The sequence below is a fragment of the Patagioenas fasciata genome, chromosome 6 (genome assembly GCF_037038585.1).
Source record: "Patagioenas fasciata isolate bPatFas1 chromosome 6, bPatFas1.hap1, whole genome shotgun sequence".
Taxonomy (NCBI): domain Eukaryota; kingdom Metazoa; phylum Chordata; class Aves; order Columbiformes; family Columbidae; genus Patagioenas; species Patagioenas fasciata.
The window spans coordinates 23452129-23981281 of NC_092525.1; the positions used below are offsets into that span (position 1 = coordinate 23452129).

The following is a 529153-nucleotide window of genomic DNA, read 5'->3' on the forward strand; positions in this document are numbered from 1 at the left end:
GGACAAAATGTCCAACACTCTTCCCACTCCTAGTTTCAGATTTTCCCATCACCTCTGTGCTCTCTGCCCAGCAGCACAGGATTCCTCCAAGTGAGAGATCAGGAGCTTTTCATCTTGGACCAGTGCTCAGCCCATGCTGCCTGAATCTCTGAAAAGCACTGCCACTTTAATAAGCAGTGGTGACAACAGGAGTGTCCTTTCTGGAAGGTCCTTCTTTCCAATTTAGTGATATCAAGCAATTTCATTTCCCTATTGACCTCATGGATAATTGGGGGTTGAGGCTGGGGTTGCCACTTTCTCTGGCTTTCTCATGCTGCCTAGAGTTGGTTAGCTCAGATCTGTTGTTCAATGTGCAAAAAGTCACAATTGCTGAAGAAAGGTTTGTACCAAAACCTTCAGTAAACACTTGCAGGAGAGGGAAGGGTTGAGATACATCCATAGTCTGTCTTGTTCCCCTCACAACAGGGAATGTTTTGGTAGATAAAAGATGCATTGACTTGTTAGCAGTGAGCTGTCATTTTGAGGTTGTGCTACCTGAGCCCTGAAAAGCCACATGTTTCGTGCTCCCATGAGTAAGCTCTGTCCAAAGCACTAGTCCCTGGACTTCTAAGTACTGCGGATCACTTCTGTGAACAACCTGGTGCTTCCCTCAAAGGCAGTCACTGTGGGCAGTTTTCAGGAGGTGGGATCAGCCTCTCTAAGATAATTCTGCCTGTCACTTGTGCTACAGCCAAGTCACCTCTTGCTGCACTAGTTGCTGTCTCCTGGCAGTCTGCTTTTGTCCTCGTCTCCCCCTGCTAATGTATGCAACTGCAAATTCAGTCACATTCAAATCTTATATTAAAAAAAAAATTAACTGTTGTTCTGAAAAGCTTTTATTTCTTGGACTGTCTTGTCACACCAGAGACAAATCCTCCATGCACAAGGGCAAGATACAAAAGAAACTCAGTGAGAAGAATCTACTCGGGCATTTATACACTTTTTACATGTCTTTTACCCCAAATCACAGTCCCCTGTCTAAAAGCCATACATTCTTGGGATGTGTGTAGGAACATCCTGTGACTCCAAGGATGAGGCCTCTCTCATTCTGCATGCTTTAATTAAAGAATTTCAAAACTGCTTTACAAGTTAGCCTAGATAATTGCAAGGAGCAGGGGAGCTGTTCCCTCTTGCACTTTAGGACTGAGATCAGGCCCACTCACACCTCTAGGGATGAAGTTCAGAAAGCCACAGCAGTCCTGCAATTTCCTCTGGTTCAGGACTGATGAGCAATTTTTATTCAGAACTAATAATTGTTATGATGACTGGCCACTATAGTAGATTCTGAATAATGCTACTTGTCGGAACAGTCCAGATGAAGTATTTTGGCTGTCATATATGTGGAAATTGTTGCAGCTCTATGTTGCAGTTATTTTTGATACTGAGCCATTTTGGCAGTCCTAAACATGTTGTATTCTAAATATAAAACCAAACATATGGCAGTGGCTTTCTTATGATAAAGCTACAGGGGTGAGAACGTCTTAAGAGAGATGAATTAATTGCTTTGGATGAAATTGTCCATGGAACTGAGCCTTTTTCTAAGTCTCAAAAAGTTTTATTCATGTCGGCCTTCATGTTTGGCCAGCAAACAAACAGAAAACCAGTCTTTATTCCTTTCTGGCCTGCCTATCAAAAGCTATGCAAATATTTGAGAACTAGCTAGCCCCATCAGGTGTTGGGCTAGCATGTGTCATGCCTGTCTTAGAGATATGGCCTCCCATTTTGCATTTAACCAGTTTTCATCTCATAGCCCATTGTTAAAATAGTGAAGTGCAGTATTCTGGCACTTTTTTAGTCTTTTATATTCTGGTAAACTTTCTTTTAGTCATGTGCTTTTGATGTAGCTTCTTCTATGATATGTTAGTGGAAACAGATTTCTCTCACATTTTAATTAGGACACTGTGTATCAGCATATACTTGGAATATATGCTATCAGGAGGAGAATTCATTCTGTAATGAGCTCAGTGAGCCTCAGAATGCACCCTGGTGTAAGGAAAGACAGATGAGAAGTGGTAACATGCAAGAAGTATTAGGAGACCTCAGGTATTACTCTCCTTTATGGCTTTATGCTGTTTGATGCTTGGTTTGGACAAAGGGAATTACAGTACATGGGAGGGAAAAAAAAAAAATGGAAAATATCCAGATTGCATTTGTTTAGTAAAGCTCCAAAAGATGTGATCTCAGTGGGATGAGCTTTTTGTAAGTCTTCCAGCCTTTCCAAGTGCAGATTTTGAACGTTTATCATTCTTCCAAGAAAACAATTTAGCAGCTTAAAGACCAAAAGATAAAACGATAATTTGTTTGGAGATTAGGCAAATTTTGTCTGGAATTAAGACACTTCTATCAGAGAGCAGCTGATCATGGAGGCAAATTAGATAGGCTAATCTGACTTTTTTGTCTTTTTAAGACTTTAAATCAAAGTGTATCATATTCTAGAGGAAAAACTTTGATTAAACCATGAAACTAGAGCTTAAAGAAGGAATTAGCCAGCCTGTTGTTATATAATGTAAATTGAGATAATGTCTTTTGAGGTCTTCGAATGCAGCCTGATTGTAAATTAAAAAAAAAATTCTCATAAAGCACTTATGCAACCATATTTCTCAACCTTAATGGTTTGGTAGCATTATCTACAGTAATCTGTGAATTCCTGCTGACTGCCTGAACTGATTTATGGGTGACTTCCAAGATGAAGCCACAGAAAGCAGTGCACTCAGACATTGGCAGGCATCCTTCTGATTTAGCAGTGTTCAGGAGATAGGACAGTTGTAGTAATTTGAAGTCTAAGTGGGTTTTTCATGGATCACCTACTATGACATGTGGGTAGCCTGCCAAGCCAACATGGAGAGAGACATCTGGCGGGGGGTTGATCTGGCTGAGTGCTCTGTGTTTGCATTTCAGAATTCCCTGCCTTCGCCACAGTATTTGTTGCTCCTTGATTCAGCTCAGAGATTTCCCCAGCAATACTACTAGAAGTGGTGAAACATAAACAGAAGCAGTTATACAGTTTTCAGCAGTGGCCACAGCACTAGTCTTCAACAAGGCCATAGGAAAGAGATCATTTTAGCCTTATATATATTCTAGCATTCCATCAGATGCTTTTCTGTGTGGTCAGTTTTAATCTTGATCCTTCTCTAAGCTTATTGGCTTATTAGCTTCTTCTCGTGTCTAAACTGACCAGTCCTAACAAATTGAAACAGACAGAGTTAGAGATCTTCTCTATAGTGACCTCTCAACTAAACTGCCAACTTTTCAACTTGAGCCACCACCTCCTTTTATTTTCACATATTACTTTAACATCCCAGCCACATCATCCCTGCTTACACCTTGAACTAGTGGTTCTTTCAGTTTTAGCAGTCCCAAGTTTGATGCAGAATCTGGCACTGCCACCTACTAATGCAGATAGCAACAAATACATATTTTTAATCTGCCTGTTACCTGGACTCGTGTTAGCTGGGGTGATAGATGGGGGAGGAGAGGAAGGAAGTGGGTTGGGGGAGTGGAGGGGTGGGGAAAAATAAGTGAGGTAGTAATATTTGACCTTTGTCATGGTAATTTTCCTTTTAATTGAATAGTTCATTTACCGAACTTACTTTCTTCTTTGTGGCCGTGTAAAATCCCCGTTCTGTGCCCCAATGGTAACACTCACCCTTCAGCTGCATCTGTGATATCAAGAGGCACATATGCTGCTCCAGCTGTGGGGATTCTTCCCACTGCAATGTGAGATGCAGTGATTCAGCAGGGAAACCAGTGTAGCTACATCAACTCTGCAGTGTGACAAGTCTGGCAATGTAAAGAATACCTTGGTGTCAGCAGCCTTTTTGGAGAGCAGCATCACCTGGTAGTGTCACCAGTTTTTCAAAGTGATGGCATCAGGGAAATATTTTACTTTTTCTCCCTCCACATTTTGTTGTAGTGTAAGGAGGTGTAAGGCTCACCGTAACACACTCATTTATTTACAGGCATGCATGCTCATAAAACATGATGCACTGTATGTGGCAGCCTGCTGTACCTGGTCATTTAAACCCTGTCCTTTTCATTTAGATGCCATGTCTGGTGCCTGAGGAAAGTGCCTGTACCTCTTTGGAAACTGGGCTTTGCACCTTGTCAGGATCAAGTGATGTGTGTGGAGTGCAGGTATCCAGCACCAGGTGATGGGAACACTCCCATCTCTGATTTGCAGGGATTGGCATGGCCTGTGGGTTACAGCATATTATCAAGTCAAACCCACCAGCTGTGGATGTGGCCATGTGTGCTGCCTGCTGTTCTGACGATCTTAGGCTGCTGGGCTTAAAACAAATGAAACTGCATTTATTACTTGTTGCCCTGTAGTTTTGCTAATGTGTCTGGTCCAAGTAATTTTTTTTTCTTTCTTTCAGTTTCTAGGGTGCTAAAATCTGTTCATCCTACTGGATAGAGGTTTTGGGTTTTCTAATGTGGTTTTAGATTATTGGCTGGAAGGTGCAAAGGCAATGGAAAAGATTTTGGCAATTCTTTCCCTGTGAGAGCAGAAGAACTAGGTGAACAGACTGGTATGTGTATCCAAATATATGTGTCTCTGGACTGAATCAAGCACACGCTTCATCTACCCCAAGTTATGGTCTTCATCACTGACCACTACAAATTGCCTAACCTTAGGGAAACTGCTGAGTTCTGCATGGAGATTGTTTTTTGTTGTTCTCAACCTGAAGTTGACGTTTATCTTGCAGAAGGAGGATCTTAGATCTCTTGCAGAGTTTCAGTTTAAAATCCTTGATATAGCAGCCTTGATATAGATCCTCATTCTGCAATAAATCTTGCATCATTCCTTTCACTATGCCAAGACCTTGTCCTCTGTGATGCTGGTGGCGGTGTGTCTGCAGGGAACCCGGCAGCAGGTAGACAGGAGCTGTGGGACTTCAGCCTGCTTTGTAAATCTGTGTCTAAGTGCTGCTGTTTAGCTAGAAATCTTCTTGCTTTGCAGAGGACAATTTGTGCTTTTTTTAATAGGTGGTGCTCATACCTTACCTGAATTTCTTAGGCTGCACTTAATAAAGCAAAACTAGCCCTATAACAAGAGAACACAAAAACCCCACACACAAACAACTGAACAAAAAACCCAACCAAACAAAAAGCCCCAAACTGGAGTATTTAAAATAAATCAGCGGTCAACAGGAAGGACTCTGGGAAGTGCTGTGCTGCCTCACTGTTCCCTAATGAGGGCTTCCTTGAGCAGCTGCACAGTCTTTAAGTGATCTAGGTAGAAATAAATGAACTGAAAGCTGAGCTCAAGTTTCAAAAACACAGGGCTTTTTGTCCTTACTAGACATTCAAGCAGAAATGACAGCTTCATTCTGTGTAATCTTGATTTTTGTGAACAGGCTGACATGGGATGAAAGAGCTCCAGGAACTTGTAGAATCCAGCCCTGTGCTCAATTAACCACAGACATGCAGACCCTCACTGCCAGACAGATATCTTGATTGCCTGGATTTCCACTCACCTCTTTTTGTACAGCTCAAGACCCTTCTTCTCTGGCATCTCATGTCTGCTATTATCACTCACACCCATGCAAAATGGATTTTTTTCTGGGCCTTTTGGGATGCTCTTCAGGTTAGGTCCCTGTAATGGGGCCTGGGTCAGAATTACCTGTATGTTTGTTGGCAGCACTATTGTGTGATTTCTTTCCTGTAGTCTTCTCAGGGGTAGAAGTCTAAAACTTTTATCAGCCCACCTTGCGAGGCTCTTTTCAATTAGAATAACATTTTCAGGAGCACAGGAATTGCTCAGGAGTGCCATGAAGTCAGTACAGGTAAAGTCAGTACAGGCTGCCTTCTCTCTTTTAGCAACTGTGTTGGGAGCCTCACTTTCCACCCTGATCAGACAGAGGAAACAACTTTGGATCAGGGAGTTGTTTGACACCTGTAAGGCAGGCTGAGAAGGGCGGCCTGGGGAGTTGATATGTGAAAACGAGCATCTATAACGTTTTGTGTTTGTGAGGTAACCCTGTAACTAACATGCTCAACAACTTGCTGTGGACTTCCTACTGAAACAGCCTGTGCAAGCCTACACAGTCACAGGAACTTCCCTGGGACTTGCCATACATGTGCTGGTACAGTCCTGGCTTTGGTGGATGCCTGTCTCCAGGGTGCAATAAGAAACTTCCCCAGATCGCATTAATGATGCAGCAGCAGCTTTTAAGCAATTATCCTTCAAGCATCTAGAAGTGAGTAAGCAAACACCCAGAAAGAAAGTGATAGCTGCTCTGGTACTGACACTTGAGGACAACCTTCTGTTGACATTTTTGCAAAGCATGAATCAGGAAATTTGACCTTCTTCCCCTGCACACATTTCTCATAGTATATACTTCTGTGTGATCTTTACTTCCTGTGACCCAGATAAGACCATGGTACACCTAAATTTAGCATTCATTATGCTCTTCTTGCCAGCTGGACTTACTGTGAACTAGACTTCACTGACACAGATGCCATGCTATTTAGCAGTGTCCATTTGATGTAAAGTAGCTGGGGATCCAGCCTGTCACTCCCATGTATTTGAGTTGGCTTTGTGTAGAAATGTTACAGGTTACCCCTAATCTTGGTGTGTAACTTGGCGCATTCTAAACAAGGCCAGGCTTGCCTTGGAGGAATGTGGTGAGTGAAATAAGCACCAGAGTTGTAGGGAGTTTGCAAAGCAGACAGGTGACGAGGGAAAAGTGAGGCAGAGCCCACTAAATGCTGGGGATAGAGAGAGGCAGGAACAGATTATCTGGCATGTGATAGAAAAGAATTTTTTCATTTGCCTCCCTCCCCCCTCTTTTTTTTTCTTTTTTTTTGAGAGTGAAAAGATGGGGCAAGGAAGACACACCTCTGAGAGACAGGAGATTAGGGCATGGGGGCTGAGTTGGGCCTGAGAGGGGTCTATAGAGATAGATACGCCTGTTACTTGTGAGGGGTAACAAGGGAGCAGTAAGGAGGACAAACACTGATGCAGAGGGGAAAACACAGAGCCCGGTGCTGCTCTGAAAGCTGTTGCTTAAAACTGCTTTACTTCTTTTAGGCTGTATGTCTCACCTTATTAAGGGAGCTGCCCAATCTGTGCTGTTTAAATGTCAGAAATTGGCTACGGTTTGGAAAGAGAAGGAATGGGAAGGGGGATGGTAATGACTAGAAAGAAAACATAGCAGGAGAAAAGGCAGTTCAATTCCACTGCATTCTAGAAAGCCAGTTTGGTCTCTGAGTAGTGCCTTTCTGTGAGGTTCTCTGAAAGAGGTGTAACGGTTATTTCCTGGCTCTTCTGTGACGCAGGGGATGCTGAGCCATTCCTTTTCCTGCCATCAGGTTAGGAAATAGGGCAACTCCAGCCCCAGCATATTGAGGATGCTGCAGGTGTCTGTGATGTGCATGTGTCTAATCCATTAACTGTGGAAAGGGAAGAGCATGTTCCTAATTCCTTCCCACGTCACTGCACCAGCCTGATGTTCTGGTTACTGCCTCAATGCAGTCCTGCTGATGTTAGCAGGAGTTTTGTCATGTGTGGCAAATCTTCATTGAAGTATTTTCACTGCTAAGCAACAGACTTTCATTTCTTCTGTGCATTTTTATCCTGCAGACGGATGAAAATAATGTAGGGATTTTCTCTTCTTAATGCTGGTATCATTTCGTGGAATTAAAAATCAGATAGGATGAATCAATAGCAAATAGGAGGAGGAATTCCTGTGTGGGAAGTGTAAATACAGGGAACACTTGCTAAAATTCTCTGGTTGTGTTAAGCAGAGTACAAGACTAAGACATTATAATGATGACTTTTGAGCATATTCTTTATTGCATTGGGCCATAATGCACCGGTTCAGCAAAACACTTTTGTTTGTGCTTAACTGCAAATGTGCAAAAATTCCATTTCAATTTAGTGAGTGTTTAGGACTGTCCTACTCGTGGTTGGTTTTCCCTGGATCTAATCTTTATGCCAGTGATAGAGCAACGTCTTTTTACACGTCTGATAATGGGTGCCCAAGTGAGAACACTTGAAAGGGAGTTCATTTCCAAACAGTGCTGAGTGGTATACCTTTAGGAAATCAGCTTCACTGTGATGTCTCCAGCAGAGACAAGGAGAAAGTGAAATATTCAAATGCGCTAATGACTTTTGGAAATGTTGCTGACAATATTTGTAGTAGCCAAGGGTAGTTCCAAGGGAAATCCCAGAAAAATCGACATGCCCCTTCCAGAAGGATTGAGAGGCAGTGGTGTTTGCACTGTTAGATGGTTCATTTTGAAGGTGGATGTGTAACTGCTGCATCTTAAAGCTGCATGGACTGTTGGCTGGTGACATGTAATCCAAATTGGTACAAGCTGTTTTATAACAAATCCCTCCCTCCCCTAAATAACAACATTTATTTTTGTGACCTGCAGAGTGGTCATTGTTTTATTTCTGATGAATCTGACAGCTCTCACACAGCCACATGACTCCAAAGCAGAATATCATTATAGCTTCAGGTTTCAGGCAAGATTTCATGGTTACTGGCACTACTGAACTTTCCTGTTTGGGGTGTTCTTACTTTTGGAAGGTGGCTGGGAGAATGAGAGAGGATCTGCCTGTTGGGATGTGTTGCAGGAGCAGATAGGGATGCATCACTCTTCTTCTTTTCCTGTGTCAGGCGATAAATGGTTCATCTTCCTTCCTCTTCCTTGACAGTCATGGAATGCTTTGAGCAGGTTGCTTTAAGGGAGAGCCACACCTCTGCTAATGGGTTATTAATTGCATGCTCTCACAAGTGGTTAGTATGCTTTAGGTAAGGAAGTCCTCCCATCCTTGCCACAGCTCTTTCTCCTCATATGGATTCTCAGAAAGAAGAAGAAGAAAAGAAGAAAAAAAAACCCCTAACCTTGGAAACTCCTGTTACTGAACCTCTTTTCTCCCTCTCAGGACCTGTACCAGTTCTGCAAACTAATGAAACTATCCACCTGAGAGTTGCATATCCCTTAGTCAGACTGCAAGATCTCCTGAGGTTTGCAGAACTACTCCAAATGAGCAAATACTTATTTTTGAAACCAACTTCAAGACCATGAAAAAACCCTCCCTTTCTCCGTCAGACCTTTTACAGAAGATACACTTAATGGGGAGAGCAAAATAATATTCTCTTCACCTCCCTTATTCCTGCAGTTTCAGAGTTTACATGCCCTCGCTGAAACCTCACTTTTGCTTGACAAAAATTACTACTGTGTAGCAGTTCTCTGAGCAACATGCTTAGCTTGACTTCTGCTTTTTTACTCCCTGTTATTACATCCTCCTATTTATGCTGCTCCTTGCTTGGCCAGTGTATGTGTTTGCTGTCAGTTGCGTGGCAATATCTTTGGTTAAGTGCTGATATCTCTGCTTGCTGGTTTTGTGCTGATACCTTGCTGTGTCTGACCTGCTGCTATCTCTTCCTATCGATTGACATTGGTGACATGGAATAATTTGACAATCAGTGCCTTACTGCTGGTGGTAGCACTTCTTGTTGCTTCTGCCCTTTTGCTAAAAGGAAAGGTGAAAGAAATGCCCTCATCCATCACATTTCTCAGCTCTGGGAACAGAGGTCAGAGAGCTGGGGAGGGGATCCTTGCTTTGGAGTGGATTTTCAAGGGTGCCAACAGGAAAAGCAACAATAGGAGGCTGACTTGCAACTCATCAGGTTCTGAATGAAAGTGGGTTTATAACTACAATTTGCTGTTGCTTAACGTCATCCTTTCTGCCCAGCCATACAATGTGATTAAAATCCCAGGGAAGACAAGGGAATCTCCCTTTTAAAGCAGGCCTCTGTCTTATCAGTGCATTTTCACTATATGCTGTCCCGCTTCTGGACCAGGAACTTGAGGGGATTTCCAGTCCATTTGGTAGCTGCTCCTCCAGTCTTCCCTGCCCTCCCTTCAGATACAGCTTTCAGAGAGAGGACGATGTTTGCTTTTGTGTGTCTGCGTCTTACTGGTACTGGCCGTTCCCCACACACAATCTTCCCCATTGTGGTATTTATGCCCTGCCACATGTAGATATTACAGGGAGAAGCTAAGCAATAAAGGCAAGCTTGATGTGCAGTGGTGATCCCCAAACCAGTGAACACTAATATGTAAAGAATACAGCACCTTGCTCTGATAGGGTAGGCCAAGCCACTCTGCCAACACAGAGGAGTTACCCACTGTGGTATAGAAGAGTTTCAAAATGACTTAGAGCTGGGTGTTGGAGTCACAATGAAGTCTATGTTTTCTATTTTCTTCTAGTCCATCACTCATTTGGTTACATTCCCTGGATGTCTATGTTGTCCTAGGTCCCTTGGCACATGCTGCATTTGGGGAAGGGGGAAAAACAGCTGCTGCCATTGGGTCCAGAAGGGTTTTGGTGAATCCTTATGAGCACTTGGTGCTTTCTCTCCCATCCCTCTCCTGTGCAGACATGTTGGAGGGGGACAGTGGGCTTGGTGGGGTGGATGGGAGCTCACACAGGGTATCTGCTAAGTGAAGAACTGCTGGTAACACCTCCTCTCTTCAAATCAGTGCAGTAAATAGACTTAGTCTGGTTTATTTAGTAACTAAGTATGCATTTCAGTTGAGATGTGTTAACTGGATTGAATGCTTCTAGGTCATAATTTGAGACAAACAGCTATCACCTTGGCAAAGCAAAACTCTCTAATAAGAAATAACATGTCAGATCAGTCTGTCTTCATTGTTGGAGAAAGGATATTCTGAAACCTTTATCTTTCAAAGCATATTGTTCCCTTGTGGATCAGGCAACTGTTTCTGCAATTAAATTTTAAATGTATATGAGAGTAAAACCTGAAATATCTTAGTCCAAATTTTATTGTAAAATCACAAATGTCAGACAAAGCCGGAAGCAAAGTTAAACCTTCAGCTCTTCCTTCTTCATTGTCAGTGTAATTTTGAAGCTGGTAATAGAAGACTAAAGTCTGAGCTGAGGAAAAAGCGGAGGCTTTAGTTTGCACATCTTCTGTTATGCAAGTTTTTTCCCTTCGTAGAACTTCTGCATGCTACAGTACTGGAGAGCAGAAGCTACTCTTAAGAGCACAAGGTAGGCAGGGAAGTACTTGCAGAGACCTTATGGATCTCCTCTGGTGTCATTGAAAAACAGTTGTTTCACATGCATGGGAAAAATAAATGCTCAAATAAGAAAAGTCTGTTGACTTTGTAATATAACCCTGCGAAACTGGCAGTTTCTACAGCTGTAGACAGTAGCCTAAGGCAAAGCACCTTTGGATCTGAATGCCTGAATTGTCATGTGTAGTTTGGCCGTATCAGGTTTTGAATTATTTTGGAGGCTAGTTCTAGATTTCTCCCAAAAGGGCTCTCAATGTCATCAGGATCAAAGGAAACCACAACTTGAAAAGTAAACCTAACAATTTAAAAATACGTGTTCAACTGATACCACTTTGTGAATATTTGTTACTATGGTGGCATACGGAGGTGATAGAGCTGAAGCTCCAAAGACAAAAAATGAAAAATTGTCCAAGTCAGTGAGTTAAGCATTTTCTTTCTAAGATTAATGCTAAAAGTCCATGCCCCCCTACCATCTTCATGAGTAAGGAATTACTGGCACAACCTGCAGATATGTTTCTGGAAGTAGAAAAGAGAAAATTTTTATAAACTTGGAGGGAAAAAAAAGGCAAGCAGAAAGCCTTGAATTAGCCTGCAGAATACTGAATTCAACTGCAAGGTTCAGTCAGTATGAAACTAGTCTTTCTGTAGGTGCTTTCCTTCACTAGCTATTTTAGTTTAAGGTGAGAGCTTATATGTGCAAGCCCTTTAGCAGAATCGTATGTGCTAGTCCCAGGCTTTTGTAGAAAGGGAGGAATGCTGTTCAGGATGACATTACAGATCCACATCCTGCTTATGGGAAAGAGTTGTGGTGGGTCTTTATCTGTCTGGCCTAATGCTCTATAAACAAACCATGGGTAGGAGGCGGTCCTGCTCAGGAATCAAATTCTGTCAGAAAGCCTGTGAATCTGTGTGGTGTCTTGGCCAAAGCCTTCAGATCCTGTGGGGTGGAAATAATAAGCAGGGTCCAAACTGGGATCATCATCCAGGGGTGAAAGATCAGCAAATACTGCCCTGTTGGTGCTCTGGGCCGGGGAGAGAGGTTTCTTGGGGATGTCTGAAGGACCAGGGCACATGGGGCCCTGGTGGTCTGAGCTCACTTTGCTGTACAGGCAGATGGGACCAGAGTGGATGGTGTCACATTATTGTAGTCGTTATATTTAAATGTGAGGTCAGAGTTTAAATACAGCAACTAATGGCAGTAGGAACATTACTGGGCTGACTCATGTTGCCAAGAATATACTCTAATTTCTGCATGCATCCCTGCACAAGGGCAGAGGAACAGACGCTGCAATCTCGTGTTGTACCAGTGCAACCCAGTTTTAGACCCTGCACCTATTTCATCCCTTCTTTGTCTCTACCTCGGCTGGATGTGGTTTTGGTGGAATAAGGTTAATTGAATAATGTTGGACTGCAGAGGTTGCTGAAGGGATGTGAATGACCTGGTGTAGAGCATGTTTGACAGACTCTACTCCAAGGGCTCAAAGTCTCCATCTTCCTACCCTGAGGCCCTGCGACAAACTCGTATGTCACAGTGTGGTTGTGCCACAGGCCACAGGCACAGGGAATGGATATGAACACATTAGCATTTGCAAGGTGCAGCTGTGAGATGTGGCCATGAGAGCACAGTACAGCTTGTTTTGTACCATGTGTGAGAGCGCAGTGATTGAGCCTTTCTCCGTGGGGACAGGCAGCACTTTAGGGGAAGCTGTGTGTTGCATCTCTAAATCTGTGGCAAGAAAGAGTGCAAGGAGAGTTGTCTCTTGTTGTAGATAAAGCAAACAAGAATGTAAAGGGCAGTGAGTTATTAAAGCTTTTCTTATTTCAGTAAGGTGGAGAGACATGAGGGTCCTGACTACATTGAGTAATTAGTGCTGAAAATAACTAACTTTTTTGGAAAGAGACAGGCAATGATCCCTGCAAGGAGATGGTATGACTGGTGAAAACAAGGGCTGCAATTCTGTGGCAGCTCTAACAGCTTTGTCTGTGGCTCTAGGAAAGGCTAGGGGTGGGACTACTGAAGAGAGACAAGCTGGTTAATCTCTGGAGTCATTTGGCTAAAAGCACAGCTGGGGACTCTGAGAAGGTCACAGCAGTGAGGGCAATGGAGCTAATAACTGAGTTTCCTGGAGGACAAAACCATGGAAAATGCCTTGAGTGTGAGGTTTTCTTAATGAAAAGCCAGGTGTAATCTGAGCACATATCTTCCATGGACTAAAGAGGACCACCGTATTTCTCCATGTGTCTGGCCTTCACATCTGAGCATGAAGTAGGAGGAGTGAGTTGGATACAGCTGGAAAGTGTGTGAACCCCTGGGTATGTGCCTTCAGGGGTGGAGGGAAGTTGATTTGAGCATATGTCATGAATCTGGCCTGACAGACGGCATTTCTGGGCAGAAAAAAAGGTTGTATCCTTGGAAAAACAGTGCATAGTCACCCCAAAATTCAGCATTTTTGCCTTGAAAATTAAAGATGGGTAAGGTACATTTGGAAGTAGGAGGCTGATGTAATAACCATTGCACAATCAGTTCCTGTGCTGTAATTTCTCTATTCCTGTTTACAGCCTGTCTGTAATAAGTTTTTGCTGTTGAGACAATTATCTGGATTTCATTTTCTTTTGATAAGGAGCATTGTTTTCTCCTTCTTATAGACCTCCTGAAACCTAGCTGTCACGTAATTCCTCTAGTAAAGGAGATGCTGGGCACACATCTCCATCCTTAGATCAAGCCCTACCCTGCTGTGCTGCAAAAAGGGATAACACCATGAAGATCTTTAAGGTGCTGGACTGCCTAGTGCATGTGGCAGGAGAAGAGTGGGGCTTGTGGGTGTACTTGACTCTTTGGTACAGCATGATGGCATCTCTGTGGATGGGGAGCTGGGAAGACTTCTTGGCCTCTAGGGCTTCAGCTTTCACTGTTGCTGTGCGTTCAGCCCTGATACTGGCCAAGTGCGAGCATCATGTGTATGACAGGTTTTTGAATAATGCTAAGTTGTCTGCCAGTGATATTTACCCATCTTTTTTCAGTTTGCTTCCATTAAGTCTTTTTTCCCCAATGGACAGGTGGTGCCAGCTGACAGTGGATGTCCTCAGCAGGCTCCGGTGAATGGCAGTATTGGAAGGAACTGGCTGAAAAAGCCCAAGTGGAGTTATCTCTGGTGACACTGGCGTGGCTGTACTGGGAATGCAGCAGGTGGCCCCTCAGAGGCTGCAGCCTCAGCCAAGCCAGATGCAGGAACAGTTTAGCAGGTTGAAACTGCTATCTGATCCAGCAGCCCCTGAGGCTCAGAGATGTGCCATGAACCCCCCAAAACCTCCTCTGTACATTGGCTGCAGATGCGATTGGGGCTTTCCCACTAGAGGGCAGTTTTATCATGCCTGCATTTTCATAGGTTGCTAATTTCATTTAACAGAGTTCCTCTTTAAGACCAACAGAAATTCAGGTGAAAGCCATGCTCAGCATTTAATTATTTCATCAGCTACCAAGGGCCTATGTGAATGATAAAACCATTTATTTGGAAATTAACTACTCAACGTAAAGCAGGTACTGAGGAACGATATTTTGAATGCGTCATGTGTCTTTGGGAACAAGCACACCCCAGATGCGTCACAGTTGTGTGGAAATGAGCGAGTGTGACTGGCACACGTATTCTGCACTGAGAGCAGGCACACAACTTCTGGATGCTTCTGCTGGTAAAAGCAGAAAGATAGCAGGTTTGTATCATGGGAGTTTTTTAATGTATTCTGAAGCTTTACAAAGAAAACCCAAAGAATCCCCAAACACCCTAATTCTCAATGGAAAAGGCAAGGGCTCCTTACCAGGGCACTAACAGTCTTGGAGGTTTTGTTTCTGAGATGAACAGCGATATACTAATAAGCATTAATATTTCAGAAAGCTACGTGAGTAAGAACCATGATTTCAGGCTCACTTAATAATCTAGACATGAGATACAGCTTGGGGAGCTTTCTGCATTGTGAGGCATGGTTGTGTTGGGAATACCACACTCAGTTCTGCTGATGATACGTGAGAGGATGTGAGCTATTCATGCGCAACACGGAGAGAACATGCTCCTCAGTTTTTCTAGGTGCCTGGAAATATCCAGGGTTTTGCCTTCCTGAGATCTAAGCTAATGTTGGAAGAAATGAGAGACGGTGACCTTGCTGGGAAGCTTGGCCAGACAACATTTATTTCTTATTCTTTGTATAGTTATGCTTGCCTGGGCCATTTGTCCCTGAGCCAGGCACAATGTCTGGGAAGAGTGTCTGAAGTCATGCCTCATGTCTCCTTTTCCCTGGGTTTAAGAACCTCTAGGGCTTCTTCTCGGAAACCTTGCCAGGAAAGCTGAACTCTGATTTAGCCATTGTGATAGTGATTACTTTGTAAGTCTGTTCTGCCCTTTCCCTGGCCTTGTGGAAAGTGGGTTCCCCAGCAGACAAACTGAATATGGGCTACAGTCTCTTCAATGCCTGGTCTAGCTCCACTCCCTCACTCCTCATTTTGAGGAGACCATAGTAGGTCACAAATTCCTTTTCAGCCTTTGTGGAAGCTGTTTGCTTCTACCCTGAAGCCAATAGTGCTGGGTCATGGCACCAGGCTCATGCTCTAGAGGCAGGACTGCATAGCTAGGAGTGCTGTACTAAACAGGTGAAACAGAAATGCTTTTGTTTCCCTGATGGCTGCCTGGTGCATCAAACATAAAAAGCTACGCAAACTCAATTAGGGGATTCACGGCACACCTGAGAAGTTATGCTGGACAGTCTCTCCAGATGGATGCTCTTGCTAGACAGCCTGTAAGGCCATGTCATCTCTTATTTACCAGAATCTTGCTTGCTTGTATTGGGAACTCTGTGATGCTCCTTCCTCATGTTGCTTGCCAGAGTTTCTCTCTGCATGATTCATCCCTCCAAGACAGTATGAGCAAGTTTTCAGTTGTCTGCAGCAGAAGCACAATGGTTTCCTTGTGCAGGCTATGTGGGGCTTAACCCATGAAGTGCTGAGTGAAGCTCTTGTCCCCAAACTGTCTGACAAGGACAGACTCCACCTTCATCTATCGCTTCCTCAGTGCTGCCCCTTCCTACTGGTGTGGGTGCAATTCCTCCAGTAGTAAACTCTGGAAGTCATAGGAGAGGAGGGAAGAACAGGCTGGTGCTCCAGGCTCTCAGAGTGTGCCCAAGCCACATCCTTGATGGGTCTCCTTCCTCTGATCAAGGGACATGTCCAAAGAAGCTGTCTTTTCTTGTTCAGAAAGACCTCTGTCTCCATGAGGGAACATGGCTCTGTCTTCATCCTTTCCACCCTTGTGTGTTTGATCTTACATGGTCAATGAGGCTTCTGTGTTGGGCTTAGCACATTGTTTTGGATCTTGTGCTGCTTGTTTGTTTTTCTGATTGTCTTATTTTCTAAGTGTTTCCAGACAAACTGTAGGCTGGTTCCTGTTAGGTTGTCCGCCCTCTGTCCCACGTTCTCTCATCTGTCTTTCTCTTTTCTCAAGTTTCCCACAAGAAACTATATTGCTGTTAGGGTCTTTGTTCTTCTTTGCTCTCTTTGTCCAAGCCTCTGTCCACAGCTCTTTCCTTCTCTGAAGCAGTAAAGCTGCTCTAACCCAGGCCCGAGAGAAGTGTATTAGCAGCTCTTTGCTTTCTTCAACAATTAGGAATGAAGTCTGTGTTTTAAGTTTTCTATAGGGTGTGAATAGAAATGTATGGGCAAAATCATATTTAAATACCATTGTATGGAGTCCAAAGCAAAGGGATTTCCTTAAAGTATAATTTTTTTTTCTTTTTAGCAGTTCACTTGGAATTTTTTATTTTGTTTTAATGTCTGGTCTTCTAGTTTGTACTTGCTTCACCCTGTTTTCTAGAGTTTTGCTGTATCATTACAGCATCTCTGATTCTTGCAGCTGGGACTTAACAAATGTATTTATTTCAGACATAGTAAAATTTGTGATCAGCTCACTGGAGTTGGTAACACAGATTCTTACCTACCTGTTCAGCAAAAACACGTTAGAAGTAAACTTTACAGTCTTGTATCACTTCCTACCTCACTTAATGTAGTATTTTGTTCATGTTTTGCTGAAATTCCCTGCCTATCATCCCTAGAGGTCTTAGGTCATCCTCTCCTTAGCATTTCTGTTAACCGTGGCAGGTGCTGGCTGCTTAGGACCTTGTATTTTCTCCCTCTTCAGTTTTCTTCTCAAATGTTGCAGATGTTTAGATTATATTTTCTGGTTGCTCTGGTCAGCAGTGGTTTATAATGATGATGATTCTTGATGACTTACTTTCTGGGTCCTAACTCTATCTATTTCTGCTAACCACTAGTCTTAAAGACAGTGGTAGAAAACAGACTTCAGTTAATTCTGCTTGTCTGTAGAGCTTGTTGTGATATTGTCCATTTCTGCAATGGTCTGGTCAATTAAATCCAGCTCTTGCTACATGAAATTACTGCTGCTTATCTTGTCAGAGATAGAGGACAGCTAAAACCACATCACTTTGATTCTTTAGGGCTGCTACTGTGTGGTAATGATTTGAGATTATTTTCTTGGACAGAATAGTTTCTTTAGGAGTATTGTCAGTCTGTCCTGTGTATGGGTTACAGACTGTCCAAAATAGAGCTGGAGTCCAGCAGTCAGGCCAGCAATGGCAGAAGGATCCCTGTTGAGTTGTACAACCTGCTCTTCACCTGTATGGTCTTATTCCAGCCTTGTTCTTATTCCAACATTCAGAGTCTATTGCTAGTTGATGCTTTTCATTTTGTTTCCTCAGAACCTGAAACTATTGCACTATACTTAATCTCTACAGAGAACACAATAATATCTGTTCTTTTTGGGTGTGTTTTTTTTTTTTTTTTTTCTTTTTTAGCATATGAGTGGGCAGAGGCACAATGACTCATTCTGACTCAACTGAGGTTTTTCAGAAGGGGTAAGGCAGAATGAGGGTTGAAACCTGTTTCACCTTCTTATTGGTTTGTGTGGAAGTCAAAAAAAGACTGTATTGACATGTTTTGAGAACTCTCTGTGTGAAGCCCAGCATCCCAAAACATCGAGGATAGCCTCAAACTCCCTTCTCAGGCTGGCCTTGTTTCCTACCAGTCTGGTTTTCTGGAGCAAGTAGGTGCAGTGAGCCATGTCACCTTGTGCTCCTGTGGCAGGAGCAGGAGCTCCCTGTGGTAATTAGTGCAGCTGCAGGGTCTGTGAACTAGCTGGATAATTCTGTCTTTGGTTGGAAGTAGTTTTTGGGACATCAGAATGTATTTCATTTTTCTCTACTCCTCTTGTACCCTTGTTGGGTTGTTGTCCTTTCCAAGGTGATCTAGGACTTTGCCACCCGCTGCCTCCTGGTTCTGGGAGAGTGGCAGTGTTGGGAGGACACATCTTCTTTCGTCACAGCTTGTTAATTAGCTCCTGTGTTCAGCCTCATCTTGAACACCACCACCATGGAAAATGACATGGGTGGTATGGGGAAAGAGACTTTGTCTTCCAGTTTGCACAACAAGAAGTTCTGGGGATAGCCTGGAAGGTTTCAGTCACTGTGATTGTGGTTAATCTTCCTAATGACTGTAGGTACAGGATATCCTTTGATTCAACTGTTACCCATCACATCTGAAAGTTTTTAACTAGATGGAAATTATTTAATTCTTCTGACTCAAGGTTTTTTCTTTTGAAAGGAGACTATTTCCAGTGGTGTCACCACTCATCCGGAAGAAGTGAGGGACTAAGCAAAATAACTTACGACTAATATCACTTATTGGCTCTTCTCTTACCACACAGTCCTCTTATCTCTTGAGCACTGGGACTGAGGGGCCTTCTCCAGGCTTAGAACCAAGACCTTTGCCATTTCCCCAGGAGAGGGTGGATTGCCTGTGTCTGCTCCCCAGTGTGCCTGTCGCTTGCCAGCAAACCAAATCACGGGCACTTGTATCCTCCTGTTTCAGGTCTATGTTTGCAGCATCCTCATTTGCTTGAATGGGACAGTCTGGCAGGCCTGTTGGTTTTAACATTTGGTTTGACTGTAAATGCAGATATTGCTTTAGCCAATTGTCTGTCCTGAGATGGATAAGCCATGTTCTCAGCTTGCTCTAATTAGCATGGTTTGAATTCACAGTTGTAAGGTTAGAATCCCAACATCTGTAAACACGTAAAGTACCTCCACTGATTTTTCAGGCTCAGGCACATTTAGAGATCTGATCTTTGTCAGCAGGTGGTCTAGCTGCCAAGTTGTCACAGAGAAGATGGGCACCACTGCTGTTCCACTTTACCTTTAGTCTTAGATTATGCCTCTGTCCAGAGCAAACCCGCTGACAGGTGAGTGTTTGCTTCAAAGTCTCCATAATTTTTGTGAAGGAAGAAAATGAAAAGTATTGATAGTCTTTAACAATGTAGCCCAGCAGTCCTGTAGATTTTAGTCCAAATAAGGCTGCAAGGCTGTCCTAATTGGAAAAAGCTGCCTGAGATTTCTCAGAAGAGTTGCACAGTCAGGTGAATTGGCAGTGCAGAAAGTTTTGTCTGCTTCTGAGCCATCACAAGTAGCTACTCATAGGCACAGCACTACTGTCTAGACAGGAAAGCATTTCACTTTTTTCTGTAACCGGAATAAATACATCCCGGAAGTGCTTCTATTAAAAACCAAAATGACTTGATTGCCTTGAATTAGTAAATATGTTAACCCCAGGAGAGACTTCTTATTCTTTTCCCAAGAGACAGGTCAGAGAGGTTTAGGCGGGTTCAAAGAGGCCATGCGTTTCTTGTTTAGTGTCTGTCCATCGCAATGGCTTGCAAAATCACAGAATAAGCTGAGCAAAATTCTGAATTTCCAAATCAAGACAAAACTTGGAAATGTTATTGTAAGACTGAAACATGTCAGGAAAAAGTGTATTTTAAAACATTGATATATCTTTTACATTTTCCCGGGTCAAAATAGTTTGGTTTAAAAAACTGAGTTACAGATTTCCGTTTTTCCTACTAGTTCACTATTCAGTGCAATTTTTCCAAGAGTATATTAGCTCATGAGTCGTACCGCTTCTGACCATACTGCTGGCGTCTTAACCTTTGATACAGTCTGTCTTGGGGGCTGATCTCCCAGCTGAGTACTCTCTACTAATTTTGGCTCCTGCAGCATTATACAGGGCTTGGTTTAATCAGAAATTCATTTAACATTACAAAGACATACATTCCTCCAAAGAGCCTAGTAAGAGTAACTTTTTCCAGACTGCAAGGGAAGTGTAGCTCTGCATTATCTAATATTGCCTTGAAATGAAACAGCTGCATTATAGTTCAAGAAAGTGGAATATTCAGTTAGAAATTAGGGACCTGACCAAAACTTTGCTTCATAATTTTCTTCACAGAAAGTTAAAATTAAAAAAAACCAAACAATGGGGCGGGGGGGGGGGTGTGTGCAGGGAGGGAGTAGCATTTGATTGTTTGGTTTTGTGGAAACTTCAGTTCCTGTATGAAAATTACCTTGCCATTATGTCCTATCCAAACATAAACACAACAAGGAACACATACTTTCTCCTTTAAAGAAAGCAAAGCAAAACAAAGTAATTTTTTTAATTCTCAGTACTGCGCTAAACCACTGCAACTAATCCATCACCTCTGAACATCATCTGCGACTTGCCTGCTTTTCTGCATCTTTCTCTGTGCCTCTCATCGTAAGGGCTGAAGTCCAGACCCTGTTCAAGTCAATGCCAAAACTTACCCTGATTTCCTTTCACAAAGAGATTTCACCCATTCTCTGTTTTGGTAGTGGCCAGTACGATGAAATATATCTTAGCTGTCATAAAACCACTATGCAGGGCTTCTAAGTTCCGGTGTAACTCTAGTTTCAGTCCTCCTATGTTTCACTGGTTCTGAGACAGAAAGTCTAGATGCCTAGGGAGTCCTAAAAATAAATCTGAGACTTGTTTTCTATTTTATACTGTAAGTTCTGAATATTTGTATTGAAGCTGTGTTAAGGAACTGCATATCTCATGCCCTAGTAACAGAAAAGAATCTGTTGTGTTTTAGCTTTGCTGGTAGCTGTTATGGAGATTTGGCGTTTAAGAATTGGTGTGTGGTTATACCAATTTGATTTCAGGATTATCTGTGAAAGGGGAACTTCTGCTTTCCCTGCTTGTCTGTTTATCACCAGTGGGTGAATGTAATCAAATAAATTACTGTGGTGGGCAGAGTGAATTGGAAAAGGGGGGGAGACTGGCCCTGTTCTGCTGGGGCAACAAGAGGCAGCGTACACAAAATGAGCCATTTGAATTCTCCCCCTTCCCACTGCTCTTTACCGCCTGTCCTAAAGTCAGACAGATCTGCACTTGCATAAACAAAGCTTAACCTGCTCATAGACCTGGCAGTGGGAACTTGATACCCCCTATTATAAAGGGAAGACCTAGGTGAGATTTCTAGTATTTCACTCACGTGCTTTACACACCTACAGTTTTCTGGCATCTTCCTCCCACACGTAAGAAACTTCATTCTGTGGTTTGAGATTTTGTCCAAAACTCTGCAGCTGCAAAATGCAGTTTGCTTGTGCATCAGTAGCACAGCAGCCCCTGGGCTGCTGGAGTGAGGTGGTCCACCTTACTTTGAAGAATTTCTTCTGCCATTGAACAACTCATATTAATTCCTCTGTCTCCAAACCAGAAACATCTCCATGTTGTGAAGAGAACACAAATGACGAAGGCCTGTCAAATATTTTGGGCTCCTTAGATGTCAGGAGTAGCCAAGACACAAAGTCTTGCCTTCAGAGGCTCCCAGTGTGACTACTGAAATTGCGGTACCCTGAGGAACAACCCAGCCCCTGCAAAGTGGGCAGCAAGGCCTGAGTTGTTAGCCCAGCTTCTCAGTTGTTGAAGTTTCCCCCAAGTTTCTGTTGCTGTGCAGATATTTCCAGGCTGAACTGCTTGAGATGAAAAATATTTTGGCTTGATTCACAGAAAATTGGCTTTTTCGTGCTGTGTTCTCATGACTGTTCAGCTCCTGGTATCAACCTCTCTGCGAACAGCTGAGTTGGCACCACACACAATACAATGAGCTTCTCAAGAGCTCCTGCTGTATTTTTCTGTGGTCTCTTGTACTTACTCTTTCATCTCTCCTTGTTTTCTCTGTTTCAGACCTGCTGGCCTTTCTGAAATACAGCCTGCTGAACACTCGACAGTCCGTGCTCTCCTCCCAGGTAAGATACCAGATGGTGTTAACTCTCCAGTAGGAACAGAGAAAATTGTTGTTCAGGTATCAGCTCGATCTTTCAAAAAAATCTCAAAAGTGTTTTGTACTGAAAGTAGCTGTTTTCAGGAGAACAGGTTTGCATCTGTGTATGTACGAGAGACACCTCCCTTCTCTAGGAGGTAGATAGTTTTGCTTGCCATAATGGAGCCATAGGGAAGTGAAAATTCAAGCTGAGTGTAGTACTGTGCTTAATAGGGGAAAGGGCAAATGTATGTACCAAATCCAGAAAACCAGGAAAATGTACAACGTTGAGGAAGAGGGCTCTTCTGTAAGTGTCAAAGCCAATCCTACCTGGTCCCTGATTCTAGCCCTGAGAAGAGCTGATGGGGAATGCTTTCAGAAGACAGCAGCATATGCACTGTTTTACTTTCAGGAATCTCTGATTTACAGTGGTTGTGTCATGTTTATGGGCTTAATGTTTACAGATTTTGGAAGACTGCATTTTGTTGTCCAATGTTTTTTCAAATCTACTTGTATTTTTGGCCTTTGTAGTTTTCCATCGGAGCTTCCACAGTTGGTGTAGTAGTATGCAGTAGGGCAAAACATGTCTTTTTGTTTCTTATAAGTCTGCTGCCTGAAGATGTCATCGGTTCCCCCTAGATTTTGTGCAATGAGAAATAAATAATCTCTGGTTTTTTATCTTCTTTTCACTTACAGCTGTATGTCTGCCTACTGCCTGCTCCTCCTGTAGTAAAGCTTTCCAAAATGAAAAATCCTTCTTTACCTAATCTCAGCTTCTAAGCTTTTACTTTTTCACCTTGCCCCTCTCTTTGCCTTTCTAATTCTAGTGTACCTTCCCCTAATGCTCTGTCATATCTCATGAGTGCTGAGTTTGTGTCTTCAGTGTTCTGCACAAGAACACTGGGTTCTCCTTCCCAATTAATTTAATAACTATTAACATACGTGTATGTTGGCAGGTTTTCTTCCCAAGTTGTATTAGATAGCACTTACTGATTTTGAAATTAATTTGCTGGTTTTCTCTTGACTTACCCTGAACCACAAGAGCCCTCTGTGACTCTTCAGAGTCACCTTCAGATTTCACTATCGTGAATATTTGAGCAAACTTTATCATCTCACCCTTCACCCTGAATTTCATTTATCTATAATGCGAGAAGCACACATTTCACTTTTTGAAGCTAGAACAACAATATATCCTTAAACTATCTGAAAATGTGTGGGGAAACACAGACATTTTTAAACTTCAGCCACTGATGTTTTGGGGTTTTTTGACAGTGTCTTTTTGGAACTATCCACAATGGAATCTCAAACTAAGTTTCTGGTGTGGGTGAGCATATCTCGAGCATTCACAAACACATCAGCTTATTTGTCAGTTGTGAAGACTTTGAGAGTTTTTCTTATTTCTGAAACACACACAAATTCCCAGTGTTAGTAGGTGATTGGCAATTACTGTGCTCTTTCCTGGTCTTTCCTCTTTTACCGGGGAATGATGTGAAATGGGAATACCTCCTGTTTAAATGCTGTTTTCAGTTAGCTGTCAGTTTGCCAGACTCATTCACACTGGCTGCAACTGCTCAGTTCACCTCCTGTTTGGAGCTGCAGGCAGCATTCCTTGCTTATCCGATTGATCCCTCTGCAGCTCCTGTACTGATCAGGGTTTTCTGCCTGTCCCTGGAGTGCCCATTTGAATTTGACTGAGAAACCACATAGTTTACAGGAATGTACACTTTTGCAATTAAAGCAAAAATTCATCTGAAGCCAAACAAATTACGAGGATCTGTCTGTGTCTCCTCAGCAGAAACCCATTCCTGTTTGGCAGCCAAGTGCTGTGACCATGTCTGTGCCTTAAGTCAGTCCGTCTCCATCCATGTCTGGACTGTGGGTTTGCCGTGTAATTTCTCCTTTGCACCCAAACAGTATTACTGTTAACAGAACCAAGCAGCAAGGAGTTGCCTTGGACTCTGAATGCTGCTAGTTTCCAAGTTCAAAAAAAAACAAAAAAAAATCACGAAGAGGCAAGTAGGATAAAATGCACAGCAGAGGGGCAGCGTATTGATGTGGAAGAGCTGGTGTGTCTGTGGGCTTGGAAGGGGGAGCTGGTGTTGACAAATGAGGTTGTTTGGGAGCCATGGCTCAGGCTGTGGAGAGATGGGGGAGAGTTGGAGCTGGGCAGGAGCCAGGAGCAAGCTGACCGGGAGGTGCAGTGGTGAAGTGCTGTGCAGACTTTGGGATACGCAAGCAATGTAATGAGAGCATTGTCCAATATCTCTGTGACCTCTGTCTGCTTACGGCTGCCTCCCGAGCAGCTGTTTTATTTGAACTGTGGCAGTCCACCTACGTCAATTCAGGACCCAGAAACAGTTGCAGGAAGCATAATTTATTTCCTCCTAATGGCTCATTTTGGATATGTCAACAACACACTTCCTTTACATCTGCCTAATGTAGACCCTGAAGAGAGGAATGAGTCTGGATTTCCATGTTTGGTCTGTCTTTAACTTCAGATCAAAGAAATGTTTAATTTTAGGGTAAGAGCTTCTTTGCTACTAGTTTCATTCTAAGATCTGGAGCCTGAGCTATTACAGCTTATGTTATCACCAGAAGTAAAGACTGTGCCCTAGGAACTCAGCTTGACAACTTTTGTTTCTAAAGTGGAATAGGAACTTGCTTGTTCTTCCAGGGGGGTATTAAATATATGCTTTCATAGATCCGATTAACTGGGTCTATTCCACGTGAGAAGAGAAGGCTCAGTAGGGTCACAACAGTGTGCAAATAAGGACATGCAGGAAGGAAGATAAATTGGTCTCCAGATCCATGGTGGAGAGGGCAAAAAGTCATGAACTGTTGTAGTGGAGGATTATTCAAATTGGACCTAAGAGATATCTTTTAAAGAAAAGGATAGGGAGGCACTGTCATCAGTCATCCATGGCAGCTGCTGCATCTCCCCTGTCAGAGCTTTCCTGGACAAGTGCAGCAGGTGTTGGAGGTGAGTTAGGCACAGCGGTAGGGTCCAGGGCGCTTCCAGGTGAGCCCGTGGGAGAGCCAAGCTATTGAGACTGCTATGATCATATACAGGGCAGATGTTCTCAGTAACAAATATTGTTCATAAGAATGCAGCTGTAGTCTCATCCCTTTCACTCTGTCAAAGGTAGAGTGCTGTTCCTGCACTGATTTCACATCATGAGGAAGTTCTGAGTTGCTTGGCTTCTCTTATGCAAGAATTACTCCTTTGTCACAAACCCTGCTATATTCTTCATGTTCTTGTATTTAAGTGCATGCCTACGTGAAACAGCATGGTGTCATTTTCTTGCTATTTCAACTTTTCTTGCTATTTCAACTTTTCTTGCTATTTCAACTTTTCTTGCTATTTCAACTTTTCTTGCTATTTCAACTTTTCTTGCTATTTCATTAAAGAAAACAGACACTGTACCAACAGAATCCATCTCCTCCAATGCTGGGCTGAGTCAAGGCACTCATAGGCTGTACTTGTGTTGGACAATTTCCAAAGAAATCAAGCAGTGAAGTGGTGCAGGAGGCAGCAATAAAAGATCCTAGTGTGAATGTGAGAGTGTCAAAATAGCTAGTGTGACCTTTGGTAGTCTATCCTGTTTTTCTTGTCTTTTTGTATTGCGGTCAAATATTTCATCATGTGTAAAAAAACAAGAGTGTGGAAGGGAAAGAGGTAACGAAAATGTATTACACATGGGAAGTGGCACTGTGACAGTGCAAGCTAGCAGTGACCTGGAAGCAAGGTGTTCTGAGATACCAGAGATAGGTGTTTCGCCTCTTTTAAAAGAAAATAATCTATTTGCAGTACACATGAGACTGTGTGTGCTGCTGCTTGTGTATATAGGCTGCATGATGAAATGAGCGCAAAAGCCCCTGTGTGTGTGTGTGAGTTCAGAAGTCCTCAAGGGCTGTGACAGCAGTGCCAAAAGAGAAGTCTGAAAGGCAGAGGGAAAGGCTCACTGTCTTCTTTACATCTAATCGTTCACCATCTCCTGCAACCAAAGCTGCAACACAGACCACAAGTACATCATGAATTACCATGGCTTCTGAGCAGTCTTGAATGACTGGCTGTCAGTATTGCTCTTAACACTTACACCATGTAACAAATAATCTCAGACTTCTGCTCATCAAATGCTTAATGTTTCCATGTCATGAGTTGGGTAATGCTCCAGTTGTTAAACAAGGAATAAATTTGGAGGCTTGCCCATCACTGAGTTTATCTGATTGCAAACTGAGCTTGGTAACTGGTCTTTGAACAATTTATCACACATAACCACGATGCAGCCAATGCATCTCAACTTCAAGGATAAAGCACTTGGTAATTTTCAGGGTGTTAATAGTATAGGTGAAGGCTGTATTTGCCACACAATGATAAGGACTATAATCCTGAATGTGGATCCAGTTTTCCCAGGAGATCAGTGTTCAAATTCTGCTCTGGTGTTTTAAGCAAGATAGACCCTTGTCTGTGAATGGCATGTGGTTGAGATGTGCTTTGGAGCTCACAAACCTGATGTATAGACACAACCACTAAGATAGTGAAGCACTAAACTGTTTGGAAATACTTCTGAGGAAGGCCTGTTCTTTACAGACATATGGCCAAAGTGGTTCAGATATCAAAAGTATTAACAAACTCCCTACTAGCGTGCTCAGCTAAAGAAGCTAAGAGCGTGTGCCATTTTTTCTTGTTTTTATTTATAGAAGGCTTTTTATTATCCGTATAATGTACTGCTCTGCTCCTATCAAAGTGTCTTCTGACATCTGGGAAAAAAGAATTATTTTCTGGTTTCAAACTTGCTATCTGGCAATGAAATGAATGGGGGAGGTTTCCTGTCTCGGCGCTCTTGCTGGGTGCAATGCTTTCCAGACAGACAACTGAGCAGGACTTGAGAGGTCAGTACTGAGTGTCTGTGGGTGCTTAGGCATTTTTTGGCTTTTCAGTCTTCCTCCTCATAGATGACGAGCACAGAATGGGAAGAAGCTCTGCAGAATGAGAGAAGGCAGGAAGCTTTCAACACAGCCTTTTGACCTGGCTTCCCGTCTTTTGAACTGCCTCTTTGAGGGTTCCCAATCCCAAATGCTGTTTAGTAAAAGAGCAGGAGAGGGCCTTGAGTGGAGGAGTGTAGGTGCTGGAGAGGGAGGCTGTCCTGGAGGGACATTTATCCTGAAGGAACTATTGTCCAGATAGGACCAAGTCAGGCAGGATAAAAGGGATATTAATAATCTGGAGACATTCAAAACCCGCCTGGACACATTCCTGCGTAGCCTCATCTAGGTGTTCCTGCTCCAGCAGGGAAATTGGGCTGGATGATCTTCTGAGGTCCCTTCCGATCTCTAACATTCTGTGATTCTGCGGGGAGGACAGGGAATGGGTATGGCATAGAGCCCTCCCAGCACACTCCTGAGACCAAATGCACCACTCTCTCTCCACACCTGGCCCTTTACATGGGACTTCTGAGATCAAGGGCTCTGTGCTCGATTCTGCACTGTGTGATGGAGCACTTCCTTTTACTAGTTTTGTATATGCCATCTTTTTTTTTTTTTTTTTAATATATATATATCTCTCATTCTACTTGCAAGAGAGGATAACACAGATTCCCAGTCTGCTTTCTCTCATTATTGTTGTCTCTCTTGGCCACCTCTTTTCCTGTGTAAGCAGTCCCACTTTATTCAGACTCTAAGTCCTTCTATTAATTGGTTGTTCTGGTTACATTTTTTGATTTCTGTCTATTTTAACAACAATTCTGCTACTGACAGCATATTCATGTCTTTGATCTTTTTAATAACATTGCCACTTTCTAGTCAATAGTATGCAATTCATTATGGATCCTTCCTCCTGATTGTTTTTGGAGGGGGCTTGGGGATGGATGGTTTATAGCTGCAGGCAGATCTGAGCTCATTGGGAGATTAAGGCTGTTTGCCTTGTGCTCATTGCAGCAGTGTTCAGACGGGGAGAACCTCTGCCATAGGGAAGGACGCATGCGACTTGAGGCAAAGCAGTGGATTTCCCCACGTAGAGCACTGAAAGAAGAAGAGGCAGAGCTGTGCAGCACTGTAAGAATTGTTAAGTCAAGTGTTACTGTGGTAGGGATAAGCTACAGAGCACAAATCTAATTTCCAGCACTGGACAAGAACCCTTCGTTTTACTCAGTGTTATTGTATTTATTCAAAATGAGTTGCAACACATTCATGTTAAAATCAGCCATCCTCTTTCATATCCTGATGCCTACCCATGCTATTGTAAAGTACTTCTGCTGCCAACTTATCCTGCTTAAATTTCCTTCTGGTATCAGTTGTCTCTGTATCAAGGGGCACTCTGAAGCTTCTCATATTTGACACAGACATAGAAATTATCTGTTTCAGTTTCTCCGGTGCCAGTAACAATAATTACATAATAGGCCATCTTTGAGTTTCTACATACTTAGTGTCTCAGTTTCTATTTTCAATTTGTTTCTGGGTTTGATTTATCTCATAACTTTCTGCAGTGCCTGCAGAAAGGAGGGTGGCAAATAGGAAGTGTCTGTGCCGGAATCCATCAGTAAGCTTTAGTAAAGTTCTTGTATTGTTCTTTGCAGTTAAGACCAGTGTACCCTGGTCTTTGTCTCTGGCTTTCAGCATTGTATTTAAAAAATGGATCTGAATAAGTCTCGCAACTTTTAGTATAATCAGCTGTTTACTCCACAACAGCTTGAGTGGGGATTTTGAAACACTCTGTGTGACAAAATGTTGCCTGACCAGAGAGGTGGCTAGTTATGAAAAGCAGAGTCTTTTGGTATTAAAAGGCGTTGCTACAAACCCACACTTTATGCTTATACTAATTGGGTATTTGTTGAGTACGCAAGTCTTGGATGCAAAAGTACCAGATGGACCATTCTTCACCTTCTCTAACAATTTGTTCCAGGATTTAACAATTTACTCCAAAGTACATCAATGTCATTATTGCCACCAAAGGGCTCAGTAGTTGATAAGAAACTGATTGAAAATCATCCCAGTTCCATGCAGTGACCCCTTGACTAGGTCATGAAGAAAATAAGTCATCTCCAGAGGATTCTTTCTCTCACCCTAAACTATATGAATGGGTTTCAGAGATAAACACTTCTCTTTGCATACTTATCTCTCCCCGTTGTTTAGTGAGAACATAGCTGCTCAGTCTAACTGATCATCTATCATTTACCAAATGCTAGAGGAGACTAATCCTACCTTAAATGTTTTTGTGTTATTGCCTGTGAATCATGGAAATCATCACTTGAATACCATCCCCTTTCCCTTGTGAAGGTTGCTACTGACAGCCATGTATGAAGGTGGCATGTGGTTTAACACAATGATTTGCTGTTTTCTTTGGTGGAGCAAGTACCAGCAGCCTCGCTCCAGGATTGCTGCTGGAACCAGGTCACAGTACAGGTCTGAATTACAACAGATGGTCCTCTATTAAATAGCAGTCCTTAGAGAATAAATGTGTCCAATTGGCTTTTGTCTCGTGAGAGAAGTGATGGTAGAAAACTGTTGAAATCAGAGTGGAGATAGTTTTTGCTGTTGGTGGCAAAACTACATCAGAATACAAGTGGGTGGTTCATCCCATGTCTGTGCTTTTCCAGATGTCCACTTTCCAGTGCAGGCATTCCTATTCTTGATTGATAAGGAGGTCTGGCAGTGGGAAGTGGGAAACACTCTTCTGCTTTCTGCCACTTCTTCGTATTTGTGGCTTGACTGTTAAGCAGAGCCTGGCAGCAGCTCTGTACTGCCACATTTGGAGGACAGATCACACTCTCTGTGTACAATCCTGGGCAGAAACAAAGGGGAATGGGCGCAATGTCCCCAGGGATACCAGTCCTGCCCTAAGCTTGAAAACAGCCAAACATCTACTTGTACTGTCTAAACAGGATAGCTAAGGTTTGTCCTGGGGCTTTTGAGTTGCAAATACCAGGTATGGGAAATGAGGAGATGGGGCTGCTCTACCTAACCCTTCTTTCTGTCTGTCCATCTATCTCTGCTGGGCTCAAAAAGAGTCTGCTGCCAAAGACGGCTGGTGGTTAGCAGTCACACCATCTTGATTCAAATCCAGGGGTGAAGAGGATTGGTATTTAGAACTTCAGTCACAAAGACTGAGTCAAACTGATGGTGGCAAGCATCAGGAGTCTGATACCTGCCAAGATCATCTTACTACAGCCAGTAGAGTATTTATGTTCTACATTCCTAGTGCTTGGATGCTTTATTTCTTTTGTCTACCTTTAATTGGTTCAAAATTACTTCAAATCCTTAAATTGCTAAAGCTGAGGACAGCCATATTTAATCTCCCATCTGAGAAGCACACTCCTCCCGCCTCTGGGAGTGTAACTGTGTCTGGCATTGAGCGCTACAAAAGCAGATGGTGAGAGCTGTCACTCAGATGGATAGAAGGGAATCAGATGGTAGAAGAAGTTGTCTTAGTGTTTTCCCAGTCCTTTGCCAAGGGGTTTCCCTGGCGCGTTGTGAGAACATCAAGCCTTGGGCCGGTGATTGGTGATGTCATCTCGAATCACTTCTCTGGATGTGTTGGTTTGATTGAAATCAAGTCAATTTTCTTCATGCAGTTAGAATTTTTCTTTTTCATAGCTAGCACAGTCATTGTTTGGATTTAGTTTGAGAATAATAAGGTAGCACCTCAGTATAGAGTTGTTTTCTTCAAGTAATTTTCCGGTGGTTTTGAGTTGTAATGAAGAGAATGTAAGAACTTACAGATATCTTAGCTGTTGTCTGGGGGACAAAGATATTTCTGAGCTTTTTTTCTTCAGGTGCAGGGGAGCATAGATGGGGCAGACCTTGACTGACAGCCAGGCTAATCAATCAAAATGTTCCATACCATTAGCATGTCGCCCTTTGTATATAATGGGAGTTTTCTGGCTTTTTAGACCTGTTCAGGTTCTGCTCCATTCAGGAGTTGTGTTAGTTCAACCTTTGGCTGTTCTGCTGTATTGCAGTTGGCCTCTGGGCCTTTCTGCCCTTTTGGCTGTTTTGGTCACCTGCCGGGATTGGGTGTTTGGGACCAGAGTGCTCTCTTACTGGGATGTGCTGTTTGGTGCAGATATAGTCCATGAGGAATTGCATTGAGTATTTTATTGAGATTTATGTTTTATATATTATTAGTAGTGTATTAGTATTATTTTGTTAGTTTATTAAACTTCTTTTTATCTCAGTTCACTAGATTCCCTTTCAGTTCTCTCCCACAGCTATTGTGGTTTTGATTGCTATCTGGGGTTAAACCACGACACTAGGTAAACTTGCTGACTCAGTCTTCCTTTGTCCTGAGAGGTTTCTCAGACCTGAATAATAGCAGAAACCTGTAGTATTGGGTTGGTGCACAGAATTGCCAAGGAACAAGGGTCTTTTGCTCCCTCATCAATGCTGTGAGTGCAGCCTGGAGTGACAAAGCACATCTGTGCTGGCATTAGGGACGTCGCTTGCTAGAGAAGGACTCTCTGATTTCCACAGGGATATGGCTGTTTTTAGCTCCTCTGTGCTACCTGCATCCATGTGCTCAGATTTTCTTTCACCATCCTGGCTTGAATGGCAGCATTTATCTGTGGTTAGATCAGTGAATCTGGAGATGTCACAGTTGCTCTTTGAAAAGAGGGAGGCAGGAGTATGAGACTGAGTTGATGGTTTCCATAGGGCTTTGGAAAATGTTCTGTGGGGATCAGAAGGAATGGAAAGGAGGAGACAAGTGAAATGGCAAGCATGAATATCTGGAAGGGGGTAATAGAAGCCAGGCAAGTCGGGCAGCAGCTGTAGTCCAAGGAAGAGGTGCAATAAAAGTGATACACAATACAGCAGATGTGAAACTAGATCTGACCTGTTGGAGTCTGGTATACCCTGACACTCCAGTCATTCTTCTCTGAAAGCACTCCAGACTTCAGCTTAATTGCTGGGCCTCACTGTCTGACCAAGACTGAACAAAACAGGTATTATTAAGGAGAATTTTGCCAGTAGCATTCAAGCTACAGTGATGCCAGGATGTCCTGTGTGAGGTTGGGACCCTGTGTGAGATGCACTACAGGTGTGAAGTAAACTTAAATCCTGTACAGATCTGAGTCCTGATGGGTACACAACTAGCATAGACTAGGGGACTGTCAAATATGAGCAACAGCTATATGGACAGGCTGAGGTTGTCATCAGAGAAGACATATGTCCTTCCAAAGGGCTGTGGTGGACCACAGATCTGTTGTGAGGTGTGCAAAATCAGCAAGATTGATTGAAGGAAACAGGGCAGAGATCTTGCTCTTCATGCTGTGGAAAGATCTCAGGGCCTTGTGGTCTCTCTCTCTGACTTTCTTTGTGAAAGAGCTAACTTGGGAGGGGTAGTTCATGAAGTGTCCTTCATCAACCTACCTAATTCCCAAAGTCAGAATGAGAGAGTCTCAAAACTATTGGCTTCCTGCATTTTTTTCTCTCTGAAACTGCTGCCAAAGTTCTTCACTTTGTGTGGAAATAATTGGAATGCCATGGACATGACCTAGCTCTTCCCACCCAAGACTTTCCTTCCCAAAAAAGGGTTACTGTTTTTCACATTCCCTTTTTGCCTTAGCTTTCAAGACAGGAGTAAGCATCCTGGGTTTTCTTTCCCAGAACAGAGGTACTTCTAATGCTGTGCACATATGGTTTTCATGACCTCAAAACTGTGGGTGTGCAACGTTTTTGTACATTTCTAATACTCAAACTTTGGAGAGTCCCGTGAGCTATGAAAATATGACAGGATGTACTAGCAGACACGATCTGCATTGGACTGCTATTGAAGTGCTCGTTTCCCTCACCTCATTAAGGGTATTGCAATGGGCCCTGGACTGTGATGCCCACGGAGGGCTATGTGCAGGACTGCGTACATCACAGCCACACAGAGCCTGGGCTGATCAGCCTAAGATCTTTTATGCTCTCTGCTGAGATCTAGGATACAAGCGAAAAAAAAAAAAAAATGCAGTTAGCTTTCCAAATTTGTAGATAAAAAGTAGGTGCCAGGTACATTCTAACTTGTGGTGGCAGCATTGTGGCTGGAGGCTGATATAATGTGTTAAAGCATTAAAGACAAACAGCTGCTTTTGGCAAGGTGAAGAGTGGCTGTGTCACACAGCCTGTGCATGGGAGGTAGTTTTTTACATAGTACAGTCTAATTGTTCAGACATATATTGTTCAAACATAAATTGTTCACAGCAGGAGCCTGTGACAGACGTTTGGTGCTAGTGCTGTACCAACCTCAGCAATGTAAGGAGTGAAAAGTGTTTCATCAGTAGAAGTGACTGCTTTGTGGTTTATCATCACGCTTACTAAAAGTGCTAGAGCTGCAAAGTTATCTAGTTTCTTTGTTGTATTATATGCTTCCTTTAATCACTGATTTTAGAATAATTTTAGGGAGGAATCACAAATTCAAGAAAAACAGAAACACGAGAGTAAAGATGAGTCCTGATTTAAGAGAGAGATGAGATTCAGCAAGGAATCTATGCAGTCCTAACCCTAGACTATTTTTGCATCCTGATATGCCTCCGGACTGAAGAATGTGAACCTCATTGTTTCTGCTGAATGCACTGAGATACAAATCAGAGCTGCTTATTCACAACTGGTAACACTGTTGTTCACTTGTGAGAAAGAGCTGCTTGTCTTAGCGAGAGAGGTGGTTCATTGGAAATAGCCATGGGGAAGCTAATACTATTTTGGCCTAATGGTAACAAATTTAGTCTAACTTAGATCTACTGCTCATGCAAATTCTGGAAAGACTCTGGTTGCTGGCCATTACATATAGATGGCAGGTGGAGAGGAAAGCTCTGCTGCACATAGGAGTTATTGTCAGTACAAAAGATGGTTTGTTAGGATGGTGTGCAGAAACATCTGGCTAACCTTGAAACTGAAGTGATAGTATCTGACTGTGTAAAATGTGGCATAGGATTTCAACCAAAAACATGAAGCTTGATCTTCATTTCCATCAAGCAAGGGTAAATCTAGAAACTATGTGGAATGCAAAGATGGCATGAATATCTAATGAGCCATGTCCTGGAGCCCAGACATGGATAAAAAGTTGAAATGAAACATGGAAATAAAACAAGTAGTGGAGGGGGAAAAATCCAGCCTCAAACAGAAGGAAAGCATCTGTGGAGGAAGTGACACAATTGAAGGGAAGTCATACAGGTTGAGGTATGGCCCAAATACTGAATTAATTCCTTAACTCAGTTTTCAGTAAGGATGATATATGAGGTTAATGCTGGAATCTGTAGTAAAAATGCAAATGTGGTAAGGGAAATTCAGCATCTGGAGCGGAAGCAAAATTTAGGCTAATCACTATGAAAATACCATAGTCCCTGAGTAATCTTTTTCCTTGACTATTGAAAGAATTGGCACATGAGATTGAGGAGATTCTTAATTAATCTGTAAATTTGGGGACAAAGAAGTGGCAGAGGCGGTACCTACCTTCAAAAATGGGGAAAAAATAAAATAATTTTTTTAAAAACCCCAACACAAAACAACAACAATGAAAACCACCACCACCAAAAAACACCAAACAGAAATTTACGTGTTTCCTAACTTGCAGCTGAAAGTATCAAGTCTTAACATGCGACAGGAAGAATGGATGAGGGTGGGAAGGCAGTGGAAGGGGAAAAAGCTAAAATCTTCACCACCCCCCCTGCCACTCAGGGCAGTAATTTCAGAATTAATTTAAGATATTTGTTAAAAGATTGTTAAAAAGGGGAATACCATGGACATAATCAAGAATCAAGTATAACGCTGATCCATAACCCCATAAGGACCTTCTCTTTCCTGGTGGAAATCATAATTGAAAATAAAAGATAAAAGATAGACTGAGCTAAAGAGGTGCCAGGATTATTGAAACTAGGATGGACCCTATTTAATATATGCCTTGGTTATACAGATATTTGGCCATGAAGTTTGCAGATGACGCAGTTGGGATTAATATAATTACTGTAGAGAATTGTTTTTTCTCACAGGAAAATAACTAGATGGTGTTTTGAAGTGAAGATTGAAAGCAGTAGCATGAAGTGTGATGTTGTTTTTTAAGAGAAAAGTAGCAAGAACTTTTGCAATACCCTGGAAAGTTTTCCTGCAGTGAGGGTGGAGAAGGAGAGAGAAAGATGGATTGCCAATGTGACTCAGCTGCAAGAAAGCCTTTTAAGGCTGTGTGATGCATCAGACTTTAAATTCATAGCAGAGACAAAGAAGAATTAGTGTAATTGTTGAGGCTGTTTGCAAGACCTCATTTTAAATATTTGGTACAGTTTTGATCCCTGATATTTAAAATAGAATAAACTGAAGAAAAGCAAAAGGATTCCTAGGATGGCCCAGTCAGCCTTCAGAGATTCATCCCTATGGACAAGACGCTTTTTGCGTGACTTGTGGGCTTGCATCTACATGGAGAGGAGATGACCTGAGGGTAATCTTAGAATAAGAGGTGGAAATATTAATTGTACAAATCCTTGGATTACCAGTAGTCTTTGTCATGGTAAGAAAGGGATGGAGAGTATTTAACAGCTGTTAATCCTTGGTAATATTTAATATTCTGTTACTGCTCTGGGATCCTGCTTGTCATCTACTGGGGTCAGGGAGTTTTTGTTTTCTCCCTGCTGCTAGCTGAATTCTACATCTGGGCTTTTTGCCTGTCTGTAAGTATCAGATACAGGTGACAACTGGAGTCAAGAGACTGTGTGAAGTGTGCTGGCTCTTTTGCTGGTATCCGATGCTCTGCTGTCCAGTGGTCTTGCCTCACTCATACACTTCTAGCTTAGCAGATAGCCATATTTCAGAAGAAAAAGGAATTTTTTTTCTCTGAGACTAGCAGTGACTGCAATGTGAATGTCTGCAGTGACCGCAGTGACTGCCTTCTTCCAGCCACCAACAGAGAGTTCCACCTGATAAATTTCCTTCTACTGCTGAGCAAATAGGAAACATTTTCTTTTGTTTCTAAACATCTCTTAGGTGGTGACTTACAACAAACTTGAGTAACACGAAGTAGAAGGCCCCTCTTTCAGCTAATAGTGGAAGTGACTGCTGTTTCTTGGAAACTCTTCATCTGGAAATGGTGAAAAAGGAGGACTGTTAAAGGTGTAATGCAACTGCATAGGAGAAGCACATTCAGCTCATGGCTTCATCAGGTGCAGTCTTTCCATTTGAAAGATTCTTTATTTTCCCTTTCTTACTACCTGTTTCCTGAGAAAGAGCATGAGAAACAATGCTGAAATGTACTGTGCATTCCTACTTTGTTATTGTTTTATGAATCCTTGTGAAAATGACTTGTTTTACATGTTTTTGTTTTGTTTTGTTTTTTAATTATCCTCTGAGGAATTTTGTCACTATCCTGGAGATTTTTAGTTTGTACTTAGAGTGTTTGCCCAAATGCAGCAACTTGCTTAACTCATTGAATACAGACTGAAGGGAAAACCAGTGTTTCAAGAAGGCGTCCTCAGCCTCATTTATTTAAGCAGATGATTAAGAGTAGTATCGAATTATTTTGCATATGTATGAAGTTTATTTCTATATGCCTTTCTATGACTCATGGCCTTATTGCAGTATGTGAAATAGTTGGCACAGATTAAATATCATAACAAATTGCGCAGGGCTATTGTGCAACAGTGCAGAGAGGCATGAACAGACACAGAAAATTCCAACTCTTCTCTAGGCTTCTATTGAGATGTTGCTAGAAGTTTTACATGTATAATTCTTCATTGTCTCATCCCTGTTGGATGTGACCTTTCCATACTCTGAAGTATAAGAGAAGTCTCTCATAGATACAGAAAGGAAAACATTACATCATTCAGATGAGGAAAAATATTGCTGTTCCTAATAAGGATTTGTGCGTATTTTGCTGACACTGGTTGATTAACCTTGGCTGTCTGCTGGGTGCTCGCCCTGCCCTGCTCTCTGTCCCCCTCCCCAGCACAACAAGGGGAGAAAATGAGATGAAAGAGATTGTGGGTCCAGATAAGGACAGGGAGATCACTCACCGGTTATTGTCACACACAAAATGGACTTGACCTGGGAAAGATTAATTTGATTTATTGCCAGTTAATAACCAAGTAGTATAGTGAGATATAACAACAAAATATTAAAAACCTGCCTCCTGCTCTCCTTTTTCTCAGGCTCAACTTGACTCATGACTCTTCTATGTCCTCCCCAAAAAGGGGAATGGTGGTTGTGGTCAGTTCACAACACTTTGTCTGCCATTTCTTCCTCCTGATGCTGTTCTTCTTCTCCAGCATGGGCTGCAGTGCTTCTTGAACTTCTCCAACGTGGGGCCTTCCCATGGGCTGCAGCTCTTCAAGAACTGCTCCAGCATGGGTCCTTTTTACAGGGTGTAGTCCTTCAGGAACAGACTGCTCCAGCATGGGAGCAGGACACAGTTCCTGCCAGAAAACCTGTTCCTTTGTGGGCTCTTCTCCACGGGATGCAGGTTGTGCCACAACCCTGCTCTAACATGGGCTCTCCATGGGCTGCAGCTTCCTTCAGGGAACGTCCACCTGCTTTGGCGTGTTGTCCTCCATGGGCTGCAGGTTGACAACCTGCTTCACTATGGGCTTCACTGTGGGCTGCAGGGGAATCTCTCCTCCAGCACCTAGAGTACCTCCTCCCCTCTTTATCCACTCACCTTGGTGTCTTCAGGGCTCTTTCTCTACCATTTTTCTCTCTCACACAGCTGCTGCATAGCATTTTTTACTCTTTCTTAAATATATTATCACAGAGACACCACCAGCATCACCGATGGGCTCAGCTTTGGCCAGTGGGGAGTCTGTATTGGAGCTGGCTGGAGCTGGCTCTGTCCAGCAGCTCCTCTTCTCACAGAAATCACCCCTGAAGCGCACCTGCTACCATGAGGGACCCTGTAAGGCCTGCCTTAGTGCCTCCACCAAGATGATGTTAAGTTTAGGCTCACTTAAGCAATGAAGAAGTCCAAATGTGGGCTGCTTTGTTACAGCTTTGAACCACACAAGTGTTTCTGGGATCTTTGTGAATAATATGCTGCAGCTGGAAGATTACTAACCACTCCAAAACATGTGCACTTTTTAAACCCTTTAAACCTGGCATACTAATGAGCTAAGTACCCTTAGGAAGGTCTTACAAAGCCTGTCACAACTGCCTAAGCTTTCCTTTTTCTAATGGGGGAAAAAAGTCTCTTCCGCATTCCCACCCTGAGTATATGCCCAAGTCTGCTACCTGTTCTTTCCTACAAGCTATCCCTGCTGCTCTCTGTCCCTGCATCTACTCGTCCCATCTAAGGGTACCCTGGATCACATGCAGAAATGCTTACTGGTTTCTGTTCCAGCATCAGATGGTACCAATGAGCAAAGCAAGCTGGAAACCTGAGAGGACTCCAGCAATAGGCAGGTGTGAGAGAGCTTGAAGAAGGTATGATGACAATGAAAGAGAAATGAGTCTGGTTCCCAAACACATCACCTTTGCTGGCTAGGTCACTGAGGGCATGCCTGTGTGAGTCTCTTCCAACCTAAATGATTCTGTGACTGTATGAGTGTCACATATTTGGTCTGTGCAGGTCTCCAGCTGACCAACACACTTGACTCTGCCTTGCAAAGAAGGCCAAGGATGGTGCTGGGCTGGAATTGGGGCAGAAATACAAATGTCTGCAACCAGGTGTAGGGACACAACTGGCATATCCTTCAGCAACCTGCAACAGCAGGGAAGGACATTTCCCTATGTTCACCTGAAAGCTTTCTAACTGAAGCAGGTGTGTCAGCCTACATAAGTTATCACAGCTCTGCTGAGACTGTTGGGTAAGGACGTGGTCCTACATGTTAAAAATACTGGGGTTTTTTTAAATCTAAATCTTCTGTCTTGAAGAGAGTTGTGTTGCCAGCTAGAAAAGAGGATTTTTCACACCATCTAGCTGATGTTCCCTAGTCAAGTATTCTCTATCTATGGCCAGCAGTACTGGGAAGAAAGCTCTGAGCCACACACAGGACACACACAATAAACTTCTGCTGGGGTAAGTTTCTTGCTGATTCAGAAACCACCTCTTGGCCTGTGGGAATCTCAGTGGCAGGGATGGATAAAACCATTATTGTTTCATCAGGATCTGCCACATCTCCTTGCAGTACCTTTACTACTAGCCAAAATGAAAATTTAGGATAATTGCCACTATTTCAAATACCCCCTGCCTATAATTAATTAAAATCTTATCAGACTGCATTTAAACTTTAAAATTGGTGATTTGTATTTGGTGGATTTGAGCAATAAAAGGCAAGGTGGAACGGTGAATTTGTTCATGTCTGCTTGATGTTGTTTCAGAGCCACCAGCCTTTTTGAATTAAAACCAAACCAAATAGTCTGAAAAGGCTTAAAAGTACAATGTGTTTTTCAACAAGCTTCAGTTTTGTTCATTTTTTTAAAATTTCGTGCCGCCTTTGTGCTGTCCTGCAATCATAGTCATTACATTGCAGGGTGTGAAGTATTTGAGACATTTTTATGCTGAGTAAACCTAAGACCTGAGTTCTACACATAGAAAGCTTTCAATGTTTGAAGTGCAGTAAGTTTTTCTGTTTCAGTCCTGTTTGTATGTCTCACCATCACTTGGTAAGTTGTTTTGATGCTATTATCTATTTTTGTCATAGACTTTCGTAAGCCAAGTTTTGGTGGTCACTGATTCTCATGTGCAGTTTCAGAGAAGCCGTATGATAGTGAAACGAGGAACATAATGAATCTGATTTCAACAAGATCTGAAAGGGGATCCACACAGGATATCTTGCTGAAGTAGCTTATTTTTCTGTGTGCTCTAAGCAGTAAATCTCTTCTCAGAACAAGAACTTGGATATAAATGAAACATAGTCAACTGGAAGGATACCTGTGCTAACTTTCATGCAAATGGTGGGCTGCGAGCAAAAAACCTCCAACTGGAGTGACTCTTCCTGGCTTGCACACCCTTTGCACTCTGGATGAGAACCTGGAGGGATCAAAAATCTGGTCCCTGTTTTCATTGGCAGTCATGCTCCAAAAGTTATCCCTTTTGGGGCTGCTGTGTTGTGTCTGAGTAGTACATCCACGCTTGGTTGTTTCCAGTTGCTGTTGTCTTTGTTTATTGAGGAAAACGAACACAAAACCTTTAAACTAACTTGTTCTAGTGTAAAGAATTATCAGTGGATTTATTTTTTTTAAGCTTCTTCATCTGTGGCTACATTCTTTGAGATAATCCCTGTAGGGCTGGTACAGGGAAGAAGGGTAGGGAAATTTAGACATCTAGCAGAGTAAATGGTTTGAGGAGGAAGGATTCTGCTTGACCAGGGAGTGTGGGGGTATTTTTGGACTAGAGAGAACCTATGTCAAAAGGTCAAGCTCTATTTAAACTAAAATTGTAACAGGCAGCTGCCATTTCAAATCCGGAAAGGTGTCATCAGTGAGGCTTTCAAACCAAAGAGCAGGGAAAAATTCTCAGGGAGCAAAGCACACAAGTTTCAAGATGCGGCAGCCACTACTGATGAAGCCATGGAAGGTCTGTGTCCATGAGGGAAAGGTGGAGGATGACAACAGACAAAAAGGAAAAGAAAAACAGGCAGAACCAACCAAATTCTGTTTAAATGAGGTGCCAAAAAGAAAATCAAAACAGTGGTCCAACCATTTTGAGGGTAGCTGTGGGGTCATACTATGCATATCAGATACTTGACAGACAAAAGATAGTGGTATTTCTGTTAACACTCTGACAAAAAGTAGAGAGGAGAGACAGAGAGAGATCTGCTGAGGAAGAAGTGAGGTAGATATATGTATATTATATAATAAAGAATATGTATTTCATATTTCTTTAAAATACATATAGAAGTCAATTTAGAGTCAAACCAGGTGAATGAGCTAGCAATTTCAGCAGTACCACAGGATCCCATGAATTAAAATTTTAGTTTCAGATAGGAAAAGTCTAGGATCTGTGTCAATAAGTGCCCACCAGGATAACCGTATATCCCAAGGGAGGTCATAGAGGCTGCAAGGGCAGGAAATGCAGCACTAATGGGAGACTTCCACATCCTCTGCCTTTTTCCCACACCCACAAATTGCGCAAGTGTCATATCAAGACATGATGTATACGTAAGAAATTTTTAAATGCAATTAGTGGTGGCTTCCTGGAAGAGCTAGCAAGAAAGCCTGCAAGAGGCAGTGGAGTCTCTTGCTTTCTCCCTGTGTATCAGACATGGTCCCCAAAGGTGTAATTGCTCTGTACCAGAGACTGCATTGCACTCTTGGTATCCCTGCAGGAGCAACCAAAGATGAAAGAAAAAACCTGCCAGGTTAACAAATGCAGTCAGCTTCAAAAAGGGAAACTATATAAGAATGAGGAAGCTTGTTGGGAAAACACTGATAAAAGATGCAGTAAGAGAGTTAGCCTTGCTAGGAAGAATGGGTTTATGCCCCATATTGGAGAGTTTGTGCCAGCATATATCACCCATCCACAGCTAAGGAAGAGATGAAGGAAACTCAACAGCCAGGCAAAGGGTGGTGTTAGCAGCCACATGGCGTTCTTTAAAAACCTCGGTCAAGTGAAGAAAATTGACAGGTTCTTGGACTCTCATAGGTTATTTGTACAATGCAAGGCTGGTCAAAAAAGTCTGTGGAACAATCATGTCCTTTTATAAGTACTGCTAGAGCCTGCTGGGTGGGTAGGGGCTGCTGAGTATGAAGCTTAAGTAGCTGCTGTTGGTCACTGGTGGCTACATGGAGCTTTTCTCTTCCCCGATACCAATCTGTGAGTCAGAAAAACACATAGCAAAACCATTTTGTAACCTTAGGCAAATCATTTTATGCCCTGCTGGGCCTCCCTTGCTTCCTATAAAATTGGGATAACAGCTTTCTCTTAAAAGTCCTCCACTGGTTACGTGGGACTGCAATACTCCAGCAGCCGTGCTTGCGTGATGCACTGTATAGGCAGGACTGGTTACTTGTGTGGTTAACTCGCTGCCCGGACCTCCACGCCATGACCTGCTTGCCAAGAGAGCAATGCTGAATGAGGAACCTCTGAGAGGCAATGTCTAAACGTGATATTGAGGGCTTGTAGGTCTGTTTTTTTGAGTATCCTATTTTTCTGAATATCTGAGATACTTTGAACTTGATTTCTCAGGGATTGCGATCACAGACACTCACCTGATGGTGGGAGATGAGCTCTTCTGAAAACTGAAGAGAAGCCAGGGCAGGGGTAGGTCTGTTTGGTGTGGTATTAGGTTGTAGGTCTGGCGAGGGGTGGCGGGGAATTTAAGCATTTTGACTTAAAATCTAGTCTAATCTTAGGTGCCTGAATATCAGGAGTTGAGCATAAGGTAGACTCTAAAGACTGGGTCTTTACTTTGCGCATTAGTTAGCATGTTGTATTTAGAGCTAAACAGAAAGCACAAATATGGTTGTTTTAGAAAGAGACCTCCTTAAACACAGCTAATAGTGCAGACCTGCAAACACTTCAAACCCAATAGCTGGAAACACTGGACAGTATGTGGGGCTGCACAGGAACAGGGGTGCTGGTGAAGCAGCGTTCATTAGCAGTTCATGGCAGATAACAGATGTGTGGTCAAAGATAAATATGCATAGAGATAAATTCTTGGACGTGGTAATTAAATTGTAACCTTTCCATTTCCTCTGGAAAAGAAAAAATCCTTCCTGCTCAGTACGGGAGAGAAATCTGAGTCTTGATTCTTCTTTTGTTTATAGATGCTGAGTAAGCAGGTCTTTGTGCACAAGGATCTTTGTAAAATATGCAAAATTAATACTAGCTATACTTCAAGAGAACTGAAAACTAAGATTAGTAGTGGCCACTGTACATACATCAAAAAAGCAGAAATCTGTTAAATACCTCAGATTGCACCTGTGTTATTAAAGTACTGTAAAGATTGACCGGTCAAGCATTCATGAAGCAGGAAATGCAACCTTGGAGCTGCCTCTGCAGCTTTGGCTTGGTTCCTTGTGTAGAGGAATCAGGGCAAGCTTTTATTCACTGATCGCATTCTTGCTCCATGTTTGCATTCTTCAGGAGAAGGATGATGATCTTCTTTCATATTTTTTGTGACCTTTTCATCTAACCTGCAGCTATGGATCCTTGTAGCTCTAAAAATCAGAGTCAAATATCTCAAGTCAGAGAATGAGGAACGGACAATTAGCAACCACTTTTAAAAGGTTTGTGTTTTGTTTTTTGCTTAATGTCACACAGTTATGCTGTTGGCAGAAGGAGGAACGAAAGTAAAACAATCAAATCATCCTGAAATCATCTATCTGTGAGACTACTGTCTGTCACCTTGCCGTCCTCTGTTCTGTGTCCCATGTATGTCCCAACTTCTGTAGCAAATACAGCAGAGCTTAGACTAAATTTTTCATTCTTACTGGATCAGATCCATGCCTAATGGATGTATTTGCTGTGCAGAAAATGACACCTGGTGCTGTGAGACTGTGTCGTGACATATCTTGGTACACACACACAAATAACTAGAATTACAATTAGCATTTGCAAAGTGGTTTACATTCTACTGTTTCCTAAACTTTGAATACTTGAGGCTGATGACATGAGAATACTGTCTTTTCGAATGTTTTCTTTGTGCCCCTCTTAATGGTGAAGGAAGACTGGCAAAACAGGATTCAGGTCCTGAAGCATTAATTAAACAGACGTAAGGTGTCAAAATCCCAAAGTGGCCACCTCACACTCTCTTTGTGCAGTCTTCTGCAGCACAGGAAGGGAGAGTCTGCCTGAGTGAGTCTCCAAACTGGAGATGCCCAAAGTTTTGCCTGGGTTTGTGCCCTGGGTGGCTCAGTCTGGGCAGCACTTAGCATAACACTGCACTGCTCCCTGGCAGTCCCGGGGCAGAGCAGCACCTGCCTTCTGGCCGCTAGTTTCTCCAGTGGGATTGATCCAGTAAATATTTTCAGGATCTTAATAGAAGAAAATTTTGGCCAAGTGAAGAGACAGCAGCTAACTCTGTTTGTGGTAACACCCAGCAGTGGCCTCCTTTTCCTACCACCTACACTCTGAAAAGGGCATGCAGTCACCATCATGACCCATGGCAAAGGGTGAATAGGAAAGCTCCAAGAAGGTAAATTCAGTGCCTTTTCCTCATCTGTGGGTGCTTTTGTTGCCAATGCACAACAGCCACAGGCATTCAGAAGAAATGACTGTTTGTTTTAAATTATTTTCCTAAGAAAAAGTATGAGGTAGGCTTAAGAATCCCCTGTCTGTGTGCTTTGCTCATATAGTTCAGTCAAGTGGAAACAGACTTAGATATATATTTAAGTAGGAGTAGAAACTGGGAAACTCTTGACTTCTTATTCCAAACATGCAGCCACAACAGACTGTGCACAAAGGGAGAAGAAAAGGAGACCCAAGCAGTGCTCTGGAGGGATAAGTCATCTGAACATCTTTATCACAAGCGATCTAGGTCTTCTCAAAGCAGCTTGAAATTCCCATTCTGCCAGTTTTGAGTGCCACAGTGGGTGGCAGGAAAGTCATGCTCTGTAGAAGATGTGGCGTTTGTTGCGTAGTATTATACAAAGAGATGTATTGCCAGGCCAGATGCAGGGTACTGCAGAGATCACAGCTTCTATGTATTCGTGGCTACACCTAGAAATTGGATGTCCACATTTTTTGCATGTCCCCATTTTTTTCCTCTGTCTCCAAACAAGCAAGATAGATAATCGTGTTATCCAGATCTTTTCAGGGAATGTGGACAGATGGTAAAAAGCCATCATCGTATTGTTGAAGTCCTGGTTCAAGAATCAAGACAGAGGTACTGTCATCCCAGATCTGTCCCAGGCTCACTTGACTTCATGCTAATGACTTAACCGCTTTACACTTTGTTCCCCTCCAAGCTGGAATGTGAATTCCCCATTTCTGTACTTAGAGCAGTTCAGCCAGCAAAGTAATTTGGGGCAGGAAAGTAGACAAGTGAGCAGGGAGACCTAACCAAGTGAGACTTCAGCTGCCTGCTTACCAAACAGGCAGAGCTGAGATGAAGTATGCTGGTTAATTCTAGTAGTGGAATAGTCATTTTCTGAGCAGTCTTTGAAGAAATGTCTCCTGAGTCTCAGTTCTGTTCTTATGTTAATAGCATTTGTCCAAGTTCATCAGGGTAAAGCCAGGACAGCCCTGTTGTCTTGTGTTTTGGGATGCAGGCAGGGCTGCAGGACTCCAACAGGACTCCAAGAAATAACACCAAAGTAATCTGAACTATGTTTTTGTTTGTTAAATAGATCAACAAAGAAATGCAATAATTATTTAATAGTAAACAATTAGTCAAGCCTTTCTCCTTAGAGGCCTTCTTAAATCTGTGCTCATATTGAAGTTATCCGAATCAACCGTCAACACAAAGTTAAGGGCAGAGTGGTGTCCTCAGCCCCCACATATGAAAAGGCCAGATGAGTAAGCAGGAAATGTGGCTGTATTGGATTGATATCCTCAGTCTCCTCCATTTATGGAAGAGATTACTGTAAACAGTTAAACTCTTTATATGGATTTCCTCAACATATAATATTAGTATAATATATACCTAAGCATGTGTTTTCAAAGCCAAGGCTGTTGTGCAGCCATCTGAATTTCAGCATATAAACAAAAGATATTTAAAAACATACATATAAGCATGCTGACAGTCAAGAAAGTATTTCCCTATATTTTTTCATCAACAGTGAAAGCAAGTTGTTTCACTTATGCTGATAAGTGATTTTATAAGCCAGCCTATACTGTATTGATATATGTGTTCTGATTCCTTGATGTTCTCCCTTTACAGCCCAGCTGTGTGTCAAGGTTGAGGTCTGTACCTGGCTAGCTCCAGCCAGGCAGGGTTTGGATGTCCTCCCTATGGCTAGAGCCTGAAAGTCTTGAAAGCCTGTGGCACCTGGGGTAGCTTTTTCATGTCCATAATAAAAAAAAATCCATAGTGATTTGGATCAAGTTGTGCTGTAGGTATGCGCCCTAGGATGGTCTTCTTTCAGTGCTTTGTCAAAATGGTTTTGTTGTCTCCGTTGATCTTATGCAGATATTGACCCATCTTGGAGGTAGAGGCCACATCCAAGAGAGGAGATGAGCAAAACTGAGTTTCTTTTGAGGCTCATCTGGTGGCTTGTATGTTTGTTATCTGATGTAGCAGATTCATCTGAGCACATTCTTTGTGGAACATCATGAATGAGGGATGACAATCAATGCAAGGTTTCTTATCCATGAACACTGGTCGGGTCTTCCAGAGAGGATGCAAGCCTTTTTACTGTGGTCTCCTGACTACCTGCTACAACTGTCAGGCAATATTGCAGAATCCCATCTATCCCATCTCATACATACCATCCTGAGGACCATCAGGTGGGAGAGAAACAAGATCTGTTCTTTATCTAGTTAGTGGTAGCAAAAGCTCAGCAAGAGTGGTTTCAATTCTTTGCCCCAGTCTCATTCCTGACTTGGATTCTTGTCTAGACAATTACGTGCAGTGAGAGGGAAGTGAAGGTGACTGCAAGATGGCTTCTCTGGATCTGCCTCTGGTATGTTCATCAGTAAACTGAAAAGTTCTTCCAGTGGCTCTGGGACAAAGGGGGATGATAGCACAGAGAAGCTTTGTGGCATGAGATTGAGTGATCGTTAAGGTAGATAGGACACATTTATGTATGAATACAAAGGGGGTGTAAGTATGGGATAATATAATCATGAGCAGCAGGGCTGAAGCAGAGTGACTGCAGGTCGTTTGAAGTCTTCCCAACACACATGGGTGTAGACTTGCTGTATGTAACAGAGATGTCTAGGGCTCCCCCTTCCCCCCGTTTCCTATGGGAAGGTATATTGGGGACTCTTGATGCTGGAGAGAAATTTTGCCTTTAAAATTTACAATGAAACTTCAGTTTAAAGTTTACAATGAACCTGAGAGTCATCAAAAGCCAGTGGTATTAATTATCTTGGCTCTGAGCTGCCATTTCAGGGATCAGCTTTAGATCTAGAGCTTGAAACCTTTTTCCCAGTGCTCAGCTCCAGCTGTACGGTTGTGATTCATTTGAAGGAATCTGAGACAAATGCCAGTTGTGAAATAAAAGCCAAGACCTTCTCTGTAAGTTCATGGGCTGCTAAGACAAGCATAAAAATGCCCAGAATTGGAACTTGCTGTTGTATTCCTCCCTACTATGTCATGCAACACTTCTTCCATGCATCTCAAAAGTTTGTATAGGTTTTCCTAAGTTAAATCTCATGATGTGGTCAAGAGCATGCAGCACTTTGTAAACTGCGGTTTGTCGACAATGCCATAATGGTTTCCATACAACTTGGATTGTTAGTATTTTTTTTAATATGGTTTATTTGATCTTCCACTATTGCTAGTCTCAGATATTAAAAATTTTGACTCAAATATTGTGAAGCCAGCTATAAAACATGAACATTAAATGAAGCAAAATGCTCAGTTTCCATTGATACCTTTGGTTTCTTTCTATTTTATTTTTTTTTTCCACTTTTCCTCCAAACTCTTTAACTGAAGCCTGCATTTCTAGTATCTGGTGCTGTGGGAAAGCCACTGGCAAGGCTCCTGTTGAAAGTTTTGTGGCACTGTTTGAGGAGAGGTGGCAGTGAGCTGTCAGCCTTGCAAGAGAGTTAAGATGAGGGAAGGAAAGGAGAACTGGGAGCAGTACTGGGAGCCTTGTACACAGAGGAGAGGGAGGGCAGCAACCAGCCAGACCTTACTTCAGGTTGGAAATGTTTGCAGAACTTGAGATGACCTGAAAAATTCCAGTAAGAAAGATGAGTGCCAGGGAACTTACAAGGGTGGAGCTGGAGGAAGGTATTCCCTGTGATCACAAGAAGTGAGTTTGGGACTGCAGGATGAAACAGCGCCCAGCTCTCACCTCTAAGCCATCCCATAACAAAATACTTTGTGATTTTTATACGAGGAGTGAGTCATGCTCCTGTGACTTCCCTTCAGTGGCTCTTCTGTGAATTGTTTACTTTGGAGAGACAAAGATGTTTGCTTCCAAATCATTCCTACTTCTTCAGAGGTTCGCCGGGTGGGTGGGCAGGGTCCTGGCCCGTATCAGCAAATGTCCTCTGCAGCAGCACCGCCATGCTGTGAGGCAGTTTCTCCAACACCACTCTGAGCCCTTGTGCTGTTTGCCAAAAGGTCCAAAGGAAAGCATGGTTTTTGTGTTTTGTGTAAAGCCTATGCTAGCAGCACCCAGCGACTGCTCTGCAGGCACTGGGAGCTGATGTGCTGCAGGGTCTTTCTGTGCAGGGCTGATGTGAAATCAGAATTTATTTTTCACATATTAATATTGTATTAAAAAATAAATAAAATGCTGTTGTGTTCTTCCATCTCAGATGAGATGAAAGGTGAGATTTGCCCAGTTTACGCTGGGAGGGCCATTCAATACAAAATCCTGTTTCTGAAGACCTGAAGCAGAAATGGGTTTCTGCTTCCCAGCTTGCCAAAGTCCAGTGATCCATGGCACAAGCAGGTGTCCAGCAAGGCCAGAGGAAGCAGTGGGTGAGTGCTGTGCTGGCCAGCCTGCTAACACCACTGTACTCTGCACCACAATCACATTTCTAGCATTTGGAAGCTCTTTTTTAATTTTTTTTTCCCACCTCTTCTGAGATACTGTAAATGTATTACATTGTTTTCTCCAAAAGAGGAAAAAAGAAGTTGATAATTTAATCCAGATATGACATTTTCTGGTTTATTTCCTGAGTGCTTTTACCACTGCTTTTACTGTTCATGGTGAGGATGTTTAGTTAAGACCTTCCCCTGAGTCCCATGATCAAGTCCCATCTCCGCTTGTCTCTATTTCTGATGACCCTAATGAAATCATATCTTCTTGCAGTGGCTTTCTTCCCTATCTCTAACGTGCCGGTAATACTTTCTTCCCCTCTAAAATGTATTTTGCTTATTAGGCTAAAATCCAGGGCGATGTGGGATGTCTTGTGCTTATATGGAAGTGAAGTGCCCAGCGCAGCCGACCCCTGAAATTAGGAGGTGCCAGAGCATACAGAAACCTGGATGTGGTTGGAGGCTGATTCCTCCCAAAGTATCCACTAGTGCCACCTCACACACTGGGGCTTGCAAGGTTAAGAGGCTGGACATGATGCAAACCCTTCCCTAACCTGGGAGAAGAAAGCAGGAAAGCAGAGTGCTGCACCTCACTCAGCCAGTTACCAAAAGTCTGGTGCCTAAGGCCTTTTGGGCTGCACCGTTAAATCTCCACCCAGCTGAGAAACTAGAGGGGTAACACTACCATAAGACCCTGTCTCACTAAGAGGATTTATGGGAAACATAACTGTAAAAGCAGCTGTCACTCTGTAGGCATATCTCCTGGTTCTCTCAGTGGACTGTTTTCAGCAGTTTCCACTTGCCATGCACTCATCTTTAGAACTGAATTTCCCAGCTCAGGATTTTTGTGCCAGACAAAATTTTTTCCCTGGAAAATTTCCATTGGTACAGCTCATTCTTGCCCACGAAGCAGAGGCTGAATTTTCCCAAGGAAAGGCTTTTTAAAGCACCATGCTTAGGTAGCCGTCTTCCCACCAGGATCCAAGCCAGCTTGCTTAGCTCCAGCATTCTAAGCTGCATGACCTCATTGGACTGATTTGCAGAAGTCTTGGGCACTGGAAGTTACAACCAAAATTAATGACAGTTCTGCTTGTACAATAGAAGCTACTCTGAAAAATCAGGTCTTTAGGTAGTTTGCTTCAAGCAAGCCAAATTAAAGGTTGTTATTTACTCATTTACCTTTCCATCATGGTGGGGCTCCCTGCTTGTGAAGAGGACAGCATCATCCACTCATTTCACCAATCAGAAAGTTTAGCTTGTTTTCAACACACACACATATTTACCATGCAATGAGTATTTCATCTTCAGAACAGGGTTTTGCATGGCAAAAACAGAGACAGAAAAGCTCTTAATGTACAGTACATTTATTAATCAGCATGAGCAGTGAGTGTGTGGCAGCTGTGCTGGGGCAGGTTTCCAGGCACTACTATGGCATGTTGTATCATTCACCTCAGAGAGCTGATGACGGCTCTGGACATAGGAACTTCTCAACACATTGGCAGCTTAGGCAGAAACCACCGTGTCTTTGGGCAGGTCAAAACTGGAGCTGCTTTGCCCCAGGGTCTTCTGGCTACTCCATTGACTGGCCAGGCTCAGTAGTGACTTCCAGAGCAGCCTGAGAAGCCTCTGTAATGCTGTTGATTCTAAACAATGTGCATGTGTTCCTACTTAGAGAAAAAGCCGCACTGGTTGTGATGTGCTTTGGGGCACTTTTTACCTGAAAGTTTGAATTAAATTATCAAATCATGCTAGAACAAAAGATATGCAACTTCTACTGACTGTGGAGAGTGTAGTGTACAAGGTGTGGTGTGATGGGTGGCTTCTGGCTGTTTGTTGAACAGAAAAGCTGCTGAATTTATTGTGGTTTTGTGGTGATTTGTATTCAAGTAATTATTTTTATTCTTGTAGGACCAAATTTTGGCTAATTTCTGAAGACACTGAACTCTGCACTTCAAAGGCTGTTTGTGTCTCTGATCCCAGAGGGCTGTGCAAGTGTACTAAGCTTCTGGGAAGGCAGAAACTCCCTGAGTTCCGTAAAACAAAACCAAAAAAAAAAAAAAAAAAAAAAAAAAAAAAAAATCGTATTTTTCCTGGTTGAAGGCACATGACTAGCTATTTATACAGTCAATCTCATGATGCATTCATTCTCCTTTAAATCATACTTCCCATAGATTAGAAAACACATCTCATTAGAAGACATCATGCCACAGAGAAATGTACTACTTTTTCATAACCTCATGTCTCAGTGAAAACACTGACCAGAGATAATTTCAAACTGTAAAAAAAAAAAAAAAAAAAAAGTTTTTTTTAATGTAAATTACTTTTTGACACTGCATTGATTTAATAATTCTACATAACAATTTTCAGAGTGGCGGAATTTCCAACCTGAGGCATTTGGAGAACCTTGTCTTTTAGGTCTGCTATGCATTCCCAGATGCCAGGGGCAAGGCAAGGAAACGCATTTGAATATTCAAGGAATCTGAACAGTTTGGTCAGTGACAGATTGGGGTGGAATTTCTGGAGTGCTCTTATTATTTCTTGACATTCATGATGCTGGCCTCATTTAATGTGAGTACTGTTGTGTTAGGAGCTTTATAGGCATGTTGTGGGCAAAGCTGGATACAGAGAAACAGGTTTTCCTATTTGCTGCTGAAGTGCAGGGCGGGGATGGGAGGGCCAATGCTCACATAAGCCATGGCAAGTACTGTTGTGACCATCCATTATCTCTGCTTTGAGTGACATTCTGGTGGGTATGTTGAAAACGTCCCATGGAGCAAGGACATCTCCAGGCAGCTTCACTGCAGTGGCATTTCTGCATCTGTCTTCACTTTCATCCCTGCTTTAGGTGCCTGGGTCTTGGAGCCAGATCTTCAGGCCAGGATGTTGCAGGGTCTGGGGTTTTGCTGCCCTGATATGTAGAACAAGGAGTCCTTCATCCCCAGTGGACCCTTTGGGGCTTGGTTTGTGTCTCAGAAAGTAATTGGGGAGGGTGGCAGTGTGTGTGTCTTGACATAACAGCTCCTGCCAAATGCTGAAGCATTATCATAGAATCATTTTAGTTGGAAGAGACCCTCGAGTACAGCCATTAACCCAACACTGGCACTAAACCATGTACCTAAGAACCTCATTTACGTGTCTTTTGAACACCTTCAGGACCTGTCGCTTTGCCTGCCTGCATCAAGGCTCAATGCGCTTTGGCATGTGGGTTGCCTTGGGTGCAGACATCCCCCTTCTCTCCATGCCTGTGGGGCTGGGCCACATGCAGCTCCCCTGAGTGCTGGAAAGAGGGTTGAGTTTAGCACCACCCCAGGACTGTGCAGCTCAAACCAATCTTACTCCATGCTGATGCTGCGAACCTCTTGAAGCAGAAGAGGCAGTTTAGTGAAAGCAGATGAAGGGTAGAGAAATGTGTCAGTCAGTTATCTTCTCAATCCGTACTGAAGAAGTGAGATACACTTGTGGTTTGTAAGATTGTTTTTATTTTAAACTAAGGGAAATTAACAAAGCAAAGTAAGAGCAGGAGTAGTATTTTAATTGGTAACAGCTTGTATGAAACCAAACACAAGACTGTAGACATCTCTGCAAAAAGTCTTGGTTCTTCAGAGTTACAATACATAGAATATAAAATTATTAGAGGAAGTAGCACCCCTAACTGCCCCAGCACACCCCAAATCACTATTTCCAACCAACTTCTCAGTTGCTTTACTTTCCCATGAAAATCCATCCACAAGGCTGTGACATGCCCTGAGGAACAGTCAAGGAGTTTTCACCTGTGAAGGTCTGGGTGGAAGGAAAGCAAAGCACAGGGCCCCTGAGAGAGCCTGCTCAGGCAAGGGAGATGAACCACGCCATGGGGCAGTTGAGCTGTCATGCAGCCACAGCAGCCTGCTTTTCCAAGAGCACTTGGTTGAGGTCTTGAGACCTTCCTGTGACCCGCAGGTGATTTGATGCTCATGCCAGGAAGCAGAGCAGATAGCCAAGGCCTCGAAGTGAGCAGTGTCTCGGTACCTGCTGGTTCCCCAAGCAGGTGACGGGTCTCCTGCTCCCCTGCTAGCTCATGTTTCCCTCCTCCCTGCTGCTGTACTGGCACGACTCCTGCTTTGTGCTGGATACCGATGCGCTGACTGCAGCACAGGGGAGGTGGTAGGGAAGGATACTCAGCCCTTCCCCAGTTCACGTTAGGACTTTGTCTGCCCTGCCCTGTTTGCAACACCCGCTACACAGCATAGCAAAAATTGCTGGGAATGGTGCTCCAACCCTCCATCCTCTGCTCTCCATTCCATGCTCACCCTCCTTGTATGCATCTTTCTATTCTTATCTATTCCTCTTTCCATCTCTTCTCTGCAGTCTCTACTTATATACAGCAACTTTAATTGTGTTTCTGTGCTACTCAGCCAACAGTGATATAAACTTTATGGCAGGTAGATGCAAAGGAGCTGCACTGTGGTGTGCGTGTCTGGACCAGGGAGGGAGCTAACATGAATTCACAGAGGTGTCACACTGCTTGTGCTTGACTGGAAAAGTCCTTGTGCCCTGAACTGCCCGTGAAGATAGAGCTTCACCAGGGAAGTGGTGTTTCCCTTGCTAGTGGCAAGGCTGTGGATGGGACTGAGAAGCTTTCCTTCTGTCACAGACTGTTTCTGAACTATTTCATTCTTCTCCTCTAGACATGTCACTGCACAGGCAAGTTTTGCTGGAAGGATATAGAATACTTTAGCTTTACATAGCACCATTTGTTAGAAGGGTCCCAAGGTACTGATGTGTACTCAGCTCTGAAATGCAGCCCTCTGCTGAGCAGAGCTCCTCCCCAGCTCAGAACAGACTGAATATAGTGACTTGTTTTTCCAGGATCTCAGAGTCAACCCCGTAATGCATCAAGAACTTTTCCTCCCAGAGGCATCTTTCTCTCGTACTTCGTGACAAGCAGGTGCCATCCGTTATTACCAAAATTTGCTGTTCGCTTTGTCTTACACCTTACTGCGTCACTGCAGGATACCAGCCTACTATGGCACGTACTCCAGCAAGCTGAATTTCATACAACAAGAAATTGCAGACTCTTCATCCATGACCTAAGGTTTCCTGGAGGGAATAAGGGAGGAGCCGACTCAGAGAAGAATCCTGCTATAATTTATACAGGCCCCAATAAGTCTCATTCCCTGTCCGAATACCATCAAGACACTCAGAATTTCCCTGACAGTACAGCTTATCTCCCTTTTGCAGGAAAAAGGGTCTCCCAAAATTTATTGTTCTGCTTCCATCTCCCTCCTGTGGTCCTGCAATCTTGTTGAGGATGTTGTGTGGCTCTTTGCACAGCTCTACGGTAAAACGCTGTTTCATAACATCCACGCGGTTGACCTGAGCGTAGATGAAATAGTTGCCGCTCTGCTCAATTATGAGGTACTGGTCACGGTCCTGCTGTACAAATCCATCACAGTGCTCTAAGCTCCATTCCCAGCTCATGACACCCATGGAATTTGCTGTAGGGGACTTTTTTACTGAGGAAAACACAGACAAAATGGGTATGGTGAGTAATTATGTTTAAGGACAACTTTGTTCTGTACATTAGCATGTTTTGTTACTGTTGCCTGTTGATACATCTTACTGCCCTCTCACTTCCTGACTTTTTAATTATTATTATTGTGGCTATTACTATTGATGTTTTTGAGTTTACTGACTCCTCAGAAGTGCTAGGAAGGGGTCTCAATCTGCCAGGAGGGGCCGTGAAGGATGCCCAGGGCCATGGGTGTTTTGGAGGGGCTCCCCACCAGGACAGGTTAGCTGCAGAAAACAACCAGAAGACAGGGAACCTTCAAGGCTAAGGGTTGGGTTTGAGCTCATCTCTAATTAGAAAAAATTAATGGGCAAAACTTCAGCCAGATCTGAGGATGATGGGGGTGGTTACAGTAGTCCTCTGCTCACTGGCTGCTGTGGATGTAGTCCTTCACAAGAGCTGAGCCTGCAGGATCTTCCCAGATTTGCCCCTCTCTCTGTGCTGGAAAAACATATGCTGTCAGCATTAAAGCTAACGAAGGATGGTATCTGTGTCATACCCCTTGCTGCGCACAGATAAACTGGGTAAGAAGACAGCACAGCAATGTCAGACTGTGCCTGCCATGAGGGCATGTGTGTCTGCGGTACGTAATGCGGTGAGGTCTTGATGCAGAATGGATCAAATGCCATGTAACAGGGGCACTCAGCTCAGGCCACAGAGTTGGTTGGAACCTTCAGCCGCTATGTCTGCCTGGGGGCTCCTGGCTGGTTAGGGTCTTGTCCAGTCAACAGTCATTAGCTCAAGTTTTATGCATCAGTTTAATTAAATATCTCTGAGTGTAAGAGCTGGTATAGGGGGCATTACTGTTGGACTGTCCTATGTTGAGGTTAGGGAACTGATGGCTAACACTTGGCAGCAATAAATCTGACGCTTGCGATGCTGATTTTACTGGCCGTTTTCAGAGAGCTGCATGTGGCTGATTCTGGCAGAGAGAGACGGTTGCTGGCTGACAGCACTGGGTGCAGGGCTGGGGAGATCTGTTTGTCATGGCCACAGTGTCCTACGGGCTCTGCATTTCTGTGGTCAGAACTTACACCTGTCCTTGGGGCAGCTGTAAATAGGAATGAGGGCTATGAAACAGTCATCTTTGTCACAGCACAAGTCTGACAGAACCAGAAAGTGGGTCTAGAATCTCCATACTTACAATATCCATGTGCCCAGCACAGCCCTGGTGCCTGTGGAAAGAAGCAGGACTTGGTTAGTGTTTTTTGCTATCAGTGAACTCAACAGAGAAGCATTGTCATTACAAGAACACAAAAGCATTTTCCCAGGAAGGGAAATAACCTTTTTTATCCATAATTGCAAACAGACACATTTAATCCTGGATTTAGCTCCTGTGGACTGTCACATGTGATGATTTTGTGGGCGAGGACTTGATTTAAAACCAGTGCATACACATGGGGAGCTGCACAGTGTTGTGCTAATTCGCCCTCATTAAAATTGTGAACTTTTCCCTCTGTGCATCATAGTTTGAACTCATTTCACACTGAATCAGTGTGTGGCAGAGGTGTGTAGCATCTGTGCACCACAATGCTGGCACATGATGCTTTTCTGTGATGCTCTATGCTCTGTGCTCTGAAAGCAGCCAAGGCAGCTGGCAGTGGCTACCTCTTATTCAGAGTCACTCTTGGGGTTTGTAGCTCCTGTGCAAGGAGGAGGAAGGAAACACGGAGGGCTGAAGGGATGCCCTCAAGGTCACACCTGATAAACAGAACGGGGAGGACAGTTTCTGACTTTAAAGCCTACTCCTCTTTAGCCACTACACTGTACTTAGCTTGGGGTGGCTGGTGTGGTGATTTCTGATCCAGCAGTCAGAGCAGCTTTCCAGTGTCCTTCCAGACAGAGGAAGGAAGCAGCTCCGTGGGTGCTCAGGTGGTGAACTGTCAGTGGGAAGAGATTTCAGTCTGTTCCTGTGACTCATGCTCGGTGTTTGCTTATGGAAGTCATGCTCTTCCTACACAGCTATGTTCTCCTTCTGGCCAGAGCCCGTAAAAAGCAGACTTGAGATTAACTTGCAGACACAGGGACTCTTGCATTTTAATGGTTGCAAGCTCTGAGATGCTGAAAATTGCCATTGAAGTTCAACCTCATCTGTTACTTAGGAAGTTGCTGTCCTGAGTGCTGGGGAGGTTCTCAGCTCCCTTGCAGGGAAACACTTTTGTTACCCAGTCCCGTTTTCTTCAATTGATAGGACTCAACAGGACTAAAGGCAGATCTGTCACATACTAAAACTTTCTGCAATGTGGAAAAAAAAAATAAAAAGAGGGCAAGGAATGGAGTATGTGTGAAATGCTGTCTGTATCTGTGTGCTTGTTGCTCTCAGAGGGATGCAGCTGCTCCCAAATAGATGAGAAAGGCTGTGAAAGCAGAGCTAAACATACCAAAGCAATTTATTTTTTTTTTCCTATTATGTGCTAAATGGATAGTGCTGTAAGGTGCAGAACAGGCTCCTCTCTTGGGGGAATTCAGCAGTTTTCATACCTAAAAAAAAATCAGTGCATTGTAGGATCAGTTCTCAGAGGCGTTCTTGGTACCATTATGCCACAAGAAGGTGGCAGACCATGAAAAAAAGCCATCCTGCCTCTTAAGATACGGGGACTTTTTCCTTGTCCTCTTTCCCCCCAGAACAAAACTGGAGGGAGCTACATCATAGCAGGATATGTAAACCAGTGCCCCAAACTGCCACTTGGATCCTCCAGGAGACTGATTCACAGTTTGGAGACTAGAGAGTGACAACTGAATTTTCAAGAAATGAGTCACCTGACTGACCCCTGTATTTCTGTTCATTACTGTACATATAGATACAAACAGAAAAAGCCCATTGAAACCAGCTACTGAAACACAGAAGACAACTTGACTCAGTAACTGCTGTTTGGGCTAGATTGTATTGTATTAGCACCTGGTAAAATCAAGAGTGAAAAGGCTTCATGCCTGGTGAAATACCAGGACTCCTCAGCCTCTCCTGTCCTTACAGAGCATCATCAGTTGATGTTACATAAGGACAGCATACATCATTGGTGTAGGAAAGGAAACAAGATAAATAAAAACTGGGTTTTTTTAATTATTTTTTTCTAAATCTTATGGAAATTAAAGCAAAATACTGCAAACATTTACCCAAGGAACTGATGGAAATGTTACCAGTTGAAATCCTGGAAAGTAAAAGTGTTAGCTGTCTCCAAAAGAGAAAGAATGACTAGGTTGCAGTCAGTTGATAGCATCAACACAGCAGTGTTAATCATCAGGAGTAATATGTGTATTGTTAGGAATTTTGCTTTGTTCTTACCTGCTTATGATGGAGTAAACAGAAGACTAGAGAAACCAGAGCTGGAATCACAATCAAAACAAACATTGAAATACAAAAAGCCAGTTGACAACATGGGAATTTCTTTTTCTGTGAAATATTTCCATCCTTCATCAAGTCTGGTGCTTCCATGATGCTTGTCCTTGAGAAAGCTAGAGGTGAGGATGCAAGCAGGACCACGGCTGAGAAAGGCACTGTCAGAGTTCCCAAGGTCCTTATTGCCACAGCAGAGCATGGACACGACTTTATGCTGGAGGTTTCCCCATGCTAATAAAGCCAAGAGGAGGAGCCACCGTTGTGTTTCACCACTAGCCCAGGCTAAGAGGCAATGCGTTAGCACTTCCTCATGAAACCGAGGCAGAGAACTTTCATTTGGCTCCTGGCCCAGAGTGACCAAAATGAAACTGTGGCAACAGGCTGCTAGGGCTCCGAAAAGCACCTTGGACTTTTCACGCAAGGAGACAAGTTTAGAAACTCTCCAGCAAACACCAAGTGCAGGGATAAGGTGTCAAGCACAGGAATCTTCCCATGGCTGCGTGCGATCTGTTTGTCTCCAGAGGTACCAGTGATTTTTATGGCTGAGGAGTTGGCAGCAGATTAAATCTGTTTCTCCTTTTGATAGCACAGATCTGAGCACTGATGCTGGCATAGCATTCTTGCAGTTCCCCGAGGTCATGATTCACGCAATAAAAGTGAAACTACACACAACTTAAAAATATGTCCGCAAGCGATCCCTGCTGTGGAGCCACTAGCGTAGCCTTATCAGCAAATGGAAACAGTTGCATCAACCACCAGCCTGTCTTCCACACTGATGTCATTTGAGGAGGAGAAGGGAGAGTAAGAAAATAGTTGGAATTTTGTATATGGCTTTCAGTTTGCAGTTTGAAATGAGCTGTTTGCTTTTCAAAGACTTCCTAAGATAATTTTTTTTTTATTTTGCCCTTTTGATTTTTTTTTTCTTACCTCCTTTTGAATTCATTATTGTAGGAACAAAATTGTGAGTTAGAAGTTGTGCGTGGGGGGCAAAGAAAAATAAAAATCAGAAAGGCATGAGAAGTAAAAAACAAAGGAAAGCCAAAAAAACACCTGAAAGAAATATAAGTTTAACTTTCAAACTTTGAAGTAGTTTCTATTTTGAAATTCTGCACATTGTTTTGAGTTTTCTTTCAATATGAAAAGGTGTTCTTCATTGGTGTTTATTTAAAAAAGAAATTCTGACACACAAAGATACCACATAGAGATCTCTGCCAACTCTACTGCACTCCCTTGCTGGGGATAGAGTGCATGGCAAATGTCCTTTATAAACTTTAGTCTCGCTTCCGCTCTTTCTTCTCCTCTTCTGAACCTGTGGGAGAAGCCTCAACTCTTCCAGCTGCACAAAACCAAAGTTTAATCTCCGTGTCTTGCAGAGCAGTGGAATGGAAACAGACATTTGGAAGGGGGCACAAGAACAAAACTAAAAAACCTGAACTGTTGTGTTAATATTCCACTTCATCTTTCACATTCTCACTTAGTGCCAGAGCAGGTCCTCAGCACACATTTAATTCAGGGTGGGACAGAGGGGAAACCTGCATGTGTTGCCCTCGGCAGGGTTCAAGGCAAGCTGTGGGAAAGAAAAGCATCAGACAGCCTCAGTGTGACTTTCCTGTGTCCTCCACCAGCCCGTATGGCTTTTCTACCTGCCTTGCTAGTGACTCCACATGACTAATGTCAAGGAAACAGGGTATTATCCGTAAACTTTTCCCTAAAAAACAAAAACAACAAACAAACAAACAAAAGGCAATTAATGAGACTTGGCCTGTGTGGGAGACCTATTAACCTCTATGATGTTCACCTTGCTCTGCACCCTGCCTTTGACTGACACCAGAGAAGAGACAAGGGTGGTCCCTGCACCAGCCCCTTTCCTTTCTCCCTGAAATAATTGGTTTATTAAAGCTGTGTGTGCAAGAGCCTTTGATGATCCAGTTGTTTCTCTGAGCTGGACCAAACCCTGCAATCAGTCACCCTGAAATGTAGCAATGCCCAAGACAAATACAAACCCTCAGCTGCAAACAGGGATTGTTCACGATCAGAGAGCCTGCTTCTCCCCATGCACTGCACAAGCTGGTTTAGAAGCCCTGTTTTGACCTCAAACCAGCATTGGCCTGTGGCTCTGATCCTACAGCCTCAAACACTAAGCTTGCCGCTGTTAAGCTTCTGGCTTCAACCGCAAAAAAAACCTAAACAATCTTCATTTTACAGCATGCAAATGAGACTTCCTGTGACATCCCATGTACTGCGGAGACAGCAAAAGGTCTAAAAAAAAAAAAAAAAAAACACAAGAAGAAAAGATCTACCAACAGCAATTTCAGCAACTTTTTTTTTTTTTTTTTTTTTAACCTGCAAAAGAACCCTTTTTTATTTTTATTTTCTTTTCTTTGTTCGAACAAAAAATTATGATTGCTACCACAAATAGAGCTCAGGAGCAGAAAGCATCAGTCCCAGTACCCAAAATTTGCCAGTTTCTTAGAGTGAATATAGGGTTAAAATAGGAAGAATCATACAGGGGAGGAGTTGTACAGGATCAATAAGGGGCTGGGGTTGAATTCTTCCAGATTTTGAACAGGCATTTATTTCACTTGGTGGAGTCTAGCTAGTATTGTATTTATTTTATATTAATTGTATCATATTATGTTAAACACGAGCCCTGTGCAGGGCTGGAGGAGCCCTGGCAGGAGCCAGTAAAAGTACTGTTTAAATTAAGGCTTTCTTTTTATTTGCAAGAAGATTTATGGCTGCATCTCAACTGTATTTCCCTTCCAGATCCCAGCAGTTTCTATTAGGATGGTGTTTAAGCATGTTATGTCCAGTTAAAAAATCAAACTCAGACTAAGCCCACCAGACCAGAGGATGCGATTGCTGCCACATTTGGCCTAATCTTCTGCATTTCTTGGTACTACTCAAAAGCAGCCTCAGATCCCAGAATATGATTTTGCAATTAATCTGTTTATTGGCAGGGTGACCACCATATGCTGGTGTTGTCCTTCCTTTCCTTTCTCTCCTAATAGCCTGTTAGAAAGGGATGGAAACAAATCCAGCCTAGAAGCAGCCGTGCTTCATACAAAGGAGCACGATTATGATCCTTGCCTGCCTTTTCTCCCTTGCTTCCCTTCCCTGGTTTCTTTAAAAGACAAGTGTTAGACAGACTTCCTGCTAGCAGTGTCCCAGCTTGAAATACACAAAGTTTATCTTTAGCCTTTGAATTTCCATTCTGTTGGACTGCATGGGTGCAGGCATTTGACTGTTGGCCAATCTAAAAATACGAAATCTCTGTTGAGATTATTAAAGCAGAATGGGAAATTCATGTATTCAACTTCAACACGGTCCTAACCTCATTTCCTCTGACTGAGGCTGGCCTGGGGTACTTGAGGTAATTTCATGGCTCATGCACAGATTGGGACTCGCAGACTTACCACCCACGTATTCAGGTGGGAGTTTTCTGTTTGCCTGCTTGACTCTCTGTGACAATGTTCAATAACGTGTTTGTCCCAGCCCCCCTCACTCAGACACCCCACAGTTCTTCACAGCCTGTCCTTGGGGAGCTGCTTCTCAAACCCTCAGCCGTCACAGAATCCTGTGTGATTTCATCATCGAATATTAGCACCACCCAGTATAACCATGAAGTTTGCTTTAACCCTGAGGTTTTTAAGTCATAACCAGCTTGTTTTCACTGACAACAAAAGTTGCCCCATCTTTACTTTGTGGCTCAGCCTTTCTTTATGTGTGTTTGTGGGAAAACTGACATGTTTTCAGCAGCCACAGCTTTCCAGGGATATGAGAGGCTTAAGAAGCACAGAAAAGCCCTAGTGGAGTTTCAACCCCGGTCTGCAAGAGTAGAGATAAAGAAATACTGATTCATTTGAGAGATCCTGAATTTCAGTTCTATCTGTTGCATGAAGTGTGCAGGCATTACTGCTGTCCTTGTTTCCCTCAAGCTAATTGTTTCGGGGAGGGCAACAAAATCAGTGGGCAAAGCTGGAAAAATTGGCTGTCATCAGGAAAATGAACCATGGCAAGATGCCTTGCCAAGGCAGCCCATGGGCACCAGTCAGTCCCACATTTCAGGCCTGCAGGCTCTGGGGTGGGCACAGAGCTGGGACCACAGCCATGTGTGTCCCAGCAGGAATCCTGGCATGAGGTGTGACGGAAGCGATGGGTCCGCGCTGGCACCCTGTCCTGGCAGCTGGCACAGGCAGCTGCAGTGCAGCTCCCCCTGGAGCGGCTGAAACGCCTGTGTGGCTCTGTGTGTGTTGTCTTCTGGTCCTGGCAAAAATACTCTCTCTGCCAAAAGTACTCGGCTAAAATGTGGGCAAGCTGCAGTGAAATCTCTAATGTGAAACAGCTGCTGTGAATGCCTAAGGCCTCTCTCTGAATCAGGTTTCATTTGCTTTAAGGCTTAAATATTGCTAGAAGCGTGTGTTTCCGTGCTCAACAGTGAAAATATCTTGCTTTGATTAGGCTGTGCTGTGCGTGCACACCAGGATCCATGGAGGAGGACTTTTCCAAGGTGCAGTTCTTTACCTGCATACCACAGACAAATTCTCAGCCTAGCAAACTCTCCATCCTAAAATACTCCTTGTGGTCTCCCTGGGGTGCAGCCCCCTCCCAGGTGTTTGGGAGATTCTTCTGATTTTGCTTTACACTTGTCAGAGAAGCAGCAGAGATTGGCGGCGGGGCTGAGCCCTGCAAGAAGGGCCACGATGCCCATGTGGAGCCGCTGCCCACAGCGCAGGGGGAGATTCCTCCAGCGCCTTGGGGGAGCCCAGGCACAGGAGCTGGAGAGATGCCTGAGGGCTACAGGCTGTGCCAAATTTGTCACATTCCTACCTCTGATTTTCCCTCTGCAAAGCACTCTCAGTGTTACTGTGTCTTGTGCGTTGTCTGCCTTCAGTTGCTATCCACAGTATTTCATTTGGCCTTTGGCTGCCGGGTGGGTGAGCAGTGTGATCTGAATAGCGACTAATTTCAGGGGTGGGTTAAGCATAATGTATGGGACCTTTGATGGAAAGTTTTACTCTGTGTAGGTGATCAGAGCCTGCAGCCTAAAGCCAGCAGCTCTTGGAAGAAGGAGGAGAACTGGCAGTGTGCTCTTGGCTGAGGAGAGAGGAAGGATTGGGAAGGGTGGGAAGAGCAGCTAAGCCCAATTCCCACCTGACACCCACAGTAGACTCTCATAACTCTATAGGACCTACTGGTGTGGATGGATGATTTGTGTGTGAAATATTCTATTGCACAACACTTTTCTGGGTTTGATTTTTTCCAAAATTCCTTATTCCTGTTCAAAGCTTTCTACCTGAGACCAAAGAGCATTTCTTTCTGATGCATGGTATCAGCACTGTTCCTGCATCTTCCCACAGAGGTATGTTCAGGGCTGGAGGCCGCTTCCCATCAGCAGCAGGGCTGGCTCAGGGTTTTGTCTGCTTCCAGGCCACACTGACCTCATCTCCTTGCTGAGGTGTGAGAATGGCTAAGGCAGAGCCTAGCTGTTGGTTCAGGTTGTGTGTTGACTACCAGATGGCAAAGTCATCCTGTGTTTGTAATAAGCTCTTCAGAACGCAAGGCGACAGTGGTGTGTGCTGCCTTTTTGCATCCAGCAAAGTGTCTCCCTGCTGCAACATGAGCTAGGTGGGCATGGCATGCCCTGCCTGGCCTGCCTTCTGCCTACTGGCAGCTGAATATACCACAAAATTTGCAAGGCACAGCACACGCACATGGTGGAAAAGGGAGAGGGGAGAATATTATGCTGGCCTTTGACAAACTGCATTTATTTGTAACTGGGAACAAGCTGCTGCAGGTCTCCCAGTTTCACAAAGCTTACCTATCCTCTGTGTTTTCTCTCTCTGTATTATTCCTTTTTACTGGTACCAGTTATGAGTGTCAGGCAGGCAGCCCACAAAACACGGCCACACTTCTGAGCTCACCCATCTGCTCCTGCACTCGCTGTCTCCTTCACTTTCCATCTCTGCACTGTCATCTCAGAGTTAATGTTCACTTCCTCTTGGTCTCCGTTAACCTGCAGCCATATGGGATGGCGTCATATGTAAACACCACAGGTGACGTGTCCTTTACCCTCCTCTTCCCTTCTTTAAGCCAACTTGCCTCTGCTTTCCCTCCCAAATGTTCTTCCATTTTGTATTTTCCATTTGTGAGTATTTTAGCTTCATAAAAGACAGATCTGCCACTTGTGCTCCACAGAAGGTAATCACTCTCCTCTTGTGCCACTGACAGAGCTACCACAATGAACTTGTTTGAGGTGTAGGTTGTTCCATACCATGGTGTTTCCCTGCAGAGATTTCACCAGGCGGTGGGAAATTCCGTGTTCTCTATTACATGTGCAGGCAGACCAGAGTGACAGCTCCTGTGAACCCAGCATTTGCTGGTTGTCAGCACTTGTGCTAGTGCGCTGAGGTTCTCTCTGACACACACCAACATTTTGCTTCTTTAGGGGCTGTTTGTACTCAGTTCCTCCTGCTTCTCCCAAACCATTACACAGCATACGTTTTCTTGAGTCACACACTTACTTTGGGCAGTGTGTCCAGGCTGCTGTGATTACTCTTCTAGGTAGAAGTGAGCTTGCAATAAAACCAAGAAGAAAGGCTTGCTTCAGTAATTTGTTCCGGAGAAGCAGCAGGGGTGCAGGCTCCACCTCCTCCATGCTGCTGTGAGCTTTATTCCTCAAAATAGCAGGAGTATGCAGGGTCCCTGCATTACTGTGGTGTCACCCAAAGCAAACTGAGAGAACAGCAGCCGTCCATCTCCTCTGGGATACCAGATTGTGACCACTAATGTGATGACTAGTGGGAAGACTAGGTCTGTCCCCCCGGGTCACCCCTCTCAGAGCCACTTGGCCAGGGTCTCTGCAGAATCATCTCCATTCATTGCTGAGACTCCTCCACGACCACAGACATGAGGGTTTCTTTTTCATCCCTGCTAAAGCTAAAAGAGAGAGATGCTTGAGAGGATCCTGTCTCGTCTCACCAGCTTCCCTCCAGGCTTAAACCAATCAAGTGCTCCAGCAGGTTTCTGGATTTCCTACTTGCTCCTTCAGTTTGCTCCTCTCACAGCACTAAATACTGGAAACTGACTCTCTTCTTAGACAGAGAAGAGGTTTCCAGAAGTGCTACTCAGGATCCTTGCAGATGCTAGGTGCTAGCTGAGGTGAGGTGTTAAACATGCTTGCTGGTCCTGAGCTGAAAAGCAGCAAGCTTTGCTTGGCTGCTCTGGAGCGGAAATATTTCAGGAATGAGTCAGCATTTTAGAACCTGGCGGTTTCACCAGAATTTATTCAAGAAAATTTTTCAAAACGTTCTGGATTCCTGTGGTGTCATGTGAATTACTCCAGAGTCACACTGTACACAGGTACACAGTAAGATTTCTGTGCATGAGGCTTCTTGGGCTTCCTTGTATGGTTTCTGGCTGCTCTGTGCATGGTTTTGAATAGTGCAGTTAAGAGTTAGTGATTGACAACTTGGAAACTTATCTGAAAATTAGACTTGCTTCTGATATCCTTGAAAAATCTAAAGAAGTAAAATCAGAGCAATCTGAGGAACGCGAGACAATCTTGGCTATAGTGTCTTCTCCAGAATTGGTTTTTTCCCTGAGTTTAGAACAACATTTTTCCTGTTGCGTGATGAAATTACGTGTTGTGTCTTGTGACAGACTGGATACGCTTCAGTTGTGATGCTTTTACGAGCAGGCTCTAATCTGTAAAGCCTTTCTCCAGAGCAACACTGCTCGGCTGTCATCTTTCTTCCCCTGCCAGCCTTTCCTGCTTGGCTTCAGGCTGAGCACAGCAGCGACAACAGCTGTGCAGGGGCCAAAATGGGAGCTTTTGAAGGGACTTGGCCATAGATCCAAATACAAGAGGGCTTAGGTGGGTCTGTGCTAGGCTGAGACAATGAAATCATGCTAGCTTTCCCTGGGAGCTGTCTCCTTCCCCCAATACTTATTTTGCCCTCAGCAGCCGTTGGCAAGAGGGATGTGCTAACTTGGAGCTGGAGAGTGTCTTCAAATATCCCCTAACAGCAAGGTGAAATATGTGTTTGAGGAAGAGGAGGAGCCTGTAACTCTGACCAGTTTCAATTCAGTAGGAAGAATGAAAAGCAATTGCCTTGTTTTATGCCCCCTGTGTTCCAGTTCTTTACTGTGAAGATGTGAGAATTTGATGGAGGAGTTATATTTAGCCACTTTATTTTCCTTGTTCTCTAATCAACTCTCCTCTTTCAAAGGTAATGTCTGTAAAAACTAACTGTTAACATAGACAATTTCCAAGTCATCAGAAACCATAACAGGAAGAAATCTCAGCAAAGGAAGCAGCACAAAGGCAGTGGCAGCACCATGTGGTTTGGATACTACTATATTGTGACAATGCTTGAGTGTCTTCATCAGACTAAATGAGAAAGAGTAAAACACAGAGAAACCATAGAGCAATATTAATTATCTTTGTGTTCTCAGTGTGTGCCAGTGGTTAGAGATGAGGGTTGCTTTTTGGGCTGGGGATGCAGGTCCAAGCTTGGGATGTTGCTCATAGGGAGACCTGCTCCAGGCCCTTGGAAGTGCTTGCTCAGAGCTGAGAGTGTCAGGTCCATCTAAGCTGTCAGTGCTTTTTGAGGAGCACTGCAGGGATAACATTTTGAGTCTTGTGTTGTAAATGCTACTTTTTGAAGGGACTGAGTGTCTCTATCACAGAGCCCGCTCATTGTCCTTGCCCAAGTCCTGCATTCAAGTCAAACCACAAGCAGGGACTTCAAACAGGGAGATACTTGCGTGTCTGAAACCATGTAGTAAAATGGTGATTTGTCTAGTCCAGAAGCCCTTCCTGATTCCTCAGTCATTGTCATTTGGGTTGGAAAAGGCAGTGCAACCTTACTCTGTTCTGCTTCCTCTTGCTGCGGAAGCTGAGGAACTATAGCGTGACAATGAGAGCTTCAGCAGAAACAGTGTGAATAGGACAGGGTGAAAAAGTTCTAATTACAGTACAAGGTCTTCTAAAGAGGCCAAATAGAGAAGTGGTTGGTCTTGTGTTTGCACTGTCCTCACTCAGTACCAGTGATCTTGGTTTAGTTAGAAAATCACAGTGGTTCTGCACTGGCCTTGCGAAATCTGTCTGACTCAATTCTTTTGCAGACAGACGGGTGAGTTAGTTTTCAAAGTTTCAGTAAAGCTGCCCCAGTAAGCTGGTGATTGTTCTGCCCTTCAACTGTAAGCTTCACATGCCCCAGGGAGATGCTCTGCCCCCTCATCTAAGGATAGGGACAGACTTTTTAGTACAGACTGTAGTGATAGAACGAGTGATAACAGTTTCAAGCTAAAAGAGAGGAGATTGAGACTAGATATAAGGAATGTTTTTTTTTTTTACAATGAGGGTGGTGAGACACTGGCCCGAGTTGCCCAGGGAGGTGGTAGATGCCCTGTCCCTGGAAACATACAAGGCCAGGCTTGAAAGGGCTCTGAGCAACCTGATCTAAGTGAAGATGTCCCTGCTCATGGCAGGGGGCTGGGCTAGGTGGCCTTTAAAGGTCCCTTCCAACCATAAACCATTCTATGATATCAGCTTGGCCCATATTCGTTACTGGAGCTGTGGGGATTTCTGTCAGCAGAGTGGTCAGGTTATTGGTTTAGATGGAGTTACTTCAGTTAGACTTGTCCCATCTTTTTTTCTTCTTTTCTTTTTCCTTCCCTTCCTTTTATTTTTCCATTCTTTCTTTTCCTTTTCTTTTTCTTTTCCCCCTTTTCCTTTTCTTCTTTCACATGCTCTCTGTGTAACAGCAGAACTTGGCTCATAACCGCACGATCCAGAGGTTCCTGTCCCTTCTAGCAGTGTGGGGGGTTGTGTAGAGAAGGATGGGATTTGGTTTCCGTGTGACATCACCAAGCCCTTGGGCATACTGTGGAGTGTGGGGGGTAGTCCCTGGGCACACCGGTGTACACAGAGCATGTTGTAGCAAGGAGCCAAGCAACAGGAGTGGAGGAAAAAGAGCAGTTGTTGTCTCATTCAGCAATTTCACTTTCTTTCCGATTTGCTTTAAAAAAGTGGTGTTTGTTTACTCATCTGGCAGAAATCCCAGTTCATTGATGTGAAAGAAGAAATCCTCCTGAAAGCTGTGAAACATTGGTGCGGTTCTTCCCCCATCCAGGGCTGGGAGGCTTGCATCACCCGCCCCCGGACACTGAAATTCTTCTTCTTCTCGTCCTTCAGAAAGACTTACAAATCAGCATCTCGTGTTGTGTCAGCATCTGGCAGCTTGCCTCTCTCTACTTCTGCCCTCACTGGTAAAATGAAACTGGCTGTGCTGTTGCATGTCACCCAGCTTGGAGCCATGTGTTTGCTCCTTCTGGGCCAGCCTGCCAAGACATTGATCTCTGAAAACTTTGGTAGTGCTGTGCTGTTAGCTCAGCAAGGGCAGCATGCTACACAGTCGTGAGAGGCGGCTCCTGCCTTCCCCAGCACTCCCCACCGTGCAGAACCATCTGCAGGGTAAAGCCCCCTGGTCCCTGTACTGCCCATGCCTGCCCTCATCTCTCCCTGCTCCCCACGGCCTTGCTCAAAGGTGACTGTGCTAATTGTATTCTCACAGCCTTGTGCACATATGGTTTTTAAAGTTCCTTCCTCCCGACTTCCTTTGCATTGCATCATCAAGCAATGATTTTATTTCCTCAGTGCAGTTGAAGGATCACCACCTTACCAGCAAAGTCAGCATTAGGAAATGATGGAGTTAGGGCCCTGCCTTGCACAACTCCCTGCCCTTGATCACATGCACTTTGCAAGAGGGGATTTCTTCCTCTGACAGGAGCGGCTCTGCTGACCTATTTTTTGAAGTATTTCCCTTTTCATTCAACCTTGTGTAACAGTGTACAAGCTGAGTGGGCTCAGAGGCCCATCCAGAGTGGTATTCTGCCTTACATGTTGGGACCATGATGTATTCTGTTTCTTTGTGTTCAGTAGTTTGTGCAGCATTTCTCTTGTGTGAATCTGCTGCTTTCTGAACCTCTCCAACCTTTTAGCTTCCTCTCATGGCAATGACTTCCATAGCTTATTCACCTATTGTGTGGAAAAAAAAAAAAAAACACACAAAAAACCCCCCAAAACACTAGAAATCCTTGTTTTCCATTTAAACCTGCTATCTGTCCATTTAATGAGATGCTCATCTGTACCTAAACTTGCTTTGTAAAGAGCAGCAAGCTTGGCTCCCAGCTCACCCTACAGATGCTTGTGGCTCTGAGGGTCCATGCCAGGCCCTGCAGCTGCAGGGCTCTCTTTGATCTTCCCAGAATGGTGCAACTCATGGTGTTCCTTTTCTCCTCTGACCACCCATGATCCCAGGATGGAGGCAGGGCTGTGGTGGAGAAAAATCTTTGGAGAAAGGAGTTACCAAACCCCTATGCCACTTCTGAGGATATCCCAGTGCTGGGTGTTTTCTGGAGTTTGTAGCATTGCGCCACTTAGAAAAGCAAAAACATCTCCTGTGCAGTGTGTCGTGAGCAAGCCAAATTGTAAATGCCTGCTGCAACAGCAGCCACACTGTGCTGTTGCCCACGCATCCACAAACACGCTCCAAGAGGACCGCAGGCTTGAGTGGGCGCCCATCCCTGGACCTGCCTCTGCTTCCTGGGGACAGGATGCACAGGCGCGTGGTTCATGTCTGAGACACCGTGACCTGCCCCTGGCTGGCTTGATTGATGGGCTGGGACCAGCAGCAGCCTCTCCTGCTGGCAGGTGTTCCTACTTGGCAGTTTGCAAACCCACTGTGCTGTTAGAAACCCCATGGCTCTGTGTCAAAAGCTCCTCTGCAGGAGTTTCCTTCTCATGTTTATTTAGCAGATGATTTCTGAGCTATGTTCAGAGGAAGGTGAGGAGGGTGGAAATGCCATGAGGAAAAGCAGGCTGGGGATCCCTGTTGTGCACCCAAGACAGCCCCTTCTCCTTTCATGCTAGGCTTGCTGAGAGGCTGGGGCAAGCACTGGTTGGTTCTGCCATCCAACACCCTGCAGCCTCCCCACTGAGCTGGGTTGCTGCCCACCACCTCCACTCGTTTGCTTTTTGCCTTCCCAGACCTGAGCTTCTGGTACAGCTCTCTCCAGCAAGGTTTAGGAGAACATGGGTCATCCTCAACCCAGACCAGAAGCAAGGAAAAAATCCAGCCGTCCAACTCCTTCATGCATTATCACAGTGAAGCTTGCCAGGTTTGTGCTTCCCAATGGCTGGGACGTATCCTGTCCAGATCTTGTAGCTTGTTTGAAATAGTAGTGGAAGGTTCCCTGGAACTGTGTGAATGTCTGGTTTAATAATTCACAGAAAATTTGTAAAGGTCAAGAAGGAGAAACATCTTCCCCTACTCCTCCTTGCAGACAAAAAGATCAGAGGTTCAGTCATTCCCATATGAAATGTTTTGTTTTGCTCTTACAATATTTATTTGTTTGGCTTTGAAACAACCTCTGTTAGTTTTGAAATTAAGCCTTATTTTGACATGAACTATGGAAACATTTAATCTTGAAAGGCATTAATAGAAAGTTACTGCCTGTGGGAATGCGCCTGCTCTAATTTGAATCCAAATTATGCTAACACGATTCAGTCCAACCTCTCAACTAATTTTATTGAATTACTGAATTGCATTTGGAGGAGAGATGTTGATCATTTTGGCAGAAATTTAAGGTATTTTCACCCAAATCAAGTATGTTTTCTCAGATTAAAAACAGTCATGAACCTTTTCCAAAAATCTAACGCATAAGTGGACCTTTCAAAGGTGTGATGGTTGAGAGACTGTGTCAAGAGCTGCCACTCATCTCTTTCCACTTTCCCAGTCCCAGGCTCTTCTCTTCATCACCTCCTCCATTGCCTCTCTGGATCTGTTGCTGTATTCACCCTTATTGTCCCAGCTCAGTGTGGCAGGACTCCAGCAGGGATTTAAACATTTGAATTGCATGTTGCCCAGGTGTCCTGAAAGCTGCTGTGAAGGACTCTGCCATCTGAAACCCGGCATTTTGGGGTGTTGGCGTTGCTGAGCTCTAGCCTGGGTGGGTGGGCCGTAGCAGTAATAGCTTTCTCCTGAAGTTTGCCCCCAGGAAAGGCACAGGTACTTTCCTGCAGGTTTTTATTTGACAGGTTTTAGCTTGCCATGTTTTACTGGTGGGAGAGAAGGGTATAGAAATTATGTGTTGTGTCAAATAGATCAGTCAAACTTTTAAGTTAACCACTCTTTTTCCCAGTGACAGCACTCACAGCAGCCCACACTTGGCTTCTGCATGCCCTTGCCATGACACAGGCATGAGGGAGTTCATTTCAGTAAATAGCTGGGAAAACAAGGCAATTCCCCCAAGCACAGCAACACCAGGGAATACAGACAGCAACTGAAGTGCAGCTTACTTGGTATTTCACATCCCACTGGTGGGTGCTTAAAGTTGAAAGTGAAAGCTAACCCTCCGTATCTACTTACCTGCCTTCTCTATTTACTTTCAGAACTGAAAACCTGATTAAGACTCAGCCAGAAAAAAAAATAAGCCTTCATTCAGTTTTGTAGCCATAGTGAGGTTTTCTGCCCAGCCCAGAAACTGATGATCTGGCATTACCAGTTGGCACCTGTTGCATCCCTGTTTAAATATTAGCCACCTCCTCCCACCAATCTCCCCTGGCAAAAGGACAGAAACTTATTTTCCTGCTCCTCTTGTTTAAGGGAGATGTCATTTATGAGCTTGCAGAAGTGGGCAGGTTGCTGACAGATCCCAGCTGCCCACTCAACACCTGGCATGATGATCTCAATGTGGCTCAGTGCTCTTCCGAGGTGAGGGCAAGGAGTGGAGGAGCGGGCAGGGAAGGTGCAGCTGGAAAGGGGGAATATTTCTGTTTGCAAATGTTCTGACTTCAGGGCACCCCAGGAAAATGATGTGAAAAAGGTCTTGTCATGACAAGGCAGCCTGGCAGGGCTGCAACATCCCCACTTGTTCCTGCTGTGATGCAATCCCTTGGAATCCCCCACCTCTGCATTAAAGTAGGGCTTATTTTTCTTACAAAGATCCAGATGTTTCCCCCATGCATATGAGCTCCCACTCACCATGTTTCCACCACCTGCCAGCACATCAGGCAATATCCAGTCCTTAGAAATGCAGGAACATGTCATGCATCTTTTCCCCCCATCACTGCCCAAGCTCATTGGGATGTATTGTAGTTAGGAGCCTCTCTATTCAGCCAAAAGCTCCCTGGATAGTTAATTTTCTCATCCTGACATGACTCAGTGTGGCTGTTCTCAGAAAATGCCTGTTTCTTCTCACCCTTTTCAAGTTCTGTGGCAATGCAGATGTAGGCAGGAAACCACCTAAACCTCCATCCCTGAAGATGCTTGAAAAATCAGGCAAAGACCAGAATTCAGCTAGTGATGTGGGCCTGCATCCTTTATGAATTTTGCTTTAGGTTCTTTTTTGCACAAGCACCAAAACCAGGTCCAGGAACAGAGACCAGAACTCCAGTCCTAACCTCTCCTTGGCTTAGGGCTACAATGGCAGACCAGGTAGCAAAAGGAAGGCTTCAGCAGGGCTTTGCCTGCAGTATCCTATGTCCTGCTGGTTGGAGATGACTGGCCTCCCAAATCAGTAGGACCCTCTCCAGCCTCCTGGAGGAGGAGGTGTGGGAGCAAGGCAGCCTGGATTGCCCTCTGGAGGGCTCTGTGGGCACCTACCTCTCACAGGGCGGGGAGCAAGGTTGCCCTCTTGGGGCCAGGGGCCTGGTGTTTGGGGCAGGGAGTGCCCAAGGTGGGCATGGAGAAGAGCCTGGGCCCCATGGTCACCAGCTGTGCTGGGAGAACCCAAGTTAGGGAGAAGTCCAACACATCATGCCATGCTGTGTGGTTACATTAACAACATATGACTGATTGCTTGGCAGAGGCGTATCCCATTTTGCGTACATAGCAAAGCAGTGAGTTGTGTAGGAAGTCACTTTGTCGGGCAGAATCATGCTTTGTGGGGACATCTGTGCTCAGTGGGAGGGGACGTTTCCAGCTGAGGCCATGTGAGGACTGGCAGGGATGAAACAAAAAGCTGTCTCAAAACACGGCAAGTGCCCCATGGACCACCATGGCTCTCCCAACGTGATGCTCAGGAGCACTAGTGCTAACAGGGCCTTTTAAAGCTCTACATACCGGTCTCAAGCACTGCTCTGTCGTTAGCAGATTAATCAGCACTAGAGAACTGACTCCAGCCAAGGGCATTTATGAAGTGGCCGTGGTTGCACTGGCTGCTGTCTGAGCTATACGGTTCATGGGTAGCTGCCTTAACCGCCTGTCCAAGAGTGACTTCAGCACATTGGCTTTTTGTGCTACCTCTTGTTGCATTCATCAGCTGGCTGGCTGCAAGCAGAGCAGAAGCAAGTGAAACTCTCCATCATTTGAACGGTGTCAGAGCGTTTCCTGCAACCCCCAAGTGGCCAGTCTGGCATTTCAAGCTGTGGAAAACCACCGTGGCAATTCAAGTCCATTTCAAACAAAACTGGGAGACTTGGCCCGAGGTTCATTTTCCCACCACATTCCTGAATTCATATGCCTTGCTATTTGCTGGAGTTAGTATTACAGGTGTTGTGAGGAACAGATGATATACCTTGGTATATCTATGTGGATGCTTGAGGATGAAGCAGGGTGTGCAAGTATTGCAAACCAAACTTAGAAATAGCTAAGCTGAGGTGGATGATCTTAACTACTGGAAGTGGTCAAATATGCATGACACAATACCTGTAACCGCAGTCCCTGCTTTATCAGTCTTAATTAGTTGTTGCAATTTCCTGGGTTTGGAGAAAATGCAAGTGTGAAAGTATTGCAAGAATTATACTGAATGTATGTGCATTTGAAGTATTTTAACATACTCATGCTGTTGATAAACACGGTCAGGAGGAGGAGAAAAACAAAGTTTCAGAACCCCGAAGTCTGACTCACTGTGCTCTGTCTGGGACAGAGGGTACAAAACAGCATAAAAAAGAAATCCATGTTGCTCTCACAGGCCATTGCAGCATCCAGATAGCCCTGGTCTCTCGAGGAGAGAGCTGGTGTAGGCAAAGCCACTCATTCAGAGCTGCACAACAGAATTATAAAGCCAGAAAGTGTTTCCCTCAGGTGACATTATAGAATGTTTTTAGGCCCAAGGAAAAGGTACACAAGAAGTGAGATTTCTGATATGCATCACTGCTGAGCAAAGCACATTAAGCCATGTGCTTGTGCACATCAACAGATTCTTTTCTACGTATCTTTCATTACTTAAGAGAGAACTGTGTTCTTATGACTATCTGACTTATGACTTTATCCTTTGACTAATCTAACTTGGCTTTTAATCCAAATAATTATTATTTTAAACTGTGATTTTACAGCTTCTGGGTATGATGTGTAGTAATTTGTAACACAGCCACTCCTGGAGCTGTGTAAATTAGCACTTGGCCTTAGGATGCTGATGAGTCAAGGTACGCTCCTGGTCTGCAGGACCCTGAGCACTGATGGGATGTCCACCCCCCAAGCCTTCCAGGGCAGAGCCCCTCAGGTTATAGCTGCAAACAGCTGTGCTGCCTTCTGTTGCTGTACATGTGCTTTGCCTACCTCTGCACCCGAGCTGTTTTTTGGTGATTTTGTCTATCTCTGCTCTTCTGATCAGTTGTGTTTACAATATGAAGCACGGCCGACGTTAATTATGCAGAAGTTGTTTCCACTAAGCTCAGGTTTTAGTTACTGATTCAGTCTCCTCTCTGGTTCTGACACAGCTTTCTTTATGCACCAGTGTTTCACTGATCTGAAATCTCAGACTACTTACGGTGTGCTTCTCAAGACCAGTGACTCTGGCGTTCAGCTCAGACCATCCCCTCCTGCAGCACAGTCTTTGCTGATGGCCACAACTTGTCTGATCCAAACTGCCCGCAGATACCTGGAAAAGTCTGAAGGGTCACTGGAGAGTTCTCTCTCTCCACCTGCTATTGCTTTTCTTTCTATTATACTCACAAACCCAGGCAAGAGGCATGGATGTATGTGACTGTACCCAGAACAGCAAGGAGGAGAGTCGGGGCTGCTTTTTGGTATGGGGCAGCTGAGGTCTCTGGCTGCATCTGTGACAGCTTCTAGAAAGGACACTTCTTATTAAAAAAATCAAACGTAACTCAAGGTGTACCTGGGAGATGACTCAAGTTATTGCAGCCAACTGGGATTCAGTGAAATTTTTCTCATGCAAGTTGAAGCAAATATTTTCCTGTAAAAGGTGGATCTTGCTGGAGACAATGTATAATCTAGTCTGGAGGCTTTTCAGAGATAGTCAGCAGCCACCAGAATTAGTCCTTCACACAGTTAAGAGTGGAACATATGAAATATTAAAGAAGTTTCTTGTTGACAGGTGTGTTAATGTACTTTGGGTCTTAGGGAAAGTGATGAAGGGAGAAGCAGATCAACCAGTTTCAAAATGCTGACATAACCTCCAGAAAAGCCTGAAATAAAATCTGATCTGTTCGTCCCCACTGAATGTGTGCATCCTGCTAACTTTGTGTGCTGGTAAGAGTAAGCCAAATAAGCAGACATTAGCAGTAATCAAAACCTTTAATTAACAAAACAAGACAAAGGAAAGTGAGTCCTTTAAACTCCATGAGATAACACCAGTGATATCTTGTCTCAGGGATCTACTTGGTGATGAAATTGTAAGAATGCTTTATACTTTATGAACGAGATCCTATGCTGAGATAAATGTTTGTTTATCCCCAGAAGTGTTTCAATAGCAATTTTTTCTTTATAAAAAGAAACAAAACAGGTCACTGGATTGCCCTGTAAATAGGTGTGAATTTTGCCTTAAAGCAAACGATGAAAGCAATTATTAAGAAAGTTGTATTTGTGCCCACATCAAGTTTTGTCTTGCCCCAAACCTTGTCCTGTTGTCAGCAAACCGCAGAGGCTGGAGAAAGTGCAAAACCAGGAACAGGAGCGTGTTTGTGCCTGTGAGCAGCTCCAGCTTGTAATCCCCTTGGGACAACCTTGCCTCATTAAGAGGCAAGCAATGTTACAGAGGGTTGGTGCTAGCTGTCATATTTAAAAGGTAATTGTGCAAGGCTTTGCATCAAGAGGAGGAAGCAAGTGTTTGAGTAGGCAGTGATTGTATTTAGGTGTTTGCAGAGGTCCAGTTCACAGAGCGTGGGCACCCAGAAGAAACACTCCTTTAGTCCTGTCTTCTGTCTGTCCTACCCCATGGTCCCAAAGTCCTAAGCACAATCCACAGACTTGCTACTACCATCACATCTCTTCTGAGCTCTCCTTCCCAGTGCTTCCCTGGGCTTTCTGCCGAGTGTCCTTCCCCCGCATTCAGCTCCCCTGGCAAGGGTCAGTCCGTCCCACTGCCCCCTTCTGCCTTGGCCTCTGGGTTTTCTCATTCTCCGGCTCCAGGTTCCCGGTGCGGTGAGCACAGTGAGCCCTGCCAGCACAGCACGTGCTGTGCCTCCAAGCTATGTTTTGCCCCAGAATGCTGAGCAGCTGCCAGCAAGTGAGCTCACTGCTTGGCACCTTAAAGAGGAGACATGCCTTCAGCCCCTGCTCTGCTTGCCCAGGTTGCTACCCTTTACAGCCTTCCTCATCAGCTTAGAGAACCAAGCAAATAAGCCCTCTCAGGTCCTCCCTGCCCTTAGGGCATACAAAGCTGCAAATGATAAATCTTTCTGCAGCTTTCTTGCAACTGTCCCTTTCTGGCCTGGTACCAACTCCCCTTTTCCCAGTCCTCAGTAAGTGTTACTCAATTTGCTTTATTTGGTGGACTACCACGCGGCTGGCAGCAAGCATCCCTGGGGCTGGTCCAGATCCCTTGGAAAACAGTAACCAACAGTAACCAACCTGCTCACAGAACAGCTCTGCTGGCTGAAGTCAGGGGTGTTGCTGAGAAAAGTCTAAGTCAGCAAACCTTCCCAAGCAGTTGCTGCAGGACACTGATTTCATATCGCACTTTCCCAATTTGATGCTTAAATATGGAAACCAAATTTCTGCGCTTTCTGCTGTCTGAGCTGAACAGTGCTAGCCTTATAGCAGTGGGATCGATTGGACTTTGCCATGCACATCCTGGTTTTCTTGTGTTCTCTCACTGGTGAAGCAGACAGGCAATAGCTGTGACTCATGTCAGCTGATAAAATATAAGTGGTGTCTAAAAACCGCAGTCCTATTACCCACTATTACTGCTAACCATTTGTGGGAGAAAAGGGGATGACTTTTGAGGGAATGTGGAGTGTAGATTAAATGCTTCCCAACATTTGTTCTTGTACCAGTGTAAAGGGAAGGAGCCCCCATCCCACTCTGCTCAGCACTGCCTTTGGTAGTTTTTTCTCAGCTGGAGCACAAGGGCCCCACAGCTCTGATGGGTGCTGTGAGGCCAGCTCCTTCCCCAGGGGTGACTGTGACTCTTACATTACATTTGTCACCCTGTCCCTTGCTTTACATGAGCGGGGAGGTAAGAAAGAGGAGAGAAAAGGGAAGGAAAACATGGTGGCCACCTCTGCAGTTCATGTAGAAGCATTTGTTAAACCCAAGACACAGCAGTGGCGGAGATCACTTTAGAACTGTGGAGGAATCGGTAACCCTCGGTTGATGACTGTATTCTGAGAAATGGATCTCACGGAAAGCCCTGTGAGGGGCAGACCACGAGGTCCTGTTTCAGTGGTGGTAAGCACGGGAAGGGGAACACGCTGTCTCTCCAGAGTTAGGAATCCCGAACTCCAGAAACTGCCTAGTTCAGCCTTGCACTTCAACACCTCCAGCTGCTATGAGCTTCAAGGGGTGACCAAAAACCTCGGTGCACTGACCTGGCTGAACAGAGTGGTGAGATGTGATTTCAGCACCTCCTACAAGGCCTTAACAACCCCAATAACAAAAAATAATGTTTCTCATATCAAAGAGAATTTTAATGTTGTGGAGAACGGGGTTGCCAGATACAAACAGAAACTGATCGTATAGAAGCTTATTGGTGAGGATAGTCAGTCCCTCAAGCAATTAATCTCAGGAATTTAATTGTTTCAACCTTTATTTCAAGACAGTGTGTGTACATGTACATATGTAGGTCAGTCTAGTTCATCCCAAAACGGCAGAGGAATCAGTGTGTGAAACAAGAGGAAAGAGTGCACCCTTCTGAGGTACAAATCCATTTGTGTTTAGGCTTAATCTTTTTTGCTGTCCACACCACTGCCACAGCCTGCCCTGTCTCTGTTAGCCCATGATGGGAAGCACAAGCCCTGGATATCCTTGGGGAGAGTGGAAACTGAAACAAAGCTGTAGGGGAAAAAAAAATAAGTGTGAAAATTTCATATACTTTTCGTACCAGTGGAAATGTCTGCTCAAACACAGGGAATGTATAATTCACCAGCTCCTCCCCTCCCAAGGGACACTGCAAGCCCACAGGTTACGAAGGAAAGTTCTATTAGCTTTTAGGAAGGGAAACACATTCTTACTTCAGCTGGGAAGCGTGACAATTCCCAGCTTGGGGTCAGAGGGCAGCTGCCTTTGGTCTTGGTGACAGGCAGAGCAGCCAGAGGTAAGAGCTAAAAATGTCCCTTGCAGCTGAGGAGGAGCATCCTGCAAGCCAGTCCTGAGATGAGAAAAAAACCTTTTCTTGGCACTGTATGAATAACCGCTTCAGCCACAGAGGTTTCCCTGGGGCTGTGGCCTGGAAGATTTCCTTAGCTGCATTTAGGAGTGCTCAGCCAGGAGTGGGTCAGCTGGGGAGCTGAGGCAGGTGGCAGCACAGTAGTTCCTGTGTAGCAGGAACGCTCCAGGGCGTTGGGAGCATCCACAAAGAGGAGCTCAGTGCTGACAACCCGAAGTCTGAACCCTCCCAGTGTTTCTAAGAAATCTGAAGTAACATTCTTATGCCTCTAGTATAAATATATAAATACTTTAAAAAAAAAAAAAAAATCACGACTTTGGAGTGTACAGCCAGCAGTGAGATGTTGGTATGTTGCTGGAGTTCACTGCAGCCAGGTAGTCACTTGCCCTTGAAATCTGCCCGACTTCAATCAAACATAGAATAGTCTCTGGTGTGCTCAGATCACATGCTGGCTGCAGCACGGGCAGGGCAGGACTTGTCCTCAGTAGCCACAAGCTGTAAGGAGAAGAGGGATGTGCAGCCAAGGATTGCTGGAGCAGTCTGTGTCTGACTGCAGCAGGAGCCAGGTGGGGTGTGCTTGGGTGCAGAGGGTGCATACCTGTGTGACAAGGTCTACTTGGGAATGGGTCATGGGAACCATCTAAATCCTCCCAGAGGAAAGCATATGCAGACCTGCAGGTATCACCTGGTCCATTAGGGAGAACCCACCAAATCCAGAGTCTTCATGTTTTTCCAAATTTTAATGCGCCTGGATCATTTTTGGGTCAAGCCAGTTTGTGTGTATATGCTTGAAGGGGAGATTGTCCTGCAACCTAACTCTAAGAGCTGGTGTCAAGATGTAAACATCCCACCAGGTATTCACTCAGCTCAGGAGTCTTCTGCAGACAGCTGGAATAAGCCAGTGGGCCTTTGCTCTTAAAAGCTTCTCCTAAAAAGCTCACAGTCGCTGCAGGGCTGGACTTTCTGCCATCCAGTGCAGTCCTATTAGCTCACTTCAAAATACCAGCTTCCTTTTGTGGCCTTTACCTCTCAGAGGGCATTTATAAGGATCACTGCAAAGGAAGTCCCTTGCCACCTCTTCCATGTCTCCTGCCTTGCTAGGCAAAGGGCTGTTGAGTGGATCGCTTGTCCTTTTCTAAATGGCTTCCAGGCACTTGAGGTATCTTCCTGATTTACCAGACTTTTATTTTAGCAAATATACAGCATATTTGTACTATATAAAGATACTGCCAAGTAAAAAGAGAAACCCAGGATTTCTCTGAATATTAGCTAAGCTTAGATGATGTTCTTTGGCTTTTATTTATGTTCTCCCCAAGGGCTCCACGCATCCATTTTTTCCAGTGTTAGAAAGATCCATCCTAGGTAGCAAAACAGCTGCACAGAGCTTCAAAGAGCTGAACATGACACGCACGATATAAAGCCTGTTTGTCCTGTGACTCATCTGCGTTCCAGCAGAGGCTTTCCCCAGCCCGGAGGAGGGAGGCTGGAGCAGTCTGCCTGTACAAGTGCAGCCTGTGAGAACAAGCCTCCCACAGGCAAACGGATGGGCAGGAAAGGCTGTACTTTACATCTTACATTTCTTACGTCATCTTCTACAGCGGGCAAGTGAAGGGACCTACTAACACAAGGCTGAACGACAAATTCTCAATGGTGGTGTTGGAGCTGGTGCATAGGGTGATGTTGTCTTGAATAAACAAGTAGAGCACTGTGGTGAGATGTACTGCAGTGCCGCTGTCCTGGACAGCGGGCTCCCAGAGAGCCTTGCTGGTCTTCTTGTCTGTCTTCCACAATGTCAGCTTCAGTGAGTCCTTCTTATCCACGTCAGAAAAATGGATTTTGCCCTTCAAGGACAGTAGGTAGAGGCCATCACAGGGGATCACAATAGAACCATTTCTGATCTGAATAGAGCCTACTTCAGCAGTGAGATTCACAGCTACTCCTTTGATGCTTCCACCTAGAATGGAAGAAAGCAAAGATGATTCCATGATGACAAATGTCTTAATGGAATTAGTTGTTTTATATGGACTGACGTTAGGAAAGGTGGAAAAATATAGGAAAGGAAGAGAGTGAACTAGCGAATAGGGCGGATTTGAACTAGAATGCCATCTACTCTAGACAGGTATAATCTACACTGGAAATTTCCAGGTTTCTGTTTCCGAGCAAGCTGTGCCTTTTGGACTAAACTCCAGTTTATATGAACTATTGCTTCAAGCTTCTACTTACGTGCTACTTATTTACCATATGTATGTCTTATTTAAAGTATAGACATGTAAGTAAATCATCCCTGTGAATTTAGGAAGTACAGGTTCCTAAAAAGAACAGAAAATAAAGACAGTAAATAGGAAGAGAAAAAAGTGATCAAAGCTGGAAGGAGGAGAAAAAGTGCTTTTTCTGGAGATGCTGGTAGCCTAAATCCTTGCCTTTGGATTTGGGGTCTTTTTTTTACAGAAGACAGGCATACAGGATAGAAGAGCAGTGTAGAGACAGAAACGGAAGAAACACATGAATACGGAGCAGTCAGAAGAAATTAAACCACAACTCAGCATGAAAGGTTCTGTCTTGGAACAAGCAGTAACAGTTCCTACAGCTATGCTGGAAATATTTCCCTGCTTATTCTCCTGGGATTTGGGCACACCAGCTGAAAACCCCTGGGATATCACCAGAAGATCTCCTGGCAGACAACACAGCCCCTCTGGGCTGAGGCCAAATTTCTCAAGCTTTTTCTCTAGAAACATGAGCTTCTATTAGGTTAAACTCCTTGCTGCCTGACAATACTAACTGCAAGTAAAACTGTCAACAGTATTTTTGTAATATTTAAAAAATCTTAGTATTTGCTTCTAACGTTGAGGTATGGCATCTGACAAAACACGCAATGAAGTCGGCAGGCAGAGCACTGCTATTTCTGCTGCCTTGTGTATGCTTGCTCGCTCTTCCTCAGGAAATCATTTACATTTTTCATAGATCAGGAAATCATTGACTTGTTTCAGAAATACCCCAAGAGCATGCTCTGTGTACTCAGTAGACTCCCGAAAATACTTTGTCCTTCTTTTGCAGAGTGAAAGCTTGTTTGAGTAGCTAGGTAAGAACTGCAGAAATCCACTCAGATTTTTTGATTCTTCTGCTCCGGGAAAGCCCTTTTTGTTTGGTTTTGCACCTTGCAGCAGTGGGGCAGATTTGGCCCCTCTCCCCCCAGACAGCTCTCCCGGCACCGTTCTCCCCCAGCAGAAATAGGCATTGCAGTGATGGGAAGCACTTAACACAGACTCCGGCATTTTAGGAGCCCCCGACTGCCACGGCGGTCCCCGGGGACCGCGGGTCGCTGCGGGGCAAAGCCGGGAGACCCCGGGGGTACCGGTGCCCCAGGAACGGCCGCGGGAACCGCTGTGGGGGGCCGGGAGCCGTTCCGTAAGTGGGGCAGCGCTGCGGAGAAGCCGGGAGCACCGCCGGCTGCCGACGGAAGGCGGCGGGGCAGCGCGCCAGGGGTACCGGCGCCGGCCGAGGGACCGGGGGTTGCGCTGCAGGGCCCCGGGAGCCCTCCCGTGGTGGCCCCCCAGCCCCAACGCCCACCCACCTGTGTATCGGATGTGAGTCCACGGGCTTTTGTCGCTCTGAAAAAAAAAAAACAAAACAAAACAAAACAACAAAACCAACAAGAGAAATCCTCGTTACCGCACCTTGCGGGCCCCTCGAAGCTGTCGCTTTCATTTCGCCACCGGGAGGGGTCTGCGCCTCCGAAAGCGCGGCGGGCAGCCTCAGCTCGCACGGTGGTCAGCTGGCCAGCTCTTTACTTGTTTTTATATCGTTATTATCATTATTATACAATACGATTTTAGAGCAGTTCCTAGCCAGTCTGATTTTCAGCCTGGTGCAGAGCCCTCCAGAGCGCAACAAGTAGTGTTGGTCCTGTTTAGAAAAACATCTCAGTGAACGTAATCGAGTCAGAGCAAGCAATAAGGAAGAACCTCGGGTTCAAAGCCTGTTCTGTGCAATCCCCTCGACTCTGACTTAAAGCCGGGGATGTCTCTTTGCAGAGCTGGGACCCAGCCGTGCCCCTGCTGTCTCACCCCCTCCCACAAGCACTGAGAGGTGGGTCTGGTTTTACGGTTTTCTGCACTTTGAGTCAGGCCGTTACTGGATGAGTGTCTCTCAGTGGGTTCCTTAGAATTGCATTAAGATAAGGGTAAAATGAATTTGCATTTTATGAGTAGAACAGAAAAAAAGTGAATGCAAATATAGAAGTGTGTATCTTACTGATCAGATATGTGAAACACCAAGCTTCTGTATTAGATTTTTAAATCTGAACTTTGCATCTCAAACCCATCTCTCATCTTAACCACAGGAGGCCCAAATCTGCAGTGTCTTCACAACCACAAGTCTTCAGTATTTTACCCGATTAAAGAGTGAAAGGTTAGCCCCGCTGGTCTGTGTTCTCTTTACCTGTGCCATGGCTTTCCTAAGGGAGAAGGTAGTCTGGTGAGATGCATGTTGGGCTGACTTTCATGTATTTGGCCTCACATGTTACAGGAGCAGGGCAGCCCCTTCCTTCTGAGCACAGGGAAAGTGTTGGAACAGGGTAGAGAGTGAGCACAGACATGCAAATCTGCAGGTTCAGTGCTGTGCCCTGGTAAAGACAAGCGGCGGGGAAGGAGTTTGGAGCTAGGCTGCCCTGTGCAGTCTGTGCTGGAGCATGAGGTGGGTGCTGGTCATGGGAAAGGTCTGCTCTGGCACCCTCTAGTGCTGCCACAGCTGATGCTCTGCTGCTTGCTCCACTGGCAGCGCTGGATCTGACTACCAAATTCAAGCTTGTATTGCACGCTGGCTCTGGTGGAGCTCTCTCTGCTGACATTACTGATCCTACCCATTGCCTCAGAAGCTGGAGTCTTACACTTACTCTTTTCTTAGGCACCTAAGTGCTCAAGCATTTCACTCTTTGGCTCAGACAGCTGGGATTTCCAGGTAGTTTCCCAACAAGACCATAGCTAAGCACAGGACTGCTAAGCTTCTGAGGTCAAACAACATCCACTGCAATCTGTCTGATCCGGCCACTGCTGGACAGGGTGTACTAAACACAGGCTGAGTGACAAACTTGTAGTAATTGTAAGAATATGAGCCCTGTTTCCATGAAAGTACATGTTTTACGTATCTCTGCCAGTTATTGTGTGATCTCAGAGCACTTTGCAATTACCCACTGGTAAATTCTGCTGAGGATAGAACATACTGTAGGACTGGAAGGGCATTTGGGAGCTAGTAACAAAGTCACCCCTCTTTCTCTGTTCTGCCTTCTCACAAGGGTGCCAGAAGGGCTGAGGGTGGAGAGGTGCTCCTTACTGACTGCATTAGATTTCCCTGTATCATTTACACACATTTCCACATCATTCTTGCCTGTTCTGAATGCCCGAACATGAGGCTTCCTCCTGTCCGGGACATTGTGTCTACAGCTGTGACATGCGGCAGAAGTTTCAGGAATAGGTTTGTAGTGCACAAAGTGCAAATCTCAGGGGACTGTAGCACTTTGTGCTGATTGAGAGGACCATTGTGATCATGTGCATGACTCCCCGTGTCACACAGATTGCAGACAACTGTGCACTGGAAGTGGGTTTTACCTTCTCCACCCCAGGAGATATTAGGATTATGGCCATGTCTTCCTTATCTACATTAAATCTCTGCATGGTTACTCCTCCTGCACTTTATCCTCCCCAATTCAGGCAAAATCATCCTGCAACAGATCATTAGAAGCCTTTGAATTCCCAACAGCTGCTCCAGGTTTTTACCTCCCATGTGTTTGCCATCAGGGTGGTTTCACACCCTGATCAGGCATTTGAGTGGCCTATCCAGGGCCAGATCACAGAATCACAGAATGTTAGGGATTGGAAGGGACCTCGAAAGATCATCCAGTCCAATCCCCCTGCCGGAGCAGGAACACCTAGATGAGGTTACACAGGAATGTGTCCAGGTGGGTTTGAATGTCTCCAGAGAAGGGGACTCTACAACCTCCCTGGGCAGCCTGTTCCAGTGCTCTGTCACCCTCACTGAGAAGAAGTTTATTCTCAGATTTAAGTGGAACCTCTTGTGTTCCAGTTTGAACCCATTACCCCTTGTCCTATCATTGGTTGTCACCGAGAAGAGCCTGGCTCCATCCTTGTGACACTCACCATTCATATATTTGTAAACATTAATAAGGTCAGTTTCCTCTTCTCCAAACTAAAGAGCCCCAGCTCCCTCAGCCTTTCCTCATAAGGGAGATGCTCCACTCCCTTAATCATCTTTATTGCCCTGTGCTGGACTCTCTCCAGCAGTTCCCTGTCCTTCTGGAACTGAGGGGCCCAGAACTGGACACAATATTCCAGATGTGGTCTCACCAGGGCAGAGTAGAGGGGGAGGAGAACCTCTCTAGACCTACTGACCGCCCCCCTTCTAACACACCCCAGATCCCAGCTGCTGTGGCAGGAGGAGACAATTCCAGCAGAAATGGGGACACACAAGTCTTGCAGATGTGAAAACAGGCTATCACTACTTCTTTCTTTTTTTTTTTTTTTCCCCAACTGTTGCTCAGCTGGAAATCACAACTGAGGCTTGTTCTTCAGGCAGCACCACGACGGGACCCAGGTCACTGTCCTGTTTTGTTAAGAACGATCTGGACTGCAGACTTTCCTGAGTATGTGCCATGTTATTTGTGCTGTTCTTTCACAGAACAGTACAGGGTCGGGTTGTTTGGTTTGGTTTGGTTTGGTTTTTTTTAGGAGCTGTCAGGTCTATGGAACATAATCAAATATGGTCTTGCTATTAAAGTTAGTGTGGTGCTCTCCAGCCCTGGGGAGCAGAAGGAGACTTCCCAAGATCAGGGACATCCTCTTTGTTGCTCCCACGGACCAGTACTCCCAGCCTGCCGTTCCAATGCTGCTGACTTCCACGAAGTCCATCTCCCTAAATTGTCCCAAAAGTCAGATGGGTAACACTGCCTCTTCTGCAAACATTTATTGGCCACTTCATGGCTATCCTACTGAGCTTTGTAATTCTGGTGTGATTAAATCCCCCTGTGTACTGCCTGTGAGATCGCTCCTGCACACCATAATGCCGTCAAAACAGGACATCATAGTTATCTGCTTAAAATAATAGAAACCGGCTCTGAGCCTGCAGTTAGCAAGTGTTCAAAACTGAAAAGGTCCTCTGGTGACTCCCAGGGCCTGGACTTTTCCTCTGCTGCATTCGCTGTTTCTCGATCACCCTGTTTCTGTTGTTTGTGTTGAGGAAGGGAAACTCCAGGCATGTACTGTGTCCCCTCCTCAGCAGCTGCTCTCTTGGGTTTGCAAGGCTCACAGGCAAATCCTCTGGAGGAGGAGGATTTGAATTAACATATTTACAGAAGAGAGAGATACTGAGGGATGAGGAGTCACAACCAGAGTGTGACCCAGGCGAGGTTTCTGCATCTCGAGCAGTGCGATAGCTTGCCCTTCTCCATTGGCTTCCAGTGCAACTTCTCTCTCCCAAAGCAGTGAAAGGAGAAGAGCACTGAACTGAATGAAAAGTGTTATCTTTCAACATGTTTCGGGATCATCATTCTGCAGTTTAATAAGCACTGTGAGACTGAAGTCAGTGAAACTTCTGCAGAGCATGAGGGTTTTCATTGAACAGCAGAGAACCCAGAGCAGAAGGCCATCCCTCCCTTGCATGGTTACATGCCTGGCTTGCTTCTCTAACAAGTCTAAGTGGGTTGAAAGAATGAACTCTCTGCTAAGATGAAGCACAACAAGCTCTAAAGTGGTGGATAGTCCTGGAGAAGATGTGGGAGGAGAAGCAGCTGGTGCATAAGTGGCACAGTGAAAAGTTGTTGGCAGTCCACCAGCCTGCCAATATGTGAAATGTAAAAAATAGAATGATAATCATTAAGGAAAAGGATTAAAAACTTGTGGTTTGAATAGGGATAAGCCTAAATGCTTTTTACTTTTCTAAAAAAAAAAAAAAAAAAAGCCCATACAAAACTTTACAGACCAGCAAGCAATGGGTTGAACATGGGCTCTTACCTTTGAGGGTTGCAGATAATCTATACCAAGGTAAATCAAGCAGGCAAGCAGTAATATCCACTGAGCAGTCGCGGACACAAGGTGTAACGTGTTCCTAGCCTGTCCTTTTTGCCAGCTCTTCCACTCATCCTCTGCAGGTTCACTTTTGCAATCCATCTGGTCTTCATTTCTGGGCTCTACGTCTGGTTGTCCTTCCATCTCAGCCAAGCTGCCAGCAGCTGCTGGGGACAGGGCCAGGAGCACAGCAGGAGCCTGGAGGAGCAGGGGACAGATGAGCTCCTGTCCAAAGAGCAGAGGTGAAGAAAGTATCTTCAGGAGGCTGCTTTATGCACACAGAGAAGCAGGCGGGGGAACTTCTTTGTGACTAATCTGAATTTCCCCTTCCTTCCTTCCTTTCTTTCTTTTTTTTTTTTTTTTCCTTTTTGTGTGTGTGAATGTGGGGGCTGATTTATTGCATCCCAGTTCAGTTTTGAGTAAGGGCCTTTGAAAGTATATGTGTTTATGTCTTTCATACCTTCAGCTGTGGATATCTTGATATGTGACGTTTCCAACAATAGCTAAGAGTTGGGTGGACAGTGCTTGTCTTCACTCCGTCTTTTGTCAGTAAAAGTTCTCATCTTTTTGTTCAGCCTCTTGTTGGGGGGTTTACTGGGTTTACAGGGCTGGCTCCCTCCCTTGTTAGCAGCATACAATGCTCCTGAAATCTCTTTTCTGTAAAGAAGCAATTAGGAAGGGATGTGGGACAGGTGAACGGCAAAAAGAACTGGAGGGAAACTACGCACTTACCATTTCTCTTTGTCTTCTGGCTTTAAAGCCATGGGATGCTGCATGAAGGCTAGGAGGGAGAAGATGGAGAACTGCTCAGGGAACATCCCTTTTTGCACCCACTGAAACCTGCAGTCCAGGGAATGCATTTGGAGGAGCATCCCTGGCCACCCAGGCTTCCCTCTTGAAAGAGGACTGCCTGTCCCTTGAGACACCAGCACATCCCCTTCACTTGGTCTCCTTGTGACATTTGCTCGTGACATACAAAGCTGCTAAATGTCACTTGTCTGCAGCAGGGACCATCTCCTGTGCTTATTTTGGGTGACAGGCTTTGTATTGTTTTGAGGGGCAGTCCAGCGCTGCTCTTTCTGCTGCTCTTTTAGCCAGAAGTTTTTTCTGTTGTAAATCAGCATGTCATGACTGAAGTTAGGTGCTGCCTCCTCCCAGTGAGGATGAAATCCATTGGGAGAGTTATTGTCTGTCTTTCAGGGATGAGTTGTCAGAAAGTTTCCCTTCTCCAAAATGTGCTCTCTCAACCTGTCACGACAAACACGTATTCTGCAAGAGTAATGTTCTTTCATGTGTTTTTCCATCAATGCAAGGATATTTCCTATAAACATAAACCAAACAAAGGGGGCAGTATGGCAGCTGGATAAGCAGCCTGCTGTGAGGACACCCCACCCTCACTACCCTCATTCTTGAAAAATAACCTTGAGTTGCTGGTAGCTGGTGGATTGAATCAGGAATACACTCTAGTGTTTATTTCAAGAGCAAACCAAAAGTAATGGAAACCTACTGAAGAAAGTTCAGCTTTCACATTTCCCATTCACTCTTGAGTACATGGAAATTCTTGTTCTGCTTTTGCTGGTTGCCACTCACTGGTGTCTCCTGGAGCCCCCAGCTGAGCACCAGCCCAATAAGAGGTCCCGGGAACAACCCCATAATCCTCTGTCCTTGTCCAGAAATGTGACAGGACCTGCAACAAGGAGAGTTTGTGCTGCCTCTGAGGGGTTCCCTCTGATTTAGAGCATGAGTTTGGAGGCAGGACTTTGACACCTGGCAGTCACACTGCCCCTGAGAGCCTGGGTGGCCCTGCACCAAGCTCAGCATCAGCTGTGACCAGCCTCGGGCTTGTCCAAACCTTGCAGAGTAGCAAAGTGATACCTTGGGGTGCTGCGGTGGCCTGATGAGTGTGGGGGCATGTGGAGAAGGAGATTGGTTCTGTGGATCTTCAATGTCCTGCCACGTCTAGGTGTTTGCGTAACAGGTCCCCAGAAAAACATTCACCCTACTTGTGGCCCTGGTGTCCATCCATAAGGGGTTTGGTGGCAGGGGTGAGCCCAGAGACACTCTGGAGATGAAGAAATCTCAAAGGTGGCTTCAGAGCAGCTTTCTGGTGGGGAACTAATCCAGCTGTGCGTTCTTCCCCCATGGGTGGGGGGGTCTCGCCTCCTGCAGTGCCAACAGATAGCAGTTGTGGCTGGGAAGCTGGGACCCAGCTGTCCCGAATCAGCAGAAAAGGCAGAACAGGCTCAGGGACGGCTGTGTGATGCCTAAGCAAGTGCCTCTTCATGCCCAGAGGTTCTTGCTATGGGGATGTCTCGGCAGTGTGTCCCCAGACCCCCATAGCCTGCAGCCCCCATGGCTGGAGCTGCAGCTGAAGCAGGCGGGCACGGAGCAGGGCTGTGGGGCCAGGGCTGCCCCATACCTGCCTTCCTACCTGCAGCAAGAGCCGGCAGTCAGTGTCTGCAGAGGCAGCCAGCTACAGGTCTTGCACAGCCTACCAGCAAACTTGTCAGGGTGTTGGTGGGGAATCACAGAATAAGAGAATGCAATCGTCATGCCACAGCTGCTTTCCTGGAAGAGCAGGCATTGCTGTGTCTCAGAGCAGCTCCATTGAGCACAAGCAGCCTGGGCTGTTATGCCCTTGGTGCTCCCTTCCTGCTCTCTCCAGGAAAGGAAACCTGGTTTTGCTGTTTGCTGTTTAGTTTCTACAAAAATGGCAGGATGCTGAGCTAAAATGTTCCAAACTCATGTGATCCTGTAAGTCTCACATTTTGAGGATGTGCCTTTGAACCAGACATGAGCTCTCACCCATCTCCCTCCAGACTCTGGATCTTGCACTGGTTTTGTTTCTAAAACTCTAAAAAAAAAATGTGGGTGGAAGTTGTTCATATGTATTTCTGAAATTGCCTCGTCATTTCTGTACACCCCCAGTGCAAGTGTCGCTCAGCCTGGGTTAACAATACCGGTAGCACTGAAGATCGAAAGCTACATTTCAAGTAATGTATCTGGCATTGTGTCCGAAACAGGAAAGAGGACAGCTCATTCAGAGGCATCATAACACCTATGCACAGACTGTCTTTCGCAGTTTTAATTGCCTTCAGCTCGTCCTCCTGCCCTGCATACGAAAACCCAAGTGCATGCATGCTGCCCAGCAGAAGCAGAGCTGTTTGAGTGATTATTGATGGTTTGTTGTCAAAATGCACAGATAAACCTTGTCCTCTTGGGACCTGCCCTTGTGCAATGTGATCTTCACCTTGGGGATCCTCTGGCAAGCCAAGCAGGAATGTGGACACACTCACGGGTCTGATCTGGCCTCTCAGTTCTTCCCTGTAGTATTTTCCTGTAATTTAAAAGTTTGGCTTCCATTTGGAATAAATTACTAAGAGAGCAGTGCTGTTGCTCTCATTGTTTCAGTCAAGTAATACATGGTTATTTAGTTTCCACCAAGGTTGTCTTTGCCTTGAGAATAACAGGTCGCATGGTTTGGTTTAGTAAAACAATGAGAACTAGCAAAGGAAGCCTCACAGTTATGTAAGAGGGAGGAAAAAGCAAAGTGTTACAAAGGCAAGATTTTAATCCATGTCCTGCTGGTCAGCATATGCCTCAGCTATTGCCATTTAATGTTTCTGTCCACTTCAGAAATAAAATATTATTAAACCAGAATTATTTTTCAAAATCAAGGAATTCTGTCTAACAAGTGTGTGGACTTGTCCTTCAGTGTCTCAGAACCACATGATCTCTCTCTCACTCTTGATTTTACTTCCATGTGGTTTTTTTTCCTACTCTTTGGCTCATGTGTGTGTCAAGAATTTCTGCCAGCAGAGGCACTGAGCCAGTAGGAAGGAGTTTATGTTAGGCTACTTCTGGCAGCGTAAAACAGAGAAGGAAATTGTGAATACACTGTGAGATGACAAATAAAAATATTGACATTTATGTGGAGCCAGGATTTTGTGGGGAGATCCCAAAAGAGGATCATCAGCACTGGGGTAATCCCTCTGTACCTCATCCCAAAGTACTGTGCAGGGATTTTTCTGAGCTAGATGCAGCAGCTGGTAGTTCCTCACTGCTGTATGCAGAGTCCTTTTCCCTGGCTGTCACAGTCCTTGGGTCAAGAGAAGGCTTTTTTCCAAGAGGACTCAATGCTAAGCTCCAGCTGCGCTGGGCACAGCGAAGCCAGGTGGGATTGGACCTGCCCCTCTGACAGTGCTGGTGGCTTTTCTTGGTTCTTACGGGCTGCAGTGTGCCCAGCGCCCCAGGACAGGACACGTGGCATCTGTAAGCGTGCACATGACCAGGGAAGGGCAGTACATTAATGGCAGTTTTTATCAGCAGCATTGTGGTGTTCAGCACAGCCCCGGTGGGCAGCCGGGCAGACCTCCCAGCAAGCCCAAGTCAGACTTCCCTCAGCTGGCAGCCATCACATTTCACACCAGAGCTGTTAGGTTTCCAAATGTCAGCTGCAGCCCCCTTTTTGACGTGATGGGAGATCTTCCGTTGCTGGCAGTGATCTTTGCCCTGAGCGTTATCTTTTTCCAGTGAGCCCCTGTGGACTGTGCATTTTGTTCCTCAGAGTGGCCGTCATTAACCACAGTATCAGCTGAGTGGGCAGGGGTTAAGTGTTCGCTGTGGCAGTTTTAAAAGGTCAAGGTGAACTTATTCATATCAATCTCCCTTCCTTCTCCTCAGTAGCTGCTTCAGTCAGAAATCCCACCATACCCTACTACCGTAACATATCAGGAGACAAAAATCAAATGCATCTTTTGCCATTCTTCTGGTAAACAACAATCTAAGGAAAAAATGAAATAATTATACAGTGACATTCAGAAATGCTGATGGTCTCACAGACCCCCTCATCTCAGCCAGCATCATTCCTGCAATGTTAGAAACCCCTAGGAGGGAACATGAAGCTGGCGATACTCCTCACACAGCTCTGCTCTGGGTTAAGTGGTTTCTCTTGCCTATCTGTCACTGTCATCATCAACCCGTCTGCTTCCCCTCATCACCCCCATGGGAGCTTTTTTGGCCAGCAAAAATGCTCCCAAAGTCATCCCTCCTGAAAATAGGGGTTTATTGCACCTCCTGCTTATTTCTGCAGGTCTCTAACCTGTTCACTTATTTTAAACATGATGATAGGAATTGTGAGCAGGTTTTGGGGCAAGATTTGCAGGTACAACCTCTTATTAGCATTATTATAGCAGCTCCCTTAAACAGCTAGAGTGAAGCATGAGCAGATGGGTGGTGGGCAAGCAGAGACTACAGTAAGGAGAGGAAGGATTAAGAGCTGGTGACTTTTCCAGGAAAGAGGCTGGAGATTGCAACATCTCTGTCTGCAAATCCCAGCCTCTACCATGTGTCCCTCTATCTTGGGGCAACTTGTGCGTTTTAAACAGTGGTGATGGCCTTACATTTACTTAAAACTGTTGTATTAAGGAGATGGAGAAGGATTAGACATCATTCCTGACCCACCCAAACCCAGTGAGAAAGACTTGCATGCAGTACCATTTCCTACTTGATGGGTCACTTCATCCCTTTGCAGGTGTTTTATTGGGATGAGAGGCTCATTCTTTTCTAATGAGGATGCTTGCAATACCACTTTACCATCAGCTTCATCAGCAAAGATTTACCCATTAGTTATGGAACTCCAGAGACTGAATCAAGATCTGGTGTCAACACAAATACATTGACCAGCATGATGCTTTAGAGCACCTCATGGACAATATGAACCCTTCCCCTTTCTTGTTTTCACATTTTTAACAGCTGTCAGGTTAAACTTCTGGCTAAATTGTTTCCTTCACTAAACACTTCTTAAAGCTAAACTAAACACTTCTTAAAGAGCTCTTTAACTTTCCATTCACAGTCATTTCGTTGTTTTTTCCACCTGGTCAGTGTTGCTCATAATTTCTCCTAATTTATATTAGCCCCTTTTGAAACATCTAGTAGCTGTATTACTGGTTAGAGCTGCCCTCTGTTTGCACATAACTGACTGTAAACAGACTGTGGTCACTACTCCTTAAGCCCTGACCACTTCAGCAATCAAATCATCTTTACTCACTGTAAAAAGCACCCAATACAGCACTTGCATCCAGCTTAGCCATTTCTATATTAGGAAATGTCCATCTGAACCCTTTGGAAACTCTCCTGATGCTCACCCTGGTCACCCACAAGTCCCAACAGAGATTTTCCCCCCCAGCATCACTGTTTCCTTCTCCAGACCCCACAGCAGGGAGCTTGCTGGGACCTGATACCAGTCTCTGCTTTGGGAGCAGATTCTTTCTGTCTGCCACGTTAGTTTTCCCTTTTTATTCTTTATTCCTTTCATTTCCAAAGAATTAATTGTCTAGATGCAGCTTGAATGGATGACTGAAAAGGTCTTACTACAACAAGGTTTCCATAGGTTTAAACTTTTACTTTTGGGTGAGATGATAAAAGGTCCATATCGCCAAAAAACAAGTCGTCCTTGGCCCCTTCTCCCAGGGTGCCTCCAGCTTTCAGGCTCATCTAATGCTGATAGCACCATCCTCACAGCATAAGCCAATAACACAGCAGGGCAGGAAATATTTCCCAGCTGCTGTATTACAATTCTCCTACAACTATAAAACAAGGAGCCAGTCTCCATTTCCCCTGGGCTGCGTACCGTAGCAGACAGGAGGCTACGTGTGCTTGCAGGAGCCACCCATGGGTGCTGTGGATGGCAGCACCCGCAGCCATCGCGTGGCTGGGTATTTCGGTACGTGTGGGGGCTCTACAGATGAGTGCCTCCAGCTGCTCCACAGCCCCAGTTCAGGGGGCTGCCAGGCAGTATCGGGAGCCCCAGATGACTAACCCTGGCTGGAGGTTCTCTCTATATTACACAGCAGCACTCATGCTCCTGCGGGCTTGAAAGCAGGGAAACAGCATGAAGGCTGTGGGCACAGGCAGAGTCCCCAGGGGCACTGGCTCCCTGCCCTTCCCACGCAGCAGCCGTCCTGCTGCCAGCCCCAAGGGACACTGGCACACGTGCAAGGGATGCAGCAGGACAAAACCCAGGTGGGGAGAGCAGTCTGCCCCTCACCACCAATACTTGCAAGTGACCTGTGTTTGTTTTCTTCTTCACCTGCCACTTTCACTAGTCCGCAAGTGAAATACAAGCACCCTGCCTGATCTTACCCACAAAGACATGAACACGGCTGGGCTTTAGGGGCATGTTTGGGGCTCCTTTGCCTGCAGCCAGCACCCCCAACTCCCCAGCCATGCTGGAGGGGGCTTGAAAGGGGACACTTGTCTGCAGGCAGGTGTGGGTTCATAGCAGTGTCCTGCTGAGGTTGGTTTGTGTCAGGGTTTGCCACATTGGGCAGCCTGATAGAGGTGAAGCTGCTGCAGCCCTGATTCCCTGGTTCCAGCCAGCAACAAGGCTAAGTGTACATGCACACAGTAAACATATACATACACACAGAGTGTGCATATATATATATAAAGACAGAGTTAGATATGCAGATCAGCACAGGTAAAAAATGCAGAGTTGTCACACAAACAGCACCAGTGGGCTCATCCTGCTCCCCTCTCTGACTTATCATGATGAAAACCCATTAGCAGACAATATATACATACATACATACACACAATACAGATTCCTCCAGCTGCTGGTTTTAGACACACGGTCTCCCCAATTTATCCTCATGACTCCTGAGCCTTTTATCTGACTTTCCAGCTGGCCTGGCTTTCTGTTTGCTAGTGATCACACACGCTGCTGTACCCACCTACACCCCAGTCTCTCCGGCTGCTGAGCCCCACAGTGCCCCTCTGTCACCAGCACTCCAGCCTCCATCCACGCCCCTGCCCAGCAAGCAGAGACCCTCACCAGGAAAACAGCTAAAGGGGGTTCAATAAGCAGACAGGATATGCTGCAGCGATCAGGCACAGAGCACAGCCAGACACAAATGCAAGCATTCCCTTTTGTCCCCTTTTCCCCTTTATTTTCCCACACTGGTTCCTCCGCAAACTGCCTTGATCCCTCCCTTTCCCCCATTTGCTCCTTCCCTGAGACATCCCACAGAAAGTCCTGTGCGGTCTCAGAAGGCTCATACCAGCATCCCATAATGAGCCCCATGCACCTTTGGGCAATCAACTTCTTTGCTGGGCAGACAGGTAGAGTTTCCCAGTTTCTCACCAAAGCACATGCAGTAACCCAGGGGCTGTATGACCACCTGCTCCCCAGCAGTGTCCTCTCTCCCTGCCAGCGCCCCAGAGCTCACATTTAAAGAGATATTTGGAATATTTATTGCTTTTAATTTTCTTTCAGATAGCTACAACCCTCTGGACAGGCTCCCCTGCTGACATTAACAGCTGTTAAATATTTTCACTGCAAGACTACAAAACCAGTAAGTTATAACTCAGGGATTTGGTGACATCTTTTTCTTGTTAAATCATCTCTTCCTCATCTAGTGTTTAGGGACTCTTTGCTAGAACATTAAAGGACTGATTTTTTTTTTCTGTTGCATCTTCAGTACAGATGCAACAGGTAACTTGAATCTGAGCAAGAAGGAAAGTTTATTCCTCTGAGATTGCTTTTCATAGAATCATAGAATGTCCTGAGCTGGAAGGGACCCACAAGGATCATTCAGTCCAACTCCTGTCCCTGCACAGGACAACCCCACAGTCCACACCATGTGTCTGACGGTGTTATCCAGTCTCTTCTTGAACACTGTCAGGCTTGGGGCCGTGACACCTCCCTGGGGAGCCTGTTCCAGTGCTCCAGCACCCTCTGGGGGAAGAACTTTCTCCTGATGTCTGACCTAAACCTCTCCTGGCACACCCTCCTGCCTTTCCCTGCCAACACGTTCAACTCCCTGCAAGGGCCCAGATTACCTTGTTTTTTACTATGCTGCTTCTCCTTTCACAGTGTCTGCCCTGGCCAGGGAGGGAGCTGCGCTGGTTGGATCCACCAGCTCTAGTGGAAGCTCATGGCGGTGCCAGGGCACAGCTGCTGGGGGTCACCTGAGTCCCATCCATGGCACCAGGAGAGGTGAAGCAAAGCCTGGCTGCCCCAGCTCTACTTTGGGCAAACCCCCCAGACAGGAGGAGCCCCAGCACCAGCCCTGCTCCTTTTATAGCTGGAGAGGCCTCAGCTGTCCCAGGGATGCTCTCCTGATGATTAACGAGCTGAACCTGCTCCAGCCTCTGCAGGTAGAGCTCTTCATGCTCTTTCATATTCCATGACATGCTCTCCCATGTGGGGAGTTGTTTTTTTCCGTCTTTTTGATCTCTTTCCTTACAAAAAAGGTTTGTACACACAAGCCTTAAAAAAAAAAAAAAGAAACAAAGATCTGCCTTTCTGCTCCAATTCTGAGCAACCTTTAGTACAAAGAAGAATAAATCTCTATTTTTATTTTTTTTTTCTTCCCAGGAAAGGCTTTCTGTGTCCCCACCCTCCTCGGAATGCAGAGCGCCACAGCTGGTGGTAGCGCGGTAGCACTGCCGGTTTGGCAGCTGCAGGAGGAAGGTCAGATTCATGACCTGTCCCCACAGGGCTCCCTGGGACTGCCCGGGATGGGTCCCATGGAGGGGCAACGATCAGATAAGACACGCTAAGGAATGGTGGATGTATTGCCTTTGAAACTTGAGCAAGAAAAGCACTTGCAAGCGATGAACATGTCTGAACATGCTTAGCGTGTCTGAATGGGCGTTTAGCACCCAGCCAGGTCCCCACAGGGGCTTACCCCGAGCCCAGCTGCTTTCCCCACTACCCAACTTGTGCCTTCAGCTTGTGCTGTCTCTCCCATGCGGTGGCTGGGAGCAAGCCACCAGCTCACTCTTGCTAGAGGAAGAGTAATCAGCTTTTCCCTTTGGATGGCAGTATCAGGAAGTGGGCCAGGCTGGCATGGCATGGGTGTGAGGACCAGCCCTTTCCACCAGCCCTGCCTTGGGGTGCTCGCCTCTTGCCCCTGGTCCCCTTGCCTGCATGGGGCAGGGAATGACCCTCGGGAGAAGCACCTTTTTCTCCCCAGGGCAGCGTCAGTACCAACCACAGCTCAGGATGTCTCTCGCTCAACATCTCCCCATGACTCAACTAGGTCAACTGAAGGCAGGCAGCAAGCGAGCAAGGAGGCAGTCGTGGTGCAAGTGGGGGTTTCTCTTAATGCCACAGACTTTCATCAAGTTGGGACATTTTCCAGCCCTGATTTGAAGATGGAAGCTATGGGAAATCTGTCCAAACTTTGGTCTGTTCTTGCACATAACCTTGGCAGCTCCTTGTGGGCACCAAAACCTGTGTGAGCCCCAATGGGAGTGAACTTTGCCAGGCTGCAGCAGAGGGGAGGAGTGGGCCGCTGCCTGCAGACTGCTCTGATGGTGGAGCACAGAGGTGCCCGTAAGACAGGGGTGTCAAACCCATTTTCACTGGGAGCCACATCAGCCTCGTGGTTGCCTTCAAAGGGCTGAATGTAATTTTAGGACTGTATAAATGTAACTCCTGTAAGGGATCCTGCTGTGAGGTACCGTCAGATCTCAAATGGTGTGTGCAGTGCATTGCCAGGTTTCATATCCGCTTTCCCATCTTTCAGGCAAAGTTTTCCACAGTCATTTTTCTACATTGTCTGCTAATTTCTCTGTGATTGTGCTATTCCTGGCAGGCTTAGCACTATAATTCTGCTAATGGATAAATAATATTTGCAGTTACGAGTCATCAGTTGCACCATTACCATCTGCAAAATCAGTGTAGATCTGGGTAGAGATGCTGGTTACTACTGGAAAATAAAGCCCCTGTGTCTTTATGTGGCACCCACACTTGTCTCAAGGTTGTCACGCTCTAGCCCTGCCTGGTGGGCCCCCTCCCCTGTGGTGACACTGGAGTGAAGAGAACACTTTTTAAAGGCACTGTCCCCATGGCACTTAATCAGGAGCATGTTTATGAACACCATCACACAGTGTTAGGCCACATGGCCCAGCTGGCGCCTTTTGATACACTTTGCTTTCCAGCACTTGTTTGATATGGGTTTGTTGCAGTTTAACTGCAAAGAAATCAGCATTTTTGCTGGAAAAAGTCTTATGGTATTTGGTGGTTGAACAAAAAAAAAAAAAAAAAAAAAAAAAAGAAAAAAAATTCCCAGAGAAGTTCAGCTGATAACGTGGTGGAGTCATCTGCATAGTGCTGGCATCAGGCGCAGTCATGTCTCTCCACCCAGCGATATCATCAATACTGCTATGACTTGTGCAGAATATAGGATGGAAAAACCGAAAGTGCTCAAGTCAGCTGGAAATTTTCAGGTGGATCGTGTGTCTGCGGTCAGCACCTCTGCCTCCTGGGAACCCACCAACACCTCCAACCACGCGATGATCCTGTCCAAGGGTCACACTTGGGTGCAAAAACTCCCCTGGCAGCCAGGGAGAGCCCCAGCCTCAGCATGGTGAGCCCCGGAATGAGAGAGTGGAGGTGGAGGGGCTGCTCCAGCTTCCAAAATGGAGACAGCTGGTTTGCCTTCAGCAGCATGTCCTGCTGAAACGGGGGCCAGGGGTTGTGGGGCTGCCCAAGAGGCAGATGCAGGGCAGGAGCATTGGCAATCTTCAGCCAACTCCAGCAGCTAAATGAACACTCCTGTGCAGAGCTCCCCATACCTTCTTGCTGAAATTAGTGACTTAGACACATAGTGGGAGCCTAGGCCTGGTGTCCCAAGCCCGGGACAGAGTTGCTCCCTCGAGGCAAACATCCTAGAAATAGTGGGTGCTGGCTGTTCCCTGCTGTCTTGGCACGGGATCCCTCAAGTTGAGCAAGCCAGCTCACTTATAGCAGGTATCTGCAGTGAGAAATTATTTAAGCCCCTAAGAGAGGAGCTTTTCACCAGTCTTTGGTGTTTATGAACACCATCACACAGTGTTAGGCCACATGGCCCAGCTGGCGCCAACTCCAAGGGAAATGCGTTTGCATTTCTTAGCTTTCCTTTTTCTGTAACATTAATTCCTTCGAGTTATGGATCTGAAGTTTCTCTGACACTCACATTGTCATTTACAGTGTGCAAGCTGTCCAAGAGAGGATAAACCACAGAACATAAGCACGTGGAGAGGCAGCAGTGGAACAGCAACTGCTCTGTCACACATCTGTCTGGCAAGGACTGCTACGGATGATACTCAGGTCAGTGAAGGCGGTCCGAGTGCAACCTGGGGTAAACACCCCTTCCCACACATGCCCTGGGTTGCTGGAAGCAGCATCATGTTCCCGTATCAGCAGTGACTATTTGCACATGGTAGAAAGTCCTAACAGCAGCAAGGGACTTAGGACTGTGCACCACTGTTGTGCCAAAATTGTGTCATCAGGCTTTTATGTGGGTTCCTTTTCCTAGTTGACAAGATTCTCCTCACTATAATGTACATTTTATCTTTGGAGCTGTCTATGGGAATCAAGAAAATGATCCATCAAAAGCCTTTATATGTTTGGGTTTTAATAAATAAATAAATAATAATTTGCAACGACATCAGCGTTGGTGCATAGCATGTGGCTCAGGGCAGGCAGTGGTGTCAGGCTGCCAAATGAGGACATGGGCTAGAGCTGTTCCCTCCATCATCCCCTCTCCTCAGCAGTGCACTGCTCGGAGCTCTGCCAGACTAGGGCTCCAGCTGGCTGCAGGGTGCTCAGAGCAGCTTTCAGCTACCCATAGCATCCCCTTTTCAGCCCATTTTGCTCCGGGCAACCCCGCCATCACTTCCAGCTCTCCACCCGCACATAGATGCAGCGAGGTCCGGAGCACTTAACCTTGCATTCCAGAGATAGCCTGTGAGAGTAGGCCAGGAGGAATCCCCACATTATCTCTCTGGTATTTGTGTCATGGCTTCACCAGGCTTTGGAGGAGCATTTCCCACCACATGTGGCTGCCAGGGGCTGCACAGGCAGAGGGGCAGCTGTGGCCTCAGCTGGGCTGGCTGAGGGCTGCAGTGATAGATCTCCTCAGCTCCGCGGTTCTCTGACTCACTGAGATGAGTCTGAACCGAAGCACTCACAAAAACACTACAGGAAGAAGCATGCGAAGATCGACATCTCGTTTACCCAGACACCACTGAGTTTTTGGTTTTTTTTTTCACAGACATAATTCACTGGGTCTGGCACGCAACAAGGGGAAAAGCAGCATCCTTATGCTGTGTGAGACCCCAGACCCCCTCCCCAGGCGAGCTCTTAGTTGGGGGCTGACGGGGACCAGCATATGCTAAGGACACGCATCAGCTTTCGTACTTGAAGAGTGATGGGCTTCTGCCTTGTGATCCCAGGAAAGAATTAGACTTTAGATTATGTGCTTTAAATAGAAAACTCATTTCTGAAGTAAGCAGAAAACCACAGATAAGGATGGCCCAAAGATGTGGCTAAACTGCCGAGGAATTCCCCTGCTGGAGCGAGCCCTGGCAGCAGCTCCTGCCCTCCCCGGTCTCCCCACTTGTCCTCAACTGGCCCCAGGCAGCCGCCACAGATTAGCCAAGGTGCCAGGGGGTTTCTGAGAGACCCAAAGCAGTGCATGGAGACACAGAGCCTCCCATAGAAGTGTATCACAGGCTGATGCCACTCTTGGCCCATGGCCCCATGGCCATTTGTTTGCACAGAGTAAGCAATGGGACCCACAATGTCCACCTGGCAAGCCCTGTGCAATGGAGAAGGGACAGTGGCCCTGGCTCCCAGCTGTATGCTGGCATCCCTGGGGGCTGGGAGGAGATGTAATGTGGTCTCAGCATCCAGATGGCTGCTCCTTTGCAGTCATGCTCAGCCTGTACAGCCCAGTATTTCCTCAGCTGTTAAGTGAAGGTGACAGGGTGGCAGCTGCATGGAACTCCCTCCCTCTCCCGTTGCAGGCAGCCATGGTTTGTACTTGGCTTGAGCTGGGCTCCCTGCAGCTTCCCTAGCACCCACAGCTCTGGCAACACACCCACTCCAGAGGGACAAGCTGCGCCCCATCTCCCAGCTGGGCAGTGCAACAAGATGGGCTTTTGGAACCGCTCCCCAGCCTGGCAGCTCCCCGAGAGCCCCCCGAGATGCATGGAGACTGGTCGCAGCCTTTTCCTGCATGGCTGCCAGCAGGTGCAGTTCTTCCTGCTCAACCAGCCCCTCTGTTGTAACACTACATTTCTCCAGACTTTAAACAAGCCAAGGAGCAGCATGCTCCTGCCTCACTGTAGCAGGCAGCATCATTACCCTAGCCCGAGGGAGCAGCTGTGCCTCAGGCATGCCCCAGATGTCTCCATGATCTGCTCTTTAAAAGTAAATCCTTAATGCTTCTCTTCCTCCCCGGTTATGGTTCGAAAAGCATCTACAGCTCCTCTTGCCTGTGACGCCAACAGGAAACACGGACTCGGGGCCAGGGTTGCGCCCCAGGGCTTAAGGCGTGCAGCCACAGAGGCACATGGTGTCCTCACTGCCCAGCCGTGGGGCAAGCCTGGCACCATGGCACTGACACTGGCCCGGCAGAGAGGGGAGAATGAGACTGAGGACACATTTCTGCAGGAATTGAAAATTTTGTTCTAACAAAAACCTGTGATGGTCAGGGTCATCCCTGCTTCAGCTCAGCCTCTGGTTGGGGTCTACTTTTTTCCCTGTGGATGCCATTTTCAGAAAACATGAATGAATAAACCATCAAAAGCCCAGAAAGCAGAAGCCATGATTAATGGTCTTTGGGCTTCCTCCAAGTTTAAAACCAGAGCAATAAACAATTACAGCAACAGCAAGCAAGCAGTAGCTGCTCCTCCATCACCTGGACACTCTATTATTTGAGCAGTCAGGCCCATGCTTTTATTTTTTCTATATTCCTGTTTAGTAGTAGCAATAGTCATTAAGTGCCCTGGCGAGCAGAAGTATTAGGAGCACAGTGTGCCCTTCTTGCAATGCCAGCAAAGATGCCCATGGTAGCTGCGCTCTGCCTGCTCCTCTCCTGTTCCCCAGTGATGCTTCAGGACTGTGGAGGACACGCTTCCATGGTGCTGGCTCCACGCCTAGCCCAACACCCCCCTGACCGAGAGTGAGGACAGAGCTCTGGGGCAGATTACGAGCACCTCTGTGCTCACCCAAGAAGCTTCAGAAAAGGGAACCATCAGCTTATTCCCACAGCATATGCAGAAGCACAGCTGCGGTTAAGCACCAGCTCTGAGGTATTGCTCATTTGCATCATGCACTTACCTCAGCTGCTTTGATGTCACACGTGAAGTTGTGGTGCCTAAAGCTCCTGTTTACCCCAGGAGGACAGGTAAGACCATGCTACTCTCAAGTGAACACAACCACCACCATCCAGGCAGTCTGGTTGTCTGCAGGCTCGTCCCTACTCCCTTTTTGTCCCCACCGTGGCCAGCTGAGTCAGCCACAGTGTAGTACCTGGGGGACCCAGCGCCACTCACCCATCACTGCCAGTGAGGGCTTGGGGGGGACCATGCCATGAGCCAGAAGGGTGCTTACACCTATTTAAGCACTGGAGAGGCTGTCCCTTCCTCAGCTCACACCTCCATGTCATTTCATTTAATGGTATCATCAGGTTTTGTTTTGGTTTGCTTTTTTTTCCCCTCCAACTGTGTGTGTCCTGAAGACTCAAATAATGCAAATCACTTCTATCACTGTCCAAGTGGGGCAAGGAGAGGTGGAGCTCACAAAACCACACATCCCTCTTGCACTAGCCAGCAGATCCTGCACCTGCTGCATGAGGCTGGCTGAGGGATCTCTGAAAAAATACCTAAATCAAGTCCTTTCACTGGGCAGCTCCAGGAAAAGGCAGAAGAGCTACCTGCTCCAGGGAAAGCTAAGGAGTCCAGCCCAGACATTTCACAGGACAAGAGCAATTCATACAGATGAAGCTCCAAAAGATAAGAAAGGAGAAACCCTGCTGACATCCCTGCAGCACTGACCCTCTGGCACAAGCCACTGGTAAAACAGCAGGGCTGCACCTCCACCAAGCACCCCAGGAGGTGGGAGCAAAGCTGAGGGACAGCCATGCTCCTCTGTTCCTCCTTTTCCTATGTTAAGGAGCACAGTACAGAGTAGGTGAGGACAGAGGGGAAGCTGGTGGATAAGAATTATTCTGAAGCCATTTATTATGGAGTTATTAGTTAATTCTGTTGTGGAGATAAAAGCCAGACTTGACAACTTGGAACAATCTTCTGGTGAGTATTTTGGGGCAGAGGCAAAAAATAAAGCAGGCAGAGCTGCCTTATGATTTCTTTCTGGTGGGAAAACAACATTTTAGTGAGAAATGAAAGTTTCAGTGGAAAAACGTCTGAAATCTTTGCTTTTCCCTAGAGCAACACACAGTATCCGCTACCATCAGCATTTCACATAGTCTAATAACAAAATATTAATATCTGAAAAATCAAGCCTACAGTTCACAGAAAGGCTTTGTGCCAACCTCCCACAGTACACAGACAAGCAGTTGCTGGCAGCTCTGCCAAACCCCATCTGGAGCATCTGCTTCTGCAATACAAATAAAACCACTGAGCAGTGTCTGCACAGCTGCAGTCCAGCCGCCGCTGAAAGGGAAAGACCTAACAGAGGCTTCCCTGTAATTACTTGTGGCCAGATCACCTCTTGGGATGTGAGCGAGAGTGGCCAGCTGTGCATGTGGAGGGAGGAATAAGGACAGAAAAGAGGAAAGAGCCTTTGCCCACATGCATCACTGCCCAGACTCAGCAGCACTGCCTCTGTACATTGAAACAAAGTCTAAAAACCTTAGAAGAGGTTAACGAGTTTCTGGGCTGCTCCATGGCAAGACCAGAGCCCTTCCTGTGAGACGGAAGCGACGCCAGCTCCTCTTCTGTCCTCTTATCAAAGTGGCATTTCAGAAGTGGCTGTCATTGCACAGAAGCAGATATCTGATTGTGGGAGCTTTTAAATTTAAAAAAGACTTAACAAAACCCACTGATGGGAAACTGATTTCAGAAATTCAAATGGAAACAATAGTTTTTTAATGATGACCAACACAGCCCCAGCGAGGCAGTTGCTCTGCTGATGCTTGCCATCTTTCCAAAGGAGCTCCTTTCAGAGACAATTCCCCTGAGGCTGACCCAGGCACCAGAAGCAGGTAGGGCAGCGCAGGTTGCTCAGCACCCTCTCAGCTGGCCATCCAGCCCTGCTCCTGGACACAGCGTCCCAGCAGCTGCCCCCGCAGGGCAAGGGGAAGGACTGGGTGGGGGGAAAACCTCTGCTTGCAGGCTGAGGATAGTCCGCAATCATTAAATGCCCATCTGCCAGATGTTATATCCAGAGACACACTCATTTCCTGGCAAGAAATAAAACAAAAATGCTGCAAAAAACTTCACTTGGATGCACTTCTTGGTGAAAAAATTATTCTTACACAAGTTTTTCTGCCCAGTTATAACTCTGTTCTGCCTCCACCTTTCGTGATCTAGAAACAAGAAACATTAATCACCTAATCAAGACCTTGGACCATAATCAAATTCAGGGCTGGAGGCAAATTACAGCAGCAGCTCATTGGTGGCCAGCAGCCTGTGCTTGACCCAGAAGAAATCTGCACCACGTTCCTGTCACTGCTGCACAACCCCACCTGCAGCTGTGGCTGCGTTGGGGACGCCCAGGACACTTAACAGGACTCTTTGGAAGACACAAAGCCCTGGAGGCAGCTGAAGTGCCCTAGTCTTGGCATGAAGCTAAGGTCTGTGTATACCTGAGGAAGGCAGATGCCCTGGCTTTGTACACTTCATTGACTCTGAGTGCTGCTGTGGAAACAAGCCCAGGGGGTGTCAAGCCCCCAGTGGTCCCTTCAGACTGTGGTATCTGGAGCACAGGAGATGTGCTTGCCCTTATGTTTGCAAACACTGACCTCAGGGACACCAAGGGTGCACTTCCCTGACACCATGCAGCTCCCGAGCCTGCACCAGGTGACACAAAAGGTTTTTTTCCTGCAGTAACTTTGATGAGGCTGGTGAGTTTGGTTTCTTTCCAGAAAGGCAAAATAAAGCAGCAGAAGGAAGTTAATAAAGTGCATCAAAATCAATGAAAGGTAATACTGCCCTGCTTTGATACAGATCACAAGCTTTGCATCAGAAGATAAAAAGTAATGGTAACCCCAGTAAAGAAATGCCTGAAAAGAATCTCATTCTGCTAACTGACTTGAAACTTAGAGCTACGAATCCAGTTTGTTTTGTTGTATTGCTTTGCCTCTCTTACTTAAACCATGAAACTTCCAAGAGGTGCTGTTCTATTTTGTAATTTCAGGATGTTATAACATTAGGCTTTACTTGACGAATTGCTCTTCACAGTGGGATTTCTGCTTTATGCAGGTTTGTAGACCTTTAATGAAGCAGCAGAATTTGAGAAGAATGGGATGTTTGGAGATGCAGATCAATGTCTTTGTGATTACAGACTCCCTGTACTGCTGCACAGATGTGTGCAGTATGTTTTCCTCAAATAGGGTGAGACTAGCTGACCTTTAAAGGTTCATTCCAACCCCAACTATTCTATTCTATGAATTCTCTTCTCCTGCCAACCAAGACCACACCAGTGAAGAAGGGCACCACCACAAGCAAACCTTTTGGCTCTGAGAAATTATTTCCCTCTAGGAACCTGCTGAAGTTTTGCTGCTGAAGCTCCTCTAGCAGCAGGAGCTGTGTCTGTCACTGGGAGGGGAGCTTGCTGGTGTTGTGCTGCTGCTACAGCACCGCTTCAAACCTTCTGCACGTCACTTCAGGCCAGCAAGACACATCCACTGTGACCTGCAAGTGCCTGACAGGGAACAGCCCCCCCACTCCCCTCTGCAGCTGCCTTCTCAGAACCAGGGAGGCAGCCCCTCTTCTGTGGAGAATTTCTTCTTTCATGATACCAGACTGGGGAGCAAGAGGTCACGGGCCTCCTCCCACCTGCGGAGCACAAAAGGAGGTCTCCTTTCTTAGCATTGTTTTCACTTGGCTGGACAGCAGAGCATTTCTGCAACCCCAGGTTGGGGTTCTTGGTCATTCATAGTTAAGGACACAAACACAGCGTGAATGGTTTCTTCTTATATGCAAGCAGTTGCATTTCCTCATTTTCCTCTCTTTGCCAGAGGTTTCCTAGTGGTCAAGTAGGAGAAAGATAGTAAAGTCACTAGTCTAAATTTTTCTGTTGATAAACAATCTGCATTTGCACTGCTGCCACAGTTTCTGGCCCTCAGATGAGTCACTCTTTGCATCAATCCCCATCCCAACTTTCTACTAAGAAGGAAAAAACTGGGGCAACAACCAAAATATTTCACCTTGGCTGCAGGAGAGAGTGGGAAGGCTGGGAGTGGATGTATGAGCTAAAAGAAAGGCAAGTGACAGCAAGTGCTGTGCTCCAGGATTCTGCTGTGAACCAGCAACAGGAAACATCTTTCCTGGTCAACAGACTTCAGAGCAACTTTTAGCACATTGCTCAGTTCCTACTGGACTAAGAACACATAGTGCACTTCCTACTATCAGGGATGACAGACATCTCATTCCTTCCCTTCTCTCTATACGATACTCTGGGGTGAATATGACAAGACTTCCAAGGTCTAGGCTGCAGCAAGAGGCACAGGACTGTAGAAAAAAACAGTCTTAGTGGTGAAGACACAGCACAACAAGTTGCCCAAGATAACTCTGAAAGCTTCCATTTGTAAGTTTTTCAGCTCACATCTGTCAGGAACAGTTTTGGTCAAGCTCAGCTTGCCATAGATCTGGCAGGGTCTTGGTGGATTTTGAAGCAGACGATGGACCCTTCCAAACTAATTTCAGTGCTACTTTTAGCTGCTGCTTTGAAATTCAGCAATCTCATTCATTTTAGATGGCCAATGACTGTACTGAAGACAGATGTATGCCATGTCACAGTGAAAGCCACCAGCCTAACAGGAGTACATATCAGCACCATCACTGCACTCAGAGTGATTCAGAGTCCAGCTGGCTGCTAGTTCCTAGTGCTACTTAGTGCTACTGGCACCAACACAGGAGCCAATACTGGGGCTTCTTATGCTTTAACATCTTGCTGCTGACCTGGACGACAGGATAGAGCATATGGGCAGCATGTCCACAGATTATGCCAAATTAGAAGGAGGGATTAATGCACTGAAGGGCAAAGCTGCTATTCAGAGGGACCCGGACGGGTTGGAAAAATACGCTGAGATGAACCACAAGGTGTTCAGTGGCAAAAGCACAGCCTGGCCACTGGGAAGGAGTAAAGTCCTGCAGCAGAACCCTGAGATAGCCGGGTTTGTTCAGCTTGGAGAGAAGGCAAAAGGAAGATCTTGCTGTTACCTGCTGCTCTCTGATGGGGAGCCACATAGACACACACAGGAAAAGCAGAAAGGCACAGGTACGCAAGAAAATCTGATAAGATGCAAGTAAAACCTTCACTATCAGCATGGTCACATGCTGAAACAGGAAATGCCAGCACTTCGCTGGTCCCATCTCTGAAGGTGGACAACCTGCTCCAACTTTGAACATAGCCCTTCTTTCAGGAGGGACAGACAAGCAGCCTCCAGATACCCCTTCAGCCAAATTACTCCGAGGTCCATGAAGCACCACTTCTCACAAGACCTCACGCTTTGTGGTAAAGCACATTGAGAACACATCCCTTTCAGTTTTCCGATCTGTGAAACATCGCTGACGGGATTTCCTTATTCAAGCCTTCGTTGTCTAGCAGATGTCCTGAATAACCCACTTTTTAAACTGTGGAATAGATGACTCAGCTCTTCAGAACATGAGGCTTTGTCTGCAGAGCCTCCCCCCAGCACATGCAAATAGAGGAGAGTGGAATTTCTTGTGCCAGACTTTGTATTTTGTTTCAGAACTCACTTGTGATGCTGTTGGAGGCTGCGTGCTTTCTTCAGATCCGAAATCATCAGTGCTGCCCCAGAGTTTCTAGCAAACAAACGTAATGTTTTCATTTTACACCAGAAACATAACAATTATCTGGGAAATCCCCCTCCCACACACCAGAGACCGTACCTTGGGTGACTTGGTGATCTCACCACATTCAGTTACTCAGGTTCAATGTTGCCTTTAAAACCTGCCATGTAAAAGCCACCAATGTCAACTTTTAAGCTAAGGCTCCTCTGAACAGCTATGTCTGCTTAAATACAGAAAAAATGGCAGTTGAGGGTAACGGACCAAAAGAAATCCTCCATCTCCTCTCTCACTCCCCTCTAAACCACACACTATCACACCTCAACAGAGATGACCCACCAGGAACACACCTGCTTGCATCCTGCCAGGTGCTGCTGTAGTTCACGGCTGTTGCCTTTCCCAGATTCTTCATAATTCTAAAATACTCTTCTCAGGATGAGAGCTGCTGGTTCCTGCATGGGCACTGCCTCTGGCTGTGCCTAACCCCGTAGCACATCCCGCAGGGGGACGCAGGGAAGCCAGGAATACAGAGGCAGCTCTACAGCCCCTTGCTACAACTCTGGCCCAACATGAACAGTCATGGGGGTCAGGAAAAGCAGCTATAAAAAAAAATAACTGGGAGGAAACATCTGGGACCTGCACCTTGGGGGTGCACAAGGAAAGGGGAAAGACAGTTCTCCTATCCAAATACTTTCCAAACAGGGGAAGACTAGAAAGGAGGCAAACCATGAGCTTTCCCTTCCACATTCCCCTTGAGGAAGCCGTTTCATTTCCGCTGTCTGGAGGCACAATAAGCCAAGTCACCCTTCAGCAGTACCTCCAGAGGTGTGGTTAAAACCAGGCAATATAGTAATTAAGATATTTTAATAGAATTTGCATGTTATAATAAGCCTCTTCGCATCAACATCTGAGGAGCACACAGCTGACTCAGGAAGAAAGCAGAATACCTGAATCACAGCAGGTGGAATTTCCCCTTTTACACAGTGATCTGTACCACTCAGGGAGAGGTGGGGCTGCGTATTTTTATGATAAAATAACACGAGATATCTTGTTCGTGCTGCAAATCCAAGGAGTCTGCAGCACTAAGACAGTGAATTGGTATTCAGGAGCTGTTGTCCCACCTCAGGGACAATCAAGCTGCCCAGTGGGATGGCTAAATCATCAACTGTACTGACAGGCACAGAGGTGACCTCTTGTTGTAGGTCCAACATCTCCTTGAACATCTGATCATAAATACTACAAGACAGGTGAGTCAAGGACTAGGCTGATAGGAAAATGTTACTCACAACCCTGATTTTATTGCATACTTTGGTAATTGGTGAGAGATTCCTATGACAGTGCACACCACGTTTTGTGATGCAAAACAGTTCAGAAGACAGGCTAAAAATGACCTTTCCCTTTTGTGCCATATTTTCCTCACCCTTTCTAATCAGAAGTTCCCCTTGTAGAAGAGGAACATTGCCAGCTTAGAGAATTGCTCATCTTCACAAAAGCCCTCCCTGTTTCCAGTTAAATAAATGGAAAAAGATCCCCCCAACTGCAAAAGCTGGACAAGGCCCTGGAGACAGCTTAGAAGGGGAAACTACCTGAGATGGGAGGGCAAGGAGGCAGATTCCCCATGCTCACAAAACACAAATACACCTTATTTAAAACCAAATCTTTCCAGCCTCACATTTATTTTTCCTAAAAAACAGTCTTTGCAAACAAATGTCATGTTTCTCCTTTCCAATTCAGTGGGATTGCTGCACGCACTCCATGGCACATGGCTCTGGGGAAGCAGAGAAAGCGTACCACAACTCAGTCATGTTTCCATAGGAAAAGTTGACTCACAAGTTGCATTGTCTTTGAAATGCTGACACAGGTTTGTAAGAAGTATCCGAATGTCAAGTCCAAGGAGCAGCACCACGGCCACCTAAGGCCTGGCATGGCTGCCCAGCTCTAGTAGAGCAGAAGCCCCTCCTTTGCTGCCAGGCGCTGGCGATGGATTTGATCCTGCTGCAGCTCCTCGTGGTTTGGGTGCCAGAGTTTCATGACAATTCTCTCAATGTTTAGAGCGTAGACAGTATGCGCAGGAATAACTTCTTTGTGCACCTGGAGATACATGTTAGAAAACCAGTTTCATGCTTTTATGCGCATTTCTCCATATGACCTATGGAAGAACCTCCCTTTGCTACATGATGAGCAGAGTGCCAGCCCTGCTGAGTAGGGACGCAGGCTGTCGCACACAAGCAGAAATGCAGCCTGCGGAACTGCCATGCTGCCAGCACAGACCTGTTATGGTGTTTTCTAAGGGAGTGGCACCGTAAGGAAATCATCAATTTGCTCTTTCATCAACGAACAACAATTTCTCATTAAAAAAAACCTTAGAAACAACAATTCCATCCGATTAAATGCAAGAAAATGCTTGATTACAGCTCTTAAAATGAGTGGTTTGCCTCCACAGCCTTGAGACCAAATCCCAAGGCCTGTTCACAACAGCAGAGATTGAGGGGAAACTTCTCACAGATGATTTTAGACATTCAAAGTAGTCTGAATGTCCCCAGAGCTGCCCAAGAGGGAGGGAACCACAGGCATATTCCTCCAGACTACCACAGACATCTCCCCAGGGCTGGGGCCAACCCACCGTAGCAGCCTCCATGCCAGGACCAAGTATTCCTCTAAGTACCCAGGTGGAACATTAGAGTAAGAAGAGATATGCCAGGCAAGTCATTTTGCTTCATCTCTGTCAAAATCTCAGTCTAGCTCAATTCTGATACTATCACTGCAGTCTTGCTACAGAGGAAGTGTTCCCCCTTCTTACGTAGCTGTAAGAAGAGACGGGGATTTTGTCATTAACTCTCTAACCAAGGGGAGCAAAACACATATTTAACTAGGAGCTGACTGTATGTTAACCATTACCTAATAGTGGGAACAAGTCAAAACCAAAGAATGCCAAATTTGAGAGGGAAAGATTGCAGGAGGAGAAATCAAATCCCCCTCCATGCATGCAAACTAAATCCGAGACTGGCAGCTGGTACCCATGGGAGCACTGCCTGTGACACGTCGGCATAACAGCTTACCTGTAACGCCTCAAAAAGGTCGTACATGTTCACTGGCGGGAGGGACGCTGGTAAGGTGTCCCCAGAGCATGCCAGGAGCAGAGCTGCCTGCTGCTCAGCGTCATCGGGTGGGGGCTGGGGAGCGAGGCTCTGACCCGCAGAAGGCGTCGCACAGGTCGGAGGGCTGCAGGCAGAGCAGGCAGCAAAATCGTCCCATCAAGAAAACACCACCAGCTTTGGGAGTCACTCAGCAGGGGCTTGGCCCCAGGGTTTGCTTTTCTGTATCAGTTTTCTTAACCTTTATGTACATAAAATTATTTCAGTTGTAACTAAAATATCTTTAAAATTCCACTAATAAAAATAGTGCAAAGTGACCCTCAGCACATTTCAAACCTGCTGAACTGATCTGAATTGGGCAACTTTTGTTATTTACAGCAAATATTCTCTACCCAGCATAAATATTAAGGTACCCACAACATTAAATTGAAAGGCATTGGCCAGAAGGCAGAGCTGTTTGGAATTGATTGCATTTGTATTGCTATAATCAACTCTTAAACACCCACAACCTCCTCTCAGCTGCTAGAGGCTGCCACAGACATACACGAGTGCTAGACACATAGCACAAGCTGGTTTGACATTCAGACTTTGGAAAACAAAGCGACCTTGAAGCTCTGCTAACTGGAAAGGCATGCCAAGGAGCCATAAATGCATCTGGTTGCAGGAAATGACAGGGTGGCAGCGTCTTGCATGTCCTCAGCGACATTCCACTCCTATGGCACAACAGTGGTGCCCCCACAAGGGCAGAGCTCTGCCGCCCAGAGGCAGCTTCCCCAAGAGCAACAGAATTGCCATGTCACTCACTACAGCTTTCAAAAAGCAATAATTACTATAGATATTCCGAGGGCCAGGGGTCACCTTCATAAATCGATGGACAAGCACAGGGCAAAGAAGAAAGACCTGACACTGTCCTAAACTCCACTGCTGAAAACCCCCACATTCTCCCTTCCTGGTTAGCCACACAGGTCTCTGTACCGGTAATTTCTTAGTGTGTGAAAGCTAAACATTATTATTAACAGATTCTACTACCTAAAAAGATAAATTGAACCATGGAGTAAGTTTGGGACCAGCAAACTGCATTTGAAATTGGCAACATGCTGAGAGCTCCTTACCACTCAATTAAATTGTTGTAAGCAACAACGCTGTTCTTCAGATACGGCTGAGGGTTAATGTTGCTGCCGAAGGCGTACTTGAAATGGCCATCTCTCAGACGATAGGCTTTCCGCCGGGATATCACAGATGTCAGAATATCTTTAAGATGGTTCTGTGATGAAAAACAATCTTATTAGACAAGCTGATTTATTCACCCTACCAAGCCACAGCTATGAGAAGTGCCTCACCAACTGGCCACACAGAAGTAGTACTGCCATGACCACAAGGACCTAAGGACACAAGGGAACCAAGATCTGGACAAGTCGCTGTATATTTTCAATATCTGATACAATTGGATAAAAAGAACATGGCACTGTGCAAGCACTACGTGCGTTAGCCCCTGAACTGTACTTTAATAATATGCGATGTGCTGCTTCAAATGTCAAAGAGGTTTCTTAAACAGTAGGAAACTCCCAACCCTCAATCTCTCTGATAAAAAGATATTTCACAATTGGCACTACATGATAAACTTGTACTGAAATACTGGCCCTAAAACTACAGTGAAAAATCACTCGATCTTTTTCAGATCCGTTCAGTTGCCTGGAAAGTGCTGGAGAAGCAACTGTCTGAAAAAAACAAGCAGACAACTGCTTAATTTGGCCTCGCTCCCAAATGGGGAACTCAGGTTGGCCTCCTGACTCCAGGAATCCATCCACAAATCAACACTCCAAGCAACAGCTGTATCATTCCTGGGATACGTCAGGTAACGCACCACTGATGGCCAAAACCAGTGACAGCAGGAACTTCACCTGAAGGTATCACCTGATTCTGTCACTTCCATGCCAGATACTTGCACCTATAATAATTATTTTTTAATAGAACTGTTTAAACTGGAGCTCCCATTCTATGCCTGCTTTTAAGTGACAGCAACAGCATTTTCCAAAAGAAGCTACTTAAGCATGCCTAGAGTTCTTCATATACAAGTACCTCAAAATTAACACTTGCAGGTAGAAATCCTAGACTTTACATCACACACACAGAGCCTTTTGCTGGTGGCACAATGGGAAAACCACTGCTGCCCTCAAAATTAACACTTGCAGGTAGAAATCCTAGACTTTACATCACACACACAGAGCCTTTTGCTGGTGGCACAATGGGAAAACCACTGCTGCCCAGCCCAATCTCACCTCCACAGCATAAACAACTGCGGTCACTGCCTCCTCTGTCACGTTGTCCAGTCCGTGCTCATAGGCGGTTACGATCATCCTTCCTTCTAACTGGCCCCGTGTGGGAAGCATCATGGTATGAGAACACAGCTTCAAGTCATCATCCTCCTGGGGATCCTTTGCTACAAACTGCTGGGCTCCAGAGAGAGGATTTTGAGGCTGGAACCGGTGCTGTTGTGAACACAACGTTAGAGCGTAAGAGGATAAATACTCAGTCAGACCCTTTGGTTCATCTAGCCAAACATCCCTTCTCCAATCTGAAAGCAAAAAGCTATAAAAATGTTATCACAGTAGGACAAGCAGAGCGATATTCCTCCCCAGGATACTCTCCCAATCCCCAGCCTGAGCTTGTGTTGGTGTCCTGTTATTAAACAGCCCATGAACTTGCCCAGCAGCATCCAGACCACGTGAACTTTGGGTATGCACAACATCCTGCAGCAAGAAATTCTAGAGTGTCACAACAAACCACATAAAGTCACTTCTTCTGGTCTGCTCTGTACTTCCCACCTGCTGGATTAATTTAACTCTCCTGTAAGTCTCAAACATGACCATTGTCCCTTTTATCCCTGTTCATACTACCCAGACCAATTATGATTTTATATTTTCTCATTTCTTATACAGAAATGTTTTACTCACCGTATAGTTTCCACCAAGATTAAAACCCATGATCCTAAGCTTATGTGATTCTTACTTTAAAGCTTTAAACACAACAACTTAGCCAAATTCCAGTTCTGAATTTCATACTCTAGTCCTGCCATGCACTTTGAATACTCTAAGCAGAGCTGTGTTACTCAGGACTCACTGATTCTGAGATGGATTATGGCTATTTTTCAGAACCAACTTGGTTATTTTAGGGAAAAAAAAAAAAAAAAGTCAAAACAAAACATCACAGAAACTTCATACCAGAAGGTGGCAACCCCCATTTCCCTGGCCACATGTATTCAGCACAACTCCCTTGATCTGCTCCTGTCTCAAGCTCTAAGTGCTTGTGGTGGCTCCCGGGAAGTCTCGGTCTCCAGGTAAAGGAATGGGGGGAAAGCAGATGGGAATGATTGATCCTCTGGCCCAGACGTGTTTGGCCCAGCCCCAGCCCACAAAAGAACAACCTGGCCCTGGCTCATCAAATGCTCCCACAACTCCTGTCCCTCAGCTCTCCAAGCCACAAATCTGGTGGCTCTAGAATGAAGCTTGCCACCAGGCTCTATAGGGCATCAAGACAAACACATACCTCACATATAAACAATTAATATACAGCCAAGTAGATTTCTCACATCTTGGTTTCAGGAGAGGAAGGGGAGGGTGCTTTATTCAAAGGACAGTGTGGCATTTAACTCAGAGTGAAAAACCAATCCACCCACTAGTGATGTGAAAGCAGGTTTCCCTCCCGGTAATTCTGAAGATTTACGCTTTCATTACAGGAAAGCTACACGCCTGTATGCCTGGAAAAAAAAAAGACCTTCAAAATGTAAGTAACTCTTAAGAGGAATGTGGTTTGGGAGAGCAAAAGCCAACTGGAATGAGCCTGTAGTCATTCACAGCTGTTATTCTGACCAGAAAGGGAAACATCAGGAAATATCAAGGCACTTCAAGTTCACACTACTCCGGAATTCCACGAGTAATGGACAAGCCCATTAACCATAACATACACTTCATACGGTACTTAATACCAAACAATTCAGGAACACAGGTGAAAACACACACTAGAAATGTGGTGTAACGTAAGGGTATCGAAGGAAACCAAATTCCAAGACTTCCAGTACATCATGACTTGCTTCTCCAGCTCTCCTCCACTTGCTACTGAAATGTTACTCTGCTTCACACATGAGCAGGGATGCTTAACAAAAACAAAGAGAGGACTGTTAGGGACCAGACTGCCTTAGCTTACCAAATTATCAGGTATACTGCTCTTGTAGAACTTGCTTATATAGAATTTGCTTAGCGTAAGTAAGTTTTCTCAGCACAACATCTGCAAGCTGTAAACCCTTGAGCTTCTCGCTTTGTTAAGTAAAAAAGGGAAGTTGCATCCTTGGAGGTAAGTAAAGGAACAGAACGGTGTCTAACAGAAGAATGTTTTGGCTATTACCAAATAACTTATTTCCTCCAGCTGCAGGTACAAAATAGCAACTGAAGGTCAGAACTTAAATCAACAGCCCACCTGACAAAAATGAAGAACCGAGGGACTCCAGACTCTAATTTTGTAATTGCCCTGGAGAGGCACATGGGTTGAGGCCTTGCATTGGGGGGGGCTATAATTGTCCAAAGTTTTTCTACTGAGGGTCCCTCTTCAGGAGGCACCCAGCTTGAGCTGCTCTATATGCTGTACCTTGCAAATAAAATACTTTAGAAGAATTTCTGGAATCTATGCCTGAGTCCCTGAGGAAACCAAGAGAAAATAAGCTTCCTTAACATACGGTATGGTTTTAAAATAAAAAAAACAGACTGCCATCAGAATTCAGGTTGCAGCTGTGAACAGTGCAAAATATTTCAGCAGCTCCTAAACACAAGCCTTCAGCTGGACTCACATCCCTTTGAAACACTAGTCACTGGAGCACAAACACATTACGATCCTCAGAAGTGTGGTATGCTCTTGGGCTGAGCCGAGCCATCTTCTCACAGTGTCAGAGAGGTGGGTTTCACACCCCACCTTTATCATCTATCCCCAGCCACACGGCTGCTCCTTCTCCCTTTGCGCTGGCTTTGGCCCTTATCCAGCCTCACGGAATGCTGATCCAGCTGAATAAATGAACAAGAAAAACTCAGGGTTTGGAGTCTTGTTTTGCTTGATTAGTTGTCTGCCTTGTCAGAGAACTGAGCCAGATCATGATGTGCTCAGACACCTGATACATCTGGCTTAGTAAGAGACAAACACTGTCCCTTTCAACAACAAACTAGTACTTCAGTTTGAACCATCTTATCACCCCCCACCATGGAAGACAGTGTCCCATCTGATCCTCTTTCACACCAGTCCCCCTGCCACCAGTCTGGCAGCAGAGACAACCGTAGGACAGCCATGAGACAGTACCAGGTAACTGCATAGAGCATTCGCTGCAAAATTAACCAGATCTTGTGCTGTTCTCAGCCATATACCTGTTCTGAAACAACTCTCTCAAAACATTCCACCCAAGGAACATCTTGCTTCTAGCACTTTGGATTGTAGAGCTCCACAGAGTGGATCATACAATCACAGAATTCTGCCTGACTGCTCACACAAACAGTAAATTGCTTTTGCTTCAAGAATAAAGCAAATGTGTGAACAAGATATAACTGAGAATGTGAAAGGTGAATGAGACTACGAAAAGCCCGTCAGAGCATTATTATAGAATCATAGGATGTCCTGAGGTAGAAGGGACCCACAAGGATCAGAGTCCAATTCCTTATATAACTCCATCATATATGTATGTAGCTGCACACCCTTTTTCCAGCCCATAATTACAGGGGATGTCTTCTCCCAAGGATAAAGCAGGATGTCAACTACTCCAATAACAGAAATATTATTTGAAAAGACATCCTTCTTTTCTGAGCAGAGACATTCCGTCTGGGTTGCATACTCATTTCAAAACACACACTGACACCCGTCACTAACCTTCTGTCCGGAAGCTGTGCCCCATCATTATTAGATGTAGCTCTCAACTCATCTCATGCATTTCAAGAGATTAATACCATTTTTCACATTACAAACCTTACAAACAAAAGCCAAGTGAAATAATTAATAACTTGGTCCCCAAACAAAAGCTCCATTCCCAAATATGTTTGAACAAGCCATCACACCCATTTTGCACTAAATCTTAGACACAGACTATCAAGAAAGGCTGGAAATTACTCATCAAGCTTACAGAGATTAGTCCTAGAAAACTTCAAAGACACTGCAATATTGCAGTCCCCAAAGAGTTAAAGTTAGGTCTTGCTGATTCCTGGAATATAAGCTTTTACAATTCTGAATTTCAGTGTTCTTCCACGGATTCTGTGGCATCTAACAAGGCCAGGTCACACTGCAGCACTTCCTCCCCAGAGGCCTCCATGAAAAAGGCAGCAGCTATTATTAGGTTGGTGCAAAAGGAATTGTGGGTTTGGACTATGAATTTTACATCACTATAACTAGGCTCAAAAACATCTTTTTAAATCAAAATAGGAACCATTACAATCAACACATTTTTGCCAATGAGAAATAAGTTTGTTTATTCCTGTAGCATAAAAATCTGTGCTTTGGGACTCAATGAACTCTTGCAAAGCATTTTCCTGCATCCTGATGGTTGTGGAAGTGCTTTCCCTGCAAAAAGCTGTTGAGATGCTTGACGAAGCAGAACTCAGTTAGAGAGACGTCAGGTGAATGTGGTGGATGAGGCAAAACTTCATAGCCCAATTCGTTCCACTTTTGAAGCGTTAGTTGTGCAACACATGGTCAGACATTGTTGTGGAGAAGAATTGGGCCCTTTCTGCTGACTGATGCCGGCTGCAGGTGCTGCAGTTTTTGGTGCATCTCACCGATTTGCTGAGCATCCTTCTCAGCTGTAACAGTTTCTTTGGGATTCAGAAAGCTGGAGTGGGTCAGACCGGCAGCAGACCACCAAACAGTGACCATGACTTTTTTTTTGGTGCAAGCTTGGCTTTGGGAAGTGCTTTGGAGGTTCTTCTCGGTCCAGTCACTGGTTGTCGTATAAAATCCACTTTTCGTCGTACATCACAATCCAATCAAGAAATGGTTTTTGTTGCATAGAATAAGATTACACTTCAAAACTATGATTTTTCTTTATTTTCAGTCAGCTCATGAGGCACCCACTTCTTGAGCTTTTTCACTGTTCCCATTTGCTTCAAATGCCAAATGACCATAGAACGGCAGACGTCAGGTTCTTTGGTGACTTCTCATGTAGTTGTGAGAGGATCAGCTTCAATGATTGCTCTCCACTGGTTACTGTCACCTTCCAATAGCCGGCTGCTAAACTCCTCATCTTCAAGGCTCTTGTCTCCTTTGCAAAACTTCTTGAACCGCTGCACTGTAGGTTTGGTAGCAGCTCCTGGGCCAAATGTGTTGTTGATGTTGTGAGTTGTCTCTGCTGCTTTACAACCTGTTTTGAACTCTAATAAGACAATTGCTCAAATTTCCTTCTAGTTAACAGAATTTCCATAGTCTAAAATAAACAGCAAGTAATAAGTCATTAGCCAAAAAAACAAAGCAAGAAAAGCACAGTAAAATTATGTATAACGTAACCACATTTAAGAATGTATTTCAGTATCAGATGACAAATTTCAACAATGCAACGACCACAATTCCTTTTGCACCAACCTAATACTAACCTCTAGCTCCTGCCCCAATCCAGAATTCAAAACAAATATGACATATGTCATTGCATGTGTTGGACTTCCATCATCCCTGGTAGTAACAAAACCCACGTGCTGTGCAGAGCTCTTTCACCCCCATGCAGAGATGTCAGACAGCCATGACCATTTAACTGCGGACACTTACATCAAACTTTTGTCGAACTGAAGAAATCTTTTTCTTTCCTTTGGGTTTTCCAGGTTTAGTTGCAGAGCCACCTGGCCATGGCAGAGACCCAGCACCTTCTACAAATTAAAAAGAAAAAAACCACACTTGATAAGTGTTGCTTTTTTAGGGCCAGGATGAGACCGTCCACACAGGAAAACCCTTACCTTTGGCCCCCAGTTAAGCCTTACCCCAAAACCAAAAGCCGTGGCCCAAGGGAGAATGCTTTTGGCAGCCCTTCCCTACCTTTGTCAGCCCAACTCACCCACAACCACTAGAAATTTCTGTCTGCACACCACACAAATCCCATGGTGGAAGACGAGAGGTGAGCACAGCCCCCAGTGAAAGCCAGAAGGAAGGAACAAGCTCTTTGCTGCATCAGGAACAGGACAAGTGCTTGCCCAGAGGAAAATTCTCCTGGATCAGGTCAGATGCTAACCACCAGGATCAAGCAGCCTGACTCATGACAGCTGCCTTTACAGCTCCCCATCAGTTTAACCAAGCTTTGTATCAGACCCTTGTTAAACATAACAACTGATTCTTCGTGTTACATTGAGGGGAGAGGAAGGAAGAACTGCAAAGGCTCCTGACACCAGGAGCAGGACAACACCAACATAAGCAGTGAGCTTGTGATTGACCAGACCAGAAAAAATAATTACTGTGTAGTACCAATAAATAAATATGTTTGGCCACATTGCCTTGAGGAAGCTGCTCAGAAGTCTCCTGTGTGCCGTTTGACAGCTACACTTATCAGGCCAAACCCCACCCTGACAATCCCACAGCTCCGGGCAAGGACAGATTTCCTGCTGATGGGTTTACAGGGTCTGTGCACAATTCCCTCACTGGGGCTTAAGAACACGTCGTCGCACTGTATGCACAGGCGCTTGCTGACAGTGCACAATAAGCCCAAGCTCAAGGCTGGACAGCCCTCTTGTGGGTACAGAGGCAGCCTCCACTTTGTGTCACCGGTATCCTCATCCCTTGGTGCTGCACAGCCACTGAGCACCCGTTTTCCTTCAGAGTAGAGCGTGCCTGTGCTAGGTCCCTGCCACCCCTGGGGAGCTGGGACAACTCTGCTCTGAGGACATTCCAGTCACCTCCAAGGTGCTTGCCAGCCACATAGCGATGTCTCAGACACTCCCTGGCCACACCTGAGCCAGCATTTGCCATTTCCTCCAGTCATATACAAGACAAGAGGTGACAGCCGCCATTCCACAGCTCACCATCCACCACGTACTGACAACCAACTGGTTCAGGTTCTCCCCTGTTACTGCAGCCTGCCATGGCTCAACACCAGCTGCACAGCAGCCCACATGCTTACCTCGGGCTCTGCAACTGTGTTTAATTTGCTGTAACTGGGAATTCATAAACGCAGTTATACTATAGCCCTATTTGTAAGGAATGAGGCTGGTTCCAAGTCCTTGGCTATGTGGAGCTCCCCACACCTGTGGCTGGAGCACAAGTACAGCATCCTCTGCCATGAAAAACTAACAAACAAACACAAACACCACACACACCAAATAAACCAACACATTTCTAAAACATGACTTTAGGGATCGGGCTAAACCAGAGGACCCATGTGAAGTTTTTGAATGGTCAGCTTCTAAGAAGGGGTTAGAAAAAGAACCCACAACAACTTACACAGAGAGATGGTGTATTCTCCCTGTAAAAAAGTTTACTAGAAAGTTTAGCTACATCCTAATGGTGGGGTGAAAAGCACCGTGGACAGTTGTCTCAAGGACCACTCTTGCCCTTCAAAGTCTCAAGACTTACATGTTAAGATCTATCAAAATAACACTACTTCTCTCACAAGATGTTTTGCTCTTTACAGATGAGTCCTTTTTTCCTCCTCTTCTGCTCCACAGTGGGTCAGACCTCTTCTAGGAAGGGGGGGATTAGGGGTGTTAAGGGCAGACGCAGAAACTACCTGGCCCATTTTAAAGCTTCCAATAAAAGCACCTCTCTCTAGCTCATAATGTCACCCTATCCCAGGCCCTTCCTCCTTGTCACAAATCTCATATGGCTCCTTCACAGCCTCACTTACAAAAGTACCCTCAGGTGACCAAGTGACCAGGAGGCAGAGAGAGAGAACGTGTAACAGATGGAGATGAAAAAAGCAAACACTATCCTTTATCTGACAATGTATTACAGATGAATAGGTTACAGCAGAGTATGAATTTTAAAAATGCCTTGTTTTAAAAAAAAATAACACAGTAACTTTTAAACTAAACGGCAACTAATTTTTTAGGCTTTGACAGTAGACCATGAAAGATGCAACTTAATTCAATCTCAGCCTGCTCATTTAACAGAAACTTACCCAGACTTCGCCTTGAACATGGCCAAGGTGAGATACTATCTCCCATTCCCCATTTGAATGCGCCCAGAACAGAATTTTTTTGGCTCCTTTTCCAGATTTTCATATTACCAAGCCTGACCTGCACTAGATGAAGAAAGCAAAACTTCTCTCTAGTATTCTAAGAAAACCAGTACTTGCCTTCCTGGCCACAAATAATGAGGCTGGGTTGGCTTGGGCATAGCACTTCAGAGATATTAACAATTTTTATTTAATCTCGCTAGCAAGAAAATTAGATGTTAACAAGACAGCAATAGCTGCTGATACGCCTTCAGAGATGAGCAACAGGTAAGAATGTGTTTCTAAGGGGACACCAGACAGTGCATGTCAGGTTTTCCTGATGTGCCGCCCCAGCACCACACAGCAGGAAAGGACAAAGATAAAGTCACATCAGAAAAAAACAGCCAGGCTTAGAAAACATGCATTTTTCCCACCCTTTTTTATTTGATCTTCAGCATTTTCTTATCTTCTTTAGTCAAATACATTGTGATGATCCTCCTCTGTCAACAACTTGCACTCCTGGTTTTTTTTCCCCCCTCCCAGCTCTCAGGAGAGAAGTGCAACAACAGGAGCAACCTGAGCCCATCTCACAGTCAGCAGCCCTTCAAGCAAAGCCCTTGGGCAACCCTGAGATAATAAAATTCTCCTGCTATCCCAGAAAGAGTTTGGATTTGCTGAACTATGTCTTAGTTGGCTCTAGACTACCAGTAAATAAATTAAATCCTTATATCACTAACTCAAGTGCTTGCAATTGCCTCAGCTTTATTGGTAGTGTTTAGCTAAGGAGGGAGGTAACAGTTCAAATGAACTATGTATTAACCCAAGAAACCTCATTAGCCTGATTGCTTGCAATCCTCCAACAAACAAGATAAGCTCAGTGAGCAAGTCCATGCAAGGTTAAGAAAGGCTTTAAACTGAAGTTCCTCTTGATGGAATTTTTTGGGGGAAGAAACACCCCAGACATAAAAATTTGGAAAAGCACTTCTGAAATATTAATAAAAAGAGAATACCAAAAGAAAAAGTTTTCTTGTAACAGGAAGTGTGCCACACCACCCAGGCAGGTATAGCCAACCTAAAATCACTATTAAAGCGCTCACAGCTTCTCAGCTGCGTGCCACTAGAGTATTTATGGGTGCTTTCACAGATACATCTACCAGCAGGAACATCACCCATTGTTAAAAAGGGCAGAGAAGTCAGATTTAGGATTACTGAGGATCCTGCTGTGCCCTCAGCAGGAATAAAAGCAAGTGGTCATTCATCACATCAGAATAGGTATGAACCTTCCTCCCTCTCCACAGGTCCTAAATATCCCATCCCACACAAGCTGTTGAACTGGGTTTGAAGTTTGTGTGACCAACAGCCTAAGCAGACGGGAGGTGGAACAGAAAGTCTTCTCAAAAAAGGTAATAGGTTTGTTTGCAAGGTTCAACATGTCTTACAATCACTCCTTAAAAATATCTTCCCCAAGGTTTCCTATTCCAAATTCCATGACGCCAAGTACACTTGTAACACTGACTGCACCATTTCTATAAAACACAAACTGGCATTTTGAAGGTGGTTCTGCCTTGCCTGGCTCACATAACAGTGGAAAGTACACACCTCAATTATCCTTGCAATGGCGTGCCAAGTACATCAAGCACACTTCCTTAAAATTACTTGTTTCCACGAATCATGAAGTAAACACCTTCTACCCAAAAGACAGTAGTGGAGACAAAAGCCTGTCTGCTTTTCATTCTTACATGGGGAGGGGGGAGGTAAAAAAAAAGAAGGAAGACAACAAAAAGGTAGCAGGTATCAGACTGGCATCTAGAGGGAGTATTCCACTGGTACTGCACTTCCCTGGGTTTGCACACAGACACACAGCAGACTCACAAGTACCAGTCAGCAGCCCATAAAGACGTGTCTCAGTACAGATTAGCTCCAAAATTCTCAGGAGACCCTGTACTGATCCGAGGAGAGCAAAACAGAAACTCTAGAAGGGAGTAGCGGTACATGCTGTTAACCGCAGAGAGCTAAACTTTATCTTTCAGAACACATGCATAAGCAAACTGTTATTTTTTTCAAGCTGGCTTACGCACCTCTGTGGCCACAGCCAACAAGAGCCTGCCTGAAAGCACTGGGGTGACCAGCTGGCACCGTGTTACATGCCATCACCCATCTGCTGAAACACTACAAAGAAGGGTTCTTCAGGAGCTCTTAAAGAGAGTTCAACAGGACAAGAGGAAAAGTCTTTAAGGACTTGAAATTAAAAAGGTCAGGTAGGAAACAAGCAGCATCTGGAAGATAACTGTGGAGCACCACACTGCTCTGTGCTGGGGCTTGTACTTTTAACATACTCCTGGAAAAAACGGGTACTGGAGAGCTGGCAGAGTTTGCCAGGAAAGATGAAGCCTGACTAGAGGGCTGCAGAAAAGCTGCACAAAACTAAGTGACCAGATAAACAGACAAATAAACTCAAGAGAGTTAAGCACAGTGTGGTGCATACAGGAATAAACGACCTCAAAATTAGTCACACGGCAACAGGCTCTAACCCAACCGCTGCCACTCAGAAACAAGACTACAACCTCTGCTTCATCCCTGACATCAGCCCAGTGCCCAGATCAGAGAACATAGGCACTCTCTCCCTCCCCTTCCTAATTTACACTCAGCTACTTCAAGTAATACTCACAAGGGAATTGCTGCTCTTGTGCTTTTTATTTATAGTCCAGCTGTAAGTACTCCAAGTCAAATGCAAAAAAGCAGCAAGATTTAGACAAGTCTGCTGAATTACATGAGCACAGACCACTAAAGAGGACAAGTCTGGGACTCAAAAGGTGTTTGGAAAGTTCAAGAGCCAACAAAGCAAGTTTGCAGATGGTGGAGGTTAGTAGCTAATTAGCACAGCTGGTATAGCTAACGACCAGCCACTACACAAAAAGCTGTGGGCAATCCATAAATTTTGCATTTTTTTTCCTTCCTCCAGCTACATCAGGTATTCTCTCAACACAAAAAACCTGATCTCTCATGTCTCAGCCCATCAGAGCTATAATAATTTTCCCTCCCTTACTACACAGCAGTTTCATATCTTGAACTGCAGTTCAATTGTCTTGCCTATTAGACCTCTGGATTCAGAGTTATTTTCAGGACCAAACAAAACATATCTTGCAAACCTGACTGCAGCCACTCTAGATGCTTACAAAGTTAAAATGTTAACTATCTGCAGAAGGGTGGGTTAATTGGCCATAGCTGAATCACGAGTCACCCCAAGCATTCAAAGTAAGCATTTTTTTATCAGACACATACTCAATCAGTCAGGAAAATCCAGCTCCCCAAAATTATATCCCCGGCAAAGAAAAACAAAAAGCATTACCAAGTTCGTAAGAGAGGAAGCGTAAGCAAAGCAGATCAAAGCAGTATTTCCCTTTACATTTCTGCTCACAGCACATATCCAATCCAGAAATCAAACCCGCTTATCAAGCACAGCAATTCAGCCTCAGCCTCTAATAAAGCACACGCAGCTTATTCATAGAAGCATCTCTGCTGAAATCAGCTGGATTGCTGCTTTCCTACCATTTTGCCTGAGTAGCACAAAGGACACAAATATTAAAGCTCAGAAAACTGGATTGTTTTGTACTAAACCCAAAGATACACACAGCAAGCTTTGCTACCCAATTGCTTTTAATGAAGCTTCTCGGCACTCACCTGGTGCAGAAACCAAGATCTGGCATCGGGTCAGAATAGCCAGGAGAAAATCATTGTGCGAGTGGACTGCGTAAAAAAAAAGCAGTTCATTACCAACATGCCAGTGCCCAGGGGCACCCCCCAAAGCAATCGTTGAAGTAGCTCACTACACCCTTCCACAGCTGTGTTTTCCCTGCATGCTTGGCTACACATGCACAACTTTCCATTTAAATTTTTTTTTTGAGAGTTTTCTTCTACTGAGCCCAGAACCTGTCACTACCATCCTAACAAAAAAGATACAACACATGGCACAGAAGTAGGCTGGGTCATCCTCAGTGGGCTACACACACAAATCATACAGCACACAGCGTGAAGCATCTGGTGTATTCAGGTAGCAAGGGGATCAGCTGTCCCTCCTGCTACACAGCCCTTTAGCAGTGGGGGACTTCTGGCTGTGCTAGAAAAGAACAGTAAGAACCAGCCTCAGGAAGGTGAATTTAAGTCAAACCACTTCTAGAAAAAATGCAGCTGCCTTACAGAAGGGTTACTGAAAGAGAGTAACTACACATTAGAAAGAGCAAAGATAAACCTCATGAGCAGAGTCAGAGGGGTGGAGGATCCTCTTTGCCCTTCAAACCCAAGCACTGACAAACTCACCACAGGGATCACAAGGAAGCTCACCCTTCAGCTCTCTGATCTGCCACCCAAAAACGCCCAGAGGGGGATTTGCCTGCTGCAAAATCACCTCGGTGAATTCAGGGGTTTCCCACCTCCAATTCAGCCACTACATCAGTTCAGTCCCAAACAAAGGGAGAGCACAGTACATAAGGGACTGGGTCTCTATGGTGATGTAACAAAGTGTTTTTTGGTTGTGGGACAACTTATTTTACGGGGTTTTTTTAACCCATATTTACACAAGACCAAATTGCCTTTAAGTGCTGGGGCCAAAAAGGTATTTTCCCCTGCAAGCCAAGGCACATCCCACCTTTATAACTCCATTGCTATCGGAGCCCTGGCCGTTCTTATTTCCCTCACAGCAACTTCCCTGTTCACGAAGCAACGCAGCAGAAGGAGCTCACGCCGGCCTGGCAGGAGCAACGCAGCATTAGAGACGGCAAGAAAACAAACACAACGTGGCTTTTTTACCATTGTCTTGCGTGAGGAGCCTACGTGCCTCCAGGTCAAACTCCTCCTTACTGATCTTTTGCTTGAACCAGAGCTTCAGGTTGGCCCAGTACCTAGGGGAGAGCGGGCAAGGTGCAGACACCACTCGAAACGCGTTGTTCGTCACCCCCCACAAAGGGGCCCGGGGCCAGGCCAGCGCCGCGGCTTCTACACAGACACGGTACAAACGGGCGGCCCTGTGTAGGCCGCGGGAAGGCGAGCAGGCCCCGTAGCATCCAGGCCCACAGACCCCCGCGGCCTCGCCCCACCGCCACACTCACTGCTTCACGTTCTCGCCCAGCGCCTCGCTCAGGCTCTTCTTGGCCGCCTCCAGCTCGCTCACGTACGTCGCCATCACCGGAGAGCGGGGCCGCGGCAGGACCGCCCCCCTCCCTCTCTCTCCCTCTTCCCCGCGCCGCAAAGCGTCGCTAAGCGCGACAGCGGCCGTAAAGGGAGGCGGCGACCGCCCGTCACGTGTCCGCCCGGGTGGCCCGGTCGCCCCGGTGTCCCCGCGCAGGCGCAGAGGCGGCGCCAGCAGCGAGCGCAGCGGAGACGGAGTTCCAGCCATGCCGGGCCTGCTGCTGGGCGACGAGGCGCCCAACTTCGAGGCGGAGACCACGCAGGGCCGCATCCGCTTCCACGACTTCCTGGGAGACTCGTGAGCACCGGGAGGGGGCGGGGGGGAGCGGGACCGGAGACAGCTCCGCACGCCTGGATGGTCACCGGCCCCTCCACGGTGCCGGGGGATCGGGGCAGCGGGTGGCCCTACGAGGGTAGGGTCGCCCACCGGGCAGCCTTGCGGGGCACAGTCCCCGGTTGTCCCCCTCGCCGGCGGGCCGAGCCGCGGTTTCCCGGGGAGCGATGCGCAGCCTGACCCGCGGAGCGGGCAGAGCCGCCGGTCCCGTCCTTCCCCCGTCCGGGCTGCACAGGGGAGAAGAGCCGCTCCCAAAACGGCAGAGCGCGGGAAGGGCAAAGCCGGGCTTGGCTGAGCCGCGCTTAACCCAGGCCAGTGCCGGAGAACAGCTCGTCTGTCACGTACGTGCTGTGTGAGCCCGGGCGTGCGGAGCCGTGTAACGGAGCCGCGGCTAAGGGCTCCGGTCCCGTGTGTGCCCCGGCGGGGGAAGCGGGGGCTCCTCGAGCCCCGTCCCCGCTCAGCCCGGTGCCCGGTGTCCGGCGGCGGCACCATCTGCCGGGATGTGCTGCCGGCTTGAACCAGCGTTTGACTCTGCTTCTTGTGAGATCGGGCAGACGGGGTCAGAGGAACCCTCCTAGCGGGAATATGAGCTGCAGGACTTCTTAAAACTGCCTGTTTCAGCCTGATCACCCCCATGGCAGCTTTGCTTTTCCATTTTACTTGCTGCCTTTTTATTCCAGTAGCAGCATGCATATGGTATAAAGGCACTTGTAGCACCAGCAGCCAGGTGGCTGCCCTGTCACATCACGGCGAGCTGTGGCAATCACGGGGCTTGGGCAGAGCAGCCTCGCTTGATCCCTCCAGCTCCATTCCCAAATCTTTCAGGCAGGACTTTGCCTGGCTGCTGTGTCCTGCAGCTGTATTCACTGGGGGCCAGGGGAAGAGCGATGCAATAAGCCCTGTGAGCACTGAGCTGGAAAATGATGCGACGAGCCCCTGGCAGGGAATTTTAAGTGCTTTCTCTGTGCACCCCTTGCCTTAGCTGTATAGTGGGGTGACTTGTGCTTTCCTGCTCAAAAGACTGCAGGATCCACGGATAGGAAACAGTGGGCAAAAGTGAGGTGGCAGTACTCATGTAACTGTAGCCATAACATGATGTTAATTTCTGGCCTCCCTCTTTAGTTGATTAATTCTTATTTTTGTCATGAAGTATGTTCAGCAGCTTACAGCAGCAGTTGGTTTAAGGTTTGCTCCTATACCATTCTTCTAAGGAGCATGATAGACGTGGGTGTTTCTCCTCACGGTGATCAATGAGGCATGCAGGATGGTGAATAGCCTCGTAAATCAGTAACGATCTCTGCAGTAACTTGGCCAGCAGGTCAGCATCTACGTGCCCTCACACACATGGTCTCTGGGATACAGAGTGTACACGTGGCTTCCCCAGACTTCCTCACATGGTGTCCAGCTCCACATCAGGAAGGGTGGGCTATGCCGGCGTTCCCTGGGGATCCTGGAGGGGAAGCAAAGCATGGGGAGGTTCTCAGAGCATGATGAACAGGGCTTGTCTCCTGAAGGTTTCTAGCAATGAGGAAGAAAGAGTTCCCGGGACAGGATTTCCATTTGGCAGAGAGATGAGCTGTTCCCACGCTAGTCTCTGTGCAGTGCTATCCATACAGCTTTTAATCCATGGTACAAACTGGAACAGTGTCTGGCCCTAACACCATCTCCTGCTCTCATCTCTCAGATGGGGCATCCTCTTCTCTCACCCGAGGGACTTCACGCCTGTCTGCACCACTGAGCTTGGCCGGGCAGCGAAGCTGGCGCCCGAGTTCAGCAAGCGCAATGTGAAGATGATCGCCCTTTCCATTGACAGCGTCCAAGACCACCTCGCCTGGAGCAAGGTATGGGGCATGGGGGGTGCAAGGGGAGCTTGAGCTGCTGCCGGGCTCTGGAAGCCAGAGGAAAAGTCCAGACAGGACAGAGCACAGGCTTGGAACTACGTATCTGCTGAGGGTAATGTCGCAAGACACATGGATCTCTAAGTGTGTAGGACAGGAGGTGCTAAAATGCAGAGCAGGGACAGGAACGTCTGCTCCAGCTTCAAGAAACACTTCAGAAAGTCCAGGGTGCTCTATGCACTGACGCTTTGAAACAAGGAAAACAGTATTACTGCTCTCCCACCAATATCTGAAAGGTAAAATGTATGTGAAAGTGGTGCCAAAGCTCAGAGGAAGGCAGTCTGTCCACAGACACTCAGAAAGTTCTGTAATAAAACAGGAAAATAAAATAAATAAAACATTCAAAGAAATAATAAAAAGAAATAAATAAAATAAAACAGGGAGGGAGGCATCAGAAGTTAACAGCTTGGCTTCAAAGGGTGCAATTCATGCCCAGGCAGGGAAAAGAAACCAGAGAACAAACAGGGGCATGTTAAACATAAAACCACAAATAGGAGCATGTTAATTATAAAACCATCATGAGGGAGTATTAAAAAAAAAGGAATGAAATAGCTTGCTGAAGGAACATCAAAGGAACTAATGAAAACTCCAAATGCAGCCTCAGCAATGGTTTGCTGCCAGGGAGTGTGACTGCAGGGCTCACTGCGGGTAGGGGTGTAAGACAAGCGTTTCAGACGGTTAAGGCCAGAATGTAGAAATCCCTGAATGAATTAGCTACCTCTTTCTTTGGTCTTAAAATTGGGAATGTCTCACACATTTTCCAGGGGTGATGCGTTGAATAAGAGGTAGTAAAGGTGAGAAATTTCCACATACAAATATTGTTGCATGTCTTTAGAAATTACCTAATTGCCTTATTTCTTAAATTTACCTTCATACCTGAGTGGTGCATGTCCAGTGTCCCACCAAGCCTGGAAAAAACAGTGTACAAGTCCCACACCAGTTAATGAGGTTTCTGCACTGGTCAAACTGGCTGAAACCACCAGCCAAATTAGCAGAAAACATCCCATTAAATGTACTGGAAAGTTTGGGTTTTGCTTTTGTAAGGGATTCTCATCTCCTGGTTGGCTAAAGCACTTTGTAGAACTATGGGGTGTTGCTGGCTTTTAATTTCCAAGAGGCTTTTCCAAGACATCAGCTTTGTGCAGGGCAGGATCTTCTGCAGGGAGAAAGGAGGAAGCAATAGGTTGTGTCAAGGGAGGGAAGCGCTGAGCTCCCTTGAGGTTCTTGCAGGGATGCATGGAGTGCAGCGTACTCAGGTGATCTGGAAAAGAGATGAGCAATGAGCTGACTCTGCTGATCTGGGAAATTATTTAGCACAGCCTCTGGTAAAACCAGGGGAAGTTGCAGAACATCCTTATGATGCTGACTGAGGAGCATGTTTGGAAAACCTTCCAGAACAAGCTTGGAGAAAGGCAGAGAGCAGTGGTCCAAGCTGCAATGAGCTCTCTGTCAGGTTGGGAGAGGCCTCAGAGACAGTGGTGTGGAAATGTCAGCTCAGCATCTGTCAAAAAGAAAACTGTAAAAGTCTTCCAGGCCAAAAGATCCTCTTAGTGAGGACAAATCTATAGCAGACTGGAGTCTTCTATGCAGCCTGTGTTTGAGATAGCCCATCTTGCAGACTACAAGGGAACAAGACAAGGTGCAGAGGGGGAACAAACTGCCTGCAGATCTAGGCAGGTTTGCTTCAGTGCAAAACCAACTGAGGTTCTTTAGCCTGGAAACAGGAGGATGTGTCAGGCTGCAACACCATGAGCAGTGCGGTGATCATGGAGGAGCAATGAACGCAGTGCGTGTACATCATAGAAGGTGTAAGAGAGGACAGGGATGTGACTTCTCTGATCTCAAACATTGCCCATACAGTATCCTTTTCCTTTGTCCTTGACAAAGCAGAGAACTTCAGAGAGCCAAAGAGCTGAACTAAGAAGGCAGGTGCTAAGGTCTGCTGGAAGTCTGAGACCAGGGGCAGTGCCCCAAAGGTTCTCCTGCCCAGCCATATGGAAAAAGAGCTTAACATAGCCACCAAGCCTTGGCAGACACTGTCTGTCTCTGGACAAAAGCTGTCTGCATTAAATGCTAGATTGGGATCTAGAAACTGCAATTTCCTTCACTAAATATTAACTTGGAGAAAAGTCCTAGGAGTAAGCAAAACTTTGGGCAGGCAGACCTGTCTGTGCAACATTCCTTTACATACCTGTACTTTCTCTTTGGATGAAGCTCCTGGCAGTAGTGAGGATGAAGTTGGTTTTTATCTGGAGCACAGCCTGGGCAGGAGGAATGGCTGAAATCCTGCATGAAGCAACAAAGAAATATCTATTCACTCCACTGCCAAACTTCTGTGGGCAGATGTGGCCTGGAAAGGTGGGACCAGAGTGTAGCGAATAATTCTCATGTCACTTCGCTCAGCTCTGCTTTCCCAGCGAAAGATATCACTGCTGTTCTGAGCTGTCCCCAGCCAAGACCCAGAGGCTTGCTCCAGGACTCAGGACAAGCCTGTCCACAGACCCTCAGAAAGTTCTGTGGATTGATCCCCCTCTCCTGCCTCCCCAGGCTGCGCTCTGCCTCTCCAAGGGCTGGCAAAATGCATGAGCTTCAAAAGCAGGGTTGACTGGCATGTGCTGTATGTGGCTGAGGAGGTTTCAGTGCTCTCTCTGGCCGTGGATGTTTTGCCCTGGTGAGTGGGGGCGTGAATAAATCACTCCAGTGATGTCTGGTTTCAGCTTAGACTGTGGAGAGAAACATAGTTCATAGGGAAGTGAGTGAGTCTTAGGTATCTTATTGCAAAGTACGGCAGGGTTTGTGAGGCTGTTTTGTACAAAGATCCCCGGGTCATTAAATTACATGCATTTTGGAATGAGTTACAGTCTGTAGGATTCAGATATTGCTTCTCAGAAGCTCTTTTCATCCTCCAGCCCCGACTCTGCAGAAAGCGGGGGGTGTGTCACTGTGTGACCTTCATCCACAGCCTCCTGTGACTCTGTGGGGCATTCAGAGGCATTTTGCCTTGGCCAGCCTCTCTGGCTCTGCTTTCCTTCCCTATTCTGCTTTGACAAGGCAGGAGAACAGAACAGATTCCCTCCTTCCAAGACAGTCCTAACCACAACCAGCTGAGATAAACAGCCCTTTTTGCAGGGCAGTGCTGACTCAGGAAGCCCTGAGTAGAAGGCAAGAAAAGAGAAAAGCTGGAAAGGAAACATCTTGCCACATGCTCATCACTTGACCTGCTTGAAGCATCCTGAGCACCCAGGGTAGGGTGACAATGCCTTATGTCACCACCATCAGCCTAGGAGGGCTGAGGAGTGGTGCAGGACCTGCCCACTCTGAGCATCAGTGGGCAGTGCTGAGGGGCAGCATTTCCAGCCCTTCCCTCTGAGCAGGACACAGCCTGTTCCCTGTGTTCAAAGCCTGGGAAAGGGGAAGAGACTTTTACATTCAATTATCACCTCAGCTGATAACACACCACAGTGTTGTGTGGGAGGCTTGCATCAGCACTGGAGTCAGTTTTGTCCCCTTGTAGCATAAAGAGGGTGGAAGGAACAGGCAGCTTTGTTCTGGGGCAGAAACCTTGGATTAAACTTGCTTTAAAGCTGGCAGCTGCTCTGTTTGTGCCACCTTGAGCAGGTTCCTCCCAGCCCTGCCGTGGCTCAGCATCACCCACCTGGGTGGTATCACAAACCACAAGGATAGCCTGAATGCCCTGGCCAAGTCCAGACCAGATTCAGAGACTCTCAAAATACATTTTCCCTGTGAGGCAGGTCAAGTTTGGACTAGCACAGGAAGCAGCATCATAAACCATGGTCACAAGGGAGAGCCTGCACAGCTGGGGAAGAGGATGGTTTTCTGTCCCAGCTGTGGTTCAGAAAGGAGCATGTGGTGTCCCAGCACCTGAATTTAGACTTTCACACTGTTTTCAAAAGCCTTTAGTTAAGTAATTTAGGAGTGACTTGCTCAGGTTGGAGGAGGAACACCTCTGTTCTCAGGGAAAGGTGAGTAAATCTCCCTGTGTCATCAGCCCAGGCAGGACCTCCCTCTTTCTCCATACCCACCACCTGGGTAAAGCAGCTGGTCCATGGGCAGTTCCAGAGGTGAGCAACAGAGTGTGAGCATAGACAGCCTAACCACTCACTTCTGAGAACAAGGCAGAGCCTGGCCTGGCACACAGGTTTCTGGTTTGTCACCTGGTTTCTGGAAGCAGAGAAACTTCATGGAAGGCCATGAGCCCCTGGCTTTGCTGTCCCAGCCTGACACCTTGGGGCCCAGCAAGTCACAAGCTCCTGCAGAGCAGCTGCTAAACATGTTTCTGCATGGCCTCACTGCAGGAGTTTGCTCCACACATGTAAACCCTGTGTGGAGGTCTCCTGGGGTGGTACCCACAACAGGGGGCCTGAGCATGCCTATGGTTTTGTCTCTGCAGGACATCAACGCATACAACGGAGAACAACCCACGCAGGAACTGCCCTTCCCCATCATTGCTGATGCCAACCGGGAGCTCGCTGTCAAGCTGGGCATGCTGGACCCAGATGAGCAGGACAAGGACGGGATACCCCTGACGGCTCGTGTGGTGAGTACCTGGCCCTGGAGCACCCCTGCACAGGGGACTTCTCAGCAGTAGGTATCACCTGCTCTCCTGTGCTATGTCTGTGGGGTTGGGGTTGAAGATGGAGACAGCTTACCTGGATAGATCTGACCATCTTCAGGAGCTGGGTTGACTTCCTTGGGCTAGATCCATGGGTTGTGCTGCAGGAAGAGGCTGTCAGCGCTGGCCTGCTGGCGTAGCTCCATCTTGCTTTTTCCACTAACTCATGCTGGTTGTACCTGTCCTAAAAAAAGTGCTTGAGCCACTGGACTTTCCCTCTCCCCTCCTGTGCTTGCAGTAGAAGGGCTCAGGTCAAGGGGAAGGAACATTTCAAGTGGCAAAACAAGCTATCATTAGAAACAGGAGCTCCCAGAGGAAATACCATTTTACCTGTGCCTTCTTGTTGCTCTCAGAGATTCCCACCATGGCATCTCTTGTGTCCCAACACCTGCAGCCAAGGAGGCCACCTCCCAGGAGAGGGAGGAGCAGCAGGGGTGAGCAGGTTGACAAACATCTTCTGCCCAGCCCTGACCCTGTCTCCTTGTGCTCAGGTGTTCATTTTTGGCCCGGATAAGAAGCTGAAACTCTCCATCCTGTACCCAGCCACCACTGGGAGAAACTTTGATGAGATCCTGAGAGTGGTAGACTCCCTGCAGCTGACAGCATACAAGAAGGTCGCTACCCCTGTGGACTGGAAGGTGAGGAGAGGAGCAAATCTCACAGCCAGGCACTGAAAACATGCATTAAAACATCAACCAGCCTCCCTTGGAGGGGGACCCACAGGGTGGGGAAGGGTGCTGAGTTCCTGAGGTCTGAGTTAGATCCCAGCCCAGGCCCCATGGCTCTTGCAGTCTGGAGTCAGCCATAGGAACCTCCCTCCCCTCCCCTTGGCCCCTGGCGCCAGCAGCTGCTGGGCTTGGCCCTGCTGGCTATGAGTACTTGAGCTCTGGGCCAAGGCAGGTCCTGCCCTTGTTGTCTGTTAAGGAAGGGCATTACCAGGTGTCAGCGAGCCAAACCCCACTCAAAGCCAGCAAAGCAGAAAGTATGGGGCACCCCTCCCAGGGATGGCTCGCTGCTCCACTGCCTTTGGGCCAGAAGGGCCAGTATGGGCACAGCCCAGCTTTGCCCAGCACACACACAGCCAAGCCCTGCCTTCGTGGAAAACCACTAGCTGAAGTTGCTTAGTTGTGGCCATCCCTGTTCAGTAGCATTATTAAAATCTCCCCAGAACTCTCTCCATCACTCACACTTCCTGTCATAGCTCCTGCTCTGTCTTAACTGCCAGTTCTAGGCAGAGCTGCAGGGTACCTGCCTGGAGTACTGGGGCCAAGTGGTGACAGGGAGGGAGTGTCACGTGCCAGCCAGGACGTGCCATCTGCATCCAAGCCTGCCAACTCCTCTGCTGTTCTCATGGTTCCCATTTTCTCCCCAGCCTGGTGACAGTGTCATGGTCGTGCCCACCTTACCTGACGAGGAAGCCAAGAAGCTCTTTCCCAAAGGAGTCTTCATGAAGGACCTCCCGTCAGGCAAGAAGTACCTGCGTTACACCCCGCAGCCAGAGTGAGCCTGCCCTGCCAAGCTGTGGGTCGTTCGGCATCAGCAGCCTTTCCCCGTGCCCAGCTCCTGCCTCTGACACTGTGTGATCAGCAGCCTCATACTGTTACACACACTGATAGTGCATTGCAATACTAAACCAGTCCTCCCCCCATCACCCTCGTCCCCTGAAAACTAAAACCCGGGCTGTTTTCTTGCCTTCAATCAGCCCCACAAAGAAGAGGTTAGCAGAGCAGTGGGAGCTCCGGGCCTCGAGCTGTGGAGATTGTCTTGTTCGGTACTGGCCGAGCTCTTCCCATAGGCATGTTGAGAAGCATGGTATCAGCAGCCAGGCCCCGAGAGGTGTCCTGCTGGGCTCACATGCCTCCCGTCAGGGAGTTCTGGGGGTTCCACACTGCTGTGTGCCTGTCAGAGCAGCCGTCACTAACGCATTAACACCTTTGTCTGGTCCCATGCGTAGGGGAGGAACTGCAGAGCCCGATGTCTCACTTCTTACTGCTTTCTCATCTCTTGCTGGAAGTTGTTTTCAGGTTTTATGGATGAGGGAATAGAGCAAATAAACTGATCTTCACTACAACCTGCAGTAGCCCTTGTCTGCCTTTGCTGGCATCCTCAGCATGATTTACTTTGCTCCCTCGGCCGTGCCGCTGGGACGTGTGCCCATGCTCATGGGTGGGTGCCAGTGGCACACACTGCCCTTGGTTTTGCTCTGTAAATAAGGCACTTTGGAAGTGCAGGTTGTCTTGGGGGACGTTGTTTCAGACAAGGCAGCAGGGCCCAGGGCAGCTGTGCTGCTCCTGCTTTGTGGCAGAGCCTCAGTGGGAGGAAGGAGGGGATGTCAGCTCAGGGAACACACCGTTAGCCGTGGGGAGGGGGGTCTGCAGGAGCAGGCACGATCCAAACCATGCAAACTCTTCCCTGCTCTCCCACAGCCATACCTCAGGTATCTGTCCCGAGATGAGCGGTTTTAATATAATGCTAAGAAAGAAACCTGCTCACCAAACAGCTCAGAGGCTGTCTGCCAGTATCTCTCAGTGCCCAGCACAATCAGCAACACACAAAATGAGCAGCTGTAAAAGAAATTGGCTGCCTCAGGGCACAAATGTCCCCCACAGCAAGCAGGATCTAGAAGGGCTGATGCTCACAGTAAGCTGGATGCAATGAGCAGCCTGCAGGGCCTGATCCTGGGGCAGCACCTGTCTGTCAGTCCTTGGACAATGTCCCAAGCCGCTGGCTGCTCCCAGTGCCCATTGCTGTCCTCCTTCACCAGCCAGGCCACCTCACTGCGCACATCCTTCCCCAAACACGGCTGCATTTCAGAGAGCTCCTTCTTTCATTACCAAGAAAAAAGAAGTTTATATTAATATTTACTTGCCTCCAGGAACTATACAGTGAATATTGGTATTGTTTCCCCATGTGACTTTTAAATGAACCTTTGTTATGAAATTCTGCGTTATTCCCATGTCTTATTTTTGACTATAAGAAAAACCCTGGTCTCTGGCTTGACTTCTGTTCCCTGTCTTTCACTCTGGAAGAAGTGGGGAAGTGGGAGGGGAGTCTGCAATTTCAAAGGGTCAACATCCCTTTTCTGTGTAGTTTCTTCAGCCTTATCAAGCTTGGCAGCTCCCCTAGTTCCCCACAGCTGGGCTGCATGAGCTCCTGGTTTTCTCTCCGTTCCCTCAGCACACAGCCCTTGCCTTGATCTGGTTTCCCAAGAGAAAAAGGACCATCTGCGCCCCCTGACAGAGCTTTCCAACCAACTGCCCAATTTTCTGGAAGCCTGAGGACAGACCCCTGTGGTCAGCTTTGTGCAAACAGGCTGCTCGGAGCAGCCCCAGGGACGGGGCACTGCGGGGCGAGCACAACCTCGCCGGGACACCGGAGAACCCACCTGCAAGTCAGGACAAAGGGGAAACGAGTCCTGTCACCAGACCTAGGGGCTTAAAGGCAGCTGCTGGTCCCACCGCCGAGCCAAGGCAGGGGCTGACGGCCAAGAGCCCACAAATTCCTGCTTCCCTGCACCATCGCAGCCCTGGAGATGCAAGCCAGCCAGACAGAAGGACTCAACCAAACACAGAGTTTTGTTCCAGTACAGCTCGAGTGGTTTTCTTTTAATCCCAGAGAAGTGAAAAGCAACATTTTGTTCAAGTTGGTAATAACATCCAGAGACAGAAGTCCAAGCCCCCCTACTCAGTAAAGTCATTTTGTGTTTAAGGCACTCTGCAAAACCAGCTTTCCTCTTCCCCTCCTTCTGATTTTCCCCACGCGGCAGCAGAATACCTGGTTTGGTCTTTTCTCCGTAGCAATACCCACATGTCCTGGCTCTTCTCACCATCCCTGGGAATTGGCAACAGCAAATCCAGCAGGAGCCGAATGGAGAAACGCCAGGAGGACAGGTCAATAAATACAGATGGGCACGGGAGGGGGCACAGAGGCTTTGAGCTTCTGCAGGAAGGGGATGGGCACGGGGTGTCCTCCCCCCAGGCACCAACATGATTCCCCTCCTTTCTCCCTCCTCGGCTCCAAAAGGGGACAGGAGCACAGGTACCACAAGGATCCCTCCCCAGTGATGCTCCCAAACACACAGCAGCACCCCGAAACGCAAGGGACTGGGCAGGGGGGACCCAGCTGCCCCTGCCATGCAGCAGAAATGACCCCCTGACTTCCAGCCATCAATAAATACCAATAAATAACTTAAATAAACCTTAAATAAATAAATAATAAATAAATAAGTGACCCAAGGACGGAGGGGAAGGGGCACCCGCGGCTCAGGGCACTGGGCAAGTGCATTGGTGGACATTTCGGTGACCTGCCCCTCCTTGAGACAACGGAGTGCTGGTACAAAAGGGGGGCATGGGAAAGGGCTCCCCCTCGGGGTACACATCAGCAGAGCTGCAGGCCTGAGCTGAACCTGGACTCACAGGTGGGAGCTCTCACCCACCGCCTCCCTCCTCTCCAGCATCACAAGCCCTGCACCCGGTTCCACCATGCAGCATTACCGAGCTCAGGGAGACACTTGCCCAGCACCTCCATCCGAGCGTGACCACGCACCTTTTGCAAATATGCAAAACGCCTGCAAAGTTTTGCAAACATTGTTTGCAGGTTGTTTTTTTTTTTTGCAAACAATTTTTACAAACTTTTTTTTTTTTCTTTTAAATGAGGAAATGCCCACAAACACAAGCCATGCATCAAACCGAGTTAAGTGCATCAAATCCAGCTGTTGGAGAGGAGCAGGCACAAGCCTGGAGAGGTGAACCCAGGCATGGCCCCGGGGCTCAGGCAGCGCCTGCTCGCAGGCTAGGGCAGCCCTGGAGCACAGGCACACGGCTACGGACCAGCACCCAGCCTGACACCAGTACCAGGCAGCACCAAGCACCTCCCTGGGGACATCACAGACACATGTGGCCAGAAACGGCGGCTACTGCTGTCTCAGTGTCACAGGAGACGATGTGTCGAGGATTCAGCTGGCCAGCATATCCCAAAAAATGGCAACAAATTCAACAGCATCCCCACACCAGCATCCCCGCTCTCCCGGCCGGGGCCGCAGCAGCTCCCCAGGCTGTACAGCCAGCATGCAGCCCCTGAGCACAGCCCCGGCCCTTCCCTCGGGTTTTGGGGAGCTGGCCAAGCAGCCTCTCTGGGTGCAGCATCCCCTCCCAGCCAGCAGCCCATCCTGGGGCTACCTGTTTGTTGGGAACCCTTTCCTCTGGTTCTTTATCTCTGATGCTGCCAGAGACATTTCTGTCCCACTGGGTCAAAAGTATATACCTGCCTTATTTCAAACCAAAATGTACTTACAACTCCGCCCCTAAACGTCAAGCAAAATTGTATTTAAAGTTTCTAACCCCTCGCCACACACACTTTTTGAGAAACAAAACAACAGTGACAGCAAAAGCTGTCATCTATCCCATACCAGGACAAAACAACAGACAGAATCTCACAAAAGTGGGACATCTTCCCATGCCAGGAAGCTCCCAGTAGAAGTTTCCCTCCAGAAAACACAGCAAAACAAAGCTCAGAGCCCCTTCTCCCTCCAAACCTTTCCCATCACAAGGCTGTAGCCCCCAGTGAAACCCAGATGTAGGCACCAAAAGCAGCAAGTTCCCAGCCTGCTGCAAGGCCAAGCAGGACTACTGGCCCTGGCACAGGAAAGTGTGCATCGAGGCGTCAAAATGCAACACTCCCAGGGGAAAAATTAAATAAAGAATCAAATCAGCAGCAAACACGACTGTGAATAATAAGTAGCATGGGAATTTCACAGGGATTTTTGGTTTAAGATGCCTGGGGAGCCCCTTCACCAGCAGGGACTTGGGTGCACATCCCCACCCTGGAAAAGCACATGCTGGGGCTGAAGCTTTGCAGGAGCTCGGTGGTGCTGAGAAGCGATGCCACAGGGATGTGCCCGCACACCGGGGGGAGCAAAGCAGCTCCAGGCTGGGCGCCCCAACTGCAAACACCACAGTAAAGGCTTTGCATGGAAGTGCCGAACACAGCGACCCTCCACAGGCTCTCCTGGCAACTGGACAGGAGGCGGGACCCTCCAAGAGGGAATCACCCGCATCACCAGGGCAGCACAAACCTCCCAGGGCGCAAAGGCAGGGGTGCGAGCTGGAGGAGGCACGGAGCTTGTGCTGGAATGGTCCATGGGGAGGAGAAAGCAGCAAAAGCTGTAACCACCTGCGGCACCCAGGGCATCAGCAGCGCAGCCACGGCTTTTGCCTCTGCTGCCTCCCGAGGGCAACATGTTGGGAATTGCAGGTAGCAGCCCGCAGCACTGCCCTGCAGACCAGATGATGCCAGTGACCCAGGCAGCAAGGGGTGAGGAGAAAGGCAAATAAAACCCCTTGTTATCCCCCAAGAACCAACAGCAGCAGGAGGCAGGCGCAGGCAGCACATTTGCCTCCTCCTTCCAGGCAAACCCAGGTCTGCCCTGGGCAGCCTCTGCCACATCCCTGCCTGTGCCCCATGGTGAGGAGCCCCCATCCCTGCAGAGCCTGGGGAGTTATCATAAGGTGTGTTGTCCCCTCCACCAGCCTCCCTGCCAGCAGCCACCCTGCTCCATGGGCGGCTGACGAGGAAGAGGGTCTGAGCCAGTATTTGCATGGAAACTGAGCAAGCACCCAGCTTCTTGCAAGGGACTTGGGTCTGCAGTGGCAGCATGCAAGTCCCAGGGTACCTCCAAGCCAGTTTGGGTACCCCATGGTCAGCGAGCACCCGCTCACCCTGGGCTTGGGTGAATGGGCTCCTGATTCAGCTGAAAATCATTTCGCTTTCGTAAGAGTAGGACCAGCGGGATCTGGGGGGGGAAGGTTGAGGAACTGCAAAATTTAGTGCACCTTAAAACCAAAGGACACCTAACCTGCCCTTAGATCTCACTCCAAGACGGAAAAGAGCTACAGCATCTCCTACACTCACAACTACTCCAAACACACCCAGACGCATGCAAAACATCGCGCATCCCCTCGGCTGCAGATAAACCCTTCCTGGGCAGCAATAACAGCTCGTGCTGGGCTCTGGATCAGTGCCCTGGCACCACCAGCCCCTGCTCCACTCCCGAGCCCTCCCGCCCAGCCCCAGCAAGCAGGGCGAGGGGTCAGTTATCAATCTGAAATGCATAGGTATAGACACCGCAGGGACACCCGTGCCCCAGCGGGAAGGTTCACCACAGGAACCCCTTGCGTCTGGCAGGCACGGTCTCTGCGTCTGCCTCCAGCAGGGTGGAAAGCAGCATTTGCCACAGGCACAGGTTGATCATTCTCATCATGCTCCTTGCATCGCCCTGCAATGAAAGATGAGTCATGTAGCTCAGACAGCCTCTTTGCCAGCTGCAGGCTCCTAGAAGTACTCGATTCTGCTTCCTGGGAAATCCTCCAGCTCAGTGATCCCTCTTCTGCGTCGGCCAGGCTCTCTTCCTGACTGAGGAGCCACGTTTCCAAGCACAGCTACGAAGGCAGGAGAACCCACGAGGTCTGCTTTGGCTCAGAAACCCCCTTGACGTGCAGCAGGCTGGCAGCACCCAGCTCCTCATGTGCGCACACCGGCGCTGCTCTACTTGGGAGGTATGACGACTATCGGCTGGCCTCGCTTGGGTCTCCACATGAGGACTTGGGCATCGTTGGCGTTGGGTTTCACTAGTGCGTTGGGTGGGATGGGCTCCATCCTGCTGAGGATCCGAGGCTGCTCCTGCTGAGTCCTTCCCACCAGTCGTGCCCGCTGCCCCAGCAGCTGCATGGGATCAACCTCAATGTCCACTCGCATCCTCCACTTTATAGTCTGCAAGATGATCTTTTCCTTGGTGGTGGTGTTCATGGCCACCAACCACGTAGTAAAGCTCTGGTCCCTTTTAATCCTGGTCAGCAGCGGCACGTTACTGTTGCTCACAGGGACTGCCCATGTCACGCTGGGGTAGAAATTGTCATTCATGCTCACTGAGAACCTGGAGATTTTGTTAGTAGGCCCAACCAGGGTCACAGTTTCTGTGGTGTTTCCATACCAGGGGTAGCTCACACCATCCGAATCACTAATGGCTTTTACTCTTCCTTCTCGCAGGTCGGGCAGCTCCCAGCTTGACCTAGTGAATGGGAAGAGAGAGGCCAGGTTAGCAGGGAAATGGCAGTGACAGCACCCAGCAAGGGACGGGTGGGCAAGCAGCACAGGGACCCTCTCCCTGCCTGCAGCAAGTTCTTGAGGACCTCCTTCGAGAACAAATTCAGATTCGGTTCCTTCACCGCATCCCTCACAGGCAGCTGAAGCCTTTGCTCTGCCAACACAACACTATTTTAATTAACCTGCAATCAAACCAACTGGGCCAAAACTCATTGCTGAGCCTCTAGGGTCACCCTCTCCTGAAACAGCTCCTGTGCCAGAGAACAGCCTTCCCCATCCGTCAGCTGCAGCACTGCGCTCACGGCACTGGCCAAGCCTGTCACAGACCCCTCGTGTGATAATAGTCCGTGATTTTTATGCTTCTAAATACAGACGCCTGCGCAGAGGCACGTACAATAATTAATACCACAATTATGCCTGCCGCTGCTGCGATGAAATCCCTGCAATATGGCTGGGGGGTTGAAATTCCAGCCCAAATCTTGGCTGCCAACCACGTTAGCAACACCGCACAGCTACGGCAGGGGAGACAATCGCCACGTGGCAATTACGAGCCGGGAGCTTCGGCGAAACCTCCCACCGAGCCCAAGCTCTGGCTTCAAAAGCATCTGGGCTCTGGAGCAGCCCGCGAGTGCCAGAGAACACGCAGCTGCCACCCCCCCAAACAAGTGACAATCTCTGCTTGCTGCAACATCCCCAAGCGTTCCAGTGCCACGTGCAAACCGATCTGCCATGACACAAGGACACAGGCAGGTGGCAAGAGGATCCGGTGCTTCACTGGCGACCCCAGGCACTAGCAGCGGGAGCCCCCTGGTGAGCTAAAGAACCCCTTCCAAATGACAGAATATACAGTGACAGAGCCAACAGCTTTGCCCCTCAGCGTTCCCCCGAGTCACCCACACACTCGGCCTTGGGAAAAGTAACTTTTCAGCAGCCATTTCTGCTGAGTGCTGCAAAGCATCCCTCCTTCAACCCCGAGCCAAGGGGGCAAATCCCCTTGCACTGCCCGCGCTAGCAGCCCAGCCCCAGCAGAAACGCTGCTTGAGGCGGGGCGGCAGCTGGAGAGCCCTTGGGGCCACCCGGCTGAGACAGCACGAGCAGAGCGCAGGGTCTGAAAGGGACAGGGACGGTGCCGCGGGTGCAGGTGACGCGTGGGGGCGCAGCACCCGGTGCCGGGGGTGCAGCACGAAGTGCCATGAGGTGCAGACACAGGGTAGGGGTGCAGCATGAGATGCCGGAGGTGCAGCGCCCGGGAGCACCGAGCCGGGCAGGTGCCCGCAGGGGGTGTCGGGGTGCTCATGCCGTACCCAGCCCGGTGCCCCCGCTCCCGCCCCGGTGCCGTGTCCCGTCCCCCCACCCCGGTGCCGGTGCTCACACGCCGAGGTCGCTGTAGGTGTTGTAGAACTCCATGTGGTTGCAGGCCTGGATCCAGCCCACCACCCAGGTGTGCCGCCGGGCGATGGGCGGCATGAGGACGCGGGCCGAGGCGCGGAAGTACGGGGTGCGGTACCGCAGCACCACCGGCGAGCTCTCCTCGATGGCAGTGGCCGCCGGCTCGATGGTGGCCGACACGTCCGACACCACGATCTGCTCCCGGCGCACCCGCGCCTTGCAGGCCACGCTCTGCAGGCACCCCATCGCCGCCGCCGAGCCGCCGTCACCCGCCGCCGCCGCGCCGCGGGGCCGGGGGGGCGACCCGTCCCCCCGCCGCCCGCCCGCCGCGCATCGCCGCCCGCGCACCGGCGCCCGCACCGGCGCCGGCAGGGCGAAGGCGCCGCCGCCGCCGCCACCGCCCCTCTTGAGGCCCTCGCCGGCTGCCGTACGCCGGCCGGGGCGGGCAAGCGCGCGAGGGAAGGCGGGGCTCGCCCGCAGGTCCCCGCCCCGGGGCCAGGCGTGGAGGAAGGGTGGGGGGAACCTCCCCTCCGCCAGGGGGCGCCGCAGCCTCGCCCCGGGGCGTCCCGGCTCCATGGCAACCGGGCGCGGCACGGCGCGTGGCGGAAGAGGAAGCGGGGCCGCGCCGGGACCGCCTGGTACCAGGGTAGCGAGGGCGCCGAACACCCAGGGGTGCCCTTGGGGTTGTCCCGGGAGCACAGCGGGACGGGGAAGTGGGCTCCGGCGGTGCGGTAGCGCCAGGTAGGGTGCGGGGCGGCGGGGGGAGAAGCAAGCCCGGGCCGGGGGGACATGCGTGCTCCGGGGCGGCTTGCCCGGGTCCCGGTGCCAGAACAGGGCTGGCAGCCGGTGACCGACCCTCACCTCTCCCAGGCCACCCCGTCCCGCCATGCCGAGCCCCCGGAGCAGCCGCGAGCGACGCGCCGGCAGCAGCGGCCGCCTGGAGTTCCTGTCCCTGGTGAGCCAGCGCGGCCCCGGCGTCCCGGACAGCCCGGCCCGCCGCAAGGAGTCCGGTAGCTCGGCAACAGCCCCGCTGCCCGAGGAGGACTGCATGAAGCTGAACCCCTCTTTCCTGGGCATCGCCCTCAGCTCCCTGCTCGCCATCGACCTCTGGGCCTCCAAGCGCCTGGGCGTCTGTGCCGGAGAGGGCTCGGCCTGGGGCAGCGCACGGCCCCTCATGAAGGTCATCGAGGTTTCAGGGCACGGCATCCCCTGGCTGCTCGGCACCTTCTATGGGCTCTGCCAGAGCGACAGCTCGGCAACCAGGGAGGTGCTGCTCAACCTGCTCTTCGGTGAGGCTGGGAGCTCAGCAAAGGGCTCTGCAGACAGAGCCGAGGGGGGAGGATGGGACCTGAAGGTTGGGGCAGGGCTGAGTAAACCTCCTACAGCCCCGAGGGAGCCGGCTGATTTTGAGTAACTGGTACAGGCCCTTCTGGTGTGCCTAGTACCAGAGGGAGTAACCCTGCAGCGGGAGGGCCTGGCGGTGTGGGTATGGCTCATCTGTCACAGCTCCCACCACACACTGTGAAACTGCTGACAGCCTAGTTCTTACTCCTTTATTAAGTTGCACATAATTGGTATCTCGCACTTATTTGAACTGAAATTTGGCTGGTGGGAAACCTGTGGTTTTGTGCATCTTTTTTTAATCTAACAACACATGGTTAAATTACGATCTCACAGCAGATCTGTGGGAAGAGACCTGGAGGCCTCCAACATAACCTCTGATCTGAGATCTGTCTCAGCACCACAGTCTTGTGCAACCCTCAACACTCTGAGTCAGAATCACCCCCCTCTCTGGGCCTCTGTCCCAGGATTGCAGCACCCATGTGGGGAAGGAGTATTCCCTGACATCCAGGGTGAATCTCCCAACCACATGTAAAAAGAGAAAAAGCAATTGAACTAGGGATACATGTGGACAAAAAAAAAATATTTGTTCATAAATGATTAACCAAAGTGAATGAACTGAAGTGACTGAAAGATTTGGTGTCCGTAAACAAGACTTAGCACATGCAGAAGTCAGTGTCTCACAAGATTTCCTTGGAAGAAGCAGCCCCAGCTGCAAGCACTACACTAGCCAAACTAAGGGGGATGGAGAAAGCAGCCTCTGTCCTACATGAGAAGCTGCCCTTGCCAAATACTGGCTGGACACTTCTCACAGGCACTCCTCCTCTACTACTGCAACAGCCTTTAGCTCTCTGTCGGCAAGCCACCATTATTTAAATCGTCCTTTATTCAGCCCTTGAAAAGCAAAGCGTGGTTAACTTTCTGGCATTAATTCCCCCCAGCAGCAGGAAGAAGCCAGAGTACAGGAGCCCTGGCAGCACCACAAGCTCAGGGTCCCTCACCCTGAGCCATGGCCGAGTGGTTGAAGTGGGTTGATCATTCACCAGGGTCAGTTTGACTCCCAGCCATGAGGGTAGGCAAAGCAACACCAAGTCAGCACAGGCTGTCAGGGGTTGTGAGGAGCATTAACCCCTCTATTAACTTCAGATTAAGGGTCAAAGTGAGCCCCAAGCCATAGTGAGATCAGATTTTACACAGAAAAAAACAACCTTGGGTGTGAGCTGGGCCAAGTCCTGTTGCTGGCTGCAGCAGGCAGTGTGTGTGATGCTGCACAAGGGCTGCATGCAGCAGGAGTGGAGATTGAAGATGTGCTTGTGCCACAGAAGGCCACACACTGGATGAATGCCGTGCTCTCCCTACCTGGGCACTGTAGCCATGAGAAATCATGCCTTTTCTTAGCAGCTTTTGGTAGCCAAGTACTTTTATCTTAGCTAATGGCTCTGCTTTGATTCTTGCCTTGTTTTCCATGGAGAGGGAAAACAAATTAAAAAAACAAACCACTTTGCTCACTCACTGTTACTGTCTTGTAGCGCTGCTGCTGGATCTCGTGCTGGTGGCAGTGGTGAAAGGGCTCGTCAAGCGGCGGCGGCCCACCCACAACAAGATGGACATGTTTGTCACCATCTCAGTGGACAAGTACTCCTTTCCGTCAGGCCACGCCACCAGAGCCGCCCTAGTCTGCCGCTTCGTTCTGCACCACCTGGTGCTCGCCGTCCCGCTGCGGGTCCTCGTGGTGCTTTGGGCGCTCATTGTCGGCGTCTCAAGGGTGATGCTGGGCAGGCACAACGTGACGGATGTGCTCTTTGGTTTGCTGCTGGGCTATGCACTGTACAGCGTGGTGGAATACTGCTGGCTGTCCCCGCTCAGTGCGCCTGCCCTCTTTGCGCTCTGGAGCCATTGATGGCGGGGTTCTTCCTGAAGGATGGGAAGCGTGCACAAGGAGGGGATACTGGGACTCAAACTTGCATCCTAGACCCGATCTATCCAGCCAAGACTTCAACACTGACGATGCTGCAGGCTCCTGGGCCCACACTTAAGACATTTGGTGCTGTCTTGTCCTCCCAATGCTTTGACTGTTGTCCCATGAAAAAACAGTCCCTGCAGAGCCCGGGGAGGGCTCAGCACATTAATCCAGCAGCTCACTGCTGATACTGTGAATCGGCACACCTTTGCATTAGCCCATGATGTATGTGGTAGCTGTGGCTTTGCAGAGATTAGTCTATGATTGCCTGTGTGTCTGTAATGTTGTAAATACACTGATCATGTTGCTGTTGTGAGCATGCCCCACACAGCCTGCTCCATAATATCTGCCTGGAGGGGACTCACTGGCATCTGTCCTCAGGTTTTTAAAGGGCTCTGTGTTCTGAAGCAACATATCTCTTCCCTATTGCCCTTGATTTAAGCACTGCGCTGAGGCCAGATGTCAAGCAACAAGGACATGAGCATCTGGCTCCTGGTGCCATGGGGAAAGGATGGCGCAATGGAGGGTTTAGACTATTCATGGCATCTCCAAGAGAGTGGGTGGCTGGGGGAGCAGTTCCCAGCAGAAGCCTGCTCCTGAATCCCTGGTGTAGAGACTCACAGCTCCTTGTCCCCCTCCACAGGATTTTCAGTCTCCCAGGAGCACAGTGTGCTCACAGCAATTCCTGTTTGTCAGCACATCACCAATGCTGTCGAGAGCATACTGAGGAGCAGGCTCCTTCCCTATGGCCCTGGCTGGCCATACACCCCACCCAGGAGCTGAGCCTTACCTGCACTGCCTCCAGAAAGAAGCCCTGGCTCTGCCAACCAACACCATGGCTTCCTGTGCTCTGAACAGGCTGGCTCCCCTACCCTGGCACTGTTGGTCTTGGCAGCCTACTTATTTCCGAGAAGACTGCTTGTCCTTGGCACAGGAGAGGAACGTAATGGGATGGGGCTGAGAGATTGAGCCAGAAAAGGCACAGAATCCACATCAGGGGCACTTTTTAAGCTCTAGGCTGAGCTTAAGAAGTGCTCCCAGCATGTGGGTGGGGGTGATTGGGTGCAGGTGAGGCCATTAAGGTCTATTGGTGCACTCAGTGGAAAGCTCAGATTAAATTATATTAAAATCAGGCAGTGTTTTAAGTGTGCTATTCCTCTGGGTGAGGTGTGCAGGAGCAGCCTTGAGCACTGCTGGTGCAAGCACCCGTCTCAGTCTGTCACCCACCTTCAGTTACACAGGAGCTGAAATGAAAACACTTGACATGACAAGATTCCCCAGAGCTGCGCCCTGACCCACCGGCACAGTGAAGCTGTGGGTTTACACTCCAGTGACCAGAATTAAGTCCCCTGGGTTGCACTGCATGCCTGGCAGCTGGCTGGGCCTGTCTGGCTGCCCCTGCCAGCCCCCCTGCCCTGAGGCAGAGCTGAGCTCTGTGCTGTCTGTGGGATTAGGGACAGGCAGCACACTCCCCTGGGGTCAGGCTTTGGGGTGACCAGGGCTTGCTGTGCAGTGCCAAAACATATTAGCTCTACTTTTTCCCAAACATGGGGTGCTTTTTGTCCAAACAGTTCTTACAGACGTTGGGGTCTTTGTCTCCAGGCCACGGAGGAGTATGGCAGCAACTTGCTGCATTGGTGGCTTGCTCTCGTATGTGTGTGCCAAAAATTGCTCCCGCTTCTCTTGCAGGACCCTCCATGAGCAAGATCTTTGGTCTCATCTTGTACTTGTCACTGCTCCTTCAAGCACAGATGCCAGCCTGCTGATAGGAAGGAGGAGATGGCTGCTTTCTGCTCGGCCTGTCCTATGGCACCTCTGGCTGCTGCAAAAGCCCAGAGCAGATGTATCTGTGCTCACTGCCCACTGTGCTGTCTGTTCTGGTTGATCGCTGGCCTCAGAGGACTGTGGCTTTCCACAGATATTAACAAGCTGGCATAGACCAAAATGCCATGGTTTGACCCTGACGCAATCCCCCATCCCCTGTGCCTGATGGCACGGTTTAGCAGAGCCATGAGCCCAAGCACAGTTGGAGCAAAGTCCAGGGCTGTGCAGCTTCTTGTAGCTGCCAAGGGAGAAGGGCAAATTAGAAGGCAACCTGCACAGAGGTTTCACAGCACAGAGGTGGGGCTGAGGGCTGGGAGAAGTCCCATGTATCTGTCACCCTTGGGCAGTCCCTGCAGAGCTTACAAAAGAGTCAGAAGCCAGCTAAGAGCAGAGCAGGGAAGGCAGTGCTGCCAGTGCTGCCTCGTCGCTGTCCCTGTGCTGATCCTCCTGTCCGGTAAGAGATGCTTTTGATGCTTTTTGACAGACAGGCATGGAGTCTGGGTTGGCAGCTTGGGGCTTCTGCCCTGAGCAGAGATGAGCCCTTGCCAACAGTGAGGGATAGAAAGAGCTTTATTACAATTACTGCAAACGTACTATCAGTTTTAGAAGGTTAAAACCATTTTGGCTGCAAAACTTGGCCATGCTGGCAGCCAGCAGTGTGCTACCAAGCCACCCTGTCTGTGCCTCCTGCTGCTGAGGAGAGCCTTTTCCGAACCAGTCCCACAGCCCAGCACCAGCAACATACCAGCAACACAGTGCTCCTGGCCCTGGGGTCCCACAAGCAAGCCGTAGCTATGGGGACACTGTGCTGACATGCCCAGCCCAGGGGCACGGGGACATGGGTGAAGCCACCGGAGCAGTCGGTGCCACATGTGCCCTCAAGTATAAGAATGAACAGGGTTGGGCTGATCCTGATAATCCCAGCGATAAAAGTTCAGGGCAGTGTCTGTGTACCCAACATGCATGCCACAGAGACCAGCTGCATGTCTGCCTTTCCTGCAACCCTGTGTCCCCACACAGGGGTTCCAGCTGAGGTGCCTGGGATGGCTCCTTAAGCTGTCCCAGGCTGTGGCAAGAGCTGGCCAGGAGCCAGCAGCGCCGGCTTCCTTTCTCCAGCCCTGGGGGAGGAGTGATGGGGTGGGAGGCCCTGCTCACGGCCGCCATACGCCCTAAAGCCAGGCCACCATCTGCGTCACAGATCAGGGCAACCCGGAAGAGACCCTACCCACTGCTGGCCACGGCTACAGGTCAGTGAGGGCTCCCCGCAGGCTGCCAGCATGCCGCAGACACCGGGGCGGTACGACAGACACCTCACTGGTGAAGGGAGAGGGCAAAGCGCAGGTGGAGGGGCTGTCACTCACCCGGGAGGGAGCCATCAGTCCCCAGGGCAGGGCACAGCACCCTGGCACACCTCCATTGCTGGCATTTGGTGTGGGATGGGAGATTTCAAGGCTCCTGGCACTCAGTAGCGTTTCTCCCTGAGACAACGCTGCGGTGGTGCAAAACCCCAGCACAAGTCTGCTGGGGTAAGAAAACCAGTTGCTTTGCAGCCCCAAACTTTTCGGGGGGTGTCTCTCAGCTTTGGGGCCTCTTTGGTGCACAGGGCCAAAATTTTGCTTACTGCCCCCCTCAGCCCCACTCTCTGACGCTGTCGCCAGGCAGAGACGCAGCAGTGGAGGGCACCATGGCGAAGAGGGTGGCCATCATCGGAGCAGGCAGCAGCGGGCTGTGCGCCATCAAAGCCTGCCTGCAAGAGGGGCTGGAGCCTGTCTGCTTTGAGAGGACCGGGGACATTGGAGGGCTCTGGAGGTTTGAGGTAATCCCTGCAAGCCACACGTCCTGCCGGGGACCGTGGCAGCCGGGGATCAGTGTGGGTGGCCAGCAGGGTGGCACACAACTGGCCATGGCAGGGTCCTGGGCTGGGGGGGCGCTGAGGGCTGGGGCTCCACACAAAGAGCTGCCACAGCAGCATCAGCCATCCCTCCACATGGCTGACCCTGTGCCAGCGCTGAGCCGTGCCCCGCTCCCGCAGGAGCACTCCGAGGAGGGCCGTGCCAGCATCTACCGCTCCGTCATCATCAACACCTCCAAGGAGATGATGTGCTTCAGCGACTTCCCCATCCCCGAGGACTTCCCCAACTACATGCACAACTCCAAGATCATGGAGTATTTCCGCATGTACGCCCAGCACTTCCACCTGCTCCGCCACATCCGCTTCAGGGTGAGTGATGGGGGAACTGGGGAGCGGTGGGGCTGAGGGGCACAGGGTACCTGACGCCTGCTGTCCCCGTGCCCAGACCAGCGTGTGCCGCGTTTCCAAATGCCCCGACTTTGCCACCACGGGCCAGTGGGAGGTGGTGACAGAGAGCGAGGGGAAGCAGGAGGCGGCCGTCTTCGATGCCGTGCTGGTGTGCACCGGGCACCACTGCGAGGCACATCTCCCGCTGAGCTCCTTCCCAGGTACAGCCCCACACCCCTGTGCAAGGAGAGACCCCAGAAAGCTCAGCCATGGGAACCCTGTTCTCCCTAATTCTCTTTCTCCTGGCATCAGTGTTTCCCTGCTTTGCTTTGACTTTGTGAGCACTTCCAAGCTCCCCAGGAGGGGGCTGGCAGGGTCAAAGAGGGTCCCCACTTCAATTTTTGTGGCAGTGACCCTCCAGCCTGGCACCAGGAAGCCAAGCATCCCTCCGCCCCACCCACAGGCATCAAGACGTTCAAGGGCCGTTACCTCCACAGCAGGGACTACAAAGACGCCCAAGATTTTACAGACAAGAGGGTCGTTGTGATTGGGATCGGGAATTCAGGCTCAGACCTGGCTGTGGAGATCAGCCAAACAGCCAAGCAGGTGAGCAGCAGGGGCAGAATGCCGGTGGGAAAGTCAGCCCACCGTGCACACTACTGGCTCCACCAGGACACCAGGACCAAGGCAGTGGCATGGCCACCACTCTGTCCTGGCACTTGCTGCATTTGACAGTGCCTGCACCCATGAAGGGGAGCAATCCCAGGGTGAGGACATTTCCCCCCTGGGCAGCCCTCCAGGACCATCACCACCTTCAGGAGGTGACGCTTCCCTCCCTGCTCAGGTCTTCCTTAGCACCCGCCGCGGCGCATGGATCTTCAACCGTGTTGGAGATCGGGGCTACCCCATGGACATCATCTTCCTCACCCGACTCAATATGGTTCTGAAGCAGCTGCTGGGCCTGTCCGTGGCAAGCAAGTTTGCAGAGAATCAGCTGAATGCAAGATTCGACCACTCACACTATGGCGTGAAGCCAAAACACAGGTGCCAGCAAAAGCTCCCCCTGCTCAGGAGGGACCCCCTTGTTCCACCCGTGTCCAGCCCTGCTCAACCACTTCCACGCTCCCTGTGCCTCAGCCCCAGCCCTGGAAACCCAGTTAATAGCTGTGGTGTGCCAAGGCAATGCTCGAGGGAGCCACCACTGCCCCTTCTAGGGACTCTTGGTGGCACCAGCACAGTAGCAGCTGCTGAGCATCCCTGGGGAGTCAGCCACACTGGTGATGAGCATCCTTGGGGCTGAGGATCCCTGGGGATGAGCATCCTTGGAACAGGAAGCAGTGGCCAGAGCAGGATGTATAGCAGAGACGCCCCACCCCAGCACCCTGATGGCTCCTTCTGCCTTCCAGGATCTTTGAGCAGCACCCGACTGTCAACGATGACCTGCCAAACCGCATCATTTCGGGCAGGGTGCTGGTGAAGCCAAACATTCAAGAGTTCACAGAGACGTCTGCCATCTTTGAGGATGGCACCAAGGAAGACATTGACACTGTGGTCTTTGCCACAGGATACAGCTTCTCCTTCCCCTTCCTGGAGGGCTGTGTGAAGGTGGTGGAGAACCAGATCCCCCTCTACAAATTCATGTTCCCTCCTGACTTGGAGAAGCCGACATTGGCTTTCATCGGCTTCATCCAGCCCCTGGGTGCCATCATGCCCATCTCCGAGCTCCAGTGTCGCTGGGCCACCCGTGTCTTCAAGGGTAAGCAAGGCAAACCTCCCCCTGTGGCTGCAGCATGAGCCTGCACCCCTGGAGCCAGGGCAGATGCTGCCCAGGTGTGTTTGGGAGGGAGCAGCCAGCTGTGCCATCCTGGTTGCAGGCGATGGCATGACCAGTTTGCAGCCATTGTGGTGAGCTGGGCTTTTGCCTGAGCAGTGCAGGGACACTCATACCCTGAGCCTCATGGGCTCTTCTGTCCCATCCTGAGGAGCCTGGACATGCTTCAGGTGCCCCGTTGCCCATCATAGCAGTGCTGGCAGGGGCACAGCACCCAGGCAACAGTAGCACTGTAATGTTGCCAGCGGGGTGCAGCACCCCCACACTGTGTCTCGTCCTACGTAGGGCTGAACACGCTGCCCCCACGGCAGGACATGGAGGCTGACATCAGACAGAAGAGGGACGCAATGGCAAAGCAGTAAGACTCACCTCGGGAACAGGGAAGGGGCTGGTTTGGACATAGCTGTTTGTGGGCACCTGTCCTGTCCTGTGGCTGTGTCCTGGCACATTTGGTCATGCCCACAGACAGCAGGGATGTGCCTGACTGCACCGCTCCCACCCCACTGTCGTTACCCGTGGCGGTCCATCCTGGACTGCCTTGCTACTGCGTGGGGCATCTGCTGGTTCTGCTTCCAGTACCAACCTGCCCTCCCTGCCCGCAGGTACGTGAGGAGCCAGCGGCACACCATCCAGGTGGATTACATCCCCTACATGGATGAGCTCGCCTGTCAGGTGGGCGTCAAGCCCAACCTGCTCGCCCTCTTCCTCACCGACCCCAAGCTGGCGCTGGAGGTGGCCTTTGGGCCCTGCACACCGTACCAGTACCGCCTGCGGGGCCCAGGCCGGTGGGCTGGTGCCAGGGAGGCCATCCTCACCCAGCACCAGCGCATTATCAAACCCCTGCAGACACGGCACGTGGAGGAGCAAGCATCATCCCCAGCTGTGCCCATCATCTTCAAGCTGGTCGGGGCCGTGGCCATCCTTGCCATCATTTTTGCTTACCTGTAGGTGCCCTACAAGTGTAGGAAGGGAGGCTTTATGATGTGCTGGGGGAGCTGACTGGCCACCTATTGCCCCGCAACAGCCTGTGCACCCCAGCACTGGCAGGAACCCTCCTCCTGCCTGGCACAGCCCTGCCACAGCCACACCACAAGCTCAGGGTGTGCAGAGCCTCCTTGGCTGCCAAAATAATGCCCCAGCGCCCACTCTGCACCTCCTGCACAGGGAGCTGCCACCAGGGATGGACAAGAAAACCTGCTCTTGCACAGGGTAAAACCCAGTCCCTTTCAACCCAGCGGGGACGCACCAGGTTTCCTGTCACCTGTAACCCAGATGAGCCACCGCTGGCTACACTCACACCAGAGCTAAGTAGCAGAGGCACAGCAGACAAGCTAACTGGATAAAAGTGTGTTAAACGGAGCCAGGTGTGTGTCTGGTTACTGAACCAAGCCCGTCTCACTGTGTGCTGGGGGAATGCGCATGGGTTTGAGGCCAGGGTCGTGCCAGCGGCACAGCTCCAGCTCCGCAGCAGCATGGGCTGCATGCAGACCTGCATGCACAGACATGCACACACATACAGGTAGCCACAGCAAAACAGCCTTGCCCAGGTGCTCACAGGAGCACAGCCCAGTCCCACCTTATGCAGCCCCTCCAGAGGATGGCTGATGGGGATTGAGGACCCAGAGTGGTGACAAGGGATCTTGGCCACCACATGCTGGTGCTGGCACAGCTGCTGGCCACCAATGCCTCAAGGGTCCCCATAGTTTTGCTTCCCATGCCACAACCTCCCAAAATCAGGAGTGTGGCCACATCTCAGCCCCCGTGCCCAAGAACCTAAAGAGCCCCTTGGGGAGGGCAGGCGCAGGCAGGAGGCGTGGCACAGCAGCAAGGGGAACCTGTATATCATGGCTGGAAGAAACAATCTTGTGACAGCCCAGCTGACGTCAGTCGCCCACAGGAAGCACAAGGACAGCCATCCCTGACTGAGCAGCACCACACGTCCCCTGGGTGTGACCCACCAGGCTCTGCACCCCCCCGAGGGTGTGTTACCCCTGGCCAAAGCTTCCCCAGCATCCCTGCCACCACCCCTCCACGGGACATGGCTGCCCTGAGAGTAGCCATCATCGGGGCTGGTGCCTCTGGCCTCTGTGCCCTGAAAAGCTGCCTGGATGAGGGGCTGGTACCCACCTGCTTCGAGAGGAGTGGGGACATCGGGGGGCTCTGGCGCTTTGAGGTAAGACCCGTGCTGTGCCAGCCTGCCTCGCGACAGCAGCACGGATGGTTCTGGGATGGGTCGTTAGCAGCTAATGAAGCACCGCTCCCTTGTTTTGCATGCCTGTGCAGGTAGGTTTCCAAGGAAAACCAGAGGAAAGAAAAACAGCTGCAGCAGCTGGAGGTCTCCATGGTTCCAGGTGGTGCTCTGGCCACATAGGACCCATCTCTTTCCCACCAGCAGCAGAAAGGACCCTCCCCAAGGACTTGCACCCCCAGCTCAGCCTGCCCCTTCCCATCCTTCATCCATCCCTTCCCTGCTGCTTTGATCCTGGTCCCCTCTAGCCCTTTCCTACCCATCCCAGTCCTGTCTGACCCTGATGGCTGTCCTGGTCCCCATCCTGACCAGCCCTTTTCTGGAAGTCATGGTTGCTCCTCTCTCTGCTTCTGTGCTGCTTGCCCACACAGAGGCACCCAGCGCTGCCTTGGCTTTCCCTGCCTCGAGGCAAGTCCTGGCATTTGCTTCTGCCCCCACCTAACGAAGCTGCTGACTTTTCCTCCCAGGGAACCACTGACAAGAAGACAAGCATTCCCACCATGCCCTGATACGCAGGTGGGAGAGCCCAAGGGGACACACAATGCACCTTGCCAGCGTGGGGTTTGGGGTGGCTCGGTTACAGTTCACTGGTTCTGCCCACGTGGGTCAGAATTGGGGTTGGTGGAGCAGAACCAAGGCAGCAGCGCCCAGCTGCCACAGCAGAGACCCAGTGAGCAGGAGCGGTCACTCAGCTGGAAGTGCCCGAGCTGGTTCAGCAGCCAGCGAGACCTGACGAGGCAACCAGGGCAATGGCATCACAGACAGCTTTGGGAACGCACTGCCTCAGCAGGGCCAGGGAGCATGGAAACTGAGGCACAAGACCCCCACTGTCACCACAGGCAGGGCAAGGCACCAGGCAGGGCAGGCAGCCCTGGGGTCCCTGTGCCAGCGCTGAGCCGTGCCCCGCTCCCGCAGGAGCACTCCGAGGAGGGCCGTGCCAGCATCTACCGCTCCGTCATCATCAACACCTCCAAGGAGATGATGTGCTTCAGCGACTTCCCCATCCCCGAGGACTTCCCCAACTACATGCACAACTCCAAGATCATGGAGTATTTCCGCATGTACGCCCAGCACTTCCACCTGCTCCGCCACATCCGCTTCAGGGTGAGTGATGGGGGAACTGGGGAGCGGTGGGGCTGAGGGGCACAGGGTACCTGACGCCTGCTGTCCCCGTGCCCAGACCAGCGTGTGCCGCGTTTCCAAATGCCCCGACTTTGCCACCACGGGCCAGTGGGAGGTGGTGACAGAGAGCGAGGGGAAGCAGGAGGCGGCCGTCTTCGATGCCGTGCTGGTGTGCACCGGGCACCACTGCGAGGCACATCTCCCGCTGAGCTCCTTCCCAGGTACAGCGCCACAGGCCACTCACCTGCTGCCTTGGTCCTTTGGGATCACCCTCCTCTCCAGCTTAGCCCCTATCCACTCCAGCTACTGTCAAAAATGCCTCCACAGGTTAATGCACCAGGTGAGACTGCATGTGCATGCTGCTATCCCACCCATCTTGGTGGTCCGTCCATGGTGGCTTTTATCCTGCCGTCAGTTCTTGACCAAAGTGCCCTGCTGGCATGTGCCAGTGCTGTCAGCTCACCTCTCCCTCCAAAAACATGCCAGCAGGATGCTCAGGGCCACACTGAGCATCTCCCAGGCTGGAGATTTCACCACCTCTCCATGCACCATCCCAGGGCTGCATCGCTCCCACTGGTCACATTGTTCCAAGCCTGTTCCCAAAACACACAACTGGTCAAACCAGGGGGACAGTCATCCCCTGTCCCACATCCCTGCCTGGTATGGCTTCCCTCTCTCTTCCAGGGCTGGAAAAGTTTGAGGGCTGGTACCTGCACAGCCGAGACTACAAGAGCCCGCAGTCCTTTTCGGGAAAGCGGGTGGTTGTGGTCGGTGCCGGGAACTCAGGCGTTGACATCGCAGTGGAGCTGAGCCACACAGCAGAGCAGGTGCGCTGGGAGAGCCCCCGTGGCTCGGGGGATTATTATTCAGACCCCAGAGGGCACCAGGCAACTCCCTGCCATCCCACAGGCTACCCTCCCTCCAGCAGCACCCAGCGCCAAGCACCCCATCCCCTCTCGATGGGGGTGGTTGTTGAAGTCCCAGCAGACGTGCCTGCATCCCTCTCCAAGGAGCATGGCAGGGGCCCAGCCTGGTCCAAAGGATGCTACCACACCACCACCCCCCATCTCCTTCCTCCCAGGTCTTCCTCAGCACCAAGCGCGGGACCTGGGTGCTGCACCGGCTGGCAGATGGTGGGTACCCCTTTGACTTCTCCTACATCAGGCGCTCCATACAGCTCCTCCGCAGCCTGGTGCCTCACAACGTCAGCAACTTTTTCCTGGAGAGGAAGCTCAACACCCGCTTCGACCATGCACTCTATGGCCTCCAGCCCCGGCACCGGTGAGTGTCCCAGCAGCACCCCGGGAACCTGCCCCAGTGCCTGGGCCCCACACAACATCTGTCTGTGCCTTCCAGGATCTTTGAGCAGCACCTGACTGTCAACGATGACCTGCCAAACCGCATCATTTCGGGCAGGGTGCTGGTGAAGCCAAACATTCAAGAGTTCACAGAGACGTCTGCCATCTTTGAGGATGGCACCAAGGAAGACATCGACACTGTGGTCTTTGCCACAGGATACAGCTTCTCCTTCCCCTTCCTGGAGGGCTGTGTGAAGGTGGTGGAGAACCAGATCCCCCTCTACAAATTCATGTTCCCTCCTGACTTGGAGAAGCCGACATTGGCTTTCATCGGCTTCATCCAGCCCCTGGGTGCCATCATGCCCATCTCCGAGCTCCAGTGTCGCTGGGCCACCCGTGTCTTCAAGGGTAAGCAAGGCAAACCTCCCCCTGTGGCTGCAGCATGAGCCTGCACCCCTGGAGCCAGGGCAGATGCTGCCCAGGTGTGTTTGGGAGGGAGCAGCCAGCTGTGCCATCCTGGTTGCAGGCGATGGCATGACCAGTTTGCAGCCATTGTGGTGAGCTGGGCTTTTGCCTGAGCAGTGCAGGGACACTCATACCCTGAGCCTCATGGGCTCTTCTGTCCCATCCTGAGGAGCCTGGACATGCTTCAGGTGCCCCGTTGCCCATCATAGCAGTGCTGGCAGGGGCACAGCACCCAGGCAACAGTAGCACTGTAATGTTGCCAGCGGGGTGCAGCACCCCCACACTGTGTCTCGTCCTACGTAGGGCTGAACACGCTGCCCCCACGGCAGGACATGGAGGCTGACATCAGACAGAAGAGGGACGCAATGGCAAAGCAGTAAGACTCACCTCGGGAACAGGGAAGGGGCTGGTTTGGACATAGCTGTTTGTGGGCACCTGTCCTGTCCTGTGGCTGTGTCCTGGCACATTTGGTCATGCCCACAGACAGCAGGGATGTGCCTGACTGCACCGCTCCCACCCCACTGTCGTTACCCGTGGCGGTCCATCCTGGACTGCCTTGCTACTGCGTGGGGCATCTGCTGGTTCTGCTTCCAGTACCAACCTGCCCTCCCTGCCCGCAGGTACGTGAGGAGCCAGCGGCACACCATCCAGGTGGATTACATCCCCTACATGGATGAGCTCGCCTGTCAGGTGGGCGTCAAGCCCAACCTGCTCGCCCTCTTCCTCACCGACCCCAAGCTGGCGCTGGAGGTGGCCTTTGGGCCCTGCACACCGTACCAGTACCGCCTGCGGGGCCCAGGCCGGTGGGCTGGTGCCAGGGAGGCCATCCTCACCCAGCACCAGCGCATTATCAAACCCCTGCAGACACGGCACGTGGAGGAGCAAGCATCATCCCCAGCTGTGCCCATCATCTTCAAGCTGGTCGGGGCCGTGGCCATCCTTGCCATCATTTTTGCTTACCTGTAGGTGCCCTACAAGTGTAGGAAGGGAGGCTTTATGATGTGCTGGGGGAGCTGACTGGCCACCTATTGCCCCGCAACAGCCTGTGCACCCCAGCACTGGCAGGAACCCTCCTCCTGCCTGGCACAGCCCTGCCACAGCCACACCACAAGCTCAGGGTGTGCAGAGCCTCCTTGGCTGCCAAAATAATGCCCCAGCGCCCACTCTGCACCTCCTGCACAGGGAGCTGCCACCAGGGATGGACAAGAAAACCTGCTCTTGCACAGGGTAAAACCCAGTCCCTTTCAACCCAGCGGGGACGCACCAGGTTTCCTGTCACCTGTAACCCAGATGAGCCACCGCTGGCTACACTCACACCAGAGCTAAGTAGCAGAGGCACAGCAGACAAGCTAACTGGATAAAAGTGTGTTAAACGGAGCCAGGTGTGTGTCTGGTTACTGAACCAAGCCCGTCTCACTGTGTGCTGGGGGAATGCGCATGGGTTTGAGGCCAGGGTCGTGCCAGCGGCACAGCTCCAGCTCCGCAGCAGCATGGGCTGCATGCAGACCTGCATGCACAGACATGCACACACATACAGGTAGCCACAGCAAAACAGCCTTGCCCAGGTGCTCACAGGAGCACAGCCCAGTCCCACCTTATGCAGCCCCTCCAGAGGATGGCTGATGGGGATTGAGGACCCAGAGTGGTGACAAGGGATCTTGGCCACCACATGCTGGTGCTGGCACAGCTGCTGGCCACCAATGCCTCAAGGGTCCCCATAGTTTTGCTTCCCATGCCACAACCTCCCAAAATCAGGAGTGTGGCCACATCTCAGCCCCCGTGCCCAAGAACCTAAAGAGCCCCTTGGGGAGGGCAGGCGCAGGCAGGAGGCGTGGCACAGCAGCAAGGGGAACCTGTATATCATGGCTGGAAGAAACAATCTTGTGACAGCCCAGCTGACGTCAGTCGCCCACAGGAAGCACAAGGACAGCCATCCCTGACTGAGCAGCACCACACGTCCCCTGGGTGTGACCCACCAGGCTCTGCACCCCCCCGAGGGTGTGTTACCCCTGGCCAAAGCTTCCCCAGCATCCCTGCCACCACCCCTCCACGGGACATGGCTGCCCTGAGAGTAGCCATCATCGGGGCTGGTGCCTCTGGCCTCTGTGCCCTGAAAAGCTGCCTGGATGAGGGGCTGGTACCCACCTGCTTCGAGAGGAGTGGGGACATCGGGGGGCTCTGGCGCTTTGAGGTAAGACCCGTGCTGTGCCAGCCTGCCTCGCGACAGCAGCACGGATGGTTCTGGGATGGGTCGTTAGCAGCTAATGAAGCACCGCTCCCTTGTTTTGCATGCCTGTGCAGGTAGGTTTCCAAGGAAAACCAGAGGAAAGAAAAACAGCTGCAGCAGCTGGAGGTCTCCATGGTTCCAGGTGGTGCTCTGGCCACATAGGACCCATCTCTTTCCCACCAGCAGCAGAAAGGACCCTCCCCAAGGACTTGCACCCCCAGCTCAGCCTGCCCCTTCCCATCCTTCATCCATCCCTTCCCTGCTGCTTTGATCCTGGTCCCCTCTAGCCCTTTCCTACCCATCCCAGTCCTGTCTGACCCTGATGGCTGTCCTGGTCCCCATCCTGACCAGCCCTTTTCTGGAAGTCATGGTTGCTCCTCTCTCTGCTTCTGTGCTGCTTGCCCACACAGAGGCACCCAGCGCTGCCTTGGCTTTCCCTGCCTCGAGGCAAGTCCTGGCATTTGCTTCTGCCCCCACCTAACGAAGCTGCTGACTTTTCCTCCCGGGGAACCACTGACAAGAAGACAAGCATTCCCACCATGCCCTGATACGCAGGTGGGAGAGCCCAAGGGGACACACAATGCACCTTGCCAGCGTGGGGTTTGGGGTGGCTCGGTTACAGTTCACTGGTTCTGCCCACGTGGGTCAGAATTGGGGTTGGTGGAGCAGAACCAAGGCAGCAGCGCCCAGCTGCCACAGCAGAGACCCAGTGAGCAGGAGCGGTCACTCAGCTGGAAGTGCCCGAGCTGGTTCAGCAGCCAGCGAGACCTGACGAGGCAACCAGGGCAATGGCATCACAGACAGCTTTGGGAACGCACTGCCTCAGCAGGGCCAGGGAGCATGGAAACTGAGGCACAAGACCCCCACTGTCACCACAGGCAGGGCAAGGCACCAGGCAGGGCAGGCAGCCCTGGGGTCCCTGTGCCAGCGCTGAGCCGTGCCCCGCTCCCGCAGGAGCACTCCGAGGAGGGCCGTGCCAGCATCTACCGCTCCGTCATCATCAACACCTCCAAGGAGATGATGTGCTTCAGCGACTTCCCCATCCCCGAGGACTTCCCCAACTACATGCACAACTCCAAGATCATGGAGTATTTCCGCATGTACGCCCAGCACTTCCACCTGCTCCGCCACATCCGCTTCAGGGTGAGTGATGGGGGAACTGGGGAGCGGTGGGGCTGAGGGGCACAGGGTACCTGACGCCTGCTGTCCCCGTGCCCAGACCAGCGTGTGCCGCGTTTCCAAATGCCCCGACTTTGCCACCACGGGCCAGTGGGAGGTGGTGACAGAGAGCGAGGGGAAGCAGGAGGCGGCCGTCTTCGATGCCGTGCTGGTGTGCACCGGGCACCACTGCGAGGCACATCTCCCGCTGAGCTCCTTCCCAGGTACAGCGCCACAGGCCACTCACCTGCTGCCTTGGTCCTTTGGGATTACCCTCCTCTCCAGCTTAGCCCCTATCCACTCCAGCTACTGTCAAAAATGCCTCCACAGGTTAATGCACCAGGTGAGACTGCATGTGCATGCTGCTATCCCACCCATCTTGGTGGTCCGTCCATGGTGGCTTTTACCCTGCCGTCAGTTCTTGACCAAAGTGCCCTGCTGGCATGTGGCAGTGCTGTCAGCTCACCTCTCCCTCCAAAAACATGCCAGCAGGATGCTCAGGGCCACACTGAGCATCTCCCAGGCTGGAGATTTCACCACCTCTCCATGCACCATCCCAGGGCTACATCACTCCCACTGGTCACATTGTTCCAAGCCTGTTCCCAAAACACACAACTGGTCAAACCAGGGGGACAGTCATCCCCTGTCCCACATCCCTGCCCGGTATGGCTTCCCTCTCTCTTCCAGGGCTGGAAAAGTTTGAGGGCTGGTACCTGCACAGCCGAGACTACAAGAGCCCGCAGTCCTTTTCGGGAAAGCGGGTGGTTGTGGTCGGTGCCGGGAACTCAGGCGTTGACATCGCAGTGGAGCTGAGCCACACAGCAGAGCAGGTGCGCTGGGAGAGCCCCCGTGGCTCGGGGGATTATTATTCAGACCCCAGAGGGCACCAGGCAACTCCCTGCCATCCCACAGGCTACCCTCCCTCCAGCAGCACCCAGCGCCAAGCACCCCATCCCCTCTCGATGGGGGTGGTTGTTGAAGTCCCAGCAGCCGTGCCTACATCCCTGTCCAAGGAGCATGGCAGGGGCCCAGCCTGGTCCAAAGGATGCTACCACACCACCACCCCCCATCTCCTTCCTCCCAGGTCTTCCTCAGCACCAAGCGCGGGACCTGGGTGCTGCACCGGCTGGCAGATGGTGGGTACCCCTTTGACTTCTCCTACATCAGGCGCTCCATACAGCTCCTCCGCAGCCTGGTGCCTCACAACGTCAGCAACTTTTTCCTGGAGAGGAAGCTCAACACCCGCTTCGACCATGCACTCTATGGCCTCCAGCCCCGGCACCGGTGAGTGTCCCAGCAGCACCCCGGGAACCTGCCCCAGTGCCTGGGCCCCACACAACATCTGTCTGTGCCTTCCAGGATCTTTGAGCAGCACCCGACTGTCAACGATGACCTGCCAAACCGCATCATTTCGGGCAGGGTGCTGGTGAAGCCAAACATTCAAGAGTTCACAGAGACGTCTGCCATCTTTGAGGATGGCACCAAGGAAGACATCGACACTGTGGTCTTTGCCACAGGATACAGCTTCTCCTTCCCCTTCCTGGAGGGCTGTGTGAAGGTGGTGGAGAACCAGATCCCCCTCTACAAATTCATGTTCCCTCCTGACTTGGAGAAGCCGACATTGGCTTTCATCGGCTTCATCCAGCCCCTGGGTGCCATCATGCCCATCTCCGAGCTCCAGTGTCGCTGGGCCACCCGTGTCTTCAAAGGTAAGTGAGGCAGGGTGTGGAAATGCAGGGTGGCCAGGCTTCCTTGGCTACAGCAAGGCTGACTTGTTCAGCTGGCTGCAGCCCCTCGCACAGCAGTCCTTCTACTTACTTTTGCTGTCCTTTTGCTTAGTCATAGGGACAAAACCCAGAGCTCCATTTTGCAATGAGTCTCATGCTTATCTGCTCTTGGGGAGGCCACTAACAGGTCCTGTTGCCTGCAACCCACCTTCTCCCTCTCCTGACATTACTTTCTTTGCCTGTGACTCCTGCTTTGCTCTTGCCATGATGGCGCATCCCTGAAGATGCAAAGGCTTTTGTGTGCGAGCAGAAGGTAGGTTGGGCCACAGAGCCAGCCACAGCATGGCAGGAGCACAGCCCTCCCTCCATCCACAGCCTCCTCCTCCCCAGGGCTGCAGCACCTGCCGCCACCTGCCGACATGCTGGCTGATGTCACACAAACCAGGGAGAAAATGGCCAAGCGGTAAGGACCCCATGTGCATCGCCGCTGCCACCGTTCCCCCTGTATTCGTGTGCCAAGCTCCCTGCCCTCCCTGCCCGCAGGTACGTGAGGAGCCAGCGGCACACCATCCAGGTGGATTACATCCCCTACATGGATGAGCTCGCCTGTCAGGTGGGTGTCAAGCCCAACCTGCTCGCCCTCTTCCTCACCGACCCCAAGCTGGCGCTGGAGGTGGCCTTCGGGCCCTGCACACCGTACCAGTACCGCCTGCAGGGCCCAGGCCGGTGGGCCGGTGCCAGGGAGGCCATCCTCACCCAGCACCAGCGCATTATCAAACCACTGCAACCCAGAGCCGGGGGCCACCCTGCCCGCTCCGGCACCATGCCACACATCTTCAAGGTCATCTTCAGTGTGGGTTTGATTGTGGCCACGCTTGTCTATGTCTCACTCTCTCCTTAGCCTAAAATGAAAGAGACAGCAGGTCCTCCTGGCAATCGTCTTCCTTTCCTTTGGGCTCGGGTGTTTCTGTCATCTCTTGCTAGGTCTGCCGCCACATCAGGAAGCACAGAGAGTCGGTTTCTTGAAGACACAGCTTATTATAGAATCATAGAATGGTTTAGGTTGGAAGCTCATCTAGTCCAACTCCTGCCATGAGCAGGGACATCTCCACCCAGATCAGGCTGCTCAGAGCCTGATCCAGCCTGGCCTGGGATGTCTCCAGGGATGGGGCATCCACCACCAACCTGGGCAACCTGGGCCCGGGTCTCACCACCCTCAGTGCAACAAATGCCAGCCAGTCTGGCCTGTCTCAACTTCCTGCGGTGCTGGGAACACACCAGGTCTTGTAAGGGGCTGCTCCGAGGACAGGGAATCCCTCCCCTTCCCTAAACCCCGGCCCAGCAACTCCACAAGCTCTACCCATGGGCTAGGTGGTGGGGAAACCAGGAACCGGCCCGGCCAGGGCACCTGGGGAAGGGAACAATAACGTTTGTCCCCGTGCACGGGGAGCAGGGAACCCACTGCATGGGCTGTTTTAGTTTCTGGTGTCCCTCCCGGGGCGTCTGACCTGCCAGCCACTAGCAGCGCTCTGGCCACTTACAACCCACGGCTTACCCAATACCACCCCACAGCCATCCTGCCCAGCCCCGCAGCTACCCCCGAGCCCCAGCCCTGCCCTTAACCGACATGGCCGTCCGCCCGCCGGCTGCGGCGCGGCTGAAGCCAACGCGGCGCCCAGCCGCCACGTCCGCGCGCCAGGCCGACTACCCTTCACAACAATGGGCGAAGCTTCCCTTAAAAAACATGGCGGCTGGCCGGCAGCGAGGAAGCGGGGCTGCGGGGGGCGCGGCCATAGAGCGGCGGGCGGGGGCGGGCCAGAGCGCCCCGCAGAGGCTGGCGGTGGCGGCGGGGGGGTGTCGCCATTTTGGACGGAGGCGGAGAGCGGGGAGGCGGCGGCGGCCAGGTGGGGCGGCGGTCGGGGCCGGGGGTGACAGCGGCGTGTCATGGCTGGCCGGGCCGCGGGCGGGTTGGGGGGCTGGCAGCTGACCGGGCGCTGCCGCGGGAGACGGTGCGTGAGGCTTGGCTGTGCGTCCCCGCGGGTGACGCCGTCCCCACGGGTGACACTGCGGTGGCTGGCGGGGGCCCGGACGCCGCATTTGTGGTTGACCCCAGCAGCCGGCTCAGAGTCCCGCTGGAGGGCCCTGCCCCTTCCCGCTTCTCCTCGGGGCCATGGCAGACGCCGCTTCGCCGTGTCCCGGCCGGGGAGCGGGTGGCTGTGTGTGCTGTGACAGCCCCGCCACTGCCACCGCTGTGCACAGCCCTTGTCCCAGTCCATGGAAGGGCGGGTTTCCTCTCCCTGCTCATCCCCTTAACCTTACACAACCCCGAGGGAGGTGGGGGAGCGCAGTCGGCTCAGGGTGCCCCGGGTGACACTGGTACCGGGAGGTGTCAGCTGAGCAGAGACCCCATCTCTCCAAAATAAACCCTCTCAGGCTGGGTTTCTCGGGACGGGTCACTGGTGGAGCGGGAGAGGCATTTCTGGGGGAACTGGTGAATTTCATTTTCAGAAGCGAAGTGGGGAGATGGTTGAAAACTGAAACTGAAGGGACCTCGTGATGGCTCCAGCAGGGACCCCCTGACCAGGGACTGCAGCGGGAGCACTGAGATGCTGCAGGTTTTGCTCAGGCTTTGGCATGGGCAGCTATTCCATCAGCACCTGGGATGTCTTGTGTCATGCCATCAGAGCATGCTGTGCTACAAGGGCTGACTGTAAGGGACAGCAAGAGGGACCGAATTCCCTTTAGAGAGGTGAAAGAGAAGGTTTCATATCTGTTAACACCTACACCTGTCTCACAGGTCTGCCTTGGTACAAGAGGACGTTCAGCCTTCCCTGCCTTCTTCCCCGTAGATGAGAAGTAAGGGAGCCTTAGTGGAGATACTGGGGAAGAAGCTCCTCAGCAGCAGGTCTAGTGGCACAGGGGCAGGTTTTGCCAGGAGCTGGCTGAGTCTCCTCCAGGGCAGAGGGGGAAGATATCAGAGAAAGCAGCATGCTCATCTGACCTGGGTCTGCAGGTGCGCTTGATCCTCACTGAGAGGGGGTGGAGGTACGGCTTACCTGCCCACTTGGGCTTTTAGCCCTCAGGATTTAAGAAATACTTTTGTAATTGCTCTGTAATTTTCTAAAGTCTGGCTTTGGCTGGCACCCTTGCCCTGCCCCCTTCGTGTAACTTGATCTTCTAAACAAATAAATGTCCAAATGTCACAACTAAGTGCATGAAACAAGGCTGGCTGCCCTCTTGACTTTCCCTGCAGAGCCCATGATCAGCACAGTAAGCTGAAAGCTGCAAAATAAGCCCAGGAGGGGGGCAAGAATCCTGTATCCATCTCAGCTGCTGGAAACTGGGTAAAGCCTGAAGAGTCCTGTGTAGCTTGCAGTGGCTTTGTTGTTTGTCCCAAAAGGTGTGTAGTTCTTAATGGCTTGGCATTGTATGGCCAAATCTTCTGCTTTGCCTTGTCTGAGCTGGGTGAGATGGGGGATGAGGGCCCATCTCCAGCTGCAGAGCGACACTGAGGCGGCTGGGGTTGCCCTTCCCTCCCCCTGTGTCTCCAAAGGGCCAGACAGGCACCGGAGCGCTCGGTGTGGCCACAAGCCTACCTCCTCGCTGCACTGTGCTGACACAGTGGCTTGCCTTTTGAATGCTGAGTGAATGCCGCCGAAAACTGAGCCTTTTGCAGACGCTGTGGCATTAGCCCTACACCTTGGCCAAACTCCAGCTTGGGCGATTCCACTCAGGCACTTTAAATGCTCCCTGTCGCCTTTGCGGGGTGTGAGGCTCCGATCTTCTGCCAGTGAGATCTTGGAGATTTGTTGGGAGCTGCTAAACAGCTGCTGCTTTCACTCCCCGGCTGTTTCCTTGCTGGTTGTAGGGGATTTGTCTGTGGAGCCTGACTGTTGGACTGTGAAACAGGCTCTGTTAACACCAAGCAACTGATTTGCCAGCAGAGGTTGGCTTTATTTTTACCTTCACCCCCTTTACTGCACTGGCTGCTGGGGGCTTGCGTGGGACGTAGCATAACTGGTATCAGTTTTGTAACAATTACCAGCTTAACTGGAGCCGCGGTTCATAAGGATGTGGCTATAATTAGGTCAAGCTGTCTTGTTTGTTAAATTCCCCTTCAGCTCCCAAACTTGGCAGTGGGGTTGAACTTTGGGCCTTTTTTAGGATTGCTGTCAGTCTCCTGTGGCAAAGAACACTGGGAAACAGTGCCTTTGCTCCTCTCCTCACTGCCAGAACCCACAGGCATGGCCACACTGCCATCCTCTTTCTCTCGCAGGGTCTGCTGAGCTGTCATGGGGAACACCACCAGCGAGCGAGTGTCTGGGGAGCGCCATGGCTCCAAATCCCACCGTGCAGATGGCTCCGGTGCTGCTCACCCTGCCAAGGAGCACCCGCACAAGATCATGGTGGGCAGCACCGATGACCCCAGTGTTTTCAGCTCCCATGACTCCAAGGTAGGGGCGGGCTGCTGCCTTCTCTGTCCTGCCCTGGGGGGCTGTGGCTGAGGCTTCAGCTCACCGGCTGCATGGGGCTGTGGTCCCAGCGTGTGAGGGATCTGGGCAGAGCTGGGAGGCTGAAGAAGCTCACAATGCCCTCATCTGGATTGTGCAGGTGGGCTGGTAGAGGCCAGAAGGAAATAAATGTGGTTGTGGTTGTTTCTGTATCTCAGTCAGGCTCTGGTTTCCTTTGCTCAGATTCCTGGGGACAAGGAGTTTGTGTCATGGCAGCCAGATCTGGAGGAGTCGAAACCGTCCCAACAGGCTCGTCCCACTGTCATCCGCTGGGCTGATGGAGGCAAAGAGGTCTTCATCTCCGGATCTTTCAACAACTGGAGCACCAAGATTCCACTCATCAAGAGGTAGCCAGTCCCTCAGGTCACTCTGTGTTCTCCACTCCATCGCAGGGAGTGTTTTCTGTCTCCTTTCTGGTTGTTGTTCCCGTTGCTTACATGGCTTTCCTCAGTTCACCCAAGCCAGAGGGTCTAAGCACAAACATGGAGTCAGCTTCTTGCCTGGGTGGTGCTGCATGGTGGTGGGAAGTTGTGAAATGGAGGGACAGGACAGGATGGGTCGCTTTGCTTGCCCAGGTGGATGTCACACGGCACCTAGTCCTGGCAGCAGAGCACTGCCCAGATATGTGGCTGTCCCCTGCAGGCTGTCAGCTCTTCTCTTGGCTGTGGTCTCACCCCATGCCTAGTTGTTTTGTTGCCAGCAGGGGCTGTTTATTTGTCCCTCAAATGTCTCCCTGCCCTAATGATGTTCTCACTGTTCTGCAATACATCTGTGATTTCCATGAAAACGTTAAGTAGGACTCTGGGCATAATCCCAGCAAATCATCTGGAATGGGTTTATCTCAATTACAAGCTTAACAGAGCTGCTACCTTTGCTGCCCCCGACCTGCAGTACCAGAGCAGGGTTAGATGTGTTGCCCATGCCTCCTCTCCAGCATGTTTTGCACAGGATGTCTGCCACACTGTTTTTCCATGGACAGCAGGGCAGGCCTGTGAGCTGGGCTGCCTCCTGCGCTCCTTGCAGCCTCACTCTCAGGGGTCTGAGCCACGCTTGCCCTCTGAGCGCTGGCGCCTGTTGTATCTGTCCCTCAGATCACTGAGGATGAGCGAGCCTAACCCTGCATGAAGGTGTTAGGATAAAGGCAGTGCATGAAAAAAACGCTGTTTTCTTGGACCTCGTGGGAAAGCAACATCCAGAGCATCAACAGGGTGATGCTTTTGCACATCTGTTCTCTCTGCACAGCCACAACGATTTTGTTGCTATCCTGGACCTCCCAGAAGGAGAGCACCAGTACAAATTTTTTGTGGATGGCCAGTGGGTTCATGACCCGTCTGAGGTAATGCTCAAAGCTTTATCCGTGCAGATCTTGTCTTCAGGGGACTAGACATGATATGACTGCAGCAGAGGGGGAGCAGGAGGAGCAGAGGGTATCTACCAAAATGAAAGAGGCACCTCCATCCTATGTGTCCTTTTGAAGGCTTGTTCCTCTGGGCTTAGAGATGCTGTCTGGGGGAGTGTCAGGAAGGTACTGATGGGCAGGGAAACACCAGGAGGCCTTTGAGCTCCATTCAGAATTGGCTACCTGGGAAGATGAGCCTTGGAGTCAGAACTCACTTGCAGGTTCTCCTCCAAACTGAATCACATGGTAGCAGCAGGGGAAGGAGAGGACACTTACCCATCTTACCCATTGGCATGTAGCAGGATGGAGGATGAATATAGGAGGTGATATAGGAGCCTGGGAGTAAAGGGAAATCCCCCCAGGGTAAACAGCAGAGATCTGCAAGCACAGAGCAGAGCTAGACACTTGGCCACCTGTTCTCTGAGCACAGCAAAGTCATTTTGGGCTGGGAGGATCTAAGAAGCATCGTGTGTGCTGTAATTGGAGATGAACATAGAAAGACCCTTACCTCATTTCTCTCCAGCCTGTGGTCACCAGCCAGATGGGGACGATTAATAACCTGATTCACGTCAAGAAGTCTGACTTTGAGGTGTTTGATGCTTTGAAGGTGGATTCCTTGGAGAGCTCAGAAACCTCAGGTCGGGGTGAGTTTTTGTGGCATTACAGCTTTGCATGTGCTATTTTCCACCTCCTCTCCTCTGAGACTTGCTGCTTTGGGGATGAGCAGACCCCCTGAGCAAAGGTGTGGGCCTGCACCCAGGAAGAGTTTGGCAGTGTGTCCTCAGCAGTCCACAGCTGAGGCTTTGTCTCCATAGAGGGGCTGTGCTGGTGTAACTTGTTCTGTGCTGGCACCGTCCCAGCGCAGGGTCAGTGCCTGTGTGTGGCTGAGGCAGCCATTTCAGACTGCTAAACAGCAGGAACATCACCCCTTTCTGTCTGCTCAACTGTGAGCAAGTCATCTGATCTGGGGTACAAGCTAAGGCAAGAGCAGGACCTGGGTTATTTTCAGCAGCGACTCTTCGTTTTCATGCCAAGGTAATTTGTACTGGTGCTAGCGTATCAGAAACCTCCCTCTCTGCTTGTGTTACAGCAGCAGGTTAGGTTACCAAGCAGACACCAGCAGCACTGGCTTGGTGTGTAATGCTGGCAGGTAGCTCAGTCGTTTTTCAGTCCAGGGTGCTCCGAGCACAGCCTGGTGTAAATCCCGTCTCAGATACAGCCTCAGCTCCATGTCCTCACCCAGCTTGGGCAGGAGATACTTCACTGGAAGGAAGCCAGCAAGCAGCAGGAGCTCCAGTGAGGTGGAGCCCTTCCAGGTGCTGGCTGTTCCAAAGCAGTCAGGTCAGATGTGTTTGGGAGGTTCAGCTTCCAGGGGCCAGAAGCTCCTGTGATCCTTCATGTGGGCTGAGCAGCTGCTCGATCTGGACTTCCTATCTACCCTTCCTGGGACCTCCTGGTCAGGCAGTTCTGCAGCACCACGAGCATGCAGGTGTGCTGCTTGCTGTGCCCCTGCTGCAAAGGGCACAGCTCTGGGGCAAGCCAGCTGCTTGCTACAAGGGAGAGTGACCCAGCTGTGCTGAGAACTGCACGCAGGGGTCTTGGGGTGGATCCTACAGGGTTTTGTGTTGTGTCAGTGCATGTACCAGCTCGCAGTCCTGCTTGGAAGTGCCCAGGGCTCACCTGGCTGCTGCTTCTGCCATGAAAAGTCTGAGCTGTTGCTACAGGATACATGGCCATGGCTCATACAAGATGTTTGTGCCTGTAAGAACCTTCTGTGTCCTTCTCAGTGTCTTAGGACCTACTCTTTGCTCACCAGTCTTGCTTTAGCCATGTAATGTCTTTTCCTGTCTCTTTTCTTCAGACTTATCAAGTTCACCACCTGGTCCTTATGGCCAAGAGATGTATGTATATCGGCCCGAGGAGCGCTTCAAATCCCCGCCCATCCTCCCCCCTCACCTCCTCCAGGTCATCCTCAACAAGGACACAAACATCTCGGTGGGTACCAGCACACTGCCTGCATGTGAAGAGCCACATTGGGGTTGGAAGGGAAGTCCTGTATGCTGGGAGCCTGGTCTCCCCTTCACATTTCCTGGGAAGAACATCACTTTTCCCCATAACCATGCTGGTTTGGCTCCTTGCTCTGTTCCTGTTCAGAACAGCCAGAGGCACCAGCAGCTCAGATTGCCTGAGGTGGTAGCTCCCTGTGATGGCTGGGGCTGGGAGGTCAGGGCTGTGCTGTTCCCCTGTGACACTCCTCTTCTCCTAGTGTGACCCAGCACTGCTGCCCGAACCCAACCACGTCATGCTCAATCACCTCTATGCGCTCTCCATCAAGGTAAGGGCAGGTCCCTGAGGCTGCTTGGGGAGGGAAGGGGCTACTGTGGCTCCCAGGAGCCTGCAGCACCTGTAGGGAGCAGAACCTGGACAGTGTGGGGTGGAGACAGTGGTACAGGGACAGGATGACCCACACAAGGACAGCTTGGCTGCCTGGTGAAGTGTGGCACATGCAGGGATGTGGGTTGAGGGCTCCTTGCAGCTCCCCGTTCCCTGTAGCTGCCTCCCCACAGTGTGGTGGAGCTGGGCAGCCCTGGGCTCCCCAGTTGCACACCGGCCCCTTCCCTTGCTCTGCCCTGGCTCCCTGTCATGGGTGTTGGATGTGTCTCGCTGGCTGTGAGGCTCAGGACAGTGGAGGGGAAGGCTGAGGCTGCTCCCTGAGCCCACCAAGCCCTCTTCCCAATGGGTGCCTTGGGGTTGCTGCTCTCCCGCCCACTGACGCTGCGCCTCTCGCAGGATGGCGTCATGGTGCTCAGTGCTACACACCGCTACAAGAAGAAGTACGTCACCACGCTGCTGTACAAGCCCATCTGAGCCGGGGCCTCACCCGCCCCCCCACGCAGGACACGAAACGCCGCTTTGTCTGCACACATTGGGCCACGGGACTGTGGGACAACTGGCCGCTGGCTCCAGCCTCCAACCTGGCAGGGACACAGGCCCCAGCAATGAGCCTAGGGCCACTGGGGCCTGTGACACTGTCCCATCCTACTGGTGTGGCTTGATTTAACCTTTGGTTTCCACCAACCTACAGCTCCCCTTGGCTTCTGCGAGTCTCTGGGGCCACTTTGCTGCTCACCAGAATGGCCTTCACCAGAACAGGGCTTCACCCTGCTTGTCTTCTCCAGCCTGCAAGGTCCCCAAGGTGGTCTTGCCCCTGCGCCCAGCCCAGGAACGTGTCCTACCTGCTGAAGGTTGCTGTGCTGTCCTGGTGATGAGCCTCCAAAGCCACCCCAGCCTCTGCCCCAAGTCCTGAGTGTGGGGCTATCCCCATCCTGTGCTCCCCAGCTTTGAGGAAGGCTCTGGCTGCAGCCCCAGCCCTCTGCCAGGTTCAGCATCGAGCCAGCAGGAGAGCTGGTACAGCCAGACACAGCTGCACTTACCTGCCACCGGGACAGCACCATCAAGGACTGAACTGAGTGCTTCTGCAGGGCAGCGCTGACTTTGTCACAGCCAGAGGGACACCTGTGCACACCCCTGCTCTAGGGGGCCTGGGGAGAGCAGAGCAGGGCAGGTATCCCAGGACCCCGGCTCCACTGCCTGCTGCCGGAGCAGCACCCCGCCACAGATTTTTCTCTATTTATTACAGTATTTATTGTTCCTGGTGCTGCTGGCCTAGTGTTGGTGGGGGGCTCCAGAGCAGTGAGGGGAGGGAGGGAGGGAGGGAGGGAAGGCAGCACCTGGTGGGGCACAGAGCTGCCCTTGGGGTGCTGAGGTGGGGCTCAGGGCCACTCCCATGGGACCAGCTGGTGTCTGTGGCACCCTGTGCTGGAGGTGGCTTGGGGACAGGGGATGCATGGCTGCAGAGACAGGTGTGCCAGAAACACCACAATCCAAAGGAAATGTTTATTGGGAACTCTCCAGCCACTGAGCAGAACATGGCATTTCTTACATCTTCTTCCCATGCTGGGGCCCTGACATGCCCAAGGAGCCCCTGAAACGCAGCTCCAATATCTCTATATACATATACATACATCTGCAAGCAGGGACAGGTATACAGCAGGGTTACAAGCAGAACCAAGTCCTGGGGCAAGAGGTGCTCAGTGCAGAGGGCAGAAGCGGGGCAAGCACTGAAACATGGGCCAAGCAAAGGCAGGTGAAGGCATACAAACACCACATGAGCCCAGACCCGCTCACTGGGCAGCACTGGGCACTCCAGACCACTGCCCACCCCAGCCCTTAGTGGTAGCAGGGACAGGCTCCACTCCAACCCTCCGGAATGGCACGGCTCGGCAGCCAGTGGCTGTTCTGCTGCAGGGGGCATCGCTCCCTGCCATGCCTGGGGCTCACACGACAGGCAGAGCCTGCTGCACCTTCACCTGGTGAGAGAGCACACATGGCAGTGATGGGGAGCTGCACCAGGGGCTGCTGTGTCCCAGGGACACAGACTGGGGACAGCCAAGGAAAATGGGTCCTTGTGTGTGTCTCCCTGCCACACTGCACCCAGCTAGCACTTAGGCACCCCCCGTCAGCCACCACTCTGCCATCTGTGCCTATTCCCAGGGTGCCAGGGCTCACCAGGGCAGGGGCACTCACCCCATCCTGCCCTGGATGCCAGGGCAAACTCACCTCCAGGTTTGTCCTGGCCTTGCGTAGCACATTGTGGGTCCTGGTCACTGCAAGGGAGAGAGAGAGAGATGGGGGTTGGTGAGGTCCCTGCGCTATGGGGCCACCCCAGGCACATGGGGACCAGGCCAGCTTGGCTGTGCCACCCTGCAGCAGGATTATGCCACCCAGGTCACGTACGCTGGCTCACAATGAACTGCTCCATGCTGTCCTTCAGCTGGGCTGTGCTGCGCAGCTGCTCGGCCATGCTCTGCAGAGCATCTTCCCTCTCGGAGAGCTGGGCCCGCAGTGCCACAATCTCACCCTGTAGCACCTGCTCCTGGGACAGGACTGGCATGATAAGTGGCAAGCGAGCATCCAGCCCCACCAGCACTCAGCCCGGTGCTTACCTTGCCCTGGTGCTGTGCAGGGCTGCCGGGCAGAGTGGTGCGCCAGAACGCAGCAAGGAGGGACGCACACTGCTCCAGGACGCGGTGCAGGGTGTTGGCGCTGCCCCAGAGGTGCCCTGCGCCTGTGCACCCCAGTGCCTGCGGGAGAGGGGTGCGGGAGCAGGTGCTGCTGGGGCACCCATGTCCCACTGCAGCCAGGGACCCACCGTGCCCAGTTCAACACAGCAGGGCAGTGCCAGCAACAGCCCTGGGGGTGGGCACTCCCTGCCACGTACCAGCCCTAAAAGGCTCGAGGCTGATGCTGGGCTCAGGAGCCCCTTTGTGCAGGGTCCACAGAGCAGCATCCATCCCCCAGCCGCCATCAGCCCTATCCTGCCCACGCATTACCTCCTTTGCCGGGAGCGGGCAGAGCGCCGGGCGCGTCAGACACATCAGCTCACGGGCCAGCACCTTTCCCTCCAGAACATGCTGCTCCAGGGCCCGGTAGGTGTCCAGGCGGCTGATAACGTGAGTCCCTGTCGGTCCCTCGCTCTTCCTCACCGGTGAGTCTACCCCATGAGGCTCTGTAGGACAAGTAGTGCTGGGTGAGGACCACTGTCTGCTCCCCATGCAACCCCTCCCTGTCTCATTGCAGGGGCTTGGCTCTGCCTTGGGCTCTCCATCCCTGCCCAGCAAAGGTGGTGCCATGAGCCTGTCAGAACTCAGCAGTCGTGAGGCACGTGTGAGGTCAGGCTCTGGTACCCACCATCCATCCGCTGAGCCTCTGATGTGTCAGAGGGCAGTGGGGAGAAGCGGGGAGCTGCCGAGCTCGTGCCAACATCCCGCACCGGAGGAGATGGGAAGCAGCCTGGAACAAGAAGTGTCTAAGCCCCTGGGAATGGCCATGGTTCCATGCCTGGCACAGCTCAGGGGCCTTCCCTCCCTGCTGACTGCCTGCAGGGCCACCACATCCCTCCTGCTGCCACAACAGGGAGAGGTGTTTGGGATCCCAGGGGTTGCAAAGGGGCCAGGCACCATTGGACTGGGAGCTGGGCAGAAGAGCTGGAGTTGGTGGCAGGTCCTGTACCTGCACGGGTCTCAGCAGAGGGACCAGGGAGGCTCTCATAGACATGCAGCTCTGCACGCAGGGTCTGCAGGAGCACGTGATGCTCCTCACTCTGCTGCTGCAGGAGTGTCACCGTGTGCTGCAGCCTGCAGTGGAATGAAACATGAGTCTGGGGCCAGCTGTGCCACCCAGCCCTGTGAGCTCCAAGCCTTACCTGTTGTTGTCCTCCTGCAGAGAGTGCCGCTCGTCCCGGAGCTGCCGGACGGTCTTTTGGCACTCAGCAACCTCCTCCGCCAGCCTCTGCTGCTCCCCACACCTCTGACCCAGTTCTGCTTCAGCCTCCCGCACCCGAGAGCAGGCAGCCAGCAGTGCCTCCTGCACCCGCGCCAGCTCTGGGGACGGAGAGCATGGAGGTGTCACCACCAGTGCCCTCTGGGACTCAGAGCTGGGACACTGGTGGCCTGGCCCTACCTTGGGAGAGGTGGTCTCGCTGGAGCCGCAGGGTCTGGTTCTCCTCGCGCAGAGCCTGGTTGTCCCTGCTCAGCTGCAGCCCTGGCTCCAGCCCCTGGGTGTAGATGTCACTTGGCAATCCTGCAGAGGGGGGACTGGTGCTGAATCTCTCTCCCAACACCCCATCGTACATGGGGTGAGTGTCCTCTCCGTGCAATGGGGAGTGCAAAGCCTGGGCCCCCCCAAGCCCTGCCCAGCAGCCCATGTGCAATGCCGTACCGCTGGCCTTGCCAGTAGAGGCCAGGCGGCGTTCGAGCTGCTCCCGAAGCCGGTCGTTGGTGCAGATGGACTCCTCGAGCCGCTGGCGCAGGCTGCGGATCTCCACCAAGTGCTCTTCCAGCAGTTCTGCCCCTGCCGCACCCAGGGAAATGGGGACATGTCAGCTCTGCCACCTGCCTTGTACCATCCCTGCCATTCTGCCCCATACTAGAGCCATGACTCACAGCCGAGGCTCCTCCCTGTTCTCCCACACCCAGCCAAGATGCCCCTATGCTCTGCGGCATAGACCTTACCTGTTAGTTTTTGGCTAGAGGGGTACCCCGATGGCAGGGCCCCATAAAGCAGCTGGCCAGGAGGGGGTACATCCCAGAGGCTGGGGGTCTCAGTAGCCCCAGGAGGCCCAGCCAAGCTCTGCAGCACACCATGACAGCAGAGTGATGCTGGCGCTTTGCTGCCCTCTCCAAAGGGACCCAGTGGAGCTGTGGGCTTTGCTGGAGCTGCAGGCAGTGTCATATCTGCACACACAGGGCAAAGCAGCGAGGAGGAGGGCAATAAGCAAGAATGAAGAATAAGGGTAACACACCCCCGCCATGTGCTTTTAGCCCTCTTCTCCCTCTGTTCAACAGTGCAGCCCAACATCCTCCCAAGGCAGTCCCATATCACTGACCTCCTGCCCCAGTCAAACCCATTCCCCTGAAGCGCAGAGGCTCTTGCAGGGCTTGCTGATTACATGACATGAGTTGGAGGATCTCAGCTCCACTCCTACACAACAACTAACCAAACCAGCCCTAGGACTTGCAAGTGCCCACACCAAGGGCTAGCGCTACCTCAGGCTGTGTTCATCCCACCTGCCAGGTCCTCTCTACATAAGAGCCACATGTTCTCATTGTCCCTCAGCCAGAGTGACAGGACCAAACCTCAAAGCAGTGGCCCTGGGGAGCAGGAGAAGGGGCAGGGCAGGACAAGCAGGTCAGAGAGTGCAGGATATCATGAGACATAACACACAAAGCATGCAGGACCAAGCCCATGCAACGCTCACTTTCTCCCAGCTGCCTCCGGAGCACCTGCAGCTCCTGCTGCGCCTCGGCCAGGGAGCAGAGCGGGGTCCCACAGCAGCCTAGAAGTGGGGCGTTGGCGGGAGGGGGTGGCCCGGCAGGCAGGAAGGGGCTGAGCCCAGGGGCCAGTGCAGGCGGGGTAGCACTAATGGGTTTGGACAAGGAATCAAATTGAAGGCCTAAAGACAGGAGAGAGATAGAGAGAGATGTTAGCATGGCTCTGGCTCAGCCTGGCGGGAACCCCTCCTCTCCAGGGGCCCTGGCACACCCCAAGAAGCTGGGTCATTGTGTCCAGAGGTGCTGCAGGCTGGGTTGTCCCAGCTTTGCAAGGCTGTGGCACCACAGCAGAGCTCCCTGAGATGCTGCCCTGCAGCCCCAGGTGCTGTGTGTTCACCCACCCAGGCTGGCGTTGGGGCACAGTGCTCCGATAGGCACTTACTGCTGCAGGGACCCACACGCTACAGAAGGGGCTGCACGTTCCCAGCCCACGGTTGTGACTCCCAGGCATGCAGCGGTACCTGCGAGTCGGGCGGGCTCCTGGTGGCACTGGCTGCACTCGCTGGCCGTGTCCCCATCAGAGCAGGGCTCCAGCCCCTCGGACACAAAGGAAGTGCTGGTGGCAGAGTGGGACAACTCAGAAGGTGAGCGGCTGCTGCCTGGGGACTCGCAGCGCTCCTGCAGCTTCGCCTCCAGACTTTTGATCACTTTCTCCTTCTCCTGGAGCTCCCGGCTGAGTCTGTGGAGATGGCCCATCACAGGAGCCGGCAGGACAGAGTGACCCCCATCCCACAGCCCTTCCCTGCTGTGCCGTGCATGTTCTGGCATGACACCCCACATGCTGCATCCCACTCATGCTGTAAGGCTGCCTGCACCCTCACCCTAAAAGCAGTGATAGCTCCCAGGGTGCCCATGAAGAGTAGGTCCCACAAGCCCTCCCTGGAACAGGTACCTCAGTGCCAGAAGTTCATGGCTGGTTTTATCCTCCTGATCTTGTCGATCTCCTGAAAAACCAAGCCAGAGAAGAACCAGTCAGTGTCTCCATGCCCCAAGCTCCCCATTCCCAGGGAGAGCTGTGGCAGGAGACCCCGGTTTGGAGTAGGGAGCCCACATAGCATAAAGTGTCCAAATAGCCCCAGCCTTTCACGGCACCCATCAAAGTATCCCCTCCCAGCCTGCTATGCCCCACAATGCCCAGCCCCAGTGCTCCTCAAAGGTACTTACTAGTGCCCAGCTTGTCACTGAGCCTCTCAGCCAGCTGCCTGCCCTGGGCCAGCTGCTCCCGAAAGCCCTGACCCAAGTAGTAGTCGATGTCAGTGCCGCGGAGAAGCTCCTCAAAGGACCGCAGGGCATCGCGCAGATGCTGGGCCAGGCTGCGGCTCACCCCACGGCCCTCCCGCAGTGTCTGCCGCAGGTGTGACAGCTCCCGAGCCTGCGCTTGGATCAGCGAGTCGTACTTCCTAAAAGGGGGATTAGTGAGTGGGGAGTCAACAGGGCCGCCAGACCCCCGCTAGAGAGCATGGCAGGGATGGGGTACCATGGGGAATCTGTCTTCTATGCAAATGGTCCAGGAACCTAGGTGCAGGTAAAGCATTCAAATGGAAGCCACCACCTTAGGCAACCCCTGGAGATTCCCCCATAGCCTCCCATCTGGCCCTGATCTCCACAGTCATACCCTGGCCAGGTAGCAGATTGCAGGTCCTTGGGCAAAACCCCTCTGGGCTTGGTTGTGGGCAGCTGTGCCTCGAGGAGAGCAACGCGGCGCACTAGGTGCTGCAGGTCGTGGTGTGCCCGCAGGGCAGGTGGGCAGAGGGTGCTGTGACCATCCGACTGCCAGCCCTCGTCCTCATCAGTGAGGCTGTAAGCTGGGGACAACAGGGCTGTGGGACCTGGCACGGACCGCTCAGCACCTGAGGTGTAGCCACTGGTGACGGAGACAGAGCGGGCACGGCGCTGCAGGCTCTGGATCACCTTGTTGGCATTGAGCAGCTGCACCTTCAGGTCCTGGATGTGCTGGTGTAGGACCCCTACATCTGCCAAGGCCATGGCTTTCCGAGGAGCCTTGCCTACCCCGAGCATTCCTGGCTGGCACGGGGACACCAGCTCCTCACCCAGACTGGGCTCACTGAATACATCTGGCTCCTCACACTCTGCAGAGGAAACAGGGCACAGTGTCACTTCTCCATGCTGAGTGGGCAAGGCACAGGGTCCCCTGAAGCCCCAGCTCTCCTTACCGGGGCTGGTGGTCTCGTCCCGGTCAGCCTCTGTCTCACTTCGCCCACATGTCTCATAGCCCAGGTCCTGGAAGTCCACCTGCACTTGCTTGCTGAGCTGCTGAGCATGGGGTTCACCTGCCGGACAGCCCTGTCAGCCCAGGGTCCCCCTCCAAGCAGGATTCTCCCCCACTACCCCACATACAGTACTGTGCACAGGGCATGCCAGGCTCAGAACATCGCTCCCCCCATCCCACTGGGGGTTTTAACTCACGGAGCAGAACATGGTACTTCTCCAGCTGCTCAGCTTGTGCCCGCACTGTAGCCTCCGAGGCGGCAAGTTTGTCCTGCAGCTCCTGGCACTGCCTTTGGCCCTGTGCCACCTGAGAACGCAGCTCTGTGCCCAGCCCCGGCCAGCCCCTGCCAGGGACCGTGTCCTCCGCCTGCCAGAAGGGACACAGGCTGTGGGCTCCCTGCCTCCACACCCATCCCACTCCCCTGTGCCCAGAGCACTTACATGGCTCCCATCCTCTCCAGCCAGGGCTCCAGGGCAGGGTCTCTTGGGCACATCATCTTGGGATTGCACCTCCAGTGCTGGGCGTTTGGTGGGCACAGCTCCCCTCTCTGTTGAGATCCCCTGGCCATCCCCACTGCCACTAGCCAGGTGGTCCCCAAGGCTGCTATGGCTCTTTCGTTGCAGCCTGCGGTGCTCAGGAACTGGGGAGCTGCCCAGCCCAGCCTCCTCCTGCTCCCCACTCTCCAGCAGCGATGTAGCTTCACCCATCCGCTCCTTGAGCTCCGCATTCTCCAGGCACAGGCTCAGCATCACCTTTCTGGGGGCACAAGGCACTGTGATGGGCAGGCAATGGCCGGGATGAGGAGTAACCCCTTAAGCCACTGCTGCCTGCCAGCATCAGTGTCCCAGGACAGGACTCTTGCCTGATGTGGGAGACAGAGGAGAACCCAGCTTCCTCCAGCTGCGCCTTCAGCTCCCGCAGGTCCTCTTCTGCCCGCAGCTGCCGCTCTAGCACAGAGGGTGCCATGCTACCCATGGGGTCCCTTTCAGTGCTTCCAGCTTCCTTAGAGACCCACTGGCTTCTCTAGAGGGACAAAGGCAGAGGATGATGGGGACGTTTCCAAAGGCTGGGCAGAGGCACAGTGCCCAACTCCACCACCCTTGTTCCCAGTGCCATGCTGTCCCGACTCACGTGGCAGGTCGCTGCATTGTGGGCTGTCTCCTCAGTGCTGCCAGTGAAGATAGTGCTGGCATCATCAGCATTTGTCCCCGTGGCCTGACCTAGGGGACAGCATAGCACAATGAAGAGCTCAGAGCAGCGGCAATGGTAGCACTACCTCTGTTTTCTCTTCCCAGGAGATGCTTGCTCTTGCCTCTGCCTGAGGTGGGGGTAGTCCCAGCAGGAATGAGGTCTCCCTGCTGTCCCTGTGCCCTGACACCCTCTCCGTGTGCTGAAGCACCCTGTGCTGGTCCTGCATCAAGGGAGGGAACAGTCCCAGCTGCCCACAGCCCCAGGGATGACACCCCAGCAATGGCACCCACATCTTGTGCAGGGAGCCTCACTGGCACTGCCTTACCTGGCAGAGGTGCACCCCAAATGATGGGCTGCCCAGACAGGGGCAGCTCAGGGAGGACACCAACAGCCACCCTGCCCACGCCACCCAAACCCTGCTTCCATGCATGGCACTGGGCTCTTCGCAAGCACCACACTGGCCTTGTTGAGCTGCAGCAGAGCTGAGGGACGCTTGTGTCCCCTACCACAGTACATGGGGCCTAGGGCCCACCCTGCCCCACAGATCTGACCTGGGGATGTGCTTTTCTACTTGCACACAGCTCTGCTCCTGCCCCTTGGTGCAAAGTGTGGGTCAAGGGCTTGCACTCCTTGTCTGAGCAGCCTCCCTCCTACCCAGCTGCAGGGCCCTGCCGGCCCTGATAGGCTCAGTCTGCCTGTGCTGGGATATGGGTGTACCCTCAACCTCCCTTCTCCCCAGGGCGAGAGGAGCTCAGACATGGCCCAAGACCAGCCCCTGGGGCTGTGCAGGGCCAGGTTTGGCAGCTGCCTGTGTACCACAGGAGATGCAGCTGCTTTTCATGTGGCAAAACCCAGCACCCAAGAGCTCCCAAGCAAGGCTGAACACAGAGCGGGGAAATGCAGAGAAATCCTGGCAGGGGAAGAGAGGCCAAACATTGCTGGTGAAGGAGAAACCAGCAGCGAAGCATACAGCTCCTGGGAGGGAGACTGGAGGGACCAGCCAGGAGCACACCTCACAGCAGGGCACGTGGTTACACAGCACACTGTACACATGGAGGGTGGCACACTCAGAAGATCCACTTGTGACAAGCAACAGCCAGGAGATTGCAAAAATCAGTAACACGTCACTGCCAAGCCTGGGCAGCCATCGTCCTGTGTGGTGGGGCCTGTTCACCAAAGCCGCTGTATCTCAGGGAGCAAGGACAGGCGTCACAAAGAAGTGCTGTTCTGGGACCAAAATGCTTAAAGACAGTTGGAAGTGGCAACAGCACCCCCAGGAAGAAGCAGCTCCCATAGGTGGCATTCAGCATAGCCAAAGCACAGCCCCATGAGACCCCAGGGACACAACCTCCCAGGTGACAAATGACCTAGGGCTACAGCTCAGTGCCTGCACAGCCCCAAAGGGTGAGGGGATGCAGGCCCTCGGTACGGGTTTTGCTGAGGCCTCTCAAGCTGGGTCACTGTGGCTGAAACAGCAGGGCAAGGTGACTCCCAGCCAGCACAGCTGCTCTGGGGACATGGGAGAACCACCGTGTGTGCCAGCACCCCACTTCTCACCATCACACACAGCTCCACACAGGTCCCAGTGCAGAAAAAGGGAGCACAAATCTCAAAGTAAAAACAACACACAGGGAAGAAGAGGAAGCTGGTGCTGAGGGAGTGCAGAAGAGTGCACTTCATCAAGTGCTTGAACCCTCCATCGCAGCAGGACAATACCAGGGTGCAAATTCAAAGGGACAGTGGCTTGCTCAGCTCTCTGTTACCAGCAAAGGAGACAGGGGTTGCAACCCCAGCATTATTTTTCACAGACTCTTCTGTCTTTCACACCTAGCCTGAAGTCAAAGAGAATTAGTTGCATGGCTTGAAAATTGCATGTGGCCTCCAGGCGCAGGACACCTGGGTGAACTGGCTGCGCTGGAAGTCTTCACACTGCTGGGAAGAAGGGAAGGGAAGCAAAGTCTCCAGAGAAATTAAGAGAGGAAGGAGAGACATCCACAGAGAGCTATGAGATAGCACAAAGCATGGCACAGTTTGAAAGAGGGTGCTCTGAGGTATGGGATGCTCAGGCCAGTCCTCCTGCACGGCAGAGGAGCACACAGCTCAGAGTATCAGGGATGAAAGGAGACCCTAAAGAACAGAGCAGAGAGGCTGGACCACCTCAGCCTCCAATAACATTCCCCTCTGGGACACTTCACAGAAGTGATGTGAGCAGGGCCAGGGACAGATCTGCAGCAAAACACACACACCAGAAGAGATGGGAGCTGCTGGAGCACCAGTCAAGACTTCCTTCATGCCACAACAATGAGCCCGTGCTGGGTACTGGGCTCTGTAGTACCTGACGGATGAGGGAGCTAGCTGGGCATCAGAGCCAGGATGGAGGAGGGAAGGTAGAAAGATAAGGACAGGGATACAAAGGCTCCTACACAGTGAGAGGCAGAAGGAGAAAGAAAAGATGGTGCTACACAGAAAAGTGAAAAGAAAGGAATGAGATTAAACACAAGAAAGGAAAAGTTAGCTGAGTACCAGAGCTGCTCAGCAGTCACCAGCTGGGTCCCTTCAGGCCACATGAGAACTGCAGAACTCACCATGCAGCTCAATGCGGACTCCAAGGAGCAGCGCTGACCTGCTGCGTGCGAAGCGATAGCTGTGTTGCCTCTGTCCCTGCCTGAGGCAGGGAAGAGAAGACCTCAGCATGGCTGCAAGGCATGGGATAGCTGGTGCCATATGAAGCAGTCACAAGATATGCACCAGAGTAGTCGCAGGTCCAGGTGGCGCAGCCCATGGAGACGGATGGAGCTCTTCTGCTCCACCTGCTCCTAGTTCAGCTTCCCAGCAAGCAGAATAATATTTGCTCCTTCCACCTTAGGAAGTGATCAGGTATGAGACAGCTGATCCATACCCTGCTGCACATGGGAAGCACTGGTCATCAGAAAGCTGTTGCTATTGTTTTTCAGCACTCATGTCAGCCCCAACACTCCCCAAGGAGGTGAAAGATGCCCTAGAAAAGGTATGCAGTGGGGGCAAGTGAAACTGTCCCCAGAGCAGAAATAGGGCACAGGGACACATGGAGCCTGTAAGCGAGATGTGCACATACAAGGGAGCAGATCCCGACCCTGGGAGCAGGAACAGATCTCAGTCACTCCACATTATCTGTCAAAAAAGAGGAGGAAGCTCTCCCTTGAAGGCAATCACAAGCCAGGCTGAGATAACTTAAAATTAGGAAGGAAAAAAAAAAAAGTCAGTAAAAATCATCAGTACTGGAGTAGGATTTTTTTAAGTTCTACACTCTGATTTGTGTAAGAGTCCCAGGTAAGTGCCACCAGGTCTTGCAGCCCTTCTGAAGTTCTCTGGCTCTGGAACCCACTTTTCCATACACCCCTTCTCCTTTTGGGCCAGCCACCATCAACCCAAAAGGGGGATGCCACTGGGTAAGAAAAACGGTAAGGGAATGCAAAAACTCACACTCATGCACTTGGGAGATGATGAAGAACATTTGGCGTTTCCTTCAGAGAAAGGGAATCTTTATTTGGCCCATGGGGATGGGAGAAGGGAGATGGAGGGAAATCAACTAAAATGGAATGATTTGAATGTGCAAATACATCAGCGGCCACCAGGGTGGGTCAGACAGGAACATAACACAAAAGACACAGGTGGATTGCACTGGTCACCGTTTCTGAAGCAGCACAAAAAGAAAACAAACAGTTCTACTGTACCATTACCAAGTACCAAAGCAACTTTCCCAGAGTCAGTGAGACAGGTGCGCTCAGTTAGTGAACCGTTTCCGTGTCACGCAGGCGAGCACCAGTGCTCAGAAGGCATGCTGGGGTAGGACTCTCACACTCTCCTGTTCCCCACCTCCTATGGTGCCCTGAGTCTCCAGCCTGCTCAAACGCTCCAAGCTTCTTCCAAGAGCTTCTTCCAGCTGTCCCCGGAGCTCCTGGACCCCTTCCAGCTCCACCTGCAGAGTGTGGTCTCTCACAGCGCTAAGCAGATGTGCCACACAAGAGGGAAAAGGGTTAGACAGGCTGTAGCAAGCACACACTAATTGGCTCCTCCATCTAGGACTGCCAATTTACTCCAGGGACACACTCCCTGCATGTTCCCCAGGCAGCTCAGCCACCTCCTGCCTCACCTCTAAAGCTCCCCAAGCGCACAGCCACCCCCAAAAAAGGCTCCAGCCCATGGTAAGGGACTCCTAGTCACAGCTGTTCTTCAGCACTTACCCAGGCACTCCACTTATGTGTTCTCTTGCTATCAGGTAGCTCAAATATCCCAGAGGCTGCAGCCCCATTAAGGGCAGGGGATTAGTGCAAAGGACAAAGAACGTAGGCCACTCTGCGCTGCTGCGGGACAACTGTCTGGATAAGCACCTAGATTGATCTTTATCAACCCAACTGTGAGTTTGACAGCAGCCTCTGAAAGGTGGCCGAGTGTGGGTGGGAAACTGAGCCAGGAAGGGATAACCCAGGAAACAGAGATGGCAACCCCAGTGACCAAACAAGAGGTGGCAACACGGGGAGTTCACATAGCATTTACAACTGGCCACTACAGCCTCTTCAAGGGAAGAAGGCAGCCTAAAACCTGGACTCCCAAAGCCACATTTTTGTCTGATTCTTTGCCTAGACTCCCTGTTTCCCATTGAGGAGTCTCAGACTTGCAGAACAATCAGTGCTTCAGGGACTGATCCACCAGACCAACCATGCTTGCCCCAGCAGCAGAGCAGGGCAGCATGGAGGCAAGGCAGTGTCGCTTACCTGTCTGGGTGCGTGTGAAACTTTACTAGGCTGCCATAGAGCTGCCTCTCTGCCTGGAGAGCCTCATTTAACCGATTCCTTTCAGCCACCAGCCCTTCCAGCATCAGTAACAACTGGTTGGAGAGAAAAGACAAGATGCAACACTTAGACAGAAATCAAAGGAGGCATGTGGCTGCCCCAGAGAAACAGGGGCTTCCTCTTTCTTTCTTGTGTCCAAGTGATCAAGTTGATCAGCATCACTCCTGGACTCCCAAAAAGACTCTGTCCTTGAGACAAGTGCAAAAGGGAACCAATCCTCTCTTCTGTGTTCCCCCTATCACATGCAGCCAGATTCCAAGAAGAAGCACATCTCAGCACACCCAAAGGCCAAAATCAAAGCCTCATAACCAAACACCAGTGGAAATATAAACACATCCAAGCTTGCCCCACACAGCACACTACCTGCTGCCTTCTGTTTCCAGTAGCCTCTTGTCCTCGTGACTCTGCTATGGCCACTTTCTCCCGAAGCATCAGCACTTCTTGTGTCAGCCTTTCCACGGCTGGAATTTCTTCAGGATCCACCAGCTGCATCTGCAGATCCTGAAAACCAAGAGCAGGAAGGTTCAGTAACAAGGACAGCTGGACCTTTGTAATCCTCTTTGGAATGCAACTGCCAAAAGTTTCCAGAGTTTGGAAAGACCCAAGTCTCCTAAGAAATGCCAAAGCACCCAGAGTGTATTAAGCACAGACAACAGCCTGGGTGTGAGACCTTCTGGCCAAAGTTACACAGAGGGCTGCAGGCAAATCAGCAGCAATATCAGCCACATCACTCTGAGAATGTGGGGAAAGAAGAGACTTCTCTGCTGCCTTCCCAGGTGGAACTGACCCAACAGAGGGCATTATCTCACCTTGATGAGGTCCTCTTTGATCTGGATGGTCCTAGTCAAGGACTCAATATCTGAGGCCTGCACCTGCAGCTCTTCCTCCTGTGTGGCCATGACAGACTGGAGAGCAGTGAGCTCCCTCTAGGGAGGGAACAGAAGTTCATGAAAGATTTCAGAAAGCCAAAACCCCACTGCAAGCTGCTGCTTCATTTCTCTCACTGGAGGTACTGTCACAATAAGGGGGTCCAAAACCTCCAGTGAGGGGCAGCCAATGGTCTCCTGTAAGCAAGGGAGATTGGCACAGGCTTACCCTGCTTTCCCTTTCCTTCTTTGCCATGAGTTCCAGCTCCTCTTTGGCATTAACAAGATCCTTCTCCAGTTCTGCTGCTGACATTGTAACTGCAAAGACAGCTTGGTTATTGCAGGGTTACAATGCGTCAGCTTTGACCCCAGGATAAGACAGAATCCCTCTTCACCAAGCTAGGTCCACGATGCTTGTGCTGCTCTCCATCACGCTGCCTCTTAGTAAACAGTCTTGTTCCCTGTTTAATCCTTGAACAGCAGGCCAAAGCAACTGCAAAACCCCAGGCCTGCTGTCCCACCCCAGCAAAGTTCAGGTGTGCTGGCCCCAAGGCAAAACCCAAACCAGATGCACTTGTCTCAACCATAAAGTCAAAACCCCTGCACTGGACAGCATGAGTTCTTCAGTGGAAGCACCTCACCTCAAAGACGACACCAGCCTTCCTCTTTCCCACACTCCCATCCCTGAACCACCATGCAAACAGGAGGCACAGCTTTATTTCAAAATACTCGCTCTTGCTCAAAGCTCTTTACCATCTCATAGTTCCATGTAACCATGTTTCTTCCACAGCAAAGAGCCCTGGTCATGTTTGGGGACATGAAAGAAGCTGTCACCACACTCACCTCCCTCTGTCCTGCAGCTGCTGTCCCCCTGGGAGGGTCCAGCAATGGCTGTAGCTCCACAATCCCTCTGCAGTATTTCCTGAAAACACAAAAGCCTCCAATTTGGCACCTTTATGGGGAACGTAGCTCTCATAGCTTCCCCAGAGTTCAAGGATTGCAGCAAAGCTGCTGGATGCTTTGTTGATGTCTCTGAAATGTGAGAAATCAATGAAGGGGATCTAGCTGGGCAGTGGGGACAAGTGAATGGCACCCAACCTAGAAACTCTATGTGTGGGCAACAGGGCTCTGGCCTTGTTTAATTTGGCACTAGGAGATTGCTGGCAGTGAGTTTCTTCATAATAAGGATTAAGCAGGTTTCACTTAACTGCAGCAAACCCAGCTTTCAACCGAGATTCTACTATGACCTACATCTTCACTAAAAGATGTAGCTCAGAGGGACAGTGTGGGAAGGAAAACACAGAACTTGTACCATATACATGTCTCTGTAAGTCTCTAGAGTTCACTATGATCCTGTGAATAGAAACAAGCAACTTGTTTACAGCTGCTTAAAAGCATTCAACATGTCAGCTCACCAACAAACCACCAACAGCTGCTCAAGTAGGAGCACAGCATATGTGGCCTTGGAGTTGTGTTCAGCCTCAAAGGGGTTTTTAGCAAAGCTGCTTTAAAAATATCAACTCCAATTGTGGAAGAGACAGCAAACAGCCAGCAGGCTCTGCCAAGCATTAGTGGGACCTAAAATTAGCCCCTCTTGTCCCTTCTAGAATGTGACAATGTCAGGGAGAGGATTACAATACAGCAAGGCAGCCCAGACCAAGGAAGGACTGGGTCAATGCTGGGAGGTCAGAGGGTGGATTTCTTTCATACTCTCATGTGCCCTAAAGGACTCAAATACTGCCTGATCAAAATGAAACAAGACACTGAGTGACAAAAGCTGGTGGAATCAAGATCAGAACATCCAGGCAGCATTTCTGCTCCTCAATTTCTTCTCTTCCACCTATAGAAGTCTCTTCCCTAATCCCACTTTCATTTCTATCATTCTCTGTGATGCTCCCCTCTCTCCCATTTCCTCCTGTCACCATCAGTTCTCTCTGGAGCCCCAAGGCCACAGGCAGAGAAACACAGTGCATGATTCTTACTTGTATGGGCTGTTTGTCTTGCTTTAAGAGCCTGGCACCAGCTGACTGGGTTCCAACAGGTTCCTTTCCCAACACATGCTGGCGCATGAGTTGTAATTCGCAGCTCCTTTCAGCCAGAGCGTGTGACATCTTCTCAGCAGCTGCCTGATTGAGTAGAAAAAATAAGGAACATCGGGGCTGTGATCTGTGGTAGGATCCCTGTCCCTCACCTTCCTTAGAGACTAAAGGAAACCACATCAGTATTTATCTGACACTCAAGACTGGAAATTATCTGCAAATGAGCCTGGGAGCTACTGCTCCTGGCCACTCACAGAGAGCTCCCAGAGAGCTGCAGCAAGGCTCAGCCTCTGCCTACAGAGGAAGAAGCTCTGTAGCTTCTCATATGCCAATCAGGAAGGGAGAAGAGCAGATGACAAAGAGGAGACAGTGCTTGGCCTTTTAGTTCCCTTTCTATGAAAGGCAACTCAATGCAAAGTATCTTGGGTAACACTGAACTGCATCCAGTGTGCAAGAGTGGGAACTGTGGCTCTTTATATGGCATTTACATGCCCAGAACCATGCACTAGTTTGACTAACATGTAAGTCAAGAGGCAACAGGCAGAGCTTCCACGGGTTCCTGCATTAGACAAGAATCAGCTCAGAGTCTCCCTTTTTGGTCTGGTAACACTTACATGAAGCAGCAACTGTCCCATGGCCCCTCTGCTGCCCCAAGCCCAGGCACTCAAATATCTAGGAAGATCTGCAGCTCCTTTCACATCACATACACAAACCCTGCCCAGATCACTTAACGGCAGATACCTGACACTTGAACACTACTATAAGGGCTGCTTATTCATAACTGCTCCCATGTGATGGGCCAGGACCAACCTAGGACAAGTTTCTATTTGCTTAACACAAGGCAGAGCCACCCACTCTGGCCTCCCCACTGTGGCACTGTACACAACTCACTCGGCAACGCTGTTCCTTCGTGCTCATGGCCTGCAGCAGCTCCCGGATTTCAGCATCATGCTCCATGGTCTGACTGTTCCTGTCGCTGAGGAGATCCTGCAGCATCTTCTCCTTGTGCTGGAGACGCAAGCACAGCTCCTCAGCTACTTCGCTCTGCCCTGGGCCCAGCTTGCACAGCAGGGTTGCTGTAAGCTCCTGAAGAAGGCGAAGGAAGGGAGAGATGGAGAGACATTGCTACCATCAAATTGCAAGCTGCTCAAGGACAAAGAGCTCTTCAGCCTGGGTGTAGCCAAGAGAATGGTGTCCCAGCAAACACAAGCATTTATAGGTATCGAAAGCTGCCAGCTCCCAAAGCACTGGACACAGGTTCAAGTGCCCTCCTCAGAGACAGGGAGCCAGCAGGCTCTGGTTCGGGACCACCCTCTCTGCAGACAAACCAGCTGAAGGCTCAGGAAGCCAAGCTAATGCCTTACCTCCACCTCCTTGTTCCTGTCATGCAGGCAGGTCTGCAGCTGCTGGATGATCCCCTCCTGCTCCTTCTGCCTGCTACAGGATTTGGCCTCCATCTCCTCCTTGAGCCAGTGGAGGTTTTGGCAGGTTGCCGAGACCTGCTCTAGTTCCAGGGTTTTGGCTTTCAAGAGGCTCTCCAGGCTCTGGGGACCACAAGAGAAGCAGCTCAACCAAGGACAAAAGTTTTATCCCGACTTAAGCAAAACTCGAAACACCAGTCCCTCCTGATAGCCGGGTCACATAGATTCACCCCATCCTCTCCAGACACCAAACTCACCTCTACACCCAGCCTAGAAACTCAAGTGACCCAGGAACCTGCTCCTCACACAGGGCCAGAGGAAGGCCAGCACCCTGCAGCTGCTCTGTCCAGCAACAACCAGAGCATTCACAGGGAGGTTTGTCTAGCACCACACCACAGCCAGGCTGGACTACGCATGCCCAGGTAACAAGCACTCACATGAATGGTGGCCTCGTTGCTGGACAGGACATTGCGCAGTCTCTCCAGGTCACTTCCATGCTCTCTCAATGAGAGATGGAGCTGTTGCAGCTCTTGTTCCTTCTTCTCCAGGGCACAAAACTTCTCATCCACTGCTCGCTAGGGTTACAGAGGGTGATCGCTCAGAATGGGGTAGTAGGGCTCTGCAGCCCACTACTCGCTGTGTGGGGCACCTGAGCTCTCCTTTTCAGAGGACTCCTCTGGAGAACTGAGCCACGAAGAGCATGTACGAGACACGGTCACTCCCAGGGCCACACTGCTGATTGTAGCCCAAAGGCCAAGCCGCAGGGAAAACTGAGACATCACTAACAGACTGTGCTCGCTCACCTCCAGAGCAGCATCCCTGTCGCTGATACGCTGCTGCAGTTTCTCCAACATGGCACTGATGGCTGCAGGGCTCTTGTCCAAGCTTTGCTGGCATTGCAGAAGCTCCCTCGATTCCTAGAGGTAACACACACATGCCCCTAGTACAACTGTTAGCCCAGAAACCCCCCTAGAAAGAGCCCAGGAGAGTGAGGGCTAACTACCTCCACCCTACACTTGCTCTTACCCCTGTATTAAAGGGTGATAGAGTCCCAGCACCTGAGGCTGGTTGAGCAGCACCATTGCTGAGGGCTGAGGTACTTTTTGAGTATTCTGAGGTATTCTTTCTCATCTTGGGAGCCCAGAAGCATCTCTTCCCTTCTTTGAAGGGCAAGCATGAATTCTACAGACTGACTTTTGCAACACCAGACACCAAAGGAGGAACAGTGGTCCTGGCTAGTTATGCTCACTTGAATCTTTCTGCATCTCACCTGCAGAAGCTGTTCCTTGCGAGCCAGATTCTGACTCAAATGCTGAACTCTCTGCTCCTGGGCCTGCAGCTCCCGGCATTTCTCCCACTCCGCAGCCTGGAGCTGCTGAGCCTTGTCCTGCAGCTCTGCCTGCAGCTGCTGTACCACAGCACGCAGCTCCTGTGAGGGAAAAAGCACATACGTTGGCAGTCAGTCCTCAACAGACCTGTAAACAGCACACCAACCTGAAGAAGCCAAGAGCAACAAGGGCTGTGGGAACAGCCGAAAATGCTCTGCAATACTACAGTTTTCGCATCTCAAAACACACTTCCACAGTGATGAAGTTTGAATTTATTTCATTTCCCAGGGCATCCATCCCTCTAAAGCCCTTGCTCTGGCCACAGGTAGAGCTTTACAGTCAATTACAGTCAACCTGTGCAGCAGTGGGCATTAACTTAGTAACTTCACAAAAAGAGACGGGACATTTGCACCAGCCAAAAACATACAAATGACAATATACCCACTGTCAAGTGTCTTTGCTGATTCTAAATCCTCAGATAAGAAGCTAAGGAGGCTGTAGAATTCTCCCTGCAACATGTGTTAGCCAAGTGTGCCCAGATTGATGCAGGCAGAAACGATGAAAGAGAGCAGAGTACTGACTACATTGATCATGCAAACCCAGAGACTTCCAGGCTAAGTGTTTGTCATACCTGGTTGTGTTTCCAGGTTGCCTCTTTCTGCTGCTCTTCCTCACGCACCATGGTCTCTAAGAGCTGGGTTGTTCTCCTGGCTTCAGCCAGCTGATGCTCTTTCTGGCGCTGAGCCCTTTTCAGCTTCCGCACCTCCAGTTTGGTGCAGAAAAGTGCATTCTGAAGATCCAGCAGTGACATTTGCTGCTCCTGGGATGGGAGTGGGCTCTCTGACATCTAACAAGAGTGAGAAGCAGAGAAATTCAAAGATTCATGTCATGAGAGGGATCTAAAAATCAGGATCCCTGCAAAATGAAACCCAATGTATTTGAGGCTTTCCAGGGACATACCTGCAGCTGTCCCAGGTGGCTCCTGTGTAACATGTCCTGCAGCTTGGCAATCGTCTCATTCTGCCCTTCGATGATATGGTACAGCTCTTCTGTCTACAAGTCAAAGGACACCAAGCCCAGTCACTGGCAAACCAAGCACAAACCCATCCATCCCAAGCCTCCAGCCTGGATTATGACACGTTAGCATCACACGAAAGAGCTTCACAATAAATAATTTAATAAGATGCAGGATGGCTAGCAATGGCTAAAGCATTCCTTTACATGCTTTCTTCAGCCACCACCTACAGGGCTAGCACACTTTCCTCTTTTGGTGAACACTACTCTGTCCACCCAAAACTATTACCTTACTCTCTTTGCTCTTCAGGGCTTCATTCAGACTCTGAATTGAAAGATCTTGCCTCTGCAATTTTTCTTGACCAGATTTTAATTCAAAATTCAATTCATTCAGCTTTTCCTGTAACAACTGAAGACAGAAATATGTTGGTTTTTTAATCCTGCCTAATGCTTTATATAAACACCCTTAGGATTCCTTCCACTCCTTATTCAAGTCAATACAGCCCAGGTGTTCACCACATGAAGACAAACGTGCCTCCCTCTAGAGTCTGTAAATGCTGTTTGAGCTGGGTGGAGACTGTGAGTAAACATAAAACCTTCAGTCCCGTCACAGGACTGTTTCAGTGCTGCTGGTCTCTCCAGTGCAGCCCCCATATGCAGGGCAGAGGTTCCAGACTCTGATTCACATATCATATGCCTCCCACACACTCCAGGAGAGCCTTGCTCAGACTGCCCAGCAGCCTTCCCAGTTTCTATCACTTGTTTCTGTTCCCTTAAGAGGAAAGGGACTGCTTCAGCCCAAAAACCTACCAAGAGATCGGAAAAAAAGAAATCAACATGGAGAAGCTTCACATTCTACAAACTGTCCCCTTTGCTTCTGAGGTCCTCCAGAGCACTGCAGTTCCAGTCCCTTCTCTCACTGTCTCCTTTGACCACCCAGACACTCTCACAGCAACCGCCAGTCTGGGTAATTCTACGTTTGATCAGATTAGTGGCTTATTTGGCCTCAAGTTCTGGCTACACCACAAGAGTCTACCTAATACCAGCATGTCAACAGCACAGCTGCAAAGCAAAGGGTTTACAACCTGAGGAATTTTTGCCCGAGACTTTTTTTGCCCTTAAGAGGACTGTTTAAACGCTTCCAGCTGCATTTACTGGGCCTTGGGCCTTTTTATTTCCCTGTCAAACTTTGTGGCCCAGGCAGCTACAACAGCTTACAGCTGTCCCCAGATTTAAATAAAGATGCCATCCCAATGTTTTTTCCTATTTAAACCCCTTGTTTTCCCAGTGGGTATAATCTACCTTAGAGTTCAAGACCATAACTAAGAACATCATGTGTTAAATTTGATCTGCTTCAAGACAACTCAGCTGCATGTTTCTTTCCTATGAAAGCCTTTAAATCAAACTGAAAACAGGACCCCTCTTCGCTGATCTCCCTTACTGCTCGTAAAAAAGAAGGCAGCTGTCTCAAAAGGCAGGTACTCTTCTCTCCTGCACCAGGTTCAGCCATGCAAATCCAAAAGACAACAGCCCTGAGAATCATGTCAGCTACACACCCTTGCTGGAACAGAGGTGCAGACACCTGCCTCTGGCAAGGCTTGGAGGCATCCTCTGATTCTAACTCCATCAGACTTGCTAGGCACTGAATTTGTTGTTCATGAAGAAATACCTTGTTGTCAGCTTCAAATTGCTGGATTTTGCCCTGCAGCTCTGCAGTACACAGATCAGACATGTGCTCCCCTGCTGCAGGGCCACCTGGAGCTGGTTGCTGATGTTCATCCTGCAAATTCTGAAAAGGAAAAAAAAAAAAAAAAGGACATAAATGGCTCAAGTCTTGCACTGGCTTTTTCTATTCAGCTGTCCAGCATGGGCTTAAACGTGCCCCACTAAGCTTCTCTGTCTTAATCAAGCCCACAACCTTCAACCCTTCCCACCAGCTACCCCCCTGCCATGACCTAGCAGTCACCCCCCACTCTGAACCCCTCCACTTGTGATTCCCTGGGCTTTCCTTCACAGCTCCCACACACTCCAGTGCCCACACCGTGTGTGATTCCCTGCAGCTCCTCCACAAGCCGTAGCAAATTCAGTGCCGCAGCTGAGATTTTTTTTTTTTTAATGACACATACCCATTTATTGAGGATGCAACCAGCCTACTTTCTGACATGTTGCCTGCCAGACCTTGCTGGCTGAGCACACACTAATCCCTTGTCATCCCTTCTTGCTCTTGTGCTATCTCCTGCCTAGCGAGTTAACTCCTGAGAGCACCATTCAAATCACCCACCCACCCCAGCCCTCACAGGACTCATTATTCCTGAACATCATCAGCGATACGAGATCGATTGTACCAATGTCTGCCTTCAGTGAGAGCCCTAGCAAGTGCAGGGCAGAGGCTGCGAGAACATCCCAGAGCTTATCAGAGCATGCACAGGGCACCAGCTCCAAGCAGGACCATGCACAGAGAACAACAGCCGACTCTGATTAGCCCTGTCAGACCAAATCCTCACCCTCAGCAGCCACAAAAATGCTGTTTCTGAGAAAGACACACAGGGGAGTTCCCCCAGGCCTCTTGCATATAGAAGCTTCCCTTTAGCCTGATGTTTTGTTAGGATTTTATTGAAAAATTAAACAGTCACAGCAAGTAATTCCAAATTTGCCCAGCCAGAAGGCTTTGTATCAGAGAGGGAGAGCTGCTGGAATATGTCACACAGCAGCTATTTTGAAATAAGGCTAGTGAAAAGAAAATAGAGAGAGGGGAAAAAAAAAAAAACAACACACCTTTCCTCACAATTTGCACATTCTACAGAAAAATAAGCAGAAAGTCTGCTAAAAGCAGAGAGGCGAAAAGGCAGAGCCAGCTCCAGAGTCCAAAGTCCCCAAGCCCAGGCTGCCTCCCTCGTGCTTCATCGCAGCCATGTCAGGAGCACAGCTCCCTGGCAGTTTCTACTACATCAGCATTCTGCCGACAACCATTCCTTGGTGCAGCCCCAGCAATGTCAGCACACACTAACCTAGACAGAACACTTCTTTAAAAAAAAAATAATAAAAATCACAGCATTATCTAAGCACGCCAAGCTTGCATCTGCCCATAACAGGGGCGTAAAAGACCGAATGCCAGTCGGGCAGCACTTCTCTTGCCGCCAGCGTGGCACCGCAGGTAGCTGCAGGTTTGACAAAGGCTGGGTTTGGTGGCACTTTCCTGGGGCTGCGGTGATGAAGGGGAAGAATAGCTGGTTCAGAAGAACACCCAAGAAGACAGCGCCTACAAGGCCACATGCCCTGACAGCAGATCTCTCGGTCATCGTAGCTTACAGCAGTAAATTTAAAGGACTGCAGTTTTCCAAAAGCAATCAGGGAACTGTGATCCTATATATCACTTTTATTCTACCAGTAAGGCGTTCATGCATGCGAATCTGCAGACAGCAGTACCTCACTTTTAGAAAGAGTGTTGCTCATACAAAGAGACAATTTATACAATAATCATTTAGTTTACCACCTGCACCCAGCTACTCATTTTTGCTGTTAAAGCCACCCAAAGGATTAAACGCTTTCCCCCTTCTGCCAGACCCTGCACCAGAGACCACAAGTGCTGCTGCCACAGCCAAGAAACAGGCAGAAAAAAAAATCCTGCAGGATGAATTTCTGGCAGGGACAGTCAGATGGCAGAGGCGGAGGATGGAGAAACTCCTCTAAAGCAGCTCCAAGAGGAGGATGGCAACATGTGACACAAAGCCAAACCGTAAACGTGCCACGTTGATTGTGCCACATTCTGTTAAGAGAAAGCCTATTTTTAGGTTGTAAATAGATCCCTAGCAGTGAGAATTAGTAGCAAGCAACACAGACTACAGGAGCAGCAACGCCCTGCTTCACATCTCCAGTTGCTGGCTGCCAGTGCAAAGCCTTTGTGTGCCAGATAAAAATCATTTTTTTCCACAGCCCTACCTAGCATCAGCTCCTGAGCAGGCTTTTAGGGGTAAAACACACAGCTTCGGGAAACACCCAAGCAGATGGACAGTAAGCAGAGTTGGCTAAATGGGAAGGGCGATTTGGCACTGTCATAGTCGCTATAGGAATAAATAAGCATTTTTCTAATCTCCTGGGCTACCGAGAGCATTAGACAGCACTGAGGCTGTTAATGGGAATGCAATTAGGCTGACATGGATATTGCTGAATTGAAGCTGACTGAAGCCATCTATTCATCAAGGAAAGCAGTAAAGGAGTTACAAGTTCAGCTTTTTGACTGCATACTAACGAAGAATTCATTAAAGCCAGCAAAACAGAGGCAACTGGGAGGTACCCAAGGACTACCATTGAGGTAGAGAGCAGCATCACACAGTCCCGTGAAAGCAGGAGCTTCCATGGCCTCTCAGCAACACCTGCCATTAATTGATGAATCTTTTCAAAGGATCAGAAAATAAACCAATTATCTAGAATACCAACCCCAAAGTCACCCTCTGGCACAAATCCACCTGCAAGGAAAACACCTTTTCTTCAGGGCACATACCACAGATCCCTGGGTAGATCTGCAGGTTGAGCAGGTTGGAGGCCTGATCTGCAGAAGCCAGGTGTCCCAATTACCCAGGCACAAAGAAAACACATTTACTGGAAAACCCATGCCCAGAAGCTTAAAAACATTCCCTTTGGTTGTGAGTAAAAGTCACACTGACTTGTAAAAGATAAAGCTGAAGTGACAGTGGTGTTTTCTCAGCAGAAAAATGACAAAGCATGCGAAGAGCTTACACCCATCTCGCAGACTGCACTGATGGGCAGAGCTGCGGGAGGGGCGTGAGGTTAATTTCCCAGAACACAAGGAGGAAACAGATGACAGAATGACAGAGGTAGCACACCTAAAAAGGATCGAGCTGCCTATTCTTAGCCCCGGGTTCAGCGACACGTGGCTATCTGTATTATCTCAGCAGAGAAGAATCCCTAGTGTGCCCAGCGTCAGGCTGCTGGGATGCTGCTCAATCGAACAGCAGCACAATGACCTCTACCTGTACCCGCAGCGGCATATAATCCTCACAGAGGTCATCCCACAGCTCCTGCAGTTCAGAAATCTCCAAGGAAAGACCCAGAGGAGCTCTGGAAAAGGATTTTCTGTCTGCATTCAGGAAGGCAGAGCCAGCACACGCTATGCCAGCAGAAGTGCTGCCATCTGCCAAGTCATGGCCAAGCTTGGGAGGGGGCAGGCTGGACTTCACCAGAACGGGTAGCTTGCTGCCACGGGGGCTCTGGAGGGGCTTGTAGTCCAGAGCCTTGATCAAGCTGAGGGCCAGCTCCAGCCTGTTCCCACTCAGCGAGGAGTTGGGGGTCATGTGGTCATCTGAGAAATCATCAAATTTTCCATTCCCTTTCACCCCCTTATCTGCATCTTCATCCTTCTGCTGTGAAGAGCTCGCCTCCACGGTCGTGTCCAGGGACTCAACGGAAGAGGCTGGCGTGCCTTCCTCCATGCTCTCCCCATCCACAGGCCCTCTGGCGCTGGCAGACTCCACCACGTCGCACACAGATGACTCCTCGTTGCCCATGCTGGCCGACCACCGGCTGGACAGCCCGCAGGAGATGCTTCTGGCCACCTTTCGCGGAACTTTGCAAATTGCTTCGTAGTCGGCATCGGCCACCCGCAGCGCGGCACAGCCCCGGCAGCGCCGCGGACGGTTACTTGCTCCCTCTGAAGTGTGGCAGCTGTGCAGCTCCAAGCCGTGCTCGTCTTGGTCCATCCAGTATTCATATCCAGAATAAGCAAAGTCCTCCTGAAGGAGGGCAGCGTACCGTACGTCGGGCAGGTTAGAAAGGTCCACAGCCCCATCCCCAGCACTGTCATGCACGCCAGAGTCTTCATTGTTCCTGCGGTACATGCTTGCGATGCAGAACTTGAGGCGGTCTTTCTCCAGCAGCAATTTCTGCAGGCGCTCGATGGAGAGGGCTTCGATGCGTGCGATGACAGTGTCGAACCTGTAGATGCGGTCCAGCATGAAGGCACACTTGCTGCACACGAACTCGGACCTGCCGTCCCGGCACAGCTCCCTGCCCAGGACGTGGGAGAGCAGCACCTGGAGGTTCAGTTTGGCCGCCGTGTGGAAGATCCATCGCCGCTGGTTGCCACACAGCTCCCGGGCACAGATCCGGCACGTCTCCTTCATCCTCCCACCCAGAGCCCAAACCTGCTGCTGGGGGCCCCTGAGACCTTTCTGAGGCCTCCGCCGGTCCCTCAGCACATCTGGGGCACGGCTCCCTCCGGCCCGGTGCCCACCGGCATTCCTCACCCCAACAATCTGCTCCTTTTAGGAGGGTGACACGCTGGGATTCCCGGTGCTACGGGAACATTCCACCCTACGGCATCTCCTTCACAGCCACGCCAGGGCTGCCCCCCTCTCTCTCCTCACGGCTGCCCCCACCTCCCCGAGGCTGCCCCGTCTCTCCTCACTGTTCCCCTCACCCGGGGCTGCCCCTAAGCCCGGGCCGCCCCTACCCCTGCGTCTCCCCCCGCCGAGGATGCTCCTGCCACGGCGGCGCCCGGCGTCTGGCTCGGATTTCAAGATGGCGGAGGACACCGATCCCACGCGTGCGCGGCGGCCGCCTCGCCTGCCGGGATTTGTAGTCGTCACGCCCGGAAGCCGCGCATGCGCACTGGCCGCCCTGCCCGCCCCGCGCACACGCGGGGCTGGCGCAGAGCAGAGGCAGCGACAGGAGAGCTGACAGCAACAGTTCAGCGCCAGTGCCGTGGGCTCAGCCCTGATCCCAGTGCCCCCCAGTAGTGCCCATCTGCAGTGCCGGTGTTTAGCCCAATGCCAGGTCCCAGTCCCAACGCCAGCACCTGCAGGCAGTGCTGAAGGGACATGTCCCCGCAGCACAAGGCCACCAGCAGCCACACACCCGTAGCTGCACGGTGCCCTGTGTCACCCAGTGGGCACATCCTGCATTCCTCCCCCCACACCGATGGTCCATGGCTGCTGGGGACAGTGCTGTGCCACCCAGAGGTAGCACAGCCAGTGCCATGTGGCTGCCAGGAACATGATGCTCTGATCCCTTGCAGCCCCCAAATCTCACCTGGCACTGCGCCGGGCTGCCAGTGGTATTTTAAGGCCTGGGATTTAAATGGCAGACGGGCGCAGACAGCACTGATAGCCACAGAACGACTGCACAGGCTGGTGGCCTCTCCCCAGATACAGCACACCCGGACTTCGTGCCCCCTTGGCCCCCCCAGCATGGCAGCACAGCTGTGCAAACATTTGACGCTGCTGGGCTGGATGTGGCAGAGTCTTGGCCACAGCCCCAGAAGGGAACAGGGGTGACAACTGCCAGCCGAGCCCTGGGGAGGTACAGTGTGCTCCTCCCTGGGGTGCTGGGCTGGTGTCCCCCCACGCTTGCCCACTCACCTGCCCCTCCACAGCTGGGCGCTCCTCCAGGCGCTGCTGTAGGTCATGCTTCTCGGCTGACAGCAACTCCACAAGCTGGTTGCTGGTGGCCAACTCGTGGGTCAGCTCTTTAATCCTGAGAGGGAGGGAAGAGCAGGGGATGCTCAGGCACTGGGATGGCACCAGAATAGCACTGGGGCCAGCTAGTGGGTGCGATCTCTGGGCCAAATCAGAGCAGCCTCAGGACTGTTCCTCCCTTCCAACAGCCCTGCTCTCTCCCCTTGTGATGACCCCCCCAACCCGCCAGATGCCCACAGCCCCCTGGCCCCGCATAGCACCATCTACTTGGTAGTCCCAAAGGACCAGCACTAGGCACAGGCTGGCAGCATGGAGGGGATGGCACCCACCTCTGGGCCATAGCACTGCAGTTGTCATTGCTCCTGTCCTCCTCCTTCATCCTTGCAGCTTCCTTCAGCTTCCCTGTCAGCTCCTGGCACCGCTCTGCCTCGGTTCTGGCCAGCGCTGTGGCCTGTTCGGCCTCGCTCCGTGCCAGCCTGGCCTCCTGCATGGCAGTGGGGTGAGCTCCCAGGCATAAGCCCCTGGATCCCCCTGGCCCCCACTGCTCCCGGGCTCACCTCCTGCAGGAGCTGGATCTTGTTCTCCAGGAGTTCATAGACGTGCTCTGACTCCCGCTGCCGCTCCTCATACTGCTGGCGGAGTGCTGCCTGGCTGCGGGTCGTCTGGTTCTCCACAGCCACCCTGCCAGGCACAGCACAGCACGGCATGGTACAGCACAGTGTGGCACAGCATGGTATGGCATGGCATCTCACATGACATGGCATGGCACTGCACCATACGGCACAACTATGGCATGGCACATGACATGACAAAGCACGGCATGACACGGCGTAGCACAGCATGGCATGGCTTGGCAGGGTGTAGTGTGGCAATGCATGGCAGAGCATGGCCTCCTTTTGCAAAAGCCCCCACCCCAAACCAGCTGGGTTGGGTAAGCCATGCCCCCCTGGATGCCCCCAGCCCAGATCCCCCATTCTGTGGGTACTGCTTCTACAGGACCCCCAGGCTGGGTATGCTGTCACCTCCCAGCACTGCTGCCCTGAGGACACAACTCCGCTGGCAGCACCAGGTCACGCTCAGGCTCTGAACCACCAATGTAGTCTGTCATGTTCCCGAAAGCAAGGGCTCCCCAACCACCACGCCCCTGGCCTCTTGTCCTGCAGTGCCCACTGAGGGACACCTGTGCCATGAGCACAGCACTACCCTCCCCCCACAAAACAGGTGCTGCTCTTTACTTTTGGCTGTAAGAGGAGCCCCCCAGGTGCACAGCCCCGTTGCAAACCCCTCCGCTGCCTCCTGCAGGCAGGGTGCAGGCAGACACCCTCCGTCACCCATGCCCACACCAGCAAAGCAGACAGTGTGTGGGTGTCATGTCTGCCCCAGGGTTCGGGGTTCGGCTGATCCCACTCACCATGTGTTGTCCAGGGCTTGTTGCTTCTCCTGCAGCTCCCGCTTCAGGCTCTCCACCTCCACCTTCAGCTCAATGTTCTGTGGGGTGGGAGGCAGGTGGATAGGACACCCCCATGCTTTCATGAACTCCCCCCAGCATTGCTGCCCATGGGAATGCATCAGAGGCGTCGTGGGGGTCCACAACCCCACAATATGGCTTTGAGTGCTCCTGGCACCGAGTGGCACAGGCGGTATTTTAGCCTGCTGGTGCTAGGACAGGGTGTACCCGCTCCATCTGTCTGCACCCAGACTGGCTCTGACACTCATCCTGGCCACCCCACTGGGCTGGGAACGCCATCGCCGATTCACTTCCCACTCCAGTCAAAGGCAGCAAGAGGCAAACTCCTGGATAGCGGCTCCCCAGCCCCAGTGCCATGCCCAGTGTGCTCTGCAGCATCCCCACCAGCTGCACTCTGCCAGTCCCATCTCCAACTGGCAAAGAGGGGGCACTGAGAAGGAAACCCCCATCAGGCACCCATCCCCTGCAGGCGCTCACCCGCCGGTAGACATCATCCCGACTGCCCTCGCCCTTCTGCTGGACGCGCTCCTCCAGAAAGTAGATGCGCAGCTTGAGGCTGAAATTCTCCTTCTTGAGGTCGTTGAGGTGCTGGGAGAGCGTGCGGTACCCGTTAGCCATGGTTGGTGCTCCATGGAGGGGTCATCCCGGCACCCCTCACATGGCGCCGCCGGGGACGCGGCACAGGGTCCCTGCCTGCTCGTAGCTCTCGCCTCCAGCCCCGCTGCGGCCTCGTTCCTTTTTTTTTTTCCCCAGCTCTCGGAGCTATTTGAGGAACAGCCAGAGCAGGGACGGCAGGGACAGGCGGGTGGTGAAACCTGAGCCGCGGCAGCCCCCGCGTGCCTCAGCCAGGAGGGTGGCGAGGGGGAGCGCGGTGGCGAGGGGGAGCGCAGTGCCGGGGAGGCCGAGCCCCCTCTCCCCGTCCCACCCCCACCTGCCCTGTGTCCCCCGCCTGCCCTCCACACCCCACTCCAGCACGTATCCTGGAGGCACCCAGCGCTGCTGGAGGGGTCCTGGGGGTTCTTAGCACCCCACAGTCTCACCTGCTCAAAGTCACGCAGAGTCTGTGTCTGGGCAAGAGGACCCATCTCCAGGTCCCGGAGGAGACACGTCTGCACCAAGGGGTCCTGCTCCGGACCAGGCTGGGGCTGAGCACCTGGGGGGCCATGGGTCCCCCCCGGCTCAGCCAGCATGGTGTCCTCGTCACCCTCACCCCACGGCTCATCTTGGGAAGCTGGGAGGGAGCAAGGGTGAGCAGCAGTCAGACGAGCAAAGTGGCTGCTCTGCACACCATCTGCCTCAGAGATGTCACACAGGGATGCCTGGGGGTCCATCGAGCCCCTGGCCATCCCCTGGGGCAATGCACTGTGCCAGAGTGCTGAGCACCACTGCATCACCCTCTGCAGACATGGAACTGGGGTGTGCAGGGTACAGGGCCTCTCAGGGTGTCTTACCCTCCATGCAGCTGGCTCTGGGGAGCACGGCTGGCAAGTCACTGCTGCAGGGGTCCCTGCAGAGAGAAGCACATGCCTGTGTCATGCATGGTTATCAGGGGGCCAGCTCTCAGGGCCCCCCACGCACCCATGTACCAGAGGGGCCAGGGAGGGCAATGGAGGATTTTACCAAAGCCTCTGCACCGCGGCTGCAGGGGGGTCACAAGTAGCTGGCACTACACTAAAGGGAAGTGGCGAAGTGAGCTCCCAATATCAAATGGTCACACAAAATCCTGCCTGGAGTCCAGGGCACACTCCAGACAAGGAAAACCCCTGTGAAACTGTGGGGGTGCATGGAGGGGTGGGTGCACCTTGTCCATGCACGCACAGGGGCACACAGCTCTCCATGCACACGTGGGGGTGCACGTGTGTGTTCCCGCAGCCAGGAGGCATCTGCTTAAGTGCAAAGACAGGAGGCCCTGGGGGCCATGCAGATGGCGGTTCCCCCTTAGGAGCACTTTAGCCCCATTAGCAGTGCTGGCAGGGCCACCTGAGTCCCCAGAGCAGCCCCCCACAGCCCCAGGGAGGGGGTCTGGGTGCTGGCAGTGAGCAGGGGCTGCCTAAGGCAGGGTTGGCCCCAGCTGCTCTTCGAGAGGCCCCGTGCCTCCCTGCTATCACAGCTCACCAGCTTCCCACCACAGCTGCAATCAGTTTTATTTTCAGCAGAGAAGTGTGAGTCATTTCATTATTTAAAAGAGGAAAAAACACAACCCACAAATAAATTTTAAAGAAATTAAAACACAACAATCACCCCCCCATCCCTACATCACAGCATTTTGGTGGGGTTCCACAAGCAGGGCAATGGGCACACACCTGCAGTGCCATGATGGGCACAGTGCCCTGCCCACATGCATGATGCTGAGCCCCAGTGGCTGTGCAGGGCCAGCTGGTCCCTGCAGCTCAGGCCATGGTGGGGCCCTGGGCCTGGGCACACCACACTGGCACCTCACAGGCAAGGGACAGAGCACTGCCAGCCTGGGAGGGAGCAGGTGGACGCAGCTACAGGGTGTCACAGCCCCTGCGCCAGCAACCTGCCAAAAGGGGAAACTGAGGTGTGCTGGCTTCAAACACACCAGCATTGGCCCAGCATGGCCCTGTGCCTGGCATCATAACCAGTGTGATAACCAGAGGCACAGTGCCCAGGAGCACAGTACACGGAGGCACAGCATCCAGAGGTGCAGTACCCAGGGACATGACATCCACAGAAGCACAACACCCAAAAGTACAATAACCAAAGGCACGACACCCAATGAGACGCAATACCCAGAGGTGCAATATGCAAAGAGGCATGATCTCTGGAGGCACAACGCTCAGGAGGCACAGCGCCCAGGAAGCACAGTACCTAGAGGTCCAATATCCAGAGGAAAAACATCCAAGGAGACAATACGCAGATTCAAGATGCACAAGGATGCACAATACTCAAGGAATCACAGTACCCAGAGGCACAATATTCCAAAGCACAATATCCCAGGATGCAAAATACTCAGAGAAGCACAATAGCCGGTGACATGACATCTAAGGAGGCATGACACCCAGATGCATAAAACCTGGAGACACAGTACCCAAGGAGGCACGACAACCAAATGCCTGATACCCAAGAAGATGCGATACCCGGAGGCACAATACCCATGAAGACATGATGTGACACTCAGGCACACAACACTTGAGGGGGTGCAATATGGAAAAAGGCACAACACCCAAGGAGATGCAACTCCTGGAGGAGGGATAACCAGACAGGAGGGTGACCAACCTGTGCAGCTCCAGTGCCATGAGTGCTCCTCAGGGCCACCTCGAGGCAGAGCCAGCCCAGCGCCGTGGCTGGCCATGGGCTCTGGGGTGATAAAGCAGAGCACCCACTTTCCTGCAGCCCAGCTGCCTGGCCAGCACCCCCGCTGCTTGGCCAGCACCCCCCAACACCAGGACTGGGAGCCCTCTGCTGAGCTATGGGGACACTGGGCTGGCAGGAGCCCCAGGCTCTGCCACAGCCATGACCAGCTGGGGCTGGACGGGGGCTCCCCCTTCTTCCCCATCCATGTGCTCAACACTGGGAAGTTGTTTGCTGCGAAGGGGAGGCCATCACGGTGCTGCAGGAGGACAAGAGCCCTTTCATGCTGGCTGTACCACCCCACTGCATAAAGCAGAGCCTTCAGCACAGTGCAGAACTGGAGGGGGAATATAGCCCCAGGGCCCCTCAGCCACCAGGCAGCACTTCCCACCCCATGTGCCTTTGAGCCCTGGCGCAAGAGGTGCCACATGGCCCTGACTCAGAGCACCCACTGACTCACAGCATCTCCACAGCATTACACCAGGGCCACCACGGATGCTTGCTGGCACTGGCACTTTGGGTGCTGCCAGGGCAATGAGAGAGCACAGGGGTGGCTGCTACAACCACGGCACATGGGCTGCATGAGGGTGATCACTGACCCACAGGAGAGCATCCTCAAACCGCCTGGCACCACTCAGCGCACCAAGCTGACAACTCACCTCCTCCTGCTGCTGGATCACCTCCCAAATGGACAGAGGGACATACAGAGGGATGGATGGCAGCCCCCAGCCCTGTGCCACTCACAGCCAGCCCACAGCCACTCTGGGTGATAGCGACTGTCTCTGGGCTGGCAGAAGGGCCATGGCAGAGGCCGGGCAAGGCCAGGGCGAGCACAGCAGCTCAGGCCTGGGATGCCGAGTGTAGCACAACCTGGCTCCCCACTGACTCATCGGCACAAATGTTTCAGCAGGGGATGAGTGCCACCACGAGGGAGGTGGAGTGGGGGTCAGCCGGCAATGACTGTGGTGGCCACCTGTGTGCCTGGGTGTGTACACGGCACACGGCATGGCCACCCACCAACCACCCACAAACACAGCACAGCAACAAGGTCTCCATTGAGTGCAGCTGGACGGGGGGAGCTGGGGGCCAGCATTAACCACACTCCCGGCAAAAGACAGCTCCCGACGCTGCACTGCAGTCGTGGCAGCCGGCACAGCTCCCAGGACAAATGGTTTGGCCAGTGGCTCAGGCTGGAACTGAGGATGGGCAAAACCAGAGGAAGAGCAGGGAGGATGAATACAGGGCTGGGGAGATGAAGTGAGCCAAGCTCCCCGTGCTGGCACCCCAAACCACAGCCCTTCCCCCAGAGGCAACCTTGGCCCAGCACCTCCCAGCAAACCCCACATGTCAGGAGCCACAAGCAGACCCCAGTGCTGGTGCTTGTGCCAGCCCAGCCCCGCAGAACCCTACACCCCCTACCACTTCGCTTGGCACAGCAGATGCTGCCCTGGCACTCCCGAGTCCTCACGGCATAGGGCAGCAAACACCTACGCTGGACAAGGGGCCCCCGTTCCCTTCCCACACACCGGCAGCTCCCCCAAACCCCTTCCCTGGATCCTGGGCTTGCTCCATGCAGGGCCCAGTGAGCCACAGCCTGGAAGCGGGGTGTCTCACAACCCCGCTGGCAGCACCAGCCCGAGGCAGGGGACACCCACGGCCCAAGGGGGATGGGGTTTGGGACAGGCACTGTCCGGCCCCACGTAGCCCCCAGAGAGCACATCCGCATCCCGGCCGCATCCCAGCCACACCGATGCCGGTTCGTACCCGGGCCTCGAACTGCTGCGGCATCACCAGAGCCCAGCGTGGGCACCCGCAGCCCCCACGCGTGCCCGGGGCACACGGACATCCCAACCCGCGTCACCCACGGACACACGCACCCGCGGGACACACGCACGCACGGACACGCTCCTCACCTCCGCCGCGGGGCTCGCATCCTGCCCCGCCGGACACCGCCGCACCGCGCCGGGCAGCACCGCGCCGGGCAGCACCGCGTCGGGCAACGGCGGCACCAGGCGGCACCGGGCCGGGCACCGGCGGGTCTCCGCAGGCGCTGCCGGGCCGCCCCAGCGTGCGCCGGGGAGGCGGCTCTGCGGCACCGGCCGGCTCCGCCCGCCGCTGCATCGCCACCTCCTCCTCCTCCTCCTTCTCCTCCTCCCTGTCTCCACCCCCTATCCGTCCCTGCCGCACTCCATCCTTCCACCCTTCCTCCCTCTGACCCTGCATTCTTCCTTCTCCGTTCCTTCCCTTCATCCTCTTTTCTATGCCTCCCTCTACCCCCTCTCGCTCCCTCTCTTCATACCCCTCTCCATCTCCTCAGCACCCCCACCTAGCAGACAGTCTGGCCCGGCTGACACAGTCATCCCCTGCTCAAACCTTCCATTCCTGCCAGCCCATCTGAGCTGAGCCCAAATTCTTCCCCACTCTTCAGTCTTCCAGAAACAAGCCCTGGTTTCTCTCTGAGTCCTTCACCCACTTTCGCAGTCACCCCAAAAGGCCCCAAATTAGCACCCCCAACGATCCATCCTGACACCTCAGTTATCCCCAGTTCTCCTTGTTGTCCCCTACCACTCTAGTCTTCCTTGGAAGCTTCCAGCCCAACTGGACATGCCCAATCTTCCTTGTCAGCCCCATGATCACCCGAGTACCCATCCAGCCACACAACACCCTCACTTTTTCTCTAATCTCCATGATTTCGAGTCCTCCACTGGGACACCACCATCACTCTCAGTACTCCTTGACCTCACTATCATCCCAGCTCTCTTTGAACACCCACCATCCCAATCTAACACCCCCAATCTCCCACACTCTTGCTTCTCCTTTGCCAGTCCCCATCCCAACCCAAATAACTCCAGTCCCCTTTGACCCCCCTCATTCCTTTCCTTGTTTGATACCCCAGTCCCAGTACTGTACCTGCCATCCCCTCAAGTCGCATCCCCTCTGCAGGGACCCTTCTCATCGCTCCTGCATTGCCTGGACCCACTTTCCTCCATCTTGCACCCACAGCCCCTAGCCGTCTGTCCCCTGAGGCTCCCCTGACCTGCTATCAAGCAGAGCCCATCCAGGATCCTGGTGCTAAAGGAGTCAGCAGGGGGATGCTATGTCCCCATAACCCCCAGAGTCCATCCTGGTGGTTCATTGACCACCACAGCCCATCTCCCCTGAGCACCCATCCCACTGGCCCTGCCTACCATCTTTGGGGTCCCTAGCAGCCTGAGGAACCCTTCCTTGGGACACAGGCAGCAACCAGATGCAAGTCTCTCCAGCTGGCTCCCTTGGAGGGACAGGAGTTGGGGGACATGCCTGCTGGCACCACCACCCCACCAGCACCTGCCATGTCCCAGCAGGCCCTCAGCAAGAGCTGTGGCCATGTGGAGTGCCATGAGGCTGTGCCTCTGGTGCCTGTCCCCAGGAGAGGGCACCAGTCGGCCAGGAAATGCCAGCAAATACCATGCTATGACAGTGGTGGCTTGGCCACGCCTCCACTCAACGCAGGCCACAGGTGTGGGAGAGGGACCACAGAGACTCACGGAGGCATTGGGAAAACCCAGATGGTGATGGTATGGGGAGCAGAGCACCAAGATGCCCAGTGCCTTGAGCAAGGTCTTAATTGTTAACTGAAGCCAGAGCTGGTGACGGGGCTATGCCAAGGGCCTGTGGGGGTGTGGGGCCATGTCCCAGTCATGGTACATTCCACAGTGTGGGTGTCCCCAGCCTACACCATGTGTGAGGCTTTGGAGAGGGAACCCTGTCCTGGTCCTCAGGTCACACAGCCCCACCGAGGGGCCATTTCAGGACCCTGCTGCAGACTTCACCAGCCACTGCCCTTGACCGCATCTCTTGCCCTGTGTCGGCTGCCCTGGACTTTCCCCACTCTGGCGTCACGGTTGTTCCCTGGCTGTGGCTGCAGTGTACGTAGCACAGGGGTACAGGTAGTATCAGGACATACATAGCATTGGGGTGTATGCAGTGCAGGGTGTATGTAACTGTGGGCTCTCTCATCTCAGCAGTGCTGGTCTGTCACTTGAGCTCTGCTGGGTTTAACAGCCTCTGGAGACACCCCAGGTCTCACACAGGACAGTTTGGTCCAGCCCGGCTCCTTGGGGCACACAGAGCCTGAGGAAGAGCTCAGTCCCATAAGGACCTGGTTTGCTAGTGCCATGTCCCTGCTGGACACCCAAAGTGCATGGAAACTGGTGGGCAAGAAAGGACCAGATCCTGGCTCACTCCCAGGCAGGACCTGGGATCTGTCTGGTCCAGCTGTTTTGTGAGGTTTTGTCCCCATGAGCAAGGGAACATCCCCCATCCCTCATGCCAGGCTGTGTCCAGCCCCATTAGGTCCCCACACCATCCCCTCCCAAGGGCCAGCACTCTCCCTCACGAGGTCATTGAACACAGCCACGTGGCTCTTGTCCCACAGAGGGTGTTTGCTGGGCAGCTCCCGTGCACCCCATGTCATTGGGAGCTGATGGCCAGGGCTGGCTCTCTGTTCCCAGCCCCTCATCAGGGGCATTGCTCAACAGCCGGTGTGATGCCGGAGGTGGGCAGGAGGCACGGCATGGCCTTGCCTCTGGCCTGTGGGGCCTGGGGAGCCCCCATTCCTAGGTGAGCTTGGGGGTTGTGGCCAGGCTGGAGTGCCGGGCTTCCCTCCTCACTCGCAGCACCCCCAGCTTTGTGGGGAGCCATCTGCACCACCACGGCTACCAGCACCATTCCCCCTCTGCCTCGCAGTGCTGTGATATGCGGGGCAGGGAAACTGAGGCACGGCCACGGTGTGCGCGGGGTGGGGACACGCCTCCCCCCGCTCTCCCAGGCTTCGTGGCTCTCCGGCTCGGGGGCAGCGGGGTTCTGCTGGAGCATCCCCTTACTCTGGGGGCTGCAGAGGGGGCCGGCACAGCCCCGGCCCCACTCCCCTCCTCCTTCTTCCTCCCTCCGGGGGCGGGGGGGGACCCAGGCGGGCTGGGGCGGGGAGGGAAAGGAGGTGGGATTATGGAGACAGGACCCAATGAGCCCGAAAAACGTGCCCCGGTCGCTGCCCTTTTAGTGCGGCTGGAAGGCGGCAGCAGCCTCCCGGGGGCGTGCGGAGAGAGCCAGTATCCCGTCCCGTCCGGTCCCGTCCCGTCCCCCGCCATGGCGCTGGGGAAGCTGCAGAAGGTGCTGATCAGCGACAGCCTGGACCCCTGCTGCAGGGAGATCCTGCAGGCCGGCGGCCTCCGGGTGCTGGAGAAGCCCGGCCTGAGCAAGGAGGAGCTGCTGCGGGAAATCCGGGTGAGCCCACGGGTGGATGGGTGGGTGCGAGGGTGGGCGCAACCGGGGGCCAGCTGTCCCGGGTGGTAGAGGACCCCCCTCGGGCAACGGCACCGGTCCCCGCCCCTCGTCTGATGCAAGAGCCTGGCCGGTTCACACGGCAGATGCCAGCCCCCAGCAGCGGCTGTCCTCATCCCGCCAACCCCCAGGACCATCCCGGGCCGCCAGCCTGACACTCGGCCCTGGTCCCGGTCACACTCACCGTGTCTGACCCCCTCCAGGACTGCGATGGGCTCATTGTCCGCTCGGCCACCAAAGTCACGGCCGATGTGCTGGAGGCGGCGGAGAGGCTGCAGGTGGTGGGCAGAGCAGGCACCGGTGTGGACAACGTTGACGTGGACGCGGCCACCAGGAAGGGTGTCCTGGTCATGAAGTAAGAGCAGGAGCATGGGGCCATCCCTGTGCTCCTGGGCAGATAGGGGAAGCTTCTGCAAGGTGCCCTGCCCACCCACAGCACCCCTGGGCACCACCCTGGGGGTCTCCATCCTCATGAGGTGCAGACCCCCATCAGCCTGGGGGTGACACATCAATGACACCACTCTCCATCTTCAGCACACCCACTGGGAACAGCCTCAGTGCCGCCGAGCTCACCTGCGGGATGATTCTGTGCTTAGCCAGGTGAGCATGGAGCATGACAGGGTGACAGACGTGCACCCTGCAGCCCCCTGCTCCTTGCTGACCGCAGCCTCCCCTTTCAGGCAGATCCCGCAGGCAGCTGCGTCCATGAAGGAGGGCAAGTGGGACCGTAAGAAGGTAGGAGGTGGGCACAGCACCCTGGGCAGGACAGGGCAATGGGTGCCCATGCAGGGTGCACTTACTCACTCTCTACTTTGCACTCTAGTACATGGGCATGGAGCTGAATGGGAAGACACTGGGTGTGCTGGGGCTGGGGCGCATCGGCAGGGAGGTGGCCACCCGCATGCAGGCTTTTGGCATGAAGGTAAGGAGCTAGGGCAGGGAGGAGTGATGGGGAACATGGACCGCCCTGGCCTTGCTGCGAGCACCATACCAGGCTGCAGGAGTGAGCACCCACTCTTCCTCAGACCATAGGATACGACCCCATCATCAGCCCCGAAGCCTCAGCCGCCTTCGGCGTGGAGCAACTGCCACTGGAGCAGATCTGGCCCCGCTGTGACTTCATCACAGTGCACACACCGCTGCTGCCCTCCACCACGGGTAGGGGACAGGCATCAGCACAGGGGAGTTTTGGGGGAGCTGAGAGAGCTCCCCCCATGCTCACAGCACTTTGTCCCTCTGCAGGGCTCCTGAATGACAGCACCTTTGCCAAGTGCCGTCGCGGTGTGCAGGTGGTGAACTGTGCCCGCGGCGGCATTGTGGATGAGGGTGCACTGCTGCGGGCACTGCGGTCAGGACAGTGCGGTGGGGCTGCCCTTGATGTCTTCACCCAGGTGAGCGGGGCCGTAGGGACCTCCTGAGCTTGGCTTTGGCTCGGCATCACCTTAACTCTGTCCATGGCGGTACAGGGCAGCCTGGCAAACCCCACAGAGCTGGGCAAAGCCTTCCCCAGCACCCCTACTTGCAAGGCAAAAGGGTGTAAATGCCCCCCTGGGTTCTGACGTGGGTGTTGGGGACTGATATCAGAAAGGGACTGTGTTGGCAGGAGCCCCCGAAGGACCGTGACCTGGTGAACCACCCCAACGTCATCTGCTGCCCACACCTGGGAGCCAGCACACATGAGGCACAGAGCCGCTGTGGCAAGGAAATCGCCACGCAGATCGTGGACATGGCCACGGGGAAGGGGCTGGCTGGCATAGTGAGTCCCCTCACGGGGTATCTGACCTCTGTGCCTCAATTTCCCCATCTGTAAACCACTGTATGGGCTTGCTGGCAGGATCCCATTGCTCACCTCGCTCTTCCTCACAGGTCAATGGGCAGGCACTCAGCAAGGCTTTCGTGCCCCAGACCAAGCCCTGGATTGCCCTGGCCAGAGCCCTGGGCACTGTGCTGTGCACAGTGGGCAAGGAAGTGCAGGGCAGTGTGCAGGTCTGCACTCTAGGTGAGCCGGGCAGGCTGCACCCTGTGTTTGGGTGCAGGTACCCTAATGGGTGGGCAGCACAGCAGGGTATGCATGGACAAACTGAGCTGGACGGATGGAATGGAAGGGTGACCAGTGAAGGGAGGGGTGGGAGGGCGGGGATTTGGGGGTGTGAATGGGTGGATGGATGGGTGCACGAATGGGAGTAGGGATGGATGGGTGGAAGGACCAGCCCCAGGCTGGCTACTCCAGCATGGGGTTGACCTCTCTGCTGCTGGCCCATCCACCCCCCTGACTCCTCCCTGCCCCCCAGGGACACCCCTGCGGGAGTCTGGGAGCTACCTGACACCCGCAGTGGCTGCCGGCATGCTGGCTGGAGAGTCACAGAAGGAGGTGACCCTGGTGAATGCCCTGCTGCTGGCCCAGGAGGCTGGGCTAAAGGTACGTGGATACCCAGGGCTCCACACAACAGCCTGGCACACCTGGGGTTGCCTTGTGGGACTGCTAATGCACCTCTCGTGCTAGATGGCCCCTGAGGACATCACTTCCCTGCTCTCTGCCACGTGCAGGACCTGGGTGTTGAACAGCCACATCTCTCCGACAGGTCACGACTACCCACAGTGATGTGGACCCCAAGCCCGATAGCACTGCTGGCTTGCTGCAGGTGTCCCTGCAGGGCACCCCACACCAGGCAACAGGGACTGTGCAGGGCAGCACCCCAGTGCTGCAGGAGCTCAGTGGGGCCACCTTCAAGCAGCCAGCCCCGTTGTGTGGCCCTGTCCTCATCTACAGAGCTAACACCTCTGAGCCCAGCGTGCTGCCCGTGCTTACCGGTGAGTTCCCTGCATCACCCCTGAGCAGTGGGGACAGTCAGTGGGGATCCCACATCTGCCCTGGAGCTGAGCCCAAGCTGCAGCAGAGAGGGGGCAGGTGTTGCAGGGAGAGACAGGGATGAGGGGCTTGAGGAATTGGAGCAAAGGACTTAGAGTGGGGGAAAGAAACGTCATTGTGGACCTTTTGAGTGGCGTTGGGATGGGCAGAGCCCTGCTACCTGCTGGGTGCCAGGGCAGTGGGGCACCCCCCAACCCCTCTCCTCCTCTCCAGGACTGCTGAGGAAGATGGGGATCCAGCTCCAGTCCTACCACAGCTCTGGCATGGTGGCAGGGGAGCAGTGGAACATCGTGGGGCTCTCGGCCCCCCTGCCTGACATTGGTGGGCTGAAGCCACACATCACGGAGGTCTTCCAGCTCTACCTGTAGCCCCCGACCACTGACAAGGACTCTCCCCACAGCCACAGCACCTAGACCATCCCAATGGTGGGAGTATCACACCTGGCCACCCCCAGGCCCTCACACTGGGCTTGAGGTGGCCTTGTGCTCAATAAAGGGTCTAGGAAGAGAGAGTGTGTGATGCCTTTTCTGTGCAGTCTCTTGTCGCTGACCCCAAAGCTCCTACAGGCTCTGCCCCTCCTGCCGCCCCTGCCCCCTCCCCTTGGCCCCACTGCTGTTTGTTCAAGGGTACAAAGGTCTCCACAGCTGCTGTGGCCCTGCCGAGATCCCATCCAGCCACTGTTCTGTGCCAGGGCATGGCCCAGAGGGCAGGCAGTACTCCAAGGTGGGCTGTGCCCTCCCGTGAGCCCCCGTGTTACCTGCCCCCTCCTCCCCCACTGGGTTTTCCCACGGGAATGTTTCAACTTGCTGGCACCACGGAGAAAATGGCATCTTACCACCCCCAAACTGGAGCTGGAGGAGCTGGGGTTTACTTGGCTCTCCCAAAATGTTGGGATACATTCCAGCCCTGGGAAAATGTGGGGTACTCAGGCATGCATCCAATGGGGCAGGTGGCTGTGTCAGGTGCCCATGGCATAAATGCTGTAAGGGATCGTGATCCAGCCCCACAGTGTCCCAGAGAAGGGCCACGAGGTGAAAGAGGATCACTGGCGACCAGGAGCCAGAGCTGGGCTGCTGCACCTCTCATCCGAGTGTTTATTCCCCTGTGCTGCCTGGGTGTTTGCAGAAAATGCCATCATCTCCACCAACTCCAGGGCCCCAAGGTGCTGCCAGCTGCTCCCCAGCCATCCCAGGTTTCCTGCGGAGGCCAGTCCTGGATTTCTGGGTGAGCACAGTTGCTGGTGGGGAGGAGGGCATCCCCCTCTCTAGGGCTCACTGCTCTGGTTCCCCCTAGATGGGCTTCCTGGCGTATTCCCGGCGGTACTTGTCATCCACCCGTGTCAGGTACCAGGTGCCAGGGAAGAGATCCTCTGGGGAGCCCTGGGGAGCGTGGTTGGCTGTGGGGAAAGGGTGGTGATGCTCAGGGGGGCCGTGGGGAGTCAGTAGGGGGAATGTCACATCTCCTCAACCCCACTCACGCAAATGATGTGTCTCCTCTCTCTGCTTCATGATCTCAGCAAACTCCTGTGGGGCGACACGCTTGCGAGCATCCAGGCGAGCTGGCAGGTCAGCCAGGCTGGAGACCAGCTTGTCCAGGGGTGAGTCTGGTGACGGGGACCCCTGGGTGAGATGTCAGCCCCATGGCAGCCCCACGTCACCCTCCCCTCCCAGCCTCGCTGTCCCATGGGGCTCACCTGGGGATGCATCCTGCGAGACACGGAGGGAGAACATGCTGGCGGCCAGCCCAGAGCCATAGGAGAAGGCACCGATCCGGGATCCAGCCAGATCCCGCACTGAGCACCTGTTGTGAGTGGTTAGAGGGGTTAGAGGGGATTGAGGGGGGGATGTGGGGCTGTGCAGGCAGCATAGGGGGCTGCCTCCTGCCCTCTTCACAGGCAGGGGTTTCCTGGGATTTGGGGCCAGATGAAACAGCAACTCGTGGCCCCAGAGCGAGGGGATGTCAACAGTGGGGACTCAGGGCTGGGGAGCATCAGTGCTGCCCAAGGAGGGGCAGTGGGATGAGGCTTTTTTTGCCCCCCCCCACGCCTGGCTGTTCCCATGGCTCCTTTGCCACTGCCAGTGGCAGGGGATAGCCATTCTCCTGGGCATGACAAGGGGATTTTCATCCTCCCAGTGCTGACGGAAGGGCTTTATGTGCTGGCCTAGCTCCAGAGAACTGGGATGAAAAGGCTGGCTGGGAGACAGCGCAGGGTGGGATGTGAACATGCCAGGGGTTACATGCAGTGAAAACATCAGGTCTCTGCTGTAGTGGAGGAGGTTGAGCGCTGGTGCCTGTTCCCCAAGCAAGCCAGGCCAGGGACTGCCCGCCCCACAACAACACCCCTGCCCTGATCCCGAGCCAGCTTCTGGGGGCACTCACTGTGCCAGGAGGGAGGCCAGGCAGCCATACATGGATGGCGTATACATGTTGCCATTGCGGGAGGAGAGGAGCAGAGAGGGCTTGGTCTTCTGGTTGAAGATCTCCTGGCTGGCCGCCTGGAATGCCTTCTCCACCTCCTTGCTGGTGTAGGTGTCCTCCAGCTTCACGTCACTGCCCAGAGAGAGGATGGCTTGAACCCTGCACAGGCATGTCCCCAGCTAGGCTGGGGGACAGGGCACACAGCACAGGGACCCACCGGAAGTTCTGCAGTCCCTTGTAGAGGCCAGCAGCTGTGTCGGGGTTGGGAGCAGCCAAGAAGTCATTCAGCAGCAACCGCCCCACTGACTTCTGCACGAGTTTGCAGAAGGGCGTGTGGAAGATGATGAACTTGAAGTCTTCAAGGGTGAAGGGCCGCTTGGTGCCAGCTGGAAGGCAAGACAGGGGCTGTCAGCACCCGACAGCATGGTGTGGGCACCCTGGGGGTGCCACTACTTACCCTGCTGCCACTGGCTCTCTGCTTTCCGGCGGTACACGGCATAGCAGCGGTCCAGCGCCCGCAGGTAGCACTGGATGGAGAGCTGCCCGTCCACCACCGGATACTCGGAGGCCAGGTCCGGCTTGTAGAAGTCGTAGGCATGCTCCATGTGGGTTCCCCGCAGGCCTGGGGACACAGGGGACAGCCAGCTGTTGGAGAGCACCAGGAGTTCCCAGTAGAATGGTGAGCACCCATGGGTGTTGCCTGACATGCCAGCCCCAGATCCACCAGCTTCTCTGGGTCACTCTGAGATGTCCACAGAGACATGACCAGCCAGCACCCTAGGGTACCCAGCACCGGGCAGCCACCAGGGCTGGCAGAGCCAGTGCTGCCAGAGCTGAGCAGCTCCATCTGGGGCTTGGACATGGACATACAGCTCCCAGGGATAGCATCCATCAGCTCGCCACCCCCAGGGTCTCGCGGCACCAACCTCTCTCCAGCACCAGCGGGGCGTTGGGTCCCACCAGCATGGCAACGGCACCGGCACCCCCCGTGGGCCGCGCATTCCCCGTAGCGTAGACAGCAATATCCCCACACACCACCACAGCATAGCGACCTGGGGGAGGACAGGGGGGCCAATGGGTCCATCAGTGAGTGGGAACCTCCATCCTGCAACCTTCGCACATCCCCATCTCCACGCTGCTGGGTGTGACAGCAGAGGCACGTGAGAAATGGGGGTGATGGAGAGCCTGGAGGAGCAACATCTCCCTTTGAGTCTTGCCAGAGCATCTTTGTGTTTCAGGTTACCTTCTTCCTCCTTCCTCTATCCCACAGAAACCACCTCATGTCCGGCCCTCCCATCCCCATGGCACAGTCCCTGCCTGCACCCACCGTCCCAGGCACTGGACTCCACCCAGGAGGCCGCATTGAAGAGTGAGGCCGTGCCCCCATAACAGGCGTTGGTGGTGTCAATGCCCTCCACATCAGTGTTGCCCGAGTCATGGAAGAGCTGCATGAGGACAGTCTTGACGGCCTTGGACTTGTCGATGACTGTCTCAGTGCCCACCTCCAGGCGGCCGATGGAGTTCCAGGAGAGGCGCCGGCGCTCCACCAGCCGCTGGACCACGGTCAGGCAGAGGGAGTTGATGTCCTCATGGGCAGCACAGAAGCCCATCTGCTGCTGGCCCAAGCCCCGCGTGTACTTGCCCGCCTCCACACCGTCATATTGCTCCAGCTCTTCCTGTTCCACATACTGGGCAGGGAAGTACACCTCCAGTGCCAAGATGCCCACTTCCTTGGGCCAGGTGGCCATCCTAGCGGTGCTGGAGAAGCTGTGGGGCAGGGGGAGAGGCGATAGTCCTGCAGCGACCCCAAGACTTTGGGACAGGTGGTGGTCCTAGGGAGATGCCACCAGCAAGCACCCCCAGGCCGTGAGCATCTCAAATCCCTGCTGGTTCCCTGGGGCAAGGAAGGAGAGCATCCCCTTCCCCAGCAAGGTTTAAGAACACTGCCAGCTCCCTGACCACCCCTCCCAGTTATGCCTCCACCCCACCCAATCCGCATGGGTGCTCACCATGCCCTCTGCGTGTCCATGGGGTGCTGGGCCCCCTGTGGTGCCCGCTCTGGCCCTGATGGTGCCCACCTCACCCCCCAGCAGCGCGCAGCACGGCCGAACAAGCGCAGCATCTTTGCCCCGTCCACTGCACGCATGGAGCGGATGGACGGTGGGACAGACAGACAGATGGGCTTCACTTGGTGCTTTTATAAACTGTGCAGGCAGCACGGCACAGCCCTTATCAGCATGTCGGACCCCAGCGCTCAAAGGTCACCAAGCGCCAGCCAACACGACAGTGACATCAGAGCAAGCGCTGGCTTTGGAGGGGGTGACTTGCAAGATGTCTCTGCCTTGTACCCCAAAGCCTGAGGACACAGCCAGAGTTGAGCAGCAGGATGGGGTCTCCCACAGCCCTGGCTCCCTGTGCTGTGGGGAAGTGGCAGCTCCAGTGCTCGTGGCTGGCCAGCGTGGCTGCGGTCACCACAAGGTGCTGTGTGGCCTCCCTGATTGCTCCTGTAGTCCCGGGGAGGGAGCAGAGGGCGGCTGGGATTTGGTACTGGCACCATCTGTGCCACACAGGATGCCATCACTTGTATTACATTCTGCAGCTTCAGCTGGGGGGAAAACCCCTGAGCTGGGTGGGGGCAGAGCCATCCTCAAAACAGCAGAGCAAACAGCCACGTGATGCCTGTGGCAACACTGCGGTGACACAAGAAGGGACCTTTGGTCCCAGTGCTGCTTTCAACATGACCATGGGGCAGCATCACAGCCCCTGGACTCCTGGGGAGCCATTTGCACCTGGGGGGGCACCCATGCCTACACCTGCACACCCGTGACAGCTCCCATCCCATCTCCATCTGTGCCCCAGCTCTCCTCCCTGCCTGTACCCTGGGGTTACTCCTGTCCCCACCACCTGTACACCAGGGACATCCCATCCACACAGGTGGACTGTACCAGGACTTTGCACCAGCACAAAACTCACACAGCACTGGCATGCTTCATTTTTTATAGATGTATTTTTACAAGCTGGGGAGAGAGGAGTAGAAGTGCCAAGGAAGGAGCATCGCCTGCGTGGGGTCCTCCCTGAAATCCCCCACTGACCCATGCTCAGGCTGAGGGAGTGAACTTGCAGATGTAGTGATGCTGGTGGGTGCAGTTGGCACTGGACCATAGGATGAAGCCTGTTGCAGAGACAGGCTCGGAGTCAGCGGGTGCCACAGCGAGAACAGAGGCACCAGCTCTGCCTGCCTCAGCTCCCCATGGGGGACCAGCCCCAGAGGAGCAGGAGGAAGAGGAGGAAGAGGAGTGGGGAGGATGTCAGACCAGGTGCTGGAGGCAGACGCATGATCTGGGGACTCACCACTGCTGTGTGTCAGCATCCCGCAGTTTCCCTCTTGGGCACCATTCCTGGCCAGCCCACTGGTGGCACTGTACTCGTCACCACTCACCCACTGCCAGGACTGGCTCTGTACAGGAAGAGGGGAGTCAGACCCATTTCCCCACTGCCACCTGGCCCCCTGCCACCCCGTGTTCTCACCTCCTGGCTGTAGTGGAGGCCGAGCCAGACAGAATGGCCGCGTTGGTAGTAGGAGATGACTTTCTGCAGGGTGGCTGCCTCCCAGGGCCCCTCCACCCAGAACAGGTGGGCACCAGCATGGCTAGCCTGGCACTGCCTCTGCAGAGAAAGCCCACAGTGCCAGGGCACCCCTGAGAGATGGGGGGTCCCCAGCCACGTGCGTACCCTAGCAGGCTTACCTCAGCCTCATCCCAGCTCTGAGGCTGACGGAAGTACCTGAAACAGCTGAGCCTGAGGTAGGACCAGCCCTTGGGGCAGTAGCCTATGGACCTGGCACCTGGAGAGGAACAGATGGGGGAAGGGATGAGGCAACAGCCAGGGGAAGGGATGGGGGCAGCCAGCATCACCGTCTGGGGAGGAGCATGGTTCCCTCCCAGCCCCACTGGGGCAGCAGTTGCCCCCTGGGTTGTAGCACTCACCGGTCGTCTGCAGGAGCCCCACACAGCCCAGTAGCAGGAGAGCAAGTCTGGCTGCTGCCACCATCCTCCTCGCTCCTGGATGTGTCTCCTGCAAGGGCCTGGGGGGTCACACTGGGTCTCCTGGGGACAGGGGATGCTGCCTGCACCTGGAGGGCACAAACCCATTCTGCTATGGACCGAATCCAGCCATTTTCAGCCAACTGGAGCAGATAGCAGCCCCAGGGTCCATGCCTCCCTCTCCCTACCCTGGCACAGACCACCACCCCATGCCCTCAGCACATCCCCAGGCACAGCTCAGGGTCCCCAGCCCACACTGGGGTGTCCCAGCCCCATCAGCACCAGCCTGGCCCAGCCAAGCAGCTCTGTGGGGACACGGGGAGAGAGCTGTCATGGGCATGAATGGGTGTCCCCCACCCTGCCTTGGCATTGGGCAGTAGCAGCAATGGCACAGGCAGAGCCGGGTCCCATGAGGCTGCAGGAACAATGTGCACAGCATCATTTTCGCCCTCCAAACTCATAGCCCAGCCAGACCCAGGCCAGGGAGGTGAATCAGCCACATCAGCACAGTTCCCCTTTATCTGGGCTAATCCCCGGGCACCAGGGCTGATTTGTAAATTCAGCTCATCTTCCCCTCAAAGAAGCGACGACAAAAGTCATCATGGGGCTGCAAATTGTATTGTTGCAGCCTGCCCCATCCAGCAAGGGATTCAGTTTGCCCACAAACCACCTCAGAGCAAACTGAGGCCTCAGCTGCCCAGTGAAGGTCCCCCCCCTCCTCACCTGCTGTCCGGAGATGGGGAGGAATAACGGCTTCTGCTGAATCCCCGTGAGAGGAGCTGCCCTTTATAGCTCAGTGCTCTCCAGCATAAGTGTTTGCCCAGCTCAGGTGCTTCCCATTATAAAAATTTTACTGATTATTCCCTCCATTCCCCCCCTGCTTTGCTGGCAAGCCGCCCAGATCTCCAATCTGTTTGCGTTCAGTATTTTTCACAAAAACACAGGAAGAACCTCTCCTACTTGGTCAATAAACCCCTTGCAATTAGTGTTATTACTAATGTAAGCACAGGGAGAACCTTATGGTAGAGAGCAGCCTGGCACCAGGCATGGGTTCCTGCTGGCCCAGCCCCAACTGGCCTTTGGGGGGCTGGTAGGGATGAGCCCTGGAGAAAGTGCCAGGCTGAGGGTATTACCCATGTCCCTGGCCAAAGGATGGCATCCAGAGAGGCCCCACACCCTGCCTGGCTGTGCGTCACCCACACACCGCCCTTGTTTGAACTGCCGGGGACATTTGTTAGCAGGATGCAGGACACGGGGATGTGAGAACAGCCTGTGGCTGGGGCTGCCATCAGATAACGGTACAGGTGGTCCGTTCCCATGCCTGGTGGTGACGCAGGGCTGTGTCAGACAATGTCTCTCCAGGAGGAACGGGCAGGCCCTGCAGCAGCAACACCCCACCGCCCCTGCCCCATGTGGGGTATTCCCTCCCTGTCCCCAGGGAGGCTGTTGCTAGCGTGAAGCCACAGGGGGGGCTGCCCCGGCCCCAACGGCCTGAGCCCTTTGGCATGGTTGGATACAACCATCCCTGGCACAGTCCTTGCTCTTCACCCTGGGGTGTCCTCTGGACACTGGTGGAATGTAGCTGAATGTCATCTACTTCACTGCTGCAACCACATTGCCCCAGAACATCGCTTTGAAATCTTGTCCCACTGCCTATCCCAGAGCCTCCTGCAAAGCTGCCAGCTCCTGCCCAGCACCCTGCTGCTGCCAGCTATGGCCAGTGCCCGGCTCTTCTCCCCCAGACTTCTCGAATACCTGTGGAGGAGGCAGGAGCTACCCATGGAGGATCCAGCCCCAGAGCTGAACCCTTCTTCCCCCAACATGGAGGACTTGTAGCTGGCCAAAGCTGTTCCTCCTGGACATCAGGCTCAAGCCGTGTCCTCCAGAGATCTCCCACAGCTTCTTCATGGCAGCATTTACCCAAACACACAGGCAGCAAGCACTGCTGCACCCACAGGGAGCAGCTCAATAGCAGCATGCAGAGGCAGGTCTGGCCTTTGCCCCAGGGAGGGAGGATGATCAGATCTGCCTTCCTCACCTACACAGCCAAGATATAGCTGCTCCTGCACCCCAAGACTTCTCAAGGCTCAGCCAGCTTGCCAGGCACTCAACAGGATCAAAGGGGTAAATCCTCCTTGTGCCCAAAGACAGCTGCTGCCTGCTATCAGTTCTCAAAGAAATAACCTTACAGAGATCAACCACTGACTATTGGGGGAAACTCCTGAAACACAGCAACCCCCAAACCAGACGACAGGATTCTACCCTTGCTTTATGAAAAACCATTAAAACATTCCCCAAAGGAGCCTGAGGTTACTCCTACCTGCCTGGCTGGTTCAATTTGGCTTATCTAGATGCAACACAAGTTTTCACAAGCCCCTCATCAATCCCAGCTCAGGGAAGGAGTAGATGCAGTTTCAAGTCTCAGCCTGAGCACCAGCAAACTCGACACTGCTGTGCCAGAGACACAGCAGAGCGCGCTGAACTTTGGCACAGATGTGCAACCTGAGGGAGAACATAGATGAAAGCTTCCCTGCAGTTTGTGCTTGCCAAGCCAGCTCTACTAGAAGATAAAAGAGCTGTGCTCTTTGAATATTAAACTCTTAAAATGACCCCAGCAGCTTTATCCCTGCAAAGAGTTGTAATTCAGCTACTGACTCCATCCAAGTCCACAGTGAGAGCTGGAAACCGGCTGGGTGAGCGCTGGCAGAGCCCAAGGCTTTGGTGGCACCGCCCTGCTCAAAATACAGGAGCACAGCCATTTATTCTCTAAGTGTTCTCAAGTGTTCTCTAAGTGTTCAAGGCAAACTTTACAAGTCTGAAAACACAGCACAGAGGACCCATGATTCCCTGTTCTAGAGGCTGAAGAATCACACACCTTCATGCATCAGCTGCCTGTCAAGCCAAAGCCAGGGGTAGCTTCAGTGCCAGGGATGAGGGTCCTCCCAGCTGCAGGAACAGGAGCAGTCCAGGAAGGCAAGTGGGACCTGAAATGGTGAGCAAAACCACCTCCCCATGAACCACTGCCTGACCCATGCTTGCTCATGACCTTTCTAAAAGCCACCAGAAAGCCCTGACTCCAGAGTCCCAGGCAAGCGAGAGCTCTTATTCAAAGCATCTCAAGAAGGCTCCACCCCAGTCCCTCCCAGTATACCTGGCTGCTGGTTACTGCCCTCCTTCTCAGCTCACCAAGAGACGCAGAAAACTCCTGCTACACCCAAGCGAGGCTGCTGCCAGCTCCCAGGCACAGCTCCCTCGCATGGAGCTAAGTGGTGGGGTTCCTGTGCTGCTGAGCCCTGGCAAAGAGCACCCTTGATCCCCAAAAGCTCCCTCCTGATCCAGACTGCAGAGGCACCAACAAGCCCTTTCCAGGGCTCTGAACAGCTATTTAACAGCAGTGATCTGCTTGTAATCTTGTCCTTACACTCCAGTGGTTACGCTGCAGTAGCCAGGAAGGCAAGAGAAAACAACAGCATGCAGACATGGGGCACATACTCTTTATTCTGGGGATAAAAATTGCTTATACATTTTGCAGAAACTATTTTCATAAAAGACTTTTATAAAAAATGTAAAAATAAGCAAATATTTTCCATTAATAATATAGGAAAATGCTGCTGTGTGAATGGTTACTCTACAACTTATGAGATAAAATACCACCTTAAGGAGATATTATCTTTACAAGTAGTTAAAAAAAAAAAAAAAAGGCAGAGGGCCATCGTATTAACATGCCAGGCCAAAACTGGCTTCATTCCACAGAAAGCACTCATCTTGTAAAAGGTAGCCACATATATAAAAAGGCACTTCGTTATTTAGGGCTAACAGGGAAAAGCCCTTTGTTTCTTTAGCATTGATGTGTAGCAACACTTCATTATTTGCAGTGAAATTTGTACCTGGACAGACCTCCAGGAGCTTGTGGGCCCTGGCCTGGAGATCTGAGTCAGTTGCAGCAAAACTTCACAGGACACGCTGCGGCGAGCGTGCCAGGGAACGCTGCATGCATCCTAAAAAGCAGTTAATTTCAGAATTAAAAACTTCAGCCCAAAACAATGGCCCTGGGAACCAGCTCGTCCTGAGGCCCTGCCTTCATGTACCATTGAGTTAAATCAAAAGAAAAAGCTTTTTACTCTTGATTAGAATAGAAAGAAACATCAGAGAAAATACTGTACATGGTAGGATGCTGAGTGGCCGCTGCTCAGAGGGGAGCAGCCTCCTCTGTCCTTTGGCGGCAGTCGACAGCCCCGATGTCTTTGGAACGTGTATCTGCAGGGTTCCCCTGAAGAGGTAGGAGCAAACCATCCCTAGAAATGTTCACTTCGGCTGCTGACTGGCTCAGAGCCCTTCAGGGAAGCGTTACTCTCGCAGACAAAGCAGGAAGAATGGCTGCTTGTTCAAGGTCTGTGACAGCTGGCTTCCATAACCCCCAAAATATCAGGGGAGCTGCAGTACAAATGGCATTATCATCCCACAGGGCGTGTGGGGCACCTCGGCTGAGAAACCTCAATACAGGCTGGAGCTGGGAGCGAAGGACATCCCCAGAAGTGTTAACCAAACTGCATTAGGCAACAGTTTCTGAGCTATTTGGTCTGCTGCTTAAGTCCAGCTCCTGGCTTCAGGCACGCTGCTGCTGGAAGCCTGCTGAGGAGTCAGTGCTGCAGACAGGGAGAGGAAGCCGAGGCAGCCCTGTCCAGGGTTGGAGTGAAAGGGCCACTTTCAAAGGGTTGGACGTCATTCCTGACGCAGGAGGACACACACTGCAAACACGTAATGACACCCTCAACACTTGATAATACCATAAAGAGGCAGCATATGGTACCTGGAAGACGGGAGACACAGCCACCCTTGGATGGAAGGGAGGGGAGTACTGTGCAAGAATGCTGGGAGCTTGTGTTATTAATACCAAGTTTTGAAACTCGTGCTCATCCCAAGAATTTCCCAAAAGGCCTGTGGCAGCTGCAGGACATCTTTTCTGGCATGGGAACCCGTGAAGGCCGTCACAGACACATGGCCGGATGGGGGCACGGGGAGGGTAGTGTGTCAAAATAGTCAGGTGTATCTTGGGGAAGACATACAACACAGGAGAGCCGTGCCTACAGGCCACCACAGGGCAAAGACCAGGTCAGACCAGCGTTTTTAGTAAGAAAACAAACAAATAAACAAAAAGAGTATATGTATATATAACCTCGTAATACCTGGGGGGCAGGCAGTGAGAACTCTAAGGGGTGTTAGTGGGTCTGTACAAGACAAAAGCTCGTGAAGAGGAAAGGGTGAAGCTGTGTGACAGAAGGTGTCACTTGACCTGCAGGTGTTTTGGGAACTCCAGCTCAGTTGCTGAGCAAGAGCAGCCATGGGAAGGAGGGGTCCAGGAACATGGGTGCAGCTCTGAGCTGTGTGAAGACAAGGCAACTTGAACTCAAGGAGAACTAGTAGAAGGTGCTTCAGAGATAGGTTATGTGGGTAACAAAAGAAATAACAAAATAAGGATACAAAGCTGGTTTTGGCTAAACTTCTGGAGAAACGACCATGAGATGCACTAAGCTGAAGAGCTGTCTCCCCAAAGACATGGTGGAATATATTTAAAAGCAGACTGGAGAATCCAGTGCAGAGAGCAATCACACCAAGGTGCATGGGAGTTGGTTAGAAGTGACCCAGCTTCTCCATCACCAGCTTCTACAGTTCTCTGTTTAGCATAAAAGCATACAAGCCTACAGCGACCACAGTCCCTCCAAGGAAAGAACAGCCTGGGCTCGAGACTCTTGGATACTAAAATGGTTCTTCATTTCCATCCTGGAAGACCTTCATGAGTTCTGGAGTCCACTTTAATCTGGCTTCATTTTGGCCAGCCTTCAGGCGTACACCTGCATGTTGTTGCGCTGTTGCTCTGTCATGTGAGCAGCTGCCGGCCCACGCTGGTTGTTACCAGGACTGGTTGCCACATCAGACCAGTCAGAGGCAGAGTGTGGGGAAGAGCTTGACCACTGGTCTGGAGATTCAGGTGACGGTGTCAGGTACGGGTGCTCCCCTTGTAAGTGCCGGTTGTGGCTAGGAGTCCGTTCTGTGGCTGAGGAGTAGCAGCTGTGCTGTGACGGAGGCGTGGGGTACTTGCCCATCGAGCTCTGGAACTGGTGGTAGGCTGGGAGGACCGTCTGAGCCACCTGCCCATCCTGCTGAGGGATGGCAGCCATGGAGAAGGAGGCACTGGGCAGCTGAGCTAAATCTGGGATCTGGTACATGGAGCCAAGAGGAGCAGCCATGTTCTGAGCACAGTTGGACTGGGCCTGCTGCGGCAGTGCTGGCTGGTTTATGCCACCCTTGGGAACCAGCTGGAAAGTCATGATGGGGGGCAGAGACTCCCTCGACACCCCCATATGCTTCGTATCTGCTTGAACCAAACCACTCTGCTGTGAAACGCTGGGGTGAGAATGCATCACCTGCGGCACCATTCCAAACATCTCATACTGGGAGTCGTTCACCTCCATACGGTTCATCCACTCGGTGGAGACGTTGGCTTGCCGGAGCCTGCTGAGCCCGCTGTTCGGAGGGGTGGTTCTATGCTGGGAAAGCAGCTGGCTGACGGACGGGAGCACGGTGCTGGATCCACGTCCTAAGGGCTGCATCTCGTGGAGGTTGGAGAAGGACATAGTGTGTGCAGCCTGCACTGATGGAGCCGTGAGCAGCGAGCTGGGCGACGAGTGCAACACCCCCGGCGATGGCATCACAGGAGACGACGTTGGTTCAGATGCAAAAGCATGGGGTGATTCTAGGGAATCAACTGGTGACAGGGTCACTGAGCTCTCTGAAAACTGCCCTTTGCTCTCACTGAGGGACTTCTTTCTTCTCCTCTTCGCATCTTTGGTGAGGTTTGTGGGCATGATGCCTTTGGCATTCGGTTTTCGTGACTTCTTGCTTAACGAAGCATGCTTCAGATTGAGGAAGGACCTATTTGGGCCACAGATGACTGGGGAGAGGGCAGAGTTCAGCATGGCGCCGGGGTGCCCGGCGGGGCTGTGCGCCACATTGTACTCGTTGAGAAGCTGCACTATGTCGTGGTGCATGCGGTCCTGGGCCACATCTCGGGGCAAGCGGTCCATGTGGTCCGTGATGTCTCGATTGGCAAAATGGTCCAGCAAGATTTTTGCTGCTTCGAAACTGCCTTCCCGAGCAGCAAGGAAGAGCGGTGTCTCCTCCTGAAAACACAGAGAAGAGGTATTTTAACGACTTTACTTACAGCTAATGCTCCCTTAATGGTGCGGCAACAACTGGAAACATCATCTAATGCAGTGACACCTTAATTGCCTCCCAGAACAACCCACCTGGGGAGATGCTCATTGAAAAAGACAGATTACAGGAGATGATTTCATGCATGGCAGTGGAGCACACAGGCTAAACCGTGTGCACCAAGAAGCGCACAGTTCTGCCATGGGTCCGTGGAAGAACTGTGAAAACACCTGGTGCCTTTCTCCCATTGTTCCCTCTCAGGGAAAGGTACAAAGGACTAGAGCAGCCTAGTGAAGAACTGCAGCAGTTGGTAGCTCTAAAATCCACTGAACAACACCTAATAGTCAAAAAAACCCCCACAAACCCTAAGCAGGTGAAAGAAATCAAAGACCAAGCCACAGCAAAAACTAACAGTGAAGCTACAGGAGGTCTGCACACCACAGATTGTTTCTCAAACAGACCAGCTTCTATCCCATAGACACCCTGCACTGAGATCCATGGAAAGGTGACAGGATGTGACTACTGATGTGCCACCACATCTGGCTCCCTGCTAACCAGAATCCAGCTGCTTGACACTGGCAGCACTTCGCCCTGGTGCTCTCACACAGAACTGACTGCATATTGCAGGGCAGCATTGATGCTCAGGACCTGGCCACACATGGAAGAGATCTGCTCTCCACATCACAAATCCTACAGGACATCCAGCACTAAAAGACATCCAGCACTTGGGGAGAATTCCAGTCACAGTCTGGGTTTAGAAGACCTGCACTGAGCACCCAGTTTAGAAAATCTGAACTTAGCCCAGCTCCAACAGCAGAAAGATCCCTTGTGTTAGGAAGCACAGCCATACTGACCACACCCAAACTGTACCTTGTTATCCTGCATGTCTCTGTTGGCTCCATTTTTCAGCAGCACTAGTGTTGCTTCCACATTGTTGACAGCTGCAGCCCAGTGAAGAGCAGATTTACCTGCAGGGAAACCCCAAAACTTCAGTAACAAACTGAGGAGTTATTTTCTAAAGCACCAAGACGGACAGAGTACACTGAGGGAAGAAAGCAACTGAAGTGCAGCTCACAGCACATGAACATGTCTGAAAGTCACATTTACACTTCAGAAATCACCACACTGTGACATACCCCTATGTTACCAGGCTGCAATGGGACTTATTACACTTGCTGTGGGATTTTTAAAACTATATATATTTTTTTTTTTAAACTATCCACAGAGTCATGTCTGCAGTCCAGAAAATCCCAGTATATCCAACCCCATATTTCTTTTGCTTCTCTTCCAGGACGGTCTAACCAAGCCACTGTGCAGCAGCCTGCAGTCTACTACTGCTGGGAGAGCTTCGGCAGGATAGCCCAGGGTCTGATTTAGCCACAAAATTTATGAGCAGCCCACACTCCAGGACAGCAGAAGCCCAACCCTTTTTGCTTGCACCATGGCAAATCTTTGTCCAGCCCAGTACGTTGTGTTCACATTACCGTGGTCATCTACGGCATTCACATCTGCTTGGCAATTAATTAGCTCGGCCACCATGCCTTCCACAGCCAGTCGTGCAGCCAGAATTAATGGGGTTGTTCCATCGTTCATCCGAGCATCCAAGTCTGTCACTCTGTTACGGATCAGGATCTGGACAAGAGGGGAAGACAGGTTTTTGCTATGGAGCAAAGCTGAGCATTTAGCAGAAACTCAAGAGAAACTTTGTAATGAAAAAGCAGCCTGAGCACTGAAATGCAAAGACCCAGATAACAGGTGACAGAGGCAAACGGACCGAATGCATGCTGAGTTCTTCACACAATGAATACCTGAGGAAACTGGATGTAAAATACAGTTTCACCTGGTCATCACACTGTGGAAAGCATGAGAGCAGGGCTGTGAGTGAACAGAGTGCAGCTTGGACGGGATCATTCAATTATAGAGCAGAACTGCTCTAAAAGGGGTTTTTCAGTTGCTGTACCTGGAAGACACCCTGGGCATCAGCAGCTACAGCTGCATGGAGGGGAGTCCGTCCCATGTTGTCCCGTGCATTAGCATCCGCACCAGCATCCAGCAAACGTTTCGCAGCATCTGCTCTTGAATAACGGGCTGCTAAATGCAGTGCCATCTCCCCGGTACGGTCTGTTTGGGCCTGCAGGTTGGCACCCTGGTAGATCAAATCTGTTATTATATTTGCTGAGGAGTCTTCTGCATCCTCATCATCCTCGCTGATATCGGAGCTGCCCACACGCAGAGATGCCAACATAAGCGGAGTACATCCATCTGCAACAGAAGAGATGTTATCATAGCAACCTGATGGTGACGGCAAAGGAAAGGAAACCCTCACACAATCCTCTCCCCTTGAGCACCCACAGCCAGAGACAACCCCTCCAGTCACTAACTCAAACATCATATCTTACCGTGAAGTCCAGAGTTAGCAAGTTGTTTCCTTCCCAAGCAGAACTTTAATACTTTCTGCAACCTCAACAGAACTTAAGTACTCCTCAAATAAATAAGATCATTCTAAAACAAAAAACACTTGCCGCTAAAGTGGAAAACTCCCCCAAAATGCAAAGGCTAGCTAAGCTCCTAGAGAGAAGCAAGAGCTATAAAAACCAAAGGCTTTAGGTCGCTAAGTATTACTATTCACATGGATGTTCTAATCGTATACCTGGAGAAAACAAACAATTGACAGAGAAAAATTACCAGACAAATAAGACAGTGATTACTGGTGGCATTTCTCAGACAGTAACCTGAAGAGAAATGCAGACAAAAGGCTTCGTATCTACTACAAAAAGTAAAGGACCGTGAAGTTGTGACGGTCAAGCACCCGAAGATGAAAACTGCCCCAGGATGAACGCCTGAGCAAACCTCATATTGCTTTTAGTAACAAGCACAACCAGAGGTCTGAGCAGAGTGATCAAGCACACACTGTACTTTCACAGAAGGACACCACGCAGGAAGGGAACACAGAACAGGATCTGACCCAGTATTACTCACTGGTGTACCAGTAGCACCCTCCCCACACACAATGCTCTGCTCCCCATGCACCATCGCAGCACCAACTGCCCACAGCTACACATTCCAGGAAGTCTCCCCACAGTCTGAGTGCTTTGGAAGACAATGGGCTCATGTCTCTCCACAAGTCTCCAGTGATGGGACACCCACAAAGGCTAAATGGAGGCTAGGATCATTCATCCAACTGGGATCCTTCCACTGACACTGGAAGTAAAAAGGCTTCTCCAGGCCTCTAAGCTAACTTGGATCCCTTGGAAGAGCCTCCCTCTCTCTCTGCTGATCAGAGACGGTGGTCCAGGTAGACTAGTTCATCCTGATTTCTCACCCTTGCTAATGAAATATCTGCCTATTTTCAGCAATGTATCAACAGCCTAGTGCTTCAGTCTCAGCACACTCTGAACTACACAGTACATTCAATTACCTACACCCAAAGACTCCAACAGCAGACATTAATGCTTGCTTACTGATTTTACTGCTTTACCCCCACACACTGTAGGCACCTGGAAAGCAAGAGGGACTGAGAACGCAGCAGGAGTGAAAGACTCTGTGCTAAGTGCTGGACTGGAGCCCTAAAAAGGTGAATACAAATTCTGCTTCTCAGGCACGACTCACTAGCTGGAACACAAGACAAATCTTTCAGCAACCGTTTGATTTATTCTGCAGACAAGCAGGGGAACTTCCTGGACCTTGCAGACAGCAGCTTCCCTGGAGAAGGCTCCGGGGAGACCTTATTGCGGCTTTTCAGTACTTAGAAGTGGACTATAAGAGAGATGGGGACAGATTTTTTAGCAGGGCCTGCTGTGATAGGACAAGGGGTGATGTTTTTAAGCTAAAGGAGGGGAGATTTAGGCTAGACATGAGGAAGAAATTTTTCACACTGAGGGTGGTGGAACACTGGCCCAGGTTGCCCAGAGAGGTGGTGGATGCCCCATCCCTGGAGACATCCCAGGCCAGGTTGGACAGGGCTCTGAGCAACCTGAGCTGGGTGAAGATGTCCCTGCTCATGGCAGAGGTTGGACTGGATGAGCTTTGAAGGTCCCTTTCAACTCAAACTGTTCTATGATTCACTGTCTGCACAACTCTGAAGCTACAGTGCTCTATCTGCACTGAATGAAGTGTGCAAGCCTGCAGAGGGCAATAGAGCAGAATTACGATTCTGAGCAGATAAACAAGGTGACAATCTCCTACTGAAAGCAATATACAGGGTTTTAACCCCCTGTTCCCATTCCCCAACTTCTGATCACCAGGCTTTCCTGACTCTAATTTAGAGCAGCCCCAAAACTTTCTAGAAATCACTCATGCTAGGGCAGGGCCAGGTGCAGAGCAGGCGCAGCGATGGCGGCTGCGGCTCCAGGCCAGCAGCAGCAGCAGCAGCAGCGTGCCCACCCCTCCTAGTGGCTCACAACCGCAGGACATGCAGCCTTTCACCAAGCTGCTTTCTCAGGATTTGTTGGACGGTGGCTAGCTGTTGATGTATGGTTCAGTTCCAAGATCCAGTCCTGTCTATAGACCCTCTTGCCTGTTCATCCAAGGCTATGCCTCCCTTTTGTGCTTCTCCCTCCCACTGCTGGCTCTGCTTCCCTGTCCCAAATGAATGCTTCTCAGTATTCAAGTCAGGCTGTGGTCTCCTCCGTACTGCCCCAACACAAAGAGCAGAGAGACAGAGCACAGAAAGGAGCTTTCCTTTCCTCCAGCACCAGAACCCTGGGGAAAGGTCTTCCTTGCTCAGTCACTGTAGTCCTGGATCGATCACACCCAGCTGCTCTACAGGGTCACAGCAACAGTATACATTAAAGCCCTGGAAAAATTAGCTGCTACCCTCCCAAAAAGTCTCTCAGGTACATGCAGCTCTTTTCAGAGCTTTGGAAGTTGGCCACACAGTGGTAGTTTTATGAGGCTAGCAAAGAGCACATCCAGCTAGATGGTCACAATTAAGTGCTTGATGGACTACTACAGAAAAAGCCGTGGACACAATGTCTTTTTGCCTCCTTCCAGCTTGTTCTCTGAAATAGTTGGAAAGGAACCCAAAAGGATCCAGCTGGAGGCAGACACACAGCATGGAAAATTCCAGTCTGAACCACCGAAGTTTGAGTAACTGAAAAAGGGGCATATAATAGGGACAGTTAATCAGTTTTAATTATAGGTGGTGTTACCAGTTATGCCTATAACTGCATTACCCTGGTTACACACTCACTATAACTCCAGTGAAAATAATGTCCTCACCACTCTGGGGGACACAGAGAAAGAACAGCATGGGGAGACAAAGGTGACAGCGGAATTTTCAAAAAACTCTTCTGCTTGCTGCCTTTCAAGAAGACAGACCCTGAGTAGATGTAAAACTTGGAGCAAGATGGTAAAGGCAGAAGTTCAACAGATAGGTACAACTGAAAGACTCTAACACAGCGACAATATACTGAAAGCTGGGAGGTAGAGAACCCACCAGCAAACTCTGTAGGTGATATTTCTGCAGGAGACTGGACCTCTTGGATCCCCCTAAACTTGAGAGACTGCAGAGGGTGCTGGATGAAGAGAAGGAACAACCTGTGGTGTGCCGAGGCGTTTCGACTTGCATCTCCTCTCTCCAGAAAAGTTCTCTACTGTTCTACCTGCCACCTGGACCTTTGGCCAGGATTTAACTCAGCTTCAGATGGCTCCAGCCCAAACACCCTTTGTAATTAGGGGCAGCGAAGCATTACTGGAGCATGAGCCATCTACTCTTCAGGAGACTTCTGCTGGAGACAGGAGATGAACTGCCTCTCAGAAGTGCCTGTTTCTTCTCCCTGCCTGCATAGGGCAGACAAATAGCTACATCACCTGTGAGGAATCCTTACCAACGCATTACTCCAACACTTCTCAGACTTTGTAAACTATTTCTCCCCTTGACAGTAACTCAGCTGCTTGCTTCTGATGCCAGAGAGGGGGATATAGCTTATACCAGCTTGCCGCAAGCTTCACAGTCACATCTGAACAGCGGGAAAGCAACCTACAGGTCACAATTATTCCATTGCTATTGTTGGACAAAGCTTTGAGTGAACGTGAAAATAAGCAGTCCGAAGTCTTAAGAATGTTACAGCCTGCACTTGGAAAGCTTTTACCCTGCCACACAACTAGAAGCTTCAATAGGGGAAATAAAGAAAAGCTTAAATTTGGCAGACACTGATGGTTTATGTTCTCACACTCATTACACAGAAATCCCTCCTTCCCTGTGCTTTGCATTTAGGAGAGCTAACGGGTCAATGAGCAGAAAAGACAATAGAAAGGAACTGAGAGAATGGGTCCAGTCATCATTAAATTGCATGGAAATATTCCCACAAAAGCCAATAAAAAGCAATGACAGCAATATCATCAGAATCACTCTCTGCATATGAACAAGAGCCTAGCTTGCAGCTCTTCTGACAAGGATGAAGTTCTTGGCCAATTCTCTCCTCTCTGAAGGCAGGAATCAGTTATTACCAGATGACCTACCCAGTCCCTTCCCAGGTTACACAGTCTTAGTTCTACACTTATAAAATGCAGCAGAGCATTCTTACTGCATCCAGTCATTTGAGACTGAAAAAGAACAAGGCTGCATGTATGTTAAAGAAGTCTCCTTCCAAGTTCACAGTTGTGTTATGAATTCAGTAAGTTGATCACTGTAAGCTGATATAAATCAGTTTATTAAAAAAAAAACTTTAAACAAGCTTGCTGCATTGCACATCTGTTCCAGAACAGATGTCTCACACATTGCTAACGAGGGTGGACTGTCTGCCAGAAGTCATCTTATTCAGGAAAAGGCCACCCTTGCTTCCACCCCAGATAACAGACACCTTGAGTGTAAACCCTGCTAAGCTGGTCCTTAGCAAAGTCTGGTATAAATCTCTGCAGTGGTCTGGCTGGAGGAGCTGGAGGTTATTTCCAGAACAACTATGCATTCCAAATTTCTGCCATAATGGCATTCTGACAATATCTTTTAGGCACGCATTGTTATAAAGGAGATCCTATAGCCGTAGCTCCTACAGGTGCTTGCTAAATGAACTCTTTTTTTCTCCTGGTTACATGATATTCCATGTGTTACAGACCATAATCCAATCTCTCCAGCTTTCTTTCCTGGAGTACACGTGAGCTTACCTCTAGTACTATAAAAATGCTGCTGGTGTTCCTGTATACTCCACATGAATTTTTAACTTTAGCAGTCCCTGCCATTGCAGATGTTGGTGGCTGGATCGCAGAAGACAAGGACACGCTGAGTACTGACCTGGCCCTCTGACATTGACATCCAGAACATCCACTTCTTGATCTGCTTGAGGTGGTGTAAGGGCTAGTGACGTGCTCCCACAGACATCTGCTGCCTCTAAGTGTTGCTGTGTCCACTGGCGCTGGTCAATCTGCTCATCGCCTTCTGGGAGCAAGGCTTGGTCCTCAGCCTGAGCACAGGAAAGAAGCAGTTGCTTCAAAATGCTCATCAAGCAGCCAAAGACACTGAAATTTCTTGGGGTTTTCTTAGTTTTGTTGAGTTTATTCACTTCTGTGTTTTGCTGGTTTGTGTTCTGAGCTAATGATGGTCTCCATTTACCTCTGCTTGACATTCTCAGCTTTCACACTCCCACCATATTTTCAGGCCTGAACTGCAAGACATCACACCACTGTTAACCTCTTCCCTTTCAGGTGGCAGGGCCTGAGCAGTGAGAGAACACTGGAACAGAAGTTACCTGGTTTCTCTACTGGCTCATGGTGGCAGTGTTAGCCTGAGGATTTGCTCCTCAGGTATCCTTAGTTACATTTTACAAATCCCTAAGCAAACGGAGGTTTTGAGCAAGGGGCATTACTCTGGAAGTTAATGCAGCTGTTTTCCTCACTAGCAATTTCAGGTGATAGTCAAGTCTTGGAGCTCCTTACCTTTGCTCTCTTTGGTTGAGGTCCACCATCACCTGCCCAGTGTTCAGTTGGTCCAGAATCTGCCAGGTTACCTTCTGGTATCTGGACTGACAGATTTCTAACAAACAAGGAGAACAAGTCACTTTGCAGGTTGACCAGGTGCTACTGCTGCTACTTACACTAGCCTGCAGAGATCAAGGATGGGATGCCTGCATGTTTGGCAGCTTGCAAATGTAGAGACCAAGAAATTAGAAATCTCAGGCCCCAACAGTGGCATTAAATGCATTTACAACTGTAAACTTGATTAATTCAGTGGAAAGCAAAAAGTGCATAAATGGGACTCTTCTTTTGAAACTTTCCGTTATTTCTGAGTCATGTCTTTAACGCATTGAGCTAGATGTATAACAAGCTTCTTGTCACCTATTAACATAAAAATGTCTCATCTATTCCAGGAGGAAATTATGCAAACAGTACTCAACAACTAAACTTAACAGAGTGTCAGAAAACCAAATATGACCAGGAGATCAGATTATCTACTAGCATTTTATCAATTGCAGTTAATTGAAGTTCTTCTGTCCAAAACAGATGTATTAAAATTTAGAGAAATAGCCTAAGAAGTTCTATCTTAAAAGCCAGCTTTCTCTATGGAGTTAAGTGCCTTTGATGAAAGATTTATACACCATGTTTTTAAAATCCTCTAGCACACTAATAAAAACACCGTCAGTGGCCTAAATGCAAACTTACTTGAGTCCAACAGCATCTTCGCCAACTGGCTCTCTGCGCTTATGATTACTAGGATCCCTGCGCAGAATAAAGCCCTCTGGGAGCCACAGCGAACCATGTTTGCGCTTACGCTTTGCCATCATCACACCCAAGAGAAGGATTAAGAGGATGATCAAAGCTGCCACAGCAAGTAGGTAAAGTAACTGGGTCTTTGGTGGTAACAAGGGTTCACCTAAAAAATTCCAGTTAAAATACAGTGAGATTAGCAAAGTGGAGATGATGATCTTCCATCTACATACTTTATTTTTGCACTCAAGAGTCTTTCCCACAGTGAGTGCATTGTCTCTACACCGGGATGCGTTTAGAGCAAAGGTTTGAGGAAGTTTAGGCTCTGCTGCAACTGTTGTAAGAATACATTCCGTCTTTCTGGCTTCTCTTGATCTTGTTTCTCAAAATATTTTTTTAGAGCATATGACTGCTGAACAAGATCTTGCTCTTTCCTCAAGAGTCCTGCTGGCTGAAGACAGCCACCCTGAATCAGTGCAGAGAGAATGGATCTACATAATTATATGAGCACGATCCAACTAGGAATAGTGATATCACCCATCTAGTATAAGATTGCAGCCAAGCCTCAGTTTGAGGGACGGGAAGTAGAATTCAAAGGGATTACGTATTGCCAGAGGAGAAAACACCTGGCAGAGTAAGGAATACCCCCACGCTTTCTCTCTAATGTCACCTTTATAATTGAATTCATAGCTTAGAGACCAAGAATGGTTTTTAGTGCAGACAAGATCACTGCAGTGTGTGGCACACTGCTGGAGCACATAACAGATCACTGTCTCTGTGCGTATTATAACATCTAGGTTCCAAACTTCAACGCCCTGCCTTACTAACCAGATGTCTCCTCAGAACAGAATAAGCATGTTGCACTTACATACTTCCAGAACTGAGGATGTACAAGCTAGCTCTCAGAAACTACACTGAACTGTGAGACATGTTCAGATGATTATCGATAATCTGAGCACAAATTTTGCAATGCCAAAGTTTGATTACTGCCTTCCTTCACAAGCAGTTTTCCCTCTGCAATTACTTACTTTGGACAGACACGAATGGATAGGGCAACATGCCCTTGATGGCCTGAGCAGCTAAGAGAGCCGCAGCAGCTTCTGTGTTCTGAAAGCATTGCTCCAAATCCTCTGCACACTGACGGTTGTCAATCTCCAGGAACACCCTGGTGCTGCAGAGACACAGTAAGAAGGCACAGAATTCAGTGACAGAAACTTTTGCCAAAGCACTAGGTGAAGTTGCAGCCTTTTAAGTGAATCTTGCCACCCCAGCACTGAATTCGGCCATTGCAATAGCTCTACATTTCCCCATAAAAAAACAGACTACAGCTCTAGAAGGTCCAGAATGCCCCAGACACCTACAAGCAAGAGCTACCAGGATAACAAGGCCAGAGGAACACGAAGGCATCCACTTACCCAATGACCTCTTGCCCTAGTTCTCTGTGCTTGCGAATGACCACAAGCGATCGACGACTCCGTGCTGCCGATCTCTCCCCATAGTACGGGAACACCATGGGGTTTCCTTGAGAGTCCAGCTTGATTCTTAGATTGGTGTGCAGGATGGTTCCCAAAGTGCGCAAGAAGCTGCGAACATCCTCCAGCAGCTCTTCGGGGGGCATCAAGACCACAATGATTAGGGTCCCTTCTGCCAACTTCTCAGCTTTGTCACCTGCACAGTCCAGACCGTCCCAGCCACACTCCTCACTGTTACAGCCCTGGTCACAGCGGCCATCTGCATAGTGATCTGCACAATACTTGTCATACCTAGAACAGCATAAAGGGGTTATAGGTAGGATATAGGACATACACATTCTGTACAATACAACTGCAGTCCAGGGGCCAAGTCCTTGCAGTCTTCATAATTATTTGAAATAAAATTACACTCATATTCAGGATATGAGGAGAAGAAATGCAAGTCTAGGATAAGCTTGCAATCTGGTAGAGTGAAAGCAGGAAGCACAGAACACCCTGAGACACACAGCTCAATTCTGGTACCAGCAGAAGAGAATTGCTCATTCTGTTAACTAAGATAAAGCTATAACACCCCCTGCCTCAGCAAGGGAAAATCACCACAGCAAACCTGTTGCATTTATCATGAATAACTGAAGAGAAAGAAGTGCCATGACAACCTAGAAAACACATTCAGAGGTAGCAAATACAGCTGGGATAAAAACAGAGGTATTGCTGATATGGAGTAAAATTCACGATAGGAGGCGGTACTGTTAAAACCCAGTACAAGGCAAAACGTCTCCTATTTATATTTCCACAGAAAGCAGGGCACATCCAAACACATTACCACTTTACCACTGCTCGGGCTATCAACTTAGCTCATAGCATACACATTCCAGAACTTCTCAACAACAGACAAAAAGTGCACCAAGTAGCAGAAACTCCTCAATGCCAAACTTTCAGCATGAGCAAGGACCAGCAACAGAAACAACAGAAGAGATGGGAGTAGCGGGCACGAAGCATACCAGCTACTGAAAGTGCTAGCAGGAGATATTAGAGACACAGAGAAACTGTTCTTCAGGGTCGAGCCTTACTTGCACGTTTTGCTGTTTTGCTGACATTCAAAGTTGTCAAACAGGCACTCCGGGGTGTTGCAGAACTCATCACACTGTCCATTGAAAAGCATCCAGCAGCGCAATGAAGAGGAGCAGTTGGCCCAAGGATCTTCTCCTGTCAGGGAGCAGTCGCCTCCATCCCACTGGCAGGCGTGGGTGTTACAGTCTTCATCGCAATGGTGATCTCTTGCTCTTTCTGCACAATGGGAATCCAAACATCCTCGGGGCTCTGGGCTGAACGTTATGGGCTGTTCACACTGGCTGCCCTGGGTGTGAGCAGGGCACTGGCAGTAATAGTAAGGAGGCTGAGGATGAGGGTGGCAGCTTCCACCGTTCTGGCAAGGGCCACTGGCACAACCCAGGTTTGTCTGGCACTCCTCTCCCCCAGACTGTTTGGGGCAATAGCACCGTGGACCAGAAGATGTCTGGATGCACTTCTCCCCCTTCTTGCATTTCACTTGTCCACAAGTACTGTGGCTGCTAAACTCACATTTTGCTCCAGAGTAACCCTACAGGGGAAAAAAAAAAAAAAAAAAAAAGGCAAAACAACCAGGCTCACAAACTTATTCTTCAATGTTCTGAGGGTTGGAAGCAAGGTGTCACATGCAAACTGTTTCTCCCCTCTCTAGCCTCATTGCAGGAGACATGATTTTTCTGGAACTAGAAACTTACAAGGTTCTATTAAATTTTGAAATGAAATTAGAGCCACGAACAAGGGGAATCCTGCAGTAAGCACAGGGAACACATGACAGCAAAAAACTGTTGAAATGTAATGCTAGGTTTAAGACAGAAAAGCCAGTTATCCTGCCTCAAGAGCAGAACTGTTTGGGGTAACAATAGGCAGTATCACTCTCTGAGGGCACCTGGAAGCCCTGGGTTTCCCAGCTGAGTAGACAAACTAAAGGACATGAGCAAAGAGTGTCCAAGGACACAACTTTACAAGTAGTACAGAAAAGATAACCTTCGCCTACAGTGGAGCAGTGAAACTAATGAGACTGCACCAGAGAACTCTAGAGCTGAGGCAGGCAGTTCAGGTTGAGCGTATGGTGCTTACCGGAGGACACTGGCAGATGAACCCGTCCGGCATATTGCTGGCAACAGCACAGGTACCTCCGTTCTGACAAGGCTTCCGGGGACACACGTCTATTACACTCTCACAGTGACGACCTGAGATGTAGACACACGGGGAGAAGAGAGCAGAAAATGTGAATGTGTGTGTGCACATCAAAAAGCCAATGCTCCAATGAACAGCCAACCAGCCAAACAGTCCAGCAAGCCTGTCCCCTCAGCAGAGGCAGGGCACACCTCTCCAGATCATGCATGCTCTCTAAGTAGCTGCCTAAGGAGCTGTAGAGGAAGGCAAAGCCCTAGAAGCCACAGAGGGTATTTTGAGAGAGTCCACTTTGTCTGCTTCCTCAAGAATATGTGCAACCCAGCATGAAGACAGAATTTGCCTGTCACCCCCCGCAAGTCATCCAGGCACAGAGGCTGAAGGTGCTACGCCACATTGATTTCTGGGTTCCTAAGACTTCTTTACTTTTTGGGAGATGGTCAATAAGTCCAAAGGCAAATCACACACTGACCATGAACGAAAAACCCTCAGGACTCGATGCAACACGAGTGAACAGGATAAGCAAGTGGACTGATCAGCTAGACAGCGAGGTCCTACTGCACTGAGTGGCACTTGCAACAGCTCCCAGAGTCCAACTCTGACATCAGACTTTAAAAAGATGAGGATGACCTAAGCATCACTCTGACCCCTTAGGAAACATGAATAGAAGTCTCCACATATTTGCAGCCAAGACTGAGTGCTCGCAGACGGGGCAGGATGGCTCATGGAGTTCTGGCACCCTCTCAGTCACAAACCACAGCAAAGCCACCCTGTCCCCTCCCAGGCAGAAGCATCAATGTGGAACGCAGAGAAGACAAACAGTTAGAGGAAGAAGCATGCTCCACCTCTGTGCCTAACATTTCTAGACAGATTTCATGTCTGGGACACAGCAGCAATCCCTGCTCCTCTGAGGGTGCAGCAGGTCTGCACTCCCCACACCGCAAGTTCCACCAATCCCTCCATGAGAGCCAAAAGCAACATGAGATGTAATTCATTAAAACAAGCTCAGCAGACGGGCTTAAATATAAACTGATGATCTGCATCAGTGTCTCAGTAGCTAGCCCAGCTCTTCCTCTCTCATATGTCACCCTTTTAGGAACTTACTTCGTCAGTCTAGGTAATGTATTCAAGAACTGTTACGTGAATACTGAAGATATATGTCTGTGATTTCTTTGCATCTGACAATCATAAACTCAGTGGAAAAATCACAGCATCTTTCAGTCTTAAGGAAAAAAAAAAGGCAAAAACTATGGGTAAAGCATGCAGAGAATGTCACTGGTAAGCAAGGAAAGCGAAAGGTTTTAACAGTGGAAAACTGAATACATAAGAAGTTAAACTGACACTGAAACTGTAAAGCTGAAAGTTAAGACACATCTGGAGACTATTAGCTGAAACTTAGGCCCCGTGGGAGGCAGAAAGCAGAATAGCAGCAATACTAACAAAGGAGAGATCTAGAGAGAGTGAGACATAAGTTTGCAGTGTGAAATTCTTGCAAAGTTGTGATTCAAAGTTGGACTGTGGAAGGATCACATCACTAAGATAGGAATGTGTAGACTGTCTATGCATACAGTATTCCATTCTGACCACATCACCAATGTAAGGAAGAATGGGAGTGAGGAGTAGAAAAAGACACTGATTTATAGAGAAAATTAATATGCTGCTTTGCAAAAGGAAAAGCCATGGGGAGACTGACATGTGAACGGTTACACTTCCAATATTAGAAATGTGAGATCATGAAGGACAGAAAAGTATCACAGAAAAAATAAACCTGGCAACCGAGTGCCTAGAAGATTCCTTTGAGACAGCCCTAGAAGCCAAATTTCTCAGAAGGTTTAAAAGAAAGATTGGTCTAAAAAACTGAGACATGGTGTAGGGAAACAATCAGATATTGGGAAGTGACTAGACAGCATTACTGCCAGAAAGGACCATTTTTCAAGATCCTACTCTGAAACTGGAAGCATGTTTACAACTACTCACCAGTAAAAGCACTACGACAGATGCATGTATAATCATTTATCAGCTGAACACAGTCCAGACTTCCACGAGGGTTACAAGGATTAGAGAGGCATTCATTGATATCTCCCTCGCATCGCTCGCCTGCAAAGCCTGGCAGACAAAGGCAGCTGTAGCCTCCAATCTGGTCGATGCACTGTCCCCCGTTAAAGCAGCGGGGTACTCCTGACTCTGACACACAGTCATCGACGTTCTCCTCACAGAAACGGCCTGTCAAGACAGCAAAAAGCAACCGTTTGAGGATATAGTGTCATGGCCTCATTTCCTACACTGCCCATCAAGTTTTAAGACCAGGCCCCACACAGTCCCAGATGTAAACAGGTAAAGGTCCCAGTTTAATGCAATCCACACCCTGCGCAGCCAGCCAGCCTCAGATCAGACCTCGGGAGCATGTGGTTTAGACCCAGCCTGTTCTCAATGGTAAGTCAGACTGGTATTTAGCAGCTTTCATGCTTGACTTAATTTAAGGGTGTAATTAAAAACAGAAAACCAAAACTGAACCGAAGAAGATGCACTCAATTTAGCCCTGCGACTGAACATCGCCAGAGAGCCATGCGCTGCCCCTGAAAGGCTCTGAGCTTCCCACCATTCATTTAACTTGGCAAAGAGCATCTGTGGCGACATCGTAAAAACATGCAACAACAAACCAACAGGAAAGCAGCTGTGATAAAACCCAGATTCCTGGCCAGCATGCCATTCCTGCAGATAGACTTCTGGGGACCTACACTAAACTCCTAACACTGGTTCAGGATGGCAGTTTCTCCCATCTCTTTGCAGGGTTCCCTTTCGAGAGATGATAAGTATATAAATATTTTTAAATTCCTTTCATTTTAAAAAAAGTTGTCTAAGCCAAAAATTAATTCATCTCAACAAATAAAGACTGAAGAATTACAAGCAATATATTCAGAACCTCTCAAAGGAGGATGGGTGCTTTAGCTCAACACAGAAATTCTGGCAATGCTGAAATTGGCACATAAATACATATTTTGACATATAGACATAAGAAGCAACTTTTTTTTTTTTTTAAATCGGAGGACCAAATTAAGAACAATACATGAAGAATTGCTAACACAATGATTTACAAACACTAATCCAGACTAGGGACATGTGCTGACAGCCACACTGAAGTGAATGAACTGGTAATATGTACATGCAGGAGTAAATATTTTATAATTTTACTTAAATTTACTTTATCAACCAAGAATTCAGTTCTGTCTGACACACATCTGGAGATTTTGCCTACATTGAGATGACACGCTTCAGAAAGAAAGTTCAGAGGAATATAAAACCTTTAACTGAATGGAGAAATAAACTTAATAAAAAACATCAAATGAAAAAGCATTCCCTGATGGGTTAAAATGTGCAATCCTGAATATTTTCAAAAGTAGAAGTCAGGGACCTCAGGTCAGATATAACAGGGAAATGGAAGGTTGGGTTTCAAGAAACATGACATTAGACAGGCTGTGGAATCACATTTACTGAAAACCACCATTATGTAACTGTAGACTTTTGGGGTTTTTTTTAAACGTATTTAATAAAAGAGCTCAAATTTGCTGAAATAGTTTAAGCTAGCCTAGAGGCACTGAACTTCTTTTCCACAAAAGATTCCAGGATAGAGGACAAAGCAAGTAAACAAGTAAAGGACACTGGAATTTATGAAAGAACTATGCAAGTTTTCTGTGTATTTCATAGCATCTTCACCAAAAAGAAACCTTGGATTTACTATAAGAAAACCGATACAGTTGGGAAAGACCTTAATGGTAATCTAGTCCATCTCCATTCCCAAAGATGGATCATACATTCCCAGATGACACTGTCTTGACCTATTCCTTTAAAAGAAAAGAAACAAAAAAAGCAGTATTTATTTTTAAAGAGAAAATATGTATCTCCAGGGATTCACTGCACTTTGGGAACATTCTTGAAAGAAAATAATGCATTCCCTTTAGACTCTGCGTCATGAAACCAGCAGTACGAAGGAAAATTCACTCTTGTAACATTAACTTAATTGCTGAGCTTCATACCCCGAGTTCCTGGTGGACAGGAGCACTTGAAATGATTGACGAGGTCTATGCATGTTCCTCCATTCTGGCAGGGCTGGAACTGGCATTCGTCCACTTCATATTCGCAGTTGACACCCTGGTATCCAGGTACACACTGCCAGTATAAAAATAAGTGTGAATAATCTTCTTCTAACAGATACATTGGTAGACATCTGAGGAAGGCTAACCCAGATAAAACAAACCCTCGAAGGGACAGCTTGTGACTGCCTTTGTAGCCACACAACCTCAAGTGATTTCAATGGCTGCTCAACCAGTCAGCTTAAGCCCACAACTTGAGCGTGTGACTACTTAACAGCACACTGCGCGTTTGAATTTGAGTGACTTTATCCCTGCAAAATACAGCCATCTGATCATGACATCCTTTAGCACTGACACCAGCTTCGTAGTTTTGACTTAAGGTTTATGTAAAACTCATCCTCTCCTGGGCATGAGCTTCCAAGGTGTTATACCATTCTGAAAAGCTCAGAAAGGATGATATGCCATTACCTCATGGTTTGCACTGCTCTCTGCATCAGCCGTAGCAAACAGAGAGCAGTGGAAGGTATTTCCAACTCTAAGAAGCAATGGATATTTTGCCCATCCAACAGGCAGAATACAACATTCCTCTAATGTATTCTACATATACTTTAATAAAAACCACACCTCGAGCAAAAAAAAAAATCTTTCAAGATAAGAACTCTGTCTCCAAAGAGGCAGGGAATTCAAATGCCCATCAACCACACCTCCTTACGATCACACTTTAATTCAGTTTTAAAAAGCCCCTCAGGAGCCCTGCTTCTGTCACAGCTAAATCAAAAATCCCTCCCAAGTGCAGGTTGCTTTTATCCCCTTCTTTGAAGCCACTGTACCACATGCACATGTTTTTGATTTATTCCGATTCCTTTGCACTACAATGTTCTAAGCATTTAGACCTCTTTCTACTCAACCATGCGTGTTACCTCGCACTGGTATCCACCCAGGTGGTCCCGGCAGGTCGCACCGTTCTGGCAGGGGCTGGAGTCACATTCATCCAGCTGCACCTCGCAGTAACTGCCCGTGTAGCCCACCTGGCACTGGCAGTGGTGTGTCTTCCCAACGTTGAAGCAACGACCAGAGTGCTGGCACAACTGGTCCACCGAGACTCCTAAAACAGAGTTAAATAAAGTAAGCAAACACGTAAAATGTACTTGCCGCCAGTGTCAGTAGCTCAGCCAGGAACGAGTACGGCTAGACCCAACGAATTGAAAAGTTGAAACTCCAAAATTGAAGAGTTAGTCTTTAAATTACAGTGGATCAGAAACAAAACTGGCTTCCAAATAAAGTCACTGCTCCATCCCTTTTGGATCACCAGCATCAACACTGGCACAACATATTTGTATTGCTCTATTATTTTACCCCCGGCTGGTGAATACACATCTGAAGTACAGCTGTCATGGTAGAAAGGTTCAATGTTTGCACCTAGCATGTCTCCCAAAGTATGGGAGCTTGACAGGCTTCTCCTTTGATGCTCAATCTGCATGTTCGGATTTCCTGGACTGAAAATGGCATGACACTGCCCATCAGCCTGAGCTACAAGCCATCTTCCAGGAAGAAATACATCTAAAAGATTTGCATTTTGAGTGTATATCATTTGAAGCAGGAAATTACTACTTTGAGGGGCCATGGTATTACCTATATAGCTAAAGAGCACACTATTCTCTGTGAGAAGACTTACAAAGATCATGAATTACAAAATGTCTTTCTTGTACAAGGACAACATGTCTTAAACCTGGCCTGCCTGGGATTTAGCAAAAAGGCATAAATCGCTGAAGTATTTTTCAAAAAGGTAGTCCTTGAAAAACAGTATTACTGAAACTCTGAGACTTCAGAAAATATTTAATTCTTGTTTCTAATATTTTTATGGTAGAAGCTAGCTTCTTAGGTCAAGGAGAATCAAGAAAGCCTTGTCTCCCAAATACAACCTTGCAGAGAGTTTTTTAGCTTAGAAGTAATCATGACTGACCACTTAGAGATGAAGTTCTCTGGGATCTTCAATGCATGCTGCATTCACAGGTGTATTGGGAAAGGAGGTGCAAACAAATGATGCACAGGAAAATGTTTTCAGCTAAATCACAGAGGATGCTTATTTACCCCTTTGTGAAGCTGCCACTTGACATGAGACATTGGGCACATCGCAGTAAGCACCAGTCCAGCCAGGGGGACAGACACATCGAGTCTGGGCTCCAGTCTGGACACACGTGCCTTTATTCTTACAGGGAGACTTGCTGCACAGATCCATAAGTGCCTGGAGAGAGAAAACAAAAAAAAAAAAAAAACAAAACAAAACTAAACCCACAACGTAATATATGGTGAGCACAGCAGGAAACACTACTCAGAGCGCAAGTTCAAGAAGCAAAGAAAGGAAGCTCTGCAAAACTGGTTCCATGTGGTGCTAGAAAGAAAGGGACAGCACTTCCCAAGTCTAAGCCACTTGCTTCTCTAACAGTCTCGAGCTCATATGCCCAGAAAAGTGCAAACATACAGAGAAATAAACCCCCAATGGCAGCATCGTTTCAAGAGTAAGCTGATCCTGACACCTTACTATGCAGAGGGATCTTTGTCTGGCTGGGTTTGAGAAAATCCAGTTTTATCTCAGACTAGGTTTCTAGTTCCACATAAAAAGGCTTCCAGCTATCAACAGTAACATGTGCCCTTTTTCAAAACCCACCTTCTCTTCACAACTTTTTGAGGATGACAGATGTGTTCTGTATTTTGATTTTTGCTTTTTGTCATCAGCTCACCATACCTGCTTTTGGCCCCACTTGCTCTAGTGTGGTCTCTCTGAGTTTTCCTGTCTCCCAAGATTCAACTGAAACCCCACAATTCTTCTGTGAACTGAAGATGGGCCAAAGTATGCTGCTTTTCTTGATTCATTATATAAACAGTTTCCAAACAAAGAGACTAAAATGCAGTAAATCATCATATGAAAGTGGAGTGAGGACTCAAAATAACTCTGACCTAATAAACCAGCCACTAACCATCATTTCCTTTTTGAGCACTTAATCTTCAAAGTAATACAGCTATTTGATTGATTTCAAGCTGACTTGAGGGAAGGATGAGGTTTTAAAAGCAAGTAGTACTGAATTTTGTCTGTAAAATGCAATTTCAATTCCGGAAAGTTCTGCTTTTCAGATGCAAACTGTCTCCTCACAAAGATTAAAGCAGAAAAATACGTGCTTTCACAGTCAACCAAAAAGAAACTTGGAATTAAGTTTTATCACATGTAGTTGAGCGGGAAGAAGAAAAACATCAAGCCTCTTGGTTCTGTATTTGTAACGAGTAGCCGTTTTACATGCAAATTCTATAACTTATGAATCATTGTCTGATTTTGTGCTGCTTATTTAGCGTTGCTAATTAGGTCAAGCCAGTTTACCACTAAGACAAGAACTACAGTGTAGCTGTAATCTATAATCTCTCCAATACAGCTTTGAGTAATACTTATAAACTTAGAATTTTCCGATTCCTTGTATAAAATGAGTAACACATTATCATCAGCTTTCTCCGAACATAAAGCAGACTTTCTGAGCATCCACAACATTCACTCTGGGGACAGGGACATTAATCTTTTTCTCAAGTAAAAACAAAGCAAACCTAACAGAGGAGGAACTACTGAACTTCACAGTACTTTATGATCACACTCAATGCTAATCCTCCCAATGAGGTTTAAGTGGTGTGCCCAGAATGCATAATTAGGGTAGCAGAGGGGTTGTTTTTTTATATCACTTCATTACTTTGCATTCACTTCCTCCATTAGCAATACCTAGAAGCAGACCTGACAATTTATTGTCTAGCAACAAACTTCTGGAAAAGCACCTCCCCCACTGCCACAAAAATGCTGCTGCTAACAGCCGCTGCTTTACAAAGACACATTGGCACAAAAGACAGTTGCAAAATTCTTACAAAATTTTAGTGCTGTCCAGTAGGTTAAGAAATTCACAGATTATTTTTTTTTAATGGCAGCACTCAGACTGCTTATAGAAGAAGCCAATATAGTGTTCACTATTCCAAACCTAGAAATAGTCTCAAATCTATTTTGCTGTTTTAGTAAGTACAAAAAGAAAAATCTTTTATTGGAAAAGTTAAATCAACATTCTGTTCCCACTGTGATATGCCAAGTTTAAAGCTTTTAGCAGGTACTAGTCAGACATTTATAGCACGGGTTTGAAGCTCCTGTGCTCAACTGTGAAAAACTGTAAACTGCCTGGACTTAAGTTCAGTAAGGCCGGGGCTTTTTTGTGAGATTGTGAACTGAACAATCACATCAGTTACTGCCTCAAAACATTTTCTGGCCTCTTACAGAAAAAAATAAATCTACAATCAACCTGGAATAACTGCACCTCCCTGTTAGAAAAACCAACCAACCAACAAAATCCAAAATGTTAAATCAAGGTCCTGCTAATCAGACTGATATTCTGCTTTTTCTTTTGTGTTTGTTTAGCATTTTTTTAAACACAGTACTCTGCCTTCAACCAGGACAATTTAATGCTTCGAATGAAATGCAGCCATTTTCAAAGCTAACAGCTGTTTTTCATTTTAGAAGAAAACTGATCTAGAAAGTTCTGATGACACCTGTCCTCATAAATAACCAGGCATTTTTCTCCTCTTTGCAAACTGACAGTTCTGATTTCCAGAGTTTTGAACAGGGGCACCTGCTCTGTTAGACAGAGGCGCTGGACTTGTTTTTCCCAGGATGAAGGGGCCAAGCACCTCTTACCAGAACTGAAGGAACAAGAGCTCTGCCACATCTGGTACCTCACGTTTAACCCCATTGCTTCTGCTGTTGGAAAGTTCAAACAACAGGGCAAGAGAACGTCACCCACCTGACAGTTCTTCCCAGTATAACCCAAAGGACATAGACATCGGTATGTGCCCAGGCTGTCCACGCAAGAGCCTTTGTTCAAGCACGGGTGGGAATCGCACTCATTAATTTCCGTGAGGCAGAAGGGTCCCGTAAAGCCCAGTGGACACTGGCAGGTGAAGGAATTGATCCCGTCCACACAAGTGCCTCCATTGAAACAGGAGCTGCGAGAGGGAGAACAATCGTGAGCTGAGGCAAAATGCAATTAGCTCCCAGTCAAAACAGCACGTAAACATTACTGAAATGAGGGAAAACCAGATTACAGGATCTTCTGACCACTGGTGAGTTCCTGCTAAAGAAGTATAAATCAGATAACAGCTATTCCAGGGGACTCCAGCTCACTGTCTTTTACCTTGGCAGACAAAGAAAGTAAAGCAGGGTTTCAATGAGTCATTAGTGATGGAGGTAACTTATTTAATGAAATCTCAGCTTCAACGTGACCACAAACAGCACTGTTCCAGGTAGGCATGTGTCTTTCTCAAGCAGATAAATTTTAAACAAATTTTATTACAAATTACAATTGTACTACAAATTATGAGAAACAAAACAATTTGCCTTTTTATTTAAAGCTTCAAAGGAGTCACAGGCATGTTTTCTCAAGGAAAAAGTTTGTATAACATGCAAAACATAAGCATGTTCTTCATTGAAATTATGTGAAAGTATTGGTATTGCTAAATTCCTTCCTCCTCTTCTCATGAGAACCGTAAGTCCTTGATTTGTAAGACTAGTCATACATGTCCTGGCAGAAATCAGATCAAAGGAGCTATCCCCCGCCCCCCAGCCTTCTGATCACAAGAAATTCTGCCAGATTAGGTGTCCCATGGACAATCGACTGGGAAAGTCAGGAGAAGTAATGCCTCATGCCAAGTTGACTCCTTTATCCTGCTAAAGGAAGGTCTGCTCCTCTGAAAATAGCCCTAGATCAGACTCAAGATAATCAGTTTGATAAAGCACACAAACCAAATTCATGCCTGTTATCTGTTTTGTGCCCTGTCAAAGGGAACTTCCATGGGAGAAGCCACTGACTCATCTCCCCGAACCTCCAGTGCAAGTTTCAAGTATCTAAAAATTCTGACTGTGATTATGGTAGAGATGTCAACATAAACCTATTTATCAGAAACGTTCCTTTGCCTTGTGGGCTGAATTCTGATTCACAGGGAGCAGAAACTGCTGTTTACATTCAAGGCAAAAGAAGGAAGAGGAGACAGTGGAACTGTCAATCACCGGGCACATTTCACTGAAATCAGGCACCCATCTCCAAAAGAAGATGCCACTCTCTCATAGGCGGCTTCTCACACAAGACAAGGAAGAATTATTTGAACCAAATTCAAATTAGCCAACCACCACAGCACTCTTAAGTACAGCTCAGTAAATTTTGGTTGAGAGGTGTGACTGGTTTAGCTTGGCAGAGCGTTGAAAATTGCTACCTCCTTCATTCATACTTGCAAGACTGGTTTCTGTCCTGACCGATAAGGAAAACAAAACCAGGATGAACCTCAAGGAAGAACCAGGCCATTCTGCTTAAACACCCAACCTACTTCACTTGATTAAACAACTGTTGTGCAAATTTAACACACCCTCATCAGCAACAAAATCCTGTTCTTAGGCAAAAGATGTTAAAATACTTCCTCCCCAACAAATGCAATTTCATAAAATATCTTTCTGTGCAGAAAATCATAGAATAATTTCAGTTTGAAACGCAAAATACTACCAAGAGCTTTACCTTTAGCCACCTTTGTTTCTTGTGACTAGACTGGAACATACAGCTTAAATTTAATTTTTTTTTTTAACCATTGCAGGCCTTATTAGAAATTGCTTCCATTTGAGAATTTGAGGTTACTTACATCAGTTCTAATTAAGCTTAAAATAAATATGCAGGCAGATGATGGATACACAGGGTTAACTCTCGAAGAGCTTCTAAAGCTACCAAGTGAACCAATTATACAAGAACCAGCTTTTGTGCATTTTAAATCTGTTCTACACCTCCCCCTTAGAAAGACCTCAGGTTTTATATCAGCACTGCTAAATTCCAACCAATCTGTGAGCATTAAAAAGATCTCTGCTGATTAAACCTTTCCAGTACAGAATCTGTGGATTTAGTGCTCCTCCTGGTTGTTTCTTCGTATTATTTGTAGTCCATAACTCAACTTAGGGTTAATTGAATTTTCCTGCCTTTTTGAGAGTTGCATTGCTTCCATTTTGGCAGCTTTTGTGTTTCTCAACGCAGTAAATGTTCACAACCAGTTACTTCCCCTCCTTATATGATAATGGTCTTATAAAAATATAAATAATTTATGTTTTAACAAGCATCTGTTTCTGCCTTAACAGTTGTTAAACACTCTCATATTCCTCCTGTAATGGAACTAAGCTTCTAACTAGAAGGCCAGCTTTGACAGGCAATTGCCTTTCAGCTGGTACCCTGCACAGGGCACGCAGTTTTTCCACGCATGAATCACAAGCATGTCTCAGTGATAACCGGCAGATAACTGGCAGGAAAACAGATCCTCATTGTTACAAACTGCTTCTGTGTAGGACCGGCTTCAAGCCGTGAGCACCCATTGTGTGGCTTGTTGGGGCAGCAGTGAAGTTCTCACCTCTCAGTGCATTCATCGATGTTGTTCTCGCAGTTGGTTCCCTCAAAGCCAGGCTGGCACTTGCAGGTGTAGCTGTTGACATAGTGGGTGCAAGTGCCCCCATTCCTGCACGGGTCACTCAGACACTCGTTGGTATCTGTTTGACATTTATCTCCATGAAATCCAGGTAGGCAGATGCATGAGAAGGAGTTTATCCCGTCCACACATGAAGCTCCGTTTTGGCAGGGGTCTAAGACAGACACATTACAGTAAGCATTAAAATGAGAAGTAGTCAAAGGCCAGGCCTAGAGTAATAGTTTTGGGGAAAAAAAAGTATCATGCAGCCCAGTGTGCCAGACTACCGACAAATTTTTCTGAGCCACTTAATGGAATATAGATGCAAAGCATTATCAATAATAAATTCACAAGAAGATGCAGATCAAGACCAAGCTTCAGGGCCTAGAGGTTCCTCTGCTGGGATTTGTTCAGCCAAAACCAATAAAAGCAGGCCCAAAGTCTCTTGGTTTAAAATTCAAACTCTGCTTTTTAAATAAACGCCTACTGAGAAAGACAATAGAAGCAGCACAGCAACCGTTTCTTCTTCCTTATCAAGCCTGGTTCATACGAGAACTCAGACCATTCTTTCTTTTCCCAAACACTCCTCAACACACAAAAGAACTTGTGTGCTTCATTTTAAGCATGAAAGTAGTCTAGTCAAATCACATACGTATGTGTAAATTAGTATGCATATATATACACATATGAGCACTTATGAGTTAATAAGCACTTAGCATTTTTCCCCAGTATCAAAGGCTGACCGGTGAAAGGCTGGCAGAAAAGCTCACAGATTCATAGACAAACTTGGCTTTGTCTCACCTCTGTGTTTCTCGACTGTTTGGTTTTTGATCTTTTTTTTTTTTAATCCCTACCATGATCTTGCTACTTGGGTATCACCATTTTTTGGTCTGAGCCACCCTACTACTGTATTCCCTCTACTTTCACAAGCACCAATCTGCCTGACAGAGCTCTGCCTTTCAGTCTTTTCCTCCTGCTTTGCTCCTTCCACTTTTGGATTTAACACACACATTCCTCTGTCAGACCCTGCCTCTAAAGCCAGTTTCCCTTTCTACTCTGCATCCCTTAGGGCAAGTGCCAATGTATATGAAGGCAGGGAGGGAAACTCGGAGCGGGGAGGAAAAGGGGAAACGGGAAGAAGGATGAAAAAAAAAGGTTATGGAGCAAGGATTTTTGATCTATGACAATCTTTAAACACTACTAAAATACAAATTTTAAAATGTAAATAGATTCCATAAAAAATCTGCAGTTCAGTATAGGTACAAGATAATTCTGTTGACTGGTGAACTAAGAAAACAGATGTGAAAGGTAATTAAAGCTCATTTATCGACTGAAAAATATGCTCACATGATAAAAAATTGTGTTATAAGAGACACACCTGCATCCATTTAAAGGTCATCTGACTACCGCAGAGAAAAAGCACATTCAAAGTGAGAGCCCTGGCAGCTATAAAATGTTGCGTCTGTGGCAGCCAGCCATTTATGATCGAAGCCAAAACCTGTGCATTAATTTTATGTGCCGCACATTTACTGACAGAAGAAGAAGACTCGAGTATCAACTTTTCAATAAGTTCTTGTCTTTGGAGGGTTTGTTTGCTTCATAGATTAAAGACATTTGGCTCAAGCCATGGAAGGTTTTTGTTATGCTAAATGAAATCAGCTGTAGCAGTAATTTCAAATTCTTCTTCAACCTCACGGGTGTGCTGCCTAGCAGACAACACAAGATGCATCCCACAGCTCTCAGAATGCTTAGGAACAGAGATCTCCCAGCTGTTCAAGAGATGAACACTTTAAAAATATTTTTCTCTTCAGATACCCACAAAAACTAATAGGACAGGCAATAATTTTGTTGGCTTCAGCAAGCAAAGCTCTGGGTCAATGCACCAACGTGACAGTTTTCATACGGTACCTGTTTGCCCAGAGAGAGGCAATGGAAAGCTCAGGCTGAGCAGATGCCCTACAAGTTTTTTCAGCAGTACTGCTCTGGGGTCTCCCACGGTAACTTTTGCTAACAGACTTGTTTGGATCCTTCTCTATAGCAGTCACAAATCAAATTTTTTTCCAATGCAAAACAAGTCTTTAAATTAATACCTGAAGTCTTTAAGGCTTTGGTTTGTTTTTAGGCTATTCTAATAAAAAAATAGAGGTTTGGCTTGTTGTAGTGGGTTTTGTTTGCTTTCAAAGAGATAGAATTTAAAAAAAAATGACATCATTGTGAACTCCTCCAAGGTTTGATACAGCACTTTTCAAGTAGTAATAGGTAAATTTTAAAATACATGACAATTCTCAGGAGATTTTATCAGAGGATGACACAAAATATCACCAGCAAGAAAAGTAAGTTACTTTGTACTTGGTTTCCCTTATAAACAGTAGTGTCAAAGGCATGAAATTAACATTTGTTTTCTGGTAATTTAAGCAATTTCAGTACTCAGCAGTGCACAGGCTATCCTCCTGCAACTGATACCTATTCTGGAAGAGAGAGCCTCCTGTTGCTTAACTTGCTTTCAAATACAGATTAACTGGAACAGCAACAGGACCCTCTCCTTCCAGAACACTAACGTCAGACAGAGACGTTTCAGGAACCCCAGATTCCTATCACACCTCAGTCAAGCTTAATGTTGAAATACAGGTAAGCCCTGCAGCGTCACTTTAACTTGGTGTATTAAAATTTCAGGCAAATACAGTTCTTAATTTAACAGTGCTCTCTATTAAAGTGTGGACACACTATGGACCTTTTCAAGTAAGAATCTGGGAACGACTCATGCTATCAGTTCGAACACTGTGGTCCACCTTTAACTGCTGAATGAGATTGACTTTGACTGCCTGGAACATGCGAGTCTTACAACGCTGAGGTTTGTTTTTTTTTTTTTTTTGGTAAGATATTATAAAATAATTTTTGGTATCTGTTAAACAGCAGTCATCGGTAGCAGAGCAAAATATTTCTAGGAAAAACTGGAAAACACAGAACAATCTGCTGATACTCACTTGAAAGGCAGTCATCGATGTTACTGTCACAGTCTCCTCCAGTGAAGCCTGGCCGACACTCACACAGGTAACTGCCTTGAATATTATGGCACAGGGCGTGATTTTTGCAGGGTTTTGAGAGACATTCATCAATATCCACAGTACATCTCTCCCCTGAAACATGGAGAGTCCAGAAGTAAGACCCCTCATAAGGCAATGGTCACAAGGCTTCATGCCAACACTACTCAACGCTAAATCACAGTACGTTCCCTATCCACCTTACCTTCCCAGCCAGGGGCACACTGGCATGTGTAGCCTTCAGAGTCAGGAGATTCTTGGCAAATTCCTGAGTTCTCACAAGGATCAGGTGAACAAGGAGCAACCACTATCTGGCAGTTCACACCTGGAGAGTAGAAAGGGGAAAAAAACCAGGACAGTACGCCGCTAAGAGCTTGGTGCTTCTTGGAAGAACAAATAAAGAGACTGTAACTTGCATGATTATCCTACACAGCAGGGGACAGCATTTCCATATTTGAAAAATCTCAGTAGCAGGAAAAGGAGATCAGAGCACTCGTCCATGGGCTCAGTGGGTACAAGCAGACAGCAGACACGGTAATCCTGAGTTTAACATGCCTTCAATTCCCAGTGCATTTATATATCTCAGTCTAACTTTCTTACAAAGAAAATTAAGCTGAGCTGCCACCAGGACATTTCTTAATGAGTCCAAACAAGGCTTAGGTATGGTCTTACTAAGTATTCTGCTACTGTATCATGTCCACATGAAATGACTCTAATCTCACTTCATCACCTCTCTTGATTCCTATTTCCATGAAGTTTAATGAAAAGATTAAAATGGCAATAAGGGTGCGATAAAGAGGAAAGGAAAAAGAGAAGAAAAACTTCTCTCTGAATTTTCACCTTTGAATCCTTTCCTACAGGTACATCTATATCCATTCAACAGATCCTCACAAGTTCCTCCGTTCTGGCATGGGTTTGATTTACATTCATTCTCTTCTGTGGAACAGTAATCTCCTACCCAGCCTGCATCGCAGACACACTTGTACCTTTAAAAGCAAAAACAGCAGTAAGTTTAGAGCACTCTGCAATAACTCCTCTACCAATTTCTCCTGCAGATTAGTTGCGGAGAGAAAACCAGAATCTATTTACAACAGATTGCTTACCCCAGCTATATAGTTTTGAAATTACTGAAAATAAACCCTCCTTTAAAATCACACTTCCCTCCATTACACTTTTCACAAAGTGCTCAGTCAACCAGCAATATGTTTCTGCTTTGATAAGAACATTTCAACAGATTTAAACAAAGACAGAAAAAAAAAAAAGATTAAAAAACAGTGGAGGGGAACAATAGGTTCCAAAGACAACGAGACTGATTTAATACAAAGTAGTGGTTACAAATGAAAACAGCTGGCTGGGAGCAGGAGCAATCTTCTCCATCATGTTTCAAAATGTGAAGCAGAGCAGCACTCCACCCCGGTGACGTAGAACCTAGGGCTGGGTGAATCACCCTGGACTCAGGCCACACAACACACACTGACCTCCTTCCCTACCATGCAAACAAGACTGATTTTATCTGGCACTGACTGTAAGGTGCACATGGGCATAAATACGAATGCAGGTGACAGATGATAGACAAGATGAACCAAAACATTTGTTTCCCAAGCTTACATGAAGGCTGAATTAGCAGTAAAGTCCGCCTTCCTGCCAGCTCCAGGAAAATGCTGAATCCTGCCCCAGAGCTGCCCGCAGCAGTAAATCACTTCCTTGCCCAAGTGCTGACAACCCTTTTCAGGACACGGCACACATCTGGAGGCACTGCTGTTCCACGTACAGTTGGGAAGCTTCACAAACACAAGCCCTACCTTCCCAAACCTGCTGACTCCACGGGCCCCACGCTCCCAGACTTACCACTACCAAACAGAGGTCTGATTCAGGGCTCCTGTAATTGGCGTTTGCCCTTCCTGGATGGGATGATTCAGAAGCAACTGCTGCCACCAAAAGAACCAGAAAGAGCTTTCCTTTTTTCTCTCAGGCATGCAACAATGCGGCCAAAGCTGACAAAAATCTATCTCTGAGTGTCAAAACTTGCCTGTTCCTTAATATGGAGTATTTGGGTAGTAAGAACAGCACTAGCCAATAGAGACAGTCTCCATGCTCAACGTTTGAGAGTCTGAGGGAATAAACAGCTGCTGTTCCCCAAAGATTAACTTGGAACAATTTCTTTATTTTAATTGTATTCTCTCAATTCATTTGAATTGCCAAATGCTCCCTTTTCATGTTGACGATCCACTCTGTGCTACAGGCCCATGCAAAGACAGCAAAGAATACAATGCAGGATGGAAAAACCTATGTTGAAACTGCACAGACTGCAGCTGGTGACTAAAGGTTTACACCTTACTGTGATTAGGTCATGGCAGTAAATAAGTCTGGATCCTAATCTGAGAAATTGGAGAAAAATCAGAAACCTCAGGTCAAGATGAAATTTTGGGTAAAGCCAAAAAAAAGGGTATAGAAGACAGCAGGTAAGTTTACTGTGACAATAAGTACTTACCCACTAGCAATATGTGTGCAGTTGCCATGCACGCAGGGATTACTAAGACAGCCGTCTGCCTGCGACTGACAGCGAGGATGATGGTAACCTTCAGGACACACACACCGAAAGCTGTTGACTTCATTTATACATGTCCCACCATTATGACAGGGGTTGGATGTGCATTCATCAATGTCCACATTGCAACGTGGGCCTAGAAAAAAAACAAAACCAAACACCCACACAATGTACTATGTAGTATTTCTTATAAGAACATTTGCTTTGCATGTCTGCAAGAACATACATTGAGCCACAACTCAGCAAAGCCAATTCAGTGTCAGGCTCTTGCATGCCTCCATGCTTTAACTGAAGTCAAGAGAAGCATTTTTGAAAGATGCAGCACTTTCTGTGCCTGAAAAACAGCACTTCCACTCAACAAGTATTTACAAACCAGTCAACAATCTCAACAGAATTCCATTAAAAATCACTGGTTAATATTCATTAGAAAGGCAAAAACCAAAATCACTCAACTGTATCATGCTTGGAACAAACCTCTTGAGCTCCACTTGTCATAGCCCTGATCTTCTGCTTTGAAAGTACCTACCCTTTGAACAACCAATAGTGCCATACTGTCTGCAGTAAATACAGTTCTTGTGGTTTATTGCGCAAAAGGGACTCTAAAAACACCGTTTCCTGTTTTGCCTGCCTCTGATTACGACTGCAAGATCGCTGAAGTAGTGACCATAAGATCTTGTGAGGCTGGAAAGCTAAACAAAGTGAACGTTGCAGTAAGTTGAAAGTATTTTTAACATAAGGAAAGGACAGAGTAATGAGACTCCATGCAAGCAAGCTCTTTAAATACTGGAATACAACAATTCATTGTATTACTGAATTATTTTAACAGCGTAACAGTAAGAAGTCCAGTAGGATAACAAATACAGTGTGCCAGCAACAAAGAATACTGAAAGGCAAGAGTGATCAGGATCGTGCCTCTTCTTCTTCTGGGGGCTAAAGGGTGCCCCCACACCAGATCCAAAGGAAGGAAGTAGCATCAGAAGTTTAGAAAGATGCCAAGAAAAAAACCACAAGACACATGAAGCCTCTAAGTGCTATTTCTAATGCATTTCAGATCAATTCTAATTAGAATCATTCAGTAATAAACAGTAACAAACGTGATGAGAAAACTGTTATAAACAGTACCAACTGCCTTATGACAAGTATTTTATGAGCACATTACCCTACATGGCTCAAAACATATGAAGTCTATTATAATCAGTGTTGAGATGTGCTTTAGTCATCAGAAATTGTCCTGATGTGGACCTACAGTTCTAAGCATGGATCCAAAAGTGCCCAAAAGCTGCTTTTTTCAGCTCTACTTTAACTGTATTTGACAAGTCAGATCACACTATGACACAGATGTTATTTGGTTGGAGGATTGAGGGTAGAGAGCAGCTCATTAGAACACCGAGTTAATGCTTTGCTTTCACAGACAGAGAAATACTGCTCATGGTCAAAGCCCAAGGTACTGCCTAATCAAATAACTCTCTATATTGTCCACAATATCTCTGTCCCTGGAAAAAGCTGTAAATAATAAACCGAAGTCACATGGGTTTATTTGTTATAAACCCAAGACCCATGAACTGGACATAATTACCTAACAAGAACAGCATTTCACAGCACAGATTAAGCCATTTTTCTGCTTGGTAGAACTTGTTGTAATGTAAGACACTGAGATTCAAAGATTAGAAGGATTTACTGAGATACTAACTGAATCCCTTGCAGTCAGTATGCAAAGAACAGCCTCCTTAGCTGGCCGGATAACTATCTTCAAAACAACTCAAAGCTATTGGGTAGCTGACTTTACCTGTAAATCCAGGTTTGCAAGCACAATTGTAGCGATTAATGCCATCAATACAGTCCCCGTGAATGCATGGGTTACTTGCACAGTCATCAAAATTGTTTTCACAGTTCACTCCTGCAAAAATAAAGTTAAAAGAATAATGGGGGCAAATCTCACAAAGAAGATGACAAAACTATTTCCCAGTAATAGCCAAATCAAGAATCCCACCTGCTTTGAAGTTACAAGTACACTGATGCAACTTAAACGGGTGATGATGCAGAAGCACTGCAACACCAAGAAATGCCACCTGAATCACTGGATTCTGACTAAATATGACTCCGAACTTGTACTAAATGTTTAAACAAAAGAATAAACAATTTTGAATACCATGTCTTGTTTTTTTTAATCTCCTGCATACTTGAATTTTGGGCATAAAGAGGAAGTAAATTCTTCCAAGGCCAGTTACAGCACCAGCAGGGGTTCGGCAATCCACACAAACACAGGAAAATTCAGCAAGGAAAAGCTTATCTCTGTATGCAAATGTAGGACACACGAGAAACATTAAAATGCTTGTATTCTGTTAGAGTCCAATCCTTCTGCTTGTGCTGCACATACCTGAAGTGCCCAGCAAGCAGTTGCACTGGTAGCCGTTCACCAAATCGATGCAGCGTCCCTGATGGAGGCAAGGATTGCTGTGGCATTCGTCTATCTGCTCACTGCATATGGCACCCATGTAGCCAGGATTGCATATACACGTGTACGAATCGATTCCATCTTGACATTCCCCATGGTGGCAAGGATCAGGATCACAGTTGTTGATATTCTCCTCACACAGGAGGCCAGTAAAACCTACAGGAAAATGATGAACAAAAGTAATTAAGACGTTAACTGGTACAATGCTGCAGTGACTATAATGCAAACACAGAAAGAATCATGTTAAGAATCAGCAAAGTGGCAGACAGCACAAAGAATAACTGGGCATCTCAACTGCTGCCGATTTTCCAGCCCTGGAAAACAAGACTCTTCCACTGCTCACAGTGTTACAGAACAATATCTTGCATGGAGGATCCTGGCATTGGAAGCAGGTACCTTCAGTTTATTCCGAACAGTAGCAATGAGAGGAAACACGTAAATCTCTGTGAGAAATATTTACTCCAATCAGTATAAACTATCTGAAGGCACTCTCCTGTCATTACTTCCTCTACACAATACTGGGGGGGTTGACTTTTTTAGTATGAGAAATTACTGCAAAGATGCTGCAGGAACCTTCCCAAGGGAACTTCCTTGGTTCACATCAAAGCTTCTGCAGCTCTGCTTATTAAAAAGTCTCTTGCCCCTCTCATTGGGAAACTGTTCAGTAACTCCAAGCAAGCACCAACTGCATATTTATGAAAGACTGCATGCAATCTCTTTAGTTAGGAGCAATGAAACAAGCAGCAATTTGGCCTGTTTCATTCTGCTTCAGCTGGGAAACATCCTGCGCAACAGAGAAGGACAGAATCTACTCACCAAAATGGCTAAAACAACAGTTCAGGAAGCTAAGAGTGGCAAACAATTCCCTCAAGAGCCCTGTTTTGTGTGATGGAGCAGAGCTATATGGAACAGGGACAATTTTAAATAAATGGTTTTCAGAGATGACGTTTTGGAGCAACAGCTCACGCTGCCTTCCAGCAGCTGGAGATTAGGAAGGTAGAACTTCAAATTTCAAACACCATCGGGAGACTGACACAAACCAAGCTGCAGGGAATTTCAACAGCTGAAGAGTGATTCTCACCTGAGTATTATAAGTAGATAACAGGCTCCCCATTTTTCATACAGGTTTGTGGTTATTTCTCTGGTCAAACATACCAGGTGACGGCTAACATTTCCAAGTTCTGCGAACGTATGCATGGATGAATGGGTGTGGAAGGAGGTGGGGAGGGGGAAGGGAAGCCAGTTAGAAAGATGGATATAAAAAGATGTTAGGAGAGGAAGAGAAACCGATAAGAGGACGAACAGTGGTAAAAATGAAAAAAAAAAAGGATAAGGGCAAAGAAAGGAGGAAAGGCCTAAGACAACTCAAGAAAAGAAAAGCCATGATCTACCACTGGGAAGGAGAAGTGGAATAATGCCAGAAGGGAAAGAAAAGACAAAAAGCAAGCAGTAAATAGAGCTATCTGTACAGCACTTGGCCAAACATTTTGCAGTTTTCACTCACTTTGGCAGCTGGCGATTACCATTCAGGGAACACATATCACTCATAACACAAGATTAATAGAGCAAGAACATACTCAAACATTATTTTCCAGTAACTGACCTGCCCCAATGATGAATTCCACATTTCAGTCTTACAGAAGGCTGTCAATATTAAATATAATACTTAGCATACATTAGTTAAAAAATCATTACCCCGTCTCTTATTGTAGCTCAACTGAACCACTTCAAGATCAGATATATTTTTTGATCTCTTAAGTGAACATACCTTACTGAGATATGATTTCCATCTTTGCAGACAAGAGTTAGAGTAGAAAAGAAACACTTGAATATAGAACATAATCCCTCAGACAGGACAGAAAAAAAGCCCTTCTCCCATTTTCAGGCAAAGTACTAACCAAAGATTTTACTAAGAGCTGCTGCTTCAGTAACACACATTTGGTTGCTTTCAGCCTTCTCCTTGAAAACGGTCTATACATCATGTTCCTTCATAGAAGCAGTAGTCTTTTCGCATCTGGGGAACCTGGGATTTCTGTACTGAGCTGGTTCCAACAGTTTAGTGCCCAAATTCAGAACATGCTTTTCATGCTGCAGGTCTCCATGTTGTCTTCCGCTACATGATTCAAAACCCTCCCAGACCTGATAAGCGCTGCACTCTCAGTGAATAAAAGCAATCAGACCACACACCAGCTTCAGAAAGACCTAAGAGAGTTTCAGGCACACTCTGGGGAAGAGGGAGAGAGTGTGTGTGAAAAGGCTGGGGAGAAATTTTTAAGCTAATCTCTGTTATATTCTGTACGGTGCATAATAAATTAGTTAAGTTGAATCTACCTTAACAATTTGATTATTGGAATGATTCAAAATGAGAACAATTGCACACAAGTCTAGCCAACCTAACAGCACATTTCTGGGACAAAGGCAGCTCCAGGAATTGTTCAGCCTCTTCCCCAATGGAAGAGCTAAAGCAAATGTATTCCATGTTTGGTCAGTTTGAACCTGCATCACAAGCAATACATCAGGCACCATTAACTGAAAGCAACCAAAAGTCATTCCTTACTGAGAATTAGAGTGGGAACTGCCTATACCCTCTTATTTGACCAGATGTAAAAATTAAGATAAAATATATCTACATCACTCCTAGAGGGCTGAAGATAAGAAAATCCTATAATTAAACCTGAGAGTTATGAATGTGTAATTAACCAAGCAGTAAAGGAATTCAGTGCATTCAAAAAAACCACCTCAGTTTCATCCACAGCTCTGTCAAAACTCCTGTATGACACCTGACAAACTTGAACTACGTTCTGGCAGGCAGATAGCGTGTGGTACTTATTCCAGTGCACACAACTTTTACTGCATTTCAGTCTTCCACTTTTGACATAATATAGCCCGACGCAACAGAAATCAGAATACATAGTAGAACCGCTCTATCCATTTCTTATTCTTCAACTGTATACTATATAATCTGACTTGGAAGAAAGCAAGCTAAGTTACAGATAAAAGGCCTCACACTGCTGTTTTTCCACTCATGGATTCCATAGTCGATACAGAAGAAGTTGTCACCGTCTGGGAAGCAAGAGATGGGGCTGACAGGGGAGGCCAGAACTCCCATCAGCTGTGAACTTGCTGTCCCAAGCAAAAGGCTATCTCTGCACTTAAATGCTATTCTCTGCTGCAAAGGAGTAGACAAAGCTTTGCAACAAACAAGCAGTATTTCAGAAAGAGAAAGAATGTTGGCACATCTTTGATCACCCCTTTATGTATTTAGGTTACATGTGATGTCCAGCCCTGGGGGCTCTGAACACGAGACTAACCTGTGGCGCACTGGCACTCGTAGCCATTGGGATGATCGATACATTTCGCTCCATTGAGACACGGTGTGCTGGAGCAGTCATCTATATCAATCTGACACACAGCACCACTGAATCCTGAAAGGCAGACACAACGTGAAAATCCAGAAGTAATTCTGAAGCAGCTGCACTGTCAGGAATTAGTTATTAGCAAATCCTTAAAAACACCCAAATATAAGCTCAGTAAATCTAAAGTCAATTTCATCACTAAGCGCACACAAACATGCCACACCCTTAGTGGAATGGCTCCTCATCCAAACCACCAGCCAGAGCAGAGTTTCTATCTTCCAGGTCAAAGGAGCCTCAGCTGGAAAACTGAGATGGCCAAGTCCAACAAAATGAAGCAGACGGAGCACATGTGGTGTCCGCCACTGGACAGTATGCCTGCATATAAAACTGACAGGCCACCAATAAAAACTATCAAGTAACCACAATAAGTAACTTCAAATGAAACAATAATGTGTACATCACTAGAGCCTTCAGACTAGAATGACTACAGCACTGTGGAATGTGGTACAATACAGCACTGTAGCTTTCGATACACTCCTTGCAATAGTTAAACTCTCAGCGGGTTATGTCAGATGATGCAGATCCTTAGGCACTTCAAGAGAAAAGTAAAAAAACTCCAGGAATGCTTCTCGGAGGAAGGAACCAGAAGAGGAGCCAGAACATCATTAGTCAATAAGAAGGGATGCAGAGCAAGCTTTTGTCAAGTATATTCTCAGCTCAAAACTTCTCGTCCACCATCAGGAAAACAATTGATGTTTACCCTATAGCTGACACTGACCTCTCAGCCCAGCATTTGTCCTTCTTTTCTAAAGTGGGGACCCAATCCACCTTGCCCCTCATGCAAGTAACAAACTATACTGGTGCAAAAATAGCTTCTGCCTAAAAACCTCAGAAAAAGACAAAAAGCATGCAGAAGGTCCATTTAAAAAATGTATTTAGAATTACTTGTTGATATCTCACTATGATATTCACAATAACAGTAGTTCTTGATGTCAATTATCCTTTAAGGGGAGATACCCAACTGTATGTTTCTCAACATTTACCAAGCTATAGACACAATATTATTGCAAATAATACATGTCTATTCTTATTACCAGTGATTGCAACTCACTCATTCAAACAGATGCTGCATTAAGACAACAAAAATTCCCAAGAAACACACCTCTTGCAATCTCTCACTGGTTATCCATGCAGTTCTTGGTAAGGTCAATCAGGAAAAGCTTCCAGAAATAAGTACTTACCAGGAGGACAGACACAGAGGAAGCGGTTGACTTTATCAAGACACTCTCCATTGTTCACACAGGGATTACTTAGACACTCATCAATATCTTCTTCACAGTGAACACCTTTAAAACCTATTAACAAAAAAGAGGTGACTAAAGGCCCTAGAAAGTGTCATTGAAAGTCTAACTGCCTCTTATACTAGTGCTGAAAGCCTAACTTTGGTTTCATTGCAAGTTTGCAGTTTGGACAGAACCTACAAGGTAAGAATATACACCAGAGGTTATAAAGGGATGCGGGAGGTGTATCTTTCACAGTTGCTTAACATGATCACTTGATCAGCAGTAACAGAAAAAGTTGTTGCTGAATTCACATTACATTTTAACACTTGGGAAGATACCAATATATTTGGGTATGCACCAATATAAGGTAAAAGGTAAAGAAACAAACAGCAGATAATTTTAGCTCAAGGCTTTTTAGCCACTGACAGAGTAAAAGAAAAACATTAAGAAGGGTGAAATATTTGGGACTGAAGTTCCAGCTTTCAAAACAGATAGATATCAATGAAAACTCATTCTAGTTGTCATGGTATCAGCTGATCACCTGCAGGGGTCACAATTCTTTCATTATACCTTGTAAGACCGCACAACTGGCACCTTACACTCTTTTACCGCTTTCTATCAGAAAGCAAAATAGCAGACTACATAGGTCATTGGTATGCTGGACATGTGAATTTTACAAGCATGATTTCAATCAAGTAACTTTTTTTTTTACAGTTATTTCCTCAGGCCAATGGGAGCTTGCATCACTTGGGGTATTTAAGCAGAGAAAAAAAACCAAACCCACACACTACTATCCAGAATCATCATATAACTATCTCAAAACACAGTCACTCTTTAAAAAAAAATATATGTAAAAAAGTTTGCACCTGCTTTGCTTTCACAAACGTAAGTTTCTGCACATACACTTTACCAGGTATAGTAACAAATATGTTCACGTGTACTCCAACTCAGTATGTGAACTTCCTTTGCTGATGTAGAGATTGGTTTTGCTCTCAGTCCTCTAATTGCTTTCTCCCTCCCCCACACAAGCACCAAGCCCTCCTGGCTGGTACAGCCACTGCAAGCTCTCTCTCACTATTTCATTTAGCCTCACCCTGTACAATTTTGTGTTCCACCCCAGCAGAGCTGGCAACCCTCCCTGGGCTCTGAATTCTTGCTCTTCTGGAAACCCTGCCTTTGTCAGAAACTCCCCTCACCTGGCATACAGAGACACGTGAATCCTCCAATCTTATCCAGGCAGGTGGCATCGTTTTGGCACGGATTGGAATGGCACTCATTGATATCCATTTCACAGCGAGGTCCTGTGTAGCCCTTCAAGCACTCACAGTGGAAAGAGCCTTCTGTGTTTACACATTTCCCAGCATGTTCACACGGATTGCTGTTTGCTGCAAGAAAAATAAATACATGTGTGTGTCAAAACCTCTCCTCGGAGCAGGAAAGCCACAGAATTCTTTATTAGTCATGGTCTTTTCCAGTGGTTATGCCTTTCTGGCAAGTAATACCGGGGAAAGACTGTTCATCCTCCTGGGGAAAGGCTACCGTGATTGAAGACAACATGTGGCAGTTAGTTGCCTGCCAGAGGCAAAAAGAAAGATTGCTGTAACTAACAATGGACCAAAGGAGCAACTCTGGTCCCTATTACTAATAACAGTTCTTAAGAGGAGAGTATCCAATAGCAGGAATTAGAGACTTAACAATGCTTTCAAGGTCTTTTCTCTAGATTATCTTTTACATCTACTTCACCCTTGAGGCTGACAAGGTGCCATCACAGGCACAAAACAACCAAACTAGTCCTTCAAGTGTTTTCAGAAAGGAACGGCACTCTTGTTCAAGACAGACTGAGGAATTAAATTAAGAAAAGTGATTCTTTTCAATACTTCTATGAGTGTTGGTTAGGTATCACCTTCACACATCATACTCCAGAAATAAGAACTAGCACTCACAATACTATAACCAAGTTGATGAGAGTCCAGCTAATCCTTAAAACAACACAACAGCATGACATCAGAGAACTACAGCTTTAAAGGCCCACATGATCACCCATCTCAGAACATACTCAAAAGATCCAGCTGTATTCTGGTTGTCAAACAGCCCTGAAATATTGCTACCAAGGCAGGAGCTGCAGCAGTTCCCACACAAACTGCAATAGCTTTGTTGCACATGTAGTTCTACCCATCAGCTTAACTACTGAATCTGTTTGTGTGAACTCCTTGCACAATGCTAAAAAAGTCCTCTTGCACAATGGGGAATGGTTCAGCATCTTACTGCTTTTCATAATGCAGAGGCTAACAGTTCAAAGGTGGGCAGCTATTCTGACTCAGCACTTTGCCTTGAGTCACACACAAGATTTAAAAGTCATCTAAAGACGGTGAAATGGAAGGGACAGAGCAAGAAAGGAGTCAAACTTCTGTTGAGAAACTATAACAAAATGTGTATTCTTGCCCCTCTGTTAGTTTATAAAGCAATTAACCTATCTCCCTGTTTACATACTTGTAAACATCAAATAGAAACTCACCCATTGCGCATTCATCCACATCCTCAGTGCAGTCTGCTCCCTTATGGCCTTGAGGACAGGTACAGATATAGTGCCCATTCACAGGGTTGGTATCACACAGAGCACCTTTCTGGCATGGATTGCTAACACAGGCATCATCCAAGTGGCACAGAAGACCTAGAGAAGCATCCGAGAGTTTATTCAAAAGAATGAGATATAGCAGTCAGACTGTATGTTACACAATCACATATTTTTTCTTGATATTTCAACCAGAGACTCCCACAGCCAGAAGCCTGAGCAACAGACTCCTACCTATAGACTACCACAGAAGTTTCAACACACACTTATAAAATATTGCATCTAAATAGAGATCTTGTGACTTCAGAGGTGTCTCAAAAACTTCTGGAGCAGTACAACAGCTCACCATTACCAAAATCTCCTCCTTGGAGATGTTAACTGACTCTTCTTTCTAAGCAGCATGATGATTTTTCTGACAGCTGAAAACACATGAAGCTCACTTTCTTAGTTCAGATATGCTAATCACTTGTATTTCAGGTGTCACTTCAGAGACCTTCATGTTTTTACCAATCTACAACAGCAAATTTTCCACTATACATCCACTATAGTGGGGCATCTTCACTCACCAAAAAAAAAAAAAAAGAAAAGAAAAAAGAAAATCTAAGTTTACCTTGTAGGTTTTTAAGTACAATTATCCTAAGCGGCACAGAGTAAGTCACTCTCATGCACAACTTCTCAGGCAAATACAGATCCCGCTAAGTGCTAGAAAAACATCTGCTTTCCTTGTAATCTAAACTGTAATAAGTTCGTCTTCCAGCCTTCTATGAATGTTGCTTTATCCCAGGCTACAGAGGTTTAAAAGGTATTTGCTTGTGGACAACACATTTCCTTTTGTTCTATCCGTTTTGGTCACAACGTGTAAAATAAACACCACTTCAAGTAAATGCATAAACTTTGGGAAGCATCTTCTATTAAGTGCTGGACCTATGCAAGTTTTCTGCCCTTACCCGCCTTCCCTTCTGGACAAATGCATGAAAAAGAAGCCACTCGATCAATGCAAGTAGATCCATTAGCACAGGAGGCAGTGAAGCAATCGTCAATGTTCTTGCTGCAGTCGTCCCCGCTCCAACCATTGACACAGACACAGGCGTAGCCTCCGTTGTGGTTGGTGCAGGTACCTCCATTCTGACAAGCGTTGGGCTGGAGCTGACATTCATCAACATCTTCAGTGCAAAACTGGCCTGATACACAGAAAAGAACAAGTTTAATAAAAGTTCAGACACAAGAAGATTCTTGCATAGACAACATAACCAAGGGAAATGCTGTAGTCCAACTTGATTGCCACTTATTTTTAAAACGTTCAAGCCTGAGAACTTGCAACACCACCATTGTCAAATTAGGCAAAAGACAGCTAGTGTCCACATGAGACCCCAGGTACGAGCTGAACTGCAGATAACTTTGGACAGGTATGGTGTGAGAGCCAGCAGGCAGCCTGTGATGTATGAAGATACACCTGCAAGGATGTGGGAAGCAGCAAGAGTGAGGGGACTAAGAGAAAAGATGGTCTCACGGGAAAATCTCAGTCAAAGCAGTGTCAAAATGTCACCAGTAATGCAAGTCTTGTCAGTAGAGCTTAATTCTTTCCTATTCAGCTATTCACTGAATATTGCTCCATGAGGAAGAATTGAATTCTTAAGACTCTCTTCTACCTAAAATACTAATTTTCCTACCCCCAGATATTTCCACAGACAATCACAAATAGTGGTTTTTTTGACTGTTAGCTTTTTTAGAGACAAACCAAATACCCATTAGAGGATTTAATGACTGGAGATAATTGGAGAAAGAAGTGTAAACTCTTTCAGGGAGTTTTAAGGAAAAGGACTACCGGACCACTAGGTATGAAATCAGTTTCAGGGGATGTTGAATTTCACAGTCACCTATATAGGAAGCACTGCAATTCACATTTACTAAAATATTTATTTACCCAAATCCATCTTGTTTTGACATCAAGATCTGTAGAACCTACCACTTGCATCAATATTTTGTTTCAATGCTTATTCATCTTCCTCACTAAAGTTGTATGGTTTACTTTTAAACTGAAACTGTTTAGCTTAAATTTCAAGTCATTCATTCCTATTTTGAGTTTCTTGAGCAGATAAAACCAAATGGTGAAGCACCAGCTAGTTTCTTCCAGGCTTGCATATACCCACGTATGGTACACACGTGCAGTCATGGAGTACTGTCAGAAAGAAGATTGTGGGCTGTGGCCAAACTATTTATCCTTTTTCTGTTATATTAAGGACTCTCTAGCACCAAAAGTTATTTGTTTTTTGTTTTTCCTAACTTCTTTATAACTTGTTTTCATCACCTTTCCTAAAACGTTGATATGATGCATGCAGCTCTGAAAGACTGGCCTTCATCAGAGATTAAGATTAGATTTTGTTTGATTCGAGCTTTCTTCCCCTCCCACTTCAGCTCACACCATCACCCCCCTCACTGGTTTGCAGCAGCTTTCCATCATTTGGGTTAAGACCCAAGTAACTGCGTTGCTGTTAATACTACTAAGATCTTCTCATTTGTCATCTCCAGCATCAGCCTCACACATTTGCCTGGAATCCTCCCCATATTCCAAGTATAGGAAATTCAAGAGCAGGCCATGGATCTTCCCTGCCAGTCTGTCTGGGCTTTAGTTTATTTGGGTTTGCCAATTTAAGAATATTTATTAGATGATGTTTAATGGTCACATAGTTTATTAATGGCCTAGCAATCACGATGCAAGTGCACACATACCTTCTTCAAAATATTTATTGTTCACAAGAAATTAAAAATGTTCAGTCTACTGAACACTACTACTGTTCCCATCTACTATATCCAAACCACAACTCCTTTTGTTTTCAAAGTATTTAAATAAAACCTAGCCCTCGGTCCTGAGAGCTCTGGATTTTTTCCCTTTAGTGGCAAATAAATGAAGTTATTAAAAACAAGTCACACAACTGACTTTGTTCTGTGCATGTGTTCCTTCTTCCAGCAGGACTACTTCAAAACAAGGATTTTATCACTTGAAAAAACATAATAAAAGTTTAACAATAATAGTAATAATAATAGAGTTTTCAGACTTAATCCTCATTTCCCAGTTTACTTGGTAAAACAGTTGGGGGAAAATCTAACACTTCATATTGTTATCTGCAAAACATAGTGCTCTACATTATGAAAAAACAAACCCATGCATTTGTCATAATAGAAGTCGTTTGTTCATTAGCTTTCGATATTAGCTTATCAGTAACCAAACTGAAAAGAGCCAGTTATCTCAGATTGGTTCCTAGCAGTCACACTAATCCAGCAACTCAACACAGACTTCCTTTAAACAAAACAAAACAAAAAAAACCACACAAACAAAAAAAAAAAAATTCAAGGCTTTATTTGCTTATTATAAAAGTGATTTTCCTCCTTTTCTTGGAGGAGGCCCAACTCAGATCAAAGAACGTCCTCGCTGACAAACACTCATCCGTGGCGTAGTCATGCTGCAGAACTGTTCCTGCGGCATTTACATCCTCTCGTCAGCTCCAGCCACTTTACACTCGGTATCACTAAAGCCTGAGCAGTTTTCAGCACTGAAGTTGCTGCAAGGCTGCACAGTATTACACCTCTCTCCAAATCACCTTCCTTGTGACTGGCTGAATAGAACTCCTCAATTGTAACATTTGTGGGGTTTTTTTGGTGGATGGTGGGGAATGTCTGGTTTGTTTTTTTTTTTTTGTAGCAAAGATGGGCAAACTACTCCCTCACATAAAGTCTCTGGATTTGTTTTTAACTTCCCATTTCAAGTGTCACTAATAATATCAACACTTTAGGATTTTTTTTTCCCAATATTTATTTTTCCTAGCACCTATTCTCCACTTCTAGAAAAGACAGCACCCAGTGGCATCACTGATGTGCTTGCAATAACCCTGGCTCCTGGGCTACTCCATATTTGTGCAGCTCTGAACTAGAACAGACTTCTAAAAAGTATATCAATGTCTCCACAAAAGGAGAAGAGGGCAGAGATTAAACTTCCTCAAGCAGTTCAACTATATTTCAAGAACATAGCACATTTAAGCTCCTTAAATTTAATTTTCACTTAGCTTTTCAGATTTCTAATGCTCTTTTTGCAGCTACGAGACCAGCCATATATGTGTTTACCAGAAATAAAACACATCTCCATCTTAATGCAGTTTTTTTAAAAAAAACCCAGGAAATTCAACTCAATATGAGGGCTGTAAATAAGCAATTAACTACTGTATTTTGCTACTTAATGGAAAAAACAACACCACCACAACAAAAAAATCACCGCCAACTTATTCTTCATTGAAAAAATTGAAACCCAGACTCAACTTCTGGGCAGAAATATGACTCCAAAGCAACATAAGGTAAGCAGAGCATATCAATCTAACTACATTGAAATATTTCGGAGCTATGTTTTAAAATACTACAAATCCCAGATTGAAGTCCAAGGCGCTTGCATTTCTTAACTGGAGCTGGTGAATTGGCAAGAATGCAAGGCAATTTCTAGGTCACTGAAAATGCTTGAGCCCTTATTGCTGAAGTGAGGCTTGAGTGGCTTAGAAATGCATTCTGTAGCCTGAAGTCTTCAAACAAGAGAAATAAAAGTTTTCTAGGCGGAGTTTTGACTTTTTTTAGATACCTTATGGTTGCTTATATATGGGGGTTTTGAATCTTTAGGTGTTAACAACATGGGATTAATGGTCAATATTCTAATTCTTCAATGCACATTTATGGTTTGGGTTGTTTTTCTTGTTTGTTTTGTTTCTTGTAACTGTTGTTTGTTTGGTGTTTACTTTGGTTGGTTCCCTCCCCCCTCCCAGAAACCAGCACACACATTTGTAAATGTCTTTCAGTATTGCCCTCCCTCAAATCAGCATCATCACTTAATTCTTGGTGGGACTGCAAGGTAGCCACCACTTCTCATTCTCCCCAAAACGGTTGCTATCCCCTCAGTAGAGACTTCAACTCCTCATGCAAGTGAGAGAAAAAGATGAATATTTTTGGCAGGTGCTGCAAAGAAAAGATTTGATGCTTCCATTGTTAACGACCCAGAGGTCTTCAATGTATTGTCTGTCCTGGGAGCTTTCTGAACAACCTTTTCATGGCAGAGACAGAACTCTCAGTATCAGACATAAAACTTCTCAATGAATATTCTGCACAAGACTTCTCTCTGCCAGGTTAGTTAGGTAGATTTAAATCAAATGAAACAAACATCTCTGAAACAGTTTACTTATGAGATACTGCTTTGGCTTCATTATAACTCAACCAAGCACATTTTTTGTAGCCATGTACTTGGCAAGCCTGTTTTCTGCCTTGTTAAGAGTTTTAGGAAGAATCAAGTCATTCACAGAACTGAAATTCAACTTCCAAGAGCAAACTCCGTTATTAATTGCACGGTTTAATACACATCTTCATAACCTAGTGCTTCTGAATCCCACCAGCACTTCAGCTAAATGCTAATTCGTTTAGCTGGAAGTTTCTGTAGGTATTTATTTTCTCCTGCTCTTGCTAGTTTCAATGACATTTCTGAAAGGAAACATAGTAAATACGGGGTGAACTAGTGAAGGTCAGAACAAATACGCTAACTGCACAATATTTCAATGGAAATGTAGAAAGCTACATATAAAAGACAACAAGAAAAGAAACACAAATTACTCCAAGCAGCTAATAAAAGCCTAACCTGACCTTGATATTTACAGAGCCTGGGAAATCAAGCAAAATGCCAACTCAGGTTCTAAGTGACCTTGTACAGAGTAAACAGCCAGACCACGTGGTAGTTCAAAATTGAAAACTAGAAGTAGAGAAAGGGAACAGCCTTTAACTTTTAGAGCTTTTTGCCCACTATGAAACTAGAGTTACTTCCTGCATATTTCCCCTCAGAAATGTCATTTGGAGTAAGACAGACATGTTTGCTGCTTTGATTGCTCCCACATTCAGACCAGTAGGAACTGGACAGGAACTGGCAGCTTCTCTTTAGGCAGACACAGGAATTGTACCAGATTTCACTGATGAGAAACAGCCATCTCCTTTTCTTAAAGCTCTTTATGTTAAAAAGAAAGAATAAAGTCTGATTCACAAAGGTAAGGCAGATTGCACTCATTTTACATGCTCTCCTATGCTGAAAGAGCAGAGCATTAGCTTGAGCAAATAAGAAACCAAGACTCTCACCCTGGGAAGCAGCAACAGATGCCTCTAAAAGCTGATCCTACCAAACCACGCAGGCTTTGCATAAATCCCAGCTCCAAGACAGGAAGCTGCACCGATCCTACAGCTGAAGGCAGGACCTTCAGTCAGTTCAATCAGAGGTCTCAGCTTTGGCAGAGACACTTTTCCACAAAGGAGAAAGTTTTCTTGGCCTCTGAACAGCTCTCCAGCAGGAAAGTCTGCTGATGCACAGCTGGAGCACCAGAGGCCAAAGCTCCGGAGAGAAGATCTCACAAGCAGTTTAAGCACTAAAAACATTTGGTAGGACAAAGGATGGAAATACCTTCCTGTATGTCAAAAACAAACCACAACAAAAACACCACCACCCAAATAAACCCCAGTTCCTTGAACACTGAGCTGGGAGGAGACAGAAATGTTCATTTCTCTCAAAATCTCAACTACCCCAGCACTGTACTCAGACTGAACTGGAAATCAGAATATCTTAAAAGTTTAATAATACTGGGAGGGAAAGAATCCAGTGAGAACCACAAACTGGTCCTCAAGATCCTGAGAGGCTGACTAGAAGAGGAGCATCAGATTTCAAGTCATCATCCCAGTGCCTCACCAGAAGTTTGTCACTTATCTCAGACCAGCACTCTAGCACACAGGGAAGAGCTTGCTAGGTCTCTTGAAAGGGCTATCTGGGAAGCTATAAAGCTGACCTAGACAGAAACTCTGAAAGAGTAATTTAATTCACAAAATATTTCAAAGATTACTGTACGTTTTTTGAATATGATCAGTGCAGCTCAGGAAAGCATGGCTCATTAGAACTGTTTACATTTCTTCTCCAAGTTTCAAAGGACTACTAAGTGAGAAGGTGAACAGCGTCTTATCAAGACTCAAGAACGGGCCAAGAGATAAGAAACAGTATTTGTATAAATGACTAAATCTAATCGTGGCAGGCGGTTAGCAGTGCCACACTACAAGGGACCATGCGGTTCCTTCCCCTCTCCAACCACACATGTGCACTTTCAGCTGCTGGCTGGCAAGGCACATCTGGCTGGGGAAGGACATTTCTCCGGCCAGTTCTTTCTTCTCACACAAGGCAAATGTCTGCATTGACCGTGTAATCCAAAGCACGTTGGGCAGTCAAGTCAAAGCTCAGTTTCCTCAACTCGCTGCATCAGTCTCCCTCAGCAAATGGAAAACGAAAAATTGCGTGAAACCGTCAGGCCTTCTAGTAAAATGATGTCTATGAAAAATACTGTAGCTGCATGTTGTTGAACTGTATATTTGTAAAAACATTCAATTAATCTTTAACACCCAGAATTATCCATACTCCTTGAAAATAATGAGTTAAAATTAACAAATATATACAGGCATTGGAGCATTTAACTAATGGTCTGGAAGACAACTAACAGTAAGCAGTGATATCTTCAGCAAAATAATATTTATATTAGCCAAGAGGAAGTCACGGAATTTCAGACAGATTCAACCACACAAGTTTGCTGGGCAGTGCAAGAGCAGACAAGGCTTGATGCACAGACGCCAAGTAAAATACAAAGGCAAACAGACTTGTTACAGAAGATTTCAGTTAGGCACTATTTGAGAAAATATTTCAGCTTCCCTGGAAGAGTTCAGTGACGTCTTTGGCTCAATCACAGCTTTAATCAACAAAATAAACATCAATGACAAGACATTTGACTATAAGGAAGAATAACTAATGCAACCAGTTGTTGTGTAATAGCAGTGGCACAGCCTCAGCCTGGAATACAATTTGCAGCACGGAAGCCGCCACCTCTGAATAAAGACACTGAAAGAGGGGTAGAGTTGAGAGTTCGACAGACCACGGAGAAAATTTTGTAAGAGACTTACAAAACAACTGTTACCCACAATGGGAGAAAGACAGATGATAAAAATAATATAATACGACAGTTATTGCAGTGAAGATACAGCACATGGCAAAGAAATTATTTGATCATTTATATAATTTGCTCTACCTACGCAAGATCTCAAAGCAAAGAACTGTGAACCTCTCTGAACAAGGTGACACCTTTACAGAGACAAGAACATCCAAAGCAACAAATGGGTGGTAATACTGAAAAGTACTTCCAGTGTGATGTCCAGATGACATCTAAATTCCAGACCCTCTGATGAAGCCACCTCGACAGCTCCCTGTGGGCAACATGATCAACGCAACTGCTGCCTTCAGCCCCACACAGGAATCCGAAGGACTACACTGCTCACATCCACAAAACCCACCCCCCGTCACACGCGTGTTTAGTAAAGGTTCTCTCTGATTAAGTAATATGGCAGTTTCCCCTGAAAAAAAAAAAAACCACCAAATATTTTTCCCCTGTAGGAATTTTCAGAAGTAGGGAGAGGCATCACAACCTTCAAAAAAAGTGCTCCTTCCCTGGGATCTCACAGCATCTTTCTCCCATTTAAAATACAGAACTACAGAGCAGCAAAGCAGTAGCAGCCATTCCCAAACCTCAGGTGTTGGGGTTTTGGTTTTGGTTTTAATATAGCTACTGTATCTCGGGCAATGTCAAATGCTATTAAAGATATCACAAAATTTAAGAGCTTAATATAGAATTTGAACAACTGAAGATGAATCTACAATTGTAGCGAGTAAACATCTATGCTTATTTGAGTCTAATATGGTAGAGAAAAAGAGTTTAATTTCATAACCTCACTGGAAAGCATGTAGTAGAACTAATGGGCTTGTAGAAGGGATTTTACAACCCACAAATACAAAACTCTGGGCTTTAAGAGACTTATGCACACCCTGATCCATTAAATACTGCCCTAAATCACTCCCCACAGACTACTGGGTAGAGAGGGCAGTCCTGACAGGGCTCTTCAGAGCAGCAATACAAAAGAACAGAACAAAATTAATTAAAAATTACCAGTGATGCACTAATGACAGACTGGTTTAATATAGCAGTGGCAGGTGAAATGACTGAGGACAGCAGCAGCACAGAGAAGTACCCAAAAAGAAATACACATCACCAAGCTACTCTCCATTTTGCCTCTCTCTTTACCTCCTCTGGGAAATTCAGTGAATCAGGGAAATACCTAACAAGTGAAAGTATCTACAATGAAAAAAATGTAACAGTTTGAGCCAAACATTACAATAAAAGCTTTGTATACTCCAGCTATCTCAGCAAGTCATCTGCAGTAATTATCCAAAGACAAATCACCTCATTCTAAGCACAAAGCAAGAGACAGAAACTTCCAGAAACAAGTCAGCTGCAGATAAAACTGCTACCTGTTAGCCTGGTCTCACAGCTCATATCCACCAACCCATCCTCACCAGAAGGTCTGGCTTTATTTTATTTTTACTGCCAAACACAGGCAAGAGGTACTGAAAACTTAAGGTCCATAAGGGATTATGTGGCATATTTGATTGCAAAGAGTATTTCTGGCCTGCAAAGTCAGCAAAGGTGCAAGGAAAGACAGCTGTGCTGTCATTCTGCTATCGGTTCAGCTCTGCTATTAACACCTTGGGTGTTTTATCACAGCTACCACCTAAGCAAGGTTTGCTTTTGGAAATGGAAAGAACCATGAAACAAATGGGAGGCTGTGGTAGGTGTTCCAGAATCCATACTGGATAAGGTACTAATGGTGTAACTTTTAATGCCTCCGAAATCAATCTGCTCTGCACAACACTGGAATCAAGCACCGCAAGCGAAGCAAACAACATCCAGGACAAAGTTTATGTCCAATGCTTCAAATCATTTGTACACTCCAACTGGGAGCTGCCAGCTCCGGAGGCTGCCACATGCTCCCTGCTCCCTTTGTATCTGCCAGTTCAAACATGAAGGAAGAAAAAGACTCATAATCCCTCTTGGCCTCTTTCAGAGAGCTGTCTCTTGGAGATACTACTGTAGTGACGGCTAATCACCAGTCAGCCTGCCAAGTTCGGTGTAGACGGATCTCAGCCAGTACCAAAGACACTACTAATGCTTTTTAATAACATTTGGAAAGGCACCAGAAAGTCTGCCATTGCTGGGAGAGATGCCGGCACTTCTGGCAGGAGTCTGACACAGCCTGCCTGTGTTCACACAAAGGTGAGGAATTGCTGTTTGCACGTTCTGGTTGGAAGGTGCATGCACAATCGGAAAAGAATGCAACCCTGACAGTGCTCTTTGGCAGGTAAATAATCAGTACACCACAGAAAGTAGCAAGGATGTATATTCCACCATTTACGAGACTGGCACATTCAAGATTTATGAGCCATCACAGAATAGATTGGGTTGGAATCTAGTATCAGAATTAGTTCTTCCACATTGCAAGACCTCTACGTATTCCAGCAAAGCAATATCTTCTGACCGTTAAGTTAAAAGAACTTGTTACTGCATACGTCGTGATAGAGAAGTCGAGGAAAACCGTACTTGGCAAAAAAAAAGTTTTAAAAACCAAAATACCAGAGCATACGGTCTTACACAAAAATGTTAAACATTAGCCTTTTGATGTTTATCCTCCCTTCTCAGCAAAGTCACATCTGCCCAGAGTTTAAGGCTGGGATTCTCAAAGAAAAGAAAAGTAGGGAGCAAATATTACTCTAATTAAATAGGAATCAAACCCTTAATGCCCCATCTTTGAAAACTCCTGTGTAAAGCTCTGCAGAAAAAGTAACCCTTGTGCTAGTGTTTAAGAGCATATGACCAAGCTAACAGCTATTTTAATTAAAAAGCACAGCCCTGCTGCCTGAAGAGCTTTTCTGCTCAAGACAAACATTTGCTTCTTAAGCTAGTTCCAAATGCTGGAGTTATTTGGTAGAGTCAGCTGTTAGGACACTGTGCTTCCCTTGAGACAAAAGTCTCCTAGATTTTAAAATATACAGTTCACTGGAGCCCCCTTTTCAGGGGGAAACAAAGCCTAAATAAATACAACTGCCATGGGAGTCTCAGCTTCCCAGCCACAGGGGTAGACGTAATGAAAGGAGGCAAGCAGGCCAAGCCTGCAACTGAAACACTATAGTATAGGTCTTCCAAAACCCACTTCAGCATGGACATAGTGTCCCCCGCAAAAGACCCAGAAACTCATCCCCAACTCCTGATGCAGCAGTTCAGTAGCAAACTATGCAAGGGTCTTAGGATGCATATCTTAATCTCTGCCACACACCATTCCCAAAAGGTGATCTGGATCAAATACAGACTCATTATGATCCTCTGAAATACTGCAAACTTTCCACAGCAGAGTAGGAGTCCTTCTCAGCCAAGAAAAACAAAAGCATTTACAGCATTTCATACTGTTAATCACTTTAGTACCCAAATTCTCGAGTCATCTTTTTTGACACAAACTGCATAGGTTAGATCAACAAAGTAAATGGGTGCATTTTAAACAAAGCCTTGGTTCTTTATATAAATTGTAGTCTGGAACGACTGATAAGGTTTTACATTCTCAGCTCATTTCACCAGGTCCTGTGGAAGGACACTCTAACCTTTCACACCAGTTTACAGCCATGGATGCCATCAGTGCCTCTGCATCCACTTACCCATGAGACTGCCCTGGGAATTTTAATTCCTGATCCCAGACAAGGAAAAAAACACAAAAAGCAAGCAGCTGGACAAGATTTTTTCCTGGATTAGTGAGTTAAAGTGGCACAATCCAACAAACACCAGAGCGAGCTCAGGGAAGGGTGTCTGGGAGAGAAGGCAAAGACACCTCCTCCTCTGACTGCACTGAGCCCATCAGGCTGGTTTAACTGCTGCAGAACAGTAGCATAAAGCAGATTCTTCACATGGCACAGAGAGTCAGGATTTTTGGCTAATTTTGACTGAAAACACACTTGAAACACACCAAATTCTCTGGGCTGTCATGCACAGAGGATTAGAATTCAGTCTCTCACAAAAGCTTGCTGATCTATTTCCAAGAAAAAAAGTGAGCTTCATCACATATCTGCAACAGGGTGCCTTGAAAGGACTCAAACAAACACTGGTTCTGACAAAGGATTTAGCCTGGGACAACAAAGTCATCCTTACACAGACAACCAACCAGTTAACATTCAGCAACAGGAAAGATCTTGGGCAGTTTCACCAACACACATCCAAGAGTGTCTTGCCAGTTACAAATTTACGAGGTTGACAATCACTATAACCATATGAAATATGAGAACTCTGAAGGTGACAAAAACATTGGTGACAGCAGGAATTTCTCATCATTGTCTCTGAAAGGCAAGATTTTATCTTTCCAGAAAAAAAAAAAAAAACAACACACAAAAAAACACCACACCAAAATGAGAAAGAGAAGGCACATACTTCAACAGAAAAGGAGCAGTGAGCTCTGTTTGAGGAGTAGGAAATGAAGACTGAAAGCAAACAGTTTCTCAAAAGCCAGATTCCAGCAACAAGCAGAAAAAAAAAAAAAATGCATAGTTATGTAGTCCAGGCTACCACCTGTTAGGGAATTACAAGAGGCAGATGGTTACCAAAAGGAATTAGGACAGATTGTCTTTCAGTAAAGAATGCTTCAATATTACTTTACACAAAACTATTCTTCCTTGGGTGCAGTATAGCTTCTTGATTTTTCTAGAAAGGAATGGGACTGGTTTCTCTATGCCAGGAAGCACAAACATATTAACAAACATGCTAGACAGAGACTAAAACTGCAGATAGACCAATTTTAACTGCTCCAAGATCGCTTCACAAATAAGTATGAGCAAGAAGAGACTGCAGAAGAACAGTTATGAAGACAGCACATCTACACTGTTAAAGTACTTTTGTAAAATTCAACATTCCTTCACTTTCAACTAATGTTTACTCAAATGTGCATGTTTGGGTCTTTTTTTTTTTTTAATTTGAACACAATGTCCTCTAACCTCAAGGTCTCACTGGAAGCTTTTGATTTCCTGAAGTGTTTACTCTCACAGTTCCTCACTGCTGGCTATAAGCACTTATCAGGACAGATTCTGCAAGAGTTGTTTGCTCAGCTCTCCCCTTTTCACTTACCTTAGAGATGATTTACAATGTTATAAACCTTGTTTATGTAAAGGATGGACCTGTACTTATACAACATTTCCTTATTGCTGAGTAACTCATTTTTTATTGTAGTTTACTTCTGTCAGCATCAGCTACAGTTTAATCTTGGGGAAAAAAAAAAAAGTCGCATCTCCAAACTATTCTAGCAGTCATCCATCCATCTTCCCTATTTCGTGCCCTGCTTCAGTGTTACCCTTCACATCTCCAAGCTGCACATGTACTGGTATCTTGTACCCTTCTGGTCTCTAACTGAACATGCAGAAAAGGGACTGAAGTCCCTTCAGAGAAACAAGTTTTTCAGAAAACACAACTGACATGAGGGTGCAGGGTCACTGCCGGGCTGAGCTGCAGGACCACATTAGAACAAGAAGCATCTGGGTGACTTGCAAGACAGTTTGTCAAACATCTGGCAGTATGAATGTGCATAGATACTTCTGAAGTTACTAGTGTTTTAGTTTCAATCGCAAAACTGCCCCGGTTCATTTTAAACAAGATAGTTCAGTTCCCCAAAGGCTCTATTGTTCATTGTTTGAGCAGCCAAGCTACTGTTTCCTAAATGGTGAGACCAGTTTTAGTTCCAAACTGGCCTGATTCTTGAAGTCTAGAAAGTCAATGGCCTTGAGAATCCACCATCTAAACCCACTGCTGTACTGATAACCTTAACTTCACCATAAACAAAGAAAATTCTCAGAAATCACACTCCATTAAATTGCTCTAGAAAGCCATGGGAACATGACGTTTGGGGAGTTCCTCTCTCTCTTTCCAGGGTTTCACCAAAGAAAGATGACTCAAGACTAGGCCACAACATGGGTCTAATGACTTTTCCTAATGCCAGTCAGAACCCATGAGAGGTTCAGAGAGGGAACCAGCACCACTACATTGCAAAGAACTTCAGCAGTTAATCACAGAGACAATCTACCACAAAACCAAAAGAGAATCACAGCCTATTGCCACTCAGGTCTCTTCCAGGAGAGCTGCAGAAGTCATCCCTAATGACAGCAGCCAGCCACCCAAATCCTGTAAACCAAGGTAAATTTATCATGCCTCTACAAAGCAAAACAATCCCTTGTATTTTATATACTCACACTGTACACACTCGTGATCCATCATATCCTTTATTTTCCTTCAGGAGTAAGCCTGAGATTAATTTACTACTGACAGATTCTAGAAGCCATAAAAAGGTTTATAATTTCTGTTGTGTGGAACAAGATTTTAGGGGTCAGTGAAGGGTTGTTGGCTCCACACCCAAGCTGTCTTAATGTTTTCCTTTCCAGGTTTCACTTTCTGTGGGCTTTACAGACACACAGAGAGGAGTATAAAAGAAAGTGCACTTGCTTATTAAGGGGGGGAACTCATTTTCTCCTATTTACACCAAGTTTCAAAGAGCTACGCAAGCAGTGGTGCATTTCACTCTTATGTGGTTTTAACCTTATTTAAGAATATATAATTTTTTTAAAGTTAATGACGGTTCTTAACTGGCAGCCTCCTTTGCAGTTAATGACAATGGGTGTATAACGAGAATGATGTTCTCCGAAGAAAAAAAAAGCTAGAACAACATGAAACCTCTGGTCTCTAGTAGTCAAATTCCTCACAGTAAATTTGTCTGAACTACCAATCACTACAGATGTTCTGGCTTCAAATACAATATTTTCTAGATACAGAAGAAAAAGGGGCTAAGGGTTCTTCAGAAGCTGAGAAGCAAGTTCAAGCCTAGTTCCAAAACAAGTACCCCAGTTTACTTTATGAAAGCAAAAATGCAAAACTGAGTCCACACCTGAGTCTTCCTGCTTTAGTGCTGATTTTCTCACCTATGATTTTGAAAGAAGGGCAAAACTAAATTCATATGAAAAAGTGTGCCAGCTAAGAATGACTTGTGTGACTCAAAAAAAACAACCCCAAACCCAGAGGTTATTTGTTTATTTTTGAGATATGGAGATATTTTGTGACTAAAAATGACACTGAATTTCCTGTAAGCTGCCTCCTTACATCATGCGTAACACTTTCTTGAAATTCACACTTTTTTCCCCCTACAGACTCTGAGTAAAGCAGACTCATTTATGAAGCAAAAGTAGCTTTGCTAGTCAGAGAACTCAAGATAAAAATCAGTCATAGCAGGAAAATAATAGTAGCAAAACATAAGCTTCCCATACCTATACTGCTTTTCTCTTCCCTCCCTTTCTTGCACCTATGTCTTCTTTCAGATTTGCCCTGTTTTTCAGTAGTGTTACTGTTATCTACACGGGGATCATTATTCCAGGTTAAAAGTACTCCCAAGATGTATCAGCAAAGCGCTGCTAATGCACACACCTGTAATAGCAAAGCCACGCTTTGTACTTCTGTAAAAACACGTATCCTCTTACAAAGTAATCCACGCAAACAGAAGCACAGCTCAGTCAGTCACACTGCACTGCAGCTCAAGAATCTCGGTACCCATCTGCGAAACCCGTGTGCACCTAAGTCTGTAATACTGCCTGGTGCAATGGGAAATCACCCTCCATTGTGGTGGCTTTGATTAAATCAGTTTTCTTTCAAGGGCTCTACTGACATCTGCCCCCCAGACTGCAGAACAAGTCACAGATGTGAGTGGCATTCAGTTGTATGCAACTCCAGTTGTACTTTGGGTGAAGGCCAGAAGTCCTACATTTCATTCCCATAAAGTGTGCGCAGCCCACACAAGAATGTTTTGCATAGTACGTACCTGTCCATTGTGGTGGGCAACGGCAATTGTACGTATTCACACCATCCACGCAGATGCCGCCATTCTGGCAGTTGTGATTTGGGCAGTCATCAACGTTGTGTCCACAGACTGTTCCCTCAAAACCTGCACAAAGCAGAAACACAAGAGACTCAAATGGGCTTCCAGCCTCTTTTCAAGATAATTCAACCTTCATTCAGCTTCCCCGCTTCCTTGCTTCTCAAAGAATTGCCCTGTCAACATAATCCTGATGAACCTCAATGTAGCACACCAACCAGAGACTTCATTGAATGCCTCTGCTGATAGCAAGCAGGTCAGATTACAGAGTTAGAAAACTACTACTGCAGGTTGATGGTCAAATACGTCATCACCACCTAAAATACAAGGGTATTTCTTCTTTAAGTGACTAATGAACACTGCCATTGAAGGCAAACAAAGTGAAGACCAAGAGATCCAGTTTACTACGAGGTAAACTCCACACTGCCCATCAAGCAGCAGTCAGACCACCACCCAGGACAAGCTTTTCCCATGGCAAAAAAGTGCCTTCATGAATCCCTCAGCATAGTTCATATGCCTTGGCCATGTCAAAGAAAGATCCTCCGTGCTTTAAAAATGAGCTTCCAAATTCTCGATTTGGCGCTCTTCAGTGTTAGACAAGTCATTCAACAAAGTAGCCACCACCCAAGTGATGCTTATACACTAAGCCCCGGTTGAAAAGCAGAAGAAACCAGATACCCTTCCTCGGTGAAAATCAAGGCTCAAATGAACATCGCCACACTGGCAAAATATCCTTGGTAGATTTTCCTCTCCTTCCAAATAAGGAGAAGTGAAGACATTAGGGAAGGGAGCCATCAATAATCCATCTTCCCCTTGATTTCCCCTGCTGATTTACTTCATGCTTCATTAAATAAACCTGGCATTTCTGCTGGATGAGAGAGCTATTTATCAAAGCACAAGTGGATGCATGCTAATGTGGACAAAGTAAATGATTCCAGAACACACGCATTAATTTAAAACACCAGCTCTGCCTCTTCACTGCTTTGGAATGCAATATTAACAGTCCTCTCATCCAAAATTAAGCTTTAACCCCTCTACTTTTGATGCCCTGTTCCAGACACTGCCATAACATCTGTGTCAAGTCACACAGACTCTCTAAGCAACATCTGGTCCAATGCAGATCATGCTGTGTGGCAGATGAGACTGAGACTGTAAAGCTCTGAAGCAGCTTCTCCAGATTACCACCATTCTCAAGAGCCCCAAGATGACTCATATGCATTCCCACCTCTTGAACTTCTCCAATACTACAGGTTAGAGTCAGAAGTGAAGAGGAATGCTGTTGCCAAGCTCTATATCAAGTGCATTAGCATCCAACATCAAGAACAGACTCAACATAAAAAAAACACACCTACCTGCAGTACTACTATTACCCTTTCCCTTCAAAGCCCATCCACCTTCACCCACGACCTTTCAAATTTTGTGGCAGTAGTGAAGGTGAAAAAGAAGAGGAAAGACACCATGGTGAGTCTAAATCCTAATAATCATAGTAATGCCTTCCTGGCAAAAGGTGCTGTGGAAGAGCTACCAAGGAATACAATTAGTATCAGATCACTATAATTAAATCTGTATAAAGCTCCCACGCATGATCAAAGGCTCAGCTGTATAACACAGAGCTGTCCTATCCGCTTGCTCTTCAGCTTGAGGAGAATCATCCCACTGACCACAGATTGCCCTTAGGCCAGCAACGTGATCAGCATCGAAATGCACCCAGAAACACAAACGCAAAAGGTTTATGTTCCTGTCCTTTCAGCTTGGACAATGTGAAGACCTATCCTGCTTTCTAGTAAACAAATTCCTGACGGTAGTCATGTTTAAAATTAACTCACTGTACTGGACAAAAATTTAAAGTGGCTCAATGGTTCTGAGTAACAATAAAGCATGGAAGTCACTCCAATACCAAACCATTGTCACCAAATCATTGTACATTTTCACATTTTAATCAGTTATACTGCAATCTACAAGCTGGTCCTCAAGCATCTCATGCAAATGCAGAAAACCATTAATCCCACACTAAAAGCTGAATGGTATCACTAGTGTCAGTAGAACAGAAACAAAAAATAGCTTCCAAAAAGAAGTAGTAAAAGGTTCAAGAGAAATGAAACACAGCCAAGTGTGCTCAGTCTAAAGGCATCTCCAAGGGAAAGAAAAATCAGGAAGAGCTGAAATGGTGAAGATGACACTACTTTGAGGGAACAGCTGAAATAAAAACACAAGTTTCCTTTTCAGTAACTTCCCAACTCCCAAATTCCATTTAAATTTGTCTTACTCTGAAGAACAACTCTGGCATAGTTTCAGAACATCTAAAAGCTGTAAAGGCATGATTTTTGTGTCCTCTTCAAGTCAAACTCACAGCACAATATAGTGATCTGCTTAATTTGTAAGTAAAACTGCTCTAGTAAAGTTTAGCTTTCGTTTGTAAAACCAGTCCTTTAGAATCATGGTTGTTTGGGCCAATACAACTATATTTGAACATAACAAGCATGAAGTTGCTCCACAACACTAGTCTATCTTAAACTGGGTCCCAGGATCTGATTTTGCAGTTACATAACACAAATATTTTCCCAAAAGCCAAACAGTTCACTGTTTTGATGTATTTGGACACCTGACACTGCTTCCTGTTCCCCCCTGTTCTAGGACTCACATGTTGTCCTTTGCTTTCTTCCCTCCAAGAGAACAGTTTGCAATACATATCCTGACTTTTGCTCCGTTATCTCCAAGCACAGCAAACTACGGAATGAGAACCTCAAGGGGAAAAGTGTTCCCATTGCTAACAGCATGTTGTTCCTCCTCCAGTACACAGAGGGATACAAGTATTAATAGATAACTTTACGCTTATGTCATCTGAAATCTCCAGCCTCTTCCTGAGTGCTATATCCAATTCTCTCCAAATCTTAACTCTTAGAATCATAGAATACCATGAGTTGGAAGGGACCCACACGGACCATCGAGTCCAGTTCCTGTCCCTGCATATGACAGCCCCACAGTTCACACCATGTGTCTCAGGATGTTGTCTGGTCTCTTCTTGAACAGTGTCAGGCTTAGGGCTGTGACACCTCCCTGGGGAGCCTGTTCCAGTGCTCCAGCACCCTCTGGGTGAAGAACCTTTTACGAATGTCCGACCTAAACCTCCCCTTCCTACCCTTAGCTCAACCTATAAACAACACCTCAGATTTTCTGGAGGACCAATTATTTAAGGAGGCAGGAAATTACACATGAAAATGGCAAGCTGTTGCCAGATTCAGAGCCTAATGACAAGAAATGACAGATCCTGAAACAGAGTGCTAAAACTGACCTGCATCATTTTAACACAGAAGTTTCTGCATACCAGGTGCCCAACAGCAGTTCCTGCATGCAACCCCAGCAATTCAGCTTCTTGAGACAGACGCAGATACACGTGAGGTGGGCTACTCCCTGTAAGGCAGACAGCTCGGTCGGAGCAGAGGCACACACGCCGTACGGTAACGCAAGACCACTGCTGGGCAGAACCTCCCGCCCCACATGAACCAGTTCATCTCTGCACCCCAGTGAGCGGGGTCTGCCCACCACAGGAAGCTCAGGATGTCCCCTGGACCCCATTGGGGATGCTTACGGTGCAGGGCAGTGCAACGCGACGTCCGAACTGACGCGAGGTGACTTCCCCTTCCCAGGAAGTGTTCCAGCTCCAGCCTGACAGATCGCTTCCTGAACAAGCCCTCAGAATTCCCTGGGGTCCTTATCTTAGTTAATGGGTAATTATTTTGATGGATAACAATGAATAATCACTTTCCCAGCTAAGAACTTCCTCTATTGACTTGTTTAACATTCCATTAAAGGCTAGTTGCCAAATGAACTCCTCTTTTGTCAAATATTTATAACTACGAGCTCATTCTTATATTTAAAGGAGTTCCTAATGCTTCAGGTTAAGTCTCTTGCACAGAGGTATTTCCTTTATACTACAACTACCTGTTATGATTGACCTAACATGTTCACTTGTCTACAATCTTTTTATCTAAATCAAAGCCTAGAGGAAAAATGATTATGCTAGATGGACAGAAAATAAGTTACCTTTTATACAGATGTAAGTGAAGAGTTATATATACTGTCAGTATGACATGTGCCATCAAATGCTGATCTCTTCTAACAGACGACTTCATGAACTACCTAATGCAAGATTTGTTTGTGTAAAGCCACAAGTGAAATGGGAACTTGGGAATTTAAAATAGCAGCTTGACTACACTGTGGATAAACAGTACTCACACTGCTGGAGAAAAAGCTGCTGTGACGTTTAACTCCCAGGCTGCAAGACTTTTTCCATGTTTTCAAGCTCTCATTCTCATGTATCTATATTTACACAAAATGAATTTCACTCAAAAGCAAAGCAAAAAACATCTACAGGAAACAAGAACTTATTTTGGGGCCAGTCCAGGAGTAACCTAATTATGTTTAAATTGCTGCTTGGGCATAATCAGTTTCTTCAAAGCAGTTTCTCAGGTCACAAGATGCAAAATCACACCAAAACCCATTGCAGCCATTCAAGATGTAACTGCCTCCTGCCTCTATGAACCTAACACGGAGCTCTAGTAACATCTTAAGGCCATCCAAAAGGGCCAGAGTAATTCCATTTATAGTCACATATCAGCAGCATTGCTCCAGTTCAGAGCAAGAGTCTAAAGAGGAATTTCTAGCCCATACCCTTGGCTCTCTCTTCCAGACGAGTTGGTCTTGTTCACATCTTCCCTGGACGTATCAGACCATTCCTCTCTGACCTTTCCAGACAGAACCTGTTCTAACACTTAAGAAATTTCAAGCTACATGCTTGACTGTAAAGAAGAAGAAACGGCTGGGTGCCTTGCCTTTAGCAAAGAGCTGAATGTAAGCATTTTGGTCTCCAACCTTTTTTTCTGCTTTTCAAATGACTAGTTTTAAAAATGAAGCTACCAAAACAACATGGCCAACTTAAATAAATACAGGAAATACAGAAGTTAAGGTTCTCAAAGCTGCATTAACTCACTCCCACTATACACATTGTGTAACAAGTCCAAAAAAGCAGCTAATAATCCAAAACGTGTGTGAGTACTGTGGGTGTGTAACTGTCACTATAGTAATCTCATTTTCATTTCCTGACCGTAGTTTAGCCAGCCCACATGCTCGTCTAAGGGAAAACATACTCCTACCCAGTCTCGTGCCGCTGTAAGAGAATCACGAAAGCAAACTGTCTTATCAGCTTTATAGAATCAAGTCCTTCAAACTTCCTCTCCTCTTCCCCCCACCACATTGCGTCTGCACGAGATGTTAAGCTCCCCGAACTGGCTAAACAGATCTGACATCAGGAAAATTCCGAATTTCTGATCAAGCCTGTTAATCGAGACACTTAGTTTACAATTTAACTTAAAAAACATGCAAAGCAGAGAAGCAATAAATTCCCTCAGAGCAACTGTTAGTCAAGTTACAGTATTTTCAAAGACCCTGTATGTTCAGGCACTGTTTCTTCAGGCATAGTTAGAAATGGTTGCTTTCACACAAAAATAAAGATGATACATCCTTCTATTTTAAGATCAACTTTCCTAAATTCCTCAAAGTCACATGCTTGCTCAGACAGCCCAGAAAGTTATGGTGCAGGCACTAGCTAAGGTTGGCAACGTACATTTAAGATCATTTGAGCCAACAGTGCAAGACAAAGGTCTCCAAAAAGAGTATTTTTCAGAAGTTCTAAATGCTCTTTCTGCACGTACCTGTAACTCCAGATGATCCTCATGAGAATGCAGTCACTGTACATTAATCCTAAACAGTATATGGCAGCTACATCTTTCACGTAAATAACAGAGAAATGCTTAAGGGAAGAGAGTTTAATTTTCTAGATTACCACACACCAAGTGTTCATGTGCCAAACTGCAATACACTGAAGTAGGAAGTCTAGTCAAAAGCATTTCCAAACAATTGCTTTCCCATGGATTGAATTACTCAGTAAAAAAATATCAGCCTAAAACAAAAAAAACCCATCCAATATGCAAAGACAACTAGTATTACCCTGTGGTCACTCTGACAACTGGATGGGGAAGAGAGGGCAGGATGAGACCACCAGGGCCCCAACCAGGTGCCACATGATCATTCGGTAGAGACAGATGCCTTGGTGATTGAAGCCCTGCTTGAAACACAAAGCCAATACAGCTCATGGTCCTGAGTAAGCACATTGCCCTGCTGTGGACAAACTCAGGGCAGCCAACAGCATCAGAAAACAAGCACGCATTATTTATCTGGAGGTATTACAGGACAAAAAGGGTGTGGTGAGTTGGAAATGGTATCTTGTAAGATTTGGAAGAACTGGATGAAAAAAAGGAAGGGAGCAGAACCTAAGATGCTTTAGGAGTAAAGACTGAGAAGGAGAAAGACACATGTTCATCTTTATTCACGCACTGAAGTTAACTGTGGCCTTTACTGACTCAAAACTATGTATTTGTAGAGGTTTCTATTATTGGAATTTCACATTTCAAATGGGCATTAGGAGATACCACACTAATCTCCTTGAATCTGCCTCATAATTCTTACCTGTTTGATTCTCTGCTTCTGACTTCTTTCTTCCAAAGAAATCTGCCATTTCTAGCCTTCCTCTTTCTCCCCTTCTGTATTACAAAATCCTGACACTTGGAAATTAACATTCTAGCAGAGCTTTCTGCCTTGCTGAGATTTCTCCCTTCAACTTTAGATTACATTACTATCACACAAACTCCAAGAGCAGCTTTCAGAAGCACACAGACAGAAATGCAGTGACAAGGCTACAAAACCAAGCAATTAGAAGAAGCGCCATTTACCTGGCAGACAGTTGCACTCAAAGGTGAAGTCACTTGTTTGATGACAAGTTCCTCCGTTCATACAGGGCGATGGGGAGCACGGTACATACACGCTCTCACAGCGATGCCCCGTATAGTCTGGCTTGCACTGGCATCGGTACGAGCCGGGCAAATTGACACAGGTTCCACCATGTTGGCAAAGGCCTGGTGTGGCACATTCATTCACGTCTATCTCACACTTCTGGCCAGTGTAGCCAGACAGACAGATGCAGGAGAACTTGTTTCCAGATACAGTGCATGTGCTTCCATTGGCACAAGGTTGAGATGTACAGGCATCAATCCACTGGCACTCCTTTCCTGTAGGATTTAAGACAGAGCACTCTGTTAATAAAAAGTCATTTCTATGGAAAAGAGTACTTCCTCCATGTCACTTTAAAAGGAGGTGCATTTTACAGTATTATATTTTAAACAAAAATCAATTTGTGGTTACAGTGTGAAGTAATTTTATTTACAGAGTAGCAACAAGATATAGAATGTTGTTACTTATAAAAATAACCCTTGACTTGAAACCATACTACACACTGACAGTCACTCTTCTTCTACATCCCCTCCAAGAATGAAAGGAGTGATTTTCCATGCTTCCCCTCAGGCACTCAGTTATAGTTTTCCCATAGAAAGATTGTGCTGGCCAAATTTACTTCAAATTTCTAGAAGGTAAGACTCTGAATTCGAAGCGTAACAGCCATTCCAGAGCAGCTTCTCTACTTGGTTTTCCCATGTGGACAACCCCACAAGATCCAAATGTCTTTCTGCTTACGTGTAAAGGGTAGGGAGTCCGATTCCCTACCCTCCTTTGCTTTTTTTGGTCATGAAGTCACTTAGACTTCTTCTCACTTCCTGTGCCGGAGCTAGTAAATTTGAAAGCGCATTACAGCTGCCCCAAAACATTCCAGGATGAAGTAATTCACAAAGGATACAGTCTGGAGGTACCAAAGTAGAACCCCACCTGTGTAACCCGGAGGACAGACACACTCATACGTCTCCTGGCTGTGGGGATGACAAGTTCCTCCGTTCAGGCAGGGCTGGGACACGTAGCAGCGGTGCGACTCCGAGTATTGACAATCCTCTCCCGTGAACCCCGGGGCACATTTGCAGGTGGCCTTTCCTATCAGAGACGTAGTTTCACAAGTTCCCCCGTTCTTACAGGTATTGCTCTCGCAGGGGTTTCTGTACTGACAGTAGTCTCCGAGAAAGCCTTCTCGACACCTGCAACAGAGAAGAAATTACTTGCGGCACATTCACCTGAAGCCTTGCTGCCCTGGGAAGACGCCAGGAATTAAGTCCCATGACCACCAAAAGTCTCGGAAATTGCCAGGATTAATGGTAACACTAACAGACCGCAACGCTAACGTCATAGATGTAAAAGGGCTTCTTCTGGGACTGTCCCAAATGAGACCACGGGAAAGTTCAGTTCAAATTGTGACATTTCTCATTACTAAATAAATAAATAAATAGTGCATACAATCAGAGTTACAGCAAATGCAGGCACTTATTCCTGCACTTCACTTCAAAACTTCAGTAAAGTCTGAATGTAAAAGAACTTCAGAGTAAAAATTGATTCCTTGCACCAAATCCTATCCTAATAAGCACAGTATTTCAGAAGAAAATCAAGTAGTTGCAGTAATAGGCATTAACACTGGGTATCACCCATCTTCCAAAATATTTATAAACCTCGTACAAACGCTGCGTTCGATGCCCTGAAGATCTGTAGCAGATCTTTCTCCACACCGCTCCCGTGAGACAGGAATATACTGTTATCCTCATGTCGATAAGTGCCTCTGGGACCGCGACCGGCTGAAGTCTGCACTCAGCTGGCAAGGCAAGCGCTGGAGCCGGGTCTCCCACGCCCTGGCTAGTGCGCTAACGACAAGGTCACAGTGCCTCTGTCTCCCACAGAAAAGCGAGTACACACACACTATCTACAGCTAGGGTAATATTTTATACAAAGGTCTGTGATCACAGAATAATTGCAGTTATTTCTCTCTAACCCAAACTTATGTCAATATAGTCCGACTAAACTTGTCAGCTGTAATCCATCTTTTAGCTGGCCTTTGTACTACAAATTTTCTATTTAACTTCCAGTGATACAAGGCAAGCAAGCTTGCAAACCCCACCTTTTTGTCACGCACAGCTCCATTTGCTTCTTTTGGGTAACAGAAAGCTACTTTTATCCAGCCATATACCCTTGTAACACCTAACATACAGAACAGGGCTGTCCACTTGCAGCTTTTTTCCTACAATGCACAGCTGCATGCTTTAACTGGTAAACAGCCCAAGACACACACAGCCTGAGAACACACGTATTTCACTGCAGAAAATTCAGAAGTGAATATTAGATACAGTTTGTTCCAGAGTAGGGTAAGTGCAATTATTCAATCCATGAGTTACAGCCAAAGGGAAGAGATTTCAGCTGCAAGAAATATATTTTTGTCTGAGGGATAACTAGAGACTTTGTGTAACAGTAAAGAAACTGCCTTTTCCTTATGCACTTAAAAGTGTATGGTGGATTGAAGAGAATTAAAAAAAAATGTAAACCAAAAAACCAACAAAACCCCCAGCCACACACAGACCACCCCTAGCGGACAGACCTCAAAATTCAGTTCAAAATCCAAGTCATGAAGTTCTGTTTTCAACAGAATACAAAAGGGATCTGCCTTTGTTCCTATGTTATTCAACACTTGTATCAATGGGAAAACATTAATGCTGGTCCAACATGTAGATAAGAGAAGAAAAGTTCTCTATACAGAGCAGTAACACGAGCTCCTTAACAAGGCAGTCAGCACACAAAGTGCAGTTCAGTACTGCAAAGTCATCCAGCATCTTTCCCAAGCCAGAAGACTGATCTGGGAAAGACAAACTTGCTCTGGGGGTTCCCAACAGTCAGATGAACGTGAATTCCCAGCCTGACAGTTTGGCCAGGAATACTTCAGATGTACAAACAGAAAATATCAAGTAATAGCAAATGTGATTATGCCACGTGTGATACTTGCATGGCACAATGCTTACATCGGCTCTGGTGTCTGCTCTTTTAGAAGGAAGAGCTGGGATTAATTAAAAGAAGCCAGTGGTAATGACTGATCAAAAATTCTTGACACAATGAAAAGCTCAGGGGGCTCAGTCTGTTTATCAAAGGGAAAAGGGAAGGAGATGAAATCTCCAAGTACCCACAAAGAAACTCAGATTTAACAATAATTCCCTATCCAGAAGGTACAGGGATAACAGAACTGAGTAGTTGAAAGTTCAAGCTAGATAAATTCAAATTAGGAAAAGGGCAGTATCTTTATCTTCAAACACAGACTGACACACAGTCTCTCAGCAGCAGAAAGAAACAACTGGAACAACGCATTTAAGGTTGCAGTGGAATTTCTCCATCATTCATGCTTGTTTAAAAGAACACCAGAACTGGCTGTTTCAGAAAGAGTACGCACGCTAGTTCAAACACAGCTATTCTGAGAGGTTATTATGCAAGTTACGCAAGGGGTCATTACTAGATGACCACAACTGTTTTTTCTCATGTTAAAATTTATTAACTAGCTTTAGACATATGTCTAAAGCAGGGAAGTCACATAATAGATGCGCATAATCATAATTTACCATTCCCCACACCCAAATTAGGCTCATTTCACCATACCTTAATACTTTCAACTTCATACCCAAGAACAGACATGAAAGAAGAGTTTTTGCAGGGCAAGGCAGGATTAATAAAGTCGCAGAAAGCAAACTCTGGGACAATAGCATGTGCAGAATATCCCCTGCTTCTTGTACCATCCTCAGGACAACAGCTGAAGGCTCCTGGTCAGCATGAGCTGCTGCCACATCACACAAGGGGCAACCTTCAGGTTTGCTGGGCCTGAACCACAGTAGCTCTATGGGCTTCCTTTAATATCCCAAATCCTTCCTCGATACACGCTGGAAATCGGTCCAAACGCCAGTGAGCTACAGCAGGGCTTTGTAGGAGTTGGATCACATAGAAATCTGGCACCCAGCGAGGCTGATTGTGCCAGCAGCTGGAGGACGGCTCGACTCCCACGGCATTCAAGCCTGCACACGATGCCCTGGCGAGCTCTGAGCAGAGACCATCTGGGTAACTACAGTTAAATCATGTTTCTGGACACCTATGTGCAGCTGATAAATGCGTAAAGTCAAATTGAACTTCAGTCCCAGAAGGCTTACAAGATTTCGTTATAGGGATTTCTTCTGGTTTCACCACTGCCAGCAATTTGGGGTTTGGCTGCTCAGCCATCTTCAGCATCAGCAGACACCAAGCTCCTCAGACTAACAGCAGCAGGCACAGGTCATGCACTTGTTGTCCACTTTATGATTAAAGAGCAACAAAACGAACCACAGCTTCACAAAACCCCACCTAGGCATCTCATCATGTAAACAAGAGGCCCTCCAACACCACCCACCAGTCCAACAAACAGAAAATAAACCAAAACTAAAACATAATTCCTAAAGTGTTTTTTTTCATTGAAAGGTTGTAAAACGAACTAGAAAGCCCAAAGGAACACCTCATGTTTTGTCCACAAGCAAATAAAACACCAAAATAACACCTTCTCTCCCACCTCCCCAACACTGTTGTTCCCAGGTAGCAGGGAACTGATTAAGAATATTGCTGGTATGATTTAAAAGGAAAGCTGAGACCTGTGCTCTAAGATGACACTCACAACCATCACCCACAAACAGCCTAGCATTTTGTACACAAATGTTCTGGTACAAAGTTGAAGAGCACTCCAAGACCAGGCTTGTTCCAGTATCTTCTGAGGCTAATCAGAAAAACATGGGGGAACACTCCAGCAGGGAACAGCAAAAGCTCTTTTAACTTCAGCTCTTCATATTTGGAAGGACAAAGCCTTACAGAACATGCCAGAGGGAACGTGCCTGCCTGTGGAAAGTCAGTAGGTCAGGTATACATGGCCCTTGTACCCACCATTTTGTCCTCCTGGAGAAGCGCTTGGTCACATAGTTATGCAAGTTTCCCCTCCAGCAACTCAGTGCAACTGTTTTTTTGCATGTTAAAGAACAAAAAACCTACAGTCCAGATTTTCAGCCAAGTCTCCTGTCATCAACATTTCTAGGCACGAATACTGATAATTTAGTTCTAAGCATTGGTGTAGACAAAACAGCAAATATTTGCCCCTGATTCACGTTGGGCACCACATCATTCGTCTAAAAATAGAGGCAAACACTGAAAAAGCAGGGTCTGAGTCCAGACTTCTTTAAAGGATATGATTATCCTCAACAGCAACTCCAGCTTCCCACCACCCCTGCCCTGCTCTCATCCCAACCTAGTCTTTCAAGTTCTCTTCGGAAGAACAACAAAAAAAAGCCACTTTCTACAGAGCAGCTTAAAATGGTAGCAGCTTGTGTTAGCTCCAAATGACATGCTCAGAACAGGAAACCAAATCTTTCCCAAATAAAAGCCACTGTTTCTCCTCAGTTTTCCATCGAATTCTCAGCAACAGAAAGATGAAGTTTGTTCTGGCACTTTCTGGAAGCACATGAGGTCGCTTAACGTACTTCAACAGGAATTTAATCTTTTATGAACAAATTTCACATACAACTTAATTCAAATCATGATTTCTGAAAGCTAGAGGGTTTGAAATGGGAAAATGTCCTGTGGGCTGCATCAGCTATGCAGCTGCTTCTAATTAAAGCTTCTCCTTTACTCTCTCTGGGCTACTTTCCAGCACAAATACTTTAGTCAGAGCTCAGCCCATTTTTTTTTTTCTGCTGCTTTTCAGCTCCAGCCTGCATTTGCCTCAGCTCAGGCTCTCATGGAGCTAAACAAGGGACGTAAAAACAAAATGAAGGTGTTTATCCAAATCTGAAGTATTCATAACTCCACAGAGCTGCACTCCTCCAACAACCTAATGCTACAAACTGAAAAGCAGAAGACTCACAAAAGCTGCATTTTTGGCTCTTCTGCCACAACACTACATTGAAGTTACCTCCCAATACTCTTGCTTTCAAAAGACTTTCGGAAAATATGTCTGGCACATTGGAAAAACCTCCTCATCTGCCATACTATATTTGCTCAGGCACATTCATAGGTCAGTCTCTTCAAATGCACCTTATAGACTGTTTTAACCAGTCTTCCAGATGTTTGATTTTCATGGGAGTTTCCTATTCAGGCCCAGTGATATCATCTGGAGATGCACAGAAGGAAGCAGATGGTTTTAATTTTAAGCACACAGGGAAGAATTTCCTCGTAGTCTCGCTTCTCCCCCTCTCAACCCAACACTCCCTTTGCTTCCATTGGAAGATGCTTCCACAGAGTGGGGGGTGAAGGAAAAAAAACACGCAGTCCAATGACTAACGTGAGAAGGGTCTTGGCTACTTTGCTACAGATTTTAACCAGACTTGCCTCTGGCTCCCGAGTTCTGACTCCCACACCTACACCTCCTCTCAGGAGGGAGAACAGGATTCTCTGGTTAGCTTTAGAAACGCCCCTTCCCATGTCTCAAGGCTCCCATTTATGCGTCATACTTTGAATGCAAACTATGGGATGGGACAGCCTCTCTGCTCGGCATTTAAAGCAGTACACAACTCTTGCTTCTAGCCTACAGAGTACTACTCTGCTCTACACCAAGGAGTAACAGCAACCAAAGTCTGAATGGGCAAGGTTTAGTTCAGCATTTTCTGACCATCGCAGCTCTGAACAGCTTTTGGTCTGCATAGGTAAACTACAACAGAAAAATCTGCTTGAGTGACTCAAATCACTACTTCGTTCCCAGCCTGAGGCTAAAAGTCCATGTACTGTCCCCTTTTTCCTCTGCCCTGGTCTCAAGGGTCTTCTTCAACTTCTGAAAGAAGACAGAAGGAAACGGGAAAGGGCAGCCCATTCTCAGAAAGGGACAACTTTTCAACTTTTGCATTTAGCCTTTTCTGGAAAACTCTCCGACCTCATCCTGCTACCAGGTCTCCTATGGGTATTCCCCATTCACTGGTCTAGGGGTGATTAGTCTCTCGAGACAGATCCTGAGAAGATATCTGCTTCAGTCTTGAGAGCAGTTCTGCAGTCTAAGACCTTGCCTTCAACCCCAGAAATCCTCTTAAGTCAGAGTTAAAATTCATTTATGAAGATCCAGCTGGAAAGAAAGGTAGGTCAAAAACCTGGCAAGGGGGCTGGAGTCGCTGAGGGTTAGAACTGGAGTAGAACCCCTTTACTGCCTGGCTGTTGGCACTTTGAGTTCAGCATGCTTTAAGGTCCTCATATTGCCACCCTACAAATAAGTAGTAAAAACTGTATCATGCAATGTAAAAGTGTGCACAAACTTCTGCACACAGTGAGAATAATGCCACTTACTGAAGAGGCACAGAAGCACACAAAGCTGCACAGATCCTGAGAGCTGTGGGCATGAGAGGATGTGCTGAAGGAGACTCCTTTAGGAATTGGCCAGCTTCAGCAGCCTCCATGGATGTGACTGCATTTTTTTTATCATCAGGACCCGACAAAAAACACTAGAGTTAAAGCAGTACTTTGGTTCATACAGCAGTACCAATTTCCCTTCTAGGCATGCAACGTACAACAGCCCTAAGATCAAAAAAATCCAATCTCAAAACCTACAAAGCACAAGAAGCAGCAAAGCCCTTTCTCTTCCCAAAACCTTGGAGCATCTCTACCCCAAACTCCCTTCTGCTTCTCTCCCTGGCACAGCCTTGCTCCTGCTCCCCATCACTGGAGCACAGGGGAGGGCAGCTGGGAGAGGCCACGCTGCCAAACACGGGGAACCCAGTTAAGACACTCTCGGCTTCAGGGCGCTGCCCCACTCCAAGCACAGCAGGACTGCCCAGTCCTGCATCCACCTGCAGCAGAGCAGGCTCTCACGCTCAGAAAACACCGGGCAGCACTGCCAAAAAAATCTCTGCTCTGCTTGTCCTTGGAACCACTCCCTGTACGCACACCTTCCCAGCCTGCCTGCAGCTGCAGAAATAGTGCTGGTTGGCAGTAATACCCCTTACACTCTTCCTACTACTACTTTCTCAGTCATTTAGCAGCAGGGACATGAGAAAGGGTTTTCCTGTGATGATCACAATTAGCATTAAGCAACAAGCAACTGTAATCCTGCTTCTCAGCTGGATATGAGGGTATGCAAGAGGGCTCCTTCATGCTCAACACCTCAATGTACAAAAGACTGCCTAGATAGGGGAGAATCAGGCTAGAAATTAGGAAAAAGTGTTTTGGTTGTGGTTTGTTGTGGTGGTTTCAGGTATTTTTGGGGGTGTGTTTTTGGTTGGTTGGTTGTTTCTTGATTTTATTTTTTTACAATGAGGGTGGTGAAACACTGGCACAGGTTGCCCAGAGAGGTGGCAGATACCCCACCCCTGGGAATAGAGCCCTGTCCAGCCCAGCCTTCAATGAGCAACCTGACCTAGTTGACCATGACCCTGCTCATTGCAGGAGACTGGACTAGATACCTTTAAAAGGTCCTTCTAACTCAAACTATTCTATGATTCTATGCTTTGGGGGGAAGCCAGGGGAAACCCACAATAACAAAAAACCATCCCACCGTAGTGCAACACAAAGCCAATGCCAAACTGAAAGTGCCTTTTGTTAAAGTGGGACCCAGCAAGCTTGGAATGATAGTTCCTTTCATATTGGTACTGCAGATATGCCCATATTCCTTGCACCAAGGTCTGCATCCTCACCGTGCCTGTCACTGAAAGGGTGTAGAAAGATGTTCCAAACAAAAATTCTGAGCTTAGAAGATGCAAACACTGGAATGTGTAATTTTCTAAATATAAAATCAAGGTCAAAGGGCGCCAGTAATTCTGTCAAACAGTGCCACAGAATTACAGCCATGGGCCAGCAGCATCACCAGGGGAAGGGAGCTACTCAGAGGGTACTCGCAAGACCAGTCTGATAAAGATCCAACTCCCATTTCCTTACAAGGGTCACAATGGCTGTTCCCATAACAGAAGCCAGATGCACCAGAATAAAGGCTTCTTAGCAGAAAACTAGCTTTCTGTTTTAATAGAGTAGACACTACAAGATTTTCTGACAAAGAAAGCTGTTTCAGCACTAAGTTGTCACTTGTTGCTTTGCCAAATAACTAAACTAGATGTTTTGCTTATCGGTGCTCACATAATCATATGTGATGAATCAGACATGAGTTATCTCTGATGCAGGTTCTCCCTCAGCTGTTTGCTTGTTTCTTACAAACAAGAAGATTAACTAGATGGACTGACCACACACTAGAACACACAGCTTGGCCAAGAAGAGGTACAGAAAGAGGAAGAGAGCCTGTTATAAAAGCTTATTGCTCAGCAGAGGAAGTACTGCAGAAAACTTGAAAAAAGTGGAAGGGGTGGAGATTAAGCTAATCAGTGAGTGATCCTGCAGAGCCAGATGTCAAGCCACTTATTTCAGGAAAAAGTTCTGTTTTCTGAACAAAACATTTCTACTCTTAAAGCCATCAAAAATTCAGAAAGTCATTTAGGTTACTACACCAGACAGAAAGTTCCCCTATTGAGAGTTCCTCATAGTTCAGGAAAGAAAAAAAAGAGTTAACACCAAAACAGGATGCTAAGAATCAGCCTGCTAAAGGTAAAGTCTCCACAACTGAGTTTGGGGGTTTCTGCTATTTCTTCCTTCCTTTCTGAAATAAAGAGTTCTTGAGCCAGAACTAGAAAACAGACACATACTAATAACTGTTTACAGGCCTCTAGTAGCTTTTCCAGTTACTCTGGCACCTGCAAAGAGACTGAGCTGTTGCTTGAAGGATGGGCTGGCTTAAAACCTGCAAGAAGAATTTGCACAAAAAGGCAGGCAGCAGCATTAGAATTATAAATAACTCTGTGCACTAAAAAAAAAAAAAAAAAAATATAACAGTGGTCAAAGCTGCCACTGTGATAAGGTAAATGAGTTAAGATCTGGACTGCACTACAAATACTGAACGGAAGTTAATCAGATTAACCTTTTTTTAGTCTAAGACACAGTTAAGAGGAACATGCAAGTTAGAGAAAACGTCCTTAGGAAGGTAAAAGCAGCACCAACATCAATACCAGTCTTGTTTATTACCTTCACCATGACCCACACAGTTTGACTCCAGACTGACATTCTTAAGCACGTGTCAGGAAAGACCTACTAATGTCACACAATTTCTTGTTTCAGTCTTAAATGCAGGTGAAAAAGCAGGAAAAGTTCCAAATTCCTTCTCAGAACGGCAGCTCGTTTCTGTTGACAGCAATATAAAGCCACGGAAAGGAAAAGACTAGGAAGAGGAAGCAGTAATAGCTAAAAATTTGGGAAAAAAAATAACAGGGAATAACAGGTTACATATTTGCCTTTCTATGACCTTTCTGCACATCAGGTATTGATTTGAAACTGAGAAGAACCCCAATTTAGTTTATTATTTCCCCTTCATGTGCCACAGGTGCAATTTAAGTACATCGAGTTTTATGTACCACATTAATAGAAAGAACTAAAGGTTGTGGCTAGGGAAGACGGATGTGTAGAAAGGGTGAAGAGCAGAGCTGTGTGTTAGACAAGCTAAATCAATGAGACAAATTTCACTAATGTTTAAAGAATGTTGGCATTAAGAAGGATTTAGCATACTAGAAAATGGCACAGCTTGCACTGATGAATTAAACATGGTTTAGAAAATAAGCTATTTACTGCAGACATAGTAAAATAACCCTGTCAAACAAGGAAGATTTATCTTCTGGAAAAATATCACTACATTAAAAAAGAATTCTAAATACTGCAGTTTGAAAGATGAACTGCATTTAAATCGATGTGATATCATTCTCCAGACACCACACACTCCACCAAAGCTCCTGCTGATCAGCTTTCCCTGCAGTAGCAAAGTGGAGGCACCATTGAAGATGGGTGTCAACATTTACCAAAATCAATTACACAATAAAGACAAGTGTGGGTGTTTGTTTGGGGTTTATTTGTTAGTTCATTTTTGCAACTCCCACATATCACTTGTTCTGCAGCCCATAGAAGGAAACTGGCACACTTCAGAGTGCAGAGTAATTCTGAAAAACCTCAAAAATAATCAAATTGGGGCTGAAGCTCCATAAAGTAAAGTAAGCTATAAGATGGAGAGCAAGTTCCAACTTTACTTGTGGGTCTGGAAACAACGTACACAGTTCAACATTAGGATTGCTTTGGCCTCTCTTCCTAACCTCATGCAAATAAATCAAACTGACACGATCTGAACCCAAAAATCTGAGCAAAAAAATCCAGATTTCTTAAAATACAAAAAGTTAGCACATAAGAACTAAGGCATTATCAAGAAACACCAACTGTGCTAAAACCGTTATGCTGAATGCACACAATAAGAAAATCTTAATTCACATTTCCTTCCTGGCTAAGACCCTGAATGAAAGAAGACCAGTAATTAAATTGATTAGAATCTAAACCCACTTACTTGCAGTATCCTGTGCCATTTTGATACGGAATGCACTTTCCCTCATTAACACACGGCTTGGAATCATCCATACACTGCAAAGCTGAAAGGAAAAAACACAGTCAAATCAGCAGCCATACATGTCAAGTCAAAGCTTCATTAGCATATTTTGGGGAATGAAAATAAAATCTTTGAAAATTTTATATGACTGGAACAAAAACAAAGACACTATCACATAGTTCAAGTTCATCTCTGGCAGCATCAAAAGAGTCAGACTGAAAAAAGAGTCAAATACAGATTTTTTTCATCAGGCAACTAAATGTTTCCAGAATTTCTTTTAGGTGGATTTTCAAAGCAAAGCATGCAGTAATTTCAGCAAGCTACAAAGATATTCATGTCAGCACTTGTGTATTTTGAGTTAAGTGTCACCAATTACTGCTTTCTGATCAAAATTCTGGACTGAAATCCTCTGAAATAAGAGACAACTGCTCCCAAGCCTTCTTTTGCATTATTTTGTCTCAGATTCTTTCCTTCTTTTCTCCTGTCTCTAGGATCACTTGGCACTGAAATAGGGGCACCTGTCCCTGCCAAGCTCACCTGCTGCCCATTTCAAGCAATCCGGAATTTGCTGCAACATCATTAGTATTGTGGCACTCTGATTTCAGTCACGATTGCATTTGGGAGCAAGTGAGAACACCAGAGACCTTAAAGACTTTCAGCAAAGACTTCAGTATTTCTAAGGAGGAGATACTTGACATTTTCCATATTACATTTTTAAAAAAAGGCAGTAGGTATGATACAGTTCAGGGTGGGACAATTTTTATCCAAGTCTACTGAAAGCTCTAGTGAGGCCTGTTCTGCTGACAGCAACACACCAGCTCCAGCCCTGGCAAGTGCTCATCTCTTCCCAGGGACCTGAAGCCACATGTCATGGCTATTTCTGAAGTGACCAGAAGGGCAAGAACTATGGAAACCCTGCAGAACCAGATGGCACTCTAGAACCACAAAAACTGAGCCAGCCCACCTAGAGCGCAGCCAGTCATTTGATTAACACCAAATCAGCGGATGAAGCTCTTGGATCCAGAAGAACTCATCCTAAGCTTGCCCATGTACCGAGAAGTCACAAGCTCTTCCCAGCCTCCAGTTCTGTCTCTTGGCCGCCAAACACACACAGTTTGGTCCCTTTACATACCCTATTTCAACAACCTCACTGCGTTTGGGAAGGCACTTAACCACTCTTAGCTGAGGCACCTGGTGGCATCAATAACATCCAACAACCTGAACTGCCTGCTTGTGTACCGGATGCTGTAGGGCAGGTTGCCTTCTTTTTTTTCTTTAAGGATGGTTTTCCTTTCCTCAACAGATGACAAATTTTCAATACAAATTCAGCAAGGGAAAACTGGTCCAAACCACTACCAAAGTCTGTATGTTGGTGACTAAGGCACGGGGCTCAGAAACAGTTAATGTATCAGTGCCACTAAGCAACCCCTGTAACCAGCCCAAATTCAGTCCAGCAATTAAGATGACTTGGAACAGACTCCAGTTACTGCTATCCAGGGCTTCAAGTGTTATTTCTCAATAACCCTGGAGCACGTAGACGGGTCACATGCACTATGAGGTACGACAGGGGCATTTCACACTTGCAATCCTTATAGAGAATACAGTTAAATTAAACCCAGTTGCCCAGGAAAATTATCAGTATCTCCCAAAGTATGAGTATGCTGTTTCTGTTAACTTTATTTCTGAAAAAGGGGCACTTGGATGTCGCTGCTTGTGCAGAGCTCTCAGGAAACAAAATTCCACTCTGAGCCCCTTTCAGATAACCCCTGAGGTCAGGGTTACTAAGCGACAGAAATATTAACACGGATTTCGCATGGCATTCCCCCCCACAGCGGCCAAAACCACTTACACTGATTTGCACCTGTCCGACAATTTTTATCCCATTTAACGGCAATGTCCACAAGGTTTCAGCTCCAAACTTCATCTGCTTCTGTCTAACACCACCGCAGCTTGTTTTCATGGCAAAGATTAGCCCCAGTTAGCATAGTTCAGTTACGCTGTGCTCAAGAGAAACTGCAAAAGGACCTGTTGTTCTTCAGACTCCTCTCACCACCCCTACTACTCCAGGGAAATGGAGGGAGGTTGAAATGAGCCTCACCACATTTCAGAAAGCCAGGAGGGGAAGCAGACTCGGTATTCTCATCTCACTACCTTGAGTTTTCATTCTTTTCACACCAATCAAGCCAGTGAAGCAAATACTCAGCGGATTACTTCTTTTGTGCACATGCTTTCAAACGCAATTTTGTAATCTCTTCGAGTACTCCAGTCCCCAGTGAGAACAGAGCAGCCAGTTGATTTTGTAACCCGCATTAGTAAAAGCTTAACCAGCACTTGGCCAAAACCACCTCCCGGCACCTCTGCACAGAGGGGAACCAGAGGGTGACGGCTTTTGGGGTCACAGCAAGGATCCGAATCAGTGACTCCCATTTAGCTTGCTAGGCCAAATGCAGACACAGCAGAGCAGCTTTAGCAAAGTAATGATTAATTTTCTGCCGGTTTTCGACAAATTATTTCTGCCTTGAGCTGCTGTTTAGCAGGTCATTAAACTACCACTTGGCCTTAGAATTCTTTAACAGAGACACATAGTGAATGGGGAAACACAGGCAGCTAAATATGTATTTTGTATATAGTAAGCTTGAAGTAGAAAAAGCTAAGAAAATAAAAGCAAAATGACTCTGGTACTTTTTCAGCTTAAGACTAAAATAGGCTGATATAAATACATTTAAATGCAACTAAAGCTGAAGTAAATGCAAATGTAAACCATATTCTATATCAAAATGAGTAAAAAGTAACACAACCACTTCTCTTTAAAAAGAAATCACAAGGGAAATTGAAGACTACAGTTCTCACAGTAAAATTAGCATTTCTGTGCACAAAGCACTGTCTTCCTGTATTTCACGATATCTTTCACAATTTCACAATGCATGCAAAACCCAAGGTATTTCACCATGACTTACTTCAAAAGCTACTTTCCTGCTCCTCTACCGTGCTGTGCTCAAGAGTTAACAGTACCAGAAACTTCACCCTCTGCCTCAGCCAGCAGAACAAGTACATTTTGCTACATCCATCAGGTTAACTGGAAATACTTTGTTGTGTACAGCGTGAGAGAAGACAGCCTTGTCTTGAAAAAGATAAAGCCACTTTTCTAGAAGCCAGATGTAGATAGCACCAGCATGCTGTCAAGGCTTTGAGTCTAACAGGCTGCTTTCGACAGCTTTCTTCCATGCTTAACAGCAGTGCTGAATTTATTTGTTGGTTTTCTAGACTTGCTCTAGCTTGCCAAAACCCACCAGGCTATCAGAAGCTGGGTTAGCCCAGACCAAGCAGCGATGCTTCGAGTCCCTGCGCTCCCGTGCAGTGCAGGATTCGCCCCGGTGCATCCGCACGTCTCAGTGGGGAAATCCCATGGCTCTTTCACGTATTGAACAGCCTCATGATCTTTAATCGGTCCTTTTGGGCATATTGTAGGAGTATTTGGAAGACACCCTACGATTATCAAAAGACTGGTTTCTTGTGAAGTGGGCAGGATGCCACTTTGGGAAAGAAGTGCTCAATTCCTAGCATGCACTGTAGCCAAGTTTGAAAGACTTCTCAGGCAAAAGCTTTAAGTGCACCTGAGATGGACGTTATTAGCCATGCTGTCCAGCCTGGAGTACATACAAACCCTTGCACATATCTGCATTTAGACAAATTCTAACCTGACATTTTAACTAGCCTACCAGGACTATTTTCCAAGGCCAGAGGGGAAAAAACAGGTAGCCAATGCCGCAAAATGAGCAGAAGCAGAAAGTGTCACTCGCAGAAACACTGTAGGAAGTGCTGTGATTCTCAACATCTGAATCCACCAAAGCTCACACTTAACTGAGTACAATTTCACCCAAGTTTCATTGTTTAGGCTAAAGAGACATTTAAAGCAAGTCTAGGAGGAAAAAAAAAAAAATTGTGTTTCTGCCTCCTTGATCTTTAGGATGCCAAGATGATTTGGTTTCTATACTTTATGTATCCACTATAAATTCAGATACTTTCCAAGCTAGAAAACTAAAAGAAATAGTGAAGGATTAAGATCAGAAGTTGTGTCAGAGTTCAGCTTTTAGGAGCAAAGGCTGTTATAGGGAACAGTACCATAACCAGAGAATATCAGAAAGGGCTTTGTTGTAAATACTAAAAGGAAAGCAAAGCAAATAAACTCCTCAGCTACAAGCTGAGAAAAAGTCAAGCAGAAATAAAAATGCAAACTACCAAAAGGTATTTTGTGAGGAAGAGATGCTATAAAGCTGGTTTTCTGTAGCTCTGTTGTTGATTATCCTGCATCTGAGAAGGTGAAGGCTCTGACCACAGGTTTTACTTTAAATAAGTGGAGAGAACGCGGCTGGGCTGGTGATACAGCTTTCTCCTTGGGAGGATGCCACCCCAGTCTCTCTCCTCTTTCTGTCCATAAAACACCCAGAGACAACCAAACTTTGGAGGAAAAACACAAAGCAGTGATAACTAACTACACTGTTCACGGACCTCAACAGGTCACAATTACAGTGATATTAGGTACCAAGGAAGAACCAACTAGTAAATAAGTGAAAATATGAAAATAACTGGTTTTTTTTTTTTCTTCTCAAGAACAGACCACTCCACAGCAGCCATATCGAGGGAAGAGAGAAAAATCTTATAAAATGTTAGCATTTTGGGGATTTAAACAAGCAGAACAGTTTGCACATCACAGACAGAAGGTGGTAGTTAAGGACAAATCTTGTCTGTAAAGCACAGAAGTTGCCAGTAAAAATGCCTTAATCAGATTAAGAGATCTCCATCCAGTGTTCTTATGCACAAAACACTGAAATCACTTGGATAACGCAAGACTCATCAACTGAGAAGCTGAGCAAAGCTCAGAGGAGCGTAAAGGCACACAGCCAGCGTCTGGTACCTTCTGGGAGAGAAAGCCCCAATATCTAAACTGGATTTCGCCTCTAGATTCTCCAGACTTCGTGAGAAAAGTATATAAAGAATTGCAAAACAAACAAACAAATTAAGTGGATTTTAGAAGAACAAGTCAGTAAGAAGAAATTTTGCTCTAGAAGTTCATCGGGATTTTTTTGAACTCAAGAGGGCAAACAGCAAATCTGACTGCTTCAAGTTCTCAGACACACAGAACATCTCTCCTCCAAACATCCAGGAACCGGCAAAACCAGAGCTGGGAACCATTGTGCAAATTCACAGATAGAGCTGAAGCTTTTCTGTTCTCAGGGTCTCAGGCCTAAGAACCTGCAGATGCAGCTACAGTCCATGTGACACTGTTCCTGGTGAAGAACTACAAGTTATAATACATACTGAATTCAGGATGAACTTGTAATTCAGTTTGAAAGTCTGTCAGTCACCATATTTTCCATTTCCCTGCACAGCTCCTGTTCCCTGCCTTCCCTTATTTTCAGTTTTCCGAACAAAGCCAAAATGCCTAAAAATCCAGAACAGCAACACAAAGCATTGTTTAAAAAAAAGGAAACAAAAAGAAAAGTTTTCAACAAAAAAAAATGTCGAGAAGGCAATTAAAGAGCTGAGGAGGTATTGGTGTTTCCATGGCAATCTGGCAGCCGGGAGCCATGCTCGCCTCTCCTCCAGAGTCTTCCGTCATTCTCCAACACTAAATCTTTATCATTTTGAACCTTAAGCGTTTTTTGCCTGTGCAGAAACACTACCCTGATGCTTGCGTGGTGCAGCACTTCCACAGCTGTCCAGAGCGACATCGGAAAAACGAGATGGAGACTCACTGCATGGAGCAAACAGCAGATACACGTATCATTTTGAGATACAAAGCTCTTTTTTCATCCTCATAGCAGTCTAAAAAAAGGACATGTGCCCTAGGAACAGACTATTTTCTAAACAGAGCGATTATTTTTGCCCCTCTCAGATGACTGTGTTTATGATGATATAAGCACTGTTTCTTCTAGATGGGCACTAACAGCCCTTATGTTGGCATGATGATTTCAGGGTGAATTTATAGAAACAGAGACTATAATTACAAAAGGACATTTGAACACAGATGCTTTGGGAAGTTCTTTTTCCCCCCAACACGGATGACATTTCCCAAAGATGTCCCAAAGGAGAGTTAATAATCACTGTATCATTCCTTGGCTTTGCGTTCATTAGCCAAAAGTATGAACTTCAGGTGTAACAAAGTTTCATTTAAGTTACAAATTGTACCTGTTTGGCTTTGCTGTTCAGCAGGTGGAGGTGTTTAAAAGGCACTTAGACAAGGTTCTTGGTGACACGGTTTAGTGTTAGAGTTAGGTTATTATTTGACTCGATGATCCTGAGGGTCTCTTCCAACCAAAATGGTTTTGTGATTCTAGGATTTCCCACCTGCCCCTTGTCCTGAGTCCCAACCCCTCGTCCCTTCTCACAACACAGACACCGGCTTCGGAAATGGGAGAAGCTGACCAGGACCAGAGCACACTGAGGACAAATATCAACTTATTGCAACAGCAGCAAGACACCTAGAATAAGGGAGGAGAGAGGGAGGTAGCTGTGGCCGCTGCCAAACAAAAAAAAAAAAAAAAAAGCAACCCACCCATTTTAGGAGATTCAAATACCAAATGCCGCCAGAGTCGCGAGCCCTCTTTTCCCAGGGATTCCAGTCCTGAGAACGTCAGCGAGAGGATCTTCACGTATTTCTAATCTGACTAAGTCATGCCCTGAAGGAGGTGATGTGAGTTAGCCAGATTCTCATCACACTCCCTTTTGAAAGTGTAAATCAGCATCTTTGATAAGAACAAATTTGATAGACAGTAACACCTTTAAAAGATCAAGTAAAACTTTGTCTTCTGTAAGCAAATCTGTACCAAGGAGACCAGTGCACCACTGGCATTACCTAAAGTCCTCAAAAGTTTCACTGGTTCAAGACTAAAGATCCCAAACTGCAATCCACACATCTAAACGCTACCTCCGCACTGCTCTAGATTAAAATGTATCACATTTGGAAATACGGGCTGATACTCAACAGCAACCTGGTGAAACCGTGCTTAGCAAAGCCGGAGTGTTAACAATGACAGAGGGTAATTAGGATGGGCTTCATTAGTGAGGATTCCTGTTTTTGCCCGATGAGAAGAGGAGCGAATCGTTCACAGCAATTCTCAGGGCAGTCTCCTCCCCAAAGCGCAGGTGTTGCTGCCCCACCCCAGCTTACTGCAGCTTCCACTGCAGCCTTTTGCAAAACTAAAAAATGGCTCGACTGGAAAAGCAAGTTGCTCTAATACACCGTTGGGCTTGCATGATGGGGCAGAGCCGAATAGTCCAAACCATAGTGCTTAGTGCATCCAGGAGCCTCCTATTTATTGACCAAGAGGGCTGACATCAGATACCTGCCCTCTCTTGCACAACAGCATCAAGACAGATGAATATGCACCTGAAAATACCCTTTTGGTGACTTCATCTTTCCCTTTCCCATTAATTCAAGCCACAGCACCCACTCCCGAGAACCAGATGCAGGTCAATATCTCCTGAACAACAGGAATAATTTTCAGCCTAGATTTGGCACCTCTGAGAACCAGCCTTTCTTTAGCACTGGGAAGAGATCTCACCCACAGCGTCAAACGCCTCTGTGGCGTGGGAGGACCTCGGCCAGCCTGCTAGGTATCCATAGCCAGGCAAGTGACAACCAGTGACACCACAGGTACTTCTCTCAGGTCCTGTTGGAGAAGGAACTGGTAGGGCCAGCAATGAGCTGATAAGCTCCTGGTACAAAGGCACAGTTTAATTAGGCGGACATCACATTTAATCTTTGCAAAAACTGTATTTTGCCGTCTTACAGGACTGTGTAAGCCATTTCCAGAAATAACAGTCCTGAATTTATAAGAAACCTACCCTTGAAAGACCCTTTATCTTTCCAGCCCCTTTTGGGCAAAACTGGCCAAAACACAGTCGGGAAATAGTCTTTTTTATTATACACTCCAATTGTCTTCTTGTGACATATTAGTAGAACTAAGCAAGTTGAGTTTCAAAGATGGTTACTGGAGAAAAACAAATTAAAAAAACCCAAACAAACAAAAATCTCAACATTTCTCCCAGGAAACAAATAAGGTCAATTTCAAAGTCAGAACAGATTGATTAACCTGTATCCAAGACAGCAGTAATGGTCAAAACTGCGCAGACACCAGCTTCCACTCCTAATAAACTAAGGCAGTCTATTCCCTAACATATACCAAAGAACAAAATCACTGAAATTATCAGCAGCTCACTTGGTCACGCACTAAACAATTTCCACTACCACCTTCTGCCATTGCCGTGCTCTTCAGAAGTCACCTGAAGAGCAACCCGACCTCTCGGGAGAAAAAAAATGAAGAAAGAACAAGAAGTCACACAAGTAATCAATGACTACTGGTCCTTGATAGCTTTAACGTGCTACAGGGCTGCACGGGCTTTACTCCAGGAGCAGGGCTGCTGCTGGGAAAGGCATGAAATCCATCAGAACCCAACAGTTAAGGCCATGGACCACATTCTCCAGAGCAGCTGTAAAACATATTGCAAATGCCAACATGCAAGAGTGACGAAAACCAGCAGTTTCCTCAGATGTGCACACATGGCTTCATGACGCCTGAACTGATTAACAATTGAAGGAGGAGGATACGCAGAAATTCTTTCTGTGTGTGTAGATATGTCCTCAACAAAGAGGCTATAACGAACACGATGCATAGGTATTTCAAGCAACAGAAAGCGGCAAACCACTTTCCCCCCACATTTTGAAATTAATTTAAAAACAAACAAACAAAACCCTCAAGCACTCAAGCTATTTTTGCAATAGCACATATATCACCGCAGCAAAAGACGACTTCCATTTAAGCTTTCCGTGAGCTTAAACCCCCGGGGAAAGGCAACCCTCCCGCTGCGCCCCGCGGGACCCGCAGCCCCGCCGCTCCCCCCGTGTCCCCTTCCCCGGCCGGTCCGACGGAGGAGGGTGACGCCGGCCCAAGGTTCGATTCTCCCCCGCGACGCCGCGCCAGGGGCGGCTCCGCGCAGCCCCTCAGCCTCCCGGCGAGAAGGCGCCCGCGCACCCCCACAGCCCCTCGCCGCCCCCGGTCACTCACCGGCCGCAGGCTCGGCGCGGCTGAGCACGGCCAGCACCAGGCCGAGGAGGGCGGCGAGCGCTGGCCCCGCTCCACGGGCCATGGCCACGGCCGCTCCCGCCGCCACTGGCACGGCGCGACCAGACGCGGAGGAATCTGCTCCACCGCCGATGGCGCCTACGGCCGCCCCGCGCGGAGGGACACGCTGAGACGCGCCGCCCCCGCTTCCTCCGCCACGCCGCCCGCCACGCCCCGCCCTGCGCCCACCGACCGCCGCCAGGGGGCGCCCGCCCGGGGACCGCGACGGGGCGGGCTGGGGCTGGGGCTGGGGCTGGGGCTGGGGTGGGGTCGGGAGGGTCCGTGGGGATGGCGGGGATGTGGCGGGGATGCGGCGGCGTGGGGCTGACAGCGGGGACAGGCCAGGACAGGGGACTGCCCGGGCTGGGGAACAGAGCAGTGGGGATTGGGGGAGCAGGACAGTGAGGGTCAGAGACAGATGGCCCCCAGGATGGAGGGCACGGGCAGCAGCACACGGTCGTCATGTCCCCGTGCAGTGGTGGCAGCGGTGGCAGCTGCCCACGGCGGAGGACAACGGGGTACTCGGTCTGGCCGAGGCACTGCCCTGCTCTTTGCTCAGGCGCAGGGTGCAGGCAGCTGCCGGGCAGGGATGATGGAGCCTTGCCCAAGGGCAGGCACCAACAGCAGGGGAAACCCAAAACCAGCATTGGCCACTGGAGGTTCACCGCAGTGGGAAGGGGAGCATCCCCAGCAGGTGCATGAGCTCAGCACTCCACCGCTCAGCCCTATGGCTCGGCCCCACGGCTGCTCATGCTGCAAAAGCCCAGGAGGAAACTCGGGTTCCCATGGATGAGGTCTTGGGAGGGCAGCAGCTGAATTCAACCTCAAGGTCCCTCCCGGCCCTCAGCCAACATTTCAAGTGTTAAAAATCCTTCTGCCATGGCTCCAGCTCCCCGCAGACTGAGAGCCCTTTGTGCACAGTGCTGACACGGCAGCCTGGCCCGTGAAGGCGGGATTGTGCTGGGTTTGGGGGAGAGAGCAGGGGCAATGAATAAACCTCACTGTTTTCCCCCTGTAATTCCCCAGATCCTGGAGTTCCTCCCAAGCATGGAGCTGAATGGTCAGTGCCCCAACACCGCTATAATTTTTCCAGGTATGCCAGTGCAGCCTGGGTGACAAATCCCTCACCAGCCCGCACAGCTGCCAGGGTTTCCCATGGCCACTCCCACCCAGTTTCCCACCCAGAGGTGACCAGCAGCCAGTGCTGGAGCTGGCAGACTCTGGCAAGGTTTCCCATAGTTTCCAGATACTTTATTCCATGCCTTGGCCCGCTTTGCCTATGGAGCATCTCACCCAGGTGCGGGAGCTGAGCCACAGCCCCCCGGCGTGGTGAGGGGAGCAGGGTGGTGGGCAGGGTGGCAAACAGGGTGCTGGGCAAGGTGCTGGGCAGGGTGCTGGTGCCTGGCAGAGGGCTGGACATGCTCCAGCACTGGAAGCGATGCCAGCTGAGGGATTAGGAGAGCTGAACAGACTCCATATCCACAGCATCCCTTGTTAAATGGCCCTGGCAATTAGGGAAATCCTGGTGCTTTGGCTGACAAAGGCAGGGAGATCAAGCTCTCTCTGCAGCTTCATGTTAGGAGTCCCACTCCACAGAGATTTTGGTTGCCTGCTCCACAGAACACTCATTTTGATCCCAGCATGTGCAGACTGCTCTCCATCTCCAGGGTTCTACAACTTTCCTGCCCCTTTGCTTCAAAACCAGCCTCATGAGCCGTCACCGCCGGTGTCGGGCTGTAGGTCCCCCCATTCAGCAGGGACCCACTGGGTGCTGCCAAGCGGCTGATCTCCACAGACGGCGTGGCTGGCTGCAGGAGGGGGTGAAGGTGTCCTGCCCCCTGTGGCACTCGCTCTGCTCAGGGGGGACACCCCCGGGGATGGCACCTCCCCGTGTCCCAGGTGGCTCCTCCCTCTACAGTTGGGGGCTCTGACAGGCAGAGGTGCCCGGGGGGGGTTGCTGTGCCCTGCCCAGCTCTCCCCGCAGAGGGAAACTTGGATTTAAACAGTCTGAGGTGCTTTTTGGGTGTTTGTACACACTCAGTGAGCAGTGTGGTGCTTCTCCTCTGTCCCTTGTCCTGGAGGAACTGCCAGTTTCACCAGTTTTGCATTGTTTTTTTTCCAGAATAAATTGTGTTTTCTTGCAGTCACCTTTCAGTGACATTGCTGGCTGTTCAGGCATTCAAACTTCAGCTCCGCCCACACCCTAATGCCTGCCTTACATCTCTGCATTTTACACACTCAAATGTTGCCTCATTTTTACCTGCTCTGGTCTGGGGGTCCTTCTGACATGCTTGAGTCATAGATGCCAGCTTTCTCTTTTGCGAACAGGAGAGCTGGAACCCCATTAAAATGGAAGCTGAGGGTATTTCATAGTTACAACATGTCAGTGGCTAAAAGGTTTGAGAAAAACAGAGAGGCTTGAAACAATATCATCTGCGCTAGCAGCCTTATGCTTGCGTGGAAAATGGCTTTTCCTGTGGCTCATCTGCTAACTCTTAACATTCACATGACTTGGTTTTCACTGTGATTACCTTACCTGCCAGCTAGTCTCGTCTTAAAAAGAAACAGAGAAGTGCAAAGGCATTCCTGCGTCAGGCCCCGCAGGAATGTGCCGGGTGCCCTGAGCTGCCTCTGCTCCCCGGCTTAATCGCCTGGGGAATTTGGACCCTCTGCCCTCTCTGCTGCTGCCCTTGCTCTCAGCAGCCCCTGGAGAATTCCTGTTGCGGATGGAGCCACACAGCTTTTACTCAAGTTGGTCTGATGCATGGTGTGGCCATGAAGCTCCCAAAATGCTCCTGGCTCTGGGGACATGATGGAGTGAGGACTCACCGATTTGTGTCACCCTCCAGGTAGTAGCTGGTGCTGTAATGATGGTGGTGGAGCACCCAGCGCCTTACATCAGCGCGGGTGGCCCCTTCCCACAGAGACCCCAGTGTGAGACAACACACACAAGCAAAAGGCGATAGGACAGGAATGCAGCGAGTGCTCATCAATTGGCCCAGCCCCTGTGGCACCACGCAGTGACCCCCTCCCCTCGGCTGGCACAGCAGTGCCATTCGGATCTGTCCTTTGACTGCCTTTTTTTGACTGTCTCTACCCAGGGCTGGCTGTACAGATGGGAGCCTGCAGCTCTTTCCCCCTCAGTCAGCAGCCACTGGGCAGCTAAAGCGGTGATTTGCAGCAGGCAAACACCCTGCTCTGCTCCTCTCCCAGTGCACGCACGGTCCATCCAAACCACCCCTCCAAGCACCTCTTGCTGTGTGCTGGCCATGGCACCCATTGCCTGTGGTTCCCATGGCAGGTAGGAGCAAAAAAATCAGAACAGAGGCTTCATCCTACTCTTGGGGGACCCAGACACAGCCCCAGTCCCCAGCTGTGCTGCTACATCCTTCCCTGCTCCAGACACAGCTGGCTCCATGTCCACACCGAGCTGGAGACCACTCGAGCCCCTTCTCTCCTCGTTGGTCCCCTCATCTCCCTGTGCAGATGCTGAGGACAAGATGCCATCATAGCTGCCACAGGCTGATGACCATGAATGGGGGACACGCAGCTCCAGGCAAGGTCCCAAGGAGCCACACACACCCCAGGCTGTGTGAGCTCCAGCACTGCAGGGACCCATGCAGGTCCCCACGCAGGTCCTGGTGCAGAGGAGCTGGGGTCACCATGACTCCAGCAAGCACATTTAGTTCTGCTTCTCTATGCAAATCCCATGTCTGTTGCCATTTTGGGGGGCACTGGTGGTGGCACTTTCCGCTCCGGGTGCTGTGTCACAACGCAGCTGGGGAGTCCCATTTCCAGAGAGTGCGGGCGGCATGCCAGGAGACCAGAACGTGCCGGGGCAGCTGGGGGCACCTGGGGAGCACCCACAGGGCCAGGGTGCTACTGGTGGGAGGCTGGCGGGAGGAAAATTTTTAAAAGGCAATGACAGAGGAAACAGGTTTGTCTTCTCTCTGCAGAGTGCTGGGGCTCAGTCACAGGGTTTTTTCTGAGCCATGATTCAAAATCACTCTGGGCCCTCCCTACAGCCCTCAGCCCGGAGAAGGCCCTGTGGCAAGGGTCTGGCAGCCCTGCTGGGGTGTGCACAGGGAGTGGGGGCTCTCCAACTTCTGTTTTACCCCCTCCAGTGGGTTTGTGAGCTCAGTTTGTGACTGCAGCCAGCCAGGAGCAGCCATGTGGGGTGCTGTGGGGCTCAGTGCTGCAGGCACAGCCCCCAGCAAAGCCTGGGGTACCCCTGCAACCACAGGGGACCCAAACAGTGCCCAAGCCAGGGAGAAGGGAACAGGCTGGTGGGGAGTTGGCACAGCTGTCCCAGAGGAAGCAGAGCTGGGGACATGCCTGGGCAGCTGGGTGTGCGGGAAGCATGGGCAGAGCATCCACAGAGGGGAGGTTGTTCCCCACCTCTCCCACTGCTGGCTGTGGGGGCTCGAGAACAGCTGGACCCCCAGGAACCCCCAGAGGGCTCAGGTCTGGGTGATGAATGGAGAGAGGAGGCTGCCAGGGGCCAGGCAGATGCCTCACATCCTGCCCTGGGGCTTGATGAGTTCTTGGGGCTGGGGACCAGCCCAACTCTGTCACCCAGACGGAGGTGATGGGATGATTCAAGGGTGCACTGGGATGGCCTGCAGTGCTGACTCAGGCCTGTGCAAGAAGGCTGTCCCTGCCACCTGAAAAGCCTTCATATTTGGACAGCAGAAAATCGACATCCTCCTTCCCAAAAGGTCACCTTGGCAGCGATGCAGCAGAGCAAATCACAAGAGGGGGGTAGTGACCTTCTGAGCCCCCTAGCCTGGCTCTGCGGGGCATCCTTCCCTGGCCCCAGTGGGATGGAGAGCCCCCCAGAGAGACAGAGCTGCCATGGCCCCACAGCAGCCCCCAAGGGGAGGAGGACAAGAGTGCTTGGAGGCTGAACCCCGAGGCCTGCCACCCTGGCCATTGCTGCCCAGGCAGTCATCTGGCATCAGGTTCCTCTGGCAGATGCTTGCCCTGCTACAGGGATGCTGGCATGGCCCTCTGCACCACTGTGATGTTCACTCATGGCAAAACAGCTGCTAGAAACCACCCAGGGTCAAACTTTCCCAGGGTCCCAGAGAAAAATATGCTGAAAGTGTTTTTTTCTCAAAATCTGCCCAAAAGAGAGCTTTGTGAGTCAGAGGAGCTAGTTCAAAGCAAGGGAAGCAGCTGGTGTCCAAGTAAACATAGAAACCAAAACCCTGTGGTGCCAGAGCAGCTGCTCCCCAGAGCAGTGACAGTACAGAGCATTGCCATGTCCCCTGCCAGGTGGGACTGGGTTTATTTTTGACACCCTGGCCAGAGTACCTTGCCAGCCTTCGCTGTCCTGCCCTCCTCCTCCCCACAGTGCTGTGCCCCACCCATGGCAGGTTTGGCAGCGTCCAGGAACCAGCTCTGCCTGTCTGCTCTCACTGCTTCGCTTTTCCAATGTTCAGGCAAAATGAACATGATCCAGCGCTGGCATGCCTGGCAGTGTAAGCCACCCAGCACAGCCCTGTGATGGCGAGTGGACACAGCCATGCATGGTCCCTCCAGCAGTCACCATCCCCAACAGCACCCCACGGACACAGGGACACCCAGGGGTGCCCAGACCTGAGCTGAGGAGTTGCAGCAGCAAGTGCAGCCACCGCTGATGCCTTTTCTGAAAGATCATGCTTGCAATGAGGATTGTCATGTTGGTGCTCACACAATGAGCAAGGCAGCTCCCATCCCCTTTTCCTTTGCATCCTGTTGCTCTCTGCCTGTATCCCAAACCAAGGGTTTCCCAGCAGCAGTGGAGTTCTGTGAGGTCAAGGAGAGCCTGGCTCTGTCCCTCATGCCCTCCAGGACAGGGAGCTCAGGTGCTGCAGAGGTGCCAGGAACCAGGCACAGGAACCAGGGGGATGCTTGGTGGGGGAATCCAGCTGGGAGAGGCTGCTCCTGAACCTCTGGGGGCAGAGAAGCAGCTCAGGAATCAGAGGATAGTTAGGGCTGGAAGGGACCTCTGGAGACCATCTAGTCCAGTCCACCTGCTAAGCAGGTTCACCTATAACAGAATGCACAGGATCACATCCAAGCACATTTTCAATGTCTCCAGAGAAGGAGACTTCACAACCTCTCTGGGCAGCTTGTTCCAGTGCTCTGCCACCCTCAAAGTAAAGTTTTTCCTCATTCAAATGGAACTTCCTCTGCTTCAGTCTGTGCCTGTTGCCTCTCATCCTGTCGTTGGGCACTGCTGAGAAGAATTTGGTCCCATCCTCTTGGGAACAAAAAAGGGATGGGTGTTGGGTAGGAAATAACTGCTGGGAAGTGTCACTATCCTGCTTAGTGGCAGCACTGCAGCTGCATGACGGGATGAGGTAGGTGGGACAGCCTTGCGTGGCATGATCTGGGAGCCTTTCCACACAGATCCCTGGGTTCACGGGGACACAGCCCAGGCACAGCGAGGCTGCAGGTCTTTGGGGAGGCCAGAGCAGTGCAACGAGGTGGGGGTGCCCTCAGGAGGAGCCCCATTTGCCTCTCCAGCAGCAGGCACAGCTCTGTGTCGTGCATCAGCTCCAGGCAGGCACTGCCATCTGCAGGCAGCGGCTGCAGGCCCAGCTCTGGGCCTCTGCCAGCACCCGTTGTGCAGCACTGTGATCCACAACTGAGCAGCGACCACACACCATGTCACTCACACACCGGGGGCTGCACCTACTGCCCCACACCATGGCAGAGAGCCACGTCCCTGAGCCCACAGGAGCCTTGGGCAAGCTGCTGGTTAACACACAAAGAAACCAGCTACGGCCTCTCCTCTCTTCTCTGAGCAGTGGGACGCAACCTCATGTTCAGCTGCTTTGGGGGGGGTGCTGATAACCCCCAGCCTACACCCCCTTTGCACAGAGCATCAGCAGCACCCCTGCCCTGTGCAAGGGATGAAAAGGGGCTCACTATTTTTAACACATCCAGAGAGATGCTCATGAAGTGCTCCCTGGAGCCTCATGCTGGCCTGCAGGAGTGCTCCTTACCCGCCTCTTTAGGCAAGCGGCTTTCACAGCTCCGTGTTCTGTTAATGCTCACATACACCACGGGGGACACACATCTCACACCCAGTTTATTCTGCTTCATGTGCCCCACATGAACAGCATCACCACAAAACTGTCCCTATAAAAATCTGCCCAGGTGGCTCTGTCCATGCTGAAGGGAGGCCTGCCCACATCCAGCCAGCAGACACACGCCAGCAGGGAAGGAGACCCCTGCTATAACTCTGCCAGAAAATGGCCAAGATAATGTTTTTCAACTCGTTCTGCCTCCAGAAAGGAGCCCTTATCCCAGGTGGCTTCAGCTATGGGGCCTTTACCCTTTTGCGTTCCTGGAAGGAAAGCAAGCATCCTCCGCCATCACAGAAACAAGACAAAAAACTCTACACTGAAGAGATTTTTCAGAAGCGTTTATTTCACTGCTTATGCTGGGGCTGCAGGAGGCAACTGCTCACTGAGCCGCACTTCACTGCAGAAATGACACTCCCCTCAGTCACAACAATCCACGTATGGTCGGTGTCTGCTCCCTTTTCAGCGCCTACATCACACAGACCTATATCACCGGGACATTCATCTGGTAGGGACACCACTTTAAAGGATTAAAAATAATTATAATAACAAAGCAATCTACAAAATAACACTTGGAGGCATCATGCAGAAACAGACAATTTTAGATGATGTGGCAGATCAGATTTACTACGTTTGTTGGTGGACCAGTGCGAATCGCTTCCCTGCCAGTCCAACGCAGTATGGAGCTGGAGAGCGTTCCCGGCAGGACAACAGCTCCTCGTTCCCTACCCAGTAGTAGGAAACACTTCCAGGTCACAGTTTATACTTCCAGAACTGCACAAGATTATTTGCTTGTAAAAGGTGCTGGAGAGTCCTGAAACTTCCTTCTTTGACACTGCCTGCTTCCTCCCGAGTGGCAGACACTTGAGTGCAGAAGAGTGCCTGAGCTGTGGGGTTTCTTTTTTCTCTTTTTTTAAATAAAAACAAAAGCTGACTGGTAATATGTTATCCTTAGCACAGGTGGACCAAAAAAAAAAATTAAAAATAAAACCATCACATTACACTGGAAATATGAAGATTGGCCCATGAGAAATAAGAAGCTGTATACTATTCCCCCATAGTGAGTTTTTCTTCACCTACAGTTTCAACTTCCCAAGTGAGGTAGGGAGAGGGTGACCACGGGAAAAAAAGGTGGTGTTTCCAAAGGATTTCACCGTTGTAAAGTTATCCTTTTGAATCCTTCATGTAAAGTGTTTTTTAAGGAAACACTGCCTTTTCTTCACAACAACATTCAGAGTTTTGGTATTTTTGGTTGTTCTCCGTGAGGGAAAGAGGGAGAAAGAAAACAAGCCTCCCAGAGATAAAATGCTGGCAGTTTTGGTACTTTTGGAAGGAAAGCATAGTTACAAAAAGGAAGGAAATAATGTAGCGAATCTGCAGATAGAAGGGAAAAATAGAGAGTGCTGACACAGTTTGCACTGTGCCCACTCCCACAGCACTTGAATTACACATCTTCTTCACATGGAAACATACTGTCATACACAACTGTCAGGAAAGTGGACACTTAGAAACCTGTAGTTTAATTTTGTAGGAATCAGTAACACAGAAGCCTTTCATTACCCCTCCTAGTATTAGACAGAATGTATTTTAAGGCATAATTTAACAACCATTTCTTCCTAAAGCAATTGAAAGTGTAATGAGCCAAGATGTCAGACACAGAAAACTCAACAATAGCTATTCTGACAGAGGTGAAAGCTATTATATGTATAGTGCAGTATCTGCCTTCAAACAGGGGTGTCTTGTCTTAAAAAAAAAAAAAAAAAAACCAAACAAAAAAAACCCCAGAAAAGTAACTGCAGACCCACATTCTAAAAAAGCAAATGTTGCCAAGACAAGGAATGTTCATTAGAGTCCAGTTCCCACTAGAGCTACTCAACAGGAGGACATACAACGTGATTACGCTAAACCGCCCTGATTGACTGTTCCAGAGTGTGCCCCGGGAGGGGGGCAGAACCGTGGGAGGCCAAACTGTGCAGTTCCCTAGTGCAAACTGCCTCAGAGGAAAAGCCTGTAGTCAACAAGCCTTTACACCTATTGTTAGGCTTCACTGAGAGGTGTAGTAGTCAGGTGCCACCTAACAATTTCAGGACACTCCTGTGAAAGTAATGGTCCTGTGTGGATTCTAATGCACATCCCCCGTGAACAGTGTCCTGCACACATACACCTGCCAGGCTACCGGCTTTCCCTCTTGCACGATGGCAGCTGGCTCACAGCCACCAGAATCTCACGTAGACGATCAACATGATAAAAAACACAGCTACGGCTGCAAGTTTGGCGTAAGTAGAGCGCATGTTCAGGTATTTTGCATCCTGACGGTATTTCTTGGACAAACTGGACAAGTTGTTGGCCTTGGAATCAAGAGCTGTTAAAGGCAAAGGGGAGAGAAGTTAATCAAGGTTAACCCAGCCAGACGTTCTCCAAATGTTACATTAACTGTGCAAGTCTTTCCGGAGCAGCTGGAAGCACAGCAGTTTCACACGGCAGTACGCCCTGTGCCTTTCTGCAGTGCCCTAGTGCTTGTCTTGCTGGGGTGAGAGCTGCCCAAGCTGACGAGATGCTGGTCTCGCCTAAAAGCACCACTACCTGCCAGGTGCTTCAGGAGGCAACTGATCCAACTGAAACACCAACCACGTCCATTGTTTTTCTCAGGAGGCTCAGGGATTCACAAGCCTTTCCCTCCGGTGTGCTCTACCCACCCAACTGATGGAGAGGACAAGGAACCATATGCCAAATATCAGCCGTTCCCTGTACCTGAAAGCGCTTCTCCTCGCTGTAAGACTTCCTCAATGTTGGCCACCATAATCCTCTGCACATCTTGTAGCTCTGTGTTGATGGAGCCCAGGTTCCTCCTCGCCCGGCTATCAATGTAGAGCTTCTTGGTTTTCTGGATGTAGGTATCTGGAACAAGAGGGGGCAATCAGAGGGAACCTCACCTCACACAGAGCAGCCAGGCTGACAAAGGAGTGGGAGCACTGCTGAGACAGCCAGCAGGCTGCACATAAATATTCACTGGAGCGAGGCCAAGAGAAATATGAAGGAAGCAGGAAATACGAATCGAAGGACATTTACCATTTCCTTACCACTTCTCTTGTTCTATTCTCCTGCTCAAAACACCCATTTCTCTAGTGCCAAAAAGAGGCTGAACTGTCAACTCCATAAGCAAAGCTAGAGAGGATCCTGTGGTTGCTGCTCCCTCCCCAGCAAGATGTTTCCTAACTAGGCACAAGGAGAAAGATCTCACCAAATTCAATGAAGGAATAGGGCCTGGAGACTGTTGGCACCTTCTTGCCATGCTGCTCATCAAACTCTGAATGTAAGTCTTCCAGATATGCAAAGGCCAGTTTCTTGGGGAATGTAGCTTCACAGAGGACCAGATAACACACTCCTTTCTCAATGATGTAGCTAGAAGAACAGCAGACAGAGCATTGATTAATCAATTTTGCACCCATCTTATCACACATCACCCTACATACCTTTATTCCTAGGAGGCAATGAGAACTGGGTACAGGGAATTCCAGTCTGCCATGTCTGGCTGAGGTACAAACCTTTCTACAAAGTAATGGCTTAGTTTTCTTTACCCAAAATAAATGTTCTTGTAGCCTCGGACCCTATACCTGTGCCAACAGCCCTAAACTTTGATTTAACTGGAACAAAGGTTGGCCTGTGAATATCATTAGTTTAACAAAACACCAGTAACAAAAGAGTTGTAATTTTGGAATTTGCCATGGGTAAGTATGATTGCACTACCAGCTCTTCGGCTGCCATGTCAGGAGTTCCAAAACGTATGTTGAAACAGGAGACGCTCTTGCTTTGTGATGCTGTTTGGTTTGTTCTGCAGCTGAAGGTGCAGAGAGGTCCCTGTTCTCCCCCTCCCACCACCCCATCCCCATTGCATCTAATTTATGTTTCCTCACAGAGGCTTAGCGCTGACCTTGTTTCAGTGTGAGCTCCAGTGCCCCTTTCAGCACTGAGAACAGGGGCCTTTCATTATAACTCAGTTTAAAAGCCTATTGAAATAAGGAATAAGACAGAACCAATCTTGAGCTTATTTAGGCTTCACTTCAATTGCCTCCTGCTGCACTTTCCAAACTACATTTTCCTCCTCATTTGGCCAATAGGAAAACAAAGGCAACAATATATCCACCAAAACCAAGGGAGTGGAGACGGTAGATAGTCCTGCATACATTTTTGAATGTTTATCTATATTTTTCAGGGTGGAATTTGAATGCTGCTTTCATGTTGCTTTCCTTTGACATTCTGCATAATGCCATTATGTAGCAGTCTAGTTAGCATAAAGATTAACAGTGCATTAAAGAATTGACCCAGTCTCAAGGGCACTGTAATTAAATAGGTAGCTTAAAATTTGCTTAATAGCCACATGAGGCTTACAAAATTACTTTCCCTTCACACTGTTTTTCCAGATATCTCAACAGGTCTAAGCCATTTGAATTAACCAGCCTCAACTTATTTTCTGGGCTCTGGAGTATCCATCTCTCCTGCCTCTACATGGCCTGCATGCAAATCCCACCAGCCTTCAAATAACAACTGATCCACCCCAACCAGAAGCAAGAAACTCCAGTTACTATAATCCATTCCATGAGTGGATCCCCAGAAGCTCATGCTGTTATTCTTTTGTACGTCCCTCAGCTTGGACTGCACTAGTGTGTAAGATTAATCCTACAGCAATAAATCACGCCTCTGTTCTTCCCTTACTCTTGGAGACCTGCTGACAACTTGGAGCTTCTACAAATCATCACCCATAGCTTGATTTAGCCACTGCCATGATCAGCAATATTTGAAAAAGTCTTTTGAAATAAGTAAAACTCATGTCAGACAGGAATTCTGGCAGTATTCCCCGAGAGCCAGAGCAGCGCACTCAAGATGAGAGCAGCCCAAGGAACATCCCCATCAGTACAGCTCTGTCGTCTTGGGCCAGCTGGTCCTGCTTGGAGCTCTCCAGCTGTATTTCCCACCTGCTTTTCTCCTGATGTGACATTAGACATGTTGGATTTAAAGCTGATCTGTCAGCACCAATGAGAGCAAGCACAACTCATTCTGTCCCAGATAGAGATGATTTTGTCAACCTCAGTTCAACAGCAGCACAGAGTTCCTGCACAGTGGGGCTTCTCAGTTTTACACTCCACACTGACTGCTTGGCAGCACACGAGGGGCAGACCAGACATTGCCATTTGTCACTGCTAACTTCTGCACTCCAGATTTCCACGCACTGAGTGTAGCCAGCAGGTTTCTTATAATTATCTTGCATAATTTTGAGAGAGCAGAGCTTTATCCTATTAACAGTGGCAAAGGTCAAAGGTTGTTTTCAACATGACAGGTAACAGCCAATTCAGCCATTCACCAGCCAAAGGTCAGCCACTCACTGTGAGCAATGCAGGCTCCATCAGTGCTTCTGTACCTGCACAGCCACGTGCACTGAGTGCTGCCACTGAAAGGGTGACACAACTTTAAGTTTAAACATCACATTTGACAGAAATCACTTCAGCAGTTGCAGTTTAAGCTTCACACTTCAGCAAGACTAGACTCATCTCTGAACTGATCAAGCTAAAAGCATTCAACACCACTCAGCAAGTTCAGCAATATCCTTAGCCATGCTTGTAACTCTCACACCACAAAACGCTCCGTCCTGGTTTGTGCTGCCCCTCAGCAGTCAGAGCTCTGATGTGGCAGAAAAAACAGATGTGCTGCATTAACAAACAGCACGGCCATCAGTCAGCATTATTTTAGACTAAATCTCAAACTCTCCCATTGCCTCCTCTTCCTGTACTGTTATCACAGTACTTTTCTAATCTGAAAGCGTTCTTTTTATATAGGTCCTGCCTTCATGTCCCACCTTAAAAGAGGCAGAGGTAGCACTTGAGTGCTGTGCAGGAGCAGCTGTCAATTCCTGTGGAACTTGTCTAGGGACTAACTCAACACAGAAGGAGAAACACTCCTTCCCCCGGCTATCTGTCCATCAGGTAACCTGCCTGTTTCTCCAAGACAGCTGTCAAAACATGAGCCTACCCAAGTCCTCCCACCTTGTCAGAACCAGTGACATTACAGCCACCATTAAGAGGCTTCAATCTCCTGGGCCCTGTAAGTGGCACAACTGCCCCAGACATTGCTGTGCTTGTGCTGTGAAAGCAACACAAGCAGGGATTTACAAGGATCTACACAGACTCTAACCCAAGGCTTCACTGCCAGTACCGTTACCCCACTGTAGTGCTACACAAACCTTTAAAAGCAGAGATTTAAAATTCTATAAAGTTTTAACTTCCAGAAAGATAATGATGCAGAGCACCACTTTGCAGTTAACCCTAGCACCAACACCCAAACAGGAGATAGCGATGGCCAGACTACTTTAATCAGAGCCATCCTCTGACCGCTATATATCCCTATCAAAAGCAAACAGAAGCCAAGAGGGGGAAAAAAAAAAAAAAAGATTAAAACAACTCGTCACTGTTATGATACATAAGCCAACCACAAGAAAAGTTGCCCTCAAAACATCATGGCTTTTGCCAAAGACAGCCCTTCCAAAAAAACCCTGTTCATGTCTTTGCTTTTCACTGAATCTCTGGAAAAGGACTGGGCAGGAGAGTTGCTAAAGGGCTCTTGTTTTAGAAGGAGAGACCTCAAGCAATCCTTGCCCTGCATCCAAGGCCATCTCCGACTCACACAGCCAGAAACCCACGCCCGGTCACCAGTGCTGGGGAATCAGAAGGGACCCCACTGCTGGCAGTGCAGCACTAGGGCCAAGCCTGTGAAAACTTGGCACATCCCTGGCAAAACTGCACAACTCTGCCTTGGTGATCTCGCATGGAAGCTGATCTCAGAAACCTCTAACACAGTTATTTCTGCCAATAGCAAAATCCTGACTCTTGGCAAGATCTTAGGCTTGATTAAATTCTCAGGCATTACTCTGCTAGGAAATCACATGTCATGTAAAGAAGCATTTCCTTTTCTCAAACATAAGCTTACGCTCCTACCTTTCACTGACTGTCAGTTCTTCCTCCCTTGACTTGCCTTTCCAGTTCCCTTACTATTGGTTAGGGAGTTAGGGTGTCTGACCTGCACCCTCTGTGAGTTTTCATTATTTTATGTTCAAGTTCCTTTGTTAATGTGCTACTGGAAAAAACTAAAAGTGCTTTTAAGTTGAGAGTTTCCAAATAGTTTAGGAAGCGAGTTAAACACATATTTGGCAACAATAAGACTGAATCTACAAGATGAGAGAAAGCAGTTTGTCAGGTACTGAGGAAATAATAAAATAAAAAGAAAATGAGAGATGTTCCATGTGCTTATAATACACAAAGCTAGTGCACGAAAAAGTACATGCTCACGGAACACAGAGAGAGAAAAATCTTGTGCCAGACGAGCTCAGTGGTACTGCCAGAATGTTTTTACTAAGCACATCTCTTTTTAAAAAACACAAAACTCAGGAAGCACTAACGGTATCTTAGAGGGTGCAAACTAACGGGAAAACCTTACAGGGAAAAGAACCTACACTGTCTTCAGCAAAATCAGAACTATGAACCTCGCTGGAAAAGAAGTGTCAGGCACCAGTGCCAAGAAGTAACAACGCACACGCTCTTCCCTTCAAGCAGCTGTTACACGTCTGCAGCAGGGCTGACAGATGAATAACTCACCCTCTCTCAGGCAGTCCAGTTTCTAACTAACCCTCACCCCAACCCAAAAGCACCTTCGCTTATTTCCACAGCCCGTTCCCGCATCACCCCTCCAGATACTCACTGGAAAGCCATGGCTCCTGCCTCCAGCGTACACCTGGTGGGGGACTGCTCGTTCAGCTTGCGGAACAGCTGCTTTGCTTGGCTCTGGTACTGCTGCAGATCGCGGCCTGACTGAGAAGGGAGAACAGGCTATTGGGCGAGGCTGCTGCCAGAGAAACACCCCTTGCGGTCAGGTAGGGGGGCTCGGGGTGGGGGCGGGCAGGCAGGGGGGTTCCGGGGAGGCCGGGGCTCAGGTCGAGGAGGAGTTGCACAGAGGCGTCTCCACACCCGCCACCACCGGGCGGGCAAAGCTTGAGTAGGAGCCGCCTGACCTATGAGGAGGGAGTTTGTGTGGAGAGAGTTTGTGAGGAAGGGGTGTGAGGGTCCGGCTGGGCCGCCCCCCACGGACACACTGGGCCGGGCCCCCCCCCGCCTGCGCGCCCCCCGAGCGCGCGCGGCCCCACCTGCTCGTCCTCCTGCATGGAGGCGGCGAGCGGCAGCCCGTCCGCCACACGGGCGATCATGGTGAGCAGCACCATCTCCGCGCTCCACTGCGGCCCGTCAGCCGCCTGGCCCCGTCAGCCGCCCGCCCCTGCCACGGAGCTGGCCGGAAGCTGCCACCGGAACATCCGGCCCAACAGCCTCCAGCAGTACGGGCGCTTCCGGCCGCGAGGCAATAAACCGCCCGGGCGGCAACACGACCCATCACTGAGGGGCCGGAGCGGCGGGGAAGGAGCAGCAGAAACAGGCGCGGCTGCGTCCCCTTCCTGGCCACGCCCCCTCAACATGACCACACCCCTCGACATAACCACGCCCCCCGCACTGTAGCACCGCCCACAATAAAACCGCACCCCTCAAACTTTAGCCCCTCCCAATCCCCTGGCCCCGCCCCGCCGCGCCCCCCCTGCCCCCCCCCCCCGCCACACGTGATCCCCCCCTGCCGGGGCGGGGCGGCGGTGCAGGCGGCGGCGACCCGGTGGGCGCGCGCCAGGCCGGCAGCTATGGCGGCGGCGGCGGAGCGGAGCCGCCTGAGCTTCCCGGGCGGTGCCGGGGCCCTTGGGCGCCCCGTGCCCATGAACCTCTTCGCGACCTGGGAGATCGACGGTTCCAGCCCGAGCTGCGTGCCCAGGTAACGGCGGGTGGCCCCGTCCCCTCCAGCGGGAGCAGCCCCCCGGGGCCTGGCGATTGGGCTCGGGTCCCCGCGGGTCCCAGGGTTGGGAGGCCTGACCCCGGCTGCCAAGTCCCAGGGGCTGCTTCTTCACCCCACTTTCCCCTTAGCTTTGTGGTCCTTCCTTCAATTTTAGGGTCCCTTTCCCCCATTTTGGGGTGTCCCTCCATCATTCTTCCCGCAGTGATGGGCAGGGCTCCCAGTACCCTGCAGAGGGTGTTGGGCTGGATGGGGGGTGCAAGGACCGTGCGAAGGCGCCCTCCAACCCTAAAAACGGAGTGTGTGCTTCCCTCTGCACCAAGTCTTTGAGGGGGTTACCCTGTGCCCCCCAAAAGCTTGGCATGGGGTCTGTGTTGGTGTCAGGATTTGGGGTGTCCTGCTTCTTCTTACAGCGGGTTGCGCTCCCCGTTCCCCACTATCTCGTGCGGGGTGTCCTGCTGGCGGGGCTTTGCCCGCTAAATGCCCCACATCGCTTGCTTGGGGTGGGCGTCAGTTTCTCCTGGTCAGTTTCTCTCTATTCACCCGCTCTCAGTCCCAAACCTTTCCCGGCCACTGGTGTGTGCACATAAACACACAGTAGCATCCCTGCCTCTGCTTCTTTTAGCCTGCATTGGAGGGATCCTTTTTTGTTCTTATAAAATGTGTGCTTTTCAAGTTTGGCTTTAACAGAACACCTTTGATGATTTAAAAACATTCAAGATGAATCTTTGACGAGATCCTCTTTCTCTTTTTATTTTTTTAATGAGGACACAGCAAGGGAGTAAAAAGGGAACAGAGTCATCGGCCTGACCTCGCAGGAATGTACAGCTTTGCAAGCTTTACAAACCCCCCAAATCCCTCTGTCTTCTGCATCATCCAGATAGCAGGTTGGACTCGATGGGTATGCCCTTGTCTTGCAAGGCTAGCAGCTTGTTCATGGGGGTAGTAACTATCTTAGCTTAAACATTACCCACAGTCAAAGTGCTCTAACATGGTGGGCCAGAAGATAGCATGGGGTAGACAAAAACCCAGGTCCTGAAGTTGCAGATGATCTTGGTTTATTACAGCTTATCTCTGCTGGCAGCACCTTGCAGTGTCTGCTGGGCAGCAGCTTTCTCCACTTGTATCTTGTTTAGCCTTTCTTCTCTGCAGCGAGAGGCCTTGGAAGGGGAATAGCACCCAGGGGAATGTGCCCCTCTTCAAGAAGTTCCTTTGCTACAGAAGGAGCTGGGAGGAGCTGGAGGAGCAGTTGGTGCACTTTTGATTTTTGTGTTGGATTCCAGTGCTGTTTGCATTGACCCTGGAGGCCCTCTTGTAATGCTGTTTTGAAAACTGTTCTCTCCATTGCACCCTTGACTACAGGAAGGCAGTTGGATTTCCATTTCATTCAACCTCATAACAGTGTCTGTTAAATGAAAAAACAAATGTCTGTCGCTGTCAAGGACTTTTAGTTCTGCATTATCATTTATGCTGATACTTGCAGATCTGAAAACAACCTCACAACATAGCTGCTTGTTTGCAAATCTGTAGATGACCAGAAAATGTAGTGCAAGGACACTGGCCCTGCCTTGATGTGATAGTGTGGCAATGCATCTGCACAAGACTTGACATTTAGGGTGGGTCCTGGGTGCTTTAACTGTGTTGGGCAGCAGATTGCAGGCAGCTGGTCCAGGTGCGTGGTGGAATCTGGGTGATGCAAAGGGCCTGTGGGTATCTGGGCAGGTGGGGCCAAGCTGGGGCTTGGGGGAGAAATTTCGGAGTCAAGCTGTGAAGCATGGGCTGGTGGAAGTGCTCAGATTGTGTGTCCTGAGGCAGCCATGAGAGGACTGGGGAAACTGGGACCCTCTATAGGAACACAGGTTTTGCGTGAGGGAGTTTGTGGGTAGCAGTGGGTCCCTCTGGTTTCAGCACTGTTGTTGCCATCACCTTTGTTTGCTGTTCCTGGGTGCCCTTTTCTTCTCAAGCCCGAGGGGGTATGCGGACATCCAGCTGCTGCACCTGCTGCCCAGGTCTTTCTGCGGCCCCACGTGGGTGGGCAGGCGTGCAGGAGCTGCGTATGGGCTGCAATGTGTGGCAGGTCTGCGGTTGTAGCTGTGGGTGCCAAAGTGTGATTTGCTAATCAGAAGCGAGTCGAGCAGCCGCGGTGGCAGCTGCTGCAGCACTTTTGGTGTGATGGTGAGGTGTGTGCTGCGCTGCCGGCGCTGGGCACGCGGGGAATTCTGGAGCAGCAGCTGGGCTGCAGAGCCTGGACACTCGATTCTGCTGTTTCTAATCATTTTACATCGTGTCTTGTGATGCTACAGCGGGTCCATGCTTTGCATTTCATTACAGGCTTTGCAGCAAACCTCTATCAGAGAAGGCTTTGAAAGGTTTGAAAACCTTTAAGTTCTACTATTGCCTCTGTATTTTGGGTTTATACTATAATGATTTTTCTTGTGGTGCAACAGTATCTAAGACACTTTGTTTTAAAGCAAGAGAGCCTGGAATGAAAACTGTTCTGTAGGGGAAACAATACTTAAAATGAGATTGTTGTTTGAGAAGACATCTGTGGGGACATGAAAGGAGGATGTGGAGGAGAGTGGGCCTTGGTGTGTGGTCAGGCACTGTGGAATTGGGGATGTGGTGTGTGCTTCCCAGATGGTGTCTGAGAGCTGGGCCCTGGGACTAAATGCTGCTCTTCAACAACCTCTTCTTTGGCAGGTGATTTACTGAAACACCATTCAACTTTGGGGGGGTGTTAGTAAAATCTGGAAGGCTGCCTTAGTGTGTCCATGGAGGTCCCTTGTGTGAAAAGGCTGTCTCAAAATGTAAGGAAGAATAATAGTGAAGAGTCATAGTGTTGTTTTGCATTTGTGTGGCTTGAGTGAAACACAAGGGTAGGTGAAATTTTGCACTTGTGGTCATATCTCCTTCTCTTCTGCCATTCAAAGAAATTATTTTCTTCTTTCTTCAGCACATGCAGCTCCTGGGGGTTTCGACCTATCGTAGTGCTTCTGAAATGCAAGTACTTTCTTTTAGTCATCCCAGAAAAGTGACTCAAACTGTTTCACTATCTGGGTGTAACTGCTACATACCAGAAGGGAGATATGCCTACCTTTTTCTGCTGTTTCTTTCTTACGTTCATTGAAATATTTTCCTTTGTGGGAGGTTAAATTATGTAAAGTTCTACCTACCATCTGTAAAAACTGAGAGTAGTCTTCTTGCCACTTGACTGTGATAGAGTCAAAACTTTTCCCCCTGTTTCTTTGCACTGAAAACTAAGAATTACTTGGGGAAGGTTGGGTTTTGTTCTTTTTTTTTCTTTCCAATCTTTTGATGAAGCTGTGGGTGTGAATGGCAGGATGCAATGCCATCCTGTCCTGAAGAAGCCCCATGGGGAGGCTGTCTCGAGGAAGAGTGGTCCTGGGGGGAAGGCTTTGCTGGAAGAGGGTGTGCTGGAACACGAGAAGGTGATGGTGGTGCTGTTCAGAATGGGTTTTGTTTTAGGCTGCTGCCTTAATTGTCACATACTTGAAAATGTTTTGAACTGTGGAGTGTATTGAGACCAAACTGAACATGAAGCAGATGTGACCTGGTGTCCCTTGGAGACACAAAGAAAGCTGTGGAGCAGACCTGAGAAAAGATGGTGCTGCAGATCTAAAGCTGCCTTAGCATTTCACATGACAGCTTGCCTCTGTAGCTTGGCTGCTGGCTGAGGAAACATGAAGGGAATCCACGCACATGCCCTGGACTGGAACAGGAGGTTGCCGATGCAGGGATGTTACTGCTTAGCGAGCTGTGGGATGCTCTCACAGCACATGGACTTTCACACCAGCCCTGGTGCGGACATCCCCAGGGGCAATGGAAACTGATTGGGGTGAGGCTGTGGATTCACAGCAGCTGAGTGGATCCTAACATGCTCATGCTCCAGGCAACCTGCTCCTCTCCCTGTGCCAGCTCCCAGCTTCTGATCTTTCTCTGTTGGTTTTCTGTAGGTTAATGAGTTGCAGTGGTTTGCAAAGGGGTCTGTGAGCATGTGAAGATGACAGCATGGATATGTGACCGTGAGGGACGCAATGAGGACTGCTGAGGCATGGAGCCACTCCAGCAAGCTGCATGTTTGCATCCCTGCATAGTGTTAACTCCACTCAGAAAGGAGGGGAGAGGCTTTCCCTCTTGATACGACAATGTGTCCCCACACTGGGAATGGGAGCTCCACTTGCCTAGTGAAGGTGTGCTCTGACCTGGCTTGAACAATGGCAACTACGTGCTGTATTGGCAGAGAAAGGTGGACAGCTTGCTAGAGTAATGATTATGATCAGGTGATCCTACATAAATAAAAATGCTGATTAATTCAGGTAGGGAGAAATGTTAAGTTAAATGTGTTTTAACCTCATGACCTGTTGGTATGCTAGTGTTTAGGAGAGAACTCTTGTTAGTTCAGATAACTGCTGGCACATGCGTTGGGAGCTGATGGTAGATTTTTGGTACACTTGGAACTAGGAAAATGTCTAATTACTCAGATGACTAGGTATGCTTCAGAAGTGCTTATTTGGAGGCTTTGTTTTGACTTTGTTTGAATAGCACAGAATGCCTAACATTTTACCACTGAAGGAAACTGAACACAAATGAGAGCACAGGATAGGCTTTAAAAAAAATGGCCAAAGCAATGTTGAATATTTGAGATGCATGAGGAAAAGCATCCACAGCTGAGTAATGGAGAAGAAATGCTTGGGCTGAAGTGCACTGGGCAGAACCAACCCCTTTATTCTTAGAGCCAGGAGATCTGATTTCTCCTCCTGAATCTTCATGGAAGATAACAAGACCAAAATAACATTACTTGGTGATCCCTTAGTGCTTCCATTGTAAATCCTATCACAGCAGTTACCAGGTTTGTCACTGTGTATGACACTACTGAATGTAATTTGGACTCTTGTGTTCAGTGGAAGAAAAATTCTGTCCAGACGCTGAGTGGTTTGTTGAAGTCAAACTTCCAGTTAAACTTATTTTTAGTCATCTCTGCTGATATCAGGTGAAGCTTGTGCATGTTGAGAACAGTTCTGAAAAAGTCTTAAAATCTCAAGGCTGCTAGAAAAAGGTCTCTGGATGGGGCTGTGCGTGGTTTTTGTCTTGATGCCTTGCACATACCCAGTGTGGAAGGGTACTGGGAGTGGAAGGAAAGGACTGCTCTTTCAAAGGGCATCTTTTCTTCCCTTCCACCAAGGGGAGGTGCTCCAGGGATCTTCTCCATGTGTTTCCCAGCAGGTCTGGCCCCTGCTCCTGCAGCCCTGTGTGGCAGGAGGTGATCCTGCAGCTGCTTCTCCAGGAAATAAAAGCTCTGTCGAGTGTTGATACTCCCACTTTTCATCAGCTCTGAGCCTGCAGATGATTTCTGTGGTGAGCTTGTGGGTGTATCAAATTAGCTATGAAATGATTTGCATAATAGATTAATCAACCAGCAACAAAACATCCCTCTTTTCTGCCAAGAAAAGAAAAACAACTACTCAGCTGTTACAAGAGGCCATTATGTTCCTTGCAACCCTTAATCTTTCTTTTTCCAGGAGCACTTCGTGTTTTGGGCTCATGCAGGAAGCTGGCCTGCTCACCACCTTGATTTGCGTCACATCTTGGCAGCTTCTTTTAATTCTTTGGGCCAAATTTTGCCACCATTATGGTGACCTTCTAGGGAGGGTATTTCCTATGGAATTGGTGGCCAGCTGCCAAACAAATCTGTATTGCCAGGTCCTCCATTAGCCTTCTGTTTTCCGTTCACTTACTAAAGAGGGTGAAATTCCTCTGGGCCCCTTGTGCTCCTTCAGAAATATCCCATTTCTTGGGAAATTGGGGACTGGGGGGCCTCAGCATGAAACTGTGGGTGGGCAGGAACTGGTCACTGTATTTTGTTTTTCCCGTGTTTCTATGTCTCTGTGAGCTGGCAATACAAATTTCTTAAGCTATGTGGTCCTCCCGTGGCTCCAGACGTGACATCTGTGTGTCCTTTCTTGGTCAAGAATGCCACCCCTCAAAAAGAGAGTTTTAGTCCGAATGGATCCTAATGTGCAGATGATAAGAGGCTTAACCACCTAATTGAATGTGATAGTGTGAAGCTTCTCTCATGATGAGGTTTAATTGGATTATAGTACTGTACAGTGTTGTAGAGGCTTGCAGGGCATGCAGCCAGCTTCACAAGGAGAGAGTGGATCCTTGTTAATCGCTCATTTGTTTAAAACAATTAATTGCCTGGAGAGCTCTGATGGGCATGGAGCAGGCAGCAGCCCTGGAGAAGGGCTTCCTCAAAAACTGCACAGGTGGACCCTCTCCGTGTGTCGGTGCAACTGCAGTAGAGGGTCTGCAGATCTGCCTGGTGAGCCCAAGTCTGGGGAAAGGAGGAGGAGACATGCTCCCTATGTTTGGAAAAGTAGATTTGTGGGCTCTCTTGTGCTGGTGCCTGGAAGCGGTTTCCTCCTCTAGAACCACTTCAGCCTTTCCTGCAGCACTTTGCATGACCATGTCACTTGTCACAAGCTGTGCCTCACTTCTGAGGTGGCCTTGCTTGTTCCTTCTCATCCAGCAGCTGTGAGTCTGCAAGGCAGTCTGGCTTCAAGTGCAGTTTCTTGCAGGGCAATAACTGGTTTTGTTCAGGAGCTCAAATGCTGATGTTGAACCTCCCCAGCTACAGTGGGAAAGCAATCTAATTTTGAAGGATGCAGCAAAAATAAAAATAGGAGCAGCATGTGTGGTGTAAAGTTTGCTTGGTGGAGGCTCTTGTGCATGTAAACTGGAGCTGGGGTCTGCAGGGCAGGATGTGCGCTGCTGCGTGCCTGGCTCAGGGTGCCACACGGTGTTTGCTGCACCTTTGCAGCACCTGTGTTTTGGGTGCAGATCCTGGAGGCTGTGTGCTTCGTGGCAATCCCTGCCTGAAATGCAGGGTGGCTGCTCTTGGGAGTTTTTGCATTGAAAGTAAGAGTGTTTGGTTTACAGATTATTTCAAAAGAGTTTGAAATCTTCATGGTTGCTCAGATCTTATTTCAGAAGAGTTGTCAAGGAAAATAGGATTTGTTCTCCTGTAAGCAGGCAGACTAGCATAAAATATCAACTTTGATGTTGTGTGCATTGTGCTCCCCATCCATAGCTTCTGTGCTGGTTTGGAGAGTTAACTATTTGTCTTGTGGATGTTTGAAGGTGCTGGGAAATGTCCCCGAGGATAGCATGCGCCATTTGGGCTGGGAACAGCACTGGGACACTGGGAGGTTTCGATCAACTCACCCCGTTTCCTGCAGCAGTTGGTCCAAGCTGTATTAAAGTGAAATAAAGAAATGTAATCGCTTTGCTTTTGCTAGGAAATAGTAGTTTAGCCACCTTTTCCCTTGTGCTCCAAGATGTGTGGGATTTCTGCCCCCTGCAGCTCTATTTTGGTCTAAAAGCAAAACAACTCTCCTCTACTGGCCCTTCATCTTTTTGGGCAGTCTTGTGCTCTGGAGCTTGTAAGAAGTAAGTGGAAGGGAGTAGGGAAGACAGAACACGATTGTTTGAACAAAACCTGCACAAGCTTACAGGTTGTCTTGGGCCTTGGGGAAGTGGTTTATTTTGTTCTAAAAAGAAACAAACAAGCAAAACCCCCTGGTGATCCAGTATGTGTTGCCAGGGCTGGGGAGAGATGGAGGTTTGAAGGTGTGAGGCTGTAAAGACTGATCAAGTGTGTGCCTGTGTGCAAGGTGAAGGGAAACATGATTTTACCACTCAGCAAAGTACTTTATTTTGCTGTTAAAAATCTTCTGAAGAAAGACACTGTCTCCTTCCATCAGATCCCTTTGATCTGTTAAGCTTGACTGTTCAAAAATCCTTCCCTACTCTTTATTTTTCTACAAAGCCAGTGCAGTGTGAGGGCTTGGAAATACTCCTTGCTGCTGGTAAGTAAATGTCATGTGCAGGAAAGAAATTTCTAAAGGAATCTTCACCTCTGCAGTGAAACACATGAAGGGCTACAAATGGAGACATGGGAAGACCATGGAGCTCATAATGTAGTTCTGGCCTGTGTTTCAAGTTTCTAGTGAAGGGCTCTCATTAATGGCCAAAATGAGCTGTAGTGTGCACATACACTTCTCTGGTATGTGTTTCCCAACAGGCACTAGGCCAGATCTAGATATAGAACAGAGAATAAACCCCATCAAGAGATTCTTAGGAAGCCTTATCTATATATAGTCTATATAAGTCTGTATCCCCTTTCTGCTGAGAGGACAATCTCTGCCTGGGGACCGTGGTTAATGCAGATACACCCCAGAACCAGCCAAAGGCTCACAAGTATCACATCACCGCATCCATTGTGAGCGATCCCTGATGTATCCTGGCTCCCACTGCAGCACGGTGTGGTGGGGAGATCTCTGCTGAGGGCCCCAGCTGCACCGTGCTGTGTCTCTGCTGCTGTGACAAGCTGGCGACACCCTCCTGTGCCCAGCGAGGCTCATCCTCTGCAGGAGCACACAGCAGCTGCCAGCTGGAGGGACCAGCTGCTGAGGCTCGGCACGTCCTTCACGTGGAGCTGATGCTGCCTGCGCCTTTGGAGCACGTTGGTGTGTTGGGCGCTCTCATTAAAGCAGTGAGATCACAGCTTTGGAGTGACTTGTCATGAAACAGCTCTTGTAGGGCCTTTATGCCAGTGACATTCCCTTTCTGGTTGCCTGCCAGGGTGTACCATGAGAGGGACCTGCACGGAACTGCTCCTTCTCCTGGAATGACAAATAATTTGCAGCACTCAGCCCACCTGCTTCATCCTAATGCAGCTAAAAATGCAGCAGGTGGCTTAGATCAGAAGCAGGAACACATAGTGAAGTGGACAAGGCTGCCTTTTCACGCAGCAGTGTGGTCTTCTATTAATTTGTGTGGGGGTGCAGTTTCACAATTAGGATGTTTGAGGCTGTTCCCGGCCAGCCTGCCTCTTCATGTAGTACAGAACTTCTTCCAGATGGTGCGCCACTGGGTTCCATAGCTGGCCTGGCAGCTGCTGAGGGCCAGCAGTGGAGGAGCACAGCCTTCTTTCTACTGCAGAGAGTTTGCTGCCCACCTGGCATTTTGCAGTGCATCCTGAAGCTGAAGTAGTGAGGGTCTGGAGAGCTTTGTACCACCTTGAAGTGTTGATCTGTGAATATCTCGTGAGGTTATATTGGACCTGCTTGGAGATATGGCTGCTCTTTGGATGCATTTGGCTCTCAAATTGTGGATTTAGATCTTTCTTTTAAAAAGAACAGTCGTGTTTTCTACACTGAAGAGTCTGATTCCTTTCTCATGTCTTTTAAGGTCTGTCAGTGTAATTCTTAACCCTGTTCAGGCTGGAAGCTTGACAAGACATGCTCTGCCTTTCATAAGCCCATGAAAGTCATGGGGCCATTGGAGGACATCTCCTCACACACATTTTTACAAATATAGCAGGATCGTTTGAGGTCGGTCCGTCTTGAGTTTCTTCAGGGAGAGCACACTTCAGCTGGAGGCTGTGCCCGAGCTAGATCTGACTGCCTCTGGAGGGGCTGTTCTGAAAATGAGTGTCTGTAATGTGCGGTCTAATCTCAAGACAATCCTGCAAACTTTCCAGCTCATCAGATATGCCTGCAGAATATTTATTTCATCTTGTCGCTTGTGTCCTGATTTCACAGCTGCCTAAACTGTGTGAACTTGGTGGTTTGTAATGGGGACAGGGGCATCACCATTCTCACCAGAGCAATTGTAATACTCATTTCTCAACTGTGGGGAGCCGGCATTGGGGTCCCAACCTTTTTGCCATTCCATCTGTGCAGTGAGTAGCTGTGGGGGTACGACACCAAGCATTTACCAGTCCTTTGCCTGTTACCACAAAGCGCTAATAGCTCTCTCGCAGAAGAGCCCTTTCTCAGAGACTTGTGGAGCTGTGCGTGCTGCCCTGACACTCTGCAGGTGATGTTGTAGTGAGTTTTGACCAGCTCCTCAGAGCTTATGTGTCTGGTGGCTCTCTGTGACCTGCCTGCTTGGGCTGCAGCTTGCCAGCACCTCCTGCCTTGTGCAAGTGTAAGTGTTTGAGAGTTCACACGGTAAAGAGGAGCAGGGCAGGATTTGGGGGGGTAGAGGTGGGTTGTGTTTCAGTTGGATCCGTTCTCTGCTCTGCTGTGTGATGGTCCGAATGGCTACGCAGGCAGAGCGTGGGGGATGAGGACAGAGCAGGTAACCTGTTTAATCTGGTGCTGCTGCTGGAAGGTCAGCAAGTGGAAGCAACAAGTGTTTCTGCATTGCTCCCACTGTATGTACCACATTTCTAATTTAGCAGAGCTTCTCTTTAGGCTGGGGAAATGACTTCTAAGAACTGTGGGAGGAGAATTCCAGCCTCTTATTTAGCAGCTTGTGTTTTAGAAACCCTGGGTGGTCCAAAGCCTTGTGTGTGTTCTCCAGCTCAGGGCTTCTGCTGTCAGAGCTACCGAGTGGGTCGAGGGGAAGGGATGGTTGGGGTGGTCTTTCCTTCTTTGGGGCTCCACAAGGAGATCTCTGGTGGGAAGAAAGTTTTGGGAGCTGGGCTCTTTGCGAGCAGATTGTCAGACAGGCACTAACTTCAATAATTGACAGTGTAACCAGAGCTGCTGGAGATTGTTGGGGATGTAACCGAATCTTTCACACCGATTCTTATGCAAATTCAAACATGTGCTCCCGGTTTCTAATGGGACACCTACAAATACAATTGGCTCCATTCAGAACTTGGTATCCGTGCTCTGGTTCTTTGATTGCTAAATGGCTTTATAGTAAGAGTGTGACTTGCAGAGCTACATCTGTGAGTTTCACAGTGCTGTTCTGACCTGTACACATGAAGTTTCCCTGTAGATCTTGCATAAGTGCCTTGTGGAGGTTCTGGCACACGGTTTGGTGCTGAAACTGTCCACTGCTGTACTGATCCGGTTCAGTAGCAAAACGAGCTAGGATGTTTCAGTGCTGTTTTCTTTGCTGATGTGCTGGGGCTCATGGAAGGTAAATTAAATGACCTAGAGTTCTGCAGAAAATAGTTTTGTGTATTTAGCACTGAGTGCAAATAATCTTAAGTAAATCTGTGACTGTGGGTTGATGAACACATTTGCTAAGTATTATTTAGGGCTGCTGGGGGTAAGATTTGTGTCTGCAACCTTCTGGCATAGCTTCAAAATTAGACTTGTTTTTTTCATAAATGTGCCATGTGGTAATGGATTAGTTGGTCAAAACCATGTGGGCTTAATTTCTTTAAAATATAAACAACCTAAAATGTTTATGTACAAAATATCTAGCCAGTGACTGTAAGCATTTCCATGTTTCTACAAGAGATGAAGCTAATTCATATGGCTTAACTTGTGTCTCATCTGGAAATAGTTAAATCAGTGTTTTCATCTGCGTGACCTCTGGGGGTGGGAAGAAATTATGAAAATAAGAAAATGTGGCTGAAAAAGACCTTCCTAGGTCATCTTCTAGCCCATGTGAAGGCTGGAGCAGCTCCACTGAACAACACTGACAGCTGCTTGGGAGAGTGATTGTTCCCTCTCTGACACAGCCCATGTTACTGGGTATGTTTTGTAGGGGTTTTTAAACAGTTGATTGTAGTTGACTGAGGAGTTGCCTATCCCATATGCAATCCTTCCTCAGTGTATAAATTTCTATTCAGACTAAATAAACTAGATACAGCAGGAAGAGCTTCTTCCTTAAAAGAAAGCTGTTGATAGAGCATAACTTACTATAAATCTCCAGGACTTCTAATGCTGCTCTCCTTCCAGCCAGCTGCCGATTTACAGTTTGCAGGGGCTGCTCTGAGTTTCTTGGGGCTGTCCTGCAGTCTTCCTCTGTGGACAGGCAGTTTTCAGTGTCAAAAGGTTCATTCCAAAATGTCCCCTTCCATGAAAATATACCTGCATGCTCTCTAATGGGTAGAAAGATGATATGCTGCTTTCCTGATCAAGTTGCACCCACTGCCTTAAAATGAAGGATTTGCAAGGAAAGCTGAGAACTGCAGGAACTGGATCATATATATTTCATGTTGCTAGTGGCTTGCTAGGGGCTGAACTCCCTTTTATTTGCTCTTCTACCTATTCCCTATGCTGCACCTGAGAGCATGCCAGAATTTAAGGTGCTCCAATTTCTCCTTCAGGCTGGCGGGATCTGTATCTTCTTTCTGCCACGATTCAGCTTTGTTTTGCTTCATAGAGTTGAAGACCATTAGTGCAGGCTTTGTCCTTGCTTCACAAATAGACTCTGAGTGTCTCCAGGTACTTGGATAAGCTTTGCCTTCTCATGCTCAGTCCCAGAGAGGATCTGAGGCAGCTGCTTGCAGATACCAAAGCAGATCAGAGGATTTTTTCCTCCTAACATGTATCATTCAGCAACTCAAGTGTGAAGCTGCTCACTGAGACAAAACTCTGGTGATTCTTTACCCTTGGCCCATGGGGATGTGCTTGAGGATCAGAAGCCTGGCCAGTGCTTAGTTCAACCCAGTGGGTAGAGTTTTTTCTAGGGAGAAGGGATTTCAGAGGTGGATTTTTCTCAGTTCAGCCTTTGGTCAGCATGCTCCTGTTTTTCTGATGCTTAAATGGCATGTCCTGCTGGGTGTCCTTAAAAAAAAAAAAGTTTAAGGTTTTGCTGTTCATACAATTGTTCCCTTTTCCAGGATCATGACCTAAAGGTACCCACAGCCTGGCAGTGCTGAGCGGCTCGGTCTGTTCCTGCTGCAGCTGCGCTCAGCCCAGTTTCCCAGTGCTGGTCCCTTGCCATGCAGAGTGCTCAGCTCCTCTCAATGTCCTGCGCAGATGCTGACAGGGCCGTGTTTTGAAGAGGCATCTGCCTTGTCTGCGTTCGGATGCATGTTTGCTGTGCAACATTGCTCTTCTTCAGGTCCAAGTAGACGGGTTCCTGGTGTTTCCACCTTTGTACAATGCTGGAATTCAAGAGGATATCTGGATTAAAACCAACAAACTGTGGCAGCCAGGTGCTTGAGAACAGGCTCTGGTCCACAGCTGGGTTGTGAGTAGGTTTAGCCTGACCTTTCTGCTTAGCACTGACTGGCAGAACGCTGGATGCTGGGCATGTGTTTGTGTCAGACTGCTACCACTGGCAGCTCTCAGTTCAGGACAACTGTAAGATGCTTTCACTCTGCTTTGCTTCCACTAGGTTGTTGTATTTCTCTCTGGTGGTGGTGAGATTTGCTGATGGTTCATATTTTAGCTGGGAAAAATGCCCCTTGTTGGGATTCTGGTATGTCAGTATTCAATCAAAAATGTTGAGTGGGCTGGGAATAGCTTCCAGCAAAGTTGTATCAGTTTCTTGGAGCTCTTTTGTTTGGTAGGAATTCCTTTCTTTTCTCTCCCCCTTCTCATCCCCCTGACAACCCACCTCTTTTCTACAAGGACATACTGAGGTGTAATTCACAATCGTGCCACTGAAGTGAAATATGCACAGCTGCAAATGCATTTTTAAATGATACTTCATTGTTAAGGCATCTCTCGGAACAGGTTTGCAGTTCTAGTAGCCAAGTGATCAGAATGTGGTAACAAAGAGGATTTGGTTGAAAACACTTGAACTCTCATTTCTGTCAAGCTCTGAGAATGTTTTGACCACTTGCTGCTTTTATGTGCAGATAGAGAGTGTCTGGAGCCTGGTAGATCCATGGCAGGGGAATGTGTTAGATGTGTCCCTGAGAAAAGGGTACATAGTTGAGTTTTCTTTTGCTCTCCTTGCATTGTATTGCAGAAGTCATATGACAGCTGGTATACAATAAAGGACACATTAGACAAAAGTTCTTTTGATGTTCAAAGCATCAGGAATATCGAGTCTTGCATGCTGCAGCTCTCTTCTACATGGAGAAATTTTGCAACTCTTTCCCTTTTGGATCCATCAGGCTTGATTCTTTTGTGATGTTGTGCTTTTTGTGGTGCACAACAAAGCCCAGCAGCTGGAAGCTGCAGACATTCCATGTTCTGTCACAGTCACAGTGGCCCAGGGCTGCCTGGGTTTGGTGTGAGGCTGACTGAATCACAGCCATACCAAGAGACAACATCTCTTCATAGGTAAGTTGAAATACATTTATTGACATCCCGGGCGTTACAGAAGGCTTGTACTGGTTTAAAGGCAAAATTTGGTGTAGCTTAGCATGAACCATTCTCTGATCTCTGGAAATTTAACAGTTCATCTTGTCTCCCACAGTTTCTGTCTCTTGAACAGGGAATTCAGGCTTTTTCTCTAGCTTTTGTCTGTCTTCTGCCAGCAGACTGCTGCTCCTCCTGCTGACAGTCTCCTGGGTTATCTTGGTTCCAAAATTATCACCAGATTTTCCAAGCTATTGCATGATTAACTTTGGGCTTTTCTCCTGTGCGTGAATTCACGCTCTCCAGCAGCCCTCCAAGAAGACCCGCTCCGAGCCTGTGTTTGAAATGGTAACTGCAAGCAGAGGACCCTGCTGAGCATCACTCGTGGGGGCCCATCTGTCTCTGCAGCGTTCTTGCTGATTCAGGCATGAAAACGGAGAAATGACTTAGTAATTTGGAATTATATGAACATTTACATGTGGTCAGAATTCTCATATACTTAACATACAAAAGTCTTGTAGTGCAGCAGTTGTAGCATGTGCTTTCCTTGGCTCCTCTGTTTCCTCAGCAGTTTTTGAGGTGCTTGCTGTGAGCTGATGAGCTGACCTTTGCTTCACAGGGGTGGAAATGAAGGCTCAAAATAAACAACTGGGGAGTAGTGGCAAATCTTCGCTGGGTCTCTGGAGAGCTCACGCTCACCAGAATCGTGGAAGCCCCCAAAATGCTTTTCTTGTTCTCTGTCTCTGTAGGGAAATACAATTTCTTCAGAGAGGTGGGTTTGACTGCCTTGGTGCTGGATATCATGCCAAACCATGGCTTGGGAGACTTCTTGCAAATCGCATGCAAAATCTTAAAATGGGAGGCATGCTTCTACCGTTTGTAAGATGTGAAAAGGTAGGGATGGCCCCTCTCATCATGGCTTCAGTGTAAGTACCCAGGCTGCGAAGGAAGAGAGCACGAGGGATGGTGGATTTGTATTGCCCTATAACAGATGGGCACAGAGAAGCAGGTTTAGTGTTTTATGGGTACCCCAACAGAGAATTTCTTGTATCATCCTTTAAAAATCTCAGCTTAGTTTGCCAGATGTGGAACATTTAACCTAGGTGTAGAGTTGGTTCTCCATGAGTGATCCCATGGTGTGGTCCTGTTCACAAATGGAGTAATGCTGTTTGAATGCTGGACAGGCTCCTCGGTGATCCTTTCCAGCAGTGAACCTTAACACCCTGCATCCAGCCTCCACTTGTTCATGCCTCATTTACCTCTATCTGCATTTTCTGTAGAGCATCTGCAGTTTATCTTGATAAATCTGGGTTGAGTGGGAACTTGTAGACCTGATGAAAGGTTGTGGGTACTGAATGAGTTATGATTGTTATCAATTACTTACTGTTTTATTGCTTTTATTAAGCATTAAAAATCTTACGGGGGTCTGGAACAAGTTCTGAGTAGTGGAGACCAGCATCTCAGAGCACCTTGTGTCTATAACAGCTTACCCTTTGCTTGTTGACCCAGGTCACTCTTATATTTTAGTAAATATTCTCAACAAATTGAACTAACAAGTTCAGATTTGCTTTGCTGCTCTCTTATTGCTTTCAGGACTGAAATATCACCAGCAATGATGCTGAAGAAATGCATTATTTAAATAATATTCAATCTCTGCTTGCCAACTTAAGACAGCTGCTGAAGAGGTCTAGGATATTAGGCAAATGCAAGTGTTTCTCTGGAGTAAATCCCTGTGTTCTGCCTGCCACTGCAAGTGTTTGGCACTGGTGATTCTTCTGAACTCCTTTAGTAAGAATTTTAGTTCCTTTTTTCCCTGATAAATGTGATGCAAGCTTTCAGAAGAGGGTAAGCGAAGTCTGAGTTGCCAGGTTTTCTCCCTTTTCCATGAGAAGTACAGTGAAATCTCAGTCACAAGGGGTTTTTTACAGAAAAGAAAACAAATAGAAAACCTTGCAATGAGTAATTTCCAAACAAGTGCTTTCTTCTTCAGCAGCAGCTCTTTAAAGTAGAGCACACAGAGTATATTTAGATGTGGAAGGAAAGATTGCGGTGGGGAAAGACATTTTTTGAGTGGTGTTGAGAGACATTTTGAGATCACTTGGAGACTAGGAGTTTTTGCTAGAGGAAACTGCCCTCGTTGGGAGGGGATCAGAAGCCCTGAAAACCTGAGCTGTTTGCAATGCCCCTGCAAAGCCTGGAAATGCATGTCCTCCCTCCTGGCTGTCTCCCAGGCCGTAGTTTTGCTTCAGCTGGTCTTGTTCTTCCATAAACCTAGGTAATATGGCTAACGATTTGGTTTTTACAGCCTCACCAGATCCCTTAGTTCTACTCTTTGGTGATTTCCTTCCTTCTGAATGCTCCAGCAGACGCTGTGCAAATGATCAGGCACTGCCCAGAATATTTGATGGAAGAAATGCAAAGGATAGGTGCTGGAGCCCAATGCAACTTCAACCAAGGGCACCAAGAGACATTTCTGTCCTTGCAAGGAGTGCTGAAAGCTTTTGCATTTTCAGACCTTTTTTGACCACTGTTCATATTGCAAAACTGCTCTGTTTGCCCCTACCTTTCTGGGGAGACAAATTTGCAAGGGATAGTACATTTCAGCTGCTTTACCCTTGATGTTTTGTTGCAGCTTGAGGGATGTTAACCAGCGTTTCCAATGTATTTAATGCTGAATAGTGTTCTCCAGCTTTAGTGGCAGGATCCAGAGTTCTTTGTGAATTATATTTAGCGCTGATGGAGGCTGCATTGTCAGCTGTGTATTGTTGCCTGGTTAAAAATGGCACCATTCAAATCTAAACAAAATGCTGCTGGGAAAGAATAATCTTCCTTTTGTAAATATTTTAATGTGTTTGACTTGGAAACATCTTTTGAGCTGTGGCCAGGGGGCAAATCAGCGTTGCAGCCCCCTGTTCAAAGCACCGGTGTGCAGATGTGCTGGTGCTGTGGGGCTCAGAGGGGTTCGGTGCTTGTGTGCCCCAGTGCTGCCAAAGCAAACATCTGAGGTGCTGCCGGTGTGAGGTGGGATGTTTGGTATGGCTGCACAAACTCCTGTTTGTGGAGCTGATGATTCTCCCAACCTTCCCTCCAACCTACTGTTGAAGACATTGAGTTTGGAGCTACAGCTTTCCCGTTGTGGCTCCTTCCCCGTAGTTCAGGTTGCTAGTGCTGTATTTTTAGGAGCTCTGCATGCTGGAAGAAATTGTACTTTGGGGTGCTAAATGGTTCTCCTGTGTTTGAGGCATTAAGAGAATCATGCAAAAAAAAAAAATGTTTCTAATTCAGGTAATGAATTCTGATATTTCTTTGGCCATCACCCTATTCATCTTTGGAGTCAGGGAAGGAAGGAGCTGGGATTTAACATGGGGTAAGTAAAGGAAGAGCGTAGATTATTGGCTCTGCGAGGTATTGGGGTGTCTGGCTGCTCATGCTGAACTGGAAGAAGGCTGGATTGGCCAGCTTCAACAGACTTGCTGCAACAAGAACAGTATTGGGATCTGTGAAGTGTTTTTCTAGTCTGAAAGCAAGCCTGTCAGTGAGATGCTTTGCATATTTGATTGCTGTGCTGGCTGATACCAAACGTACCATCCAAGTTCACAAATGTTTTTCACTGCTGCCTGCTCTGCCTCTACCCTTATAGGACATTTTGAGTTCTCAGTAAAAAAGCAAACAGCCATTTGGGCTCTAAATTATACCTACGGTGTTCTCCCATCTTGTTTGTTTCAGGCCATGTTGCAAACTTTGCAAACAGAACCATGTTCATCTGACACTTGATGCAACTGGTTTGGATCAAGGTTACAGAATCGGCACTCTGTTTGGAATGGGTCACCTACCCTGGCTTTGCTGCTTTGGGTCCAGATGGGTCAGCAATGGAAAAGCAAGCTTATAAAATAAATTTTAAAAACCCATCCCCCAAACCAAAACTGTTTTAAAAAAACCAAAACAAACCTCCTACAACAGTTTTCATAAAGTCTATTTATTCAGAGTGGTGTCAGGTGGTTATCTTTCAGCGAAGCACCAAGTCTTAAGAATTACATGCCATCGGGATCTTGGCTTTGACTGGGAGTGCTATGTGTCCAACTGTTGCTCATGAACGGGGCAGCATTTGGGGATGGCTGAGTGAAAAGTAATTTGATGTGCCTCATGGTGTGAGCCTGTCTGGTCTCAGGAGTGACAGGCTGTCCAGCTCGCCTCTGCATCAGAAGGTGTCGTGGGAGCTGTTCATAGTGGAGAGAAATAAGGTAGGGAGACAGCAAATTGTTCATGCCCTGAGAGCAAGCTTGGATTTGGGTACAGCAAGAAGCCATCTGTTTTTCCTTGCTTGCTTTCATAGCTGGAGGCTTCCTAGACCTGATTTCTCATGATGAAGAAATCACAGTGGTGGGTAACTCAAACAGAACTGAGCTCTTCATTACAGTCTCTTCTGACATGGGCCTAAAGTCAAGGTATATTTTTTTTCCTCTTGATGGGGGGCCTTTAATGGCTGATATACAGACAAAGGGAGAAGATCAAGTTGATATTTCAGGCTGAGTTGTGGCCCCTGGTGATTTGCAGGCCTTAGGGACTGTGTGTGCTGTGGCTGGCATGGCATCAAGCACTCGCTGTGGGAACGAAAAGCAGAATAGCACCCAGGTTTTTGAAAGCAGTCGAGTGCAAGAGTGCTTGGACACCTGCGCTTTTTTACTATCAGAAAGAAAACCCTGAATACTGAAACAGCCTGGCTGGCTGGTACAGGACCTTCCTCTGAATCTGCCCTGCTCAGATGTGTGCCAGCTCCTCGCTACCGACTGCATACGGGCTTGAGAAGGGGCAGGGGAGCTACTGGGGAAGGGGCTGTTTGGAGAACTGGTTCTTGCCACAGGAGCAAAGGAGGATTTGCCCTCAGGCTGCTCTGGAGGGGAGTGAGGAGGAACAGGCGGGCTGTTGGGGAAGCGGGTCTCATTTTTTGCATGGTTGTGGGGAACTGTGACGTGTCAAGTGGCTGTGGAGACGTTGCAGCTCCCAAGCCGATGCAGCCTGTAACACTGGTGCCTGTAGCAGAGCTAGGTGCTGTGGCTGTGTGTGATGGAAGGCTGGGTGCTGGCTTTGTTCCTGCAGCCGGCTGCAGCAGTCAGCCTGGCAGGGGGATGCTGGTACAAATGACGGTGAAGACCTCCAGCTCCCTCATCCCCCTCCCTGGCATGTGCTACTTCACTAAATTAATTACTACTAAATTAATACAACAAATGTCAGATGTGTTTGTGTCATCTGTAATATAGAAAATGTAATCCTGATGGTCAGTCCATTGCCTTAACCATGAATCACCTTTTCGTTATTTTCTGACTTTAGTCTTTAAGGCTAATAAAACATATTCCCATTGCCTCAAAACTTTAAAAACATTGGTTAGACCTAATTCACAAGGGTCATTTGCTTTTTCATTGATGCTCACTGGTGTTAGGACACTGTGCGGTCCTGGCATTCTGGATGCTGGGTTTGAAAGAGACAAGCCAGTAGAGGTGTATTTAACTGGACTTGTGCTGCCCCTGCTTGGCTCTTCCGGCAGCACGGTGTGAACACATAGCTCAGTTTATCTAACTCCTTCGCACTCCATTGCCTGCCTAAGAAACAAACCTAATTTCTGCTCTGTGTTTTTTCCCTCTAAGTCTGTCTGTAATGGGCTTTGAAACCATCAAAATGAAGAGTGAGAAGCCAAATGCATAGCAGTGTTGCAAGAACTGAGATTTCAACTGAGATCAACAGATGTGTAGAGAGCTGCTTCTGCTCTCGCCGAAATGACATCTTGGAGAGAAACCTGCTGTTTCTGGGTAGCGCAGTTCAGACCATGTACCTGGAGTCGAGCAGCTGGTGACAGACAGGCTGATTTCCTGCGGTGTGACCTGGAATACACCAGGTCTTGGCCAGGTATCCAGAACATGATGTGACACAACTGCCAGCTTGCACAAGAAGCTCTGCTTGGCTACCTGAAGAGTATGTGGAGCTGTGGAGATTTAGCTTTAACCCTGTGGGTTTCACTAGCATTGCTGTGTCTCAGTAGTGCACTTTTCTTTCCAGACTACTGAGGCACTAAGAAATGAGAAGTGTCAATGGAATATGTAAACTCTGTTTTGTGAGCCAGAGCTGTTTGGCTTGCAGGGATCCTGATCCCTTTCTGTCTTGGATGAGTCCTGTAGAGCCAACCAGCAGTGTCTTGTCCCACTGAAGGAGGGCATCTCTCAGCATTTTCCAGCTGATATGTTGGACTGGAGTATCTAAACTCAGATGTGCTTTAATCCTTGGGTCATAATGATCTTGTGCTGCTCCTCAAATAACGAATCTGCCCAAGCAGAATTCTAGGATCTTTTAAAAATTATGCGAGTCTGCAAAATTCAGACATCTCTCACCCCTTTTGCATGCGTAGTTTGGAGCAGGTGTATTTGTAATATATTTTAAGTGAGCAGACCAGTATTTCAACTGTAAGAGGATAGTGCCTGGCTGTGCATGTGTGTCCTTGTGAGGTCCTAGGTAAAGCCTGTTGCATAAAATAAGCTGCCATCCTCTTACCTGTGTGAACAGGACCTGCTTGCTACAGCATCTTTGGATCTTAGCCTCTAGAATCTTAACAGCTTAATTTCTCTGTATTAATGCTGGGAAGAGAATTTCAAGATCCTTGAGAACAAGAACAATGAAAATACTTTATCTGCAATTGTTTCCTGGCTTCTTAAAGCTTACTTGAATGGATCTGTAGCCAGAACAGCTGGCTGAAGGTTGCTTTTAAGCTTGGTGGTGTGAATAAAGGAGAAGCCAGCAGAGGCCAATACAGCACTATTATGTTTCTTTTCAAGTTACTCAGGTTATGTTTTTGGCATAGACAGAAATTGGGATGCTTGACCTCTGCCGCCTCATTTAATTTCTTTTTGCCTTGGAGTTTACCTGAGAATGGGACTGAGAACACATAATTTTGATGGAACTAGCTCATAAGCTTTGGAAAGTGAAGAAGCACTCATCCTGTGGCTTCCACCACCGCTGCCCTTGCCCGGAGGCCCATGTATTGTCCTTTTCTCCCTGGGCATGTGCAAAGCAGGTGTAAGGACCTGCTTGTGCAGTTGGCTGGTTGTGCGCTGCGTGCATTCATGCCTTACTCCAGCAGCTGTCTCTGAAACGCTGTGCAGGGCTCCTGGCTCCGGTCGCTCCTGCACAGCTGTCCCTCTAGTTATGTGCAAAACCGCTCTGGTTGTCTGGGCAAGCATGGGTGTAGGCGGGTGTCTCCCTCCACTTCTCCTTCAAGTGGCTCGCAGTTTATTTTGGGACTGACTTGGGTGTAAAGCGTCAGCTCGGAGCAAAAACACTTGAGGTTGAAAGCATCGGGGTAGGAGGCTGCTTGCTGTCCTGAAACACCAAAATAACTTGGGGGAGGTGAAACTATCCAGTGACCAAATGGAAACCAATTCCTTCATTATGGCCATTGGCCGATTGAGATTTACAATCTCCAAGGAGAGCTCTCCCAACATGAAACGTTTTCTCTAGGAACATCTTCACAGGTTTTAACCTGGACAAGGGGTATCTGTGTAGCAAGCTAGAGTCTTCCTGCCCCAGCTCCTGTCTTTCACTCAAAGTCCCCTATAGCTGTGGATGCATCTGTTATTATTCTTGACTTCTATGGGGCTTAATTAAAATACAGGTCTTTAATTTTTAATTTTTCCTTCCTGTTGATTCGACCGTCTCTGTGTGAGCGAGGCCTCAGTGCAATTACTGTGCTCCCTGTGGAGAAACAGACATTTAATTCAGTGAGGCAGGCTCTTTCTTTGAGGGGGTTTATTTTGCTGATCTTCCTACTCAGAGGGTTGCAAAAGCAAAACATCTAGTGAGTAAAGAATGTGACACTCTATTTGATTGTTCTGGGCATGCTTGCTGAATCTTGCTTTACCAAGATGTTATGTTCTTTGCAGATAGCTGCCTCTCTGAGCACAGAGCTCATGATGAAGTTATTCAGCACAACTTGCACTAGCAGGGCGAGTCAAAACCATTGGGTCAGGTCCAGGTTTCCTCTTTAAAACTGTGTTCTTGCAGCAGCGACATAAAAAGATGAAGAGTTGTTTCCTTGTGGAACGCATTAAGCTGTCTCATGATTTAACCTGAGAATGGGGTCAGGCAAGTACCTCGTGCCTCCTCGTCATGGGGGGATGTTTGTGACCGGAGGGGACACAGCTCCTCAACAGGCACTGCCCACTGCTGTGCAGGACCCAGCCAGGCTCCTAGCAGGGAGATCCACTGTGAACCTTCAAAAAAGGGTGGAAATCTTGCCTCTCAGATTTCCGTTGTCCTTGTTTAACACTGTTTCAGCTTAGTGCTTGTGCTAACTTAACTTCCCATGTGCAACCATAGGCACTGCTGAAACAAACTTGTAAAGAAAGGGTTTATCTGCACCTCTTGTATTGCAGTCCCAAGCTTTTTATAAACCACTCAAAATACTTCAGACTTGGTTCCAGACTTGAGGCTTCCTCAGTTCACCTTGTATGTGTGTGCTAGGTTATTTTCCCTGTGTTCTCAGAGACTGTGTATGTACATATTAGAAACTTCCAAATGTTGTACTGCTCTTTTTCAGATCTTTCCAGATCCACCTGTGTCTGTCCTGTTTTTCTTACCAATGTTTAATCTTCACAAGCTCATTGATAGAAATGTTTTGTGAGACCAGTCCCCTTCCTGATCCCTGAGACTTGACAGAGTACAGCAAAATGTTGCCAGAAGATAAGTGCATGGAAGGAGGTGCCACCGTTATCAGAGGCAGTTATGGCAGAAAAATCCTTGCGGTACCTGCGGCTGTGAGCGGTTCAGGGTCCTTGTGCTGGTGGCAGAGGTGAGACGGTGGCTCTGGATGCAGTGACACACTTGGAATATGCCTTTTCATGATTATTTAAGTAAGGTATGGCCTCTTTCTGCCACATATTCTGAAGTTAGCTTTGATTTGTAAGCTGCAAACTTAGGCTGAAGACCTGGAACAATAAGCATGTTGAGGGTAAGAGTGATTTGGTGGGATTTAAACCCTGATTTTTATTTCCCCCCTCTAATGGAGATTATAAACATTTCAGTGTTTTTTGTGTGAAGTGCCTTTTAGTACCAGGAGCCCAGCAATGGGGGATAAAGAAAGCAGATGTGTCCTGCATCTTTTTTAACTGCTTTTGTTTTTCTGGTCACTGTAAGGGAGGCTTTTATTTATTTATTTATTTATTTATTTATTTATTTATTTATTTTTCCTAGCAGCAAGTGCTCCACAGGGCTTGATCAAAGCTCATAAATGATGAATTGAAGGAATGCCTGTCTGAGAACAGAACGCCCTCCTTGTGCTTGGCTGTGTGCGCTGAGAACACCATTGTTTCTTCCCATACCTTTTTCATCCTCGAGCTGGGGCGGGAGAGAAAAGCCCTTTGTTCCCTGCATGTCAGCCAACACAATGCCAGTGTGTTGTCCTACCTCTGCTCTCAGCACCTGACCGGCCCGAGATCTATGGGTTTTGGCAAGCCCAGCACAATTGTCCTCCAGCTACAGCCTTACAAAGAAAACAAATGGCAAAGGAGAGAGCCTTTGGTTCTCTCTTTCCCTTGGTTTTCAGGGGACTGATGGCAGGAACCAGTGCTTAGCAAATGAGCAGGGAGAGCAGAGAACATGTGCTAGGGTGGAGAAGGGGCTGGCGAGGGCAGGTTTGGAGAGCTGGAGGGAATGAAGACTGTAAGACTTAAGACTGCTCCTAGCCCTGTGTGAGAGGGCAGAGCTGAGGCAGAGCCAGAAGCATTTCGAGATGAGGCAGCAGTTGCTTCAACGTCTGCCATTGCTCCTGTTGGCAAGAGCCTTTACCCACATCTCTCCTGCAGTTTTGCACCCAGGCTGATTGTGTCCACCCCCAGGCATTGCAGCAAAGCAATGTTTCAGCTTCCCAATGTGGTGGAGAACATGGTGGAGGTGCAAGTCACTCTTCAAGTGGAGACTTGTTCCTGGCACCGGCGTGGAGTCCTGTAGGTCAAGTGCAGGCCCCAGCCAGTGGCACTTGGGCTGCTGCTGCCTGGGCATGCACCAAAATCCAGTGTCAGCTCCTCTTGCTTTCCCGTCTGCTGCTTCCTCTGGCCTTTGCTTTCCTCAAGCTGAGCTGTCTTTGCTTCAGGTTTATCTTTCCCTGAAGTTTCTAGGCCTGCCTTCTTAATTACACCAGCTGGTGGTAACTTCTGTGAAACTGTGACAATGCCAATACTGTGGTCCCATTACCTCAGAGCCTTAACTGCATCTAGTCCAAACTTTACCCCCTCCCAAGCTCCCTGAACTGGAAGACAGAAGTGTAAACAGCTTTAACCAGAACAATGTAGCATTGCCTGGGTAAAGAATGTGATTTACTTGTGTATGTGTGGCATGTGAACACCAGGGCCAGAGGGCACAGCTTCACTCCTCTATTTTATTTTTTTTTCCCCTTTCCCTTTAGGGACGCCTGAACCACTTGCTGGCACTTTTGTTTGGGGGTGAGGAGGAGAATGTGTGGGTTGACCAGAGGAGGTGGGAGTGAGATCTTTGCAAGCCAAGAGTTTGAAACTGAAAAAGCCAACAATCTAGGAAAGCTTGGTAAATGAGTTTAAAATTAGACTGACCCAGTGCTTTTATATTGCTGGAATTTAATTCCTCTGACCCTAAAGCTTTTGGTCTGACTCAGAGCAAGAGTTCCCAGGCTTTGGCCAGTGGAATTCTGTGCTGTGAGATGCTCTCATCTGGCCATGGGTCTGTATCAAACAGAAGTGTCCCTCCTGTCCACCTCTTTCTATTTGTGAAAGGCTGGAGAAATTCAGTCTGAAAAGCCAGGGAAACCTCACGTATTTCTGCTGTCTTGATGTCTGTATCAGTGTGTGGCTTGTGTCTGGGGCCTCTTCACCCCCAGACTGAGATAGTGCTGCTGTTTTTTCAGACATGATTGTAACTGTTTCTCTTCTGTTCCTGTTTGCAGGTTGTGCAGCTTGACCTTAAAGAAACTGGTAGTCTTAAAAGAATTGGATAAGGAGCTTATTTCTGGGGTCATTGCGGTCAAAATGCAGGTAATTGCTGCTCAGTTTTAAGAATGAAATGTGTTTGGCTGAAAATACTGACAGATGCCTAAACTGAGCTTTGCCTTCATGTGAGGATCTGTGGCAGCCACGGGCTTCTTCCCAAGCACATCAGGGCATTCTGGATGTGTGGAGAGTCTCTTCTGATCCTTCTTCCATGTTCCTACTGCATTTCACTGTTGTAAGCAAAGAATCTTTTTTGTGGAGGGCTCAGCATGAGCTTAGCTGCATGTAAAAATGCTCTTTACAGGTCATATGCTGTCACCTCTTCTCCCTGAGTTGTCACTAAATCCGAGCCTGGTTCTCCATCTAACATGCTTTCAGCTCACTTTGGGGCAGAACATCTTGGTAACTTGGTCCTGGTTTGAGGAGTCTGAAGTCTGGGCTTCCCTCTGCTGATGAGCAGCTCTGCTATCGAGTCCAAGTCATTTCATAGTCGGGTGCTTGTCGGTGGATTTGTGGGGTGCCTGTACATTTTTAATGTATTTCCATAAAATACAGCTGCCATCCTAGGTAAATAACCCACTTTATAGCGTAGGTTGTGCCATTTAATTAGGTGCCTACATGTAGGTCACACTGCCTGGAGCTGGGGAGGATAGAAGGGGACTCAGTTCCACAGCGTGTCACAGCATCAATTCAGCTCACATGATACCACTGCTGCAAATGCTGAAGTACTTAATGAGTAGAAACCTGGCAGACCTATAAGTAGAAAAATACCATTAACCATGCTGAAAAGCAGCTTTTCAAATAAAGAATGAGGCAAACCCCTACAGAGAGTTGGTTGTGTTAAGGCACACAAAATCTGGCTTGGGAGGTGAAATCACGAAGGCTCTATGGTGCAAAAACATACAGCTGAAGATTTAACTGGCATCTCTCATCTCCATCAGCAGTCCAGCTGGGGTTAAAATGTGTTGCTCTATGTTGGAGGGGGTTCATGCACCCACAGCAGGGAACAGAAAGGCAGAGAATCATTTCACACACCTGGATTTATAGGAATCTCAGAAGAAACACAGCTGTGGGTTCCCAGGCAGTCAGATATTGCTTATCAGGGCTGAAAGCTTTTCATGTATCTGTATTCCTAGATGGTGGATGCAGCACTGTAAGGGCCTGAGGCTTGTCAGTGAATGATCTATGCCCAGAGCATGTCAAACTTGGGTTGGAGAATTCACTTGCCTTTATTAGACCAAACCCTTATTTTTGTGTCCAGGTTACTACTGACTGCTGATACTTTTTGTAAGTGAAAGCTTGCTTCAGACCTGCAAGTCCAAAGGGAGTTTTAAGACGTGAGACTTTCTTGTCTATTTTGGGTACATGTTGTGATCTGCCTTGCTACAGCGATTCAGATGTTGGAACCTGAGCAGTTCTCTGCAGTCCTCTCTACTCCAGGACAGATCCCTGAAGAGCTGGAAGGCAGAAGGACTTGCCCTGTTGGGGATCCTTGTCTGCCACATCACAGGCTGCAGCTTGCATCCTCAGGCCATCCTTATGTTGCCCTTGATCTGTCTGTACAGGTGACCTAGAGGTGACAGTGGCTGAAATTACCACTGTCCCAAAGAGTGCTTCTCCTCGGGTGTCCATCATGTTTGATCAGCACCCATATTTCTTTGCGATGTGCTATTTAATGGTGGGTCAGTAGCACTACAGCTGTCTCAGATACAGGCAGATTTGAAGCCCTGTTACTAAAAGTCCCTTTACAGCTTGCAGGTTATGATAATGATGCTGACAAGCCCCTTCAGGGACACTTTATTTGCCAGCACTTAGGTTCCTGACATGGCTATTGTTTGAAGCTGGTGATACTGGATCAGCAAATGTATGATCCCTGTCAAATGACTCAGTGCCTTTATGTGGGGAATCGCAAGAGAGAGGTGTCAGGCCTTGGAGCCCTTCCAGAGGGGATGACTGAATTCAGACCTAATGAGAGCATCTTTCCTGCATTTCCCATCACTCCTTGCAGCCTCCTCAACAGTGATGTTCAAAGAGTTGTCAACTTTATTTCCCAAGTTGTTGCTCTGTTTACCTGCTGCAGTCTTTTAAAAGCAACTATTTTTGGTCTGTCGTTAGATTTTGAGTTGCATAACAAGTAAATCAAGATTGTTGCTATTAGGAGCTTTGCACCAATGGAACAGATGCCGCTGTTGCCAGCAGTGAGGCGAGCTGTGCTGTGCGTGCACGTGCTGCTGTTCCTGGGGGAAGCGCTTGGGTTTCTCACCCTGTTCTGCTGTCTGTCTGTCTGCTGATGTGCTGGAGCTCAGGCACCTTGGCGGTTCCACAGGAGATCTGAGGCACTTCTGCAAATGACAGCATTCACTCTGGCTGCTGGAGCAATGTGTTTGGGGATGTAAACAAGCCTCTGCTTCTTTCTCATCTCGGGATGCTATTTTGAGGCTGATATGAGCAGACCAGATCTTCCTTTGGATGTAGCTGGGAGGTGTTTATCCCAATCCCCGCCCCCCCAGTCTGTCTCTGATTTCCCAGATGCTGCTTTTTTTGAGAGCTACAGTTCTGTGCTTCTGGGAGATCAGCCCATCTGGACAAAGCCAGATCTGCAGCCTCAGCAGAACGTTGAGCCAGGGACTTGCCACTGTGTTTGAACAGTGCAGGGAGATTTGCTAGGCAGCAGTTTGTTCTTTCCTACTAGTTTTCCCTGAAGTATCCCCTGAAATTAAATACTCGCAGAGTAAATAGCCCAGTAACTCCGTTAGTAAACAGCAACCCAAACACAGTGTTGATTGGGAGTTGCCCTGTAGCACTGTCAGGTCTGCAGACTCCACTGTGATGCTTAGTGTATTTTTTCTTTTATAACCCCAACTACGTGCAATTGTTTAAACAAGTTGAAATCTCCACTTTCCCCAGGGAGGGGTGTGTGCACAAAAAGACCAGTCTGTCACGGCTAATGCCGTAGATACAAACATGACGTTGCAGCCTCTGAACCCAGAAGATGATGAGCCTTGTACCTACTGGCTGAAGTGAAAATACAAGACTTGAAGTTGAGGGGTGGGGGTTGACTCAGAGCTTTTGATGCTGGTGTTTGACAGAACAAAAGCTGCTTTGTTGCAGTTAGTGACAGTAAATGTGCCCAAATATTTAGTGGCCAAATGTCTCCCTTTCATCTCATTAATATTTCACTGAAGTGCAAGGTCAGACCCATCCGTTCGCTTTCTCTATGGTAGTCCATGGTGATGCTTCCTGATTTCCAGCAGATAGGCCTGAGGTGGAACACAAGGGCTGGCTTCTGGGAAACTCACCCCATGGACTTTGTTTCTGTGCAGGGCTCCAAGCGCATCCTGCGCTCCCATGAGATTGTGTTGCCCCCGAGTGGACATGTGGAGACGGAGCTTGCGCTGACCTTCTCACTGCAGGTAAGGTGGGAATGTGGCCTTCAGACGCGTGTGCTTTCTGGACTCGCTGCTTTGAAGTGAACAGAAGTGTGTTGTGAGTCCAAGGTGAAGATCCTTCTAGTGCTGCTAGAGATACTTGTTCTCAAGGCAGTTCCAGCCCTTTCTGAAGAGTTATCTGAGTTCTTTTGCTTGTCTCTGGGCAGTTAGCTGTAGGGAATTTGAGCAAAAATGGCCCAGATGCTTTTAGGATCTCAGGAGGTGGAAGCCCACTACGAAAGCTGCCATATAAACCCTTAGAATTCTTACTGGGGCCAACCCTGCATCATGGAAGGCAGACCTCTAATTCTGACTTTTCTGGGAGGAACAGGCAAGTTAGACACTTGCCACAATTTGCATGTCCTCAGTGCAACAACACAAATTTGTCTGAATGACATTTGAGCATTGAGGGCCTGGAGCAGGGTGCTGATTTGCAGTGTTGTGGGACCTTCCTCCTGCATCCTGTCCTTGGAGCCCAGGAATATGAGGATTTTGCAGTCTGTCCTGTTCATATTATGGCTGTGAAAGGAACCAGACCAGAGCAAGATGGATCCTGTTTGCCTTTTGTTGCCTTCCTTATCAATAGGCACTGGAGGGAGGCAGCCATGGGGGATGGCATGGATTATTAGGCTGATGGAAGGAGTGGAACAGGTGAATCTCTCTGATTTGGAGTTACTGAGAGATGCACTATTTGGGGAAGCTGGAGCAGTATGCAGACAGTTACTCCTGGCTCTAGAGCCATAGGAATTAGCTGGGAATTGGAGAAAATGTGTTTTATTTGTTCTGCTTTTCCTCAAAGCATGCTGCCCTGCTGCTGCCTCCTGAGCAGGGAAATAACATACATAAAGGCTGACCTCCTATAAGCAGGAGGGAGGATACTGCATGAATAGAGCAGAGCCAGATGGACACTCAGAAGCATTCATATCTGGTGTATCTGTGTTTTGGGCACTGTTGGTTAGATCTTGAAGTCAAGAGCTTGATCTGGTAAGGAGAAAGGCTGAAGTGATGATGTGAAACAGACTGGTTGTTACTCTGAGACCTGTGCAGACTTGAAGCAGGTAAGATTTCATTGCAGATGGATGATAACCCTGCAGCTGCCCCATCAGCTACACAAATGGCTGATGCTTCTGATTTTGTCCTGATGCAGCCCACAGACTGGGTTAACTGCAGCATTGTATCTCTTTTGTGAACAGAAATAACAAAGCCACGTGCCAGGAATACATATGCTTGGGTCCTGGGGCTGTAGCTTTCCCATACTTGGGAGCAGAGCTGTAAGATGAGCCAGGTCTCCCTCTGCCAGTCCTGTGTCAGCAAGGAGCAAGTATTTCTGCAAGGCTTTTTGAAATTAACTGGGATTTTTTTTTTTTTTTTCCTGAGACTCGAAGCAATGCTGCAGCAGGGCACAGAGCATTGCCTTGAACTCTGTTTCCCCTGAAGGGTCTGGGAACTGAGCCAGAATAGGGGAGAAAAATGTATGTGACACTGAGCCTTCGGAAGAGGTGAGCAAGGTTGATGCAGAGATGTGCTGCTGATCTCCGACTGCAGGAAGGATTGGTGGTCTCAGATGCAGCAGGACCTGGGAAGCCTTCCCAAAATGGCACAACAGGGTTTTTATGACAACTTTTATTGTTTCTTAATTGGACAATAACTGGAAGCTACATCTAGCTAACAAATGCAGCAAAGCCAGATATAGTCTGAATTTAGTGCCTGGGATATATTTGAGAGTGGTGATAGGCCGCAAAGTAGAAGCATGTGGCTGTCACAGCACAAGAAGGTCTCAGTGTCTTGTAGCAGCCAGTATCTTCATGTCACCCTGTCTGCTCTTCAAACTGCATGCCTTGCTTTGTGCTAACTGTCCGCATTTGCAACCCCTTGTATCTTTGTGGTCGCCGCCTTCTCAGCTGCTTCTCCTGGGTGAAATTCTTGTCCTTTGCACAGGGTGTTTCTTTGTCAGAGTGAAGCTAGGAAGGTGACAGGGCAGGCTGGCATAATAGTGGGCAGCTGTCGTGCCTGGGAGGCCTCTGCTCAGACAGAACGGAGGAGTTTCTTGCTGCTCTGTGGGGGTAAGACTGGAGTTAGTGGTGTGTCTGATCCTGTTCTGTCTTACCAGCTAGGCTTAGACGAGCGGTAGCCTTTCTGGTAGATGAGCTACCATTGCTCATATTGCTGGAGTGCCTGATTCTCCTGACTCTCCCTGGATTTCACAACATCAAGTGAAATTCTCCAGATATTCCAAGCACAACATCACAGCTCTCCGGAGCACTTGATTCCAGCGTTTAATCTAATAAACCTTTTCAGATGGAAGGGATTACACAACTGGGGCTTCAGAAAGAATCTCTTGCCCTGACTCTTGCTGTGCTGGTGTGTGTGATGACCCCTCTTCTCACAGCTTGGAGGTGCCTTGAGGTGCTGGGTGCTTCCTCTGAAGTCTTGTTTTCAAACAGGCTGCCCTTCTGACATGTGCTAGGACCCCAGGGGCAGGGAGATGGTAGATTTGAATGCAAAAGGTGCCTCTGGCTTTTTAAGCCCCTCTTACCTCTTTCCCCTAATAACTTTCTTCTGTCCTTGTTTAGGGTTGTTGCATGTCTGTAACGTCATGGGGTCCATTTGCGTCTAGATGCAGGTGTGTTTTGAGGTTGTCGTTTAATAACAGGGACTCTTGTTCCTCTCTTTTTTGGGGCTGCTTCCTTGTGCATTGCACAGTAAATCTTGCCCTTGCAGAGCAGTCAGTTAATTAGTATTCTGCTTGTTTGTGTGGCCACTGCTCCCAGCTCTCTGTGTAGCAGTCAGACTTGCTCTGGACTGCAAATTAATATCTTGGGGTTTCTGGTGGCACTCAGCATTTGTATTCATCAAGTGTTTTGATCGTCAGGAAGTTATTTTCATAATGTCCCAAGAGGGAGGAAAAAAAAAAATGTAGGTCTTGCCTGTGAGAGAAGCATCCTTCACTTGGAAATGTCCTGTTTTGAGATCTCTGTGATTAGGTTCTCCTGTCTGCTCTGTATTTTGTGTATTTGGAGCATGTGTCCTATTCACTTCTCTTCTCAGGATGAGACTGCTGTATCTTTTCTTGAAGATTGGTCTTCCATTGCATGGCTGCTTCCTTCCACAGCCAGTGAGCTGGGGACTGAGAGTGCTCTGGCTGATGTCGTGGCAGAAAGCAGGACCTGCCTGCACTAGAGCTCTGTACACATGAGCAGGACAAGCTGAGACAGCAGGGTTAGCCCTGCTCTTTCTGTAATAATCTCTGCTTGATTTCACAGCTTCTCTGTTGGGGAGTTGTTTGGAAGATACATAAACATACGTTATTTGCTTGTACGGAATATGTCTTGAAAGGGTTTGTCTTTGCAACATAGCCTGGCAGTAGGACAGGGTTTTTCTTGAGTTAATTACTCAAATTTCTGTTGCTCAAAGTGGTTTTGAGTGTGTTAATGCTTGAAAACAGTGACACTTGCAAGAGCTGTGTACCTGAAGGAGACAGAGTTGTCCTGGAATGAATCATAGGGTAGCACGTAGGTCTCTGTGCTTGCCTTTTAGGGTCCGATAGGCTCTGAAACGTGTGCGGTAGAGGGTCAAACACTGAGAAGTGTCCTTGTGCTGGTGGGAAGGCAGTGTCCTGCTGAGAGCACAGGGGTCCATGGCTGTCCCCACTCGCTGTTTGTGCTCCTGGGCAGCACCTTGGGGGCTGCAGTTCTGGGCTGGTGGGGCAAGCATCTCCTGGAGGCTGCTTATTCCTCTGGAACTGGGCTTGGGCTCAGCCTTTCCTAAACTGAACAGCTCCTCTGTGCCCCTGGATTGTGTTTTCAGTGTGGGGAAACAAAAGCCCAGAGCTAAGCTGTTGATGATGGGTTCCTTGGGATAATGAAGTGTTGTCCACTGTGTTGGCTGTAGGCTCTTCTAAAAGCCATGGGGTTAATCCCTAGGAGCTGAGTTCATTTGTGAAGCGGGTAGCTAATGTCAAGAGACACAATAAACTTTTCCATTGTGTTTCCAACTGCAGTACCCTCACTTCTTGAAGAGAGAAGGCAACAAGCTTCAGATCATGCTGCAGCGGCGGAAGCGGTACAAGAACCGAACCATTTTAGGCTACAAGACTCTGGCTGTGGGGTCCATCAACATGGCTGAGGTGAGCAGCATTTGACATGATCTGTTTGCAAAGGTGGGCCTTCTGTGTCATCTTTAAACCCAGTATTGTCACTTTCCTCATTGGGAAGTACCTGATGGAATTTTATATAGCTGTCTTAACTGTAATCAGTATTCACAGGGCAATATTTTAAACAGATTTTACTACTGAGTAAAAATATTTGACATTTTCTGGGTAGTATCTTGAGAGCTAAAGCTTTCACAAGGCTAGCTTATTAACTTGTGAGGGTTTTGGTTTTTTGTGGTGGTTTTTTTTAGAGTGTAGAACAAGACAGGGTCACTCGTGCAAGCCTTCCAAACCTATGAAATATTAAAGTTAAATCAAGGTTTACTGTGCTTCTTTGTGCCACTGTATAAGAGTTCAGGATGAAATAGTTTCTCTCATTTTGCATGAGACACGCTTTGCAATTCTTATTTCATGGCTGTTGGTAATTTATGTAGAATTCTGTTCATGAGAGGTAAATGATAAAATTTTCAGATTTACATCTGAAAATTAATGCTGAAATCAAGTATGGCTAAATTATTCACTAAGGCTTTCTGAATGGCTTAGCTCCATGCTTCATTATTTCATGCCCTGTTTAATCTCTGTGGTTTCTGTTTCTGAGAATTTAGAGATGGGCTTAACAGTAGCAAGTTCAGCTTAATGCCAGTATTTTTCATCAGACTGCATTCTGTCAACAAATCACTTTCAGCTAAAATAAGCTAGTAATATGCTGTTGTGAGTTACTACTGTGTTAAATAACTCCTTATAAAGACCAGTCCTTATATGCAAGTTCAGCTTCCCTTAGACATGCAGTAAATGGTAACTCCACATTTGAACTGGCCAAATTCTGGTTTGTGGTGGTGTAGCTGACATTTTGCCTGTAGTGTGTTTGATTTGTTTAACAACTAGAAATTAAATACTGCTGAAGGCCTGAAAACATGTGGACCCATTAATTAGACCAATCAGTGAACTTTTAAGTGTTGGGCATATGCTGCTGTGTGTGGTTTGTCTTTTGTCTTTTTGTAGTGTCAGCTGACTGAGGTCAGAAAGTGAAACGTTTTCAAAGATTCGTTGTGCTATGAAATAGTTGCTCTCCAGCTCATCTGGAATATTTCTGAAATCAAAGACTTCAGGAAAACAAATTTTACAAGGCCCGCCCCCCTTTTGCAGTTTGTAGTATAATGACCCCTAAACAGCACTGACACATTCCTTACAATTAAAAAAAAAGAAAAAAATTCTCTTAGCTGCTGAAACAAAGCAATGAGTTGGAACTGTGAGTCTGAGCTGTTTCAGAGCAGGGAGGCCATATGTTCCTCATCAACTCAGGTCTTCATAAAGCCTCGTGAGGAGCTGACAGAGCAGCCTGGTGTGTGTTAGAAAACTGAGGTGCAGGCATGGGGAAGCGCTTTCTAACTCCTGCGGGGCAAGAGAAGGTAAGTCTGAGGTTCTGGGCAGAGCCCTGTGAGTGACAACGGAGAAACCCACACTGAGATGTCCCTCTGTCTCCACCATTGTCTAGTTTTTCATGACCCACTGCTTCATTACCCTGGGCTGGCTGCCTCCTCTGAGATTCAGGTGCCAGCTCTCTGGACCAGCGATTTTTGCTTTAGGAAGCACTTTGCATCAGTATCTCACCAAGAATTTTTGCCTTTACTGACTCGTCTGCTGGGCTTTAACACAAAATTAAGTTCCTTAATTAGACATTCATAGGGTTGGTAACTTGATAATGGAAATCGGGACTGTGCTGTGTAAACAAATACATAGTAATGAGGTAGCTGAGTATTGTGCTTCAAAGATAAGCTAATATCAAGCTCAGAAGGCTTTTTCTTTCATCACTCTTACTAGCAGTCAAATAAAATCTCTACCAGCATAGTGTGTGCCTGCAAGTGGCTCCTGCAGTTGCAGTGTGTTGGCTTGCTTTTGTATTTGGAAATGTAGAGTAACTCTATTAACATAAATAACTCTTGTAGTATGCAAATGATGCAAGTATAAATACATTTTTATGCAGATTTGTACTGCTTAATTTCTGTCTCAGGTCATGCAGCACCCAACAGAAGGTGGGCAGGTTCTGAGCCTTTTCAGCAACATCAAAGAGGCTGCAGTGAAGGTAGCAGAAATCTGGATCTTCTCCTTGTCAAGTCAGCCAATTGACCATGACGACAGCACTATGCAGCCCAGCCAGAAAATCAAGTCTACAGGTAAGAGTAGAACCACCTGCTCTGAGGACCAGTGTCTTCCTGACCTAGCTGGAATTAAATGCCACCTGGGCTCAGGTGCTTCCTGGGACAAATGAAAACTGGTTTACACAAGTCGCTGTGTTTATAACTGATTAATGCAAAGAAAACCAACTTTGCAAACCTGTTGCTGTGTAAGCAGGGAGTGTGACAGGAGTAAGGGATTGAATTGTTGAAGTTGCTCCTGTGTCTCACACCAGGCCTGAGCCATCCAGCAAGGGTTAGCTGTGTTCTTGGCAATGCTCTTCCACCATTACTGGTGGGTGTGTTGAGAACCTGGAGCTTCTCACCTGGCTAACAGTGTTGTATTCAGGAGGTTCACATTTAAGCTATTTTTCTGAATTAGTTTTCCTTTGAATATTCTACAATAAATCTCATTAACTTAGATGAGACCCGCAAGCCCTCAACCTGTTTTGCTACGGACTGTGGCCTAGTTTAATGAGTATAAATCCATGGTTTTATGAAATATATAGGGAAGTAATTTGTTTTCTACTCGTGACAATCTTTTTGTGTGGTACCAGCCTTTTGCTCACTGCTAGAAGAGTGGCTGTTGAAGGTAGTGCATACAGTTGCTTGTGTGGTGTTGCCTAAGGCTGGGCAGCTCACCCAAGTGTCATTTCAATAAAGGATTTAGACTCTCCTGGCATGTCTTCGATTCTTTAAGCCAGTTATGCCCATGTTAGGGGGAAAAGTAATTTCCCGTGTGCAGAAACCTCTTTACTTGCTGCTGTCTACCAAGTGGTTCTTGCCATGGCAAAAAGGGTGGTGTTTCAAGGAGCGTTATCTGTTTTCTGGTCCTTCCTTGCTATCACAAGATTTCTCCTTGTTCCGTACCTCCAGCCATTTCTCATCTCACTGGTTCTAGCACAGATAGAAGATAAACTGGCAGGCATCTCCTCGTGTGCCTCCTTTCTTGCTTTGTGGCTGTTAGATGGCAGTTTCTGCTCCTGAGATGACTGTCCCCTCACCTTAAAGGAATTTCACAGGATCTCTCCCCTCTTTCCTTCCCTTTCAGACAACTATTCCGAGGAAGAGTACGAGAGCTTCTCTTCTGAGCAGGAGGCCAGTGATGATGCCGTACAGGGCCAGGTACTGTTTAGGGCATGGCTTCTCCGTGTGAGAGCTTCAGTAGAGCATATATACTCTCAGCTCATGATTGAAACTAAAATCCCACTTCTTTAGCTAAACCATGACAGTGCAAGACTGTCACCAAGTGTTTGTGCAGGGCCTTCTGCCACTGCAGCTAGTAACCCATTTATTCCACCATGCTGTGATTTCTCTTCATGTGTTTAGACTCGAACTTCCTTTAAACACTGAAACATTAGCATCTTTGTGTGTTTCTCTGCTTAATGGTCAAAGCATCGATTGCTTCTGTAATGGTGATTGCATTCAAAGAGCCCAGCTAGATCCCCAGCTGTAATTAAAGGGCCAGTGGGGTCTCAGTCAATCTTTACTCTTTAATACTATCTGCAAAATAGGTCCTTGTAGAGAATGCCCTGGGTAGATGTGAGATGCTTTTGAGTTTGGTTCTTATTGGCCTTGTACCTCTTGGAGGGTTCTGAGAGAGGAACCCACCAAAATGTGGGTCTGTGGCTATCCTTGTTCCTTGAGTGTAGAACTAGGGCTGTTTCACCTCTCCAAGCTGTTACTCCTGACTCTCTGCAGACCTGTTTCACTTCCTTTTCCCCTCTGCCATCAAATATTGTAACTGCAATTAAGACAAATGGTGAAAGCCTGAAAGACAGAGTGGCAGGTTCATCTTCATAGAGGGAATGGTTTTAGCACTTAAATGCTCATGTGTCCCCAAATCACAAAGGTAACACAGGAATCCTCTTTCTGTTCAGGATTTGGATGATGATGAGTACGAGCTGGGGAAGCCCAAGAAGCAGCGGAGATCGATAGTAAGAACGACGTCCATAACCAGGGTCGGTGGAAATTAGTTTTACTAACACAGATGGGGTTTGGCGAGGATGCGCAGTGCATGTGGCTTATGGGAGCAGCAGCACCAGACGTGCTGGCCCAGCAGAGGGCTTGGGAGCACGATCGCAGCATGTGAAGAGTTAGCAAAAGCAGCCAGTTCAGGGAGTGGGGCTGTCCAAGGTGTGTGCATGTGCTGTCATCTAAGTGTATGGAATTCCACCCCTGTGAAGAAGCCACTGCAGGATCCATGCTGACATAAATCCTGGAAGTAGCTTTAAGTGAACGGAAGCTCTTCTGTTTGTGCTCTGTGTGGGAGAGGCCAGTGGGAAGGTTTTAAAATGAAGTAGCTCAGTCAGGGGCTGGAGCTTGGCAGATGCATGTGGTGCTGAGGCAAAAGAAATAGCTGGATATTGAAAGCTTTGGTAAGTTGCATGCAGCTGTCCACCCTCTCCCAGCAGGCACGTCTGTGCCTGCAAAGCTGCACTTCAGTGTGGAGCAGTGACTTGTGCTTGACCGTGCCATAATGCAGCTTTCTGCATATGCAAGTGTTTATGCATGTCTGTGATGACAATAACTCAGAATCAGCAGGACAGGCAGAGTTTGTTTTTGGAATTAGGAGTAAGTTTGGAGATCGTTGTACCTCCTGTGAGGCTGTTTCTGAAATCCATGTTTTGATAAGGTCTGAAATAAACCCTACTTTGACGTGAATCTGGCACAGAAAAGATCTTGTGAGACTAGGAACATGCTAATTCATGTCCTTGGTGTCCTTATTATTACTTTCAAGAGTCAGTGACCAGGCAGGACAAAATACACCACTTGGTTATTAAGCAAATAACTTCCTCATAGTAACATCTTTCTAGCCCCAACCTCTGAACTGATACTGAACCTGCAACGTGTGGGGTTTGTGCAAAACTGGGTTTGATGCTGCCAGTTAACATCAGCCCAGCTCCAAACCAGGCCTCCTGTCTGCCAGCTGTCAAACCATTAATGCCAGCAAACAGCTCTTGCCATGTCACCTGAGCTACTGCGTGCTGTGTGTCCTCCCTCCACAGACTGCCATGCTGGTCCAAGGGAGTCTGTGTGATGGATGGTTCTGCTTGGCATCCTGAGCCAGAGGACAGCTCAACCTCACAAGTGCATTGGGGACAGAAACAGGGCAGTCTTTGGAGAGTCTTGTCTGAGGCCTGGTGGATTTATTTCACCTAAATTTCAGCAGTCTAGAAGGTGGTTGCAGCTCGCAGGATCTGAGTTCAGAGGTAAAGGGTTAGGTTTGGAGGCATGCGGCAGTGTGAAGTGTCTGAAGCCAGAGTGGGAGCAGGTAGTTGGACTTCCAAGAGCAGCTCATGTGAGATACAGACGAGCCGGAAAAGAGCAACTTCCTTCATGTAAGAGTGGCCTGGTGCCAATCATTTTCTCCTCCCTTTCCTCCTGATGCAGGGATGCCACCTCAAATGCTCTGTACCAGCACTCACACCTGGCCTCTTATCTTCCTTTTCTTCAGAATGTATAACCTAAATACATATTAGGTTGCACAGTGATGGACGGAGAAGGGCTGGGCAGCTCATGGCAAATCTCAGTTTTTTGGTCCTGCAAGAGAGAGGGAACTCTTGGGGGCAAGGAAACACCAAGGCAGTGCAGCGGTTTGGCTTGTGTTGTTTTGGACTTGGTGCCTGCTGTGTCCAGGATCTGGGGGTATCAGACTCGGAAAGCATTTTTTCTGAGAGGCAAGTGTTGAGAACAAGCCCCACAACTTTTCAGCAGTGCTGCTAGTCAAATAAATGAGCCTACCAGGATAAACTGCAAGCTCCTGGAAAAATCAGTGCTTTATTTGTTAGAAAACACATTTGTACTTTGGGTCAGTGGGTAGATGCTTGTGTTGGCTCACCCTTGTTAAGAATCAGAAAAGCTGACTGTCAAACGTTTGCCAGAAATATATCAAATAGATACAGGAGGCGATCTGGCAGGTAAAATACTTCATTATCCACTGTGTGTCCAACGAAGAGTGGTGTGCCATCCGTCAGGTCCAGAAGATGAATAATGCTTGGTGGAGGGGGACCTAGGTTATTGTAATGCAGGAATGAAAGTATCATACATGGGGAAAAGCTGATTTTGGCATAAGAAGAGCAGAGGCTTAGTTTGTGGTGCCAGGAGCTGTTTGATTGAGGCAGCAACTAGAGCACCAGTGTCAGATGTGTTTGAGCTTCTTGCAGACTGGGAGAAAACAATTCACTTATGTAAAAGTGTCTTTGACTTACAGCAACAAAACTTCAAACAGAAGGTTGTGGCACTGCTGAGGAGGTTTAAAGTGTCTGATGAGGTAAGTGATTCATTCTGTAAGCCTTCTTGTCTTGTGTGTTGCCCTCTGCTTGGTGCATCTTGCTTTAGTCTTCAGGAACACTCTCCTGTTTCCTTTCTCCAGTTCTCTTCCTTTTGTTTTCAAGTCTGCAGTGGATGTGACCTCTCCTTATGCCCTGGCCTCGCACAGGGGCTCGAGGGCCAACTTTAAAATGTCAGACATTTTCTACATCATGTTTTACCAAGAACAGATTTTGGCAACCACATGTATACTCATTAGTTTTGCAGACTGCTTTGAAATTATCTTTGACCCTTTCAAAGGCAAGTAATCTATGGTGTATATTGCTTGTGAAGTTAAATCCCAGCCTATTTGATCATGTTACTAGAACAGCCAGGCAAGACATTAAAAACTTGGATAGGGAACACAGGTCCACAGGAGAGTCAGCTGTCCGGTCAGAGCTGAAAAGGAAAGAGATCTGGGACCCAAGAAACCTGTGTAATGTTAATATAAAACCAGTTAAATCTCAATTGGCTTTATGGCTGCGTGCTCATTTTGTGGCTTGTGGGAAAGAGTAACTCCTCATGCTTCCTTACCCTTCCAAACAGTCCTGTTAGCTTTGCTGTTCTTCCCAAGTTAGCTCAGCAGAGTCAGCACCCATAGCTGAGGTTTCAGCCAACTGAGCTGCCACTTTTTTTCTGGAGCTGCCATTCAAAAAGCAAGCCCTGAACTGTGCGCAGCTGCCTGTTTGCTCTGCTGTATCTGCAAAGCAACCTGTGCAAGTTTTGTGTGAGATATCTGTTCTCTTCGCCTTTGTGTGTGACTGGCATCTTATCCTTGTCAGGGTTTCAGGTGCCTCCTGTGGACATTTTTGTCATTTCGAGCTGCTTTGGTATCAAATCAGGAGGTGTCATGGCAACTTTTTCAGTAAAACCCAAGACAGGTTACACTGGGAGTACTGCATTCCTGTTATTTTTCTAAGAAAATTGGGGCTGCATTAGGGACCTTTTTAAAGCTTTGTTTATAGAATAGGGTTGAATAATGGACATCTCTGGTTAATAGCTTGTTAACCAGACACTGGCAAGCTTGACCCAAGCCCCAGGCACTTCTCATATACTTAATGTTTCTGTTGGATGTAGTATCGTTGCACTAGGAACAGAATGTTACTCACGAGACTGATGCGCTGCCATCCTTGATGGAGCTCAGGAGATGTGGGCTCGGTCTGGCTCCTGGCAGAATCAGTGATCACTGCTTTTGTCTTGCATGTAGGTCCTGGATTCAGAGCAGGACCCGGCAGAGCACGTTCCAGAGGTGGAGGAGGACTTGGACCTTTTGTATGACACACTGGATATAGAGAACCCTAGTGACAGCGGGCCAGAAATGGAGGATGATGACAGTGTCTTGAGCACTCCAAAACCAAAGTTAAAGTAAGTGTTGGGTGGCTGATGCTGGACCAGAGAGACCGTGCACAGTGTCCGTGCAGATTAGACTTTTTTTTTCCCCCACCTCTCCATCCTGTTTTTTTTCCTCTTCTTGACCTGACCTGGTAGCCCAAGTGTGTGCTGTTACAATGTGAATGACTGCTTGTGAGCTGAGGCTGGTGGTGGGGGGTGTGACTTCCCTTCAGTCTCATTCCATTCTTGTTCCCTTTGCAGATGTTCTGCCTGCCCCACCACCTGAGCACGGGGGTAGGAATTGCTGACAGGCAGGCAGTAGAGTTAAACCCTGCATAGGTATTTTGAAGAGGTGTTAGAAACAGCCAGGAAATCTGTGCTGAGGCAGAAGATGCAGTTGGAAACTTCACGATTAGAGGCAGGGATGGACAAGGCAGACTGTCTTTCTGGAAAAGCTGAGAAGACCCTGCGTGGAGTCTTTGCAAGGATTAGGGAAGCGGAACTGTGGGAAACAGAGGAGCTTATCAGGGCCAAGGGGACTGACTGCAGCACACATAGATACACACAAGCCTGTTCTGAAGCAGCTGTTGTGGGCACTGATGTGTGAGCAACCACAGGACTATGGAGCTGGGCTGGGGATTGCTCGCTCAGGGTCTCAAGCAGATGCAGAACCCCAGGCTAACAGAGCTGTGTCATGTCCCTGCCAAATAAAGACCAAAAACATGAGACTGAGCCATGCTCATGCTTCTGACTGACGTGTGGTTGTATGCTCTGGCCATATGATGGCTGTATAACACGCAGAGCCTCCCCCTGCAGCTGGTCAGTACAGGATCTGCTAAATGCCAGCTAATTACCAGTGTCATAATATCCTAATTAATGTAGAATAACCTAGTTGGGCTAAGAATAGATTTTGAGTCTGGAGTGACTTATTTCCTGTCAGTGAGCCAGAAGGTGTCAAGGATAGACTGGGGCAGCAGTGGTGAGTGATGGGACTGGTGGCTTATAAAGACATTTGGAACTTGACCCAATATATTGCCAGTTGGTAGGCCCTACCTTGAAGGAATTTGAAAGTAAATGTGTTGTGGTAAGCAACTGCTTTGAAACAATCCAAAATGTTGTACTATACACACTGAGAGCTCGTGTCTTGTTCCCTGGAGCTGAGTAGGTAACTGTTCTGGGATGTGTGGTTGCTGGAATATTGCTGGAGTAAGAACTTGCTGTGTCTGGTCCTGGGGAGACACTTTGTGGTTTGCTGTGTTCAGTTCTTGTCTTTGTATCTTGAAAGGGATGTGATAAATGCTGATGCTTGTAGGCAGGTTTTCCCTTCAACAAAAAAAAAAATCAGTTCCTTAAACGGTAATTAAGTCTTGTAGCCTGGTGTGATGAGCTGCCTTTCCTTGTGGAAGCGCAATCTGATTGTATGCGCTACCTTATCTTACTGAGCAAATGTGTAATTGGATCCTAGGGCTGGCAGCCAAATCCAGATGGCAAGCTGGAAATAAGATGCGTATTCTCACCAAGAATCGCTTACCCACAGAAGCAGAACGTCTGTGGGGGCAGTACCTCTACTTGCTGTACTTCAGTCGAGCTAGAACCTCTCTGGAGTGGCCTGTAGTTCAATCAGCATTTGCAAAGCTGAAACAAGAATTGCAATGTGAAACTTTGCACCTGGTGCTTGGGATAATGAGGATACCACTGCTTGTGTGGGGTCAATGTGGGTTCTCTTCTGCTGTGGGAAAACGCTGGACCCACGTGTCCTGGATTTTATGGAAAACAAAGTTGCTGTTTAGTGTATAGTGTCAGAACGTGCAGGCATTCTGAGTAAGAGCTTCATAATATGGTCTGTTGTGTGATGGGTGAGCTGTTGGATCCATTAGATGGATGTTGATTGGTTAATGTCAGGGCTAGACAGGGGTCCCTGGACTTTCTGGCTTTTCTTGCTGTCCTGGACACCTCCCCCATGCTTTCAAAAGTAGCCTATAAATTTTACTGGAACCATTGGGGAGCAGTAAGACACCCTGAGAACAGTCATGTTGCTTTGCTGTGAATGTGGTGGGCTTTCTCTGTTGGTGTTTTTAATAATATGCAACTGGTGTTGCTTTCCTTATTCAGACCTTATTTTGAAGGACTGTCACACTCCAGCTCTCAGACAGAAATTGGTAGCATCCACAGTATCAGGAGCCAGAGGGAGCCATCAAGTCCTGTAAGTCATGTTTCTAGAGGCTTGTCTATCTGCAGGTAATATAGCAGACCTGCACTGTCTCTGTTTGCATGTGTAAATTAAAGCACCTTCTCTGATCTCCTCCAAAGACTTTGATGCAGAGATATGAATATTTTGCTAAGATGACATGTTGTTGTTTTGGGGGGTGGTGTGTTTTTTTTTTTTTTATTTTAAAGCAAGTATTAACTCAAGGGGACATCTTCCTGTTATGTACTGAATACTTGCTAAGGGTATGAATAGCAAATCAGGCACATAGAATTATCAGTCCTATTCCACGGCACTTCCTTGCCTCTGCTGTTGGTTGTGCATCAGCTACTGCTTTGCCACAGCCCACACTGTGTTCAGTCCTGGTGTGACCAAGAAACACTCCTGGTCATTCTCTAGGGCTGTGCAATGTATAAGTAGAGAAGTGCGTCTTTTGAAATACCCGATTCAGAGAGTGTGGCTGAAAACCATGCTGGTGCCATATCTCCTAATGATTTTTCTCCTCTCAAGCAGGTAGAAGTGCCTGAAAAGACAAAAAGTCTTGGAACCAAGCATGCAGGGGACAGTATTTCTGACACTGTCTGTTATGTAAGTTGAAAATGCACTTGTTGTTGTTCCTCCTGTCACTTTGGGTGTCAGCTGTGGACTGCAGTCTGTGGCATGTCTGTCCATTCATACAATTGCACAAGCAACATAACTTCCGTAGGTAACATTAGCTGCAGTGATGAAAATAATGCTGAGTTCTCCTTCTGACCTTAGTTGTTGGAGGTTCTTGTCTTTTAATGTTTTGAAACTGAAATGCTTTACGAGACCTGTTTAAATAGCATTTCTCTTGTTTTGAGGAAGGCTGGCCCAAAGTGCACTACTGAGCATGTGTATCGTCCTGAAAAGTGTTTTTCAGGGCTGTTCCATTTTATAGGGAGTATTTCTTCAAGCTGAATTGACAGAAATCAAGCTGGTCCTGGGGTAAAAAATCCCAAAGCTCAAGTTGCTCTACCAGGGACATGCAGTTTGTAACATTTTTCCCATGTCTTTCTCCCTCTGCTTAGTTCATTTGGGTGAGCTGAATTAATCTATGTTGCATGAGGAGGCATGTCCCTGGCTTTGAGCTGGGGAGATGCCTATTCCCAGTGGTCTACCTGAGCACCTTTCCTACCCCCAACTTGCTTGGGAGGCAGAGCTGGGAACTGGTAGCTCCTGAGAGCCCTTATGGTTTCTCCTTTAAGGCAGTGAGCGGCATGTCTGGAAGAGTGTGCTCCAGACAGAGCTGAACCTGGTCCCTCCTGCAAGCCCTTGTGGTGAGACAGAAGGGAGGATTTGTTCCTGATGACTCTGTTCCCTGTGTTTTTGCAGGAGTCTAACCAGCAAGCCGAGGCCCAGGAAGCTGAACTTCCCACGCCAGATGTGTTTGTCGAGAAGCTCCCACCCAGTGGGAAGATCACGAAGACAGAGTCCCTCATTATCCCGTCCACCAGGTAGAGTGGTGACGCAGCGCTGCACCTGTTGCAAGGCTGCTCGGGAAGTCACAGACAGCTTGCTAGCATTTGTTCAGGGTGGCCTTAAGCCACAGACTGCAAGGAGACCCTCCTTGTGTTCAGGCACTGAAGTGATGGATCTTGAGTACTTGATAAATGAATGCTCAGAATCCTGAAGGGCAGCACTGCTCTAAGATTTCTTGTGTCTCCCGTGTTGTAACCATTCCATGTGCAAGGAAGTTTTTATAAAACCCTGGAGATGCTTGCTTGAAGATACTGCTGCAAAATCAAAGTCTGATGCAGATTTTGGCCTTAAAGGTGGTTGTCAAGTCTAACCTATGTCCTGTTAAACCCTCCCAAATAGCGTAGTGAATGTGGGCTTCAGCAACCTCACCATATAGTTCTCCGTTCATTTGCAAGCAAATAGATGTTCTTTCAAAGAGCTGTTTCTGTGCTGCTTTTGCGTGTGTGACTGCGGTTTGCATGGCTGGATCCTATTATGCTGGTGTAGCAGTAGCAGGGTGATGTTGTGGGTCTTAGCATGGGCTGTGGAAATCTGCCTGGGACTCCTGGGAACACGTCCTGTAGCTGAACCGTGTGCCTTACACTATCAAAAGCAGAATTAGCAGGTCTCTAGCTCAGATCTATGTACACAATTCCCCAATGCCTCCACTCACATTGTTGTCAGGCTGGGTGATCTGGGATTTGGGAGGTGTATGTTGCTCAGATATGAGCCATCTCTGGAATGCAAGCACATCTCTCCAGCAGGTCTGAAGGGAAGCAGACGGGACGTCGGGGAAGGAGCACATCTCTGAAGGAGAGGCAGCCAGTGAGGCCACAGAACGAGAGAGCAAACAGTCTGGACAATGAACGCTCTCCAGACACCCGGCACCACTTACAGGTGTGAAAAAGATTCCTGTCTCTGCAGCCACTTGTAGTTTTTCCTCTTCTCCAACTGCCTCCTGTGGTCCCTTTCCTTGTGGTCCAATTGTTGTCCCTGCTGGAAGGAAACTGGGCCCTGCAGCTTCAGGAAGGAGGGAATTTATGTCTTGGCTGATAGTTTATCTTCCATCCAGTCTGCTGGGTTTTGCCAGCTTGTTGCTTTGTCAGCCTGCCATAAACTGAAAACACTGGAACAGATTGTCATTATTAGAAATGAACACGGGTGTGTTGAGGAAATTACTCCTTTGAAATAAGGCAAATTGCTAGGGATTGCAAAAGCAGGCTGACGTGCAGAGCATGTATGCCATGCTTTTGTTAGCTGCAGGGCTCACTTAATTCCCTCCTTGGAGACTGTTCCTGGCTTTTATGAATCCAAAATTCCTTGGGCTACTGTTAGCTGATATGAAGTGATATAAGTAAAAGTGCATGGCAGAAGGAGTAATGGCCAACAAAACCAAGCTGGCAAATGGAGGAGCCTGCGGAATAGTGCGGTATTGGAGAAGTCGATGGGTGTCAGTCCCAGCGGCTGGCAGGGCTGCATATGTGCCTTTGGTGACAGGGTGACTGAGCACTGACCAGCCATGCACAACCACCTGTCATGAACTGCAAGAGCGGGAGATGATGGCTTAATGATTAGAGCTGACATCTCCGAATGTTGTCTGTGTCTTTATTTCCAGATTCCCAGGAAAACAGTGTATGACCAACTAAATCACATCCTGGTTTCCGATGATCAGCTGCCAGAAAACATTATTCTTGTCAATACTTCTGACTGGCAAGGCCAGGTAAAGGCAGGAGACGTTACCTGAAGCACAGTTCTCCTTCACTGTTCCTCCTCAGGAATGGACAGGCCTTGAGCTCTACCGCTAACCAAGTAGGTTCTGCTGCTTGGTTGGAAGAGCAGTGGTGGTGCGTGGGGGCTGGCAGCATACCGAGTGTTCAGTGCCTACAGATTGGATTTCATTTGACCAGGCAATGCTGTGGATCTTGTCAGTCTTTGCCACCTGAGTCTTTCTGCAGAGGTTTTTTTCTCTTCTAGGAAATGCCATTCCATTTGGTTAGCAGCACTCTGGGAATGGCTAGACACTTGCACTCAAGAGCCTGCCTCTCAGCTGTGGTAGACTGGGGCAAAGGAAGCAGGGAGGACTGACCTGTGGTTTAGACTCAGATTTCTAGGCACAGGTGGTCAACAAAGGAGAAAATATTTCAGGTCAGCTCTGTTGCCTTGCACGCACACTTGTGATTCCTGTCCACAGGTATGTCACCTTATCTTTTTGGAGTTGAGTGATGGTTGTGTTAAGGAGAACCCTGAGCAGTGCCTGCTTATGCTGGCAACATGGGGGAGTTTGTTATGAGTTTGGAACAAATGTTGTTCCTTTCAGAACCGTAGTCTGAGAAAGCAATAAAATACATATGTAAGATAACCAGTAAACATGCTGGGTGGTTGTCACCAGTAGAACTTATGCCAGGCTTGTGAAGTTATGTTGTGTGGTTTGGCTTTCTGCTTCTGGAAGAACCAGGGTCTCATTGTCTGAGAGAGGAAAAATACCAACTGAGCTAGTGGTTCCTGTTTCTCTATACTTGGAAGACAAAGAAGTGCCTTCTAGAGATGGAACGAAAGCATTGTAGGTTGTCTTCCAGTAATTTTAGCACCTTGTGCCTGCGGTATTGGAGGACATGAAGGTCGTTGGCTGGGGTGTATAGAGTAGCGGTGCAAAACCTGAAAGTGTGAGATAATTGCTGAGTCTCACAAATATTATGTCTATGCATACCCAAGATGTGTGTTCACTTGTTTCCCATTAGCTGCCTGGAGAGGAAAAAGTCCCTCATGAGGAATGTGTGTGCTGGTAGCACCCTTCCCTTTTTAGTGCTTGAGGGTGGGTGGAATGTTGCATTTGTCGAAGTCCTTTTGAAATACAAGATGTAACTGCAGTTCCAGAAGCAGATGAGTAGACAGCATCTGCTCTTACCCAGTGGCCTGCTGCTGCTGCCCTGCTCTCTATGGCCATAAAGCCCCCGCTGTTCTAGAGCTGTTGTTGCCACTCTTTGGATATAGTGTTGGTGTTTGCCAAGAAGGTGCAATGTTTCCATTTTCCTAGAGGAAGAGCTCTCCTTTGGGTGATACACAAGGATGAGGTATTTGGGGAATAGCTGTATCTCCTAAAAATTGGGCATGGGGAGAATGCCCACGCTTGGATGTGAGAATATGTAGGAGGCTGGGGGAGGCAGATTTTCTTCTTTAACAAACTGTACCAAAAAAAGGACTATAAAATGTTCTGTTCTCTCCTCTCCTCAGTACCTATCAGATGTCTTACAAAAGCATACCTTGCCAGTGGTCTGCACATGCTCCTCAGCTGATATTCAGGCAGCTTTCAGCACTATTGTCTCCAGGATACAGAGATAGTAAGTTCTCATCATGCTTGTGTTGCTTGTTGAGTCTCAGCTCCTGTGCTGCAGTGTCCAGGGAGTTTTCCATCCAGTAGCTGAGAAATGCTTTTCCCTTCCAATGATTCTCCCCAGTCTGCTCTCCTGAAGTCAGAGTTGTGTGGCTCTTCAGCACTCGCCAGCCCTGCAAAGTTATTGCTGTTCTGCTGCGTGTGTGAGGATACAAGTCTCCTTCAGTCAACACTGGTGGTTTTAAAAACTTGTGCTTTGGAGGCTGCCTCGTAGGTCAGATCTAATAACCAGTAAAACATGCAAATCTAATAGGTAGGTTTTTTCAATAGTTCATGCTCCCCAACTCCCACATAATTCCTAGATTAGTTCCTCAAGGCATTCCCTAGATACCTACTGCAGGCTGCGGATACCTTGAGTATGTTCTCTGACACAGCAGTTAGTTGCAATAGGTACATCCTAACCTAGATAGCTGAATCTAGCCCTTTAGATAATCAAAATGTGTGAAAGGAGGAGCAAGGAGACCAATTAAGAAAGTTACTGAACAATGTTAACATTTTTATTAATAATGTTTTAAGCGACTGGTAATCATTGTGGTATTGTCTTGTGTATTGAATGAGCTCTCTTGTGCTGTGGCTGTTATTAAACACTGGGTTTTTTACTTGTTCTGCAATAACTGGTTGGAAGCACAATTGTGAATATGTTTCATCTTTTTCTGTCTAGCTGTAACTGCAATTCACAGCCTCCAAATCCAATTAAAATTGCTGTGGCCGGAGCCCAGAATTACCTCAGTGCTGTATTGAGGCTCTTTGTAGAGCAGCTGTCTCACAAAACCCCAGACTGGCTTGGCTACATGAGATTTTTGATCATCCCTCTAGGTAAATAAGGAGCAATTTTTCTTCACAGAAAGATGAACAGGTTAAATGTGATGTGTTCCCTTGGGAGAAGCCCTCCTGGAAGCTTTGCCTAGATATATGGCTGTGAAATGAGGCACATGTCATTGTGTCATGCTTGTGGTGCTGCTCTCATGTGAGTGAACTTCATCTTTAGGTGCTTGATGGCAAAGTCTGCTGGTAAACATTTTGTTTGAAGCAAGGGGTTGAGTACTTCATCCACATACAGAGAGACTCTTATGTATCTTTTTATCATGGTACAATGAATGCATAGAATAATGTTCTGCAAGCCCTTTCCTTGGCTGAAATATTAAATTCATTGGGCACCATGTTTCCCAAACTGATAACTGTTCTGACCTCCCTGAGGCCAACATAGAAAATATTAATGGGGATGAGGGTGTGTGTGAAAATTTAAAGGCTCTGAAACTGCTGAGACTTCATTTAAATCACATGTATCTTTTGACTTTTCCTTTACATGCTATTCTCCTTGGGTTTTTCACTCAGTTTTCCAGCACTTTATCTCTGCCCTTCCAGCAGCTCAACAAACCTACCTGGCTGGGAAGGTACCCAGCTTGGATCACTGTGCTGGGGAAGTTGAGTGGACTGATAATAACATCAGAGGTCATCTTGTAGTCAGAAATGTGAGGAATGTCACAGCGATGAGGCCTGGGAAGCCAAGTGATCACTGGTTCTTGTGGGCAGGAGCATCTAGGCAATGCCAGTGGTGGTGCCAGAAGCTTGTCTAGTCTGAGACTTGTGGGAACAGGGCTCTTAGGTGATGTAGGCAACAGAAAACTTGAAAAGTAATTTTTCTCAGTGTATTCCAGTCTTCTAGGTTTGGGACCAGCTGATGGCAGTTGCTGTGGAAGTCAAAAGCTGCATCCTGGCACCATGAACAGTGGGGGGATTTGTAGAAGTCAAATTAAAAAGGTAGAGGAAGAGAGGTGGTTCCTTCTGTCAGGAAGGTGTTTAGTTTCCAAAGTGGCTGTCAGGAAGAGGAGAGGGAGCCCTTTCGGGAGTAAAACAAAAAACAACAAACAAAAAAATTATGCAAGCTTAAATGTGCTCTGAATGAGAGTCTGTGACTGAGGACTTTGGTTCTCACAGTTCTGAAGCAGTTCCATTATCAAAGTGCTTTGTTCTGTGGTGTGTTTTTAATTGTCAAAGTAAGTTATAAGATTAAAAAACAACCTAAAAACATGCTGAATCTTGTATTTCACTTTAAAAGAGAGAATATTTTCAAATAAAGACTGTAGGACAGAAAACTCTTCTTCTGAGGCCAGGGGACAGAAATGCCATCTCTCTCCTGCTCAATAAAAGTACGAAGTCAGATCTCCATCCAAGGCTGGAGGCTGAACACACAAACATTCTGAAAGGAGGTCTTTCCATGCCCATAGAGGAGCCATCAGGCTTAACTAGCACAAGCAGGGACCTGATGCATATGCCCTGTAATCCTTGGACTCTGCCTTCTGTCTTTAATTACAGCCTATCAATTGAACTTATAGCCCTTCTCCATCAATTAAACAAGCCTCCCTGGGCGTTTTTTCCTGGATGGGGACAATTGCCTCTTCTCAGTATCACAGAACAAATGGTGTTTGGAGGAAAGGGCAGGGGTGACCTGCAGGCAGGGAGAGCTGCTGGGAAAGCTGCTTGCAAAGCTGAGACTGAGATGGAGAACCCTGGGGCCTCCGTGTCTTTCAAATCATTTATTTCCTCAGCAGTTTCCCAGTCCTGATTTCTTTGGCCTTTTAGAATTTAATTTGGTGCAGAGCGGAAGAGAGAGGTGTCACTGAAAGATACTAATGGTATTGAAGCAGCCTCCCTTCTAGGAAGTCTATTTGCATGCTCTCGTAGAGATAAGCTGGACTAAATTACTTGGTTATAATTGAAGAAATTTATTTCTGGGGTGTCTAGTATAGTTTTGATTTTGGAATTTGATTCCTTAGAGATAAAAACATACTTGCGTTCAGTGCTGGGAAGAACAACTGTCATGTGTTCCTTTCTTTCTTAGGCTCTCATCCAGTGGCCAAGTATCTGGGGTCTGTAGACTATAGATACAACAACTTCTTCCAAGATCTAGCCTGGAGAGATCTGTTCAACAAACTTGAAGCACAGACCACTGGTAAGACAACGTGTCTGTGTCTGGCCTGTATGGGATAAAAGGCTTGAATGAGCAATTTTAGCAAAGGTCAAGCAAATACAAGAGGAAGCAGAGAAATGTTTATGTTCCTCTTTTCTCCTCGCTCCAGCACGTTCCCTTTTCAGATGCTGACCTTTGTATGTCCTCCACATGGTGGTTTGCAAACAGTTGTTGGCTCCCAGAGGCATGTGCAACCTCTGAGTCACGCGGTTTTACCTGGCTCTCAGCTTTGTTCTTTGATGTGGAGGTCTCGCTACCAAGTTCAGTACATTGCTTTGTTTGGCCCTTCAGAAAACTGTCCAGCCTAAAAGATTTGGAAAACTGGAAGCTGTGGGAGGATTAACTTCTCTTAGTTATGCATGAGAATGACCTTGACATTTCTGAAATCTGCTGGCAGGATCTTTTTCATTAAAAAATAATTTTGTTCTTCACCAGTGTTATAAAGCAGGAGCTGACCTAGGTCAGATCAACAAGTTCCTCTTCTGATCAGAGTCTGTTCTGGGCCAGGATAAAGCCTTACTGTGTGTTAAAGTACTGATTTGCTTAAAAAATTAACGATTACAGTTTTTTTCATCCATTCCTTCAAGAATGGAAAGAAACAGGAAAGAGGAGGATTTGCGTCTGACGTTAAGGACTATATGAAGGCTTGAGACTTGACTGAGGAGTGATGCTCTCATGGCAGCATATCTCGTAGAAAAATTTCACTAGAAGGAAAAAGCTTTGGAGTTTTTTGAGCACCGTGAGGCTGGGGAGGTTGTGGTTTTAGTGTTGGAATTGCGGAGTGCCTGAGGCTGCCAGGATGCTCCTGGAAGTCCTCTAGCCATGAGAGGAGAAGAGAGAGGCTTCTTCACAGGTGACTGTTCAGAGCCTTTTCCAGCCGATGGGAACTGGGATGGGCAAGACCCTGGGCAGCCTGTTTGAAGGTGAAGTTCGTCCTGGTTGGAGCAGGAGGCTGGACTCCAGATCTCCTTACACTTTTCCTTGACTGTAAGCTTGTGGAAGAACAGATGTCTGGAACTGATTTCTTTTAATTCCTTGCTGCACTTGAAAATGTAGACAAATGTCAAAACGGACTTGATTTTTTTCATCTGTGTTAGGAATACTTCATTAGCTATAGAAATCCAGCTTGAGACCCTTGTCTGTTCTTTAGTTGGTTGTATGCTGTAGCTCTTATTTATTTGTCTGCATGCTATGAGGAAAATGCAGCCTGTTTTTGTGCAGTCCAGACTGTGTAAATTCTCCTGTGAAGGCATAAGATCTGGCAAAGAATCGTAGTTTTTCACAGTTCGCTGTTCAAATACAAAGAATCTGGGTTAAAACGCCCATTAAGGTATGGATTCCCTTGGTCTCACAGTTGAGGCTCCTTGCTTGAAACCCAAGAAATATGGAAGGCATTTAGGACATGTTGTCTTGTCAACTTGAATCAAACACAATCTCACAAATCCGAAGCGTTCTTGCTGCTACAAGTGTGATCTTTGTGCTTATCCAACCCTTGTGTGGCTGTCGGGCTTTCCAGTTAACTCAGCAAGGCCGTGAGTTCACTAAGGGATCAGGTAACTCAAATACTGGTGTGAGTAGAGCAGCTGGCCAAGGCCCTGGGAAAGCTGTCTGGGCTCTTGCTTCTGCAGATACCTACAGGAAAGGTGCAAAAAAGCCTCAAGTTGACTCTGGGTAGGTGCACATTTTCCAAGAAAAGCATTTTAACAAATAGAAAAGAACCAGAACACTTCAGTCAGTCATGCTGTGTACAGATGTCTATCTAGTGTGCCTTCCAAACGTGTTCACCTCGGTGCTCCTGTAGGGTGTTTGGTTTTGGTCAGGCAGCTTTACCGTGCTCTGGGGTGGGCTGCAGAGCTGCCTTTGGCACATGCAGTTCAAAAGCAGCTGGCTGGGAACCACCAGCTGCTTGGCTAAGCAAATGGGGGACAGTGCTGGTGATGGTCTGAGGCATCACTTAAATTATTTTCTCTCTTCTATTGCAGTTTCAGAGACACCTGATGTTGTGTCCCGGATAACGCAATATATAGCAGGGGCAAACTGTGCACACCAGTTGCCCATTGCTGAAGCGATGCTGACATACAAGCAGAAAAGGTAATGTCACTGATGTAACGCTGACTTTTCCGAGTGAGCATCAGGTTGAAAGCGAAGTGCTTTTCTCGTCAGTCTTAAAATCACTCAACTTATGAACACCTTGAGAGCCTTATGGTAGCTTGCACCCAGTGATGTGTGTGCTGAATATGCAGAAGTATGCTTCCTTTAAGTGCAGTGATTTCTTTGAGGGTCTGAAAAGCTTGGGCAAGTGGCAACTGTGCAGGATCGGGGATGGACAGCTTGTATCTGCTTAGGTTATGGAGATCTCTTACCATAGAGACCTTAGGTCTGCAGCATTTTCCCCCAGGGTAACATCCATGACACCTGACTTCTTTTACATGGGTATTGAGAGAACTGAAGCCCTTTTCTTTTGGAGGGTAAATAGCAGAGCTTTTCACAGGAGACAAAATCCTTGTTGATTGGCAGTTGCAGGACTCCCCAGGACTCATACTGGGGAGGTCTGACATTCACCAGGTTTTATTTCAGCTTCTCTTAAGGGATGAGCAGCCTGTAGGAGGGAGAACTGAGATCTGAAAACAAGATTCAGAAGGAGGTACAGCCTCATGTGGCTGTGGTCCAGGAAGAAGAGTAACTGTCACTAAATGGTAGAGATCTGTTGTTTCTGAAGCACAGAGGAGAATAATAGACTTCAGGAGACTCCAGCTCACACCCCAGTAATTTCTGAGAGCAGGACAAACACTCAGCTTGTGTGACTAGCAATCCCCTATGAGGCACGGATGATGTTAGTTGTTAATTACTACCCATCTCATGTTACATCTGATCTTTCATTTTTGGTCCATTAACATCCCTTATTGGTGCCCCCTTTGTGTAAGAACTGAGATAGATTAAAGGTGTAGGTAGAGTCACTTTTTTCATAGGATCACTGAATCATTTTGATTGTAAAAGACCTTTTTTTGCTCTTTTTGGAAATGCTCATTGTATGTTGTTTTTTTCATTCTGGTGCCTGCTCTACATTATTTTGCAGAAATGATTCAGTAGAATTTAACCCATTCTTCGTGCTCTCCTAGGGAAAGTATTTCCAGACTGACTAGTCTGCTAAAAAGAGTGCACTCTCTTCATGTGTTTATGAACTCCTGTAATGTTAACCTGATCAAGGTGAAGTTTGGAGAGCAACAGGGTACACAAAGCTCTTAGCTTCAATCTTTTATTTTGTTTTTGGAGTTCAGACTCCCCTAGTGCAGCGTGAACCCGGCTGCCTCGCCCTTTCTCCACACCCTTCAGTTGCTGGGTTCTGTGCTGGCCTCTGCTGCCTTCTCCATTTTGTTGCAGTTCATTTTTGTCATTAACACATATTTAGTCAGGTTGAGTTTCTAATGTGCCCAGAAAGATCAATTTGGTGTTTTGTTGAAAAACATCTTAAATGTACTTCAGCAACATGCCCTTGGCCCCCCCGGCAGTGTGCGTGACCACTTACCAAGCTGGTCTGATCCATTTGGATTGGAGACCCTTTGGACTTGGCAGTGCCATACCTCAAGCTGTTGACAGGTTTCCATCAGACTGAAACCCTGCAGAAGGTCACTTGGAAGAGAGATTGCTGAGAGTTTTATTCAGACTCATGGCATAGCCTGTAGACTCTTAGTACATCTGTTGTGTCCACTTTAACATAACTTCTGCTTTCAGCTGAGCACCCCATCAGCAAACTGGAGAGTAAGTTAGAGGAACAAGCTCTCCCGTGGAATAACGGGCAGTTATGTCCCCATGTGGCTTTTTCTAGAAATGCAGCTCTCTGTTGTTGGCAGCAGCTTAGGGAGGGTATTGTGAAAAACAACACAGAAATTGTGTTTCCATTACTGCTACCTAAATGAATGCATCACTTTGTAAGTATGATAATGTATTTATCTTTTTCTTTGGTTGCTTTCTCAAAAGGAAAAAGAGCTTTCATTTTGATTTTACCTTAAGGTATCCATTCCTTTTAGGTTTCCTCTCCCATCTCCTGTCTCTCTTTCCCCATGAACTGGTCTTTTGTGCCTTGTTTAACAGTTCCTGCAGGTCTGGGGTGCACAGTTTGTACTTTAGGTTAAATTCTGCTCGCTGCTTTGAAATGATGGCATCTGCTGGCAGAACGCATTGTTGACAGTGAGGCTCTGCCTTTGCACCTCACATATGGGTTCCCAGGATGTAGATTGAATGGGAATTAAGTGGTTGGTGAGAGAGTAGCTCTGAGCAGTAAAATACAGAGGAGATTGTTGTGTTTACTTTTTTTTTTTTGTCTTCCCTTCCTAGCCATTTTAGGATATAGTGTAGCTCCAAAAGGATCAGAGCTGGGCAAAGGCTCTTCAGTTCCCATCTGCTAGACCTGGAGTGCTGTAGGTGGCACTCAGTGGCTCAGGGTGGGGTTCAGCTCTGCAATGCCCAAGTGCAGACCAGCAAATCTTCTCCCTGTAAGCACAAAATTGAGGACTAGCCTCCTACCAGCAGGCTATCCCAAACATATGAGACTTTTCTGAGCTTAAGAAAGAAAAGACAGATGTATGCTAGCAGTGGAGTTGTGCTTCATGAGCTGCCTCCAAGGCCCCACTGCTCTGCAGGGTTCCCTGCTTCAAATGGTATGATTATTGGACATCATTATTTTGTCATCAGTTCACAAAGTTACTGCAGCTCCCTCTCCCTCAAGGCCAGAGGTGAATGCGTTCTCCAAGACCAGCTTTCAAGGCAGCGGTCCATGTATAAACAGCAGCGCTACCTACAAATTCATTGTGAGACAAGTCTCCCAGCACCTTCGCATTTGCTCTGTTAAACAAGCCCCAGTGGTCCAAGGAAAGCCACGCCAGTCTCTAGGATGTAGCTGTATGCGATGAGCTGCTTTATAACTTCATTGCCAGCCATCCCTATTTTGACTTACCTCCGCTCTCCTTCCTGTCCACTCGTTCTGTTTGTCATGCCGCAAGGTTGGCGCATGTACTGCCTGTGATGGGCTGCAATGGTGCGAAAGCTTTGTCCCATGTTGGAGCATCTGCTGACCTTACCTGAAATCAAAGGGGTTGTCGATGAGGAGGGGATTCAGGAAGGAAATGAATTGACATTTCAGCTCCTCCCCGTTACACTGGGTGACTGACTTTGTGAGCACTGGGAGAATTAGTGGTTAGTGAATTGTCAAAAAGCACTGCAGTCCAGGCAACACCTGGGGAGCTGAGACCGTGGTGGCAGTGGTGGGCTTTTCGCCAGGAGGGGTGTATCATCGATATTGGTATCACGGTGTTGCTTTCTTGAATGAAGCCCTGCAGTATTTGAGATCTGAGACTTGGCAGATGCCCATTCCCAGTGTAGCTGGATTGCTGATCAGTTCTGCGAACCTGGGCTGCTGTCACCCACTGTAATTCAGTGTCCAGCACAGCTCTTGCCTTGTGGCTTCTGGGTAGCCCTTGCATGAGTCTGGGGAGCAACTTGGCTGTCGGAAATAAAAGCATCACTTGTGTGTCAGGGTGAGGGCTGGGTCATTTTCTGCCTTGTTACACATTTACCAAAGGCTCTTCACTCTTGTGTTGTAGAGCGCTTGCCCATCTCTTACTCCCTGGAGCATGAGTGCCTTGGGTTGGAGGGTTCCTGGGCAATAGGAAGCAGGGGCAGCGCTGTTTTCTGCCTGCTGCCTGTCTCTGAGGCTCTGGAGGGCAGTGTCTGAGCAGAGTCCAGGTCGTTTCCCTGAGTGCTGCTTCTAAAACACAGCCTGGAGTGGATGCTGAACACAAATACAGCTGGTGAAGATGGACCCGGTGCCTCTTCTGGCTCAGCAGTGCCCATGTCGTCTGGCTGGTTACTCCATGAACCTCCTCGGGCAGCTGCTGGGAATGTGACAGGTGTTGACTTGTGCCCCTTGCGTGGCAGAGCAGCGCAGCAGAGAGGAGTTGAGGCTCGAGAAATGCTGAATGTCCTGTGGAGTGTGCCCATGGAGGGTGCTGGAGAGGGGAGTTTCGGGGAGAGCAGAGAGGCAACTCTTCTGATGTGTCTTGGGGACTTGGAGTTGCTTTGTCCCTTTGTTTGTTTTGACCACTGGAGACTTAGTGAACAAGGACAGCATTAGCCAGCAGATAGCTGCAGTTGCCCAGTGGGAAGGACAGATGCTGCATAACAAAGATGAACCATGGAGAGCTGTTGGTAGTACCTGGCCTGAGATGGCTGAGAGGCCTGCTAGTCCTTCAGTGACAAAAATCTCCTTTTTCCTGTTATTTCTCTGTGGGACTTGCCTGGAATAACAGTAGTATCTGAGACCCTCCTGCTAGGAAATCACAGCTGTTTAGCTTCATTTGAATCTGGTTTGGGTTACTTAAGTTTTAAATGAAATCTTACTAAAAGATATAAAAATAACTGACATAACTGCTCTAAGAGTTTATTCAGTCCCTCTTACTGTAATCGCAGAATGGTTTGGGTTGGAAGAGACCTTAAAGATCATCTAATTCAAAGCCCTCTGCCATGGACAGGGACACCTGCCACTAGACCAGGTTGCTCAAAGCCCTGTTCAAACTGGCCTTGAAACACCTGAGTGCTTTGCAGCTTAGTTTGTACTTTGCCCCAGAAATGAGATTATTCCTTCCCTTTGCCAGGTGGGTGACTCCTGGTGATGTGGCTTCTTCTGCTTTCTAAGAGTCTAAAACCATGTAAATCTGCCTGTATGTCTTTGTTCAATTGAAATTAATTTATTGGAGAAGGGAGGGAACCTGCAACTCCATTTCTGGTCAGTTTACCTTTGAAGGACTGATTGCAGGTAGATGGATTTTGCCCAAACAAAAATAGTAATTGGATAACTCCCCATTCCAGGTAAAGATTTTCTTTCTAGCCTTTTTACATAGGTCTGTTTTTTGTTTTCCCTCAGATTCCCCTCACCCCTCCACTCCTCCCCCCAGGATTACGGGAGTGAAGTGTCGGTAACACTCTTAAAAACCACAAACCAGGGTCAGGTCTGGCTTTAAATTATAGCTGAGAATACCAGGGCCTTCAGAAATCCTATGGATACAACCAATACCTTGGACATTGCTATGGGTGTAAAACCTCTGCAGCCTAGGAATCTGTGCAGCCCAGGTAATATGGGGCAGCTACCTTTCCAGGATGGGGATATTTTCATTACAGGGCTCTGGTAGGAGGAATAGAAGAGACTGTAACCAAGGTGAAAGCATTCATTCTGGATTAATATTTTGGGATCCTAAAGGACAAGAATTGGGAAAGAGCATGAAAGAGGAAGTGGAGAAAAAGCATGATCATCTCATCTTTCCTTCCATCCACGTGAAGAGCAGCTGTTCTGATAGGCTGCATTTTCAGAGGCACATGTGCAAGACCAGGGTTCCCAAGAGGACACGTGACAGGACAGGACTAGCCGAGCTGACATCCAGCTGGATGCTGGATTGCTTCAGGAACAGTCTGTGCATCATTGTGAGCTGTGATAAATGGTGACTGAAGCAAATGATTTATTTCAGAACTGCCTGTGAACTCTTCTCCATGGGGATTTGAGCTCCCAAGGGGAATAAGAATGACTTTCCTGCTGAAATTGGGCATGGTTTGTTTTTGGAGAGCTTGGAGCAAAGCCATCCAGTAGCTGAAAGACAACAAGGTGACTATTGTGCTTCCCTCACTTGGTCAGCAGGACTTGCTTCTGCCTGGTTCTCAGCCCATGGAGCTGAAGAAATGAGAAGAAAGCTGAGCCTCTGTTCTATGTTTCTCCCAACAGCTCTGTGGGTTTCTCATTTCTCTTTGCAAAACTGGAGCTGGAAATGTCCTGTTAATAGGAGACGTATTTGCTGGGGGCCTGCAGCTGTGTTTGGATGTGACCTCTCTGGCTTGTAACACAGAAATCAGGGACTCGTTGCTGTTTGCTTTGGGAAAAGAATGAAGGCGCAGTGCCTGGAGTTGTGAGGTAGGAAGGGAGCAAAGCCCTTGGCTTTTCCTTAGAGATTAATAAATAGAGCTGAGACAAAACGAGTGGCTATTTGCAAAAGTGTGCTCTGCTTTGAACCAAGAGGGAGCTCTGGCTGAGTTGTGGTAGCTGCAGTTCTGTGTCATTCTTTCCGTAGGGCTTAGAGGAACCTGTCCAGCCCATGCTAATCACAGTGGCTGGCAACCTTTGTGCGTCCGTGCTGGAAACGGCACAGAAATAACTGCTTTCCTGAAGTATTTGTGCTGCACCCAACGTTTCTGGATGAAGGCAATGCTGGATGGTTTTTCTCTGAAGGTTGCAATGCTCTGAGGGATGCACAAAAAGAGAAACATGAGAAATCCTGGTGTTTGTCTGCTTCCTGCCTGTTTCTTGTGCTTGGCCACTGAGGAACCTTGTATGTCTTGCCTGTGCGGTCACTTCCACTGTTGAGCTGTAATTCCTCCGAACGTGTGGTCACGTTCCTGCAGTCCTCTCCTTGCGCTGTGGGTCCATCTTGATCTCTGTCGCCATTGAAGGGAGCAGGGGCTCTGCAGGCCCTCCCAGCCTGCCTTCCTCCTCACTCAGCTCTTCTGCCTCTTGTCTTTGTTGCGTCTCTCCCTAATTCCTGCTGGGTTTGCCTCAGGCCTTGGTTCCTGGCCCTTGTCCAGCCTCTGGCTTCTGAATCACGGGCAGGGCCAGAGCAGGAGGGGCTGATGCCTTCCTGCTTTCAAAATGTGTACAGTGTTGTCTTCAACTGTTTTGGGGACATGGTGTGCATTTGGTTTGGTTTAGCTGTTTGCCATTCTCGAGTTGGTGTCCTGATCCTACCTGCTGTGCTCTGGTGACCACCTCTCCGGTGTGCCTGTCCAAAGGACTGCAAGCTCCCCGTGCAGGGAACACGTATCTGTGTGCGTGTCCGTGTGTGTGTACATACTTGCTAGTGCTCCACAAATAACCACGTGTCACGGCTTGTAACCCCGCGGCAGGCAAACCGCTTTAGCGGTGCTGGAATGTGCAAGGTATGGCACATGACTCCAAAGGTGGGACGCGCGGAGGCCACGTGTGCAGAGCGCTTCAGGTACTAGTAAGTAACGCACAGTTCTCTGTGTTGTGGTGGCACAGATCCATTTCCTCGTAGTAGGAGGTTCGTGTGTCTGTAATGACTGCCATGCCATTAAAGCATGTTTCTCTGTCAAGTGTGAGGGAGGGAGGAAGAGCCCCTTCCCCCAAGAGATGTGCCGGCAGCTGCGTGCTCTTCCCCACCCCTGCAGATTCTTAGCGTGCTGGCAGGGGGCCTTGAGGAGACCTTGGACTGGCGCTTGCATACTGTCCGTCCCTGCTGCATGCTTGAATGCAACATAGAGAGTGAGTATTGTGTCCGGTGTAGAAGCAAGCTGCTAACAACTCTTTTCTCTTTGCCTTTAGCCCTGATGAAGAATCTTCGCAGAAGTTCATTCCCTTTGTTGGGGTGAGTGTTATCGCAGTTACAGCTAGAATATGTCCGCAAGTGTAAGCTCAAGCTTATGTGGTTTCTGGGGTAGAAGAGGAGCATTGGGTGCTCCAAGGTAGGGTGTCAGCATGAGCATTTAATGGTTGGATGCAACTGCCTGGTACATAAGCAAACCTCTAAGATGCCTCAACAAACTACAGGGTGTATTTTTTTTTCCGGGCAGTGCTGTGCTGCATTCCTGCCAGCACTGAAGCATCGCCTTGCTGTTGCCTTGTTCATTCCATACAGAGAGGAAAGTCTGATGCTGAAGTACTCTGATCCACAACCTGTCTTTGCTGCGGACCAAAGCACCTAGTTGGTGAGGAATTGTTGCTGGACCACATGCGAAGGAAGGTGGTGTGTTCCTAGAAACCTGATCTCAGGGTTGCTATGCCCAGCATTGCCCTAGGTGATTGATTTGGCCAAATTTGCTATTCCAGTGTCAGTCTTCTGTGTGCTTGTCATGAATGGTCTCCAGTCCTCTTAATATCCCGTCCACTCCAGGGAAGTGGAGAGTACATCCCACTAGGGAGATCATTTTATACCACTTTTGAGTCTGGGGCAGTAGTTATTTAATACATTTTTTATTATGTGAGTATGTATTTGGATAGTAGTCCCTGGATTTTCTTCCTGTCCTTATCTTGAAATGTTCCCAGCTCAGGTGGCCAAGCCTAGAGTATCTAGGCAGAGGTGTGTTTGTGCTTCTATCAGTGTGGTTTGTGCACTGTGTACCTTTTCTAGTTTCCCTCCCCTTATTTGGTCACACTCTTCAATTCATCAAGCTCTAGGTATAAAGTTGTTGACCTGTGGCCAAAAGGAGATCATCCCCTGGCTGCTCTTCAGCTACGGGATGTCCTCTTCACAGTTTCTGCCTGCTCTCCTGTAGCTTCTCTTTCTTATGTGCTGGCTGTCTCGTTCTGCCTTCTGTGTTAACCTGACTGGTGTGTGTTCCCGTTTATACCCCTGTCAGTGTGCCAGAGCTAATCTGAAATCCCAAGGTGTTTCAAAACTTAAGTCTCTCTTGCCCTCAGGCTGACCCTGCTTTCACTCTGCTGTCTCTTCGAAGTCAGAGTCTCTCTCTGCAGTGTTCCTGAGAAGACAATCTGCTTTTGTTTGTTGAAGGAAAGATGTCCTCTGCAAAAGCAGACACACACATCTTCCCTATTTGTTCCCTGCTGATGAGCTTTTCTGTGATCTTGTCCCTCCCATGAACTGCAATTGCTGGTGAAGAACTGTTATGAAGCAGCTGTTTCACCTTTCCCAATAGTATGAAAAGCCCAGAAGGGCTTGGAAGCTCCTGGACTTGTGTCATTGCAGCTGTTGTGCGCTGCAAAGCTTTTCTTTGGGTCTGGTTTAATTCAGTGCTGTGTACAAGCAAGTGGGGCTCAGAGTGTTTGTCCAGTTGCTCTAAAAAGATTGTTGCCCTGACATTAGCAATTCTAGTCTGGATTTGATTGTCTGAAAGTGGGAAGAGTGAACAGCTCTGAGTACTCAATGCTGCCAAAACACAAAAATACTTGCCTTGAAAGAACAGGCTGACTTCATGTCAGCTGGTGGTGAAGATCAAATCAGTGCTGCTCATTCTTGCTTCTGAAGTGTTCCAGACACAGTGGTTCCCCATGAGACACATCTGAAGAACCTCTGAAAGACCATTTGCAGGTGTCTTGTAAATTCTGAGGCTGAACACAAGCACCAAAGCCCCTTCCCTCAGCTGCAGCCTGCTTGGAGCTGTTGGCCAAGGAAGAGAGGGAGCCAGCAACATTTGAGTTTGCGATTCCTGATGTTGACTGGACTTGATTTGCTTTAAGGGTACAAAACCTGATGTCCTGCAGCCGGGTTGCGCAGTCTTTGACCCAGCCGGTAGCGAGGCAGTGCTGTGCTGCTCAGCCAGGCTCTGAAGTGGTGGGAGCCTCACCCCACAAAGAGCTGGTCGGGTGGCAGGGCTGTGTGGTGGTGTGCCTGCCTTGTGCTGGCAGCCAGGTCCAGGGTTGTTAACAAGATGCATCTCCTTCCTGAAGGAAAAGGAGTCTGGCTGCTGCAGTGTTCCTGCGCAGAGGCCTCGTTGGGGCTGCAGCAGTCTCAGTGCCTCCCTGAGCGGAGAGAAGGGAAAGTATTTAACCTTGTCTGCCTCCCATGTATCTGAACTTCAGCGTCTCCAGTCAACCAGCAAGGGGCAAAAAGGCCAGAGGAGGTGTCCTGTCTGGCTTGCAGATCAAGGTGGCTGTAGGCAGGTTTCTGTAGTGCTTGTTCTTCCCCAAGCTCCTCTGCCTCTCATCCTCTTGCTCACGGCTAGTTATGGTCTGTGAAACATCCACTTGGTGTTTAACATATAAAGCATGTATGGCTGCTGAATGCCAGAGCCTGATTTGTTATGCTTTGGATAGAGACTGGCCAAACGGAGCTGCAGCCACCCTCTCCCAAACCAGTGTCCCCTCAGGAAGCTTCTGCACACATGGCTGAGCTCATGATGGCTTTTCCAAGACTGGAGCTAGCAGGGAATCCACCAGCACCTGACAACTCTAAGATCTGCTGTTGAGCATATACCTCTCCCGCTCCGAACTGTGCAAAGTTTTGTGCTTCTAACGATTAGGTCTTTTTTGTTGATCCCATAGCACAGAAGTAATGCTCCCTAGAGATGTGGTCTAGACATGGTCATGTCTGAACTTAATGATCTGTTTTCAAACCAAACAGACTATGTGACATAATTTCTCATCCTAAAGCAAGTGTTACTGACTTGAGATCCCTTTGCAGCTCTTTGCCATTTGTCAACATTTATATAGGGTAGACATTAGCCCTGGATGCAAGTTTCTTAAGGACCTTAAGAAGGGTCTCTCCTCTGCAGTGTCGAGACTAATGATCCCTGTGCACTCTAGCAGATTATTGCTACAGAAGGTCCCTGCTTTTATATCACAAAGGGTCATTTTATCTTTGTAGGCATAGCGTGTTCTTTGGAGCTTGTGTTTGTAGTATGCTCTGTTCCACAAATTACTGTCAGTGGCTTTTTTCATTAACCTGAATGTACTAGCTGGTGGTTGGCCATATTGGATTGTGTTTGTATCCTTTTTATAGTATGATATGGATCATTCTGGCCTGTCCATGTGGTGGTGTGTCCGTGCCCAGAGGCTTTGCTGGACACTTCCCTTGCTTGGAGACCAGGAAACTCTGGTCAGAAACTCTACTTTGTTGCTTTTGTGGTTTCCTAACAAACACCAACTATGCTGCACTTGTGCAGTTAGCACAGTACGTCTGTAATGAGCAGGTGTATCAAAGCAATACTAAAGGGATATTTATGCTCCTTTTTTATCCCTGCCCTGTTTCCACAGACGGACAGGGTAGTTGCCATAGTATGGGGCTGGTGGTGAGCTTTTCTGAGCTGTGCAGATCTGTAACAGCTTCATAGGGTCTGTGCTGGCTTTTGTGAGCTCATACACCATTGGAACCTGCCTGGCTCTTAGAAACTCCACTTCTTAACATACTTTAATACTACTCTGACTGCAGGGACAGTGCTGAGAGAGCTGTACGGATGAACTTAGTTTAGGGGTTCCCAAAGTTCAGGGGACTCCTGTTTCATCGAGCTCTTCTGTTTTGCCCCCTCTAGGTGGTGAAGGTTGGAATAGTGGAACAATCTTCCGCAACGTCAGGTAACAAGCATCTTGTGTGTGCTTTCTGTGTCGTACAGGTGGTGGGAGCCTGACTTCACAGGCTGAACGAACTTGTCCCTTGCTGATGCCTTAGAGTTTTGTAAGGTGGAATTGGATTTTATTAGCTCCCATTTCCACGAGGCCTCTCTCAAAGAGAATACTTTTCTTCTTCTTACTTAACAAGGAGCTTCAGGCCAGCTAAAATTCCCTCACCTTCATCCAGGGAAGCTCCAGTTGTGTGCAAACACCATTTTTTGTATGTGTATTCTCAGCGGGGTGGATTCACTGCTGTGGTTATCCAGGTTCCTGCTCCAAACTGGGGAGGCAATTAATGGGAAGTTCATGCCTGTCTCCCTAGACTGAGCTCAATTGCCTAATAAAATGAATCTCAAACATGTGCCTAACGCTGGGAACGCCAGGATAGGCAACCAGTTTGTCAATCTGACAACAAACTGAGACTTTTTTTTAATGGGGGTGTGCAAAGCTGATTTACATGATACTGCCTGTCTACACACATGGACATGGGTTAGTGCTATTTATCAATGTGAACTTGTTTTTTCCTCCTTCATACACACTACTAGTGAGGAATATTTTTTTTTCCCGTCATCTGTTGGGTTTGTTTCTTATATTGCTTCACTATTAAACTCAAATTCCAGGGCCCTGCGTTACACACAGGTTTGTGTGTGGAGGCAGCCCTTCTGTGGGTCACTCCTTGATGGCAAGAGTCTCCCACCCTTCTAAAGGGTCAGCCTGAAGGGACTGATGCCTTGAGCTACCCCAGTGTGCATGTGCTGGGCTACAAGATAAACCCAGACAAACAGTTTGACTTCTTTTCTGCAAGGTGACTCTGATGATGCAGCTCCCTCCAGCTCCAGTGTCCTTTCTTCTACCCCACCTTCTGCATCTCCTGCTGTGAAAGAAGCCTCCCCCACACCACCTTCCTCACCGTCTGTCACAGGCAGCTTCTCATCCTCAAGGTAAAGTATGTTTTGTCTACTTACACCTCCCTTGGTTGTTTTATCTGATGTATACTTGAGAGAGGAAAACTCTCCTACAGGAAAAACAATAGCTCTGCTTTCTCCCTCCCTAGCAAACACTTCAAGTTGTCGACTTTCTGCTTCACCTCTGTCACCTCTGGAGTGACTGGGTCCTTGCTGGCCGACAAGGAGCTGGACGGGCTAGAGAGGATCTTGCACCCCCATGGGAAGGCTGCATTTCTCAAGGGCAGACACATTGGAACTAGGAGGGGCAGCCTTGTTTCTGTTAGCCTGTCAGAAACCCTGGTTCCAATAAGCTGTTGCAGCAGGCGGTTTGGGAAGGCTTGTGTTCTCCATTTGCTGATACTTTCTCTTTGAGACTGAATTCTCTTGGAGAAATCTGTAGCCAAATAAAATACCAACCCTAATTCATGTGGATGCTGGCCTAATCCCTCATGATCCTTATGTTTTCAAGGACCAAGGGAGTGTAAGGTCAGGGTGACCCTATGGAAGGGGCAGGCTGCTTCTCTGTGAGGGGAGAGCTGATAGTTGTAAGGCGATGTAGTGGAATTGCAGTTCACGTTCATGTGTGTACCTGAAAACATGTCAGAACATCAAGGAGACAGCACCTGTAGTCAACACAATGCTCTGGCCTAGCTGAAATTTTTAGGGGTGAAGGGAGGAAGTCCCTTTAAAATCTACAGTACAGAATTGCCATGGCCAGGACTCTCATTTTGCTGTGGCACAAAACATTGATGTAGCTGTCTAATGTTCTGTATGCAGTTCTGGTACCCAGAAGCAGACAGTGGTTAGAAGCAGTCCAGGGTTAGAGTTAAAGGTTTGGGGGAGTGCAGACAATGCAAGGCGACCAAGGGGACAGAGCAGCAGCCTTGTGAGGGGAAACTTGAAGCACCTGGGCTCCGCAGTTTGAGGGAGGAGGGGGAAGAGGTAAGCCACTCAAGTTTTGTAGAATCACAGTGGCGATGGGTTTGTTGAATATTGAACTGTCGTTCACTGAACCTGAGATACAAGACCCGGACATGCAGTGACACTGGCAAGAGGTCAGTTAAAAGGAAGAAAGGAAGGGACTTTAGCACACAGCAGGAAAGGCCTATCAGGACAGTCCCTGCCTCTGCTGCTTCTGTGGCAGCAGAACCAGCAGGTCAAAGGGGGGTTAGGCAGACTTGTGGACAGCAGATCCATTAATGGATACTGAAGGGTGACTTAGGGATGTCCCCTCTAACATCCCTAATCCTGTGATTGTCAGGCTGGGGAAGTCCAAGGGATTGCTCTGCAGTTAGAGACCAGGCTCACATGCTCTCCCTAAGCAGCATCTCTTTCTGTCCCCGCTGGAGACAGAATGGGGACATTCCTTCCCATCTCAGAGCACCTTATGGGGACCTTTAACCTCTGACTTCTTAAACTGGCTTGAGAATCCCCTTTTAACAGAGGAAATGGAAATGCGGAAGTCCCAGTTTAGCAGGTGCCTGGCAACTGGAAGGTGTTAGTGGCTATTAGCCTGTGCCAGGAGGCCCAGGCCCCCAAGTCTCTCCTGGTGACCCCTGTGGTTTGGTGGCAGGAGACCCCTGCTGGTCCCAGCAGCAGCTGCTGGCAGTGCAGGGAGCTGGGGGCTGTGCAGACTCTGGAGAGCAGAGCTGACTTCTCGTGTGTGAGCTTTCCAAAGGTGGAAGTGGTTTGGCCACCTGCAGGAGTGCAGGCTATTAAAGTGAGCCATGGATGCAAGTTGACACCCCAGCTCTAGGAGTCCAGTACTTTTGGTTTTATGCTGTGTGGTAAAATCATCAAGAAATTATGAAGTTTAGGTTCAACATTGTTCCATCTCCACTGATCTGTATGTGACAGCACAGGGGGTGGAGGGTGACGCAGACTGAAAGATTAAGCCACATGTTTAACCAGAGATGGAGCAGAAAATCCTGTCTGGGCATAGTGAACATTATAATGCTTTGTCTTTATACCTGATATGAGAAATTTTATGCAAAGGAGCCTTAAAATCCAAAGCTACTTCTCCAAAACCTCATGCTTAAAGAATCTCACTTCTGAAATGGCCCTGAGAACTCATAACCCGGTTTTGGTGATCAAAGATGAACTCTGCTTTGCGATCTGGCTTTCAGCTGAATAAATGCTAAAGAAAAGGAAATTGTTTGCTGAGAGGACCTTAACGATGGAGTGTCCTTGTTTTACCTTGACAGTTTCTTATTAGACAGGTGGTGTAGAGGGGTGTGTGTTTCATTCAAGATCACAGATTCATCTTCCTTAACAATGGCCATTTCTCAAACAGGGCACACAGACTGGTAGATAAGTTACTTTTTTCCCTTGTAGTTGTAAACTATTCAGCACTCTGTCATTGTGCCAGAAGAAGAGGCTGTCAGCCACAGGTCTGCTGAATGATAAAGCCCTGCTCTGCTCGAGGCTGACTGGTGAGAGGTGGGAGCAGGCAAGGGGTAGAACTTCCCAGGCTGCTCATCTTCCCTTTTCTGGCTCAAGAAAGGCTGGCAGCATGTGTTTAGGTGATGCATGTCTGTTACCACATGATGCACAGGAGTTTTCAACAGCAGATCAAGTCCTGAAATCTGCTGTTGTCTAGCAATCATCACAGGACTGTCAGAGCATTTTCCCAGCAGGGGAATTCCCCCACATGCAGCAGGACCATGCGGTGGATCACCCAGTGCCTGCTGCATTTACAGGGTCCTGTCTAAGCTCATTACAGTTCTGTGCTGCCAAACTGGTGCCACTGTGTAACATGACCTAGGCTGTGTCACTCGGCAATGACTTCTTGTGCTTTTGTGATTATTTGGTCTCACTACAAAATGTTGCTGCCTGTTTTCTTGAAGAGCCAGGTGCTTGTCCTCTGACCATCTGGTCAGGAGTGTCAGCCACTCTGAAAAAACACAGATGGGGTGAATTTCTGCTAAATGCTCTGCAGAAATTACCTTCTCTTCTTGTTTTCCAGCCAGAACCTCGGTGCTGAGTTGATGGGCCTGCAGGTGGATTACTGGATTGCAGCTCCACCCATGGACAGAAAGAGAGACCCAGAGAAGAAGGACCCTTCCACTACCAAAAACACACTGAAATGCACTTTCCGGTCCCTCCAGGTCAGCAGATTACCTGCAAGCGGTGAGATTGCCACCACTCCAACGATGTCCATGACTGTCGTGACAAAAGAGAAGAACAAGAAAGGTAAGGTGGATGCATTTACTGCTGCCAAAGGCCAAGAATGCAATGCTGTTATTCCTGTTCTGCCACTCCAGTGCTGCCTGACTTGTCAGTCCTGCATTACAGTATCTTAGTCATGTTTTTATCCCCAAAATACTAGTCTGCCTATAGATGAGAAGTGACTGCATAAGGTGATAGTTTGAAAGATTGTTTCCTCTTTCTGCTGTAGAAAGCGGATGTGTTCACCCTTACAGCTGAACAGCTGAGGTGGTATAGTATGACAGAACAAAGGTGGGGCCAGAGCAAGGATGTTTGTGGGTGGCTGTACTCTGGGCAGCTTCCCTGTCTTCCCAGTGAGCCTGCTGGTGCTGCTTTGGGGTGTCAGATTCGGTAAGAGGCAGCTTGTGCCCCAATGACCAGAGTCAGGACAGACCCTGCAGCCTGTACAGCTCTGTGCTCTGGCCTCTCCTCTGCCACACAAAAGATGTGCACACAGAGGCAGGACATGTGTGTATCCCATCGTGTTGCAGCATGCGGTGGCAGCAGCCCCCGCAGAAACATTTTGCTGGATTTGACACGGTGCCCTCATGTTAAAATACCACTGTAACAGCTGGACAAATGCACCAGTCAGACCTGCCAAGCCATTGCTAGATGTGCTTGAACATACCAGAGGTGTTGTCATGCAGAGCAGGGCTGCAGCCGTGTCAGCTCTACTACAGGAGCTCTTACATTCTTGCCCAGGGTCCTTTGTGGGACAAAAGGAGCTAAAAGAGAAATGCTGTCAGTGCAAAGGTCAATATTAACTTTTCTGCCTTTTTAATCTTCTCTTAAACTCATGGCTTCTTGTTTATTTTCTCAAAACAAAAAGCCATTTTAAATGTTGTCAGTAATTCTGTATTTGCTCCTGGCTTCGGTAGTGTGAAAAATTAGAAACTGAGAACAGCTCTGCAGCAAAGTATTTTCAAGGAAGCAGTAAGGCAGTTCTGCACTTACATTCAACTGCCAGTAGCTGTCCTTCACAACATCTTCCTGCCCGTGGGCCTGGAAGGCATTCCTGGTGGAAGCAGGTTTTTGGGGACTCTGAGGGACAGCTGACAGACCAGTGGCTGCAGGACATGAGTGCATAACCCTGCAGCCAGGTCACTGCTGGGCCATTGTAGCTGCGGCACTGCTGGTACCAGAGTTCCCACCCCTGACCACAGCCTTTTTTAAGTGGCATGCCTATGGGAGAAGCAATCCTGAGCCACTCCACATGTTCTTCACTGGAGACAGCCCAGCCTGCAGCAGGGATGTTCAACACCACCAGCTTTTGTGGGGCCAGTTTGTGCATGTTAACTCATGCATTTGGACAATTCTGGGGGAACGGGACTCTTCTTAGCTCTCCTAATGTCTTTCCTCTCAACCAGCTGCTCATAGTTTGTAGTCCCTCCTGCTCACCAGGTGCTTGTGCAGCCCAGCTCATGTCGGGCTGCTGGTGGTGCAGTGTAGGAGGCTGGAGCAGTGTGGTGCTGCCCAACAGCCTTGTGCAGTGTGTGGGACTCCCCTGGGTGGTGCAGCCACATGGAGTGCAGGCTAGGGATCACTGCAAGTGCAGTTGTTTTCCCTGGTGTCCTGACAGAGCAGCAGGATTTACCCTGATGGTGCCCTTTGGGCTCTGGGTTATGAGCTAGGAATGTTTCATGTAGCGAAACTTTATCGCTAAGCTGTCCCATGTGTACAGGTGATGGTGCTGAGCACTGACACAGTCAAACTCCTGCCAAACAGAGATGACTAGGAGTTAAAATTAGAGTTTTCAGGCATGAATGTTTAAATGCAAAAACCCAAACAAGTCTTTCTGCAGCTCCTGTGAATGGCAGAGTCACTGTGTGCTGCTTTGATTTTCTTCCAGTGATGTTTTTGCCCAAGAAAACAAAAGACAAGGAGGTTGAGTCAAAGAGCCAGTGTATTGAAGGAATCAGCAGGTTGATTTGCACAGCGAAACATCAGCAGAACATGCTGCGGGGTAAGTGCAGTGCTTCCATCCTGTCAGGTTCTGGGGTGAGGTTCAGCTGCTGGTGTTGCCCTCCAAGCAAAGGGCTGAGCTGGTGTCCTGCCCCATGCCCTGGAGTCAACATAATGGGAGTGTTTCTGGGGACCTGTCCAGCACTGGGGAATGTTTTAATAGATGTGGGAAGATCCTCCCTTACCTGGGAGCTCCTCTGAATCAGTGCCCTGGATGAGGACAAGGGCTAGGCCAGGCTCCACTCCCCTCCCTGTCATTCTCTGTTTCTCCTGCACATCTGATGTGAATGATGGTGGGGAGCAGTGAGAGTGTGACTGTTGCTCTAGGCAAGGCTCTGGCACAGACACATACGTGCATCGTGTAGACAGACCCACAGCGGGTGTCAGTGGAGCTGTGTGTCCAGTATCAAAAATATCCTTGTAGCCTATTCAGCTGATAAGCCCCACCACTGTGAACAGCAGAGGGATCTGCTTAGGTCACCTCCTCAATCCAAGGGGTAGTCACAGAAGTGTATCACCTCTTCAGGAGATGTGGGTCTCATGGTTGAGTGCCAGTGAGGGGAGGCTGATGTCCGTCTCTGAAAGAGTGCATTTGCCCAAAAAAGAAAATGGATATGTTTAGGAAATTTGAGAAATCGGATCAGGTGATGCTGAAATCAGCAGTCTGGGGAGCTCCAGTGTCAGTGAGTGATGCCAGAGCAACAGCTTGTGCTGTTCTCCCTAATCCTGGTTTGCTCTGGAGCTTTTCTCCCCATGTGTGCAGCTCTGTACAGTGGTGAGGAGGGGAAGCAGAGCATTGCGAATGCTGAGCGCAGAGCGTGGCCAGGCCTCCCTCTGCTGACTGCTGGGAGGCTTCTGGCAAAGCTGTTCCAGGTTGGCCTCTTCCACTCAGTATTTTCTAACTCTCCTCTCTTTTTACCCTCCTCTGCAGTTCTGATCGATGGCGTGGAGTGGAATGACGTCAAGTTCTTTCAGCTGGCAGCACAGTGGTCCTCTCATGTCAAGCACTTTCCCATCTGCATATTTGGACACTCCAAATCTAACTTCTAGCCATGCTCAGCGGAGGGACCTTCTGTCCATCCCGGGGACTGCACACCAGGAGCCAGGAACTGCGTGCCAACTCTGACTCGCATCGCTCTGCCCTCTCCTGCAGAATTAATTACAGATGTGCTTGGATTACTTTTGAATTACTTTTTTTCTATTAACTCTTAAGTTTACTACAAGGGAAGGAAACCCCTTTAAACAAAGGCAAAAAAAACCCCGGTCTTAAATATAGATGTCCTGACAACATGAAGTTGTGGGGGAGTTGGCAGGAGCAGGCAACCTGCCCAAGAACACCTACCACCTACAAGCAGATAGCTGAATAACTGCACTGCTTATTAACCTGAGACCTCATTGGTGTGAGTGGGCTGGGGGAACCATGGATCAGCTTGAAGAGATTTTTGTGGAAGACCATGTGTGTTACGGTGTGTTTGTGCCCCTCTGACTGTATATCTATGAAAAAAAGATGGCCAGTTGTTCTTTCTGCTGCCAAAGGACAAGAGATGAGCGAGTGTGGAGGGAGTTCAACTCTCTGGTTTGAAAAACAAACAGCTTGTATAGGTAGGGTGATCTGGAGAGGAGATCCCCCTTTGGAGCGTGGAGTCTGCCATGGGCAGGTGTTTGTGCTGAAGCGGTGCCTGAGGAGGGTTGGCAAGAACAGGAATTGGGGAAACTCCAGGTGTAAGGAAACTCCAGTGTCCCAGGTCTGTGACAATGACCAAACCGAGCCAGTCACAATGTCCCTGCAGCTGGCTGTGCTGCTGAGGGACGCCGTGTCAGTGGGGTCGCTGCTATTTACGTACTCACACCAATTATTTACTTGTCAATAAAACCTCATCCAGCCTCTAAAGGGAAAGGATTTTTTAATAGCTGCAGATTTTTTTTAATGCTTTCTAAAAAAAAAAAAATAAAAAAAAAAAAAAGAAGAAATTAAGAGGAAAAAAAATTAAGTTGCCAAAAAATCAAACCCAGGAAGATGAGCCGTTGTCTGTGAAGTGATACATCACTGTAGTGGCTGAACTGGGAGCCAGCCAGGCGCTCTGTGTGTCCAGCTGCCTTCCTGTCCATCTGTCAAACCTCACACGTGAGGGAGCGTGGGCTGCTTTATCTGCTGCCTTTGTCCTGCCCTGACCGCACTGTGCTCCCCGAGCCTGCTGCCACCTCCCTCCTTCACTTCCCCGGGCTGCAGGAGCGGGTTGTCGCCATGCCCTTGAACACCCAGGACCTCTCCTTGTAGAGGCTGAGAGACTGGAACAAAACTGAAGGGTGCTGGGGCTAGGCAGCCTCCCATAGGTGTCCTTACCTTCTGCTTTCTGAGGAGTGATTTTTTTTTGGGGGCATATTGCACTGTTGGCTTGGCTCCAGCTGCAGTTGTGCTTGCTTTGTACACCTTAGTGCTCCCAGGAATGCTTGGGGTGCCAGGACAAGGGGGTGCTCTTGCAAGGAGGCAGCATGACAGGCTGCAGGTCTGGGTGGCTCTGGGTGCTGCAGATGTGGCCTCTTGCTCTGCAGGCTTCCCGAGACGAGACTGGGAACAGGCAGTGAATGAGGCTTGGGGGGCTGAGTGTGCTCATTGTGTGGAAGAACAGACATCCCTGGCATTTCAGGGCGAACTGAAGTTCTGATGGTGTCCTTTTGGGTCCCACCCTTGTGGGCAGGCCAGGCTCTGTGAGCATTTCCAGAAGGCACTTTCTGAGGGCAGTGATGATGCTTTTGAAACTCTTTTTTTTCTGATCCCTTACTCTTGGGTTTTTAAAGGACTAGGGAACCTGCTTTCCCTTGGCTGGTGGGTCTTGCGCTGTGTGGGGACCGCCTGGGTTGTTTTGGACAGGGCAGCGATGGTGTGCTCTGCTAGACCTTCTCCTGCTGACACGGAGCGAGGGGTTATTAGGCGAGAGCGTGGTCTCTGCTGGATCCAGTGCCTGTCACAGCTCACAGCACGGGCTGCTTCACCAAATGGTTTCATGAAACCCTTTCCCAGCACAAATGCAACCTACTTGGCCAGGGGCTGGGTATTCCCTTCGCACCACGTGGTGGGGAGGACGTGGTCCCATGCCCAGTGGCACACTGCTGGGCAGGCCATACTGCCTGGTTGCAATGCTGTGTTCCTTCCTGTAGGCCCGTCTGCCAGCTCTTGGCTTTGGCAGAAGCTCGGCGCTGGTTTGAATGTTGTAGTGTCCATCAGTTCCTGCATTTTTCCTGCATTTTTGGTTGACCTGAGCTGATGCTCTGGGACTGTATAGCGTTGCCTAGCAGTGGTAGTGTGGGAGATGGTGTATAAGCACATCACTTCTTTTTCTTTATTCAGGCTGTTGCATCAAAAAAAAAAAAAAAAGGCTTTTTAAAGGAAATTAGTCAGTGTGTGATTTGTGTGATTTCTTTCTCGAGTCTCATGCTGGTGTGACAAGGGTGGTTGGGCTGGGTTCCAGCGTCAGGAGCCGCACGCAGCCTGGGCAGCTCTTGGTGGGGTGCACTGACCGACTGCAATAACTTTGTTTACTGAGGGGGTGAGGGGGGGAACCATCACTGTGCTCCTCTTTGTATTTCAACCTACTGTAAAGAAACAAATGGTAGCTAGGACAGGATTTCCAGGGTCCTGCCTGTCAAATGTGTTGCCCTGCTCTACTGTGTTCGTGTGTGTGTGTGTACGTGAGAGAGAGAAACAGTTCTGCTCGTTGCATATCATGTTGGTTTGTGTTCTGTTCTACTTTTATACAAGCAAATTCACCGGGAAACTCTCTGTATGCCTGAGGGCTTGTGTTTCTGCAGGGTTTCTCTCCTGTGGAAAGCTGCCTTTGCTCTGAAATGCCTCTCCTGTGCAAGGAAACATCCTGGTTTCTTGGCTGTGTCCTTCTGGAGCCCAGTAGTGGCAGGCAGTGCCTGCCCATGGGCAGCTCTGCTCCCAGGGTGGAAAATGTGGTGTTCCCCAGCATTGAAGGCAAGGGCTGGCATGTGGGTTTGGTGGTGATGCTCCAGTTGGGGCATTGTTTGTGCCTCTGTTGTGTCACGTGGAGCCACTTTGTGCAGCTGTTTCTGTCACTGATAGGAGGAGGAGCAGGTTTCTATCTCTGCGGTAAACCCCAGGCTCCCTGTCTCTTTGTGTTCCAGAGCTTGCCTCTTGCTCTCCACAGAGCCCATCTCTCCTGCTCCCCTGGCTGTGGCTTCTCAAAGCAGCTGGTTTCTTTTCCAGCTGCTCTTGGGCAAAGGGCCCCCGCCTCACTCAGGGAAGGGCTTGTTGCTGTGCTGGGCTCTGCGGCGCTGACCTAGTTTAACAATGCCAGCAAGCACATGAAAGATGGAAGGTTTTTGTGGCCTTGTGTTGCACCTTGAGTGATTCCTGGTCCTCTGGGTTGAGTTTCCTGGAGACAAAGGGCCTTGGCACTGCCTTTGTTTGATCAGCTGCTGTCTCTCCTGTGGTGCTGGGGACTTTGTGGGCTCTTGGGTGGCTGTTTCCATCAGTTTGATTGTTACCAGTTACATCTCGGCAGTAACTGTGGAGTCCTTCTTAATTACACGTGGGTTTGGGGAGAGCTACTGACTCCTCGACTCTGTTTTGCTGCTTTAATTAGCACACGCTTGTGGCTTTATCCTGCAGAGAGGGCAGGGGTAGGTGGCTGGGAGGTTTCTGGGGCTGGAGGAGATGCACCAATTTTTTTCCATCATCAAACTTGGCCAAGAACCACAACGCCTTGTGCTTAACCTGTGATTGCAGCAAATGGCCCCATCCTGTTTCTCCCCAGCAGCGTGGGGCACTGGAGTGCTGGGGCGGAGGGCAAGGGCATTGCATCTGCCAGTTGAAGAGTAAAATCCTGATGAGAGGCAGCAGAGCTGGTGACATTCTCCTGTTGTCCCGTGTGCTGAGGGATTGGGAAGGCTGGGATTAGGGCAATCCCGCTGTGCAGCAGTAAAGGGCTGGGGGCCCTGGAGCTCTCCTGAAGGTTGGTGGGATGCAGTGCCTCTGTCACCTTCATTGATGGGGTCCCAGTCTTGGCAGATAGCTGTGTGGTGGCATTTAGTGCAACATTCCCTCTGGGTTTATCTGGCAGGGAGAAGGCCATGAACAAGCAGCAGCATCTCCCAGAGGCTTCCTGGAGCCTCTTCAGGGTGGTTCTCATGGGAGATGCTCCTGACAGGGCTGGCTCCTGCAGGGTCTGTTGGCTGCTTTGGGACAGACTGGGGGAGAAGAGGACATGCCAACTTGGAGAGCAGCAGGTTTCCTTAAGGACGAGCACCAGTATGGGGCCACATCCAGTCAGCTGCTGCTTTGCACCTTGGCCAGAGGGTTGTCAGAGCATTGCCTCCCTGGTTGTGTACGTGCTGTGGCGACCGGGAAGCACCTTGTGAGCGTGGGTGCCAGGGCTGTGTGCCACCAGCCTGGTCCAGACCGTGGCACATGAGGGGACATTACCACTGTGTAGATTCCCAGCTTGTCCATCTGTTTCATTGTTGTATTGTTTGGGTTCTAGGGTGGTTGTTTTTGTTTTTTATGAAGACAGATTAAATGTAAATAGCCTTTTTTTGGAACAAACTGCAACGTGCTCGACCTCGTCAACTATTTTATGGTACTAATGCAACACTAATAAAACTGGACATGAAAGCACACACCCGTCCCTTGAGTTGTCTCTCAGCAAGGGCTGCTCTGCCATGACCCAAGGCAGTTGTCTCCAATAAGAGACAGCAAGCAGCATGGCTTCTTGGCATGGGGGGATCTGCATCTCCTCTCTAGCACTGAGCTCTCCTGTGGATTTCACAACCCTGCTGCCCATGTCTCCTCTCCCAGAGGGTCCTGCTTGCCTCCAGCAGCTGTCTCGGATTTGACAGCCCTCTCTCACACCAGGTCCTCATCCCCTTGCAGCAAGCAGGGACCAGCAGCAGCCTGCTCCCCTGGGTGAGGGTGGGAGCACAAGGGGTTGGCTGCTGAAGGGAGCTGAGGGTGCAGGGAGCTCCCCACAGCAGACTAGGCTGCTCCCCAAGCACATGGGTCTTGATGGATGTCCCAGCTTCTCCACATGGCCTGGCCAGGCTCGCAGGCATTTATGACCTGAGCCCTTTGCTGGAGGAGGGGACACAACTCCCATCCAGGTGGCACTGAGCAGAGCTTGGATAACTTCAGGCAGGAGGAAGATACATAGCTCAGGACTGGGCAAATTTGGGACTCAAGTGCAGAGACAGCACTGGATACAGGAGACATGTGGGTCAGGCCTGTGTGGTTTTTTTTACACAGGTTCCGATCTAAATCTGCACCGAACGCACAGCTGCATAGAAGAGGCACAGCCTGAGCTTCACCTTTCAGAGCCTGCAGAGCAGCTGTTCTCAGCATGGGAAGGAGGGTGCAAGTAGAGAGGCCTGAGGCGGTGGGGAAGGCTTCAAAAGCTGGCAGGGGGAGCAGGTGCCCCCCACATTGCTCGGGAGCATGTATGAGCTCTCCATGCTAAGCCAAAAGCCCCAGTGGGGCCATGGGCATGCTCATCTGTGTTCTGGAAGGCAGGAGAAGGAAAACAGAGCTGGGTGGAGCAAGGATGGGCTGGGGTGTGCCAGGTCACATGCAATGGGCCCAGAGAGCTTCCCTTGCCCATGCATGCTGGGACAAGCCAATTTCTGCAAGGCAACCTCAGACTGGACTCTCAAAGCACCGACGTGCTCCTTCTGTAGGTTTTGGCCTTTCTCAGCGGAGGTGCAGCCTTGCTGCCATGTGATAGACACCAAATACAGGCGATGCCTTGTTGGGATGCACCAAAAGCCTTCTGGAAGATTGGTGGCACCCATGGGAGTGGGGTTTGGTGGTAGGAGATGGGGTGTTGTAAGAGCCCGCTCCTCCTTAGGCTGCAGCATCCCTTGCTATCTCCCTCCCGGTGCCCTGGCAGTGACCACAGCTTGTTGCTTAACCAGGAAAAGGAATAGCAGGGAAGTTCCGACATGGTTTTGTTGCTATCATTTAAAACACAATTTAGTGTCTGTAAGAGCAGTCAATGCCATGTGACTGCCTGCTTCATGTGCATCTACTGACTGCCCCATGATGTGATTTGTAAATATTTGTTCTGGGTAATTTTTCTGCGCCCTACTGAATTACTTTCTGGTCTGCAGAACGGTTGCAGAAGTAACCTAGGGAGAGCCAGCCCTTTTGTCCTGTGGTGTCCCAAACGGCTCCAAAAGGCAGAAATACTGTGGTGCTGCCCCCCAGCCCAGGAACACTGAACTTTTCTGGCTGACTGAATTTTCACCCCCAGAAGTGCTTTCCTCGCTCAGCCGTGTTCCTTGCATACATTAGAAACACGAAAGCAGAGGCCTGTGCCCTACTGGGATCCAGAGATTGGTTTTTTTCTAATGTGGAAAATGAATTTTAATAAAAGCCCTGTTCTTTTTCCAGTAGTTGTATTTTGGCAGATGTCAAGGTTTTGAGCAGTCTTGCGTAGCTGTTTCAGGACCTGATTAACAACCTGGGTTGAGAGCACAGGCAGTGCCCAGCCCTGCTAAGAGGTATGATCATTTGTGTTGTCTACCACTTAGTCCAGCAAAGAGTTTAATGACAGATATTTTTTGGCTGTTGTGACCTGTCTGACTGTCAGGAAGGTTCCTGGGTTGACACTCACCTCAGATAACAGCAGGTGATGCTCCAGCTCTGTGCTGGAGCCAAGAAGTGAGTGTGGATCTCTTGCTGTGCCCGAGAGGCCAGTGGAACCCCACGTCTGACTGTACCTGGAGGTGTAGCTCTTTGGGGTTCACCATCTGGCCTTGGCCATGCACATGCAAAAGTAGTCCTGCGGGGATGGCTGGTCACCTGCTCTGCTGTACTTCGTCAGCCCTCGCTGTGAGACCCGCTGTGAAAGTGCTCTGTGCCAAAGACTAATGGTTTATTGGGGTATTTTTTGGTGTCAGCCTGTCACTTCCCACAGGAGAGGAAATGGTAAAGTGCAAGGTTTGCAGAGCAACCTGGAGACAGCAACTGTTCAACAACCCTGTAGCTGCTGCAGGAGTAGATGCCTGGAGAGGAGCTGTGCGTGGGTGAAGAAGGGATGGTGACACCCCCCAGGTTAGCAGGTCAGGGAAAGGTAAGGTGGTCACCTGCATTTTACCTTTAGGGCTGATACCTGAGGAGATACCTGGCGGTGCCTTTTGGGGGAAGCAGGCAACACAGGTGGCGGGGCCAGGCCAGGCAGCCCCTGCCATTGCAGGGACCCCTGAGACACTCTGTAGGAGAGGCAGGGGCGTGTGAGCAGATGTGTGTAGGGCACGGGACTCCCACGTGTGTGAGAAGGGATGGAGAGGTGTCAGGGAGACCAGGCAGTGTACAGAGGTAGGTACAAGCGTGAGCAGGAATGTTGCATGGTATGAGTGGGCTGCAGGTATGCGTGAGGACAGGCGCTGTCTGTACACAGAGGCTGTGTGTGGACTGGGAGCTGGGGCTGTTCAGCCTGGAGAAAAGGAGGCTGAGGGGAGACCTTATCGCTATCTACAACTACTTGAAAGGAGGTTGTAGTGTGGAGTAGCAAGTTGCTATCGAGGAAATGGCCTCAAGTTGCGCCAGGGGAGGTTGGATGTTAGGAAAAAATTCCTCCCAGGAAGGGTTGTCAGGCGTTGGAACAGGCTGCCCCGGTAAGCGGTGGTCACCATCCCTGAAGGGGTTTAAAAGGTGTTCAGACGAGTTTCTTAGGGACATGGTTTAGTGCTAGAGTTGGGTTATGGTTGGACTCAATGATCCTGAGGGTCTCTTCCAACCAAAATGATTCAATGATTCTATTCTATGAATACGGGCGGTGTGTGTGTGAGGGCTGCTGTACAGGCAGATGTGTGTGAAACAAGGGCTGTGAGTACACATGCTGTGTGTGAGTACAGGTGTGTCTGCGTGCAGGGCTGTGTGTATAGGTGGATGTGTTTAAGCAGGACTGGTGCACAGGTAGATGTGCGTTAGGCAAGTGCTGTGAGTATAGGCAGAGGAGTGTGCGTGCACGGTTGTGTGTATGAGGAAGGCCGTGCCGAAGTCCAGGCAGATGTGCGTGTGAGGACAGTGGTGTACACAGGCAAGTGTGTGTGAGGACAGCGGTCTACACAGGCACATGTGTGTGAGCAGAGTGGTGTGCCCAGGCAGATATGTGTGTTAGGAGAGCAGTGTGTACAGGCAGATGTGTGTGAAGACAGCGGTGTGTCCGGGAAGATGAGTAAAGCGCAGGTGCTGGCCGAGCCCGTGTGCCGGGCAGATGTGTGTGTCTGCGGAGCGCTGCCCACGCCAGGACCGGCGGGTGTGTGAGCGCTGAGCCCGTGTGGCGCCGGCCGAGCCGTGCGGGGAAAGGCGCTGCCTGCGAGCGGCGCCGCTGCCGCCGCCGGGCCCGCTCCCTCCCGCCGGGCACAGGCCGCCGAGCGCCGCCCCCACGCTGCGGGCTGGGCGGCGGGGCCAGCTCCTTCCCCTCCCTCCCGCCGCCGCCGGGCCCCTCTCCGCCCGGGCCCGCCACCGCCCCCGGCCCGCTGCCGCCCCGCCCTCCGCCTCGCTCGCTCCCTCCCTCCCTGTCGACCGGGCGGCAGTCGGCGCGGCCCCTTTAATTCCCCCGTTCCCCTCCCCCGCCCGGCCGCTCTAGCCTCCATTTTCCAGCGGATCCGGCACCTGGAGGCGGCGGCGGGAGCGGCCCGCACCCGGCCCCGTCCCGGGCATGGCCGCCAACATGTACCGGGTCGGAGGTAAGGGCCCCTGGGGCCCCGGCCCCGCCGCGCCGCCCTCCCCTCCCCTCGCTCCCTCCCGCGTGCGAGCGGCGCCTCGGGGCCCCGGCGGGTCGGAGCGGCGGGGCAGGCCCGGGGCGGGGCGGCGGCCCAGCGGGGCGGCGGAGCCGGGGTTCAGGCCGCGCCTGAGGCGGGTTGAGGGCCGAGGGGCAGCCCAGGAGGGAGGAAGGCTGGCTGGCGGGGTGCGGGGCCCAGGGTGCTCCGGAGGGGTGAACGGGGCGGGGGCCTGGGGAGCTGTGGGGCGAGGGGAGACTGGGCGTGGGGTTAAACGGGGTGAAGGGCTGTGGCGGGAGCCCTTGTGTGGGCTGTGGGGCAGGGCGGGGCGGGGGTGCAGGCCGGCTTGGGTACGAGGGGGAGAAGAGGCTTATGGGGGTATGTGGGGTTGGAGGGCGCGGGTGACGGGGCAGATCCGGGCAGGGGGAGGTGGGTGAGTGGGGCCGGGGCACGGCAAAGCCCAGAGGCCGTGGGGAAGCAGCGCCGGGATGGGCCCCGGCGTGGGGCCTGGGGGGACTGAATGGCGGGTGGCTGCTCAGATGGGGGTCATGCGAGGTTGTAGGGGTGGGAAACAGGGAGGAGTTGCTGAGATAAGGAGCACAAAGATGGGCAGAGGCTGCTGGTAGTCTGGGGGGGGCTCATCTGAGGCACATCCCGCAGATCTTGGCCTCCCCTTCCACTCTTGCTGTTTTGTTGTGTGCTTTCCCATTAGTCTTCTGTTGAGGGTTGCACTCTTGTTTGATTGTCCTTTGTTTTGACTCACGTGAAGAGAAAGGAGAGGCAACAGGGTTTGGGACTGTGTTTTATGGAGTATAAACCAAGGGTGATCTGGCATGAATTTGTGCTCGGCCATTTTCCTTAATAAAAGCTGTTCTGTGGAGCTTCCTTCTCTCCAAGACTGTAGGATGTGTGGAAAGATGTTTTTGTGGTGTCCTCTCCTTTTCAAAATACCTCATTGCTTGTGGAGTTCTGTAAAACTGGAGTAAAGTAAACAAGGGAAAAAATACAGCAAAGGTGGCCAAGCCATCCTGTCTGGCTGCTCTCCCTCAACAACTACTTTTTGTTCTTTCCAGTTTTCTGGCCTACCCTTACTTTGTGCCACGAAAAATATCACTTCTTTTGTCACATTCGTGCTTCTTTTCTGGTTGCACTTTGTTTTTAGAGGGATGAGGTGTGCTTCTTGGCTGTCCCAGCTTTGCTACAAACTGGTGGCGCATGTGTAGCGTTGCATCTGTTTGGAGATGCTGAGAGTAGAAAGATGGAGTTCAAGATGAGTTGCGGAAATTTACAACTCTGTTCCCTGTGTGACTTGTGAAGGGAATTGTTTCCTGGAAATTGTTTGGCATTTAATGTTGTAGACACCAGTCTTGTGTGGAATGTAATATCTAGTATTTTGTATAACAAAACCTGTATCGTGCACCCTCACAGGTGGTGGGAGGGGACCTGTGGAGATCTCTAGGCTGACCTGCAGCTAGAAGCTGTCCCCTTAGAGCAGGGTGCTCAGGACTTTGTCCAGTCATGTTCTGAGTGTCTCCCAAGGATGGCGATGCCACCCTTACTTTGGGCCCTGTTCAGTATTTGTCCGTGCTGATGGCAAATATTTGTTTCCTTGTGTTCCAGTTGGATTTCCTTGTGTTCCTGCTTGATTTCCTCATGTTCCAACTGGTGTCCCTTGTCTTATCCCTGGACATCTCAGAGAAGAGCCTGGCCCTGACTGTTTGGCATGTCCCATTCAGTAGTTGTAGACTGCAATAACATGTTCCTGGGCTGACCTGACCTGCCTCTCTCTGCCTTTCTTTGCATGTCTGATGCTCCAGCACTTGACCAGCTCAGTGGCCTGTGCTGGGCTTGCTCCTGTATGTCACCACCCCTCTGGCTCTCACAAGTCCTTAGCAGAGGAGCAGGCTCTGCTAGCACAGCGATGTTGGCTGCCCCTGCTGCAGGGGTGTGCTGCTGACTCTGGGGCAATTTGTTGTTTTACCAACTTCTTTCTCACAGAGATGGTTTTCCAACTGCCTGTACCACTGCATGGAGTTATCCAGCCCCAGGTGTGGGGCTTTGCTCTAGTTGTAGTTGGATTCCCTGAGGTTCTTGTCAGCACATTTTCTAGCTTGTTGAAGTCCCTCTGCAAAGCAGCCTTGCCCTCCAGCATGTGGCATGCTTTTACCAAATCCCCAAACTTTTAGAGAGTGTACTCTGGTCCCTATCCAGATCATTAAAAAACTTCTTAAGCAGGGCTGGCCCTAGTGTTGGTCCTTGAGAGATGCCATTAGTAACCAGCAGTCAGGTGAAGATTGTAGCTGCTGATCACTGTCCTTTGAGCCTGATGTTCCAGCCAGGTTCCTCCCACCTTTATTGTCCGGGTAACCAGGCCACACCTCAGCACTTTGAAGCATATGGTGGGAGGCTAGCATGGCCTTTGACATGAGGTCAAGGTGTACAACAGCCCTCCTTTCCCCTCAGCCACAGAGCCAGTCGTTTCATCCCAGAGGGGAGTCAGGTTAGTCAAGTGTGATTTGCCTTTGGTGTATCCATTTTGGCAGGTCTCAGTCATGTCCTTGTCCTCCCTGTGCTTGGAAATGGTGTCCAGGATTTGCTCCGTAACCTTTCTGGGCAGAGGATGAGGCAGTTGGCTGATAGCCAGGGTTACAGTGCTCCATTATGGTACATATGGATGAAGTCTTGATTTGACGTATTACCAAGATCAACATATGGATGGATGCAGCTGTTTCTGTATGAGCACTCTGTTCAGTCTGAGCCAGAGGAGTTTGTCTCATTGAATCGTTTCTGATCTCTGGTGCTGGTAGCTCCCATTAGTGGTTTTGTGCACTGAAGCTGAGTGTGAACTCCAGGGCAGGATTAAATCCTGAATGGGATTTGTGCATAGTTGTTTTGTACACTTCCCACTAGAAGACAAACGTTTCAGCAGATAATCTGTTATTATTCTTGTGGTTACTAAATTGTGTTGTATGAGCTCCAGACCTAACGGCTACCAAAAGCAGCTTGTTCTCTATCGATCAATAATGCTTCTAGAAGTATATGTTGACTCAGAAAGGATGGTGGATTGCACTTTGCTGATAAAGGCTGATTTTAAACATGTGGTTGACAGCTCTTCCAGAGGACACCAAGTGTCTTCTTCTCTTTTCACGTTGACATAAAATAGAGGAGCTGTGTAGCCTGTACTGTGGGGGCCAAAAGTGGCATGCAAGTCTTGTCAGTGTTGTGTGGCAGAATGAGCTTGCTGAGAGGGCTAGGAACTGCACTTGATGGTTGTAAGACTCAGTAAGATGACTTAGAGAAACCAACTGGTTCTCCTAGTTCCTGCCAAGTTTCTACTGGTACATTCCTGGTAGAGGGTGGTTGGTTGCCAACGCAAATGGAACTCTCATAAGCTAGCACGGTTCACAGGGGATATGAAACTTTTTAGGTGCGTGGAGAAGATGCCAGGGTATCAAATTTCAAAATGAAATATGAGATCTTGCTTATTGTCCAGACAGAAATCCTGCAATCGCCTGCTTCCAGTGTAGCAGAAGTGAGGATTTTCTTAACAGCTGCCATACAGCCATGAAAGAAATGGCAGCATGAGAGTGGGCTGCTTTTGCTTGGAAGGCGGTGTCGTGGGCTGGCCTCCTGCTTCATGGAGCTGACTGGTAGTCTGCACGATTGCAGACCGTATGGGAATGTTGTAGAAACACCAGATCTGAGAAGCTTGGGACCTCTGAGTTGGAATTTGGGGCCTCTGATGAAAAAATGCATGTGGGAGAGAGATGTTAATTGTTCTAGCTGGTGCCAGGCTCTGCTTTCAGGAGAGTGCTGTGTCAGCTGCCTGGAAGAGAACAGGTCATCTCGGTATCGAGAGACTTTCCAAAAGCTATTCTATCTCCACCTTCTCCATGAGAGTTCAACCGTAGTACAAGTATTTCTTTAGTGGTGGTAATTGAGCCCCACTGCAGGTTTATGCCCCCATGGCGTTTTCTTGATGCAGTGAAACAATAATTTTTGCATTTCCATCTGACACTGATTTGAGGAACTTAAATTTTTCTACCTTCCCTCCTCCTCACTCATTGTTTTTTCCTGGATTATTTTTAATCTACATCAGCTACCTGATCTGGTTCACTGTGGGTCTGTGTGAACAGCTGAATGGGATTAGTAGGAGGGCTGGGAACAAGGGGATGGGGAAAGAAAGGAGACGGAGGATGGGAGAAGAACTACCCAAGCCAACACTTTTACTGAAACAAATGTCGGTTTATGCTTTAGATGAAACCCTTTTATACGTTCTCAACTTTTAAGACTTACCCTCTTGTTTGGGAGCATACACAGCTATAAAATTATCACTGCTTTTGAGTTTGTGGTACATTTAAGGTGTGCTTAAATCGCATTGGGAGATACAATCATGCGTCAATCAGGGACATACGTTCTAGCTGCATCTAATACATTAAAAGTAAGTGGAATTGTGAGTCAACAGTGCCTGGCACAGGCACCCAAGATTCTCAGTGGCTTTATGCCAGTGTGCTGGATACTGAAGATCCACAATTTATTTGGTGGTGTTTACTTGGTGGTGCTCTCTAGATCAGAGCTGGTATTGGTGTGCCTGTCTGTGCTGCAGTCATACTTCTCATTTCAACATAGCCATCCCCAAAGTTTTTAAGAATGGCAGCATGACATCATCTCTGTTATTAAAGGGTGTTATTAATGTATGCCTGGGGACTGTGGTTTGACCTGCGCCCCATCCCGTTACATACCCCCCTTTGGCATCCCAACTCTCCTGGCGTTGTACAGCTCCTGACATCTGCACTGGTGCCCGAGAGCTGTGACCAGATGGGTGCCTGGGTCCTCTTGACATCACAGTGATGTCAATAATCAACCTCTCTGCTTCTCCTGGTAGAGAACCAAGGTACAGAGCTATGAAGGAAGCTTGCACAGAAACAGGTTGAGTCTGCATCTGGAGCATGTAATTCAGATAATTTAACTACAGACAACATTTTTCTGTCCCCTTGCTTTGTTATCAGTGTGTATGTATTTTGGGTTGCAGGAGGAGTTACTGTAGTTTGTTTGGGTTGGTTGGTTGTTGGTTTGTTTTTCCTTTTAGCTGAGGTGGAGCACTTGAAGGTAACTTGAGCTGAGAGTGTGTTTAGTGGAGAGAAGTATTAAATAACCAGTAAAGGTAACAAAAATAAGAGTTTATTCTTGCAACTTACTAATAAGTTTCTGCAGTCATTGAACCTAATAAATATAGGACAGCTTCTAGTTTATCGCCTTTCAGCAACAGCCAGGCGGTGGGTTTCTTCCTCTTTTCATTGTTCCTGGTTATGCAAGAGTTTATCTTGTGTTTTACAGTCTTCCTTTCCTTCTTTTCACTGTATCAGACTCCTTTGGCAGTCATTAGCCTTTAACTGAGAAACATTGTGAGGTGGGGAGTGTGTTTTGGGCCAGCTCAGGTGTGTTTAGGGGCTGGACATGGAACGGTTGTGCTGATGCACCCTCGGTGGCTTTGTAATAGCTGTAAAGCCATCTGCAGCTCACAAAATGGAGCAGAAGTGCTAAGCCTTCCTCGGCCAAAGGGTGGAATTTGGCTTTTCCCCCCCCCGCCCCGTCCTTGTCCCTGGCAGAGTGGTGCTCACCTGCTGCCTCTGGCCAGTGCAGTGGTGGATCACAGACACTTGATAAGAAATTATGGAAAAGGGACTTCTAAACTCTTTAAACATTTCCCTCTGTTTAACTAGTGAGGTTTGGGGTGAACGTAACGTATTTTCCTTTCACTTGCATCTAGTTCTTGTTTTTCAGGCAACTTTTGTAGTTTAAACATCCAAACTTTAACTAAATAAAGAGTACTTAATCTCTCCACAATAGGACAAGATGAGAATGTGGTGGTTGCTCTTATTGTTTTTACTTCTATAAACTCCTGAGCAGTTTGTGGTCACTTGAAAGCGGGGTTAAGAACTGTCAGAGGTCACGCACAGAATCACAGGATGTTAGGAATTGGAAAGGACCTCAAACCTCCTTGTAGTTCTGCACATCTTCTGGCAACAAGTAATCTGTTAAGTGAGTGCTATTTCTGCCACTAAGTAATGAGTTTTTACACTGTCTCTTATTGCTTTGCAAGATGATTGTTTTTTAAATCCCCAAACAGGTAACTGACCAAGCCCTTTGGCTGCTTTGCTTGAGTTTCCCCTGAGGTTTGGATGACTGGAACTGTTGGGAAAGCTGCTCTTGTAAGATATTACAGTTCTAGGTCTTTAGTATCTCAGAGTTCACTGCCGCAGATCTAATATACAAAGAGGCCCTGCTTCAAAGTATTTTTTAAAGTCTGATATGATTCCTCCTCTCCTCTTTACTTGTAAAACCAAATTTGGTCTGTTGGGCTGTCTGTTGTTAACAAGAACTAATGAGTTTCTGCTGTAATTATTTAATGCGTAAGAAAGCATTTCGTTAGGGTAAGATGTTGAGGAATTTTTCACATTAAAAAAGACACAACCTTGTCTTAAAAGGAACTTTGTTATGCACAGTTCAAAGGGGGTTGAACCCTTGTGTTTAGGTAAATAATTTAATTTATTCCCCATTGTAGATGGCAAGTTTCTCGTGTTGTCCAGGAGGATATGTGATACAGTTTTTTCTGGAGGTTAATATATTGTGAAGTTCTCGGAGTTGGTGCTAGATGTTCAAACATGACATAATTTATGCTTTAAATATTTCTGACAATCTTTATCTTTTCATGCATTTCACCAGTTTACTTTAAATATACAGTAAAGCCTAAGATGAATTTAAGGAAGAAAGTTTTCTTTTTGGAAGTTTGGGAGAATGCCACGTCTTCTCCGTCCTGCTGTTCCTGCATTTCTTTTGGGGAGATTCTTAGTGGACTGAACATGATTTCATGCCTCAAGACACATTGAAACCACTGTTTGCAAAGAATTCAGACTGTAAAGAGAATGGCCTGCATACTTCTTCTGATTTACTCATTTACTTCACAAAAAAACCCTTGATATTTCAGCTTGGCCTCCATGAAAAATGTTTGTGTTTACTTATAAGCTGTGGTGGTTGAATGACTGAGGCCTGACTAAACAGAGGAAACCCCTCAAGCAAAGCTCCTGATCCATATCTCGGGTGATATATTTACTGCCAGTGAGGGGGCTTGTTCCCTGGTATATCTCCCTTGCCTGTAGAATGTGAGCGTGAGCAACATGTCTTCTGAGAATCTTGAAGACTTCTTCAACTTCTTATCCCCTTAAGCTGTAAGGTAAAGCTTAAGTCTGGAAGAATGAGGTTTTCTTCATGTTCTTGTGCAGAATTAAACATCTATTTGTGGTGTATCACTCCTAACTAAAGCTCAGTTTATGCTTGCTGAAGGAAGTGAGAATGCAGATGGAATCACCTTCAGGGGACAAACCCATGAAGTACCCAGGAAGCTTTCAGGCTGTGGAGCCCAGTCCAGAAGGAAGCATGTACAGGTTCTCCTTTCCAGCTCTCTGACTGGATCCTCTTTAGGAAGGAAGTATGTTCCTGAGATAATTTTCACTTGACATTGATCAATGAAGTAAAGCAAAGAAGTTAGTTGGTAGCTTTAAAATGAGTTTGTAAGAGAAAGAAAAAAAATTGGGCACTTCTGGTCTTTTCGACGTGTGTTACTCACAAGCTGTTTAATCTTTCTGGCGCCTGGGATTTCACAGCTCTGGGTCTGTGCGTTTCCAGATCACCAATTGTGATCTGTGTCAGATGTGGCCCATGGTAATGTTTCTGTTAAACTGCACGATATGCTCTGCTTAATTCGTGGGCTATGTGCTTTTACGCAAGAAGTAGGAGGACAGACGATACTTGACTGAGCACAAAGTTAGTGTGGTGTGAGCAGATAATTCCTGATTTAGCACTGAGCTTGTCCTTACAGAGTTAAGTTGTCAACATCTGAGCAAATTTTAATCAGCCAAGTGAGACAGTTTCTGTGGATGTTTCCTTTGGTAGCGGTTGTCGATTTAAGCAGTGCCTGCTCGCAGACACTTGTCACTGTCCTCAGTTTGGTTCATTGGCTGGACATTGAAGCAGATCAGGGAACTGGTTTGGTTGGGAGATGGTTTTTAACCCGGGTGAGTTCCTAATCAGGTTTACCATGTGCGTGCCTGCCTCCTCCCATCCAAGGAGAAGCTGTAACAACTTGAGGGGGTGGTATGAGGGGGCGGGGGATGAATCAGCTCACTGGCACTCTTGTTTGAAGAAACATCTGCAAAACTATGGCAGGAGTTTATACTTCATCCATGTTTTACATTGTGAAGCCATGATGTTTTTGATCTGGCACTGAAACCCCTACTCCTGGACTTAGTATACTGTCATACCATGGCCTAAGCAGTTAAATCATGTTGACTAACTGAAGTCAAACATAGCTCTTAAACAAACAAACCAACCCAAACAAAAAACCACGACTTTGTTGTTGCTGTTTTGTTTCTTTCTTGAGGGTGATACCAACTGTGGTGTCCGAGTACTTCAGAGGTTCTTGTTTTGCAGCTCTTGAGATGCTTGAACACGAAGCTCATTTCTTGTCATCTTCTGTGCTGACTACGTATCTTTTGGAAAATTATGTTTTTCTTATCTGTCCTTAGCAATGAGAATTGCAATGGAACATGGTGTTCTCTTGGCTGCTAGAGCACAAGATTTAGGGTGCAGTTTGAGGATACTCCAATGCCACCCTCCATGATTTAAGGTATTCTCACTAGTTTCTCCATCTGCTTAAGTGTTTTGCTGGCTCTACTGAAAATTAGGTCATTCTTGTCTTCCCCTACAACCCACCTTTGGGAAAGGTTTCTCTTATTTCGAAGTCTGGACTATTTCCGTGAGCTGGTTCGTGGTATTGCCCCACAAAGAAGAGAGTTGTACTGGCGCAGCTGAAATTACGTAGGATCACAGCTTTGCTACTGCAGAAAGTATTTGTATAGCTACATCCCTGAGATCTGAAGTGGCAGAAGAAGTAATACAGAACCGACTTGTGTCCAGAGAACTTCAAATCATGCTTAGATACACCACGTAAAGCAAAAAGTAAAAATGTGCCTCTCCAGAAATATTCAGTGTCTGCTTGTCCTGCAGGAAGCTGGAGGGAGTTGACTTAGTGAACCTGAAAGGGTCAGTACCACATGCAAACGTGCCTCAGTTGTAGCCGGGATATTGGGAGTGGATTAATTGAAATGGGTTTCCATGTACTGCCATATAATTGATTTCTAGCAGCAGAATTGCTTCTGTATCCTCAGGGTAGTACTTTGGAAGCTTAGTTTTATTTCCAGGATTTTCACAAATTCGCTTTTCAAGTCTTGTTTGTACACAGTCTCCTTGCCTTACCTTTAAGGTGATGTCCCTTGTAGCAATTACCTCCCCATGGCAGAGTTCTTATCTAAGAAGGGTGACCCATGAAGTACAGCTGACACCCATAACCTCTTTCTCACAAGTACCAGCAGATTGCTGTCCTTTGTTTTTTTCCATGGGTTTTCTGCAACTGAAAACAGCAAACAGTGCTGTAAGGAACAGAAATAAGGACCTTTACTTTGTCTACAATTTATGTTCTTTGTTCTGGGAGGTGGTTCTTCCCCTTCTTTTTCTCCCACTCCTTTGTAATTTTGCACTTTTACAGGGAAAGGTAGCATATGTATGAACTGTGCCTCATCCAGAGCTCAGATCTTGGGTCTCTGGATTGTTGCTGTGAAATCTCCAGTGATTTGCTTTAAAACCAAGTCTATTAATTGTTTCTGAAATGGGAACCATTTCATTTTGCTTCATATCGCATATCTTACCTTTCTCACTTTCACTTGTAGTTTTAGTATCTATGTTTTTAAGATAGGGAACAATGATCAGAACTTAATTATCTTTGAGACTTCTGTCCCTCTGTGAAATGTTTTAAATCGAAGGGTTCAGGAGTTAATAGGGAAGAACTAATGCATAGATAATGGAGTTGCATAAATCTTGTTTCACTAAGAATTAGGCAAAAAAATTATATGAGATAGCTGGGCAGGAATTTTTCTTCCTCCCTTTGACATGATAGAAAACAAAGAACAGAAGGCCTTTGGGACGTTCCAAGTCCCTTAATGTTTCAAAGTTTAAACTGGATCAAGCAACTATCAGTTTGTCCAAGCAAGTTGCATGTCATTAACTTAGATTTTTTTTTTTTCCTTCCTCCAAAAAGTCGGAGAATATGTCTTAACTTGAGTAGAGTTCTGTACGGTAGATATTTGAGTTTTTGTTTGTAACCATTACAGGTCCTTCAGAGGTGTTTTGTTTATGTGTGTGGAGGGTGTTTTGTAGTATCTCTTACTACATGAGAAGAGGTTGCACTGATAAAAGTTTGTATCAGCTTTCTCTTATAGGTCTGTGCATAATCTGTAGTCCTATTATATGGGCATTGCCATGAATTGCTTCTAATTTAGGTTTACAGTTTGGGGAATATTGAACCTGAATTTTTGGAGGCAAGTCAGAAAAACTGATATGTAGGTTTCGTCTCAAAACAGCCAAGTTATTTTGGCTATCCCTTCCTAGGTACAAATTCTGCACATTTGGAAGAAAATGTAATGTGAACATTTTGTTTACCACGTGAATGTTTAGATAATCCTTGTTTCTTATAAATTTTACAGTTTGGGATTTTTTAAGGTGGGGAGCTGTTCCTCCTGTACTGCTTTATGTTCATGGCTTTGATCACATTCTTCAGGGCAACCCATCTTCAGAAATAAGAGTTTAGCCAACTAGAAAAAGAGATGAATTAACAAACTCCAGAAAGTCAAGTAATTTTTATTACAAGCATGCTGGCACTGAATTTAAGTGTGAAAGTGTGATATTAAAGTATGATAAAATAAGCTTCCATCCATTTTCAGGCAGGTGTCTGTTTCATGGACACTTGACAAAAAGTACACGGTTTTCTCACTTGTGTATTTATGAATTCGCCACATTTTTATTTTTCCATCTCACTGCTGGGGGGCTGGAACGGCATCTTGTTTTGTGTTTTATCATTGAAAATAAGAGTAGAAGCTGGTCTGAATCTGAGAACATGGACTTCTGCCATGCGTTTTGAATACGTGAGGCTGAACTTCCTTTAGTACAAAGCAATCTTGAGCAGTGCTTCTGCATGCCTATGTGTGTAGATGCATGCTTGGAATTTGATTGTCATTATAGAGGCTTTAGTTTATTAAATGGAACTGAGTTGTCCTTTCCTTGCATGTAAATGAACTTCACTTTACAGCTCCAGGGTTCTTTCAGATGATGTTGTGTTTCTTGGAGAAGGAGTGGAAAGGGAAGTTGAGCTGAACATGCTGTATATCCTGGTATACACACATCTGTAAATTCATTCTTTTAGATGTTTTACAGTGTGTTATATGAGCTGATAGAATCTGGAGGGGCTATATGCTTGCTCACCACTAAAGTGCTTGGCACATGGGTGTTACAATGATGCATTTGCTTTTCATTGTCTAGGATTATGTCTTCCCAGTACATCACTATAGGCTCAGGGTTGTACAGACACCATGGTACACTGCACAACCTCCAGGAGGGTAAAGGCAACTTCCCATTGTAAGGCTGGTCTCGTAGGAGAAACAAACATGTGGCATAATTACAAAGCAGCACTGTAAATCAAGATTTTCTACACATATAATTTCAACACTTAATTAACTAGACATAACTGTTACTTTGGAGGGAGTGTGCTAATGTAACACTCCATGCAGGCATGTAACACTCTCAGCATCTCCTGAACCTGGGAAGCCATGGGAACCAGCAGAGGAGTCCTGCTGGAACTGCCAGCCTCGAGTAGGAAACCGTAAAGGGAAGGGTAGGGCTGCACCAGTTCCTTTAACAGTGTTTTCTGGCTGCAGTCTGAGAAGCTGCAAGCACATCAGGAGAATTTGGCTGTGCATTGCTTTGCTTCTAAATGGAGCCATCCCACCCTCATTGAACAGAGTTTGCAATGTCTGTAGACCCGATGGTGACCTAAAACATTTGACCAGCTGCCAGAGCCTGTTGGGTCCTGTGACTGGTAGCCCTGGAGGGTGGCAGCCTTCCTTGCTGAAGGAAGCCTTGTCTGATTTTACCCGACTTGGGACTGTTTCCGCCGTGTGTTTAGAGACAGGGCAGTCACTGTTGTGGGTGGATGTGCATGCACCGAGTTGAACTGTCGTTGCTAATTTATATCTAGGAAGTTTGCTGCAGGCTTTGGGCTTAAGGAAGTGGTGCAGTAGTGTGTTAATCTTGATCCGGTGGTGAAAACCAGGCTTTCTGCTTTAGCAGTGAAATTTTGTTCCTTATGTAATTTTTCCCTGTTTTGTTGTGTCTAAGACTTTTTATTGAGACCAGACAGCTAATCCTGGGGGCATGTTGTGTTAGCAGTGGATACTTCTCACATGCATGGTCCCTTTTGAGACATGTATCTTGGTTAAAGACTTCAGTCAAGGGTTATTTGTTTTGATCTCTATCCTCATAAGCCTTTTGACTTGGTCACTTTGCTCAGAAGAGCAGACTTAGTTTGATTTAACTGGGGTACCTCAACCTATCCTTACTAAATTTAGTGATGATTTGCAGTTAACTGTGTGGAGTGGAGATTTCTGCAAGATGTTGTGCTTGCTCTTGCCAGTTCCCTCACTTATTAGCTATAGGTATTTCAGATGCTTGTGTGCTTGGGTTGTTGCTACATTCCCACTCCTTTTTAAAGGAATTGAGCAGTAATAGTGGTGTTGCCCATAGTGTATCAAGTGTGTGGTAGCCATGAATTGAGCTAGTACTGACAGTGTATCTTTAAAACCTTTGTTGGTCTGTGAAAGATACAAATTGTAAATACCTGGTTCAAGTATACTTCTAGGTGTATTGGACCTGGTAATTCTTTTACCAACACAAACAACTGTTTTAGTTTTGCATTTTTGGTGATGAAAATATTGTGCTGGTAAGGCTTTCTCTCTTGAAACTCTTATCTGTTCTGTAAGTAAACATTTCATCAGGTGACAGCTGCTGTGAGTGCTGTTTTTTGAGCAGCCAGAAGGCAATAGGACCGGGCTCTGCCACACTGAGATTGCTTGAGTTGTAGGCTGAAAGCAGTGTTGGCCTCTCCAGCCTCCTCTTTCAAAGAATGTAAGTCAGGAGGGATTATATTATCCAAAAGGTAAAGCAATTGACAGTTTCAAGACGAAGCTTCTGAATAGTTAAAAAACTGGAGCTTACTGAAAGAAACTGGCCCAAAATCGAGTTGCAAATCCAGAGTTGAGGAGGCATATAATTCCTGTAAGATAAGTCATAAAGCAAGCAGGCCATCATAAGTTTATGCATCTCTTGATGCTCATCTTTAATTCGGGGCAGCAACTTTGTAGATTGGGCATGGGGAAAATTTGCAAGTGTGAATTTAATTTTTTATCACATATGTGGAAATGCACATTGTACCCGGCAGTGGCAGTGCGCGTGTGAAGAGGAAGGTCTGCAGCCTCCCTCCTGTCCCGAGCACGTCTGCAGGCTCATGTGGGATGCATGATGTGGGAATTTCTGGAGGTAAAGCAGGGAGCATTCAGTGGGGTCAGTCCTCAGAAAGTGCTTGTGGCTTGAAAGGCAAATGGAAGTTGGGAAGGATAAAAATACTTTCGGGCATTTTTGCAACTTGATCACCTAAAAGCTCATAAGGTTATTAGGTAGCTCAGACATGTCTAATCTTATAAATATATGACCTCTAGACACTGTTGTGTGCTTTCTTTTGCAGTATCCCATTTTGATTGTCTTTCCCGTGGACCTATGTAGACTTAGTAAACAGCTGACATGAAGAAGGAGAAAGAATTGTTCAATAGTGTCTTAAAAGCATACGACAGCAAAAAGAAAGTCTGTTATGTTTATTGCTGACTGAGAACAATTCTTTCACTGCCTTTGTGGAGAATTTCCATGTTCTGTGGTCTGTAGGCTGTTATTTTAGCTGCTCTACTGTTGCAGGTATGTTTGTCTCTGTGTGTTCTAGCAGTTCAGTACCTCTGTAATATGGCATTGCCTTCTAATAAGTTGTGTATATTCTCAACTTCTGGAAAAAAAGAAGTTATAGAAAGGCTTTTTGGGTAGATTTATGTATGCAGGTATTCCTGCTCTAAAGCATTATAGGCAAGAGGAAGAAATAAATATTGAGTTTGTTTCAGAAGGGGATGATATGTGTGATGGTTCTTATGTTTTGTGGTGTTGCACACTCCTCAGTCATTGCATTGGCCTTATCACAGAGAATTTTGCAATGTGCACGAGTGATGCTGTTAATTAAGATTGTGATATGGATGCATGGCTGATTAATCCAGGGATTGAGTTTAAGCTGCAAGCTGTTGTCAGGTTGTGGGATTGAGTCTCCAATGTTTGTTCAAGCGGTTGGGTGTTGAGGGATGAGCTTGGTGTGTTTGTGGTGGTTGCTTTTGGCAAGATGTGCTGTGCTTGTGGGGTGCAGAGCAGATAGCCTACTCTTGCATCGTGTAAGTAGCAAAGCTGATAAATTAGCGGGGATGGACAGTCTGTTTTCTTTGAAGGGTCCAACTTATTTGCTTGCTCTCAGTCTCTGCTTTTCTCTCCCTAGACCTTATTTTTTGTTTTAGTGTACTTTTTCCTTCCTGTTCTGCGGTAGGAGCTGACATGTGTATCTTCCGGTTGTTGAGAGGTTTGGTAATTTTGTTTCTTTCCCATCCTCTATTTCGGCCCAGGGCACAGAGACTCTGGCAGCAGTGTCCCATTGACAACTGGGTTCTTGGGAGCCTGGAGAGGGTTTCTGTGCACAGAGACTCTGGCAGCAGTGTCCCATTGACAACTGGGTTCTTGGGAGCCTGGAGAGGGTTTCTGTGCACAGAGACTCTGGCAGCAGTGTCCCATTGACAACTGGGTTCTTGGGAGCCTGGAGAGGGTTTCTGTGTGTGTACAGTTGTAGCTACTGTCCTGAAAGCAAACTGGGAACAGTATTCATTGGGTAGGCAGGATGAGAAGAATGTGGTCCATGGCATGGGAGAAAGCTGGAGACGAAAGGGAAGTGCTGCTCAAGGGCAAGGAGGTGTTTCGGAGTGTAGGGGTCAGTGGAGCATGGGGCTGTACCTCCTTTACACCCAGTGTGTAGGAAACCAGCTGTCACTGTTTGTACTGCTTATGGAACAGTGTAAGAGGAGTGCTCATACCTGCTAAAGCATCAGTTTGGAGAGCAGTTGACTGAACTGAAAATTTACCTTGTACGTGTGGAACACTAACTCAAGCATTTCTCTGTGCAGGATAGCATTTTAATTTTAGTTAAAGTATTTAAAATCTTTATGAAAAACTGCAAATAACTCCCCTCTGATCTTCTCACATTCTGTTTTATGTGATTTGCAGTGTGTGCTTTGCATTACTTGCAGAGAGGAATAAACCCTTTTCTAGGTAATTTGAGTAATGGGAAATAGGCCTCCATTAGTTGCATAGCTACTGGTGAGATGCTTAGCATAGTTGTGGGATTAGTCTAAAATGTGGATGAGATGTACTGGGCAGTGCACTGGTGGCACCATGAAGTCATCAAGCACTGGTCTGAACCTGCACCTCTATGCTGTGTTTCAGCTCCTGGAGCATCCCATGGAACAGCCTGGCTTCTGCCTTCCTGGCAGCAGCCCGCGGTTGGCTGCTTCGTGTGAGGGTTGTTTGCAGTTACTGATCGCAGAGTGTGGGGTTTGCAGATGATCCTGCTGCTGAATAAAACATTTTTGGGGTTTTATTATTCAAAACTGTTGGATACTGTTGTGAGCTGTTCTTTGGTAAACTATTCATCTGTGATAAACTTTCTTTAAAACCGTGCCACGTTTTACAATCAATAAACTGTAGTTACATGAAAAACTGAGTTAATGTCCACTTAGGGTAGAAAACGTGTCTGTGAGAATTAGTGTACATATGTGCACACCAAAAAGCTGTTAGAAAAATGATGAGAACTACAAAGATTTGTAATGGTCACCTGAAACTGGAATTAAAGACAAGGTCATATTTTCAAGACAGCGATTAATTTTTCCTTTAGTTTTAATTTTTAATTTTCAGTCGCAGTGCTCACAAATGTAAGATTTTTGCCTGAGGCAAGAGGTAACCATGCTCCTCATGCATGCTGGTGAGCTTGGAGGCACCTTGAAGCCTCCACATCCTCCACTGCAGGGCCCTCATAGGGCATCGGTGTTCTACTGGGAGAGAAAAGATTTCACTCTACTGATCTGTAAATTGCTTAATACCTTTGTTCTTTTTGGTCAGCAGTTGTTATTGCTGAAGCTGCCCAATGTATGCTTGGTTTTGTGGCTTCTGGTAGGGTTGGTTATTGTAACATTGAACCTGTTTCCCATTTGGTGTTCTGCACAGTGGTGCTTGGGAGTGGAAATTTAGAATCTATTTGATTGGGTGTCTTGACCATTTGGTTTTCTACAAAGTAGGTGTCCAATCTGAATTCCTTGGATGAGATAATTTTTCAGTCTAAAGCCTGCAGGGAAGTGACATTTAGGAGGAACCAGCTCTTGCAGTCAGGAAGAAAGTTTTGGAGTCGCTCAGATGTGTGTTAGTGTGCGTGAAGACAGCTGATGATCAGTCCCAGAGGTCTGGAGCACAGAATGCACAAGAATCTAAAAAACTTGGTGTAGTATTTCTATGCTTTATTAGTTCTAGTGACACTGTGTGTGGTTAGGTAACCCAAGATGCACACTGTTTGAATGTTGGCATTGCCACTGCATCACTCATCACTTCAACCAAGACCATGTTGAGATTTGATTGTCAAGGTGTCTTTGCAACTTAAGGCATATGACACGGTTTTTTTGGTGTGGTTTTTTTTTTTTTTTTTTAAGTGGAAAGACAAGACCTTGGGGAAACTCCCACTCTTGGGTGGTAACCCCTGGGATTCTTGGCTGGTGACGTGACCGCTGTTCGAAGGCAGCTCAGCCCTGTTGAAGGGACACAAGCGCACTTGAGTTGCCTGCAGTCAGTGAGGGCTACCGGTCCTGGGGCTTTGGAAGGGCTGCTGTAGGAGGGGAATGCTCTGCTGTCTCCATGGCCACCCTGGAGATAAGGGGACAATCCTTAACCCTCACAGTGCAGCTTTTCAGGAGCAGAGGCCCTTCGGGGTGTCTTCCTCTGGTCTGGGGAGGAGGTGACTCTCTACCTACTGTCCTTTTAACAAACATTTCAGGGCGATTGAGGCTAACAGCTTCAGTTGTTGTCTTTATTTATCCAAAGTGAGCACTGCTAATCGCCCATTCAGTGGTGGAGCCTCATGCTGATGTGTTCATTGCAGATTGCCCTGGGGTCTATGGGTGTTTTGCTCCAAACACAAATGGGCTGGGAAATCTGGAAGGAAATCTTCTTAAATCTAGTGGATGGTCTTGGAAGGAACCGTTGTTAGATCTGCATGCAAGGTCAGCAGCCAGGGGTGGGTGGGAGGTGAGTTCCTGCCTCTTCTTGCCTCACTTAAGGCTTAGGGTTTGGCTTCAGGAGTGTTGGGAGATAAAGCCAAGTCCATTCAGGACTCCTGAGCTGTTTCCTTATCTGTAAAAAGGACTGTTTAAACTTGGAGCTCAGTAATACCAGATTGTTTATATGGCACTCTTTGGTGGTGCTTTTTTTTTTTTTTTTTTTTTCCCCCCGAAGGCACTGCCTTGGGTAAAAGAACTGATTTTCTTCCTGTAACTGAAGATGGTTATCCTGCTTGGAAATATGAATGTTACTGACATGCTTGGCTTACTATAAGGAGTTTTCTTGAGTGTATTCTAGGATAATATAGGTGTAAAAGACCTGGAAGTAGAGGAAAATATAAGAGAGAAAGAAACAATGGAACTCTCTGTATTCTAAGAAAATAGGCATTACCTTGAAGCTGAGCTGGGGAGGAGAGGAGTGATTGCATATTGCCAGTGAGAAATGGCTGGATTTTCATGGGAAAGAAGAGGAAGCAAGTAAAGAAAACAATGTGAGAAAACAATGTGATCAAAGTGGAAATAATCTGATCAGAGAGAGAAGGAAGATCATATGCTTTACTTTCCAGGTTGACAGCAGAGCTCCATGATTTTTTTATTTTTCCTGAAAGTGAATCTTCAGGTTGTAGCGGTATATGTTGCTTATACTGGCATGGATTTTGAATTTCCTCGCTTGAAATAATGGATTTAGTAGGAACATTTGAAATACTGCTTGTGCTAAGAAGTTAATTTGGTATGGTGTAACATATAGTATGGTCTAACAGGTATACATGTGAGGTTTTGATTTGTTTTTTAGTAGTTCATATTTTAAAGAGTCTTTTTTTTCTTTTTGTCAGATTATGTCTACTTCGAAAATTCTTCAAGTAACCCGTATTTGATACGAAGAATAGAAGAGCTTAATAAGGTAAACAATTTTTTCCATCGAGTCTTGGAAGTTGATTGAATTTACGATCTGTTTGATTTGATTAAAATCAAAACAATCCTTTAGCAGTTCTCTGGTAATTAGAAGCTTAAAAATGCTTTTGTTCTGATAATTTTCTGGAATGCTTTGAGACTTGCCAGATTGTAATTTCATACCAAAGGAGAACGGAGCATCAACCATAGGTCATTCCCAAGGTGATTATGCCCACCTGTAGGGCAGATTTTTGCAGTTCTGTGCCAGGATCATTGAATAGGAAGAAAATACAACAGCTTGCTTAGCGGATGGAGAGCTTTGTAATTTGGTCTTTCTTGGGGGAGACTCTTGCTCAACAGGAAGGTTTGGAGCAGTTACCTGCTTCCTCGGACTCGGTCTTTGCTGAGTGTCCTTTGGGGCATCTGTCAGATTCCCCTTTCATTGGATCTAGAAGGGAAGCATGATAGCTTGGATGTGGGAAGCCAGCTGAAGTCTTTCTCCATGCTGAAATTTTACCTACTTGAGGAGGGAAGATTGTTCTGAAGCCTTTAGCTGTGTCATAAATGTGCCACTTTCTCGGGTTTAATACCCGCATGTCCATTGCAGCCCATATAGAAGAATTGTGACATGGCCAGTTTGGATTTGAATTTAAGTTAACTAACTAAAACCAGATCTTTAGCCAACAGTGATGGAAAAACACATGTTTCTGAAACAGTTACTTGGAAGAGAAAATTTATCGATCCAATGACAAATAAAGAATCTGAAGACTAGGACATCCTTGTCACCCCTTCTTTGTAGTGGAGTTTTTTGCAGAAATACTCTATTGCTTCATTTATAGGAGAGAGACAGAGTTCTTGAAATGTTCCTGATGGATCCACAGCCCTGAGGTATCAACAGCTGTACTGCGTCAGCTACAGGGTGCAGACTTGTTGATAACTTCTTAGGAAAGTGGGTTTTGAAAGTGTTTTTTTCCACCCTCTTCTTGTCTCTTTTCATTCTTCACTGATCCCCCACGCCCCCTTTGAAAAAATAGCTTTCAGCCTGAATCTTTCATCTTAGTGCAACTCTTGCTGGAGCTGTAATTTCTCTGACCTACTCTTTGAAATTGATCTTTGAGGTTGAAATTAATCATATATCTTACCTTGCCTTTTGTTCACTGAGTGTAAATGAAGCCTGAGCAATTAAATGAAATAGATAATTCTATGTTGTAGCTGTCTGCGTTTTAACAAGGTGGCTTCTGCATTTGTATTGTAGTTCCTCAACTTTCAGAAGTCCTGAATTATTTAATAGAAAAGTATAGAAATTCTGCAGGCTCTGTACCAAAAACTGGTAGGCTGCAAGAGGAAGTATTTGCATGTGTATGTATTGTCTGATTTGCTTTGTGTTAGAAAAACTAATAAAAGATGAAACTTTTCCTCCATTCACATCTTAGCAATAAGCATGTATATCAATTTTTAGTTTGTTTCCTTGTGGACAAATTACTGGTCCACTACCTTTTCTGGACACTTAAAGAGGGGAATTTTATCTTAGTCTTCTGGTTTCTTAAACTGGATACCATCATTATGGTTTCCAAGGACTCTTCAGTAGTAGGGTAAAACTCTTTCAAGTTACATTTTCATTACTTGTTGATTATTTTTAGAGACAGTAGATTGTCTGTTACAAACCAGTAGGTGTATTTCTGGTGAAGTTTGTATAAAGCCAGTTTCTCAATTAGGCAGGTACCATTTAAAGAGATTAATCTCCTACCTAATTTTGAGGATTTTAAGAAAAAAATCCCAAACCTTTCAGAAATTCAGACTTTTTTTTTGTGTGTTGTCACTGGCGTAGAGTTCATTGCCTGGTGCAACTTCTTGGTTCTCCTTTCAGAATGATTTTTTTTTTTAGTCATTGTTTAGCTCACCACTGCTGTGAGGAGAGAAAACCCTGTGTGATTTCTTTGGTGAAAGTAGTAACGGCTGGGTTCTTTCTTGCCTTTCTGCTGTTCTACAGAGCTTGCAGAACAGCCTAAACCTGAATTCTGTTGTTTATTTCAGTCATTTTTATAAGGATTTTAAAGATACTTTTGAATTCTACTAAATGTAGGCATCATCTGAAATGTAGCATGGTGGCTTGTTAGTATGTTTTAACTGCAAGGATATGTTTTTTTTTCTCACCCCTTGAAACATCTATAACTGCTAAAGATGGTTATTGTGCAGAAGCAATTAGGAGGGAAGGGCTGAACTCTGTTTCCCTACCCTGGAATGGATCACACTGGAGTTCATGTGTTAGATAACGTGTGCAGCTGGAGGGTGCGAAAAAGTGATGCCATGTAGCTCTTGTGCAAAATTGCAAATTTTTATGTAGTTTCTTGTTTGGTGTATAGATTTCAGTTCTTGATTTGTGCTCAATTTTTTTCTTTTTTCCTATTTCAGACTGCCAATGGAAATGTGGAAGCAAAGGTGGTTTGTTTCTACAGGAGAAGAGACATATCGAGTACACTTATTGTATTGGCAGACAAACATGCAAGTAAGCTTGTTTGTGTCCAAATTGCTTCTACACAAAATTGCCAAACTTGGGGCAGAACTTTGATGCTTGTAACTGCAACAGCAATATTACTATTTTTAAATGTCTTATTCCTGTACACATCTTCAGGAAATTGCATTACTTGTTTAGCTGACTTCTCTTTCTCTCTCTCTCACCCCTTAAACCTTTTAAAACCTCATTTGGTGTATCACAGTATGTTTGGGATTAGAAGGGACCTCAAAAGATCATCCAGTCCAATCCTGCTACTGGAGCAGGAACGCCTAGGTGAGGTCACACAGGAACATGTCCAGGCGGGTTTTGAATATCTCCAGAGTAGGAGACTCCACAACCTCCCTGGGCAGCCTGTTCCAGTGCTCTGTTACCCTCACTGAGAAGAAGTTTTTTCTCAAATTTAAGTGGAACCTCTTGTGTTCCAGCTTGATCCCATTACCCCTTGTCTTATCATTGTTTGCCACCAAGAGGAGCCTAGCTCCATCCTCGTGACACTCACCCTTTATATATTTATAAACATTAATACGGTCACCCCTCAGTCTCCTCTTCTCCAAACTAAAGAGACCCAGCTCCCTCAGCCTTTCTTCATAAGGGAGGTGCTTCACTCCCTTAATCATCTTTGTTGCCCTACGCTGGACTTTATCCAGCAGTTCCTTGTCCTTCTTTAACTGAGGGGCCCAGAACTGGACACAATATTCCAGATGGGGTCTCACCAGGGTGGAGTAGAGGGGAAGGAGAACCTCTCTCGACCTACTAACCACCCCCCTTCTAATCTACCCCAGGATGCCATTGGCCTTCCTGGCCACAAGGACACAGTGCTGCCTCATGGTCATCCTGCTGTCCACCAGGACCCCCAGGCCCCTTTCCCCTACACTGCTCTCTAATATGTAATTTCCCAACCTATACTGGAACCTGGGGTTGTTCCTGCCCAGATGCAGGACTCTACACCTTCCCTTGTTAAATTTCATCAGGTTATTCCCCACCCAACTCTCCAGCCTGTCCAGGTCTCTGGATGGCAGCACAGCCTTCTGATGTGTCAGCCACTCCTCCCAGCTTAGTGTCATCAGCAAACTTGCTGTGTATGGTTTGTTTATCATGGTAAGGAGAGGACAGAAGTTTTCAGTTAGGGCTGAGTGAAGCCATCTTATTTGCTTCATAAAAGTGAATTTCTTGATTTTTGTCCTGAGAAAAAGTATTCTCCCTGTCTCATATTACTACTTATGAATTATTTGGTTTGGTTAGAAGATTAAAAAACCCTCAAACTGTCTTTATGAGTAAGTCAGATAGTCTGGTAACAGGAAACAGACTTGAAACATGGCGACCTTGAAACTTGGCTAGCAGGAATTGTCTTTGTATTTCAATGTTAGTAATATTTTTTGTAGTGACATAGATTTTGTCTGAACATGCTTAGTAAATACATCTTAAAAGCACTGAATTTTAGGACATCCTATCATTGTTTTGAATACTTCCAAGTCCTTTTGTTAAGGAAAAAAATAACATCTAGGCTGAGAGGAGACTTGAAAACCATAACTTTTTTTCAGTACTGTACCTTCTGATTTTTAAAAAAGTAAACATGAAGCTAAACTATCATAAAATTTAAGGGGTTGTTCACGCCACTTTATTTTGTCCTCCTTTGCATGTATGCCTAGAATAACTAATATATTTATTTTTATTATTTTATAGAATGTTGTGTTAACTTAAGTTGGCATGTGCTTCTCTGCCAATGAGGTTAGAGGCATGTGATATACCTGGCTGAGTAATGATGGAAGCCTCCTTCTGAAAAAAAGATTCAGTGTTACAGTTATCTTTCAATTGTAGAAATAGTTTTCAAATTCTAAAAGGTGTATACAAAACCCAGTTATATGTCAGTGGATGAGAAGTTTGCCTATATAAATCTGTAAGGCAAAATAATGCAAAAAAAATTTAGATAGTTTCAAGAAAAAAAAAGTACACAAGCTGAGAAGCTGCTGTGGGTCTGTGCATTCCAAACTCAGAAGGGGGTGAGCGTGGTGTATTCGCTGGCTCTCACAGGAGAATCCACCTCTGGAGGAGAAATAGTGCAACATATATCACGTCGTGGCCACTTTGCAGTGATTCCAGCCTCTTTGACTCCATTCTAGTTACTGGTGAAATTTGCTTAAAATTTATCAAGAAGCATGGACAGCCATATCAATCTGTGTAACTCAAGGTTTCCCTGTAGGCCCATACATAAATGAAAAAGAAGCATCAGATCTAGGCCTGTCAAAATTATGATTTAGCTGCCAAGCATCATTGTCTTTTAATGTACTTCTTGGTGTATGTATGAATATACTGTGATATATATGTCGTACGGATATACATAGTTGCACTGCTTGGGGATTGATTAAATCAGATATTCAGTTTTAACAATGAATGTAATGTCTTGCTGTGTTCTCAGGGCTGTACTGCTCTTGGGGAAAACATGTAGCAAAACCAGCACCTTGTTATTGATAAATTTGAATATTTTCTGTCATAGATTCAGGTCCAAGTAAGTCCCTCCGTTGCAACCATACCTCGGAAAAGAAGTTGTGTGGCATTGAGATTTGACTGTGTTGCAGAATTGTGGTAGCAGGCGATGCTTTTTGATATCTCTTCAGTGCAGCAGTACTCATTTTATCCAAGAATACTGAAGCTTAATAGAAGCTTCACTGTAAACAACGTGACTATTGATTCCTTCATCTGTGTCTTACTTCACTAGGGTTTAGTAAAGGAAGCAGGTAGGAATGATTCAAAGAAATGCATGTCTGAGGCTGAAAATGAAAAATATTTGAACCCATTTACATGCTGTTTGAACCTGCAAAGGCTGATTTCTTTTTGTGATAAGAAATTTAAGATTTCTTTCTACTGCAAACAGATAATTCATTGTTCATATGAATATGTGTTTGAAAAACAGGAAAATCCTTCTGTAGCACAATGCTATTAATAGAGCCACCAGAGAAAACTGAGGCTGTCCCTTAGTGTAAATTTCATTAGTAACTAACATTTTTTCCAGTGTATTTCTTTCTGGTGCAGAATAAAATTGCTACTAAATGACTTCCATTTATTTAGATAGATGTGCTGTTGTGTGGCTTCTGTGCTCCTTAAGGAAGGAGAAGAGAGTGAATTTAAGCTTTTGGACAGCTGCTAGTTCTTTATTCTGAAAAAAATAATATCTGCATGATACAATGAAATTAAATTTTGTGGATGTTAAGATTCTAGTACAGATACTCAACACTGTCACTGACTTTGAGTTCATTTCCATAAAGTCTCCTGTTGCCTCATTCTGATGCATTTGCAGTAGATGTACGTATCTGCATCGCTGATCTTTTAACTGCCTTTGTTCAGCTGATTAATGGAGCTTTCTGACTGCAGACGTTTCTGGATTCACACAGTCTTCTCTTTAAGATGCCTTTATTTTAGACCTACCGTTGAGATCAGTGCAGTGAGAGAACCAAATAATGGGAAGATAGGGCCAGAACAGGAACAGAAAAGTATATGTATATATATATATTTTTTTTCTTTTCCAATAAAGGAAGAAAAAATATGATTGTGAAATGAATGTTGCAAAGTTTAAAAAAGAAATTTAAAAGTGGTTACACCTTTGACTTGTATAATTCATCATATATCTGAAACAAACTAGTCTGAGACGTTGTCTTTTCTCGTAACTCTTTGTAAAGACAAATGAGTTGGAAACAACTTATTCTGTAGTTGGTGACTGTAAATTAGTACCTGATGTATGCAACCTGATTCTTGGATTTGATCTGTGATCTTACTATTTTTATCATATGATATAAAGCCTGTCTAGGCTGTCCTATAAATCTTTCAGCCTTATAATGGCTTCCATACATTGGTAGCACTTTTTATTCATAAGCCTCTTTAATCACCTCACAAATTATTCTGGGGAATTTTTCCACCTGTTTCTGAAATGAATGTGTATTGCCAATGGGAGACTATTTAGTGTTCTTGGCCAGAGACTTTGTAGTGGTTTAAGATATAATATTGTATGCAAACAAGATTGCAGGCAGAACTTGATGGAAGAGAAGTGAGAAAGTTAATTTACTCTTCAAGCTTCTGCTGTGTTTTCTCCCTCTATAGTTTCTATATAATGTCCTGAGTAGTTTTTTTGAATAATTAAGTAAATATTTCCAACAGCAGGACTACAACCTCCTGCCTCCCCTTTGAACCAGTCACCCCAAGCCACCTCTAGTTACCTGTCATCTGTCTTATGACCACAGTTTTTGCTTCATTAAAAACATCCTGATGTTGGTAGTGGTTGGGGAGCTGAGGAGTTGGTGCTGGCCGGTTTGGCAGGTTTATGGGGAACTGTCAACAGCCCATGTTTGGGTGCCAGGCACACATGGCAGCGTGGTTTTTCAAGTACCAAAGTTTCTAAAAATAAATGTCTTGCAGTGGTAGGCTGTCATTACTCAATCAGTCCATGAGTTGCATGAGACCTGGGTGCCTCAACAAGTAGGGGGTCTATTAAGTTTCTTTGTTTGTTTGTTTTTTAAATTTTAGAGTCTAAGTGCAGTTTGACAAGAGCTTCACAAATGAGTTCTTTATATTCATATTTATTCCATTCTGTTCCCCTTCTCCTCCATTTTCTCCTAACACCACACATGCAGATTTAAGAGGAGTCAAATTCATTAATCCACTAAGGACACTTTTGACTTTGTTGCTACTGAGAGGAGGAAACTGATTTTTCTCTTCTGGGGGTGGTACAGAGAGGAAAGATCAGCTAAGTGTCCAAACTAGTGTTTGTTTGTGCTGTGTGGGACCTGTAATAGTCGCCATGGCTGCAAAAGATGATCATGAGTTGTTTTTGGAAGGGATCGTAGTGGGATGTCTTGATAACAGGGCAAACTCCTTCTGAAGTCTCAAGTTGTAAGGATTTCTATTTGTTAAAACTTTCACCATATTTTCTATAGGTATGAATCAATGTATGTTTTTTGGAAGAGAGAAAATTAATGAGGATGAGGCTTAACATAGACCATTTGAAACTGGACCTGGAGAAAAAATGTGGTGGTCTGTTTTTCATTTCTTCAAATGCAACACTTTTATAATGTCCTTACGAGCTGCTTTAGTTGGGCTGTTAAAGCACCCAGAGTTTAAACTTTCTTCACTGCTGAAAGAAACTGTTGCACAGGTCAATAGCACTGTATCTAGTGCATTTCTAGTGTTTTGACCACATTTTTTTCCTTTTTTAGTTACATTTTGTTGTTAGTAATGCCACACTAACTAATTCTTCTGTTACTACAGTCTGTCTCCCAAGCTGGACACGGTGGTGTGCTCTCTAAACCTAATTTCTGGCTCTTGTTTGCCTGTGTGCATTTCTGAATTCTGCCGTGTAGCTACTTGTACGACACACAGAATGCAGAGAAAGGGCTGGTCCTTTCTACCTCTGATGTTGTAGAGCTCAGATGATTTATATCAAATTGCTGTTCTTTCTTGAGTCTAGCGAATATTGATGTTTAATTTTGCATCTCACACACCCATCATTTTAGATTACAATTACTGCCTCTTGGGTTTTTCCTGCCAACTCAAAGTTTACTCATTCTAATTATTTTTCCCCATATATGTTAACTTTCACATGAGTCTTGCTGTTTGTGTCCAACCTGCCTGTCTCTTGTTTCCAATATAAGTCATCTTCAGGCTTTGCTAATGTGCTGTTAATGATTCTGTCATCAAATATAAAATAATACTTAATCTAATACACTCCTTGCAGGATTCCACTGGCTACTTCTGCATAGCTGATATATTACTGTTTGTATTAAGACTAAATGTTTAGTTTTAAATCTGCATGAGCACATCTATCAAGCAGAGAGATTAATTTTGAATTAAGGCTTTGAGAGAACTGAAGTCCCAATATACTGTATCTACTGTATTCCCACACCACTTATTCTGCAGTACTGTCAAAAATGCAAGCACGTCTTTCTGAAAATATTTCTTACGTATTCTTAAGACATACATTTATATATTTTTAAGACCATGGTCCTTATTTCTCAGTGGCTACCATTCTTGAGGATGAAGTCTACTTCACTCAGAGCTTTGAGTGCTTCACATGCATGCCAGTGGAACGTAGATGTGCCAGACGGGCTTGTACTGGAACCTGAGGCTGGGCCAACCCCTGCTGCTGTTTAGAATCTGTCTTAAGTCTTCACTGGCTGCGCAGAACTGGTGTTAGTTATGGGTTTTGTCAAAGCCACTTTTGCATGACTTCAGGGAGACAGAAAGGGTCCCGTACTGGATCCAGCCCTGTATTCTCTCCTTCTCATGGTTCCAAATGCACGAGCCAGGTTCAGTCTTTTCAGTACTAAATCATGGCTGTGAAAGGGAGAGAAAATGCTTGTTTGTGTAGATTTTTTTGTTTGTTACTTCTTGGAATATTCCTACCTCTGTCTGCAGGAACTATGACAACTTTATGTCTTGGTGCGGGGGAGTTGTTTGTTACCTGTAGAAATGTCTGTCTTAAAAAAAAATCACGGCTTTTTGTTTTGAAAGGCTGTGCATAGCGGAGCTGGCATAAGAAGAAAATATGTGCTTCCCACCTTCTTTATTTTATTACGAAAGCTAGACACATAAATAAAATGCTGCCTGGAAGATGAGCCTAGCTGAAGGGATGGCTTCCTGACATTAGTTTGGTTGTGCTGGGTGGCTTCTTTTTGTTTGTAGATTTGATTGCCACATGGTGGTTAATATATTTTTTAATAAATGTAGTTTGTAAAAGCTCTTGGTTATTAAATACACTGAAGATATTAAGTATTTTAGCTTGCTCCTTGTAGCATTTTTCCCATGTTACACAGTGCACTACTCTCATTCTCCAAAAACTGTTTTAAGTGTAGCTGTGAATGTCTCTTCATTTGCACATCCTTCGGTTTTTAGGCAAGCTAGCTTGGAACTTGCTGACTTGTTTGTGGATTGCTGCTAGTATATTTATAGTGTAGGTCAGCAGCCACAATATTAGTTTTCAACTAAAACAGAATCTACTTCAGTAAATAGATTTCAGAACTATGAAACTGTGGCACAAATGTAAATTTGGTGCTCTAGTTCCTAGGCAAATATGAAAATGTAAGTGTATGCTGCTGTATCCTTAACAGCTCCTGGGCTATAAGAGCTAGTGCATGTTGCAGTCTGATTTAATTATGCTGCTGTTTTTTTCCTTCCTTGCTGGAGCAGCTTATCTGAGGGACGTGTAAACCACAGGTCTTTTTCCAGAACAGTAAAACAGTGATAAATTGTGGGGAACCTGAAGGAGATATAATTTTTTGTCACCCCCTTTGGCATAATGGTGGCCTATTTAAAACTAAATGCAGTGTTAATGTTTTATAAAATGGAAATGTCTGCTTTTTGTTTGCTTTGTTTGGGGATAACTATAAGGATTACAGTTAACTAATCTTAAGGGTATATAAATCATAACTGTGCCTGTATGTATTTCTGACTAGAAGTGTTTCTTGGCAACAACTATTGAATTAAGCTGCAGGCATAAGTCTACTCTTTTAGAGTACTGCTGCTGTAAAATTACAGTTTTACCATTCACGTATGAGACTTTACAGCTCATTCTGCTACAGTCTGGGAAACTTCTGCTGTGGTTTTGGAAAAGACAGTAACTGCCTTAATTTCTTAGGGCAGGAAAAAAAGTCTGTTTCCATTCACAGTCCTTCATTTTAGAGAGCCTTTGCAGCTGTCTTGGAGTATTTTGCCTTCTACAGCTTAATCTTGCATAATTGACAGGATGCTTGCTAATAATCACAAAACACACTAATAATTTGCTTCTTACAAGGAAAACGCCTGGAGATGTTTTTGATCAGTTATGTATCGGTGTGTATGTGGTTTCATATATTTACTTTGGAATTAATTTAAAAACTGGTTGAATGGAGACTGGATAGCTCAAAGCCAGAAGTGGTGGATCCTGACTGCAGAGTAAAGCAAGTTTCTGAAATGTGGGAGTACTGCAGTCAAACCCATCTGGTGCGGTAGGGCAGGGTGGGCTGCAAGACCGGCCTAAGGCACTTGGTTACATGCCAGTTAATCTTGCGACTGTGATCACCTGTCTGTGTTTGGGGTGAAGAGAATCAAATTTAGCACTAAATTAATAACCTTTTCAGTGGACATTTCCTGCAGAAGCTGTTGAGGTCGGGACAGGACAGCCTGATATCCTGAAAGAGGAGTAGAGTGTAAGATAGCTGATGCCCGGCAAAGTGGAAAGACTTTGCCTTTACTGCCTCACCCATCATGTGTCAGGTCCTTACTGATGGATTTTACGGTGCAGTGATGGTCTCCAAGAGCAGCTCCCTTCAGAGCTTGGATCTTGGGACCAGATCTGTGTGACTCCAGGTTGGTGCGCCAGTGTGACGTGTGTGTACCTGGAACGCTGTGATCCAAGTGGTGAATAAATACAATTCTTCACAGGCATAATTTAAAGGATCTATACTAGTTATCTGATTGTTCAGTTGGCTGAAATGTGAGGATTCAGATGTAGGTGACTCCGTCTAAATAACGTGTGTTATTTAGCAAAGGTTTTGGAGCAACTCATTCTGACTGTCTCAGAATCAATACTCGTACTGTTCTTGATCATCAGTTTTGTCTCTTTATAACTAGGAGAAATGGAAGAAGAGATGGAAAATCCAGAAATGGTTGATTTACCAGAGAAACAGAAGCATCAGCTACGACATCGTGAGTTGTTTCTCTCACGACAGCTGGAATCTCTGCCAGCCACACACATTAGGTAATGACTATTTTCTTCCACTGCTTTTTATTCTAAAACCTAATGGCATTAATATTATTCAAGTATTCTTCAATGTAAGTTTAAATTCTGTGAACAACTTCAGTAATACCATCTTGTGAATCACATGAGCATTTAAGATGTTTTTTCATGAAATGTGTTTCTCTTTTTTAGAGGCAAATGCAGCGTTACTCTGTTAAATGAGACAGAATCGCTTAAATCATATCTGGAACGGGAGGTATGAACCATTTTGTCAATTGTCAAGCTCGCCTAGTTTATTCTGGCACAATTTAGGATTGGTGGCTTTTCACAAGTCCTAAAAATAAGGTGGTTCTTTCCTTTCTACTTGTACAGGCAGTGACAGTGGGAAGCTTTAGGCTCCATACAATTTTCATTCTGATATAAGACACTGTGGATCTAGAGGCCAGACCTGTTGTTTATATCCTTGTGACAGAGCTGCCTTTCCTTGCATAAAGAGCCTCACTTGCTCATCAGCCTGGCAGTCTGAAAGTTCAAAACTGGAGGCTCATACCCCAGATGAGACAGGGTGGGAGATGGAGTAAATGTGAAGAGGGAGCAAGCCACCAAGCTGTATTTTTCTATATATTTGCTTTATCCTGAAATCCTACAGATTTATGTTAATATGGTTTAAGCTTGATCTCACCTCAGATATCTGAGGAGCTTAGTTCCCTGGTTTTTGAGTTCACTGTTGTCTACCTGTAGTCTTCATGTGCCACCACGGGCACTTAGCTCCTTCAATAAACTACTTGTCAGTTAACTTCCAAGTCCTGCAGAAATTTTTACAAACTGTTTAAATGTACCTTAAACTGAACACCTGAAATGGAATTTTGTTGCACTGCCAATCAGTATTCAGAATATAAATCTTGGTGTTTACTTTTTCAGATATTTTTGGATTTTAAAAACTAGGATTGTAAGTCTTTTAAACATATTCATACACCTTTAATTGTGGCTAGACCTCTGGCTGCCAGATGGATTAGACAGTCTTGGAATTTGACAATCTGGGAAGTAATTAGGAGATTAGCAAACAATTTCAGGATATTATTGTTTGAATACATCTGCAAGTGTTACATTTGCATCTGAAAACATTAGAATGTTATACAAGAAAGGAAATATTGTAATTTAAAAATAGGGTAATGGTCATTACTGGCACTTAAGAGACAAGGAGAAAACAGGTCATTTTTTGCAAGGATCATGCTGTAGTCTGTCTCACAGGCTTTCTTTTTAAATGCTTTTTTAGTTTTCTTTAGTATTTATTTAAGCGTAAGATTAATTTTAATCTGATACTCTAGTTCGAGAGAATTTTAAACAAAGCACAGGGATTAAATAGTCGGGTTTCTCTTTGGAATGTGAAACCAAAAACATGTCGAATCTGCTCAGGGCTGCCAAATGGCAGCGCATCAAACAAGGGCTGTTGTATTCAGAAATGCGTGTTACCAGCTTGCAGCCTAGGATATGCCAATTTGAAAGCAGAAGTTAATCAAACTGTAATTATTTTAGGTTTTCTAGTACCCAAATTTTAAGTGTAATAGTATTCATTCTCGATTGCTCCCAACACATTTTTGTAATCGCTAAAATTACAGGTACATTGAGACAGAGAAGGGAACTGACTTTTTCTGATCATGTAACAGCTCGGTTGCAGATGTAAGAATAGAAAGAGATTTCTCTTTTGTATCCTTTTGAACACTCAAAATGCAAGATGAGTGATGCAGGTTATTTTTAAAACTGAGCAGGCACACAGAGATTTCACAGAATGAGAGAGTTCCCTGAATGTGTCCTGTCACTTAGCACTGTATTTTGCTGTGGTGCAGACAAACTTGGACAGATGGTAAAGAAACCAAAAGCTCAGGAACACAAATGTGCTTGGGTGGAGGGTAGAGAGATTAAGAAAAGGAGATAGTTATTGCCTGGTGAATTCATAGCACTGGATGGTATTCTTTTGAATTGTTTCTTCTTTTTGTTTTTTTTTCTTTCTCAATCTGTTATTTGCTTTCATATATTATTTTTTTCTTTAACGTGGCTTCTTTCAACAAAGTCTTAAGCAGTTCTAGGGATTCTGTCATTTGATTTCTTGTATATTATGAGTACTAAAAGTAGTTTTTCAGCCCAAGGCTGTATGCCTCAAAGGAAGTTAAACATGCAGATAGGAGTTTTTAGGGAGATAGTAAGCATAGCAAAATTAGGTCAGTGTTATCTCTGTTCTCCTCCTTCCTCTTTCCATCATCTTCCTCAAGGAAGATTGCTCTGTTACGTTCAGAGCAGGAGCTGAAGTGGGACCAGCAGTGACTATTTCACTGTGCCTGCAAAATTGGGGTTGTAGCAGGAGTGAGGAGTAGGAGGAAAAGTTAAAAAAGCTATTGGAAACCCTGAATTTCCTGTAGATACTCAATTCCCAGGGAGATCAAGAGAAGGGCATAGCCAGTTATGGCAAAAGTGTTAGATTTCCCTCTTCTGCAGTAAACTGTTCTGTATGTACCATATATTTTACTGGTCTGCTAGGATATATCCAGAGGCTTGTGTGAATTTTGCGTGCTGGGTAGATGTCTGGCATTTTGATACCTTTTGGTACCCTCCCTGAAAAGAAAATGCTATATGGTTAAAATATACTGCCCTTCTTCACCTGAGCTGACATCAGTAAGTTTGCAAGCCGTAGTGAACTAACAGTTCTTTCTGTCCTGTACTTTCACTTTGAGTTCATTTTCTTTTTCCAGTCCTTCTGCAGTTTCTTGGGGTCTTTAGTTCTTGGCCGTAGCTACAGACAGCTTAGCGGCTTGGGTAGGGAAGCTCTGGGCGTATGTGTCTGTATAACACTTGGGAGAAGCAGAGAGTCATGGTTTAATTTTAACTCCTGGCAAGTCATTATAGTTTTTCCAAACATGTTGGGTGTTTTGTGGGATCTGAAATTAAGAGAAAACCTTCCTTTTTCTTCTCTGATGCAAGCTCAACACAGAGAATTTTGACAGATAAAATGAGGGGGATTTTGCAGAGCCGTGTCATTTCAGTGTGAATATCACTTCTTGTGAAACCCTTCTGAAAAATCATAGTGACAATCAAGAATTAAAGTGAGCTTCAGAGTATACAAGGATCTGCTGTGTTCCTTAGACTATAGTTTGCATTGGCACTAAATTGACATTTATTTATGTTTTCAGAAATCTCACTCAGTTTGCATTAGCCGATTTTCATGTTTCTATGTACAAAGATGGTAGAGGTATTGCACTGCCTCTGGGGATTACAGTCTAGCTTTTATTCACACTTGAGCCCCTAAGCTTCCATATTTTTCTCCGTTGGAGAGAAGAGACCAGAGGCTTTTAATTCTTTCGTTGAACCTGCTTAATATGAGACAGGGTATAAAAAGACAGCCTGAGAGTTTTAGAGAAGGATGGGGTTTATTTTGTGGAGAAAATGCATCATGATAATCTACGAAAGAGAAGCACTACATCATCTAACAGTCAAATACAATGGAAAAAAATGCTTCCATGATGAACGATTTTCCCTGATCAAGAAAGATTGTGTTAAGAAATCACCTGTAGAACTGGCCTTCCTTGGGGCCCACAGTGTTATTATGCTACAGTGTTTGGTTTGCATATTTGCTGGGCAAGGTGCCTGAAAAGCATTAGTGTTGCACTGCATATACTTTGTCCTACAGTTAGGTATTCTGGAGCTGGAACAAATAAAACACTCACTATATTTGTAACGTGGAAGCTTTTGAGACAAAAGCTTTTCCTATGTTTTATTTATGTAACAATGCATTCTCAAAATATTGTAATCTCTTGAACTTTGTCTACGTCAGGGAGCAAGAGATGCAAATTTCTTTACACAGCCATAATATGAATGAGTTTTCATATACTCTGAAGCTCCCTTGCAGTGGTAGGTTGGTGTAGATCAACCCTGGTGCCTGTCGGAGTAGGAATCAATTCTGTCAAAAATGTCATTCATTTAGGATGCAGCCAAATTCCATGACCCCAAACCCAAGCACAGACAGCTTTTCCAACTGACTTGGCTGGGTGTTGGAATAGTGTTTAGCCACATGTTAGCTATGACTTTAACCTGTTCTGGTGGTATAACAAGAGATCATTCCTGCCCTTTGAGTTCATGCTTTTGCAATGGGAAAACAGGAGGTTTTCTGCTGGAGGAGATGGATGTGAGTTCCTTTCTTGCCTCTTGTGCTCTGTAGGTGATACATTCTGTGCAGCAGTTTTTCTCAGGTAGCAAAGCAGGTTTGGCTGGCTTTCTTGGCACTTTCCTGACTTTTTTCCTTCTCTTCCATAGACATTGATCTCTTCCCAGAAAAATGCTGGGTTTTGTTAAAATTGGAGCAGAAGTTACCATGTGTAACACTCTTAAATGCTGTAATTGGATGCTGGATGCATTAGGCATGTAAAGAAAACACAGGAGACCTTACCTCCATGACATCAGTCTTAGATTAATATATGTAAGGTGCAGTGCGGGGGAACAGGACTAGTATATACCTTTGAAGCCTCAGCCCACAGAATTTTTGCCATGTTACTGGGGAAATTCACAGTGATTCTTCCTTTTTTGAGCTTTGTATGACAGATTGGGAGACTCTCTTTTCCCTTGCCACCTCTTCATGAAGATGTACAGGGCTTGAAACTGATGCTGTTTTTTTCCTAATTTTTGTTGCATGCTGTTGCACTTACAAATATAGGGAAAGTGAAAATGAGATGAGCATGAAATTAGATGTATTTAAACAGAGTGCCTGCTGTTGACACAGAAATATGGGGAAAATAAGCCAGAAACCCAATATGTGAAAAGGTGCATTGCACATTCTGTGTTTCTGTTCAGAAACACTTCTCTTTCCTGGTGACGGTGTTGCTGTGGATGGAGGTTACAGAAAATCTGTTATTTCATGTCCTGCCAGGGCTCTCTTCCTGCCCCATACCCCACACTGTACTTTGGTGGAGCACACCTGGTCTCTGATGTGTCACTCAGTAGCTATAGCGAAGTACTTATCCATGCAGAAAAGTTTAGTTATACAGTGCAGTTTTGAGTAGTTAAAGTTTTGACTGTTTTCTTTCTCCACCCTGGCAGGACATTTGCATTCTGGTATGACTTCTTGCTTTAATTTTACACACCCAGGTAACAGAAGCCAAGAGACTATTTTAGCCTTTTTCTCATCTACTTGAACAAAAGCAACAAACTAATGTATTACCACCTGCAGCTAATTTACCGCTGCTGCCGCCAAATCTGCTGCCCCTCTCCCAATAATGAGTAGAAAGAAATGTGACGATTTAAGCTTAGATGGTAGTGGACAAGAAGTTGGTCATCAGCGCATCCCTGTGATCAGGAAAACCAAACCCAGCCAGGTCTATATTAGCAGGGGTGTAGTGAGCAGGAGGAAAGGATTCATCTCCCCAGCTCATCACTTGTGGGACCACTTCTGGAGTGCTGTGTCCAGCTTTGGGCCTCCCAGCATGAGAAAGACATGGACGTACTGGAGCAAATCCAGCAGAGGCCCCAGAGGTTGTCTGGGCCTTCATGTATGTCTCTGTGGGGTGTTTCATTGATAGAGCTGTAACACTGAAGTTACACTTTAGTTTCTATCAGTGTTTTTGTGTGGATATGTGACTAACATCTAGTACTGCTGTTTTGATGCATGGAAAAGTGCGACTTTGTGTTCTGAAATAGCTGATATTACTAAAAATTATGTCCTGGCCATTTTGAGCCTTGTTTGTGCAAGAGGAGCTTTGTTCACTTCAAATTCAAAGACCATGTATTAAGGGAACAGCTGCTTTCGAGGAGAGCTGTTACACTTATAATACAGATGAAAGTGGCACCATTTAACGTAGACTTTTAAAATGGGTGGTTCATTTATTGTTTGTTCACTCAGCTTTAAAATATATATAGGTAATAAAACCAAATGTAAAATGTAAATGCTTGCTAGTATGTGTGCAAAGCTGGATGTAAGTCTAATAATACTCTTTTCTTTTTTTGTCTCACTTTATTTTTAGGATTTCTTCTTTTATTCACTAGTATATGATCCTCAACAAAAGACCCTACTTGCTGATAAAGGAGAGATTCGAGTTGGAAACAGATACCAGGCAGATATAACAGACTTACTAAAAGAGGGTAATTTCCATAACTTATTTAATTTGTCAAGAGGCCATGGCAAATATGGCCACTGTTATGTGTGCAGTGTGCATAGGTGAGGGAGGTGGAGGTTTCTACTGCCAGGCCGTGCATACGGTGCTGTCCTGGTTTGCTGGTGACTGAAGCTGTTGCTCATTGAATGCAGTTAGTTATGTCTCAAACCAGCCTTTAAGTGGGCATTTGTCCAAATCATAAAACTTGTTGAAACAAATTGAATTAATTGGCTCTCTCAGGGCTTGTGCTCTTTTTATTGAGAGATTTCAGAGTTTCCATGGGAAACACAAATTCCCATCCTGTCTGTGAAGCCTTTTGTGTTTTCAATCAATCTTCACTCCCCTATAGGAGCCCCTCCCAAATTACTGCCAATTAAATGCTGTCTCCCCTCATCAATTTGCCCATTATTGCTGGGTGCCTTTTCCTCAGAGCTCTGTCCCCATTCCTAGCATTGGCTGCCAGCCTGGGCTTCTCACCTGCGGAACAGGCAGGAGGATTCTGTGCCCAAATGTGCTGCCAGACCTCAGCCTGCCCACGCTTTGTCATGGAGCGGTGGGACCATGAGGGCCTCAGCCCAAGGGAAAGGGAGCAGTAACAATGACTGATACCATTTACCAAGTGCTAATTAACTTTAGATTTGTCTTTGCACTAGCCTACAGATCCAAAAGTGGGTGGAAAAACTGAGAGGGATGGGGCTTATTGGCATCTAATTGCTCCTTGCTCAGATAACACACAGTGAGAGGTCTGTCGGTAGGCTTCTCCTAAGAGAGCAGGAGTTCTGACCAATGTTGGGAGAACCTTCTCCAGACCACATGGGCAGAGATATGAAAGCAATAAGATGCTTCTGGATTTGCTTAGGAGCTTTGCTGATGCTGGTAGCCTTCTGTTAAAATGGGCAAACAAATTGGTCAGGGCTCTTGTTTAATTTGTCTATGAAACTGGTATTTATTCAGGAGCTGGGCAAATCTCCCAAGAGAGGATGAACTAATTTGAAAGGCATTCGCTTCCCTCAGTGGGCCAACACAGGGTGTTAGAGAAGGATAATCTCCAGATGTTTCAAAGGCAGCAGAAAAAAGAAGAAAAAGTTTCAGTAGCTCCTGTATTTTTCCAGGGTATTTTGGTTTGTGTAGTCAGGAAAATAAAAGCAGGAGTCTGCAGTGTCAAACCAGCTACTCTTGGCCTGCTCAGAGCAGCTGGGACTGGGACTGTTTTCCTGGAACTGCTGCAAGATAAAGGAGAAAAAGAGAAACTGGGGAAAGGGACTAAAGAGAGACTTGTTGAGGTGGGAGAAGGATCTCCTCTGTTTCCCATGACATGTCCTTCAGTTCTTCACAATCTGATTGCTCAATTCAGATGAGCTGTGTTGCTGTGTCTGTTGAGCTGAATTTGTTACAGACAAATGACTGAATGAAATTTTCGCAGTGGCTTGTTAGGCAGAGTAACTGAGATGGGTTAGCAGTTAAGTTATTGTGAGATAAAAGAATCTAGAATGTTTATTTCTTTTCGAATGGTTATACCGGACATTTCTAATTTGTTTTTCAATCAGGTGAGGATGATGGAAGAGATCAGTCAAAACTTGAAACAAAAGTTTGGGAGGCCTTTAACCCGCTAGTAGACAAACAGATAGACCAGTTCTTGGTGGTAGCACGGTAAGAGCACTTTACCTCTTCCTTGGACAAGCAAATTTTTATAACTCTTCTTTTCTGAGTACTTTTTGTGTTCTTTTTACTTTACTAGTATTTGGTTGCTTTATTCATCTGCTCCATTTTGAAATGATGAACATTTTACGTGCCTTCCTGGGAACTGCGTGGCCTTAGGAACAGCTACTCAGATTTGCAACTTTCAGTTAATCACTTTTATAAAAGAAAAGTCACTGGCGTGTAAAAACTATCCTGTAATTGGTGATGCTTTTCAAATTCTTTGGCTAGCATGTGGAAGGCTTAGTGAACTAAATTCTTGACAATTTATTACTCTGTCCATTTTTTCCCATTTTCAAATCCACTGACGTTTTAGCATTCATTAATAGCTTGGTAAGAAGTCTGGCAAAGTGTTTTTGATGGAGTATGGATGCTTTCTTGTGCCTAGATTCCAATAAGTAGGCACAATAAAGTAAAACCCTGCAAATCTATACAGATGGTGAAATTTGTGCTTTTATTTAAGCCCAAAGCAATCTTCGTTGATCAACTTTTGCTTTTGAAAATGTTCAATAACATTTGAATTGGGATGCATTTATATGAACAGAAGCCTATACTAAATTTTAGGCTCTCATAGCAATGAGTGACTGAACAATTTGGAAAAAAAGAAAAAAGGCAACGCTCTCCAAATTCTCTGTATTTTCAGTAAGTTTGTAGGACTGTGTGGGGGAAAGTGGTATGAGTAGATAGATAGGTGGACCTTTTGATGTTTTTAGTCAGTGGAGCAAGTTATCATTGGTTATGGCTAGGAAGGACAAAGCGTGTAAAGTTACAAGCTGCTAGTAGTATCTAGTTTGCTAGTCATGAGAGTTCTGCTTATTGGCCAGTCTGACAGACGTGGATCTTGACTCACAGGGCTGCCTGAATTAGGCCTGGTTCTGTCAGCCTTCTGGTTCTTCTTTTCTCCCTCTTGAGTTATCATGCTTTGAATTTCCTCCTGAGCTTCCCTGAGCGTGCATTGCTGTGCCCGTTGTGGGGTGAGTTCTTGGGATGCTCCCCAGAGAGGCAATACTAGAGCTTGTGTGAAAGACTCTGTTAACAGGGAGGCAAGAGTGAAATTAGCTTGGTTAAGATAAAAAAATCTTAACTGCTGGCCATATTGAAGAAAAATCTCACAGCTGGGAATCCATTAATACATTTTTGCCTGTGGTAAAACATGTGCTTTTTGTAGTATAGCCCTTTTTAAGGTTCATAAATTTCATAGTGTTCTGGCTACACTAAAGAATCACCATAAAATTTAAGGTCCTGGAAGTTTCACTGTGCTGCTTACACAGTATATTGCTGTTTCCTTTGACCTGTGCCAATAGTAAGGTCGAACTGGCTGAACTAAGTGATTTATGTGCAACAGATTCATTCTACTCGATCAGATGGACATAGAGAAGTAGATGAAAGTGGGGAGAGGATAATCTCCACCAGCGATGCGGAATAAACAGAGGAAGGAGTGATGGGGAGAGCTGGGATATCTCCAGCAAAGGGGATTCCTGCTTCTTAAGGGGCCTTTCTTGACAAGGCTGCAGTTTCACAGTTGGCTCTAACCAAGTGAAGTACAGGACACCACGGAAAAACTAAGAGCTTTGTTTTCTGGGTTAGTTTTCATCAGGATGGATTCAAATTGCCGCTCAGCCACGGAGCACTCTGGTGTCAGGAAGACCCCCACGGGAAGTGAGAAGGCGGCAGCGCCCGGGCGGATGAGGGTTTGCATGTGGGTTGGTTTAGAGTGGCCGTAGAGCTGATTTGTGGTGGGGCTTTCCACCTTGCGTAGGCTTTTGGTGGGAAAGCTGTTTTTATTAATAGTAATTCTTTCTGGCTCTTCACCGCTGCTCACTGGATTTGCTGATACAGCTGCCTGAAGGTGTGTGCTGTAAGAGCAATCATTGAAAAGATCAGTATAAAAACTGCTTCTGTCGGGAATCAGCAAAGTGATCCAGTTTATGATTAGACAACACATACACAAGTGTCAGTTCAGGTAAAGCTGGGGATTCAGGAGTTGAGGAGCAGGGATGGAGATAAGGACTGGGAGGCTGGGGAGAGGGCGAAGTGTGAATTGCCACAGAAACTCAGGTGAAGGAGGCTGGTTTGGATTTTGACCAAAATCAGATATTTGACAACTACTGCTTAAGCATTTACTTTTCCTACTCCTGCACTGCTTGGCACTAGTGTGTTTGTCTCTCTGCACTCAACTAGTTTGTGGAAGTGATGCGAGTGGAGGAAAAGAAAAAAAAAAAGCTTTTTTTTTGTTGTTGTAGTTGCTCAGAGGAGCTCAGCCCCAGTTCACTGTGCAGGAGCACAAAAGTTTCACCCATGTGGTGTAGCGAGCAGCAAGGGGAGTAGGAATTGCTGCAACTGAGGTTCCTGTTAAAGGTTTCTCTGACTAATTACATTAGGGATGAAGTGAGGATCATAGGGATTGTGGCCTCAGATGCAGGAATTGCTGGAAGTATTTGAGAATTGCTGTAGTCTTTTGCAGGCTATATAATCTATATGTATTATACAATATTAAGTTGTAAAATAAAGATGTTTTTTAATTTTACTGAAAGTTTTAGAAAAATGTTTGCATTACTGCATGTTTTTTTTTTCTGCCTGGGCTTGGCACCTGTCTCTGTACCTTTGGACAATGCCATGCTGCTCTTGCCGTTGTGGAAGAGACTTGTGCCATTCATAAAGCTCACTTGCACTCAGTTTTTGTTAAAGATGAAGTCTGAGAGATAAGGGATAAAAGAGGAGTTGAGAACTCCCTGGTTGTGATCCTTGAGCCTTTCACTGTTTACCCTCCTCCACCTAAGCCTCTTCAGTCATGTGAACTGAGTAAAGCGTTCATAATAACAGACCACATCTAAAGAGAACAGTCTCTGGCGCAGAACTAGCGCCAAACCATGTAATCTTGTTACTGAGAAATGGAGTCTGCAGATCTCAAAAAGTGTTGGCTGGGTGTTTATATTTACACTTGCTTTGCATGCAAAGTTAACGCTCCGTGTAATTTCTTTCAGGTCTGTTGGTACGTTTGCCCGAGCACTCGATTGCAGTAGTTCAGTCAGACAGCCGAGTTTGCACATGAGCGCTGCAGCAGCCTCTCGGGACATCACGCTGGTAAGGTTTTTTTAAGAGGACTTTAAGTTTTGGAGAGATGCAAAATAATCACCTCAGCAATAACAGTTGGCAAAGAGAGAGGGGCAGATGGATTATAATTGTGGCCTGCTGTGAAGCAGATCATGTCTTTATAAAGGAACCCTTGATTTACATATGAAGTAACTTTTTTTTGGTCTTGTGCCTCCTATAATCCATCATGGATAATTCTAGGAGATAATTTTTTTAAAACTTCTTTATTAAAATGTTTTGATGACATGCTTCACTAGCCCATCTCTTGCATGGCTTAGTAGCTGTCGTGAGAAGAATACAAATGATTATCTGCCTGTCTGCAATGTTCTAATGCCAGAATGACACTCCTCATCACTTCCCCAACACCAGACTATCTCTGGCGTCCTTGGGCAAGATTGTCTGGGGCAAAAACTTGTGGTCAGATAAGAAATTTCTGTTGATCCAGTTCTACTCTTTGACAAGTTCTATTTTAGAGTACCTGAGGAGTGGTGACATCGTTAATATTTTATAATAATAAACAATTCTGACTAGACAGAGGAAAAGGAAAACTTGGACTTCTATGCCAGAGAAAGTTTAATGAAAATTTGAATAAAATTTATGAAGTCTCCAGAGAACTGTTATCAAGGCCTCACCTCATAACTAGAAAAATGTGTAATCATATATAGAACAAATTCTGGGATAGAACACTGTAGATTAATTATGCACATGCACAAAACTAGTATGATGAAAGGCAAATAACATCCTGACTAAAACTACAGAAATGGGGAAATAAAGCCAAACTTTCAGTTATTAATACCAATTCCTCCCTTGCAAAGTGTTGTCAGCCCTTTTAAATCACACATTGCAGACAATCGTAGCTCAGCTTTCTGAGGACTAATTGCACCTGGGAGTAATTATTTTTTCCTGCTCAGCTATGATGTATGGCTTGGCGTGAATCTTTCTTAGGAGACTCTGTGTGTTGCTCTTCTTAAATATTTTATGTATTTTTTGTGGATTATTTGACAAAGAAAGTGCCTGGCTAAGTTTGTGACAAAATATGCCCTCGAACCTACAGTACTTACTGCAAGGGCTCATGTTCCACAAATTCCGGTGGTGGTAGTGAACCTTAGACTTGTACACTGACAACTACAGTGAGTCTGAGGTTGAAGCAAGTTTTTACTGACTTTGTGTTAGGTATAGGATACTGCACCCTCAAATCTCAGTGCAGAGTTTTTGTTATTGCTGTTTCACTGTTTAGAGTTTTTCTCCCCCTAGATGCTTGTCCTTACATTTGTCTTTCTCTTTTACAACCATGTAGTTCCATGCTATGGACACTTTGCACAAAAATGTCTATGACATTTCCAAGGCAATCTCTGCGCTTGTGCCACAAGGTGGGCCAGTCCTGTGCAGAGATGAGATGGAGGAGTGGTCTGCTTCAGAGGCAAACCTCTTTGAGGAAGCACTAGAAAAATATGGAAAAGATTTCACTGACATTCAGCAAGATTTTGTAAGTACATAAAATGAGGGTCCACATGGTGACCAGCTCTGATCGCTGACAGAGCTGGTTTACAGCTTGTCTAAACTGTGCTGTTTTTCTTCATGTTGAAGAAGAGGGCTTTGAACTGGAGCATGTGTCTTGCTGTAAATTGGGGAAAGGCAGACCTCATACTGATGACAGCCTGTTCTACAGGCAGAATTTCAAATCACAGATGATAGCTTTTCCTTTAGAGACGTTAATTTAAAATCATCTGCTCTGCTATTGCTGAGGGAGGATTTAGGAAACTGTTGTGACAGCCTAGCTGCTGTAGATTAATTTGTTTGAAGGAGAATAAATACTGGGCCTTCTGAAACGTGAAAATTTAGTCACTTATAATGTGAGTTCAAAAAGGACCTTTCGAAAGTTTTTAAAAGGAATCTCAGGCATCCAGGGGAGGTGTCCTGTGTTTTGGCCAAAGCTCCACCCTAGGTGCTCAACCTGCAGATTGACTGGAGCACTGTAGAGAGAGACAGAATTCACTGTGTCGCTATTTGAGTCTTCAGGAACAAAACAAGTAGATTCAGTGTTGCTTGTCCCGTGCGCTAATCTGTTAGACAGAGGGACTTGGAAAAAGCACAACATTCTCTGTGGTTCTGCTTGAAATCCCTTTGCTTGTTATGTAGAGACTGGACCTGGCAGGGTGCAATTCTATTAGGAATTACTACTTTTTTTTTTTTTTAATTGGCCAGTTCCATAGAAGCCAAGCAAATCAGAGCTGTGATACAATAGTTGTGTCTCTTGCTCCAGTCTTTGTGGCCTGAGCAGAGAGGGTTGGAGCCAGTGGGCTCTCTTCAGTGATTTACTGCAGAGCCAATGCGGCATGAAGATTTACCTGTAACCTGCTCCGTTTCTACACTGACAGCACTATTTTTAGAAAGGGCATTTAATTTAACATGGGTCCCGTGTGCATCTAATGCCCTTAGGAGATTCAAACGCTGTCTTTTTTTTGGTTAGGAGGCTTAATAGTAGCAAGAGTGCTCTAAACTGTCAAAGGAATCCTGTGAATCTCAGTGAGGCTGTGTGCCAGGTCCCTGTAATGACTGCTGCTTTTCCTTTCTGTCCCCAGCTCCCATGGAAGTCCTTAACAAGCATAATAGAATATTACTATATGTGGAAAACTACAGACAGATACGTTCAACAGGTAAGAGAGTCAGAATCACCACTTTCATTCTAACAAAGGATTTTTCTTGCCTTTGAAACTAAACATTGTTGCTTTATTCTCCCTCTTGGGGTTCAGTCTTTCCAATAGGTGGGTTCTCTAATGATCTGAAGCACCAAAAAAATCTCTTGTCACTAAACTCAGCAGCTGTTCCATAGATACAAACATGTAGAATTGGCATGTGTGCTTTCTTTTAATGTTTGCTGCTATTTTATTTGTTTGAGGCTTTCAAATGTCTATTTTGGAACTCAGCAGTTTAAGGAAAGGAATATGGTTTATTTCTGCCTGTAGACAGAGTTCGAGGTCAGCATGAAGTTCAATTTCAGCTTTTGTTTGGGGGGTGGGCAGTTGGTGTACAACAGGCACCTGTGCTAATTCTCCACCTCTGCCTGCCCCTGGCTTCGACTGCAGGTGCACGGAGCCTCCCCTGTGTAAGCACCGCGAGTAAAGTGTTTGCCTGGGAAGCATTGATGGCTCAAATTCTCAGGCTCGTTATACTTGAGAATCAACTTTGACTAGTGTTTACAGTCATTTTTATCTCTACTTGTTTAAATACAAAGGCTGCTTGGTCCCGAAAATAGAGCAAGCACAACGCAAGCAGCATGCAAAATGTTGCGGAGTATCAGTTGCTGAAAACTACTCGTAATATTTAATGGGAAAATTAATTAAAAGAAGGGAGAAACATATAATGGATTTTTCATTATAATCATCAGTATTACATTTAGGCATCTATTTGAAGTTTTAGAAAAAATGGAGTTATAAAAATGTCCTGTCGTAACTTGCTGCATTGGAAATTCAGCCTGGGATAAGATTGGATGCCTGAGGCACTGACCAGTATTTGGCATGTGCACCTTGGTCTGTAATGTGATTTTTACCATTTTCCTTCTGATTGGAACGCTGTTTAAATTACAGAGGGATCCTTAGGACAAATGAGAACTCTTTTTTTTGCATAAATTCTGTATTACTTTCTTTAAAAATATTAACTGCATCCTCATTCTAATATTTCTTCACGTTCATTCTTTGATTGAAACTTTTCCTTCTCGTAAGGAAATGGGTGGTAGAAAGGTGAGATGGTGGGGGAAAAAGGTGCTGGAGAAATGAGGTGATGGTCTTTCCTTCCCCGTTGAGCTGCGGGTGCCATCGATACAGTGAGTACCGCTGTCCTGTCAGATTACCACTCTTTAGGAGACAATAGCTGAGTGTACTCAGCCTGTAGTATGCTCAATATTTGCAGTGAGAGGAATCAGTTTATCTTCATCCCTGCATGTTTTATCTCACGTCACTTGTTTTAGTGATAAAAGTCCATCTAGCAATATGATAGGTATCAGAAAAGGTGAGAGAAGTTATTTTATCAGTCGGTGAGAACTAGAATCTTGGGCTGTTCCATGAAGAAGTCATCCCTGTGCAGTCAGAACAGTAAACAGTAGTAGGAATTCTTGGGAAAGGTTAAACCAAAAAGTGTCTCTATTCTGCTCAGAAAGTCCACAATACATTTGCAGCCGTGGAATTCTGTTTCTGCCCATCTTGACGTATGTAACAATGGTGGTGGTGGGAATAAAGGATGGGGAGCAGTTTCTTTGGTGTTCGCTCTTGGACACTGTAGGAGACAGATGGAAATAGTGTTCCCAGTGTTTGCTTCCAGGCTTGTGTTCTGGGAAGTCAAAACAATTGAAAAAAATGTGGAAGGAAACTGTTAAATTATTTTGCTTTTCCCACTTTCTTGAGCTTTCTTATTACATAGACAAAATTGCAGAGGGGATAGTTGCATGACAGATTTTGTTCTTGCAGCAATTAAACACCAAAGCAAATCCACAGTTTCTCATACTGTTTTGCCCTGTTTCTATGCAGTGGGTTTTCTATCATGGTTATACTGTAGCTCACATGTGCTGTCCAGCAGTGTACCAGGTAGTGGGATTTAGGGAAAACTTCCAATTAGAGGCTCTGCACTTAAGAGACGCTATTGAGTATAAGACGGCCAGGTAGAAATCGCAGTACAGCGATATCGCATCAGTTAAATCTAAACTGAACTGAAGACCTCATTTCAAATTCCCAGCTTGTGCAAGCAAATAATACTATTAAACATTTATAAAAAGCCTGGGAGAGCCATCTATATATAACCACAAAGAAAGCAAAGGAAGTTGTAGCTGAAATAACGGTGTATTACATTTATATTTTACTTGAAGTGTACAAAGTCTTTGGAGCATGTCCCTCACCAGCTTTTCCCATATGTTTCTTCATAGTGTTTTGTCTGTGTAGACTGTTTTCTCAGTCTCATACCACAAAGTGGTTCTGGGGCTCACAGCATTCTTGTACATGAGGTATTGAAGATGTGTTAAGTAAGGATATGAAAAACATGTATACTGGGTTGAATCGCTTTCACTTGCCCTCCTTCTAAGACAATGATTAAATTATATTTCATGGCTGTATGTTACTTTCTTAAAAAAAAATTCATAACTTGCTTATTCTTGCAGAACCTTTGGCTGAATGAACATAAAATTGTCTATTTAAACTGTCTATTTCTGTGAGTTACACAACATAGTAATAAAGTGTTTTGTCATCAGGCAATTGCCTGGTTTGAAGAAAAGCACTTATTTGGGAACCATTTGCATACTTCTCTATTTCCTTTGAGATTTTCTTGGAGCTAGAAAGCACTGTTTTAATCCTGAAGCAGAATCCATCTGTTCCTTGCCATGGAGGAAGCTAAATTTTGAGTCTTCAACAGAAGACCCTTCCTCAGAATGGAACAATAAGGTATACTTGTGCTCGGTATACCTAAGCTCAAAAGGCTTCATTAATACAGCACTTCCATGTCTTGTGAGTAGGATCCTGTGGTTGAGATACGCACAAATTTACTAAATTTGGAGCATGCACTTGAATCGTATTTGGCTTCAGTTATACCATGCTTTTGAAGGTTACCAGCATAATTAGGAGTTCAATCATTTCAAGAGAAGGACTGATCCTGTAAGAACAGAACTACCAGAAGGAATAATTCTACTGCAATGGGAACAAAGCAGTTGTGGTCTGATGTAGGCTCCTGAACATCTGTTCAAAGTGATCCCAAGAGTTTTCCTTTCAAAGACACTCTTTCGAAGTTGTCTGGAAGAAAAAGAGAGAGACTCATTCCAAATTCAGTATCCTGTGTCTCCTTTGAATGCATCCTTTTCTTGAGACAGATTTCCTGTGTCAATTCACATGAGCATATTTCTGATTCAGAAAGGTTTGAAATGGCATTTATTGAGTAATTGGTATTTGGTGGCTTTTCCCAGTCTTCAAGAGTTGATGTGATGTTTGGGTATGCCTATGTTTTCATTCAAAGTAAAGGTTGAGTTCTTACGTAGTTGTGAATTCTTATGTGTTTCTTATGTGGAAGTGCCATTAGAATAATGTAGAAGGAATAATAAATTTTATTATTATTTTTTAAAAAATTATTTTTTTTTTTTAAATATCAGTTTTAACATATGCATAGTGTTGAGAAGATACTGGGGAAAGTGGAAATGCTGTTGTATTGGACTACATGATGTAGGGAGCTTGAATCTTGGTGTGGATAGAAAACATCTTTCTTAAGGGAAGCAAACCTTTGTACTTAGCTAAGAGCTGAGAGTGACATCTTAATGTACCAGCCTTCAAAAAGTACTGTGTGCTAGCAAAGTAGAAATAACATCAAAGAAATGTTTTTTCTGCACATGTGGGATTTTTATCCACAAACACCTCCTGTTAAGCCTACAGTGACATGGAACCATAGCAAGTCTGGCAAGCGACAGAGACTGTAGGTACCACACATCAGTGCTGAGATTGTTGCTGGAGCACAAGCAGCTGGAAACATGTGTCCCAAATGCACCATGGACCTTTTCTGTTCCAGCTCCCCTGCCTCCCAGCAGCGCTTGTACATTCGGAGTTTTGAAAAAGAACAATAAATAGTGTGGAAGTTCTCTAAATCCAGAAAATGTGATTTAGAGACTATCTTCCCCATCATCAACTAATAAAGGTTTAATAATCAAGGATGCTTGAGGCATCCCTGTGCTGTCTATCAACCAGGTTCTTTGTGTTGTGGACCTTGAAATATGCCCTGCATTCCTGGATTTCTTCTGTTATTTCCTCCTTAAAAATGCTCATCCTTTAGAAAATGACCACCAACATTTGTTCTGATACGTCATGTATTATAAAACTCTTTCAAGCTCAGTGGGTAGAAGGAAAGGTATTAAATCTAGGGAGAGGATATATAAAGGACAGATGTTTGCAGCAACTCGAATGTACAGTACTTAGTAATTTAATCCCTTGGTCCCTCTGGGATAGACAAGTTGGTAATATCTTCCTTTTATAGATGGGGAAAATATGATGAAGTAAATAAGAGGATATACTTAAGATGTGCATATATAAATAACTCGGAACCAAAAGATTACATTTAGGCCAAACTACTAGAAAAAGTTACAAATATCCAGGGTTGTTTTTGGTGGTTAAGGATATTCATAACTACATCAGACAACATTAAGAATTTATAGCGAAAATACACTTCAGGCACAAATCAATTAATAACTGGCAAAGGACCTAGCAAAGCACTTTCTCCGTGAAGGGATTATTCTGAAGTTGTTCATGGTAACATTTCAGGCACCTTTCTTTTGTACCTTCTGGTATCAGTCACTGTCAGAAAATAGGAAACCCATCATATGTGGTCTATTGCTTGTCCACAGCTGCAAATACTTAGTGAAAAACCCAACCTCTTCTTATTCAGTACATTTTGGTACCTTCTGAAAACCTTGATTTAGTATTAAAGATGTATGCTGTGTGTCATGCTCTGTGCTGATCCCCAGAAAGGTGTTGTTGGGTGCAGGTGACATAGGGCACCTTAGTTTGGAGCTCACACTGTGGTCATCCGTCACAGAGCAAATCTGTGGTGAGAGGTTAACATTCATCACCAGTTCACTGAAATGTTGCTTAATACCCAAAATTAGCTGTCTCACAAGGCAAATGGCTTTACATTGTGGATAGTAGGATATTTCAGGTGCTGGTAATGCTTTGTGCTTGCATGAAGCCTTTTCCATTCACAGATTTCCAAAACTGTCCTAACATGATGACTCTAGGTAGTCCCCTTGGCAGTTTTTGTGAAGAAAGCTGCAGATTTTTCCCCCCACAATCTAGAAATGTCGTGGAAAATAAAAACAAACACAAGCAAAACACACCAACCAACCAACAAAAACCTCCAGACAAACACAATCCCAAACAAACAAAACCCCAAACAAACAAAACCCCAAACAAAAAAACAACAACAATTCTCTACCATTGGAAGTTGCCCGAGTTTCTTGCTTAGGTCTCAAGGAAATAGGATTCTTGTACACAGTTCCTCAAGCAGTAATTTAAGCCATTTATCAATATCTGATGTTAGCCTTTCTCATCACTCCTGAGGAGAGGATGAGCTCTGGGGCTGTTGCTCTGCTCACACAACTGCCCGTGGCTGTCTGTGCCTAGGGAGGGAAGACCTGTTGTTCTGTCCAGGCTGTGGGTGGAACAGCTCCCAGTTCATGACCAGAAATGCTCTTGAGAGTGTGAATTCTGTTGAAGGAGAATTTTTTGGGGTTGCCAAGATAGAGGAGGGGTTTTGATGCTGTTGGAGAACCATTGCCACAGCACTTTTTGAGGCCCATCATTGGATGTGTTGGTTTTCTATGTAAAAAGGTTTCAGCAGGGTGGTTTGAAAATGTGCAACTTCAAATACGTGCTTTGTATTCAGAGGGAGAACCTCTTTAATTCCATCATGGACTGCCAGTACAATGTGTATTATTGATTCCTTCGAGTCTGTGTATTAAGGACCATCTCCATGAAGTCTTCATTTGGGTTTTCTTGAGGACATTTTGCAGGTAGCTGTCATTGTCCTAGAGCAGATTTAACAGAAGCAATCCAGGAAACTTGCCTACACCAGCAAAAAGAAGTCAGCTTTTGGATACAGCTCTCTGAAAATGTACTTGCAGTTTCTGGATAACTTTTATAAGTTCTATTTGTTTTCTTGGTCCTTCTTCTCTTGTGTGACAACTTAATTCTTTGATTTCTAAGATATGTTGACTTTTATTTGCAGGAGAAAGGAAGAGGGAAATTCTTTAGGACTCTGTACAGCTTTGGCAAGGAGCTGTCAGGCTGCCAAATGGAAAACTGTTGCTTAAGACCATCCCTCTGATCAAAGCAAGCTTTATGCTTACAAGAAACTTTTACTTCATTGTTTGTATGTGTGTCTGTTGTGTCCCTGTAAAAAAGATTTTAATGTTTGTCCAGTTCCTCAGTGACACACTCTTCAATTTTATTACATCTTCTGGTGCTGCTTCCTGTTTCTATGAAGATACTGACTTCAGCTTTAGAATTATTTTCCTAGACTGTGCCCTGAGGCTGCTGCCTAGAGAATGTTAAGATAATCTGTTTGTCTAGAATATCACCTTGCTGCTGGTTTGTCTGGAAAACGTTGTGGCTTTATGCAGACCACTGTTACTTTCATGGATGTTGAAGAGCATGGGCCCAGGTTTGAGCCATGAGGTTGGACTAGAGGCCTCCAGAGGTTCATCCTAAATTAACTTAGTTTGTGATAAAGAGAAAACTTGAACTTCAGAATGTCCCTTTTGCTTTTTAAATAGTGTGAAGGTTTGAGTTAGAAAAGGGCTTCTTGGCCAGTTAGTAAAGTTAATGCTGATTTTTACCTCTGCCGTGTTCTTGTGGTCTGTCAGCGAGCTCACAGCTGTGGCTGAACAGAAGCAAGCAGCAGTGTCTTCTGGGGAAATTTACTCCATACATCCCATTGAAAGGATCCTGTAATCCATTTACTGCAGAAATGTGGGCAGAAGTTAGTGGATGGTTTTACTGGACTAGGGCCGTGTAAAGAGACAAATTGCGTGTACTTCTACACGTGTCTCTTTCTTGCATGTGTTTTCCCTTAAACGTCTCTCTCATGTTCCTTATTATCTCCTGGCAATGGTGTTTTTAATCAGGGACTGGTTGTTCGGTCTAGTTAGCTTCTTCCTTTTCTATCTCCTTGATTTTCTTTGCTACCTGTTCCCTGAGACTTGCACATGTGCCTGGGGTTGGTTTCTTTTTTGTCTCAAAGGGGGATAAATACGTAGTGCTCATGTACCTAGAGCTGCTCACCTTTGGAAAATGTGAATGTACAGGTTGACCATGGCTGATGTTTACTCAGAAGTGATAACATACCATAATAAAAAAAAACTTTTGGCTAATTCTGCATCAATCTTGAGCTCTTGACCCTTTTTAAAAAAGAAAATCTCCTGTGTTATTTAGTCTTCAAAAGTGAGGACTATCAACAAAAAAGTCTTCCTTCAAACTATTTGAATTGGTTCAGCTGTTGAGGAAATGTGGTGGGGAAGGTGCATTGCTACAGCTGTTAGTGTCCACTTGGTGGATATTATTTATCATGGAGAACAAACACAAACTAGTATGTCAGATCTTCCTCTGCAGGGAAAAACAAACAAACCAACAACAAAAAAACCACCACAAGTTGTGGAGTAACAAGGCATGTATTTGTATTGTAGTGAATGGGAATGAAAAGTTTGTCCTTGTAAATACTAGATTATGATCTCTCTGACTTTCTTGAAAAGCTGTGTACATAGCATTTGATGCCCACAGTTATTTCCAATAGATATTTTCCTGTTGGAAAAGGATTTTGTGGTAGCTGCTCAGTGAAAGGAAAACTTCATTGTTTGTTACTAAGTGCTGAAGTTTTTACAGGTATGTTACTTGATTCCTAGGTAAAATAGTCCTTTTTTTTCCGTATTCTAACTTTTTTTTTTTTTCCCAAAGAAACGATTGAAAGCAGCAGAAGCGGAAAGCAAGCTCAAACAAGTGTATATACCCAACTAGTAAGTATCCTTTTGTCCTTTTGCATTGTTTTGTTTTCTGATTCATTGTAGAGATTCTGGTGTAGCAGTCTCCATGGCCTGCCAGTATTATGTATTTGCTTTAGTTACATAATGAGAGACACAGTTTAACAAACATGTCAGAGAACTATTAAATTAGGTTCCAAATATAAGGAACCTTCTGCCGATGCTTGAATAGGTTTGAATTCCTTTTAATTTTAGCTGAGTTATTGCTAACACCCTGATGCTAATAAACAGCTGGGAGCCCTGTGGAAGAAAACACAAAAACAGTGAGTAAAGCAGCCCCTCTCTCAGTACGCTGTGCTGCTGCTGAGGAGGGCGTAAAAGAAAAGCTGGTTCCACACGCCGACATTCTGCTTCTGGACCACAGGGTATTTCCTGCATGGGCAGCCGAGGACTTTTCCTTTGGGGCTTTCCTGATCAGGATGCTCTGCCTGTCTTGTTGGTCATTTCCTTCATCCTATGTAATGTCCCCATCCCAGAGGGACTGTTACTTCTGATTTTTATTTTTATACAGAGTGGGAGTTGGGGACTTGGTAGCAGGTCAGAATGGTCACGAACAGCAGGGTAGCTAATTAACTACTCAATAATATATGCTTTTATTAATTTTTGTCCTCAGTGGATCACTAATGTGTGGTTGTTTCCTAATATAATTTATAAATATATAAAAATTATATATAGAACTATATTAAAATTAATATATTTTATACATAAATTATTATTAAAATGTGTTTCTCTTGCATTTCCTCTGCATAACCCAGTCAACGGTTGCTATAGTGTGGAACTTGAAATCTTCCTTGTCCTTTCTTTTTTCAGCTTTCACTCCCAGATACATTCCCATATGTATGATCCCAAATAACTCCTTTACTCTTCCATGCTGTCTCCTTTCAAATATTTATTAACTTCTACTGCTTGCTCTGTTACTTCAGGCAAAACTAAGTTGTACATATTTAAATTGCAAGACTGTCCCTTATTTTTTGTGAAAATAAAGGATCTTGGATTTCTTTTTTGCTTTTAAATATGTCAGCATGTCTCAGGTGAATTTAATAAAAATTAAGTGTAATATTTAGAGTGAAACCAAATAGATTTCTTGTCATGCAGTTTTTCAACAGTATTGCTTTTGTGGGTGGTGTTACTCTGCAGGGGGACAGGACACCAAATTAAACATGAATTCACAATTTAAAGCAAAAGCCAATGTAGTTTAGACTGCGGTTGCAAAGGGATATTGCAGATGAGAAAGCCTGGTTGTCTTGTTGCTCTTGGATTATGTGTGTAGGTAGGGCTTTGTATTTGAGAGGTTTTATAGTGCTCATTTGATAATGGCTGTCTGGAGTGGTATCTTATCCCTCAACACTGCATCTCAGCAAGATAATTCTTGTTGCTATCTGGATAATATAATCAAATCGGCAACTTGCTTCTCTGCTTCAGGAAAAGACTTCTGTCTCTACCTGTGTGGTTGCTATTTTTGTCTCTGGCTTTGATTTCCAGTCGTGATTAATGCTTGTGAGTGTTTAACTTACATGTCGTTTAATTGATAAAATGGGTGTCAATTTTTCCCTTCTCCTATCTTTTCATGTGTATCAGGAAAAGTAGCAATTCCGTACTTGACTTACTTAATACCGCATGAACACTTCCGCTGCTTTTTTTGCTACTAATACCTCCAGATGTGGTAACAGTTAAATATTTCTAAATTTTTTTAATTATTTCTACTCAAGTTTCAGTACAAGGTCTGGCAGGTAGGGAATGCATTGCATCTACATTATCTTGTGACCTAGAAGAAGATTATATTCTTGGCTTGTAATAGCAATACATGATGTAGGGATCTGAATATCAATGTTATTGATTTGTCCTTATCATGTTACTGAGCCCATTCCTGTTTCGAGACTTGAACCATAATGATCCACTTGTCACCTCAAAAATAAATTACTTGATGTAGGCTGTCACAAGACCTATGCAGAAACACATCAGCTGATTTAGTGAAACCTATTCTAACAAAAACTGGTGTAAAATTGTTTGCAAAACGATCCAGGAGCATATCAGACTCAAACCAATTTTTTTGTTGTTGTTTCTGGCTGTCTTCCTCCTTTGTTCCTGTGATGTTATTAGGAAAATCTGGGGAGAGGGGAGGAAAATAGAAGCAGTCTTCAAAGGCTGTTTCTCATGTCATATACTCACTATACAGGGAAAAAGAGAAGCTCTATGTGAAACTTTAGAGTTGATATTTTTTAACTTGAGATTGCGCCCCAATTTTATAATGTGGGTAACTGAAGCATGGAGAGGTAATTGATGTGAAGTTATCAAGTCTTAAACCAACCTCATAAATATTGGGAAAACATATATGTCCTACATATTGGACAAACGTTTCTGTGCTCCTTCCAAGAAGAACCTTGGGTTTGGGACTGACATCTGTAGTTGGTGTGACTGAACCCAGTGCTTGTACATGTGGGTTTGTAGTTCATCCCTTAGGTTCAAAAGCACTAATGTGCTTTCTCGGTGAAAGAAAAAAGTATAACATCAGTTGAATTCTTCATTCAGGAAATCCTGAAAAAAAACCCTTTTAGTTGATGTCTGTAGCAATTTCTCTGTCACTGGAAGTGGCGTTAAATAAAGCAGCAGAAGCCTGAATGCACAAAGACATTCCGTGTTCTTACACGCTTCATCCTGAACGTGGGGCTGGGAGACTCTTCTTGCTGCAGATGTAGTCGTGGTCTCTTTCTCCTTCTAGTCTGTACCCAAACATACACTTCAGGCTGTTGTGGAAGGCATATTCTGTTTTTTCTACTCTTACAAGCATATGTACTAGTTACTCCTTTTTGGCAACAGTCTGGTGGTGTAGCTGGTGCTTTTGGGGATGAAGACATCTGCAAATCATGAAGGCTGAGACATAACGTGTGGCTCTTTCCTCTTTTGCTTTGATCCAAGTGATCTCAGAAGGCGTAAGAAAATAAAGAGAAGAATGAAGTACTCCATACAGTCCCCGGTCTCTAAAATGTATTGCTGTAAAATGTAAATTTTAGATTTACATCTGTAAATGTAAATTAATACATTTTGCATACAGTATTTTATCTGACAATCTCAAAGCACTTTTTAAGCTGCAAATGCTGCTTCGCAAACTTGTAAAGTAGGGAAATACTGTTCTCCCCACCCTGCCTCTTTTTTTACACTAAAAGGGAAACTGGAAGAATAAGTTGAAGCTTTGGATGACTGCAAGGGGCTTAATACGCTGAAAATAATTCCTTTATTGGTTTCTCGATTGCCCTCTGCCTGAGGAACAAGGCTTTTTTCCTTCTCTGATTAATTGTGCAGAGGTCTGTTACAGCATGGAAAACTTAAAGGTGTAATGCTGTTTGGGGTGGTTGATTTGTTTGTTTTTGTTGTTCTTTTTGCAGTTTGTTTGGTTGGGTTTTTTTTGTAGCTGTGCTAGTTAAAATGGCGATCTTCATCATTTTGTTGGAGAAAGCTGCTCATCTTCAGAAAGCATTGTTTAGCAGGCATTAGACCTGTACTTAGAAGTGAGTATTTACAGTAGCCTGGAGAGTTATGGTGAGAGCTCACCAGTCTGCGTTTGGATAAGGAATCCAGACACCTGAATTAGGTGCCTAGAGGCAGATGATGGCATAAATGTTCCTTACGAAGGATTAAAAAATGTTCTTACTCCTGAGGCTTTATTTCTTAATTGTTCTGTTGCATCTAGCACCACTATGGTTTCCTGAATAACAGGAAAACATTCACTGTTCAGTTTATAGTTAACTGCTAAAATGTTGTCACTGTGCTGTGGGTGCAATGCCAGTCAGACGTGTAGTGAGGGGATTTCAGTGCTCTGCGTATCTCAGGGTTATATTCAGGTTGATTTTTTTGGGCAGGGCTTCAGCCTGTGCTGGCTGTTTTCCAGCGCCTTCTTTCTGTGTGTGCTTTAAACTCGCCTGAGCTGAGACTGACCTGCTGCAGAGTACAGCCCAGAAATCTGCGTATCCTGATCCCTGCTCTGCTGTAACTGACTGCTCCAATGCAACTCAAACCCATTTAAAAGACTTCCATTCCTAACGTAAGAACTGGAAATGATAGTTTACCACACCATCAATATTCTCACTACCTTATTTGCATCTTTCACTTCAGCTTCATTAATTGCCTAATGATTCATCCAGTTATGCATCTAATTCTCTTGTTAAAAGCTGTAGCAGGCTTTGGTGATATCAAACAAGTTTAATTAACATATCATCAACAATTAAGAGCTTTTTGCTTCTCATATGATAAAGACATCAGCTGCCTAAATTTTAGTGTTACTGCCCCTGTGGAACTTGACCTTGGCTTTGGAGCAGCACACTTTCTTCTGCTTCCTGCAGCTACATTAATTGTGCTGTTCAAACTCCTGAAGTTATTGCCATAACTACAGTGTGACAATTTTGTGATCAGCTCTCGGCTTCCCTTTCACTTGTGTTTGAAATCCATGTATCAAAGGGAAGCAGCAAGACCTGGAGTGGAGGCTTAGTTTTCTTCGGTTGTTTTTTTTTTCCGCTATTGGGCAACGCTGCTTGTAACTCTACATCTGTGAGGACTGTTTGTTTTACAGCATCTTGGTAATGTTTGCACATGGGGTTTGCTAGTGAATCGTTGGCAGGAGTTCTTTTGGAGTAGGTTACTATAGTGACATCCCAGAGCAAAGTGCTGGGTAGCATGAATGCCTCCTCTTTCAGCTTTGCCTTTGTTAAATGTTTCTGCAGATCTCCTGCCATCTGTGGTGTCAGAACTTCGTGCCATTTTGATAATCACCTCAGAACACTTTAATCCTTGTAAGGGCCAGGCAAATTCATAAGCAAAAGGACAAGAAACCTAATCAGGCTTGTTAATTTAAATTCCTTTATTTTTCTTCTCTGCTGCTTTTGGGTTGTGCTTTGGCTGCTTAGCGTACTGAAGGACCAATCTATTTTCAGTATTTCTGTGATGCTTTGCCTCCTAAGCTTTCTTTTCTGCAGAAACCCTGAACTTCACAGTGAGGAGCACCATCAGAATGCTCTCCACAAGTTTTTATCTTGGACTGGGCAAATACTCTCTTACCTCCTTATGCAATGCATGTGTGGTCCTTGTAGGTCGTCCTCAGCAGAATCTGTTCTGTCTCCAGAAATAGCACTTTAACCAAGCTCTATGTCTTGGTGCCTGATGAGACACGTTCAAATGAGGAGAAGGATGACCTGGCTTCCAGGGCAGTGTGAGCTCCCCAGTAGCGTTTGGGTTTGTTCTGGAGCTGCAAAAGCCAGTTGTGCTCAGAATTCAGTCACTTGGATCTCCGTCGGGGGGGTCATTGCTGAGAACATGAAACCTAATATTAATGCCCCATTAGAAAGAAATTAATTTGGCCACGTTCCCACAATGCTGTTTTTGCAACGCTAGCCAGAGTGATAAGTAATAAATATTCCCGGTCACTGAAATCAGTGTGACTCCTGTGTCAGTGTGCAACTGATATATAAGAAAATGCATTTGCAGAAAGCTGTTTTATAAAGCCCATTTTAAGATATTTCTGCTTGAATGAGTGGATTCCAAATCATGGGTTTATTAGTTAGAAATAAGAGGAGTATGCCCACTCTCTTCAGTTGTCAGGTAAGAGAATATGGGTGAAACACAATTGGCACAAGTCGGTACCAAAGGCTGCCTGCTTTTTCTTGCCTCTGTGAGCTGAGCTCCTAACAGCACCTTGGAATCTTGATCTGTTTCATAAGCTCCTGGTATATTTTTCTTCTTTGAAACTTCTTGTATGACTTCTCCCATCTTCCTCTGTTCTTCAGATGTCCTCTCACTGCAATATCGATTCTCTGTCCTTATTGTACCCTCCCATGCCAAGGATTTTTTGAATGCCTCCTTTTCCCCCTTGGACATCTCTTCCTCTACAGAGATGTTGTACTATTCCATCCTGCTCTCTGTGCCAAAGTTTTGTTTGCCCTTCCATTCTCAGCTCATGCCAATAACTTCTTTTTTTCCCCTGAGTCAATGTTTTTAAGAGAGTATAAGGATGAGCTGAGGTGATTCAGATGTTATGTTAGAATATATTAGTGACAACCATCAATGGATTTCTTGCTCTGCAAATGTTAAGCTTTTAGACTTTTTTAATTGAGTAGAAACCTAAATGCTTTATAGAAGTGCTAATGATAGTTTAAGACTTGTGAGAAGGTTCATATTCATTAAAATCTCTGTGTATATGCCACATGCAAAGATTTTGTTCGATGTTTTCTCTGCTTTGCTCTCCTGCTCCTTTCTCCAGCCTTGTTTCTGGAGATTTAAGTAAAATATCCCTTGTGTTGAGGATTGAGAGATCTGTAGGTAATATCTTTTTGTCATCTAGATTAGAATGTCTGGGATAGTAAGAAAGATACCTGCCTGGCCTCACTGATTTATTGTTTTAAATGGGTCTGGATTCTTGAAAATGACATTTCACTAATATTATGTTTATTTTTTATTATTGATGTTATTTAAATATTATTGGAGACAGTGTAGTCATGGAAGTCAAATTGCTGGTGAGTACGTACAGCTTGTTCTGTAAACCACACGATGGATGAAATTTAAATCTTCAAATGTTTTGGCCCATATATCCTTAAGTCACGTAAATAATTGCATGCCTCAATTAATCATTGTCCTCCTTTTTGCTTTGTGTTTTAAGTAACAAGCCAAACCCCAACCAGATCAATGTAAATAATGTCAAACCAGGAGTGGTAAATGGTACTGGAGTACAGGCACAGAACACGGCAGCAGGACGGGCCTGTGAGAGCTGTTATAGTAAGTGACGTGCTGGGGTGGGAGATGTACAAAGAGCGTGGGTGCTGTGTCCCAAACAGAAGAATCAAAGCTGTGTGGTGGTGAGGGGTGGGAGAGGTGTCTTTGAAAGGCTGGGGGGACAGAATTTGACATAGCTGAATTTAAGCAAAGTGGGTTTTGAGTTACTGGTGCTTCACTTGCAAATAGAATGATGAAACACTAAAGGAGGAGTTAGTAAATGTCCTACGTAATTGCAGGTAGCTACTGAGCAAAAACTTAAATCACCAAGGTGGGAACTTGACATTTTTTTCAGAATTTTTCAGTAATTTCAAACTATGTGATATCATCGTATTTGGTCTGGTGCCTGATCTTGATATACTGAGTTCTAATGATTGTGCTCCTTTGTGGGAAGCCTTTAGAGATGCTGGAATGTAGGAGTGTACGAGAAGTCAAGGCACAGATTTCATAAGTTCTTTAGTCGTAAAATTAATGTATGGGGAGTTCTTGAAGACTATCTTCCCTCTCTCCTATGCTCTGCAGAAATTGTTGTTTACAAGTCCTGCAAAATGAGAACTTTCCGTTTCATTGGCAGGAGAATTGCCCATCCTGCTAGTAGTTTTTTTCTGTTCATGTTTTTAAAGGGGTTCATATGTGTTATTAGTTCTGCTGAAATCACAAGTACCTTTAAGAGTGGGGATAACAGTGAAGCTATCATTAGGTTTTTAAGGTCTGTTTGAGCTTCGCACTGTCTTTGTGTGGGTTTACTTTTGTGGTGGTTTTATTTTGTAACGGTTCTAAAGAGAATAAGCTCTGAAAAGTGATCCTGTTTAAGGATATATATATATAATTTCCACCTTTGTTATCTCTAGCCACACAGTCTTACCAGTGGTATTCTTGGGGTCCCCCTAACATGCAGTGTCGCCTCTGTGCATCCTGTTGGACATACTGGAAGAAATACGGTGGCTTGAAAATGCCAACACGGTTAGATGGGGAGAGGCCAGGACCAAACCGCAATAATTTGGTAGGTATCTGCAAAGCACCTTGCTGCATGCTCTGGAAAGCTGGGTGCCATGATAGCTAACTAATTGTTCCCTCTTCTTAAATATTGAACTACAAAGAGAATGCCTTCAGCCTCCATTGTTGTCCTTGGGTTTGGTATTTCATGTCTTGCAAAAGCTGGCATGTTAACTTGAGCTATACTTCCTTTGTTGCCAAGTACTGCCCTGAGAAAAAAACAACACATAATTTGTTTACCAAACTAGCCGTCAAGTACATGGGATAACTTAATGATGTGTTTCTGGTATTTGGTTTCCATAATTTTTGCTGTAGGGGGAAGAGGAAATTTTTCCATAAAGGAATTAATTATTTCCTGAAACCTGTTCCTTTTCCCAAGGCACATTCAAAATTAGATACTGCAAATAGCTAGTGGCTTTTTAGAGATCCCTTATCTTGTTTTTCTACTTTATCCTATCTTTTTAAATTAATCCTCCTTCATTTTAGCTATGTTTGAGTAAGCACTGCATGAGCTGATTCTGTTTACTTTTTCTCCTTTTTTTTTTTCTAAACGAAACTTCTCAGAATTTTTTTGGATTTGGTGCAGTTCAGTCTGGAAGCATCATACATTGAGTTGATTGGAAAAAGTAGCTGCCTCACGTGAACAGAAGGATAATGCACATTGAACTTTGGTCTTAGATTAATTTCCTTCCCCCTCCTAGTCTTTGCTATCGTTCTGTTTCTGTTCTGTTTCTTTTGTTTAACCTCTGTCCTTTCCAAGCTTTTGTTTGCCCTCTGAAGCTGCCTAATTGCTGACATAACTGCTAGGTATTATCAGCCTTATTGCTCTTGTTTGTTAATTAAAAAGTATGGAAATATTCAGAGAGGGGAAAGCCTTGGCCTCCCCAGACTGAACATTCTTCCTACTCACAAGATTCTACTTTAATTCTACTTAGTTGACTTAGTTGCTTTTCATGAAGAAGATACTGCTTTCACTCTTTGTAGTAGATAAATTTCTTGCAGTATTATTCTTTATTACATGCAGAGAATATTTGACAGCTCTGTAAATACATTCAGTGAGTTCAGAGTAAGAATTAAACCAGAAATTCTTACAACTCTGAGACAAAACCGATGTTGTACGCTCTCAGTTTGCTTTGGGAAGTGAGTTTCTGATGCATATTTTAGCCATAAAACTTTTTTTCTGATTCTGCTCTCCTTACAAATGCTTTGTTGTGAGGAGTTTGCATCGTATATTCAGAGCAACTCTAAGCATGCAAAGTTTGAGGGTCCTTCTTTTGGCTCTGTAAGCCCTAAATCATGTGATGGCATCAGGTAACTTCTTTAGGTCTGGCTTTTGGATCCCTACTCTAAAACAGTAATAAATAAATAAACAAATACTTCCTTGTGAAGAGAAATGTTTACCTTAATTTTATCCTTTGAGATATTTTGGAAGAAAATTCCAGATGTTGATGGGTATGACTTTGGAAACGTGTAATAGCTGAGCTAAAAATATTTTCATCTGTAATACGGTTTCTGCTCTTATATCTGTGAATCAGCAGTTGAAAGTGATTTTAAATGTTATTCTTTCTCTTCTTTAAACCCGTACTTTCCAACAACTATTTTTTAGAAACCGTAATTATTTTTCTTTCTTTCTAGAGTCCTCATGGAGTGCCAGTACGAAACAGTGGGAGCCCCAAGTTTGCTATGAAAACACGACAGGCTTTCTATCTCCATACAACAAAACTGACAAGAATTGCCAGACGTTTGTGTCGAGATATCTTGCGCCCTTGGCACGCTGCGAGACATCCCTATCTGCCTATTAACAGTGCAGCAATTAAAGCAGAATGTGAGTGGTGATGCAGCTGGGACAGACTTGCAAAGGAGCTCTTGGAGATTCCTTTCCTATAAAGTTTGAGTTGCAACTTCTTGCGTTGCCCTCTTGCATGTAGCCAGTGGTTTCACAAAATCTACCTGTATTTGCACAGAGTTCCAACTGATTGTGGGCTAGACAAATAACTTTGAAAATTCATGAGTTGTTTGTTTTAAAATATCCATGTTTGCTATTACATTTAGCATTCTGCATGTGTGTCCTGTTGCCAAGACACGCTTGCAACCTGTAGAATTCCTTTTGATTGGAAAGCTCCTTGAGTTATTTATTTAGTTTTGCTGTAATACCTGAATGTCTTTAGCCTCTAATTATTTTTCTTTATTTTACAGGCACAGCACGTTTACCTGAGGCATCAGAAAACCCATTGCTATTAAAGCAAGTGGTTCGAAAGCCTTTAGAAGCAGTACTCCGGTATTTAGGTATTAAAAAAAAAAAGCAGACAACATCAAACACAAAAACCCACAACCAAACAAAAAACCCACAACCAAACAAAAAAACCTACTAGTTCATTCTGTTGTTTCTTTTTCCATTTCGTTCTGGATTTAGATGCTGGTTCTGTATTATAAAACAAAACATAGAAACCTTCCCATGAACTTGTCCTTTTTCCTTCTCCTGCTTAATTTGACAGGCCTAGTGGCTCACAGAGCTGTATCAGAAACTTTTTCGGGTGAAGGCAGGGATGTGTTTACTGTGGCCTCTGATGCATATGGGGGCAAGTTACTGTCTGCTACTGGAGGCACGAACGCAATGTTTTGGAAACAATTGGTCAGTCCACTGTTCCAATTTTTGGGCTATCTGGAGGCAGTTCTTACTCTTGGGTCCTCCAAGAAACCTCTTGTGTTTAGGACAGCACTGCGTCCCACAGCTTGTCGGTCAGTTGCTGGCTGTTCTGTGCTGGAGCTAGACAAAGGGAATATATTTCTATTATTTACTTTCTTCTATTTTGGGGGGGGGGAGGGTGTTTTATTTGTATAATTTTCATGAGGACGTGGGGCTCATCAGCTGAACTCTGGGGAATACTGAGTAGCTTTGTCCAGGACTTCGGTGCAAGTTTGAGGTGCTGGAAGGCACCTGCTACATGACGTGCCGGCTCTGCCTTCAAATGAAGGCAAAATCATTTTCCCTAACGTTGCTAGAGATGCTGTGAAGACGCATCTCGGGTTTTTAACAGCAGTCTAACGCAGGTCTAACCACAGAAGGCTGGCTTGGACAGTGATGCCTTGAAGGCTTCCAGGTTAACAAGGAAATTGATTGGCTTTTTACACTGGAGTTGATTTTATGTTTCTTTGAAAATTTTTTTGATTAAATATTGGAAGGCTCACGGTTTATTAAGTATTTACTGCTTCTCTGAGTGTTGTACTTCTACTGTGTACCAATGAGAAATGCAAATTGAGAAACCTTTGGATATATATAGTGCAACCAAATAAAGCCAGGAAAGGAAAAAGTTTTGCTGTTGGATGAAATCCTGCTTTTAATAGTTGTACAGATGGTAGCAGTAGATTTTGACATTTCAGTTGTGCTGTGTCAGAGTCTCCATTTGACTATTGAGCTGGTAGAAGGGGGTGAACGAAACAGGGAGGCTGATGAAGATGTATTTTGGAGCCATTGTGCTCAGCGTGCTTTATGTTACTTGGCTGTTGGGGCTGCAAGAGAAAAACTTGTTTGAAGCGCCCGTTTGCTGTTGCTTGTAACTTTGAGAAAAAAACCCCAAAACTTTGAGAAAGTGTTTTCACTTAAATAGTGTGTGCTTGATCTCTACCTTGGCCAAAAGTTTGAATTCAGACTCTCTGTGTTCTTAATGGTATGCTTAGAATCTTCACTTGTTTGGCCAGTTTAGAAATTGTATTTTTTACATATCTTGAAAAACTGGAAAAGTTCTAATTTCCCCAGAGTTTAGGGGTGTTACATGACTGCTCAAAGACAGCTTTTAATATGGAGCACCCCTAAAATGATTCCAGATTTTCAGAGAATAGTGTTTTGCAAATAGATCTGAAGTGCTTCTGTTATCAGCTCTTATTTTAGGATAATATTTTGTCATTGATTTCAATATCTTCAGTAGAAGTGAATCCCTAAATATACTTAAAATGCTTTATATAAATAGCAATCTCCAGTCAAAATTTTTGACTGAGATGGTATATAAGGGGAGGTATACTTGGTCACCTTGGAAGTTTGCATGTTGTTTTCATATTTATAATTCCAGTATCTTCACTAACAAAAAAAAACCCTTGCTGTTTTTACAACAGAGTCTCATCCATGTCCTCCAAAACCAGATCCTGCAAAGAGCTTGTCCAGTTCTCTCAGCAACCTGACTCCTGCTAAGTTTACGCCTGTCATTAATAATGGGTCCCCAACTATCCTGGGCAAAAGAAGTTACGAGCAACACAATGGAATGGATGGTAAATATTTTTCTGCAAAATGTATATTTTCTGTATAGGCTTTTTCTTCTGTCCTTTCAGTATACAAGGAGGTTGTTTTAAATTATAGCCCTTTATATAAATTGGAAGTTTCTCATTCTTGGGGGGGGGGTGTTAGTTTTTTCCTTTTGTGAAAGTTATTTGTCCCATTTCTCCTTCCGGGTGTGACATGTGGTGTGTCCTGCCTGGGTGGCACATGCACATAAAGCTGCTGTGCGAGTGGAACTCGGCCTGGCTTGACCAACCTTGCAAATGGGACAGCAAGGGAGAAAATGCCCTTCAGTTTTTAAATTAGTAGTATGAAGAGAACTTCAGTAGCTTTTCCCAGTGATGTTTTATTTTTCTTTTGAGGTTTACAGCTTTTTTTAAGCTGCGTGTCATTGTGAGAGCGAGGTGGCTGCCCAGCTCAGGGAGGCAGATGTGCCAGATGTGGTATGGCATCAACCTGCCCCTGCTTTGCGCAGAACCAGAGCATTCGCTTTTCTTGGCCCTGTCACTGAGCACCTCTGTGCAGTGGAGTTTGGGCTTCATCTCCTCCTGACGAAAAGGCAAGGGGAAGGTGTTTAAAGTGGGAGATAGATACAGGGTGTTCCTGGCACAGACTCCAGGGCTCTGTTCAGAAGAGTCGCTCTTGCCTGAGAGCGTCGGGAAAGAGGAAGTGCAGTCTTTTCTCAGATGAGGATAAAAGGTCATGTTCAAGTGGTCTTAATGGGAGTGAGAACATCGAGGGTAGCTCTTCATAACAGGGGAGAGAAACTTGTTTAATTATGGCCCTGAGCAGGGAGGAAGATACAGAGAATCTTTCTCCTTTTTTACCTTTAATTTTAACTTTATATGTGGCTTACCTAAAATTCAATTGCAGACATTTGATGTCTTATTTTTTGTGTTTTAACATTAAGAACTTTTTAAACTGCTGCTGTTCAGGTTGCTGATGTGATGTTTTTCTCTTTTCTGTCCACTTGTGCTCTGTCAGGCAACATGAAGAAGCGCCTGTTGATGCCTAGCAGGGGTAAGACCTTGAAGCTGCGCTCAGCTTATGCTAGGAGAGTGGTTTTTAGTTTCATCTGCTGGCTTGTCTGTGCTTTGTGGCTTATGAGTCTGTGTGCACCTTCTGTGTTGATGTCTAAGTGTTCCTTGGATAACTGTTTCCACCTGTGGTTATGCTGCTCACCTTCCAGGCTTTTCACATGCAGATGACAAGTTGTGCAACCCTACTGAAGACATGAAGTGCTATTTTCTGAATTGGTTACTCATTTCTCAAGTTGACAGAAGAGTTTTCTAGCAGTTCTGTGGAACTGCTGAAAGCTGTGATGGTTGGTTTGAAATTAGGTGTTGTGTTGCTATTTGAGTTTGAAGAAATCCAAGTTTGATGCATCCTGAGCTGTTTTAAATTCACATCGACCAAAAGAAATAGGAGACAGTATTCACATTGAGTCCCATGTTCAAGCCTCTATATTCTCCACTGTGAGTGGACAGTCTCTCCAGGGAGAGATTGTGTGTTCTCTACTTGCAGTAGAAATGGTTTGCAAAATTTGAACAGGTTAAGAAGTAATTTGTTCTGACTACCGAATAGACCTCAGAAGCTTCAGTTTGTGTTAGTGCAGGAAATACGCATGTGGTGTCACTTAACCAAATTGTATAAAACAGACCAATTTTGAGTAGTTAGGTTATACAAATGTCATCATGAGGCAGGCAAACAAAAATCTTAAGCGTATGTGTTACCATGAAATGGCCAACACTGCATGCCCTGATGTTAAGCTTTTTGTTTGATGGCTGAAGCAGTGGATGGCTGTTATCAATATTTGCATGCACGCATATATAAGTGCATGTGGAGAAAACAATGAGAATGAGGACAGTGATTGTCTTGCTGTCTTTGGGAATTTATACCTTGATATTTTGTTGTTGAGTTTTCACTGTGCTTTTTAACCTCTGTGTTTTGGGAAGAACAGCAGAACCATGCTGCCCTGGTCAGTTTGCCTTCCTCAGAAGCTTTGTCTAGTAATGAGGGATGCAGATGTGGAGTAGCTTGCTGAATTTCCATGTCTCCTAGTGACCACTTGCTTGTGGGCATGCCCGCTGCTCCCTGCTGAATGTCCTCATCAGCCTGGGGACTGCTCAGTCACTCAGCAGGTGACACTGGGCTGATGCTCTGAGATGATGTAGCCCAAAGGAGGGAGGTGGCAGAAGAACTGACCCTTCCCTCAGGCTCTCTCGGTGTAGAGTGCTGGATTTGATAACCTGAGAACATGCACTTACTGGAAACGGAGGATTCTTGGTTTAGTATGTTAAAACATCTGTCTGCTGATGTACATATTTGATTAGGTAGATTTCAGTCATAACTGTTGCTGGAGCAGTTTGCAGAAGGAAGATTTTGGTGAAGTACCTGTTCAGGCTCCTCAGAACACGTGTTTCTCTGATGTGTGTGTGCATAGTTGTGCAGGGACTGGCTGTCACCGAGCCCCTGCTGCTTCATCTTCTTGGTCTGTTCTCAGCCAGCCACTGAAATACTTGGAGTAATATTTGTTCCTATAACTGCTGGGTAACAGAGTACAAATCAGTCCCAGAATCTGTTTCCCTGCTGGGACAGTGAGTGTAATTGGATATACTTACGAGCATTTCAGCTTAAACTTGTTGGTTGAGATTTATTTGTGAATGAAAAATGCTTGTCATGCTGCAAGTTTAACATCTGGAATATTTTCTGACCCTGGATTGCTGGAAGTTTTGCCGAGACAGAGAAGGAAGGGAACCACCTGCAAGGAAACAAGGTTTAAAGAACCTGGGTCAAGATCTGCTGGGCACAGGGAAACAGATGGTGGAATGTTGGTGGATCTGTTTCTGGCCTGGAGCCAGTTTATGTGCCGATGCCACTCAGCACTGGTCCCCAGTGCTTTGCATGTGAGCTGGTAAGCTTTGCTGGCTCTGAGCATGGGTGATGCCAGTCTCCTGTGCTGTACCCAAACTGGGGACACAGTGCTAAGACTTCTTGCCTCTGGATGGAGTCACACGGAATCACTGGCCTGGGAGAGAAGGAGGTTGGAGAGGAACGGCACAAGCCAGAACTGTTGTGAAGAAGGGGTGAATGGCCGCAAGAGCAATGAAACCTTGTGATCAGAATTTAGGAGGCAGTGAGTTAGTGTAAAAGGACTGAAATAAACCCATCTATCCAGAGTGACTGATTTTTTAAATTATCACTGACCTAAGCTAGAAGAAAAATATTAATGAGAGTAAAACTGAATTGTTATAACCAGTCAGATTCTTCATTTACATAGTTCCTGTAGATACTATGGGAAAATATGGGAGATTTTTTGTTGTTTTGATGCTTTTCCTATGCCCTTGGTGATACATGGTGGCACACTGGCTGACTTAGGTCATTGTAGGAGTGTGCTGCAAAGAAAAGCTGGTGTTGATACAGCTGTGCGGAGGGGCTGAAAATGTCCTTTGCACAAATTTAGGTGCAGGAAGACACCTTGTCCACCTATGTTGAAATAGTTTTCAAGGAGATGTTTAACATACTGCAATGTTATAGGAATTATCCAGGGGGTTTTGTAGTTCCTGCTGATGTTCTGTGTTGATGGCACCTGGAAGATTCTTCTGGTTTGGACAGGTCACTGTGTCGCAGACCCTGACATAAAACAGTGAACAGCAATTATGGTTGGCTTTGCCTCTTTGCTGGTGATAAAAGCCTTTTGGTGCTGGGTTATTACTTCCCAACTCATGGGAGAAGTATCAATACTGTAAATTATGCCTGGTTGCTGTTCTGATTGCATGTGATGAGTTTTCTTAGTGTAAAGCATTAAGATCCACGTTTATAGGTATATATTGGTGGACAGGTTTCTAAGGCATTTAAATTCCTATGACACCTGCTTTCTTCATTTAGAATTAGGCCGTTTAACATTGCTGAAAATTGAATTGTTCATATAATTTTTTGGGTATTTCTTCAGGCAGCACTGCTGGAAGATTTTCATATGAGGCTCTGCCACCCTTTGGTAATTCAGTGGTCAGTAATTAGAATTCAGCTCTTAGAAAAGTTAATTGGTGAAGTGCCTTGATGAACGTTCCTGCACAAATGGAAACATCATTCCTAAATGTGCCCAGACAATGACTGAGGGCGGAGGGATTGGAGATGGAAGGACCACCTGGCCTATGGGTGGGTGTGGGTTGGTCAGGCTGAGCTCTGTGAAGAGAGGTAGTAATGGGAATTGAGGAAAGGCTGGGAAAAGGGGGACCTTGGTGGTGAGAGATCAAGGAGGAAAAGGAGGCTTGTTAGTGGGCTGCAGCCAGAGCTAATTAAAACTAATTATGGAAATGCTGGAAATTGCTGAACTTAAAAGAGTACTTAAGATTTTAGAATTTTGTTTTTCTCTTGCTACTGTAACTCCAACTATTTTTACCTTTTCTTTTTCTGGCTCATCCCTGCTTAACTCTAGAGAGCTGAACTTTTTCAGACTTTGAATATGAATTGTCTGGCCAGGCATCTAGAGTTTCCACTGGTGCCTGAATTCCAAGAAGAGGAAACCATTCTTAATCTGATCTCTCCTCACTACCCTCCACTATGTTTTATAAAAAGGGTGTAGTCCTTTCATCTGTTTTGTTTTCCTCTTCTCTAAGTCAGGCTGGAAGCATCACTAGCATACAGTGCCCTTCACAACTCTCCTTCAACATTAGATTAGCAGGGACAGATTGCTGCAGAATCCTGTTTTTGGAGCATGAAAAGTACATGGAGTCTCATAAGTTGTCAAATACAGTGAGATGTTAAAAAATCATTAGTTTATTGCTTTTTCATTAATGTTCTGGGGGTTGAGTGCCAATATTTGCCATGAAACTTCCTCTAGAGAGGTAGACAGGATGTTTTATGTTTTGGACCCTGCTTCCTTTTTCCCTTACAGCTACCCAGTACAGGGTCTACGTGATACTTGTCTATGCAAATTCCTACTGAACGAAGTGAGGGAGCATTGTTAGGTTTTTTGTAGTTTTTTTTTTTCCTCTCTCTTTTACACCATCTAATCAAATCTGTTTTTCAGGATCATCACATGCACTGTAAAATTGGCAGAGAGAGAACACAAATGAGTAGCTGAAATAAAGGGAAGGCTTTTCCCAGTGACAGACTTGCATTGATAAAATGGTAGCGATTCAAATGCTGAAAATTGGAGAGGGTAAATAGAAGAGCCATGAAAATGGTGAAGGGACTGGAAAACACGCTGTATAATGGAAAATGCTTTTATCAAAGTGGAAGTTGTAGATGTTTGTCTGTGCTGACAGGAGCAGCAGAAGTGTAATAATAGAGGGCTTTTTAGTCTAACTGGGAATGGAATAATGAGCTGCAGTAGCCAGAAGGTACAGTAGAAAACCTTTGGCTAGAAACAAGCTGCAGATTTTTGAGTGAGGTTAATTAACTTTTGGAATACCTTGCTTGTGCTACTGGGAATTTCTAAGACAAAATGGAATGTCGGTCTAATTTAATGTGTTCTGGTTCATTGTTTCTCACCTCCTTTTGGGGAAACGTGAATGAACTCTGAGAAGTGGAAGCATTCATCAGCCTAGCATGGCATTAGTTTAATTATCAAGAGAGGAGCATGGAAGTGGAAACACTGTTCTTGATCAAAACCAGAAATATAAGGAAGTTCTCTAGCATCAGCCATGTAGGTGATCAGACTTATCTCAAAGGTTTTGTCTGGCTGACTTGGACCTTGCAGAAAATTTCGTCTTACCTGTATGCATAATTTTCATCAAAATTCTGCCTTTGTCAGCAGTGGCCCTGGCTCCCCTTCTGAAATCAAGGATAACCAACCAAAGGAAACCTGCCCATCTAGGAATGACTGGAAACCGGCAGTATTGGTCCTTTAATTAATAGTGTGATACATGGGGTGCTGGGGAAGAGTCCTGGCTCTAGCTGTTGATATCCGGACCAGTGTCATGCTGACTAGTGTCGAGAGAGTATATTCAGTGCCTCTAAGAGGAGGCACTTCTTGCCAGCAGCAGCACAGCTGGGAAGAATGACAAGTTGCTTGAAATGCTTTCTGGAGACCCCAAGAACCATGTGGCTGTGCAACTTCCTTGCTTTAGATTATATGCCAAAAGTACAGATTATTTTTTGAGAATCGTACTTAGGATTTTGTATTCAGATGTTAAGTGAAACCTTTTTCACTTGCCTCCAGCTTAGCTGTGATACTGTGATTAGTTTCTTTTGGTGTTGCAGAGAAAGATCTGGAAACGGAATCAGTGGATGTGCATCGTGCTCTGTGGATTGACTAGTGAAAACCGTTTCATTTATGAGGGATGGTATGGAGTAAGATGCAAACATTGATTGAGAGGAGAGTGCGTGTCCCAAGGCAGTGATAGGGAGCGGGTGCGATTAAAATGAGAGGAAATTAATGCACAAAAATGCGAGGGTAGAATTGCAAATACGCCTGATAGTACGAAGCCTGAACGTGTAATTAAGTGGAATCTACATGTATGATACATATAATGTGTATGTATATCTATACACACACACATGTATATATATTTATATGATGTGTAATACTCCCAGTTCTAAGAAGAGTGAATAATTCAGTGGTTTCTAGTTTACATAGCTTGGATCAGCAAATCCTAAAGCACTGAGGTGCATTGTTTTGTTACCTCTATTTTTTAACTACTTAGTGTGTTACAGCCAGACCAGAATACACCAGGATGCTGTTTTAGGAATGCGAGTGGATTGTGTTGACTGACTCAACACCAAGATAGACAGCGGCTCTCCATTCTCACCATTCTGTCCAAGGGTCACTACCGACTCATTATAGTTGGATGTCACTGCCCAGAAAGTATTATTAGTGTCCCCAAAGTACTTTTAGCAGAAGATGCAGCTTTGCATGAACAAATGCATCATCTGTGAGGTACTGTGAAGCAAAGTAATGTGAACTGTTAGACTGAGCATTTTGAGAAGTACTGTCCAAATCCAGTTAGGTTAATTCGCAGTGTTTAGTGGAAGGAGGTGGGTAACAAGCCACTACTTACTCGTGCAGAATTAAAGCTCTCATTTGCAGTTACTGTTTGTTTAATGTTGTCTTGGGTTTATCTGTCCCACAGAGAACTGTGATCACTTCTGTGTTTCATTACAACCAAACCAGCCTGTGTTTCTGTATTTGTTGCATGGGGCTGGGCTGCTGTTTTCTGAACTGTGTGAATCTTTCCTTTTTTTAACCTTAAATCTTTTTTTCTCCTTTTCCTTTGCCAATCTTGGTAGGAACTTACTTAGGTAAGTAAATTGCGATTTAAAACTTGTTTTTATGTACAACACAATTTTAAGAAAATGTTAGTCTAGGTAGTGTTTGGTACAATTTATGCTCTATTCTGCTTGCTGCACTTGCATTCCTGAAAGTTTCTGTATAGCCTTTGATCATAGAAGGTGGACACTCAGTCTACTCACAGTGGTAACACACTCTTGGCAGCTTAAGGGGAGTGCTACAGTATTCTTAGAAACTTGCAAAAACTGTATATGTGTATATGTCAACACACAGAGACTACTTCAAGTGAACCAGTAACTTGGAAGTGAAATCTTTATTCATCAAACCTCATTCATGCATGAATTTTTATATTTTTTTTCTAGCTTGCTCACAAATGTGGTACTGTTGATGTTTTTGTTGCTGCTGGGAAGGATGGAATCCCAGGAGTAGGATTACTTTTGGAAAAGGAAAATGCATATGAAGAGTGGTTTTTTTTGAAAGCAATGTATTTTAGTATAGTAAACTTGCTGGCTCTGAAAGTGTGTGCTGAGTTCTTTGTTCATTGTGACTGAAGACATGTTCATGAATGTTACTGCGTGTTCTGCATCATACTTCTCTTCGGTAAACAGAAGTTAAAAACAAACCACCATCTGTGACTAATTGCTTAATGTCCTCATTGGTTAAAAAAGAAAAAAAGAAAAGATTAATTATGTTAACATGAGATGAAGGACCCTTATTTTTGTGTTTGGTGAATATCCTGAAAACATGCATTAGTAAATTTGAGAAAATAAATATAAGTTTAAAACCAAGTTATAGGCAGTGGCCGGAAGCTGGGCTGCTCTTCCTCCTTGGCACTAGGGTCAGCTCTGTACAAACTTGTTTTGCCAACTGTGAAATGCTCTGTAAATATACAGGCAATGGTGTGTATGTTCAGGAACGGAAATGCACTGGAAGATTTCTACCAAGTAGAAAAGTTTGGTGCTCGTTCTGCAGCTCGTTGGTGCTTGCTGTAGAACCTTAATGGCAATACCCCTGCACTCCCATCGGAGCTGGGTGCGCTGCTGCGGGTTTGGACTCTCCTGCTTCTGGAAATGGCAGTTGTGTGGTGTTGGTAAGAAAGCAGGCTGAGTTTGTGCAGTGGGAGTGATTTCTGGGTGCTGCCGTTCGGATGCTGAGGACCTCTCACGGGGAACAGGGCTGGATCAGCAAAGAGCTGGTGTGTCTGCTCTGGGGCTGCCCTGGCACTAGACCTGCAGGTTTCCTTCCCATAAGGAAGTGAGGTTTGGATATCCTCTCAATTTAAATGTAACAAATCCAAAAGCGTTAGATTCAAATGATACAAGATTATTGGAAAAGAAGCAGGTTGGATGACTGAGAGATGGTTCTCCCATCCCCAAAGGACAAAACTGCAAATTAACAGTAGTAACAGACTTGAATTTGCTGTTCGTGATAGTCATGCCCCACCTGCCTTTTTTTAGAGGGTGAGAATATATTCATCTGCAACTTTGATACTTGAAGAATTAAAGGATCATTAGGGCACAGTAACCTACTGTGTCTGGTTTTGAGCCAAAAATCTCAGTAATTGTACTTATGCTTGAGGAACGGCTCTGGGGTCTTTGTCACGAAGCTGTGGGCATGTTTGAGAGTGTCTGACTCTGTGCTGTGATTAGGTGTTTTATTGCCATTTCAGTGACAATGCAGAATCGTGTGTGGCACAGGACATCCATGCTTATCTGCAGATACACCTTCAGTTTACCTTGTCTACATGTTATCCTCTGGGACCTCCTCTTTATTTCAGTGTATAGAGGTGACTTTGGCAGGAGGAGTTGAATGGGAGGAGACTTTGTAGGGCTTTGGAATTTTTCAGTGCTGTGGAAAAAAAAGGCAACATTGAATCTTGAGTTTTCAGAATATATTTCCATTTTTTTGACTGCAGAAGAGAGGAAGATCTGCTTAGATACTTTTTTTTTTTTTATTTCCCCTTATTTGAAGGAGTTTAGTGTTGTTTCTGGTGTGGAACTATGTGCATCCAAGCAGTTGGACCTTAGATATCGTCAAAAGGAATATTCACACTTTCTACCCTGTGGCTTCTGTGGACATCATTCCATAAAATAAAGACAGGGGTTTTTTTCTCCTGTAGAGGAGCTGCCAGAACCCTGTTGGATTTTGCTTCTGGTTTATATTAATATTCTACCCTCCTTTTTTAACCTGCTTGTGAATGGTTGTGTGTGTGAGAAGTATCTCTCAAACCTTGATCTGTCAAAATGGAACAAGCACCTTGGGGAGGACTGAGTTTCATGTGGGGAGTGACCTGTCTGTACCGCTCCTCACCCAGAGACCAAGGACTGGTTTAGTGCTTAGAGGTTCCTGTGTTGCAGACCTCATCTCTAGTACAGAAGCCACCAAAAACTTTTGGGTGAGAATCTGTTGTTTTCAGTACAAATGCATCCTGTTGACTTGACAGCTGTTCTGCAATGGGTCACAGATGTTACACTGTCTCTCTGCATCCCTGTGGTGACCATTGCAGGTAAGAGATGCTCCTTTAATAGCAGCGCTTCAGCTGTGCATGTTTTTGGTGTGACTTATTATAAGCTGAAGCTAGTCCTTTTAGTGTCTGCTTTTATATTTATTCTTTCAAATTCCAGTTATCTGAGTGTGACTGAAGGCAAAATTCAGAGGTAGCTAAGATTTGTGTGCTATTGGATACCTTATTACTGTGATAGCAAGAGTATAAATTGTATTGAAACTCTGTTTTGTGTCTTGTTTTACTGGAGCAAAAAGTTGTCTTGGGCAGCTTTGTCATAGAAGCTTCAGCTCAGGGGTGAGATGGATCCCTTTTAGTGCTGCTGCTTTGCTGTTTGAGGGCTCTGAAACCTAGGGACTCACAGTAAGTACCAGTTCTGCTCAGCCCTCCCTCAGTTTGTATCAGTCTCAACACCTCACTGTGGAATGTTCTGGGTTGATTCTGGTGCTTGGGAACAGCTCTGTTTACTGTCTGTACATCCAGCAGTAGCCATCGCAGCAGCCGCGTATCAGCTGCTCCTGTAGGCTCGTCTTTTCTGGCATCGTGTATGTTCTTTTTACAAGAAAAGAACTGATCTGGAGTGTGGTTAAAAGGAAATGTATGGCTTCAATCCAGGGACCAGCATCAGTTGTTTTACATCTCTCGGAGCTCCTGTGAATGGAGAAAATGTTATCTTTCTGCCATGGAACAGGGAAGAAAACAGCAAGTGTTAGAGCTCAGCTCTGAAGCCAACAGGCCCAGGTTGCATCCTGCTGGCTGTGCTGTTTCCCAGCATCTGTGGAGCTCTTTGTCTGTCCAGCTTCAGTGGCTGCTCACAGCTGTGTTTTGGAGGCGGTTGCTGCTCCCATGTAAGAAGGAGTGATTATCTGGTGCCTGCATCACCTTTGTCAACATCCAAAGGCTGTTACTGGTCTTCTTGCTTGGTGCCTGGTACATCTGTTCTACAGATTCGGTGGGAATGTCTCTGGCAACTATTTCTTCGTCTCTGTGGATACTTAGGCACAAAAATCCTGCAAAAATTGAAAGTGTATCTTCATGTTTGAAGTAGCCAACAGCATACATCTACCCAGAATGGAAAATATACTTGATACAAACTGTTGATTTGAATGTGGTGTCATGATATCTAACACTCAGAAAATGTCCCCCGGTCCGCCTTCCTCCCGCCTTATGCGTTGCTGTGCCATGTGTTCCCTGACACGCTTGCTGGGGGTACATTGTGTTAGGTTTTGCCAAGGAGAATCTCAAGGAATCTTGTTGAGTGCAGACCCTGAGCTGTCAAAATTCATCTTTTCTGGGTTTGATAAAGAACTTCGCTGTTTCATCACAGCTTAACTCGGTAGCGATGGGAAGTTTCAAAAGTCAAGCTGGGAAGCTTGCTAGGAATGTGGAAGCAGAATTCAGACTGATAACCTCTGCAGCCAGCAACAGCGTTTCCTGATGCCTGTCCTATCATACCTGCTGGATTTGGTGTTCTGACATTTTGGTTCTCAGCCAGAAGGGGCCAAGAAAGACGTGTTGGTGCACTGATGCTAATGAAATGGTATTTCTTGGGAGCATGCGTCTTAGAAAACTAAAAGATGGTAACAGAAAGGTTTATTAGGTGTCTCAGTCCATTCTGTGCCATACCCTGCTGCCTTAATGCAATGCATCATTCTCTTCTATCCCAAGACCTTTGTGTGTCCCGCAGGCTCTCATATATGTACAGTTCAGTACATATGCTGTGGCAGCATGGTAGTATAGTGAGTGAAATCAAGACATTGTGTTCGGTGCTTTACGATGCTGTTTGTGTTTCTGGGGAAGGGCTTTGTGCAATAGCTGGAGTTGCTATGGTCTGTGGCGGATGGAGCTGCGCCTGTGCAAGTATATACTTGTGGTAGGTTCAGCAGATACAAGCTACTTGCTAACAGCTTGTAGCTAACGTCTGAGCTGAAGAGTTGCCTGGGGACCTAAGGATGATAGGAAAGGCTTCATTTGTTGTTGTCTTGACAGCGTATAATACCTTCCACTTTTTCCTTCTCGATGTCAGTAATTCCTCCAAAACTCTAACAGAACGCTAGATTTTTCCCAAGACTTGAGGAAAACCTCATATCTGAAAGAGGAAATGTCCTTTAGAGGTAGTTTGAAGAAAGATGTGTGTTTAAACTGAGAAAAGACTGAGCGAGTGGAACATGTTTTTAACTTGGGGGCTCTGCTCTTCAAACTGTGTTGTTAAGGAAGCTCTTTCCTCAGTTACATGTGAAGGAGGGGAGAATTTAGGTTGGTAGACAACTCTTGTTTTAGCAAAACAACACAGTTGCAATCATAGCTGCGTGTGTTTTGATTTTGTACTTTTTTTTTCTGTCTTGGAAAAGCAATGGTCTTACCAGCTCTATTCTCTTTCCTGTTTGTTAGGTCTGCCTAACCACGGACAAACCAGACAAATGGTAAGAGAATGTTCATTTAACCAAAACAGGGAAAAGAAGAATTATTAACCCGTGCTAGATAGAACACCCCGTTAAACCCGAGCGGTTCACTTCCGTCTTTGCTGTTTGCAGCTGGTCATGCTTCCCAATTAATTGAAAAGTTTTAAAAAAATTATTATTTTGGGGCATGTGAAACATTGAAGTGGATAAATACAATTTAAACCTCAAATCTATCTATCTATACATGCATATATAAAAATGAATTCTGTTTTGAATGGAACATTTTGTTTCTGCTCATACAGAAACTGAGTGGCTGTTTATAGCAAAGTTCTGGGATGTGTTTCTAGGTGGAATATGTTTCACTGAAGGAGGAAGGCTTAACTAATGGAAGGCTTTGTTTGGAAACATTTATTTTAACAATTTTTTTAGGAGGTTGGTGTGCAAGTTGTGTGCTGAGAATGCTTGTTTTTATGGTTTGTTTATTTGAGTACAGATGATTCCTAGCCTTTCATCCATTATGCTGAGTTTTATCAAAGGACAGAAGCAAATAGCCAGTCTGATTGATGTGTCTCTGGCAAAATGCTTTGTCATGAAATTCACTTTGGTGTGGAGGGGCCAGTGCAAAGGCTGTGCCTCTCTTTCCCCCTTATGCATGGCTTATGGGAGAGAACTTCAAGCATGTTTTCCCCGGAATGATCTTTTGGTGTTGATAAAGTGGAGCTCGTCTCACTTGGAGAACTGCCACAAAGCATTAGTGTCAGTAGAATCGCTCTGAAAAGCGTGGATGAGCAGCAGGCATGACTGATGGTCACTGAATGGTGATCACCACCATTTTTAAATCTAATAATGTTCTTGGATAGTGTGCAGTGTCGTGAGGGTAGGCTATAACTTCAGCATGCTAGTCTGTTTGTTACCTGAGCATCTGATATGAAGTGGTAAATTGTATTCCTCTGTTAATTCAGCTTCATTTCTTGTCACTGAGGAGACTGGCTACTTGTTTGTGTCTGCTGAATAAACCAGCTCAGTGCACTGGGAGAAATCTGTCATGACCTAACACTTTTTTAGGTGTTTTAGGGTAGAACACCTGAACTGCCTTGATTTCTGGTTGCTTGATGAAGTGTGCTACTGAGTTGAAAATCTCAGGTCCACATTCCAGGATGTACCGTTTGAAACAGCTTGTTCTGTGCATGTAGATAAAGGCAACCTGGAAGCACAGGGCTCCCCCTTCTAGGTATTTCCAAGAACTTTCTCCAGAGTTGTTCTCCTGCGTGTGTGGAGGAAATATACTTCACAACACTAATGAAAGGATTTTCTTGGAGAAATCTGGAGGGAGGTGAAAAAAATTAACACAACAGAAAAGCCTTTTATTTGAAACATTTTCCGTAATAAACCTCAAATATAAACGCAATTCTTGAAGTATTTCGGTGTTCTGCTGTGGTGCTAAAGTTGTCTTGTGTAACATGGAACTGGGAAACTAAGAAATTAAATCATTATTGAACTTGTATATAACAGCTTTAAATAGATTAGGATTTTAAAAGGAGGGATTTTGTTTGTTTAGTTTTAAAGCTAATTTTCTACAAGAAGCAGGTCTTGCTAGCACAGTTGATTAAGGCTGGTCAAAAAAATAAAAAGAAGTCATCGATCATTTTTTGTTTTCACTTCAGGTAAAAATGAGATAGACGCGGGGTTTTGTTGGGCTTTTTTCTTGGTTGATGGACTGAAGTCTTCCCTTTCTAAGTCAAAGTGTTAACATTTGGTTGAGCTGCTGCCGTAACCTGACACCTAAAGGACTTGAGTACCTCATGTACCTTTCCTTTAGAGGCAGATCTCCTAGGCCAGACGTCCCTCACATACCTGCGCAGTTTCCCATTTCGTGGGCAGGCGGGGAAGCCCGGGTGCATGTGGGGAAACAGTCTGACCTCAGAGGATGGCCTCTGAAATACCAGAACTAAATTTCTACTGGGGTGTTTTCTGACCAGCTTTAATTTATTCGTATTAAATTTTCTGGGCCCTTATTGTGCATCTTTCCTGACTTGTCCAGTGTTACTGATTTCAGTGGGATTTCTCAGTGTGCTGATCAGCAGGAAGAGGGGCAGCAGAACTGGACTCCAAAATGATCAAGGACAGCTGCATTTGAGAAGCTTAATCCCTTGCTCCCTTGCATCTGCACCTCTCTTAATAATAACAGCTCATGTTCTTGCAGTTGAGTGGAAGGGGGCTACTGTGGGTCTGGAAAATTAGACCTGTGTTGATTTGCAAAGCAAATGTGTTGTATATGGAAAATCTGTGGTGTTAAATGCTAAAAGGATTTTATGATGAAAGCTGCTAATCTTTGTAGTTCTACTTTTGTTTTCAAGAACATATTTAATATATCATTAGATATTAACCTTCTTAGAAGAAAAAGAATGTGGTTAAGTTTGGTACCACAGAATAACTGTAAATTCTGATTTTTATATGTGATTTGCTGTGTAGCTACATTTCCTTCCCTGAAATCAATAGAGTTGCTCTAGATTTATGGTAGTAACTGAAATCTAAGTCTTCTGCTCAGTCTTTCAAACTTGATGTCATCTTTCAGACACAAGCACCAGATTATTCTTAATGCCTTCCATATGTTATCTGTTCTGTCGCTGGAGTATTGCTGTCCTATTGCATTTTGAAAGGTGCCTGACTTCTACTGCTTGTGGACAATTGCTTCTATGTGAATTCTGTGTTCAGTCATGAGCAAGAGGGGATATATTTACAGAAACTGAACAACTGATATAAAAACTTGAATTCTTTTTTCCTTTGAGTGCTTATCACACACTACCACAGGTTTCTTGCAGTCCATAATTATATTTTTTTATATATCACGTTAGGGACCAAGCCGAAACTTGCTGCTCAATGGGAAATCATACCCAACAAAAGTCCGATTAATTCGTGGTGGATCCATGCCTCCAGTGAAAAGGAGGAGGATGAACTGGATTGATGCACCAGATGATGTTTTTTACATGGCCACTGAAGAAACCAGGTATGAATCTTGGTCTTTTCAGAGGATTTAAAGGGAGGCTTTTTTGGTTTGTGTTCCTTGTTGGGTGCTGCAGCGCTGATTTTGTGGTTAGACAAGGATCTCTTCAGCAGATCTGTTGCTACAGACTGTATACAGTCACCACTGCTGGCGATAAGGTGGGTAAAAGCTGTGACATACCTAATCACGTCTGATGTGCCTGATCATGTACTTGCATTCCAGAGAAAGCAGATTCTTCTTCCAGAGCAGTTCCTGGCAGAAATGGGCAATAAGGGGAGGAAGGCTGAGGTGGGGAACCCTCTTGGTTTAGACCCATAAGTGCCTTTAGAGGTCCCACCGCAGAGTCTCAGGGACAGGGTGGAGGCCTCTTGGTGCAGGGCTGATGCTGGGGAACAGACCTCCTGTACATAGACCTCTGCACGCCCTCCTCTTCTCAAGTCTCTTGTGTTGCCTTTCGGAACGTCTCCTCCTGTGTCTGCGTACTGAAACCTGTAAGGGACACACAGGGTTTCCGGGGGCTGAGTTGCCTCGTTCCTTTACTGTTTATACTTGCCACCAGTAGCGGTGAGATTTAGCCCTGCAGTGTCCATCTTCCTCCTTCAGTGGTACTGCTTCTGCTAGTCATTCTTGTTAGTCTGCCCACAGGACAAAAGTAGTAAAAGAAACTTTCTTTGCATGAGTTTCACTTGAAACTCTGTTTACAGGCTGCAGACAGAGCAATGGGAGCTATGTGGCCTGATCCCTAAAGCAAAGCTTTTGTTTGGTGTTCCCAGTACTGTGTTGCTCCTAGGGAGGATGGCTCCTAGGTGCAGTCAGGAAGGTAGAGACATCTTCTTGTGTGGTTTCCTCCAACACCTTGATGCCTCTCTCCTGGGTAACCTCGAGGAAGGTCAGGGCAGAGCCGCAGCCCTGCTTTTCAACCCTCTGGGTGAGTAGAGGTGCTCCCTGGCTTCGGCCTGTGCCAGCAGGCAGAGAAGCACTCGCCTTTCCCCCCAGTACCCAGTCGAGATGGACATGGGAGCCCTTGAGTGACCAAAGGAGGCCAGGAGTTTTGAGTACTTTGTCCCTTCTGGTACTACTAAATTTGGTGCCACTCTTGAGTATTCATTTGCTCATCAAGAAGTGCACAGACAAATTGAGACTGGTGATGTTTGAGTTACTTACTGTTGATCTATTGGATCATCAGATTTCAGCGCAGGAACCCCCCCCCTGCCCCGTTAGAACATAGAAGAAATGTGAAATTAATTTCCTTGTCAGACTTATTACTATGGACATGTTTAATGCAACTGTGCATTTCACACCAGCTCACATCTTTACCTCATCTTTCCATTCTCCTTTGCTGTTCCTGCAAGATGCTGTGAAAGTAAGCAGTGGCATCCCTTTTATAATTGAAACTAAAGTGAGAGATGAATTTAATTATCAGGGGAAGCAGTTTTCCGTATTCCTGTTGTCATCTTGCTCTGGCAAAGATATACTGGGATCCTGTTACAGACGTGCAGCTCTGACAAATTCATGTGCCATTGTGCATGCAGGGTATATATATACAGTCACTAATTCAGTCCTTAGATACTCAGGCTTACTTCATAATCTTGCATCTGCAAACCAGTTCTTGGCATCTTTATCATCCAACCCACAAGAAATACTGCAGGTCTGTGGTAGTCATGTCTCAGTGCTGTGACAAGGTCTTGCCCTCTGATCTGCGTGGAACAGTGAGAATATTCATCAAATGCCATGTTGGTCGTGAGAACAGCTTACTGTAAGGGCACAGAATCGTCTGCTCGTATGGAACCACTGACACAGACGGGTGAGATCAGTCCCACAGCAACCAGCACAGCTCTAACACAGAAATCATAGCACAGAGATAGACATCAGCTTGGTAAGACCTTATCTCTTCCATTAAAAAAAAAAAAAAAGAACAGGCTTCTTTGTCTGCCAGCCTTGCTGCTTAGCTGACTGATGAGTGCTGAAAGGCGATGTTTGGCAGCCTGCTGACAAGCAGGGAAGCCTGAGCGATGTAGCATTGTAAGCGGCACGGGTTTTCTGTCGGGCATTTCACCTCTAACTTTTCCCTGAACCATCTGCTGCGTTCCAATGTCAAGAATGTAAGGCTTGTTTGTGAGCTCTGAAACAATTTGAGCTTTGTGTTGGCTCCATGGCAATCAATCTAGCGGCAGTATCTGCATATCATCCTCCAGCTGAGGGTCAGGATATGTTTTCAGTCACAGAAAGTAGGTTTGCCTGAAGTTTTACACTCCCCCTCCTCCCCTTTTTTGTGTGGCACTGTTGAGAATGGTCCTAGAAAACTGGATAGCTTGGAGGGAACAGCTTGAAAAGTTTGTCGATTGAAAGGAGTAAGTTTTTGAATTCAAGCCTCACAGTAAGGAACTTGGCATTTATAATTTATGCAAGCGCAGGCAGTGACTGACCTGATCAGAATCTAGAACTGCTTCAAGGCGCGTTTCTGCTGGCAGCGTGTCTAGTGGAGCACACGTGGGTATTGTAAGAAGCTCAACTTCAGCTAAGTGAAAATCATTGGAAAAATCATCACATCGAGATTTTATTTTTCTCCCCACCACCACTTTTCTACCATGGCTTCTCCTCTGCCCACTGAGCCCCTTCAGCTTTAGAAGACTCTGTAGAAATGGGGACACTAAGAGAACAAAAGACGAGTCTCTGTGAGCTCTGTGTAGCAGGCTTGTTGTGCTCAGTGGGAAAAAAAAAAACTAGACCCAGTCTCACCAGAGTTGATTCAAAATCTTCAGCTGAAGTTGTTGATTTGTCTTTGTCAGTGCTGGTGGTGGGAAGGTAAATTTTAGAGGGGAGGAGGGCATACTTTGAACAGTTTCTTCTATTAATGTATCTTGTCTCTTCCCTCTTCTTTTTTTTTTTTTTCCTTTGCTTTTTAAAATGAAAAATTGGGCCCCAACAATGTTGACTAACCAAAAATGTAAAAATTATCTTTTAGAGTCAGCCTGTTGAGTTGTGGACTGTAAAGCCGTTTGGCTGCCCTTCCTCTAGCACAGTGTCGTGTCTCTCGCAGTAAGATAAATGGTTAAGGCAGGACTCCTAACAAATGCAAGATGTGAATATTACCCATTTTTGGGTTGGGCACACGCAGTGTGGGAGAATTAAGAGGGGGAGGCACCCCGTTAGCGTTCCCAGCGGTGGGGGAAAGCTCCAGGACTGATTCACTGGTTAGTGGCCATCGTGGAGCTCCCCGGTGGCAGCTCTGCCTTGAAGCAGCTCCATGGGAGACCAAATGCTGCTCTGAGGGGTTTATTTCGGAGAGGCAGCTGCGTGCCCCTGCGTGGGGCTGGGAACAGCGGGGAGCTCTGACAGAGATGGATTAGCAGGCGGGGAAGTGGCCAACGCTGCCAGAAGAGGTTTGGTTGTAACTTGGCTTTGTAAATTCCCGCAAAATGGCCTGCAGCATGTCCAACCGATGTGTCCACGTGCATAAAAATAAATTAGTGATGTGGAAACTGGCTGTCAAAACTGTTTTACGTATTACATTTACAGCAGTAGACCCAGGTCCTATGAGACTGGGCCAAAATGCCTTCTGCTCTGCAGGGGGAGGATTCTGGAACAGAAAATGCAATTTCCTCTTCATTGGTGGGTTTGTAAATCAGAAAACAAAATGTTCCTCGGGGAAGACATTGCCAAAATAAACAGTGTCAGCCCATCCCATTAGTGAGCAGCCTCTGTGTGTGCAGGCCTGCTTTCGCGTGGGGAAACGGAGAAACCTCCAATGCCTGAGCGTCCGGGCTCTATAACCGGTTCCTTTCTCCCCTCTGTCTGCAGGAAAATCCGCAAGCTGCTTTCCTCCTCTGAAGCCAAGCGAGCCGCCAGACGCCCTTACAAACCCATTATCCTCCGGCCCATCCAGGCAGTGCAGCTCCGCCAGCCCATGAACGATGAACCCATAATCATTGAGGATTAACACACGCCGAGCGGCTCTCTGGGTGACGGTGGATCTGTCTGAAAGAATCTCTCCTCCAATATATACTTGAGTTTCTATGGCTACAGCATTGAACTAACTGTTGAAGAGAGGGAACTTTTGAGGAACCGTTTTGCATCTTTTAGACCCTTAAAAGGAACTCAGCCCTGCTCTGAGCCTCTGACCACAGACTGCTCTCTCTCTTGCGTGTGCTCTCTCTCCTTCTTTCTCCTTTCTTTTCTTTTTTTCCTTTCTGTTTTTTTGTTTTTTGTTTTTTTTTTTTTTTAATTAATTTTTGGTAGTCTCTTTTCCCCTTTGCTTCTACCCCTTTTGTAGACAGGGGGAGGGAAAGTAAGTTTAACTTATTAAGAGAATGTGGACTAGTACTTTTTAGCTTTGTTTCCTCTTCCAGTGTATGAAGAGCTAGAACCCTTCATTTTGTGACTAAGCTCTTGTTGCAAAGCCGTTTTTACGAGGCTGTGTTGTAAGATTTCTCTTTTTCTTTTTTTTTTTTTTTAAATTTTGTGGACGGTGCCATTTTTTATTTCATTTATATTATTCCTTTTGTAGATAAATTTCCAACCTTTAACTGATATTTGGAAACAGGAGCTGAAAGCCAGCCCCAGGTTCAGCCAGTTTTCTTTGGTCCTGTCCCTTATGATTTTTGGATCATTTCACACGGCCAGTTGTGCTCATGCACAAGACAGAAACAACTCAGGCTGAGAAAGGAGTGAGCTAAGAACTGAAGAACCTTGCAGAACATTACACTAACGTTGTGTGCAGTGGAGGCCAGGCTGCCAGGATTAGGTGTCCTTACTCTAGTCAATACCGGGGAGATCTGGCCCGTGGTGTTTCTCCCAGTAACCAGCAGTGTCCGTGCTGCCTTCTCTCTGACGTCTGGAATCCTACATGCTGTTGTGCCACCGAGACCCAGCAGTAGGCCCAGCAGTCCAGCAAGTGTAATGAATTGCTTTGCTCTGGCTCCAAGAGTCAAGTACACCAATGCCCAGGGACATTTTGCTTAGAACTCTGAACCTGTTTGAGCATCAGTGTTTTTGGACACACCTCTCCCAGGACAAGACCTGGTTTCTCTTTAATTGCGTTATTGTATGTTTTCCCATTTTGAAGGGAATTTAAATTACAGCTGGGTTTTCATTCAAACACATTGTGTCTGAAATTAAGTGTTTTTTTCCCTCCTTGACATTTCTTGTGTTTGAGGTTTCTTGCATCTCTTGAACTTCTTATGTATTTGCAAGTCTGTATAATTTCTTTTTCATATGTCTTCTCATTGCAGTGCATTTGCTGAATGCCCTGCTCTGTTTTGAAAGGATGTAAACTATCATTTGCAACTTGTGCTGATCTGTACATGTACCTGCCTCAAGCAGACACAGCATGTAATAACCCCTAAGTCATTCCATATGTGTCAGCGGTGAGATGAGCCAAAGTTGTATTTGGGTTATCACAGTCCAACCGTGATTCTGTGCAACTCTGCTAACCCCCACCTGGGTTAGACAGAAAGGAATCCCCACAAAATGAAAACAATTCAGTTAACTTTACTTAATAAACCTGGAAAGTGAGCTTTTGTGAAACATCTGCTTTTTGTCTCTTCTGCAATAGCCGCACCGCGCCGGGGGAGCCATCGAGCTGGTACGTACCCCACGGCGCTCCTGCCCTCACACCCCAGAGCGTGTTCTGCTACCAAGTGTTTGCATAACTGCGGCACGTCCCCCTGCTGCCTGTGCCATTACGTTGTGCAGGGCAAGAGTCATTCACAGTTTGATTCCCCTCATACACGATTTGGACACTTCCAGCACTTCAGGCTGTGACTCCCTCCCTCCTCTTCCTCCTTTTAACTGCGGCAGCAGATGCAGCGCCAGAGCTCTGAATGAGCCTTTTGTCCGTGGTGGCTCCTGCATCTTGCTGCACAGGGACATGACTCTGGCATGTGGCAGAATGAAATCCCTGGGGGTGAGTGGCCGAACCTTCTGACATTTCAGTACTTCTCCACTTGTGTGTTCACTCCTTACTGGGATGAGCAAAGCAGGCTCAATGTTTGGTCTTGTTTGCTGCTCAGAAGTGGTAAGATTTACTCTGTGCTGTGAGTAGCTGTGCAATTTAGCAGGTGTTGTAAGTGTATCCAATGCTGCTGGTCAACTTTTCTTACCCATAACTTAAAGGCCAGAGGGGACAGCCATTCCTGAAGGACATGCTGCATAGGAAGGGCACCAGGTTCACTACACAGAAACCCTCCAGGCTGTGTGCAGTGGTGCGGGACTGCACCAAAGACCACTGGCAGTTTTACTGCTCCTCCATCAACCTGTGGTACTAACCCCCATGTGCATAAGAAATACTGCTGACTGCAAGAAAGTTTTGTAACACAGGGAAGGTCTCCTAGGGATTCCTTCCTGTTGCAAAATGAAATCTAAAGAGATCACATGGAAAAAATCTGTGTCCAAATTGGCCTCAGCCCCTCCGCAGTGGGATTTGGAGCTGCTGCCTCAGCTGTAGCAGAGGGATGAGCTCTGCCTGGGCTCTGGGGCAGCTCTGAGGTCCCTGCACACTGGGGACAATGCGCTCCATCCAGCTCTTGCTGAGACTCAGAAACTGTTTAGGCTGCACCAGGAGCTCAGTAACCACCTGGGGGTGCCAGCCCTGCAGTTTCCAGCCACTTAAAAGCTTTCTTGGAGCGGCTCCAAAGATTGCTCTGGGAGTGCGTCCAGGCAAGGAGAGGGAAAATCCTGTGCTGCCCTGACTTTGAAGGATCCCTCGCATGTCCTTTCACACGGATGCCGTCTTTTCGGTGTGCGGTAGCAGACTCGCTCCTTTGTGGTTCACTGGTTTATGTTCGTACCAGCTTGGGAGGAGAGGTTGGAAGAAACCTTTAGCAACCAAAGGAAAATGCTACCTCTTGGGAAGTGCGGAGTGAATGGTAGGTCCCACCAGTGACCTACCTGAGCTGTCACTCTTACGTCAGCTGCTGTCACTAAGCCTCTCCTGTACCAACCTGCCTTCCATAACCACGTTCATATGCTGATGTGCTGTTGCTGCAGGAATTGCCTTTGATTATTCACTCTCTGGCTCTAGAGCCTTGTAAAAATTAAAAAAAAAAAAGGTTCATACAGCTGGGGCAGTGTCCTGTTTTCAATGTCCCTTTCACATCGTAAAGAGCCCTGGAGATTGTAGGGGACAAATTCTGATGGGAGTCGCAGTGAGAGACGCTGGGCTGGCCCTGGGGCGTGTTAGCTCTGCAGCGCAGAGCCTGGGGTTTGGAAGTGCCCGCCTACCCCGAGCAGGGATTGCTACCTCGCCCGTCTCCAGTCCCGAGTAAGTTTTGCCACATGCATTTGGGTATTTTTCCCTTAGCCGTGTGTCCCTGGCATCCCCCTCCTTCACTTGCTTTTCTTCGCAGACGTGGGAGCAGACATGGGAGAAGGCTGAGCTTTGAGCTCACGTGGATGGGGCGTGCTGGCCTCCAGACTCGATATGGTGCTTCTACTTTTACTGGCTCAAAAGTAGCAGGGAGCTGGTCAGGAAAGTCTTTTAAAAATAAAACAAAAATCAAAACATTCCTACAATACTTTAGACAACATACTTTTGTTACAGTTTTGTTTTTTTTAAATTAACTTGGGAATTTGTTGTTGTTTTGTTTTGTTTTTTTCCTTTGCATTTTACTAGCCTGTCAGTAGCAGCTCCCTGTGATCTCTGGTGCTGTAACATGATGGCAGCACACTGTCCGCAGCAGGACTGTTGAAATAATGGGGAAAAAAGCAAAGCATGACCAAACGCAGTAATTATGAAACTCACATTTCTGCTGTGGGAGGTGGGCTGTAACTAGGATGCTACTGTAGAGCTGTGAAGCAAAATACACACTGAAATTTCCTTTGAAATGGAAATTTGGAGCCCGTGCCAGCTCTGCTGCCGGCTCTGGCTCTCGGTGCAAGCGTTACACAAGCCAGAGCTTGAGAAGCCTGTGAGTCTTTTTCAGATGGTCAGTTTGTGTCATGGTGGAGCCGATTTCCACCACCGGGTTAGGAGGTACAGCAGAGGAGGGGGGGGAAGGGGCAGATAACCTGCTCAAATGATGGCACAGGCACCACTGGGCTGAGTAGTGCCATGGGAGGTGTGCAAGCCTGGGGGATTCAAGAGAAGATGAAGAATAAAATCTGGCAGATTTTGGCTGGCAGGAGGAGGAAGAATTTTGATACAGTTACAGAAACTGGACCCTCCATCTCTTCTGGTTTTCTTGATCCGTCATGGCACCACAGGCTTAAAAGCACATTTAGCTTGAAATAAGCGTTGGCAGCAGTGTTAAGGGGGAGAAATGAGAGATGGCTGCAGAAAGGCAAGTCAAGGCATGACAGTCCACTCTAGCTGGCTTGCTACAGCTCCATTTATTTGTTGCTTTTGTTTGTTTGGGGTTTTTTATTATTTCATTTTGATTTGGGTTTGTGTTGCTTGTTTGGTTTTGGGTTTTTTTTGCCCTGTAAATGTGCCTTTTACTCACTACTTTTCTAGAGGAGCCTACAAGAGCCAATGGTGATGGGATCTGCTGTGATCCCCGTCTTCAAGATATGAACATGTCTTGAGCATGTGTGGTCTTTAGTGCCCTCCTCGAGGGAGGAGGCCGGTGGTCCCCCGTGTCCCCTGTGTCCCCACTGCTCTCCCCCTTCCTGGGGGCTGAACAGAAGGGTTTTGCCCTGCTTGGGCAGCTTTGAAACCTGGTGAAAGACTTGGCCTCAGATGACAATATTTCATCTGTGTAGGCTCTCAGGAGGGGGAAGCCATTGCAAGAAAAGGCACACGGTAAATTCAGATGGGCTGTGGGGCCAGGGGCTTGTTCCCATCTCCTCTCCAGTCTGGAATAAAGTCAGGCAAGGTCAGGGCCAGAGCGCACTTGATTCCTGCCTTGGGCTTTACGAGTTCATTCACTGCATTCCTGGAGCGAGCGTAACATAAATTCAGCATCTTTCTGCGGACAAATTCCTCCCCTCCCGCCTGCACGGGGACTCTCCACCTGGATCCCGTGCTCCGCGGGATGCTGGCAGCGTCACAGCGAGCAGATTTACAGGTCCTCGCTGGAGGGTTTCAGACAGGTCACACTTGTTTGGAGATTTTCCATCTGAGCAGTTCCCACTGCCTCGGTTTGGCTGCCCCGGAGCAGGACACACGAGAGGGGAGCGTGGGGACATGGACCCAGGCTTGGCGTCTTCGCACACTTGTTTCCCTGCATCCCAGGAAGATGCCCATAATGTCCAGTGGGGACCGGAGTCTAACAGGTGGGTCTTTTCGCTTCTGCTGCTGAAGGAGAAGGTGGTGCTGTGGGGATGTCACAGCATCCACAAGGCGCTGGGTTTTGTGTGTCCAGCCCCATCCCTGCCCCAGAAGCTCGCTGAGAGCTGAGTCCTGGAGGTGGTGTGCACATGGAGCACAGACAATGAAAACCAGGCAGCTGCTGTGTGCGCTTGTCTTGCCATGATGCCAGCACCCAAAACTGTGTTGCACCATGGCCAGCTGGACTTCTGTCTGACCACAGGGTGTCTGAGAGGGGCCATGGGATGCGGAGAGCTCAGTGACAAACCTCCCTGCGGTGCCTCAAACAGCCAGGAGCTGAACTTTGCCACCAAAGCCTGGTTCTGGGCACAGCCCATCCTTTGGGCCACCCTTTCCTTATCCCAGAAAAGCAGGGAGAGAGCTGCCAGCACCAGCCACCTCTGCACCTGGCTGCAGCCCTGTCACCGTGGGTTTGAGAGGGTGCTCATGTCTGTCCAGCTGGTTTGCTGCCATTTTTTTTGTTAGACCACTGCTTTTCAGGCACCTCATGGAGGCAGCACGCTTGCTTGGTGGAGGTTCACGTGCTCCACACCAAGTATCTGCATCCTCGGATCTGTGCACAGCCTTCTGGGATGCTCACTGGCCGTGGGTGGACTGATAGCCACAGGCCCTTGGGAAGAGGTCGCAGGGACGATGGGGACAATCCATTGCTGCTTGCAAGGACAAGTGGGATGTCCGTAAACCTGTTTATTGTAGGCGTGACAGTGCTATCTGCCCTGTCTGATAACAGCGAGTGCTCAGATGCCTTTTAAAGGAGAGAAGCGACAAGTGGATGGTTGGAACTCCAGATAGTGGGCGCCAGGGCCAGGCGGTGACGTGCAGATCCCTGTCCGATGGCATGTGCTGCCTGACGAGACCCAGCTCCTGCCAGCCCCTCGGCACGCTATTGCTCCGGTCCTCCATCTTCCCGTCTCTTGCTAATCCTTCCTAAGCCCCTAGGCTCCCCTTTCTGAGCTGTGTGCTTATCCCGTGGTCACCTTTGGCAGCGAAGCTGGGTGCTCAGCATGTGTGGGCTGTGTCCCCTCCGTGTGGAGCCCGGGGCTCCTTGTGTTGGGGAGCCGGTTCCCCTGATGCAGGCAGGGTGCTGCCCTGTTCACCTTCCTGCAGAGCCTGGTCTTGGGGGGCTGCAGGGACATGGGAGGGTGGGTCTGGGCTGGCAGGTACCAGGCATCCAGGAGGGCCTTGCAGAAACAAACAAAAAAACAAACAAGTTTTGCCTGGTTTCATGAAAAGCTTCTCTCTCACACCCCTGAGCACCAGCTGGGAATTGCTCCCAGGCCACGGATGAGAGCCCAACGAATTTTGCTATGAAGCTCCTGTCAACCTGTGAGGACCAAGGTGAAGCATGGGCAGAGCTGGGGCAGATGGTAGTTGGCAGCCATCAATCACCACGGCCCGTGGCAGCAGCTGGCTGTGCTGCCATTTGTCACTGTGAGCACCTGGCCACAGGCTGTGTCAGGGGACATGAGAGCTTTAGGGTAGGTCTGACAGGAAAAAACAGCGTGTCACCCTGGGTAGACCCTGACACAGGGGATGGAGGAGTCTGGGTGCATGGGCAGACACAATGCACCAGCTAAGGGTCTGTGGGCCACACACAGACGACTGTCCTCTGGGTGTTCCCAGCCAGCAGTGAGATTTTTTCCTTAACCTTTTGTGTTGGATATTTTCCCCTCTTCTTGCCCTGTAACAAATCCAACTGATCCCAGGTGCCAGAAAATGTGAGATGTAGAAGCAGAGGCAAGCAGAGAGAAGGCTTTCCAGCCACAGCTTCCCATCTCAGAGGCTCCATTTGGGCGCGTGAGTTTTCGTGGTATTTGCGTCAGAAGGAAGAAGAAAGAGCCAAGGGGAGTCAGGACGGGAAGGGGGAGAGGTGAGCCAAAGGAGAGGCATCTTGGGGAAAGTTATTCTTTACTTATTCCTTACTTGCCCTTAATCTCCCTGGAAAGCTCTATGCTTGACCTGCCATAGAATGAGGTCCCAAACAGCCTCATGCCTTTTGAAAGTTCCTGATGGAAGCGATCCCTGCTCCATGGCCAGGGCTGGCCCATCACAGTCAGCAAAACATCTCCCTTGTTATCTTGCTTTGGTCTCAGTCCCACCTGGGAAGGGGGATGCTGCGGGGACACGGCTCCCACTCTGCTCCGTGCGGCATCCCTGCGGGAAGGGGCTGAGTTACCAAGTCCTGATGGCATGGTCCTCACTTTATCAGGATGGGAATGCTGGGCTGCCAGACACTCTGTGGAGGAAAGCCTAGCAGTGCCAGTCCCAGCCTGCTCCTCCTGGCTTCAGTGTGGTGGCAGATGTGTCCCCAACCTGGGCATTAATGTGTCTGTTTGGGGACACAGCACAGCAGGGTCAAGGACATCCCTCGTTGTCACTTTGCCACTGCATTCATCCTGCATGCCCCCTAGAGAAGCTGTGCCATCCCAGCTTGCTCAGCCAGTGCCACTCGAGTCACCCATCCCACTATCCCCTTTGCCCCAGGCAACCCTGCCCTCTGTGCGGGAGCATGCCAAGCCTAAACCAGGGCAGATTAAGACATGACCAGTTAAAGCCACTTTGCTCCCGAACAAGCATATCCGCTTGGGATTTAGCGCATTTGCAGGCAGGGATTCACACCTTTAGGTGATTTGTCTTAATTCCTCTCAGCCTCTACGTGTGAAAAGCCCTTGATGGGTGAGAGCTTGGCTGGGTGCTCGTTCTGCAGCATGGCTGTGCCTGGGGTTTCACCCGTGGCTGCCCCACACATGCTGGCCGGTGGGTGCAGCCTTCCTCATCCTCCTCCTCCCCCTGCCTCCCCAGCCCCCAGGGCTGAGACACCTGCTGAGATTTCTTACAGATCCAGAGGATTTAGGCAGCAGACCTGTTTAGTGCAGGAGAGGAGCTGCTGCGAACGAGGGGATGATGCTGCTGGTGCTGTGCTGGCACCTGCCTGTGGCTGTGGGGTGCTGTGGGGCAGCAGCCACACCAGCTACTGCAGCGGGACCCATATGAGCACCTGTGGGGCTGTATGGGCAGGGGCAGCTGGCCTCCCAGAAATCAATAGCTCCACAGATCCCCAGTTTCTGCCTTGCTCTGGTGGCTGCTGATGCTGGAGCTGGCTGTCGGCTGGGCTTTGGGTGCGGTGGCTCCATCCTGGGGGACCTGGTGGCACCACCACCACCTGCCCCCACACAGGGACCCTGCAGGCCACAAAGCCCCACATTGTTGTGACAGCAGCTGGGCGCAGAGTGACAGGGACGCCTGGATCCTTCTGACCCAGCGGGGCGCGTGGCTGATGGAGGAACCTGCTGTCAAGCATCCCTGTCCTGTCCGGCCCCATGCACTCGTGGGCTGGGGTCACCCCATCCCATGCTGGAGCCCTGGGTTCCCTCCCCAGGACTGTCTCTGTGCCTGGGGCCAGGCAGGTGCTTGGCAGCCGCACCAGCTGCCGGCAGAGACAGGAGGAATGAGCTGACAATGGCGGTGGAGGAGAGCCAGGCTGCCGGCTGATGAATAATGCAGCGGCTTCACTCTCCAGAGCAGCAGAGTTCCTGTTTACCAGCACCTGGCCTGAGCTGGCAGAGCAGGGGTGCAGCCCCCTGAGCACCCCAGCCAAGGGTCCTGCTGCCCCCCTCGCTTCCTCTCAATTCCCTCTTCAGTGCACCTGCTGCCCATGGCCGCCCTGTGGTGCAGGATTTGGCCGTCGGGGAACAGAGGGGCTTCCCCTGGGGCAGGGGGTCTGCACCCCACCACAGGGCGTGTGTGAAAGGGGGAGAAGCCGGCATTCCTGCCTGGGCATTGCTTCATGGCTCCCTGAGCATCCCTTCACTGCGGCAGCAGCAGCCGGAGGGATTTTTGACATGAGCGTTTCCATGGCAACAGAGCAAAATGGCGCTGGAAGCCAGGGGGCTGCTGGGCTCTGTGCAGCTGGAGCGGGTGATGGCAGGGAAGGGCTGTGGGTGCTGGGGCTGCTCCCCCCACAGCGGGATGGGAGGTGTCCAAGCCCCTCTGCTGGGCCTGTCCCCTGGACCAGCACCCTACACTTGTGCCCTGGGGCCACAGTGTGCCTGTGACGGGCGGTGCTGCTCTGTGACACTGTGCTGTGCCGTGCCATGTGTGCCATGCCATGCTAACAAGGTGTCCGGGAGATGTGCCTTCCTCCCTCCCCTTGCCTGCCTGCCGTCGTCACTATCTCTGCTCCCCCAGGGCCTCTCGCCCTCGTCCCCTCACCAAGGTCTCCCGTATCAGGCCTGTCGTCCTGGCTACTTAATCTGGGTTTCTCAGTTACCCCATCTGGAAAAAATGTGTCTAAGAATACCCAGCACAGGCACAGCACTTCCCAGGGTGAGAGGCTGCTGCCTGGCCTGTCTGTGAGTATCCCTGCCCCTGCGACCTCCACCCCACCTGGGCACCATCCCACCAAACCAGCATTTGGTACTGGGCTTCCTCAAATATCAGTCTGCAGCCCCAAAGGACCACAGCAACCAGCTGTAAAACCCGCTGTGGCTGCACTACCTGTCTCTTCCACCAGCCTAACTGCAGTGCTGAGGGATGGGATGGCACCCAGAGGGACCTGAACAAGCTCGAGAAGTGAGGCCATGCAAACCTCATGGGGTTCAACAAGGCCAAGTGCAAGGTCCTGCACCTGAGTCAGGACAACCCCTGGTATCAATACAGGCTGGGGATGAAGGGATTGAGAGCAGCCCTGTGGAGAAGGACTTGGGGGTACTGGTGGACGAAAGATTGGACACGAGCTGGCTATGTGCACTTGCAGCCCAGAAGGCCAATTGTATCTTGGGCTGCATCAAAAGGAGAATGGCAAGCAGGTTGAGGGAGGTGATTCTGCCCCTCTACTGTGCTCTGGTGAGACCCCACCTGGAGTCCTGTGTCCAGCTCTGGAGCACTCAGTACAGGAAAGATATGGACCTGTTGGAGAGGGGCCAGAGCCGGCAACAAAAATGATCAGAGGGCTGGAACAGCCCTGCTGTGAGGACAGGCTCAGATTCCGGGTTGTTCAGCGTTTAGAAGAGAAGGCTCTGGGGACACCTTATTGCAGCCTTTTAGTACTTAAAACAGGCCTGTAAGAAAGATGGGGACAGACTTTTTAGCAGGGCCAGTTGCAGGAGGACAAGGGGTAAAGGTTTTAAGCTAAAGAAAGGGAGATCCAGACTAGACATGAAAAAGAAATTTTTTACAATGAGAGTGGTGAAACACTGGCCCAGGTTGCCCAGGTTGGTGGTGGATGCCCCACCCCTGGAGACATCCCAGGCCAGGCTGGACCGGGCTCTGAGCAGCCTGATCTGGGTGGAGATGGCAGGGGTTGCAATAAATGAGCTTTGAATGTCCCTTCCAGCCCAAACTATTCTATGATTCTACGTGCAGACAGAGTTTGAAAGCATCCCCCTAGGTTCTCCCCTGTCCTTAAAAGAGAGGGCAAGATGGCTCCTGTGTTTGCTCCATTTCTCACATGGATTCTGGGGCTTGGAATCATGGCAATGGGACCTGCTGGTCCTGTGGGTCGGTGCCAGCTCACCCAGGTTGAGGCAAGGTGGCAGCGCTGCCTGGGTGTGCACCGGAGGGGACTGAGCACACAGCTGGTAAAAACAACACAAGTCTTGTTGTTCAACTGCAACCTTTTAATTTTTTTTCCCCAGGAAAGCAGAATCCTGAGCACTCGCATCCTTTGGGCTTTCGGAGATGGGGAACAGAGCAGGGAAGGTTTATCCAGGACAGGGGCTCCGTCGTGCACCTGCCGCTTTGGGGGCCGTGCCGACCCGATCCGTGCCGCTCGTACCGAGCCGGGCAGACGCTCGGCGGGCAGCCCCGCCCCGCTCCCCCCGGGCGGCGGGGCCAGTGGGCGGGGGCCGGGCGGAGCGGGGCGCACGGCGCGGCTCGGCTCGGCTCGGCGCGGCTCAGCTCCGCTCTCCTCTCCCGCCATGGCATCCAAGTGCCCCAAGTGCGACAAGACCGTGTACTTCGGTGAGCGCATCCCCGCGACCCGGCCCCGCATCACCCTCCCGGAGCCGGGGCTCATCCCCGGCTCCCCCGCTCTGTCCTCGGTCGCCCATTCCGGAGACGACTCTTATCCCTGGCTCTCCCTTCCCCAAGCCTCGGTGTGTCCCCCGGTCCCCTCCTCCTCCCCGGTGCCTGGGTGTGTCCCCGGCTGCGCCGTCCCCGAGCCCGGCGCACCTCCGGCGAGGTGCACCCATCACCCAGAGCCCGGCCCGGCAGCAGCTGCCTCTCCCCCGGGGTTCCCTCTCGCAGTGGCTCTATCCCCCCGCGACGCCCACCCCTGGGTTGTGCTGGAGGATGCTGCCGGCTTGCCTTGGGGTGGGGAACAAAAGTGGTGTGGGTGGCAGGGGGGTTCCAGGCACCTTCCCCTTTTTGCTGGCATGAGGAGGTGAAGCAAAGGGTGAGGAGCTGTGGTTGGGGTTTGTGCCTACAGCTTGTTTTGGTGCTGGGGGGGTATCCGTGTTCCCCTGTGCCCACTGGCCTGGGTCATAGGGGAGCCTGGCCTCTCTAATGTGGATGGATGCTGGGCTGGGATGTGCAGTCCCAGGGCGGGCAGGGGCTCCCAGGAGCCGGGGGGCGGGTCTCTTGGTGTGGAGGAGCAGGTAGTTGCAGGTGCAAACAAAACCTCCTCTCAGCTAATTTGTTCCCATTCCCTGCAAACCTTGCTCCAGGTGTGTTGTTCATCCCTCCCCATCTCGTCTCTCACCCAGCCCTCTGCAGGCTGTTCCTGAGTGGGTGAGCTAATGAATGGTTTGGGGTTTCTATGCGACTTTTTCAAAGCCAGCGTCTGGGCTTAGAGGTCCATCTCAGCATGCCCGGGCCAGCTTTGGGCACCAGCGAGTCCCTGCAGGTCTCTGAGATCCGTGTTTGGGGTTGTGGCTGGTCAGGATCTCTGGGAATCAGAGCTAAGGTGTCTCCCGTCAGGCACCCTGGGGTAAGCGCCACCACCCAGGTTGCATAAAATGCCAGGGGTGGAGGTGAAAGCAAGGGATGATCCCCAGCCCTGATGCTTCACCACCGCTTGTCGTGGAGCTTGCCCCAACCCGCTTCTCCCCTACATGGTGGTGCCCAGCTGGGAGACCCTGGGGAGCGACCTGACCCCCGGCCTCGGGGCTGCACTGCAGGCTTGGAGGGCTCTGGGGATAGCTCAGGCACTCCAGCCTGAGCTGCCTCCTGGAACCTGCTGATGATGGGATCCAGCTGTCCCGGTGCTGCTGCCGGCACCCCTCCCTGCCCGTCTCCCTCCGATGCTCCAGGGTCCAGCCCCTGCTGCCTCAGCATGTTTGTTTGGTGGAGAAATACCAAAGGGTCGTGATGGTGCCTGAGCATTTGAGGCATCAGTGCTTTCATTCCTTTCCGGCCATCTCCAAGTAAACACAGAGAAATAGGAATTTGCTGTCTTCCTCCTTTAAATAAACCTATTTGTGTGGGGGTGGGAAGGGCTCGGCCCCTTGGATGTCTTTCCTTGTGTGAATCTTTTCCTTTTTAAGCAGAAAATAGTGTGTCTGTCCGGCCAGCTGGGCACTGGCCCGGGGTCAGAGTTCCTCCTCTCGCCCTGGGAATGAGCCTGCCCTGTGCGGGGGGGGCCAGGACTGGGCTTGGGGACCTCTGTCTTGCTGCCTGAGGGGGCCGGGCTGTGCCAGGAGGTGAAGCCCCAGCCATGCCCATACTCTTTCTCTCTCCCCATGTGCTGGAGGACTTGTGGGTCTCTTAGGGTCATGGGCTGGGGAGGTAGGGTGCTGTACCCCATGTCCCCAGCTGCTTGTTGGCGCTCTCAGCACCCAGGTGGGTTTCTGTAGGTGTAGGGATCCATGTCAAGGTCTCTGCTGCTCCTTGGCTTCCCTATTTCTGCCACCCCAGGGGATGCCTTGCCCTGCACACAGGGAGGAGGCAGGTGCCTGACAGCAGGGACCCCGTAGCCACCACTGCCCCTAAGAGAGATCAGGGACTGAGTCAAAACAGGAGCGAGCCCAAAACTTCTCTACTAGGAGTTAAGATAGGCTGGAGCGTGTCCTTGCTGATGCCTTGAGCTTTTCCTTGAGGGATCCACCCAAGTGCTGGCAGAATAAACCCGGGTCCGTTTATTTAACGCATAGAAACTGGATGCAATCTCTGTGCCGCCTTTCCGGGACGTGGCTCCTGGGTTTCCTCCCAACATACTGCGTGGTTTGGTGGCGAGGTGATGGGAGTGCTGCACCCAGGGCTGGATAACGCTTGTGAATTCCTCAACCGGCCCAAAGCTGAACGGGGAGGCGATTCATAAAGCCCTGCTTGTTCAGGAGCGTTCCTCGCCTGTGCTGAATGAACACTGGCAACTATAACTTCTCGAATGCTTGGGATTGCAGTCGTGGGTCATGTGTGAGAAATGCCACTGCGTCCTGTTCCCGGCCCTGCGTGGTGCTGGAGCGGCTGACCAACACCAACTGTCGTGGGTACCGATGGAAAACTCATTTCCAACCTGCCTGTTGCTTCATGCTCCCTGGAAAAATCCAGCGGGCTCCTCCCTGCACAGTCAGGAGGATGTGGGTGTTTCCTGAGCTACAGAATGAGCTTTTTTCCTTTAAAAAGCACAAGGAAATATAAAAATAGTTTTCTGGCCTTTTTTTTTTTTCCCCAAGCAGGCTGAGGTCTGTGACATTGTTTCCAGGAGCAGCCGGGGCTAACTTTCCCGCTTCGGGGAGGCTGGAGGGAAGACGTGAATGTTTACCCGGCAGAGCAGCGCTGCCGGCGGCTGCAGGGGTCGGTTCCCATCCCGTGCGGGCAGGTGGCAGCGGGTTGGGGTTGAGTTATCTCTTCTGGCAGGAAGCGCTGGAAAGGACCAGAGTTGCGTGAAACCAAGCAGCCACGCATTTCCCCAGCTCCCTTTTGCATCACTAGCCTTAAATGAGTTTTGCAGGGTCGCTGGGAGCCCTGGCCAAGCCTTTCCACCTCCTCTCCTCTGTTCCCAGTGCACAGTGGGGGAGTGCAGCGGTGGGGAGGTTTCCTGTTTTCCCATCCCAAGCGTGGTCCATGCAGAAGCCCCAGGGATGTGGCAAGCACACGTGCAGCGGGGTCCTTCGGCAGAGAGCTGTCTGCATGTGCTGGGCTGTCTGAGGGCTGGTGGGAGGCCGCTGTGCTGTTTGTTTGGGAAGGGGCATCCTAAAAGCACATGGGAGCCACCTGGTAGCCCTGGGGCTTGTCCTGGCTGTGTCTACAGCTGGAGCAGAAAAGATGCTCTCTGGGGATGGTTTGCTGGTGCAGTGCCAGAGGGGGACTAAGGACACAGACAAATCCAGCTGGGAAGCAAGGAGGGTCCCGCATCGAGCGCCTGATGCTGCTGTCAGGCGGACATTCTAAGTGTGCTGGAGGAGAGGGGTGCAGCAAGGTGTGGGGTGCTGTCCCTGCAGAGCACTGTGCCAACAGGTTAACCCTGCAGAAATTCAAGCTGCAGAAGCCACTCTGCAATTAATAAGTAACCGCTGTCCTTGGCTCTGGGCACTGGCTGTAGGGAGATAGTGACCTGCCAGCGGCCGGGCAGAGGGGCAGGAGGGCTTTATTTCAACTATAGTCATCCCTAACAAAGGAAGCGGCTCTTCAAGTGCAGCCATCATAGCAGTCAGCATGTCAACATCGGCACGGTCCCAGGCTTGCCAGCATGAAGGCTGACTGGGCTATGTGGGTAATGCCTGCTCCGGTGTCTTGGTGCTGCTCTCAGAGCGTGCGCGGACCTTGCAGAACAGTAACTAAGGATGCACCAGTTCCCTGCTCCTTGAGCAGGGCCTTGCCGGGGGGGATGCTTCCGCGGGAAGCTGAAGGATGGGCTGATTAGCATTAGCTTTTCCCTCAGGAAAATAGCGCGAGCTATAGAAAATTACCTGTGGGAGGGTGGGACAAGACGCTGTGAGGTCTCAGTCCCTTCGCTCTTGTGCGCTGCGAGGTACATGCTTTGCTGTAGCTGCTGGGGCTTCTGCACGGTGTGGTGCTGGCATCTCGTGTGCATGTTCGTGGGCAGTTCCCTGCCCTGCAGGGAGCTTGGGCTCAGCTACTGTGGGACACAGGGATCTGCAGGGCTTGTGCCAGGTGTTTATGCTGACAGGCCTGATGTCCGACTCTCCCTGTTGCCACCAGCCTGCAGCACTGACGCTGGTCCTGGGACTGTGGTGCTGGTGGCTTGGGTCTGGCAGGCAGCTCTCTGGTGTCTGGTTTGTGGACTTCTGCACCCATGTCTCAGGTCCCAGGCAGGTCTTGGGCAGAGCTCCTTGTGCTCCCATCCTCCCTTCCTGTCCCTGGTAGGAGTACAAGGATGGGGAGAGGTGAGGTGATGAGACTGGAAAGCAAAAGCAAGGAAAGGCGGAGCAGGAACACCCAAGGGAGAAGTAATGGAAAATCTGTTGCTGCAATGTTGCAGTCACATATGGATCCTGGAGCATGTGCTGTGGTGCCACTTTTGGCTGTGGTTGGGTGGCTGTGCCCATCGCTCCTGCCAGTGGGCTGGGAGACGCTGGAGCAAGCAGGGAGGGGATAATGGGGACAGGTCCTGGCATGATGGTGGAAGGGCTCTCCCACCAGCCTGCTGTGTTCTTGCTGGTGGGGAACGCTGGTGCTCTGGTCCCCAGGGAGGTCCCAAGCATCTTCTCCTGCTGCCAGCTCTGTTCACACTGTGTTTCCCACTGGTTGTGCCTTCAGGGGCTGGAGGGAAACTCAGACAGGTTTGGCTGCTCCAGCAGCTCTTTGAGTCCTGCTCTTGCTGACACCAGTCAGAAGACTGTCTCGTCCTCCCTGCACTGCCTGCTGGAGATGTTATCTCAGCGGGCAGGAGGAATACCATGTTCTGGACCAGCAATTACCCATTTTTCTCATGTGCTTGTTCGTGTCCCGGTTCCCCACTGGCCTTCAACACCTTGCATAGGTGTCTGCACCCCAGCAAGAAAGCAGCTAATTTCTTGGACTCAGCCCTGGCTGAACCCAGTGCCCAGCAAGAAACGCTGCTCATCCTCTCCCAGCACAGCCACGGTGGAGCTGCCTGGCCTCGGAGCTGGAGGGGCGCATCCCGTGCGGACAGTGCCTGATGAAGTACAGCAGCCCCGTGGAAAATGGAGAGGGATTTGCTGGAGTCTGCCCTGGTCCTGTGAACCAGAGCGGGAGGTTTGAGGTTCAGGGCCAGGAAGTGCCTGCAGTAGGTGAGGTTTTGTCGGCGGGGAGCGGCGGGATGGCCAGGAGCCATGCTGTGCATTAGGGCTGTGGCTGGAAATCAAACAGGGCTCGCTCATGCCCGAGGGGCTCAGCTGTGTAGGGACTTGGGTCTGGGGAAGACCTTGCCGCTCTGCTGGGCTGGAAGTGAAGCCCTGGCAAGCGGGACCCCCTCCTGTGGTATTCCTTCTTTTCCCCCGGGAGGGGAAGGCTCCACTCCCTGGCGAGGCAGTACTGAGCTGGCTTTGTTGTGCACTTGGAGAGAGCCCAGCGAGCAAGCGGGTCAGGGCCAGAAGGCTTGCCTTGCTGCGGCAAAGCTAAATATATACGTCTTGGCCACAAAATCACAGCGTGGTGTAACCGTCGGCCCTGGCTGCGTAACAGGGGAAAGGAGCTGCCTGGCCATGCCCGAGGAGGGCAGAAGGGAATGGTGTGGGGGACACGGGGAGGCAGCGCAGATCATTCCAAGAGGCTGGCTGGGCACCGTGGCTGGTGGCAGAGCCATGCATGGCTGGTGGGACATCCTCAGGCTGCCCCTCTGCCTTTTCCATCTCCCAGCCATGCTGCAAGGGGCTTGGGACCAGACAAGCCTGCCAGCTGCCGGGACTCTCGACTTTGTTTCCAGCCATTTACCAAGCTTCTTTCCCTGCACTCGTCTCTCTTATTTATTCCTTTGTGCCTGTGACTGCTTTGAAGCACATCTGCAGTTGGTTTGGCAGCATCCCTCTCCTTCAGTGTTGTCTGTCACTGAGTCCCTGGGGGATTTGGCATCTTTATCACCAGACTGGGCTTTGTCAGCCCTTCCCTGTGTCCTCCCAGGCTGTGGTGGGATGGATGGGGCACAGCCCAGCCCTTTGCAGAGATGCGGCTGCAGCTATGGTTGCTTTTGCTGAATAAGCCTCCGGCTGGAAGCAGCGCTGACGTCAGGCCATGGAAATACCTGTGTGAGGGTTTGGAGCCAGCTCGGCATGCCCCTAGCGCTGGGGCTGGGAGGAGGGATGCTCCCTTCCCACCCCTAGAAGGTTCACCCACCCCTGGTCCATGCCAGCTGCCTTGCCTGGGCATGGTGGATAATTAAGGGATGAGCCGTGTTTTCTCTGGGGTGGGGCTGCCACAGAGCCTTGGGGAGCAGACTGCGGGGAGCAAACCACCTCAGCAGCCCCCTCGAGTTCTTTCCTGTTCCTGGCCTCTGATTACTCTGGCTATAGTGGTGATGCTTGTCAGCATGGGTTGCCCCCACTGCACAGTGCAAATCCACCCCACAGCTACATCCAGCAGCTGACCAGGTACCTGGCCATGCCTCCGCCTCTCCTCCTTGGGGGCATTTCACCTTTGCGATAGGTTTGCTATTGAGGTACCAGGTAACCTTGGGCAGACAAACCCTGAGTCATGCACATTTGGCAGAGGCCAAATTGCTGCAGCCAAGTACCCTTAACTCTGCCCGTCCCAGCATGTGCTGCACGGCCAGTTTAGCTTTGGAGGGCTTGAGGGGGGCATCTGGCCACAGTCTGAGCATGTGAATGTGGGATTCAGCAAGCAGGGCAGGACGTGTATGTGCTCGGTGTGATGCTGAGAGGATGAAGGCACTGGTCCATCCTTTCCTGGTGTGGCAGGGCATGGCATTTGGTGGCAGTGGCTGGGTGTGTGGTGACGTCTGGGTGAGCAAAGTCTGCTCCGAGGCTCTGTGCCATCCCATACTCCCCAGACAGAGCTGCTCAAAGCCCCAGTGCTGCTTCACTCCTGACTGCCCTTGCAGTGCTGATGATGGAGTGTCCCCTCCAAGTCGGGAGGTGTGGAGCAGGGCTTCCCCCAGCAGCTGCCTGGGGGGTGTCTGCTGGATTGGAAGGACGTGGCCAGAGACATGTCCCCTGGAGCTGATGCAGCAGTGGAGCAGAGGTGGCTGGGTGATGTGAAATCTGGGTGCTGGTATTTTCCCTTGCAGTGATTTATGGGCAGCACAGCCATGGGCGGGACCTGCTGCCCTGGACACAGGCTGGGGTGGCTCCAAGCTGCTTCCTCTCCGCAGTGCGAACAATGCAGCCTGGAGAGTCATCCTGGCTGTGCTGGCCCCAGCCGTGGCCCCCCTGGGAGCCCTTGTTTACAGCCAAAGGATGCCTGACCAACCTCTGCATGGCATTTCAGCCTGCAGGCAAGGGGCATCCTCTGTGGTTCCCGGGCTGTCCCCATGCCCTGGGAGCAGGAAGGTGCACTGGGCCACCTCCTCCCTCCTGCCCTGTCCCCTGCCAGGCACTGCAGGTGCTGGTGAGGTCTCTCTTGCTCTGTGTGGCCTTGGCGGGGGCTGCATTCATCAGGGAGCAGCAGGGATTTACAGCTTCTTGAAATCTTATGGAACGGGGGAAATTGGGGGGGCATGTCATGTCACGGGGACAGGAAGGAGCTGATGTGGGCTGTGGCCGGCTGTAATTGCAATGGCCTCTGGAAAACATCCGCTGGGAGCTTCCTCCTTGCTTTGTACCTGGGGCCGCAATGGCGCTGGGCCGGCATGATGGGGGGAGCCAGGGTTGACGCAGCCAAAGTGCAGCCTGGCCTGGCTGTGCATCCACTGTGACAAAGCCGAGCGGCTCTTTGGCCCCGAGCCCCTGGCTCCACTTGCAGCTTGTCACGCTCCGTTTCCCTCCCCAGTCGTGCTGGGGAGGCACCCGTTCCTGCAGGGAGTGGGGCGGGGGGATGCAGGGCTTCTGCAACAGCCCCAGGGCAGTGGGACCTCTGTGTCCTCACTTTTGGGGAGCACTTGCAGAGCTGGGGCTGTGTGCCCCAGGGGTTTGGTCCAACAGCCTGGACGTGAGAGTGACATCATCAGGAGGTGAGTGTGGAGCTGCTTCCAGCTGGTGCTGGTCCTCCAAGCACATTCTCCATGTGCTTACTCAGAGATGCTATTGGGGATCTCCCTTGCACCCTGGTGCAATGGCTCTACCTCTCCCCGGCTGCACTGCCCTCCTCTGCTGCTGGCCACCCAGCTTTGCACTGGGGCTGAGTTTTTGGGTGGTGATGGCAGTTGTTTCAGCTAATCTCGGCCCTGTGGCCTGCCCCGGACACAGCTGTTTGCCTTGGGAGGAGCATGGCTCTGGGAGCCAGGACCTGCCCTTAGGGAGCTCTTGACCCTCATCTTGGCCTGATGAAAACAGGTGACATTTGCTGAGGTCCTTGGGGGTAAAAAGGCCTGGGAAAAGCCACTGTTGCAGAGGAGGTCTTCTTGTAGAGCAGGGCTAGGCTCCAGTTGCACTTTTATTTGCTTGTTAAATATTTTATTTGGCTCTTCTGATTTGATTTTACGGTGGCTTTAACAGGATCATGCTGTTTTCCAGCTGTCTCCGCACATGTGCAAGAAAGAGGGAGGGTGAACGGGAATTGTCAGGGGGCACAGGGCAGCACCCGGCCCCCCAGGACCTGGAGGGCAGTGGGAACAGCATGATATCGGTGGTGCAGGACGAGGACCGGCAGGCAGCCTGTGCTACCTCCCGGGATGCTCCTGGAGATGTACAGCTCAGGGCCAGCCAGAGGAAGTGCATTCGTGTAACCCATCTCAAAGCACGTTTCTTACCTGAGTTCACCCACTGATGCTCTGAAACTGTTTTCAGTGTTTTCAGTGCCGGCAGCGAGTTGCTCCACAGGTTGGTGGCACCCCGGGGCAATGCAGGGATGGTGCCCGCCTACACCTACCCGTCACACCTGCCCCCAGCCTGGGGGAGAAGGAGGCAATCACACACCCAAGAGACTAATGTTTTCCAGGGCCAAACATCCACCCTTGGCAACACTGGAGGCTGTCTACTGTCCCATCCTCCCGGCTGCAGGCAGGCGGGTGTCGCAGGGGCAGCGCGGGGGCTGGAGCTGCGGCTGAGGCTCCCCAGGGAGCCCAGAGGCTGGGTGTGTGAGGGGAGGCATGACGGAACGGGTGGGGTGGGCATGGTAACACCAAATATTTGAATGGGAGCAGGGTCATTCCGGGTAACATGGTGGGTAAAAATAGATGTAGGGAGTAGAAAAGAAAATGTTGCCATTGCTGGACTGGTGCGTGGGAAAGGGCGTCTGTGCATTGGCAGAGCTGGTGCTGGGGGGGTCAGAGGCTGGGGGGGCCCATGTCTGTGACCGCCCATGTCTGTGGCCTGAACAGCCCTGGGTACCCTGTGGCTGCAGAGTGGTCCCTGCAGCATGACTGGTTTGCACAGTGTGTCGATGAACAGTCACCCTCAAGTGCAACCCCCCACGGTGCCCAGAGTTTGGCTTCCCCAGGGGTTTCAGCAGGTGCTGGGCAGTCACTCACCTCTCTCTCTGTTCCCTGCAGCCGAGAAGGTCTCCTCCCTGGGCAAGGACTGGCACAAGTTCTGCCTGAAGTGTGAGCGCTGCAACAAGACCCTGACCCCGGGCGGGCACGCCGAGGTGAGAGCCGCGGGGGCAGATGGGGTGGGGGAGCTGTGCTGCCATGCCGGGGTGGCCTGGTGGTCTATCTGGCACGCCAGGGATGGGCAGTCCCAGGAACTGGTCTGCGGGGGGTACCTGATGCTGTGCCGATGGGCTGTCCCTGCAGCATACAAGCCCAGGAGCACACACTGTGGCTTCAAATGCTGCTGCTGTGACCCGTGGTGCCTGAGAGCTCTCGTGCACGGTCCCGGGCAGACACAGGGTGGTGCTGGCACCACGTGCGATGTTGTTGCTGTGCCACCCCAGCGTGGGTCCCCAGGCAGCCTGCGGCAAGCCCTGGCAAGCACTTGAAGCAGCTCTGTGCACCAGGCAGGCAGGCTTGTTTGGGCATCACGCTGGCTTTGAAGATGTGTGTGTGCCAAGAACATGCACCAGAGTGTGGTTAAAAACACTAAAAAATTGGGATGCGTGGGTTGCTATGGCGATGCTAGCTTGGCACTGGTGCTTTTGGTGCCTGGGAGTGCCATGCCACTGCAGCTGCTCGGCACTCAAGCTCTGCCGGGGTGCTGAGGCATGGGAGCAACTGTGTTTTTCTTGTGTGATGTCCCAGCGTTGACACTTGGTGCCCTGGGCTTTGCACAGCGCCTGTCATGCCAGAGTGTCACCAGCTCTTTAACACAGTGTTAGCAGGCGGCACAGCTGGGGAGAGGGTGGCGGTGGCAGGGACAGCAACACCGGCTGCCACCAGCCTGTCGGGGAGTGGGGCTGGTCCTGCTGAGGAGGATAGTGCTGTGCGGGTTGTTCTGTGTTTTGGGCCGGGTTAAGTCCTGGGGATTTGCTGCTTCTCCATATAAGGCCAGATTCTGCCCTCATGGAGGGTGGCAGCCAAGCCCCCATGGATTGCACCAACAGCAGGATTTGGCCCATCCCTGCTTTTTCTCTCTCCTTTCAAGCCAGCGTGTCTGGTTGGGTTGGAAAGGTGTCGCGGGGAGACCAGCTAAATGTTTACCCTCCCCTCTGGCATGGTAATGCTGCGAGCACACTGATACTTATGCCCAGCGATATTTTGCAGCTGCCTACTGCTAGCTTGCTCCCCCAGCCCTCACCTTCGGCATGGCTTGGGTGGCGAGAGAGGGGACATTGCTCCTGCTCCGCTACCGCCCTGCTCGCCTTGGGCAAGACATCCTTGCCTCGCAGCAGAGGCGATGGAGGGCAGTAGCACGGGCTACAAAGCCAGGCTGAAGTGCTGAACAATGGGGTGGGATTGTGCCTGAGGACGGGGTCCCAGTGGGTTTTCCATGCTGGACGGCATGCATGGCAGCCTCGCTGGCGTCCCGCCCCAGCCACAGATGCTCTTTCTTTCCTCTTGGACTCGGTTCCCACTGGCCCATGAGAAATGGCTGTGGGGAGCTTGGGGGCTTATCACCTGTTTTATGCCTTCCTGCGATAATTGCCCCAGGCCGATAGCAGGACCGATAGCAGCTGGGCTGGGACCAGTGCCTGTGTGAGGCCTTTGATCTTGGGCCAAGACGAGGGGGAGGTGAAGCTGGGTGGAAGCCATGGTGCTCTGTGTGCCTAATAACAACCTCACTGTGCACAGGATGTTTAATGGGCAAAGAGGTGGTGCATGGGGACCCAGTGGCACATTGCTGAGCTGGGGCTTGGAGATGCCTCTCAGCTGGAGTGCCACAGGGTGCTGGGTCTCCAGCCCTGTGGTATGGCATGGGCACAACAGTTGGAGCGTTTGATGCAGGTGAAATCCTCGAGTGCTGAGGTTGGGTTGGGCTGCTGCTGCTGGACCCGCAAGCTGGTACATTTTGGGGTGTAGGCATTGCCATGGTGGTCTCTGAACACCTGTGAGGATGGAAGCGATCACCAGGGAACCATGGTCGCTGCTCAGCATCCTAACACTCCCCTCTCTCCCCAGCATGATGGGAAGCCCTTCTGCCACAAGCCCTGCTATGCCACGCTCTTCGGCCCCAAAGGTATGTCCATGCTCCGCCTGTGCGGCCATGCCCAGGGCTGCAGGAGGGGCCAGGTCCCCCCCATCCCTGCTGGTGGGGAGCTATGGCCCCAAAAGCACCCCAGGAGCCAGGTTAGCGTGTGCCAAGCACCAAAGCCAGCGCTTTGCAGTCCCAGCCCTCCCACCCCACTTGTGCCAAGGGAGAGGAGAGCTGCTGGAGGGAGGGATCTGTCCTGACAGTTGTCTTTCTTTTTTTTTTTTGTATTTAAAAAAACAAATTCACATTCAGACAGAAGGTGGAGTCACTCTCCTATCCCAGATGTGGCTGGAGAGAGCCTGGGTCGGGAGAAAGCAAACAAGGGCTGAGGTGCAGCGGTGTCTGCGGTGACCCATGGCTCAGTGGGGCTGGGGGGAGGATGGAGACCCTGAGCGCTCCCAGACCACCACATCCTCTCTATGCCCCACTGCAGGGGTGAACATTGGTGGCGCTGGATCCTACATCTATGAGCAACCGCAGATCGAGGGGCAAACCGCTCCGGGACCCATCGAGCACCCGGTGAAGGTGGAGGAGAGGAAGGCGAACGCTGCGCCTCCCAAGGGACCCAGCAAAGGTGCGAGACAGGGTGGGATGGGCAGCCTGGACCTCAGCTGTTTTGTTCAGCTGGTCCAGGGCATTTGATGATGGTGTGGGGTGCAGGGTGTGTGCGTGGGTTCCTCTGTATCTGTGTGTCTTGGCTGAGATGTCCCTCTACTTCCTCTGCCCTCTCTTCTTCCAGCCTCCAGTGTCACCACCTTCACCGGGGAGCCCAACATGTGCCCACGCTGTGGCAAGAGAGTCTACTTTGGTAAGGTGGCAAGTGCATGTCCCAGGGTGGCACGTCCCTGTGGCATTTGGCCTCTGTGCAGGACCCCTGGGGCAGGCTGAGGGGATGTTCAGCTTGAAGGTGGGACTAGAGGCACAGGGGAATGTGCTTGAGCAGCCTGCAGGGCTCCTGGAGGAGCTCCTGGGTTGGGGCTGGGCAGCCTCAGGCTTCATCTGTGTTATGTCCCCTGATGTCACCTCCCGAGGGGGTGGTGTTGGCTTAATAGCTGTTCTTGGCCAACTTCTCTGAGGCAGCAGAGGGGTGGGTGGGTGCACAGGGGCAGAGGTGATGTCCCCAGGGGGTACTCCAGCTGTTTTGGTGGCCTGTAGGCTTCCTCCTTCAGCCAGGGGCTTGCTCCCCTTGATATGTGGGCAGAGAGGCCAGTGTGACCTTCTCTCCTTGTCCCCACTCCAGCTGAGAAGGTGACTTCTCTAGGGAAGGACTGGCACCGTCCCTGCCTACGCTGTGAGCGCTGCAGCAAGACGCTGACCCCGGGGGGCCATGCCGAGGTAAGGATGTCCCAGCCCTGAGAACCATGGGCAGCACGCATGGGGGATGCTGGCATGGCGTCTCCTGGCTGAGCTGTGTCACGCTGCAGTGGTTGGACAGCCCCTGCCTTTGCAAGAGAGCAGGGCAGGGCTGTCAGGAGCAGTTCCCACAGCCCAGGGGTGTCTGCAGGGGCTGAGCAGAGCAGGAGAGGTGCCCAGCTGGAGGGATGTGTCCTGGGGACTGGCCTTTCCCCAGCCCCCCCTGGTGACATGCTTCTCTCTGTCTCCCACACAGCACGATGGACAGCCGTACTGCCACAAGCCCTGCTACGGAATCCTCTTCGGGCCAAAAGGTGAGTGCCCGGGGCACAAGCCCCATCCATGCTGATGCCACTGCCCAGAGGGGACCTCTCCCTGGAGCGTGCCACCTTCCCACCTGGGTGCTCACCCTCCTGCATCTCCTCCTGTGCAGGCGTCAACACCGGAGCTGTGGGAAGCTACATCTATGACAAAGACCCTGAGGCGAAGAATCAGCCCTAGACGGTGACCCCCTGCCCAGCGCCTGCTCTGTGCCCCTGTACTAACCTCCTGCTCGCAGCCGGAGCAGACCCTCACCAGGCTGGCCACGGAGCTGTGCTCTCTCTACTGTCCCTACTCAGGGCAGGACAGCCCTGCCCCCCGGTTATATATCATAGTCTCTACTATAAGCTTCAATGTTTAAAGGCAAAGGTAAAAGGTATCTCTGGTGGTTCCCAATCTGCTCTGCCCTCAACAGCCCTCTCACCAACCCTCTCAAGCACAGGAGGCAAAGGGGCAAGTCTGGGGATGTCACTGTGTGCAGGGGACAGCAGGTGGCACCTGAGGGGCTGAAAGCAGGGGGAAGGTGGTGGCAGGAGTCCCACTGTGGGAGGGTGCTCCCTGCTGCCTCTCACACGGAGGGCACACCCAGCCCTGTTCCTCACCACCCACTGGGGACGTGTGGGTCCCCTGAGGGCTCTGGCACATCTGACAGTGCTGCCCTTCTCCTGGCCCTTCCCAGGCTCCATGTCCTGGCTCTCACTCTCCCCAGGGCTCATGGTTGACCCCAGCTGATGTTGGGGTTGCAGGCTCTGGCACCTCCCTGCATCCCCATCCTTGCATCCCCAGGACATCCCTCTACATGCACCCAGGCAGGTGCCCAACCTGCTCTGCTGGCTGGTTTGGGTTGGTGGTCCCGCACAGCCTGGTCCCCCATGGCAACAGAGTCTGTGCTGGGGGGCACCCAGCATCTGCAGCCCCAGGGGAGTGGGCTGCTCCCCACCTGCGGAGGGCAGAGCACATTGAGTTGGTGGCTCTGCAGCGGGATGCCTGCCTGCTTCCCAGAGATGGAGGTTTCTCTTTGTTGTTGTTTATTTATAAGCAGTTGTAAATGTGCCCCTTGCTTTGGAGAATGACACGTGCCCCCAGTCTCACCCATCCCCCCTGTGCACACCCAGCCCCACTGCTGCCCAGGAGGCTGGGGAGGGGTTGGTGCAGGGGACCTGCCAGGGCAGTGAGCCCTGGGGTGCCAGCACCCCCGCTCTCTCTGGGCTCCCTGCGCCGCGGCGGGACTGACTTTTGTTATTTGCTGACAATAAAGGTTTTCAGAAATGTGATGTGCAGCTCAGCTGTGAGTGGAGGTAAGAGAAGCTGTGTGCACTGCACAGCATCCCTCTGGTCCCAGGACAGTGTGGGGACCCTGACACAATGGTCCTGCTCCAGCTGGCTCCTCCTCGGGCAAGACAGAGCAGCCTCAACCCCAGCCAAGCCCAAGATGCCCAAGCCAGAGCTGCTTTTGGTGCAGCACAAGCCATGGCTGCTCCCTGGGTTGTGAACAGGACAGGCTTGTAGGAGGCTGTTCTGGCTCTACAGATGGGATGGGATGGGGCAGGATGGGATGCTCCCTGGCTTTGCAGCATGGTAAACTAACAGAGGGATGTTATGTAGCAGGTGACATTGTTCCCCCCAGCCTGGGCTTGCTCACCAGCTGCAGCACCTGAGTGGGGCTGCTGGTGGGAAAGCCCAGCCCAAGCAGTGAGACAGGAATGCAGTGCAGGGACACAGACCACCCTCTGAGCCCCTGGGAACTACCATGTCCCTGGCCAGTTACCAGCCCCGCTGCCAGGCCTGGTTTTAGACATCCAGCTATTCCCCCTAGGAGCTCAGTGTCTGGAAAGCAAGGCATGGAGCCTGGGGCTGCCAAGGCAAACACTGGCTCTGGGAAGCGCTGCTCTGGCTTGTCCCCTCCATCACGTTCTTGCAAGAGCCCTATTGAGCTGCCTGCTGGGTGTGCCCTTCTGGGGACATAGGCACCCTGCTGGCTCTGCTGGCGAAAACAGGGAGCTGATGCCCCTGTAGTGTCTTGCATCCTTATAGCAGCCTGAGCCCTGGAGCTGCTCCACCACCGTGCAGCGGACACTGCAGAACAGCAGCACTGGTTCTGCCTGTGGGGAGAGTTCAGCCACAATGGCATCCTCCAGGCTCAGGCAGCAGGTGTGAGACCTGCTGGTTTTCCCTCTCCCAGCAGTGATCCTAGCGACATGCAGACTTTTCCAAGGCACAAAGGGTTCGGCAGCATGGTTCCTGGGCTGGAGAACAGGCTGTGTGTGTGTGTATGTGTTTGTGTTTTGGTGGGGTTTCTATAGAGACTTGACCCCTCTGATGCTTTAGGGGCCAAGGCCACTACATAAATCAGAGCAGTGTCGCTCTGCTGACTCCTTCCCTGACCTGCAGCAGAGCAGAGCCCTCATAGCCAAATTTTGCCAAGTTTGCCCCATGCCGCGGGAATAGTAGTGAATGGGGTGTCCCCATCACCTGTTCAGGGCCTGGCACAGCTGCTGGTGAAGGTCTTGGCACGAATCCAGCTATCATTGCAACGTTTATTTACTGTAATTAATTAACAAGCTTAATATGCCAACCTTTTTGCTAGCCTGCAGCAATCCCTACAGCAGGGAGTTTCCCTGACGGACTGCATGGCTGATTTTCCTCCCCACCACCCTGCCTGCAGCTGAAGGAGGGGTTCATCCTCCCCAGCGCCCACCTGGCCCTGCAGCCCTGACAACATCCTCACCATGGGCACTGGCCCTGGCCCCCCCGGAGGGATGCTTGCTGCAGGGGGGACCTGGGTGCACCCAGGACCTCAGCTGAGACCCAGAGCATGGCCAGGGTGGGCTGGGAAGTGCTGATGCAGGACTGCTGGGGATAGTTAAGCCAGGGATCTTGAGATGAGGAGGGAGGCAGTTTGGGCTGGTGTGGATGGGAGGGGATGTCTGGATGGCTGGTACCTGGGGTAGTTCTGGCTGTGAAGTGATATAGGCCAGGGCAGGTACAGCATCTTGGCTGCTGCCTGCTCCCAAAAGGCAGCCATCAAACAGAGGATTTTATTTTAGTTTGGGGCTGTCTTTGCTTACATTTTCTTTTCCCCATGGGAGATTTACTGGGGGAATGCAATGAAATTAAAAATAGACAAAATTCTCTTTGCTGTGTGAGGTGGTGCCAGGAAGCCTGCATCCATCACAGCTCCCTGCTACCCCAAAGGCAACAACTCACCTGCTTGGGCTCCAGGTGAGTGACATCTCTTCACTGTCCCCACTCCCCACTGCAGGGGTGAGCTGGGTACCTGTTGTGACAGAAGGTGACCCCCAGGTACAGCAGGTGGGTGTTAAGGGCAGGAAGCTGGAGGATGGAGCAGAGCATCGGGATCTCATGTGGGGTTGGGGCTGTCCTGGCACCCTTGGGTTGGTGTGGGGACTGGGCCACCACAGGCACTGCTGCAGCAGAGCAGCACTTTGCTCAGGAAGGCAGCTGTGGCCTCTAATTCTTGGTGCACTTTTGTATTTATTTTTTGGAGACCTACATGAGCCGAAAATGCCCCTTTACTTGGAAAACATCCTTTCCCTCAGGGATGTCAAGTATTTTATTTTTTTTCAGCTTGGACTTGCTAGTGGGATAAAAAAGTTGGAGGGCTCTAGTGATTATGATTACAGACATGCTCTCTAGGGTATGGAGAAAAATAGAGAACAAAGTGGATGCAGCTTTGCTTGGAAATCCCCCAAGCCCTGTGAACTTGTCCCAGGCAATTACCCTTAGTGGCTCCCAGCTTTCCTGGAAGCCAGCGTAGCTCAGCAGGGAGCTGTGCCTCGCAGCTCCTCGCTGGGCACAGGGCAGGGACCCCACCAGCTGTCACGATGCACCAGTGGTCAACCTGTTCTGAGGGAAGTCTGGGTGATGGGTGCCAGCCTGGGTATCCCTGAGCTGCGGGAAGAGCAGGATTGTCACCCTGTGGTGTTTCTCAATGGAAGGCTGAGGCTGCCCGTGACACCAGAAATAGGGCTGCATCGCTCACGCTGTCATAAGTGACCCAAAATAGGGACCGGTGAGTGTACAGACTGGGGCAGGGGGGCACACCAGGCTGTACACATGGAAAACACCAGGGAGGGGCTTTGGTGGGGATAAGAGCAATGAGGGCAGCCCTGTGCTATAAAATCTGAGGTAGTCCATGTAGGGAAGGGAGGTGCAACCACCACAGTGTGGAGGGGCTCCTGAAATGCAGGGAGCAGGGCTGCGGCTGACAACACAACTCCGATGTGCTGGGGGATGGAGCAGCACAGCAGGGCAGCCAAGCAAGATAAATTTAAAGCATTTTCTGGGAAGTCAATAAATAGGAGCCAAAAGGGATGAAGTGCTAGAAGATGTGATTTAAGATGGGATATTAAAAGCGACCCAGTAAGCACAGCTTGCTTCTACGAGGGTCAAGAACCGGCTCTGATACTCCCTGAAGTCAGTGGTGTGGCTCTCCCTGGCTTGGCCAGGATTTGGCTGGACCCCAGAGGCAGGTTGAAGTACAGGATGTAAATCCTGGAGTGGGTGTAGAGCAGGCAGGGATGAAAGAGGAGGAAAGGCATGAAACCAAGCAAAGGAGGATTTGGGCTGTGAATCCCTCTGCCAGTGTGATGTCTGGGCTGTGGTGGAAGGAGAGCTGCTGGTGCAGTCTCTGGCCATGGCACTGGCCAGGAAGGTGTTGGCTCCATCCCTCAGCACCTCCCGGGCTTGTTGCTGCCTAGGGGTGTCTGTGAGGAATTTCCCCCACAGGATACAGACTGGGCTCTGCAGCAGATGTTATATCACCGTCTGGTTTCCAAGTAGGGTGAAGAGCCAGGGAACCAAACTGGGGGCACCTGGAGTGCCCTGGCACTGCTTGCTGGTTGGTGAATACCTGTGCTAGTGGGACAGAGGTGTGCACTGCTAATGGGAATACAAACCTGCGGCTCCTCCTCTCGATCTTTCCTGACCCTCTGTCTTGTTTGGGCAAGGTGGAGCGGAGCAGCTCCCCGCCCTGCATCACCACCACGGCATGACCACGCTGAGCAGTGTGCTGGCAGAGAGAGCAAATACCCCTGCACCCCTTTGCCTCATCCCCAGTGAATTTTTAACCAGGAATAAAAGGTGTTGTTTCAACAGCCTGGACCCAGCCCAGGGCAAATGGTGCCACCAGGCAAGTGTCCCACACCAGGGCAGGGCTGGGGAGGTGGCCCCTGGCACTGGTCCCCTGCCAGCATCCCCTGCCAGCATCCCCTGAGTGTTGCCCGCACTCCCCACCAGCCCCTGGCAGGGATGTGCATCTCCCTGGCAGGCAGAGGAGATGCCTCATGGGTGCTGGGTGGCTTCCCAAAGCAGCGGGCGTTGCTTCCTCGACAATCCTGGCTGAATTCGATAGCCACAACAGAAACAGCTGGGGCCGTGCCAGGAAAATGCACCAAACCCTCCCCCGCCAGGATTTAGCCAGGAGGTTTCCTTGGGCTGCCGCTCATGGAAAGCTTGCAGAAAAGAGCAGATGGCAGTGGAGGCTTTGGCCAGACCGTACGTGGGGAGACTGAGGGAACGGTGCCTGGATGGAATCAGAGGAGATTTTCCACGTAGCTGGGACTTGCAGAGGTGGGTGAGGGCAACCACACTCTTCTGTCCCATGGATGGAAATCCCAGACACATCCCCAGCGTGGCCATGCACGAGCAGCCCCATCCCCTCCCTGCAGCAGGACTCACCCTGTCCCCACCACGTCCCCGTGCCATGCATCAGTGCCTCACCAGCTGAGAGCTGCCCTGGGGCTACTGTGTTTGTTATTGCTCACACAGCGTAATATTAACCACATGATAATCGTTCACGCCCTGGCTCTTGAGGCTGAGAGCTGACTTGACGAGTGACTGCTGCGGGCAGCCAGCTGCCTTGCCCCGGCTGGAAATGTTTTTACCGTTTCTGTTAGAAACAGCCGTGTGATTGTCCGTGCCCATGGCAGGATGGACTCTGCACCGTGTCCAGGAGGGCAGCAAGCACAGATCTGGGCACAGCAGCGAGTGTGTTTTGCAGGATCAAACCGTTTGGGGCTTTACAGCACCAGTGGCAGTGTGCTGGTGAGGGTGCTGGGATCACCTGCCAGCACCCTCCCGGGGGGGCCCTTCCTGAGCCCCTGCCCCAAGCCCTTTGCTCCTGCACTGCCTTTGCCGCTGCCGTCCTGTTCCCAATTACTCCCGGCTGTTGGCTGCCTGTCAACTTTATGAAGACGTACCCCAGAGTTTTTCCTTAGGGTGTAATTTGTCCTGACAGCTGCTTTCGTGCTGTTGTTTTCCCAGTCGGCCGGTAATGGGATTAGCCATGTGCAAATCCGGAGGTGATGGAAGGCGAGTGGGTGTGGGGGGGCGCCGGCCCCCCGCCATGGGGTAGCTTGTGCCGCTTGGCAGAGCCACAGTGCCGGCATCTCACGGGTCTTTTGGTGAGATCATGTGTCTGGTAGCTCCCCCCAGCCTCTGCTGGGCTTTTTTTTAAGCCACCCTATAATTTTCTTGTCAAATTAGAATCCCATGCTGAGCAGGGGTAGGGTGTATTTTGCAACAAATCATTTTGGCTGACTGGGCTCTTGACTTGCACAAGTGTGGGCTGAAATACGACCAGGGAAGGAGATTTTGCAGGACTTGCCATTGTGCGAGCACTGGGGAAACACCGGCTGTGCCCCCAGCGCTCCGCTGCCCCATGCACCCCCAGCCCAGCACCCTGCTGCCACCCCGGGGCTTTGCTCAGTCATGTTTTCGGCAAGAACCCAGCTCAGGAGGATCTGAGGCTGGAGGAGCAATTCCATCATGTGTCCTAACCCTTGAAACAGGGTGACACCAGCCCCTTGGTTGTCCTTTCAGCAATGCATCAGCTCCTCTCTGTGCAAAAGTGCTTGGGGGGCCATGAAGGAGGAAGTATGGGAGCCCTTGCCTGCTCCAGCAACGGGGGCAGGAGGCCAGGTGGGAGCTGCCACCCTGGCAGATGTGCTGGTTTGCTATGCGGAAATAACTGTTTTTTCTTGCTGTGTTAGTAAAACAAACCCAAATCAGCTTATGTTACCCGCCCCGCCTGCTAAAATGCCCATGACTTTTCCAGTCATTACTGTGGTAATTACTGGGGACCAAGTTGCTCGAGGAGGTATTTGGGCAGGCAGCATGTGCCCATGGCTCCAGCATGCCTGGGAGCTCTTGCCATACAACCCTGACCAAAGAGCTCAGGAAACTCACAGAAAACCCATGGGGGCTGCAAGGACTTTGCACAAAATATGGCGCAGATGGACCTGGGGAGCTTCTGCTAACTCTTGCTCAGGGACTGGCAAGGGGACCCTGACCACAACAACGCCACTCAAACAAACAAACAAGACAGCCCAGGTTTTACTGAGGGTTGTTGCTATGCCATTGGGGAGGGCTGGCGCCAGATGCTCTGAGATGGAGCCTCACCCACAGATTCCTATCAGAGGTCACAGACAGCTGAGGCATGCTCTGCTCTGATCGTTAAATTAGCTGGAACAAGGTCTCCAGATAAGATAATGCTGTGGGTTGCTGAGGAGGCTGTTCTCTGTTGGCGTTGGCTGGGTGGTTTCCCTGGCAGGCTATGAACCTGGATTCGAAGCAGTGCTCAGATTGGGACATGGCTTTGCTGAAGACACCACCCCTGCTCCTCTTCTGTTGCTCCTTGGAGGCATCTCTGCCCAGCACCAGAGCTTGCCCGCTACCTGCCCTTGCCCATGTCCCCAGGCACGGCACCATGAGCAGTGTCCCACTGAAGAGGGACAAGCTGGCTGCTGCTCACTGCCACTCTAAAATGGCTCACAATGATTGTGGCATGGCTTTGGCTTCTGGAGGGACCCTGAATAGCAGAAGGAGCGGTGACCCCAAATGTCGGGCTGCCGCAGTGTTCCCAGACAACCTCCCCTGAGTGCAGGTTGGTGGGGGCTCAGTTTGTTGCCCTGCTGCAGCGTGCTGATGGGTTTCACACACCAGTATTAGGAGTGTTTATGGTCTCTCTCACTGTAAAGCAAGTAAGAAGTCACATCCCGCAGGCTCCCAAGGTGCTGCTGTACTTCAGGAACACCTGCAGCCCTTCTTCCTCCCTGCCAGGGTCCCTCTGGTACACAGCTTTGCTCTGCTGCCCTGCTGCAGTGCGTGCCCACTGATCGATGGGATGAGTGCAGGGTTGCGGCAATGAGCAGGATGCATGCACAGCCCTGGTGAGGTGTAGAAACCGGGAGTGCTGACTCTCAGCATCCTTATCCCTGATACTGGCTCACTGTAGTTCCTGTACAAATTGCACCATGGGAAGACACCATGCTTGAGCTCACCCCTTCACGAAGCAGGCTGGGGTGGCCTGAGGTGGGTGCATGCCCGCAACAGGGCTGGCTGGGCCAAAACAGGGGCTAGGGCGGGGGCGGCTGCCAGGCTATAAAGCCCCGTGTGGGCAGGGCTGGCAGAGAGCAGTGTGCGGCTCAGCGGCGCCTGCTTTGTGAGAGCTGCCGCCTGTTTTGTGCCCACTCTGTTATGTGAACAGTTTCCAGTAAGTGCACAGGGGGAAACCAAGGGGTCGGGGTGGCTGGGCTCCAGGTCAGCCAGCATGCAGTGCCATGCAGGGGCATGGGCTGCGCTGGCTGGGACAGGAGTGTTCTTGCTGCAGTAGGAGCCAGGCAAAGCTGTCCATGGGGACCAGCCACCAGGGCTAGACCAGTCAGAAGAGACCTGTGAGGAACCAGTTTTCAGCTGCCTGCTGGCACAAAATCTGCCTTAAAAGGGAGAACAGCTGGAGATGGCTGTCCTAGCTGTGCAGCTGCCTCAAAGCAGTCTAGCACCATGTGTGAGGGGAAGCAGGGCTACCAGAGAGGGGATGCAGCATGCCCTGTCCTCCATATTTCATCAGGGTGCCAGCTGCACCCAGCACAGCATAAGGAGGAGGTTCTTGCCAGGGCAATGCAACTGCTGCAGTTCAGTGCAGGACATGTCATGGCTGAAATATGGTGCTCGTATATTTGTGGTGATTTGGGGTGGGAAGGATGGGGAGGATGCAGAGTGGAGGCAGCAGCTTTTGCAGGACACCTTTTTCCACCCGTGCTGTAAGACACCGTCTCAGCATGACTCACACCTTAGCTGGGTGCAGGCTTCCCAGTGATGTCCCTGTGAGCACGGGCTGCTGAGCCTGGCCGTGTCCTGGCAGCAGCATGCCAGAGGGGCTCCCAGGCCTACGGTGGGGCTGCTGGCAAGCAGGGTGAGCCTGGGACCATGGGCAGCAGTGGGGAGCACCAGTGAGACGAGGGCTCCTGCTGGGAGGGGAGGCTGAAGCCAGGCTGCGTTATCAAGCAATTCCAGCTGAACCATGAACTTTGCCTCCAGGCACAGCTTGCTGCCTCTCCTCCTGCCCCCACGGGTGGGCTCTGGTGTCAACAGGTCCCTGTTTGTGCAGGCAAGGGGTGCCCTGCATTTCGGGAGGCAGACACTAGGCGTCCTGGCACTGGGTTTCACAAGCCCTCATGACCTTTGCAGTGCAGCAACATGCCCTGGGGACGATTGTTTCATACAAAACAGAACTTTGGACAGGGTTTTCATTTCCTTCAAAGCCAAGCACAAAGGAACAGCAAGTCCTCCCTCCTAATAAAATGACAACAGTCAGTGATGCAGCTGGGCTGTCTCTCCACAGTGACTGGAGCCACGTCCCACACCCACGGCATTCCCGAGGCCCTGCAAGATGGGGGGGTTACAGCCCTATAACTCCCTCCTGCTTCATCTCGTGCCCCAAACCTCCCCATGGGCAGGAGTTGCTGTCTGAGGGTCAACTTTTACACTCCTTGGGAGAAACTGATTTGTACTAGGAGGTGGTGAGCCCTGGTGGTCAGTGCCCCGTGAATCTTTATCTGGGAATGTGGTTAATTGACAAATGCCAATCACACCTCCAGCCCACTCAGAATCGGGTTCTCAGCCACCCGCACAGCACAAGTGTAGGCAGGGAGCCAGGGTGCATCGACTCGGGGTGCAGAGTGCGCTGGGCTGCAGATCGTGGGATGTGCAGGGAGTGTGGGGTGCAAGGGTTATAGGGGTGTAAAGGATGTAGGGTGCAGGGGGGCAACTGGTGTAGGGCTGCAGGACGCAAAGGGCACAGGGGTGCAAAGGGTGAAAGGGGTGCCGGGGTGAGGAAGAGCAGGTGGAGGGGTTGCAGGGGCCAAGGGGTGCAGAGCCCCAGCCGGGCTGTGCCCCGGGTGGGTGCCTCCAGCTGCGGGCGGGGCCGCACATCTGGGCGGGGCGGGGCGGGGCGGGGCGGCCAGGCAGTGACTCCGGCGGGGCCGGCGCGGAGCATCCCAGAGCCGGTGCGAGCGGCGCCCGAGCCGAGCCGGGATCATGCCCAAGTGCCCCCGCTGCCAGAAGGAGGTCTACTTCGGTAAGGGCTTCCTGCTTCCCCCCCCCCCCCGACGCCCCCACTCTGCGGGGACTGCAGGGCTGTCGGGCTGCTCATGCTGGGGTGCCCCGATGCTGCACTCCGCTGGCGTTTGGGTCCCTGGAACGCCCCAGTGTTTACAAGTCCCTGTGCACCCCAGAAATGCAAATTCTTGGGGTGCCTCGAAGTTGTGCACTCCTGTGCTGTCGGTCCACAGGGTTGCCTGGGTGGGTGACCCTGTAAATGCACCCAAGGAGGTGCCTCGCTGCAGGGTGTGGGCTGCAGCGGGTACCCCCACCCTACAGTCAGGACCATGGCACAGCAAGGGAGCTCAGCCCTGTGCCAGTTTGGAGCCCAAAGGCCTGGCTGGTGCAGTCCGCTGCACCCACACTCATGTTCCTAGGTGAGTGTGTTGCCCACATGTTGTCCTGTGTGGTTTAGCAAAGTGAGATGGCAGCCCTTGGGTGTTATTTTTAAGCCACTGTTGCAGGCTGGCTGCAAGCCTTGTCTGGCTGTTGTCTGCTGCTGGGCTTCAGGCAGGTGTCCTTACCCCGAACTGGGACGCTGGCATTCCAGGTTCTTGCCCCTTCTGTTGCTGTGGTCCCGCTGTCCTGCCCATAGATGTTTTTGGGTGTTTGAGCCTCTTGCCTTGCTGGTAGTGGCTGTCAGATGTCCCCACTTTCCTGGTTTAGCTGAACTTGAGGGGATTTGCTGTAGCAGCTTATACTCACTCCTTACTTTTTAATTCACTAGAGCTGAGGGATCTGGGACCTGAGTGCCAACACTGACTTCTGCTCTCTCTGCCTTATTTCTGCTCTGCTTGTGTGCGTGTCCCAGCTTCTACCTGTGCTTTGCCAGAGAATTTGGAAGCTCAAACACGGGGGCTGGTCTCCCTGTGAAACAACCATGCCCGTTAGTGATGCCCACCCTGGGGAGATGTGCTGGAGCTGGTGTGGGGGCTGCCTGGAGGGGTGTTGTGGACATGGCTCCTGTGCTTGGGGAACATCACTTTGCCTAAACTTAAACTCGGCACTTGGAGCCAGGCTTTGAGGTGACATTTTGGCACAATACAGTTTGGGGGTCCCTCCTGTGACTGAGGGTTCTGGGGCACCTCTTTTACCCGTCTTGATAGAAGGAGCTACTAAGGTGCTGGTGTTAGTGATTGCCTTTCCCTGTGGATCTGCTTCGATCCCAGTCAGGGTGAGCTGGGTTTGCTGTGCCTGCAGGTGCAGCTGTGGAGGGGGTGGCAGGGGTTTGGCTCTGAGCTTATCAGGCTGCTCTTACAAAACCGTCTTTGTTGATGCTGAGGAAGGTTCAAAAGCTGCTGGAGGACCAAGCTTGCATTGTAATTTGTGTCCCTGGAGATAAGGAGTACTGGCTGTGGAGGCAGAGCAAGCCCAGATCCAACACACCCCAGGGTTCTCAGAGCTTAGCAGTCCTGCTCAGGTGTGCCTTGGGCTGCTTTTGGCCAAATCATGTCTGTAGAGAGCAGGGATGAGGAGGAGATGATGCCAAGAGACTGGGGATGAGGTCTGCAGGGGCACCACCAGATTTCCAGGGCAATCTCAGCTGCATGGCCAAGAGTCGGGGGACGCTGCTGCAGTGAGCCTTGGCAGAGCTCCTGCCTGAGTGTTAGTGCAAATGCCTGTGCAAGAGGTGGGGAGGCTGAGCTCTTTCCAGAGCCTGATGATGGGAGGACCGCGCCGTGGGCCAGGCATGGGCTCCTGGGGCTCCTAACAGGGAGGACACTGGCTCCTGCCGGGCTACAGGCACAGGAGGCTCTTTGTGCCACTGGGGGACGGCAGCAGGGCTGCCTCGTGACATTTGGGCACTGCCCACACTCCCACCTCTGCAGCCGCCAGCTTGGCTCCTTGTGTAAGCTGTTGTGAGCGTATTTGGACTCTGAAGAAGAGGTGCTTCAGGCTGCTGAGGGCCCCCTGGGGCACAGGCTGCCAGCAGCAGCTCCGTGCCATTGCTGGACCTCCTTTTGCAGGCATGGGGAGAATGCTTGGGCTTGGCTCTGATGGAGTTCCTGTGGAAAACTCTGCTTTATCTCTGCAGAAAATACCCTCCTCCCCTGCTGTGCTGCAATTAAAAGCCACCCTGTGTTCCCTCCTCTCTCCGTAAACACATCCTGGCTATGGCAAACAGCACGTTGTCCCCCCTGCCGCTGCCTGAACCCCAGCCATGCTCCAGCCCCACTCTGGTTTGCCATGGTGCATGCAGAAGCAGAATGGTGGCCAGAGTGCTGATGGCTGGAGGAGACTGGTTTGTGCTGGTCGGGCACAGCGATGGCTTTGCCTCCCCAGTCCTTGCCAGCATCCCCCATTTGCTCCTGCCAACTCTAGTGGCTGCTTGGGCTCCAGCTGGCTGGGTAGAAATTAATCCCCTTTCAGGCTGATGTTGGAAGGAGGAAGGTCCCAAAATCATTGGAAGACAGATAGAAGTCAGTTCGTCTGCAAGGATGAAGTGATGTTCACCCTGGGAAGACAGATTGGAAGACAGATAGGAAGACAGATTGGAAGACAGATAGAAGTCAGTTAGTCTGCAAGGATGAAGTGATGTTCACTCTGGGCACGACACTGCTGTTTCAGATCTCGGTGTCTGGATGTGCTCAGCCAAGTGTGTGCACAGCGAGCACTTGGTTTTGAAACATGTTGCCCTTTGTCCTGGACAAATAGACTTGAGAGAATGCCCCAAAACATCCTCCCTAGGGTTGATGGTAAGGAGATCAACCTACCGAAACTTGCTTGTTGCGCCTGTTCAGTGCCTGAACTAACCTGTGTCCTTTCCATGGCAGCCGAGAAGGTGACTTCTCTGGGGAAGGACTGGCACCGGCCCTGCTTGAGATGCGAGAAGTGTAACAAGACCCTGACGTCTGGTGGCCATGCAGAGGTGAGGTTTTCTGCCCAGGAGGTCCCTGTCCCCTGCAGCCAGGGATGGGGTTGAAGGGCAGTCGAGGCTGATGCTTTCTCTTTCCCTGCAGCATGACGGCAAACCATACTGCAACCACCCCTGCTATGCCGCCTTGTTCGGGCCCAAAGGTAGGGTCACTGTGGCTGGCGCTGTGGGAGGGAGGAGAAAGCGGCTCAGGGCTCCCATTTCTTGGTGCATTCACCGTCCTGCAGCAATGCTGACCCTGCTCTGTCTCTCTTCCAGGGTTCGGCCGGGGAGGAGCCGAGAGCCACACATTCAAGTAAACCTCAGGTTGGTGCCTTCCCTTGGTGTTCCCCTCCTGCCTCCATCTGGCCAGGCTGGCTGGGACTGTATCCTCCAACCAAGCAGGGAAGGCAGACAAGCTGCGGCATCTCCCCAGGCTGGCTGTGACACCCAGTCCTCGCACCAGTGCTCGGGAGCAACCTGCTGGGTGTCAGCTCCTCCTCTCCACCAGCCCTCAGTGACCATCAGCACCCGCTTAGCTCCAGCAACAGACGCCAAAGCCTTTTGCTTTGTGGCCTGTCAGCAAAGACAGGGTCTGTCCCGGAGCACCATTGTTCCAGGGATATCTCTGCTCCCAGACCAGCCTCATTTCATCCATCCCTCTCTTCCATCCCTCTCCAGGTCTGACGGTTCCCAGCACAGCCCGAAGACAGCACCAACGCACGGCAACAGACACGCATTTTCAATTTTAATTCACTGTGTACTAGACTAGCACATTCAAAGCAATAAGTAACCAAGGCTGGGGCTGGTGCGGAGAGGGGCTCTGCTCCAGATGGAGCGCTGCCGGGGTGGGGGTGTTGAGACGCCCTGCCGGATAGGAAATTTGGCCAGTATTGCTGGAGACCGCCTGGAGAAAAGACCGCACCCTTCCAGCCAAAACCCAGCCCTGCTTTTGGCACCCGGTTCTTGTGGCTGGGCCCACAGTTGTATTCTCAGTCTTTAATAAACCCAGATCAAGAGAAGCTTCGCCCATGTAGTGGCTGTGTGCTCTGTAAGAGGGGTGCTGTGGGACTTGTTCATGAAATGCTGTCCACTTGCTTAAGGACCCCAGATGGCCTCAGGATCGAGCCACACACTGTGTGATGGCTCCATGTGTTTCTGCTCTAGGTGTGCACAGGGCCTGTCTGTGGCTGCCCAGCCCAGGAGCTGCCTGAGCCATGTGGAGCAGGAGCAGTCCCCAGGTGCTGCAGGCACCAGGGCTGGGGGATCCCCATGGGAAAGGGGTGGTGGGTGTTGTGCTGGTGCCTACCTGGGGACGTGGTCTTCCTGGCCTCAGGAGGAGGGTCCTACCCCACCCACAGCCTCACTGGGTCTGTGTCATGGCATTTGCAGAAACCAAGAGCATGGTGGCTCTTACCACAAGCCTCCTCTTGTTGTCTGCAGCTGTAATGGGGTTAAAGCAGAGGCATGCAGTGCTGCTGGACATGGGGCTGAGACTGCTGACCCACAGCCTCTCCAGCACCAAACAGCCTCCTGGCCATGTCTCAGCCCCTGGCAGTGCCTGCTGGAAAGCCATGACCATGGGCAGCACTGAGGTCTTTGCTCCTGGATCTGAGATGGCGTTTTGCAGCCCTCAGTTGGGACAGGGAGGTCTCTTGCTGGGAGACAGCTGACTGTCACATCAGGAAAACCTGGTGTTTGTTGCTTTCACTCTGAGCAGCTGTATGAAAAGGCCAAATAAGGTGGAGGTTACGGGTGAGGCAGGGCCAGGCTCCCGTGGTAGGGAAAGCAAATGTGCAGCATTACAAAGCAAGAGCTGACTCACAAGTGCTTTGCTCTTTCGTGTTTCAGGCTCTTTGTCCCACTGGAAGAACAGCACTGACAGATGTAGAAGATGTTGACTTCTAGGATGTTTCTAAAACGGTTTCCTAATCATATCTTTCCCTAACCTGAAGCACCCCATTTACATATTCAGATATACTTTACAATGCTCTCAGATATTTTTGTCTGTGGTTTCTGCATGCATTTCCTTAGAGACTTCTCCACATCTTACTGTCACATCAGCCTTCTTGGGGCTTGACCAAAACCCTCAGGGGTCAGGTACATGACTAATGCAAAAATCTTTGGTGCCAAAAGCAGCTTGACCTGATAAGCATCTTAAAACTTCCCACATGCTTGATGCCAAAAGGCTCTGCACCCACTAAGCACACGTCAGTGGGACAAACTCGACCAGGCTGTGCTGCCTCACCTCCCACCTGGTTAACGCAACAAATGTGGTGTTTATGTCAAAGGCTATTGCTGTTTGGCCACCACCACACTTCACAGCAAGCAAGGTCTTGTAGGATCTCTTGTCCTCCCGCTCCCCACACTGCCCTTGCCAGCACCCTCCCAGGGGTGCCAACACCCGTGGCTTGGTCCTGCTCTGCACTGCTGCTGGCACCCAGCCGGCCCCTGGGGGCACTGGGACATGGCTTTCCTCTGCAAACTGGGCTTCAAAGCAAACTAGTGATAAAATCTCAGCAGCCTTGAGCATGCCAGTGAGACAGCATTTACCCTCAGCATTAAAAATAATGGCAAACACAAGCCTTGTCGTCCTCTGGGCATTCTCTGGCCCTTTTTGTGGGTGGTGGCTGCAGCTGGGGCAGGAGGCAGTGTGTTGCTGTTAGCAGTGTGCTGCTTGTGGCTGCCATTTGCTTCCAGCCCTGTCACAGATTTGCAGTGTACAGTGGTGGTTGCAGATGGCTGTGCCTGCCCTGGGTGCATGGAGGGATGTAGGAACTGTGCAAGGTCTGTGCAATTCTGTGCAAAAAGCTCCTTCAGGCTTTTCTGTTTCTCTGCCTGCCCTGCAACAGGCACACTCACGGAGACAGCATTGAGCCCCAGGACTTGCTGTCAGGATCCTCCCCCCTGAGCTCTATGCTTGCACAAGTCATGCTCCCTGCCTGCTCCAGTCTTGATGCTGTGAGGCTGGGCAGTTCAGGGGTGGGTCACATCCACAAGGAGCCTTGGTCAAAGAAAATACATAATAAACTGATTTTTTAAAACTTGCTTCAGTCTTTGGAGAGAAAGCAGAAACAGCTGTATTGCATTTAGATAGGAAATCTGCGCCTGAGCCCAGCACTCTTCTCTGATGCGCAGCGTGGCCCAGCAGCAGGGAGGTGGGCTGCCAGCAGACATCATCTTTTCCCCATTCAACAGTAAATCTCTGGGGCCTGGAGCATGAGCCATGCAGACAGGCAGCAGTGTGGCTTCCAGTGCCACTCATCTGCGATGCTCTTGGCTTTGAGCCCCGGTGGTAGCTGGGGACAGGCAGGGACCATCCCTTCCCTCGCAGGGCGGTCATGTCCTGGCTGTGCTGCTCCTACAACAGGGTTGACGGTGAAAGCAGAATGCTCAGGGCAAATCCCGGCTTTGTGAGGGGAGCAGCCAAGGAATGCTGGCTCGGTGTGCCCTACCAGCTGCTCCCACCGCTCGAGGCAGAGCACAGACCCTGGGGAGGTGGCTGGCAGCCCCCATGTCCTGTCTGGTCACCAGTCAGCAGTCACAGGGATGTCACTGCCATCACAGGTGGGGTCAGGCACAGCCCAGCCCCCAGGTGCCCATCTGGGACAACAAAGTATGTTGGGTGATCTCCAGCCTGCTGATGCTCAGCTTGAAGGTGCCCTGCTTTGGTGAACTGAAACCACCATTGCTGACCCCAGAGGGAGAGGCTGTGCTTCCTCTACCATTATTCCGGAAGCTTGGTCTGAGATCACTGAAGTTTGTGGCTTGCTGAGCCTTGGTTGCTATAAACACTTAATCACTGTGACAAGAAAGACAAACATCACCGGTTCCTCTGAGGGCTGGGTGCGGATGAGCCCCAACGCCCTGGGTAGGGAAGCAGAAGAGGTTTTGACAAAGGACAGGAACAGGATAGATTCAGAAACAAAACGGTTGCTGTTCCCTGCCCTGGCTCTGCAGCTTTCTGTACAGAACAACAAAGGAGAGGGGGACACAAAAAGGGGTCTTTCAGCTGATCTATAAGAGGTGGGGGTGTTACTTGAACCCCCAGTGGAGGCAAAATGCAGGCAGGAGGGGCAGGTGTGGGTTGCCTGGCCCTGCATCATCCTCCCAGCACAGATGGGACAGACATTAATCCGAAGCAGGGAACAGATGTGTCCCTGAGCTCACAGCTGGCAAGGGGGACGGCTGAGGCTGGAAGCCTCACAGCAGAGTTCTGCCCTCAGCATCGCTCCCCAGGGCCATCCTTAGTGAAAGCAACAGTCACAGCATGGGGACAGGGCCGTGTCCTGCCAGCATGGCCGTGGCTGCCAGCTGCAGCTCACATCTGGAGCTGGAGGGGGGACAGGTTCAATACTGCTTTGCTGACATGCCGGCAGGGCCACTGACACTCCCCAGCCAGCTCTGATGGAGACACTGACATCACACCTCCAGTGTGGTGATTTTGTGTCTCAACACTGCTTTGGGTATTTTTAAGGCTGATTTGTGTTAAGCTCAAAGCGCTCAGGTATCTTTTAGGTCAAGAAAATGTTTGCACATCTCCAAACACCTCAGAAACCTGTCTTTTTATCCGGACAATGGCAAGAGGGCCTGTGCAGCTGTTGTTGGGCAGCAGGAGCCCTGCAAGATCATGCATCAAGCTGGGACTTCCCAGCTCAGCTCTGCAACCACTGCGGGTTGGGAAACCCCCGTCCCACCAGCGGAAACAGCTTTGCAAAGGTGGCACAGAGGAGGTCAAACCTCATTCCTGGTGGGGAACATCATCCCCAGCAAATACTGCAGCAGCTGAAGATACTGAAGGCAGAGGGGCTCCGCGTAAGGGAGATGACCAGGGGTGTAACGAGAAGCAGCTGAGACCAGGAATCATGGTACTGGAGACTGAGGCCTAATCAGTGAGCAAGGAGAGGAGGGGATGGGCTGTTCCACCATCACCTTGTTCCCAGTGCTGATGATCCAGTGTTGGAGTGGAGTGGGGTGTGAAGAGAATTGGGGATGTTTGCCAGGTCCTGGGTGGCTTTCCCCAGCAAGGAGACTGAGAAGAAAAGTTGGCATCCAGTGCTAGAGTTGTATTTTACTTTTACTCCTCCTGTGTTATTTTCCAGGAAACAGGAAGAGTTTCCAAGGGAGAAGGTACAAGATCTTCCCACTGAAGTGTCTGTCTTCTGTGGGTCTTGGGTTAAAGGCTCATGGACGAAGAGGGCAGAGGGAGTTTCCCTCAGTGCACAGGAACGTCAGCTTGGCTGTGTAAGTAAAAAGGAAAGGGTGAAACCCTGGAGAACAGAGAATTGCGAGATCTCAGGTCTTTTTTTCTAATCCTTCCCAAGTCAGTTATTGTGCTGAAAGTGCAGATCATGTATCAGAGGACCTGAGACGCCAACGCCTACAGTAAGCATCCAACTGCTGGGAGCTGACCTTGAACTTCGGAGCTACAGCCCCCACACGGGCCTGCTGCAGACTAATTAATTCACTGTGTTGAGGAAAACCTGCACTAGAGTGCTTGTGTAACTATTATGGTCCCTCTCAGGGACGCCATGATCTGTAAGCATTGTGTGATGCGACTTGGCGTATTAAACGTGTGCTGGCCATCCCAGCAATGTCAGCCCCCCGGCACCCACTGGTGAGGATGGTGTCAGGAGGCAGCTCATTGCTCTCTGGCAAGGCGACGCTCCTTCCTGCCATCATGATGTTCGCCCTGTTGCAAGAGTGTGACTTTTCCTGCTTCAGTTAACCTGGTGTCGGGGCGTGGGGAGAGAGTGCATGTATAACCGAGCTAGGAGGGTGTTGGGAAGGAGCTGGGAACCTTTGCAATGAGAAACCGTGCAGCCTGACTGATCTGCTTGGGGTGTGAAATGCTATGGCCACCCAAAGCCTTTCTTGCACGGGCAAGGAAAGCAGCTGGTCGCCACTCCGATGGCTGCTCAGCTGCCGCTGCTGTGAGGAGAGAGAAGAGGAGTTCCGGCTGCCTGGTGCTGGCGGTGGAGTGTGGGAAGCACCGATGTACGGCCCGGGGGCCTGGCTGGGAGACAGGCTGGCTCCTGCCCGCGCCTTCATGGGGATAAAAGCATTAAAAAAAAAAATAATGAAAATAAAAGACCAAAGGGGTTGTTTTCCCAGGAGGAGAGCTCACATCTTCCCCTTGGCAAGGCTGGGCCGAGGTGACATCAGGAAGCCGTGCTGCTGCTGGGGCGAGCAGAGAGGGCTGTTATCACATACAATCTGTATGAGGCAATGGGACGCGGTTGTCATTGCTGGAAACGGCTGCAAACAGTGGGGCTGTCTGTGGCTGTGGGTTGCCATGGAGCGGGTGCAAACAGGCGCCCTCGGCCCCAGCTGAGTCAGCCGGGGAGGAAATCACCCTGGCTGACACATCCCGCGAAAAACGGCCGGCTGCACAGCGTCACGTGAACCCGGGGAACCAAGACAGGGTGAAGCCTGATGACCTGTCCCCAGGAGCATCACTGGCCTCTCAGAGACCACCTGGACTTTCCCTTCCCATGGTGGTCCCCACGGCTGCTACCATTGTGGAATCAATCCACAGCTCAGCTCCTCTCAAAAATGCCTGGGTGCTGGGACAGAGCTGGGGGCCTAGAGAAACAGCTGGGCAGGACAAGCTGAGCTTTTGGAGGCTTCCACTGGTCTCCTGGGGCTTCACACATACACACGGTGACATCAGAATGGTGTGCTGATGTCAGACAGTCATGGCTTGTTTGCATCTGTCAGTGTCCACGGCCTGGGGCTTGGAAGGAGGAAGGTGAGAGTGGCTGGGATGCAGCAGGGCAGGGGCTCTGCCATCCCTGCTGGGACAGCATGCCAGGTCTGTCACACTGTCAGCTCCTTTGTCTGTGCACAGCACAAGGCCCAGCAGCAGGAAACCATCGCCTTCCCTTCAGCTTCTCCCACCCTGGGAAAATCACCCAGACAGCCAGCAGAGGAGATAAGTGGGGTGTCGTGTACCAGGACAGAGCCCCTGTTGCACCATGACATACTGCTTGGCGTCTGACTCGCCTGTGGCCGGGTGCCAGCCCTCCACAGCGCCAGGCGGCTTGTGTCAGCTGCACCCACGGGCTGTGTGCTGGGGGCTTGGGGACCAGGGGCTGCTGGCCAGGAGGGCCGCCAGCCCGGCTCTAGGACGCTGTAGGGCTGGTCTGGCTGGCGGGATGGAGACGTGGCACAGGGGCTCTTGGTGTGCTGGAATGGTTTGCATCCCAGCTGCTGCCCCTGTTCTGGGGGATGATGCTCGCTGTCTGGGGATTGGTGTGTTGGCCAGGGGCACAGGAGCCCAGAGAGGGGGATGATGGGCAGAACCACCTCCTGGTGTGTGCACTGGGTGCTGTAGGAGAGCCCTTGTCTCCGC

The 529153-nt window shown here is 47.9% G+C and overlaps 19 protein-coding genes and 1 long non-coding RNA gene across 51 annotated transcripts; 12 read left to right on the forward strand and 8 right to left on the reverse strand.

The window, feature by feature from the left end:
• Positions 1 to 22186: 22186 nt before the first annotated feature.
• Positions 22187 to 98733, forward strand: LOC139828215 (uncharacterized). The gene is made up of 3 exons (XR_011739588.1): positions 22187 to 22251; positions 94579 to 94657; positions 98284 to 98733. It is a non-coding gene; the product is annotated as an uncharacterized lncRNA (long non-coding RNA).
• Positions 77484 to 87855, reverse strand: TNFSF4 (TNF superfamily member 4). Of its 2 annotated transcripts, XR_011739736.1 has the most exons (4): positions 86250 to 87855; positions 81800 to 81836; positions 78074 to 80182; positions 77484 to 77894 (listed from the first exon to the last, which is right to left on the reverse strand). XR_011739736.1 is itself a non-coding variant. In XM_065842592.2 (3 exons), the coding sequence occupies exons 1-3, from the start codon at positions 86445 to 86447 to the stop codon at positions 79821 to 79823; spliced, it is 597 nt and encodes a 198-aa protein (XP_065698664.2). In that variant the 5' UTR covers positions 86448 to 87855; the 3' UTR covers positions 77485 to 79820. The 2 variants fall into 2 exon arrangements, 1 of the variants encoding a protein (XP_065698664.2); XM_065842592.2 differs by having other exon boundaries at positions 77485 to 80182.
• A 9987-nt stretch (positions 98734 to 108720) lies between the features above and the next one.
• Positions 108721 to 125819, reverse strand: TADA1 (transcriptional adaptor 1). The gene is made up of 8 exons (XM_065841828.2): positions 125429 to 125819; positions 125130 to 125221; positions 124005 to 124070; positions 117953 to 118050; positions 112453 to 112662; positions 111286 to 111437; positions 110138 to 110300; positions 108721 to 109169 (listed from the first exon to the last, which is right to left on the reverse strand). The coding sequence occupies exons 1-8, from the start codon at positions 125776 to 125778 to the stop codon at positions 109017 to 109019; spliced, it is 1284 nt and encodes a 427-aa protein (XP_065697900.1). The 5' UTR covers positions 125779 to 125819; the 3' UTR covers positions 108721 to 109016.
• A 1351-nt stretch (positions 125820 to 127170) lies between these two features.
• On the forward strand, positions 127171 to 134443 carry PRDX6 (peroxiredoxin 6). The gene is made up of 5 exons (XM_071810258.1): positions 127171 to 127262; positions 127526 to 127682; positions 132151 to 132297; positions 132864 to 133010; positions 133745 to 134443. The coding sequence occupies exons 1-5, from the start codon at positions 127186 to 127188 to the stop codon at positions 133874 to 133876; spliced, it is 660 nt and encodes a 219-aa protein (XP_071666359.1). The 5' UTR covers positions 127171 to 127185; the 3' UTR covers positions 133877 to 134443.
• Positions 134444 to 135945: 1502 nt separating this feature from the next.
• Positions 135946 to 142165, reverse strand: FAM78B (family with sequence similarity 78 member B). The gene is made up of 2 exons (XM_065842182.2): positions 141845 to 142165; positions 135946 to 140437 (listed from the first exon to the last, which is right to left on the reverse strand). The coding sequence occupies exons 1-2, from the start codon at positions 142105 to 142107 to the stop codon at positions 139915 to 139917; spliced, it is 786 nt and encodes a 261-aa protein (XP_065698254.1). The 5' UTR covers positions 142108 to 142165; the 3' UTR covers positions 135946 to 139914.
• Positions 141069 to 146294, forward strand: PLPP6 (phospholipid phosphatase 6). 3 transcript variants are annotated; one of them, XM_071810256.1, is made up of 3 exons: positions 141069 to 141282; positions 142732 to 143150; positions 144732 to 146294. In XM_071810256.1, the coding sequence occupies exons 2-3, from the start codon at positions 142748 to 142750 to the stop codon at positions 145100 to 145102; spliced, it is 774 nt and encodes a 257-aa protein (XP_071666357.1). In that variant the 5' UTR covers positions 141069 to 141282; positions 142732 to 142747; the 3' UTR covers positions 145103 to 146294. The 3 variants fall into 3 exon arrangements, with proteins under 3 accessions (XP_071666357.1, XP_065698255.2, XP_071666358.1); XM_065842183.2 differs by lacking the exon at positions 141069 to 141282 and adding an exon at positions 142414 to 142602; XM_071810257.1 differs by lacking the exon at positions 141069 to 141282 and adding an exon at positions 142461 to 142499.
• A 922-nt stretch (positions 146295 to 147216) lies between these two features.
• Positions 147217 to 152415, forward strand: LOC136103950 (flavin-containing monooxygenase 5-like). Of its 5 annotated transcripts, none has more exons than XM_071810260.1 (10): positions 147217 to 147440; positions 148185 to 148283; positions 148645 to 148802; positions 149019 to 149207; positions 149284 to 149446; positions 149689 to 149831; positions 150070 to 150269; positions 150632 to 150981; positions 151342 to 151414; positions 151659 to 152415. In XM_071810260.1, the coding sequence occupies exons 1-10, from the start codon at positions 147311 to 147313 to the stop codon at positions 152002 to 152004; spliced, it is 1851 nt and encodes a 616-aa protein (XP_071666361.1). In that variant the 5' UTR covers positions 147217 to 147310; the 3' UTR covers positions 152005 to 152415. The 5 variants fall into 5 exon arrangements, with proteins under 5 accessions (XP_071666361.1, XP_065698550.2, XP_071666362.1 ...); XM_071810261.1 differs by having other exon boundaries at positions 147257 to 147440; positions 148185 to 148233; positions 148620 to 148802; XM_065842478.2 differs by lacking the exon at positions 148185 to 148283.
• A 101-nt stretch (positions 152416 to 152516) lies between these two features.
• Positions 152517 to 157566, forward strand: LOC136103625 (flavin-containing monooxygenase 5-like). The gene is made up of 8 exons (XM_071810262.1): positions 152517 to 153229; positions 154220 to 154408; positions 154485 to 154647; positions 155111 to 155253; positions 155508 to 155707; positions 155783 to 156132; positions 156493 to 156565; positions 156810 to 157566. The coding sequence occupies exons 1-8, from the start codon at positions 153095 to 153097 to the stop codon at positions 157153 to 157155; spliced, it is 1599 nt and encodes a 532-aa protein (XP_071666363.1). The 5' UTR covers positions 152517 to 153094; the 3' UTR covers positions 157156 to 157566.
• A 101-nt stretch (positions 157567 to 157667) lies between these two features.
• On the forward strand, positions 157668 to 162314 carry LOC136103668 (flavin-containing monooxygenase 5-like). 2 transcript variants are annotated; one of them, XM_065841967.2, is made up of 8 exons: positions 157668 to 158380; positions 159371 to 159559; positions 159636 to 159798; positions 160262 to 160404; positions 160659 to 160858; positions 160934 to 161283; positions 161677 to 161764; positions 161845 to 162314. In XM_065841967.2, the coding sequence occupies exons 1-8, from the start codon at positions 158246 to 158248 to the stop codon at positions 162200 to 162202; spliced, it is 1626 nt and encodes a 541-aa protein (XP_065698039.2). In that variant the 5' UTR covers positions 157668 to 158245; the 3' UTR covers positions 162203 to 162314. The 2 variants fall into 2 exon arrangements, with proteins under 2 accessions (XP_065698039.2, XP_065698040.2); XM_065841968.2 differs by having other exon boundaries at positions 161692 to 161764; positions 161845 to 162313.
• On the forward strand, positions 161264 to 170863 carry PRKAB2 (protein kinase AMP-activated non-catalytic subunit beta 2). 6 transcript variants are annotated; one of them, XM_065842799.2, is made up of 9 exons: positions 163183 to 163205; positions 164555 to 164701; positions 165578 to 165755; positions 165996 to 166159; positions 167055 to 167148; positions 167735 to 167855; positions 169073 to 169206; positions 169478 to 169546; positions 170002 to 170863. In XM_065842799.2, the coding sequence occupies exons 3-9, from the start codon at positions 165594 to 165596 to the stop codon at positions 170077 to 170079; spliced, it is 822 nt and encodes a 273-aa protein (XP_065698871.1). In that variant the 5' UTR covers positions 163183 to 163205; positions 164555 to 164701; positions 165578 to 165593; the 3' UTR covers positions 170080 to 170863. The 6 variants fall into 6 exon arrangements, with proteins under 6 accessions (XP_071666366.1, XP_065698872.1, XP_065698871.1 ...); XM_071810264.1 differs by having other exon boundaries at positions 163187 to 163205; positions 164555 to 164645; XM_071810263.1 differs by lacking the exon at positions 163183 to 163205 and adding an exon at positions 163313 to 164157.
• A 231-nt stretch (positions 170864 to 171094) lies between these two features.
• Positions 171095 to 196425, reverse strand: PDE4DIP (phosphodiesterase 4D interacting protein). 4 transcript variants are annotated; one of them, XR_010651666.2, is made up of 38 exons: positions 195016 to 196425; positions 191694 to 191813; positions 190314 to 190433; positions 189971 to 190063; positions 189642 to 189857; positions 188953 to 189111; positions 188486 to 188599; positions 188120 to 188257; positions 187626 to 187805; positions 187153 to 187347; positions 186205 to 186348; positions 185066 to 185144; positions 184452 to 184540; positions 184166 to 184282; positions 183720 to 183857; positions 183279 to 183391; positions 182380 to 182507; positions 178465 to 178553; positions 178196 to 178356; positions 177774 to 178089; positions 177531 to 177699; positions 177278 to 177394; positions 176719 to 177193; positions 176268 to 176503; positions 175996 to 176047; positions 175565 to 175782; positions 175031 to 175225; positions 174285 to 174506; positions 173992 to 174123; positions 173734 to 173853; positions 173477 to 173654; positions 173284 to 173408; positions 172963 to 173064; positions 172605 to 172780; positions 172218 to 172355; positions 172009 to 172158; positions 171832 to 171878; positions 171095 to 171581 (listed from the first exon to the last, which is right to left on the reverse strand). XR_010651666.2 is itself a non-coding variant. In XM_065842202.2 (38 exons), the coding sequence occupies exons 1-38, from the start codon at positions 196162 to 196164 to the stop codon at positions 171549 to 171551; spliced, it is 6732 nt and encodes a 2243-aa protein (XP_065698274.2). In that variant the 5' UTR covers positions 196165 to 196425; the 3' UTR covers positions 171095 to 171548. The 4 variants fall into 4 exon arrangements, 3 of the variants coding, with proteins under 3 accessions (XP_065698274.2, XP_065698276.2, XP_071666360.1); XM_065842202.2 differs by having other exon boundaries at positions 172009 to 172147; XM_065842204.2 differs by lacking the exon at positions 172963 to 173064 and having other exon boundaries at positions 172009 to 172147.
• A 10801-nt stretch (positions 196426 to 207226) lies between these two features.
• Positions 207227 to 210940, forward strand: PHGDH (phosphoglycerate dehydrogenase). Its single transcript, XM_065842772.2, has 12 exons — positions 207227 to 207505; positions 207766 to 207917; positions 208097 to 208162; positions 208243 to 208297; positions 208386 to 208484; positions 208588 to 208720; positions 208805 to 208953; positions 209166 to 209318; positions 209429 to 209561; positions 209854 to 209981; positions 210145 to 210373; positions 210645 to 210940. Exons 1-12 carry the CDS (start codon positions 207227 to 207229, stop codon positions 210797 to 210799), a joined length of 1731 nt encoding a protein of 576 aa, XP_065698844.2. The 3' UTR covers positions 210800 to 210940.
• Positions 210941 to 211497: 557 nt separating this feature from the next.
• Positions 211498 to 215032, reverse strand: HMGCS2 (3-hydroxy-3-methylglutaryl-CoA synthase 2). The gene is made up of 9 exons (XM_065842163.2): positions 214859 to 215032; positions 214177 to 214616; positions 213776 to 213901; positions 213307 to 213471; positions 213067 to 213235; positions 212811 to 212981; positions 212125 to 212231; positions 211909 to 212034; positions 211498 to 211827 (listed from the first exon to the last, which is right to left on the reverse strand). The coding sequence occupies exons 1-9, from the start codon at positions 214993 to 214995 to the stop codon at positions 211721 to 211723; spliced, it is 1548 nt and encodes a 515-aa protein (XP_065698235.2). The 5' UTR covers positions 214996 to 215032; the 3' UTR covers positions 211498 to 211720.
• Positions 215033 to 215837: 805 nt separating this feature from the next.
• Positions 215838 to 220140, reverse strand: REG4 (regenerating family member 4). 5 transcript variants are annotated; one of them, XM_071809853.1, is made up of 7 exons: positions 220079 to 220140; positions 219768 to 219876; positions 216836 to 216981; positions 216596 to 216693; positions 216378 to 216515; positions 216201 to 216306; positions 215838 to 216021 (listed from the first exon to the last, which is right to left on the reverse strand). In XM_071809853.1, the coding sequence occupies exons 3-7, from the start codon at positions 216897 to 216899 to the stop codon at positions 215948 to 215950; spliced, it is 480 nt and encodes a 159-aa protein (XP_071665954.1). In that variant the 5' UTR covers positions 216900 to 216981; positions 219768 to 219876; positions 220079 to 220140; the 3' UTR covers positions 215838 to 215947. The 5 variants fall into 5 exon arrangements, with proteins under 5 accessions (XP_071665954.1, XP_071665953.1, XP_071665955.1 ...); XM_071809852.1 differs by having other exon boundaries at positions 220044 to 220101; XM_071809854.1 differs by lacking the exon at positions 219768 to 219876 and having other exon boundaries at positions 220044 to 220123.
• Positions 220141 to 220372: 232 nt separating this feature from the next.
• NOTCH2 (notch receptor 2) lies at positions 220373 to 306613 on the reverse strand. Of its 3 annotated transcripts, XM_065842487.2 has the most exons (33): positions 306453 to 306611; positions 297346 to 297427; positions 286911 to 287170; positions 285926 to 286261; positions 279084 to 279206; positions 264218 to 264451; positions 263214 to 263369; positions 261895 to 262083; positions 260657 to 260770; positions 259371 to 259484; positions 255982 to 256215; positions 255391 to 255501; positions 253548 to 253740; positions 251897 to 252042; positions 251262 to 251381; positions 251000 to 251152; positions 247962 to 248190; positions 245330 to 245531; positions 242601 to 242754; positions 241430 to 241614; positions 240453 to 240585; positions 238396 to 238641; positions 236362 to 236474; positions 235287 to 235816; positions 234160 to 234507; positions 233773 to 233915; positions 232700 to 232910; positions 231977 to 232073; positions 231336 to 231504; positions 226065 to 226366; positions 225589 to 225736; positions 224975 to 225072; positions 220373 to 224073 (listed from the first exon to the last, which is right to left on the reverse strand). In XM_065842487.2, exons 1-33 carry the CDS (start codon positions 306532 to 306534, stop codon positions 222733 to 222735), a joined length of 7296 nt encoding a protein of 2431 aa, XP_065698559.2. In that variant the 5' UTR covers positions 306535 to 306611; the 3' UTR covers positions 220373 to 222732. The 3 variants fall into 3 exon arrangements, 2 of the variants coding, with proteins under 2 accessions (XP_065698559.2, XP_071666367.1); XM_071810266.1 differs by lacking the exons at positions 220373 to 224073; positions 224975 to 225072; positions 225589 to 225736; ... (15 more) ...; positions 251262 to 251381; positions 251897 to 252042 and adding an exon at positions 254131 to 254293 and having other exon boundaries at positions 253582 to 253740; positions 306453 to 306613; XR_011739737.1 differs by lacking the exons at positions 220373 to 224073; positions 224975 to 225072; positions 225589 to 225736; ... (17 more) ...; positions 253548 to 253740; positions 255391 to 255501 and adding an exon at positions 257141 to 257452 and having other exon boundaries at positions 256127 to 256215; positions 306453 to 306612.
• A 7298-nt stretch (positions 306614 to 313911) lies between these two features.
• Positions 313912 to 321945, reverse strand: SEC22B (SEC22 homolog B, vesicle trafficking protein). The gene is made up of 5 exons (XM_065842534.2): positions 321774 to 321945; positions 321332 to 321441; positions 316827 to 316987; positions 316337 to 316483; positions 313912 to 315947 (listed from the first exon to the last, which is right to left on the reverse strand). The coding sequence occupies exons 1-5, from the start codon at positions 321846 to 321848 to the stop codon at positions 315793 to 315795; spliced, it is 648 nt and encodes a 215-aa protein (XP_065698606.1). The 5' UTR covers positions 321849 to 321945; the 3' UTR covers positions 313912 to 315792.
• A 320-nt stretch (positions 321946 to 322265) lies between these two features.
• Positions 322266 to 397807, forward strand: PACS2 (phosphofurin acidic cluster sorting protein 2). 7 transcript variants are annotated; one of them, XM_065842768.2, is made up of 24 exons: positions 322266 to 322438; positions 347444 to 347531; positions 350810 to 350899; positions 354915 to 355040; positions 357076 to 357238; positions 358290 to 358363; positions 359119 to 359199; positions 361452 to 361511; positions 362757 to 362914; positions 364994 to 365084; positions 365601 to 365675; positions 366441 to 366562; positions 367328 to 367463; positions 368182 to 368286; positions 369798 to 369904; positions 370619 to 370773; positions 372800 to 372910; positions 374911 to 375019; positions 382308 to 382350; positions 385970 to 386012; positions 386854 to 386989; positions 389961 to 390187; positions 392052 to 392165; positions 393096 to 397807. In XM_065842768.2, the coding sequence occupies exons 1-24, from the start codon at positions 322311 to 322313 to the stop codon at positions 393212 to 393214; spliced, it is 2661 nt and encodes an 886-aa protein (XP_065698840.2). In that variant the 5' UTR covers positions 322266 to 322310; the 3' UTR covers positions 393215 to 397807. The 7 variants fall into 7 exon arrangements, with proteins under 7 accessions (XP_065698840.2, XP_071666369.1, XP_071666370.1 ...); XM_071810268.1 differs by having other exon boundaries at positions 359119 to 359175; positions 365598 to 365675; XM_071810269.1 differs by having other exon boundaries at positions 359119 to 359175.
• A 3852-nt stretch (positions 397808 to 401659) lies between these two features.
• MTA1 (metastasis associated 1) lies at positions 401660 to 485582 on the forward strand. 4 transcript variants are annotated; one of them, XM_065841682.2, is made up of 21 exons: positions 401662 to 401875; positions 420141 to 420208; positions 422611 to 422704; positions 431309 to 431435; positions 431607 to 431670; positions 437420 to 437537; positions 439099 to 439201; positions 442234 to 442333; positions 443640 to 443828; positions 444925 to 444999; positions 452809 to 452867; positions 459535 to 459650; positions 460499 to 460650; positions 462279 to 462468; positions 462840 to 462929; positions 464754 to 464906; positions 465898 to 465933; positions 472147 to 472158; positions 477042 to 477073; positions 479908 to 480059; positions 483858 to 485582. In XM_065841682.2, the coding sequence occupies exons 1-21, from the start codon at positions 401848 to 401850 to the stop codon at positions 483994 to 483996; spliced, it is 2097 nt and encodes a 698-aa protein (XP_065697754.1). In that variant the 5' UTR covers positions 401662 to 401847; the 3' UTR covers positions 483997 to 485582. The 4 variants fall into 4 exon arrangements, with proteins under 4 accessions (XP_071666372.1, XP_065697757.1, XP_065697754.1 ...); XM_065841683.2 differs by lacking the exon at positions 472147 to 472158; XM_065841685.2 differs by lacking the exons at positions 472147 to 472158; positions 477042 to 477073 and having other exon boundaries at positions 401661 to 401875; positions 483858 to 483992.
• Positions 485583 to 495160: 9578 nt separating this feature from the next.
• On the forward strand, positions 495161 to 509815 carry CRIP2 (cysteine rich protein 2). Its single transcript, XM_065842041.2, has 8 exons — positions 495161 to 495285; positions 504791 to 504885; positions 506795 to 506852; positions 507301 to 507441; positions 507607 to 507675; positions 508108 to 508202; positions 508477 to 508534; positions 508654 to 509815. Exons 1-8 carry the CDS (start codon positions 495243 to 495245, stop codon positions 508719 to 508721), a joined length of 627 nt encoding a protein of 208 aa, XP_065698113.1. The 5' UTR covers positions 495161 to 495242; the 3' UTR covers positions 508722 to 509815.
• An 8985-nt stretch (positions 509816 to 518800) lies between these two features.
• Positions 518801 to 522826, forward strand: CRIP1 (cysteine rich protein 1). The gene is made up of 5 exons (XM_065842042.2): positions 518801 to 518922; positions 521720 to 521814; positions 521906 to 521963; positions 522079 to 522126; positions 522481 to 522826. The coding sequence occupies exons 1-4, from the start codon at positions 518883 to 518885 to the stop codon at positions 522117 to 522119; spliced, it is 234 nt and encodes a 77-aa protein (XP_065698114.1). The 5' UTR covers positions 518801 to 518882; the 3' UTR covers positions 522120 to 522126; positions 522481 to 522826.
• Positions 522827 to 529153: the final 6327 nt, after the last annotated feature.

Coding starts and splice junctions, on each gene's coding strand:
- TNFSF4 (XM_065842592.2), bottom strand. CDS start 86,447: ATGGAAGGACAACCAGACGTAGAGCCCAGAAATGAAGACCAGATGGAT. Junction 81,837..86,249: donor ATTATCTGCAACCCTCAAAG/GTAAGAGCCCAT, acceptor TTTTTTTTTCAG/AGCGACAAAAGCCCGTGGAC. Junction 80,183..81,799: donor GACTCACATCCGATACACAG/GTGGGTGGGCGT, acceptor CTTCCATTCTAG/GTGGAAGCATCAAAGGAGTA.
- TADA1 (XM_065841828.2), bottom strand. CDS start 125,778: ATGCGGCCCTGCGTGGTCTCCGCCTCGAAGTTGGGCGCCTCGTCGCCC. Junction 125,222..125,428: donor CTGGGCGAGAACGTGAAGCA/GTGAGTGTGGCG, acceptor GCTCTCCCCTAG/GTACTGGGCCAACCTGAAGC. Junction 118,051..124,004: donor GATCTTGGTTTCTGCACCAG/GTGAGTGCCGAG, acceptor TTTAATTTGTAG/AAGGTGCTGGGTCTCTGCCA.
- PRDX6 (XM_071810258.1), top strand. CDS start 127,186: ATGGTCTCTGGGATACAGAGTGTACACGTGGCTTCCCCAGACTTCCTC. Junction 127,263..127,525: donor CCAGCTCCACATCAGGAAGG/GTGGGCTATGCC, acceptor CTCATCTCTCAG/ATGGGGCATCCTCTTCTCTC. Junction 133,011..133,744: donor CTACCCCTGTGGACTGGAAG/GTGAGGAGAGGA, acceptor TTTTCTCCCCAG/CCTGGTGACAGTGTCATGGT.
- FAM78B (XM_065842182.2), bottom strand. CDS start 142,107: ATGGGGTGCCTGCAGAGCGTGGCCTGCAAGGCGCGGGTGCGCCGGGAG. Junction 140,438..141,844: donor ACCTACAGCGACCTCGGCGT/GTGAGCACCGGC, acceptor CCCATTCACTAG/GTCAAGCTGGGAGCTGCCCG.
- PLPP6 (XM_065842183.2), top strand. CDS start 142,436: ATGGCAACCGGGCGCGGCACGGCGCGTGGCGGAAGAGGAAGCGGGGCC. Junction 142,603..142,731: donor CGGCGGTGCGGTAGCGCCAG/GTAGGGTGCGGG, acceptor CACCTCTCCCAG/GCCACCCCGTCCCGCCATGC. Junction 143,151..144,731: donor GCTGCTCAACCTGCTCTTCG/GTGAGGCTGGGA, acceptor ACTGTCTTGTAG/CGCTGCTGCTGGATCTCGTG.
- LOC136103950 (XM_071810260.1), top strand. CDS start 147,311: ATGTATCTGTCACCCTTGGGCAGTCCCTGCAGAGCTTACAAAAGAGTC. Junction 148,803..149,018: donor GAGGGCTCTGGAGGTTTGAG/GTAATCCCTGCA, acceptor CCGCTCCCGCAG/GAGCACTCCGAGGAGGGCCG. Junction 150,982..151,341: donor GGCCACCCGTGTCTTCAAGG/GTAAGCAAGGCA, acceptor CGTCCTACGTAG/GGCTGAACACGCTGCCCCCA.
- LOC136103625 (XM_071810262.1), top strand. CDS start 153,095: ATGGCTGCCCTGAGAGTAGCCATCATCGGGGCTGGTGCCTCTGGCCTC. Junction 155,708..155,782: donor GGCCTCCAGCCCCGGCACCG/GTGAGTGTCCCA, acceptor TGTGCCTTCCAG/GATCTTTGAGCAGCACCTGA. Junction 156,566..156,809: donor AGGGACGCAATGGCAAAGCA/GTAAGACTCACC, acceptor CCCTGCCCGCAG/GTACGTGAGGAGCCAGCGGC.
- LOC136103668 (XM_065841967.2), top strand. CDS start 158,246: ATGGCTGCCCTGAGAGTAGCCATCATCGGGGCTGGTGCCTCTGGCCTC. Junction 161,284..161,676: donor GGCCACCCGTGTCTTCAAAG/GTAAGTGAGGCA, acceptor CTCCATCCACAG/CCTCCTCCTCCCCAGGGCTG. Junction 161,765..161,844: donor AGGGAGAAAATGGCCAAGCG/GTAAGGACCCCA, acceptor CCCTGCCCGCAG/GTACGTGAGGAGCCAGCGGC.
- PRKAB2 (XM_071810265.1), top strand. CDS start 165,594: ATGGGGAACACCACCAGCGAGCGAGTGTCTGGGGAGCGCCATGGCTCC. Junction 167,856..169,072: donor CTCAGAAACCTCAGGTCGGG/GTGAGTTTTTGT, acceptor TCTTTTCTTCAG/ACTTATCAAGTTCACCACCT. Junction 169,207..169,477: donor ACAAGGACACAAACATCTCG/GTGGGTACCAGC, acceptor CTCTTCTCCTAG/TGTGACCCAGCACTGCTGCC.
- PDE4DIP (XM_065842202.2), bottom strand. CDS start 196,164: ATGAAGGAGACGTGCCGGATCTGTGCCCGGGAGCTGTGTGGCAACCAG. Junction 187,348..187,625: donor ACAGGAACAAGGAGGTGGAG/GTAAGGCATTAG, acceptor CGCCTTCTTCAG/GAGCTTACAGCAACCCTGCT. Junction 178,090..178,195: donor TCCTCTGTCTCCCACATCAG/GCAAGAGTCCTG, acceptor TTGTGCCCCCAG/AAAGGTGATGCTGAGCCTGT.
- PHGDH (XM_065842772.2), top strand. CDS start 207,227: ATGGAGACAGGACCCAATGAGCCCGAAAAACGTGCCCCGGTCGCTGCC. Junction 208,485..208,587: donor TGCAGGCTTTTGGCATGAAG/GTAAGGAGCTAG, acceptor ACTCTTCCTCAG/ACCATAGGATACGACCCCAT. Junction 208,721..208,804: donor GCTGCTGCCCTCCACCACGG/GTAGGGGACAGG, acceptor GTCCCTCTGCAG/GGCTCCTGAATGACAGCACC.
- HMGCS2 (XM_065842163.2), bottom strand. CDS start 214,995: ATGCGTGCAGTGGACGGGGCAAAGATGCTGCGCTTGTTCGGCCGTGCT. Junction 213,472..213,775: donor CCCGCTGGTGCTGGAGAGAG/GTTGGTGCCGCG, acceptor CTGTGTCCCCAG/GCCTGCGGGGAACCCACATG. Junction 212,035..212,124: donor CTCGCAGGATGCATCCCCAG/GTGAGCCCCATG, acceptor CCCCGTCACCAG/ACTCACCCCTGGACAAGCTG.
- REG4 (XM_071809853.1), bottom strand. CDS start 216,899: ATGGTGGCAGCAGCCAGACTTGCTCTCCTGCTACTGGGCTGTGTGGGG. Junction 216,694..216,835: donor GGGGCTCCTGCAGACGACCG/GTGAGTGCTACA, acceptor GTTCCTCTCCAG/GTGCCAGGTCCATAGGCTAC. Junction 216,022..216,200: donor GATGCTGACACACAGCAGTG/GTGAGTCCCCAG, acceptor TCTCTGCAACAG/GCTTCATCCTATGGTCCAGT.
- NOTCH2 (XM_065842487.2), bottom strand. CDS start 306,534: ATGGCCCGTGGAGCGGGGCCAGCGCTCGCCGCCCTCCTCGGCCTGGTG. Junction 251,382..251,896: donor CTGTAGGAAAGGATTCAAAG/GTGAAAATTCAG, acceptor TCTACTCTCCAG/GTGTGAACTGCCAGATAGTG. Junction 233,916..234,159: donor CTAGGGCAAGAGGTCATTGG/GTAAGTGGATGC, acceptor GTGTCTCTGCAG/CACCAGGGTGTTCCTGGAGA.
- SEC22B (XM_065842534.2), bottom strand. CDS start 321,848: ATGGTGCTGCTCACCATGATCGCCCGTGTGGCGGACGGGCTGCCGCTC. Junction 321,442..321,773: donor CCATGCAGGAGGACGAGCAG/GTGGGGCCGCGC, acceptor CTCCCTTCTCAG/TCAGGCCGCGATCTGCAGCA. Junction 316,484..316,826: donor CTATTCCTTCATTGAATTTG/GTGAGATCTTTC, acceptor CTCTTGTTCCAG/ATACCTACATCCAGAAAACC.
- PACS2 (XM_065842766.2), top strand. CDS start 322,311: ATGGCGGCGGCGGCGGAGCGGAGCCGCCTGAGCTTCCCGGGCGGTGCC. Junction 361,512..362,756: donor GGTTTAAAGTGTCTGATGAG/GTAAGTGATTCA, acceptor TCTTGCATGTAG/GTCCTGGATTCAGAGCAGGA. Junction 392,166..393,095: donor TCAGCAGAACATGCTGCGGG/GTAAGTGCAGTG, acceptor CCTCCTCTGCAG/TTCTGATCGATGGCGTGGAG.
- MTA1 (XM_065841682.2), top strand. CDS start 401,848: ATGGCCGCCAACATGTACCGGGTCGGAG. Junction 431,671..437,419: donor AATCATATCTGGAACGGGAG/GTATGAACCATT, acceptor CTTTATTTTTAG/GATTTCTTCTTTTATTCACT. Junction 442,334..443,639: donor CCTCTCGGGACATCACGCTG/GTAAGGTTTTTT, acceptor ACAACCATGTAG/TTCCATGCTATGGACACTTT.
- CRIP2 (XM_065842041.2), top strand. CDS start 495,243: ATGGCATCCAAGTGCCCCAAGTGCGACAAGACCGTGTACTTCG. Junction 504,886..506,794: donor CCCCGGGCGGGCACGCCGAG/GTGAGAGCCGCG, acceptor CTCTCTCCCCAG/CATGATGGGAAGCCCTTCTG. Junction 507,676..508,107: donor TGGCAAGAGAGTCTACTTTG/GTAAGGTGGCAA, acceptor TCCCCACTCCAG/CTGAGAAGGTGACTTCTCTA.
- CRIP1 (XM_065842042.2), top strand. CDS start 518,883: ATGCCCAAGTGCCCCCGCTGCCAGAAGGAGGTCTACTTCG. Junction 518,923..521,719: donor CCAGAAGGAGGTCTACTTCG/GTAAGGGCTTCC, acceptor TTTCCATGGCAG/CCGAGAAGGTGACTTCTCTG. Junction 521,815..521,905: donor CGTCTGGTGGCCATGCAGAG/GTGAGGTTTTCT, acceptor CTTTCCCTGCAG/CATGACGGCAAACCATACTG.